This window comes from Taudactylus pleione, unplaced genomic scaffold (genome assembly GCF_031769625.1).
Source record: "Taudactylus pleione unplaced genomic scaffold, aTauple2 ptg000184l, whole genome shotgun sequence".
NCBI classification, from domain to species: domain Eukaryota; kingdom Metazoa; phylum Chordata; class Amphibia; order Anura; family Myobatrachidae; genus Taudactylus; species Taudactylus pleione.
In genome coordinates this window covers 781,623-1,358,338 of record NW_028284586.1, presented here as the reverse complement: position 1 = coordinate 1,358,338, position 576,716 = coordinate 781,623, and the positions used below count along the sequence as shown (strand labels likewise).

The window sequence follows — 576,716 nt, the reverse complement described above, 5'->3', positions numbered from 1 at the left end:
GGGACAGCGCTGACAGTGGTGCAAGTGTGCTAATTCAACCGCACAGTTAGAATGTAATGTCAGGTACCCATTGAAAATACCATTAATCTTAGTCAGAAACAGCAGGTGGTGAATTTAGTAGCACGACACCAAGATGTTGTTACATGTCGCTGTTACGACTTGTCACGCTTCAGCAGTCCATTGAACTCTCCTAACACTTTGGCTGTGTACAGTTCATAGCCTGTCATTCCTACCTGTCTGTCTGTCTGCATCTCTCAGGTGCTCACTAATCAATCATCTGTCTCTCTGCTGAGCTCAGGTGCACATTACCTGTGATTAGGAAAAGCTGCAGGAAATGGCTCTGATTGAATCCTACATCTCTTTAGTTACAACTAGCCCTGCATTCAGTGCCAGTTATACTATCTGACTACCAGTCTATGAGCTTTCCATGAAGTCTGAACTTTTGCTGGTCCTCCTAAGTTCTACAGTTTCAGAATCCTGAACATATCAGTATTGTCTCGTGGCATTTCTATACTGCTAGCATTACCTATGGGTTTATCCGGCTCTTAAGCTGTACCACAGCCAACCCAAGCTGTACTTTGCCTACCGGCTTCCACGCTGCACCACCAGCTCACAAGCCGCACCTCAGCAAATCCAAGCTGTTCCTTGCATACCGGTTTTCACGCTGGACCACTGGTTCTCAAGCCGCACCACAGCAATTCCAAGCTGAACTTTGCCTACCGGCTCACAAGCCATGTCTCTGGCTCTCAAGCTGCACCACAGCATATACTGTGCTCTGTCTACCAACTTCCATGCCGAACCACCTGTTCTCAAGCTGCACTGCAGCAAATCCAAGCTGCACTTTGCCTACTGGCTCACAAGCCGTGTCTCCAGCTCTCAAGCCGCACCGCAACATATACTAAGCTTTACTCGTGTCTACCAGCTTTGGTGCTGCACCACTGGCTCTCAAGCCGAACCGCATCATATACCAAGTTGTACTCCAGGTTACCAGCTTCCTAGCCACACCTTGGCTCTCAAAGCCGCACCACAGCATATACCAAGTTGCACTCTCTCTATTGGATCACAAGCTGCATCTCTGGCTCTCAAGCCACACCGCAACATATACTAAGCTGTACTTTCTCTACCAGCTTCCACGCTGCATCACCACCTCTCAAGCCGCCCCCATCATATAATAATAAGCTGTACTCCTGTCTACTGGATCCCTAGCCACACCATGGCTCCCCAAGTCACACCTCAAGTACAAGCTAGCTGTACCTTTTTCTATGGACTATAGTCACCTCAGAATTCTATAGCTGCAGCCTGACCTTCCCATGTCAAATTTTACCTCCCAGTCCTCCTAAGATAACCATGTAAGCCACTACCATCTCCGGTGTAAATCCAATAGGCCATTTAAGTTCCGGTGAACATATCTAGGGTTCGATTCAGACCCGCTTGCTGGATACGTATGCTCACTCCCAACGTATGCAAATTTGGCTAAGGGACAGCAAGGCAGGTGATCGCACTGCAAGGCATAAGCATGCCCACTATGTCTTGCCATGCGATTATTTTGTGGATGCAGATGCCCACCAGCCTGTCTAAAGACACCCACTTGAGCACTTAATCTACAGGAACTGTATGCAGCCATTTGTACCATCAAGTACCACTGGATGCATTCGTAGCACTTGAGGTTGACTATACCCTACTGCAAGCACTGTGAGCACTTCAGTGTGAAATACAACCAGGTGACATGTATTATGATACTGCATGTTAATTATGCATGCCTCTGAAATGGCATTATGATGGTGATGTACGCTTGTGTTCACACCTCCACTCCCACGTTTCAAGTTGCCTGTCCCTGTTAGCACCCACAAACAGCTTCTATTGTCTATGCTGGGTGAGCATACGCTTCCAGATTGCTCAGACTAGTTCACGCATGCGCACTGCGATGCATGCGCACATTGCAAAACATCGCCAGCTACGAGGGAATGCTTGCTAGTAGACACGTCTGAATTGGGCCCTTAGTTTCTAAGGGAACAGTGGGTGGTTGTTATTTGTAGAAGAACTCATGCCATCGATCCTAGTGTACTTACACAGCGAGGCTTTGGAGACCTAACAGATGTGTTCTCTGTCATTCTTGGGAAAACACAAATTATCCAGCATGTTATAGTCACTCCTCCCTGGGTGGTAATAAAACAGAGGCAATACAGTCTATCTGAGGCAAAGTGGGCATTGGTCAAAAAGGAAGTAGGGGAGATGCTGCAATCAAAGAGTGAACTGAATAATCCTATTGTTTTAGTGCCTAAGCCTTCAAGTGCTTTAAGATTCTGCAATGATTTTCGCTAATTAAATAAAGTTTTACAGTTTGATTACAACCCTATGCCCTGGGTGGATGAGCTGGTGGAGAATCTAGCAAACAGCCAATATCTCACCACCATAGATTTGACAAAAGGGTATTGGCAGATTCCTTTGAAAGAAACTGCTAAAACAAAATTGGCCTTCTCTGTGCCAGAGGGTTTGTACCAGTACAAAATGCTGCCTTTTGGATAACATGGAGTGCCAGCAACTTTCCAGAGGGCTATGAACAGGTTGCTGCTACCTCACAAGGAATATGCAGCTGCATATCTAGACAACATTGTTATCTTTCGCCCTGACTGGGAGTCACATCTTCCAAGAGTAGAAGCAGTGTTACGATCTTTACGGGCACATGGGTTTACTGCTAATCCAAAGAAGTGTGCCATTGGAATGGTGAAGGCAAAACATTTAATATATGTTTAGGCAGAGGGCATGAAAAACCTCAGCCCAGTAAGGTGGAGGCGGTCCTCACATGGCCTAAACCCAAATGTAAATCCCAAGTCAGAACATTCCTGGCCTAGTGGGTTACTACCACAAATTCATTTGTGATTTTGCAACTAGGGCAGCACCATTAACTGAGTGTCTTAAAAAACAGTTCCCAGACAAAATAGTGTGGTCTAAGCCAGTCAAAGCTGCATGGCAGGATTTCAGGTGCTCTTGGTGTGCAGAACCTGTTTTGCAGGCTCCTAATCTCAAGAAGCAAGTTATATTGCAGACAGATGCCTCAGTTATGGGGTTGGGGGCAGTATTTCCCAAGTGGTAGAAGGGGAAGAGAAACCCATCCTCTACCTTAGCCGGAAGTTGCTGTTCAGGGACTGCAAGTACTCAATTGCATTTACGGAAATCTGCAAAAAGTTGGAAGCAAAAACACTTCTTTAAATCTGGTATCAAAGAATGCAATAAATATAAATTTCTGACGGACAAAAAAGATTTCCAAACAGGAAATATATTTAAGTGGAATAAAAGAATAAGAAACACACACACACATCACCAAGGAATAAGGATTACTATAGCTCATCAGAAACATATTATTCAGAACCAAAAGAAACTCCATGACATTAGGAACCACTGTGTGAGAAAATGTTCCCTCTTTTTTTTTTAGGGGAGAAAAGGGTCCCCAAGAACACCCCACAAGAGCAAAACAAGGAGGGGAAAGAAGGGGAAGAAACAGAAGATGGGAACTCCATTGCTGGCACGGTACCAAACATGCAGCAATCCCCTGAATTAAGGATTACAAAATCACCCTTGAATATTATTGACCTCTCTCAACATGTCCTAACAGACATACAAAGATCAGTACTGGAAAAGAGATTATCTAAATTCAACAGATTCAATGGGAAACTAACCTTAACATATTTTGTCGTAAACTTCTATTAACCAAATTTTACACTAACTAATCTAAGGGAGTAATCAATGAGTTCCCTGATACCTTGACATTACAGGAGCAGGAAGCACTTCAAATTTTGGAGGAACTGGTGATGATCCATACATTTCACCCATAAATCCTACCTTCACTCGACTTCAATGCAAGAAACAATCTACATTTTTTTGTCTTCAAGACCATGTATGCCCAGAAGTGAAGGTTTTTTATGAATTTGGTGTCAAGATTTTGACACTATTCATAAAAATCACAGTTACCAAACTATTCATGGAAACCTTAGTATGGAGGAAATAAGCGCAATTGAAGAGCTCAGAACCATCCCAAATATCATAATTAAACAATCAGACAAGGGTGGACATATTGTCCTTTGGCCTTGTGATATGTATATTAAAGAAACTAATAAACAACTAAATAATCAGAAATGTTACACCAAACTGATGTTGAATCCCACAGACAACTTTAAGGATCATCAATAATTTATGTGAAAATCATTGATGAAGTTGCTCAAGAGGGCACAATTACAAAACATGTACGTGATTACTTATCAGTAGATAGCCCCAAAATTCCTACTTTTTATTTACTCCCAAAGGTCCATAAAAATCTGAATTAACCCCTGGAAGACCAATCATCTCGGGGATTGGGAGTATTACTGAAAAAGCTAGCATATTCATTAACACACATTTAAGATGTTACAGGACTTCCCTCTTATGTCCAGAATACCATGGATGTTCTAAAAAAAAAATCAACTGCATTATGCTACATGAGAACAACTTATTGTAAGCATTGACGTGGAATCACTGTAGACGAGCATTGGTCACAAAGAAGGAATAGCATCCATTAGATATTTCCTTACCACGGAGGGCCTAAATGATTTCCACCATTTTATTTTTAAACTTCTCAACTTTGGGGGCGATTCAGAAAGCCCTGAGATAGACCCTACCTCGCCGCAAGCACTGCGATCACTGCAGGCTGAAATACAAGCAGGTGATGTGTACAATGACACTGCCATGCTAATTATGCACACCCAAAGAACGCCATTTTGATGCTCAGATGCATGCGTTTGCACATCCACTCCCCTGTTTTCCAGGGCCTTCCCCTGTTACCACCCACAATTGGTACATTCTGTCACTCAAAGTAGTGATCAGTCTATGTGCTACAAGCACTTGATTCCCAATCACAGTGACTTGCTAGTGCACGCACACTGAGGTGCATGCACAGATGAGCGACTATCGGCCATAGCGTGCGATCGCGGCTTAGCGAGCGGGTCTGAATCAGGCCCTTTCTCCTTTATAGGAACTATTTTTATTTTCAGTGATCAATCTTTTTTACAGATCAGAGGGACAGTGATGGGTGCAGCATGTTCCCTTACATTCGCTAATATCTTTTTGGGATGGTGGGAGCATGAAATGATTTTTTGTGAAGACAATGATCAATATACTAAATATGTTGTCACCTGGCTTCGGTATATTGACAATATACTGATCATTTGGGATGGGAACTTAGAACAGCTTGACAACTTCATCAACACTCTCAATAATAACAAAGTGAACCTCAAATTTCATATGAGGTTAGTTCCACCAACATATACTTCTTAGATTTGAAAGTGTATAGAGATAAAGACAACATGATAGCAACTGAATTATATAGAAATAATAAGGTGACCAATAGTTTGATGCATCACTCAAATTCATATTTCCCCCCACCTTGGACAACATACCCAAAGGGAAATTTTTAAGGCTCCGGAGAAACTGCTCAAACTACGCAATTTATCAAACCAAAAGTATGGATCTGATTAATCATCTAAAGGAAAGAGGTTACAGCAGCAAAGCCATCAAAAAGCTAGATTTGCTGCTCAAATGACAACCTTGATTTTTAGCAGGGGAAAACCCATGAATACTAAAACAAAAGATAATATCAGATTTGTGGGAAATGTTTGCCACAATTGGGGAGAAATCAAAAATTCCATTCAGAAGCATTGGCCTACAGAATTCTCTCATCTGATCCAAATTTGATGGCCAAACTGGATGTGTCAGGATCTGCAGTTAAGCAGATCATATTGGTTGCAGTTTCCAGCCTGAGGCACTGCATTAATTAGTGCCTGTCTTTGTGCAGTGTCAGGTGCATGCTAATTGATTCTCCTGACTGTGTACAGCCAGGTTCACACTGGTCTATCGTTAAGGGAGGCTTGCACCGGTTGGTCCCTGTTTCTGTTAAACTCCAGCCAACCTTTCACTCCATGCTAGTGATAGAGTTTATCATACTTTCCTTGTCAGTTGAGTTCCTGAGACAGTCTTGCTGTGTTTTTGCCATTTGTTCCATCCAGGCGGCTCCACCTGCATCTCATCCACTTGTGTAGCTTATGCCATCTGGGCAGCATGGTGCCCTTCCCACCTCAGAAGCATCTGTCGCCATCCGGCGGCTTGTGTCAACCCGGCAGCACTGGTTGCAATTTAGCATCACTGGTGCACAATCCAGCACATCATCGCCAGTGTCATCCTGGCGGCACTGATTGCAACTCTGCATTCCAGGTGTGCAATTTAGCACACCATTGCCAGTGTCATCCCAGTGGCGCTGGTAGCTACTCTGCGTTCCTGGTGTGCAATTTAGCATACCGTTGCCAGTGTCATCCCAGTGGCACTGGTAGCAATTCTGCATTCCCAGTGTGAAATTTAGTACACCATCGCCGGTGTCATCCCAGCGGCACTGGTAGCAACTTTGCATTCCAGGTGTGCTAATTAGCACACAGTCGCCCAGTGTGATCCCAGTGGCACTAGTAGCAGCTCCATGTTCTTGTGCATACCTCACCTGAGACTCATCAGCCCAAAGACTGCATTGGTCCTCGGGCCCCAGCTCACTATCAGCCCCCAAGGATGCTGCAACAGCCCAAAGGCTACATCTCATCATTAGTACCTTGGCCATGACTATAAAGGCCACAATCAGCCCCAAGGCTGCTCCAACAGCCCAAAGGCTGCATCGCATCTCTTGTCCTCGGCCACAACTAGTCAAAGCAAATCAGCCCTCAAGGCGGCATCGACAGCCCAAATCCTTAACCCTTGGCCACGACTAGTAAAATACATTCCAGCCCTCAAGACTGTCATCAGTCGGCTCTACATAGACAGTTGATTCTCTCCTGGAACCTTAACAATAAGAAAGTTGCTATGAGTTGGAAAAGATCCGCTAACCAGAGAGACCATTTGGTAAGGAGCCACTACTCTAAATATCCCCCCAAGAAAACATTAGTGATAGAATCTAGTTCCTGCAGATCATGTAAGATATGTGATTATATCACTAACATTAAGAAGATCAAAGACAAATATGGGGAAGAAATTCGACACAGACACTACATCAATTGCCGGAGCAAGAATGTAATTTACTGTATCATGTGCTCCTGGTGAATGAGATACATTTGGATGACAACCCGCATGTTGAAGCAGAGGATACTTGAACACATAGGTACCATTCGACATGCGGAATCTGATCTGATCAAGATGAAACAATTTATGACAGTAGCTCATCACTTTCACTACAAACATGGTAATTCAGTGACTGATATGAAAATCTTTGGTCTGGAAACTGTTAATCTAGGTATCATAGGAGGGAACATCACCAATGAGTTTATTTAACTTTCTTTAAAAGGAAAGTTACTGGACATTTAGACTGGGAAGCATTGCCCCTAATGGAATGAAGAAAAACAAATAATTTCAGTGCCTTTTTATAAATTTTTAAAGGATAATTTGTAATTATATTTAAAATCATTTGTCATTATCCAATCTACTCCTTACATCATTTTTCACATATTGAAATTTTTTATATACACTCTTTCATCTTTGTCTTTTTTTCTCACTTACACATTTTTTTAAAATATTTTTAGTTTGTTATATTTTCATTGATGTTAAATATGATCCTTAAGATAATCTATAATAACACGGTCACTAACCCAAGATGGAATGGTCATTTAAGAAAAAAAAATGTATCTGTTCATATAAACTTTTTTCACCACCACACCACTCAGAGTTGAGTCTCCCATATCCAAATATTCCAAAATACGGAATATTCCCAAATACACATTTTTTCTGGCATGACTGAGATACTTAAACCTTTGATTTTTGATGGTTGCATGTACACAAACTTTGTCTAAGGCACAAATTATAAAAAATATTGTATAAAATGACCTTCAGGCTGGGTGTATAGGGTGTATATGAAACATAAATGAATTTAATTTCTGTACACAAACTTTGTTTGAGCCACAAAATTATTGAATATGTTGTACAAAATTACCTGCAGGCTGTGTGTATAAAGTGTGTATGACACACAAATGCATTCTGTGTGTATATTTGGGTCCTATTCCCAAGATATCTCATTATGGTATGCAATTATTCCATTATTCCATACGGAATATTCCGTTATCCAAAATACCCCTGGTCCCAAGCATTTTGGATATGGGAGACTTAACCAATTGCTAAACATTTTTTGCTCGCACACTATGGGACACATCAGTGTCCTATCTTAATTTTCATTTAAATTAATTTGCATCATAATTGCACTAACATCGCTTTATTTTATAATAGGTCTGTTTATTTTAGATTAGACACATCACCCATTATATGGTTTTGAACACAATTCAGGAGAGGATTTAATTTCATTACACCAAATAATAGATATAACAACTCATGTTTTCATTTCATTTCCACACTAAAATCAATTAAATTAAATGTTTTATGACATTTATATCCAGGATCCTATATTAAGTAAAAGCTCTGGTGCATAATTTAATGTTTTCCTATTTAATAAAAGGTTGTGCCATAGTCAGGCCCGCTGAGAGTCGCGGCGGGCCCGGATAATAGGGGGTGTGGCCTAATAGTGGGAGGTGTGGCCACGCCCCCTTCCTGAAAAATTTAAAAATATTTGCAGCGGTGGGGAGGGGGGGGGGCGCTCTGAGCCCCCTCAGCCCTGCTCAAAGCCAGGGGGGGCATGATCAGTGTGATCGCTCCCCCCCACAGGCATAGGAGACTGCTGTGGCTGCTGCTCAGCAGCCACGAGCAGTCTCCACTGCAGCTCAGCACAAGCTGTGTGCTGGGCTGCTGTGAGGGAGGGGGAGCAGCGCCAGACCCGGGCCCCTCAGGAAGCCCAGGCCCCAGTAATCTGTACCCGCTCCCCCCCCTCTTGGCGCCCCTGGGCATAGTAGCCTTTTCCTCTGCATTCTTAAGTACCATGATGTATTGAATGATACTACACTCAATTTTGACTACATGATTACTGTGGTCATTATGTAGTCATTATCAGTGTAAACTATGTACTGTATTATGCATATGATCAATGTGATCATTATGTAACCACTATAAGTGTAACATACATTATACATATCTATGAACTGGTTAATACATATGTATAATTATATATAGTAGGGATGTGCACCGACCCCCGTGTTTTGGTTTTGGATCTGGATCTCCCCTGGTTTTGGATCTGGATTGGTTTTGCCAAAACCTCACCTCTGTGTTTTGTTTTCGGATCTGGATTTTTTCTTAAAAAATAAAAAAAACAGCTAAAATCACACAAAATGTGCCTTCTTTTGTTCCTACAGTATTAATAACCTCAATAACATTTATTTCCAGTCTATTCCAGTCAATTTTGACCACCTCACAGCTCACAATATTGATTTTCTCATCTAGTTAAAGGGCCAAAAGGTTGCATCCAGCTTGCTGATTGATGTAATTATTATAGAGTTGAGGACTGTGCAAAGATGATGGTTGGGATACCCTTGAGGATTGAAGAATTGATAGTTGATAGTTGGTGCCGGCCCTGGCTGTAAAATTGATGATAAATAAATTAAACAATTCATTGGTACAGCCCCGGGCTGAATAATTAACAATAAAAAGAAATTCATTGGTGCAGCCCCTGGCTGTAAAATTGATTATAAATTAATTTAAAAACAAATCAGCCCCGGGCTGAATAATTAATTAATAATAATTTTATTAAAAAAGTAAAGTAAAAAATTAATTGGGCGCAGCCCCTGGCTGAATAATTAATGAAAATAAATTCATTGGTGCAGCCCCTGGCTGTAAAATTGATTATAAATTAATTTAAAAACAAATCAATGGTTTCTAAACCAACCATAACATTAATTTAAAATGTCAGGCAGCAATGCCCCAACCAGCACATATTGGAAAGGAAAAAGGTGCAAGATGGAATAGTCCTTGGGCCCTCCCACCCACCCTTATGTTGTATATGAAACAGGACATTCACAGTTTGACAAACCAATCATTTCAGCGACAAGGACTGCCAATTGTGGCTGAAATTATTGGTTTGTTTGGACCACCATAAAACAAGCTTCCAATGTGATTGGACATGGAAATTAAAATGATCCCATACACAAACTGGCTTTGCATTACAAGTTGCCGTCATCCTCATCAGTGGGTACATCATCTTCTTCACACAATATTAATTCGTCCCTGCTGGAATCCACCAAAGGCACCTCTGTAATTTATTTTATGTAATTATTGGTAGAGGTCTTCCTCGTGGAATTTGTAATTAATTTTAATGAACATCATCTTTTCCACATTTTGAGGAAGTAACCTCCTATACCGATCACTGACAAGGTTGCCAGCTGCACTGAAAACTCTTTTGGAGTACACACTGGAGGGTGGGCAACTTAAGTAATGCAAAGCCAGTTGTATATGGGCCTCCAAATTGCCTCTTTTTTCTGCCAGTACTGAAAGGGACTGTCTGACATGCCTATTAGGAGGTTATCTCTGAAATAGTCATTCATCATCCTGTGTATGGAGACCGTATCACACATAGTCAAGGTAGACATGTCACTAGTAGGCAGTTCTCTCAGGCCCAACCAGATGTAATTTTTTGGTGAATGATCTGCATGACCAGCAGGGATTCTGTAATGAAAATTTAGTTTTTTCCTGGCAGCTGCAGAAATGTTTTCAGTTCCTCCTTCAGTTTCTCCAGCTGTTTTTGCAAAAGTCTGATGAGGGGAATGACCTGTCTCAAGCTGGCATTGTCTGAACTAACTTCACATGTGGCAAGTTCAAAGGGTTTGAGAACCTTGCACCACCAAATTAATTGTGTGAGCAAAACATGGGATGTGTTGGAATTCGCCCACATGTAATGCTCTCACAATATTTTTGGCATTGTCAGAAATCAGAAATCCAGAGGAGAGTCCAAGTGGGGTAAGCCATTTAGCAATGATTTCCTTGAGTTTTTCGAAGAGGTTTTTAGCGGTATGCCTCTTAGTGAAACCAATTATACAAAGAGTAGCCTGCCTCTGTATCAGCTGTCTTTTGGTAGATGTTGCTGCTGCTGTTGCTGTTGTAGGCAATACACCTACCGAGAGGGCTGTCACAGTCATGTAATCCTAAATTTGCCCTGTCCTACTTGTCCACATATCAGTGCTCAAGAGGTCAGTGGGTACAACGACATTTCTGAGGACATTAATAAGGTTTTTTTTAATGTCCTTGTACAGACTTGGAATTGCTGTTCTAGCAAAGTGAAATATAGAAGGGATCTGGTAGTGAGGACACAGGACCTCAATTAACTGTTGAAAACCCACTGCAGTAATGGCGGGTACTGGATGCACATCTAATACCAGCATAGCTATTATGGCATCATTAATCCGCTGTGCAACTGGGTGATTGCTGTCATACTTGTTTGCCCTTGCAAACGATTGTTTGACAGTAATTGTTTTTAGGAGGGTACACTACAAGTAGTCTTCCTCCTGTTCCCCTTCTGGGATGAAGATCCACTCACAGCAGCAGCAGCAATAGGCGTAGTCATCAAGGATCCTTCTGAGGAATCACGGATAGGAGAGGAGTCAATCATGCTTCGAATAACAACATTGGATGCAGCAGGACTACTCCGATGACGAATGAGGATGTTAATGATGCAGGTGTTGGTGGTGGAGATCAAAGACGCTTGGACCCCACAGAGTGGGAGCAGGTAGGTGACACTGGACTTGTTACATATTGAGTTTTGGAAATACACTCTGATATTTGATGAATGCGCTCCAAGTAACGTAAAAAGGAGGAGGTTCCTAGGTGGTGTAGGTCCCTCCCTCTACTCACTCTTACATGTCAATGGTTACATATGGCTTGACAACGGTTGTCCGGATTGGGGTGGAAAAATGCCACATGTGAGAAGTGGATTTTTTTTAATTTTGCCCCGGCATGACAACAATGGGCTTTGGCTTTTTCAATCCATGGGCAACAGCTGTTGCCTTACTTACACAAAGAACATCCTCGGCATCAACATCCTCATCACCACCATCTCCATCATCAACATCCTCATCATCCTTAGCGCCTTCAACTACCAAAATATCCTCCTCCTCCATGTGCAATCCACAGAAGCATCCTCACTGACTACGTCTGCAAGATGTTGACTACCCTTCCCCACATTTACAGAGGGCACACAAATGTTGGAACTTGGAGGATCCTCCAGTACACTAGTATTTAGGTCTGGCTCACACATGGCAACCACAAACACCCTTGCACTCTCCTCTGGGATTTGTGATTTCGATTTCTCAGGGGGCACAGTTGTTTTTTCTGAAGCTGTTTTACTCTTTATAACTTTACATTTTTTAATGGTACCACCACCACCACAACTACTACAAGCAGAAGGGCTATCAGAACCAGCAGTCATCATAAATAAAGGCTAAGGCCTTATCCTTTCCTTGCCACTTCATGTAGTGAATGGCATATTGCCAATTGTTTGTTTATCTAAAGGCAACTTGCCTTTCGATTTTTGTTTTTTACTATAGTAAAAGTAGCTTTACCATATCTTGTGTGGCTAAGCCTAACACGCACACACAGAAAAAAAATAGATAAAAGACACTATTTTTTTTTTCAGGTCCAGAACTTGGGCCCAGAGCAAAGATTGATGATGACTGGAGTCAGGCAGCACTAGGTTGCGTTGCTGTATCTTGTGCGGCTAAGCCTAACATGCACACACAGAACCAAATAGACAAAATACTATTTTTTTGGGGTCCAGAACTTGGTGCAGAGCACAGATTGATGATGACTGGAGTCGGGCAGCACAAGGTTGCAACTTGCATTGCTGGCTGTATCTTGTTCTTGTGCGGCTAAGCCTAACATGCACACACACACGAATTTTTTTTACAAAAAAAAGACACTATTTGTTTTATTTTATTTTCGGGTCCAGAACTTGGGCCCTGAGCACAGATTGATGATGACTGGAGTCGGGCAGAACTAGGTTGCAGCTTGCATTGCTGTATCTTGTGCGACTAAGCCTAACACACACACAGAAAAAAATAGGCAAAAGACACTATTTTTATTTTTTGGGGGGTCCAGAACTTGGGCCCTGAGCACAGATTGATGACGACTGAAGTCGGGCAGAACTAAGTTGTAATTTGCATTGCTGTATCTTGTGCGGCTAAGCCTAACACACACACACACAGACAAAAAATAGACAAAAGACACTATTTTTTTGGTTTTGTTTTTTCGGGTCCAGAACTTGGGCCCAGAGCACAGATTGATGATGACTGGAGTCGGGCAGCACTAGGTTGCATTGCTGTATCTTGTGCGGCTAAGCTTAACATGCACACACAGAAAAAAAAAAAAAGACAATGTATATATTTGTTTTTTCAGGTCCAGAACTTGGGCCCAGATGGATGCAGCAGAGAGCACAGCACCAACCCAGATGGATCAGCACCAGCCCATATGGACACAGCAGACAGCACAGTAGCAGCCCAGATGGATCAGCAACAGCACCAGCCCAGATGGACACAGCAGACAGCACCAGATGGATCAGCAGTGCACCAGCCCAGGACACAGCAGACAGCACCAGCACAGGAAAGTACTACCTCTTCCAGCTCTACACTACCCACCCTCCCTGTTCAGTCTCCACAGCTGGAGTGAAATGGCGGCCGCCGCGTGGCCGTCTCTATATAAATAGAGACAAAAGCTTGTGAGTCATGAGATTTTGTCTCTATGTTTTTGCCTTGGTTTGAGATCCGGGGCCGGCGGGGGGAACCGAATGTATGTTCGGTTCTTGCCCCGGATCTCAAAATTCGGGTGGGTTCGGATCTCTAAGATCCGAACCCGCTCATCTCTAATATATAGTAATTAGGATAGACTCCGAGCAATGATGCGGCACCATGATTGGAACAACATCCTGTCAATCCTTTGCACAAGTATTGTGATTGGCTCACATAAGCAAAGACCTGTGATTGGTTATAAAACTTGCCAGTCGAACTGTAGGATAGACTCAGAGCCCTGCTGTGGCACCATGAATGGAACAACATTCCGTCAGTCCTCTACACATGTATTGTGATTGGCTCACATAAACTAAAACCTTTCATTGGTTTTATAACTTGCCAGTCAAACTGCTAAGAACTATCATTGGCTGCTGTTTTGCCTTAATCGAGGCACAGTGTCTCATGGGATTAGGCAACCCGTTGTGAGCAAGCCTATATGACTAAACACACGTCAATGCACTTTCCATCCGTTCAGCTGACTGGCGAACTTTCTCCGGGTACTAAACTCACTGAGGCTGTCATGGATCTTCGCGGCCAGCGGGAGCAGCATCGGGTGTCTTGAACCTTATATCTGTGTGCTGTTTACAGCTTTTGATGGACTTCCATTGCTATAGAGGAGCACACTCAAGACAGCCAGCTGACACAGAACTTTCCCTTTCAGGCACATTTCGGTTAACACAGGCAGGATACACAGACAGGTGTTTTACTATCCCCTTTCATTCTTTAGGTAAGTAGTCTGACTGACCTGGGTGCATTTGGCCCTCTGCAATACCTTTTTGACATCAGGGACCATCTAACTCTCTATGAAAGGTCTTTAACACTTTATCATTCTACGCTTGTTTCATTAGACACAAGCTCTCTTACTCTCTCATTGCCCGCCCAATACTAGGAATTGTATGATGGGCAAAAGCAGAAGGGACACTTAAAGTGTCTTACTAGTATTCTATCAGAAATTATCTCCATTATAACATTAATATGATTAATCTGCACATTTGGATGATATACATATGAAACAGCTTTATTTCATGTGTAAGGAGACCAGGCTATAGGAATTTATAGAATGTGGTATGATTTTATTGCTTCAGCTAGATAAAGAGATGAAACAGAATTCTTCTAATCAGCCATCTTACCAATATTTACAGTATCCTGATCTATTTGCACTGCATTGGCATAGATAAATATCAACTGTAAATTACAGTAAAGTAATTTATCTGATGTGTTTCTTCTATCTATCACGGGATATGTGCAATACTATATAACCATGGATAGTATACTGTATATTTTTTGCTATGCATAACTGATTTATGCTCCTGGCTGCTATAAGGGACAAGTGCAATATAATTTTCATATTTTTCAACATTTTATAATATCCTGATTATGAAGTATGCAATTGATTTTCACTGTACCTTTTAGACTTATAAGTGACCATTTGGGTATTTTCCCCCATTTTGAAACCCCTATTCTTTAGGGCTGATCTACATTAGGATCATACAAGTCTATACAGACATCTATAGTATAAATTAATAAGGTTTTTTTCATACTTGTGATTTTTTTGTAACATGGGATATGTATAAATTTGTCTGACACAGATCATGAAAGTATATATGAATTTCTATGAAAAAGCCTTTTTGAACTCTTCAGCTGCTAACCAGGGACATGTGCAATAAGACTGTATATATCTATGCGGACTCTCCTAGTAGATGTGAATGAGGTTTTTTATATTCTTGATTATTTGCAGTGTGGAGATGTGTAAATAGTTGTTGGATGAAAGTTATGAAATTGGGCTTACAAATTTGGTGATCTGTTTTTTTGCACTCTTCAGCTGCTAAAAAGGAACAGGTGCAATTTTACTGTTTATGAATAGCCTATTTGGGATGATAATAATTATCACTATTCGCATATTTTTAACCAGATGATGATGTTGGAAGACCTTGCATATAGAGGGTAATACCACCTTATATTTGTGACCAAAGGTAACCTTGTATACATTCAATATTTTCGTCATAGCATATGCATGCATGAATGTTAGATTATTTTGTGTATATTTTTTGCCTGCCACTTTGGTATTGTCACACCTGCCACTGAGGGATTGAAAGCAGAGGTCCGAGGTTGGGGGAGAAATCTGAGGTGAGGGACCTGAATGTATGATCTCCTCATCCACAGAGTTTGGACATTAATGAGACCCTATCAATGGTGTGGAGTCTAACCTGCAGGGAGGTATTCACCAGTGACCCCCTACCAATCGGGATATGGTTTTAGCTGCACCCTAAAAGCAGGTCGTGGTACTTTGATCTGGTATCCAAACCCAGTGGGAATAGAGATACACACAGATGGTGGCCCAAAGAATATGCCTCCCAGGAGGCACAGCTGCACCAGGAAATGGTACATGAGGTACCCACAGGTAGAGGTGTGTAGAAGCACTATTGCGCTGAAGGATAGTTCCTTGTCATTGAACACAGGCAGAGATGGTATGACGCACTGTTGCTCCAGCAGCAAAAACACTAAGTTGTACTAAGTTGAGGGTAAGACACACTGCTGCTCTGGAAGGTAACACTAAGTTGCACACAGGCTAAGGTGGCAAGAAGCACTGTTGCACTAAAAGGTGGCACAAAGTTTATACACAAGCTGAAGTGTTATGATGCACTGTTGTGCTAAAGGTAACGCAGAGTTTGCACAAAGGCTGAGATGTTGTAACGTACTGTTGCACTGAAGATAGCACAGAGTTGGCTCACTGGCAGAGATGGCAATACTGAGTTGCACACAGGCTGAGATTGTCACGACCAGGGCTGAGGGGCTGCCGAGATCACGGTCCTTACCGATTCGGGCACTCTGGCATGGGGCATCTGGCGGGGGTGCAGGGCCCTGGAGAGCAGCGCTGTGCACAGGGAGTCTCTGCAGACTGAGGGGCTTCCATCTGGAGACAGGTGAGAGGGGATGTAGCTGGCAGCACTTCTGCACTGTGACCACTGGGCGCGGCCATCTTGGATCCAGGTCACATGTCTAATTTGGGCGAATCAGCTTGCAGCTTGAGCTGGAGTGCCAGCAACCAATCCTGCACTACCTGAGGGGCCTAAAGGGCTGTCAAGAGGCTCTTTAGTTGCCAGTGCAACATATATCACAGCTTATGCTGTGAGCTAGTTCTCTGTGCTCCCTTGCCTCAGTATTCCACAGTATCGGTGAGTTCCAGTGTGTACCAGTGTGTTCCAGTATCTGAGTGTTCCAGTACCAGTGTGCTCCAGTTCCAGTGCCTCCCAGTACCTCTGTCTCATAGCCCACTTCCAGTCCGGCTCCTGGTCTCCAGCCGCCTCAGGCACTCACCATCTGCTATACGCCCAACGGACCCCGGTTCGCTAGTACTGCCAGTGTCTCCATAACCGTCCTCGCCCTTCGTGTATCCTTCATTCATGAGTTACACCCCGATAAGACCGGCTGCCTTCCAGTACCAAAAAGCAACCCTTCCAGCGCCGTCCGACTCCACTCCGGGTCCAGGTTCCCTCCTAGCCGTGAAAGTTTGCACTGGCCATATGGATTCAGCTAGTGGACAGGATTTGAGGGCCAACTAACTTCAAGATATCGCCAGTCGGTTAGAAGGATTAGAGGCTACACAACGGCAAATGGCTCAGTTCCTACAGGAAATGTCCACTCGTCAGGAAACGTTACAGGCTTCCCTGGTCACAGTAAATATGCCTACCACTATGAACCAGCCACTGCCTCCAGCTGTCCTTGCTCCAGTTGCACCACCCCATTTGCGTCTCCTGACGCCCAACAAGTTTGACGGGAACCATAAATTATGCCGGGGATTCCTTAACCAATGTGATGTCCTCTTCACGTTGCAGCCAATGAACTTTCCTTCCCCTAAATCCAAAGTGGCCTATATTGTCTCTCTATTGTCCGGCATGGCCCTTGGATGGGTTTCACCACTCTGGGAGAGGTCTGACCCATTGTTGGACAGTTACTCTGAATTCCTCATGTCCTTCCGAAGGATTTTTGATGAACCAGGAAGAATTACATCGTCCGCAGCCAAGATTCTGCACCTTCGTCAAGGGAACAGCCCGGTCAGCCAGTATATTATACAGTTCCAAACTCTAGCATCAGAGCTAAATTGGAATGAGGAAGCCCTGATTTCTGTAATAAAGTGGATCTGCGTTTTCGAGAGCGACAAAGTGAGAAAACTAGAGGTGATCGCTTCAGATTCCGGCCGGCCTCTACGCCACCTATCCTTCCACCCGAATCAGTGGGCGACGAACCCATGCAAATCAACCGGGATTGTCTCACTATTGAGGAACTTCAAAGACGCCATTGAGAGAATCTTTGTATGTACTGCGGGGAGACTGGTCATCTGGTCGCTACCTGTATCCGTTGTCCAGGAAACTCCCGCTCTTAACCAGTACCGGAGACACCAGGTTGGGAGTTATGTCTTTGTCTCCATCAAAAGCTGAGTCTGCCTTGACCATTACTCTGGATCTAAAACACGGTCCTAAAATTGTTTTCTCTCTCCTTGACTCAGGGGCGGCCGAGAACTTCGTCCGGAAGTTCCAGATTCCTGTGACCGTCCTCGATCATACTATCACCCTATCTGCCGTAGATGGCACTTTAATTACTCACGGAACTGTACTCACCGTACTCGACCCATACAGGTTCATGTGGGGGCCTTTCACACAAAAACTATTCAAATCCTAGTTATCTCCAAAGCCTCCCATGGAATCATCCTTGGATACCCTTGGTTATGCAAGCATACCCCCACGATTGACTGGAGTACCATGCAAATATTATCCTGTGGAGAAGCCTGTCATGAATCCTGTCTGCCTCGGATTGTGCCCCTTAAAGAAGTCCATACTGAAACTACCGCACTAATATCCATTCACTATCAGTCTTTTAGTGATGTGTTCTGCATTTTTACCAAATTGGATTAAAGAGGGGCTTAAAATCTTATTAGAATCTGTGCCGGTGATGAGTGGAAGACTGCCTTCAATACGCGGGACGGTCATTTTTAATATCTTGTTATGCCCTTTGGCCTCTGCAATGCTCCTGCTGTGTTTCAAAATTTTGTGAATGAGATCTTCCGGGACTTATTGTATGTTTCTGTAGTGGTCTACCTAGACGACATCTTGATTTTCTCCTCCAGTATCGACAAACATCGTCTTCAAGTCAAGGAAGTCCTGGCTCATCTGCGCCAAAATCATCTATATTGCAAGGCCGAGAAGTGTGTGTTTGAAGTACCCTCCGTTCCATTTCTAGGTTATATCATCTCTGGCTCCGGCCTTGAAATGGACCCCAAAAAAGTAAAAGCTATCCTGGACTGGTCTCGTCCTAACTCCTTGAAAGCAGTGCAGAGGTTCTTAGTTTTTGACAACTATTATCAAAGATTCATCAAGGGATTCTCCACTCTCATGGCACCCATTTCGCAAAGGGGCAAATCCATCTCTATGGCCTCCTGAGGCAAAAACTGCCTTTCAAATTCTCAAGCAAGCCTTCATTTCTGCTCCAGTACTAAGACAACCTAACGTCAATAATCAATTTTTTCTGGAGGTGGATGCCTCTTCCAAAGCTGTTGAGGCAGTGCTTTCACAGAAGTTTGAGGATAGTAAGTTCCATCCCTGTGGGTTCTTCTCTAAAAAAATTTCTCTGGCTGAAAAAATTATCGCATTGGAGAACAGGAGCTATTGGCAGTGAAATTAGCCTTTGAAGAATAGTGTTACCTTTTCGAAGGAGCTATGTTTCCCATCACTGTATATATAGATCATCGGAATCTTCTTTATTTAAAAAATATCCAGTGTCTCACTTCCCGCCTGGTCCGGTGCGCAATATTTTTCTCTCGTTTTAACTTTATCTTGACCTATTGTCCTGGTTCACTAAACCAAAAAGTGGATGCCCTCTCTCGTTCCTTCTCCTCTGAAGCCTCCTCTGAGGAATATAAAGAAACCCTAGTCCTAGACTCTAAAGTTTTTGCTTGTACCTGCATTCAAACTTCTCCTGGAAAAACCTTTGTGGCTCCGTCTCTAAGCAAACAGCTATTAAATTGGGCTCACTCCTCTCATTTTTCCGGTTAACACGGGAATTCATAAGACCCTGGAATTCTTACAATGTTTGTATTGGTGGTCCGCCATGAGAACTGAAATCACAGAATTTGTTTCTTCCTGGCCACAGTGCGCACAGCATAAATCATCCAGACAAGCTCCAGCTGGTACCTTACTGCCCTTGTCTATTCCCACTCACCCCTGGACACATTTATCCATGGACTTTATAACTAATTTACCCACCTCCAATGGGTTTACCACCATTTGGGTAGTGGTAGATCGGTTCTTGAAAATGGTACACTATGTCCCTCTCAAGAAATTACCATCTACTCCTGAGTTGGCTCAATTATATATCTTCAATATTTTCTGCCTTCACGGACTTCTGACCGAGAATGTCTCCGACCGGGGGGTGCAATTTGTGGAAAAATAATTCTGGAGGGCTACCACCTTCAATCCAACGGTTCTACTGAAAGGGTCAATCAAGACCTGGAGACCTTTTTACGAATTCATATGTCTTCTTCCCAGTACAATTGGGCAGACACTTTACCCTGGGCAGAGTTTGCTCATAACAATTCATATCATTCCTCTATAGGCCAAACCCCATTTTTTATAGTCTTCGGTCTGCATCCCAGGGTACCAGAATTTAAAGATTTACCGGTTGTTGATGTGCCAGTAGTAGCCTCTACACTACAGAAATTGTCTCAAATATGGACTCAAGTTCATGTTGCATTACGAAAAGCCTTGGATCGATACAAAATTGGGACGGATAAGAAAATAAGAGCAGTGCCCAACATGAAGGAGGGTGATCTTGTATGGCTGTCTACTCTTAATCTTTGTCTCAAGGTCCCGTCTATGAAATTTGCTCCTCACTTTATTGGTCCATTTCCCATCATTCAAGTGATTAATCCAGTGGCATACAGACTAAAACTTCCAGCATACCTCAAGATACCCAACTCTTTTCATATCTCTCTGTTGAAACCTCTCATCCTGAATTGCTTCCGCAAGGTTATGCCTCATCCTCCTAAAGTCCGTACTGAGAGGGGTATGGAGTTCAAAGTCAAACAAATCCTGGACTCTCATTTTTGCTTCAGTCAGCTTCAATATTTGCTGGATTGGAGGGGTTATGGGCCTGAAGAACATTGCTGGGTAAAGGCAGAAGACATCCATGCTCCTCGATTGGTGCTCAAATTCCATTCAGAAAATCCTGAGAAACCCAAAAGGTGTCTGGGGGCCACTCCTAAAGGAGGGGGTACAGTCACGACCAGGGCTGAGGGGCTGCTGAGATCGCGGTCCTTACCGATTCGTATGCTCTGGCGTGGGGCATCTGGTGGGGGTGCAGGGCCCTGGAGAGCGGCGCTGTGCACAGGAAGTCTCTGCAGACTGAGGGGCTTCCCCCTCAGGAGACAGGTGAGAGGGGATGTAGCTGGCAGCACTTCTGAACTGTGACCACTGGGTCACATCTCTAATTTGGGCCAATCAGCTTTCAGCTTGGGCTGGAGTACTAGCAACCAATCCTGCACTACCTGAGGGTACTAAAGGGCTGTCAAGAGGCTCTTTAGTTGCCAGTGCAACATCTATCACAGCTTATGCTGTGAGCTAGTTCTCTGTGCTCCCTTGCCTCAATATTCCACAGTATCAGTGAGTTCCAGTGTGTACCAGTGTGTTCCAGTATCAGAGTGTTCCAGTACCAGTGTGCTCCAGTTCCAGTGCTTCCCAGTACCTCTGTCTCATAGCCCACTTCCAGTCCAGCTCCTAGTTTCCAGCCCCCTCCGGCACTCACCATCTGTTATATGCCCGGCTGACCCCGGTTTGTTAGTACTGCCAGTATCTCCATAACCATCCTCGACCTACGTGTATCCTCCATTCATGAGTTACACCCCGCTAGGACCGGCTTCTTTCCAGTACCAAAAAGCAACCCTTCCAGCGCCGTCCGACTCCACTCCGGGTCCAGGTTCGCTCCTAGCCATGACAGAGATGAAATGAAGCACTGTTGCACTGAAGATAGCTCAGGGTTAGAACTCTGGCAGAGGTGGTCAAACGCACTGGAGAAGACACGGAGGTAATCTCAGAGGAACCTGGAATGAAGACACAGCTAGCAGACACTAGGAATGACAAACATTGTTCAGGCAACTTCCTAAGAGTCCTGGAGCCGGTTCTATACCCAGGGGTAGCAGTTGATAGGAGAACAGCATCACCTGACCAAAACCATGCTACCATTGGTTGAAGATACTGTCACATGACAAAGACTGTCATGGTGGTGCCCATTACAGGAACCACGATCCCAAAGACACAAGACCGACCATGGAAGTCCCCAAGTGCCTAAGGCAGAATACTCAGCGCATCACACGCCACCGCAACAGGTGTCTGACAGCAGGAAAAGTCAGGGGAAGCCGTTGTGAAGGTAAGAGACGGCCGATCCTAGGCTGAACCCTGACAGGTATTATATTTTATTTAAGATCATAATCATTGTCCACATATATTTTATAAGTATATGATATTAAAAGTTATGTTTTAATTCTTATAAATAAACTATAATAACTTTATTTATTGAGTGCCCCAAAAAAGGAATTTTTTCTTTTTTGCCTGTGCAAAATACACTCGAGATATAAAAAACAGTCAAGAAAAGTAAAAAAAATAATGAGTTAAAAAAAGTTTTTTGTGCTGTACACCAGTGTATCCAAATGAGCACTGTGATGCTTATCCAGTGTAATTATATAAGCACTGTGACACTGCTGGCCTTACCCCAGTGTATGCTTCCATACCCCAGTGTATCCATATAAGCACAGTGACATTGCAGGCTGTACCCCAGTGTACCATATAAGTACTGTGATGCTGCTGGCCGTACCAGATATCCAGATTCCACATAAGTACTGTGATGCTGCTGGCCATACCCGAGTGTGAAAACACTTTTATATATATTTAAACTGAGGTTAATCAGTATACACTGATTCGTACCCCAGTGTATCCATACAAATGATGATGCTGCTGGCCAGAGCCATAACTAGAATTTTTGGTGCCCTGTGCCAGAGAGAGCATTGGTGCCCCCACCCCCCATTTTAAATAGGGACATAAGCTAGTGCACCTGAAAAAGGGCCATGGCCTCATGGGGAAGGGCCAGGGAAGAGATAGGGGAGGACAGGAGATGCTGGGGATAAATAAGAGGAAGCTATAAGTGAGAATGATAATAAACAGAAACATCGAAAGGCCCAAACAGCGCCCCCCTGCGGTGTCCTGTACCTTGGAACTGTTTGCACTACCCTAGTTATGGCCCTGCTGTTGCAAATACTGTGCAGTGGAGCTCAATCAGACACTCTTGCTAGATGAGATCGCTCGCTGGCAAAAAGTGGTCGGATATTTAAATGAAGTGCTCGCACTATGTCGCGTAAGGACGCTCTCTATGTTTTAGCGAGCTAAGGAAAAGTGCGCTCGCAAGTGTATAAAGACGCCCCCTTGCCATTCGCAACACATGTCATCACCAGGAAATGTAGGATTAATCGGGAACATCGAGAGCCATTAGAGCTGTTCGCAGCCCTTGAGGTTGCCTTAACCCGCCGCAAGCACATCGATCAGTGCGGGCCGAAATACATTCAGGTGACGTGTACAGTGACGCTATTTTGCTAATTATGCACACTCTTTAAACAGCATTTTGATGGCCTGACACACCTGCGTCCACAACAACCACTCTCCTGTTTACTAGCACCTTCCCCTGTTACCACCCTGCTGTGTGGTAATGTTTCATAGATGTCCTATATTTTTTTTAAACTGCCATGCATTTGTGCTGCTCTGTCTGTTACAAGTTGCGGTCATGACTTGTCTCCTTGTAGTGATGTACCACCTTCTGGAGGTGTTGTTTCTGTTCCGTTGGTTGCTAGGCGATCTGGACCCTGCCGGATGTCACATGTTTTCCACAATGCAGCATGATTGGTTTCTTTCCCTATTTGTGCATGCTGGCCTTTTGCCACCTCACCGACTATAGCATTCCTTTTGGATCTCTTGGCTCAGCTGCATGGTCAGTGGCTGTTTCCTTTCGTAATACTGTATCCTGTGTCTCCAGTGGTATTGCCTTGTCACTGGCCACCGGCTCCCAATCCATTCCATTGGCTTCCTGTTCTGCCACCAACTCTCAAGACATCCCATGGGCTTCCCAGCTACTCCAGTGGTACCTGTGCTTCCACCGGCTCCCAAGCCATTCCATCAGCTCCCTAGCCGATCCAGCAGTTCTTGTGCTGCCACCGACTCTCAAGCCATTCCATTGGCTTCCCAGCCACTCCAGCAGTTGCTGTGCTGCCCTTGGCTCCCAAGCTGCACCATCGGCTCTAAAAGCCGCACCATAAGTTCACCAACTACTGCTACTGGCTCTAAGCCGCACCATTGGCACCTAAGCTGCACCATCATCAGCTCCCAAGACACACCATCGGCTCTCAAAGCCACACCATCAGTTCATCAACTTCTACTACTGGCTCTAAGCCACACCATCGGCACCTAAGCTGCACCATCAACACTTAAGCCGCACCATTGGCACCCGAGCCACACCATCAGCTCCCAAGCAGCACTATTGGCTCTCAAAGCCTCACCATCAGTTCACCAACTTCTACTACCACCTCTAAGCCACACCATCTGCACCTAAGCCACACCATCAGAACCTAAGCCACTCCATTGGCTCCAAAGCCACTCCATCTGCTCTCAAAGCCACAACATCAGTTCACCAATTTCTACTAATGGCTTTAAGCTGCACCATTGGCTCCCAAGCCACTCCATTGGCTCTCAAAGCTGCACCATCAGTTCACCAACTTCTAATACTGACTTTAAGTCACACCATTAGCATCAAAGCTGCACCATCAACTCTTAAGCTGTACCATCAGCTCTCTAAGCTGAGCCTTCTATTCTCCAATTGGTATACTGGCTTTTAGCCACACCATCGATTCTCAAGTCGCACTACTGACTTTTCCTGTACCCTGTTCCTCACGTACCTCCTAGGATCCCATTGGACATTCATGTAAACTGCTACTACCCTGAGTTTTAAGACCAGATGGCCACCTAAGTACCAGTGAATGTTTCTAGTTCTAAGGGAACAATGAGTGGCTGTTAGTGGTGGAAGACCTCTATAGCCTGGGTTCTAGGAGGTTTACATGGAGCACTCTGGGAATCTATTAATGCAATAAAATTTTGCAATCAATAGAGGTTTTTAGCATAATCATGGCCAAGGTTATGGGCCTACCCACCATATCCAGGTAACCTCTTTTGGGTAGGTCCCTAACATACTTGGGTTCATACTAGGGCACTGGCGTACCTAACATTAAGGGGCTCACGTCAAGGGCCAAGGGATGGCCCTTGGCTGGAATTTTTTTGGGGTGCCTTGCTTCTCTGACGTGAGCCCCTTAATGTTAGGGATGCCAGTATAGAGGATCCTTGATGATTGGCCTGGCGCTTATTCATATATTTGCAAATGTGTGTAACTAATACCTCTAAATCTCTATTATCATGTAGGATTTAAGTATTGTTTTTGCTGCAGTTTGCTGGGGGGCAAATCTCTTTTTTACTGTGTTCAGTGTAAACCCCACCCTTTACAAGCACCTGTGTTATGCAATTAAGCTGATCTGAGCAACTACCATTTTTTTTGCAAGTTTGGAGAGGAATGAAGGCAGTCAGCATTAGGAGGAGGTGCTGATGCTTATAGAGCCATGTGGAGGTTTTTTGGGGTACCTCCAAGGTAAGTTAGCTCTCAGCTTATATATGTACTGTTATCATGCAGTACATCAATTGTAATTATATGACCCAGAGTGGGTGCTACCATTATGTTGCAATAATTATTCTGGGGTGAGCGTTTTCGAGTGGGGCCCCCGGGGGGCTTCTGACTGGGCCTTTCTCATGGCATCACCACTTAATTCACATAGAATACTTTTATCACTTCTCTATTTGTTTGTACATTATTTATGTCATTTTAATTCTTATTCATTTCATTAACACGTATTGATTTATCTTTACACATCTTTTCTTTATACTTCACTATCACCTTTTTCCCTTTTTCGTGTGATGTCCTGGGGATGGCCCTTGGCTGGAATTTTTTTGGGGTGCCTTGCTTCTGGGACGTGAGCCCCTTAATGTTTGGGATGCCAGTATAGAGGATCCTTGATGATTGGCCTGGCGCTTATTCATATATTTGCAAATGTGTGTAACTAATACCTCTAAATCTCTATTATCATGTAGGATTTAAGTATTGTTTTTGCTGCAGTGTGCTGAGGGGCAAATCTCTTTTTTTCTGTGTTCAGTGTAAACCCCGCCCTTTACAAGCACATGTGTTATGCAATTAAGCTGATCTGAGCAACTACCATTTTTTTTGCAAGTTTTTTTGCATGGCTAAAGTAAGCGACAGTGTTATGGATTCTCAGAGTGCTCCATGTAAACCTCCTAGAACCCAGGCTATGGAGGTCTTCCACCACTAACAGCCACTCATTGTTCCCTTAGAACTAGAAACATTCACTGGTACTTAGGTGGCTGTCTGGTCTTAAAACTCAGGGTAGTAGCAGTTTACATGAATGTCCAATGGGATCCTAGGAGGTACGTGAGTAACAGGGTACAGGAAAAGTTAGTAGTGCGACTTGAGAATTGATGGTGTGGCTAAAAGCCAGTATACCAATTGGAGAATAGAAGGCTCAGCTTAGAGAGCTGATGGTACAGCTTAAGAGTTGATGGTGCAGCTTTGATGCTAATGGTGTGACTTAAAGCCAGTATTAGAAGTTGATGAACTGATGGTGCAGCTTTTAGAGCCAATGGAGTGGCTTGGGACCGATGGTGCAGCTTAAAGCCATTAGTAGAAGTTGGTGAACTGTTGTTGTGGCTTTGAGAGCATATGTAGTGGCTTGGGAGCCAATGGAGTGGCTTAGGTTCTGATGGTGTGGCTTAGGTGCAGATGGTGTGGCTTAGAGGTGGTAGTAGAAGTTGGTGAACTGATGGTGAGGCTTTGAGAGCCAATAGTGTAGCTTGGGAGCTGATGGAGTGGCTCAGGAGCCAATGGTGTGGCATAAGTGTTGATGGTGCAGCTTAGGTGTCGATGGTGTGGCTTAGAGCCAGTAGTAGAAGTTGATGAACTGATGGTGTGGCTTTGAGAGCTGATGGTGTGTCTTGGGAGATGATGATGGTGCAGCTTAGGTGCCAATGGTGCGGCTTAGTGCCAGTAGCAGTAGTTGGTGAACTTATGGTGCGGCTTTGAGAGCCGATGGTGCAGCTTGGGAGCCAAGGGCAGCACAGCAACTGCTGGAGTGGCTGGGAAGCCAATGGAATGGCTTGAGAGTCTGTGACAGCAGAAGAACTGCTGGATCGGCTAGGGAGCTGAAGGAATGGCTTGGGAGCTGGTGGCAGCACAGGTACCACTGGAGTAGCTGGGAAGCTGATGGAATGCCTTGGGAGCTGGTGGCAGCACAGGTACCACTCGAGCGACTGGAAAGCCCATGGGATGTCTTGAGAGCCGGTGGCAGAACAGGAAGCCAATGGATGGATTGGGAGCCGGTGGCCAGTGACAAGGCAATACCACTGGAGACACAGGATACAGTATTACGAAAGGAAACAGCCACTGACCATGCAGCTGAGCCAAGAGATCCAAAAGGAATGCTATAGTCGGTGAGGTGGCAAAAGGCCAGCATGCACAAATAGGGGAAAAAACCAATCATGATGCATTGTGGAAAACATGTGACATCCTGCAGGGTCCAGATCACCTAGCAACCAACAGAACAGGAACAACACTTCCAGAAGGTGGTACATCACTACAAGGAGACAAGTCATGACTGCAACTTGTAACAGACAGAGCAGCAGCACAAATGCATGGCAGTTTAAAAAATATATAGGACATCTATGAAACATTACCACACAGCAGGGTGGTAACAGGGGAAGGTGCTAGTAAACAGGAGAGTGGTTGTTGTGGACGCAGGCGTGTCAGGCCATCAAAATGCTGTTTAAAGAGTGTGCATAATTAGCAAAGTAGCGTCACTGTACACGTCACCTGAATGTATTTCGGCCCGCACTGATCGCTGTGCTTGCGGTGGGTTAAGGCAATCTCAAGGCCTGCTAGCAACTCCAATGGCTCTCGATGTTCCCAATTAATCCTACATTTCCTGGCAATGTCATGTGTTGCGAATGGCAAGGGGGCGTCTTTATACACTTGCAAGCGCACTGTGCCTTAGCTCGCTAAAACATAGAAAACCCCCCCAGAGGCCCCACTTCTAAACGCTCACCCCAGAATAATTATTGCTACATAATGGTAGCACCAACTCTGGGTCATATAATTACAATTGATGTACTGCATGATAACAGTACAAAAATATGCTGAGAGCTAACTTACCTTGGAGGTACCCCAAAAAACCTCCACATGGCAGTATAAGCATCAGCACCTCCTCCTAATGCTGACTGCCTTCATGCCTCTCCAAACTTGCAAAAAAATGGTAGTTGCTCAGATCAGCTTAATTGCATAACACAGGTGCTTGTAAAGGCGGGGTTTACACTGAACACAGAAAAAAAGAGATTTGCCCCCCAGCACACTGCAGCAAAAACAATACTTAAATCCTACATGATAATAGAGGTTTAGAGGTATTAGTTACACACATTTGCAAATATATGAATAAGCGCCAGGTCAATCGTCAAGGCTCCTCTATACTGGCGTCCCTAACATTAAGGGGCTCTGCTAGGGCTGTGTCTGATGTCAGGCAGGACCGTACTTGTTGTCAACTGTCAAGTCATTCTTGCAGTTTTGGCACCCATCCTTGCGAGCTCTGGGAGACAGGGATTGATTTTCATGTCAGGACTATTTTTTCTCCACCTATTACAAAAGATTCTTCATAGCTGAGCTAGACTGGGAGATGTCAGCAAGAGCCATAGACCTAGCAAATTGTCAAAGACAGTATGACTGTAATAACCTGCAGGTGTGAATGTACAGTATGTGCTATAAATTGCAGCTTACAGAACTGTAACAACATGGCATGAGAAAGTACAATTACATCTCAACAGGAAATGGCCCTACTCAGAATATGAGAATAATTAAGAATTAGAAGGAGACATTTAGAGTGTTTTGATCTTTATCACAAACATTTTTGTTTGAATCTTTCACATCTTGAAATCTTAATAATTTAAATAATGTACTGAATTTTTAAGTTGTTTTACCTGTTGGGGCTGAATTTCAGCTAGAGGCAAATACATCTGCTAGGTCAAAAAAAAAAAAAAAGATCAGAGCTGGCAAGTGTGTTTGTGCAATATGCAAGAGCATGCTATATACTGTATATCCCGCAGCTAAAAAAGGATGAACAAAAGGTTTTCTTTGCACATCTTTTTTCATGCAGCTTAATTCCTTATTCTGTGCCCTGTTTGGCTGGTAACACTGGATGTTCTTTCACGCACTAAACTGTAATTGTATTAGTTTATTGAAGGATCAAATTCTAACCATGATCAAACAATTACTGTACAGTTTAGTTGGTTGGAATCCCAGTGCACAGAAGGCCGGCAGTCAGAATCGCAGTACAAAAATCCTGACAGCAGTCAGAATCCTGGCTCAAGATTCCTGATGGCTGTGATCCTGACAGTAAATATTAGGTTTAGTATTAGGGTTAATGGTTAGGCATGTCGACTCTGGACACTAGCTTTGGCTACTGAATTCAGTTCTTTCTTGGTCACCCTCAGGCATGTCTGTTATAAACTACATATGATCATGTGTGAAAAGAGACACTGGACATGAATGTGTATATGTAACCACAAGCATCTCCTCCTCTCTGCTTTATTTAACAGACAGACTCACATTTATAGGTTCCGAGTAACACATCTGTTGTTAATTAACTGCAGTGAAACTGATCAGCTGGCAGTCTCAAGACTTCCTAATATTTGAATAACATTCCCATATATGTACATATGCTTTTCTGTGTATGTACAGGCTCTGTACAATGAATTAACCCTCTCCTGTTCTGTACATTTACTTTCAATGAATACGTGGCATACTTTAAAATAAAATGGCTTCTTATAGGATACAAAATGGCTTCTATACTTCCACATATTCCCTCCTTTTTATTCAAATCTTACACACTATTGTCTTTCTAGCTTACCTAGCCATGGCCCACCCCCTACGTAGCTGGTTACTACTTCACACAACAAGTTATCCCTCCTAATGAGATAGCTGCATGGGGCAGTGCCCATTCAAGACCATATAGGTGATGAGTCCCTCAGTTCCTATAGTCCTCTATCTTCTTTTCATCCGTATTCTTGTAAAAAGCCTTCAATTATTGCCATACATTGTTCACATAAGTCTCTGCCAAGCAATGGTTCTCTTGTCTTTCAAATTGCACAAAAGTTCTGGGTGTGTTCATGTAGCAGGATCATAGTTGTCTTTGATATTTCTTTAGACGCTTTAAACCTTGAACAACAATCAAGTGTAAGTATTTTCCTTATTAGCCATATATCTATCCTGACAATCATGTAAATGATTACTAGTAATGTAAATCCTTTAGCTATTAACATGAAAATACCTGAAAACTATTCTTCTGTTCCCTTTAACCAATTTGACATATTCAACTGTGTAAACCATCCATTACTATCAATATCATACTCTGGATCATTATGCATCTTCCTAAACTGGTCATTCAATTTCTTAACTTTCTCCAAGTGTGCATATATCGAGTCAGATAAATTATCAGCTATATAATTACAGCAAACAGGTCTCACTATTTTACACATACTTCCCTGTGTAGCTGTGAGATACTCAAGGATCAGCCTAAACTGTCCCAAAACCTTCACCTGGAATTTCAATTCATTAGTAATTATTTCAAACACATCAAATATTTTATCTATAACAGTATCAAATAGTCTGGCTAAAGCTTGTATATTGTGACCATTCTTTACACTAGATCTAGATATTGATAAAACTAGAATCAAAACTATAACAAGAATGAAGCCTAGTATACAATACATCCTCACAAGCCTTTGTCTGGCTTAGGGCCTAGCAACATATATATATATATATATATCAATTCATAACTTCAAATTACTCCAACTCCCCTTGTATAAAAATCTTGCAGTGTAAGGCGAATCCAAATTTTCTTTTCTACCGCCTATACTGCCATCGGAGTAGTTAGGAAAACTTGATAAGGACCTTGTATCTGAGTCCTAGGACTTTTCCTTAGATGCTTCTTTATCACGACCCAATCACCTGGTTGCAGTTTGAAAGTGCTGCAATTGAATTGGGATCTAGAACATAAGAGAACACCTGGTGGTGGACTTTGGTTAATTTCTATTATATACGCATCACATATTGAATCAAATCACCATGCTCATATTGTAACTTTTGTAGGAAGTCAAATCTTGTTCTAACAACTTTACTAAATAATATTCCATAAGCTTTCATCCTACATTTCACACTGGGACTGTTCTTGACTAACAATCATATTAAAAATTAAACATCCTAACAAACTATCCATAGTTCAATTTGAGTGTATAATTCAGTCTTTACACTCTATTATGGCTTTGGGTCCTATTTATTCTCAGTTTCTAAAAGATACATTCTAAAAATGATTTCAATAAAATGCGTACCTTTGTCACTCTCTATTACCTCAAGTACTTCACATGTACGAATTACTTCTGTCATTTATTTCCCTTTTTCCTATTGTTCCTATTGTTCTCTTGTGTTTGCTACCTTGCAAAACCATAGTCAATTTGACAACAGGTCTGAGCACAGAATATATCCAACACTTAACCAACTGTATAAAATCAATCTTTAGTTTCTGGAAGGAATAACGTCTGTGAGGTACTCCTTTATTTCTTCTTCTTCTAGTACCATGATCACTTTTCCTGGGTTATGCAATGATTAGTGATAGGCTTATGCAGCCTAACTGAAGCCTGGGGCTATCCAGTGCTTCTTGGCTATTTTTACTATAGCATCTCTAAACTGATGAGTGCTTCCATGAAGTATTTGGGCTCAGACTGAGAACAGTGCACGTGGCAGACAGAGGTGGTGCTCAACCATCCATCCATCACCCGAAGTCGTGCACCTAGTCTTTCCAAGTTATACTTCTTTCTCTGAGGAACCTGTAACTGCAACTTTTAAAGAATCATGTTCAATGGCGTTTCTGGTCGCCAATATCAGGCAATTATATTACTGTAGCCTATTTGGCCAACTTGGGTTGCTGGAGCATTGCTTCTTCTGGGTTATTTTCTCTGATATGTGCTTCTGACCTTTCTTAAAACTAAATTTGTCATCATTTGAAAAGCAGCAAACAAAAAATCTAATACAATATATGTATAATCTATATATAATTTACAATAACATAACTTATCAAAAAAGATTTCAATAATTCAAAACAATCATAGTCGTTAAAGAAAGATGAAAAATATAAAAAAAGTAATCATAATTTTCATCATCCTGTGTCTCACTAGTCTCCTGTGGTTGCTAGCTGAACTACATATTTGCATTAGGGTTTAGCAGGCTCGGACCAGCATCTCCCCCTTTCAATTTGCATATGCTGTGCTGCTAGTGTTTCTCTCATATGCTAGTATCATCCCCCACATTACACTTCCTCCCTCCTCTTGAATACATGAGAAACGAAGTGCCATCTGGATTCAATCTTAACTAACTGCTGTAATATGGCAGAGCTAACACTAAAACTAAGTTACTTTTATATTCCTGCTGTCTATCACCTTTTAAGTACATCACTATACAATAAGACCTAAAAATCCTCTCAATTGTTTAAATGTTTTTAGTACAAGCACTTTTTGTACAACTTGTTTGATTCCCCCCTTTGGGGTCTGGACCCTTTTAATTAGGTTCGGTTGGAACTTTAGACCAAAAATTGTTTCTGTTTATCTTACTTATTCCTAATATTCTATTATTGATTTGAGTACCTTAACCAAATCAGTCAGAAGCATACAAAAACGTCCGGCATATTTTAGGTAGTTATTATTATTATTATCCCTTATTTATATGGTGCCACAAGTGTTCCGCAGTGCCTTACATAGTACATAAAACAAGTAAGTGAACAAGAAACAATTAACTTACAGTACATTACAGTGCATGACAAGGACACGATTTATAAACATTGCTGCAATATCAATTAAAACACTCACAATAAGCAGCAGCACGGAGTTGGCAGTCACGTGTTAGCTGCCCTTATGGGGAGTAAAGAGTAGAAGAAAATGTAAAGAGAAGCACATGAGGGAAGAGGTCCCTGCTCGTGAGAGCTTAGTTCTGGTTGCATGCCTGTAAACAAAATTAGTTTCAACATCCTGACATGTCCAAGGGTGATAGTACCTATCACTCCATCAATCCCTTGATCTGTGTCTTTTTTAACAGTTTCTCATGATATTATACAACTGAGGCTATTGTCTCTTACTATAGCGGGTATATTACCACATTCCCTTACACTCCAGAATTTGGAATATCTGGAGTGGATTATTGGATTTTTATTTTTTTATTTCCTTCTTTAAAGCTAATTTGACCTGCACAACTACATTCGCAATATGCATTCCTATGACTGCTTCTATTTAATTCAGTCCAGTCATATCTAAATAATTGCCCCTATTCTACCAATATTCTTTGAATTTGTAAAATCATGTTCATCTAAAACAATTAACTTCTTAATTTGTAAGCATGCATCATTCAGCAGTTTGAAGAAATCATGAACTGAACTGATAAAACATTTTGTTAGGGAAATTACTTTTACTATTATTAATTCCTTCTGCAGCAATCAAATATAATTACTGTTTGTTTTTTTGTTTTTTTATAGAATTCTAGCTCGTCTCTGCATTTTCTTGATCTCACAAGTTACAGAAACAATATCAGTTTTCCTAGATAATATCAAATAAAGCATTTTGTTATTAATGCATTCAAAATCAATCCTTTTTCCAATCTTGCAATGCCAATTTTTATTTATGGGCGTCCCCATGAAAAAAATGGCAACTCACTCAGATCTCGCATAGTAAACTTTTAAATTTCTGCACACCTTCTCCACAATTCCTAGTACACCTTCACTACGCACAATCATTCACAAATGTCACATCTGATCAACACAATTGATCCAAACAATTCTACTTTCTCACAAGTTCATTCAACTCCTTTATTACATACACATGGGCCCATTTCATTCACAAGCAAACATTCAACTTCAGCACGGCAGCCATTTTCTGTGACATCCTGCATTCCATTGTCATCAGCAAAGCAACTCTATCACAGCATGCCTTGACAATACAAATTAAATATAGCAATACTATAAATATACATTTTGAGAAGAAAAGAAAAAACAAAACAAACAAAACACTAGTTATATAAAATGCAACATTCCTCTGCAATTTTAATTAAGTAAGTGGACATCTGGGGGTCATTTCTATATTCATATTCAAGTTTATTACATTTCTCAGTCAGACCTTTCAGTGTGTCATCTAGGTTATATTAACATAACCTCTGCTCCTTCTCGCATCTCATTCTCATTTTATGATGTTTTTTTTAACCAGTCAGTCTCTGTATGTTAGCCTTTTTAAACACTCATCAAATATCCTGCTTTATGATTCCCATAAAGCTTTGCTAGAACATTCCCTTGTCTAGCTTAATTAGTCAAAATCCCTTATGACTCAAGTATCAGACCTAATAATGGCCCTCCTCTATTTAGAGGTTACTATTCCCGTGCACAGGAATAATAGCAAATGTTTATCTATAGGTTGACAGACACGCAATGATTTTTCCTGCTTCAGTTATTAACACTATTGACTGGATGTAACTTACCTCCTATTTCTGAAAACACTGTCTGACAAGGTCTCCCTTTCTGTTCTTTCAGACACTAATAAATGAAAACACATTTCTGTAAATGTATCAAATCCTAGTACCCATCTGGCGTACTTTTCTAAAGCTAATGGAATTTCATGGCATTCTATTTAATAAACAAATCACTGTGTGGGGCCCTCTTCTAAAGTTAAATTAGTGACTATTATCAAAGTTACTCTAAAAACACAATTAGGACAGGTTTGTTACATAACAAACAGACAAACAAGACTTTAAACATTTACCTATCATTCACTGAACATATAACATATAACAACAGCTTATAACATTTTTAAATAACAACACCTTTAGGGTGACCAATAATTATCCAAGGATTGGTCCCAGGACAGAACATTTGATGCAATGGGGACACAGGTGCCAGAAGAGCAAAAACACTTGCTTTTACTCACCCCTGAATTTGTCCTGGCACCTCCGTCCCCAGAACATGATTCCACATCTGTCCAATGGGCAATACTGCTGGGCATCTCGGTGGGAACTTCCATGTTGTCGAATCTGGACACTAGCTTTGGCTACTGAATTCAGTTCTTTCTTGGTCACCCTCAGGCGTGTCTGTTATAAACTACATATGATCATGTGTGAAAAGAGACACTGGACATGAATATGTATATGTAACCACAAGCATCTCCTCCTCTCTGCTTTATTTAACAGACAGACTCACATTTATAGGTTCCGAGTAACACATCTGTTGTTAATTAACTGCAGTGAAACTGATGAGATGGCAGTCTCAAGACTTCCTATTATTTGAATAACATTCCCATATATGTACATATGCTTTTCTGTGTATGTAACAGGCTTTGTACAATGAATTAATCCTCTCCTGTCCTGTACATTTACTTTCAATGAATATGTGGCATACTTTAAAACAAAATGGCATCTTATAGGATACAAAACGGCTTCTATACTTCCAAAGGCATTAGGGGCAGGATTAGGTTTTAGGCTGTGGGAGGGGTTTAGGGTTAGGCTGCAGGAGGGAAGGGTTAGGTGCTAGCATATGTATCGGCTGTACCTTGTATTTTACTTGATTTTTTTGCGCTAATTGTTTAGATCACAGTGCGTTATACTTTTTCTCTCAAAATATAACTTTTTGTACTTTGGAACCACAAATGGATTGGAAAGCAGTTATTTCACTTTAGCGACTTGCAGCGCTAAATAGCGATTAAGGGGTATCCATATTGATAAAAAAAACTAAGAAATCACATGTACATAAGTATTCACATTCTTTACCATGAAGCTCAAAATTGAGATCAGGTGCATCCTGTTTCCACTGATCATTCTTGAGATGTTCCTACAGCTTAATTGGAGTCCACCTGTGGTAAAGATTGGACATTATTTTGAAAGGCATACGCCTGTCTATATAAGGTACTACACTTGACATTGCAGGTCAGAGCACAAACCAAGCATGAAGTCCAAGGAATTTTCTGTAGACCTCCAAGACAGGATTGTTTTGAGGCACAAATCTGGGGAAGTGTACAGAAAAATATCTGCTGCTTTGAAGGTCCCAATGACGTTCCAGTTCTAGTCATCAATCCTGAAGCCTGTGGTTATCTAAGAAGGGAAAATGACTCCCTTATGGTGTCCCAAGCACTAGCCAATATACCTTACAGGTCACAGATAGAACAATAGAGACAAACTGGCATAATTCCATTGGTCCTTGCTCGGTCATTGGTTAGTTCATACGGTGTCATCAGGGGTATGTCCTAGTTCCTCAACAGTTGCTTTGCGTAGTTTCCCACCAAAGAACTGGTTAAACTGGCTACAGACACTACATACAAAATGTTAACATGCTAACCAATAACTCTCTATAGTTCGTAACTTGCAGAAGCATGATGCGATCTCCTTGCCGATAGAACCGGAGATCTGCAAATGAACAGTGATTTAATATAATACCAAACATGACATGTCTACTATGTTCTAAAACTTAGATCTTATTTAATTACATATTACATCATAATTACTTGTTAAAAAGACCTTTAATAACTCTCTTTATTAACTTATTGTAAATAGGCACACCTGGAAACCTCTCGATATGAGGAGGCAGATACCGCGTTACTAACACAGCTGCCTCCTCATATTGGTCAGCTGCAGCAATGGACCGGCGAGTGGGGGGGGGTTTCTAGGTACTCAGAAACCCCCCTGTGCGCGCTAGTGGACTGTGAGTCTGATTCAGCAGCGTACGCAATTGCAACTACATACTCAGATCAATTGTTAGCCACTGCGCATGCCTATGCCCCACTCTGCATGTGTGCTGCGACTGCACTGCAATTACGTATGCACTGAAGAATCCATTGCAGAGTGAGAAACAGACTGTGAGCGTTTGGGGTGGTGACGTGAGAGTGGTCGGAAAAATGCAGTCATGTCTGTCCATTTTAATGCCATTTCATGGGCATGCATAAATTAGACACTGCATGTGCATAATCAGCTTGAGTAATCACTGCATGCGATGAGACTTGCAGTTTCTGACCAGACCAGACCAGGTGTAAATGCTGAGGGATGGGCTGATGTGCGTTGATGGTACTGATGTATACGTAGGAATGCGAGGTATTACGGATGTGAGAAAGCAGCAGTGGGCATCTCTATGCTGGCTGAGCTATGTCAGGCATTAGCATATTTTTGCTGCTGCATTCCTTATGAATTTGCAGCTGTGTACACAGTAGTGATCCTTACTGAATCAGGCCCTGTGACAGGACTGTATTGGCACAAAGCTTCTCTCATTTTTTCAGAAAAACATAATGGGCTCTATTTACAGTATTAACATTATTTTTTACCAAAATAAAGAGAAAAAGGGGGGTTTTCACACCCTTTTCACATTATTATAGTTTTACATAAATTTTCTAAATGGCAATTGTAGTAGAATTCTGAAGTAAAATTCTCTTCCAAACCCTGATTATCACATATTTTTTATTAAGCAGATTGCATTCCCCATAATTGTAATGGAAAATGTGATCTGCCCAGATGTGCTAAAAATAAAATGTAAAAAAATACCAGGGGAAGCCCTGTGATTATAACACCACCTGGGGATGCCCTGTGATTATAACGCCACCTGGAGATGGCCTTATCCAGGGTTTCTCCTGGTTCACTGCATCCTGCTCTGCTCTAACAGGCAGAGCAGATTCGGGAGATGGGCTCCAGTGATCAGCTGTGTGGACTCCAAACAGACTACAAGCTGATCACTGGAATAAAAAATAACCCCCCCCCCACTTACCTGATTCCAGGGACCTGGGATCAGTGCTCTGGTGATGTCCTCTTGGGCTCCAGTCAGCTGGTTTCCCAGCTCCTGCACTGTGACCCTGGTCAGCTGCTGCATAGAACAGCTGACCAGGCTCACAGTGCAGGGGCTGGGAGGCCAGCTGACTGGAGCTCCAGAGGTTATCACTGGAGCACCGATCACCAGAGGTAAGTGAAAGATAGGGGGGGTGCAAGGGTGGCTTGCAGTACCCCATGGCGGCACATGCCCAGACATATTCTTCATGTATTTTTTTCAAAAGAGAATTGACAGGATTTGCAGGGACACAGCTTATTTGCATGCTGTACAATTGTTTTAAATATCTTGTTATATTAAATAATTGTTTAAACTAAGTCAACTCTAAGATTAATTTTTTTTTAAGTATTATTTTTTTTCCATGATATTTTATTTTATTGATTCTGAAGATTAAGAAAAATAATATACAATACATTGTTAGTTGGAAATTAAATACAATAGGTCAATTCAATTTAGGATATTCAATGAACATCAAATACATTTTCAATAAATAAGAAGGAAAGAATGAAGAACACGCTGTGCAAGCAAAAAGTATAGTCTATCAAACAATGGGGGGATCATTATCAACTTGCCTCGTTAAGTACCATGAGGTAGATGAAAAACACTGAACAAATAATTGTTGAGTCTGTGTAAGGAGTATAGAGATGTAGCTCTCGCAAACCTCAAAAAATGTAGCTGCTCTAGACTCATTAGGTAAAGTAGCCTCCAACCAGTCCATGTGATATATATAAAATAATTTCTCTAGAAATAAAAAAAGGAGGTTTTCCAGGCTTTATCCAAACTTGCAAAATAGTTTTTTTTGGCAGCTGCACTTATTTCCAGTAAGAGTTTATGACAACCACCTTACACCCTTTGGCCCTACAGTACACAGGATAGTCCATGCAGGATCAAAAGGCAAAAAAATTAACCAAATGATCAAGGGTGTATGGGCAAACCCGGAGCCAGAAAGTACTAACTAGAGGACAGGACCGTAAGCAATTAAATAGATTGACGTTATCTTCCAGGCAATGGGGGCACTTGTGTGAAGAAAAGGATCCCGTTATGAAACCATGGTGTGGATGTTGTATGGTATGTATTTATGAATAGCTCTCTATACGAGATAGCAGGAATAATACGACATATGTCATATAGATTTTTTCTAAAAATATATTATTATTAGAGATGAATGGGTCTGGTTCTCCGAGAACCGCACCCACCAGAATATTGCAATTCCGTGTCTGATCCAAGTCCAGCTCTGGTTTTCCCGCCTAACTCGGAATACAAAATGAGGCAAAACGTCATCATTTCACTGTTGGATTCTAGCGGGTTTTGGATTCTATAAAGGTATATGATCAGTGCAATTTTCACTCTGGCTGTGGACAGTGTACAGAGAACAGATCTGCTCTGCACTGCTCTGTCTGTTCAAGAGTGCAGTGTTGTTGGGCTGGGGCTACAGTACATAAAGGAGGGGTTCTGCTGTGACACTTTTGTCCTGTCAATCAAAGGGGTGGAGTGGCTGCAGTAAATAAAGGACTGCTGCTGTGTTGTCCATAAAGGGGCTGGGGCTGCAGTACATAAAGTGTGTGTGTGTGTGTGTGGGGGGGTCCTGCTGTGGCACTGTTGTCTTGTCAATCAAGTGGCTGCAGTACATAAAGGGCTGCTGCTGTGTTGTCCATAAAGTGCCTGGGGCTGCAGTACATAAAGGGGGGCTGCAGTACATAAAGAGGTGCTGCTGTGTTGACCTGTCCACCAAGGGGATAGGGCTGCAGTACATAAAGGGTGCTGTCATACAGGGGTGCTCTGTCAATCCAGGGATGCTCTTCCCTAGTGTAAAAAAAGGTAATTAAAATTAATAATTATCATTCTACAAAAAATAAATTAAAAAAAGATCTTTTTGTTGTTTGTATACTAGCTACGCTATTATTGTTTGGTGACACTGCCGGCCAGGCCACAGTATATCATCCACAAATTGTGACAGTATAAGTCGTAGTGCTGTGTGTTTATTCTTATTCATAAAAAATATTTTTACACTGTAAGTGGTAGCACACTGTGTTATTCTTTTCTTATTAATAAAAAATCTTGTGACACTGTAGGTCATTGATATAACAGTGCAATATTTTAAATTGGTACAAATTGACATGTGTGCTGTACCCCACTTCATTTGTGTCTGTTGATATGGAGAACAATCAGTTGAGAGGAGAGCAGGAACCACATACTAGGACTGGAGCTACTGCCCATGCCACCAGTTGTGATGATACTAATCTGTCTACTCATTTAATAAAGCCAATGCCCATACAGCGCTTAAGTCAGAGCATCTAAAATCAAAGAAACAATCTTTTACATTGGTAAAGAAAAAAATATCAAAGGGAAAGTTAGCTGTAGAAATACATAAAATTGGCAATATGCCTTTCACCACACGAAGTGGCAAGGAAAGGCTAAGGCCTTGGCCTTTATTTATGACTAGTGGTTATGCCTCTTATGATGATGTAAGCCCTTCTCCCTGTAGATGTTTTGAAAAAAATTAAATCGTTAAGGCACAGGAATCAACTGTTCTCTCAGAAATGTCACAAATCCCTGAGGAGAGTCTAAGTGTGTTGGCGGGTGCCAAGTGTGAGCCTGACCTTTCCAAAACTGTACTCAAAGAGAAGCCTCCTTCCACAACTTGTGTGTCCAGCAAATGTGGGGATGAGCAGCACAAGTCAACATGCTGAAATAGAAATTGAGGATGCTTCTATGGAAGTGCACCAGGATCAGGAGGATACTTGTGTAGCTGATGCTAATAAGGATGTTTATGATGAGGATGTTGTTGATGAGGATGTTATTTGGGTAAATCAGGCGCCAGTGTAAACTGTTGTTGCCCACGATAAGGAAAAAGCCCATTGTCATGCCTGGGCATAAAACAAAAAAAATCTATTTTTTATGTGTGGAATCATTTCTACCCAAATCCGGACAACAATTGTCAAGTCATGTGTACCCACTGTCATGCCAGAGTAAGTAGATGTTAGGACCCTAACCATCTAGTAACCTCCTCCATGTTATGTCTACAGCACATCCATCAAAAGTGTTTGCAAAATTCAGAATATTTGGCTAAAAAGGTAATAACAAGCAGTCCTGCATCAGCTAGCTCCCTTCTCTCTGCTAGATCCAAGCACATGGTGCCTTCACCACCAACACCTTCATCAACAATATCCTCAATCATGATTGGAAGTAGTCCTGCATCCAATTTGATAAGGCTAACTCAGTCCTCCCCAATCTTGGATTCCTCAGAATAATCCTTGAGTGCTACACCTGCTGCTGCTGGGAGTGGATCTTCATCCCAGAATGGGACCAGGAAGACTACTAGTAGTAGTTCTAAAAAAAATTGACTGTTAAACAATCTTTTCCAAGGGGGAGCAAGTATGACAACAGTCACCCAGTTGCACAGCGGATCACTGATGCCATAACATCTATGCTGGTATTAGATATCCATCCAATATTAGCCAATAGTGCCGTGTGATCTAAATAGTTAATTGAGGTTCTCTGTCCCCGCTACCAAATCCCATATAGCTTTGACTTCACTAGAATGGCAATTCCCAGCCTGTACAGGTACGCTAAAAAAAACATAGTGTCCTTCAAAATGCCATTGCACCCACTGTACACTTAACCATAGATATGTGGACAAGAAGAAAAGGGAAAACGCAAGATTTCATGACAGTAACAGCCCACTGCGTGGATATTTGCCTTTAGCAGCACCAACAGCTGCAGCAGCAGTATCTAAGATAAAGCAACTTATTCAGAGGCAGGGTACTCTGTGTATAACTGGTTTTACTAAGAGGCATACTGCTGACAACCTCTTAGAAAAACTAAGGTACAGTAAGTCATTGCAAAATGGCTTACCCCATTTGTACTCTCCTTTGGACTTTTGATTTCTGAAAATGCTACCAATATTGAGAGAGCATTATAGCTGGGTGAATTCCAACATGTCCTATATTTTACTCACACTATTAACTTATTGGTGCAATTTTTTTTTTTAAAATGACAGGGCCGTAAAAGAGATGCTCTCTTTGTCCAGCAAAATTTCTCTGCATTTTTGCCATTCAACAGGTGCATGTAGAAGATTGCAGCACCTTCAAGAAATGTTGAATTTCCCCTGCACCAGCTGAAGCAAGATGTAGTTACGAGGTGGAACTCCACCCTTCATATGCTTGAGCGGATGGAGGAACAGCAAAAAGCCATCCGAAGCAACACAACGAAGTATGACATAGGAAGAGAAGTGAGACTGCACATAACTCAAGCTCAGTGGAAAATACTTGCCGTGTTGTCCAGTGTGCTCAAACCCTTCGAAGTAATCACCTGTGAAGTGAGTTAAGACACTTCCAGCTTGAGTCAGGTAATTCCCTTCATTAGACTGTTGGAAAACCAGCTTGAGAAAGTGAAGGAGGAGCTGAAACAAAGTGATCCTAGCTAAGCATGTCAGACTTGTAGATCAAGTCCTTTATTCACTTTCCCAGGATCCAAGGGTTGTCAGGATTTTCCAAACAGAGCAATACATTTTGGCAACTGTACTAGATCCTAGGTTTAAATCATATGTTGTGTCTTTCTTCCCAAAGAACAGAGATCTGAAGAGCTGTTGGTAAGCAAATTGTCATCACAAGTGGCACGTCATGCATCTATGGCTTCTTCAGTTTCTCAAGCTAGTGCGGCTGCCAGAAAAATTAAAACTTTCCCATAAGACCCACTGGTGATGCAGATGAGTCAAGTATTGACATCTGGTCGGGTCTAATTAAAAGAATATCCTACCATTTATGAGACCTCTACCGTTACTCCATCTGATACAGTCACGATTCAAAGAATGGTTGAGGACTATTTTAATGATATCATCCAATAGGCATGTCAGACAGTCTGTTTGACTACTGGCAGGAAAAAAAGGCAATCTGGAGGCCCTTGCACAAACTGGCTTTGCTTTACTTGAGCTGCCCACCCTCCAGTGTGTACTCAGAAAGAGTTTTCAGCACAGTTGGGAACCTTGTCAGCGATCAGCATAGGAAGCTACTTTCTCATAATGTGGGAAAGATGATGTTCATCAAAATTAACTACAATTCCACAAGGAAGACCTTTACCGCCAATTATGTCCAAAAATTACAGAAGTACCTGAGGTTGTAATGGTGGATTCCAGTGTGGACAAATTAATATTGTATGAACAGAGGAAAAGTGTGGGTATGTGGTTCAAATGATGCTTATATTCCTATATATGATTGGATAAAATATACGAAGATATATGTGTCATATGCAGAACAAAGCAATTTATTGACATATGTTTTTATTCCTGTGCTAAGGGAATTTATATATGTAAATTGCTTTGTTCTTCATATGACCCATATATCTTCATATATTTTATCCAATCATATATATAGGGATATAAGCGCCATTTGAACCACATACCCACACTTTTTATCTTTTGACTTTGGTCCTTCTGGTGAAGGGACCCTGTGGTTCTAGGCAGCTAGAGTTTACACATCTTTTTTTATCCCTAGGAGCGCCATATCTCAAACCCCTCTTTTATATTTTGTATAATATTGTATGAAGATGATGTACACACTAATGAGGGTGAAGAATCAGATGATGATGATGACGACAACATCTTGCCTCTGTAAAGCTAGTTCATGCACAATGAGATAATTTCCACCAATGTCAACCATTGGTAGCTTGTTTTGTGGGAGCCCAAACAAACCTATTGCTTCAGCCATAATTGGCAGTCCCTGTTGCTGAAGTAATTGATTTGTTAAACTGTGCATGTCTTATATACAACATAAGGGTGGGTGGAAGTTATCTTACAACTCTTTTCTTTGCATTATGTGCTGTTTGGTGCACTGCTGCCAGAAATTTTTTACATTTATAGTTTATGAAACTGCCATCCTGTCTGCCACTGCTGTGTTGCAAAAGTTTAATAGATGACCAATATTTTTTAAACTACCGTGCTTTTGTGCCACTGCTCTGATGCTTACTTTTTTTATAGTTTCATACTGTATTTATTTTATTTCAACTAAAATCACAAATAGGTATACTTGCAAAATAGTCTTATGCTATTTTTCAACGTTGATTTTGTAGATACCAACCTGGTGGGCTTGGTTTTCCTTGATCATCAAAAATACAAGAGAGAGGTTTTTGTCCTTTGGGCGGCACACACAAATTTTATCTTTATTTGTATAGTAAAAAACAAAATTTTTTAGATATACTTTAAAAACGTCCTTTTCTTTAGGACATAAGCCAGCGAAATAGAGGTTAAAAGTAGGAAAGTAGTGACAAGAAATATATTAAAGATTGTGTAATAAAATAAAATTAACCCTGCTGTGTGTCTGTATTATTATTGCTACGTGGTATATAATTAAATATTACAGTTAGACTCTAGGTCATACTGATAATAGAGAGGTGAGAATTATATTATATTCTATTAAAGTTGATCACATGTAACCTTGTGGGTATATAGTATCCAATCATAATATATAAAGTAAAGCCTAAAATGTAAGACTCTGTACACATATCCTGACTCCGCCAGTCAGTATGTTGGTCAAATATTTTGCACTTCTCACAGTAATGTGTAATATTTGTTTATATACTCCACTACTAATGTCTTTGGTAGCACCCCCAATTGAAATAACAATGTATTCATGACAATAATACTGGGTTTCTCTACTTCTTGTCGTAAGTTTGTGCAGATGTATATATTCCTTTGTAGCTGTGATTTTCCTTGATCATAACAGCCATGTTTAGTCAGATTCAAGTAAAACACCACATGGAAAGGCTATTTTATTATGGTTATCTGGATATGGTCTCTCTCCTACCCTCTCAGCCTTCCTATCTATTAACCCAGAAGCACAATGATAAGAGGTATTTACTACCAGACTTTAAAAATCCCTCTGCCCCCTTGCTGTTCAGAGCTTCCATTTTGTGTGCTGCAATAGACTGCATCTTCTGCGTGCCCCAAGTGTTTGTGCTGCCTCCTGCTGGCAATTAATTTAGTCAGCCAGCTAGCTTGGTGCAAATTATGGGTTTAAAGTTCTAGGGATGTGCGCCGACCACCGTGTTTTGGTTTTGGTGTTATATCTGAATCTTCTTCGTGTTTTGATCTGAATTTGGTTTTGGCATAACCCTTCCATGTTTTGGTTTTGGATCTGTATTTTTTCTAAAAAAATCATACAAAACAGCTAAAATCATATAATTTGGGCCTGTTTTTGTTCCAACAGTATTATTAACCTAAATAACAACATTTATTTCCAGTCATTTCCCGTCAATTTTGACCACCTATGAAAAGAAAGAAGAAAATGTTTTCCTATATTAGGGCACTCACGGACTCAAGTTGATACCTCACTAAATATCAAAAAATTTACTAAATAGTTAATCAGTGTTCCATTATTCACAATGAATATCATTAAAATATAACTTTTATTGTCTCCTATCAATAAAATAAAATAAAGTTACTTAGTACAGTGAAATGTTATTTTTCTCTTTTTATTTTATGTTTATTTATTTAAATAAAATCAATTCTCATGTTGCTACCAATGTAATATCCGGTTATATCAATATAATACTTGTCTCAAAACATTATGTATTCCATATATCTGAAAACCGGGTTCGGTTATATAAACATAATAGTTAACTCATAACATTTGAGTATCTGGTATATCTGAAACTGTTAGGTGTCTGCAAAACAAGGACAAACAATATATGTTTAATAAAGGTATACCCTATATTGTAGGGTCTAATAACAGGTCACTGCCATAATTTTAGTGCATCATTCTCAATAACTTGAGTTGCTCAATAATTTCTTTGATATACATGATTTGTTACAAGCAAGTACATCAAGAGCACTTTAGGGATTAACAAAATCGATCCCCTAAATAATGTTAGGATTCAAATTATTATAAGTTAAGGCCACACATACATGTTGTCATTAATGAATTGACAACCAGGTTTATTATATCATATATCATCCCTTCAGGAATTACTATGAATCCCACACATGACATATAGGATGAAATCTAAATACCCACTGTCTGATTAATCGATTGTTATTAGGGCTCACAGCCAATCCCCTGTGTAAAATGTTTCATTAAATCCAAATTAATTAAATAGAGTCAGGAATTGATATTCCACATATACATTCTTCCATTTGTTATTTCAATGACATTTGTAATCCTTTATTAGGAGTCACTGCGCATCTCATATGTGGTATAAATGATAACCCTTGTAGATATAAATGAAACTGACCGATTGTTAGTAAATAAATCGATCATTTATTGACAGAGCGCTCTTAACTTGCAAATTCAGATGTGCACCTATCATCAGTGTATCCTCATCTAACAAAATAAATATATTTAAATTAATAATTACTGATGATATAGGACACAGCATTAGGGCAGTGACCTAACTCGCAGGCACAGTATGGTGAGCCAGTGATATATTGTTGCAATGTTGCTATTCTAATTGACACATAGACACCACTATATAGCAGCAGTCCACGATCCACATTTAATTCACTAAAGCACACGTGCCCGTTCATATAGTCCCACTGTCTGACAGACACCTCTCATATTAACATTGACATAATAAATACATTAAATATTGAACACAGAGCACACCACACAGCATGCACCACGTGTCTCCTGACGTGCGTTTCGCTAGTGTGCTTAGTCATAGGAGCAACCCATCCATCGGGTTGTAACAACATATATCCTCATCAACCACCAATCAGCAATCTCCTTGATGATCGATGGGACTCACAGCCAATCAGCTAAACCTATCAGTATTCTATTAGTTAGAATTCTATACACAGAACATGGGTATTCTCTAGTGGAATCGGGAATATGTAATGATCATATTTTAACCCCTACTGGACTCTCAGCTTCAGGGGAGTTACAGAATTCCTTTATACAATAAATCACGGGTATTAAAAGGAAAATTGAAGTAAAACTATATAGTTTGTCTCTACATTTACACATATCCATTATTAGGAAGCCATATATAAATGAATCACCTGAGTCATCAGGTATATATCATAATTTAATATACAGATTTTTAATAATCACATAATTATTGTAGTTATATAAATAATTCCCAGTTATAAATTATATTTTATTCTAGATTGCAATAATTGATTTCTAACCAACATATAATTAATAAAAAAAACACTTACCAATATTACGTCTTGTAATTTTGGTAGTTATATAAATAGTTCCCAATTTTAAATTCATATTTTATTCTGGATTGCAATAATTAATATCTACCCAAACTATAATTAATAAAATAAATAGAAAACCATTACCAATATTACGTCTTATTAGTGTATACCCTAAACTTAAACAACTTCACTAAGTGATGAACACGCATATTCATCAAATGTGTAATTCATTGAATATATTTGCAGTGCTCTGCTATCCCTATAAATATTAGATAAGATAATATTATTAAATATGTAAAAATATATATAAAACCCCAATACTAATAAATTAGATAAATGTCCAACTAATCGAGACCTTTGGTCCAATGTTCTTAGCAAGGACTGGATCAAGTGTGAGACGTTCAACTAATCTGAAGGACAAACTAGTACATAGCCACTTTGATAACAATAAGAAAAGAAAACCTGTGGCAGAAGGATCGTTTAAGCGTGGTAGCTGTAAAGCTTGTAATTACATGTCACGTACCATGCAGTTTAAAGATAAATGCAACAAGACACATAGAATACGTGACTTTATTAACTGTAAAACACCAGGAGTGGTATATTGTCTAACATGCCCATGTGATAAAAGGTATATTGGCATGACTACAAGACCTCTAAAACAGAGAGTGCTTGAACATGTGGGATGTATAAGAAACTCCAAGACTGATTTGTCTAAGTTCAAACAGTTACGACAGTGGCAAGACACTTTCATGACCAACATCAGAGTAACCTGGCAGGTTTGAAGGTGTTTGGTATAGAGAGGGTAAATTTAGGGATTAGAGGAGGTAATGTAACCCGGGAATTGTTGAAGGAGATCCACTGTACCTTTTTGTTAGGAGGCCTCTATCCGAGAGGATTGAATGAACACATTAATTATGGGGTGTTTTTGCAATAATTCATTGTATATGAACCAATAAATAAGGATAATAGGGTCCTTTGTGTGGGACCAACATAATTAGTTAATATAGTAATAGTAGGTATTTTGTTTTTTGTATTAATAACATTGGGTGTTTGTAGAATGGATGCTAATAACCAGATTATTATCACATTCATTTATTGAATAGTCATTATGTGTAGTTTAATTCACTTTATCACACATTTATGGTAATATTTTATTAATTGGTGGCACAACACTTTTTATAAGGGCACTAAGATATCACTTTTATTATTTGAATACTTATTTATTTTATAACACTATATAATATAGAGCACGTATATGAGGAACAATGTTTCACAGTATATTGGTTAAGTCACAAGATTTATTTTGGTTGTTGGTGTCTATAATTGTATTAATTTTTTATTGTAAATTTTTTATTGTTATCTTATTTAATTTATTTTATTTTATGTGCTATTCACAATATATAAAGGTTATTAAAATGATTTATCTAATTTATTAGTGTTGGGGTTTTAATATATATTTTTACATATTTAATAATATTATCTTATCTAATATTTATAGGAATAGCAGAGCACTGCAAATATATTCAATGGATTACACATTTGATGAATATGCTTGTTCATCACTTAGTGAAGTTGTTTAAGTTTAGGGTATACACTAATAAGACGTAATATTGGTAATGGTTTTCTATTTATTTTATTAATTATAGAGTGGGTAGATATTAATTATTGCAATCCAAAATAAAATATGAATTTATAATTGGGAACTATTTATATAACTACAAAAATTATAAGACGTAATATTGGTAAGGTTTTTTTTTATTAATTATAGGTTGGTTAGAAATCAATTATTGCAATCTAGAATAAAATATAATTTATAACTGGGAATTATTTATATAACTACAATAATTATGTGATTATTAAAAATCTGTATATTAAATTATGATATATACTTGATGACTCAGGTGATTCATTTATATATGGCTTCCTAATAATGGATATGTGTAAATGTAGAGACGATCTATATAGTTTTACTTCAATTCTCCTTTTAATATCCGTGATTTGTTGAATAAAGGAATTCTGTAACTCCCCCAAAGCTGAGTGTCCAGTAGGGGTTAAAATATGATCATTACATATTCCCGATTCCACTAGAGAATACCCATGTTCTGTGTATAGAATTCTAACTAATAGAAATACTGATAGGTTTAGCTGATTGGCTGTGAGTCCCGTCAATCATCAAGGAGATTGCTGATTGGTGGCTGATGAGGATATATGTTGTTACAACCCGACAGACGGGTTGCTCCTATGACTAAGCACACTAGCGAAATGCGCGTCAGGAGACACACGGTGCACGCTGTGTGGCGTGCTCTGTGTTCAATGTTTAATGTATTTATTATGTCAATGTTATTATGAGAGGTGTCTGTCAGACAGTGGGACTATAAGAACATGCACATATGCTTTAGTGAATTAAATGTGGATCGTGGACTGCTGCTATATAGTGGTATCTATGTGTATCAATTAGACTGTGCCTGCGAGTTAGGTCACTGCCCTAATGCTGTGTCCTACATCATCAGTAATTATTTAATTTAAATATATTTATTTTGTTAGAAGGAGGATACAGTGATGATAGGTGCACATACGGATTTGCAAGTTAAGAGCGCTCTGTCAATAAATGATCGATTTATTTACTAACAATCGGACAGTTTCATTTATATCTACAAAGGTAATCATTTATACCACATTTGAGATGTGCAGTGACTCCTAATAAAGGATTACAAATCTCATTGAAATAACAAATGGAAGAATGTATATGTGAAATATCAATTCCTGATTCTATTTAGTTAATTTGGATTTAATGAAACATATCACACAGGGGATTGGCTGTGAGCCCTAATAACAATCAATTAATCAGACAGTGGGTATTTAGATTTCATCCTATATATCATGTGTGGGATTCATAGTAATTCCTGAAGGGATGATATATGATATAATAAACCTGATTGTCAATTCATTAATGACAACATGTATGTGGGGCCTTAACTTATAATAATTTGAGTCCTAACATTATTTAGGGGATCGATTTTGTTAATCCCTAAAGTGCTCTTGATGTACTTGCTTGTAACAAATCATGTATATCAAAGAAATTATTGAGCAACTCAAGTTATTGAGAATGATGCCCTAAAATTATGGCAGTGACCTGTTATTAGACCCTACAATATATGGTATACACCTACCTTTATTAAACATATATTGTTTGTCCTTATTTTGCAGACACCTACCGGTTTCAGATATACCGGGCACTCAAATGTTATGAGTTAACTATTATGTTGATATAACCGGACCCGGTTTTCAGATATATGGAACACATAATGTTTTATGAAAAGTATTATATTGATATAACCGGATATTACATTGGTAGCAACATGAGAATTGATTTTATTAAAATAAATAAACAAAATAAAAAGAGAAAAATAATATTTCGCTGTACTAAATAACTTTATTTTATTTTATTGAAAGGAGACAATAAAAGTTATATTTTAATGATATTCATTGTGAATAATGGAACACTGATTAACTATTTAGTAAATTATTTGATATTTAGTGAGTAGTAGACAGGATGGCATTTTAATAAACTATATGACCCCTAGGAATTTTTAAGGTCAAGAATGTTTTCATTAACTAGGTCAGAGGCATGATGGATTTGGAATATGTTTATGGACTGAAGACAGGGAAAGGACGGACGATTGATTAGTTTTAAAAAAAAAATTCTGTTTTGATTCTTAAAAAAATGTATGAGGGCAAGAGGTTTTTACATTTTTATACATCTAATAGAAATGAGGTGGCATTGCTTGTGGAGGCACTGCTAGAATATACTGTAAACAGACATTTACTTTGTACTCAGGGAGGTTGTTAGGGATAATGGGACCAAGACTTGTTGTTTACATCAGAGGAAAGCAGCCTGTAGTTCTCTGGCTGAACTAGAACTCCCAGAATCTGTGATGTTTGCTGGGTGTACTGGAAGTTAATTGTCAACAACAAGTGCTGTGTTTCAGGTTACCTTAGCCTGCTTTACACACTGTATGCGCCATGTAAATATGTATGTATGTGACCAATATACACCACTAATTTTTGTATTAAACATATTTGCACTTTATTGCACACATCCTGGCAGGAAGATGCTCTGTGCTGCTGCTCATATTTGCACACCCCATCAACTTGGTGGTTCAGAATTTTTTTTTAAATGAAAGGGGCATGCTGGAGATGCTGTCTGTAGCCATTAAAATTTCTGGTCATTCATAAACCATACAATTAAAAATGTCAGGCAGCAATGTCCCATACAGCACATAATGAAAAGAAAAGAGCTGCAAGATGGAATTGTCCTTGGGCTCTCCAACCCACCTTTATATTGTAAATATGAAACAGGACATGTTCAGTTCAACAAACCAATCATGTCAGAGACAGGGACTGCCACTTGTGGATGAAATGATTGGTTTGTTTGGACCCCCACAAAACAAGCTGTCAATATGCAGTGGACATTGGTGGCAATGATCCCATACACAAACTAGCTTTACAACATAGATAAGATCAGATGTCATCATCATCTTTGTCATTATCATCCCCATCAGTGTGTACATCCTCTTCTTCACACAACATTAATTCATCCCTGCTGGAATCCACCATTACAGATGCCTCTGTATTTATTTGACTTAATTGCTGATAAAGGTCTTTCTTGTGGAATTTGTAATTCATTTTGGTGAACATCATCTTTTATCACATTTTGGGGAAGTAACCTCCTACACTGTTCACTGACAAGGTTCCCGGCTGCGCTGAAAACTCTTTCAGAGTACACATTGGAGGGTGGCCAACTTAAGCAAAGCAAAGCCAATTTGTGTAAGGGACTCCAAGTTGCCTCTTTTTCCTGCCAGTAGTGAAATAGACTGTTTGAAATGCCTATTTGGTTGCTATCCCTAAAATAATCATCCATCATTCTCTGAATGGTGACCGTATCAGACAAAGTCATGGTAGACATGCCACTAATTGTAGGCAGTTCTTTCAGTCCCAACCAGATGTCATTAGGTTTTGCTGACTGATCTGCATCAACAGCAGTGGGTCTCTTTTGGAAAATTTAGTTTTTTCCTGGCAGCCAAAGAAACAGGAGGAGATGCTGCCATTTCATGTGCTGCTTGAGTTGACAATTTTTTTACCAACAGCTCTTTGCATCTTTTCAGATTTATGTCTGTCAGAAAGAAAAACACAAGGTATGACTTAAACCTAGGATCAAGTATGTCGCCATATTATATAGTGATCTGATTTCAAGAGATTGACAACCCTTGGATCCTGGCAAAGCAAATGAAGGGCTTGACCTACAAATCTGACATACTTAGCAGAATCACTCCGTTTCAATGCCTCATTCAGTTTCTCTAGCTGCTTTTACAAAAGTCTGATTAGGAGAATGACCTGGCTCAAACTGGCAGTCTGAACTAACTTCACAAGTGGCAAGTTCAAAGGGTTTGATCACTTTACACAACATTGAAATGATCCTTTCCCCATGCCATAGGCCATTGTGTAGCATTGGATGGCCTTTTTGCTGCTCCTCCATCTGCATATAGAGGGTAGAATTCCACCTAGTTACTACCTCTTGCTTCAGATGATGGCAGGGCAAATTCAACAGTACATGCTGGTGCTGCAATCTTTGACCCGCAGTTGCTGAATGTCGAAAATGTACAGAAATCTTTTGGGCCACCGAGAGCAACTCCTGCATGGCCCTGTAATTTAAAAAAAATATTGCACCACCAAATTAATTGTGTGAGCAAAACATGGGATGTGTTCCAATTTGCCCAGATGTAATGCTCACACAATATTAGTGACATTGTCAGAAATCACAAATCCTGAGGAGAGTCCAAGTGGGGTAAGCCATTTTGCAATTATTTCCCTGAGTTTTTCTAAGAGGTTTTCAGTGGTATGCCTCTTAGTGAAACCGGTGATACACAGAGTAGCCTGCCTCTGATTGAGCTGGCATTAGTTAGATGCTGCTGTTGCTGTTTGCACTCTTGGAGGCAATACACCTATTCAGTGTGCTGTCAGTCATGTAATCTTTAGTTTGCCCTGTCCCACTTGTCCACATCTCTGTGGTTAAGTGTACAGTGGGCACAATGGAATTTCGGCGCACAGTAATAAAGTTTTTTTTTTATGTCCTTGTACAGATGGGGAATTGCTGTTCTAGTGAAGTGGAATCTAGAAGGGACATGGTAGTGGGGACACAGGACCTCAATTAACTGTCTAAAACCCACTGCATTAATGGCGGATACTGAACACACATTTAATACCAGCATAGCTGTTATGGCATCAGTAATCCACTGTGCAACTGGGTGACTGCTGTCATATTTGTTCTCCATTGCAAAGGATTTTGTGACAGTCAATTGTTTTGTTAAGCTACTAAAAGTGTTCTTCTTTATGGTCCCCTTCTGGGATGAAGATCAACTCACAGAAGCAGCACAAGGCATAGCACCCATGGATCCTTCTAAGGAATCATGGATAGGAGAGGAGTCAGTCATGCTTCTGATATTGGATGCAGCAGGACTACTACCGATCACAAATGAGGATGTTGATGATGCAGGTGTTGGTGGTGGAGATTGCAGGCGCTTGGATCTAACAGAGAGAAGGGAGCAGCTACGTGATGCTGGACTGATTGTTAAATTTTTTGCCAAAGTTTCTGAATTTTGCAAATACTTTGAAGTTGATGATTTTGTTGCAAGTAATATAACAGGAAGGAGGTTCCTAGATGGTTAAGGTCCTTACCTCTTCTCACTCTTGCTTGGCAAACATTACAGATGGCTTGACAGCTGTTGTCCGGATTTGGGTGGAAATAATTCCACACATGACAAGAGGATTTTTTTGTCTTTTGCACCGGCATGACAATGGGCTCTTTCATACCATGGGCAACAACTGTTGCCTGATTTACATAAACAATATCCTCGGCTCAACATCCTCATCATCCTTGTTAGTGCCAACTGCAGAAATATCTTCCTCATCCTCGTTGTGCAATTCTACAGAAGCATCCTCGATTTCTGTGTCAGCATGTTGACTTGTGCTTCTCATCCCCACATTTGCAGAGGGCACTCAAATGGTGGAAGGAGGATCCTCTTCAAGTACAGTATTAGAAAGGTCAGGCTCACACTTGGCAACCGCGGACACATTTGGAGTCTCCTCAGGGATCTGTGACTTTTCTAAGCACACAGTTTGTTCATGTGTCTTAGCGATTTTAATTTTTTTGACACTTCCACAGGGAGAAGGGCTTACATCATCATAAGATGCAAAACCACTAGTCATAAATGAAGGTCAAGGACTTATCCTTTCCTTGACACTTCGTGTAGTAAATGGAATATTGCCAAGTTTTTGTTTCTCTGCAGCTAAATTATATATATATTTTTTTTCTTTAACACTGTAAAACATGCTTGTTTGATTTTGACTTAAGCCCTTGGGCATCGGCCTTCATAGATGACTTTGATGGCCTTGCACAATTATCATGACTGCTGGAAGCAGCTGCAAGACTGGTATGTGGTTCCTGCTCTCCTCTCATTTGATCGTCCTCCATATCAACAAACTTACACTGCGCTGTAATGGGCAGTGTCGAGAAACAATATATTTTTTTACAGTAGGGAAGAGCACCCCTAAATGAGGCAGAAGCCCCTTGATGAACAACACAGACAGCACCCATTTTTTATGGACAACAAAGCACCCCTGCTGAGTGCAGACAGACCACCTGCAGAGTCACATATAAATGGACGATAAACTGCGGCAGTGTCACCAAACAATAATAGCGCAGCTAAGTTGGTAATGCCCACACATAAAAATAGGAAAAAAAAAGTACTTTTATTTTTTTTGCACTAGGGAAGAGCATCTATAATTGACAGAGCACACCACCCTTGACAACCCAGCAAACCTTTATGCACTGTAGCCTTATCCTGATGGACAGGACAACAATACAGCAGCAGCCACAGTTAATTGACAGGACAAGTGACACAGCAGCTGCAGTACCCAGTGAAGGAAGCCCCCTTTATATACTGCAGCCTAAGCCCATTTGTGGACAACACAGCAGCAGCCTTCAGACCAAGACACTGACTGGACACACACACTGAGTGACTGACAGTGACAGACTACATGGCTGCCAGCTTCTCTCTCCACAGCTGGAGTGAAAATGGCGGCAATCACAAGTACCTTTATATAATCCAAAACCTGCAACAGTGGGAGGATGACGCATTTTGCCTCATTTTTATATCCAAGTCAGGCGAGAAAACCTCTGCTGGCCTCGGATCTTGACTCTGAACATGAAGTTCCGGTGGGTTCGTTTCTCAGAGAACCACTCCTGAGTAAGTGTGTTTGTGTCATGTCCCCTATTGTCTAGTTATGCCCTTATTTTTAATGCACATACTCCTCTAACAACTTATGGCAAATGACGAGGATACATCCCTTTTTCAATATGGTCAAAACAGCATCACAAATAGGATTATCAATCTATGGGAAAATAACGGGCAAACCTCCCTTTTCCGATGTGGCTAGAATAGCATTAGAGCATTAGAGCCTATGGGCAAATAACGAGGGCACATCCCTTTTCCAACATGGCCGAAGCAGCATCATAACGGGACCGCATAAAAAGAGCCCCAGCTGGGAGCCTCTGTATCTGCAATCCTGAAGAAGCCTTACAGGCGAAATGCATAAATTGTGGATACATCAATCCTGACACGAGCCTTGCAGCGCACACCACAGCCATCTCAGGCAGTCTGCTGGCAGACCCCCAGCACTTTGAGACTCTTGAGGACAATGCTACAGCTCCTGGGATGCAATACACCCAAAGGCAATCGATGTAACAAGAAATGATATGGTTATACCAGGTAAAGACTTTTTTTTCCACCCATAAGACCGGAGTCACAGCCCCACATTGCAGTGATACTGACAGCGGGCCACTCGTATAAGGCAGATGCCTTTATTGTAAAGTGGAAATCATCATCATATGGTGACAAAGATCACACAACAATAGTCCAATCCAGACACAAAAAGGAACATTGACTATCCACACTGTAACACATACTTATACAGAGTGAGTAAAATGCTTCAAGCGTATCGCTCTGCACATGACCCACATTGTGTGTTTTTAATTGTGTATATGTTTTGCATTATATGTTGTATGAGTGTTGTATACCGGTTTTAGTTCCCGATTGATTTATTGTGCATGTATCAGTGCATTTATTCTTTTATCCATTCGGATATTTTTATATTGGTACATATCATATAACAGATTTATTCCATTCTATTTTAATAATTTTTATTATCACTACTTATATTAAATTAGTCTTATTCTGACATCTTCCAATAAATATATTTATACTATATACATATTCTGTATGAATTATTTTATTATTTTTATTAATTTATCTATATATTTACTCTGATCTGAGATGTTTTATTCTGTTACTTCATTGCATTATTATAATCAGTTATTCACTTATTTAGGCTATTGAATGCACTTAGTGTCCATTCTTACCATTCCATTATATATCCACAGTGAGGTTTTGTAGTGTCCTCACCGCCCCTAGTAGTTACAATAACAGCCTGACCACTGAAGATTAGCGCATCCCCCCAATATATGTTTTATACCGTTTGTTACACTACATCAAGGATTGCTGCTTTTCTGTCTAAACATTATAAAGGAAACCACCACTTGTGCATAGTGCTGACAAGAGAAATACAGGAGTAGAAGACATCCTATATACTACAACTACATTACCAGAATAGTTATATACAGGGAAGAGAGATATAAACATCTGGAATTTTTTATCCCATCCACCACGTTAACATATACAGACACCATACAGGTATCAGAAGAGAATTTCTGTAAACTATACCTGAAACTTGTAAGATTAGAAACCACCAAAATAAAACAATGGTGGGAAAGCACCACCCTGAGCAGAAACTTGGAACAAAATATGAATCCTAGGCGTCTATGAATAATAAAAAAGCTCACCTTTCACTCAAACAATGAGGACTTCCTAAAATGGTGAAATGAAACTTTGAACATATGCTCATACAACTTAATGAGGCTAATTTTGGAGGACAGAGAGCAATCAATCAAAAAATTAGAAAAGGAGATCGAATGAATAAACAAAAGAGTAGAACCCTTGAAGAGACTATAAGATTTCAAGAAATTGGAATCTTTGACTAAAAACAAATTAAGAAAAATAGAAGAAGTAATTGAACAAAAGAAAAGAAAATTTGCATGGGATTTAGATGACTATAAAAATGTTTATAGAAATTGGAGTATAGGTCAAAGAGCCCCACCTCCTCTAGCACAATACTGCACACATGGGAAAGAGCAGGAAGAATGGGACACAAAAGTACAGAAATTTCAAACCAGAGACCCCAACTACAGATACCCCAACCGACAATACACAGAGTGGTGTCCCCCAAACATCAGAGGTGAGCAACACTAGCCATATATAGGTAAAAAAGAAGGCCATAGAGAAGAAAGAAGGAGGAATACGAATACCACTTTATCCAGAAAGAAAATGAACAATTACCAAGAAGATATAGAGAAAGAAGACAGAGGAAGAAAATAGATATCCAAGCGAACAACAACTCATAAACAGCTTCGACCAAGGGAAGAGGAATGTAGAGGTGGAGTCGAATCTGTCTGTACATATGCTCATGAACAGTCTGAATAACAGAAATCAGAGCCTCCATTCACAGAAAGAACTTCCGTCATATGAGGAAGAAGATGAAGCAGAAGGATATATGGATGCTTTTTTAGACCTGGTACAGAGCAACAATGAAACATACACACAAGCAGGAGCGATCCCAAAAAATACACAAGGACGGTAGAACATGGGGAAGAGAAAGAAACAAAGAAGTTCAAATACAAGCGAGGAAAGCAAGGAGGAAGTAAGAATATAAAGAAGGACAACAACAACAGAAAGGAACCAAAGAGGAAATACGAAAAGGCATATTCAACTTAAGTCAATGCACATTAAACAAAACAGAAATAAGTATTTTACAGAAGGGCCTGAAATTTGCACCTGCCAACAGACTCAATAAATTTGACACCTTCATTGATCTGCACAAGTTTATACGTATGCTTACCCCGAAAAAATTCTTCAATCATAAGCAAACTATAGTCAAACCTCAAATAAACACACAAGATGAAGGAGGGAGTGCATTTAAACACACAGAACTGCAGCCCAAATCAACCTTCTACCCTCAACATCTGAAGGGACCTCTTATCAGAACATTTCAGAAATAAGTTGAACAGGGCATCAAAAATATGACTAGTGAAATAAGGAAGAACAAAAGGAAGTTTACAAAGAAAGAAAAAGAGGCCATAAAATCATTGATCAAGAAGACAAAAACTTAGTAATCAATCCCACGGATAAAGGCAGGGGCATCGTCCTCATGGATAAGACAACCTACGACAAAGAAGCTAGGAATCAGTTGCAAGATATATCCACTTATGAACCACTCAAGAGAGACCCTACCATGAATATAAGAGAGATTTGGGTACATTGCTCAAAATAGGTTTGGATATGGGAATTTTGTCAACACAGGAATATCAGTTTCTCAAGAAAGAAAATCCAATCATCCCTGTGTACTACCATCTTCCCAAGGAGTATAAAGACATGAAGAATCCACTGGGGAGACCTGTCATAGCAGGAGTAGGATCACTTATAGCCAACTTGTCCAGATATGTGGACAAATTCCTCCAACCAATAGTAACATGCCAACAAAGATATATTAGGGATACTACTCACATCCTGAATATTTTAAAAAAATACCATCTGGGAAGAAGATTACCTTCTAGCAACATGCGACATTAAAGCCCTGTATACTTGCATAGAGCATGCCAAATGTTGTAGGAACTTTAAGAAAAGAATGGAGAAAGATTCGGGTTTGGAACAACTACAAATTAATTTAATCATAGAAGAAATCGAGTTTATGCTCAGTCACAATTTCTTCTAGTATAGGGACACCTATGTGCAATGGAAAGGGATGATGATGGGAACTAAATTTGCACCATCATACATGAACCTCTTTCTGTCCCAGTGGGAAGAAGAAGAAAACATATGGAATGACGAAAGCTATGGAACATAACTAAAACTATGGGCACGGTACATTGTTGATGTCATCATTATATGGAAGGGGCCGAGAGAGGATCTGGAACAGTTCATATGGAAAATCAATACAAACACAGTTAATCTGGAAATCACAAGTACGATCAGTGAGGATGCAGTCGACTTCTTGGATCTGCCATTTTTATAGAAGAAGGGCAGATTTATACCAAGATGTTCATTAAGCCTACAGACTGTAATAGTTATCTAAAGGCCTCTGGCGATCATCATAGAACATGGTTGTCAAACATCCCGGGTGGACAACTGAGGAGAATCCGATGAAATTGTTTTAAGAAAAAAGATTTTGAAACACAATCACGAAAACTACTTAACAACTTAATTGACAAAAAGTATAATCTCCAGCTTCTAGAAAAAGAGAAATTGAAGGCCACCTCCACCAATAGGGAAGATCTCCTCAAATACAAAGAGAAGCCAGAGAAAGACCCAGAGAACCTCATGTTTATTTCCAATTATTCAGCACAGAGTTCATTATTGGAGAATAGCATCAGAAAGCACTGGCATATACTACGGGCAGATGAAGACCTGAAGAAATATCTCTTGGAGCGTCCAAAGATGGTTTATAGAAGAGCCCCAATGACCACTTAAGAGAAGCAGGTACAAAGAAGACATCGTCTACTATATGTTTTTCAAAATGCGGAATATGTACAGCATGTAAAAAAAATGAAGTGGAACAATACACAGATTGTTAAACAGATACAATCTTTCAGCAACAACAGAGAATTCCACATCAAAGACAGGATCAGTTGCCAGATTACAGGAGTCATATAAATTCTCATGTGCCTGTGTGGCCAATAATATGTGGAAAAAACAAAAAGAAAATTGCATATCCGAATACAAGAACACCTCTGTAATGTTCAAAATAAAAAGCAATCTGAGAGACCTACAGTTTATTGGACTCAAGAAAATCACATCGCCATGGAGAGGAGGAATTATAGATAACATACTCAGCAAAGAAAAAACAAAAACCATATATGAAATGGGAACTCTCACTCTGAAAGGGCTGAATATTGATATGGAAATGGCGCCCTTCCTCAAATAAATGAATATGTAGAACAAACGGCACCATCAAAACTCCCCTCAAAAATGGTCACCTATCATCATATGATTCCAGCGTCTCACATTATACATGCCATTCGAAACATGTAGGTCTGGGTATGCTATTATAAATATCTTAATATTTGTGCACATTCAATATTCCCAATATGAGATGAATATGTTTTAATATATTTTAACATTTTTTAACATTTATTAATGTCACTATATTTTAAAACCAGACATTGGTTAGGAAGGGATGCATATAGAACCAATATTTACTTAAACATCTTAATTTTTTTTAAAATGTAAATTTTTCGAATATCTATTATCTTTTCATTATTTGGTTCAGAGTTTTATGTACAGTATACCATTTTTACTATTTTTACAACTTTAAGCTTTTTAGTAATTTTAGTATACCAGATCATTGCAATATTAAATCCTGTACGAAATACAATTTAACAGCAGCTAGCACCATTACCTTACCTTTCCACTATAGATGCTCAATTATCGTATCTAGAATGGTACTTATACCTCCAATTAGCCATCATACTCTAAAAAAAAATTATGTAAGTAGAAGCATACACACTATCCTTTTTTGTCTATATATTGGTTTATTTATTAGAATTGGTAGCTCATATATGTACATGGGAACAGTAGATCTATAGATTATGTTTTGTGTCATGTCTCCTATTGTCTAGTTATGTCATCGCTCTTATTTTTAATGCACATACTCCTCCATCAACTTATGGCAAATGACAAGAATAGATCCCTTTTCCAATATGGCCGAAACAACATCACAAATAGGACTATCAATCTATGGGCAAATAACCAGGAGACATGCCTTTTCCAATATGGACAGAATACCATTACAACAGGACTATCAGCCTATGATAGGCAAATAACGAGGGCACATCCCATTTCCAACATGGCCGGAGCAGCATCATAACGGGACCAGATAAAAAAAGCCCCAGATGGGAGACTCTGTACCTGTAATCCTGAAGAAGCCTTATAGACAAAACACGTCAATCGTGGATACATCGACATGAGCCACGCAGTGCACACAACAGCCAGACCCCCAGCATTACGGGGCTCTTGAGGACAACTCTACTGCTCCAGGGAGGTAATATTCCCAAAGGTAATCGACATACCAAGAAATTATATGGTTATACCAGGTACAGACTTTTATTCCCCCCATAAGACCGGAGTCACTGCCCCACATTGCAGTGATACTGACAGCAGGCCACTCGTATAAGGCAGATGCCTTTATTGTGAAGTGGAAATCATCATCATATGGTGACAACAGTCACACAACATTAGTCCAATCCGGACACAAAAGCAACATTGACTATCCGCACTGTAACACATACTTATACAGAGTGAGTAAAATGTGTGTGTGTTTTTAACAGTGTATGTTTTGCGTTATATGTTGTATGAGTGTTGTATACTGGTATTAGTTCCCCTAGTGATTTATTGTGCATTCATTATATTATCCATTTGGATAATTTTAAATTGGTACATGTCATATCACAGATTTTATTTCATTCTATATTTTATCATTTTGTTATCACTGCTTATATTAAATTAGTCTTATTCTGACCTCTTCCAATAAATCTATTTATACTAGCGTTCCCGCTAGGCTGTTTTAGCGGGGCGCGGCATCCTGCCCTCCTTCTGGAAGGCAAAAAGCGCCCTGCCCTAACAGCCTGCGGGAGCCGTCTTCACCCGCGGGACGCAGTGTCCAGCGGGTGAAGAAATATGGGGTGACCCGGTCACCACCGGAGAATAGACGCCAGACGCATGCGCCTGGCATCTATTCTACCTGTCTGCAGGGCTTGGGGGCTGCCCGGCGTGTCCGTAAGTGCCGGGCACACCCCCAAGAGTGACGAAAAGGATGCATCTTATAGACACGCCCCCTTTTCAATGACCATGCCCCCTTCTCGGTCGCGCCTTCGGCACGCGCACGAACGTGCCCTCTCTAGCTCCGGTGCCCTGCCTCGCGCTGGAGCTAGAGTGAACACTATATACTATATACATATTCTGTATGAATTATTTTATTAATATATCTATATATTTACTCTGATCTGAGGTGTTTTATTCCACTACTTCATTGCATTATTATAGATCAATTTGTCTTTTAGTATTTAGGCTGTAGTATGCGTTTAGTGTCCATCCTTACAATTTCTGAGTAAGGTCTGACTTTGTGCAAGTGTGTGAGACTCCGATGGTGCTCGATGTTACCGATGGTTTTGCAAGCTTGCTAAACATTACGGTAGTGTCTAAAGTAAGGTGGGTGTCCTTATGTTGTGATGTGACAGCATAGTGATCATAATGGATTAGCATATCATCTCAGTGAGACTACGTGAGTAATCGCAGCTGCGATTGCAGTTGCGATCCAAAATGAATTGGGCCCTTACTTGGAAATGGCACTTGACTTGTATTATACATCTGCTTGGGACAGCTTCATTGTGTGGCTGACTCATACATTGTTACTTCTCAAGGGGTATCAGGTCAGTGATGTAGGGCATGATTCAGAGATGGACACTAATGAAATTTTAACGCAGATTGAGTGATTGTTTGCCATTGCGCATGTGAAAAGGCAGCTCTGTGATCCCACTGCGATCACGCAAGGCTACGGAGACCCATTGCAGAGTGATTGACAGGAAGGGAGCATTTGGGGGTGGTTGACAGGGGGGTGGTCAGCGAAACGCAGGCATGTCTGGCCTTTTGAATGCTATTACATGGGTGTGCGTAAATTAACCACTGCTATTGCACTTGCAGATCTGCATGTCAGAAGAGCTCCCAAGGCTGCAGCATATCAGACCTGCCACAAGGGTAAGATGGCCGCCAGTGTTCTTGGATGTTACCAATATTTAGGCAAGTATGCAATGTCGCACACAGGTAAGAAGGCAGCAGTGGGTGTCTTTAAGCTCAGGTGACCTTTGCCAACTATTTTCACAGCTGCGTTCCGTACAAAATTGCAGCTGCGATCACATTAGTGTCCGTCTATAAATCAGGCCCATAGTCTCCCTGTCTCATCTGTTTATTGGGAGATAGTAAAATATATTTCAAATAGAGAAAAGACACCAAAAAGTGGGGACTCGTGTTTGCTTCTTTGGCAGTTTGTCTATTATGGGCAGCCACGTACCTGTTTATACTTCTGCAACCCTGCTCTTTTTTTTAGATTCAGTTTGGCTGTTGTGACTGCCTGTTTTCTATCCCTACTCTGGCACATGTATGGGACTGGGAATGGATAGCTTCTTATCCATAGTGCTATGTAAGGTGCTGAGTTCCTGAGTTGTATCTCCATTTGGTAATCCTTTCCCATGGTATGTGGAAGTGCAATCCAAAGTAATGATTTCCCGTTACTTTGTTTGAACTGTAGTAGGGTTTGGTTTCTACTGTACCTGCCCATATCTTTGCAGGTTGCAGACCTTCACTGATTAATTAATAAATAAAATATATACAAGAATTACACAAATAATATTGTGAATCATAAAAGTTTAATAATTAAAATGGCCTTCACCCAGTTGGGTCAGTTTTGCACATGGCTTCTTTCTTTTTCTGGTTTTCTTCACTTTATGGGTGGTTAGTGTTGCTGGTTTTTGCTTTCTATGGATAGTTCCTCCTGTGTGATTACATGCTGGGCTGGGGCTGCTTGTTTTTCAGATGTAATGGGCTATTCTTCGTACAAGGGTGTGATATTTAGCTGGTGATTGCTCATGTGTCTTGATTTGTGGTGATTTTTTTTAAGCACTGCATTGAGTCTGTGATGTGCAGTATATGGGATGCACTCCTTTGGCTTGGCCCATCTCCCTGCACAGCAGCTTATGGTTCTATAGATGCTGCTCTCAAAAGCTCTGTACACACGGAGCGACTTAATGATCAGACAATGATCAGACGATCAACAGTCATGGGTCCCTATAGTAAACAGGCTAACATGGTCAATGTTGGCCTGCATTCACAGGCGATGGTTGATATTGTCCATTCGTGGCCACGCATTGACCATCATTTGGTCATTTGAGGGGGCCAGAAACTGGATGATATGAACAATAATTATATGACTATATCGTTCATATCATCCTGTTTAATCGTACGAAGCTTAAGAGTTTGGTAGATGCCTCTCTGTGTTGTTTACAATGACTATGCTCATAGTTTTTACTGACTTAGGGAGGGTGCTTTCTGCTAATCACTTAAGTGGATACTTGAAGGGCTTTTACAATTTTCTTCCTAGAGGGTTTTTGATAAATTTTCATCTTCAAATGAGTTGATTACCTCCCCTCTTTTTCTGGTGTCAGTAATGCTGGGCATACACTATACAATTATCTGTCAGATATCTGTCCAATCTGGCTGGTTGGAATGAAAATATTTAATGTATTGGAGCAAATAATAATTGACCATTTACTCATGAGCACTGAAAAAAAGACAAAATGGTTGTTCAGACAAATTAGTTAAATCAAACATATTTTTGTCCATTTTCATGTTTTTGGAATGATATTATCGAATCTCATTTGCTCCCATACATTACCAGGTTTTCATTCCAACCAGCCAGACTGGACAAATATCTGACAGATAATTGTATAGTGTATCTGACAGATAACAGCATTAGTGTTTGCTGTTGTATGTTTGGAATAGGTCCTGTGTGGTCTGTGCTGATAGTTTGTTCTTTGTGTGTGGCTACAGAGCACTGAGGTAGGTTTGCATCAGGGGTGGAACTAGGGAGTGGTGAGCCCAAGTGCAAGAATATACTTTGGGCCCCTCTATGCAGTGCCCCCTGTAGTAGTCCCCTCTATGCAGTGCCCCCTGTAGTAGTCCTCCCCTCCCCTATGCATTGTGACAGTAGTAGTCCCCTCTATGCAGTGCCCCCTGTAGTAGTCCTCCCCTCCCCTATGCATTGTGACAGTAGTAGTCCCCCTATGCATTGCCCCCAGTAGTAGTCCCCCCCCCAATGATTTTACCTTAGTAGTAGTCCCCCCCCTATGCAGTGCCCCCAGTAGTAGTCCCCCCCCAATACAGTGCCTCCAGTAGTGGATCACGATCAGGACTCACCTTGAAAAAGACCCAAGAACAGGGGTTGAAATGCGTCGGTGGTATGGATGTGGAGAACCTAGGTGGCTAACAAGGATCTCCATTGCCGGGACTATTGCATCGGAGCTGAACCAGTGGAGTCCCCGGGACTGACACTGATGTTTTACAACACATGCTCTGTAAAGAACTGCCCGTTGACAGTTCTTGCATCCATCCAGTAATTGTTATCTTTGCAGTCAATTTCGGGGATACCTGTCCATGATACATATGCAATATTGTTTTATTGTGTTTTTGTGTAAATAAATTGTGCTTCACTATATGTGCAATTTCTCTATCTCTTTTGGGAAAACCATACTGGAGATGTGAGGGAATACATATTCCTATGAATTGATAAGATTCTATATATTATAACATTGAAGGACTTTGCTATAACCGATACATCTGGTCTTTCACACGACCAAGCACAGGTTAACTGATTTCTATACCCTTTTTGCATTCAGTATGGTGAAGGTTTGGGAATACCTTCCATAGATATCACTGACTTGCTGCTGTTTTTTTGCGCACTTGATCCACCCTTTCTATTGTTTGAATTTAGTTCTTACCAAGTTCATTTATCACCCAAGTCTGTAAGTTATTCTATGGTTCCAGCCTGCTGTATATTGAACTCTCCTGAGCTTTACAAGATATTCCTAGTGCTTCCAGTGCCAAGTCTTCTGCCACAGTGACATCATTTACTAGCAAGTGCCTGAGTATATTTCTCATGCTCATTGCAGGTTCAAGTGGACTTCATCTTCACTGTACTTCTGTTCTGCATTATATTGCTTTTACTCAGCATTGCAGCTCCTCCCCTGCTTGGGACTCGCAACTCAGGATACCATTGGTATCTCTATCAATAGTGGTTGTTCATCTATGGGTCCTAGAGTGTTGGGGTTTATGTTGAGTTTCTGCTACAATGGTCATTCCAGTTGTTGGGGACTGGGCGTTGAACTTAAGTTCCTTCTTGAGAATTTAGGCCCCAATGACCCAGCTCTGATAATCAGTCTGCATCATCTGCTGTCAGATTCCAGGCAGACCTTAATTACTACCTGAATTACTAGCTGTCCTGTCTCCTGAGTTCTCAAACACTAATTCCGTACCCTTATCCCTACATTCAGGGTAAGGGGTTGAGTTCCAATCAATTGGTTCCAGAGGCAGACTGGGAGCCTTGCAGGTATCACTGACCTCTCCTAAGGTACCAGGAATTTACCACAAGGGTCTCACCCATGAGTAAACCTCTGATTCTACCACCAATATTCTGCTACAACCCATCAGCCCAGTTCATGGGTCCTGACTTGGATCTAAAAATCCTAAATGTGATAGAATGCAGGTTGTAATTAGCATTCCAGGTAAATTGTTTGTTAAAGTGTATGCTAGGAAATACCCAACAATCTTTCCCCCTTCCAGGAACAATTGTAAAGGAATTTTCACCAATTGACAGACCACTAAATTAACCCTTACTGGTGAAAGTGAAGTTGTGTTTTTCACCATGAAAGTGTCACAAGCCACCGGTGCACCTTGTTACATCCTCATGCCCCGGTTGTTGCTCCTCTTCTGGGACATCCTGTTCTCGGGCCACACATCTAGATAGTTCCCTCTGTTGCCGGGCAACATAGACGCTCTACTGGGATGGCACCTACATTTGCTAGGAGACTGAGACACTGGGTAGCTGCACGTGATTCTGGGAATACTGGTTGACATGTTGCTTCTCACCTGTGGTCTATCTGCTATCACCTGCCATACAAGCTATTGGTCTCTTAGCTTTTATAAGCCTACTGGTTCAGTGCCATCTTGCCAGCTATAGTGTGTCTGTACATTATGTGTGCATCTGGTTCCTGTCAGTTGTATTCCTGCCAGCCTGTGCCTGTATCTGTGCTCTATTCCTGCTTCATGGTATCTCTTTTCCACTACTCTTATTACATCATTCAGAAATTTGGTAGTACTGCAAGCAGTGGTAATCTCTGGTCCACTCTGTATCATTGGCCACGCTGCTCTAAGGCAACTCTAGCTAGCAAGTGACTTCTGAGCAGCTCAAGTCATCAAAGACTTCAAGGCCACACATTGGCCCTCAAGGCTGCACCTTGCAGCCAAAGCACCATCTCAGCCCTCAAGACCACACTTGGCAGTCCAAGTATTGACTCGGCTCTCAGAGCCACACCTCGGCCCTCAAGGACTCACCTCAACCCTTAAGGGTACATACCACAGCCTAAGTCACATCCTGGCTACCACAGCCATACCTAGGCTAAAATAGCCACCCTTTAGTTCCCTAAGCCGCACCATGGCTGCCAAAGCCACACCTCGGCTGCCAAAGACGCATCTCATCTCCCAAACCACATTTCAGCTCCCCAAGCCACATTTTAGCTCTCATAACTGCATATTGGCTCTCAAAGTCACATCTCTGCTCAAAAAACCACACTAAGTTATTGATCAACACCTAGACCATCTGAGCCATATCCTTAGTCACTTCCAAAAATCAGCTGCATTACACTCTGTAACCCTCAAGATAGCCATGTAAGCCACTACTATCCCGAGTTTAAGACCAGGGTGCCATCTAAGTACCAGTGAGTGCTTATAGCTTTAAGGGAACAGTGGGTGGCTGTTATTGGCAGAAGACCTTGCCACTGTGAAGCTAGGGGTCTTACACTGTGACTTCTAGGAGACCATAACAATATAGTCAGCCAAAGACTTTTACAGCTGACATGGATCCAGGCCTCAATCCTGCGCAGGTCATAGCCATACCAATCCAAGCTCTGACTCAGAAATTTCAGAAATTGTTTTTATGTGTTGAGGAGGTTTGTTCATCATCTGCTCAAGCTGCCATGAAGAAGCCAAAAGTAAACCTCCCAGATCAGTTCACAGGGGATCATAAGGCATTTAGAGAGAGCTGCAAATTATATTTCAGACTTTGGCCACACTCATCTGGTTTCTCAGAAAAAAATTTAAAATATCCTGGTCTAGTATTCGGGGCCTGAGACCCTAGACAATTTCATGCATCCGCCTTCTTGAATAGTGGAGCAGCCAGAGATTTAATGGACTTTTCCTTCTTTAAGACTCTGGGAGTTCCATCAGAAGTCCTGATGCACCCAATTTCTATCTGTGGAGTTGATGGTGGCCCACTATCCAATGGTAGTATCAATCACATAACACTGTTTATTCGGCTAATGGTGGGAGCCCTACGTTTGGAAACTATAATCTTTTACTTTCTTCACTGCCCTTTGGCTCTGATTGTCCTCTGTCTGCCATGGCTTAGAATCCACAATCCTGCCTTGGATTGAAAATTGGACGAGATTCTATGATGGGGCTCTGACTGCAAGTCAAGGTATCTTTTGCTTCCATTACAGGCAGTACAACTTTCTCCACCATCTGTTGCTCTGAATCTGCCTGTCCCTTATCACAATTGTGTGGATGTATTCTCCAAGCTAAAGGCTGATACACTCCCCCCCACACAGACCTTATAACTGCACCATTGATCTGGTACCTGGCACCAAACTATCTAAGGGTAGACTGTATGCCTTATCAATTTCAGAGAGCAAGGCTATGGAGGAACACATACAAGAAATTTTAGCCATGGGCTTTTTTGTCTGTCAAACTCACCAGTAGGGGCAAGTTTCTTATTCATTAAGAAAAAAGATGGGTTGCTCTAGCCTTATATTTATTTTTGGGGTCTCAACAAAGTCACAATCAAGAATTCACACCCTCTGCCATTGATCCTGGTCCTCTTCAACAAATTAAGAGTAGTTGACCATCTTTTCTAAAATTGACCTCCAGGAAGCATATAATCTGATCCATATTAGAAACTTTGCTCTTATACTATTCAGCCGGCTGTGGAGATACTGTAAGTAAACCCAGCACACAGTTCTGACAAATTCAACTCTGCTCTGAGGAACTTCCTCTAAGCTGCCTTTTTATAAGTTCAAGAAAACTACTATGTTACAAGCATTTGCCAAAAATAGTTATACAGCAAATGTATACATATCATTGGTTAACAGCACATAAGATGTGTCTGGGGGTCTTCATCCGTCTTTGCCTTCACTGAGGGCCTGATTCAGAGCCGCTTGTAAGCGGCTGCTCGTTCGCTCCAAGCGATGTTCGCACATCTGCGTATGGGTCGTAATGTGCATGCGCCAACCAGTCAGTGCGTACAGAAATCGTGTGCTCGCAAAATAGCGACTGCCTGCTAATTTGAGTGACAGGATGAGGCGTTTGTGGGTGGTAACAGGGGAAGGTGCTTGAAAACGGGGAGTGGAGATCCGAACGCAGGCGTGCCAAACGGGCATTTAATGGGAGTGCATAATTAGTAAGGGAGTGTCATCGACCACGTCACTTGGTTGTCTTTTAGCCTGAACTGCTCGCATGATTGCGTTAGGAAAATGCTACCACAAGAATAGCGAGCAGTTCATACGCCTTTCGATGTACTTGGTTAATCAAATAAATAGCGGAGATGACGTATGATGCGAGCGGCCAAGGGGCGTCTTTACAAAATAGCGAGCGCATGTTTCAGACGCTCGTTCAGACATAGAGGCGTCAACAGACCGCAAAGAGCGAGCGCTCAATTTAAATAGCCAGCCCCTTTTTCAGAACGAGCGTCCGCAAATAGCATCCGGCTCTGAATCAGGCCCTGAGTTCAAACTTCTTGTCCTATTTTGGGCGTTGTCAGCTGTTCCTCTGTATCAGCTGCTGGTTCAATCTCATGATTTTTATGTAAAGGAAAATAGATTTTTTTCTAAGTACTGATAAAACTATGCTTTAATAAACACTCTACAAATTATTATAGACCCTCACAATCCCCTCTTTTTATTAAAACATAATATCCCTTCCTTTCTGGAGTCATGGCAATCCCATTGTAACTATATTACTTCCATAGTCACCCTAATGATGATATGCAAGTAGATGCAAGCATCATTCATTACTAGAATCCCCAAGAATCCCAGCTTATCTTTCCCTAAAAAGAGGGGTTTCTTCCAACATCAGTACTACAGAAAACACGTTTCTTCTCAGGTGTGATCAATGTAATTCTTTCACATGCTAAACACTTATACTTTTTCCACTCATATGCACTCTTCTTATGTGTAACAAAGAGAGTCCCTACCGGTGCAAATACCTTATTTACCATTTTAAGGAAACCATAAGATAGATAGCAATTCCACAGAATGAGCAAAATTAACACAATATTTATAAATATTACTTGCTGAATGAGACCACTAAACATCCTTTTTGACTGAAGGTGAATTACCTGTTAACACATCCCACCAATGTTGCTGTAAACTGTAATTTAATTAGTTGGCCACTTCCACCAATTTTTCTGCTTCTACATCTGTCTGCATTTTTGAATGATGGGCAGAATAGTTTACTTTCTGCAAGTGGTGAGCAAGTTTTTCTTTATTATTTATGGCATTAATGATACTTTGGAGATTAACTGTACGGTTATGGGGAGGTATCTCAGTCACTTGAATTTCAAACTGTACATCTTCTTGTATCTTCGCATAGAACACATAAGTAGTGTTCTTGCATCTGAGGTGTGTAACATTAAATAAGCATCCAGAAAAAGCATTTGGTAAATTATAGAGGGAAGTTGTAGTCATATCATATGTGACTAGGCATACAACTTGAGGCTCTACCTCTAAAAACATATCCACCTCTTTATCATGCAATTTCCCAGTTGCATACACTGGTTGGGTGTTCTAACTTACAAGGGTCATATAGCTGTGTTTGCTGAGGACATACTAATCCATCATCAGTATCAGTACATAGGGATAAGTAATGTGTCCTATTACTGGTGTCTATGTACCTCTCATCTGGGGAGTCCACAACTGAGTGCCTCCAGTAGTTGTCCACAAGGACACTGGTAAGATGAAATACTTACACATCACCTGTCTCTGTGTGACTTTATACACATGAACTTCACTCATGCAAAAGTTTTCAGTACACAACATCTTCTCAGATGCTGACTATATTTACTATTATACATTTTTGTTCTCTAATCTATGTTTCTATTTACATAAGGCACTGAGAAATCAGCACTTCCGGGTTTTCCTCTAAGTTGGCACTTCCTGCTGACTCTCCATCTGGGAAACAAATGACAATAGGAAACATCAATCACCCGCGCCGATGTCACTTCCTTACCACACATGGATCAGACCTATATAAACCCCTACCAGTGAGCAGCATGTACAGCCCTGAGGAAGAGTTTCAACTCAAAATGCGTTGGTGCTGCTGCATGCTCACTTGACTTTGGAGGACATCTTACTGTTAGACACGAAGGGTGATATCCGGACTCAACCCGAGTGCAGCCCATGCTGACTTTTTCCTGACATCTGGTATTTAGGCTATATTTGCCTTTCTTTGGCCTGCTGGCATTATATCTTGAACTATATTTGCACCTACCATTTGTTTTATAGTTTGCATTACATTCAAAGGAGGATATATGCTCCTATGTTGAGATAATTTATTTGCATAACTAATTTTATTTATTCCACACTGCATTCTTGCTGCTTATGTTGTTTTATGGTGCTCTATAATAGAGCCAATTGTGTGGTTTATATCGATTTTGCTGGACATTTATTTATTTATTTTTTCTTATGAATAAAACTGTTTTTTATGATAAACAGAATTACACTATCTTTTTTATTTCATCTTTCTCCTATTATATTTTAAATTTGTTGAGAAAAACTAAAGTTGAAGGAAATATACTTTACATTTTTCCCCCTGTCTTTGTCATCTAAACTAGCACCCAAGGTTTTGTGCACCTACCTAATCATTATTATTTAGAATGTACATCTTCGCCATCATTACTGAATTATCTGGTAATTGCGTTGCATTAGTGCAAACTAGCACTACACCTCTTTCTATAGTTGTTGGGCTTCCTATGGGCATACCAGGGTCCATACTGTTGACACACTGAATACCCTGTGCCCACATTTTCATAAATCCTTTATAGCCTGTAAACTTATCAGTAGAACACTTCATTTTTGTTCCACTTATGATAGTAATATTATCATGTTCCCTCTGCACCTAGTAGAAATGCCTCACATTATATTGTCCCAAACTTTTTATATATATATATATATATATATATATATATATATATATATATATATATATATATATATATATTTTGAACACCTGACCAGGTTACATTCAATTTGTGTAACTGGTAAGTCTGGTTACTATAGACTACCCTATATTACTCTATTTGTCCCCTGGTGTGTGTGCCATACCCCTAGATGAAGTATAGCCAACTATATTACACAACAAGGATTAATGATGGTGGTTCAATCTTGAATGTCAACTTATTGCAGTGTGAGGCGTGTATCCACGTGCTCTTTCCTCCAATTTTCACGGAATTTGGTGTAGTCAACAGAATCTGATATGGACCATCAAATCTTGACTTCAGAGACTTTCTGACATGTCTCTTAGTGTATACCCAATCACCCGATTCCAATAAATGTACAGCAGGTGCCGATTCTGTGTCTGGAAGGGAGGAGAAAACTAAAGAATGTAATTCACTGGATTAAAAAGAGTAGCTACATAGCCTGTCAAATCTGCATGATTGTGCTGCAACTGTTGGGGGAAATAATACCCTATCTTAGGAGGTCCTAAGAATAATATTTCATGAGGTGACAACTTATGTTTCTTAATGGGGGTGGTTCTTACTGAATATAAAGCTATGGGCAGACAGTCCACCCATGTCTTGCCTGTCTGTGTCATCATCTTTTGTATCTTTAGTTTGAGGGTGCCATTTTGTCTTTCTACACGCCCACTGACATAAGGCCTATAAGGGGTGTGGAAGGCTTGTTCAATGCCCATAGCCTTCATGATATGCTGCATAATTTCTCCTGTAAAGTGTGACCCTCTATCAGACTCTATAGTTTCTGATATCCCGTATCTGCAAATTACTTCACTTAATTTCTTGGCTGTTGTTTTTACAGTGGCTTTGGCAACTGGCCAAGGATCTGTCAAATTGGAGAAGAGGTCTGTACAGACGAGGACATACTCATATGTCCCCATCTTAGGCAACTGAATATAGTCTATCTGCAGTCTCTGAAATGGGTATAATGGCTTTGGTGTATGCCTTTGTGGTACTTTTACTGTCTGTCCTGGATTGCATTTCCCACACACCTGGCGCGCTGCTACAGACACTGTAGCTGCTGCATTAAAGCCTGATGCTATCCAGTGCTGGAGTACCGTGTTATCCATGGCCTCCTTTGAGTTATGCACCAGAGCATGGGCCAGTTGGGTCATCAGGGGATATAGAGCCCTTGGGAGGCACCACCTGGTGGCCTTAGCCCAATGCATATTAACATAGGTGGCTCACTCTTTCTCCCAGCTTTTCTTTTCTCCTTCTGTGGCCTGTTTTTGAAACTGGTGTAATGTCTGTATGTCCATGGGGGTCTTCCTTTGTGTCTGTTTCTATACCATAGAGGGTTGGGATAGGTAATAGGACAGCTTGCTTAGCCGCAGCATCTGCTTTGGCATTCCCCTTGGCCTTAGCTGTATTCTCCTTGGTGTGTGCTTGCACCTTTTTAATGGCTACTCTACTTGGAAGTTGTAAGGCTGCAAACAATAATCTAATGAGATCAGCATTTTTAATGGGTTTACCAGCCAAGCACTTTTCCAAATAGGCCCGAAATTGTGGGCAACACCCAAGGCGTACCTGGAGATAGTGTAAATGTTTGCTGTCTGATTTTTAGCAATTATACAAGCCTCAGCAAGTGCCTTCAACTCTGCTTCCTGTGCTAAGCAGGAAGGTGGAAGTGGTTGCTGAATCAATACCTCATCTAAGGTGGTGACGGCATACCCTGTTCTTGGGGACCCTTCATGATAATATCTACAGCCATCTACAAACAATTCCCAGTCTGGATTAGATAAGGGAACAACTGTCACATTCTCTAGTTCCTTCATTTCTGTTTTCTTAAGTTCAAGACCATTATGTTCATACTTGGTTAACCTGGCTGCCGAAAGATGCTTAGTTCTGGCCTGGTTAAGTGTTTCTGTTACTGAGTGGGGAACCTGTATTATAAATGAGTGGTCCAGCACTAAATCTGCTGCCTTATCTTTAAGCAGAGTTGCAGCTGCTACTGCTCTTATGCAAGAGGGTACTCCTTTGATTATATTATCAAGCTGCACTGAATAATATGTCAGGGGCATTGGTTACCTACATGTTCCTGTACTAATACCCTTTGAGTATGTCCTTGTGTTTCATGACAGAATAGCATAAAAGGTCTCTCATATCTGGGTAATCCTAGTGCTGGTGCTTGTGTAACTATAGTTTTTATCTTAATAAAAGCTTCCTTCTGTTCTGATGTTAATGTTACTCTCTTTTGTCTATTGTATCTGTCAACACATCATAGAGGTGCTGCATTATGAGAGATGCATTGGCAATCCATTCCCTGCAATACCATATTGTCCTAGAAATGCTCTGAGTTGCCTGGTGGTAGTGGGCTATGGCACTTTCTGTATAGCTGATATCCTATCCTGTGTCGAATGTCTTGTACCTTGAGAAATACATTGTCCTAAAACGGTGACTTGGGCTTGAACTTCTTGCAATTTTTCTTTTGGTACTCTGCAATTTTGTTAATACAGAAAAATAAGTAATGATTTGGTTTCACTTTGATACTGTCCCTCTGTATCTGCTATGAATACCTAATGATCTATATACCTAAATGTCGCTATTTAGCATTGTAAGTCGCACAAAAAATAATTGCTTTCCAGACTTTGAGTGTGGTTCCAAAGCACAAAAAAGTTCTTATTCACATTAAAAGCATTTAGTTACACGCTGTGATCTAAATACAATTAGCGCAAAAGATTATACATAAACAAGGTACAGTCGACACATACGCAAGTGCTCTGGATCCAGATTTCCTGGCATCACAGATGAAGCCTCCACCAACAGAAAGAAGATGATGACTAACTACTGGACATAGAGTGCTTGAATATATACCCTACAGAGAGTGAACAGAACAATAGAAACTAGTTGGCATAATCCCATTGGTTCTTGGTTCTTCTGTCATAGGTCAGTTTGTACAATGGTAGTTCAGCCCTCCAATGGCTCTTTGTGTGTGTTTTAACTAATCAATAGACACTACATACAAAGTACATTCTAACACCTAATTCTCTATAATCCATAACTTGCAGACGCATGTTGTGATCTCCTTGCCAGAGAACCAGAGATCTTCAAATAGACAGTGCTTTAGAATGGTACCAAACATGGTCTGCTTATCATGTACTAAACCATAGATATCAAATACATAAATTTTACATCATAATTAATAACTTTAATTTAAACCGTAATGTGCAGGAACCTTTTATGAGTGCGTGTATATTTATGATATGTAAGTATGCGTTGTGTGTCTACATGCAGCGTAAAAGGTGCGCTGTGTGCAGGGGTTGTGTACAGTGCAAAACATGTGCTGTGTGTTTCTATTTACAATTGCAACTGTATTTATGTGTGCATGCATTGTGGATACCCATGTGATCATTTGAGTGTGTATGTATGTGTATATATGTGTATGTGTATATATGTATATATATATATATATTATATATATATATATATATATATCTTCAAACAGTAATATTACTTCTGTCTGAACTGAAAAGATTACAGACAATGGAGTTTGTCCTGTTCACATGTGGAGCAAGCTTTGGCAAGAAGTCTGATAACTTTAACAAGGTTTTCCTATGTTTATTTAGAATACAATTCAGTCCTTCTTAACCATATCAGCATGGGACACAAGGCCTACAATTGCTAACAATAGCTAAATGTCTGACAATTATTTCTAAATCCACATTCAGAACACTCCCTATGAGCATATCAGTGTCTGTGTTATACTTCAATTGCCACAGACATACTGTATCTGTTTGCGAAGTAAACACTCACAGTATCTTTGTGCATTCTTAATTATTTGTCACAGACATGTCTACAAGACTTGTCTATCATCATTGAATATTTGAAGTCTTTAAATATATATATGTGTATTTGTGCACATTTATTATGTAAAAGACTTTAACAGTGTGCAGTAACATGGCAGATGTACACAGCTAAAATAGCGCCATGCACAATGATATTATACTGACTATGCCAGAAGGCGTCATGCAGACAATGCAAACATGGCGTCTTCAGATATTAATTTTACAATTTAGGTCTCAGCCAACCATCCGGCTTCGACACCGCACATAGGAGCAAATCATCCACGTACTGCAACTGGGTGGTCTCAAACTGTGGTCTCCACCCTTGCAGTATGATGGACATTGCTTCTGAAAATGCAGATGGAGAGGTTGCCCTTCCTTGGGGTAAACTTGTCCAGCAATACTGTTTGCCCATACTTGTAAAAGCTAAATAGAGCTGACACTCTGGTATAAGAGGTACAGAAAAAAATGCATTAGCTAAGTCAATTATTGTGAAATGAGTTGCTGTTGCTGATATTTGGTTTAGCAAGGTGTGTGGATTAGGCACTATAGGTACATCCACCACCAACCATTTGTTTACCACTCTTAGAGCATGCACCATCTGGTTTTCCTGTTTATCATCTGCCCCCACCTTCTTTTTCACCAGAAATAGAATGGTGCTCAATGGGGACATGCATTCTCTTATAACCCCTGTTTTCTGATATGCAGCGATCTGCTGCTGTATGGCCTTTCCCTGATCACTGGTAAGTGATTATTGTTTAATTTTTACTGGCACGAAACATGGTTTTAGGGTAAGTGTAACCGGTTGTACAGTACATCCAGTAGTCCCATATCTGTTTTACTCTTAAACCATAATTTTTCAGGGACCCCTGACAACTAGTCAGGGACCATCACTTCTATATGTGTCTGGTGTTGCAGCAAATATATTGCTGCTGCTAGCTGACATTGAAGATTCTGGCCTGTTTTTACTTTAAGTATTACATTGCCATCCGTGTACTCAATGGTAGCTTGTAATACGTTAAGAAAATCTCCTAGTAAATTAACTTGACATGACGTGGAGGTCAGGAATTCTACAGAGATTCTGACTCCACTGACTTTTGTGGGCTCACTGACATATAAAGATACACCATGTAATGTTAGTCCTGTTCCAGGAATTGTCTGATTTGTTACGTATTTCTTGAGAACATCTTCTACCCTTAATACGATGCAGCTTGCTCCAGTGCCTACTATACAGTCAATTAGTTTCCCCCCAGGTAGCGTCAATTGTACTATTCCCTTGGGACCTGTAGTATTAATAGTGGATTGTGGGGGACCTGACACTGGATGGCCTATTCCCTATGGACTATGCACTGTTTAAACCCCTACTCCAAATTGCTCCCTTTTCTCTGCCCATTCCTTATATTTCTGACAATCCCTTTTCATGTGACCTGTTTAATGGCAGAAGAAACCTAACCCTCTCCCTTTTGCTTCTTCTGGTGATACTTTCCTATTTTTTCTGGTCTGTCTAGGCTTTGGTTCCTTATAGGGACCACCCTGCATCAAATTAATTGTCACTCTTGGAACCTGACCTTTCTTTCTTACTTTCCTTTTTCTTTCTTCATTTTCTTCTTCTATAGCTCTTAACACATTAAGTACAGCTGGAGGTGTCTATTTCTGATCTCTTCACAAGAAAGAAGTTCTAAGCAACCACTCATGGGTAGGATTATTATCTTGTGGAGGTGATGGATAATAAGGTCATCTGGTTAAGCCTTGTTGATCACAGGGTTCCCCTGGCTGGGGTACTTGGTTCCTACAAAATGGGCAATTAGTGTTAGCATTGGGTACACATTTGCCACATACTGGGCATTTCCTGCCATTCCTTACTGATGTGGTAAATGGCTGCTAGTGACTCCTGTTGATTTACAATAGGGGTTACTGGGACTGGCTTCACAGTATTTTGACCACAATCTTCCATAAACTCAGTGTCTTGTGTTGCCTCCTGTTCTTTATGCATTTCTTTGGTTACCTTTAACCAAGCCTGTACTTGCTTCCATACTTTCTTACACTCTATCCAAGCCTTGTTTTCTTTTGCAAAGGTTTCCCAACTTACACGGTCTAGGGAACCCACCCTGGGCATCCTTGCTTTCTGTAGTATCTTTTGCATATCTTTTAAGTGCACTTTTCCCCTCCCTGGATTCAACTAGATCCACAGGAACACATGGTAATTATTCTGCCATGCCTTTACTGCTCTGAGCCCCCATTGTGGGTTACCAGCTTCTAGTCTTTCCTGAATTATTTGAGGAATCTTTATTTTATTCAAAATAACTCTCACTTATTCCTTATTCCTGTGTTCCTACTTGGTAACCATACAACAAAACCTCTTATTGGCTTCAATTGCCTATAAACTGACAACCCCCTAATAACTGGACAGGCTGCTACTGAACTCGTCCTGCACAAATCCCTTGGTAGATAATTTATTAGTCCAGCCCAATCCTCACCTATCCTGGTAGCCAAATATGTTGGGTCCAAATGACACCCTATGCGGCAAGTATATTCTCTTGTGTTATGTCCCTCCTCCTGTTGAAATATATACCACAAGGGATCCTCTTATTTACTACAGATCTGAGATCAGGACTTATAAATGATCTGGATTTCTGTAATATCACCACATAAGTACACCTCTCACACTGTAGTTTTGTGGTTCATATATCAGACTCTGGAGACCTGTTATCCCTGTCCTTAATTATCAGAGACAATACAGTAGTCCCAATGTCACTATAACACCCCCCACAGATAATGACCCACTTTTCCAACCCTTCTGGCATGCTAAACAGATGAATAACATGTACAACCCTCCAGCCTCAGGCGCCCCTAGGGGTACCATTAAGGAAAAGCAATGGACACTATTCCAACTCAATGGGCACTTTTCTGTGCACAATTATACACTTTTACAGTGTTTAGTTGCTAGGTGTTACTTTTCACAGCTACTATGAGTGCATGGAGATGAGTAAATTTCACCACCCAGGGGTCACAGTTCTCAAAAGTCAAGGTCAAGCCTCTAGTTGCAGATGAGAAGTGCAGTCTTTGGTTGATTATTTAAAGATCTGGTTCCTTTTACATGCATCTCATAGTTAACACATATACAATCATACTCCTTTCACTCATCTTCAAGACAAGACAACATACTTTAAAAGAGCAGGTTTGTTATATATTATTCATGGATCCCTGATTAGCCTGTCCCCATTGAACCCCACAATACTAATTAGGAAGAGCAGAAGAGAGTAGATAATGTGCAAATGCACTTTTTTTATTCTTCTACTCACCATGCGGATTCGCTTCTGCAGTTCCCAAGGTTCAGGTGGTCATCAGTCAGTTCTGGATAGGCAGTTGGAGATCCCAGATGAGCCCCCAGGAAATGTTGGGGTACTGAGGCCTTCTACCCCTATACCAAGGTATGCTAAACTCTGCTCCTATACTTTTCAGCCAGCTGTGGAGATAAGTCAACCAAGCACACAGTTTTGATGAATTCAGCTCAGCTCTGAGGAACTTCCTTTAAGCTGCCTTTTTATAAGTTCAAGAAAACTGCTGTGTTACAAGAATTTGCCAAAAATGGTTATACAGCAAACATATACATTTCATTGGTTAACAGCACATAAGATGTGTCTAGGGTCTTCTTCCATCTTTATAGTCACTTACTTCAAACTTCTTTCCCTATTTTGGGCATTGCCAGTCAGCTATTCCTCTGTATCAGCTGCTGGTTCAATCTCATGATTTTTGTGTAAAGGAAAATAGATTTTTTTCTAAGTGCTATTGATACTATGCTTTAATAAACACTACAAATTATTATAGACCCTCAGACTCACCTCTCCAGCTCAGCGTGCTTTACAGGTTAGGATATTAAGGTTTGCCTGGGAGGTGCGTTCAGCTGCAGGCTGCAGCATGTGTTTGTGTTGCTAAATGCTTGATTACCCTTCTGGTCTGTGTGCGCAGTTGTGAGCCTCTCTGCCTGAGAGAGCTGCTGACTTTTCAATCCCGCTGACATGCTGGACTTGAACTGAAGAGATCATGTGAATGTATTGTTCCCAGCCCTTTAGTGCTTACTGTTCTCTCTGCATGTCTAGAGTGTGCTCCACAGCTGAGTTCCCTTTGCAAAAATCATCTTTATGCAAAACTTGAGAAATGTAAATTTGAGGTAAAAGTCTCCTTTCTGGGATATATTTTTACCTCCAGGGGTTTTCCCATGGATCTCAGCAAAGTGAAGGTAGTTTTGGATTGGATCCAGCCAACGACTCTAAAGGCAATCCAATGTTTCCTCAAATTCACTAATTACTATTGGATGTTCATCAAATCCTTCTTCCCTATCATGGCACCAATAATGGAGTTGACCAAGAAGGGAACTAATACAGCAACCTGATCTGCACAGGCTATCCAGGCCTTCAATGACCTGAAGACTGATTTCACTTTGGCTCCTGTGCTTCATCACCCAAATCCTGAATTGCCATTTGTTATGAAGGTTTATCTCCTAAGGTTGGAGTTGGGGCCATATTTTCTCAGAAGGATCCCCAGGACAACAAACTTTAACCCTGTGACTTCTTCTCTCGAAAGTTTGCTCCTGCCGAGAAGAACTACAATGTGGGCAATCATGAATTTCTCGCTATAAAATGGGCTTTCAAGGATTGGAAACATTAGCTGGAGTGGGCCAAACATCAGATTGTTGTCTCGAATAATCACGAGAATTTATCATACATTTAGGTGGTTTAAGAGACTGAGCTCAAGGCAGGCTTGTTGGGCATTATTTTTCACATGCTTTAATTATGCTATTTCATTTAAGCCTGGATCTAAGAACATCAAAGCCGATGCCCTCTCACAAAGTTTTCTTCCAGCCCAGCAATCTGCTTCCTCCAATGAACCCATCATTCCATGCTCTAAGGTGTCACGTCTGGATACAGATGGTCCTCTATGCTAAGCTTAGAGGCTGGAAGGCTAGGATGAGCAGGAGACTGCAATTGGGGTGGAAGAATATAGGACCTCCTCATATGCCACTATCAGGTGTTGGCAAGACAGAGGCCAAGGTGCGGAGTCTAGTCCACCTGATGGTTTTCACCAGTGACCCCTCCAAGCAGGATATGGGTATAAGCTGCACAAGATGAACAGGTCATGGCAACCGGGGTAGGTACCTGAGAGAAGTGAAGAAATTAAAGTCCTAATAACAAATATAAGAATATCGCATAGGTCACCAAGGGTTATGGCAGAAATGTTCCAAGATAGACTTGAAAAGAGATCCTTAAAAAGAGACTTGAAAAGAGATAGCACTGGCGAATCAGACACTGACTGTGTATTAAAACCACTACTTGTTGAAGTGGATGCTGATAAGCAATGGGAAATTTCTGGTGACCAGATGTACAGTAAACTGCATACAGAGTTCCACTAATTGTAACTTAGACACTGGTAAAAAATGGGTTAGCTTTGGTGAACCAGATGCTAACTAGTGAACTGAGCACCACTTCTAGTGATGCAGATGCTGGTTAGTGCTGAGAGACAGCTCTAATAGAACAGACAATGGGATGAGTACTGAATACCACTACTGAAGATCCAGACACTAGAAAACAATTAGGTTTGGAATGCACACTGGAAATAGTAACAAGCCTGGGATGCAGCAACAGCTAGTAGTGACTAGTGAAGCAAAGTTGTACAGGCAATTCCTTGTTCCACAAGACTTCCTGAAATACCCTAAGGTAGTTGTTCATAGGCCAAGGGTCTCAGCTGATCGAGCCCAGGACACCCATTGGAGGAAACTGAACAGGTGATACTAGCCAACATGGTGGTGCCCATGCCTGCACTGCAGAGAATAGGATGCATTTATGGAGGACTAGCAGTCCCCAAGAGAATATCCGAACCACTACTAGAACTGTGTCTTGCATCTGGATGCCTTGAAGCCTGAAGACGCCCGTGCAGAGGTAAGCAGCAGCCGATCCCAGGCCGCATTCTGACAGTACACCCACTTTTTAGGGTGGATTTCAAACACCCAGATTGTTTATCAGGGAATTTATTATGGAATGCACGACTAAGTAGTGTAGTGTAAACATCAACAGCTTTAACCCAAGACCGTTCCTCTGGGCCATAGGTCTTCCAATCGATCAAATACTGGAGTTGTCCAAGACAAAAATGAGAATCCAGAATTTGTTTCACTTCAAATTCAACTCCACATTGAGTGTGACCTAACAGAGCCCTAGTTGGAGAGCATCAAAATTGATTTAAGACTAGGCATAGATTTACTAAAGTGAGTTTTTAAAAGTGAGTTTTAGAAGTGATGTTGCCCATAGCAACCATTCAGATTCTACTTAACATTTAACTAGCACCTTCTAGAAGATAATAGCTAGAAGATAATAGCTACAATCTGATTGGTTGCTATGGGCAACATCACTTCTAATTCTCATTTCTAGAAACTCTCACTTTAGTAAATTTACCCCTAGGTGTCGGATTAAATAAACGTGGAAGGAAATAGATAATTTCAATTGTGGAGGCAAGTCCGCAACTGGATTGATGACTTTCAATATTGGATAAAATCCAATGAATCCTGGAGCAAACTTCATACTCGGAAACTTCATTCTAATGTTCTTTGTGGAAAGCCACACTTTGCCACCAGATTTTAACAGCAGTTATTCTCTGGTCAGGGAATTTCTTGTCATACTTGGAAGCTCTTTTTAAGGAATTGTGATCTTTTCCCCAAATAGCAGAATAAGACCCTAGCAAGTTGGTGACTGCTGGAACTTCCAGTGGTGGTAAAGTTTGGGACTCTGGAACTCTTGGATGTTTGCCAAATATAGTAAATAATGTAGTTTAATTCGTGAAGGTATGGTAACAGAAGTTATTGGCAAACTCCACCCAAGGCAGTAGTTCCAGCCAATCATCCTGGGAAGATGTTACAAATATTCTGATAAGTCTCAAGTTCTTGATTCACCCACTCCATCTGCCCATTGGTTTGGGGGTGATAAGTAGAGGATAACTTCAGACAGATGTCACAGGAGGAGCAAAGTGCATGCCAAAATCTAGCCACAAACTGAACCCCTCTGTCTGACACAATCTCTGTAGAAAGACCATGAAGTCAAAAACTTTCATGGATGAAGGTTTTAGCTGTGCAGAGGGTAGACCGACTAATGGGACAAAGTGGGCCATCTTTGAGAAGCGATCTACAAGACCCTTATTATTTTAAATTCCTTAGAGGGTGGCAAATCAGTAATAAAATCTATGAACAAGTGTGACCATGGTCTGGTGGGGATAGGCAAAGCCACAGAGAACCCATCATTTTCTTCTGACTAGACTTATGCTGGGCGCACTTGACACAAGAAGCAATGAAATGCCTGACCTCTCTTGCCATAGATGGCCACCAGAAAGAACGTTGAAGGAGTTTCAAACTTTTAAGATTTCCGGAGTGGCCAGAAAACAAAGAGGCATGTCCCCAAGTAAGAAGCTGTTTTCTAAGGTCAGGGGCTACAAAAATTTTGCCTGAAGGTGGAGTATCCAACTTAGTTTGAGCGAACACAAAATGATGAAGGATTGTCTGAGGTTTGGCTTGTTCTTTATCTTCCTCAGATTGAAAGAATGATCGGGACAAAACAGTTGCTTTTTATTAAGAATTCCAGGACTAAACACCACTTTAAACTCAAAGCGGGAAAGAAAAGTGACCACTGGGCTTGACGAGGATTGAGTCTTACAGAGTCAAGAAGATTCTTATGGTCAGCAATTATGGTGATTGGAAATGTAGCTCCCTCCAGAAGATGAGTCTATTCTTCAAGAGCCAATTTCATGGCCAGCAGCTCCTGATCCCTGATGAAATAATTTCTGCCGGGGGAAATTTCCATGAGAAGAACCCACAAGGGTGATTTCATCTATCTGTAGCTAATTAGGATAAAATGGCTCCTACTCCAATTGAGGACTCGTCAACCTCAACAGAGAAAGGCTTTTGAAAATCAGGTTGATATAGAATTGGGGCTGATGCGAAAGCCTCCTTGAGTGTTTAAATAGCACTTTCAGTGGAAGGATGCCAATGAACTGGGTCTGCGCCTTTTCTAGTGAGGACTGTGATGGGGGCTACTATGGATGAGAAGTTATGAATTAATCTTCTATAGTAGTCAGAGAATCCTAGAAACAGTTGAATCCCCTTCAAAAATTTTGGTTGTGGACAATCTCATATGGCACTAATCCATTCGCAGAGAACTTCCATAAATGATATGGCCAAGGAACGGTTCTGCAGATTTTTTGAAAATACATTTTGGAGACTTTTCCACATAACTGATGTTCGTGAAGGTGATGAGATTGGAGATCACTAGAAAAATTAAAATATCGTCCAAATAGACAATGAAGCAGTACAGTATATCCCGAAAGATGTCATTGACATATATGCCTGAAAAATTGTGGAGGCATTACAACCTGAATGGCATTAGCAGGTATTCATAATGCCCATTTTGGGTGTTGAAGCCATCTTCCACTCATCTCAGTCTCATATGCAGATGAGATTATAAGCTCCATGGAGGTCGAGTTTTGTAAAAATAGAGGCACCTCGTACTTTGACAAAAAGCTCAGGGATGAGTGGAAAGGGATACTTGTTGTTTATTATATCATTGAGACCTCTATAATTGATGCAGGGCCGAAGACCTCCCTCCTTTTCCATGAAGAAATACCCAGCAATGGCTGGAGAGATAGATGGCCTAATAAATCCTATTTTTAGGTTCTCTTTTAATGTAATTGGACCTAGCCGATGTCTCCGGTACGGAAAGAGGATAGATTCAACCATGGGGAGGAATTTTCCCAGGGACTAGGTCAATTCAGTAATCCCATTTATGATGGGGTGGCAACATATTCACCATCTTTTCACAAAAAAGTCTGTGAAATATCAGTATGGCTCTGGGATGAAAATAGAAGTTGGGTTTTAGGGGGAAGACAGGATCTTATGTTCAGGAGTAATAGCTGGAACTGTTCTAACTTGAATAATCTTTTGATAGGCAGTTTACCTGACAGTGAGAACCCCAAGTCAAAACATGCTTATTGGACCAATCCAGAGTGAGGTTGTGGATTTTTAACCAAGGCAAGCCAAGATCAAGGTCATGAGCACTACTACATAGGATGAGTAGTGGTGAAGGAAATGACACCCACTTGAAGAGGACTCTCATTCACTCCAGATAATATTAAACTTTTTGGGAAGAGTATGGTTTTGGCTGGTGATCCCACTGACAGGGTATCTGACAATAGGGAGTCTATTAGATGTGAGGATCTAGATGTTGTCCTTACCTGAACTCCTCCTAGAACAATTAAGGTTTTCTCATTTCCTGGCAGCAGAGAGCAGGAACATAGAAAGTGAACAGGTCCGGCACAATATAGGCAGAGCTGATTACGCATCAGGCAGTTTCATTCAGCAGGGGTAAGATGTGGGTTGCTGACATGCACGGTCTCATCCTGTCAAATTGGAGCCAAACTGCAGTGAGTGGGAGAAGAAGACGGTTGTAATAGAGAGTGCACCTCATGTCCTTGGCTATATTGCCTCTCTTTATGGCGGAGATCAATCTAGATGCACAGCGAAGTGAGATCAGTAAGGGTATCAGGCAAATCCCTGGAGGCCAGCTCTTTCATTCTCTCAGAGTCCATGCAGAAATGCTGCCTTGAGAAACACCACCACATACTGCCCCACGGAGCGAGAGCCCTGTCTAAGTTGCAGAAGATCTGAAGAGGTGGATATAGATCTACCAGGCTCATCAAAAATCCTCTTGAAAGTACTGATGAAGTCATTATAATTGGAGACCAGGAGATCAGCCCATTTCCATAGAGGGGAAGCCCAATCCAAAAGCTGCACCAGTGAGGAGAGAGATGATAAAGGCCACATTAGATCGGGGGGTACTACTGGAGGACCTGTCTCTGAGGATTGGGATGGCACTTGGGACATAAGAACAGTGTGGATGGATGTGAGCTGACTGGATACCTCTTGCAAATGTTGTCCCATGTGTTGCTGGGTAATTTCTTGATCCTCCAAATGGGAAAGAAAATTCTGAAGAACTCCATCACCCAGTGATCCAACAGTTTCCATATGGCCTGTGCAAACTGTCATGCCTGGGTACAGGTGGTCCTCTGTGCTAAGCTTAGAGGCCGGAGGGCTCAGGTGAGCAGGACACTGGAATTGTGGTGGAAGAATATAGGACCTACTCATATGCCACTTTCAGCTGTTGATGAGACCTAGCTCAAGGCGTGGAATCTAGTCCATCTAATGGTTTTCACCAGTGACCCCTCCAAGCGGGATATGGGTATTTGCTACACCAGATGAACAGGTCACTGCCCCCAGGGTAGGTACCGAGAGAATCGAGGAAACTAAAGTCCTAATAACAAATATAAGAACATTGTATAGATCACCAAGGGTTATGGCAGAAATGTTCCAAGGAAGACTTGAAAAGATATCCTTCAGTTGCATATAAGAAATGGGGATAGCACTGGTGAATATGACTGTGTACTAAAACCACTACTTATTGAAGTGGACACTGATAAGCAATGGGAAAGCACTGATGACCAAACATAAAATGTGTACTGAGGCCCTGATTCAGAGCCGGATGCTCTGACAGAGCGCTTGCTCTGAATCAGGGCCGTCCCTCTGAATTTAAGAGCTAGCCTCCTGGCCGCTCTCATAGCTGTGGGTGACCACCCACAGCTATAGCAAGTTGCCAAAATGATGGTCGCGATGGTCAAGACCATCGCGACCATCGGGCTTGCGACGAGACCCTTGCGGTAGGGTCTCGTGGCCACAAGCCCTGGAGTGCTTTTGGCTCTATCAGAGCCAAAAGCATTCCCACTGACATCACTAGTGATGTCAGTGGGGCTGGCCCCAGACTATGGGCATTCCCATGGGAACGCCTCTGTCTGGGCAGCCATGCCCACCAAAGGGGGCGTGCTGTCACTCACCATCGACCGCACGCCCCCTTTGGTGTGAGACCCATTACGACAGCTTGGCCGTCATTATTCGGGACTTGCGCATGATGGAGCCGCCTCTATCGTGCGCATGCGCACTTGGCCAACATCGGCCAGCTTGCGAATGCTCAGCGCTCGCGAGTGGGTCTGAATTAGGCCCTGAGTTCCACTACTTGTAACTTAGAAACTGGTAAGAAATGGGGTAGCTCTGGTGAACCAGATGCTGATTGGTAAACTAAGCCCCACTGCTGGTGAGGCATATACTGATTAGTGAAGTGAGCCCCACTTCTGGTTAGCACTGGAAGACAGCTTCGATGGAACATATGCTGGGATGCTGAATACCACTACTGAAGATTCAGGTGCAAGAAAACAATTGGGCTTGGAATGCACTCTGGAAATAGTAATGAGCCTGGGACACAGCAACTGTAATAGTGACTAGTGAAGCTAAGTTGTACAGGCAATTCCTTGTTCCACAAGACTTCCTGAAATACACTAAGGTAGTTGGTCATAGGCCAAGGGTCTCAGCTAACTGAGCCCTGGACACTCATTGGAGGAAACTGAACAGGTGATACTAGCCAACCTGGCGGTGCCCATGCCTGCACCACAGAGAATAGGATGAGCTCATGGAGGCCTAGCAGTCCCCGGGAGAATATCTGAGCCACTACTAGAACTGCATCCTACATCTGGATGCCTCAGAGCCCAAAGACGCCACCTCAGAGGTAAGCAGCGGACGATCCCAGGCCGCATCCTGTTATAAGGTTTATGCTGGCTTGACACTGTTTGGCAGAAACCCTTCAGTCTATTCAATCAGGGGCCCCACCAGGAAAACCTCAAGGGCTGTAGTTTGTCCCAGAAAGACTAAGAGGAGCAATCTTGATGGACTTTCATTTCAGCAGGGCAGTAGGTCACCCAGAAATTTCTAAGACTTTTGAGTTGCTTTCCCGATCAGTATGATGACCATCTCTACCCCAAGATGTCCATGAGTTTATTCTGGCCTGTGACATCTGCGCCTGGAACAAGACTCCCCATGTTGCTCCTACTGGACAACTGTTGCCTCTTTTGGTCCTTCCAAACCCTGGACCCATATTGCCAAGGATTTTGTGATGGACCTGCCTCCTGCCTCACAATGTATCATAATTTGGACAGTGGTGGATTGCTTTATCAGATGGTGCATTTTATCCCTTGAGCCCAGGAGCTGTCCACTCTATTTATCAGACATGTCTTTTGTATCCATGGCTTACCTCAGGACATCATTTTAGACCAAGGAATGCAATTCATTGCCCGCTTTTGGAAAGGATTCTATTTTGCTTTGGACATCAGTCTCAGCTTATCTACTAGTTACAGTCCTTAATCTAATGGGCAAAAACAGTACTAAAAATATAGTATATCGCGCTGTCAGAGAAGCAGCTGAGTAGGGGGATTGTTAGTCCCAATAGATCAAAAAACCAGAAAGAATATACATATATAGAATATATATGTACATATACCCAGCGCTACAGCCTAATAAAAACAGATATAAAAATAGATGATGAACGGTAATGAATCAAAATTTAAACATTTATTTGAACATCTAAAATGAATAAAATGACACGTCTAAAAGCAAAACTGACAAATAACCACATGTGAATATGGAGAATAAATTAGAACACACAGTAGAAGTCCGCTCCTAGGATAATAAAGTATATTGAAGAAAAGATGAAATGTATTCCTGATAATGTCCCAAATGAAAAGTTAATTAGCAGCAGAATAATTTTTACCAAATTGATGGCTGAAATGGCTTAAAAGGAAATCCTCTGGCATCCAGCAGGTCCACAAGAAGGGCTGAAACACAATCCGCAAGGAAAAATCCACAGCCGCATTAATGATATCAGAGGGGCACAAGGAATCTGGTGGTGATAATCCAAGCAATCCCAGGAGTCCAGATACTGTGTTTAAAATGGTCTCAATGCATTTCCCTGAGCTATGCTGGGCGGAAACCCTCTGATATCATTATTGCGGCTGTGGATTTTTCCTTTGCGGATTGTGCTTCAGCCCTTCTTGTGGACCTGCTGGATGCCAGAGGATTTCTTTTCAAGCCATTTCAGCCATCAATTTGGTAAGGCTTATTCTACTGCTAATTAACTTTTCATTTGGGACATTGGCCCTCATTCAGAGCCGTACGCTCTGAGCAGAGTGCACGCTCTGAATGAGGGCCGCCCTCCATAAAAATGGAGCGTCCTCCTGGACCCTCGTATAGCTGTGGGTCACCACCCACAGCCTATACGAGCGTGCAGTTTGATGGCCGCGATGGTCGTGACCATCGCGACCATTGAAACTGCGAGCCGGAGCCTGCGGTTGAGGTTTTCAACCGCAAGCTCCGGAGTGATTTTGGCTCTATCAGAGCCAAAATCACTCCCACTGACATCACTAGTGATGTCAGTGGGCCGGCTTCTGACGGGAGGCGTTCCCATGGGAATGCCCCCGTCAGGGAGGCACGCCCACCAAAGGGGGCGTGCTGTCAATCAACATCGACAGCACGCCCCCTTTGATCAGACACAACGAGCGAAGGACTTTACTTCGCTAGTCGCGTCTGGCGCATGCGCACGACGGGGCTCCCTCCGTCATGCGCATGCTCAGTGCAGAACATCGACCCACTTGCGAGCGGACAGCCGCTCGCGAGTGGGTCTGAATCAGGCCCATTATCAGGAATACATTTCATCTTTTCTTCAAAATACTTTATTATCCTAGGAGCGGACTTCTACTGTGTGTTCTAATTTATTCTCCATATTCACATGTGGTTTATTTGTCAGTTTTGCTTTTAGACGTGTCATATTATTCATTTTAGATGTTGAAATAAATGTTTACATTTTGATTCATTACCGCCCATCTATTTTTATATCTGTTTTTATTAGGTTGTAGCGCTGGGTATATGTACATATATATTCTATATCTGTATATTCTTTCTGGTTTTTTAATCTAATGGGCAAATGGAGTGGGTTAACCAATCTCTGGAGCAGTATCTCCAATGCTTTATCTTCAAGTGCCATAATGACTGGGTTTGCCACCTGCCTTTGGCTGAATTCATGTACAATAATTCATGCCATTCTTCCTCATCAGTCTCGTCATTCTTGTGCATCACTGGACTTCATCCCAAAGAAAATTCCTTTGAGCCTAATACCAGGAGTTCTTCATCAAAACCTTTGGTATCTTGACTCTGTTCTGTATTGAACAAGATTCAGCAGTGCCTCCTTAAGTCTTCTTTTCATTCTTAGGGGTAAATTTACTAAGAATCAAGTTTGGTAGAGTTGTGTTTTTTTTTTCTTAAACTCGTTTTGAATCACCAAAACTCGGGTGAGTTTTTTTTTTTTCTGGTTTTGCAAATTTACTAAGAGGCGAGTTTTTAGCTGAAAGTGATTTTTTTCGATGGTGAAGCAATTCAAGATTTCTCGGGTGAGATTGTTTAAAGTTAGTTTTTTAGTGGTTGTGTCTGATTAAGTGCAATTACTCGCCTGAGAACACCAGAAACCTTTTAAACACACCTTTCATAGTGTTTTTGCTTGGTGGAAGTGGTCACATGTTTTGGAATGTTCAGACAGAATATAAATATGCCCTGTCACATCCGTACCTCGTGGGTTTGTAGCAAGAGTTATTGAAGAGGAACAGTGAGGAGTTTGTGCTAGAGTTTTTCCAGAGTCTGTATAAGCGATTGTTGATTGGTGAGTGTATTTTGTCTGCTGCCTATTTTTAGTCTAGTCATTCATTTGTGGGTGTCTCTTTTTAGGTCTCTTGTCGTTTTCATTTTGTCCTGTCAGTGTTCATATATATATATATTTGTGTGTGTGTGTTGTACATTGGTAGTGGTGGTGGGTTTGTTTTTGTGTTTGTTTTGTCTTTTATTTTTAAGTGTTATTTGTTTCATTGTGGAGAGCTTGATGTCTGGGCAGCAGGAGAGACAGGGAGAGATTGAGGGTGTGGAGGTGTTGGGTACCCAGCCTCATGTTACTTTTAGTGATGAGAGTGAGGTTGAGCCACGCCAGAGGGGCAAAACTAAAACAGCACAGATGCCCCTAAGCAGACGTGAGTTTTTTTTTTTTATGGTGTTTGTTATAATAGTAACAATGTGTTGTTTGAAACATTCACTTTCCTGTGTTCTTGTTGAATCCACTGTAATGGATCATGTCTGTGAATGTATGTACTCATTTGTATGGTTTTTTGTTTGTGTTTTGGGTGTGGTAACCAACAACATTTTTTGGGGGGGGTTTTCTATTGGGATTAGCACATGCATTGTATTTTGTGCTTTCACGATGCTTGATGTGTAGTTTCCTGTTTTTAGCCAACCAGCTCAATGTAAATTAAATTTTTTTTTTACACAATTTTGAGTAACAACACATTTTTATGAGACAATCTTTGTTACCAACATGTTTTATGTTTAAATAAAATGGACTGGTGTAGATTCAAATTTTGCATACCACAGATTCTATCTAGATGTAAAGGTGATGTACATTCTTCAGCAACACACATTAGTAACCATGATCCATTTTATTAAAGGACAATGTCATGAATTATGCATCACAAGAGTATTTGTTATGGGTCATTGTTAGCAACAACAAATGGCAGATATATATATATATATATATATATATATTTTTTTTTTATGGATTACAAAATGTGCTTCCTTTCAAATACTAGCAAAGAAAAGGAAAAAAAAAACACTTCCACAAAGGGGGGAGCAGCAGCACCATCAGCAGGAGTCCAAGGAGGCTGGTAAGTTAAGGGCCACTAGTCGTTTGTAGACACACAGTAATGTAAATGACAGAATGACACTGTGAATGTTGCTCTGTAGGTCCATCCAATCTTCCAACTAAAAAGAGGCTTCACACCACAGTCTTATGAACAGGCAAAAACACCACCAAGATGTCAGAATGTGGTTTTGTTTCTGGGGGACAATCTTCACCTCTTCTTGATGGTGAGTTTGTGTGGATCTGAAATGGAATATATATGTGGAGATTATTATTTTAGTAATTTAGCATTTCATTTTTTACTTTTTTTAAAAGTACATATAGGTTTTTTATTGGCAAGGTAATGTATGTTTGCTCACCTTGTAAAGACTTAGGCTAGTTGCATTTTTCAAGTGGATTTAAGGGTCTACTTAGAACTGACATGGGTGTTGTGGGTTGTCCGAAATGCATCTTTTTAGTAACACTTTCCTCATTGTGTCTGGTTTTGAAGGATTATATGTTCCTAAAATGATAATGTACACATTATTTAATTTAATGGTTATTTGTGAATCCAATAAATTATAGGCATTATGTTTTCTAAAAACTCTTCTCTTGTTTGTAATAGGAAATCTGACTTACCTATGAATGCATCTTAATGTATAAACATTTATTATTTAGCCTAATACAATAATTGCTAAAAATATCAGCCAAACAATTATTCAACATATTGCCTGCTTGAGGTGGGTCTGTGTTACCTTTGTGGACTTCTAGTTGGGCTCCAATAGAGTTGTATATCCTGCACACTACATAACGCATTGTTGGTGCTTTTTGAAGTAGTGGATGTTATGTTTGAACTGTAGAGGTGTTTTTGTTTTGTCATTTGGCCTTTGTAATATTCTACAACACTGGTTTCTGAAATGTAATGTGTAATATTATCAGTAATGGTGTTTTAAGCAGTCCTAATCTAAAATGTGTTTGGTTGTTTTTTGGGTTTAATTTTTAATAGCCTTGTAAAAATTAAAAAAAAAAACTATTTTGTGCTTAAAACAAATCTAACCTTGGCCTTGCTTTGTTTTTTGGCTTCCCATAAATTATCAACCACCCAAAAACAACAAACACAGGACAACAGTTTGAGATAGTACAATTAGTCGATGAGATTAGATTAAACACAGTAATTATGTTACTTTAAAAAACTTTGGTTTGGAATGTTTGAAAATTTTGATTGACTTGAAAAATCTAAACATTGCTTGAAAGTGAAACAACACATTAATTACCCAAGTGTTTCTTATAGATTCGCCGGAACAACCTGGGCTTACACAAGACACATTTTCTGATGTTGAAGGCCTCTACGAAAATGAGGATCAAAATACATTAACAATCCCTCCAACTCCAACTATGCCAACAACAAATAATGTGCAATCCACTCCACCCATTTTACTACGTACACCACGCCCTCCACCATCACCTATCCCTCCAACTCCCCAGCCAATATCAACATACTGGCAAGATATGTTTGCTTTCCAACAACAACAAATTGATTTACTATGCAGACACATCACTCAAAGTCAAACAATAAATAAAATAGGACACCAACACAACAAGAACCAGATAGCTCAGAGGGTGGAGCTAACACGGATGGTCAACACTATGGAGCAAATTTGACAGAGCATTGTTCATTTGGAGGGCTCACACTTATGCCAAACTGATCTTGGTTATCGGTTTAATGATGATTTTCTACGCCTAGTTGAAATACAAAACTCTGCATTTAGGGATTATTCAGGTATTTTAGAAAGTTTAGGCACACAGATTTTAGCCCACTTACCAGAAAGTACTGCTAGCATCACCTCAAGCAGCACTTTCCAAGCAACAACCCTAATTGCTACACCACCCCGACGCACAACACAAACAAGAGGTAACAGCCAACCAAGTCAGGGTGGCAGGGGTCGTTCTAAGTGAGTTCTGGCAAAATTAAAAATAGGAATGTGATTCAACATATGCTGCTTAAAGAACACATATCTTGCCATTTCTAACATTGCTCCAAAAGTTAAATACACCAAAGCGTTCAACATAGAATGTGTACATTTTTGAAAACACTCCTAAGCATTGTTTACTCAATAATGTCTTTGTGTATTTCTATACATATTCTGGCACAAAATTTTGAGTAGACACAAAACTAAGCATATATTGTTACACTTGATCATGCTTACTTGTTAAAATATGTCTGGAATTTGCATAACTACAAAAGGATGTCATGTGAGTTTAAATTGTTATTGCCATGGAATCTTATATGTTTGTTGTTGAAGCTAGACATAACACATGTGTGTCTGTTGCTAACTTATGATATATATTTTTTGAGTAGAAACTAACATGTTTTTCGAAACTTTATGCTCAAATTGTTAGCTCTATTTTCTCAATGATGGCTGGTAGAATCACTTAAAATCAAAAATTGGAAAAATGTTGATATTGTATTATGTGAATTTACCATTATCAGTGTTATTTTTGGGTACCCAAAAAAAACTTTGCTGACTAAACAACATAAATAAACTTGTTGCAAAGAGAACATACGCCTCAATTGTGATTTTTGGTTACAAATGTATGTTATTACGTTCTAGCCATGTATTAAGTATTTTTTTATGATAAAGTTTGTTACATTCAATGTGGCAGAAAACAAAGAATTTACAAGAGGACACTACAACAAACAATGTTGCCAAACGTGTGGAAAACTATCATGTAGTGAACACAGGTTATGGGTTAAAAATCTTCATTATACAAACATACATCACAAACAATAATTTGGAAAATTAAAAATAAACTAAATTACTTAAGATTGCATTACAAACTGAGTTGGTGTACAGTTTTTGTTTATGAATGCAACATGCAGGCATTTCAAAGGGACAAAACAATGTTAAAAAAACACTGAAAAAGTAATTCACAAAATCCACTTAGTAAAAACCACATTTATAGACAAATGTGATAAAATACAGTAAAGTACTCCACAATCAGATTCTGCCTCACCTGTCTTCCAATTTCTGTGCTCACGCTGTCGCCTGATGGTTCCAAAATTCCAGCCTGCTCGCTGTCCTCAACATAATCAGTGGTTAAAGGCTGCTGCAAACACATATTATGCAAAAGACAGCAGCAGGGCACAATATCTGACACTTTATTGGGCGCATACAATAAAATTCCACCAGATTTATCTAGACAACGGAACCTAGACTTTAACAGACCAAAAGTACATTCTATCACACATCTGGTGGACTTATGTGCATCATTATACTTGTGCTCAGCTAGAGAATTTGGAAGTGACAGTGGAGTCAGTAACCTAGAGCAACATCCATAGCCAGAGTGACCTATTGTGCAGAAGAGAAATTTTAAAATTAGACAAATGTGTATATTTAGATTTAACTTACACAAAAAGGTATGTACAAATACTTACCCAACAGCCATCCTTCTGGCATTTCAGCAGCCTCAAATTTGTCATGGAGGGATGACTGACTGAGGACAAAGGCATCGTGACATGAGCCAGGGTAGCCGACTACAACACTCATGATTTTGAGTTTGGCATCACAAACCACCTGGACGTTGGTAGAATGGGCATGGTGCCTATACAAAAACACATGCGCCCTATCCCGAGGTGGTCTCAGCTCAATGTGTGTGCAGTCTATTGCACCAAGGACATTTTGCATGCCTGCAATTCCATAAAAACCTACCTTGACTGCATGCCAGTGTGACTCTTGGTTATGGAAGCAGATTGAGGCCTGGAACAGATGCTGAGATGAGGCCATGACCTGGGTTAAATATCTTGAGAATGTGGACTGAGAAATTCCAATGACCCTACCAGTGACAGACTGGAAGTTTCCTGTAGCAAAAAAATGAAATACACTCAAAAGCTTATGCATTCCTGAGAAAGCATGTGAGCGACCTGTCTCAGGGTCTATGTCAAGTTTGACAAGGTCATACAGAAGGAATATGTTTGAACGATTGAGCCTGAACATCTGTATGACCTCGCCATTGACCAATGTGTTCAGGTTCAAATGCCCCCTAAAAAAAATGCTGCCTGTGCAGCCTCCGTGGTACCTGCATTACCTCTTCAGCCTGCGCAGTATCTTGCTCCAGTTCACTTCCAGCCTGGTGGTAGAGCCTCTGGTATTCCAGTCACACACCAAACACACCTGCATTCATAGACAGAGCCATCTTCCCTCACTACAACCCAAAAAAAAAACCAGCCTCCTTTTTATTGTCTCCCTATGAGTGGCCTCATTAATGGAATTGCAAACACATGCTAAATTATGAAGAACAGATGCGAGTTTCAAGGCGAGTTTGCAGTTTAAACCTATTTTACACTGCCTTCACTAGAACCCGCAGCTGGCAGGCACATTTGTTTGAATCGGGTAAACTCGTCCGAGATAATGTAGTTCACGGGCGAGTTTAGAAATTTGATTCTTGGTAAATTTGTGAGATTTATTTCTTACATGAAATAACGATTTTTGATGATGGCGAGTTAATGTGAGATTTACATCTCACCCAAGAAAAAAAAGTGAGAAATAAAAACTCACTTCAAAACCCACTAAAGTTTGCCCTTAGTAAATTTGTGAGATGAAAAACATGCCTGAACTCACCTGAGATTGTCATCTCGATCAAACTCGAATCTTAGTAAATTTACCCCTAAGACTCTGGCTGATAAGCACTGGAAACCATGTAGGTTCAAAGTTGGGTAGTTGGTATGGTTATCTACTAATAACATTAAGCTCCATCAGCCTTCTTAGAAACTTAGTCCTAGATACATCCGACCTTTCTGGATAATTTCTCAAGTTAATCCTGTGGCCTTTCAGCTCATATTGCCTAAGATTCTAAGAATAAACAACCCCTTTCACTGTTCCTTGTTGAAGCCGGTATTCTTCTCCACAATGTCCAGACCTAGATACCCTAGAAGACCTTCTCCTGTGGAGGTTCGAGGTCAGCAGTAGTTTGTGGTTGAGAACATCTTAAACTTCAAATTCAATAGACGACAGTAAAACTTCTAGGTCCAATAGAAGGGTTATGGACCAAATATGTGGTGTTGGGTACCTGAGTAGTTTCTACATGCTATGGAGCTGAAGTAGCTTTTTCTCAATGATTTCCACAACATGCCCAGTTTTAGGGGTTCCTTAACCCCTAATCAAGGGTTGAAGGGGATACTGGTGCAAGTTGTTGGCATTCCTTGTTACATCCTCATGCCCACAGTTGTCACTCTTCTTATGGGATGTCCTGTTCTCTGGCCATACATCAACACAGTTCCCTCTGTTGCTGGGCAATATAGATGCTACACTGGGATGGTGCCTACAGTTGCTAGAAGACTGAGATGCTAGCCAGCCGCACGCGTTTCTGGGAACACTGGCTGACATGCTCTTTCTCACCTATGGTCTATTTGCTTTCACCTGCTGTACAAGCTATTGGTCTCTTATCTTTTATAAGCCTCCTGGTTTAGCATCATCTTGCCGGCTATAGCATGTCTGCATGTGTGCATCTGGTTCCTGCCAGTTGTGCTCCTGCCCATCTTTGCTTGTACAGTATCTGTGCTCTGCTTCATTGTACCTCCTTTTTGCTACATTTAATACAGCATCCAAAGGTTTGGTAGTACTATGGACAGTTGTCACCTTGGTCCACTCTGTATCCTTGGCCCCGCTGCGCTCTCAGCAACTCTAGCAAGTGAGTTCTGAGCAGTTCAAGTCATTAGAGCCTTCAATGCCGCACATTACAGCCAATGCTGCATCTTGACTATCAATTCCGCACCTTGCAGCCAAAGCACCATCTCAGCCCTCAAGGCAGCACTTGGCAGTCCAAGTTTCATCTTGGCCCTCAAGACAACACCCATCAAAGCCACACCTTGGCCTTCAAGGCTTCACCTCGACCCTCAAGGTCCTATCCCATTCCACAGCCTAAGTAACATCTCAGCTCCCAAATCTGCACCTTGGCTCTCAAAGCTGCATCTCTGCTCTCAAAGCTGCACTAAGTTATTGATCAACACCTAGACCATCTGAGCCATATCTACAGTCACTACCAACATCAGCTGCATAACATCCAGTGGCCCTTAGGATAGCCATGTAAGCTCTTACTATCCTGAGCTTCAGACCAGACAGCCACCTAAGTACCAGTGAGCACTTATAGCTCTAAGGGAACAGCAGGTATGGGGTAAATTTACTGAGAATCGGGAATGTCCCGATTTGCAAAGTAATTCATCTTGGTGTAATCCGTCTGAACTCAGGTGATTTAATCTCTTTTTATCTCTCAAATTTACCAACAGGCAATTTTGTGGATAAATGAGATTGTCGATGGTGATGTAGGTAATTTTTTTTTTGGGTGATTTTAAAGCAAGCTCGAGTGAGTTATCTCACCCAAGATTGCAGTGATATATTTCTGCACAACTCTCCCTAACAAGCAGCCTGCACATATCAGTGAGATATGTGTAAGCTGCCTGTGTTGTACGTGTAAAAAATGGGTTAATGTTTAAAAAAAATGATGTGAGGGCCCCCCCCAAAAGACTAACCAGTTCCGGACTTGCCAGCCAGTCCTGGTTCTTAAAATTACAGGGGAAAATGTGTAGTAATTTAAGAACCAGCACCAGGCAGCAGGGCCAGATCTGGTTTTAAATATAGGGGTGACAAAATTTGCCTGAGGTACCCCCTATATTTAAAACCAGCACCGGACCCTTTCTAGTGGGGGGCTGATGCCATAGCCAGGGGAGCCCAGCCGCTGCAGCAGTCCTGACCGCTGGTCAGCCCAGGCCAGGGATCCCTGGGGAGTTGGGAACCCTCTCCAGGGCACCCTTGGCCTAGGTTGATAGCCCGGGGCTATCCCCACGACCCCTGGTCAGTGGGTGGTGGGTTGATAGTGTAGGTGTAGTGTTAAAAATAGAATTAACATTGTCTTTACAGTAGAACTGCAGGTCCCAGCAAGCCTCCCCCGCATGCTGGTACTTGGAGAACCACAAGTACCAGCATGCGGGGCACTAAGGGCCCGCTGGTATGTGTAGTTCACCTGTAAAGAAATGTGTAAAAAAACACAAGACACACACCGTGAAAATAAAGATTTATTCCATCCATACACACTCACACATACTTATCTGCTGCCAGATGTTCATGTCCCCTTCTCAACATAAAGAATCCAATGGAAGTACCTGTAAAATAAGATCAAATACTCACCTTTTGTCCCATTATGTTCTCCGCAGTAATCCAAATAGGGCCCCAGACAAACTGTATGTGAGGTTCTGGTTTTGTTGTGGGCCCAGGGTGGTAAAAGGAGCAGACACTGAAGCAGATTTAAAACTAAATGTGGAGTTTTTAATGAGTGGCTTAACAGACATGAATGTGGAAAAACAAAAAGTCTGGGTATAGCACTAAAGTGCACTTGGGAAACTGTAGTGAAGCAATGGGGAAAAGTCCAGGTAGTTATAACAGAAGGTAGTCCAGTATTCCAGGGTTTGTGAGGCTGAAATGAATTGCAGACTGAAGTGAATTGCAGGCTGAAGTGAGTTGTAATGGATCCAGGTACACTTCAGACACAGGCCGGACAATACCAGCACAGTGTGAGTACTGGCTATGCTATACAGGTGATTACAGTCCTCCGATAATTGGATTCTCCCTTGGATACATTGTTCTCACAATTTTGCTGACACAGGTACTCAGGCAAGGGTGAGGCAAAGGAGGAGGCAGGAGCCAGCGGGGCTGGAACAGGCAGGGTGAAGCAGGCTAGGTAATGATCCCAACAGACAGGTGAATGAGCACAGGAACTCTCAGCTTATGCTGACAAACACGTTGCACTGGCAATGAGAGGAAGCTCGGCACTCCCTTAAATACTCAGTGCTGCACCGTGACAGGCCAGAGAGAGCATGCGACACAACAGGATAGGGCGACCTGGTCACATGACTGGAGGCAAGATGGCGATGCCCATGCCAGAGTGGAATGGAAGCACCACCAGACCTAACCAGACAAGGGTGACAGTATGCCAGCACAGGACTATGCGCAGCCAATGCACCCCGCCAGATACCAGCGCCACCGCCAGACGCCCCTCACCATAACGTCCTCACAGGTAATACCTGCCAGCCGGTTTGCCGAGAAATCCTGGTTGTGACACTGTAACAACACGCTTCAGCATGTTGATACAGCACGCTAATGACAGCTCATGGGTTTGAGCTATCATTAGTCCTGGGCCGCCAGCCAAACAGCGGCGGCTTAACATTAGTGGCCGCTCATTGGCTAGGACCCACGTGGGCTTAACATTAGCAGCTGCTCATTGGCTGGGTCCACGTTGATCCCAGCCAATGAGCAGCCACTAATTTTAAGTGGCTACTAATGTTAAGCTGCCACTGATTGGCTCGTGGCCCAGGACTAATGACAGCTCAATCCCATGAGCTGTCATTAGTGTACTGAATCAACATGCTGTAGCATGTTGATACAGTGTGTCCGGGGCCCTATTTGGATTACTGCGTAGAACATCGTGGGACTAAAGGTGAGTATTGGATCTTTTTTTACAGGTGCTTCCATTGGATACTTTACATTGAGAAGGGGACTTGAACATCTGGCAGCAGGTGAGTATGTGTGAGTGTGTATGGATGGAATAAATCTTTATTTTCACGGTGTGTGTCTTGTGTTTTTTTGTGGACAAAAACAGTTTGGTAAAATGTAATGATTGGTACTGATGGCAAATGTTAAATTAATACCAATACTACTGAGTAAGAAATAAATCAGCTCTTGGTAGATAATAAACATGCTGTTTTTGCACTCGTAATATATGATGGGTGAGACAGATAGGAACTCTAGTGTTGATACTTAGTAGGTAAAGCCATTACCTGTGGTAAGCCAAGTGTAGGCTCAATGTTTGGTACTGGAGGTCAACACACTCTGGGGGTCATACAGACCCGGTCACAAGCACTGATGTGCTCGCAACCGGGTCGATGGGTAGCCCTGCACACGTGCAGCAGCCGCACTGCGCGTGTGCAAGCCCTGGAGTGGGAGAAACTCTCTCGCTCTGGAGATCGCTACAAAAGGGGCGGCTGTCGATGTTGATCGACAGCTCGCCCCGTTTTGTAGGCAGGCCAGGGGGGTGGTTTCCAAAACGGAGACGTTCCTTAAGGAACGCCTACCATTTTGTGGCCAGCCGCACTGACATCATCAGTGACGTCAGTGGGGAGCTTCCTGCTCGATCAGAGCAGGAAGCTCCCTGGGGCTTGCGAGTGCCCAGACCCAACCTTTAGGGTCTGGTCGCAAGCCCCGATGGTCTTGACCATCGCGACCATCACCCTGGTCACTAGCTAAGCTGTGGGTGGTAACCCACAGATTAGCTTGCGACCAGGAGGCCGCACAAAAAAAAAGAAGCGCCCGCCCTCATTCAGAGAGAGCGATCGCTTCTTGCGACCACCTCTGAATGAGGTCCTCTATGTCCACAGTGTGTATGTTGACCTCACAATTTAGAAAATTTAAATGCAAGTGTTATAATTGTCACAAGATAGGCAAAACCCAAATGAGTGTAAGCAAAAGAATGTGAATCTTATACAAAGCAAGAAATGCAATGACAGTAGTTATTTTAGATAGCCACAGATTATATAATCTGGTATATTGATTCAGATGCAACAAGGCATTTCAGCCACATGAGAAATGGTTCACCAAGTACATCAAATGTGACAGTTTGCCAAGGTAAATCAATTCACAAACAATATGCCCTTATTAAATTATTTGCAGACAATAGGCAGTTTATTAAATTATAGTTGCATGACAGCATATTTAAGTATTTGTTTCTCATTCAGTAGTATTGTGATTGATTTATACACAGGTTCTCAAACTCTGTCCTCAGGAACCCAAACAGTGCATGTTTTCCAGGTCTCCTCACAGAATCACAAGCTCCACCTGTGGATCTTTTAAAGACTGAGTGTTCGGTACAGGATTTCAACACACTCTATTTCCATAGTGAGTATGTTGACCTCACATCTTATAAAATTTTAATTGAAGTGTTACAATTGTCACAAGATACAGTAGGTCATAAAGCATTTGAGTGCAAGAAAAAGAATGTGAAACATATACTAAGCAAGAAATGCAACATCAGAGATTAGTTAGCCCAGAGTTTTACAGATAGTCACATATTCTATAATCTGGTATATTGATTCAGATGCAACAAGGTTTTTCAGCTGCAATAAGAAATGTTTCACGATATATATCAAAATGTGACCCTATCGCTATCAAATTAATTGGTAATCAAGTCCTTACAGCTACTAAAGTTGGGATAATTAACGCTTACCTAAAAATTGAAACAAGAACAAAAGCTACAGAAATTCAATATGTGCTTTATGTAGCAGAAATGGAAACAAATTATCACTATCAGTGTCCTAAAACAGAGAGACCACAGAGTTCACTAAAAGATAGTGCATTGTGAGAAACAGAAAAGAGACCCACAGAGCTACAGGCACAAGATGTCAGCAATTGTACATCATTGATACACAACACTGTTCTGTGATGATGACAACTGAGTCACAGTCACTGGAATTCTGGAATAGAAAATTTGGTCACCTTGCATATGACAGTCTTCACAAGCATACAAAATGGGATCGCCAAAGGAATGTCGATGACTTAAAACAAGAAAATTATATGTGAATGCAGTATTGTGGAGAGCCAAAGTCAACAGCCATTTCCAAAATCAACAAACAGAGCTATAAACCACTTGAAATACTACATTCAGATGTGTATGGTCCAATGGAAATAAAGTCTGTGAGTCGATAGAGATACTTTGTGACATTTATAGATAACGTCACAAAAATGATCGTGTACTTCATCGGAGAGAAATCTAAACTGGCTAAACAATTTACAGATTACTAGAGGCTTGTAGCCAAACAAGTTACAGAATCAAGACTTTTTAGAACTTTTGGAAGTATGGCCTATGTGCATATACTAAAAGTGAAACGATGCAGGCTGAATTGAAACTCAGTGTATCATGCTTGGCTATTGCCTTGAGAGTAAATATAACAGATTATGGAATCCGAATACCAGAAAGCTTGTTAGGTTCAGAGATGTTATCTTTAAAGAAACAACACAAACTGAAGACAATCTGGAAACTGATATGCAGAGCAAATGTGTATAACTGTACATGCCAGCAGTTAAAGATATAGCTAAGTCAAAGACTATCAGTGTGGAAGTTCAACCACAGAAAAGATCATCTACAAGATCAAATATTAGCAGCCCACCTAAGAGGTATGATTAGCAAATTGAAAATCTTGCATTCAGTGAGTCTTAAGGTATCCAGAAGCCAAACCAAAGTATGATGGATATGAATGGAAATCCAAGATAGGAAAAGAGCTAGCTCCCCAAGACTTTGACCATAGGTCCAGCAGGGACAACGTGCTGGTCAAGAACTGCACTGTAAGGAACCCCCTGAAAGGGTCCACCTACCTTCCCACCAGTACCCAGCGCATCCCACTCCTCCCACACACTTGCCCCTCCATACTACTCCAACCATTCCCTCCCCCGTCCCCGCAACCCCCCCAGGACAAAATCGGAGCAGCATTGTGTCAATAAACAATTTGGCCCCTTAACTGGTTGTCTCTCATTCTTTATGGCACTACACACCACACTCTTCGCCACTCACAGCCCACACAACAGTACCCCCATTCCATCAACGCCAGCATAACCACCACTCACAAGAACAGCACACCCGACCTATGAATAAAGATAGGAAAAAAGACTTTGCAAGATTTAAAAAACTTTATTTAAACCAGTGTAGATGTAACAGTGAGTACGACTATACCTGCTTTCTATCAATAAACCAACACCACTGTTTAAGTAATTTGGATGTTCATAGTTTGAGTCATCTGCTGGTATATGCCTACATAACTCTGCAATATCAACAACTGCACACATATGGTTATGCTCCATGGAGGGGAGTGCATCAGGGAAAGGAGGGAGGTACAAAGAGGCTGCTGCATCTCAGTGGCAAAGTCTCCTCTCTCTCTCTGCCTGATGTGCCGATGCAGCAGCAGCCAGCAGTAGTGGACAGAGGACAAGTTTTACAAGTGGGGGCAATTGCACTAATCACCCCACGCCTGGATTCAACCCTGCCTCTGCAACACTCAAAGGGGATAATGTCTTCCTCAACAGCTTAATATGGTCCCCATCTGGCCTGCCCAACTGGCCCAGGCCTGGGTTAGTACTACATGTCCCCCTGTATGTGCCTGATTCTGACATTGATGTAATGCTACTTAAAGCATTGTAACCATGAAGGTGTTAAACATTTAAACATGCCAGTAAGCGACACCTTTAAAGTTGGATGGTAAAATACTGTAAGTAGAATTACACATGTGTTGGGATCCCGGTGTGAGCTTTGGGAGGTCAACATACTTACTGTGGACATAGTGAGTGTCAACCTCCTGACTCAACAGATTAGAGGCACTGAAACCATCTGTTAGTGTACCTATGATTCATATTTTACACCTTAGCACGGGTGTTACAAAATATATCAACCAATGAAGTATTTCTCAAAAGAAGAATTTATAGTATTTTTGAATTAAATACATTAGATTTTTTTATTCTTAAGAAACCACAGGACAAGGAAATCACCACATTCATGATTGACAGTTCAAAAAGACAAAACATTCCTCTCATCCACTTTATAAAAGGAGGTGACACAAAGGAGCACTGCTGCAGAAGGTAAAGCAAGAGGCAAGAGATGTCTTATGCATAAAGAGTTTGTGTCAAAAACAATAAATTTTAGGCAAAGAGGGACAACAATGTATCTGCTGTATCTTGCCTTGGTCTTCTCAATCTGTGAAGGTGTTGGTAAGTACTCAATCTATGAATAGTGGCTTTGGTTATCTAATAAACATGTTAAAAAAGGTCATAACTACATAAAATTAAAATTTTTTAAATAAGAGCAAATATTGGAAAATGTGATGGTTTTTCCTCCAAAAAAGAGCTTTAAAACTTGGACCCATTACAGTGTTGCATGTTAGACCATAAATATATATTTTATTGAAGCACAAGTATATACTGTACATATTATATACCTCTGTTGTATCATAACTCATCTCTGCTTCTTTATTGAACTTTAATGATTACTATACTCTGTATTAACATGCTTCCAGTCTTACAGACCAGAGTCGTAGGAAAGAGAACATATGCTGCACAAACAGGACAAGTATAAAATAATATTTATGTGTTGTCAGAATTGATAACAATGTATGGACCCAAAGGTCATGAAAATAAATTGAATGTACATAAGGGACATTGGGCCTGATTCAGCAAGGATTGCAGTTGCTAATACGCACGCAATTGGCTAATCGTTGCGTACTGCGTATATATCGCTGTGTGCATGCGTGAGTACTCCACTGCAATCTGACTACGATCGCAGTGACTATGCAGACTCATCGCAGAGTGATTGACAGGAAGTGCCATTTGTGGGAGGTGAGGGGTGGTGGTCGGGCGAACGCAGGCATGCCAGTGCATTTCAGTGTCGTTGCGGGGCATGCATAAATTAGCCAGTGCGGTGCCGTATGCAGTCTGAGGTCTCATAGCGTAAGATGAAGTTAGCAATATCTGAGTAAGGTCAGAGCTTGTGCAAGTGTGTGTGAGGCTGCGATGATACTCGATTGTACCGATGGTTTTGCAGTCTTGCTAAACATTACAGATGTGTGTAAGGTAAAGTGGGTGTCCTTATGTAGTGCAGCGACAGCATAGTAATTGCAATGGAATAGTATATTATCTCAGTTGAACTGCGTGCGTAATCTCAGCTCCGATCGCAAATAGCGATCCTTGCTGAATCAGTTCCAATATGCACTCACAATAATATTATTATTCATTCACATTATTTTAAACAGTGCAAAACGATACAAACAGGACAATACAATACAAATAAGCTACTGTAGATATTTAACAAAGAATTGTGCAACAGCAATTAATGCTGGCTGAAACTTGTACCCTAGATGAAAGGTGCAGCAGATGTGGGAGAAAATAGTGAGGAGAGGAAGAGTAAGCAAAGAGGAGAGAGCTCTGCTTGTTAGAGCTTGCAATCTATAGGGGGGGAACAACAATCTGTATTTCCTCTTAAATAAAACTGATCTTATTTTATAATAAGTAGGTTCTTAAACTCTCCAATACACATTCATTAATTGTCTCCACTTTGTGTGCTAGTGAAGGCAGGATTTATATATATATATATATATATATATATATATATATACATATATATACTGTGTATATATATATATATATATATATATATCATGTGTCTACTGTTAATATTTGTTTACATACACGTATAAGTACATTAAATGAACAATCAGCAGAAAGCAACAAAAGCCCTTTGAACACACCAATCTTGTAATAAAATTAATAAGCACAATTACAAATACACCGGCCCGTATATAAAATACATATAGGGGGTATTCAATATGGGAGCGAAAACTCAGTTTTTGCGTTAATTTCGCACCTATGACGTCATTATCGCAGGTTTTAGTTTTACACCGTATTCAATTTCAAAGACTTTTCGCAGGTTGGAAAAGTCTTTGAAAGAAAACGGGGATAACTTTTCACCACTGAATAGGTGTCGAAAAAAAGTGCAGAATTGGGGTTTAGGGGTACAGGCTTAAAAAAAATAGCCTGCACCCCTGGGAATGACATTTTAAAAATAACTGTGTCAAAAAAAATGTAAAAAAAAAATAGGGACACCCCAAAAAATTACTTAAAAAATTGGGGTGAAAAAAAAAATGGGAAAAAATTGTTTAACAATAGGGAAATAGGTTCAGGGCTATTCTGCAAATATGCGGCAGGTGTATTCTAGAACAGATTAATAGCGGCAGGTGCACAGTTGCAGAATTTAAAAAAAATTACTTTAGGGACAGAAAAATATGCTAGTTCCCATTTTCATGTACCCCAAATTTGATGGGACCACTTAAACAATTGAAAAAAATAACCTAAGTGCTCTTCTGCATCACTTCTTCAATGTTGGGAAAAAAGCACCTGCCGCAGCTATTTAAATCCCCGACTTTCATTTGCAGGCTAAAACGGGGGTACCCATAGTGATCCCCCATGTTTTTACATTTTTGGGGGGTCCTACAATTTTTTCCAGGAAAATGTTGTAGTTTATCGCAAATCCCACTTCGCCAGGTCCCGTTTTCGTAGATTTTATATTGAATACGGGGATAAAGCGGGCGCGTGCCCGATACTTTATCCCAGAAAAATCTCCGGTGTGGAGCGAAAAGTCCAGCACAGACTTTTCGCTCCCATATTGAATACCCCTCATAGTAAATAAACTTTCATTTAAAAAAACTGACACATTAATATTAAAATGTCCTATAACATCAGTCTGCTAATTCAATCCAGCAAACACTGTGTTACTAATAAGCTTTCAAATTAATTTCATAAGTGGCCCAAAAGCATATATAAGCATTAGTCAATACAGCAGTCACTGTGTTAATGGTATTAATATTGCACTTGTGAACACGTACAAATGAGTACATTTTTGTACTGCAATTCCTGTTTTTTTATTAACCGTAAGATGTAAAAATGTATGTATTCGATTATATATAATAATAATAATAATGTATATAGAAAGATAAATTCCCAATTAAAGTGATGAAAAGCGGCACTCAGAGATATAAGACATTTTAATATTCCTTATCACATAAATGACTAATGTTTTGGAGTGCACATGCCCCTTTGTCAAGGTGAGTCAAAGGGGCATGTGTGCACTGAAACTTTGGCACATGAGCACTGAATACCCTTTCAAACAGAGTTCCGGTCTACCAGGAGTTATATCCTCCTATCCCCTATGTTACATTCCTAACCACAATACAAATACTGTCACACCACCCTTGGTATAATGAGTCATCTGTTTGTTAATGGGGCTAATCTCCAGCACTAAGAGGTTTACAGAAACCTTAGCCCCTTCTCACTAGCAGGATTGCAATGCTATTTTTGAAATTTTGTAGGTTAAATACAAACAGCGGGCAGAGGCATTTCTATGCAATGATAGGATAAAAGACAAAATCATTTTAGTCTAATTCCAGTGGAAGCCTCTGCTCTGCATTTTGCACAGCCCTACAGGGCTTCTTGGGCCTGCAACAGAAGTGCATGAGCCGGTCCTGGAGCCTGCCAGATTCATTGCACAGTCGCCGTGACCCGGCCAGACCAGACCAATAAAATGTATTGTTGTATAATTTTGATCCTGATGTCTATGTAACATACCCTGGGGTGAACAATTTTTCTAAACTCACCTCACATAATACATATTTATTAAATCACTTTATTACAATTACCCTATAAAGTGTCATAAATCGGAAGCTCCTCCATTGCAAAGGACAACTTTTATTGGTAGAGCTCTACTTTGCAATTTTCTTCATGCATACACGCGTAATTAACGCTTGCATTCATGCGATGGTTTGTCAATGCTTTATGCATCCCGCCCACTGTAGGTATACATATATCCATATACAATTACCAGATACACATATACACACACATACGACACTCATATACAGAGAGGTACATACATACAGACACACATATATCCAAATACAGTTACAGTACACATATACATAGGTGCATACATACAATACATGCAGATACTCATCCATATACTGTACAGATACAAGATACACATACGGTATACATAGGTAAATGCATGCATATATATATATATATATATATATATATACACACATATACAGTATATTTTCCATAGACAAAAAACCTTACGATTTCACATGTCCCATTAAGGCTTCTTAGACATGATCTGAATTTTCACAAAACCTACTGAATTTCTGCCACTCAAACTAAACAAAGCAATGAAATTCTGATAATTAAGGCTGATGCCTTAATGGACATGTAACTTGCAGATATGGTATGCCATCACACACTGTGGTTAACTGCATCTTACAGCACTCTCACAGAGTGAGATTGCTATCACTCACAAAATGGTGGAGCTGCTAATTCACAGAATTGTATGCTCATTGGAATACACACATGCAGTCTCCAGTCCATGCTAACGTTCCTGCTGTGCTGTGTCTATCCTCTCCACCTCCTGTGGCTGCTGCTGTGCTGTGTCCACTCCAGTTCCTGTGTCTAGTACCTTCTGCTGGGTCCATCCACTCCCTTTGTCCAGTGTCTACTGTGTTGCTGTGTCCAACCTCTCCAGCTCCAGTGGCTTCTTCTGTGCTGTGTCCACTCTAGGCCCTTAGTGTTAAACACTGGTAGTTTTGGCTTAGCTAGATTTACAGTACAGGCAGATATCAAATCCTTGTTTGCAAGACTTTTAATGTAGGAATTATTATAGTATTATTACTAGTCTAACTCAATCAGTGGTGCTGCACTGTGACTGCGCAGGCCATACCCCACTGTGATATAAGCAGTGTGACTCCACATTTATTTGCAGAAAAAGTAAATTAATAAGTATTTTTTTTGTTTATACAACCTGTGTTTGCTGTCCCCCAGTGCATTTGTTCACCTATATATAAAAGCGCTGTGTCTCTCCACGTAGTGTGAACTGAGCTGCAAATTAAAGTCTAAAAAAATATTTTCTTCTATTGTTGTTTGTACTACGTCTTTACAGCTGTCAACAGTGTGTTTTTGTTAATGTACATATAAGCGCTGTGACTGCACGCAGTGTCATTTGAGCTGAGAAGTTAAAAAACTTAAAAAAAAAAATTCTTTTGTTTATACTAGATCTGAGCATTTTCCCCCAGTGCATTTTTGTTCATGTACAATGTATAAGTGCAGTAACTGCACGCACAGCTGAGCTGCAAATTAAAAACATTTGAAAAAAAATATTTTCCTCTATTGTTTGTATTATGGGCCTGATTCAGCAAGGAATGCACGCTAGCAGACGCATGCACCTGGCCACTGCGAGAATATGCAAATTATTGCATATTCACAGAGACTGCAGCACAAGATGCATACGCCCAGCCCCATATTAAACTGCCCATCTCCCTTTACTCACAGCCTGATCAGTACGCAAGATAGCGTAAACATCGGTAACATCGAGATCCATCAGACCCATATGCACAATAGTGGTTGATCTGACCTGCCACAGGATTTTGGCTGCTTCCTGTGTACAGCTTAAGATATGGCTGCGTATGCCACTGCACTGTCTTAATTATGCATGCCCCTATAACGGCATCCCAATGCACAGGTACACCTGCATTTGCCTGACCACCTCCCATCACCACCCACAAACATCACTTACTGTTAATCAAAGTCGGAAGGGTCTGCGTACACACTGTGTGTAACCCGATCACACTGTGTGTTCGTGCACTCCTTAATGTCTGTACAATGTAGCTTGTGGGAACAATGGATAGAGGATCCTGATGAAGCCCAGCGACTAGGTGAAACATGATGATGACAGCAAGGTAAGAGAACACCTTTGATGATTGCATTCTATGGTGTTCTAAGTGTTTGCTGGCAAACCACTTCTATCCATTGTTCCCACAAGCTACTGAGCTCAACACAAGAACAGCATGGTTAACCAGAATTTACAACCTATTTAGTAGTCTCTACACTTGCGAGGACATATACCGCACTCTGCATCAGCTGAGACATACCTCATTAGAGGGTTTTTTTTTTCTATGCTCTGAGGACAAATACCATACAGTATTTTATTCAGATATACCTCATTGGAGGTTTTCTCAGTGTGGGGAGACTGACCGCACCTCGAACTTTCAACCACGAGAGAGGGAGAGTAAAATACCCTAGTGGTGTATCTTGCCCTCCATTTTCCATTACGATACTATTTATAACTGCACTGTCTGTTATATGTTTGTTTTTATGTTTGTCTGTTTTCTATATTGCAATATACCGGTATATCTTTAAATTGCACACATTTGAGAGATACCATTTTAATAAACATCTATATTATTGTAAATACTATACTTTTTTTGCATTTTGTATATATTCTAATTAATAAGTGAAGTGCCAAGGGTGAACCCTTTTTTGTTCTTTATCAATACTGGATAAAAACAATTTTGTGAGCTGTCAGGTGGTCAAAATTGACTGGAAATGAATGTTATTGAGGTTAGTAATACTGCAGGAACAAAATACAGGACCAAATTATGTGAGTTTATTACTTTAAAAAAAAAATACAGATCCAAAACCTGTGAGGGCTGTTTTGCCAAAACCAAAACATGAAGTTAATACAGGTCCAAAACTAAAACACGAGGGTCAGCACACTTCTCTAATATATAAAAACAAGATACACATATACATACTGAAGGTACATATATACAGACACATACACTCATATACAGATACCAAATATACAGTACATACAGTATACATAGCTACATACTGTATATGTACACATACACTCATATCCCTAGGTACACATATTTATTTACAATTACACATCTGCATAGAAGTACATACCACAGTCACAGTGTCACAATACAAACAGACAGCTAAGCAACTGGCTCCGTAAGTTTTTCTGAGGGTTCATAGCCAGGAAAAATTTTGAGAAGTAGAATATATAAGAAAGAAATTAGATCTCTTGATCTCTGAGGAGGGAGATAATGGATAAATGTCCCTGGTAAAGGTGCAAATGAAGGAGTTTCAATATAACCAAATAGCACCCTTGGTTCTAGAGAGGGATTATGGAACATATCACTCTTCATATCCTTACCATAGCTGTAGGAGGTCAGTTGATTCCAAACAGATCAGAGGACTGATGGATGAATGGGGTGTTCTTCATATTGATAAGAAGGGCATTCTGGAAGTAATTGTGTCCTATTATTCAGATCTTTTGTCTGAGCATTCACTTGTCAGGGAAAGGATGGAGGAATTTTTGATGGGGACACCAGATCTGAATTCACAGACTGCCTCTCTTGACTCTTTGGGGAGTAATATAAAGGCGGAGGAAGTTAGAAAAGTGATAGAGGGGTTACATCCTAAAATATCTCCAGGACCAGATGGGTTAGCATCTGAGTTTTAGAAGATCTTTTAAGACCTCCTAATTCCTTGCCTAGTGGAAATGTTTAATGGGAGCCTGCATGAGGGAATTCTCCCTCCTTCCATGAGGTTATCGGCTCTTATTTTACTATCCAAAGGAAAGGACTTGTATTGAGAACTGGTACCCCATTGCCCTTCTTAATACAGACAGGAAGATTCTGGCAAAAGTATTGTTTAATAGGCTACCAAAATTTTCTGAGCTGTTGCTTTCACCTTTTCAGCAGTGCATGGTGAAGGGTTGTAGCACCTTAAGTACTGTCCATGGTGTCCGGGAGGTATTGAGAGGTGCAGGGCTGAGAAGTGGGGAAAGTACCAATTGGCATTGGATCAGTCTAAGGCCTTTGACTGGGTAAACCATGAGTGCTTTTGGGCCCTACTAAAATGGGATGGTCTTCCAGAGTGGGTGGTGAATTGGTTACAGGCTATTTATCCTCAGGCCAAAAGCTTCCCACTTGTGAACGGTTGGGTGGGTCCCACCTTTGGTGTCCATCAGGGCTGTCCCCTGAGCACCCTCCTATATGTTACTGCAATCGATTCCTTCATCGGAAGGGTAGAGAGTGATGCTGTGGGAGGGGTGCAGCTGGGTCCAGAGTTTCCTCTGAAGGTGGTGGCTTACAAGGATGACATCACAGTGTTTCTGTCTTCACAGGCAGAGACCTGTGAGGTGGAAGATCTCATCCACAAATACTCTAAGACTTCATACTCTAGAGTAAACCATGAGAAGTGTGAAGTTTTCTGGATGGGGGAGGAAGGTGATGAGTTCTGCCTTTCAAACAGTTTCCCTCAGGTCAGTCAGTTAATCAAAAGTCTAGGCATCAAATTTGACCATGGTGATTAAGCCTTCCTAAATTGGGATAAAAAGCTGGAAGATGCTACCAGAAAGGTAAAGAGCTAGAAAAGATGGAAGTTATTTTTGAGGGAAAATGTTGACCTAAGCAAAACCTACCTATATTTTTGTATGTCAGTTATTTGTGCTTTTTTGCCTCAATCTATGTGGCCCAGATTGAGTTCCTTGTTCTTCCTGCTGTTGTGGGGGAATAGGATTAATATAGTTAAGGGGTGCATTACCTACAGACCAAGGAAAGATGGGGGTTTAGATATGGTAAACCCTGTAGTCTATTTTGTAACAGCTTTTTAAAAACTGAATATTGAGTGTTTGGACTGTTTCAGCTTCAATCACCAGTCTGCAATTGCACGCACCCGCTTGTTGGTAAATGATGTAAATAAATGCAATTGCAATGTGAACATGACACGATACAAAGACACCCACCAGCTTATAATGCCAACCCCTCCCATTACATACATCCACAAGTCAGCAAAAACATTGGTAACATCGACCTATGCTCACAGTTATGGTTGAGCTTAACCTGATTTACAATATGCAAAGCTTCCTGTCACCATCTAGACCTATTGCTGCATATGCCATTACATGGGCTTAATTATGCACTCTCCTGAAACTGGTGCATGCATCCACAGACTTGCGAACCAAGCTGAATCAGGCAGATTCGGGGTGTCTCCATTCCTTAGGTTGTGGATAAAGAGAGGCCAAGTGAGAAGCTTTCAGATTTGGCATGATTACCTCCCAATCTACATCATCCAGTGCTTGATGGTGATAAGGCAATATGGTGTGGAGGTGGGTGAGGTCAGAAACTTCTCTAGGAGGGAGTTGGGGAGAAGAATTTTGTGGACCCACTTTCATGTTCCGCTCTCCCTGAGGGACTGTCTGAACAGTGTTGCTTCAGCAGGTTTAGCTCTGTTAAAATTACAGAGGAGACTGCAGAAGTTTAAAGACATTGATTGGCTTATTTTCATGGAAGGCTTTATGTTGGAGGGAATCTCAGGTGGAGGATTGCCAGTGAACGTGGTTGTCTACGTGAGGAGTTTCCGGGGGTGGAGAAGATGATGGAGCACTTCCTGCTTGATTGTCCCTTTAAGGTAAAAGTTTATGAGGAAGTATCGAAGGTCATTAGTATCCCGTGTCTTTTGGGTCTCAGATACCCTGAGTGGGCTTACAGGGCAGTGAGAAGGTATGGTGGATTTAATTTGACCACGGTTTTTAATTAGTTTAGCAGCTCGATTTCACATGTGGAACACACGTGTCATGTTGCTATAAGGAAAAAGGTCCTCCTCTATGAAGAGGTGGTGGGTTTAATTCTGCAAGAGGTGAAGAGGACAGTGGATCTGGATAAGGAAAAGCTGGATGCTGTAAGGTGGTCCAGTTGGTGGGGCCATGTTGAAGCCCCCTTGAGTGGGTGGTAGGCACTCTTTCTTTGTTCAGCTATGGTTTTTTTTTCTTTCACTCCCCCATAGATTTTGATGATTTTATTGTTTTTTATTAAAAGGTTTGCATACATCTACCTGTAGGTGTTAGATAGTGGTGAAGGGTAATGATAGGTTAAGTATAGATAGGTTATTGTGTGATATAGATAGATTTAGGATCTTTAAATCCTTGCTTAGTTTTTTCTTGGAGGGAGTACATTGTATATACAGTGCATCCGAAAAGTATTCACAATGCTTCACTTTTTCCACGTTTTGTTATGTTACAGCCTTATTCCAAAATGGAATAAATTCATTTTTGTCCTAAAAATTCTACACACAAAGGGCCTCATTCAGAGGCAGTCGTAGGATGCAAGCAGTCATTCTGAAACAGGGCTGCCGCTTGCATCCTGAACGGCCAGCTCCATGTCGGTCGTTAGGCTGTGGGTTAACACCCATGGCTCTAACGACCGCTAAGGGTGATGGTCATGATGGTCAAGACCATCGCGACCATCGGGGCTTACGACGAGACCCTAAGGTAGGGTCTCGTCAACCTTAAGCCCCAGGGAGCTTCCTGCTCTGTTTGAGTAGCAAAATCCCCACTGACATCACTGATGATGTCAGTGGGGCCGCCCCCAAATGGCATGCATTCCGACAGGAATGCCTCCTTTTGGCTGGGCACGCCCCCGGCCCACCCAGCAAATGGGGCGAGCTGTCACTCAACATTGACAGCTCGCCCCGTCTGCAACGAGACCTCTAATGACAGATCACCCGTAGTTAGCTGGGTCTCGCACATGTGCACGACAGAGCCGGCTCCGTCGTGCGCATGCGCACTGGAGCAACATCGACCCGGTCGCGAGCTTGTAGAGCTAACGACCAGGTCTGAATAAGCTCCAATATCCCATAATGACAACGTGTAAAAAGTTTTTTGGGAGATTTTTGCAAATTTAATTAAAAAAAACAACTAATAAATCACATGTACATAAGTATTCACAACCTTTGCTCAATACTTTTTTGATGCACCTTTGGCAGCAATTACAGCCTCAAGTCTTTTGAATATGATGCCACAAGCTTGGCACACCTATCTTTGGGCAGTTTCTCCCATTCCTTTTTGCAGCACCTCTCAAGCTCCATCAGGTTGGATGGGAAGCATCAGTGCACAGCCATTTTTTGATCACTCCAGAGATGTTTAATTGGATTTAAGTCTGGGCTCTGGCTGGGCCACTCAAGGACATTCACAGAGTTGTCCTGAAGCTACTCCTTTGATATCTTGGCTGTGTGCTTAGGGTCGTTGTCCTGCTGAAAGATGAACTGTCGCCCCAATCTGAGGTCAAGAACGCTCTGGAGCAGGTTTTCATCCAGGATGTCTCTGTACATTTCTGCATTCATCTTTCCCTCTATACTGACTAGTCTCCCAGTTGATGCCGCTGAAAAACATCCCCACAGCATGATGCTGCCATCACTGTAGGGATGGTATTAGCCTGGTGATGAGCGGTGCCTGGTTTCCTCCAAACATAACGCCTGGCATTCACGCCAAAGAGTTAAATCTTTGTCTCTCATGGTCTGAAAGTGCTTTAGGTGCATTTTGGCAAACTCCAGGTGGGCTGCCAAGTGCTTTTTACTAAGGAGTGGTTTCCGTCTGGCTACTCCACCATATAGGCCTGATTGGTGGATTACTGCAGAGATGGTTGTCCTCTTGGAAGGTTCTCCTTTGTCCACAGAGGAATGCTGTAGCTTTGACAGAGTGACCATTGGGTTCTTGGTCACCTCCCTGACTAGGGCCCTTCTCCTCCGATTGCTCAGTTTAAACAGCTGGCCAACTCTAGGAAGAGTCCTGGTGGTTCTGAACTTCATCCATTTCTGGATGATGGAGGCCACTGTGCTCATTGGGACCTTCAAAACAGCAGATATTTTTCTGTACCCTTCCCCAGATTTGTGCCTTGAGACAATCTTGTCTCGGAGGTCTACAGATAATTCCTTGGACTTCATGCTTGGTTTGTTGTCTGACATGCACTGTCTAGTGTGGGACCTTATATAGATAGATGTATGCCTTTCAAAATCATGTCCAAACAACTGAATTTACCACAGGTGGGCTCCAATTAAGCTGTAGGAACATCTCAAGGATGATCAGTGGAAACAGGATGCACCTGAGCTCAATTTTGAGCTTCATGGCAAAGGCTGTGCAAACTTATGTACATGTGATTTCTTAATGTTTTTTTTTTTATAAAATTTGAAAAAATCTCAAAAAAACTTTTTACGCAATGGGCCAAATGTAATAGGGTGAGAGTTTAGAAAATGTGAGAGTTTAGCAGTAAACTCTCACATTGGTTGAGTTTTATCTTCAAAATGGGAAAACATCTGAATGAGATTTTAAATCTTGAGAGTTTTTTAAGTCTAAAAAAACATGCAAGTTCGCTCTGCTACTTTGTTTTTGGACTCTATTACATTGGTAAAGTTTAAAAAGTGTTAGAAACTCTCACTTTTCTAAACTCTCACCCTATTACATTTGCCCCATTGTCTTTATGGGGAATTGTGTGTAGAATTTTTAGGACAAAAATGAATTTATTCCATTTTGGAATAAGGCTGTAACATAACAAAATGTGGAAAAAGTGAAGCGTTGTGAATACTTTCTGGATGCACTGTAGGTGTTAGGTTTAAGTTGTTTGTTTTAGTTTTTGTTGGGGATTAAATATAATGGAATATTAAGCCTACCTACTGTATGTTTTCTTTGTGATTATGCATATTTATTTTATGTATTAATTTATATTTTATATATTGCCAGTTTTAATATAATTAAGCATTTCCTAGAAGAGGGGAGAACAGCTGGAAACGAGTGCCTGGGGAGGTCAGTGACAAGAAGCCCAGGCAGCTGTGAAGATGGCTCACAGATGGCTGCAACTAATAACATGCTACTGCCACAATATATTTCTCAGAGACAATCTTCTTTTTTTTTGCTATTAGGAGTGGGGACTCAGTAGCATCATTCAGTGGCCAGTACTCCTGTTGATGACCTTGAACTTCTTCTGGCATACATGCCACAGTGGGTCATTGCAGCAGCATTGGTCTGTACATTGGTGTAACCAGCTTTTGACATAGAGGGAAGTGAAGATGGAACAGCACAGTTGGTGTAATGGTTAGATTTACTGCCTTACAGTCTTGGGTTTGGCTACACAGGTTCCCAAACTTGGTCCTCAGGACCCCAAATGCTGCATGTTTTCCAGGTCTCCACACAGAATCCCAAGTGATATAATTATCTTCACATGTGGATCTTTTAAAATGTGTCAGTGAGTAATGAATACACCTGTGCACCTGCTAGGTGACCTTGAAAACATGACCTATGTGGGGCCCTGAAGACCAAGTTTGAGAACCATTGGGCTACAGTATATTTGGTGAGGATGGGACTGCTATACTTTAATAGTACTTTCTATGTGGTGGTCATGCGTGCTAGGGATTGAGTGTGGACATGTGATGGCATGAAGCTGTTTTGCTGGCAAGTGTTTTTTTGGGATAGGCAGCCAGTCCCACTAAAAGTTATTGTGCAGACTCAGAGGGGATGTGGTCTCATGGTAACAATAGCACAATGTGTAAGTAGACTATCAATAGATACTCAAGAAACACACAGTCAGCTCTCTTGACTCCTCTCCCACTCTAGTGTTACTTTGCATTGCTTGCAAGCTTGGGACCACCCCATTATGATGATTATGCTCTATACATGACATTCAAACAAGTGCAAGCAGTGGCCCCAATTGCCACACCATCTTACCCCCCAACACACACACATACACACACTCCTTGGGAACAGAGCCATAACTAGACATTTTGGTGCCCTGTGACAGAAAAAGCATTGGTGACACCCTAGTTTAATTATGGACAGGGGTGTGGCCTTGCAGAGAAGGGGTGTGGCCACAGAATAGTACCAACTCAAATTACATCACACAGTAAAGTCCCGTTTACATTATATCACACAGTAGTACTCCTTATACACATTATGCAACACAGTAGTACACTTTATTGTTCAATATACCACACAGTACAGACCGATATTCACATTATGCCACAGTAGTACCACTTATTGCACATTATGCAGTATAGCCCCTTATTCACATTATGCCCACAGTATAGCCCCCTATTCACATTATGCCACACAATAATGCCCCTTATTGCACACTATGCAACAGCAATGCCACTTATTACACATTATACCACACAGTAGTGCCCCTTATCTGCCATATTGTACAGCCCCCTATACACAGTGCAACACCTTATACACCTAACAGCACAGCCCTGTATACACTAAACAGTACAGTCCCTTATACACATTATGCCACACAGTAGGGGCCCCCACTTACCTATCCATTAGTGAAGAGTGGCCTGGGTCAACTCCCCAGCCACTCACCAGGAGTTCAGACTATTGCCTGCCTACAGTACCTTAGGGCACTTAAAGTGACCTGGCCTAATGCCCAGAGTCACATATACTTTACTTTTGGCATGGGCCCTCTGCCCACCTAACATTCCCCACTGGCCTGAGGCCTGATTGCACCCATGGTCCTAATTCCTGATACCTGGTGGTCTAGGGAGGGAGGTAAATTACTGTTTGCTTCCCACCAGCTGCATCACTCTCCAATCCTCATCTTTGCTTCCACCAACTGCAGCACTCTCCAGTCCTCATATTTGCTACCCACCAGCTGCAGCACTCTCTGGTCCTCTTATTTTTTCTTCTGCCACTGGCCCATCCTGGTGTCATCTTCTCGGCTCTTCCGCAGTGCCCAGTGCTCTTCAGACATCACCTGTTGATCACTGCCACTGATGAACTGAAGGCTCCACTGACTATCTGACGTCAGATGCAGTGAGTGGGTGCAGCTACATATGTGTCCTTACACAGTTTAGCTGCAGTCATGCCAAAAAGCCGCTCTCAGTGTGCCAGGTTCTTCTCCTAGCCCTCAGCATTCTTTTTTGCATCATTTTTTGATGAAAATGCATCTAAGTCTAAGTTGAACTTCAAATACTGAGTCAGGTGCACAGTAATGCCCTGTTATTTGTCATGTGGCTGGGACTGTTATACAAAGCGACTGTTATAATGCCCCATCTGTGTTTATATCATGCTGTAATTGTAACTAATAGACAGAGTATGTTAGGTTTATTGTTATTTCATTGACTGTCCAGGACTTGTATTGTTTACTCTCAGGCAAGCTCGTCCTGTATGCCCTGTGCTACTCTATATTGTGGTGACCAGCTCATCAGCGCCTACAACAGCTGATCGGTATTCCTGTCAGCTAAAAGCAGAGTATGTAATGTGCTGGCTCCCCTCAGGTCCTATTAAAAAGATGTGTGTCCCCCTCCATGCTCCTGACTTGATACCAGCTTTATGTCCCTGGTGGGAAGGCAAGTTTCATTAGCCACAAGAGTATAAAAAGGCTGCAGCTGTGATGCATAGGGCAGCTGGTGACATAGGCCCTCATTCAGAGCTGGATGCTCTGACAGAGCGCTGGGCTATTTTTTTTGGAACACCTCCTGGCCGCTCGCATAGCTGTGGGTGACCACCCACAGCTATAGCGAGTGGCCAGGAAGATGGTCACAATGGTCAAGACCATCACGACCATTGGGCTTGTGATGAGACCCTTGTGGTAGGGTCTCATTGCCGCAAGCCCCAGAGAGATTTCTGCTCTAACAGAGCCGAAATCTCTCCCACTGACATCACTAGTGATGTCAGTGGGGCTGCCCCCAAATGGAGGCAATCACATGGGAACGCCTCCATTTGGGCAGACACTCCCCTGGCCCACCCACAAAGGGGGTGTGCTGTCACTCAACATCGACAGCACGCCGCCTTTGTTATGAGACCCGGAGTGACGGAGTGCCCGTCGCTATCTGGGTCTCGCACATGCGCACGATGGAGCCAGCTCCATCGTGTGCATGCGCTCTGGGCCACCATCGACCTGGTTGCAAGCGTTCAGCGCTTGCGACCAGGTCTGAACCAGGCCCATAGAGAGAGTGGGGTGCAGACCCAGCCAGTGTTTATTACCTCAAAGCAGAGTGGAGGTCCTCTAGGCTGGCAGAGGCTGGAAGAAGGTGGGAAGAGGACCTGCAGGACTCCTGGGTGCCAGCTCATGCATATAGTTGTTACAGAGGTACTAAGCAACTGTCAGCAGGGAGCCAGCCCCTATATACAGCTGTTAAGCAGGGGTCTATGTTATAAGCCTTGGAGAGAGAGAAAGTGGACATAGATAAAGTATAAACCAATCAGCTCCTAACTGTCACTTTACAGGCTGTGTTTGAAAAATTACAATTAGGAGCTGATTGATTGGTACTTCCACTTTATTTCTCTCCAAAGCTTAGTACATAGCCCCCTGAGGTACTAATCAACTGTCAGCAGGGAGCCAGCCCTTAAGACAGCTGTTACTGAGGTACTAAGCAACTGTCAGCAGAGAGCCAGTCCATAAGACAGCTGTTACTAAGGTACTAAGCAACTGTCTTCAGGGAGCCAGCCCATAAGACAGTTGTCACTAAGGTACTAAGCAACTGTCGGCAGGGCTGTCGGCAGGCCTTCCACCAACAAGGTGTTAATTGTGGATTCCTCCCAGTAAGCCATAAACAAATTGGCATAACTGGGGGCAAACCTGGTGCCCATGGCAGTCCCTTTTGTTTGCAGAAAAAAAGTACCATTAAAATAAAAATAATTGTTTTTAAGAATAAAATCAATGGCTTCTATTATATCATTCTTAAGATCTTCAAAATATTCACTGTGATTTAAAAATAATGTAACTGCTTCTCTTCCCTTTTCCCACTCAATCACAGTGTACAGACTGCTGACATATGCACTGGCTAAAATGCAGTCTGTGCCCCAATTAAATCCTTCTTATTTTCTTAAAACATTCCCTGTGTCCTTCAAGAAAGATTTGATTTTGAAACAAGGGGTTGTAGATAAAAATCTATCATGGCAGATAAATTAGCTAATGCTGTTAGTTCCAGTAATGATGGGCTATCTGGGGGTTTGGTGAGATCTTTGTGGATTTTTGGCAAAACATAAATTGTAGGGGTGGAGGGGTTTAATACATTAATAAAATCCATCTCATCTTTAGAGCGAGTGCCTTTTTCAAATGCCCTATTAGTAAATTCCAAAATATATTTTGTAATACTTGTGGTTTGTAGGTCAAATGATCTCCCAGCTTCCTGTTTATTTCCTCTATATAATCACATTTGTTCATTAAAACCACCCCCCCTCTTTTGTCGGCCAGTTTAATTACCACATTTTAGTTGTTTTGTAAAGTTTGAATTGCTTTCCATTCTTTTACAGTTATATTTTTCCTTTTATTACTCGTGAGTTTTCTTAATTATTTCTTTACAATGGAATTAGAACAATCTATGTTCCCTCCCTTCAAATGTTTTGGATAGAATTTTGACTGGGGCTTGAAAGTGACTTTCCCTTTTTCCACTATTACAGGTTCTTCTGATTCTTCTTTCATCTGATAAATATTTATTTACACTAATTTTTCTTTTGAATTTTTGAAGATCCACATATAAACAAAAAGGATTCACATTTGCTGTGGGGGCGAACTTCAAACCTTTTTCAAGAATTTTTTGTTCATCTTCTAATAGTTCATAACTTCTCAAATTGAAGACTTTCCCCATATTTATAGTATCTTCCCTATTATTAACCTTACAAGGAGCATTCATAAATCTCTTTTTATTTTTTCCTCCTCTCTTACCCCAAACGTTTTTTTTCTTAGTTTTTAATCCTGTCTCGGGGACCATTGGTCCCATCTTTAAAAATACATCTTATTAAAAATGTATGTAACCCCCTTATAGGTAAATGTGATGTGGTATTTTTATTGAATATACTATTTCTTGATGTACACAGGAGTATAATTAAGAATATAAAAGTATTGTTAAAAAAGCTTTCAATACCTTACATTTTGCAGACCTGTGTAATTAACATGACTGTTAGCGGCATAATTCACTTCTCCTTTTTCAGCTCTGTGAATCTCTTCTTTGCTTGGAAAGGAGGTGGACTGGAAAATCACAGTAGCATAAAAATATAGAAATCATCTGAAATAAAAGTTGCCACAGGAGAATGAAGGACAGTTAGGAAACTGACACTTCTAGCTCAGTATTTAAAGTACTGTATATTCTATGACCTGGGTCATTTAGGCTACAAAGGTTACACTTACTGTTTGTACAAAATATATTACTGCAGCAAATTGAAGTAAATGTGTTTTTTATGTAATTGACATAACAGTTAATTTAAACTCTTGAGATTAGAGAGTGGGGCAAAATCCAGTCCAAATCCTTTAAATCATACTTACCTAAGTTTATGATTTCCTCTGTGGGAGCAGCCTCCGGGGAGGAGAAGCATATGGGAGGTAATGGGGGTGGGACAAGGCAATTCACATCATTTGGCGCTTCCACTTCACTGCAAAATACAGTACTCAGGACTATATTTAATAGGAGGCAGGCCAAATGATGCGATTATCATAGCATCGCATCATTAGGGCCCACCTCCTCCTCCTCGTGGATATGCTGATTGCAAGAAAGTTTCTCTGTATCTTGCCAACTTCTCTAGGAAGTAGGCGGGATGCAGGAGAAGTGCTTATTCTTCTGGGGATGCTGGGGGCTACCTGAAAAATCGAGCCTCTCACAACTTTCGTGAGAGTGAGTATGCTTTAAATCACCTCCTTAAAATGCAGACTGTACAATTGCAAGCCAAAGCTTTCTTTGCAGATCTCTGGCAAGCCATTTTACTGCAGCTTGAGTGCCACTTGCTGGCTACTTTGCTACCTTTCTCTAAAATGTGCAAGTGGCTCTGTGTTATACATATTTCTTAGAACTAAGGGGCTTACAGTATGTAATAGGTAGTGAGCTGCAGCCACTGCGAGAACTCCTGCAAGTCTTCCTGTATTTTTAAAGCTGTAATCATTTTAAAGACAAAACCAAACTGGCTTGGTGTGATACACCCAGATGAAAAGACCTCAGAGGTCTTGCAATGTTGAAATGATGCTGTAATTACCTCAATGTTTTTCACTGCAATATTTATAATTTCACCAAGTCTGTGGAGTAATGCCCTACTTTGCTTTGCAGGGATATCTGGATTCTACTTGCACCACTGCAACTGTGAGCACTGGCCTCTGAAGTGATCAGAGGCTAAGGAAGTCTCCGATCACTCCAGATGCCAGCGTTCCCAGTAATGCAGTGCGCTGGTGACATCATGACATCATCCGCAATTGGAGGAACCTGAGTGGTTGCATCTGCTGGATCAATTTAGATCCAGTCAGCATGGTAGTGGGTGAGACAGTCCAGATGAGAGCCACACAGAGTCAGGTATGTGGGGGAGAGCTTTGGGGGGGGCATGACTACAGGAGAGGGCACAACTACAGGGGGCAATACTTGAAGGGGCACAACTACAGGGGGCACTGTTTGAAGGGGAATAACTACATGAGGCACTACTTGAAGGGGCACAACTACAGGGGAACTACAGGAGGGGGCACAACTATGGGTGGCACAACTACAGGGGGCACTGCTTGAAGGGGCACAACTACAGGGGGCACTACTTTAAGGGGCACTACTTTAAGGGGCACAACTACAGGGGTACTGCTTTAAGGGGCACAACTACAGGGACACTACTTTAAGGGGCACAACTACAGGGGGCACTACTTTAAGGAGCACTACTACAGTGGGCATTGCATAAGGGGCACAAGTACAAGGTGCCTTGCATAATTGGCACTACTACAGGGGGCATTGCATAATGGGCACTACTTCAGGGGGCATTGCATAATGGGCACTATTACAGGGGGCATTGCATATGGGGCACAAATACAGGGGGCACTGTATAAGGGGCACTAACTTGATACACACAGTTTACAGGTTATAAACTATGGGCCTGATTCAGAGCCGGACGCTATTTGCGCTCGCTCATCCAGAAAAAGTGGCTGGCTATTTAAATTAACCATTCGCTCTTTGCGGTCTGTTCTCGCTTCTATGTCTGAACAAGCGAACAAAACATGTGAACGTAATTTTGAAAAAACGCCCCCTGGCTGCTCGCATCATACGTCATGTCCGCTATTTATTAGATTAATCGAGTACATCGGACGGCGTATGAACTGCTCTCTATTCTTGTGGTTGGTTTTTCCTACCACAATCATGCGAGCAGTTCTAACTATAAAACAACCAAGTGATGTGGTCGATGACGCTGCTTTAGTAATTATGCACACCCTTAAAATGCCCGTTTTGACCTTTAGGCATGCCTGTGTTCGGATCACCACTCCCCGTTTTCAAGCACCTTCCCCTGTTACCACCCACAAACGCCTCATTCTGTCACTCAAAATAGCAGCACTATTTAGCGAGTACAAGATTTTCAACCACACTGACTGGTTCACGCATGAGTATTAAAATCCGTACGCATGCGCAGTTGTGCGAACATCGGTCGGAACAAATGAGTGGCCGCTTACGAGCGGCTCTGAATCAGGCCCTATGTTCCCAATAATCTGGTTCTACATGTACATAAAAACTGTGCAACCTGTCTTGAGCTGAGGTGACAGACTGGCAGGAGTGGAGAGGAGGGTTGGTGAAGTAGATCTGTCAGGGTGGGATGTAATGGGCATTACTGTGTAGCATAATGTGTAATGGGCATTACTGTGTGCACAATGTGCTATTAGGGGCATTACTGTGTGGCATTATGTGTTATAAGGAGCATAATGTGTAAGGGGCATTACTGTGTGGCATAATGTGTTGTATGTGGCATTACAGTGTGGCATAATGCAAAAAAGGGACATTACGGCGTGGCATAATTTGTTGTAAGGGCATTACTGTGCATCATGTGTTATACATGGCATTATTGTGTGGCATGTGTAAGGGGCATTGCTGTGTGGCATAATGTGTTGTAAGGGGCATTATGGTGTGGCATAATTGTTATAGGGGCATTCTGGTTTGGCATAATTTGTTATAAGTGGCATTACTTAGTGTGTCATAATGTGTAAGGCACATTACTGTATCATGAAACCACACACCTTAAACATTGTCTTTGGGTGTGTTTGATTTTTGAGTGGGGGGAGCGCCTGATACTTTTTTGGTATGGGGAAGCAAAATTTATAGTTAAGCCACTGAGAATTATATACTGGTTATGTTATTAAAAAGTAAAATGTGTATATTCTCTTAACTATGTAGAACACATTGTAATGCCCCAAGTTCACATTCTGGCACACACATCTACCAGTTCATATTATGCCACAGTAGTCCCATTCTGGTGATTTAGCTATATGTGTGAGTACTCGAACATACACCGACCCCAGCTGCCCTGGTGTTAATCCAGCACTGTATACACAAGCAATGAAGATGGCCCCTATCAGCTTCATGATGTATTCATAACCAGCCAATCAGAAGTGAAGAAGTAGTGCTGGCAGCCCTTATCTTATCACCATCAGCGCATATAAGCACCTTCCCTGCGCACCTACAACTAATACAGCTTGGATAACTGCATAGGCTTCTCTGTGCCAGTCTGCATATTTTCAGTGTGATTGCAATTATGCAAACACACCTTTACTTCCCTTCACCATCCTTTTTCTCCAGACAAAAAGGTCAAAGTGTTGGATTCATGCAAATCTTCATTTGGACATATGCAACACAATTTACCATATTGTGCTGCTACACAAACAGGCATAACTTCATTGCCACATAGCACTTACTACACCAGTGACTGGGGGCCTGATTCAGTAAGGATTGCAACTGTGATCATGGCTGCTATTACTCATGCAGTTCAAAGCATACTTGCCTACTTTTGAATAGGGATGTGTGCCGGACCATTTATGCTGGATTTGGAATTGGCTCTGATTCATCGTCCGGCTTTGGATTTGTATTTGTATTTGCCAAACCTGCCATGACTGGCCTTGGATTCGGATTTGGATTGTTTACAAAAATTAACAAAAAAAGCTAAAATCACATAATTTGGGCTTTTTTTTGTTCCTAGAGTATTATTAACTTCAATAACATTAATGTCCAGTCATTTGCAGTCAATTTAGACCACTTCACAGCTTATAATATTGTTTTCATCATTATTGGCCAAAAGTTGCAGTAAGCTGGCTAATTACTAAGCGAAACAGCAGCGGCACAGACACCACAGTTTAAAGTACAGTACATCTATGAAACATTACCATGCAGCAGTGGCAGAAATGAAAAGTAGTGCATGATGGAATTGTCCTTGGACCCAATTAAGTTGGATATTAAACAGGACATGCACACTTTAACAAACCCAACACTTCAGCGATAGGGAGTGTCACTTTTGTGGCTGAAGTGCTTGGTTTGCTTGGGCCTCCACAAAACAAGCTACCAATAGGCTTAAGGCAACAGCTGTACAGTGGCAAGATGTCATTGTCATTGCCATCGTCACCCTCATCAGTGTGTACATCATCCTCACACAAAATTAATTCATCACCGCTGGAATCCAACATTACAGAAGACTCTGTACTGACACCTAAATTGCCGGGAAAGGTCTTCCTCATGGAATTTCCAGTTCATTTTGATGAACATCATCTTTTCCACATTTTGAGGAAGTAGCCTCCTACACTGTTCACTCACAAGGTTCCCAGCTGTGCTGAAAACTCTCTCTGAGTACAAACTGGAGAGTGGGCAGCTTAAGTAATGCAAAGCCAGTTCATACAAGGACTTCCAAATTACCTTTTTTTTCTTCCAGTACTCGAAGGGACTCTATGACATGTCTATATTTAAGTTGTCATGAAAATAATCCTCCACCATTCTTTGGATGGTGATCATATAAAATGGAGTTATGGTAGAGGTGTCACTATTGTTGGGCAATTCTTTTAGAGCCAACCAAATGTCAAAATGTATGGTTGACATATCTGCATCACGTCTGGGTCTTTTGGGAAAGCTGATTTTTTTTTCAGGCTGCTGCAGAAGAAATTGAAGGAGGAGATGTCGTTGTGCTTGTGACAGTTGCCAACTTGCTCACCAGTAGCTCTTTGCATCTTTTAAGACCTGGGTCAGTTGGAAAGAAAGACACAGCATATGACTTAAACCTAGGATCAAGCATGGTTGTTAAAATATAGTGATCAGATTTCAAGATCATGGCCACCCGTGGACCCTGGCAAAGTAAATAAAGGACTTGATCTACAAGTCCGGCATACTTTGCAGATTCACTTTGTTTAATCATCTCCTTCAATTTCTGCAGCTAATTTCCCAAAAGCCGAATTGGTGGAATCACCTGACTCAAGCTAGCAGTGTCAGCACTCAGTTAACATTTGGCTACTTCAAATGGTTTGAGCACCTTGCACAATACAGAAAGTACTCTTCACTGTGTTGGGCTAAGGTACATTCCTCCTCCTCTCCCAATGTCATGGCTTGATGTATAGCTATGGATTGCTTTTTGCTGTTCATCCATCCGCTGAAGCATATAAAGGGTGGAGTTCCAACTGTTACCACCTCTTGCTTCAGTTGATGGCAGGGCAAATCAAAGTGTTCTTGCAGGTGCTGCAATCACCTGCATGCTGTTGCTGAATGACGAAAATGTCCCAAAATTTTTCGGGCCACAGACAGCATCTCTTGCACGCCCCTGTCATTTAAAAAAAACAAAAAACTGCACCACTAATTTGATTGTGTGAGCAAAACAGGATATGTTGAAATTCACCCAGCTTTCACAATATTTGTGGCTGTGTCAGAAATCACAAATTCTGAGGAGAGTCCAAGTGGAGTAAGCTATGTTTCTATGAGATCTCTAAGTTTTTCTAAGAGGTTGTCAGTGGTATGCCTCTTATTGAAACTGGTGATACACAGAGTAACCTGCTTCTGAATGAGCTGGCACTGTTTGTTATGTACTGCTTCTGCTGTTGCTAAAGGTGATTCACTCACCCAGTGGGCTGTCACAGTCATGTAATATTTAGTTTGCCCACTACTGCTTGTCCACATATCTGTGGTTAAGTGGACAGTTGTTACAATAGCATTTTGTAGGGCATTAATTAGGTTCTTTTTAACATCCTGGTACAGCCATGGAATGGCTTCTTGGGAAAAATGAAACCGAGTTGGAATTTGGTACTTGGGACACAGGACCTCAACTAACTATGTAAAACCCACTGCATTAATTAATATTGGATGCAGATATACTACTAGCATAGCCATCATGGTGTCAGTGATCCGCTGTGCGACTGAGTGAGAGCTGTCATACCTGCTTCCCCTTGCAAAGGATTGTTTAATAGTTAATTGTTTTGTTAAACTACTACTTGTAGTCTTCTTGGTCCACTTCTGGGATGAAGATCCACCCCCATCAGCAGCAGAGGCAGCAGCAGCAGCAGGCCTAGTGCTCAAGGATTCTTGTGAGGTGTCCTGGTGAAGGGATGAGTCACCTAGTAAATTGTATGCTGGACTACCACTGATCATTACTGAGGATATTGAGGATGAAGGTGTTGGCGGTGGAGATTGCAGATGCTGGGATCTAGTAGAGAGAAGAGAGCTATCTAATGCTGGACTGCTTGTTGTTATTTTTTTAGCACCAGTTTCTGATGATATAAAATACTTGTCATGAGCTTGCTGCAGATGATGTAATAGTGTGGAGGTTCCTAGATGCTTAACGTCCCTACCTCTACTTACTGTGGTTCCACAATGGCTACAAATGACTTGTCAAATGTTGTCAGGATTCGGAAAACATAATTCCAGACATAAGAGGTGGATTTGTTGGTCCTGTGCCCAGGCATGACAACAGCCTTCTTCTAATCATGGCCAAGAGCTGCTTCCACCTGTGTCTGACTTACACAAACAACATCCTCATCCTCAATATCCTCATTAGTGCCAGCATCAACTACAGAAATATCCCCCTTATCCTCTTGCAATTCCACTTTGGCATCCTCAATTTCTATGTCATCAGCAATACTTATGCTGCTCATTCCCACAAATACAGAGGGAGCAGAAACTGTGGAAGGTGCCTCATCTGAAAGGTCAAGCTCACACATAGCACTCATGGACACACTCAGGAATTTCTGACATTTGTGTTTCTGAACGCACAGTTTGATCTACTGCCTTAGTGGTTTTCAGTTTTTTTACACTCCTTCTAACAGGTCTTTCATTGTCATCATGAGAAGCAGAAGATGCCTCACTGACAGGTGCAGAACCACCACTAAGAAATAAAGGCCAAGGTCTGAGCCTTTCCTTTCCACTGCATGTGGTGAATGGTATATTGCCAATCTTCTGTCACTAACCTTTAGAGGTTTTTTGTGTTTACCCATGTGAAATCTCAATTATTTTATTTCAGATACCCTTAATTTTTAAAGCCTCTATGCTCTTGAGCATCAGCTTTAGATGATAGTGAATGACTAGTATTGTCATCATGACTGGTTCCAGCAGCTGCACTGCTAGCATTTTCTTGCTGCTTCTGCTCTACACTCAGTTGGTTGTCATGATCCATATTGATGAAAACACACAGAGGGCTACTGCCCAATTAGTCACAGTGCTTTTATACACAATGGGCTTATGCCCAAGAAGTCAGAGTGCTTGTATATAGAGGGCTAAGGCCCAAACAGTCATGGAGCTTGTATACACAGAGGGCTTATGCCCAAGAAGTCAGAGTGCTTGTAAATAGAGGGCTCAGGTCCAAGCAGTCATGGAGCTTGTATACACAGAGGGCTTATGCCCAAGAAGTCACAGTGCTTGTATATAGAGGGCTAAAGCCTAAACAGTCTCAGAGCTTGTATACACAGAGGGCTTATGCCCAAGTAGTCATGGAGCTCGTATACACAGAGGGTTTATGCCCAAGAAGTCACAGTGCTTGTATATAGAGGGCTAAGGCCCAAGCAGTCATGGAGCTTGTATACACAGAGGGCTTATGCCCAAGAAGTCACAGTGCTTGTATATAGAGAGCTAAGGCCCAAGCAGTCACAGAGCTTGTATACACAGAGGGCTTATGCCCAAGAAGTCACAGTGCTTGAATATAGAGGGCTAAGGCCCAAGCAGTCACAGAGCTTGTATACACAGAGGGTTTATGTCCAAGAAGTCACAATGCTTGTTTATAGAGGGCTAAGGCATAAGCAGTCATGGAGCTGGTATACACAGAGGGCTTATGCCCAAGAAGTCACAGGGCTTGTATATAGAGGGCTAAGGCCCAAGCAGTCACAGAGCTTGTATACACAGAGGGTTTATGCCCAAGAAGTCACAGTGCTTGTATATAGAGGGCTAAGGCCCAAGCAGTCTTGGAGCTTGTATACACAGAGGGCTTATGCCCAAGCAGTCATGGAGCGCATTTACACAAAGAGCTTATGCCCAAGAAGTCACTGTGCTTGTATATAGAGGGCTAAGGCCTAAGCACTCATGGAGCTTGTATACACAGAGGGCTTATGCCCAAGAAGTCACAGTGCTTGTATTTAGAGGGCTAAGGCCCAAGAAGCCACAGTGCTTGTATATAGAGGGCTAAGACCCAAGCAGTCACAGAGCTTGTATACACAGAGGGCTTATGCCCAAGAAGTCACAGTGCTTGTATATAGAGGGCTAAGGGCCTGATTCAGACCCAGTCGCAAGCGCTGAGCACTCACAACAGGGTCTATGGTGGCCAACAGTGCATGCGCACGATGGAGCCGGCTCCGTTGTGTGCATGCGCGAGACCCGGCTAGCGACAGGCAATCTGTCGCTCCGGGTCTCGCACCAAAGGGGGCAAGCTGTCGATGTTGAGTGACAGCTCGCCCGTTTGGTGGGCGGTCCGGGGGGGTGGCTGCCCAAACTGAGGCGTTTCCATGAGAATGCCTGCCATTTGGGGGTGGCCCCACTGACATCACAAGTGATGTCAGTGGAGAGCTTCCGGCTCTGTTTGAGCCGAAAGCTCTCTGGGGCTTGTGGCCACGAGACCCTACCACAAGGGTCTCATCGTAAGCCCGATGGTCGCGATGGTCTTGACCATCGCGACCATCATCATGGTCACTCGCTATAGCTGTGGGTGGTCACCCACAGCTATGCGAGTGGCCAGGAGGCTGCTCAAAAAAAAAAAAGCTTGGCTCTGAATCAGGCCCTAAGGTCCAAGCAGTCACAAAGGTTGAATACACAGAGAGCTAATGTCCAAGAACTCACAGTGCTTGTATATAGAGGGCTAAGGCCCAAGCAGTCACAGAGCTTTTATAAACAGAGGGCTTATGCCCAAGAAGTCACAGTGTTTGCATATAGAGGGCTAAGGCCCAAACAGTCATGGTGCTTGTATACACAGAGGGCTTATACCCAAGAAGTCACAGTGCTTGTAAATAGAGGGCTAAGTCCAAAGCAGTCACAGGGCTTTATAACTCAATGGGCTTATGCTCAAGAAGTCGGAGTGCTTGTATACACAGAGGGCTTATGCCCAAGAAGTCACAGTGCTTGTATATAGAGGGCTAAGGCCCAAACAGTTACGGAGCTGGTATGCACAGAGGGCTTATTCCCAAGAAGTCACAGTGCTTGTATACAGTTGGCTAAGGCCCAATTATTCATGGTGCTTGTATACACAGAGAAGGCCCACGGAGTCACGGTGCTTGTATACACAGGGGGCTAAGGCCCACAGAGTCACAGTGTTCGTATACACAGAGGGGGATAGCACCAAATAATAAGTTTTCTTTTTTTTTTTAAAACTTAACATTCCTTTTTTACTTTTTTAAACTTTTTTTTACACACAGCCACTTGTGAGTCTCGACACTTTAATCTGCAGAGTATAGCGCAGCAATGCAGCATACATCACTGTGCAGTCAGAATGCCCCTTACAGTCACTTTGCCAGCACAGCCACCTGTGAGTCTCTGGACATAGCACTTAATCAGCAGAGTATAGCGCAGCATAGATCAGCATGCAGTGTGCCCCCTATACAGTCACTTTGCCAGCACAGCCACTTGTCCCACTCCCTGTACACACACACTACACAGCAGAGCAGTGTGCGTCAAATGGAGCCTGGAAGCTAAATGGCGCCGAGACCCAGTCTCGGTGCCTTATGTAGAGGTGAACTCTCGCCTCTCACGAGACTCCGGGCCTCACGCGGGGATCCGACGTTAGGAGGCTGACGTTTGGCCTCGCAGTGGAATCCCAGTTGGCGGGATTCCTGATGTTCGGAGCGGTTCAGATTCTCATCCCTACTTTTGAAAAAGCATTTCAGGGAGATTGTGCAAGCAGCACCTATGAGCACTGCTACATCTGAGAGCCGTGTCATAAAACTGATTTACATCCAAGTGTAAATGATCCCCAAAGCAGTTAGTAAGATCTATTTGTTGAGGAAACACACTGATACTTTTTAGAAAATGCATGTAGCCATAGGGATCATTGTGCGTTATAACCACTGCAGGGAAATTATGCTCTTGATCCCCTTTTGAATGTTTTTATCTGCTTTTTATATATATAACAGCTTCATAATGGGGGTAAGGTGAAATCATGGAGATTGCTAGACTCTTCAGGGAGTCAGGGAGATTGATACTATTTCAGGGAGTCTCCCTGACAATCAGGGACAGTTGGCAAGCATGGTTTATGGCATCGCAGCACTACATAAGGATGCCCACTTTACTTAGCAAACATTAGGGATGTGTGAAACGGTAATGGTTGGGTAGGACTGCGCTCTACTGTGTGGGCAGATGTGGTGTGTTAATAGGCTGAAATGTGTGGGCAGATGAGTTTGTGGGGTGCTGCACTTTACTGATCGCAGGAGTACCGGGTCCTGCATATAATTTGGATAGAGAAGGTGGGGGACAGAAGGTGCACTCGCCCTGTGGGTGCAATGATACTTGGGGAGTGTTGGATTGTGTATTTGGTTGCTAGTGTGTTTGGTGTGGTTGTGTGGGGAGGGGTGGACCAAATGAATGAGAGAGGTGGACACAAGGTGGGAATAAACTGTTTTATTGTAGTCACAATGCTTCTCCTTTGTGGTTCCGGGCACAAGGTGGGTGTGGTGGTGGGTGAGAGAGGGGGAGAGACTGGGGAGGTGGGTCGACCTTTTCAGGGGGCTCCTTGCCGTGCAGTTCAGTAGACCGGCACGTTACCCCTGCTGGACCTTTGGCCAACAGTCTTAGGAGTCTCGGTGGCTGGGAGGGGGGAGAGAGAGTGAAGCAGCAGGTATGATGGGTGGGTGTGTACACCTGGCAGCGTCCCGTGTGTATATCAGAGTCTCAAAGTCTGATACCTACCGGTAGGTACGGCTTGAAGTTGGTTAGGCCGTTAGGGTGTTGCATTGCTGCAGGTCTGTGTTGTCTGAGTGGAGCTGCTGCGGTTGTTGAGATGGGTTGCTGTTCATCGAGATGATCTCTTATTCTTTGGTGGTCAGCGACCGGGTGATGTTGGTAGTTGTAGATGCAGTTGCGTGGGTGAGATGCTGTGGAAACTGCCACTGGTACTGGGTCACTGGGGTGGGGTGTAGGTGCCCCTGTGAGAGCCAAGGGTGCGGTGTGGGTCACCCTTCTGGCAGAGGATGGACTGCCCGGGACGGGCTGGATGAGTAACACTTCTGGGGTATAAATGGTAGGAGTGGAGGCACTTGCACCAGCAAGTGCGGGGGCGATGAAGATGGGATGGCTGTAGCCAACCGGAGGTCCCCATGGGGATGAGGAGCTTCGGTGGGAGTGAGCCATGGGTCTGGAGTGTGGGCGTAGGTGGGGTCTCCAATGCATTTTGGCAGGGGTTCTGCCTTCTTCAAGGAGGTAAGGAGAGTGGCTTTGCAGGCATGGGGTTTAAATCCTATGCCTGTTGATGATCATGTGATGTGGGCGGCCAATGGTGGTCAAGGAGGTGGGGGATGGGTGTGCATGGGGATTGGTTGCAGAGATAGCTGTGTAGTGCGGCATGGGGAGGTTGGGCTATCTCTGGTGATGTGTGCTGCTGGTCCGTGGATTGGCTGTGTCATGCGGGAGGGGCCGTGGCTGCACAGGTGTCTGTGAATAGTGTGTAGCTGTCTCCATGCTGGGGGGGCTGGAGCCGTGTTAGCGGCTGTGTATTCCGAGAGGCCGTCACGTGGTGCCGGCAGCTGAGGTGTAATCAATGTTGTATGGGTGTGTGTTCGGGGATCTAGTGCGATTGGGTGGAATGCGGGTGACGTGGAAGCTCCTGGTAGTTTGTGTCATGGCAACCATGGGAGATTACGTTCAAGGCAGTCACGTGGTGCGGGCGGTTGCTGGGGAGCCGGGCTGAGTGGGTGTGAGCTGTGGGATAAACATGATTGGGTAAAGGAGGTGGGGAATATGGGTGATGTGATGGCTGATGTAAGATAGGGTGGCAGTTGTCATGGCAACCATTCGGGGATGATGTGCAACACTGATCGGGGGGCTGGGGGGACAGGGGTATGAGTGGCACCTCACGGTACAGTGTTCAGACATGGAGAGGGGGGTTATGTGAACATAAGGTTATGTTGTGTACGTGTGAGTTGGGAGAAAGGTGGGTGTAGTGGTGAGTAGTGCTGCCATTAGATGTAGGTGGAAAAAGGTGGGTGTAGTGGTTAGTAGTGCTGCCAATATATGTAGGTGGAAAATGGTTGGTATTTGCTGTGGTGGTTAGATGATGTGTTATGTAGGGGATGTCCGTGTGTGTTGGGGCCGGATGTGGTATGTGTCCCTCACATTTAGAGAAGGTGGGGTGTTATGGTGTGTACTGCAGGAGTGGTGGTTGGTTGGATGCAGAGGGACCGCTAAGTGATTGATAATATACAAGTGAGCTGGATGTGGGAGGTGGGAAGTAACGTGTGTGCGGGGGGGAGTTTGGTGGCTTATGTGTAGATGGTGTTGTGGGAGGTTTAAGGGGAGACGGTGCACTGCAGGACCCAGGTGGGCTGGGGGGGTAATGTGTAGGCTGCAGAGGATGGGACATTCAGTGTTATATGCTGTGTATATGGGCTGGATGTGGGATTTATGATGTAGATGATGGGTGTTAAATCTGGTGGGGTGGGAGAACTGGTATCATGGTGGTGTGTAGGCAGGGTATGTGATGGGGTGAGGTCCTAGTGTGTTATGGTGGGGGGTCTTTGTCACGAGTGGGTAGTCCTGTGTGTGTGGTTGGGTGAGTGTTGTGTGTGTGTCTGGGCAGGGATGCTGGGTTTGTGGCGTGGCAAGGGTATATAGTGTCTGTCTGCGTGCGGGTAACGTGGGTGGGCTTATTTGGTGATAGCTGATTTGACTTCATTGTCGATATTGAGTCCTTTGGGTGTCTGTGTTTTGAGTGTAAAGATCCACCGAAGTTCCTCTTTATTGAGGATTTTGATGTGGTCTCCACCGCTCCAGGGTCTCATGACGTGTTTGATGCCTGTGAAATGGATGCCTAGGGTGTTGCTCTGGTGGTGTTCTTGGAAGTGTATGTGAATGCTATGGTTTTCAGTTTTTTTGGTGATGTTTTTGAGGTGTTCTGCGATTATGAGTGGTCTTGTGGTTCTTCTTATGTACTGTTGGTTACAGGGGCATTGTATTAGATAAATTACATTGGGAGTGTTGCATGTGATGTATTCCTTTATTTCATAGGCCTCTCCTGTTTGTGATGAGGTGAATGACGTGTTGGGGTGGTGCTGCGATACTTTGGGGTTATGCAGTTCGAGTAGGTTCCGCAGTGGAAAAAACCTGCTGTGAGTTTGGTTTTGTCAATGGTGCTCTGTGTTTGTTGCGGTGGTGGGATGTGATTCTGTACCAGTTTATTGTGTATGTTGGGTGCTTTTTGTAGATGACTTTGGGTCTGGTGGGTAGGATGTCTGCAAGTTGTTTGTCTTGTAGTAGCAGGTGCCAGTGTTTGTTGAAAATGTGTTTGATGCTGTTTGCATGGGTGTTGTATTGCGTGATGAATGGGATGCTGTTGTGTGTGTCTAGTGTTCATGGTTTATAGTCAAGTAGTGGTTGTCTGTCATCTTGTCCTATCTGGGCGAGGGTGAGTTCTAGCTTGTCCAGTTTGTATGCTTTGTCAATGAATTGTTGTTTAAGGGTGTCAGCTTGTTCCTTGTAGTCCGTGAGTCTCGTGCAGTTGCATCTGATCAGTTTGAAGTGTCCTTTGGGGTTGTTGTCAAGCCATGTGGGGTGATGACCACTGGTAGATAGAATGTAACTGTTAATGTCTACGGGTTTCTGGTAAGTTCTGGTGTGTATCTGTTGATTGTCAATAAATATTTCCAGGTCGAGGAAGTTTATTGAGGTTTGGCTGAATTGTGTAGTGAAAAGGAGATTTATATAATTGTTTTTGATGTATTTGATGAAGTCAAGCAGTGTATCAAGGGGACCTTTCCAAATGCAGAGGATGTCGTCGATATATCTTGTCCAGAGGACCAAGTTCGTGGCCCAGTCATGCCCCGTCCATATGTGGTAGTCCTTCCCAGCTGCTCATGAACAGATTGACATAACTGGGCGCGAACTTAGTCCCCATTGCGGTGCCAGTCCTCTGCAGGAAGAAGTCCCCATTGAACCAGAAATAGTTGTGTGTGAGGATGTATTCGATGCCTAGTAGGAGGAAGGTTAATTGGTCTTTGTCCAGTGAGTCATCTTGATTGAGGTGTTCTTTGATGCTGTTAAGTCCTTGTTTGTGGTTGATGATGGTGTATAGTGATGTGATGTCACTAGTAACCAGCCAGTGGTCATCACCCCATGGGATGTTGTTGAGGATTTTGAGGACGTGTGTAGTGTCATGGAGATGTGAGCATTGGCGTCTAACATATGGCTGGAGGTAGTGGTCAATGTATTGTGACAGATTGCTTGATATGGAGTTGATGCCAGAGATGATTGGTCTGCCTGGTGGGTTGGTAACATCTTTGTGTATTTTTGGGAGGTAATAGAAGACTGGGATGATGATGTTAGGGTTGTGTATGAAACTATATTTGCCTTTGGTCAGGATTCCTGTGTCTAGTCCATTCTGTAGCATGCGCATGAGTTTCTGAATTTCTGTGTGGGGTCTGTGTTGAGGATTATGTATGTGTTCTTGTCTTGTCAAGGAGTACAGGATAGAAGGTGCACTCACCCTGTGGGTGCAATGATACTTGGGGAGTGTTGGATTGTGTATGTGGTTGCTAGTGTGTTTGGTGTGGTTGTGTGGGGAGGGGTGGACCAAATGAATGAGAGAGGTGGACACAATGTGGGAATAAAATGTTTTATTGTAGTCACAATGCTTCTCCTTTGTGGTCCCAGGCACAAGGTGGGTGTGGTGGTGGGTGAGAGAGGGAGAGAGACTGGGGAGGTGGGTCGACCTTTCAGGGGGCTCCTTGCCGTGCGGTTCAGTAGACAGGCACATTACCCCTGCTGGACCATTGGTCGACAGTCTTAGGAGTCTCGGTGGGTGGAAGGGGGGAGAGATAGTGAAGCAGCAGGTATGATGGGTGGGTGTATACACCTGGCGGCGTCCCGTGTGTATATCAGAGTCTCGAAGTCTGATACCTACCGGTAGGTATGGCCTGAAGGTGGTTAGGCCATTGGGGTGTTGCATTGCTGCAGGTCTGTGTTGGCTGAGTGGAGCTGCTGTGGTTGTTGAGATGGGTTGCTGTTGATTGAGATGATCTCTTATTCTGTGGTGGTTAGCGACCAGGTGATGTTGGCAGTTGTAGATGCAGTTGCGGGGGTGTGCTGCTGTGGAAACTGCCACTGATGCCAGGTCACTGGGGTGGGGTGTAGGTGCCCCTGTGAGAGCCAGGGGTGCAGTGTGAGTCACCCTTCTGGCAGGGAATGGACTGCCCGGGACGGGCTGGATGAGTAACACTTCTGGGGTGTAAATAGTAGGAGTGGAGGCAATGAAGATGGAGGTAGCAAGTGCGAGGGTGATGAAGATGGGATGGCTGCGGCCAACCGGAGGTCCCCATGGGGATGAGGAGCTTTGGTGGGAGTGAACCTTGGGTCTGGAGTGTGGGTGTAGGTGGGGCCCCAATACATTTTGGCAGGGGTTCTGCCTTCTTCAAGGAGGTAAGGAGAGTGGCTTTGCAGGCATGGGGTTTAAATCCTATGCCTGTTGATGATCATGTGATGTGGGCGGCCAATGGTGGTCAAGGAGGTGGGGGATGGGTGTGCATGGGGATTGGTTGCAGAGATAGCTATGTAGTGGGGCATGGGGAGGCTGGGCTATCTCTGGTGATGTGTGCTGCTGGTCCGTGGATTGGCTGTGTCATGCGGGAGGGGCCGTGGCTGCACAGGTGTCTGTGAATAGTGTGTAGCTGTTTGTGTGCCGGGGGGCCAGAGCGTGTTAGTGGCTGTGTATTCCGAGCGGTCATCACGTGGTGTGGGTGGCTGAGGTGTAATCAAGGTTGTGTGGGTGTGTGTTTGGGGATCTAGTGCGATTGGGTGGAATGCAGGTGAAGTGGAGCTCCTGGTTGGTTGCTTCTGTCATGGCAATTGTTTTGGGGGATTACGTTCAAGGTGGTCACGTGGTGTGGGCGGTTGCTGGGGAGCCGGGCTGAGTGGGTGTGAGCTGTGGGTTAACACGATTAGGGATGCCAGACTATTTTTGCTGGATTTGGATTTGGTTCTGATTCGTTGTCCGGCTTTGGATTTGGATTTGCCAAACCTGCCTTGAGTGACTGGTTTTGCATTTGAATTTGGATTTTTTTACAAAAATTTACAAAAACAGCTAAAATTACACAATTTGGGCTTTTGTTTGTTCCTAGAGTATTATTAACCCCAATAACATTAATTTCAAGTAATTTACAGTTAATTTAGACCACCTCACAGATCACAATATTGTTTTCACCAGTATTGGCCAAAGGCTGCAGTGAGCTGGCTGGTTACTAAGTGACAGAGCAGTGGCACAGAAAGCACATCTATGAAACATTGCCACTCACTGCCACTCACTACTGAGTCACAGTACTTGTGTGTTATGGATACACAGATTGCTAAGGCCCAAAGAGTCACTGGAGCTCATTCAGAGTCGGTCGTGAGCCCTGACTCACAGAGCAGGAAGCTCCCTGGGGCTTATGAGTGCCCAGACCCTACCCTAGGGTCTGGTCATAAGCCCCGATTGTCGCGATGGTCTTGACCATAGCGACCATCACCCATGTCGGTCATTAGAGCCGTGGGTGTTAACCCACAGCTTAACGATCGACAAGTAGGTGGCCGATCAGGATGCAAGCGGCCGCCCTGATTCAGAGCGACTGCTTGCATCTAACGACCGCCTCTGAATTAGGCCCACGGTGTTTGTATACACAGAGGGATAAGGCCCAAGAAGTTACGGTGCTTGTATACACAGAGGGCTACTGCCCAATGAGTCACTGTGCTTTTATACATAGAGGGCTAAGGCCCAAGGAGTCATGGTGCCTGTATACACAGTGGGGTACAGCACCAAAAAAAAAAAAAAAATTCTTTTTAAACTTTTAACTTTCTTGAAAGTTTTTTTTACTTTGTTAAACTTTTTTTTGTACACACAGACACTTGTCAGTCTCAACACTTTAATCAGCAAAGTATAGTGCAGCATTCATCAGTGTGCAGTGTGCCCCCTATACACTTACACAGTCACTTTGCCAGCACAGCCACTCATAAGTCTGTACACAGTCACTTTAATCAGCAGAGTATAGCGCAGCATACATTAGTGTGTAGTGTGCCCCCTATACAGTCACTTTACCAGCACAGTCACTTGTCCCTGTACACAGCCAGTGAATATCAGCAGAGCAGAGCGCAGCGTGCTAAGCGTGGGAGTGAAATGGTGCCGAGTTTCAGTCTTGGGGCCTTATGTAGAGGCAAACTCTCATGAGAATCCGATGTCAGGAGGATGACGTTTGGCCTCGCGGTGGGATCCGAATCAGGAGGGAACACCCGAGCCATGCCTCGGTGGACTCGGATCCCCGATGTTCAGAGTAGTTCAGATTCCACTGAATCCAAACTGCTCATCCCTAGTAAACATATGTAATGTTTAGCAAGACTGTGAAACCATCGGTACCATGGCAGCCTCACGCACATTTGCTCAAGCCCTGACCTTACTGAGGAATGGCTAACTTCATCGCTATGAGACGTCAAGCTGCATATGGCATCACAGAGGATAATTTATGCACGCCCATGAAACGGCATTAAAAGAGCGTTAAAAGTAACTGACATGCCTGTGTTTCGACAACCACCCCCCTGTCACTACCCACAAATGGCACTTCCTGCCAATCACTCTGCAATGGATCTGTGTAATCACTGTGATCATAGTCCCGATTGCATCGACTGGTTAGCATACGCATGCGCAGAAAGCAACAATCAGCCGATTGCATCCATAGTAGCAACTGCAATCCTTGCTGAATTAGGCCCTGGGTCCTCTATTTTTCCTTAGGCGACCTTGGGCTGTTCTCTGTATAACAGACTATTCATCAGACAGAGGGTCTGATTCAGACCCGCTCGCGAGCGCTGAGCGCTCGCAAGCGGGTCGATGTTGGCCCAGTGTGCATGCGCACGAGGGAGCCGGCTCCCTCGTGCGCATGCACGAGACCCGAATAGCGACGGCCAAGCCATCGCTATGGGTCTTGTACCAAAGGGGGCGTGCTGTCGATGGTGAGTGACAGCACACCCCCTTTGGTAGGCGTGCTGGGGGTGTGGCTGGCCAGACGGAGGTGTTCCCATGGGAATGCCTACCATCTGGGGCAGGCCCCACTGACATCACTAGTGATGTCAGTGGGAGTGCTTTTGGCTCTGATAGAGCCAAAAGCACTCCAGGGCTTGCGGCAGACGAGACCCTACCACATGGGTCTCATCGCAAGCCCGATCGTCGCGATGGTCTTGACCATCGCGACCATAATTTTGGCTGCTCGCATAAGCTGTGGGTGGTCACCCACAGCTATGCGAGCGGCCAAGAGGTCATAACAAAAAAAACAAAAACGCCCTGATTTAGAGCGGGCGCTCGTTCAGAGCGTCCGGCTCTGAATCAGGCCCAGTGTGCTCTGTAGGGATCATTGACTACCAGGGAAAGGGGTCAATATCGCATACTAGTGTTAATGTATGTTATAACATTGTGTCACTGTTGATCTTGATAAGTGGGAGCACCTCCGAGCATGATTTGTTAAGTATTTTTGGAAATATTTCATGTAGTTTATATGTAAGGGTAGAGTTGCATTTTTCCAACTTGCCCACTATACAATATTATGGATGAACCCTAAAGCACTTGCTGCCACTTCCAGCCAACACTCTTTATCAATGACAGCCTGGGTATCTAGAATCAGATCAGCAACCAATTGGCCAGGCAACGTCTAATATCAGAGAAGCAGGGGCGTATCTACCCATTGTCCAGGATGGCACTCGCCAGGGGCACCGGCCGGCAGTGCCACCAGCAGTCAATGGGTGGACTACATGAAGAGATACTTTTGCTCGAAGCAAAGGCAGAGGGAAAGACAAATAATGTCTATATTGGGGCACTCTTGAATATGATATAATAGCCGTAATATGATGATAGGAAAAAGAATATAAAACTTAACCTTTAATAAAGAACCTTAAAAGAAAAATGAAGGGGAATCTGGAAATACACTGGGTTTACAAATGAATAAACAATTAACTAATCATCCTAGTCATGGAGTTAGTTATGTCCATTGAAATCCATAATAATTGACATACACACTTAACACATATAAATATAAGTCATCTTAATCAAGATGATGATAATCAAACTGGGTGGACTACCCCAGGAGCTTGAACTAGCCCTGCTAGTCCCCCGGGCCCCACAAGTGTAGGGCAGACCGCAGTGAGAGCGGTCTGCCCTACACAGTAAAAACACACACATCCGCCAGTGGCGGCATGTGTGTTTGTTTATAGCAGCCAGCCAATGAGAGTCAGACAGACTCTATTTGGCTGCTGCGTTGTCCATGGAGGGAGCCGGCTGGAGCTCACTCATGAGCTCTTCCTTCCAGCTCTCCCCACAGTTGGTGATGGGAGAGACATCATGACATCTCTTTCATCCCATAGTGCAGAGCGAGTGGACAGCGTCGGACGTTGGCAGGAGTGGGGATCAGGTAAGTTGCTTTTTTTCATTTTTCTGTGTTTTTTTTCTGTCACAGCACAGGGGGGAGTGTGGCTACTAGAGGGCACTGTATAGGGGGGGCGCTACTGGGGGCACTGTATAGGGGGTGGCCACTACTGGGGACACTTTTTTGGGGGGGTGGCCGCTACTGGGGGCACTGTACAGGTTGGCTGCTACTGGGAGCACATTATGGTGGGGGATGGCTGCTACTGAGGGCACTGTATAGGGAGACTACTACTGGGGGCAATGCATAAGGGGGACTACTACTGGGGGCACTGCATAGAGGTGACTACTACTGGGGGCACTGCATAGGGTGGACTACTACTGGGGGCACTACATAGAGGGGACTACTACTGGGGGCACTGCATAAGGGGGACTACTACTGGGGGCACTGCATAGTGGGGACTACTACTGGGGCACTGCATAGAGGGGACTACTACTGGGAGCACTGCATAGGGGGGACTACTACTGGGGCACTGCATAGAGGGGACTACTACTGGGGACACTGCATAGGGGGGACTACTACTGGGGGGGACTGAAATTATGGGGGGAGGGGGGCACCAGTCCATTACCTTGCCAGGGGCTTTCGGATCCCTAGATACACCCATGCAGAGAAGCATAACTGTAAGCAAGAGAGAGATGACTGTTAGCAGGTCAAGCATTCATAAAGGTTCTTTTTCATTATTTTCTAGTAACTGAAATGTCAATCATGGGTGATAATTCAATTAACACAGTATACTGCATTACCTTCAGTGCAGTGCATTGTACTGTTGTTGTTTTATTTTGTTTGTTGAAAAATAGTATATGCATTATAAGTACAAGTGGATTGAATTGGAATATTATTTTCCAATTTATTTTTTGCACTTTTCTTCCCCAGCTGCAGATCTCTGTGCAGACTGTCACCCAAATGCTACCTGTGAAGAATCTTCAGGTTCCATGCAATGTCTCTGCAATGATGGGTTCATAGGAGATGGCTTCAACTGTTCTGATCCATGCTCAAATCACATTGTTCTCGATGAAATCTGGAGAAGTATATTTAATGTTCATGGATCTGAACTTCATTGTGACATTTATATGAGTGGATGGTATCGCTTTATTGGCAATGGAGGCGATCACATACCAGAATTCTGTGTGCCAAGCTACAGTTGTGGTACACATGCCCCAATGTGGCTGAATGAATCCCATCCGATGGTTAGCGATGGTATAGTAAGTCGCACTGCTTGTGCCCACTGGAATAACGACTGTTGTCTCTGGTCATCGACTGTCCAGATTAAAGCTTGTCCTGCTGAATATTATGTATATGAACTGAGTGGAATACCAACTTGTCATTTATCCTATTGCACAGGTGAGTACTTTATTCTGGCATATAACATAACAGGATAAAGCTACCAGTTCAAATTGATATATTTAGCAAGCTCTGTTCAGTAAGTTCCAAATATAGAAATACATACAGGATGACAAGCTTTCTAATCTGCACACAAAGATAACTCTTATTACATAAATATGCAAGAATATGTATACTTAGTCTGATGAATCATGAAAAAGAAAAATCACACATAAGTATTACTTATGTGTGATTTTTCTTTTTCATGATTCATCAGACTTTATTTCTTAGTCTATAACATGCGTTCTACTGTATGCCTAAACAAACATGTAAATACAAGAAATATGTGGCATGGGGATGGTATTTACTGTGATTCACATATGGAATAATTCCTTATTAGTTCTTATAATTCAACAAATTATATACATTATGGAAGTCCCAAAGTTAAAACGAAACATATATCATATGTTTTTTTTTTTTTTTAATATGTCCTCTTGAATTTCAACTTTAATTCTTCCCCATATCACAAATATACATTAACAGGCAAACAAAAAAAATAGCGAAACAATGCAATAAACTAATGCATACAGGAATGAAATTACACCTTTGTGATATACTGAAATGTAGAATGGTGACTATACTTACAAAGCCAGTGGAGAGATAAGGATACAGTACATTTCAAAAAGTTACTGAGAACACCTCACAAAGCACCTTTATGTGAATATGTTTAGTCTTGGGTTCATGTAATATGTAATAGGTTTGTTAACTTTCTCCCCTGATATTAATGTACTAGTTTTGTAGACTCGTCATTTGTTGTGTTGTGAGCAAGGCAACACATGAATAGATTGCAGGTATATCCAACTGACGCCAGACACATGCATTGTATGTCCTTGTGTGCATAGCATGGACGTGCAGATAATGTATCCAAACAGTGGTTTTCAGGCAAAAGATTGAGGACCTCATTCAGAGTCGGTTGAAGCGGCCACACGGTCGTACAGGAAAAGGGGCCAGATATGCAAATGATTCCCTCGCAAGTTGCATCCCTAAGTTCGGATCGGCTGCTGGCCGACCAAGGGGAGGAAGAGGCCGGAAGACCAAAAAATACGCCCCCTTCTCGTATGCATTACACGTCATCTCCGGGCATATAAGGATTAATAGTGACCATCGGAACTGGTCGTAGAGCTTAAGGTTGACCATGCCCTCTCTTAAGCTCTACGATCATGTCATTGTAAAAACCTCCCATGTCACATGTGCCATGACGCTACTTTGTTAATTATGCACTCCAATAAACCATATGCACTCCCATAAAACGCCGTCCGCATAATTAGGCACGCCTGCGTTCGGATCTCCACTCCCTCAATTTCAAGCACCTACAAACGCCTCAATCTGTCACTCAAACTACCGACCTGGCTGTGTTCAAGGAGAGAGAAATTTCTGATCATAGTGGCTAGTTTGCGCACGCGCTTTGCGACCTTTACGCATGCGCAGTATAGCGAACATCGGTGGCAAACGACCGTGCGGCCACTTCGACCGACTCTGAATGAGGTCCTGAGTGACTTAGTGGAGAAGATGGGTGACTGGACTGGCCCTTGTTGGCAGTATAATAATATGTATATAAACAATAGCTTTAATCCACAGCATTTACCTCAGGTATGTGACCACATCATTTAAAAAGAAAAATCATACATATTCTGCACTCACCTAATTACCCTTCAAACTATATTTAATTTAAATTGAGGGAACATTGGTTCTTTATATCTGCTGAACACTGTTGCATTGCTAATTTGCTCTGGTTTGTTTTTGGCTTGTCTTTAAACAAACTATGGGCCTTATTCAGGTTGGAGTGCATGGCTACGTTTGCATGCAGCCGGCCGATGTTTGCATTCTGCACATGCCTATGCATCGGGAAGCGATCACAGTGAGCACACAGACCAAGTGCATAGTGATTGACATGAAGTGTCCGTTTGAGGGTGGAGAGGGGGGTGGCCGGCAGAACACTGGTGTGTCTTGGCATTTGAACGCTTTTACAGGGCGTGCATAATTAAGCCCCCGTGATTGTATATGCTCGCAAAGGTCTAGATGGCGACAGGAAGTTTAGCAGCTTGTGCGGCAGGGTCAGGTACACCACAACTGTGCGAATGGTTCCGATGTTACTCGATATTTACCAATGTCTTCATGACTTGCGGATGCATGTAATGGGAAGTGGGTGGCTTTATAAAGTGGTGGGTGTCTAGGTATAGTATTGAGGTTGCCAGAGCCAGCCCTAGGCATAGGCATTCTAAGCAAATGCATAGGGCATCTGGAATGCCTAGGGGCATTCCATGGCTCTGCAGCTCCCCGCCTCCCGCTGCTACCATAATCGGAACTCAGCTCCGATAAGGCAGCACAGTAGTCAGGGGGAGATTGCCCGTTTAATTCATCAGGAAACATGGGACGCCTGTCATATGTGGCCCCACCCCCAGTAGTGCATCAACCTTTGACATGCAGCCCACTGGAGACTGACAGCAGCCCGCCCATGGGGGAAATTAAATTGCAAGAGAGGCTGATGCTGTTATCTCACGAGACAGATGCACAGACTCCGCACACAGTCAGTGCCAGAGACAAGCACACAGTCAGTCACATGCAGCGCGGCAGCGGAATGATGGGAGAGCAGTCAGCAACTCAGCGTCCTGGCTGCTTAGATAAGTAAGCACAACTTGGTGTGCCGCTGGACTGGAGAGGCTCTGTCCCCATGCTCCGCTGTGCCGGCCTCAAGCTACATCCCGCATGTTATGTTCTGCCCGGCGCTGACTGTCCCCGGCTTGGCTCCTTCTCCACCCGGACTCTGTGAAGCCACCTTTCCTCACTGCTCAGCCTCTCATTGACAGCTGCTGCCATAGACTGACTCCTGGGCTGGGCACGAGACTAGTCCCTTCTCCCATCTAACCAGGCTGCACCACCAGGGAAAGGCAGCCACTTCTAACAGACACACAAGGTGATATCCATCAGCAAGGACTTATCAGGAAGCTGCTGTGTGAGTATACGGTGCTGCAGTGAGTGTTCTGAAATGGTAAAGCAGCAGGTAGTGCACCCATCCCAGTGTCTACCCCTTCACCAGCCTAGTGTCTAGCACCATTACTGACCTCCCACCCCAGTGTCTCCCATCTCTCCCCAACTAGCTCACTGCAACCATCTCAGTGCCCCTACCTAGCAGCCCCAAAACCAGTCTGTCACAGTGATCACCTTTATTCAGCCCAGTGTTCCCCCCTTCCACTCCATCTCACTGTCTCCTGCCCACTGCACCCCATTCACAAAGTGTCCCCCTCCCTATCCAGCCCAGTGTCCTCCACCATCTCACTGACCTCCCCCTTCCCTATTCAATCAGTCCACTGCTCCCATCTAACTGCCCCCAGCAAGAACCCCCAAGCCAGTCCAGTCCCAGGGTCTTCCACTCATTCAGCCCAGTGTACCTTCTTCTCCAGCATAGTGTTACTCCCTCCCAACTCTATCTTACTGCCCCACTTCTGATCCAGCCCAGGACCTCCCCATCCAGCCCAGTGTCCCCCCACCATCTCAATGGCACACTCATCCTGGTGTCTTGCACCCTGATAGAACACTGTCTGCACCCTTACTTCCCCAACAGTCCACTGCCTGATCTAACTGCCCCTCAACAAGAACCCCCCAGCCAATACAATTACAGTGCCCCCCCTTCTCCAGCCTATAGTTCCCCCCTTCCCACCCAGCCAAGTGCCCCCCTATATATCACCCCTGTCACTCACTCTCTCTCACCCGCTGCCTGTCATCCTCTCCCTGGGGTCATCCACTGCCTCTCCCTATCACCCTCTACCTTCACTTACTGACTCTTCCGTCACCTTCTCCCTACCACCCTCGGCCTTTCCCCAGCATCACCCTCTCCCCGTCACCTTCTCCATGTCACCCACTGCCTCTGCTGGTCACCTTCTCCCCGTCACTTACTGCCTCTCCATGACACCCTATCTTGTCAACTTCTGCCTCTCCGTGTCATACACTGTCTCTCCCCATCACCTCTCTCCCCTGTCACCCTCTGGCTCTCTACGTCACCCACTCCCTCCCTCTGGTGTCACCCACTGCCTCCCTCTGTCATCCTTTTCTTGGCATCACCTACTGCCTCTCTCCATCACCCATTGCCTCTCACCATCAATTATAGCCTCTCCCCATCAATTACTGCCTCACCTTTCATATCAAATATATTATATATATATATATATATAAATAAATAAAATTATATATATATATATATATATATATACACAGTATATATTTCACACACACACACATATATGTACAGTATATGTGTGTGTGTGTGTAATATATATTTCCTTGTGGCTGGTATTAAACACAAATATATACATATATATATATATATATATATATATATATATCTATATATATATATAGTGTGTGGGACTATCAACTCAAAAGCTATTTCATGGACAGGTGTGGGCTATTCCCTCATTATTTCATTATCAATTAAGCAGGTAAAAGGTCTGGAGTTGATTCTAGGTGTGACATTTGCATTTGGAATCAGTTGCGGTCGACTCTCAATATGAGATCCAAAGAGCTGTCACTATCAGCCATCATTAGGCTGAAAAATCAAAACAAACCCATCAGAGAGATAGCAAACACATTAGGTGTGGCCAAATCAACTGTTTGGAACATTCTTAAAAAGAAAGAATGCACCGGAGAGATCAGCAACACCAAAAGACCCGGAAGACCATGGAAAAAAACTGTGGTGGATGACAGAAGAATTATTTCCCTGGTAAAGAAAAACCCCTTCACAAAAGTTGGCCAAATCAAGAACACTCTCCAGGAGGTAGGTGTATATGTGTCAAAGTCAACAATCAAGAGAAGACTTCACAAGAGTGAATATAGAGGGTTCACCATAAGATGTAAACTATTGGTGAGCCACAAAAAACAGTAAGACCAGATTAGAGTTTGCCAAACAACATCTAAAAAAGCCATTACAGTTCTGGAATACCATCCTATGGACAGATGAGACAAAGATCAACTTGTACCAGAGTGATGGGAAGAGAAGAGTATGGAGAAGGAAAGGAACTGCTCAAGATCCAAAACATACCACCTCATCAGTGAAGCATGGTGGTGGTAGTGTCATGGCGTGGGCATGTATGGCTGCCAATGGAACTGGTTTCCTTGTATTTATTGATGATGTGACTGCTGACAAAAGCAGCAGAATGAATTCTGAAGTGTTTCGGGCAATATTATATGCTCATATTCAGTCAAATGCTTCAGAACTCATTGGAAAGCGCTTCACAGTGCAGATGGACAATGACCCGAAGCATACTGCAAAAGCAACCAAAGAGTTTTTTAAGGCTAAAAAGTGGAATGTTATGCAATGGCCAAGTCAATCCCCTGACCTGAATCCGATTGAGCATGCATTTCACTTGATGAAGACAAAACTGAAGGGAAAATGCCCCAAGAACAAGCAGGAACTGAAGACATTTGCAGTAGAGGCCTGGCAGAGCATCACCAGGGATGAAACCCAGCGTCTGGTGATGTCTATGCATTCCAGACTACAGGCTGTAATTACCTGCTAAGGATTTGCAACAAAGTATTAAAAATAGATGAGGACATGATTAGTATATATCTCATGATTGTCTGTAAACACGTACTCATGCTCCCACCATCCCAGGTTGAGGCCAGCATATGTTGGGGCACATGCTGTCCCCATAGCTGTGCCTCTAACCTGGAGGTAGATGTTATCGTTACACATGAAAATAAATGTTGTGAGTACAAACTCCAACAAAGAAAGTAGGAAGGTTTTTAGTTCCAGGTCTTTGCTCTTATTCAAAACATATCTCACTACCTCGATACCCTTAGTGTGATTTATACTTGTATAAAGGCTATCAACATCATAGGTTGATATCAATGTATGAGAATTAACCATCAAATCTTATATTTTTGTCAAGACGTCCATTGTGTCTCTTACATAGGAAGGTAAAGTCATAACATAGGCCCTGATTCAGAGCCAGATGCTCTGACCAGAGCGCTCGCTCTGAATCAGGGCCCACCTCCATTAATATGGAGCGTCCTCCTGGATGCTCGTATAGCTGTGGGTCACAACCCACAGCATATACGAGCGTGCAAAAAGATGGTTGCGATGGTATTGACCATCGCGACAATCGGAACTGTGAGTGAAAGCCTGCGGTTGGGTTTCCCAACCGCAAGGCCTGGAGTGATTTTGGCTCTATCAGAGCCAAAATCACTCCCACTGACATCACTAGTGATGTCAGTGGGGCCGGCTTCAGATGGTAGGCATTCCCTTGGGAACGCCTCCATCTGGCAGGCATGCCCCCGGCATGCCCACCAAAGGGGGCTTGCTATCAGTCACCTTCGACAGCATGCCCCCTTTGATGAGACACTCCGAGCGAAGGAAAGTCCTTCGCTTGCCGGGTCTCGCGCATGCGCACGATGGAGCTCCCTCTGTTGTGTGCATGCGCAGTTGGGAACATTGACCCACTTGCGAGCGTACTGCCGCTCGCGAGTGGGTCTGAATGACCCCCATAGTGCCTAAGGTATTGATCCATGAAAATACTTGCCTTTTCCATGATACTACCTTTACCCGATACAATCAGACGTGCACACACTTTTACATATTCATATAATTTCACATAGCACTTTATTTTTCATAACGCGCATCATAAAAATAAAAATGTGTTTTTTTGTCCCTTCCCTTTTATAGGTATTCATTCATTTTTAGTGATGTAGTAATGTACATATGTTTTTATATATACACATACAATTTGGTATTAGCACTTTTACATTTTTTATCATTATTTTATTTTTTATTTACAGTGTACACAAAGGGCAAATGCTCTATGCAATTTTTATATATATACATGTTTTCATAACTTACCTGGGTTTTTTGTAATATACAGGTATATGATTTCATTATATATATTATATATATTGTTTGTTATATGTCACAATCACATTGTCAACTGTGTTCTTATAGTCCATGACGGAGATTGCATTTTGCATCTCCCTCTGGTTCTGGTTCCATAATTTCCCCCCTTCTTTCTTTTTTCATCCATCTCCGTATTTCTTTACTTTTGGATTCAAAATGATTCAATTGGTTGTCTGCATACATGTGACCTATTATACAAGACATCATTGGCCTGTGAGCCCTCGGATTCATTACAGGCTCAGGAAAACATGTGACCATAGAGGGATGCTATGATAGGCTACCTCTCCTAATAAAGATTAATTACAGAACATGCTCGGGTTGCCTTGAGAAAACTCTCAATTGTGAAACATATGTCGGCAGCAGCAGTGATTATACTGCAGCAATGAGCAGACATATCACTTGCTCAAACGTCTGTAGTGATGTGATGTAAAAAGAAGATAATACTTCACCTAATATTCACCTGATAGATGCGCTGTGTATATGAGACATTTATCTTTACTGAGCTGATGTAATGCTCACATACATTATACTAATTAAGCCAAACTAATATTCATATAACTTATACTGCTGAATCTAACCATCATTAGTGAGCTAGTATAAGGCTCAGATAGTGCATGCCATGTGACTGATTTGAGCTGTTGCTAGACTCACTTAGTTATCAACTACTTATGTTAGATTAAACTCAATGTTAATTTATAGTTGTATGAACAGCAGAGAGCTTGGAATTATTTATATATACCTCATGTGCTGTTAACATAAGACTGAGATGCTATGACATTGTAACACTGCACTCTCAGGATTTGGCTTCTTTCCCAGACACCTCCTAATATGGGCATTGGTTCTTTCAGTGTTAAAGCTAATGCAATACCCTTATGATTTGCATGGCTACATGTGCTGCTAACATAATAACAAGATGCTGTGATATTGCAACTTTGTATATCTGAGGATTTGGCTCTCTTCCCAGAGATTTGTTGAATACACTGCGGACAGATAGCAGTAGAGCTAATGTAATGCTCTTATAATTATTACTGCTGGAATTAATATAATATTTATAGAATCTACAGTGTTAGACCTCAACTAATTATTAAGCTGATATAATGTTTACAGACTCTATGTTTTTACATATTTGATGCAGCATATAAATATGTGCATGCTTATCTGCATTTAGCATAAGGGCAGCAAATGAATAACACTTGGGGGCATACACTGGAGTCCAGCAACATTTAGCATAAGGGCAGTAAGCGAATTACTGTATACTTGCGGGGCATATAGTAGAGTCCGGCAGCATTTAGAATAAGGACAGCAAACGAATAACACTTGGGGGCATACACTGGAGCCCAGCAGCATTTAGCATAAGGGCAGCAAATGAATAACACTTGGGGGGCATACAGTGGTGTCCAGCAGCATTTATCATAAGGGCAGCAAATGCATAACACTTGGGGGCATACAGCGTAGTCGAGCAGCATTTATCATAAGAGTAGCAAACAAATAACACTTGGGGGCATACAGTGGAGTCCAGCAGCATATAACATTGAGAGACATCAAAAAATGCTCTTACCTTGAATTATTGCACCTTGAGGATGGCAAATATCTCTTTGCAGGTCTCTGGTGTAATGAAACCCAAAGCTTGTGGTGAGATCACTGTGCCAAACTTTAGGTCAGCCAGGGATATGCCCGTCACCAGGAATCGCAGAGTAGTGATCAGCCTCTCCTCAGCAGGTATGGCCCTCCGCAGCTTGGTATCCTGTGACTGAAATTAAGGCATCACCAGACCAAGAAATTCCTGGAACTTGGCATTATCCATCCACAGGAAGTTCCAGTAGTCTTCTGGATTATTCTCACAAATTTCCATTAGCAGTTTCATGTGTGAGAGAGAATCCCTCTGCAGCAGCCACTCCTTCATCCAGCATGAGCAAACCCTTCTTCACTTCACAGACCTCTCCCTATCTGTTAATAGCACAACTCCAGCATATGCTGTTAGCACATGATAGTGAAAGGGATCCATAATGAGAGAAAGTAGACACAGGGCCTGATTCAGTACGGATTACATGGCTGCGATCGCACATACCCAGCCAATGCAAAATATGCTAATAAATGCAAACGTATGGCAACCTCCAGGGCCAGCCCTACCCAATTTGGTGCCCTAGGCAAGATTTTGGCTGGTGCCCCCTAGCAGATAATCTCACCACCAATCTTAAAGTAGGTACACACCTGACAGATATATCCGCAGATTATGGTTTTTCATACACACTGAACAACCATCATCTGTGGTCCCGCTGGCCAGGGGTCAGATAGAGACCCCCTCCCTGCCAGCCTATGCAGCAAGTGTAAGGGCAGTCGGCTGATCGCCTGTGCACACAGCATGATGAGCAGATATATCTGATGTTGGCATCCCAACCACCAGGATACCATAGGTAAGAAGCGAGGTTGGGTGGAGGGTTAGGCACTAAGGGGGGAGGGTTATGTTTAGGGTGCAGGAAGGGGGAGGTTAGGTTCAGGCACCAAAGAGGGTTAGGGGAGGGAGAGGGGGAGGGTTAGGTTGATTATACAGCTGCAATGAGCAGACATATCACTGCTCAAACGTCTGTAGTGATGTGATGTAAAAAGAAGAAAATACTTCACCTAATATTCACCTGAAATATGCACTGTGTATATGAGACATTTATCTTTACTGAGCTGATGTAATGCTCACATACATTATACTAATTAAGCCAAACTAATATTCATATAACTTATACTGCTGATTCTAACCATCATTAGTGAGCTAGTATAAGGCTCAGATAGTGCATGCCATGTGACTGATTTGAGCTGTTGCTAGACTCACTTAGTTATCAACTACTTATGTTAGATTAAACTCAATGTTAATTTATAGTTGTATGAACAGCAGAGAGCTTGGAATTATTTATATATACCTCATGTTATGTTAACATAAGACCGAGACGCTATGACATTGTAACACTGCACTCTCAGGATTTGGCTTCTTTCCCAGACACCTCCTAATATGGGCATTGGTTCTTTCAGTGTTAAAGCTAATGCAATACCCTTATGATTTGCATGGCTAAATGTGCTGCTAACATAGTAACAAGACGCTGTGATATTGCAACTTTGTATATCTGAGGATTTGGCTCTCTTCCCAGAGATTTGTTGAATACACTGCAGACAGATAGCAGTAGAGCTAATGTGATGCTCTTATAAATATTACTGCTGGAATTAATATAATATTTATAGAATCTACAGTGTTAGACCTCAACTAATTATTAAGCTGATATAATGTTTACAGACTCTATGTTTTTACATATTTGATGCAACATATACATATGTGCATGCTTATCTGCAGCCTAATAAACAGCCAATAATTGCCTAACAATATGGCAGGGTAATATGTGGGGACAAGGTGATGACACTAATCTCCTACTCCCATATGATATTTGTGATATGAAGTTGAGTAGCATACAAATCTATACAAATCTAGCCAATTGCCTGATAATAATTACATCAGCCGGTCCATACAAATTATAATTCCAGCTATTAGATGTCAGAAGTCATTTGTTTGTTTTTCAGCAGTCAACTTAACCTTTTTATATATGAATGAGATTCCATGTGCATTTCAGTTGTAGTTGGCAATCTAGGTATATGGATACATTGCGGCCACTTTCTATATGCATATCCTGGCAATTCTGACATGCAGTTGATACTGCAGAATATTATCCCATTAATAGGGATGTTATAGCATGCCACATATAATTGGTCCCAATTAAATGCATTTTTCGTTTTGCTACTTTTTGGATTTTCATATATTCTATGACCTATTTGTGACAGATTTCCAATTTACTAATGTCCACCTTTGAGTCGCCATTACACGCACAGGTGTATTAATAAGATAATTTATTAAGTAATCAACACACAAAGATGTTTTTTCATATTTTATATTTCACTGGAGAGATTATTACTCATTATATATATTTTTAAGATTGATTAATAAAAGTTACATTTTAATCACATTTCTTGTAAGTGCGCCAATAAAGGGACATTTCTGTCTTCTTCTTTATTTTTCTTGTATGATTAATCTTGTCCCGGGCAGCACGCCCCAGGCATCGTACAAATAATTAATTTATTATTTTCAATTTTGGGGTTCCACATTTATTTCTGATTAATTATTTACTGGTGCAGAAGATTTTCCCAGATTCCTTTCCTTTTATTCTAACTTATGCTAAATGCTGCTGGTTTCTACTGTTATGCCCCCCAAATGTTATATGCTTACTGGCATATATGCTGCTAAATTCCACTGTATGCCCCCCAAGTGTTATTCGTTTGCTGCCATTATGCTAAATGCTGCTGTAGTCCAATGAATGCCCCCAAAGTGTTATTCATTTGCTGCCCTTATGCTAAATGCTGCTGGACTCTACTGTATGCCCCCAAGGCTGCAGGACCGGTCCTGATTTTAATTATAGGGTGGAAAAAATTCAAAGGAGTCCCCCTATAATTAAAAAATCTCTTATATTTATGAAAGTAATATCTTAATAAAAAATATACTAGTATTTCTAATGGTATATTGATCTGTTTTTTGGGTGTCTTCTGGTGCGAGGGTTTGTTTACAGTTAAAATAAGAATCTCATTAAGAGGAGAAGTATTTTATGGGCCTACATAAGAATGTATTTGATTCTCCAAGCATTATAGTCTGAAAGTATATTTTGATATAGAAAGTCATCTCCAACAAAGAGTAGTCCTGTGAAGGTTGCTCCTTGATCTGCTACAAAGAAGATAACAAAATGATATATACTCTTATCACCAACTCTTGATAGATCTTCTTTTTCTTTTCTCCAAAAAGGACTGAATGTTACTCCTGAATAAATTGTGATGTTTGATCTAAGTAAGGTTTTATAATTTGTTGAGATATATATATATATATATATAAATCAAATTCAGAGGGAACTCACCATCTCAGAAGGTAAACAGTTCTTTTTATTTGTTACATACCACCAGTGTCAATATATTCAGGCTATGTCTGACATTTCAATACCATTTTGTTCCCTTTGTAAAGGTAAATAGGATGCCACAGAATGTTCAAGCCATCAGAAAAGGTACTACACACAAAACAGATTATCACAGTTTAAACAGCATGAGCACTACTTACCAGGTGAGAGCCATGTAATTAATGCCTAGTACACACACCATGCTGGAAAACAAGCCCCATTGGCCCTACCCTAGGAGGAATACAACGAAGCCTCACTATCAGGCAACAAATCAACAAGGAGGAAAATCACATGTAGTAAAGGTCACATGGGGCAGACACCCACTATGTCTTCATACAACACAATTCATAGTGAAATCTCATCATCAATAATAGCTGCACTTATACCATGCAGCCAAACAGCACTAGTGCATCTGTCCACAATACAAGGCACAGCAGTCACAGCATAAAAAGGCATGCAGCCAAAGCACCCCATTCTATAGACAGGTAATTAAGCCAATCACATAACGGGAGTTCATTCTAATCACCAATAGAAAAACAGCATAGGTATCTCTAGGCAACATTTGTAAACAAAAGTGGCAATATCATGGAACAGTATAGTATTGCAACTGCGATATTCTCTTAGACATCAAAAAGACATCTATACAGGGCTCTCTTAGCAAGAGTGCTCATGTTAATACACATATATATATACATATAAAAAAATCAACAAATAAAACATTTAAAAACTAGTCAACCCAAAAAAATTTAATTATAAAAAAGCACTAAATTAAATTTGTTCATTTAAGCCCCTAGGGGCTATGGTGTCCAGTACAAAAATCCATCTGGCTTCACAGCGTTTAAGTGCCTGTTCTCTGTCGCCTCCCCTTATCCTTGCCGGTTGCCAATCAATGACCATACATTTTAAAGAAGCTAGTGAGTGCCCTTTTATCAGATTGTGGTTTGCCACGGGCTTATTCATGACCCCTGTGGCCAGAGATTGTTGGACCGAACTGCGGTGATCAATAATCCACTCACTGAAAGGCCTTGTCGTCAGGCCAATATACAGTAAAGAACAAGGGCAAGTTAACATGCACACCACAAAATCACTTGTTTCTTGTGAGTTTGTGTCTGATTTTAATCAATTGCCCAGTATGTGGGTGTTTAAATGAACTACCCACATTCATGATGCAACATGTCACACAGTTGAAACAATGGAAACAACCTGTGCACATTTCTGTTCTAGATGGCAATTTCCATAGTGTCGGTCTCATCAACAATTGTTTCAGGCTTGCACCCTTGCGTAATGATACTAAGGGTGTCTTATCCTTCAAAGGCAGCGATGTATCAGTTCTAATAATCTGACAGTTTTTATGGATAGCTTTCTGAACACTGGTAGCATGAGTATCATATATACTGGAGAAGATTATGCAGTTCTTCAGTTTGTTTTGATTAATCCATTTAGCTGCAGTTTGATGACATTTCTTCCTTGCTTTGATGAGACAAGATTTGACAACCTTTTGGGAGTAACCTTGTTGTAAAAAACGTGACTCCATTTCTTGTAACTGCAATTCAGCTACATCTGCCTCACTGTTATTTCTCAGCACCTGCAAAAATTGTGATATGGGAAGACTGGACTTCAGATGTTCAGGATGGAAGCTTGTTGAAAGCAATAACATGTTGCGGTCTGTTTCCTTATGAAACAAAGTGGATGTCACCTTAGTATCCATCCTGAATACAGTTAAATCAAGAAAATCAACATGTTCACTATCGACAATATATGTGAACTTAATCGGGGTGGGTAGGTCATTGAGCTCACTCATCATCACCATGAAACTATCATGATCACCAGACCAAATCATAAATACATCATCGATAAACCATTTTAGATACATAATATTTTTACCAAACTTAGGGAGAATGTAAGTCTGCTCAAAGAAGTGCATATATATGTTAGCATACATGGGTGCCACATTGGACCCCATAGCAGTCCCTGAGACCTGCATATAAAACCCATCTTTGTAATGGAAATGATTATATTCCAAAACACACCTAAAGAGTTCTTATAAAAACTCAACTGGAGGCATCAATCTTATTCTGTGGACATAGACAAGAGCTTTCCTAGCTGCCTCTACACCATCATCATGAGGAATGATGGTATAGAGGGATACAACATCAATGATGACAAAAAACATTGATATGGGGATTTCACTGTCATCGGAAACTGTTAACAGTGATTATAAACAGCATACTGTGTATAAATATTTAACCGGTGACTCAAATTATTCTAGACAACGCAGGCAGCCCAAAGTAACACGTATGAGATGTTATAATAGACCAGATTTTTATTAATCTCAGTCGGCCTCTGAGTCTGATTCACAGGACAGTCTGCCTCCTAGACAGCCTTTTTTAGGGGTGACCAACAGGCATCAGGTAGATACCGGGTGGGGCAGAGGAGTAGACCCCATCCAAGAAGAGGTAGACACAAAAAAAAGAAATCACAAGATATAGCGACAGATTTGATATTTAATTTGTCATCATACTCACTAACGGATAGTGAGGTTTCATTGTTAAATAAAGGTTTATCATTTGTTCCCCTCCAGAGACAAAGTGAATTTTAGTGGGCTGTTGATCACTATAAAATGGGGAGGCAGCTCAGATTACACGAATTCTATGGTGATAAGCAGGATCTTCCATATAGTGATATTTTACCTATTCTCAGACAACCAAGTTTTTTTGATCCCAGTTCATCCAATTCAAGCATTAACACCTTTCAATGATAGACTTATGTTGATCATAGAAATAAATGTAAAACATATTTTGATAATTTAACCAGGGATGAACGTAAAGCATTGAAAGGTTTACAGCGTAATTGTGATTTGGTTATATGGCCCACCGATAAAGTGGAGCCATTGTTCTGCAAGATTTCAATGATTACGATGCTGAGATTATTAGACAATTGTAAAGACAGGGTATGAGTCCGCACTAGTGATAGAATTGGAGTAGCTAAGGAATCACTATTGTATAATTATTACAATCATCGTAGTTCATCACAATACCAAATTCCAGATGTCTCTAGGTTGGTGGTGCGCCCTAAGGATTTGTGCTAAACACATTTAAAAGTACTTTCTGCAATTCTATCATTAGTGCGGACTCATACCCTGTCCTTACATAATACTTTTTCTGAGTCTTTTCCAGTTCCTGAGTTCTGCACAGTATTTACTCTGTTATAATTATAATACCTTCCTTTTCCTTCCCTTTTTTTACCTGAACTCTTCCCGCGATCCCGGCATTGATTCTCTTCCCCTTTATATTTTTCTATTGTCAAATTTAAATTCACATACAATTATTTCCAACTATGACTAGTTTTAGTTTTAAAACTGAACTCAAAAACAGACGTTGCCCAGAAGATCTAGAGGACATTTTTTCTCAAGAAACAAGCAATTTAGATATTAACTCAGGCTGGGAAGAAGATCTGATTAAACTAAAATGTATCCTACAGAAACAAACTAGGACCAACTGGGATTTAATCAGTTTAGAAAATTACTGTAAGCAGAAAATTACCCCGAGAGGCTTACGTCCCAAACTTTTTGTGACATTTGATTTTATGTATTGACAATTTATGAAAAGAGTGGTAGAACAGTCTACTGAAATGCTCTCATGAACTAATGGGAATATTAATTAAACATGACCATTTGGTTCTGGATGAATGTACTAAAGAAGTTGAAAAATTAGGCCAGACATTAGAACAATGGGAACAAAACCCCACATTTCAAAATACCTTCATCAAAATTAAATAGGACTTGGAGGGAATATGATAAAACAATAATCGAATGTAAAGGTAACAAGTTCAGTAGAGACAAATGCGATTTTTCCTCAGGAAACATCTTTCATTGGGATAGACTACAAAGAAGAAGACATATGGATCTCTCAGATCGCACACCCTCTTCATCAGAAACAGACATCTCTGATACGGATGATTTCAGTGAATGTAATCTTCATTCCAGAAACTCATTAGCCCAGAGAAGTATCAATCCCTTACATCTAACATCTTTTTTAGACAAAACCAGGGGTACCTGTGGATGCCCCACAAATCCAAAACAAGGTAAGAAGAAAAGAAAGATGGGAATCTCAATCACCCAGTAGATACTTGACAAGGATCAACAAGAGATAGTAATGTCAACCTCTAAATTTAAGATTATCAATTTATCCGAACATATTCTTACTGAAGATGAATCACAAGTCCTAAATAAAGGTCTCTCCTTCTCACCAACTAATCATTTCAACAGATTTAAATGGGAAAGAAATTTGAAACTTTTTGGGAGGAAATTTCTGTTGAACAAATTTCACAACTCCAGACTTAATCATCCTAAAGATACCAACATTAATACCAACAAGGAGGATGTCTCCCAATTGGAAGTTGAAGCACTTCTATCTTTGGAATATCTAGCTCAAGACACTGAAAACACAATCCACCCATCAGAGACCTATATGCAAAAAATGTTCAACCTTCTTCCCATCAGAGAACATATGCCCTGAAGTTGGTATTTTTCTTAGATTAGTGTCAAAGGATTTTGATAACATCTGTAAACAACAAAGATACTGCAAACCAACTGATAATCTTAGCCTACCACTTAGAACTGCCATGGAAGAAATCAGAAACTGGGAAGATGTGGTGATCAAACCATCAGATAAAGGTGGAAACATCATCATCTGACCACTAAAGATGTACCTTAAGGAAGCTAATACACAACTACAAGATGCCTCATCTTATCAAACAACGCTGTTTGATCTCACTCGGTACTCCAGGATCATAGATAAGTCCTTCTATAAAGGTACAATAACTAAAATGGAGTATGATTACCTATGGGTATCACACCCAAGAACCCCAACATTTTACCTTCTACCGGAGGTCGATAAAAACCTGGTGAACCCACCAGGGAGACCAATAATGTTGGGCAATGGAGGACTTCTAGAGAGAGCCAGTTGTTTTTTGGACATCCATCTGAGGCAACATGTCCTTAGTCTTCCATCTTATACTAAGGACACAACTAATGTTCTGAGAAAAATACACAATATCATTCTCGACAATAACCATCTCCTTGTCAGTCTTGACGTTGAATCCCATTATACCTCCATTATTCACAACTTAGGGATTCAAGCAGTCAAATATTTCCTCACCATGGAATGATTGGGAGATTTCCAGGTGTTTCTTTTGGAACTCCTGGATTTTGTCCTACACCATAACTACTTTACCTTCAATAATTGTTTTTACATCCAAACCAGAGGTATAGCGATGGGGGCAGCCTGCGCACCCACATATGCTAACTTCTTCTTAGAGTGGAGGGAGAGGGAACATGTGTTCCAAGATCACAATGAGTCTCATACCCAACACATCATTATTTGGATGCGCTACATTGATGACATCCTGATGATCTGGGATGGATCAAAGATTGAACTTGATTTTAATCTTAACAATAATGATATTAATTTGAAACTCACATGTGATAGCAGCAGTACCAGTATTGCATTCTTGGATCTTAGAATCTTCAGATGAGAGAATAACAAAATCTACACAGAAATCTATAGGAAAGAGACTTCTACAAACAGTGTACTCCACAGTGATAGCTCTCATTTCCCCCTCACTATTAAAAACATCCCTAAAGGAGAATTTTTGAGATTGTGATGGAACTGCTCAAACGAAAGTGCATTTGAGATCCAGAGCAAAGACCTCACCATAAGACTGCAAGAAAGAGGGTATAGTAAAAGACTGATAAAAAGAGCAAAAAATTAAATCTCAAGAACAAAAAGAGAATCCCTTATCTTTAGTGACAAATCTCAAAGAGAAAATACCAACATCATCAGGTTTATAGGGGATTTCTGTAATAGCTGGAAAGAGGCCAAAAACACATTACAAAACATTGGCATATCCTATTATCAGATGCTGACCTAGCCAAAAGCCTGGAAACCAAAGTCAACATGAGCTGGAGGAGGGCACCAAATCTCAAAAATCAATTAGTGAGAAGTCACTTCACCTTGATCTCTAAGAAAACCCCTTCCATCACAGGCAGTCACCCATGTGGAGGCTGTAAAGTATGTTCACACATACTGAATATCAACATGATTAAAGATAAATTTGGTCAAATGATGAAAATTAAGGATTTCTACAATTGCAGAACAACAAATGTTATCTACTGCATTACCTGTACATGTCATATAAAATACATTGGTATGACGTCAAGAATGATGAAGATCAGAATCCTAGAACACATAGGCAATGTACGGAATGCTGATATGGATATCAGAAAAATGAAACAACTTATCACAGTGGTGAAGCATTTTCACCACGTACATTCTGGAAATATACAATACCTGAAGGTATTCTGTTTAGAAAAAGTTAACTTGGTCTAAGAGGGGGGTGTTTGAATAAAGCCCTCCAGAAGAAAGAAAGCGAATAGATTTTCTGATTAGGAACAATGATACCTGGTAGTCTCAATGAAAATATAAACTATAGTGTGTTCCTGACTGATTAATCATTTTGCTTTTCTCAACAATCTCAACTTGTTATAACCCAATACATACCCTTCTACTGTTTACATATATTGTACATATTGAGTTTTATACATTTTATCAGGTTTCCACATCTACACTCCATGTCCCCCTCACATCCTAATATCATTTTTAACAGTATATTATCACCTAACCTATTTTTTCAACATCTTGCCTATCGCGGTCTATGTTTCATTATTTAATCTATTCCCTATCCACTCTTTATATACTATACTGTTATTAACCCCTATCCCATTTTTTTGGTTTCATATTTGATAATATATCTCTTCCTATTCTATTTGACCTTTGGGTGATATATTCGAGGGTGTAATCCAGGTGGTTTAGAAATCACTTTCACTCACAGAACAGATAGCATCATATAGGCCCATATATTAATTTCAGGAGTCCCATTCCCAATTCACATTTACCTTAATTTATTCCCTTAATGTATTTTTCTATTTCTCCTTTTTGTTGTTTTTTTTCTCCCTTCTTTTTCTTCCCTACATTTACCATAACACCAGTCCCTCACCTCTAGTGATTAAACACATGTATTAGGGTTACTATACCTACCACAACCAGGCACTCAACTTTTATATGTATAAATTTTTTATTAACCTAAATCCAATTTTATAGTTTCCTCTGCACCTTTACACTACTAATTATATTTTTATATTTCTCTGCCATCACAGCACTTACACGCTTTCTTCTTTTTCTTTCTTTTTTCATCAGTCACCTATGTCAATTTCTCATTCATATCACTATGCTCATCTCATTAGAATCTCCTCTTTGTGCTCAACCCCTCTATCCACTTATTAAACTATGTATTCACATCACTAATCCTCATTATCCATTAGTCCCATTATACCTTTACATCAGTTTTTCTTTTATTATTATTATTCCTTATCTTCACCAGTATGATTAACTACTAATTATGTACTATCATTTTACTATATTATTATATTATTTGTTTAATCTGTATGCCTGTTCTAATTATAATTGATATACAAAATCCCTTTTTGTTTCTAATTATCTGCCTATCCATGAGTAGTTCATGTATAGACTATACAAAAGTCTGTTACTAAAATCTGTTTTTAATGTGACAGCGCCACTATCCAGTAGCCCCGTGCTGTCAGATACACAAACTGCTCAGTTTGTTTACACATGGTAATTATTTCGCTTGGATACACCTCTTTACCTTTAACATTAACATGATTGGCTGCCCGACATCCCCCGGTCATTGGCCAGATGTACAGCCACTCAAGAACATTGAGAACGTCTTGTAAAAGGCAGGAAGCCAGAGCAAAGTCCGGTGATCAGGTGACCAAGCCTTCCGGCGAAACACGCGTCATGTCTCTGCTATTCATGCAGCATGCCGATCTCTGAACTACCGCATCAGCAGCTTTGACCCATGGACTGTCCCTGTGAGGTACCTTTCTATTGCTCCCGTGCGCTCTCTCATCTGAGTCCTAGTCTGTGACTCCCCCTGCAATGCTTGTGAGTAACAGGGGTGAGACTTAGTTCTATTCTCAGACAGCAGAAGCACTGTCTGTTGTTTCCCCTGGGATAAATGCTGCTGTCACTCTCTCATCCCCTGTTTGATATAGACAGGGGAAAGCAGACGTGACTCCATGTCATTATATTCCAGGTCTTACTTCTTTCAGCTAAGCTCTCCCATTATACATGTACTTAATCATGCCATGTATGTCAATGGTTTATGTTGATATTTAGCACATGCATTTTTTATTTTCAGCAGTCTTCTTATCACACTGGTGACATTTTCATTATTCAGTATATGCATTGTTACCTTTTTTAATTTACCAATATTGTTTGGACTTCTACTCAATCATTTTTATATCTATCATATGATTTGATTTATTTTGTGCATTGATATACATTTGTGCTGTGGTATATAACCTTATTTTTTAGTGTATACCTTGCTGAAACCATATGGTGACTCAACATATGAATTTACAACTATTCCAAGGTATATAATATCTTCTATCTGATATATCTGCTGAATCCAATTACCAATCTTGAATAAATCCAACAATCTAAAGTATAATTCTTTCAGCCATATGGGGACACAGACCTTGTCATTGCAAGCAAGTGTCAATAGTTATATATTGATATTTGAGTGCAGCATATATCTCCATCTGAGATTTCAATAATAAGGGACAGACTTCTAAGCTGCTTTCTTATCATATCAGGTTATTTTCTTTATTTGATTAGGTGTGTTTCTTTTATATATATTCTGTTCAACCGACCATTATTTATGTAAGTGTCGATCATAACAGAGATCCAATAAATTATTATTATTGTTCACCCAATACATAACATATGATGTAATCTTATATGTCTCCCTGTAGATCGCACTAGGGGTAACTATAGTACTCATTACCCTAAATAGGAGCTGATTATTCATAAATTACATTTTTATCTTATTGGACGTATACATAAATTTTTTTGTCCTTACTATATTTTGGGACCACATAAAGTGCACATCACCCTTTGGGGAGAATTTCTTTAAAAAAAGTTGTATATTAAATGTTAAGTTTTATCCATATCAATCATTACATTATCATCGATCTTTACACTGATTATCATTCATAAGAGTGCCCCTATAAAGGCATATTTGTCATTTTTCTTTTCTGCTTTTTGCAGAAAGTACTCTTAAATATTATTAGACAATTGTCTGATATTGCCACCTATAAAAATCTAACCTACAATCCTATGAAGGAAATCAAGGATAAAGTTGACGGTATCATTGATAATGCTGTACACCATCGATAGTTAGATGAAGCACTTACAAATTGCCTGAAAGTCCAATTTCCGACATGTCTGATTCTATATACACTTCCTAAGGTGCACAAAACCCTTGACCATCCACCTGGATGCCCGATTATATCAGCACGTAAATCGATTCTCCAACCTCTTGCACAATACTTAAATGGCTTTTTGCAGGTGTTTGCTGACCAGATTCCCACCCATATACAGGATGCGGGTGATTTCATCTCTAAATTGAAAGATTTGGGTGAAATACCCATATTGATGTATTTTGCCAATATCGATGTTGTATCCCTCTATACCGTCATCCCTCATGATGATGGTGTAGAGGTGGCTAGGAAAGGTCTTGTCTATGTCCAGTGTATAAGATCGATGCCTCCAGTTGAGTTTTTTTAGAACTCCTTAGGTGTGTTTTGGAATATAATCATTTCCAGTACAAAGATGGGTTTTATATGCAGGTCTCAGGGACTGCTATGGGGTTCAATGTGGCCCCTATGTATGCTAACATATATACTGTATGCACTACTTTGAGCAGACTTACATTCTCCCAAGTATGGTAAAAATATTGTGTATCTAAAATGGTTTATCGATTTATTTATGATTTGGTCTGATGATCATGATAGTTTCATTGTGATGATGAGTGAGCTCAATCACCTACCCACCCCGATTAAGTTCACATATATTGTCGATAGTGAACGTGTCGATTTTCTTGATTTAACTGTATTCAGGATGGATACTAAGGTGGCAACTACTTTGTTTCATAAGAAAACAGACTGCAACATGTTGCTGCTTTCAACAAGCTTCCATCCTGAACATCTGAAGTCCAGTCTTCCCATATCACAATTTTTGCGGGTGCTGAGAAATGACAGTGATGCAGATGTAGCTGAATTGCAGTTACAAGAAATGGAGTCACGTTTTTTACAACAAGGTTACTCCCAAAAGGTTGTCAAATCTTGTCTCATCAAAGCAAGGAAGAAATGTCATCAAACCACAGCTAAATCAATTAATCAAGACATACTGAAGAACCGCATGATCTTCTCCAGTATACAGTATATGATAATCATGCTACCAGTGTTCAGAAGGCTATCCATAAGAACTACAAAAAATATGGTAGTTGCTCAAATCAGCTAATTGCATAACACAGGTGCTTGTAAAGGGCAGGGTTTACTCTGAACACAGAAAAAAAAGAGATTTGCCCCCCAGCACACTGCAGCAAAAACAATACTTAAATCCTACATGATAATAGCGATTCAGTGGTATTAGTAACGTACATTTGCAAATATATGAATAAGCGCCAGGCCAATCGTCAAGGCTCCTCTATACTGGCGTCCCTAACATTAAGCGGTTCACGTCCGAGAAGCAAGGCACCCCAAAAAAATTCCAGCCAAGGGCCATCCCCAGGGCATCACACGAAAAAAGGAAAAAGGTGATAGTGAAGTATAAAGAAAAGATGTGTAAGGATAAATCAATAAGTGTTAATGAAATGAGAAAGAATTAAAATGACATAAATAATATACAAACAAATAGAGAAGTGATAAAAGTATTCTATGTGAATTAAGTGGTGATGAAGGGAGTCAGCATTAGGAGGATGTGCTGATCCTTATAGTGCCATGTGGAGGGCTTTTGGGGTACCTCCAAGGTAAGTTAGCTCTCAGCTTATATATGTACTGTTATCATGCAGTACACCAATTGTAATTATATGACCCAGAGTGGGTGCTACCATTATGTAGCAATAATTATTTTGGGGTGAGCATTTGGGAGTGGGGCCCCCAGGGGTATTTTGACTGGACCTTTCTCATGGCATCACCACTTAATTCACATAGAATACTTTTATCACTTCTCTATTTGTTTGTATGTTATTTATGTCATTTTGATTCTTTCTCATTTCATTAACACTTATTGATTTATCCTTACACATCTTTTCTTTATACTTCACTATCACCTTTTTCCTTTTTTCATGTGATGCCCTGGGGATGGCCCTTGGCTGGAATTTTTTTGGGGTGCCTTGCTTCTCGGACGTGAACCCCTTAATGTTAGGGATGCCAGTATAGAGGAGCCTTGACGATAAGCCTGGCGCTTATTCATATATTTGCAAATGTATGTAACTAATACCTCTGAATCGCTATTATCATGTAGGATTTAAGTACTGTTTTTGCTGCAGTGTGCTGGGGGGCAAATCTCTTTTTTTTCTGTATCCATAAGAACTGGCAGATTATTAGAACTGAAACATCGCTGCCTTTGAAGGATAAGACACCCTTAGTATCATTATGCAAGGGTGCAAGCCTGAAACAATTGTTGATGAGACCAACACTATGGAAATTGCCATCTAGAACAGAAACGTGCACAGGTTGTTTCCATTGTGTCAACTGTGTGACATGTCGCATCATGAATGTGGGTAGTTCATTTAAACACCCACATACTGGGCAATTGATTAAAATCAGACACAGACTCACATGTACAAGTGATTTTGTGGTGTACATGTTAACTTGTTCTTATTATTTGCTGTATATTGGCCTGACGACAAGGCCTTTCTGTGAGCGGATTGCTAATCACCGCAGTTCGGTCCGACAATCTCTGGCCACAGGGGTCACAAATAAGCCTGTGGCAAACCACTATCTGACTAAAGGGCACTCACTAGCTTCTTTAAAATGTATGGTCATTGATTGGCAACCGCCATTGATAAGGGGTGGCAACAGATAACTGGCACTTAAGCGCTGCAAAGCCAGTTGGATTTTTGATCTGGACACCGTAGCCCCTAGGGCTTAAATGAACAAATTTCATTTAGTGTTTTTTTATAATTAGTTTTTTTGGGTTGGCTGGCTTTTTACATTTTCTATTTGTTGATTTTTTAGTATGTATGTATATCTGTGTATTAACATGAGCATTCTTGCTGTGAGAGCACTGTATACTGTAGATGTCTTTTTGATGTCTAAGAGAATATCGCAGTTGCAATACTATCCTATTCCATGATATGTCCACTTTTGTTTACAAATGTTGCCTAGAGATATCTATGCTGTTTTTCTATTGGTGATTAGAATGAACTCCCGTTATGTGATTGGCTTAATTACCTGTCTATAGAATGGGGAGCTGTTGCTGCAGGCCTTTTTATGCTGTGACTGTTGTGCCTTGTATTGTGGACAGATGCACTAGTGCTGTTTGGCTGCATGGTATAAGTGCAGCTATTATTGATGATGAGATTTCACTATGAATTGTGTTGTATGGTGACATAGTGGGTGTCTGCCCCATGTGACCTTTACTACATGTGATTTTCCTCCTTGTTAATTTGTTGCCTGATAGTGAGGCTCGGTTGTATTCCTCCTAGGTGGGTTGGGCCAATGGGGCTTGTGTTTCTGCATGGTGTGTGTACTAGGCATTAATTACATGGCTCTCACCTGGTAAGTAGTGCTCATGTTATTTAAACTGTGATAATCTGTTGTGTGTGTAGCACCTTTTCTGATAGCTTGAGCATTCTGTGGCGTTCTATTTACCTTGACAAAGGTCCCACATGGGATCGAAACGTCGGACATAGCCTGAATATTTTGACACTGGTGGTATGTAACAAATAAAAAGAACTGTTTACCTTCTGAGATGGTGAGTGCCCTCTGAATTAGAATTTTTTTTGTATACAAGTGAACCTCATTTTTTGTGATGGTTACATTGAGGTTGCACCCCTAAATGTCGCAGTGCGTGTGGGCTCCCTTGGACTCTTTATATATATATATATATATATATATAAAATCCAGGAAAAATAAGCACTCTCCACTTGCTATGCAAAAATATACTTCTTCTGTTTATTTATCATGTATTCTTCAAGTCAGTCGACATTTCGGTCCATAAGGAGCTTTATTATTATTATTATTATTATTACATTTTATTTATAGGGCGCCACAAGTGTTCTGCAGCACTGTACATACAGTAAAGGGTACACAGAACATTACATTACAATACAGTAACCAAAATATAACAGAACACAAGTAACAGTTAGTAACACAATTTTCCATATACGATATAGCTCTGAAGGTGAAGGCTGTCATAGAAGTGCTAGAGAAGAAGGCTGTGAGACAGTGGGGAGGAGGACCCTGCTCCTAGGAGCTTACAATCTAGGGGGATGAAAAAAGCTGTACTGTCTTGGTTTGGTGAGTCTTGATGAATGTCCTTAGGGACCAAAATGTCAACTGACTTGAAGAATACATGATAAATAAACAGAAATATATTTTTGCACAGCAAGTGGTGAGTGCTTTTTTTGCTGGATTTAAAATTTTGGGCTTTGTGCCTTTATAGGAGCACCCCCTATATATATATATGTATATATATATATGTATATATATATCAATCCAAACAATAATGGCGGCACTCCATGACTGATGATAATTAGATGAAAATGTAATCTGGGTTCCAACGTTTTGGGCCTCTGTCCTTCGTCTGTATCCCAGATGAATGGGATTGAACTTTATATATATAAATATATATATTCCATTCCCAAAAAACTTTACAGTTTCACATGTCCCATTATGGCTTCTTACACATGATCTGAAATTTCACAAAACCAATTGAACTTCTGCCAGTCAAACTTCAAAAAGCAATGAAATTATGATCATGGATGTGTTCCTTGTGTAATACTAGTGTATGGAGACCATGGCCAGATTAAGCCTCAACTCTGTCCCCAATCCTCCAGCCCTCCCCCTCCTCAGAACTGCCCCCATGTGTCATTGGTCCCACTCAACATCCAGCCCTTAGAAAATGCGCAGGACTACACAGTTCAGCATTGTGTTCAGGCTGGGGGGAGGCACTGACAGAGGGGGCCCCTATATATATTCCATAGAAAAAAATCCTTACGGTTTTAAATGTCTAATTAAGGCTTCCTAGTCATGATCAGAAATTTCACAAAACCTACTGAATTTGTGCCACTCAAACTAAAAAAAGCAATTAAATTACAGTCATTAAGGCTGACTCCTTACTGGACATGTTCCTTACGCAATACAGATATGGTATGCCATCACACCATGTGGTTAACTGCAGATTCAGCACTCTCGAGTGAGATTGCTGTCACTCACAAAATGGTGGAGCTGCTAATTCACAGAATTGTGTGCTCATTGGGATACACACATGCAGTCTATGCAACTGAGGTCTGAGCAGTTATGTGGCACACACATCTCATTCAGTGCCCACAATCTTCCCATTCAGTCACTACAATAATCCCACTGGGTTCCAACATCCTTCTCACTCAATACATCCATCTCATTCATTACATACACACATTTAGCTCCCTAATTGCTAAAACTATCATACTCTGTCTATGCATGTACACTATCTTTGCCTCCATGCTGCTATAACTTCCCCAATCCCTACAGCTATGTGTTCTCCTAACTGTGCTAGTCTGCATGCCCTCATCCACACCAATATGTCTTTCCCCATTTGCACTGGCCTGTCTTCCTGCATCCATGCCACTGTGTTTCCTTCCATCTGCACTACTGCCTTGCCCCCAGCCACATCACTCTGTCTTCCCCTAATCTCTGCCACTCTTTATTTCTTCATCTGCACCACTCTGTCCCCACCAACCATGCCTCTCTGTCTTTCCCCTCCCACCCGCACCACTCTGACTTCCACAAATCTGCACAAATCTGTTTTCCCCAATCCCTACTATTGTGGATTCTGCCATTGTGCTAGTCTGTATTCCCTCATCCACACCAATCTGTCTTTGCCTATCTGCGCTGCTCTATCTTTCTGCATCCATGCCTCTCTGTATTTTCCATTTGTGTTGCTCTGTTACCCCAAACCATGCCACTCTGTCTCCCACCCCATGGGCACCACTATTTTCAACCCATCTGCATCACTTTGGCTCACCCCATCTGTACTGCTTAATCTTCCCCTCTACACACCTTTCTGTCTACCCCATCCACACCACTCTGTCTCTGTCTTCTCCCCCCCATCCACCATACTCTTATACTCTTATCCCATCTGCAGAGTTCTGCTAAGTTAATAGTTTTAGCAATTAGGGAGCTGAATGTGTATTCTAAATGAGATAGATGTATGAAGTAAGTAGGATGTTGCAACCCAGTGGAATTATTGTGGTGACTGAATGGGAAGATTGCGGGAAATGAGTGGGATGTGGTTGTCACATAACTGCTCAGACCTCAGTTGCATAGACAGCATGAATGTATTGCAACGTGCACACAATTCTGTGAATAGCAGCTCCACCAATTTGTGAGTGACAGCAATCTCACTCTGTGAGAGTGCTGAATCTGCAGTTATCCACATGGTGTCATGGCATATCATAGCTGTATTATGCAAGGAACACATCCATTAAGGCGCCAGCCTTAATGATCGTAATATCATTGCTTTTTGAAGTTTGACTGGTAGAAATTCAATTGGTTTGGTGAAATTTCAGATCATGTGTAAGAATCCTTAATGGGACATGTGAAACCATAAGTTTTTTTTCTATGGAGTTTCATAGCTTTTTTAAAATGTATTTACTATCAGGGTTTGGAGGAGCAAACCTGGCCACCTGCAGGGGTGAAGGGCAACAACATGGTACACTAGCGCAGGTGGAAGAAGGGCCATCACACAGGAGGTTGTTTTTGGAGGTGCAGAGTGAGAGATGGCTGCAGATGCAGGCTGTAGGCATGTGGGGTAGCGGCAGCAGCGGTGGTGCGGAGCAACAGTGCAGTGCAAATGTGGCACCAGAGAGCTCACTGGTACCGTGCATGCACCTTATATATAAAATCAATAAGTCACAGATGCACGAATGCAGCAGTGAGATCCATCTATGTATTTATGTTAAAAATTGAATGTGCAAAATAAAAAAAAAGTGTCCCCCCAAAAACACAACTAGCCCTGGGCTTTTAATGGCCAGTCCAGGTTGTGCATAAATACAGGGGAAAAACAACATAGGGGTCCCCTGTACTTAAAAACAACCAGCACCGGGCTAGTCAGACACAGCCCTGGTGGCAAAAATATGGGGGACCAATGGCATAGGGGTCCCCCGTACTTTGTGCAACCAGCACTGGGCTCTGATCCGGTCCTGGTACTGAAAATACAGGAGAAAAAACTGCACAGGGTCACCCTGTATTTTCCAGAACCTGCACTGGACATTTTGTAGTGGGGGACTAATGCCACAGGCAGGGGAGCCCTTTCTCCGAGCCCCCCAGCTGAAACATTAACCCTGACCGCTGGTCCACCCACTGTGGGGATCCCACATGAGCTGGGCCTCCCCAATAAAGGGGTCCCCCTCTCCAGGGCACCCCAGGCCTAGGCTTATAGGCCAGGGCTATCCCCAGCACCCTTGGGCAGTGGGTAGTGGGTTGATTGTGTGAAGTGACCCCCTCCCCTAAAGCACAACCAACCTGGGCTTTTAACAGCCAGTCCTGGTTGTGCATAAATACAGGGGACAAATGACATAGGGGTCCCCTGTATTTAAACACAACAAGCACTGGGCTAGTCAGAACCAGTCCTGGTTGCCAAAATACAGGGGGGAAATGACGTAGGGGTCCCCCGTACTTTGTGCAACCAGCACTGGGCTCTGATCCAGTCCTGGTTCAGGAAATAGGGGGGGAAAAATGTGTGGGGTCCCCCTGTATAAACCCAAACCAGCACCGGACCTTTTCTAACAGGGGGGTGATGCCACTGCCAGGGGAGCCCTTTCACTGGGCCCCCCCAGCCAAAGCATCACCCCTGACCACTAGTCAGCCCAGGCCAGGGATTTCTGGGGAGCTGTGGACCCCTCCAATAAAGGGGTCCCCCTCTCCAGGGCACCCCAGGCCCAGGCTATCCCCAGCACCCCCTGGGAGGTGGGTGGTGGGTTGATTGTGTACAATGTATTGTCTACTGTTATTTTATTTGCAGGTAAACCACAGGTCCCAGCTAGCCTCCCCTACATGCTGGTACTTGGAGAACCACAAGTACCAGCATGCTGGGCATTAGAGACCCACTGGCACTTGTAGTCCACCTGTAAAAAAAATATTAAAATAAACACTAAACACTTTAAAATTGTAATATTTTATTTTACATGTCTTTACCTGGGGGACGGCAGCCTTTAAGCTCTTTTACATGGCTGACACCACCCCAGGGCTTTGTCGTCTTTACCTTGTGGGCGCCGACTGGCCAGAGCTTTGACATGTTTGCCTGGTGGGTGCCAACCTGCCAGGGCTTCGGCATCTTCACCTAGTGGGCTGCAGCCTGTGTCAGCTCTTTTTTGTGGCTGCTGACCACTAGGACTTCTGGTGTCTTTGTCTGGCAGGCACCAACCCGCCAGGACTTTGGGTGTCTTTGCCTGGCAACTGCCATCCTGCCAGGGCTTTGGCATCTTCGCCTAGTGGGAGTCAGCCTGTGTCAGCTCTTTTACGTGGTTTCTGCTCTCTATGACTTCTGGCGTATTTGCCTGGTGAGCGCCAACCCGCCAGAGCTTTGTCATCTTTGCCTAGTTGGCAGCAGCATGTGTCAGCTCTTTTACGTAGCTGCCACCCACTAGGATTTCTAGCATCTTTGTTTGGCAGCCACTAACCCACCAGGGCTTTGGCGTCCTCGCTTACAGGGCAGCAGCCTGTGTCAGCTCTTTTGCATAGCCGCAGCCCACTAGGACTTCTAGCATCTTCGCGCGAACACACCAGGGCTTCGGCATCTCTGTTTGGCGGGCACCAACCCACCAGGGCCTCTGCATTTTAATCTGGTGGGCGCCAACCTGCCATGGCTTCGGCTTCTTCACCTAGTGGGTGGCAGCCTGTGTCATCTCTTTTGCATAGCCAACGCCCACTAGGAATTCTAGCGTCTTCATCTGTCAGGCGCAAACCCACCAGGGCTTTGGCATCTTATTCTGGTGGGCACCAACCCACCAAGGTTTTGGTGTCATCACCTGGAGGGCGCCAACCCGACAGGGCTTCTGGCGTCTTCGCCTGGATGGTGGCAGCAACTAGTTATTTTGCACGGATGCAACCTCCCCAGGGCTTCTGTACTCTTGACAGGTGCTGGGTCCCGCCACCTCCGATGATGTTGCGAGCTGTTATTGGCTCGCGGTGGCCATCTTTGAATTTAAAAAATGGCGCTGAGGCTCCATTTTTTAAATGGGCGCCGCTGCCATACTCAGCAGAATGGGTGGCAGGGACTGGATCCTCTCGGATCCAGGCCCACTGCTGACACCATCAGTTCCCCCACCGCTGCTGGGTCCTCCACCACCAGTGGGTCCTGCTGATTTCTGCAATGCCACAATTGACACACACGACGCGGCCGGCGCCACTGCCACCCGCTCCGCTGCAATTACTATGTTCCAGTGTCACTAATGCCCACTAAAGGCAGCCATCTTGGTGCACCGAAGTGTAGCCACAGTGAGTACACCTGCTGGAGGCTCCTACTGAGGCTGCGCAACAAGCTGAAATTTCCTATCTATTCAATGGCACATTCTTGAGGTAATAGTTTAAAAACTGTAACTTTCTCAATTACCTGAACACCAAAAGGCCCTACCCTGGAACAATAGCTACCTAATAAAACAAACCCCAAGTCTAAATTTGGCCCCTACCCTAAGTTATGCCTTCCCAAAAATCCCCCTTATAGAACAGCAGAAAAGTGGTCCTAATTGAGTGTCAGAAAAAACTGACAGTTGGACCTTTAGATTACTTCCAAATCCTAATTTTTTATGTTTTTGCTCTGAAATTTGGCATGCAGCACTGAGCAACAGTTCTATCCAGCCATGCCAAATATCAGCTCCGTACCTCCAACAGCTTTTGTGGTATAGGCCCTTAAACACCATGCCCCCATCCGAAATTCTCTATGGAGATTTCCATTTTTTTAGATGCAGCCTTAATATAAGGGCATGACTGCCATTATATATATATATATATATATATATATAAACAGTCCACAGAGGTCCAGCTCTCCCTGTATAGGATATAGCTTTGCCAGGTGCCCACACAAAAGAAATAGACAAGTCCTAATATAATGGCAGCACTCCTGGCTAATAAAGACACAGTCACAACGGCATAATAATAGCAACGTTTCATTGCCTATATACAGTATGTGGTACTTTCATCAGGACCTGACGAAAGTGCCACAAATGTAGGCACTGAAACATTGCCATTATTATGCCATTGTGACTGTGTTTTTATTAGCCAGGTGTGCTGCCATTATATTGGGACATATATATATATATATATATATATATATATTGTATGTGTGTATGTATATATATTTATATATATATATATATATATATATAAATATATATATGCTTGAATTTCCAACCGAGGGAAGGAGGCACTCGCCACTTTTAGTATTAATATTAAGTTTTATTCATAGTCGATTTTCACACTTAAACGGATGCATCTATGTTCTGGTCAATGTTTTGGTCCTTAACCGGACCTTTATCAAGACCTCATCCACAATGTACATATACAAATAATCATAGACAAGCTCTGTGAAAGAAAAAAAGAGAACATATTGACATGTCTAACAGGCTCCCTTCAAGACAAAACATAATATATAACCAGCTGAAGCTTATATATATACATATATCCAAAAGTCAAAATGCATGCATATACTGTCTAATAACACACATATGTATTATAGTTAACTTGACAAATGCACCCATGTGTATCATAGATCACTCACAGCTCTAAAGACGCAATCAAGGGTGAATGAGGAGAACTTCCCCAAGCGTTACCCTCATACCGGAAATCACACTCCCAGTGCAGAAAAAATGTACCTCATATCTCCATCATAACTTAATGAAGCCATATGTAACAAGGTATATTGAAGATATAATGCCTGCAACAGAAACGAGGAGACAAATAACTCACATGGTCAGCATGAATCGCTGCACATGTCAGCGGGACTGCTCTTACCTCATGCCTTCACAAACTGCAACTGGCATCAATGAAAAACGGAGTGCATCCGAGCAGTGTAGGGAAAAATGAGTTGCTCAGCCATTAAACGCTGGCGTTCTGGTCCTCCCTGAAATACCGCGAGGCCGGAAGTGCGCGGTCACGTACTGACACTTCCGCATGCCAGCGTGACCCGCAGGCTTAACGTCAACCACCTGATTAGAGCACCACATGATAAAAGGTGCGCAGTCTTACTGTCCCTCACTTCCGTGTGTCAACATGACATGCATGCTTACAGGTGTATCCTATGTGACAAATTTAATAGATGGGCAACATCTAATATCACACCAATACTATGCAGCTTAGTCATGATCATAAAATTAGAGTAAGTGACCAGACTTATGGGATATTAAAAAATTTATATACGGGAGCCTGTTTGTGCCGTGTCAGTATGCCTATACACTAAATTACATAAACATATAAAAATATAAATACAAGACATGAACATCTACTTATAACAAGTTTTATACATAAAATACACAAACAATAAAGATATATATGGACAACATATATGAAAAAAAGCCATATAACACGTACATACAGACAATAATTGTAATACAAAATAAATAAGTGCCATAAGCTGAATTAAGTATATAGCTTAGATCTCTTGTTAAAACCCACGCCCAAATGACCTATGACGGTGTTAACCCATTGCATATTGCACAATGGATAATAAACAGTTAGGTAGACATGTAGTAACCTTACTCTACAATCATTATAGTATAATTATCAAAATAAACTTCATGCGCCATCAGTTATAATATTGCATCAATGGCTGTAAGGGCAAAAATACGAATACATGATTCAAAGAAATACATTCAGTGGATTGCTTTCATTTAAACCTCTAGGCATAACTGTATCTAATTCGTGAATCCAAAAACTCTCCCTTCTTTTCAAGGTGACCAGCCTATCCCCACCCTGGTTGAATGGTATCCAGTCGATAAGTTTACATCTTAGGGAAGCTGCTTGATGTCCCTTTCCTATAAAATGCCTGGCTACCGGTTTGTCACTGGAACCAGTTGAAAGGGCAGTGCGAATGGACACTCTATGGTTCGCCATTCGGTCTCTGAACCTCCTAGCAGTCAGCCCTACATAATACAGACCACAAGGACAAATTAAAATATATATCAAGTGATCTAAAGCGCAATGCAGTCTATATTTGATTTTTATTTTGTGACCAGAGTGCGGATGAGGGAACGTAGGTCCCACAATCATTGAAGCACAAGTTACACAATTATCACAAGAATAGCTCCCAGGCCTTTGTAACATAATTTCTGATATATCACTTTGTTTACCAGGATATATAGTAGGTCACATTAGCAACTGTTTCAAGTTTGGCCCACTTCTATATGCCATCATGGGAGATAACATTTTTTTGAAAGGTAACGTCTGATCACTTGTGATGATGGGCCAATATTTTTTCAGAGATTTCTGGACTATCTTGGCCTTATTATCAAATGTGGTGATGTATTTAAGACGAGAATCATTTTTGGAAATGCTCTTGGTGATACTAGATTCCACAGGAGTAATAGATCTAGCTTTCTCTAGACATCGTGCTAAGGTGGACCGCTGATAGCCACGATCTAGAAACCTATGTCATTTCAAGTAACTGAGTTTCTCTACTGACTTCCGTGGAGTTGATGCGCATGACTCGTAGATACTGTGACAATTGTAGGTTATCTTTTAAGGCTGTCGGATGATGGCTGGTGGGCAGCAACACCAAATTTCTATCCGTAGGTTTTCTAAAGAGGATGGTCTCTAACTTTCCATCAGAGTATTTAAGGGACACATCCAAAAAGTTAATAAAATCTTGACTAATTTCATATGTGAATTTAATAGTGGTGTCCAGTGAATTTAAGTTATTTACCATCAATACAAATGTCTCAACTGTTCCAGTCCAAATTAGAAAAATATCATCGATAAAACAATGATAGAATTTGATAGAGCCGCCATACACTGGAAAGATATTTTCTTTCTCATATTTGGCCATAAAAGATTGGCGTATGACGGAGCCAAGTTGGAACCCATGGCTGTACCTGATACCTGTATATAGTATCGGTCTTTATATTGAAAATTATTTTTGTGTAATACCAAGGCGGCTAATTCAATCAAAAATTCTGTTGGAAAATTTTTTACTGGTCTGGATCTTAGTGCTTCCTCTAATGCTTCTAATCCTTTGTTGTGTGGAATCACAGTATACAGAGACTTGACGTCCAAAGTGGCTAATAGAATATTATCTAGGACTCCAATGTCCCTAATGCACTCCAAGAAGTGTCCCGTATCACGTAAATAAGAAGGATTACCACAAACAAGTGGTTGCAATTCACTATCCACAAAAATCGCCAAGGGTTGCAACACCGACCCTTGGGCCGATATTATCAGTCTCCCAGGAGGTTTCACTAGTGTCTTGTGGATTTTAGGTAATGTATAGATTATTGGACATTGTGGTTTCTCTACTGTCAGAAACTTTAACTCATCATCATCAATCCACCTCTGTAAGTGGGCGTGTTGCAAAACTCTATCAACTTGGAGTTTGATTTCTTCTACCGGCCTAGCAGTCAAAGTGGTGTAAACATATGAATCATTTAGCTGTGACATCAACTCAGCATCGTAGTCAACCCAGTTCTGTACGACCACTGCTCCCCCTTTATCAGCTGATCGAATGACCAGGTTAGTATTTTTTTTAAGAGTCTGTAATGCTGTTTTTTCTTTGATAGTTAAATTATCATACACTTTGGGAGCATTAGTGGATACAATCTCATTATTAACAAGTCTCAAGTATGTTTTTAAACTGGGATTGTATGATGGAGGATCGAATGTAGATATTCCTTTAAATTTCTTTACCGACGCGGGAGTGTTTCTATTTGCAAAAAATTGTTTCAACCTCATCGATCTACCAAATTTATACAAATCAATAGCTGTTTTGAAGCCACTATGTCTGTAGGAATAAATACAGTATATATTTTTTATGATTATTACAGGTATTGTGACAGTGGATATTTGTTACTGTTATTTGGATAATAACTGTGATACAGTAGTTAAACATCCTCTTGACACATGGCTACTGGAGGTATCAGATTTTTAGACGAGGGGCTTCTCTTACAAGCAGAGAGTTGTGCCATCTCATTTACTGAAGAGGATATTAGTAAAGTACTTTTTGAGAAATTGGACTTCAATTCACTGCCTGCTGAGACTTCAGCTGATATTTTCTATAGACTCCTTAGATTGCGGAGACGAGAAGTAGATCTTACGCTACATGGCCAATTTTTATCAGACTATCACCACCGCAAACAGATCCCTAGGGGATTTAGGATTAGTAACGTACCCACCCTGGGTAGAAATAACCCAGTATTTTGCAGTCGGTGGTGTGGTATTTTAAATAAATGCTCACTTGGCCTGATGGTTCTTGTGATTGAGGAGGTTGGCAGTGAACTGCGAAAAGTTCAAATTGATATCGAACAGGCCAATTTGGTGACATTGCCGCAATTAAGAGATGATAAGGGCACCAATTGGCTGGAGAGATTGCAGTCTCAAATTGATACTTACAAGAGGGATTTAACTTCCTTTAAGAGAAAAAAATGGAATGTTGTGATTAGTGATTATCAAAATGATACCGTATATTGCTGGTTGTCTGGTGACAACAGTATGCCCAGATCTAGACCATACAATAAACCACCACATTGACAGCGAACTTTACATTATCCAATGGAGTCTGGCTCTTCAGTCTCAACATCTGACACTGAAGCCAATTATGGCATAGGTACATCAGGCAGTCATTTTTTAGATCAGGTAACGGAATTGGAGCATATTCCACCAGAAGTGGTCACAGGATGGGCCGGAGACCGCACCCGCGGTGGAGTGGTCATAAGATGACGAATAAGGAACCAACGGATTTAAGTCCGGTTTTCAATTTATCTGATACACCACTTGATGAAGATCAACTAACATTATTAGCTAAAGTTTTAACATTTGTACCTACCTACAGACATAGTGGTTTCAAAACAGCTATTGATTTGTATAAATTTGGTAGATCGATGAGGTTGAAAGAATTTTTTACAAATAGAAACACTCCCGCATCGGTAAAGAAATTTAAAGCAATATCTACATTCGATCCTCCATCATACAATCCCAGTTTAAAAACATACTTGAGACTTGTTAATAATGAGATTGTATCCACTAATGCTCCCAAAGTGTATGATAATTTAACCATCAAAGAAAAAACAGCATTACAGACCCTTAAAAAAAATACTAACCTGTTCATTCGATCAGCTGATAAAGGGGGAGCAGTGGTCGTACAGAACTGGGTTGACTACGATGCTGAGTTGATGTCACAGCTCAATGATTCATATGTTTACTCCACTTTGACTGCTAGGCCGGTAGAAGAAATCAAACTCCAAGTTGATAGAGTTTTGCAACACGCCCACTTACAGAGGTGGATTGATGATGATGAGTTAAAGTTTCTGACAGTAGAGAAACCACAATGTCCAATAATCTATACATTATCTAAAATCCACAAGACCCTAGTGAAATCTCCTGGGAGACTGATAATATCGGCCCAAGGGTCGGTGTTGCAACCCTTGGTGATTTTTGTGGATAGTGAATTGCAACCACTTGTTTGTGGTAATCCTTCTTATTTACGTGATACGGGTCACTTCTTGGAGTGCATTAGGGACAATGGAGTCCTAGATAATATTCTATTAGCCACTTTGGACGTCAAGTCTCTGTATACTGTGATTCAACACAACAAAGGATTAGAGGCATTAGAGGAAGCACTAAGATCCAGACCAGTAAAAAATTTTCCAACAGAATTTTTGATTGAATTAGCCGCCTTGGTATTACACAAAAATCATTTTCAATATAAAGACCGATACTATATACAGGTATCAGGTACAGCCATGGGTTCCAACTTGGCTCCAACATACGCCAATCTTTTCATGGCCAAATATGAGAAAGAAAATATCTTTCCAGTGTATGGCGGCTCTATCAAATTCTATCGTCGTTTTATCAACGATGTTTTTCTAATTTGGACAGGAACAGTTGAGACATTTGTATTGATGATAAATAACTTAAATTCACTGGACACCACTATTAAATTCACATATGAAATTAGTCAAGATTTTATTAACTTTTTGGATGTGTCCCTTAAATACTCTGATGGAAAGTTAGAGACCTTCCTCTTTAGAAAACCTACGGATAGAATTTTGGCGTTGCTGCCCACCAGCCATCATCCGACAGCCTTAAAAGATAACCTACCATTGTCACAGTATCTACGAGTCATGCGCATCAACTCCACGGAAGTCAGTAGAGAAACTCAGTTACTTGAAATGACTGAAAGGTTTCTAGATCGTGGCTATCAGCGGTCCACCTTAGCATGATGTCTAGAGAAAGCTAGATCTATTACTCCTGTGGAATCTAGTATCACCAAGAGCATTTCCAAAAATGATTCTCGTCTTAAATACATCACCACATTTGATAATAAGGCCAAGATAGTACAGAAATCTCTGAAAAAATATTGGCCCATCATCACAAGTGATCAGACATTACCTTTCAAAAAAATGTTATCTCCCATGATGGCATATAGAAGGGGGCCAAACTTGAAACAGTTGCTAATGCGACCTACTATATATCCTGGTAAACAAAGGGATATATCAGAAATTATGTTACAAAGGCCTGGGAGCTATTCTTGTGGTAATTGTGTAACTTGTGCTTCAATGATTGTGGGACCTACGTTCCCTCATCCGCACTCTGGTCACAAAATAAAAATCAAATATAGACTGCATTGCGCTTTAGATCACTTGATATATATTTTAATTTGTCCTTGTGGTCTGTATTATGTAGGGCTGACTGCTAGGAGGTTCAGAGACCGAATGGCGAACCATAGAGCGTCCATTCGCGCTGCCCTTTCAACTGGTTCCAGTGACAAACCGGTAGCCAGGCATTTTATAGAAAAGGGACATCAAGCAGCTTCCCTAAGATGTAAACTTATCGACTGGATACCATTCAACCAGGGTGGGGATAGGCTGGTCACCTTGAAAAGAAGGGAGAGTTTTTGGATTCACGAATTAGATACAGTTATGCCTAGAGGTTTAAATGAAAGCAATCCACTGAATGTATTTCTTTGAATCATGTATTCGTATTTTTGCCCTTACAGCCATTGATGCAATATTATAACTGATGGCGCATGAAGTTTATTTTGATAATTATACTATATTGATTGTAGAGTTATGGTTACTACATGTCTACCTAACTGTTTATTATCCATTGTGCAATATGCTATGGGTTAACACCGTCATAGGTCATTTGGGCGTGGGTTTTAACAAGAGATCTAAGCTATATACTTAATTCAGCTTATGGCACTTATTTATTTTGTATTACAATTATTGTCTGTATGTACGTGTTATATGGCTTTTTTTCATATATGTTGTCCATATATATCTTTATTGTTTGTGTATTTTATGTATAAAACTTGTTATAAGTAGATGTTCATGTCTTGTATTTATATTTTTATATGTTTATGTAATTTAGTGTATAGGCATACTGACACGGCACAAACAGGCTCCCGTATATAAATTTTTTAATATCCCATAAGTCTGGTCACTTACTCTAATTTTATGATCATGACTAAGCTGCATAGTATTGGTGTGATATTAGATGTTGCCCATCTATTAAATTTGTCACATAGGATACACCTGTAAGCATGCGTGTCATGTTGACACACGGAAGTGAGGGACAGTAAGACCGCGCACCTTTTATCATGTGGTGCTCTAATCAGGTGGTTGACGTTAAGCCTGCGGGTCACGCTGGCACGCGGAAGTGTCAGTACGTGACCGCGCACTTCCGGCCTCGCGGTATTTCAGGGAGGACCAGAATGCCAGTGTTTAACAGCTGAGCGACTCATTTTTCCCTACACTGATCGGATGCACTCCGTTTTTCATTGATGCCAGTTGCAGTTTGTGAAGGCATGAGGTAAGAGCAGTCCCGCTGACATGTGCAGCGATTCATGCTGACCATGTGAGTTATTTGTCTCCTCGTTTCTGTTGCAGGCATTATATCTTCAATATACCTTGTTACATATGGCTTCATTAAGTTATGATGGAGATATGAGGTACATTTTTTCTGCACTGGGAGTGTGATTTCCGGTATGAGGGTAACGCTTGGGGAAGTTCTCCTCATTCACCCTTGATTGCGTCTTTAGAGCTGTGAGTGATCTATGATACACATGGGTGCATTTGTCGAGTTAACTATAATACATATGTGTGTAATTAGACAGTATATGCATGCATTTTGATTTTTGGATATATGTATATATATAAGCTTCAGCTGGTTATATATTATTATGTTTTGTCTTGAAGGGAGCCTGTTAGACATGTTCCGGCTCCCGCAGTGGGTAATGGGAGAGACGTTGTCATGATGACGTCTCTCCCATTATGCAAAGCGGTGGAGGAGCCTGTAGCAGCGACGGGATGAGGAGCGGGGTTACAGGTAAGTGTTTTTTTTTTTATCATTTCTTTCTACTGGGGGGGCTACTACCGGGGGGTACTACCAGGGGGGGATATCGCTACTGGGGGCACTACCAGAGGGGGGGGATTAATAATGGGGGAACTACCAGGGGGGGATGTTGCTACTGGGGGCACTACCAGGGAGGGGGGGAATACTGGGGGCACTACCAGGGGGGATGTTGCTACTGGGGGCACTACCAGGGGGGGTTAATACTGGGGGCACTACCAGGGGGGGATATTGCTACTGGGGGCACTACCAGGGGGGGATTAATACTGGGAGCACTACCAGGGGGGATGTTGCTACTGGGGCCACTACCAGGGGGGGTTAATACTGGGGGCACTACCAGGGGGGGATATTACTACTGGGGGCACTACCAGGGGGGATTACTACTGGGGGCACTACCAGGGGGGGATTACTACTGGGGACAGTACCAGGGGGGGATTACTACCAGTAGCTGCTGCATTTCCCACCCTAGGCTTATACTCGGGTCAATAAGTTTTCCCAGTTTTTCGTGGTAAAATTAGGTACCTCGGCTTATATTCGGGTCGACTTATACTCGAGTATATACGGTAATAGATTTAACAGTGATAAGCTCTTACATGAAAGTATTGGCCCCTAGTGGATATAAAAATGGGATATGGTTTAAAATATTATCAATACAACTATAGCTGGAATGGAGAAACTAAAAAACAAGAAAGAATAATAATAATAATAATAATAATAATAATAATAATAATAATAATAATAATAATAATAATAATAATGAACTAAAAATAATAGTAAGAAATTAAAACAGATTATTTCAGAATTATGAGTTTAAAGGATCAATGTCATAGCATAAATTTCATATATCTGTTCTAAAAGTAGTCATAGACATTTTTTTTAATAAATACTAATGATAAAATATATAAGATGGAATAAAAAGACAGTTCTTATCTTAATAACTTAACTCACCAGTGACTGGGTCCTCTATTTTACCTTATGCTACCTTGGGCTGTTCTCTGTAGTATACACTATTTATCAGACAGTGTGCTTTGTAGTGATCATTGGGCCTGATTCAGACCCGCTTGTGAGCGCTATGTGCTCGCAAGCGGGTCGATGGTGGCCCAGTGCCCATGCGCACAACGCAGCCGGCTCCGTCGTGCGCATGTGCGAGACCTGGATAGCGACGGGCAAACTGTCGCTCCGGGTCTCGCTGCAAAGGGGGCGTGCTGTCGATGTTGAGTGACAGCACGCCCCCTTGGGTGGGCGGGCCAGGGGAGTGGCTGCCCAGATGGAGGCATTCTCATGGGAACGCCTACCGTCTGGGGCCGGGCCCCACTGACATCACAAGTGATGTCAGTGGGAGTGCTTTCGGCTCTGTTAGAGCCGAAAGCACTCTGGGGCTTGCGGCAACGAGACCCTACCACAAGGGTCTTGTCGCAAGCCCGATGGTCGCGATGGTCTTGACCATCGTGACCATCTTCCTTGCCGCTCGCTATAGTTGTGGGTAGTCACCCACAGCTATGCGAGTGGCCAGGAGGCCACTCTGAAAAACAAGAAGGACGGCCCTGATTCAGAGCGAGCGCTCTGTCAGAGCGTCCGGCTCTGAATCAGGGCCATTGACCACTAGAGAATGGGGTCAATATTGCATACTAGGGTTACTTTCTGTTATAACATTGGATCAATGTTGTTCTCGATAAGTGGGAGCATCTCTGTGCATGATATGTTAATAAGTTAAAAAGAAAATAATACTTTATATATATATATATATATATATATAGACAATACACAAAGAAAATTAGATAACATAAATAAATTAATACATAAAAAATCTATAATACATAATGTTGTGTGGTGAGCCATTGGAAGAACACGTTGGAAAAATGCTTTCAATGCTTCCAAAAATACTATTAACATATCATGTAAAAGAGATAGGTTTCGCTATCCAACAACACTTACAATTACATATAATTGTGTAATGGTAAAAATGTATTACTGATATGTTATATATATATAGTATAGACAATACACAAAGAAAATTAGGTAACATAAATAAATTAATACATGAATAATATTTAAGTATACACCAGGATTATTATATAAAACCTGTATATATATAGGAAGATACATATGAAATTTGAGTTTTGATGTAAATCAGTTTCAATTGTGGAAAACAAGACAATTATGATATTTAAACATTTGCATATGTTATGTTTGTGATTCAAGCTAACAATAGTAATGCTCTTTTCAAACTCAGTGAACATCTATTGATCATATTCTTAGCTGTTTAGAAAAAACAGAACGGGTTATCAGAGGTTATGTTCGTTAGTAATAAAATTACTCTGCTTGGTAGCAATAGATTGTAGCAAAACAGCTGTTTTCCAATCTTGCTGGCTTAAATTTGAGATATTGATATCTAATAAATTGGAAAGAGCTCACCCACTTGGTTGTTATAGCGCGGCATCTGTGGAGTGTCCTCTCGTCAGGTTATATCCCATAGCAAACACACAAATATTTAGGTGCTGACCTTCTGAGCAAATATATCTACCATATACATATATGACACTAATAGGATAATCTAAATAAGTTAGGATTTGACCGCTGCCCCCACACAGTAAGAGGGATACTGGATTCCCCCAAAAAGTACCAAGAAGGATATAAAGAAAGGGTGTAGGAAGCAGTGGTCAAAACTTAAAAAATAAACATTTATTACATATAAAATATCATAAAAAACACAATGAAACAATAATAAATAAATTAGAAGCAAAGAGATCTACAAATTAAGTACTAATGATAAATTACGCATACTAATTGACAATTGGGCACAAGAAACACACCTAGCTAAAGCTATAACAATTTGCAATACAAGGTTATGATGTTATTAGTATCAAGAAAGAACAAGTTGTATCTTTTGTAACAATGTCTTAATTTAGTTGGAGAAGAGAAAAAATTCTCAATGTTTCAGTCTGATAATATGTACCGTACTTTGTAAAAAGTTTGCCCCTCTATTTGAAAGCTCACGCAAGTATGTAAAGTCCAAATGAACTTATAAACAATCCACACTTCATAATATTGTCCTGGTTTTAGTTGTTGAACATTCAAACTTTCAGTATAAATAGATTTGTGAGCTACAGTCAGGTGCATAAATATTGGGACATTAAAGAATTTTCAGATTTTGGCCTCTATTCAACATCACAATGGCTTTGAAATGAAACATACAAGATGTGCTTTAACTGCAGACTTTCAGATTTAATTTGAGGGTAATTACATCCAAATCAGGTGAACGGTGTAGGAATTACAATGGTTTCTATATGTGCCTCCCACTTTTTAAGGGGCCAAAAGTAATGGGACTATCAACTCAAAAGCTATTTCATGGACAGGTGTGGGCTATTCCCTCGTTATTTCATTATCAATTAAGCAGGTAAAAGGTCTGGAGTTGATTCTAGGTGTGACATTTGTATTTGGAATCAGTAGTTGTCGACTCTCAATATGAAATCCAAAGAGCTGTCACTATCAGTGAAGCAAGCCATCATTAGGCTGAAAAATCAAAACAAACCCATCAGAGAGATAGCAAAAACATTAGGTGTGGCCAAATCAACTTTTTGGGACATTCTTAAAAAGAAAGAATGCACCGGAGAGCTCAGCAACACCAAAAGACCCGGTAGACCACGGAAAACAACTGTGGTGGATGACAGAAGAATTATTTCCCTGGTGAAGAGAAACCCCTTCACAACAGTTGGCCAAATCAATAACACTCTCAAGAGGTAGGTGTATATGTGTCAAAGTCAACAATCAAGAGAAGACTTCACAAGAGTGATTATAGAGGGTTCACCACAAGATGTAAACCATTGGTGAGCCTCAAAAACAGGAAGACCAGATTAGAGTTTGCCAAACAACATCTAAAAAAGCCATTACAGTTCTGGAACAACATCCTATGGACAGATGAGACAAAGATTAACTTGTACCAGAGTGATGAGAAGAGAAGAGTATGGAGAAGGAAAGGAACTGCTCATGATCCAAAACATACCACCTCATCAGTGAAGCATGGTGGTGGTAGTGTCATGGCGTGGGCATGTATGTCTGCCAATGGAACGGGTTCCCTTGTATTTATTGATGATGTGACTGCTGACAAAACAGCAGAATGAATTCTGAAGTGTTTCGGGCAATGTTATATGCTCATATTCAGTCATATGCTTCAGAACTCATTGGATGGTGCTTCACAGTGCAGATGGACAATGACCCGAAGCATACTGCAAAAGCAACCAAAGAGTTTTTTAAGGCTAAAAAGTGGAATGTTATGCAATGGCCAAGTCAATCCCTTGACCTGAATCCGATTGAGCATGCATTTCACTTGATGAAGACAAAACTGAAGGGAAAATGCCCCAAGAACAAGCAGGAACTGAAGACATTTGCAGTAGAGGCCTGGCAGAGCATCACCAGGGATGAAACCCAGCATCTGGTGATGTCTATGCATTCCAGACTTCAGGCTGTAATTGCCTGCAAAGGATTTGCAACAAAGTATTAAAAAGTGAAAGTTAGATTTAGGATTGTTTAGTTTGTCCCATTACTTTTGGCCCCTTAAAAAGTGGGAGGCACATATAGAAACCGTTGTAATTCCTACACAGTTCACCTGATTTGAATGTAATTACCCTCAAATTAAATCTGAAAGTCTGCAGTTAAAGCACATCTTGTTTGTTTTATTTCAAAGCCATTGTGGTGGTGAATAGAGGCCAAAATCTGAAAATTCTGTCAATGTCCCAATATTTATGCACCTGACTGTATATGCTGTGTTCACTAAAAAAGATGGTTTGACCAGTTTTAGTTGTTAAACATTCCAGCTTTCAATAGCACGTGCTGTGCGTAATTAGGCATAAAAAATAAAACAAATATATATTTTTGTATAGAGCACAATCCAAGATTTATTTCCCACATAGTGCTGTTTGCATATATATATATAAATATATATATATATATATATATATATATATATATTGTCAGCACTATGTATTGCTCATATTACCAGTCCATTGTACCACTATGTTGAAAAAAGCTGATTGGCGGTCATGCACTGATGTAAACTAGGTGCTGGAAATAGCGCTTAGTTGGACAGGGAAACCATTTGGTCACACGTAAACCCTATTTCACCGGAGCCTTTCCACAGGTGGGTACTTCGTTCAACGCGTTTCTCTGCCTCTTAGACCCATCGGCGGCTTTCTCAAGAAGTCTGTCTTTCAGTTGTGGCAGTCTATAAGTACTGCTATGCCGGTAATTGTAGTCAGCTGTTTTTTGAGAATCACCTTATTGTACAAGCTTACTCCATGTGTGCTACAGGTTTCTCAAGGTCATCCTTTAGAACATTGTTCTGTCTGCTGTTGTAACATCCTCATTTGAATCTCATTAAACCCCCAAAACACCTCTTTGCACACGCATGATCCATGTGTGCTAAAAGTTTCACAAGGTCCTCTTTAAGACATTGCTCTGTCCATTCTTACGACATCCTAATTTGGAACTGATTGATCCCCAAATCACCATGGATTCAATCTCCACTTTATACATTGAGTTGCACAACACCATGGACTTGTCTGACAACAGGTGTATCATGCTGTATTATAAGTGTCAAAACTATTTAATTTTAAAAACTTGCAACATCATTACGTAGTTCTATTATGGATCTCGTCAAAAATTATAAAGAATTATAAAGAAACCATGTAAACAATGAAACTTGTAATGTATTTACAAATATAGTTTTTGGAGAAATAGCAGCATGAACACAAATTTTAATTATATATAAAAAATGTATCCAATTAAAAATAAATAAATACACTGCTCAAAAAAATACAGGGAACACTTAAACAACACAATGTAACTCCAAGTCATTCACACTTCTGTGAAATCAAACTGTCCACTTAGGAAGCAACATTGATTGACAATCAATTTCACATTCTGTTGTGCAAATGGAATAGACAACAGGTGGAAATTATAGGCAATTAGCAAGACACCTCCAATAAAGGAGTGGTTCTGCAGGTGGTGACCACAGACCACTTCTCAGTTCCTATGCTTTTTGGCTGATGTTTTGGTCACTTTTGAATGCTGGCGGTGCTTTCACTCTAGTGGTAGCATGATACGGAGTCTACAACCCACACAAGTGGCTCAGGTAGTGCAACTCATCCAGGATGGCACATCAATGGGAGCTGTGGCAAGAAGATTTGATGTGTCTGTCAGCATAGTGTCCAGAGCATGGAGGTGCTACCAAGAGACAGGCAAGTACATCAGGAGACATGGAGGAGGCTGTAGGAGGGCAACAACCCAGCAGCAGAACCGCTACCTCCACCTTTGGGCAAGGAGGAACAGGAGGAGCACTGCCAGAGCCCTGCAAAATGACCTCCAGCAGGCCACAAATGTGCATGTATCTGCTCAAACAGTCAGAAACAAACTCCATGAGGGTGGTATGAGGGCCCGACATCCACATGTGGGGGTTGTGCTTACAGCCCAACAATGTGCAGGACATTTGGCATTTGCCAGAGAACACCAAGATTGGCAAATTTGCCACTGGCGCCTTGTGCTCTTCACAGATGAAAGCAGGTTCACACTGAGCACATGTGACAGATGTGACAGAGTCTGGAGACGTCAAGGAGAACGTTCTGCTGCCTGCAACATCCTCCAGCATGACCGGTTTGCCAGTGGGTCAGTAATGGTGTGGGGTGGCATTTCTTTGGGGGGCCGCACAGCCCTCCATGTGCTCGCTAGAGGTAGTCTGACTGCTATTAGGTACCGAGATGAGATCCTCAGACCCCTTGTGAGACCATATGCTGGTGTAGTTGGCCCTGGGTTCCTCCTAATGCAAGACAATGCTAGACCTCATGTGGCTTGAGTGTGTGAGCAGTTCCTGCAAGATGAAGGCATTGATGCTATGGACTGGCCCGCCCATTCCCCAGACCTGAATCCAACTCAGCACATCTGGGTCGTCATGTCTCGCTCCATCCACCAACGCCACGTTGCACCACAGACTGTCCAGGAGTTGGAAGATACTTTAGTCCAGGTCTGGGAGGAGATCCCTCAGGAGTCCATCCGCCACCTCATCAGGAGCATGCCCAGGTGTTGTAGGGAGGTCATACAGGCACGTGGAGGCCACACACACTACTGAGCCTCAGTTTGACTTGTTTTAAGGACATTACAGCAAAGTTGGAGCAGCCGGTAGTGTGTTTTTCCACTTTAATTTTGAGTGTGGCTCCAAAACCAGACCTCCATGGGTTAATAAATTTAATTTCCAATGATAATTTTTGTGTGATTTTGTTGTCAGCACATTCAACTATGTAAAGAACAAAGTATTTAACAAGAATATTTAATTCATTCAGATCTAGGATGTGTTATTTTAGTCTTCCCTTTATTTTTTGAGCAGTGTATATCCAGAACTGAACAGATCTATTCATTCAAAATAAACAAATGTATCTATAAACATTTAGATTCATAGATAATTTCATAAGCATATAAATATATGAATAAAAAATATATAAATAAATAATTTATAAAAAATAGCTTGATAGATAGATTCAACCCAGAACAGATAATGTCATCACCCTATGAGTATGAACAGAATTATAATACACCCAAGAAAGAACTTAATTATAATTTTATAATTTTATCTAAGGACAGCGGAGCTCATTCAGACCTGGACGCTAAGCTGTGCTCTTTTGCAGCCGACAGGGGCCGGGTATGCAAATTCCGTGATTACACAGTCAGGCTAAAGGATGCCCTCTATGTCTTAGAGAGTGACAGCAGAGTCATCGGACGCCGGTGTAATGACGCCCACTTTTCTTTCTTAACACATGTCATCTCCAGGAAGTGTATGATTATTCAGTAACATCGTGAGCCATCGGAGTTGCTCGCAGCACTTAAGGTAGACCCTACCCCGCCGCAAGCACTGTGATCCCTGCATGCTAAAATCCAACTAGGTGATGTGTACAATGACGCCTCCATGCTAATTATGGATGCCCATTAAATGCTGTTTTTACGCCCAGACACGCCAGCATTCGCACATCCACTCCCCCGTTTTCCTGGACCTTCCCCTGTTATCACCCACAAATGGCACTGTCACTCAAACTAGCACTCAGTCTTTGTGCTATGAACGCACGATTCCTGATCGCAGTGACTGGCTTGTGCATGTGCTCTGCGATGCAAATGCATGCGTAGACGGGCAACTATCGGCCATAGCGTGCGAATGCCACTTAGCGGGCGGGTCTGAATCGCCCCCAGTATGTCTTCATATGCTAATTTTTCATATTCAATTGTACTTAGAACAATTTTATATATACAGACAGGTCCATAAATATTGGGACATTGACAGAATTTTCAGATTTTGGCCTCTATTCACCACCACAATGGCTTTGAAATGAAACATACAAGATGTGCTTTAACTGCAGACTTTCAGATTTAATTTGAGGGTAATTACATCCAAATCAGGTGAACGGTGTAGGAATTACAATGGTTTCTATATGTGCCTCCCACTTATTAAGGGGCCAAAAGTAATGGGACTATCAACTCAAAAGCTATTTCATGGACAGGTGTGGGCTATTCCCTCGTTATTTCATTATCAATTAAGCAGGTAAAAGGTCTGGAGTTGATTCTAGGTGTGACATTTGCATTTGGAATCAGTTGCTGTCGACTCTCAATATGAAATCCAAAGAGCTGTCACTATCAGTGAAGCAAGCCATCATTAGGCTGAAAAATCAAAACAAACCCATCAGAGAGATAGCAAAAACATTAGGTGTGGCCAAATCAACTGTTTGGGACATTCTTAAAAAGAAAGAATGCACCGGAGAGCTCAGGAACAACAAAAGACCCGGTAGACCACGGAAAACAACTGTGGTGGATGACAGAAGAATTATTTCCCTGGTGAAGAGAAACCCCTTCACAACAGTTGGCCAAATCAATAACACTCTCAAGGGGTAGGCGTATATGTGTCAAAGTCAACAATCAAGAGATGACTTTACAAGAGTGATTATAGAGGGTTCACCACAAGATGTAAACCATTGGTGAGCCTCAAAAACAGGAAGACCAGATTAGAGTGTGCCAAACAACATCTAAAAAAGCCATTACAGTTCTGGAACAACATCCTATGGACAGATGAGACAAAGATCAACTTGTACCAGAGTGATGGGAAGAGAAGGGTATGGAGAAGGAAAGGAACTGCTCATGATCCAAAACATACCACCTCATCAGTGAAGCATGGTGGTGGTAGTGTCATGGTGTGGGCATGTATGGCTGCCAATGGAACGGGTTCCCTTGTATTTATTGATGATGTGACTGCTGACAAAAGCAGCAGAATGAATTCTGAAGTGCTTTGGGCAATATTATATGCTCATATTCAGTCATATGCTTCAGAACTCATTGGATGGCGCTTCACAGTGCAGGTGGACAATGACCCGAAGCATACTGCAAAAGCAACCAAAGAGTTTTTTAAGGCTAAAAAGTGGAATGTTATGCAATGGCCAAGTCAATCCCTTGACCTGAATCCGATTGAGCATGTATTTCACTTGATGAAGACAAAACTGAAGGGAAAATGCCCCAAGAACAAGCAGGAACTGAAGACAATTGCAGTAGAGGCCTGGCAGAGCATCACCAGGGATGAAACCTAGCATCTGGTGATGTCTATGCATTCCAGACTTCAGGCTGTAATTGCCTGCAAAGGATTTGCAACAAAGTATTAAAAAGTGAAAGTTAGATTTAGGATTGTTTAGTTTATCCCATTACTTTTGGCCCCGTAAAAAGTGGGAGGCACATATAGAAACCGTTGTAATTCCTACACAGTTCACCTGATTTGAATGTAATTACCCTCAAATTAAATCTGAAAGTCTGCAGTTAAAGCACAACTTGTTTGTTTTATTTCAAAGCCATTGTGGTGGTGAATAGAGGCCAAAATCTGAAAATTCTGTCAATGTCCCAATATTTATGCTGTGTTCACTAAAAAAGATGGTTTGACCAGTTTTAGTTGTTAAACATTCCAGCTTTCAATAGCACATGCTGTGCATAATTAGGCATAAAAAATAAAACAAATATATATTTTTGTATAGAGCACAATCCAAGATTTAGTTCTCACATAGTGCTGTTTGCATATATATATATATATATATATATATATATATATATATTAGGGGTGAGCGGGTTCGGATTTTTGAAATCCGAACCCCCCCGAGCCCCCCCGATCCGAGGCCGATCCAAGTCAGGCTCGACTTTTCCCGCCTGACTCGGATCTGAAATCAAGGCAAAACGTCATCATCCCGCCTTCCGGGTCTCGCGGGTTTTGGATCCTATATAAGGTTCCCGCGTCGGCGCCATTTTCTCACTCGGCTGTGGACAGTGAAGAGGGAGGGTGGGAGTTAGGGCTGGCTGGGCTGTGTAGTGTAGTGTAGTGCAGAGTAGTGTTGTGCTGTGCTGTGCTGCGCTGTGCTGCGCTGTGCTGCTGTTGTCCACTACTTCAAAGTCCATAGGGGCTGGCTGTGTTGTGCTGTGCTGCTGTTGTTAATAGGGGCTGTGTCCACTACTTCAAAGTCCATAGGGGCTGGCTGGACTGTGTTGTGCAGTCAGTTCTCCATAGGGGCTGTGTCCACTTCAAAGTCCTGTGCAGTGTCCCAGTCCTAAAGGGGTGCTGTAGTGTTGTCCAGGGGGTGCTCTGTCCATCAGGGGTGCTCCCCCCAAGTGCTAAAAAAATAATATTTTTTGTGTGTTTGTGAATTGTGTGCGCAGTAGCAGCACGTGCATCAACAAAGTAGTGCCAAGCGTGCGCCTGTGTCATAAGTAAAGGGCCGGCTGGCTTGACCGTTAAAGGGTGCTGTAACCCCCAAAGTACACTCTAAACCAAATAACAAAATATTTTCTGTGTTTGTGAATTGTGTGCGCAGTAGCCGCACGTGCATCAACAAAGGAGCAGCGCCAAGCGTGCGCCTGTGTCCCATAAGTAAAGAGCCGGCTGGCTCATTTCTTAAAGGGTGGTGTAACCCACAAAGTGCACTACTCTCCAGCAAAAATAAAAAAATATTTTTTGTGTTTGTGTGCGCTTTAGCCGCACGTATATATCAATATAACATAAATGGAGGACCAAACTTTCTCTGATAAAAATAAAATAGGGAAAGATCAAGAACCACTTCCTCCTAGTGCTGTTGCTGCTGCTGGGAGTTGTTCATCATCCCAGAGAGGAAGTAGGAACACCACCACTTTTACTAAACAATTGACCCTCCAACAGTCCCTAGCGATGAGGATGAAGTACGACAGCAGTCATCCTGAAGCAAAACGTATAACTGAGGCCTTGACTGCTATGTTGGTGTTAGACGTGGGTCCGGTATCCACCATTAGTGCAGTGGGATTTAGACAATTGATGGAGGTAGTGTGTCCCCGGGTCCAAATGCCGTCTAGATTCCACCTGCATCCTCAAAGCAGCAGCGACAAGCGTTAAAGGGTGGTGTAACCCTCAAAGTGCGCTCCACAAACAATAAAAAAATTCTTATTGTTTTTTCTGTCTTTGTGAAATGTGTGGGCTGTAGCCGCACCTGCATCCTTAAAGCAGCAGTGACAAGCGTGCGTCTGTCTGTTAAAGGGTGGTGTAACCCTCAAAGTGCGCTCCACAAACAATAAAAATATTCTTTTTTTTTCTGTCTTTGTGAATTGTGTGGGCTGTAGCCGCACCTGCATCCTCAAAGCAGCAGCGACAAGCGTGCGTCTGTCTGTTAAAGGGTGGTGTAACCCTCAAAGTGCGCTCCACAAACAATAAAAATATTCTTCTTTTTTTCTCTGTCTTTGTGAATTGTGTGGGCTGTAGCCGCACTTGCATCCTCAAAGAAGCAGCGACAAGCATGCGTCTGTCTGTTAAAGGGTGGTGTAACCTCAAAGTACTCCAAAAAATAAAAAATATTTTTTTTTATGTGTTTGTGACTTGTGTGCGATGTAGCCGCACGTGCAGCAACACAGTAGCAGCGCCAAGCATGCGCCTGTGTCATAAGTCAAGGGCCGGTTTGGACATCTGGTCTGGACTGAAGGATGTGCCAACAATTTCTGACAAGCCTACTGTCACTGCATATGATACTGTCCTCAAAGCAGCAGCGACAAGCGTGCGTCTGTCTGTTAAAGGGTGGTGTAACCCTCAAAGTGCGCTCCACAAACAATTAAAAAATTCTTATTTTTTTTTCTGTCTTTGTGAAATGTGTGGGCTGTAGCCAAACCTGCATCCTTAAAGCAGCAGCAACAAGCGTGCGTCTGTCTGTTAAAGGGTGGTGTAACCCTCAAAGTGCACTCCACAAACAATAAAAATATTATTTTTTTTTCTGTCTTTGTGAATTGTGTGGGCTGTAGCCGCACTTGCATCTTCAAAGCAGCAGCGACAAGCGTGCGTCTGTCTGTTAAAGGGTGGTGTAACCCTCAAAGTGTGCTCCACAAACAATAAAAATATTCTTCTTTTTTTTCTGTCTTTGTGAAATGTGTGGGCAGTAGCAGCACCCGCATTCTTAAAGCAGCAGCGACAAGCGTGCATTTGTCTGTTAAAGGGTGGTGTAACCCTCAAAGTGCGCTCCACAAACAATTAAAAAATTCTTATTTCTTTTTCTGTCTTTGTGAAATGTGTGGGCTGTAGCCGCACCTGCATCCTTAAAGCAGCAGCGACAAGCGTGCGTCTGTCTGTTAAAGGGTGGTGTAACCCTCAAAGTGCGCTCCACAAACAATAAAAAAATTCTTTTTTTTTTTCTGTCTTTGTGAAATGTGTGGGCTGTAGCCGCACCTGCATCCTTAAAGCAGCAGCGACAAGCGTGCGTCTGCCTGTTAAAGGGTGGTGTAACCCTCAAAGTGCGCTCCACAAACAATAAAAAAATTCTAATTTTTTTTCCTGTCTTTGTGAAATGTGTGGGCTGTAGCCACACCTGCATCCTTAAAGCAGCAGTGACAAGCGTGCATCTGTCTGTTAAAGGGTGGTGACACCCTCAAAGTGCGCTCCACAAACAATAAAAATATTCTTCCTTTTTTTTCTGTCTTTGTGAAATGTGTGGGCTGTAGCCGCACCTGCATCCTTAAAGCAGCAGCGACAAGCGTGCGTCTGTCTGTTAAAGGATTACATCGGTGACAGCATCCAAGTAGGCATGTCAGACAGTCCGTACCTGTACTGGCAGGAAAAAGAAGCAATTTGGAGGTCCCTGTACAAACTGGCTCTATTTTACCTGAGTTGCCCCCCCTCCAGTGTGTACTCCGAAAGAGTGTTTAGTGCAGCCGGGAACCTTGTCAGCAAAAGGCGTAGGAAGTTGCTTCCACAAAATGTGGAGAAGATGATGTTCATAAAATGAATTATCAACTCTTCCAGGGAGACCAGCCTCCAGAACGTACAAAGGGACCTGTGGTTGTGGATTCCAGTGGGGACGAATTAATACTCTGTGAGGATGAGGATATACACAACACTGAAGAGGGTGAGGAATCGGAGGATGAGGACAACATCTTGCCTCCGTAGAGCCAGTTTGTGCAGGGACAGATTAATTGCCAGCTTGTTTTGTGGGGGCCCAAACGAACCAATCATTTCAGCCACAGTCGTGTGGCAGACCCTGGCGCTGAAATGTTTGGTTTGTTAAAGTGTGCATGTCCTGTTTATACAACATAATGGTGGGTGGGAGGGCCCAAGGACAATTCCATCTTGCACCTCTGTTTTTTCTTTGAATTATGTACTGTTTGGGGCCTAGTTTTTCAAACTGCCATCCTGTCTGCCACTGCAGTGTCACTCCTAGATGGACCACGTGTTTGTGCCGCCCACTCGTATCTCTTAGCATAGTCATCCAGCTACCTCGGTGCAACCTTTTGGATATAAAAACACTATTGTGAGGTGTGAGGTGTTCAGAATAGACTGGATATGAGTGGAAATTAATGTTATTGAGGTTAATAATAGCATAGGAGCAGAAAAACACACAAATTCTGTGATTTTAGCTGTTTTTATGCTTTTTTAAAAAAAAATACAGATCCAAAACACAAAACCCAGAACCCAAAACACGGAAGGGTGGTTTTGGCAAAACCAATCCAGATCCAAAACACAAAGAAAGATCCAGATCCAAAACCAAAACACAAAACACGAAAAGTGGCCGGAGCACACCCCTAATCATGCACTGATGTAAACTAGGTGCTGGAAATAGCGCTTAGTTGGACAGGGAAATTATTTGGTCACACGTAAACCCTATTTCACCGGAGCCTTTCCACAGGTGGGTACTTCGTTCAACGCGTTTCTCTGCCTCTTAGACCCATCGGCGGCTTTCTCAAGAAATCTGTCTTTCAGTTGTGGCAGTCTCTATAAGTACTGCTATGCCGGTAATTGTAGTCAGCTGTTTTTTGAGAATCACCTTATTGTACAAGCTTACTCCATGTGTGCTACAGGTTTCTCAAGGTCATCCTTAGAACATTGTTCTGTCCGCTGTTGTAACATCCTCATTTGAATCTCATTAAACCCCCAAAACACCTCTTTGCACACGCATGATCCATGTGTGCTAAAAGTTTCACAAGGTCCTCTTTAAGACATTGCTCTGTCCATTCTTACGACATCCTAATTTGGAACTGATTGATCCCCAAATCACCATGGAATCAATCTCCACTTTATACATTGAGTTGCACAACACCATGGACTTGTCTGACAACAGGTGTATCATGCTGTATTATAAGTGTCAAAACTATTTAATTTTAAAAACTTGCAACATCGTTACGTAGTTCTATTATGGATCTCGTCAAAAATTATAAAGAATTATAAAGAAACCATGTAAACAATGAAACTTGTAATGTATTTACAAATATAGTTTTTGGAGAAATAGCAGCATGAACACAAATTTTATTTATATATAAAAAATGTATCCAATTAAAAATAAATAAATACACTTCTCAAAAAAATACAGGGAACAGTTAAACTACACAATGTAACTCCAAGTCATTCACACTTCTGTGAAATCAAACTGTCCACTTAGGAAGCAACATTGATTGACAATCAATTTCACATTCTGTTGTGCAAATGGAATAGACAACAGGTGGAAATTATAGGCAATTAGCAAGACACCCCCAATAAAGGAGTGGTTCTGCAGGTGGTGACCACAGACCACTTCTCAGTTCCTATGCTTTTTGGCTGATGTTTTGGTAACTTTTGAATGCTGGCGGTGCTTTCACTCTAGTGGTAGCATGAGACGGAGTCTACAACCCACACAAGTGGCTCAGGTAGTGCAACTCATCCAGGATGGCACATCAATGGGAGCTGTGGCAAGAAGATTTGATGTGTCTGTCAGCATAGTGTCCAGAGCATGGAGGCACTACCAAGAGACAGGCAAGTACATCAGGAGACATGGAGGAGGCTGTAGGAGGGCAACAACCCAGCAGCAGAACCGCTACCTCCGCCTTTGTGCAAGGAGGAATAGGAGGAGCACTGCCAGAGCCCTGCAAAATGACCTCCAGCAGACTACAAATGTGCATGTGTCTGCTCAAACAGTCAGAAACAAACTCCATGAGGGTGGAATGAGGGCCCGTTGTCCACATGTGGGGGTTGTGCTTACAGCCCAACACCGTGCAGGACATTTGGCATTTGCCAGAGAACACCAAGATTGGCAAATTCGCCACTGGTGCCCTGTGCTCTTCACAGATGAAAGCAGGTTCACAATGAGCACATGTGACAGATGTGACTGAGTCTGGAGACGTCAAGGAGAACGTTCTGCTGCCTGCAACATCCTCCAGCATGACTGGTTTGGCAGTGGGTCAGTAATTGTGTGGGGTGGCATTTCTTTGGGGGCCGCACAGCCCTCCATGTGCTCGCTAGAGGTAGTCTGACTGCCATTAGGTACCGAGATGAGATCCTCAGACCCCTTGTGAGACCATATGCTGGTGCAGTTGGCCCTGGGTTCCTCCTAATGCAAGACAATGCTAGACCTCATGTGGCTCGAGTGTGTGAGCAGTTCCTGCAAGATGAAGGCATTGATGCTATGGACTGGCCCGCCCATTCCCCAGACCTGAATCCAACTCAGCACATCTGGGAAGTCATGTCTCTCTCCATCCACCAATGCCACGTTGCACCACAGACTGTCCAGGAGTTGGAAGATACTTTAGTCCAGGTCTGGGAGGAGATCCCTCAGGAGTCCATCCGCCACCTCATCAGGAGCATGCCCAGGCAATGTAGGGAGGTCATACAGGCACGTGGAGGCCACACACACTACTGAGCCTCAGTTTGACTTGTTTTAAGGACATTACAGCAAAGTTGAAGCAGCCTGTAGTGTGTTTTTCCACTTTAATTTTGAGTGTGGCTCCAAAACCAGACCTCCATGGGTTAATAAATTTGATTTCCAATGATAATTTTTGTGTGATTTTGTTGTCAGCACATTCAACTATGTAAAGAACAAAGTATTTAACAAGAATATTTAATTCATTCAGATCTAGGATGTGTTATTTTAGAATTCCCTTTATTTTTTGGAGCAGTGTATATCCAGAACTGATCTATTCATTCAAAATAAACAAATGTATCTATAAACATTTAGATTCATAGATAATTTCATAAGCATATAAATATATGAATAAAAAATATATAAATAAATAATTTATAAAAAATAGCTCGATAGATAGATTCAACCCAGAACAAATAATGTCATCACCCTATGAGTATGAACAGAATTATAATACACCCAAGAAAGAACTTAATTATAATTTTATAATTTTATCTAAGGACAGCGGAGCTCATTCAGACCCAGACGCTAAGCTGTGCTCTTTTGCAGCCGACAGGGGCCGGGTATGCAAATTCCGTGATTACACAGTCAGGCTAAAGGATGCCCTCTATGTCTTAGAGAGAGACGCCAGAGTCATCAGACGCCGGTGTAATGACGCCCACTTTTCTTTCTTAACACATGTCATCTCCAGGAAGTGTATGATTATTCAGTAATATCGTGAGCCATCTGAGTTGCTCGCAGCCCTTAAGGTAGACCCTACCCCGCCGCAAGCACTGTGATCCCTGCATGCTAAAATCCAACTAGGTGATGTGTACAATGACGCCTCCATGCTAATTATGGATGCCCATTAAATGCTGTTTTTACGCCCAGACATGCCTGCATTCGCACATCCACTCCCCCGTTTTCCTGGACCTTCCCCTGTTATCACCCACAAATGGCACTGTCACTCAAACTAGCACTCAGTCTTTGTGCTATGAGCGCACGATTCCTGATCGCAGTGACTGGCTTGTGCATGCGTTCTGCAATGCAAATGCATGCGTAGACGGGCGACTATCGGCCATAGCGTGCGAACGCCGCTTAGCGGGCAGGTCTGAATCACCCCCAGTATGTCTTCATATGCTAATTTTTCATATTCAATTGTACTTAGAACAATTTTATATATACAGTCAGGTCCATAAATATTGGGACATTGACAGAATTTTCAGATTTTGGCCTCTATTCACCACCACAATGGCTTTGAAATGAAACATACAAGATGTGCTTTAACTGCAGACTTTCAGATTTAATTTGAGGGTAATTACATCCAAATCAGGTGAACGGTGTAGGAATTACAACAATTTCTATATGTGCCTCCCACTTTTTAAGGGGTCAAAAGTAATGGGACAAACTAAACAATCCTAAATCTAACTTTCACTTTTTAATACTTTGTTGCAAATCCTTTGCAGGCAATTACAGCCTGAAGTCTGATGCTCTGCCAGGCCTCTACTGCAAATGTCTTCAGTTCCTGCTTGTTTATGGGGCATTTTCCCTTCAGTTTTGTCTTCATCAAGTGAAATGCATGCTCAATCGGATTCAGGTCAAGGGATTGACTTGGCCATTGCATAACATTCCACTTTTTAGCCTTAAAAAACTCTTTGGTTGCTTTTGCAGTATGCTTCGGGTCATTGTCCATCTGCACTGTTAAGCGCCGTGAAAATGAGTTTTGAAGCATTTGACTGAATATGAGCATATAATATTGCCCGAAATACTTCAGAATTAATTCTGCTGCTTTTGTCAGCAGTCACATCATCAATAAATACAAGGGAACCAGTTCCATTGGCAGCCATACATGCCCACGCCATGACACTACCACCACCATGCTTCACTGATGAGGTGGTATGTTTTGGATCATGAGCAGTTCCTTTCCTTCTCTTCTCTTACCATCACTCTGGTACAAGTTGATCTTTGTCTCATCTGTCCATAGGATGTTGTTCCAGAACTGTAATGGCTTTTTTAGATGTTGTTTGGCAAACTCTAATCTGGTCTTCCTGTTTTTGTGGCTCACCAATGGTTTGCATCTTGTGGTGAACCCTCTATATTCACTCTTGTGAACTCTTCTCTTCATTGTTGACTTTGATACATATACATCTACCTCCTGGAGAGTGTTCTTGATTTGGGCAACTGTTGTGAAGGGGTTTCTCTTCACCAGAGAAATAATTCTTTTGTCATCCACCACAGTTGTTTTCCATATTCTTCCGGGTCTTTTGGTGTTGCTGAGCTCTCCGGTGCGTTCTTTCTTTTTAAGAATGTTCCAAACAGTTGACTTGGCCACACCTAATGTTTTTGCTATCTCTCTGATGGGTTTGTTTTGATTTTTCAGCCTAATGATGGCTTGCTTCACTGATAGTGACAGCTCTTTGGATCTCATATTGAGAGTCAACAGCAACTGATTCCAAATGCAAATGTCACACCTAGAATCAACTCCAGACCTTTTACCTGCTTAATTGATAATGAAATAACGAGTGAATAGCCCACACCTGTCCATGAAATAGCTTTTGAGTTGATAGTCCCATTACTTTTGGCCCCTTAAAAAGTGGGAGGCACATATTGAAACTGTTGTAATTCCTACACCGTTCACCCGATTTGGATGTAATTACCCTCAAATTAAATGTGAAAGTCTGAAGTTAAAGCACATCTTGTTTGTTTCATTTCAAAACCATTGTGGTGGTGAAGAGAGGCCAAAATCTGAAAATTCTGTCAATGTCCCAATATTTATGAACCTGACTGTATATATATATATAGCGTTCCCTCTAGGCTGATTTAGCAGGGTGCGGCACCCTGCCCTCCTTCTGGAGGACAAAAAGCACCCTGCCCTCCCGAAGAAGGGCAAGAAGCACCCTGCCCTCACAGGCTGCGGGTGCAGTCTTCACCCGTGGGACGCAGTGTCCCGCGGGTGGAGAAATGTGCGGTGACCCGGTCACCGCGCAGAGAATAGACGCCGGGTGCATGCGCCTGGCATCTATTCTCCCTGTTTGCAGCGCTTGGGGGCTGCCCAGCATGTCCATAAGTGCCGGGCATGCCCCCAAGTATGATGAAAAAGGGGACGCGTCTTATAGACACGCCCCTTTTATGGACACGCCCCCTTTTCACCCGCGTGCACAAATTTGCCCTCTCTAGCTCCGGCACCCTGCCTGCCGCCGGAGCTAGAGTGAACACTATATATATATATATATATATATAATTCCTATTTCTTTACCAAATGCACATATATATATATATATATATATATATATATATGAATCAACATGACCAGAAAAATGTTATTTATATGTGTGTATATATACATATATACAAAAATTTATGACAGTCCAATATTCCAGCTCGGAGATCTCCAAAAGTAATTAATATTCTGTGAATATAGGTTAAACAATTTATGATGCAAATGGACTCTACCATGAACTCAAACTTACCCTTCAACCACATAATAATATGCTAAAATTCACAATCTATAAACCTAACACTAGATAGGAAATTATACTAGCATATTTAATCAGTATTTACCCAACTACAGCATGGCAAAATACAACAACATGAATGATGACAAGTATGAAGCTTATAAGGAGTATCTCATATGCACGATGTAGTACTCAAAACCTATAAAGAAATGTATAAACTCAAGTTATATACACTTTTTTCTCATACATTTAACAAATTGATAAATAGAAGGGAGTAAGAACTATAGGATGCAGATTCTCTATTGGATGTGATTCAATTATATAGTATCATTCAGCCCTTGTGGGATCAGAGTTTTTCTATCCCCTCCCCTTTTAGTGGGTTTAACATGATCTATAGCTTTCACTGTAAATGTATCTATTGATTCTCCTTGGCAGCTGGCTACATGTTTAGAAAGTTAATGTGTTTTGAGTTTTTTTAGGATATTTCTCCTATGCTCCATAAATCTGACATGCAAAGGTCTAGTCGTGTGGCCCACATATTGCATTCTGTCATATAAGTGACAAAAGATGATCTGCAGTTAAGAAAATCCTTAATCATAATATTCTCATTTGATACCGAGGACCTAAAGTAATTGTTTCTCCTTTCAGTGTGCTTACACATGGTACAATTATTTGTTCCACACCTGTAAAACCCATGTAGTTTTGGAGGGAGCCAATTCAAACTATTTATGTGTTTTTTATCTGGCTATTTAAAAAAACTAGGAGCCAAGTTTGATTTTAGATTATCTGACCTTCTGAAGATCACAGATTTTTTGGGAATGATTGAGGGACCTATATGAGTATCCAATTTCAAAGAGCTGACGAAGGTGTGTAAGCACACAGAAACGCATTGAGCAAGCTATAAGAACTGAGGCAATCTATTACAGCATGAGGCTGTTTAATCCAAGCTCAGCTATCAGGAAGAGCCTTTGATCCCCACTGTTCATGCTAACGAGTGGCAAGGCATTATTAGAGACGGCCAGTGCTCCTACATATCTATAGCTATTATATACCGGCTACCTATTTCTATACTCTCCAACAAGAGATCCTGCTGTGTGACTCAGCTAATTTCAAAATGCTCCAGCCCGACAGACCACTAAGCAGTCCAAATCACCTCACCAACAAGGGAGCACACGGTGCACTGCACTTGCACACTGTTTTGTCTGCCCTTGATTTGTCCGCAGGTTGCTATGGGATATAACCCGACGAGAGGACATTTCACAGATGCCGTGGTATAACAACCAAGTGGGTGAGCTCATTCCAACTTATTAGATATCAATTTCTCAAATTTATTACAGCAAGATTAAAAAACATTCTAGCCGCTATTTTGCCACAATCTTGCCAGGATGCAGACTGGGATCGGCTGCTACTCACCTCTGCGCTGGCGTCCTTGAGCTTAGGTGTTCAGTCGATGGCAGTGGAGGTGAGTGGTGTCTGAGTATTCTCCCCGGGGTCTGCTAGGGCTTTCGTGCATGGGTCCTAGCTTCCAGGGTGCTGGGCATGGGCAGCCATGTTGGTCCATATCACCTAACTAGTCTCTCCCAATAGTAGTCCTGTGGTCACTCAGCTGATCCTCTGATCCAATGACCAGCTACCCAGGGGTATTTAAGTCTGACTCCAGCAACAGGTAAATGCTGTTCAACTTCACTGTTCCAGTGACTGTGAGAATCACCAGTGCTGCTATGTGTTATTTCCTGCAGAGTGTTGCTTCAGCCTATTCACAGTTTTCCAGGGTTACCTGTATTAGCTTGCATGCTCAGTCTGAGACTTTAGTTCTCTCTCAGAAGTCCAGTGTTTTATGTTATTTTTCCTGTGTGTCTTGTAATGTGCTGCTAGCTCTACTGCAGCTTCCCTGTGTTACTGAGGTGTCAGGTTTCCTGCTAATTTGTAGTTAGTTCTCAGCTGGATCTATAGCAATCCCCAGTGCATGTCTGTGTCCACTTCTCTCTGTGTCTCTCTGTGCAAATCATCACCTGAATCTGCAGCAGCTCCAAGTACATTTCCCTGTGTTCTCAAGCAAGCCTGCGACTAGAATCTTTTCATTCTTAAGTTCATTTTCAGTGTTCAAATATTCCATTCATCACCAGTGTTGAAGTATTCTGTTCATCACCATTGTTCAAGTATTCCATTTATCACCAGTGTTCAAGTATTCCGTTCATCACCAGTGTTCAAGTATTCCATTCATCACCAGTGTTCAAGTATTTAGTTCACCTTCAATATTTAAGTATCCAGCTCATTGTCAGTATTCCAGTATTAGCTTATACTATTCATTTAATCTACTTCAGGTCATTCTGCCATTTCCAGGTACCTGTCCAGAGGGTCGCAACATGCCCACTTGGTGCAGCGAAACCCAAATCCTGACTAGAGGGTCACTGGTGAAGACCACCAAGTGGGTTAGACTCTGTGCCTCTGGGCAGGTCTTGCCAAAACTGGGTTTGGCCACAATAAGGAGACCTATCTGTCACTCACCTTCTTGTTCCTTAGTCACCCTACCCCCTGGCTTTTTCTCTACTGTTCATGACAAATCTATTGCTACCAAGCAGAGTCATTTTCCAAATAATGAATATAACCTCTGATAACCAGTTCTGTTTTTTCAAAACAGCTAAGAATACGATCAATAGATGCTCTTTTCAAACTCAGTGATCATTACTATTGTTAGTTTGAATCACAAACATTACACATGCATATGTTTGAATATCATAATAGTTTTGTCTTCCACAATTGAAATTGATTTACATCAAAACTCAATTTCCACAGGTTTTATATAATAATCTTGGTGTATACTTACAGATTTTTCATGTATCAATTTATTTATGTTATCTAATTCTCTTTGTGTATTGTCTATACAGTATACATATATATATATATATATATATATATATATATATATATATATACAGGTTGAGTCTCCCACATCCGAAATGCTCGGGACCAGGAGCACTTCGGATTTTGGATTATTTTGGATTTTGGAACACCTGGGGGGGCCCGGTGGGTGTCACGGGAGGCCAGGTGGGTGTCATGGAAGGCATGGCGTGTGCTGCGGGTGGGTTCAGAAGGTGTCGCATGCATGCTGTGGGTGTTGCGTTGGTCCGGCAGGAGATACAGGTGTCGCATGGGGTCCAGCGGGTGATGCGGAGGTTGTGAGAGGTCCAGCGAGTGAGGCGGAAGGGTCCGGCGGGTAAGGCAAAAGGTTCCGGCGGGTGCTGCGGGTGTAACGAGGGGTCCGGCGGGTGATGCAGAAGGGTATGGCGGCTGCCGCTGAGGGTCTGGCAGATGCTGCGGGGGGTGGCCTGGTGTGTGGACCACACCCATGCCGCTAGTCACTGGCCAATGACACTAGTGACGTCATGACGTCGGGTCACGTCGTGACATCATAGATGCCCAGAAATATTCAGATTTTTGGAATATTTTGGTTTTTAGAATAATGGATATGGGAGACTCAACCTGTGTATATATATATATATATATATATATATATTATAACCTTTCAGTAATACATTTTTACCATTACACAATTATATGTAATTGTAAGTGTTGTTGGATAGCAAAACCGATGTTTTTTTACATTATATGTTAATAGTATTTTTGGGAATATTTCATGTACTTTGAATGCAAGGGTAGGAGAGCATTTTTCCAACGTGTTCTTCCAATGGTTCACCACACAACATTATGTATAATATAAAGCACCTGCTGCCATTTCTAGCTTAAGGCCCCCATACATCAGCTATTGATTGCAGCAATCGTGCAATTTGCAATCGATTGTGTATAAAAATCTTTCCTTTTTTCAATCGATTGTAGCAATTCTGCAATCGATTGAAAAAGGGAAAGATTTTTATACACAATCGATTGCAAATTGCACGATTGATGCAATCAATTGCTGATGTATGGGGGCCTTTACTCTTGTTGTAAATGAAAACCCAGGTGTCTACTGTCAAATCAGCAACCAAATGGCCAGGCAACTCCTAATATGAATATGAATAGAAGCATAACTGTAAGCAAGAGAGAGAAGAATGTTAAAAGGTCAAGCACTTATAAAGGTTCTATGGGGGGTATTTAAGCTGGAAGAGAGATAAAATTGTGAGAGATAAAGTACTAACCAATCGGCTTCTAATTTACATTTTGCAGGCTGTGTTTATAAGATGATAGTTAGGAGCTGATTGGTTGGTAATTTATTTTTTCCAATTTTATCACTCTCCCAGCTTTGGTAAATACCCCCATATCATTATTTTGTAGGTCAAACCATGGTGACAATTCAATGTACAGTATACTGCATTAGCTTCAGTGTAGTGCATTATACAGTTGTTTTTATGAATTAGGATAGTTAGATTAATCAGTAGAACTGTTTGTTTATGTCTGTACACATGGATTTGGATTGGAATATTATTGTCCTATTTATTTTTTACACTTTGTTTCCCCAGTTGCAAATCACTGTGGAGAATGTCACCCAAATGCTACCTGTGAAGAATATTCAGGTTCCATGCAATGTGTCTGCAATGATGGGTTCACAGGAGATGGCTTCAACTGTTCTGATCCATGCTCAAATCACATTGTTCTCAATGAAACCTGGAGAAGTACATCTAATTTTCATGGATCTGAACTTCATTGTGATAACTATTTGAATGGATGGTATCGCTTTATTGGCAGTGGAGGCATTCGCATGCCAGAAACCTGTGTGCCACAGGTCAGTTGTGGTACTCATGCCCCAATGTGGTTGAATGGATCCCATCCGATGGTTAGCGATGGTATAGTAAGTCGCACTGCTTGTGCCCACTGGAATAACAACTGTTGTCTCTGGTCATCAACTGTCCAGATTAAAGCTTGTCCTGCTGACTATTATGTATATGAACTGAGTGGAACACCAAATTGTTATTTATCCTATTGCACAGGTGAGTACTTTATTCTGGAATATAACATAACAGGCTATAGCTACAAATTCAAATTGATATATTTAGCAAGCTCTGGGCCTGATTCAGACCTGCTCGCGAGCGCTGAGCGCTCGCAAGCGGGTCGATGGTGCCCAAGTGCGCATGCGCACGACGGAGGAGCCTCCGTCGTGTGCATGCGCGAGACCCGAATAACGACGGCCACGATGGTGATTGACAGCATGCCCCTTTTGGTGGGCGTGCCGGGGGCGTGGCTACCCAGACGGCGGCATTCCCATGGGAACGTCTACCGTCTGGGTCCGGCCCCACTGACATCACTAGTGATGTCAGTGGGAGTGCTTTTGGCTCTGATAGAGCCAAAAGCACTCCTAGGCTTGCGGCAGCAAGACCCTACCGCAGGGTCTCGTCGCAAGCCCGATGGTCGCGATGGTCTTGACCATCGTGACCATCATTTTGACTGCTCGCTATAGCTGTGGGTGGTAACCCACAGCTATGCGAGCGGCCAGGAGGCCGCTCCAAAAAGGAGCAGGGACGGCCCTGATTCAGAGCCTCTATGCAGTAAGTTCCAAATACAGAAATACATACAGGATGACTTCATATCTCCAGATACTGTAGCACATATTACATAGACATTGATAGCATATGTATACTTATGTGTGATTTTTCTTCTTCATGACTTAGCAAATTTCTAAGTCTATAACATTCATTCTATTGTATGCCTATGGGAAGGAGTCCCGGATTGTGAAGAGAGATTCTTTAGGATCCCTCCGTCCTTGTCCGGCTCCTTCTACTGGACGCTGAGCCTTTTGTGCGCATGCTTGACCTGTAGGTCACGCATGCGCACTAGTTTCACTGCTCCGAAACGGTTAAATGCAAATAGCAGGCAGAGACATTTCTATGCAATTATAAAATTATATGATTTTATTTTTGTCTTTTATCCTATCTAGACTCCATAATAAAATAGAACATTACAAAATTACAAACAGTTTTAAAATTATAATAATGATAGCAAACTATACAATTAAAACCACTTTATTTTGATATTTGAATCTTGAAACACTTGAGCCTGGGGCTCCTATTGTTTCATGTTTGCTCCCCCTCTTTTCAAAAGCTGGCTAACACCACTGTCTCCAATGTATATAATTACCAGGTGAAGTTGCAGGGGGGTGGAATTGAGGAGTATGAGCATGCAGGAAGTATATTGCTTGAGAACTTGTGGATTAGAGGCCGTGGAAAAATCTAGTCTCAGGGGCCTATGTACTAAGAGATAAAGTGGACAAAAGGAAAGTACCAACCAATCAGCTCCTAACTGTTATTGTACGTACACAGCCTGTAAAGTGACAGGAGCTGATTGGTTGATTCATTATCTCCATCCACATTATATCTCTCCAAGGCTTAGAACATAGACCCAGAAATCCTTTAAATCACCTCCTTCAAATGCAGAATTTAAAATGGCAGACTAAAGCAGGTCTTTGGCATGCCATTTGACTGCATCTTGAGTGCCACTTGCTTGCTAACTTGCTGTAAAATGTGTAAGTGGCTCTGTGTTATACATATTTCTAAATGTAACCCTCAGACACTCACAGTGGTAAAACAATTAGTTGCAGAAGTCGCCCGCCCTTGTGGCTGGAATGTTTAATTTTTAACTGGGTCACCAGTGAACAGGTTCTTTCAGGGCCGCCATCAGGGGGGATTGCTGGGACTCTAGTACCGGGCCCGGAGGGAGAGGGGGCCTGCATGACAGTGGCAAAGTATGCACTGTGGGGCAGCAGGAAGGGGCTAGGGAAAAAGCATCAGCGCTGCGGCATTTTAACTATATACTGGAGCTGGCCATGATCTGTGCTTGACTCACGGAATGGCATCCAATCCAGAGCAGCAGCTCCTGATCAGCCAATCAGGAGTGGCCGCTCCTGATTGGCTGCCATTCCGTGAGCTCTGATTGGCTCGCGGCTGGCTGCATAGTTCAAAAGCTGCAGCGGCGCTGATGCTGGCAGACAGCTCCAGTCCATGGTTGAATTCCACAGCGCTGATGCTCTGTCTTTCTCCCTGCCTACCGCCTGGTTCATTTCTCGCAGCAGCAAGACGGGCCCAATCTCTCTCAGGACAGTAGAACATAGGTATTGTTGACCCTGCCTTGTGCCCCCCCTTCTCTTGTCCAGCCAGTGCTGTTCCTCCCAGTACAGCCAGCCAGCCTTCCCTGCCTTGCCCCTCCCCCTGACCAGTCAGTCTTCTCTGAGCCCCCCTTCCTAGTCCAGCCAGTCAACCTGTTTTCCCTGCACCCCCTCCCCATGTCCAGCCATCCTGCCTGTCTTCTCTGCCCCTCTCCTACTGCCCTTTGCCCCCCTGACCAACCAGATTTCCCTGCCCTTTGCCACCCCAGTCCACAATTCATAGCACAGTGCCCCCCTTGTCCAGTCTTCTCTGCCCTGTGCCACCCCCATGCCTAGCCATCCCTGGTTTCTGCACCAATTGAGGCAATACCCCTGCTATAGCTTCGGGGGGGGGGGGTCCCTGTCTATTTGGTTAGTACCAGACCCCAGAGTTTCTGAGGGTTTTATATATTAATCTGGGTCACCAGGTACTGAGCTCTTTATTTTATATTAGGCATCAGAGAGTGTGGACTATATTGTACACTAGGCACTGTTATCGTTATGTGGTCATAAGGAACTAGGCACTATTGTACACTAACGACCTGATGCTGAGTTGGACGCAATATATTCACCAGTAGCACAAGCACCAAGTTTATGCCAGGCACACTGTATGTCACATATACTTGCGTCCATGTTTTTAACCATTTTCTTTATTTGCAAAATACATATTCAAAATTAGATTGCAATACAGAAAGAGAAAAAAACAGTAAAACTGGTAAAAAAATGCAGACAAAAACATAATATATACACACAGGGCTGGACTTTGGTATGTGGTGGTGGATCAGAGGGTGTCTAACTTGTGTGGGTCCTTACCAAATAAATTGTCAGAATTATATAATATGTTATTAATTTCTACAAGAGTAAGTTAAAAGTGTCAGTGCCATTCATCTTTCATTCATCTTTCATGAAACGCATGAGATATCACAGATATGTATCTCCTGGTTACAATTCTCCCCCGATAATTTCCACAGTACCCATATTTTAGTATGAGGACGTAGAAATTATGCCATTCATCAAGTTCTGAAAAAGCATTTTTTTTGGAACTTGTAAATGTAACTGCAGGCTATTCTGAGATTGTGTACAGCCTAATCCTCCTTTCCTCCTCCTCTCTACAGCACCTGGCACCAGGGCTGGCTCCAGGCACATTCTGTCTGTGTGGCCGCAAAGGGGCGCCAGGTCCGGCAGGAGAAACTCCCTGCCCTCAACCCACCAGCAGCAGATAATATTTTATGGTCAGGAGGAGGGTGCAGGGAAGGAGTGGAGGAGAAGCACGGGACAGTGCTGGGTGCAGAGATACATAGCGCCGGCCCTGTCTGGCACTGAAGCCAAAGCAGCTTTGGTGTAACATCAGCAGCTGCAAGATGATTGCTACAGTCACTGTGTGGTAGGGGGCCCTCTCCTGGGGTAGATGGACACCTCCTTACACACTGCAGCCAGGAAACAGCACACCAGTCCAGAATTTTCGTGCAAGCTGGTCGGAACCAGTTTTATTGTGCACTATAAACAACAAAATAAACAAAACATAAAAATAAATCCTAGCCCATCTGGGCACTAACTAGACAGGTTATTCCCTCTCTACAAGGGGCAGGGCCTACTGCCTTACCACAAACACAAACACATCACTTCCAAATATCACAGTGTCTCTGAACAAACCTCAGTGTCTGTTCTCCCCCAGGGTATGTGAGACACTCAACCAAAACCTTAACACAGCTATATGAACCACTTGCAGGTGCAACTACTAATCAGCCTGCTCTCAGACTGAAAGGCCCAACACCTGAAATGGCCTGTGGATGGAGCCCTCCCTTCTCTTCTCACATCCACACTCCTCGGACCCATTATCCAGTTTTACCAAAAGCCAACACTTTTGGTCTGTTTGGCATAACATTTTCCAGGAGTTTTTAAAACACATATGATAGGAATCTGGGACACACATATATGCCATCCCAGACTTCTCCAGTGCTTATATCCCCCCTTTGTTTTGACCTGTGGGGCGGAACAACTGCAACCCCCAAACAATAAACACGCGACAAAGCGTCTGCATTGGCCCGCTGGCTTTTTGGCCTGTGTTTGACTGAAAACTTAGTTTTGCAATGCTAAGAACCACCTTGTTATTCTCTCATTGGTCTGTTTGTTCTCTGACATCCATTTCAAAGGGGCATGGTCAGTGATCAGCCTGAACTTCCTTCCCATCAAGTAGTACCTAAGAGTTTCTAATGCCCACTTTATGGGCAATGCTTCTTTCTCAACCGTAGCATAGTTTCTCTCATGTACATTCAATTTCCTGCTTAACAAACAGGGTGCTCTTCGCCTTCTTTGCTCTGGGATAGGATCGCTCCTATGCTTACATCTGATGCATCATGTTACACAACAAATTCCCTGTCAAAATCAGGGGTCATCAGAACTGGTTGGGTGCACAATGCAATTTTTAACTCCTGAAAAGCCTTCTCTGCTTCAGGACTCCATTTAACCATGACTTTCTGTTTGCCTTTGGTAAGGTCAGTCAGGGGACTGCAATGGTGGCAAAATTGGGTATAAATCTCCTTTAATACCCAGTAATCCCTAAGAAGGCTCTCACCTGCTTCTTATTAAGGGGTCATGCCCAGTTTTGTAATGCCTCAATTTTATTAAGCTGTGGCTTTATCAAACCTTTGCAAATAGCGTATCCAAGATACTTTACTTCTTCCATCCCTAGGCAACATTTTTTTTGGTTGGCTGTCAATCCTGCCTTATAGATAGAGTCCAACACTGCTTGTACTCTGGGCAAGTGAGACCGCCAATCAGGACTATGAATGACCTCATCATCTAGATAAGCAACAGCATACTGTCTATGGGACATAAGAATTCTGTCCATAATCCTTTGAAAGGTAGATGGTGCCCCATGTAACCCAAAGGGCAACATCTTGTATTGGAACAACCCTTCTGGTGAAGAAAAAGCTGTCTTTTCTTTGGCATTCTCATTTAACAGCACTTGCCAATACCCTTTGGTTAAGTCTAGAGAGGTTAAATAAAAAAAGAGAAAATATTCCAAAGCACTTTCCAATAGGACAGTCTATAGAGATAGTAAATAGGAGCAAACTGGACAAAAAGACACTCACCAACAATACCAAGACTTTCCGCAGCAGATCAAAAAAAAACCTCTGTGGGGGTTTTTGGGAATGGGAAACAAAATAACGTAATAGATCTGCGCTGAGAGTCTTGTAAATGAAGAGATCTCAATAATTGTGTCCAGGACTCAATAGTCATAAAACCTAAATACAAAATATATATAATATAAATTTATTGCAGATAAACATATAAAAATAGAATAAATAAAAAAGAAAATTAATAAATTACCAATATAACAGAAGAAATTATATACAAAAATAAGAATACAGTAAAAAGATTATGTGGGCACAAATGTGATATAGGTACCTTAAAATAAATACTAATTGGCATATAGTTACAATCCTAAATAAAAAAAAAATTGTGCAGATGTTGTTAGTATTATAAAATTATTAAACCAACTTTGAGTGAAAGTAACTTTCCACATATAATCAATACTCTGTTGCAGTTCAATCGACACAATGTATTGGGATCAATCAAAAGAAAAAACTGTATCCACTAAAAAACTTGTGTTGTATCCACAATAAAAAGTCTATGTGTGGAGATTATTTTAAAGACCTCACTACACGGCAACAGCCAGGCACTCCTTGTAACCCTGACGGTACACCTGCCTAGCGCTACAGGTGGGAATACTTCACCTCGCCTGGCCGGGCTACTATCATCCACATTAGAGGATCCGCTACCTGCTACAGCGGGAATAGGCGGCCGTATACCACACAAGCGTGAGTAGACACCGGCAGCCGCCGTGGTGTAACGATACTGCCTTTGAACCTCCATATACCCTTGCCTATACCTTCTAATATCCTGCCTATAAACCTCTAAGGATGACGCTAATTTTCGTACGCAGTCATACAGTAAATAAAGACTCCAGACCTAAAACCTGTTGTTCCAAAGCACAAAGTATTATTCAAGTAAAAGTAGAGCAGTTACACGCTATGATCCTCATATAATCTTAGCGCAAAGAGATTATACAGACCCAAGTACAATTATACATACGCAGTGCTCTCTGGTCCAGATGTAGGCATCAGCAAGAAACCCCTCATCAGAGCACACATATTTATAACCCCCAGAAATAAACAACACCATAGAGAAGTTTGTTGCTAATACCATTGGTCCTAAAGGAGAGGGCATATGTTACAAGGCATTTAACAGGTTGGTTCAAATAGACACAGCCCAGCCTCTAATAACTGGTGGTCTCTGGTTTCCCGCCTCATGCAAATCCTAACAGTTGTTCATATAATGTACATTTTGTTGCTTATAGTCTCTGTGGTCCATAAGTTGAGTATGCATGTTGCGATCTCTCCATCAATATTACCGGAATACTGTTGAGAGAGTACGCATCAGTACAATACCAAACATGGCTTGCTTATCACGTATAAAACCTTAGTTACGAAATAACCTTTATTTCCTAGCAATGATAATAAATGTGCATACTCGAATTTTATACCTTATAGCTTATGGAACCTTGTATGTGAATATTTAATGTGTGAGTATGTGGGGTTTGATGTAAACATGCTAGTTAACTTGGGGCAGATGCGTGCGCATGGAGCTAATATTCAGCGTTTTCATACAGGGTCTTATGCATTCGCTAATATGCGACTAGTTAAAAGCACAATTGTGCTTATTAATGTGTGTATGAGAAATGGTGAAAGATGCAATCGCATGATGCTAACAGTAATATCGCCACATGTACTAAAGTGTGAGTTTTTCTAAAATGGTGCTTAGGCGGCCATTCGCAAAATGGCGTCTTGCGATCTAATTTCCAAGATGGCGTCTTGCGGCCAGTCGCAAGATGGCATCGCTGTGATCCAATTTTAAACTGATCTTGTCTCAGCCAATTATCCAGCTTTGACAGTCCACCCTTTGATAGTGAACAACATGCTATCACAATCTGATTTTTAAATATAATTTAGGCTTACATTTATATACTATTTAGTGTTATTATGGGATGGCACAAGGTGGTTCTTAATCCATCAATAATGTGTCTCTGAGTGGGGACATAAAACTACTATTATACCCACACCACGGATCTTGGAAGATCATGTGAAAGGTGTGGGGATACACCAGTCCTATAAAGGCAGTCTTGAAGGGGAAATTTGAGACTTTACAATATCTGATGTGTTTTAAAATAACATTTCAATAATACATTCTATGCATGTCTAAATATAATACATTTAATGATGGTATTTCCTAGTTCAAGGTTGTAATGCAGTTTTGTATTTACCTCGGTATTCATACTGACCACCATCATAATTTCGTTCTTTCGTTTTACTCTATTTTTACTTTTTCCACACTTCAACACAATAGGAACACACCGGACACATATGCCAATTATTAAGATGACAATAACTATAAGGATTAGGAATTTGCCGATGCTGGCGATCACTTCCTGGACCCATTCCCCTAGACCTGAGAACCATTTCACTGGGTTCAGCCATGAAACCCATCCTTCTATCTTCTCCCCTACTTCAGCCACTGAAGCATTATGGTTCTTACGAAATTCCCATTTTAGCTGCAGAATTTCATCCATCTTCCGGTCTATCACTTCCTTAGGGTCGCTGGTATCATTTGTGACATAGGTGTAACATTTTACTTCAAATTGGGTGGCCAATGTTATGCAATACCCTCCAGTAACAGCAGTTAAATAATTTAACACTAGCCTGTGTTGCACCAGTTCTTTCTTGTACGCTTGCAATTCTCTCCCTGTATACCTGAACGTGTCATTGTACATCTCGGTGATATTATCTATCAATTTAGAAAGTTCCTGAATATATCTAAAGTTTAATGTACCCCGAGCGATCCTGGTGGGATCCAATGCAACTAAAACTTGAAAGCCAGTTGTCTCACTAATTAACTGAGTGGCTTTGTACACGTAACCAGGTATCATATTTTGTTTGCCTCTGTGTTCATATTGTGTGTGAAGATATGGTGATGGTGTGTTTTTATGTATACCAAGCATTTCAACATGTGTGAGGGTAATAACTTCTGGGACTACGCTTCCCAGGTAACACAAACCTTCGGAACTCGGGGAGAGCAACTTATACGCTTTTCTTCCACATATAAAATATACATTATCAGGGAGAACATAATGAATGGTATGCATCATTGTCATTAAGCACATTTCCCTTGCAAACAATCCTATTTCTGGGTCTTCTATCTGGTACATGCAAGTTTCTGGCTGTATTATTTTAGCACAATAACCATCTGGCACCTTACCAATAATTTCTTTGGTGGAACTCAATGCATACCGGTACCTAAAATGTCTCCCAACAGATTTAATTGAGCGTAAGAGATCATGGTTTATGGACTCATTACCAGCTCTTTGTGAGAAGGTCATCATCTGATTATTCCCTATCACTTCCCAACTCCCGGGTTTATTGGGGTTGGTTATGTTTAAACACAAAAGTGATCTATCTACTTGGAATTGATAGAGTTTGAAATGAGGTGGTTTGGATGAGAGGAATTTTCCATCTAATGTTTTCCCTTTCTGTAATTCTAAAATGTCTGTGATATTCAGCGGAAATGGCACCAACCCTACATTATGCTGTCCCTGTGGCACATGTGAACACACCCAGCAATCAGTTTGATTTAACACTTTGCATACAATGCTATGATAATCCTCTAAAGGATATACACCCCAGTATGGGTTATATTTAGGCTGGCTCCGCTGGATACAATTCTCATCAACTAGGGACCCACAAAGCTCACAAATACAGGAATCTTCAGACGGTAAACCTCCACACCGTCCCCGAGTATCCGGAATAACAGCTCTCTTAACAATAACAGTACTAAGATTGGTCAGACACTCCTCTGATTGGCATTGCACTCCTTCTGACTCCACTCCATCAGCACTGCCATCAACTCCCCTTTCCACAATCTGTCCCCCTTCACAGAAACCGGACATTTCCGAACCAACCAGGATGATGAACACTCTAAAAGAGAACATGAAAATGAACACAGCAGGCCCGTCCATTGCCACAACAAGACCTGCAGATTTCTTTTAGTTTAGGTATCTCACTACAACCTTTTCAATCCTCCCGGAACAAGTTCGCGAGCGACAGGTCCATGCTATCAGCCTTGTCTCCAACTTGTTTCTCCACCGGTTGATTGACCTTTTTGCAGTGAGTGGAATGGACCCAGGTATCTCTCTCAGCCACCTTCAACAATGTAGTACTTGTCAGCAGCACCTGATACGGAATTTCCCACCGATCAGTCAAACAACCTGAACGTAAGAAATTTCTGATCATAACATATTCTCCTGGTTCAACATCATGACAGTTAGTTTCAGGCATATCATTGGACAACAATTTCAGTTTCTGCTGCTGTTGTTTTAACTGCTTACTCATTGATATAAGATACTTTACAGTTACCTCGTTGTTACCTTTCAAGTCTTCCTGTGAACTTATAATCAAATGAGGTTGTCTACCAAACAGTATTTCAAAGAGAGACAGATTTAGAGGGGGTCTGGGAGTGGTCCTTATACTATGCAGGACCAACGGTAATGCTTCTGGCCAACCTAGTCCAGTCTCTGCCATGATTTACTTAACTTATTTTTAATAGTCCCATTCATCCTCTCTACCTTGGCACTGGCTTGCGGTCGGTAGAGAGTGTGAAGTCGGCTATTAATACCCATCAGCTTACACATATTTTGATAAACATCACCTGTGAAATGAGTACCCCTGTCACTTTCGATGATTTTAGGGATACCGTATCTGCATACAAATTCCTGAACTATTTTCTTGGCAGTAAACGTAGCAGTATTAGTGGCCACTGGGTAGGCCTCAACCCAATTAGAAAATACATCAGTGCACACTAATACATACTTAAGATTCCTGCATGGTGGTAATTGGATGAAATCAATTTGTATCACCTGGAAAGGTCCATCAGTCAGTGGAATGTGGGACGGTTTGGTAGGGATCGCTTTCCCTATGTTCTTCCTCAAGCAGATCAGACAGGACATTGCTATCTTTTCTGCTTGTGAAGAAAAACCTGGTGCGCACCAGTATGCTCTCACTAACTTGCATATACCTTGTTTTACCAGATGAGTCAGACCGTGTGCTGCCTCAGCCAGGCTGGGGTAATATGCTCAGCCAGGCTGGGGTAATATGCTTGGGGGCTACTGGCTTACCTTGTCCATCCCTCCAGAACCTGGAGGACTCTTGCCCACATCCCTTGGACTTCCAAATGGACTTTTCCTGGATTGAACACAAGTTTTGCATCTCAATTAATTTCAGCATATCAATTGTTTGGAAAGACATAATTTGTTCAGTGGGAGTGAACATTTTTAACCCTGCTGCCCATTTTGCAGCTTCATTGGCTCTGTTGTTGCCCTGTGACACCGGGTCATTCTCACATGTATGGGCTTTACACTTGATTACTGCAACCACTTTGGGCAGTTGGATTGCTTCTAAAAGATGTTTTATGTGTCGGGAATGTGCAACTGGTGTGCCTGCTACTGTCATCAAATTTCTCAGATGCCATAGAGCTCCGAAATCGTGCACCACCCCGAACGCGTACTTCAAGTCAGTGTAAATGTTAGCAGATTTGCCTACTGCCAGTTCACATGCTCTAGTTAGTGCTACTAACTCTGCCACCTCAGCTGAGGGAGGAGGACCAAGAGGTTTGGCTTCTATGATGTCTGTGTCATTTACAACAGCATAACCTGTACATAATTCACCTGTGTCTGTTTGTCTATGACAACTCCCTTCCATGTAAAAAGTCACATCTACATTCTCTAAAGGTGTGTCATGTATGTCAGGTCTAGCAGTAAAGGTCTGATTCAGATATTCCATACAATCATGTGTATCATTATGTCTGCTGAACTCACCATCCGCCAGCAACTCATCTCCTTCCACCCTTTGTACATCATGTTGTACATATGGTAAATACGTTGCTGGATTCAGCGTGCTGCAATTTTTAACAGTGATGTTCACAGGTGCGATTACAGCTAGTTCCCATTTGGTAAACCTAGCCGAAGAGACGTGTCTGGTTTGAGCAGAGTTCAGCAGAGCAGATACAGCATGGGGAGTATAGACAATCATATCATGACCCAATACTACATCCTCACTTTTACTCACCAATAGAGCGGTAGCTGCTACACTTCTCAAACAGGTGGGGAGTGATCTCACCACAGTGTCCAATTGGGCACTGTAGTATGCTATGGGCCTACTGGCATCACCATGTTTTTCTGTAAGGACACCTGCAGCACAACCATCGACTTACATACAATACAAATCAAAAGGTTTTTCATAATCAGGTATTCCCAATGCAGGTGCTTTGGTCAGACTATCCTTAAGATTAAGGAAAGCCTGCTCTGACTCCTCTGTGTGTATGACACGATCGGGCTTTGAGGAAGAGATTAAGGCCCTCATTCAGAGGCGGTCGGAGTATGCAAGCGGTCGCTCAGAAACTGGGCGGCCGCTTGCATCATGACCGGCCACCTCTGTTTACACCCACAGCTCTAATGACTGCTAGGGTGATGGTCTCGATGGTCATAGACCATCGCGACCATTGGGGCTTACAACGAGACCCTAGGGTAGGGTCTCACTTGTCGTAAGCCCCGGAGAGCTTCTGGCTCTGTCAGAGCCAGAAGCTCTCCACTGACACCACCCCCCCGGCCCGCCTTCCAAACATGGCAAGCTGTCAATCAACATCAACAGCTCGCCCCCTTTGGAAAGAGACCCACTACGACCGGTGCTGTCGGTCGTAGCGGGTCTCATGCATGCGCACGAAGGAGCCGGCTCTCTCGTGCGCATGCGCACTGGACAAACATCGAGGCGGCCGTGCGGTCGTAGACCGTACGGCCGCCTCTGAATGAAGCCCTAAGTCCTGTAAAGGCAAGGCCAAAATAGAAAAACCTGGGATCCACATTCTACAGTATCCACACATTCCCAAGAAGGTATGAATTTGCTGCTGATTCTGCGGCAGCCAGAAGGAAAGAATGCCTGGTATGCAATGGCCCAATAGTAACCTCTGTGGACTTTGTTAAAGGATAATGTTGCACTTTACCTGTTACACCCATTGTTGGTATTTTCTCGTTGGTCACCTGTAAATTAATGGGAGATTTTATCACTGATCTGGTCACCCCTGTGTCTACAAGAAAAGGATATTCAGTACCAGCTACCTCAACCATCATGACCGGTTCTTCCCTAGTACTTCCCGTTACCCTGACTATCTGTAGACTACAGGTATGACCTGACCCCTAGTGTTGGCTACCATTCTCCAATAAAGCATTAACGGCCACAATTGGAGCTGGTGCTTGCTGGATATTTGCTATGCGTATCCCTTATGGGGATATCCAGGTACTCTCTGGTTTGGGGGTCCTACCCTTTTTACTCTGCAGGTTCTACTTAAATGTCCTGGCTGGTTACAATTAAAACATATTTGTGGATCGGATGAAGACACGGGTTGTTGCGAGGTTTGAGCAGGTGGAAAAGGTGGTGGATATGGGTAGGGATATGGAGGATAAGGGTATTGTGGGGGATATGAAGTTTGTGAGTAGTGTGGGATCTGTGGTTGTGTAGGGTTAGTAGAATAGAGCTGTGTTTGCTGTTGCATGGGAGTAGTGAGGGAATATAACTGTTCAGGTGTAGGTGTGTGTGTAGATGCAAGTGTTTCTGTTGGCTGTGATGTTACCGTCATTCCTTCCAGAGCTTGAATACTGACAGCCATTAGTTTTTCGCTCCGGGTCTCTCTCTTCTTTGAGATGTTATTATCATGTTCTGTGGCAGAATCTATGAGTGTATCTATTGTGACTCCCCTCCATCCAGGTTGTGAGGTCTGAACCCGAGTCTTTAAGTTTTCCTTAAGACCATCCATGAGTACCGTGACTATCATTCCCCTGTGGTGAGTGTTTTCTTTAATATCTTCTATCCCAGTGTACTGGGTGATAGCCTGCAGAGCCCGGTCACAATACTCTTCTGCAGATTCACTCTCCTTTTGCTTTATGGTGAAAATTTAGTTCCAGTTAACTACTACCAGAAAATATATATCCAATTGAGTTACAATACGGGAAATGTTACCTTGGTTTACTTGATCCGTTAAGGGAACGTCACCATCCAATACACAATCCATGATAAATTTTGTCACGTCGGTATTGCGTGGTAGACAGGCCCTTAACACCACATGCCAATCTTTATTAGTTGGCTCATGAGAACTACCCAAATTCCTCAAAAATCTCTGACATTTGGCTAGTTCCTTTTTGGGATCGGGGAAATCATTTATGATGGAATTTAGTTCTGCTCTTGTCCAAGGACAATGCATTACCACTTCCCTCGTGGGCACTACAATGTTCACATCTGCATTTCCATTTGGAACAGTTGTTGTCCGAATGGGATGCAGACCGGTAGCATTGCTACCTTTGACCTTGTTACTTGGCTGGGGGTTTAATCTGTTGCTGCTACGTATGGTATTAACAACTTCCTCTACGGGTGCAGAGGGTGTTAGCATTTCCCTTGCTGTTACCGATGGAGATAGCGGCACCACTCATGATTGTCGTGGCATAGCATCTATCATTTAAACAGCATGGGAAATGGCAGACATTACAATAGGCTCATCATCCACATCATGAACATTTTCTGTATAGTTGCTTAAGAGAGTGTACAAATTGCATGTTAAATTTTTATGGGTATTTTTGATAATGTACTTGCACCTCCATCCACATAAGGTGGGGGTGGTGCGTGTGAACTGCTGGCAATACCTTCCACAATGCTAACTTGCTGCACGTGCGCGCCATTTTGTGGCTCGCCCGCATTGCAAATCAGAGTCGTGGATGTATTCTCTGGCAATGCGCTCGCAACGCTCGTGCATTTTTAAGCCACGCATCCCCTTCATGCTGCCACAACTTTAAACATTCATAATATTTGACATTTTTCTCTCGGAAGCGCATCAGACATCTTTATCAAAACTACCAATTCTGGGAAACGGTCTAACACTCTTCATCGTCATTTTAAACCATATATCACAATGCCTTATTGCATAAGTACCGTACTTAGTATGCATAATACAACGGGCTGATCCAAACTGCGCTTCCATTAGCAGCACATCATTGTCTAACATCTCTATTTTTTGTATGGTTCCCATTCTGAGACAACTCCTATGTTTTTCAATAAAGATTTAAACTGATGAAAGACAGTCAAGATACTTTCACTTACCTGTGGACGATTTAAATGGCAGTGCCCACACACCTGTGAAGATTTGAAGAAGGCTACTCCACACACCCGGATAAGATTTAAGAAGGCAACTTCCACACCTATGGAAGTTTAAGTCTGCTACTTCCACGCACCTCTCTACAACAAAGACAACATGTACACCTGCTTCTGTGTATAGAACGGTAAGCTGCTTACCGAGCGGCTAGCACATAGCCCTTAAAGGTCATACGGTACCTCTAACTTTAGGGAACAAGTTACCCCTACCAACAAATACTCACTGTTACACACCTTTTTCCTGCGCAGAAAAATACACATTAACCCAGATATTGACAACAATTGAAAAGAATGTAAACCTCAACGGTTTTGTTTAAACACATGGCAGCACAGCCGGAAGTACGTATACGCTATTGTGCGACCAGTCGCATGCACAATAATGCGACTACCACACAACCGTATGACAACCTTTAGCTGCGTACACAAAAGTGTATCTTTACTGTGCGCAAAACTGTGACTCAGCCGCATGTTCAATACTGCGGCACCCCTTTAAATGTTAGGTTCTATCAACAAAGCAAAACAAACTTTTTCCTCTCTTGTCCCTGGATTCTAGTCAGCGTCCCTGGCTCACATGAAAATGGGTAGCGATCTCTCAGCACCAAGCGGTTGCAGGTAAACCCTGCATGTGGCCACTCCACCCTTTGGTGAGAAATCGATAACCATAAGTGCCGTGTGAGCTGGTAAGTGACTTCACTACGAGCCCCCAACTAACGATACTGCCTTTGAACCACTATATACCCCTGCCTATACCTTCTAATATCCTGCCTATAAACCTCTAAGGATGACGCTAATTTGTGTACGCAGTCATACAGTAAAAAAAGATTCCAGACCTAAATTCTGTGGTTCCAAAGCACAGAATTATTATAAATTATTATAATAATTATAAATTATTATTCAAGTAAAAGTACAGCAGTTACACGCTATGATCCTCATATAATCTTAGCACAAAGAGATTATACAGACCCAATTACAATTATACATACGCAGCGCTCTCTGGTCCAGATGTAGGCATCAGCAAGAAACCCCTTGTCAATCAGCATTCAGCACGAATATTAGGAACCCAGGGTCAGAGCACACATATTTATAACCCCCAGAAATAAACAACACAATAGAGAAGTTTGTTGCTAATACCATTGGTCCTAAAGGAGAGGGCATATGTTACAAGGCATTTTACAGGTTGGTTCAAATAGACACAGCCCAGCCTCTAACAACTGGTGGTCTCTGGTTTCCCGCCTCATGCAAATCCTAACAGTTGTTCATATAATGTACATTTTGTTGCTTGAAGTCTCTGCGGTCCATAAGTTGAGTATGCATGTTGCAATCTCTCCATCGATATTACCGGAATACTGTTGAGAGAGTACGCATCAATACAATACCAAACATGGCTTATTTATCACGTATAAAACCTTAGTTACGAAATAACCTTTATTTCCTAGCAGTGATAATAAATGTGCATACTCGAATCTTACACCTTATAGCTTATGGAACCTTGTACGTGAATATGTAATGTGTGAGTATGTGGGGTTTGATGTAAAGACGCTAGTTAACTTGGGGCAGATGCGTGTGCATGGAGCTAATATTCAGCATTTTCATACAGGGTCTTATGCATTCGCTAATATGCGACTAGTTAACAGTGCAATTGTACGTATTAATGTGTGTATGAGAAATGGTGAAAGATGCAATCGCATGTTGCTAATAGTAATATCGCCACATGTACTAAAGTGTGAGTTTATCTAAAATGGCGCTTAGGCGGCCATTCGCAAAATGGTGTCTTGCGATCTCATTTCCAAGATGGCGTCTTGCGGCCAGTCGCAAGATGGCGTCGCTGCGATCCAATTTTAAACTGATCTTGTCTCAGCCAATTATCCAGCTTCGACAGTTGTCACACTATTATTTTGCTTCAAGCATGTCCTTTCATTGGAATTGACACACTATACCCACAAGAGAATAATACATTGTGGATGAGACTAATTGTATACAAACATTTATCTATCTACTGCAAGTGAATAAATCCTGCAATAAGCTCATGCTATTCCGATACTCTGGCACACAGGCTGGAATTCAATAATATATAATTTTTTTTTCTTTTTTGGGATTAACCACATTTTTGCATCAAGTGTGTGTGACTTTATCACCTTGTCAGCACTCCCCTAAATAAGCTCCACACATATAGACTTTTTTATTGTGGATACAACACAAGCTTTTTAGTGGGTACAGTTTTTTCTTTTGATTGATCCCAATACATTGTTTCGATTGAACTGCAACAGAGTATTGATTATATGTGGAAAGTTACTTTCACTTAAAGTTGGTTTAATCATTTTATAATACTAACAACATCTGCACAATTGTTTTTTTATTTAGGATTGTAACTATATGCCAGTTAGTATTTATTTTAAGGTACCTATATCACATTTGTGGCCACAATCTTTTTACTGTATTCTTATTTTTGTATATAATTTCTTCTGTTATATTGGTAATTTATTAATTTTCTTTTTTATTTATTCTATTTTTATATGTTTATCTGCAATAAATTTATATTATATATATTTTGTATTTAGGTTTCATGACTATTGAGTCCCAGACACAATTATTGAGATCTCTTCATTTTCAAGACTCTCAGTGCAGATCTATTACATTATTTAGAGTGGTTAAATACCTGGCTGTTCCTAGTCTTTCAATTAATTCATCCACCCTAGGCATTGGGTAGGCATCGAATTTTGACACACTGTTCAATTTTTGGAAATCATTACAGAAACGCAGACTCCCGTCAGGCTTTGCAGTAAGCACAATGGGACTTGACCACTCACTATGCGATTCTTCACTTACACCCAATTCCAACATTTTTTAAAGTTCTTTAGATACTGATTCTCTTTGGGCTTCTGGTAACCTTTAGGGCTTTAGGGTAATCTCAACCCCTGGGTCAGTGATTATGTCATGTTTAATGACTGTGGTTTCCCCCGGTATATCTGAAAACAAAACCCTATTTCTGATAAGAAATTTTTTTACTTCTTGCTGTTGAACTGCTAATAGGGTTTTAGCTACTATCACTTCGGGAACCAAGGGCCCTGGGTTTACTGGAGGGGCTGGGACGGCTGACAGAGCTGCTCTATCCTTCCAAGGTTTTATAAGATTTACATGGTATATCTGTTCTGGCTTTCTTTTCACAGGCTGGTAAACTTTATAATTAACCTCCCCCACTTTTTATAGAATTTCAAAGGGTCCTTGCCACTTAGCCAAAAGTTTATTTTCTACAGTGGGGACCAACACCAACACTCTGTCCCCAGGAGCAGAGACGCGTAACTGAGCATTGCAGTTGTACACCCTCTTCTGTGCCTGTTGGGCCCATTCTAAGTGCTCTCTCACTATCGGCACCACAGCAGAAATTCTTTCCTGCATTTGGGAAATATGCTCAATAACAGTTTTATACGGACTGGACTGCCCCTCCCATGTCTCTTTGGCAATGTCTAGTAATCCCCTTGGGTGTCTCCCATACAATAAATTGAAAGGTGAAAACCCGGTGGAGGATTGGGGAACCTCTCTTATGGCCAACAATAAATAAGGCAATAAGTAATCCCAATCTCTACCATCATTGTCCACTACTTTTCTAAGCATGTGTTTTAAAGTTTTGTTAAACCTCTCCACTAACTCATCGGTTTGGGAGTGATACACAGAAGTTTTTAACTGATCAATTTTAAACAGGCGGCATAACTGTACATGATTTTTGACATAAATGGGGTACCTTGGTCAGTCAGGATTTCCTTAGGTATTCCCAACCTGCTAAAGACATGGACTAATTCTCTAGCAATGGTCTTTGTTGATGTATTGCACAATGGTATCGCTTCCGGGTACCAGGTAGTTTAACCCATTTTCACCAGAATATATTGATGGCCCCGGACAGACTTCATTAATGGTCCAACCAAATCCATAGCTAGTCTTTCAAATGGAACCCCGATATTGGTTAATTTGACAAGTGGACTTTTAAAATGCGGCCTTGGAGCATGATATTGACATTCAGGGCAGGAAGCACAATAGTCAGAAACCTCTTTATGGATCCCAGGCCAGAAAAACCTCTGTAAAATTTGCTCAGTGGTTTTTTCTACCCCTAGGTGACCTGCAGTTATGTGACATTGAGCCAGGTCTAACGTGGTTATTCTATATGCCTTTGGAACTATTAATTGTTCCACAACATCTTCCCCTTTCTTAGTCACCTGATCCTGGTGTACTGCCATGTGAGGATATGACAACAGACTATCAGGGTCTATGGGTTTACCATCATTCACTTTTACATTTTCCCTAGCTTTTACCAGAGAAGGGTCATTTAACTGCTCCACGGCAAAGATCTCTTTTCTGACTTCAAGATCAGGCAGACGATCAATTGGCTCCATAACACTTCCCATCTCAGTAGGAGGTACATGACTTGGTGAGCCACCATCATTCTCAGCATTCTCTGGTTCGCCAAACATGCTAGAAAAGGGGAACACCTCAGACTCTGAAGAAACTCCCTCTGCTACTGCATCAGTAACCTCCTCAAATGGGTCGGGGTTATTTACTTCTATAACAAATCGGCTTTCCCACAACTTCCAGAAGTGAGCAAAGTCTCTCCCCAATATTGCATCATACATCAAGCCATGCACCAAACCCACAGAGACTATCGTGGAACCACATTGTGTTTCTATGTTCACCTCTGCAGCAACATAATAGCGAGTATCCCCATGTATGCAGGTCACACCAACAGTTTTTCCCTTACGCTTCAAGGGGTTTACCAGTTCAGCTTTCACAAGTGTAACCAGGCTACCAGAATCTAACAGAGCCTGTACTCGGTTGCCTTCTACAGTAACTACACACATTTGCTTATCTGTCTCAGCCTTTCGGTCAGCAGTACAGGCTGGCTTTGCAAAGAAAGACATTCTGCGATTGATGTAAGCAGTATCACATTGCATAGGTTCAGAGGTAAGTGAACAATTAGCAGCAATATGGCCCAAACCACCACATTGGAAATATTGAAACATACTATTATCAAGTCTATTACGAGGTAGGTACCTTCCTGGCCTGGCTGGCCTATCTCCAGGTTTCAAACCCACAGTCTTAAGTACATTCCATCGTCCAGCACCCTTCTCCCCTGGAACAATCTTACCAGTGATCATGGGAGATCGCCTTTTGTGGAATCGGGGCTCGATGGGGCACACTCAACAGTTCCTCAGCCACCACATACCTCTCCACCAGTTCAACCAATTGGTCTGCTGGTTTAGGGTCTGCATGGCTCACCCACTTGCACAGAGTTGCAGGTAGGGACAGAAGATATCAATCCTTAATGACCTTTTCCATGATCTGGGGTCCTGTTAGAGTCTCTGGCTGCAGCCATTTTGTGTTAAAATGGATGAGGTGGAGGCTTTTCTGTTTGGAACTCCCAGTGGTGGACTCATTGGGCATGAACAAATACTGTGACTCCCAATTGAGTTAAGATTTCCTGTTTCAATTTAACATAGTCTTTTGCATCAGCCAGGCACAAGTCATAGTATTCTTTCTGTGGTTCTCCAGTCAGGAAGGGTGCCACAAGACTTGCCCACTGCTCTTTCCGCCAATTCTCTCTTTCCACGGTTCTTTCAAAGGCCGTAGGATACGCTTCCACATCTTCATTCTAGGTCATCTTTTGCAGAAAGTGACTGGCCCATATGGTGTGAGTGTGAGTTGGAAGAGCAGGGGAAGCATCTCCAGACCAGACTACTAGCTGTTGTACCACCTCTCTTAAGGCCTGGTGGGTTTCCTCTATGGTGACTTGCTGAGTTCTGTTAGTTTCCTGCTAAGTTTCTTGCTGAGCTCTGTTAGTTTGGAGCAAGGCCTTAACAATTTCCTCCATGTTATCTTTAGGTATAGGTTGGAAGCAGAATCTGGCTTCTCTAAGCATCTACTGACACCACCTTCACGGATTTTATAAAACATAGGTTGACATCCAAACAACACATTGGTGTCTGTCTATTTAAATTTTCAATGCAAAAACTTTTCCACTTGCTGCAGTTTTCTGTGTGTTTGCCTGGATTCTCCACCACTTGTGATATAGTTGGGGTAGGGGGTCCCTCTCCAGGGGTAGTTGGACACCTCCTTACACACAGCAGCCAGGAAACAGCACACCAGTCCAGGGTTTTCATGCAAGCTGGTCTGAACCAGTTTTATTGTGCACTATAAACAACAAAATAAACAAAACATAAAAATAAATCCTAGCCTGTCTGGGCACTAACTATACAGGTTATTCCTTCTCTACAAGTGGCAGGGCCTACTGCCTTACCACAAACACAAACACAGCACTTCCAAATATCACAGTGTCTCTGAACAAACCTTAGTGTATTTTTTCCCCCAGGGTATGTGAGACACTCAACCAAAACCTTAACACAGCTATATGAACCACTTGCAGGTGCAACTACTAATCAGCCTGCTCTCAGACGGAAAGGCCCAACACCTGAAATGACCTGTGGATGGAGCCCTCCCTTCTCTTCTCACATCCACACCCCTAGGACCCATTATGCCATCCCAGACTTCTCCAATGTATATCACCAGTAATTTACTACATTTTATTTTAATTAATAAAAGTTAATAGTTACAGGATGTGGTGAGCATCCCGACAAGCAGGAGGGGGGAGGTTAGGCTCTAGACAGGGGGGTTAGGTTCAGGTATCATCGGGGGGATAGGGTTAGGCACTAAGTGGGGAGGGTTAGGTTTAGGCACTTACCGGGAGGGTTAGGGTGTGTGGTAGGGATGGTTAGTATTATGGTACAAGAAAGGAGGCTTAGGGGGTAAAGAGGACAGGGGAACATTACTTACCATTCTCATGTTGGGATTTGAACCATGAGGATGCCACTGTCAGTGTACTGCATTCCCATCCATCGGTATTTCATACCAATTCCAATAATTACTGTAGCAACTTTTATTAAATTGATGTTAAAAGCTGTTTTGGTATTTGTTTTAGGTGCTGTGGAATGTAGAAGGATAGCAGTGTCTGCTCTTACCATTGCATGGGCAGGGCCAGTGCTACCATTAGGCAGCTTTAGGCAGCTGCTTAAGGGTGTTGACTCCTGAGGGGCACTGTTGAGGTGACTGAGGTCCCCAGCAAAAAAATGGCTCTATCTATGCAACAAACTATAGTCAGACAATTTCTGGGACAACTCTCACATGATGTGGAATAGTATTATTAGAGAGGTTGCATTGAAAATTGGATATATCATAACTTTGTGATAAATCTAATATTCAGTATTAACTATGGTGCATGAATGTACACCTGTTCAGTATATGTTGTGTGAATTTACACTGTGTATGCTCATAAAATGAGCATGCACAAAGTGGCTATGCACAGATATGTGCACTTTGGACCCTTACCACCAAAGAGGTGGAACTGGGAGTGTGGATGAGGGAGGTGAGGGGGTGGGGAAGTGCTAAACTGAAACTAGGCCTAAGGTGCCAAGAAACCTGGCGCCGGCCTTGTGCATGGGGATCAAAAATTGCTTATTCCTGCCAAGTAGACCTGGCAGGGGGCCCTGTGGCTTAGTCATACATTCCCTCCCATCCTAGCAGAGCCCACAGCAGTAGGTCCTTGGCTGCCTGAAGTAGTTCCCTGTCAACCAGGCAGACTCGGTAGAGGTCCTGTGGCAGCTTCAATCTCCCTGCTCCTGTTGTAAGAGTTAACACCTTTCCTTCAGCTGGCAGAACTCACAGCAGTAGGTGCTGGGTTGCCTGAAATATCAGTGAAGCTGGACCGGACCAGATTCCAGATTATCTGACCGGACCAGCTCTCTGCAGCAACCTCTGCTGCTAGAGAGCTGTGTAATGCATGTCTCCAACTCCCTCCCCAGAAACAGACTGTGACTGGGGAGGGAGTGATCATAGTGGCTCCCTGGCAGACCAGTTTCTGGAATGGTGGCAGCTCCCTGCCATGATCTCTGCTGTTAAGGAGCTGTGTAATGTGCCACCCATCCAGGGGGTGTGTCAGTGACAGGTTGTCACTGGGTCTTTGTCCCTTGGGGTGTCTTTAAATGGCCTTCACTGGATCCCTGTCTGGGGGGTGTCTTTGGCAGGCTGTTAATGGGGAGATGGGGAGGGAGATGTTACAGCCTCCAAACCTGCTGCTGCAGCTCACGAACTGAAGGAAGGAGACAGGGAGGGGGAGCACGGAAATGGGAGTTCATCTATGTAACACTTGCTGCAAATTGGGAGGGGGAGGTGTTATATAAAGTTAATAGTAAATTATCCTTTGCCCACTGTTAATGGGGGTTTGGGCATAGAGGACTGCACAGACTACTATAGCCAACTAAAACAAGGCACATACCACCTGACATACCATTTTAGATAGACAGAACATCTTATCCAGCCATTCAGGGTGCCAGAATGCCACGCTAAACACTTTAGCCAGTCATCGCGGGTGCCAAAACGTGGTGCAGCCCACCAAAGATAGCTATTCCAGGTACAGGAAAAGGCACAGGCCACCTAAGATAGCCGTTCTGGCTGCCAAAATGGGTCGCAGGTCACCTTAGATAGCCTGAATGGGGCGCAGGCCACCTTAGATGGCCGTTACAGAAACCAGAATGGGGAACTGACCATGTTACAAAGCAATTATGGGTACCTGAATGGGGCAAAGACCACCTAATATAGCTATTCCAGGAGACAGAATGGGGAACAGGTCACCTTAGCCAGCCATTTAGGGTGCCAGAATTGGGCACATGCTACCTAAGATAGCTGTTCTGGGTGTCATAACAGGTAGCAGGCCAACTGAGATAGCCATTCCAGGTGCCAAAACGGGGCACAAGTCACCTTAGCCAGCCTTTCAGGGTGCTGGAATGTGGAGCAGGCCATCTTAAATAGCTTTTATGAATGCCAGAACAGGGCAACGCCACCTAAGATAGCCATTCCAGGTGCCTGCGCAGGTTACCTTAGATTGTCAGAATGGGTGTCCCAGAATGTGGCACAGGTCAGTTTAGATAGCTTGAACATGTGCTTGATATGAGTGCAGGCCACCTTAGATAACCAAAATGGGGTGCAGACCATCTTAGATAGCCATTCTGGAAACTGGAACTGGGAGCTGACATGTTAGAAAGCCATTCTGGGTACCAGAATGGGGAAAAGACCAACAAGGAGCAAGCCATCTTTGAAAGCTATTCCAGGTACCGTAGTGGGGCACAGACCACATAAGATAGCCACTCCAAGTGCTGGAATGGGGTGCAGGTCACCATAAATAGCTGGAACGGGTGCCAGAACTGGTTGCAGGCTGCCTAATATAACCAATTAAATAATGATGGTATAGATGCGCTCAAAAACCCCTTTTGTTCTGGTGTGCAAATGAAAATGATAAAAGAAACAAGATATCTAAAGGTCTAAACTAATCTTTACTATTTGAAACTTAAAGTAAACATGCAAAGAAAAATGGTTTATATTAACAAAACGTAGCTCTGATCAATGTCAATGATGTAATTAAAAAATGTCCATACTAAGTAACAAAGACAGATAAAGCAGTAGGGATGAATATTGGGAGACTGAAATAATTTGTTGCAGAATTTAGGTCTTATAAGTAATAGACCCAATAGGTCAGTGTAAAGTTGAGGGGGTATGTAGACCACAATAGAAAGTCTTGGGGGGCTGTTATGTCCTGGATAGCTCAGTATAGTGATAATGCGGCATCCCACAATTTGATGGTTGCTAGTTAAGCAATGGTGTGCACAGATGTTGTTGCCCGGGATATGATTCTTGGGGTAGGAGTATGGTACTGGAGTTACTGGGGGGTGGTTCTCTTTGACACAGTGTCCTAGGTGTGGTGATGTGCCGGTGAATGCCTGGACTGAACCGACAGAAACCGGCACTCCTCACTGGAAGGTCCGCTGATGTCTATGGGGGTAGGAGTACGGTACTGGAGTTACTGAGGGGTGGTTCTCTTTGACACAGTGTCCTAGGTGTGGCGGTGCACCAGTTAATGCCGGGACTGAACCGACAGAAAACGGCACTCCGCACTGGAAGGACAGATGATGTCTATGGGGGGATAAAACAGTTGTGGCTCGGGGAACCTGGTGCTGTTACCCCCTCCAAATTGAGACTTACCTCCTCAGGTCTCTACAGTGCTCTCCTCTCACCCATTACCAGCTTGTAGTCTTCTCGTGTATCTTCTCCTGTCACTTCCGGGTAAGTGACGTCTGGTACCGCCGAGGTGTGAGATGTCCGTGGTGGTCTCCAGATCTCCTCTTGGCTAGTGTGAATAGTTGTAGCATATGGGAAGGTTTCTGGACTGCACAACCTGACTATATATGTAATGGGTTGGCGCTATAGTTGTAGCGCCAACACATTTCAACCCTTGAGGGGTCTTCTGAGCAAATCACAGAGAGATTATCTGGAGACCACAACAGACATCTCACACCTCGGTGGCACCATATGGGCCGCAAACACGTGACTGACCCGGAAGCGACAGGAGAAGATACGCGAGAAGACTACAAGCCGGTAAGGGGTGAGAGCAGAGCACTGTAGAGACCTGAGGAGGTAAGTCTCAATTTGGAGGGGGGTAACGGTATCGGGTTCCCCAAGCCACAACCGTTTTATCCCCCCCATAGACATCAGCTGTCCTTCTACTGCAGAGTGCCGTTTTCTGTTGGTTCAGTCCTGGCATTCACCGGCGCACCGCCACACCTAGGACACTGTATCAAAGAGAACCACCCCCCAGTAACTTCAGTACCGTACTCCTACCCCGAGAATAATATCCTGGGCTACAACATCTGTGCACACCATTACTTAACTAGCAATCATCAAATTGCGGGACGCCGCATTATCACTACACTGAGCTATCCAGGACATAACCTCCCCCTAAGACTTTCTATTGTGGTCTCCATACCCCCTCAACTTTACACCGACCTATCTGGGTTATTCCTTATAAGACCTAAATTCTGCTACAAGTTATTTCAGTCTCCCAATTTTTCATCCCTACTGCTTTATCTGTCTTTGCTACTTAGTATGGACATTTTTTAATTGCATCATTGACATTGATCAGAGCTACGTTTTGTTAATTTAAACCATTTTTCTTTGCATGTTTACTTTAAGTTTTGAATAGTAAAGATTAGTTTAAACCTTTTATATATCTTTTTTCTTTTATCTTTTTTTTCTTCTTTAACATTGTGGAGGCTCTAACTCCCCCCTCCCCCCACACCTTATTCAGGTGTACACCACCATTGTTACTGCTTTAGCTGTTTTTGCTACTTAGTATGGACATTTTTTAATTGCACCATTGACATTGATCAGAGCTACGTTTTGTTTACCTGTACCATTTGTCTTTGCATTTTTACTTTCAGTTTTGAATAGTAAAGTTTAGTTTAAACTTTAAACCTTTAGATACCTTGTTTCTTTTATCATTTTAATTTGCACACCAGAACAAAAGGGGTATTTGAGCACATCTACACCATCATTATTTAATTTATTATCAGAAGGTCAGACACCCTTCTTCATAGACTCAGCACACCCGCCCATTAGGACTTTGCCCTATGAGCAGTGATTTATCCAGAAATTGTACCTAATATAACCAGATCGGGGTGCAGACAATCTAAGATAGCCTTTTCATATGCCAGCGGGGTATAAACTACCTAAGATAGCAGATCTGGGTGCCATAATGGGGTTTTAGATAACCTTAGATAGACAGTTTTGGTGCCAGAATGGGATGCAGGTCACCTTAGATAGCAGTTCCAGGTGCCAGAACTGGGCACAGGTGCCAGTCCTGGGTCCAGACCATCTTAGATGGCCATTCTGGAAAATTGAATGGGGAGCTGACCATGTTAGAGAGCCTTTCTGGGTCCCAGAATGTGGCATAGACCACCTAATATAGCTATTCTGGGGCACAGGTAACCTTAGCCAGCCATTCATGGTGCTGGAATGCAGAGCAGGCCATATTAGATAGCTGTTATGGATGCCAAAATGGGGCACAGGCTACCTGAAATAGCCATTATGGGTACCAGAACAGGGCATAGATCACCTAAGATAGCCATTACGGATGACTGAATGGGGTATAGACAACCTAAGATTGCCATTCCTGATACCAGAAGGAGCAAGCCATCTTAGAAAGCTATTCTGGGTGCCAGAATGGGAAGCAGGACACCTAAGATAGCCATTCCAGGTGCTAGAACATAGAACAGGTCACCTAAGATAGCCATTCTGGGTACCGTAATTGGTGCAGGCAACATAAAATAGCCATTCCAGGTGCTGGAATGGGGCACAGTTCACCATGGATAGCTCAAATAGGTGCCAGAATGTAGAGCAGGGTACCTAAAATAGCCATTCCAGGTACTGTAAAGGGGTACAGACCACATAAGAAAGCCATTCTGGGTGCTGGAATGGGGCGCAGGTCACCTTAGATAGCTAGAACAGGTGCCAGAACTAGGTGCGAGCATCCTTGTATAACCAGAACAGGGTGCAGACCATCTTATATGGCCATTATGGAAAACAGAATGGGAAGTTCAACATGTTGCCGGAACAGGGTGCTGGCCAACTGATAAAGCCATTCTGGATGCCGGAATGGGGTGCAGGTCACCTTAGATGGCCAAAACTAGGTGCAGACCATCTTAGACTGCTATTCTGGAAACCAGAATGGGGAGCTGACCATGTTAAAAGCCATTCTGGGTGCCGGAATGGGGCACAGACCACCTAAGATAGATGGTCTGGGTGCTGGAATGGGGTGCAGGCCATCTTAGATATCTGTCCAGGAGACCAGAATGAGGAGCTGACCATGTTAGAGAACCTTTCTGGGTACCAAAACAGGGCACAGGTCACCTTAGCCAGCCATTCAGGGTGCTGGAATGCATAGCAGGCCATCTTAGATAGCTGTTATAGATGCCAGAATGGGCCGCAGACAAGCTAAGATAGCCATTCCAGATGCCAACAGGTCATAAACCACCTAAGATAGCAAATATGGGGGCCTTAATGGGGCTTAGATAACCTTAGATAGCCATTTTTGGTGCCGGAACGGGGTCCAGGTTGCCTTAGATAGCAGTTCTGGGTGCCGGAATGGGGTGCAGGTCACTTTAGCTGGAATGGGTGCCACAACTGGGTCCAGACCATCTTAAATGGCCATTCTGGAAATTGGAATGGAGAGCCTTTCTGGGTACCAGAACATGGCGCAGACCAGGCGCAGAATAGCCATTCCGGGTGCCAAAATGGGGCACAGGTCACCTTAGCCAACCATTCATTGTGCTGGAATGCAGAGCAGGCCATCTTAGATATCTGTTATGGATGCCAAAACAGGGGGCATGCCACCTAAAATAGCCATTACAGTAACCAGAACAGGGCATAGACCACCTAAGATAGCCATTATGGGTGACGGAATGGGGTACAAACCATCTAAGATAGCCATTCCTGGTGCCAGAATAAAGAGCAAGCTATCTTAGAAAGCTATTCTGGGTGCTGGAATGGGGAACAGGACACCTAAGATAGCCGTTCTGGGAACCAAAACAGGGCACAGGTCACCTTAGCCAGCCATTCAGGGTGCTGGAATGAATAGCAGGCCATCTTAGATAGCTGTTACAGATGCCAGAATGGGGCACAGGCCACCTAAGATAGCAGTTCCTGGTACAAGAATGCTGTGCAGGTTACCTTAGATTACCAGAACTGTTGCCAGAAAGGGATGCAGGCCACATTAGCTAACTGGAATGGGTCCAGACCACCTTAGATGGCCATTATGCAAACTGGGAATGGAGAGCTGACCACGTTAGAAAGCCATTCTTGGCACTGGTATTAAGATAGCCATTCTGGGTGCCAGAACGGGGCACAGGTCACCAATGCCAGCTATTCAGGGTGGCTGAATGGGGCACATACTACCTAAGAAGCCTGTTCTTGGTGCCAGAATGGGGAGCAGCCCATCTTAGAAAGTCTTTCTGAGAACCAGAATGGGGCACAGGCCACCTAAGATAGCCATTCTGGGTGCCATACTTTGGCTCAGACAACCTTAGATAGTCAATTCTGGTGCCAGAATAGGATGCAGGTCACCTTAGCCATTCTGAGTGCTGGAATGCTGCGCAGGTTACCTTAGATTGGCAGAACAGGTGCGAGAATGAGGCGAAGGCCACCTTATATAGCTGGAATAGGGCGCAGACCACCTTAAATGTCCCTTCTGGAAAACAGAATGGGGAGCTGACCATCTTATATAGCTGTTCAGGAGAACAGAATGGGGAGATGACCATGTTAGAGAGCCTTTCTTAGTACCGGTATGGGGGACAGACCACCTAAGATAGCCATTCCTGGTGCCGGAACGGGGCAACAGGTCACCTAAGCCAGCCATTCAGGATGCTGGAATGGGGCACATACTACCCTGGTGCCAGAACAGGGAGGAGGCCAACTAATATTGCCATTTACATGCCTGAATGGGGCACAGGCTCAGGCCCACTGAGAGCTGCGGTGGGCCCGGGTAATAGGGGGCATGGCCTAATCGTGGGAGGCGTGGCCATGCCCCCTTCCCGGAAAAAAAATATATGCAGTGCCGCCTCAGCCCTGCCCAAAGCCAGGGGGGGCGCGATCAGTGTGATCGCTCCCCCCCACAGGCATAGGAGACTGCTGTGGCTGCTGCTCAGCAGCCACGAGCAGTCTCCACTGCAGCTCTGCACATGCTGTGTGCTGGGCTGCTGTGAGGGAGGGGGAGTGGTGACAGACCCGGGCCCCCGCTGGGCCCCTCAGGAAGCCTGGGCCTGGGTAATCTGTACCCAGTCCCCCCCTCTTGGCACCCCTGCACAGGCTATGTAAGATTGCCATTCTTGGGACCAGAACGGGGCGCAGGTCACCTTAGATAACTCAAATGGGTGTCAGAACAGGGTGCAGACCATCTTAGATGGCCATTCTGGAAAATGGATGGGATCTGACCATGTTAGAAATCCATCCTGGGTACAGGAATGGGGCACAGACAGCCTAATGTAGCAGTTCCAGGTGTCAGAACAAGGAGCAAGCCATTTTATAAAATGGGGTGCCAAAATGGGGAGAATGCCACCTAAGGTAGCAATTCATAGTGCCAGAATGGGGCATAGACCACCTAAGATAGCCATTCTCAGTGCCAGAATGAGGAGCTGGCCATCTTAGATAACTTCTGGGTGCCTTAACGGGGGGCAGGCCACCTAAGAAATCCATTCATGGTACCAGAACATGGTTCTAACTTCCTTAGCTAGCTGTTTAGGGTACGGGAATAGAGCACAGACTACCCTAGCTATCTGCTCCAGGTACCGGAATGGGACATGGACCTCCTTATCCAGTGTTCAGGGTGTCATAATAGGGTGCTGACCACCTTATCCAGCCATCCAGGGTGCCAGAACAGGGAGCAGACAACCTTAGATAGCCATTCTGGGTCCCTGAATGAGGTGCAAACCACCATACAGTATATATCAGTGAGAGAAAAAGTCAGACAGCAGAGGTAAAAATACACTGAAGGGGAAAAAGTCAGAGATATGTATGATACAGTATAACAGGAAACAGGCCATCATTCCGGGTAAGGGATTGGGGTGCAGGCCACCTAAGTTAGCCATACTAGGTGACAAAAATGGGGAGCAGACTGCCTAAGAAAGCCATTTTGGGTGTGGAACAGTGTGCAGGTCACCTTTGATGACTATTCTGGGTCCCTGAATGGGGCGCAGGTCACCTTAGTTTGCTGGAATGGGTGCAGGCTACCTTATGTGGCCGTTCTGGAAACTGGAATGGGGAGCTGACCATGTTAGAAAGCCATTCTGGATACTGGAATGAGGTGTAGGCCACCTAAGATTGCCATTTCAGGTGCCAGAATGGGGAGCAGGCCATCTTGGATAGCCATCCCAGGTGCCAGAACGGGCGTAGGACACCTAAGATAGGTGTTCCGGGTGCAGAAATGAGTCATAGACCACCTAAAACAGCCATTTTGGGTGCCAGAATGGGCCGCAGACCACTTAAGAGAGCCATTCCAGGTGACAGAAAAGGGAGCAGGCCATCTTAGATAGCTGTTAAGGAGTCCAGAATGTGGAGCAGATCATCTTAGATAGCTATTCCAGGTGCCGCAATGGGCATTGTCCACCTAAAACAGCCATTATGGGTACCGGAATGGGGCGCAGACCCCCAAAGAGCCATTTTGGGTGCCGTATAGGGTGCAGCTCACCTCAGATAGCAATTTTGTTTACCTGAACAGGGCACAGAATACCTAAGACAGCTGTTCTGGGTGACAGAACACGGAGCAGGCCATCTTAGATAGCTATTCAGGAGACCATAATGGGGAGCTGGCCATGTTAGAGTGCCTTTCTGGGTCCCGGAAAAGGGTGCAGACCATCTAAGATAGCCATTCTGTGTGCTGGAACTGGGAATAGTTCACCTTAGCCTGCAGTTCAGGGTGCCAGAACTATGCGCATACTACCCAAGATAACCATTCCAGGTGCCGTAATGGGGCTCAGGCTATCTAAATAAGCCATCCCAAATGCTGTAATGGGGTGCAGATCACCTTAGATAGCCAGAATGGGTGCTGAAACATGGCGCAGACCACCTAAAATAGCCATTCCGGGTGCAAAAATGGGGCACAGGTCCCCTTAGATAGCCTGAATGGGTCGCATGCCACCTTAGATGGCTGTTCCGGAAACCAGAATGGGGAGCTGACCATGGTAGAAAGTAATTCTGGGTACCGATGCAGGGCGCAGACCACCAAAGATAGCCATTCCAGGTGCCAGAACAGGGAGCAGGCCTTTTTAGTTAGCTGTTCAGGAGACTAGAATGGGGAGCTAACCTTGTTAAATAGCCTTACTGGGTGCTGGAACAGGGAGCAGAATACTTAAAATAGCTGTTACAGGTGCCAGAACAGGGAGCAGGCCAACTAAGCTAGTCGTTCCAGGTGCCGTATGGGGCGCTGGCCACCTAAGATGGCCATTCTGGAAACCGAAATGGGGAGCTGAATTGCATTCTGGGTACTGGAACAGGGTACTGACCACCTTAGCTACCCCTTCAGAGTGCAGGAACAGAGCACAGACTACCCTAGCTAACTGCTGCAGGTGCCGCAATGGGACACAGACTTTATTATCCAGAGTTCAAGGTGCTGGAATAGGGAGCAGACCAGCTTAGATAGCCATTCCAAGTGCAGGAATGGGGAGCAGAGCAGCTTAGATAGCCATTCCAAGTGCAGGAATGGGGAATAGACCACCATATATATCAGTGAGAGGAAAATAAGTCAGACAGCAGGAGGTAAAAATACACTGAAGGGTAAAAAGTAAGAGATATGTATGATATAACGGGGCACAGGCCACCTAAGATAGCCATTCCGGGTTCCAGAACGGGCATAGACCACCTAAGATAGCTGTTCTGGGTGCCGGAATGGGGAGCAGGCCATCTTAGTTAGCTGTTCAGGAGACCAAAATTGGGAGCTGACCATGTTAGAGAGCCTTTCTGGGTACCAGAATAGGGTACAGACCACCTAAGATAGCCATTCCATGTGCTGGAACTGGGCATAGTTCACCTTTGAACTGGGTGCATACTACCTAAACTATCCATTTCAGGTGCCAGAATGGGAAACAAGCCATCACAGTTAGCTGTTCAGGAAACTAGAATAGAGAGCTGACCTTCTTTGAGAGCCATTCTTGGAACTGGAATGGGGCACAGGTAGCTTAGGAAGCAGTTAAGGGTCCTGGAATGAGGCATAAACTACCTGAGATAGCCATTCCAGTTGACAGAACAGGGAGCAGGCCACCTAAGATAGTCATTTCAGGTGCTGGTACGGGGTGCTGGCCACCTATGAAAGCCATTCTGAGTGCAGGAATGGGGCATAGACCACCTAAGATTGCCATGCTGAAACAGGGTGCAGACAACCTTAGATAGCCATTCCATGTGCCTAAATGGGGTATAGATCAATCTATATAAAGTATCAGTGAGAAGAAAATAAAGTGGTACAAATACACTGAAGGGGAAAAAGTCAGAGATATGTAAGCTGTGGGTGAGTAAATTTTACAGTAATCAAGGAGAGAGAATATGAGGGCAAGGATGAGGGTTTTATTGACTTCCAGAGTAAGAAAGTGCCTGGTCCTGGAAATATTGCAGAGAAAGAAATTACATGATTAGGAAAGTATTGCACTCCAGACACTTGAAACCTCTCCTGTGACTGTCCAGGCTAGCGCTGAGGTCTGCTTAAGCTGCACATCGATTCTGTTATCTCCAAACATCAGTCCCATCTGATACATTCATTATCGGTCTTAAACTGATTCAGAATTCCAATTCATCATCATCGGTCTCAAACCACTCCAGGATCTCAACCCATCATTATTGGTCTCAAACTGATTCAGAACTTGAAAACATTTTCATCAGTCTCCAACTGAATCAGATCTCCAGTTCATCAGTATCGGTCTCAAACCGATCCAGCTCTTCAGTTCAGTATTACCGGTCATTCTGGCCCTACTCAATCTAGCATCATTGGACCCAACTTGATTCTGCTCATCCATACACTATCATTATCTCCAGTTCTCATTAATACTCACGGTTAATAAAGACATTGCATTCCTGTCCTTGCCTTTGGGCCCATCATCCTCTGCAGCTTCTCTACTCCTCGCATCATACATGAGGAAGTCTTGGCTCAAGCCTCCCAACTTCATCCATGCCTCCCAATTTTCCACTTCAGCATCCCACGCCTGTTGTAAATAACTCCAACCTAAGGCGCAACAGTTTGTACTGGCCAAATGGATCCAACAGAGAATCAGGCACAAGCTGCTGGATTTACCCAGGATCTTGTTGCTCACCTAGAACACCAAGAGGTGGCACAGGGTCAAGTGGTTCAGTTCCTCCAAGAACTAACTAACTGGATGGATAGCATTCAGTCAATGCTTAGAGGCTTAGGAGTTGTTGCTACATCCCTTCCAATTTCTCTGGTTTCTGTTTCCTCAGCGGCACCCCGTCTACACATTCCTAGTCCTGCAAAATTTGCTGGAAATCCCCAAAATGTGCAGGGGTTTCCTAAATCAATGTGAAATACCGTTTTAGCACTAACCTAGCAATTTTCCTACAGACTGTACTTGTGTGGCATATATCATCTCCCTGTTATCAGGATCTTACTTGGACTGGGCTTCACCCTTATGGGAAAGAGCTGATCCCATCCTAACATCTTACAGAGATCAACACAGCATTTTACTGAATCTTCGTCAAGCCTGGGAGAGTGACATCTGCCTTGTCTGCTCTTCTATGTCTATGCCAGGGTTCATATTCTGTAGGCCAGTATCTGGCACAGTTTCAAACACTGGCATCAGAGCTCTCTTGGAATGATGGAGTATTCTTTGCAGCCTTCTGGAATGGCTTATATGATAAAATTAAAGATCTTCTTGTTTCCCAGAGATCTTCCAGATAAATTAGCCAAAGTGGGCTTATGTTTTAAAGAATGAGCTATTGAGAGAGGGAGATTCATTCATTCAAAACCTCGGGCAACAGTCTTGCCTCAGTCAGTTTCCCATCCCAAAGAGGAACAAATGCAAATCAACCATTCTTTTCTGTCTCAGAAATAATGCCAAAGACAACAATCCCAGAGTCTCTGCATATACTGTGCTGCCCACAACAATTGTCCCAAGCATCCAGGAAACTCCTGCTCTTAACTCAGCAAGGAGAGGTTAAGTTATGAGTAGTTCTTTCCCCTCAAAAATAAAAAGGGTGCACTATCTCTTTTTCACTTCATATAGCCAAGTGTTACAAGTAAGTCTCTAGTCTGTTTGATTCAGGCACAGCTGGAAACTTCGTCACATCTGAATTTCATCCTACAGTATCTACCTCACAATGGTTGATGGAAGTCACATCATAAGGCAGGGATAGTCAAAGCTGGACCTCGAGAGCTACCAACAGTGCATGTTTTCCAGGTCTCCTCACAGAATCACAAGTGAAATAACTAGATCCACCTGTGGATCCTTTCAAATGTGTTAGTGAGTAATGAATGCAAATGTACACCAGCTAGGTGGTCTGGAAATCATGAACAGTCAGTAGATCTTGAGGGTCAAGGTTGGCTACCCCTTTCCTAGGGGGTACAATTACCCTTCAGATTGGTACTCTGCACTCTGAACTTTTAAGTTTTCTTCTCATACCCAGGGCCTTACATTCCATAGTTCTGGGCTTGCCCTGGCTCTGTCTGCATAATCCTCAAATCGGCTGGGCAACCTCATAAATTACTGCCTGGGGATCTTCCTGCTTCAGTTCTTGTCTTCAAAAGGTTCTTCCAGTATGCTCTGCAGTACCGTCTCATCAGGATACTCCTTATCAAGAATTCACTGACATCTTCAGTAAAGCCGGTGCTGATGTACTTCCTCCTCACCATGTATGGGATTGTCCAATTAATTTAATCCCTGAGAAATCGCCTCCCAGTGGGTGTAGTTATCCTTTATTGTTTTCAGAAACAAAGGCCATGACTGACTATATCCAAGAGAATTAGAAAAAGGGTTCATCCACACTTCTACCTTTCCAGCTGATGTGGGCTTGCTTTTCATTAAATAAAGGATGGAGGTTTATTCTCCTGCATCGACTACAGGGGTCTGAATGACATCACCATCAAAAACTGCAATCCTCTCCCTCTGATCATAGAGCTTTTTGACCAAGTCAATGGAGCCACCATCTTCACAAAATTGGACTTGCAAGGAGCATATAATCTTACAGTATATGAATTTTGGAAGGAGATAAGTGGAGACTGTATTTAACACCCATGATGGTTATTACAAGTACCTCGTTATGCCCTTCAGTCTTAGCAATGCTCCCGCATTGTTCCAGCACTGTGTCACTGAGATCTTCCACGATCTCTTGTACACACATTTTGTTGATCTTGTTGATATTCTTATATTCACCAATGATTTGGAGGAACATAGCTGGCAAGTAAATAAAGTTCTGACACATCTCCATTCCAATCACCTTTATTGCAATTTGGAGAAGTGTGTCTTCAAAGTCAAGTCTCTTCCCTTTCTGGGATATATAATTTCAGGTTCTGGTCTCAAAATGGATTCAGAAAAGCTCCTAACAATTCAAAGAGTGGACACTTCCTAACACACTCAAGTCTGTTCAGCACTTCCTTTGGTGTGGGAACTACTATCATAAATTCATAAAGAACTTTTCCACAATTATTGCACTTATTTTTGCTCTCACCTGGAAAGGTGAAAATATGTCTAGATGGTCAGAAAAAGAAAAGGAAGCCTTCTAAGAAATCAAACATAAATTCCACTCTTCATCAACCTAATGTCAAATGGCCATTCAACTTTGAAGTTGATGCTTCTTCCGTAGGAGTTGGAGTGGTGCATGTTTTGGCATTCATTGTGTTCTTCACTTCAAGTCAAAATCAATTTCTCCACTGCCTTTCACCCCTAGTCCAATGGTTGGACAGGAAGAGTTAACCAAGACCTCGAGTCACTTCTTCATTTATATGTATCCTCCATTCAGGACATTTGGGCTGAACTGCTTCCTTGGGTGGAATGTTGTCATAACAACCAGTACCATTCTTCATCTGGTTCCATGCCCCTTTTATGCCACTTATGGCCTTCACCCTCAAGTTCCTGAGTTTCAGCCTCTTCCTGCCAAACAGGTTACAGCTGCTGATCGTACCTTGCTGCACTTCTCAAAGATTTGGAAAGAGATCCGATCCTCCCATGTGAAAGCTTCTGAGTGGTACAAAATGTTTGCTGACAGGAAGAGGAGAGCAGTTCCCAGTCTCCAGCAAGAAGATCGAGTTTGTCTCTCTACACAAACTCTGCAGTTAAGAGTGCCATCCATGAATTTGCACCCAACTACATTAGGCCATTCGCCATTGAGCATGTAATCAACCCAGTTTTGTTCACTTTCTATGGATAACAAATTCCTTCCATATTTCTTTACTGAAACCACTCATACTCAACCAGTTTCATTCAACACTTCCAAAGGCACCCAAAGTCCAGACACATTGTGGAGTTAAGTATGAAGTAACAAAGAGTCTGGACTCTAAAATTCATTATGGACATCTCCAATACTTAATTGACTGGATGGGTTATGGCCCAGAGGAACATTCCTGGACTTTTGTCTCTCACATCCATGTTCCTCAGTTAGCATACAAGCTGCACACCAGAGTTTCCTCTAAGACCACAGTATGGGTGCAACCATGTTGGACTCTGCCACCTTACGCTCTTCCTCCACTCAGAGTGCTGCTCCCAGACTAGCTGATTGCAGCATCCAATCCCTGGGGATCCACCCATATAAATTGAACTTCCTGACTGGCCCACAATGCTAGTACAATGTTGCTTCTTGATGAAGTTACAGCACTGTACTGAGCTCCCAGGTACTCAGTATTTGAACAGTCTCAGGCCATTATATCCAATTCCTAAATCTGTCACTGGCATATAGATGAAATTGCATGCTGAAGGAGCTGATGCCCACCAAGGGAAGAGGTGTAGAGAGAAAAAAGGGGCTAATAACAGAGACTTGAGGGCCATTAATAGTTAAGTGGAAATGAGGGGACATGGAGTGAGATATAGGACAGAGGAATAGTGCTTGGCAGGCAGGAAGAGAGCCGTATCACAGAAGCCAACAGAATAGAAGATTTAATGGAGAAGGCGATGGACAACTGTTAAGAGCCCCCATTAGGTCAAGAAGTATTAGTAGAGAAAAGTGACCTTTGTATTCAGCAGATAGGCTGTCAATACTCACTTTGGTTAGGGTGGTTTTGGTAGAATAGAGAAGTCTAAGACCGGATTGGAGAGGGAATAAATTAGGGGTTGGTTTATTAAGATGGTGGAGACCACAGCACTTTAGAAGAAATAGGGGAAGGTAACAGAGGTGAGAGATAGATTGAGTAGGTAGGTATGTGGAAACAGGAATCAGGAAAAGGTACAAATGGGGGTGGGAAAGTCAAGGAGGCAGGTGGAATAAGAAGAAGAAAACAGAAGGCTATGGACTTCAACACCTGACAGGGGGGAAGAAGAAAAAGTTGGCAGCCAGGTGTATATATGTGTGTGTGTGTGAGTGTTGTGGACAGGGGTGGGGTTGAGGGGTGAGAGTAGGAGTCTGTTAGGAGGAGATGTCAGATCTAAATGATTGTGGAGAAATAGTGGGTGCAATAATTAAGTGCAGAGAGGAATACGGGCAGGATTTGCCATGAAAGGGAGAGAAAGAAGTTAAATGTGGTGAAAAGATGCCATGGCTAGGAGTATTGTAAGGAGATGAGCACCAAAGGGGGCGAGCTGTCGATGTTGATTGACAGCTCGCCCCATTTGGAAGGCGGGCCGGAGGGGGGTCCGGCCAAACGGAGGTGTTCCTGAAGGAACGCTTGCCGTTTGGGGGCGGCCCCACTGGCATCAGCAGTGATGTAAGTGGAGAGCTTCCTGCTCGATCAGAGCAGGAAACTCCCTGGGGCTTGCGAGTGCTGAGACCCAACCTCAATCAGAGTGACTGCTTGCATCTAACGACCAGGTCTGAATGAGACCCATAGTTTGCAGAGCTATAGGAGAAGAACATAAATTTAAAGTGGAGGAAGTCAGCATGAGAGCACTATTTCCTTCAACAGAAAGTGAGTATTTTTGGAGGAGAGGATCTTTATGCATTAGTAGTGACAGCTGTTGCTGTAGAGTCAAGTACAGAGGAAAGGGATTGGCAATAGCAATTGGCCAGCTAGGTTTGACAGAAGAGAGTGGAGATTGTGGAGAGAAGACAGATTAATGCTGGGTACACATTAGCTGATCTTGGATCATGGGTGACAGTATAACCGATGTAATGATACACTGGTTGACCGTACATACAGTACAATATTTTGTACAACCACACAATGGACCTCATTCAGAGCCACTCGCAAAATGCGAGCGCTCGCTCTGAATGAGGGCGGCTGCTTTTCTTTTGAAAGGCAGACTCCTGGGCGCTCACTAAACTGTGGGTTACCACCCACACCTTTAGCGAGTGACTAGGTGATGGTCGCAATTGGAGAGACCATTGTGACCATTGGGGCTTGCGATGAGACCCTTGGGGTTGGGGCTCATCTACTGCAAGCCCCAGTCAGCTTCCTGCTCTAGCAGAGCAGGAATCTCCCTACTGACATCACTGGTGATGTCAGTAGGGCTGCCTACAATCGGCAGGTGTTCCTTCAGGAACGCCTCCACTTCTCTGGCCACCCCCACACCATGCCTACAAAACAGGGCTAGCTGTTGTTCAATATCGACAGCCACTCCTTTTGTAGCAACCCCCAGAGTGAGAGAATTTCTCTCACTCCGGGGCTTGCGCACGCACCGTGCGCGTGCAGAGTGTGCGCAGTGCTCCACCATCGACCAGCTTGCGAGTGCATAGGCGCTTGTGAGCGGGTCTGAATGAGGTCCAATATATCTTTTATTGTCCGCATCCAGGTGCATGCCATTGGCTGCCTGATCATCACATCTTTCTAAAACAGCAGATGTGATGATGTTGCTTTTTAATCATGGCAGCACAATCATGGGTACACATTAGGCGATGTGCCTGATATGTCGTTCTAATCCACATCAAAACGATATATTTTAGATGATATATTGTCTAATGTATACCCAGCATAAGGATAAGGTGAAATTAGAGTGATCAATATTGCTGTTAATGAGAGTGAGGCCAAATGAGAAATGGAGGGTGAGAAGTTAGGAGGTAATAAGATTGATGGGATCATCAATTGAAATAGTAAAGTCACCTAGCGTGAGGGAGGAGAGATCAGAAGAGAGAAAGTGAGGATCCAGGTATAGTACAGGGAATTAGGAGACAGAAACAGGGGTATGATAGATGGTGGCTATATGGAGATGGGAATATGGAAGAGGTGGATGGTGTAAATAACCATAGTTACTGTACTTTGTGCAAATAATGGCCGGATTCAGAGATGTACACTAACCTGATGGTTATTTTACATCTTAAATGGTAAGTGGTCTGTGCATTTGTAGGAGCCATTCTGCTGAGACCCGGGTCAGAATCTATGGACACAGACTTCCTAGCCTTGCAAGCAGCAAGGAGTCAGCCAGTCTGCATAAGCTGAAGCTTACACAGATGGCTGATGCTGGGAAACATCGCAACCATTGGTCACGGTGTTAATCCCAGGCTGCACCTTCAGTCGCAATGCTGGGGTAGCAGATGCTGATTGGAGGCGTCTTTTCTCTTCAGGGTGCCAGCTGGCACAGCAAGTCATCTATACTAGGCATTGGGTATACACTGTGGCCTCATAGAACCTCCTGTAATCTAGTGGGGCCACCCAAGAACTGTTGGACCTCTGAATCACCCCTAGCTGCAGCATCTCATCAATCTCCCTTTTCATGGATGCTATTACTTTTTGGGTGGTGTGGTAGGCTGCCTCACGCAATGGAGTTTTGGTGCCATTGTTACATGATGCATCACTAGGTGTGTCTTGCCAGGCTTTCCTGTAAAATGTGCCTAATACAGGTGTAGTGTGTCAGCTAGCTGACCTAGATATACTGCGGACAGTGTCTCACCTCTGCAAGTGTCTGTCCTTCCTGGACAGTAACTACCATGTTTAACAAGGGGTCAGATTCATATTCATTCTCAGGCAAACTACACACAACTGAAACACACGCTTTCCTGTCATGATACGCCTTAAGCATGTTAATGTGGTATACTTTCAGTTTTTTCTGGCCTGCCTCCTGTGCCACTACATTATTTACATAATTGATCACTGGATTATGATGTAGGGTCTTTGCCAGGCAGCCTGAAACTTGTTCTGCATCAGGTTTAAAATCAAGACCTTCTGTCGTACTTTAAGTATGCACTCTCTTGTGTGGCAACCATACCACCTCTTTTGTTTCGCCTGTGCAGCTTTAAGTTTATCCTGTGCCATCCCCATCAGGGACTGCGCTTTTCCCTGAATTGTACTAAATAGTGTACCATTGACTGTTCAGGAGTAACCAACTTACCCTCCCACTGTTCCCTGATCAAATCTAAAGGGCCACACATGCGGCGCCCATATAGTAGTTCAAAGGGTGAGACTCTGGTTGATTCCTGTGGCAACACACAATATGCAAACAGGAGATGTGGCAGGAGCCTCTCCCAGTTTCTTCCATGGGACTCCACAAAGGTCCACAACATCTGTGTCAGGTTACTATTAAGTTTTTCCACAAGCCCATTAGTCTGGGGTTGGTATGGGGTCGCAATGAGGTGATCCTCATTCATCTTTTTACAGAGGCTCTGCATGAGGTTCAACATGAACTATGTACCCTGGTCCATCAACATCTCTTTTGGGAACCCCACCCTGGAAAAGATGAGAGCATCAGCAACCTTATCTGCCTGGATGGATGACAGAGACACTGCTTCCGGATACCGGGTGGCATTATCTACCACTGTCAATATATATTCCTTCCCAAAGCTACTGGGAATAGGTAGGGGCTCCACGATGTCTACAGCATCCCATTGAAAAGGTTCTGAGATGACTGGCAAAGGCATTAAGGGGGCCTGTTTCACATCACCGGCTATCCCAACCATCTGGCATGCATGACAACAGTAGTAAACTATGTCAGTCATCAATGTGGGCCAAAAAAATTGTGTATTAACCGGGCCTTGGTTCTGGAGATACATAAATGTCCTGCCAGGGGAATCTCATGGGCCACCTTCAACAAGCCTTCCCTGTAAGACTGTGGCACAATCAGTTGCTAATCAGTAATTACATCTGAATGCATACCACTGATGTTTTTCTCTCTGTATACAAGCCAATTTTCCCAAAATATTCTATTTTGGTCACCTTCTGCACACACCTGGTTAGCATGAGCCCTTAAAGACTCCAGAGTTGGGTCTGTTTTCTGACATGCTTTAAACACACTATGTTGCTCAGTGAGGGACAGCAGACTGGGAGGCTGCCCCTCCTTCTTAGCTCTCACAGGAGAGAAGGAGAGAGGGAAGGGGGATTGCCTTCCAGTGAGCAGTCCTCCACACCTGCAGGCGTTAATACACACTTTCAGTGCTGCTTCCTCCACAGAGGAGGGTGAAGGGGTTAATATACACTTAGTGTAGCACTGCGTGAGGTCACTGCTAAGACCTTGGTTACAGGGCTGCTCTTAACATTTTTATTCTGCCCTGACTCTGTTATAGGTGTAAGATCATTGGCTACCTGTACACTACTCTGTTTTATGCTAGAACATGCATGGTTACACATTTCAGTCTCTGCCCTGTCGCGCTGAAAAGAGTTATTCCCTGAGTTATCAACTACATCATCCATAGTAAATATCGACCATTCTTTACATATGTGCATTGGTATTAGCTATGGAGAGAAATTATTAACATTTCGCTTCATATCAGGAACAACAATTTGGTCAGTTACATACATGGCAAACATTCTACCTAGATCTGTATCCATCAAGATAGTGGCAGACAGGTCCACAAGTGCCCCAACATCACAGATTCCACAACCTTACCCCTGTCTAAACAAAACCCTGGCTATGAGTACCGCAGACTGTAATCCGCCCACTCCTTTCACAGACATTGACCTCCCAGGAAAAATGTTCTTATGGCATACTAAATCTAGGTGTATCGATGTCACATCAGCCCCAGAGTCACACATGCAAAGGGTTTACCTAGTTACACACTTGTATTTCTTGCATTCTGTCCCCTGGGAGCTCATAGTGTCCCCTAGCACACAGGACAGCTGGTACAGAGTTCTCTGCTGTGCCACCCACAGGAAGGGACATTGACTTCTTCTTGGAGGAACAATTGGCACTGATGTGCCCCATCGTGTTGCGTTTAAAACACTTATGGGCATTGCCCAAACCAGGTTTACCTGCCATCCTCTCAAACAGTGCATCCAGAGCTAATTTCTTTGAAGGTGAAAATGTGGGGAGCCCTCCAGGATACCTCTCCTTCCAGGCCGACTGCCCAGACATCGCAAACATTTTCTTTTATGCTGAAGTCCTGGTAATGATGTACTTGTCAGCCAGGCTGGCAGCTTCTTGCAACGTCTTAGGTTCCTGGTCCATGACCCATTCTTTCACCTCTATGGGGTACAGTGTGAGGAGCTGCACCTGGAGAATGAGGTTTTTCAGTTTATCAAAGTCCATCACTTTCAATCCGATGTATCATGGTTGACAATTGCGCTAACAGTCCAGCATATGTGTTAGAGGAACTGTGTTTTGACTCTCTGAATATCTACCAGTAAGCTTTGGGGTGAGTTTAAATTGCTTTAGCAGTGCCTCCTTAAAGGTGAAGTAATCATCATGCAGCTCTGGGGGAAGGTCAGCAAATGTCTCCAACGCTTCCCCCTTTAGTCCTGGTGTTAAATAGCTGGCCCATTTCCTGGGTTCCAGCACAAATTATTTAATAAGTCCATTCAAATCCCCTCAGAAATGTATCAAGGTCACTATCCTTCTCCAACACAAGGAAATGGTCGTGCCGGGGCTTTTTCCTACCCAGGTCATAGATGGCATTCTGGCCACATAGTCTGGCCAGCTCCAGCTTAAACTTGCATTTGGCCTGGTGCTCTTCAGCCTCAGTCTCTCAGCAGGCCCTATGCTTGGCAGCTGCAGCTTCCCTGTCAGCCTTTACTTGGTAGTACTGCACCAACTGCATGGCTGTTGCAGGGTCCATATACTTCATATGCCTGTTTGAAGGTAACTCTCGAGTGAAGACTCATCTGACCCAGCAGAGGTGTCTGACCCCTGCTGGGCATCCATTGTAAAATCCAGTAGAGGCTGAGCCTCAGCAGCAGGGTTGTCCATTGTATGGCTACCAGCAGCAGCAAGATTCTGATCAGCCACCCTGAGTGCTTGGACCAGTTTCTCTGGCAAGTCAAGGCAATGTTTCTCTCTATACACATGGCCACAAGGTCATCCCATTTCAGCTGCAGGTAATCCATGGTCATTCTGGACCTCAAAATTGTTTTTCCAAATAAAAAGTTTAGAAAAAGAAAAACAAGAGAGAGGTGAAAGGAACAGTATGGGGTAAATTTACTAAGATTGGAGTTCTAATTATGAAGTGAAACCAATCAGATTCTACATTACTTCTCATTTATCTAGCACCTTCTAGAAGATAATACCTGGAATCTGATTGGTTGCTATGGGAAACATCACTTTTTAAATAGAACTCCCATCTTAGTAAATTTACCCCTATGTCTTTTTACAATGTCTTAACCCTGAGCGTACTCTCTTGTGAATTAGGGTGCTAACTTTCACAAACCACTAATTCACTTAAGTTCTTATGATAAAAAAGATCAAATCCCACTGCTTGCTACCAGTTTGTCACAGCACTGTGCCCCAGCTTATGCTCAGATATGCCAACCTGACACAGGTGGGCAGTTGTGATGTGGGTTTTACTTGGGCTTCCACCATGAAGAGTATTAGAGTAGTGCTCTTGCGTTCACCAGACATTTAAATTACACTTAACAATTCACAATTATTACACAAATGTAGCATGGGCCTCTCCAGGCATGTGAATTCATAGAGCACAAAGGTACTCTGATACATTTTTAGGATTTATTGAGAAAATATCTCCAGGGTAAGTTACAAGGAGAAAACAGGTAAATAAACAAGACATACTTATATAAAATGCACAGAGTGATTTTAACTCAAAGAAACATTAAAAGTCAGAACCCTAAATTGTTTTAATATGAGGTTTAGGCAATCTGTGTGGAGGTAGACCACAGGAGACAGAATATGGGGAGCACTCCTAGCACAAATCCACAAATTACTCCTGTAAAGCCATCCATCTCTGAATCAGGCTCTTGGTATATAGGCCACATTTATCAGTTTTACAAAACCCCTTTAGCACTCGCTAAAGGGGTTATGTCCACCTTTCAATATTAATAAAAGGTCCACATTGCCAGCGTTTGGAACCCAGCAGCAAGCTTTTCAACTTCAGTGAAGCCTTCCAGGCACTGCCAGGCCCCTGCCAGGTGAAACAGTCATGCACATGTGCAAACTGATCATTACACATGAAACTGAAGCCTGTTGCTTGCAACGATAGGCTACCAGCAGCTGAGAGAAGCACCCCGCCAACATGGTAAGTAATATGGAATAACAGAGGCATATTTGTTTGTATCACTGCAATACTAAGCAGAATAAGCCACTGGTATTTACATTTCATGTTAAATGGGACCCATTGACCACTAAGTTTGGTCTTGGTCATAAAAGGCTTCAGGAACTGCTAGAAAATACTGGATAAAGTGAAAGAGAGAATGGAGGAAGTGTGGTAAGGGGGAGGAGAAATATATTTGAGTGTCATCACAGTGGTGGCTGCTCAGCAGCGACTGCAGTGCAAACATAAATATCAGAAAGGGGGCTAGATAAAACATAATCCTAAGTGTACCTTTAAACTTGTTTCTAATATTGGTGGGTGTCTGTGGGTGAGGTAAGCTCCCCAGGGATCAGTGCCATGTATCACAGCCACAGAAATCAGTGCCTCCCTATTGTTACTGCCACCTCCTAGCCTCCCATTGGCTAGTTATACAGGAGTCTGGGGGGTGGATAGATACTGGAGGGAGGAGCTGATTGCTGTGTCCCAGCTACAGTGGCTGTTATAGATGGCGCTGATCCCCTGGGAGCTTTCCTTCCTGGCAGACACCCAGCAATATTAAAAATAGTTAGGGTTATGTTTTATCAGGCCTCCCCTTTGCTGTTTTTGGTCTGCGCTGCTGTCTCCATTGAGCAACCGCCACTGGTCTTCAGCTTATATATGGTATTGAATAAGCTGATAACATTTACAAGATAGGAAGCGTAAAGGGAGTAAAGAAGGTGGCCAATAATGAACCCCCTACACATAGAGAAGTGAGGTGGAGATGAAGTTACAGGAAGAGACAGAACAGGAGTGGCTGGTAAGATAAGAGCTGAGCCAAGATAGAACAGAGACACAGGGGCCAAGCGGAAAGTGTGGATGAAGAAATGGTAGCCCTTAGTGTTAAATGCTGCAGACAAATCAGAAAGGATGAGGAACCATAGATGTAATCCTAGGATTTGGCAGTGATAAGTTCATAGGGGTCTTTGGTAAGTGCAGTTTCAGTGGAGTAGAGAGGCCGGAATCTGACTGTAGAGGGCAGAGTAGTGAGTGAGTGGTAAGGAATAAGGTGAGGTGGATATAGAAAATCCACACAAGGATCCTGAAAGAATAGGGCAGGAGAAATGTAGGGCAGTCATTAGAGAGTGTTGGGATCAATTGTCAGTTTCTTAAGGATGTATGAGACTGGGGCATGTTTGAAGGAAGAGGGTACAGAGCCAGAAGAGAAGGTTAGGTTGAAGAGATGAGTGAGGTGGGAGGAAGAACCAAGAGAGAGGGCGGAAGAGTTGTGAGGGATAGGAGAGTGTGGTTTTTATTCCTGATGGTGGGAACGAACACAAAAAAATGTGTGAAACATTTGAGTGGGATCAGAATTTGACCCATTGCCTGTGGTCAAAGAAGGATGTGAGGGAGAGCCACTTGGAAGAGGCATCATCCATGGGAAGATGTTCAAATCACCCAGGATAAGCAACAATAGATTGGAGGAGAGGAAGTGGGGAACCCAGTCAGCAAATTTATCTAGGAAGTGGGGGTTGGGCCAGGGGAGAATAGTGAGGAAGAGGTAGATAAATGGATCTCAACTGAGGAAAGAGTGAGTGATGGTTCAAGGGATAGGATCTGGAAGGTGTAGCAGGTGGCAAGAAGAAGTCCCACACCACCACCTTGTCAATCACTAAAACATGGGTTGTGGGAGAGTAAGACGTCCCTGGAATCAGAGAAAAAGGTTTTGGTAATGGTGAGGAGGTAGCAGAATGCAGAGATAATAGTCATGAATAAAGTGAATTCTGTTTAATACTGTTCCACAGGGCAGAGGAGAAAGGGTAGGGGTGATGATGGTTGATATGTGAACTGGTGGTGCACTGAGAAGGATGGGAGTAACATAAATAGTGTGAAATCACTGTGCACATGGTTAGAACAGGGGGCCTGATTCAAAGTTGTATAGATTTTTGTCAATCTGCGGATTCATTTAAGTTGTACTGCACATGTCAAAGAACATTATCGTAGTCACATGCTGCAACTCTTTATTCACAAAGTCATTGACAATAAGGGAGCAAGTAGGGGAGGTAAATGAGTTGTGGAAAAATCGTAGACATGTCATGACCATTTTTGGATATGTCTCAGCCATGCAGAAAATATGGCTCCAGCATCTCAGTTCCCAGAGCCATTCTGTACAAACATAGATTTACTCAAGGTTGAGACAATGGAATGATCTGTGGGCCTGATTCAGCAGTGCACGGTAATGCTCTACTGAATGCAGATTCCCAATGTTTGGGAATCTGCGCAGGTGCAGGACCCATTCTGTGAGTATGAAGAATGGGTCCTGCTAACTTGCTTGCAGACTCGCAGCAGACTGTCAGTGATTGACAGTCTGCTGCTGTTTGTGGGCGGGGAGGGGGCAGTGATGCCCTCTGTTTCCTGAAATGAAGGCGTGTCGCCGCCGTTGCTGGAGAGGGAAGAAGCCAGGATCTCCGTCGGCTGATGGAGATTTCCTGGCCTCTTCCTCTAAACTACAGTAATAGTACTCAGATTGCCCAATTGGACAACGCAGCTTGGATAAGTAATGCACAGGTGGTGTGATGATTGACTTTATGGATGTTAGAATAGCTAGAAAGGGGAATAATTTGACTACAACATTGTTCTCTAAACAGACAGATCGTAACACTTTGTTACAATACCAGAGTTGTCATCCCAAAAAAACTTAAAGCTGGCTTACCGTACTCACAGATGATAAAAGTGGTCAGGACCAACAGTGACATGAATGTGCCTGTTCAGAAATTAGATGACATGGTGTTGAAATTTGCCTTAAGAAGTTATAATAGACATGATCTGAGTGCAACAAAACAGAAGGTTTTACTTTTGAACAGGGAGGAGTTATTGTGTAAGAAGCCTAGAGAGAAAAGGTTGAATAGAATGCCATGGGTTACACATTACAATGTGCATTCATCTATTGTTAATGATGCTTCTAAGAGATTATGGCCCCTTATTACCTTCAATCATGACCTGGGTTTGAGTGATACAAGGCTTATGCCGTGTTACTCTAGGGGTAAAAACCTATGTGATATTTTAGTAAAAACTAACTATAGTTCTAACAATATGTCGACCCATACACATTTTCTTTCTACCAAACAACTTGGTTGTTTTAGATGTGCATGTACTACATGCAGATTTCTAATACCTGGGAATTTCTTTCATCACCTGCACATGGGTAAAATTATTTCGATCCGTCATCATCTTACCTGTAACAGCACATTCATAATTTATCAAATTTTTTGCCCTTGTGGCCTCACGTACAGTATGTTGGGAAAACAAAAAGAAAATTTAAGGAGAGATTGGCTGGACATTCTTCAGCCATCTGTATGGCATTGACAAATGGGAGCAGTGAGCAATTGGTGGCCCTTTAGCCTCTTTAAAATTAAGAATGATTGATCACATTCCACCGCTGATACGTGGTGGGGATCGTGAAAAATGACTGTTGGAATGTGAGGCAGAATGGATTTTCAGACTTGACGTTATAAAACCCAGAGGGTTAAATGATGGTATTACCTTCATGGGATCTAGTTGATTGGACCTTGTAAAATGTGTGGGAGATGTGATGGCTAATTGGGTGTCAATCAGTGCAGATCAGAGGTCACTTTGGCTGCATTCACGGTATCTAACTATATTTTGCTCACTCACCATCCTTTATATCCCGACTCTATGTCAACCCTCTATTCTTTCATCATGATTAACCTAATTAGCTTAGTACTGTAACTTTTTGATGTATAGCAGGCGGGGGTTAGTTGCTTGGATGATATTCTGTGTTTAATATTGATCGTGTGAGTTCCTTAGAGATTGTGATTTTTGGAGTGGTGCTGGATCATTTGATTGAAGTATTGTTATGTGAAGGCAAGGAATAACTGTATGGTTAATTAACTTTTAGTTCGATCTTATATGTAGTCTTTGACATGATATATGTATCACAGTGTGCCGGACCCCAGCTTCCACTTACCGGGTCTGGCAGCACTGGAATCTGCTGCGGGCAGGGAGTCCCCGGTGCCCGCTGCCATGACATCTCCTCCGGGTCCCTCACATGCCAGCTGGAACTGCAGGTGGCAACGGCTCTCCTAGGAGCGTGCGCGCTGCCCAGCAAAGTAATTTAAAGGCACAGGTGCGTCAAACATGTAGTCACGTTTGGCGCAAGATTTGAACTTCCTCTATAAGAGGAAGTCTCTGGCACCAGACAGGTGCCAGAGTATAGGCTTCATTCCATACTTCAGCGTTCATAGTACTTACCTGTTATCCTGATCTTGACCTTGGCTTGTTTGTGACTCCAATTTCGCCTGACCCCTTGTACTGTTCCTGATATCTGCTTCTGACCTCGGCTGCTTCTTGTGACCCATTTACGTCTGCTCCCTGGTACTGTCTCATCTATTTGGTTCTGACCTGGCCTGTCGACTACATTTATTCTTCTGCACCTGATCTTGTGTCCGCCAGTACCTGTATAGGGGGACCTAACCTGAGGGCCGTGACCTGTGTGTCGGACGCAGCCAAGCCCATATCTTCTTGCGAGGGTCCCTGGTGAATACCGGCGGCACATTAGACTCCGTGCCTCAGGTATAGGTCTAGCCAGTTCCCTAAATACGGGCTGCATCCACATTCCATCCGAGAGTTGTGATAGAATACTCTGGCCTGCTCGAGAACTTACTTGTTAGAGTCAAGAAGCAAGAACAAGACCAGGCTCAGATTATGCAGTGTTTGCAGACACTGATGCAAGTCGGTATCGCTCAAGCAGCCCCGGTACAACCAGGTCCATCTCCTATGGCACCAGCCGCAGGGGCTTCCGCACCAATACAGATTCCGAATCCAACAAAGTATGATGGGGAACTGACAGGCTGTCGTGGATTCCTGAACCAGTGCTTGATCCAGTTCGAAGTCCAGGCAGCGAGTTTCTCTTCAGACAGAACTTAAGTGGCTTATATAATCTCGCTATTGTCAGGTCAAGCATTGGCTTGGGCCTCTCCATTGTGGGAAAGGAATGGTCCACTTGTCAACAACAGTGCTGAGTTTCTAAGAGCCATTCGGAATGTCTATGATGAACCTGGGTGAGTATCCTCCGCAGGGTCGGCCATCTTGCAACTGAAACAGGGGAACCAATCTGCGGGACAGGATGCCGTACAGTTCTGAACCCTTGCTTCAGAATTGGGGTGGAACAATGAAGCCTTGGTTACCACATTTATGCAGGGACTGTCGGTTCAAATTAAAGATGTCCTTGCATCCAGGTAATTACCAACGTCCTTGGACAACTTGATCTCCTTGTGTATCCGAGTGGACCTTTGCCACAGATAGCATGAGAAAAGGAACAGTCTCGTTGCTTCACTTTTAAGCTGGCTCCACGATTCATGCCACCTCTTGAGTCACCAGAGGAACTCATGCAGATTGGAAAATCTCGTCTTCCTGCCGCAGAAAGAGAAAGGACGTTCAAGAATAAACTTTTTACTGTGGCGAATCAGGCCATCTCCTCTCTGGCTGTCCAAAGTGTCCGGGAAACGAGAAGGCCTAAATGATCAAGGGGTGGTCCGTTTAGGTGCATTGAAATACACCCCAAAAAAATCAAGTTACTTCCCAATTTTCCATCGATGTAACCCTGGTCGTGGGAGATTCCTGTGAAGGAGTTAAAGCCTTCTTAGATTCAGGTTCCGATGGCAATTTCATCATGGCTAAAAAGGTCCAAGAGTTAGGTATTGCTAGCATGCCACTGCAAAAACCCCTTGGCATCATTGGCGTGGATGGAAATAAACTTCCCATGGCTACCATTCATTCACAGATGACAGAAATCATCATGCAAATAGGTGCTCTTCATCGGGAATCAATAACATTCTTTATCCTCCTATCAGCCGAAAGTCCTGTTATCCTGGGTCTTCCTTGGCTTCACAAGCATGCCCCTGTCCTGGACTGGAGAGAGCCTCAAATCCTGTCATGGGGTTTTCAATGCTGGGGGTCTTGTTTATTGTCTGTCAAACCACCTCATCGCATTATTCGTACCTCCACTGTCTCGTTGGAAGATCAGTTTCCAGCTCCATACCAGTCTTTCAGGGATGTGTTCAGCAAAAAGGCAGCAGAAATGCTTCCTGCCCATCGGGAGTGGGATTACGCTATAGATTTATTGAATGGAAAGATCCCACCTCGTGGAAGAATTTTTCCCCTCTCACTTCCCGAATCCCAGGCAGTTACTGAATACATTACCGAGAACCTGGAATGTGGATTTATCAGAGAGTCAAATCTCCTTCTGGAGTGGGTCTCTTCATTGTTAAAAAAAAGGATGGGGGTTTGAGACCATGCAACGATTACCGGGGCCTGAATGCAATTACCATCAAGGATCGGTTCCCGCTACCCCTGATTCATAACTAAGCTAGATCTTCGCAGGGCCTATAATTTAATCAGAGTCCGACCTGGAGACGAGTGCAAAATGACCTTTAACACTCGAGATGGCCACTACGAATACTTAGTTATGCCTTTCAGATTAAGCAATGCCCCAGCTGTATTTCAATAAATACATGAATCATATTTTCCGGGACCTGTTGTATAAAGATATAGCAAGTCATCGTCAACATGTTTGTGAGGTGCTGTCTCGTCTCCGAGCTAATCAACTTTTCTGCAAACTTGAGAAATGCTCTTTTGAGCAAAATGAACTGACATTTCTGGGGTACATAATCTTGGGTTCCTGCCTTCGAATGGACCCAGAGAAGCTTGCAGCTATTGTCAACTGGTCCCACCCAGTTGGATTGAAAGCAATACAACGCTTCCTGGGTTTTTGCAACTTCTACTGCCAATTCATCAGGAACTACTCTTCCATCGCTGCTACCATCACTGCTCTTACCAGGAAGGGTCAGGACACTCGTGAGTTGTCAACGGAGGCAGAGGAAGCCTTTGTCCATTTAAAACAGCACTTCCTTTCAGCACCCATCCTGAGACAACCTGATTGTGACCAACCATTTTTTCTGGAGGTGGATGCTTCCACGGTTGAGGTTGGGGCAGTCCTATCACAGAGAGACAAAGGAAATAAGTGGTACTCCTGGGGGTTCTTCTCCCAAAAGTTCTCTACATCAGAGAGGAATTATGCTGTTGGAGACAAGGACCTACTAGCCATCAAACTGGCTCTACAAAAATGGTGATACTTGCTAGAAGGAGCTAAATTCCCCATAACAGTCTACACCGATCATAAGAATTTGACATACCTCAGGACAGCTCACTGTTTAAATTATTGTCAGTCCAGATGGTCATTGTTCTTCGATCGATTTAATCTAGTGATTGCTTACCAGCCTGGTAATAAGAACATCAAGGCCGATTCCCTGTCTCGAGCATTTAGTTCTGCTAAAATGGAAGAAGTAAAGGAAGACAAGGCCATCCTAAACCCTGCCTGTTTCTTCGCAGTCACCAAGAGGGTCAAGATTCCACTGGGGAAAACATTCATAGCCTTAGAACTTTGGGCTAAACTACTTCAGTGGGCGCATTCATCACGTTTCAGCGGCATGCAGGCGTCAAAAAAACCTTGGAACTGATCCTCAGGTGGTACTGGTGGCCAATGATCCATCAGGATGTAAAGGACTTTGTGGCAGCCTATCATATTTGTGCTCAGCATAAGATTCCACTGCACTCGCCATCGGGTTCCCTGTTGCCTCTACCATTGCCTGATAGCCTTGGACTCACATTTCCATGGACTTTGTGACTGATCTGCCTTCATGCCAAGGGTTCAACACAATTGTTGTGGTGGTGGATAGGTTCTCCAAGGCCACTCACGTTATTCCTTTGAAAGGTCTACCCTCAGCACCGAAGTTGGCAGAGATTTTTGTAAAAGAAATATTTAGGTTACACGGGTTTCCTAAGGACATTGTTTCCGACAGAGGGGTACAGTTCACCTCTAAGTTCTGGAGAGCATTATGCAGGTGCTTTGGCATCAATCTGAAATTTTCTTCTGCCTATCAATCCCAGAGTAATGGCCAGACTGAATGAGTAAATCAGGAATTGGAAAAATTCATTAGGATGTATGTTTCAGCCAATCAAGATGACTGGATCTCTGTGCTACCTTGGGCTGAATTTGCCCACAATAACCTATACCATAAGGCATCAGGACATTCTCCATTCTTTGTTCAGTATGTTCTGCATCCAGTGTTACACGAGTTACCAGGCCTTCAGCCAGTATCACTCCCAGCCATACATGGTACAGTTAATCGATTCTTTAGGGTCTGGAAGGTGGTAAGAGGAATTTGTGTAGAACTTCTTCAAGGTACAAGCTGTTGGCAGATAGGAGAAGGAGGAGGGGTCTGGTGCTGGTTCCTGGTGATAAAGTTTGACTGTCAAAGAAACATCTGATGATGAAATTCACTCCCAGATTAATTGGTCCTTTACAGATCTTACAGGTGATCAACCCAGTGGCATATCATTTGAAACTTCCAAACACTCTAAGAATACTCAATGTGTTTCACGTTTCTCTTCTCAAACCCTTGGTGCTCAATTATTTCTCAACTCATTGTAGCCCTCCTACTGCAATTCCGGTAGACCATCAAGAGGAATATGAAGTGAAACAGATTCTGGACTCTAGGGTTTCTAGAGGAGCTGTTCAGTTTCTAGTAGATTGTAGGGGCTATGGTCCTGAGGAACATTGCTGGGTCAAGGCCTCTGACATTCATGCACCTCAGCTTCTTCAGAAATTCCATTGGAAGTTTCACAACAAACCATTTGTGGGGTGTTCGGTGCCCACCCCTAAAAGGGGGGGGTAATGTCACAGTGCACCGGACTCCGGCTTCCTCTTACTGGGTCTGGCAGCACTGGAATCTGCAGCAGGTGGGGAGTTTTGGTGCCCGCTGCCATGATGTCTCCTTCGGGTCACCCGCATGTCGGCAGCAACTGCAGGCGGACGCGGCTCTACTAGGAGCACGTGCGCCATCCTGCAAAGTTATTTAAAGGCACAGGCATGTCAAACATGAAGTCACGTTTGGCGCGAGATTTGAACTTCCTCTATAAGAGGATGTCTCTGGCACCAGACAGGTGCCAGAGTATAGGCTCCATTCCATACTCTAGCATTCATAGTACTTACCTGTTATCCTGATCTTGACCTTGGCTTGTTTGTGACTCCGATTTTGTCTGACCTTTGTACTGCTCCTGATATCTGGTTTTGACCTTGGCCAATTCCTGTGACCTGTTTACCGTACCTTCTCGTCTGTTTGGTTCTGACCCAGCCTGTCAATTACGTTTATTCTTCTGCACCTGATCCTTTGTCCACCAGTACCTGTATAGGGGAACCTAACCTGACACAGCCAAGCCCATACCTTCTTGCGAGGGTCCCTGGTGAATACCACCAGCACATTAGACTCCGCGCCTCAGGTATAGGTCTAGCCAATTCCCTAAATATGAGCTGCATCCACATTCCATCCGAGAGTTGTGACAATATGTATTGGAGTTTTATGCTTGCTGCTTAAAACACATGCACTTTTTATTAGAGTATTTTCTTTCAGAGTATTTTTCCCCTTTTTTGCTGCTAAATCAACTTTTTTTACTGCTACAGTAAATCAACTTTTTTTGCTGCTTAATCTCTTCTGATGTTAATTTAGTTTGACTAGAATTGGACTAAATGAATGTGTTTATTTCTTCTTTTTTATTTATTATATATTTTTTTATTATTATTTTTTTATATTTTTCAGATTTTATGCTTAGAACAGGTTTAAGTCGCTTTGGTCATCGCATATTTGGGCCATATGTATTTGATAAATGTGTGTTTTGTAACATTACACTGTTCAAGCACTCTTTGAGTTAGTCTTGTTAAATACTCTGCTTTTTCAATAATGTGATTCTTTGGGCTGCTTAATGGATTGAATGTATGTTATGGTGTTTAATAATTTTTGTTGTTTATATAATGTTTCTTTTGTAGCGCTATTGGAACTATACATGGGTTGCCTGGTGATGTTATAGCGTGTTCACGTGGTGTGCACCGATCTGAAAAAATGTCACAACATCATCTAATGGGGCGAGTCCAGATGACGCTAGTGAGGGGAGTCCCACCAGAACATGCCGATGTTTATCACATGGTGTTTGGGGTTGGGGATATTTAAGTACAGTAAGCTTGTTTGCTGTATCATTTACATCTTGAAGACAGTTATTAAGACTGAAACATTATGGCTTTACCACCATGTTAAGTATCTGCTGTGCTGTCCATGAGTGCCGCAACTCTGATATATATATATAAATATATATATATATAATAACCTATTTACTATACAGCTAGAATGATTGTCTATACAGAGTATATATTACATCCAATAATCCTAAGGGGGTAATGAGATATATACTCTCCCTGGCAGTGCCAGATTAATGTCCACATGGGCCTGGAGCTGAAATTTATGATGGGCCTATTGTATGCCGCTGATGGGGGTGGGACAAGTGCCGTAGCAGTGTGACTGGTAATGTGGGGCCATGACCAGTGCGGTGTGGTTGTGGCCAGTGCAGCATTCTCCCAGGACACTCCGGGCAGTGCTGCATTTTCAGGTGCCGGTGGCCTCAGTACCTCTACGCAACGGCATGAAGTTACGCACTTAAGAGGCACGGGGCTGGCACAAGGTGCTCCGGAGTTAGCCCTGCTATGCCGCTGACTGTGCATGTGTAGGCCAGCACTCCTGTGCAAAGTATAGTGCTATAGCGTCTGGTGCCTTCCTAATTACCTCTGGCTGTGAAGGGCAGGAACCATGTAGCAGTCGAATGGGCGGCACTCTGGATGACTTGTATAAAACACATTAAAATCCATTTAAGTTAACAACATTTCAGAACTTGTATTCATCCTTTCAGTAATCCCGACGAAAGAATAAATACAAGTTCTGAAGCGTTGATAACTTAAACTGAGTTTTAGTGTGTTTTATAAAAGCCGTCCAGAGTGCCGCCCATTTGACTGCTATATATATATGTGTATGTGGGTGTGTACATACATACACACCCACATACACACCCACATACACGTAAATTGTGTAGGTACAGGGGCTTGAGGCACACTTAAGGGGACTGAAGTAGGTGTGGTGTAATATGTTGACAGTCATGGAAATGTCGACATTAGGGTTAGGCTACATGGGGGGGTTAGGCACTAGGGGAAGGTTAGAGTTAGGCTACGGTGGGAGGAGGATAGTGTTAGGCACTAGGGGGAGGTTACAGTTAGACTGCGGGGGGAGGAGGTTAGGGAAAGGCATTATAAGGTAAGGGGTAGGCATTAGGGTTAGTGAGGTCATGACCCAATCCAGAAGCCGTGCTGGAGTCACTGCAGCCATTAGGAGCAGGTCAGTGAGCGCTGGGCCAACAGGGATGATATGTCGACATTCCATCACTATCTACATGAATGTTCGACACGGACAACTTCAACATTATGACCATCTTGACATTCTCCTATTAACATGATGAATGTTTACATATCATTCCACATCCGCTTCAGTCCCCTTAAATGTGTCTGAAGCTCCTGTACCATCCCTATTTACCACCATGTGTGTGTATGTATATATACGCACACACGTACGTGCATATATGTATATATATATACATACACACACATACATATCCACAAACATACATTTACACACATATATATACACACACAAGTATGTACATATATGTATATATATATATATATATATATATATATACACATGCATATATATATACACACAGACACAAGTACATGCATATATACACGTGTGTGTATATAAACATACATATACACAAACAAGCATTTACACACATACATACATATATATACACACACAAACAAGTATGTGCATATATATACACATATATACAGTACATGTGTGTGTATGTATATATATATATATATATATATATATATACATATATACACACACATATACGTGTGGGTGTATATATATATATATATATATATATATATATATATGTGTAGATACACAAGCTCTTATACCAACCTAATATTATAGATAGATAATAGATAATTACATACATATATAGAGTAGACAGAGGCCAGACATTACACTGACCTGAGTAAAGCTAATCCTGACATGCTTGGCTGAGCTGCCTTCCCTCTTCAACTAGGCGCTTGACACCGCTTTGGAGTAGGATGGTTCAGGAGGCGGAGCCTCGGTATAATGGAGGTGGAGCTTCGGCGGGGCTTCCAAGGTGGGCGGGGCTTCAACGGCCCACGGGTGGGCGGGGCTTTGTCCTGGCCTGTCGATCCTCCAAGAGGAGGGGAACGGGTGGGGACCGGGGAGGTCAGAATGGGCTAAGCTCTATTTATGACAGCCATTAGGTGAGAGAGCTGGATGAGCTGTTCCTTAGTGTTGACAGGAAAGAAAAAACTTTTTTTTCCTACCTGCACTGCAGTCGGTGTGGGCCTATTTTCAATGGGAGGCCTGGAGCTGGAGCTCCACCCGCCCCATTGTTAATCCGGCCCTGCTCCCTGGACTGTGTTATCCTCACATATTTACATGTGTATATAACCACTTACAATGTATTTTTGGTATATATATCTCCAAATACATATTAGACAAATACTTTCACTGGATCGCACTAACCTCATATATTTACAGGTATTATACATAGAGATGTGCGCCAACCCCCATGTTTTGGTTTTGGATCTCCCTTGGTTTTGGATCTGGGTTGATTTTGCAAAACCTCACCTCTGTGTTTTTGGTTTTTGGTTTTGGATCTGGATTTTTTATAAAAAAATCATAAAAACTGCTAAAATCACATAAAAGGGGCCTGTTTTTGTTCCTACAATATTATTATCCTCAATAACATATATTTCCACAAATTTCCAGTCAATTTTGACTAACTCACCGCTCACAATATTGATTTTAATCTAGTTAAGGGCCAAAAGGTTGCATCCAGCTAGCTGACTCAAAACTGATTGATAAATAGAGTTGAATACTGTGCAAAGATGATGATTGGGGTACCCCTTGAGGATTGAAGAATTGATAGTTAATAGTTGGCGCAGCTACTGGCTGAAGTAAGAAGAGTTGATACTTGATAATTGGTGCAGCCACTGGCTGAAGAATTGATAGTTGCCGCAGACACTGGCTGAAGAATTGCTAGTAGGCGCAGACACTAGCTAAAGTTGATACTTGATAATTGGTGCAGCCACTGGCTGAAGTAAGACAAGTTGATACTTGATAATTGGTGCAGCCACTGGCTGAATAATTGCATCAGCATTGAGGCCTGGAACTCTTGGCAAGTTGTGGCCATTACAGCCTTGAGGGCTGGTGAGGAGTGACGACAGGTGGCCTTTGGACCATGAAGCAGGATGTGGCCTTTGGGCTGTGTAGCAGTATTGTGGGCTGAGAACCCTTGGCTGAATGTCACTGTTGTGTGACTTCTGCTACCAGGTTGACACAAGCAGCAGTTGGTTGAGAATTTTCTTTAAAAAAATGAAAGGGGCCTGCAGGAGATGCTGTCTGTGGCCATTACAATTTCTGCACATTCATAAACCATAACATTAAAAATGTCAGACAACAATGACCCAAACTGCACATAATGGAAAGGAAAAAGTTGGAAGATGGAATTGTCTTTGGGCCCTACAACCCACCCTTATGTTGTATATATGAAACAGGACATTCCCAGTTTAACAAACCAATCACTTTAGCGACACAGACTGCCACTTGTGGCTGAAATTATTGGTTTGTTTGGACCCCCCACAAAACAAACTGCCAATGCGCAGTGGACATTGTTGGCAACGATCCCATACACAAACTGGCTTTACAATACATTAGATTAGATGTCGTCATTGTTATCATCATCCCCATCAGTGTGTGCATCCTCCTCTTCTTCACACAATATTAATTTGTCCCCGCTGGAATCCACCACTACAGACACTTCTGTATTTTTTTAGATGTAAGTGCTGGTAAATGTCTTCCTCATGGAATTTGTAATTCATTTTGATGAGCATCATCTTTTCCACATTTTGGGGAGTAACATCCTAGGACGATCACTGACAAGGTTCCCAGCTGCACTGAAAACTCTTTCAGACTACACACTGGAGGGTGGGCAACTTAAGTACAGCAAGCCAGTTTGTGTAAGGGACTCCAATTGTCTCTGCCAGTAGTGAAAGAGACTGAGTGACATGCCTATTTGGATGCTATTCCTAAAATAATCATCCACCATTCTCTGAATGGTGAACGGTGACCATATCATACAAAGTCACAGTAGACATGTCACTCATTGTAGCCAGTTCTTTCAGACCCTACCAGATGTCATGAGGTTTTGCTGACAAACCTGCATCACCACAAGCAGTGGGTCTCTTAGGAAAATTTAGTTTTTTCCTGGCAGCTGTAGAAATGAAGGAGGAAATGTTGCCATGCAATGTTCAGCTTGAGCTGACAATTTTGTCACCACCAGCTCTTTGCATCCTTTCAGATTTATGTCAGTTGGAAAGAAATACACAAGGTATGACTTAAACCTAGGATCAAGTATGGTCACCAAAATATAGTGATCTAATTTCCAGAGACTGACAACCCTTGGATTCTGTCGAAGCAAATGAAGGCTTGATCTACAAGTCCGACATACTTAGCGGAATCACTCCATTTCAGCTCCTCCTTCAGTTTCTCCAGATGCTTTTGCAAAAGTCTGATTAGGGGAATGACCTGACTCAAACTGTCTGAACTAAATTCACATGTGGCAAGTTCAAAGGGTTTGAGAACCTTGCACAACATGGAGATTATTCTCCACTGCACTTGACTAAGGTGCATTCCCGCTCCTCTTCCTATGTCATAGGTCACAGTATATTGGATGGCCTTTTTCTGCTCCTTCATCTGCTGAAGCATATAGAAGGTAGAATTCCACCTGCAGTAGTTACTACCTCTTGCTTCAGCTGATGGCAGGGCAAATTCAACAGTTCTTGCTGGTCCCACAATGTTTGACATGAAGTTGCTGCATGTCGAAAATGTCCAGAAATCTTTCGGGTCACTGAGAGTATCTCCTGCACACCCCTGTCATTTTAAAAAAATATTTGCACCACCCAATTAATTGTGTGAGCAAACAATGGGATGTGTTTGAATTCGCTAACATGTAATGCTCGCACAATATTGCTGGTATTGTCCGAAATAACAAATCCTGAGGAGAAATCCAAGTGGGGTAAACCATTTTTCAATGATTTCCCTGAGTTTTTCTAAGCGGTTCTCAGCAGTATGCCTCTTAGTGAAACTGGTGATACACAAAGTAGCCTGCCTCTGAATGACTTGGCATTTGTTAGATGCTGCAGCTGCTGTTTGCACTGTTGGAGGCAATACACCTACCCAGTGGGCTGTCACAGTCATGTAATCTTTAGTTTGCCCTCTCCCACTGTCCACATACTTGTGGTTAAGTGGATAGTGGGCACAACGGCATTTCGGAGGACATTAATAAGGTTTTTTTAATGTCCTTGTACAGATTGGGAATTGCTATTCTAGAGAAGTGGAATCTAGAAGGGACACAGTAGCGGGGACACAGGACCTCAATTAACTGTCTAAAACCCATTGCACTAATGGCAGATACTGGATGCACATCTAATACAAGCAACGCTGTTTTGACGTCAGTAATCCACTGTGCAACTGGGTGTTTGCTGTCAAACTTGCTCGCCAATGAAGAGGATTGTGTGACAGTCAATTGTTGAACTTCTTGAACTACTAAAAGTAGTCTTCTTCCTGGTTCCCTTCTGGGATGAAGATCCAGTCATATCAACAGCAGCAGTAGCAGGCGTAATACTCAGGGATCCTTCTGAGGAACAATGGAAAGGAGAGGAGTCAGTCATAATGATATTGGATGCAGGGCTACTTACGATCACGAATGAGGATGTTGATAATGAAGCAGGTGTTGGTGGTGGAGAATGCAGGCACTTGGATGCAGATAGAAGGGATCACCTAGGTGACACTGGACTGATTGTTGTTTGTTTTTTTGTCCCTAAAGTTTCAATATCCTTTCCAGTTTGATTAATGTGCTGCAAGTGACGTAATAGGAACGAGGCTTCAAGATGGTTAAGGTGCTAACCTCTACTCAATGTTACATGGCAATTGTTAAAAATGGCTTGGCAAAAGTTTTCTGTATTTGGGTGGAAAAGATTCCACAAATGAGATGAGGATTTTTTGGTCCTTTGCCCAGGCATGCCAACAATGGGGTTTTTCCCACCATGGGCAACAAATTTTGCCTGATTTACAGATTCTACACAAACATCCTCGCCATCAACATCCTCATCATCCTGTTGTTATCACCAACTACATAAATATCCTCCTCATCCTCCTCGTGCAATTCCACAGAAGCATCCTCGATTTCTACATTAGCATGTTGACTTGTGTTCCTTATCCCCACATTTGCAGAGGGCATACAAATGGTGGAAGTAGGATCCTCTTCAAGTACAGTATTAGAAAGGTCAGACTCACACATGGCAAACACAGACACACTTGGACTCTCCTCGGGGATCTGTGACTTTTCAGAGACAATTTTAATTGTTTTGTACCTCTTCTACAAGCAGAAGGGTTTATATCATCACAACTAGAACCACCAGTCATAAATAAAGGCCAAGGCCTTATCCTTTCCTTGCTACTTTGTGTAGTAAATGGCTTATTGCCAATTTTTTGTTTCTCTAAAGCTGACTTAGCTTTAGATTTTTTTTCTTTAACAGGGTAAAAGTTAATTTTTTTAGCCTGACTTTTTGGCATGACTTAAGCCTTGGTACATTGGCCTTCATAGATGACGTTGATGGCCTTGCATCGTCATCATGACTGCTGCCGGCAGCTACAAGACTGGTATGTGGATCCTGCTCTCCTGTCATGTGACTGTCCTCCATACTCACTGCTGTCTTACAGTAGTGTCACCAAGCAATTATAGCATGGCTAACACACCCAACCATCCACACACACAAAAAATTGTTTTTATTTCCTCATTGGTGGTGTGGCTAATACGCAATTATGCGCACACAATTTTTTTTATTTTATTTTCTCACTGGTTGTGTAGCTAATACGCAATTATGCACACACATTTTTTTTTTCTCACTGGTGGTGTGGCTAACACACACAAACAAAAAATTGTTTTTATTTTCTCACTGGTGGTGTGGCTAATACGCAATTACACACAAACAATTTTTTTTATTTCCTCACTGGGATGTATCTAATATGCAATTACAAACACACAAAAAATTGTTTTTATTTCAACACTGGTGGTGTGGCTAATATGCAATTACGTACACACAAAAAAATTGTTTTTATTTGAAAATTGATGGTGTGGGAGGCTAACACGCACACACAAAAAATTGTTTTTATTTGAACACTGGTCGAGTGGCAGCCTAGAACACACACACAAACAATTGTTTTTATTTGAGCACTGGTGGTGTGGCAGGCTAACACATGCACACAAATGTTTTGTTTTTTTATTTACACTGTGGGTGAAGAACACCCCTGAACAAGGCAGCAGCCCCTTGATAAATGAGACACAGACAGCACAGCATCCCTGCACACCTATGTTGCTGATAAATGTGGCTAACAGGCATGCACACACAGAGAAATAAAAATAAAATACTTTATTTTTTCACACTGGGGGTTAATAGCACCCCTGATGGACAGAGCACCCCCTGGACAACACAGCAGCACAGCCAGCCCCTATAGACAACAACCATCCAGCCAGCCCCTATGGAGTGGACAGGACAACAGCCAGCCAGCCCCAGTATATAACTATATATGGATATTATGGACAACAGCCAGACCCTATGGAGTGGACAGGACAACAGCAAGCCAGCCCCAATATATAACTATATATAGATTGGATATTATGGACAACAGGCAGCACCTATGGAGTGGACAGGACAACAGCAAGCCAGCCCCAGTATATGGACAACAGCCAGCCCCACCCCTATGGACATAAGCAGCCAGCCCCTGACACAACAGTAGCCTAGCCAGCCCCTATGCACATATGTACATAAGCAGCCAGCCCCTGACACAACAGTAGCTAGCCCCTATGCACAGCAGAACAGCACAGCATGGCTCCCAGCTCCCTCCCTCTTCAATCTCCACAGCCAGAATGAAAAATGGCGGCAATCACGGGACCTTTTATAGAATCCAAAACCCGCGAGAATTCGACAGCGGGATGATGATGTTTTGTCTCATTTTCAGATCTGAGTCAGGCGGGAAAACCCAAGCCGACTCGGATCTGACTCGGGTCCCCTAAGTTCGGGTGGGTTCAGATCTCTGAAATCCGAACCCGCTCATCTCTATATACAGTATTTATAACAATTTATAATGCATTTGTGATGATATATATATATATATATATATAAATATATATATATATATATATACAGTATACATATATATATATATATATATATACACACAATTAATTATCTGTGTGATTTCATGTAGGTTTACGGGTATGTCCTAGGGTTGCACATGAGGGTATATATAGGCTGTAATGAGTTTGATGTTAGTATCAGCTCTGGACAGTCCTGTGGTCTCTGGGTGTTAACAAAGAGTCCAGCATGGCCCAAAACATCAACTAATGACTTGTGACGCTGCAGTATGTGCTCTCTCTACATCAGAATATATTACAGCATGCTGTGGATTGTCTCTGCATCATAGCTTGAGTCTATGCACCCCAGCAAGTTTGGATGGATATTATTTGGGAGAGCCACTCTGACTTTCAATTATATATATATATATATATATATATATATATATATATATATATAGCTCCTGAATGGATCATTGCATTCTATATCAATAGGTGAGCATGATAACACGTTATTGAATAACGGAATTAGTTCCATTGCTTTGTTCAAACCATCAGAATGAAGAGAATTGAATTGTTCCCCATTCCAGCATCCAGAATGGCTATCTGAAGGAGGTCTGTGTCCCATTCTTGCTTTTGGCTTTCTAAGGTGGTCTGAACCCCATTCTGGCACAACTGTCTAAGGTGGACTGCACCCTCTTCTGGCACCCACAATGGCTATCTAAGGTGGTCTGCTGCCCGTTCCAGCACTCTGAACAGCTGGCTGATGTACAGTAGTCTGTGCCCTGTTCAGACATCCAGAATGGCTATCTAAGGTAGTCCAAGCCCTAACTACGGTAGGCTGTGCCCTGTTCTGGCACCCACAATGGCAATCTAAAGTGTGTGACGCACCCTGCTACCACTTACTATGATCTAATCTAAAAAGTGATTTCTCCGTTGCTTCCTAACAATACCCGAGAGGGTCTGTTAATAAACTATATGAGAAGCACGGGGATTAAGATCCATCCTATATAGGATCAGTAGTATTTTCAGAACAATGAGTTTGATATATGACTGTTTACAATTTGGGACAGATAGAATAACACAGGAGAGACTTTGAACAACTTATATATACACACATAGGACTATTAGTTGTGATTGTCATAATCACACAGGCAATTGCCTAGCACTACTTACCAACTATTGACTATATTCATCTGTGTAATAATAGATTCTAAATGGTCTGGTGAAAACCATAATAACCACTTATGGCTAATACTTGTAGTCACTATTTATAGTGGATGGGAGGTATGTGTTTGTTTGCTAAGAAAATGACAGCAAATAATTCCCCTAATCAGTTATTTAGGCACGCATAGTACCTTGACGATATCCTGATTGGAGGGATATAAATTATTTGTTTCTGGGACATATACCATCCCTGGAGGAATAAAATAAATATACTGTATTATAAAGGATAATCGTTACACTTATATATAATAGCCTTGACCTAACATGTTTATGTGGAAGAGTAGGGACGTTGCATACATTTTAATTCACTGAATTCATTACTTTTTCACTTTCTATTCATTTTAATTTTCGCTGTCTAGTTTGTCCTGTGGATAAAATTAAAGAATAATAAAAGTTATATTTTAAATATCCAATCTAAGTACACCACTTCAGGCATCTCATTACTTCTCTATGTTTTCTGAGTTAACATTTATTGCCTGTGGTAGCACCCCCCAACAGACTACAATAAATTTTGGGGGTAACCATTGTCCCCTATTGAGGGGTACAATGTTTTTCTAGTGCGACTGGGCAGCCTGTATCACTGGAAATCTAAAGTGGTCTGCAGCCCGTTCTGGCATGACTATCAAAGGTGGTCCGAGCCCTTATTAAGGTAGGCTGCGCCCTGTTCTGGCACCCACAATTGCTTTCTAAGGTTTTCTGAGCCCCATTCTGGGATGACTGTTTAAGTCGGTCTGTGCCCCATTATGGTACCCAGAAGGCTATCTAAGGTAGTCTGTGGCCATTCAGGCACCTGGAATGGCTATCTAAGGTGGTCTTCTGCCCTTTGAACAGCTGGCTGAGGTAGTCTGCGCCATTTTCAGGCACCCAGAATGGCTATCTAAGGTGGTCCGAGCCCTAACTAAGGTAAGCTGCTCCCTGTTCTGGCACCAACAATGGCTATGTAAGGTGGTCTGTGGCCTGTTCCTGCACTCTGAACAGCTATCTAAGGCTGTCTGTGCCCCATTCCAGTACCCGTAATGGTTATTTAAGGTTGTCTGTGCCCTGTTCTGGCCTCCTGATTGGCTGTCTAAGGTGGTAAAGTCACTATTCTGGCACCTGGAACTGCTATTTAAGGTGGTCTGCACCCCATCTGGCCTCTGAAATGGCTATCTAAGGTGGTCTGCATACCCAGAATGGCTATCTAAGGTGGTCTTCACCCCATTGTGGCAACTGGAATGGCTATCTAAGGCAGTCTGCACCCCATTCCGGCACCCAGTATGACTATCTAAGGCAGTCTGTGCCCCGTTTTGGCACCCAGAATGACTATCTAAGATGGTATGCGGTCTGTTCTGGCACCCTGAATGGCTGGTTAAAGTGGTCAGCACCCCATTCTGGCACCCTGAATGGCTGGCTATGGTAGTCTGCACCTTGTTCCACCACCCAGAATGGCTATATAAGGAGGTCTGCGACCCATTCTGGCACCTGGAATAGCTATCTAAAGTGGTCTCCTACACATTCTGGCACTCTGAAAAGCTGACTGAGGTGGTCAGCTCCCCATTCTAGCACACTGAATGGCTGACTATGGTAGTCTGCACCCTGTTCAGGCCCCCAGATTGACTATCTAAGGTGGTAAAGGCATCATTCTGGCACCTGGAATGGCTATCTAAGGTGGTCTACAACCCATTCCGGCACCCTGAATGGCTGACTGGGGGGCCAATTCATCATCACTTAATTTTTACAAAAGCGGTGAAAACGTACATTTTCACCAGGCCATTCATCATGAAGGTAAAGCAGGAGATATTGCAGATATCTCCTACATTCCTTCCTTTTGCAGAATGGCCCACTGTCCCCATACACTAGGGAACTCATCAAGTTCCAAAAATATTATATTTTTGGAGCTTGACTGCGGGAGCATTCGCCATCTTCAGATGGCTCCTGCTCCGGAATCGCAACCCACTCCTTCCCTATGGGAAGGAGGTCCATGTTGTGATGATGGATCCTTTTGCAGGATGTCGGGGCTCTTGTGCACATGCATGACCTGTAGGTCACATATGTGCAGTCCCATCGCTGCTCCAATAGGTGCAGTGAAAAGATTCACTGCTCCAAAAAGGAGTAGTGAAGCTGCTCACAGGGGCTTCTGATTTTGCATCAGCTGTCACCATATCGGAGTAATGTTGATTTGCTCTAGTAGCAGCGGTGAGTTACAATGTTAATTATCAGGGTCTGATCAGACCCCGATAATTAACATCATGAATAGGCCCCTTGGTCTGGCTATTCCCTATAACTTTCTAGCATCCCAACATTAACAGTGGACAAAAAGTTATTTATTATGAATTATATTTAATATTATATTCAAAACATCTGACCCCTCCTCTGTATGCAGCAAGTGTTACCTACATTAGATTACAATTGGGAACAAAAAAAAATATTTTTTATCTTGCCAAAGATTGGTTTGAGAGTACTTGCAGGTCTTATTTTCTAATTAGATCTTCGCTATAGCTGAGTTGGCTCCAGTTTTCAAATTAATGAAAAATTATGAAATTCAAATATTTTCTCAATTTGAAGTACCTTACTAGTCTAGGCCTGCTTTACTTAACAGAATCGACTTACTTTTGCTTTTTTAACAACTACTCTCTTTTAACAATAACAAGAATTTGTTTTATTTGTGATAATGTAGCTGGCAGTCATGTTTTAGACACATAACACATTCAAATCTCCTCACTAATGCTGGGAGGAGGCATGGCAGTGCACTGCTGAGCCTCCAGGGACATCCTCAGACCACAGCAATGCCTCCTCCCAGCATACAGAGAGGAGCAATGGTGAGGACCGAGTGACACAGTTAGCACACCTCCTGTTCCTTTGTTTGGCCCTCTCTCTGTCCTACCACAACCAATTTCCTGCCGGTTGGGCTCATTTTGTTTAGTATGTCCTTGGCTTTTGTTGGGAGTTAGCACTGAATGTGTGAAACAAAACATTTTTGCCATAAAAATTAGTTCTTCTCATAGAAAGTGTACTAATAACCCTGATGTTTTTTTGTTATATTTGTGGCAAATATAGTGCTGCAAAAGAAAGAAAAAATATAACTGTATTCGTAATACAAGCATCTCAGGCTTATTTTGGCCATCACATAAGCCAGCAAAACAAGATTTGGGTGCCTTACAAAGTTTGTAAAATCTGAGTGGAATCACTCTGCAATTGGACTAAAGGTGATGGAAAAGGACTTACTTTCAGCATACCTATAATGTGGTGTGAGCCAGAAGATCACTTGAGTGACTGCTATTTTTGTGCTGTAAATGTGAAGGGTATGAGTCGATTTAAGAAATGCAAATGGTAATACCCAAAACAACCGATACCACATAGCGAAGATTTACCTGTACCATTATTCAGTTCTTTGTGCGAAGTTAAATGTGATGATGTGGAAATGTTCATGTCATCCAGTGCAAGTGACAACATAGATGAAAGTGAGTTTGACAAAATTCCTCTACTCCAAACAAATTTTCTCAAAAGGAAATAAACTATTTAATTTGTGACTTGAATTTATCAAAAAAAAGGAGCTGAGCTTTTATCATCCAGACTTCAAGAAAAGCACTGCCTTGATCCGGATGTTATTATAACATCATATCGAAGTAGAGAGCATGCCATACTGCCGTTCTTTAGCCAAGATAACAATCTTGTATATTGCAACAATATTCCGGAACTTCTCTAGATGATGGGATTACCAGGATATTGAGCAGAGGATTGGCGGCTCTTTTTGGATAGTTCTAATAGGATCTTAAAATGCATATTACTGCACAATGGGAATAAATTTGCATTGATTCCTATCGGTCATTCAACAAAACTTATAGAACAGTCATTGCTTATTCTCAGCATCAGTGGTCTGTTTGTGTCGATTTAAAAATGTTAAACTTTATTCTTGGGCAGCAATGTGGATATATTAAGTATCGTTGTCACATATGCTTATGGGATAGTTGTGCAAAACAAATGCACTGGCAGCAAACCGTATGGCCTTCAAGAGAAGTTATAACTGTAGGAGAAGCCAACATCATTCATGAGCCCTTAATTTAGACAGAAAAAAATCATACTGCTGCCTCTTCATATCAAACTGGGTTTAATGAAACAATTAGGAAAAGCATTGGACAAGTCAGGCGATTGTTTCACGTATATTTGTCGAATATTTCCATCTCTTAGTATTGAAAAATTAAAGGCAGGAATTTTTGACGGCCCACAGATACTGAAACTGGTGAAGGATCCAAATTTTACCACATCTACGACTGAAACCGAATCTGAAGCATGGCTGAGTTATGTGTGTGTCATTCAACATTTTTTAGGCAATCACAAGGCAGAGAACTATCATGAATTAGTCCACAACATGCTAAAATGTTTCGAGACAGTAGGTGCCAACATGAGTATTAAAGTACATTTTTGTACTGCCATTTAGATCACTTCCCGTCCAATCTAGGAGATTTAAGCGAAGAACAGGGCTAACGGTTCCACCAGAATATTCAGGTAATGGAAGATAGATATCAAGGAAGTTGGGATGGTCGCATGATGGCCGATTACTGTTGAAGTCTGCAGAGGGACTGCCCGCAACAAGAATACAAAAGAAAATCATAAAAATAACGGTTCTCATAGCTTCCTACCACTTTTGTATGTAATTATCCTGTCTTTTTATAACAGTTTACGAATCAAATTTAATCAGAAAAAAATTATATCTTTTTAATTATTATTAACATTGTTTCAATTAATTTTTCATAAATATTAAAGACATATTTATATCTCAAAAACCAGAGCCAATTGAAAAATATGCATGGCATATTCATGATAAGGAACACAAAATTAATCAATATCGACTCGATTAAATCCCTGGCAACAGAATGACTGCTCCCATGTGTTATAGCACCAGCAGCCGTCATGGTTCTGCGCCTTCTGTCCGGGTACAGAAGCAGTAGATAAGGCTTCTGTAGCTTCTCCCTGAACAGTGTTGTCAGGACTCGGACTGTCAGACTATGGTCCCGGGCAACTGTGCTCCACGTGTCCAGATTCAGGTGTACTCTCTGGCATGCCCGCTCTCCCCGCAGCCATGCATAGCATTGGCCACGTGAAGTTATCTAAACACTGCCTGAATATCTAAATGTCCACTCCTGGTTCTCACTCACCTGCACGGTGATGTTTCACAGTGTCCACGAGCGCCTGACTGGTCCATGGGCGTGGCCATTTTGGTTTGATCATGTGGTCTTACAGTTACCAATCCTAAGTCTCTCCTAGGATCAGCTGTTTGTATGTGACCAACCAGCAGCAGGCACTGGGTTTATAAGTCCATCCTGGACACTCAGTCAGTGTCTGTGCAATGTCTCCTCAAGGTTTCCTTTTGGCTCCTGTTGGGTCTCCTGCTATATACTGAGTATAGCTCAGCACCTTGCTCTAAGAACTTTTGCTTATTACTGAACACAGTTCAGCACCTTGCTCTAAGAACTTTTGCTTAACACTGAACACTGTTTAGCACCTTGCTCCAAAAGTTTCTGCTAATTAATGAACACAGCTCAGCACCTGGCTCTAAGATCTCTTGTTAATTACTGAGCACTGCTCAGCATCTGGCTCCAAGAACTCTTGCTAACCACTGAGCATAGTTCAGCACCTGGCTCCTAGTACCCTTGCTCTTATTGAGCATACTGTAGCTCAACACTTTGCTCCTAGAACTCTGACTTTTACCTGAGCTCAATCCAGTGCTTCAGCATACAGTCATCAGTCATTCACGGATTGTTTCAAGCATCTGTCTAGTGGTATATTTTTATGTATTACCGGGACTGTTATTGTGTTTATACCACTATTCCCTCCAATCAATCTTGTCATCACTAAAGTTCTATTCTTCTGTTCTACTCGTTTCTTGTGCTATCATATGAGGAAAACATATCTAAGACCTCCTCAGTTTGTGCTGGCAGTATCACTGCCTGCAAAGCCTGTTCCATAATTGGAGGGCAATTTTCACAGAGTTGTGACAGTTTGCACACACCTGATGAATCCTGAAAGTACCAGGGTTCTGGGGTTCAAGTCCTACAAAATCTCGCAACCAGACTAGAGGCTCAGGAGAACACTCAGACACAAGTGCTTCAGTGCTTACACTATCTTTCAGTCCATCTGGATCATCTACAAGTGGCTCCTCCACCCACATCTACAGCCATACCAATCACCGCACCTAGACTTATGGGGTCCTTGGAGTTACATTTACATCTTCTGACCCCAAGTCATTTCAATGGCAATCTCATGCTTTGTCATGAGTTCCTCAATCAATATGAGGTCCACTATGAATTACTCCCACAGACCTTTCCGTCTCCAAGAGCTAAAGTGGCATATGTCATCTCCCTCTTGGCAGGTTCTGCTTTGGATTGGGTGTCTCCACAATTGGAGAGAAATGACCCACTGGTTTCCAAATATCAAGAATTTATCCGCTCTTTCAAGAGAATTTTTTACGAACCTGGAAGATCGGTAGTGGCTTCAGTCAATATTCTGCAATTAAGACAAGGCTCGGGTGCTGTGGGGCAGTATGTTGTCCAGTTCCAAACTGTGGCAGCTGAGTTACTGTGGAATAAATAGGCTCTGAAAGCCGCCTACAGGAATAACCTTTCTGATAAACTTAAGGACAAGTTAGTCACATGGGATCTTCCTGAGAACCTAGACGATGTGATATCTCCTAGCATTAAGATTGATCTTTGGATGCGTGAACGTGATGTTGAAAAGAACTGTAGTGATCGCTATAAAACTTATCCTCTACCACAGTCCCATGCCTCTAATTCTGTACCCGATGAACGCATGTAAATTAATTCCAAGTTAACAGAAGAAGAGAAGCAGTGCAGAAGACAATGGAACATATATCACTATTATGCGTCTTCTGAACATTTTTTAACAAATGTCCTTTGAGGCCGGGAAATGGACGAACCTAGTCAGAAGAGGGCAAGTCAGACTAGGGGTTCTTGCCGTATCTTCCCCAAATCAAGATTGTCTAATTCCTGTCTTTGTTGTTGGGATGGACTCCCGGTATCACAAGTTCTCTGTCCTGGTTGATTCCGGAGCTGCCGCTAACTTTATCTCCTTATCTATAGTTCAACAACTACAGATTCCTATTGGTCTTTTACCCCGTCCTATTACTCTCACTGCTGTGAATGTTACTTGGATAGAAAATGGAACAGTCACTCATCTTACAGAAGCCCTCAAGGTGAAGATCGGAGGTTTACATGAAGAATTCATAGAGTTTTTAGTGGTTCCAGCCATTATGCATGAAATTGTCCTAGGATTACCGTGGCTGCATCGAAACAATTTTCATATTGATTGGTCCAAGGCTCAGATTTTGTCTTGGGGCTCCTATTGTAAGCAACATTGCTTAGCTTGAGTTGTCCGACTCGCAGACACCAAAACTGAGTCCTTGGACTCTCTTCCTCAGCCATATCGAGAATTTGCAGATGTCTTCTCTGAAAAGGCAGCAGATGTACTTCCACCTCATCAGCCGTGGGACTGTCCAATAGATTTGATATCTGGTAAAGTCCCCCCCAGGGGGTGCATCTATCCCCTCTCAGTTCCTGAGACTCAGTCCATGTCTGAGTATGTTCAAGAGAATCTATAGAAGGGGTACATTTGGCCTTCTTTGTCTCCTGCTGGAGCAGGGGTTTTTTTTGTAAAGAAAAGAGACAATGGACTGCGTACTTGTATTGATTTTCAGGGCTTAAATGAGATAACTGTCAAGAATAAATACCCATTGCCCCTCATCACAAAACTCTTTGACAGAGACAGAAGTGCCAACATCTTCACCAAGCTCGACCTTAGGGGCACCTACAATTTAATAAGAATCAAGGAGGGGGACTAGTGGAAAACTACATTTAATATGAGTGATGGACATAATGAGAATCTTGTGATGCCCTTCGGCTTATATAATGCTCCAGCGGTGTTCCAAGAGTTCATAAATAAGATTTTCTGTGACATCATGTATCAGTATGTTATCTATCTGGATGATATTTAGATTTTTTCACATGACCTCAACAATCATCGACAACATGTCAAAGAAGTATTACTTTGTCTTCGTGTTAATAAGCTCTATGTAAAAATATCAAAGTGTGTATTTGAAGTTCCAACCATCTCATTTCTTGGATATGTGATCTCCGATTCTGAGTAACACATGGATCCTGAGAAACTCAAGGCTATTCAATAATGGGTGTTACCTACATCTTTGAAAGCTATCCAAAGATTCCTGGGCTTTTCCAATTACTACAGGAAATTTATCAAGTTGTTCTCCCATCACAGCCATCAACAAAAAAGGGGCTAATCAATCTAATTGGTCTCCTAAAGCTCTCTCTGCTTTCAATATGCTTAAACATGCCTTCTCAATGGCTCCTGTTCTTGTACAGCCTGACTTTGAGAAACCATTCGTACTGGAGGTTGATGCCTCAATTTTTGGAGTAGAAGCAGTCTTGTCACAAACACTCTGGTGTTTGTAAGACTTACTAATTTCTCCAACGTGGTTATTGGTGGCCCTCAATGAAGAGAGATCTACTGGAGTTAATTCGTCCTTGCCCCAAGTGTGTACAGTATAAGACTTCTTGACAATCTCTTGCTGGCTTACTCCATCCTTTGTCGATTCCTATTAAACCCTGGACCCATCTTTCGATGGACTTCATCACAGATCTTTCAGAATCCAAAGGTCACACAGTCATCTGGGTAGTAGTGGATCGATTCACTAAAATGGCTAATTTTTCGCCATTGAACCATGTTCCTTCAGCCACCAAGCAGGCACAGATTTTGACTCCAGAAATATTTTGTCCTTATGGACTTCTTCAGGAAATAGTCTCTGATCGGGTGGTCCAATTTGTAGACCGTTTTTGGAGGTCCCTCTGTTCTGCCTTGCAAATTAAGTTACAGTTTTTGTCAGCCTATCATCTCCAATCTAATGGCATGACTGAGAGAGTCAATCAATATTTAGAGACGTTCCTTAGGATTTACTTGTCTTCCTCTCAGGATAACTGGGCCGACCTTTTGCCAATGGTCGAGTTCACCCACAACTTTCATTATCATTCTGCTACAGGAGAGTCCTTTTTTCGCTAATAATGGTCTACACCCAGGCATTCCAAAATTGCAGTATTCACCTGTGGTGGAAGTGCCAGCGGCCAGTGCTGTGCTCCAGCACTTCTCACAAATTTGGAAACAAATTAATTGTTGTATAAAGAAAGCTTCACACGATTACAAGGTATTTGCTGATAAGAAATGTTCTGCTGTGCCCAAATTCTCTCATGGAGATCATGTCTGGCTGTCTACAAAAAATCTAAGACTTATAGTGCTAACCATGAAGTTCGTCCCCCAGTACATTGGGCCCTTTCAGATCGAACAAGTCATCATTCCTGTGGCCTGCAAATTACATCTTCCACCCAATCTATGGATTCCAAACTCCTTTCATGTCTCTTTGCTCAAACCATTGATACTTAACTGCTTCCATGTCAAGTTACCCAAGGCTCCGACAGTTCAGACTTCTCATGGAGTGGAGTTCGAGATTAAGAAGATTTTGGACTCTCACTGGCATCAAGGTCATTTACAGTATCTGGTAGACTGGAAGGCATACAGCCCAGAGGAAAAATCTTGGTCAAGTGCTTCTGATGTTCATGCTCCCAGATTGGTATGAAACTTCTACCTGAAATTTCCTCAGAAATCTAGTTGGTGTCCGGAAACAACAAAAAAAGGAGAGGGTATTGTCAGGACCTGGACTGTCAGACTTGAGGTCCTGGATGACTTGCTCAACGTGTCCAGATTCAGATGTCCTCTCTGGCAAGTCCGCTCTCCCTGCAGCCATGCGCGGTGTCGGCCGTGTGAAGTCATCTAAACACTGTCTCAATATCTAAACGTCCACTCCTGCTACCTAGTGGTTCTCACTCACCTGCATGGTGATGTTCCACGGTGTCCACGAGTGCCTCTCCGGTTCATGGGCATGGCCATCTTGGTTTGATCATGTGGTCTTAAAGCTACCAATCCTAAGGCTGGGTACACACATAAAGATTTTCTGTCCAACCATTGAACTAGTTGTTTGGTTGGAATGAAAATCTGGTAACGTATGGGAGTAAATGAAGATCAGCAATTTGCTCCTAAATGCCAGAAAATAGATGAAAATGGTCATCAGACAAGTTTGTTAAATGTTTGATCTAAACAATTTGTTCAAACAACAGTTTTTGTCCATTTTCCGGTGTTTTGGAGCAAATTGCTGATTGTCATTTGCTTTCATACCTTACCAGATTTTCATTCCAACCAATCAACTAGTTGGATGGTTGGACAGAAAATCTTTACGTGTGTACCCAGCCTAAGTCTCTCCTAGGATTATCTGTTCATATGTGGCCAACCAGCAGCAGGAACTGGGTATATAAGTCCATTCTGGACACTCAGTCAGTGTCTGTGCAATGTCTCCTAAAGTTTTCCTTTTGGCTCCTCCAGGATCTTTGTTTGTTCCTGATTCATTACACTTACTGGCTTCAAGAACTCCTGCTATATACTTAGTATAGCTTAGCACCTTGCTCTAAGAACTTTTGCTTATTACTGAACACAGTTCAGCACCTTGCTCTATGAACTTTTGCTTAAAACTGAACACGGTTCAGCACCTTGCTCCAAGTGTTTCTGCTAATTACTGAACACAGCTCAGCACCTGGCTCCAAGATCTCTTGTTAATTACTGAGCACTGCTCATCATCTGGCTCCAAGAACTCTTGCTCTTGCTAATCATAGCTCAGCACTTTGCTTCTAGTACTCTGACTTTTACCTGCGCTCAATCCAGTGCTTCAGCATACAGTCATCAGCAGGCTTGGACTGGGCTGCCGGGGAATCTGGTATTTCCCCAGTGGGCACCAGTGCTTTGTGGCCATGCCCCTTTCCACAAGGGGGCAGGGCTTAGTGGGCCACGAGCGGGGGTGGGGGGGTTGCTGTCATCCATTCTCTGTGTCACTCACTGTCAGAGCATGACAGTCCCAGTCACTGTGACTCCTTCAGCTGGTGGTGGGTGGGTGCAGGCAGGAGCCCTGTACATTCACTTTCACAGTTCCCTCCGGCACAGTCCACTTCCTCATGCAGAGACTAAGCTCCACCCCCATCAGACAACAAAGACAGCCTGGCCTAAAAATGACAGCCCTGGCAATCACCATTCAACAGGCTGCCTGTTATACCTAGCAGTCTGTGGATCTGCAGTCAGATCACAAAGTATGCAACTGGTAATGCCTAGATCTCCTCTCCTGATGTGTGATCCCCATCAGCCACACAGAGCTGAGAGTGACCATCTCAGTTTGCATGTGGGCGCCCCGGGGATGCAGGCCTGCTGGGAGGAGCTGTCACAGAACAAAGCTGCCAGAAAGGGACAAACTGGAAGGATGAGGAAAAGAGCAAGAGAAGCCTCAGGTAAATAAAAAAGTGCAGGGGGTTCAAGAGGATGGATGGATGGGGGTAAGGTTCGGGTCCTTACACTACAAAAATATGGGTAAACAATTATTAAAGGGGACTATATAAAGAATATACTGTATACTGTAATAGAGCTGCTATTGGTGCACTGCAGGGGCTGAAGTTATGTCATTGTTTCATGCAACTCTGGCAAGTTTAATGCAGCTGGCTAATTGTTTTTTGTTTTGGTACTTATGAATAGATTTATGTGTTAGGGTAGTTACATAACACAATGTGCCTTTATGAATGCTATTTTTTATACGTTGAAGTACTATATTTTAAATATACTGTTTTACAACAAAAAAATGGAGCAGATATTAATTTTTTTTAACTATACTAGCAGTTGTGCTTGGTCTTTCCATGATACCTCTTCCTCATCCCTCTCTTCTTCCCCATTTTGTCTATTTGTTTTCCTCACTTTTTTTCTCTAGCTAAACTGTCTCTATATACCCCCTTTCTCTTTTATCTTTCTGTTGTGCTGCTCCTGTCCCTCTCTGTTGCATCTGCCCCTCAGGGGCCCATTTATCATTCAATATTTGAGGTAAAATCCCCGAAAACACACGTTTTCAGTGGTTTACCTCAAATACTAAGTATCCCCTGGAATTATGAAGGAGGGACCACAGCAGCTATCTCCGATACCTGCTGCGATCCCTCCATTGCCACCCACAGCCGCCTCCCCCACAGGTTTCTATGGGGGATGCGATGCTGCCAAATGTATCAATATCGGGAACGCAAAGCATTCCCGATATTGGCCCCAGCAGCTAACGCCATCTGAAGATAGCGTTAGCCACTGTTATCTATGGCAACTTACCGCATATCAGCCGGCGGTGGGATCTCCCAGATCCCTCCACCGGCAATGGGCACCACTCATGTGCAGGCCACGGGACTGCGCATGCGCAGCGGCCCCGAATGCAGTCCGGCCACATTGCAGGGACGGGCTCCTGCAATGTCACCCTGCATCTGCCGGATAATACATCCGGCCGCTATGATCGCATTTTGCAATGCGATCATGGGCGGTACTGCATGCCCTGATCGCGTTGCAAAATGCTATCATTAATAAATGGGCCCCTATGTCTTCTTCCCCTTTACCCCTTATTTTTAATTGCTGTCCATCTCAGTACCTCCTCCTCCATGGGACTGCCCTAATCAGTTGCTGTGGCGGTCACACTCACACTGACATCAGGCGGATGCATGTTTGCATCTAAAGTGCTCAGTGTGCACCCTGCTATACAGTAATCAATACATGTGTCATGATGTGTGGATTGTTTCAGTAACTCCATGTGCTGCAAGGGATAATACATGGGTGTGAGAAGGGTAGTATGTCCTAGTGGTGGTTCGGCAGAGTGAGTTTTTTTATTTTTAAAGCTACCACAAAGATAGGTAGACAGAGAGATAGATAGAGAGAGGCCTATTCATGATGTTAATTATCAGGGACTGAACGGACCACGATAATTAACATTCTAACTCACGTGCTTACCGGAGCAATTCATCATTGCTCTGGTGCAGTGACAGCTGATGCAAAATCAGCTGTCCCAGCAAGCGGCTTGTGAATCTTTTCACAGCTCATATAGGAGCAGTGAAGGGACTGCGCATGCACGACCTACATGTCACGCATGCGCAAAAGAGCCCGACGTTCGGTGGAAGGAGCCGGAGAGTGGCGGAGGGATCTGAAAGGATCCCTCTTCGCAACCCAGACCTTCTTACCATAGAGAAGGAGCGAGTTGCGAGCCCGGAGCAGTAGTGCTCCCACAGTCAAGCTCTGAAAATATTATATATTCGGAGCTTGATGAATTCTGTCCCCATACTAGTGTATGGGGACAGCGGGCCAGTCCGCAAGAGCAAGGTAATTAGGAGATATCTGTGATATCTCCTGCTTTACCCTCTTGATGAATGTCCCGATAACTTAATTTTTACATTTGCAGGTGAAAATGTGCATTATATATACAGTCAGGTGCATAAATATTGGGACATTGACAGAATTTTCATATTTTGGCCTCTATTCACCACCGCAATGGCTTTGAAATTAAACAAACAAGATGTGCTTTAACTGCAGACTTTCAGATTTAATTTGAGGGTAATTACATCCAAATCAGGTGAATGGTGTAGGAATTACAACGGTTTCTATATGTGCCTCCCACTTTTTAAGGGGCCAAAAGTAATGGGACAAATTAAACAATCCTAAATCTAACTTTCACTTTTTAATACTTTGTTGCAAATCCTTTGCAGGCAATTACAGCCTGAAGACTGGAATGCATAGACATCACCAGATGCTGTGTTTCATCCCTGGTGATGCTCTGCCAGGCCTCTACTGCAAATGTCTTCAGTTCCTGCTTGTTCTTGGGGCATTTTCCCTTCAGTTTTGTCTTCATCAAGTGAAATGCATGCTCAATCGGATTCAGGTCAGGGGATTGACTTGGCCATTGCATAACATTCCACTTTTTAGCCTTAAAAAACTCTTTGGTTGCTTTTGCTTATGGACCTGACTGTATTTGCTGGCGGTAACCTATAGAAGCCTATGGGCTTCTTCTGCATCACGCTGGTATGAGGGATCCGATCAGACCCCTCCCAGCAAGCCCTGCAGCCACGCATCACTCTGTGCATGCGCAGATGGACTCCCGGGTCACAAACCCGGAAGTCCAGGGTGCAGCGATGATTTCAAAGGACAGCTCTTATCGGAAAAGCTGTCCTTTGTGGTACTGATCGCATTTGTTAGTACATATGCGATTAGCAAGGATGCTGTTACTGGCGGGATGTACCGCACAGTGTGAGTACATCCCGCCCAGATAGAGACATGATATATAGTAGATAGATATGAAATGGATAGAGAGATAAATATGAGAGATATGAGATAGATAGATAGACAGACAGAGGACCGAGTTTGAGCACATGTGTATTATACTGATGCACAATATGTTCAAAAAGAAGAGAAGCAGTGCAGAAGACAATGGAACATATATCACTATTATGCGTCTTCTGAACATTTTTTAACAAATGTCCTTTGAGGCCGGGAAATGGACGAACCTAGTCAGAAGAGGGCAAGTCAGACTAGGGGTTCTTGCTGTATCTTCCCCAAATCAAGATTGTCTAATTCCTGTCTTTGTTGTTGGGATGGACTCCCAGTATCACAAGTTCTCTGTCCTGGTTGATTCCGGAGCTGCCGCTAACTTTATCTCCTTATCTATAGTTCAACAACTACAGATTCCTATTGGTCTTTTACCCCGTCCTATTACTCTCACTGCTGTGAATGTTACTTGGATAGAAAATGGAACAGTCACTCATCTTACAGAAGCCCTCAAGGTGAAGATTGGAGGTTTACATGAAGAATTCATAGAGTTTTTAGTGGTTCCAGCCATTGTGCATGAAATTGTCCTAGGATTACCATGGCTGCATCGACACAATCTTCATATTGATTGGTCCAAGGCTCAGATTTTGTCTTGGGGCTCCTATTGTAAGCAACATTGCTTAGCTTGATTTGTCCGACTCGCAGACACCAAAACTGAGTCCTTGGACTCTCTTCCTCAGCCATATCGAGAATTTGCAGATGTCTTCTCTGAAAAGGCAGCAGATGTACTTCCACCTCATCAGCCGTGGGACTGTCCAATAGATTTGATATCTGGTAAAGTCCCCCCCAGGGGGTGCATCTATCCCCTCTCAGTTCCTGAGACTCAGTCCATGTCTGAGTATGTTCAAGAGAATCTATAGAAGGGGTACATTTGGCCTTCTTTGTCTCCTGCTGGAGCAGGGGTTTTTTTTGTAAAGAAAAGAGACAATGGACTGCGTACTTGTATTGATTTTCAGGGCTTAAATGAGATAACTGTCAAGAATAAATACCCATTGCCCCTCATCACAAAACTCTTTGACAGAGACAGAAGTGCCAACATCTTCACCAAGCTCGACCTTAGGGGCACCTACAATTTAATAAGAATCAAGGAGGGGGACTAGTGGAAAACTACATTTAATATGAGTGATGGACATAATGAGAATCTTGTGATGCCCTTCGGCTTATATAATGCTCCAGCGGTGTTCCAAGAGTTCATAAATAAGATTTTCTGTGACATCATGTATCAGTATGTTATCTATCTGGATGATATTTAGATTTTTTCACATGACCTCAACAATCATCGACAACATGTCAAAGAAGTATTACTTTGTCTTCGTGTTAATAAGCTCTATGTAAAAATATCAAAGTGTGTATTTGAAGTTCCAACCATCTCATTTCTTGGATATGTGATCTCCGATTCTGAGTAACACATGGATCCTGAGAAACTCAAGGCTATTCAATAATGGGTGTTACCTACATCTTTGAAAGCTATCCAAAGATTCCTGGGCTTTTCCAATTACTACAGGAAATTTATCAAGTTGTTCTCCCATCACAGCCATCAACAAAAAAGGGGCTAATCAATCTAATTGGTCTCCTAAAGCTCTCTCTGCTTTCAATATGCTTAAACATGCCTTCTCAATGGCTCCTGTTCTTGTACAGCCTGACTTTGAGAAACCATTCGTACTGGAGGTTGATGCCTCAATTTTTGGAGTAGAAGCAGTCTTGTCACAAACACTCTGGTGTTTGTAAGACTTACTAATTTCTCCAACGTGGTTATTGGTGGCCCTCAATGAAGAGAGATCTACTGGAGTTAATTCGTCCTTGCCCCAAGTGCGTACAGTATAAGACTTCTTGACAATCTCTTGCTGGCTTACTCCATCCTTTGTCGATTCCTATTAAACCCTGGACCCATCTTTCGATGGACTTCATCACAGATCTTTCAGAATCCAAAGGTCACACAGTCATCTGGGTAGTAGTGGATCGATTCACTAAAATGGCTAATTTTTCGCCATTGAACCATGTTCCTTCAGCCACCAAGCAGGCACAGATTTTGACTCCAGAAATATTTTGTCCTTATGGACTTCTTCAGGAAATAGTCTCTGATCGGGTGGTCCAATTTGTAGACCGTTTTTGGAGGTCCCTCTGTTCTGCCTTGCAAATTAAGTTACAGTTTTTGTCAGCCTATCATCTCCAATCTAATGGCATGACTGAGAGAGTCAATCAATATTTAGAGACGTTCCTTAGGATTTACTTGTCTTCCTCTCAGGATAACTGGGCTGACCTTTTGCCAATGGTCGAGTTCACCCACAACTTTCATTATCATTCTGCTACAGGAGAGTCCTTTTTTCGCTAATTATGGTCTACACCCAGGCATTCCAAAATTGCAGTATTCACCTGTGGTGGAAGTGCCAGCGGCCAGTGCTGTGCTCCAGCACTTCTCACAAATTTGGAAACAAATTAATTGTTATATAAAGAAAGCTTCACACGATTACAAGGTATTTGCTGATAAGAAATGTTCTGCTGTGCCCAAATTCTCTCATGGAGATCATGTCTGGCTGTCTACAAAAAATCTAAGACTTATAGTGCTAACCATGAAGTTCGTCCCCCAGTACATTGGGCCCTTTCAGATCGAACAAGTCATCATTCCTGTGGCCTGCAAATTACATCTTCCACCCAATCTATGGATTCCAAACTCCTTTCACGTCTCTTTGCTCAAACCATTGATACTTAACTGCTTCCATGTCAAGTTACCCAAGGCTCCGACAGTTCAGACTTCTCACGGAGTGGAGTTCGAGATTAAGAAGATTTTGGACTCTCACTGGCATCAAGGTCATTTACAGTATCTGGTAGACTGGAAGGCATACAGCCCAGAGGAAAAATCTTGGTCAAGTGCTTCTGATGTTCATGCTCCCAGATTGGTATGAAACTTCTACCTGAAATTTCCTCAGAAATCTAGTTGGTGTCCGGAAACAACAAAAAAAGGAGAGGGTATTGTCAGGACCTGGACTGTCAGACTTGAGGTCCTGGATGACTTGCTCAACGTGTCCAGATTCAGATGTCCTCTCTGGCAAGTCCGCTCTCCCTGCAGCCATGCGCGGTGTCGGCCGTGTGAAGTCATCTAAACACTGTCTCAATATCTAAACGTCCACTCCTGCTACCTAGTGGTTCTCACTCACCTGCATGGTGATGTTCCACGGTGTCCACGAGTGCCTCTCCGGTTCATGGGCATGGCCATCTTGGTTTGATCATGTGGTCTTAAAGCTACCAATCCTAAGGCTGGGTACACACATAAAGATTTTCTGTCCAACCATTGAACTAGTTGTTTGGTTGGAATGAAAATCTGGTAACGTATGGGAGTAAATGAAGATCAGCAATTTGCTCCTAAATGCCAGAAAATAGATGAAAATGGTCATCAGACAAGTTTGTTAAATGTTTGATCTAAACAATTTGTTCAAACAACAGTTTTTGTCCATTTTCCGGTGTTTTGGAGCAAATTGCTGATTGTCATTTGCTTTCATACCTTACCAGATTTTCATTCCAACCAATCAACTAGTTGGATGGTTGGACAGAAAATCTTTACGTGTGTACCCAGCCTAAGTCTCTCCTAGGATTATCTGTTCATATGTGGCCAACCAGCAGCAGGAACTGGGTATATAAGTCCATTCTGGACACTTAGTTAGTGTCTGTGCAATGTCTCCTAAAGTTTTCCTTTTGGCTCCTCCCGGATCTTTGTTTGTTCCTGATTCATTACACTTACTGGCTTCAAGAACTCCTGCTATATACTTAGTATAGCTTAGCATCTTGCTCTAAGAACTTTTGCTTATTACTGAACACAGTTCAGCACCTTGCTCTATGAACTTTTGCTTAAAACTGAACACGGTTCAGCACCTTGCTCCAAGTGTTTCTGCTAATTACTGAACACAGCTCAGCACCTGGCTCCAAGATCTCTTGTTAATTACTGAGCACTGCTCATCATCTGGCTCCAAGAACTCTTGCTCTTGCTAATCATAGCTCAGCACTTTGCTTCTAGTACTCTGACTTTTACCTGCGCTCAATCCAGTGCTTCAGCATACAGTCATCAGCAGGCTTGGACTGGGCTGCCGGGGAATCTGGTATTTCCCCAGTGGGCACCAGTGCTTTGTGACCACGCCCCTTTCCACAAGGGGGCAGGGCTTAGTGGGCCACGAGCGGGGGTGGGGGGTTGCTGTCATCCATTCTCTGGGTCACTCACTGTCAGAGCATGACAGTCCCAGTCACTGTGACTCCTTCAGCTGGTGGTGGGTGGGTGCAGGCAGGAGCCCTGTACATTCACTTTCACAGTTCCCTCCGGCACAGTCCACTTCCTCATGCAGAGACTAAGCTCCACCCCCACCAGACAACAAAGACAGCCTGGCCTAAAAATGACAGCCCTGGCAATCACCATTCAACAGGCTGCCTGTTATACCTAGCAGTCTGTGGATCTGCAGTCAGATCACAAAGTATACAACTGGTAATGCCTAGATCTCCTCTCCTGATGTGTGATCCCCATCAGCCACACAGAGCTGAGAGTGACCATCTCAGTTTGCATGTGGGCGCCCCGGGGATGCAGGCCTGCTGGGAGGAGCTGTCACAGAACAAAGCTGCCAGAAAGGGACAAACTGGAAGGATGAGGAAAAGAGCAAGAGAAGCCTCAGGTAAATAAAAAAGTGCAGGGGGTTCAAGAGGATGGATGGAGGGGGGTAAGGTTCGGGTCCTTACACTACAGAAATATGGGTAAACAATTATTAAAGGGGACTATATAAAGAATATACTGTATACTGTAATAGAGCTGCTATTGGTGCACTGCAGGGGCTGAAGTTATGTCATTGTTTCATGCAACTCTGGCAAGTTTAATGCAGCTGGCTAATTGTTTTTTGTTTTGGTACTTATGAATAGATTTATTTGTTAGGGTAGTTACATAACACAATGTGCCTTTATGAATGCTATTTTTTATACGTTGATGTACTATATTTTAAATATACTGTTTTACAACAAAAAAATGGAGCAGATATTACATTTTTTTAACTATACTAGCAGTTGTGCTTGGTCTTTCCATGCTACCTCTTCCTCATCCCTCTCTTCTTCCCCATTTTGTCTATTTGTTTTCCTCACATTTGTTCTCTAGCTAAACTGTCTCTATATACCCCCTTTCTCTTTTATCTTTCTGTTGTGCTGCTCCTGTCCCTCTCTGTTGCATCTGCCCCTCAGGGGCCCATTTATCATTCAATATTTGAGGTAAAATCCCCGAAAACACACGTTTTCAGTGGTTTACCTCAAATACTAAGTATCCCCTGGAATTATGAAGGAGGGACCACAGCAGCTATCTCCGATACCTGCTGCGATCCCTCCATTGCCACCCACAGCCGCCTCCCCCACAGGTTTCTATGGGGGATGCGATGCTGCCAAATGTATCAATATCGGGAACGCAAAGCATTCCCGATATTGGCCCCTGCAGCTAACGCCATCTGAAGATAGCGTTAGCCACTGTTATCTATGGCAACTTACCGCATATCAGCCGGCGGAGGGATCTCCCAGATCCCTCCACCGGCAATGGGCACCACTCATGTGCAGGCCACGGGACTGCGCATGCGCAGCGGCCCCGAATGCAGTCCGGCCACATTGCAGGGACGGGCTCCTGCAATGTCACCCTGCATCTGCCGGATAATACATCCGGCCGCTATGATCGCATTTTGCAATGCGATCATGGGCGGTACTGCATGCCCTGATCGCGTTGCAAAATGCTATCATTAATAAATGGGCCCCTATGTCTTCTTCCCCTTTACCCCTTATTTTTAATTGCTGTCCATCTCAGTACCTCCTCCTCCATGGGACTGCCCTAATCAGTTGCTGTGGCGGTCACACTCACACTGACATCAGGCGGATGCACGTTTGCATCTAAAGTGCTCAGTGTGCACCCTGCTATACAGTAATCAATACATGTGTCATGATGTGTTGATTGTTTCAGTAACTCCATGTGCTGCAAGGGATAATACATGGGTGTGAGCAGGGTAGTATGTCCTAGTGGTGGTTTGGCAGAGTGAGTTTTTTTATTTTTAAAGCTACCACAAAGATAGGTAGACAGAGAGATAGATAGAGAGAGGCCTATTCATGATGTTAATTATCAGGGACTGAACAGACCTCGATAATTAACATTCTAACTCGCGTGGTTACCGGAGCAATTTATCATTGCTCTGGTGCAGTGACAGCTGATGCAAAATCAGCTGTCCCAGCAAGCGGCTTGTGAATCTTTTCACAGCTCATATAGGAGCAGTGAAGGGACTGCGCATGCACGACCTACATGTCACGCATGCGCAAAAGAGCACGACGTTCGGTGGAAGGAGCCGGAGAGTGGCGGAGGGATCTGAAAGGATCCCTCTTCGCAACCCAGACCTTCTTACCATAGAGAAGGAGCGAGTTGCGAGCCCGGAGCAGTAGTGCTCCCACAGTCAAGCTCTGAAAATATTATATATTCGGAGCTTGATGAATTCTGTCCCCATACTAGTGTATGGGGACAGCGGGCCAGTCCGCAAGAGCAAGGTAATTTGGAGATATCTGTGATATCTCCTGCTTTACCCTCTTGATGAATGTCCCGATAACTTAATTTTTACATTTGCAGGTGAAAATGTGCATTATATATACAGTCAGGTGCATAAATATTGGGACATTGACAGAATTTTCATATTTTGGCCTCTATTCACCACCGCCATGGCTTTGAAATTAAACAAACAAGATGTGCTTTAACTGCAGACTTTCAGATTTAATTTGAGGGTAATTACATCCAAATCAGGTGAATGGTGTAGGAATTACAACGGTTTCTATATGTGCCTCCCACTTTTTAAGGGGCCAAAAGTAATGGGACAAATTAAACAATCCTAAATCTAACTTTCACTTTTTAATACTTTGTTGCAAATCCTTTGCAGGCAATTACAGCCTGAAGACTGGAATGCATAGACATCACCAGATGCTGGGTTTCATCCCTGGTGATGCTCTGCCAGGCCTCTACTGCAAATGTCTTCAGTTCCTGCTTGTTCTTGGGGCATTTTCCCTTCAGTTTTGTCTTCATCAAGTGAAATGCATGCTCAATCGGATTCAGGTCAGGGGATTGACTTGGCCATTGCATAACATTCCACTTTTTAGCCTTAAAAAACTCTTTGGTTGCTTTTGCTTATGGACCTGACTGTATTTGCTGGCGGTAACCTATAGAAGCCTATGGGCTTCTTCTGCATCACGCTGGTATGAGGGATCCGATCAGACCCCTCCCAGCAAGCCCTGCAGCCACGCATCACTCTGTGCATGCGCAGATGGACTCCCGGGTCACAAACCCGGAAGTCCAGGGTGCAGCGATGATTTCAAAGGACAGCTCTTATCGGAAAAGCTGTCCTTTGTGGTACTGATCGCATTTGTTAGTACATATGCGATTAGCAAGGATGCTGTTACTGGCGGGATGTACCGCACAGTGTGAGTACATCCCGCCCAGATAGAGACATGATATATAGTAGATAGATATGAAATGGATAGAGAGATAAATATGAGAGATATGAGATAGATAGATAGACAGACAGAGGACCGAGTTTGAGCACATGTGTATTATACTGATGCACAATATGTTCAAAAAGAAGAGAAGCAGTGCAGAAGACAATGGAACATATATCACTATTATGCGTCTTCTGAACATTTTTTAACAAATGTCCTTTGAGGCCGGGAAATGGACGAACCTAGTCAGAAGAGGGCAAGTCAGACTAGGGGTTCTTGCTGTATCTTCCCCAAATCAAGATTGTCTAATTCCTGTCTTTGTTGTTGGGATGGACTCCCAGTATCACAAGTTCTCTGTCCTGGTTGATTCCGGAGCTGCCGCTAACTTTATCTCCTTATCTATAGTTCAACAACTACAGATTCCTATTGGTCTTTTACCCCGTCCTATTACTCTCACTGCTGTGAATGTTACTTGGATAGAAAATGGAACAGTCACTCATCTTACAGAAGCCCTCAAGGTGAAGATTGGAGGTTTACATGAAGAATTCATAGAGTTTTTAGTGGTTCCAGCCATTATGCATGAAATTGTCCTAGGATTACCGTGGCTGCATCGACACAATCTTCATATTGATTGGTCCAAGGCTCAGATTTTGTCTTGGGGCTCCTATTGTAAGCAACATTGCTTAGCTTGATTTGTCCAACTCGCAGACACCAAAACTGAGTCCTTGGACTCTCTTCCTCAGCCATATCGAGAATTTGCAGATGCAATTATTGTCTACACCAAGGCATTCCAAAATTGCAGTATTCACCTGTGGTGGAAGTGCCAGCGGCCAGTGCTGTGCTCCAGCACTTCTCACAAATTTGGAAACAAATTAATTGTTATATAAAGAAAGCTTCACACGATTACAAGGTATTTGCTGATAAGAAATGTTCTGCTGTGCCCAAATTCTCTCATGGAGATCATGTCTGGCTGTCTACAAAAAATCTAAGACTTATAGTGCTAACCATGAAGTTCGTCCCCCAGTACATTGGGCCCTTTCAGATCGAACAAGTCATCATTCCTGTGGCCTGCAAATTACATCTTCCACCCAATCTATGGATTCCAAACTCCTTTCACGTCTCTTTGCTCAAACCATTGATACTTAACTGCTTCCATGTCAAGTTACCCAAGGCTCCGACAGTTCAGACTTCTCACGGAGTGGAGTTCGAGATTAAGAAGATTTTGGACTCTCACTGGCATCAAGGTCATTTACAGTATCTGGTAGACTGGAAGGCATACAGCCCAGAGGAAAAATCTTGGTCAAGTGCTTCTGATGTTCATGCTCCCAGATTGGTATGAAACTTCTACCTGAAATTTCCTCAGAAATCTAGTTGGTGTCCGGAAACAACAAAAAAAGGAGAGGGTATTGTCAGGACCTGGACTGTCAGACTTGAGGTCCTGGATGACTTGCTCAACGTGTCCAGATTCAGATGTCCTCTCTGGCAAGTCCGCTCTCCCTGCAGCCATGCGCGGTGTCGGCCGTGTGAAGTCATCTAAACACTGTCTCAATATCTAAACGTCCACTCCTGCTACCTAGTGGTTCTCACTCACCTGCATGGTGATGTTCCACGGTGTCCACGAGTGCCTCTCCGGTTCATGGGCATGGCCATCTTGGTTTGATCATGTGGTCTTAAAGCTACCAATCCTAAGGCTGGGTACACACATAAAGATTTTCTGTCCAACCATTGAACTAGTTGTTTGGTTGGAATGAAAATCTGGTAACGTATGGGAGTAAATGAAGATCAGCAATTTGCTCCTAAATGCCAGAAAATAGATGAAAATGGTCATCAGACAAGTTTGTTAAATGTTTGATCTAAACAATTTGTTCAAACAACAGTTTTTGTCCATTTTCCGGTGTTTTGGAGCAAATTGCTGATTGTCATTTGCTTTCATACCTTACCAGATTTTCATTCCAACCAATCAACTAGTTGGATGGTTGGACAGAAAATCTTTACGTGTGTACCCAGCCTAAGTCTCTCCTAGGATTATCTGTTCATATGTGGCCAACCAGCAGCAGGAACTGGGTATATAAGTCCATTCTGGACACTTAGTTAGTGTCTGTGCAATGTCTCCTAAAGTTTTCCTTTTGGCTCCTCCTGGATCTTTGTTTGTTCCTGATTCATTACACTTACTGGCTTCAAGAACTCCTGCTATATACTTAGTATAGCTCAGCACCTTGCTCTATGAACTTTTGCTTAAAACTGAACACGGTTCAGCACCTTGCTCCAAGTGTTTCTGCTAATTACTGAACACAGCTCAGCACCTGGCTCCAAGATCTCTTGTTAATTACTGAGCACTGCTCATCATCTGGCTCCAAGAACTCTTGCTCTTGCTAATCATAGCTCAGCACTTTGCTTCTAGTACTCTGACTTTTACCTGCGCTCAATCCAGTGCTTCAGCATACAGTCATCAGCAGGCTTGGACTGGGCTGCCGGGGAATCTGGTATTTCCCCAGTGGGCACCAGTGCTTTGTGACCACGCCCCTTTCCACAAGGGGGCAGGGCTTAGTGGGCCACGAGCAGGGGTGGGGGGGTTGCTGTCATCCATTCTCTGGGTCACTCACTGTCAGAGCATGACAGTCCCAGTCACTGTGACTCCTTCAGCTGGTGGTGGGTGGGTGCAGGCAGGAGCCCTGTACATTCACTTTCACAGTTCCCTCCGGCACAGTCCACTTCCTCATGCAGAGACTAAGCTCCACCCCCACCAGACAACAAAGACAGCCTGGCCTAAAAATGACAGCCCTGGCAATCACCATTCAACAGGCTGCCTGTTATACCTAGCAGTCTGTGGATCTGCAGTCAGATCACAAAGTATACAACTGGTAATGCCTAGATCTCCTCTCCTGATGTGTGATCCCCATCAGCCACACAGAGCTGAGAGTGACCATCTCAGTTTGCATGTGGGCGCCCCGGGGATGCAGGCCTGCTGGGAGGAGCTGTCACAGAACAAAGCAGCCAGAAAGGGACAAACTGGAAGGATGAGGAAAAGAGCAAGAGAAGCCTCAGGTAAATAAAAAAGTGCAGGGGGTTCAAGAGGATGGATGGAGGGGGGTAAGGTTCGGGTCCTTACACTACAGAAATATGGGTAAACAATTATTAAAGGGGACTATATAAAGAATATACTGTATACTGTAATAGAGCTGCTATTGGTGCACTGCAGGGGCTGAAGTTATCTCATTGTTTCATGCAACTCTGGCAAGTTTAATGCAGCTGGCTAATTGTTTTTTGTTTTGGTACTTATGAATAGATTTATGTGTTAGGGTAGTTACATAACACAATGTGCCTTTATGAATGCTATTTTTTATACGTTGAAGTACTATATTTTAAATATACTGTTTTACAACAAAAAAATGGAGCAGATATTACATTTTTTTAACTATACTAGCAGTTGTGCTTGGTCTTTCCATGCTACCTCTTCCTCATCCCTCTCTTCTTCCCCATTTTGTCTATTTGTTTTCCTCACTTTTTTTCTCTAGCTAAACTGTCTCTATATACCCCCTTTCTCTTTTATCTTTCTGTTGTGCTGCTCCTGTCCCTCTCTGTTGCATCTGCCCCTCAGGGGCCCATTTATCATTCAATATTTGAGGTAAAATCCCCGAAAACACACGTTTTCAGTGGTTTACCTCAAATACTAAGTAATTATGAAGGAGGGACCACAGCAGCTATCTCCGATACCTGCTGCGATCCCTCCATTGCCACCCACAGCCGCCTCCCCCACAGGTTTCTATGGGGGATGCGATGCTGCCAAATGTATCAATATCGGGAATGCAAAGCATTCCCGATATTGGCCCCAGCAGCTAACGCCATCTGAAGATAGCGTTAGCCACTGTTGTCTATGGCAACTTACCGCATATCAGCCGGCAGAGGGATCTCCCAGATCCCTCCACCGGCAATGGGCACCACTCATGTGCAGGCCACGGGACTGCGCATGCGCAGCGGCCCCGAATGCAGTCCGGCCACATTGCAGGGACGGGCTCCTGCAATGTCACCCTGCATCTGCCGGATAATACATCCGGCCGCTATGATCGCATTTTGCAATGCGATCATGGGCGGTACTGCATGCCCTGATCGCGTTGCAAAATGCTATCATTAATAAATGGGCCCCTATGTCTTCTTCCCCTTTACCCCTTATTTTTAATTGCTGTCCATCTCAGTACCTCCTCCTCCATGGGACTGCCCTAATCAGTTGCTGTGGCGGTCACACTCACACTGACATCAGGCGGATGCACGTTTGCATCTAAAGTGCTCAGTGTGCACCCTGCTATACAGTAATCAATACATGTGTCATGATGTGTGGATTGTTTCAGTAACTCCATGTGCTGCAAGGGATAATACATGGGTGTGAGCAGGGTAGTATGTCCTAGTGGTGGTTCGGCAGAGTGAGTTTTTTTATTTTTAAAGCTACCACAAAGATAGGTAGACAGAGAGATAGATAGAGAGAGGCCTATTCATGATGTTAATTATCAGGACTGAACAGACCTCGATAATTAACATTCTAACTCGCGTGGTTACCGGAGCAATTCATCATTGCTCTGGTGCAGTGACAGCTGATGCAAAATCAGCTGTCCCAGCAAGCGGCTTGTGAATCTTTTCACAGCTCATATAGGAGCAGTGAAGGGACTGTGCATGCACGACCTACATGTCACGCATGCGCAAAAGAGTCCGACGTTCGGTGGAAGGAGCCGGAGAGTGGCGGAGGGATCTGAAAGGATCCCTCTTCGCAACCCAGACCTTCTTACCATAGAGAAGGAGCGAGTTGCGAGCCCGGAGCAGTAGTGCTCCCACAGTCAAGCTCTGAAAATATTATATATTCGGAGCTTGATGAATTCTGTCCCCATACTAGTGTATGGGGACAGCGGGCCAGTCCGCAAGAGCAAGGTAATTTGGAGATATCTGTGATATCTCCTGCTTTACCCTCTTGATGAATGTCCCGATAACTTAATTTTTACATTTGCAGGTGAAAATGTGCATTATATATACAGTCAGGTGCATAAATATTGGGACATTGACAGAATTTTCATATTTTGGCCTCTATTCACCACCGCCATGGCTTTGAAATTAAACAAACAAGATGTGCTTTAACTGCAGACTTTCAGATTTAATTTGAGGGTAATTACATCCAAATCAGGTGAATGGTGTAGGAATTACAACGGTTTCTATATGTGCCTCCCACTTTTTAAGGGGCCAAAAGTAATGGGACAAATTAAACAATCCTAAATCTAACTTTCACTTTTTAATACTTTGTTGCAAATCCTTTGCAGGCAATTACAGCCTGAAGACTGGAATGCATAGACATCACCAGATGCTGGGTTTCATCCCTGGTGATGCTCTGCCAGGCCTCTACTGCAAATGTCTTCAGTTCCTGCTTGTTCTTGGGGCATTTTCCCTTCAGTTTTGTCTTCATCAAGTGAAATGCATGCTCAATCGGATTCAGGTCAGGGGATTGACTTGGCCATTGCATAACATTCCACTTTTTAGCCTTAAAAAACTCTTTGGTTGCTTTTGCTTATGGACCTGACTGTATTTGCTGGCGGTAACCTATAGAAGCCTATGGGCTTCTTCTGCATCACGCTGGTATGAGGGATCCGATCAGACCCCTCCCAGCAAGCCCTGCAGCCACGCATCACTCTGTGCATGCGCAGATGGACTCCCGGGTCACAAACCCGGAAGTCCAGGGTGCAGCGATGATTTCAAAGGACAGCTCTTATCGGAAAAGCTGTCCTTTGTGGTACTGATCGCATTTGTTAGTACATATGCGATTAGCAAGTATGCTGTTACTGGCGGGATGTACCGCACAGTGTGAGTACATCCCGCCCAGATAGAGACATGATATATAGTAGATAGATATGAAATGGATAGAGAGATAAATATGAGAGATATGAGATAGATAGATAGACAGACAGAGGACCGAGTTTGAGCACATGTGTATTATACTGATGCACAATATGTTCAAAAAGAAGAGAAGCAGTGCAGAAGACAATGGAACATATATCACTATTATGCGTCTTCTGAACATTTTTTAACAAATGTCCTTTGAGGCCGGGAAATGGACGAACCTAGTCAGAAGAGGGCAAGTCAGACTAGGGGTTCTTGCTGTATCTTCCCCAAATCAAGATTGTCTAATTCCTGTCTTTGTTGTTGGGATGGACTCCCAGTATCACAAGTTCTCTGTCCTGGTTGATTCCGGAGCTGCCGCTAACTTTATCTCCTTATCTATAGTTCAACAACTACAGATTCCTATTGGTCTTTTACCCCGTCCTATTACTCTCACTGCTGTGAATGTTACTTGGATAGAAAATGGAACAGTCACTCATCTTACAGAAGCCCTCAAGGTGAAGATTGGAGGTTTACATGAAGAATTCATAGAGTTTTTAGTGGTTCCAGCCATTGTGCATGAAATTGTCCTAGGATTACCATGGCTGCATCGACACAATCTTCATATTGATTGGTCCAAGGCTCAGATTTTGTCTTGGGGCTCCTATTGTAAGCAACATTGCTTAGCTTGATTTGTCCGACTCGCAGACACCAAAACTGAGTCCTTGGACTCTCTTCCTCAGCCATATCGAGAATTTGCAGATGTCTTCTCTGAAAAGGCAGCAGATGTACTTCCACCTCATCAGCCGTGGGACTGTCCAATAGATTTGATATCTGGTAAAGTCCCCCCCAGGGGTTGCATCTATCCCCTCTCAGTTCCTGAGACTCAGTCCATGTCTGAGTATGTTCAAGAGAATCTATAGAAGGGGTACATTTGGCCTTCTTTGTCTCCTGCTGGAGCAGGGGTTTTTTTTGTAAAGAAAAGAGACAATGGACTGCGTACTTGTATTGATTTTCAGGGCTTAAATGAGATAACTGTCAAGAATAAATACCCATTGCCCCTCATCACAAAACTCTTTGACAGAGACAGAAGTGCCAACATCTTCACCAAGCTCGACCTTAGGGGCACCTACAATTTAATAAGAATCAATTAGGGGGACTAGTGGAAAACTACATTTAATATGAGTGATGGACATAATGAGAATCTTGTGATGCCCTTCGGCTTATATAATGCTCCAGCGGTGTTCCAAGAGTTCATAAATAAGATTTTCTGTGACATCATGTATCAGTATGTTATCTATCTGGATGATATTTAGATTTTTTCACATGACCTCAACAATCATCGACAACATGTCAAAGAAGTATTACTTTGTCTTCGTGTTAATAAGCTCTATGTAAAAATATCAAAGTGTGTATTTGAAGTTCCAACCATCTCATTTCTTGGATATGTGATCTCCGATTCTGAGTAACACATGGATCCTGAGAAACTCAAGGCTATTCAATAATGGGTGTTACCTACATCTTTGAAAGCTATCCAAAGATTCCTGGGCTTTTCCAATTACTACAGGAAATTTATCAAGTTGTTCTCCCATCACAGCCATCAACAAAAAAGGGGCTAATCAATCTAATTGGTCTCCTAAAGCTCTCTCTGCTTTCAATATGCTTAAACATGCCTTCTCAATGGCTCCTGTTCTTGTACAGCCTGACTTTGAGAAACCATTCGTACTGGAGGTTGATGCCTCAATTTTTGGAGTAGAAGCAGTCTTGTCACAAACACTCTGGTGTTTGTAAGACTTACTAATTTCTCCAACGTGGTTATTGGTGGCCCTCAATGAAGAGAGATCTACTGGAGTTAATTCGTCCTTGCCCCAAGTGCGTACAGTATAAGACTTCTTGACAATCTCTTGCTGGCTTACTCCATCCTTTGTCGATTCCTATTAAACCCTGGACCCATCTTTCGATGGACTTCATCACAGATCTATCAGAATCCAAAGGTCACACAGTCATCTGGGTAGTATTGGATCGATTCACTAAAATGGCTAATTTTTCGCCATTGAACCATGTTCCTTCAGCCACCAAGCAGGCACAGATTTTGACTCCAGAAATATTTTGTCCTTATGGACTTCATCAGGAAATAGTCTCTGATCAGGTGGTCCAATTTGTAGACCGTTTTTGGAGGTCCCTCTGTTCTGCCTTGCAAATTAAGTTACAGTTTTTATCAGCCTATCATCTCCAATCTAATGGCATGACTGAGAGAGTCAATCAATATTTAGAGACGTTCCTTAGGATTTACTTGTCTTCCTCTCAGGATAACTGGGCCGACCTTTTGCCAATGGTCGAGTTCACCCACAACTTTCATTATCATTCTGCTACAGGAGAGTCCTTTTTTCGCTAATTATGGTCTACACCCAGGCATTCCAAAATTGCAGTATTCACCTGTGGTGGAAGTGCCAGCGGCCAGTGCTGTGCTCCAGCACTTCTCACAAATTTGGAAACAAATTAATTGTTATATAAAGAAAGCTTCACACGATTACAAGGTATTTGCTGATAAGAAATGTTCTGCTGTGCCCAAATTCTCTCATGGAGATCATGTCTGGCTGTCTACAAAAAATCTAAGACTTATAGTGCTAACCATGAAGTTCGTCCCCCAGTACATTGGGCCCTTTCAGATCGAACAAGTCATCATTCCTGTGGCCTGCAAATTACATCTTCCACCCAATCTATGGATTCCAAACTCCTTTCACGTCTCTTTGCTCAAACCATTGATACTTAACTGCTTCCATGTCAAGTTACCCAAGGCTCCGACAGTTCAGACTTCTCATGGAGTGGAGTTCGAGATTAAGAAGATTTTGGACTCTCACTGGCATCAAGGTCATTTACAGTATCTGGTAGACTGGAAGGCATACAGCCCAGAGGAAAAATCTTGGTCAAGTGCTTCTGATGTTCATGCTCCCAGATTGGTATGAAACTTCTACCTGAAATTTCCTCAGAAATCTAGTTGGTGTCTGGAAACAACAAAAAAAGGAGAGGGTATTGTCAGGACCTGGACAGTCAGACTTGAGGTCCTGGATGACTTGCTCAACGTGTCCAGATTCAGATGTCCTCTCTGGCAAGTCCGCTCTCCCTGCAGCCATGCGCGGTGTCGGCCGTGTGAAGTCATCTAAACACTGTCTCAATATCTAAACGTCCACTCCTGCTACCTAGTGGTTCTCACTCACCTGCATGGTGATGTTCCACGGTGTCCACGAGTGCCTCTCCGGTTCATGGGCATGGCCATCTTGGTTTGATCATGTGGTCTTAAAGCTACCAATCCTAAGGCTGGGTACACACATAAAGATTTTCTGTCCAACCATTGAACTAGTTGTTTGGTTGGAATGAAAATCTGGTAACGTATGGGAGTAAATGATGATCAGCAATTTGCTCCTAAATGCCAGAAAATAGATGAAAATGGTCATCAGACAAGTTTGTTAAATGTTTGATCTAAACAATTTGTTCAAACAACAGTTTTTGTCCATTTTCCGGTGTTTTGGAGCAAATTGCTGATTGTCATTTGCTTTCATACCTTACCAGATTTTCATTCCAACCAATCAACTAGTTGGATGGTTGGACAGAAAATCTTTACGTGTGTACCCAGCCTAAGTCTCTCCTAGGATTATCTGTTCATATGTGGCCAACCAGCAGCAGGAACTAGGTATATAAGTCCATTCTGGACACTCAGTCAGTGTCTGTGCAATGTCTCCTAAAGTTTTCCTTTTGGCTCCTCCCGGATCTTTGTTTGTTCCTGATTCATTACACTTACTGGCTTCAAGAACTCCTGCTATATACTTAGTATAGCTTAGCACCTTGCTCTAAGAACTTTTGCTTATTACTGAACACAGTTCAGCACCTTGCTCTATGAACTTTTGCTTAAAACTGAACACGGTTCAGCACCTTGCTCCAAGTGTTTCTGCTAATTACTGAACACAGCTCAGCACCTGGCTCCAAGATCTCTTGTTAATTACTGAGCACTGCTCATCATCTGGCTCCAAGAACTCTTGCTCTTGCTAATCATAGCTCAGCACTTTGCTTCTAGTACTCTGACTTTTACCTGCGCTCAATCCAGTGCTTCAGCATACAGTCATCAGCAGGCTTGGACTGGGCTGCCGGGGAATCTGGTATTTCCCCAGTGGGCACCAGTGCTTTGTGGCCACGCCCCTTTCCACAAGGGGGCAGGGCTTAGTGGGCCACGAGCGGGGGTGGGGGGGTTGCTGTCATCCCTTCTCTGGGTCACTCACTGTCAGAGCATGACAGTCCCAGTCACTGTGACTCCTTCAGCTGGTGGTGGGTGGGTGCAGGCAGGAGCCCTGTACATTCACTTTCACAGTTCTCTCCGGCACAGTCCACTTCCTCATGCAGAGACTAAGCTCCACCCCCACCAGACAACAAAGACAGCCTGGCCTAAAAATGACAGCCCTGGCAATCACCATTCAACAGGCTGCCTGTTATACCTAGCAGTCTGTGGATCTGCAGTCAGATCACAAAGTATGCAACTGGTAATGCCTAGATCTCCTCTCCTGATGTGTGATCCCCATCAGCCACACAGAGCTGAGAGTGACCATCTCAGTTTGCATGTGGGCGCCCCGGGGATGCAGGCCTGCTGGGAGGAGCTGTCACAGAACAAAGCAGCCAGAAAGGGACAAACTGGAAGGATGAGGAAAAGAGCAAGAGAAGCCTCAGGTAAATAAAAAAGTGCAGGGGGTTCAAGAGGATGGATGGAGGGGGGTAAGGTTCGGGTCCTTACACTACAGAAATATGGGTAAACAATTATTAAAGGGGACTATATAAAGAATATACTGTATACTGTAATAGAGCTGCTATTGGTGCACTGCAGGGGCTGAAGTTATGTCATTGTTTCATGCAACTTTGGCAAGTTTAATGCAGCTGGCTAATTGTTTTTTGTTTTGGTACTTATGAATAGATTTATGTGTTAGGGTAGTTACATAACACAATGTGCCTTTATGAATGCTATTTTTTATACGTTGATGTACTATATTTTAAATATACTGTTTTACAACAAAAAAATGGAGCAGATATTACATTTTTTTAACTATACTAGCAGTTGTGCTTGGTCTTTCCATGCTAGCTCTTCCTCATCCCTCTCTTCTTCCCCATTTTGTCTATTTGTTTTCCTCACTTTTTTTCTCTAGCTAAACTGTCTCTATATACCCCCTTTCTCTTTTATCTTTCTGTTGTGCTGCTCCTGTCCCTCTCTGTTGCATCTGCCCCTCAGGGGCCCATTTATCATTCAATATTTGAGGTAAAATCCCCGAAAACACACGTTTTCAGTGGTTTACCTCAAATACTAAGTATCCCCTGGAATTATGAAGGAGGGACCACAGCAGCTATCTCCGATACCTGCTGCGATCCCTCCATTGCCACCCACAGCCGCCTCCCCCACAGGTTTCTATGGGGGATGTGATGCTGCCAAATGTATCAATATCGGGAATGCAAAGCATTCCCGATATTGGCCCCAGCAGCTAACGCCATCTGAAGATAGCGTTAGCCACTGTTGTCTATGGCAACTTACCGCATATCAGCCGGCGGAGGGATCTCCCAGATCCCTCCACCGGCAATGGGCACCACTCATGTGCAGGCCACGGGACTGCGCATGCGCAGCGGCCCCGAATGCAGTCCGGCCACATTGCAGGGACGGGCTCGTGCAATATCACCCTGCATCTGCCGGATAATACATCCGGCCGCTATGATCGCATTTTGCAATGCGATCATGGGCGGTACTGCATGCCCTGATCGCGTTGCAAAATGCTATCATTAATAAATGGGCCCCTATGCCTTCTTCCCCTTTACCCCTTATTTTTAATTGCTGTCCATCTCAGTACCTCCTCCTCCATGGGACTGCCCTAATCAGTTGCTGTGGCGGTCACACTCACACTGACATCAGGCGGATGCACGTTTGCATCTAAAGTGCTCAGTGTGCACCCTGCTATACAGTAATCAATACATGTGTCATGATGTGTGGATTGTTTCAGTAACTCCATGTGCTGCAAGGGATAATACATGGGTGTGAGCAGGGTAGTATGTCCTAGTGGTGGTTCGGCAGAGTGAGTTTTTTTATTTTTAAAGCTACCACAAAGATAGGTAGACAGAGAGATAGATAGAGAGAGGCCTATTCATGATGTTAATTATCAGGGACTGAACGGACCTCGATAATTAACATTCTAACTCGCGTGGTTACCGGAGCAATTCATCATTGCTCTGGTGCAGTGACAGCTGATGCAAAATCAGCTGTCCCAGCAAGCGGCTTGTGAATCTTTTCACAGCTAATATAGGAGCAGTGAAGGGACTGCGCATGCACGACCTACATGTCACGCATGCGCAAAAGAGCCCGACGTTCGGTGGAAGGAGCCAGAGAGTGGCGGAGGGATCTGAAAGGATCCCTCTTCGCAACCCAGACCTTCTTACCATAGAGAAGGAGCAAGTTGCGAGCCCGGAGCAGTAGTGCTCCCACAGTCAAGCTCTGAAAATATTATATATTCGGAGCTTGATGAATTCTGTCCCCATACTAGTGTATGGGGACAGCGGGCCAGTCCGCAAGAGCAAGGTAATTAGGAGATATCTGTGATATCTCCTGCTTTACCCTCTTGATGAATGGCCCGATAACTTAATTTTTACATTTGCAGGTGAAAATGTGCATTATATATACAGTCAGGTGCATAAATATTGGGACATTGACAGAATTTTCATATTTTGGCCTCTATTCACCACCGCAATGGCTTTGAAATTAAACAAACAAGATGTGCTTTAACTGCAGACTTTCAGATTTAATTTGAGGGTAATTACATCCAAATCAGGTGAATGGTGTAGGAATTACAACGGTTTCTATATGTGCCTCCCACTTTTTAAGGGGCCAAAAGTAATGGGACAAATTAAACAATCCTAAATCTTACTTTCACTTTTTAATACTTTGTTGCAAATCCTTTGCAGGCAATTACAGCCTGAAGACTGGAATGCATAGACATCACCAGATGCTGGGTTTCATCCCTGGTGATGCTCTGCCAGGCCTCTACTGCAAATGTCTTCAGTTCCTGCTTGTTCTTGGGGCATTTTCCCTTCAGTTTTGTCTTCATCAAGTGAAATGCATGCTCAATCGGATTCAGGTCAGGGGATTGACTTGGCCATTGCATAACATTCCACTTTTTAGCCTTAAAAAACTCTTTGGTTGCTTTTGCTTATGGACCTGACTGTATTTGCTGGCGGTAACCTATAGAAGCCTATGGGCTTCTTCTGCATCACGCTGGTATGAGGGATCCGATCAGACCCCTCCCAGCAAGCCCTGCAGCCACGCATCACTCTGTGCATGCGCAGATGGACTCCCGGGTCACAAACCCGGAAGTCCAGGGTGCAGCGATGATTTCAAAGGACAGCTCTTATCGGAAAAGCTGTCCTTTGTGGTACTGATCGCATTTGTTAGTACATATGCGATTAGCAAGGATGCTGTTACTGGCGGGATGTACCGCACAGTGTGAGTACATCCCGCCCAGATAGAGACATGATATATAGTAGATAGATATGAGATGGATAGAGAGATAAATATGAGAGATATGAGATAGATAGATAGACAGACAGATGACCGAGTTTGAACACATGTGTATTATACTGATGCACAATATGTTCAAAAACTAAAGGGGGCACATATGATTACTTTTGTAATAGAGGGGGTACATATTATTTAGTGGACTAAAAGGGCACAGATTATTGTAAGACTATGTTGTGACCTTTGTGGGATCACCACGCCCCTCTAGTTCATGACCACATGTACCCAATGGCTGGTCACACCCCTGCGGGCCCTTGCCATTGCATTCCCCTGGTGGGCCCTTCATGCTCCAGTCCGACACTGGTCATCAGTCATTCGCGGATTGTTTCAAGCATCTGTCTAGTTTTATATTTCTACTTATTATCGGGACTGGTTCTGTGTTTATAACCACTGAGCACAGTTCAGCACCTGGCTCCAAATACTCTTGCTCTTACTGCTCATAGCTCTGCACTTTGCTCCTAGAACTCTAACTTTTACCTGAGCTCCATCCAGTGCTTCAGCATACAGTCATCAGTCATTCACGGATTGTTTCAAGCATCTGTCAAGTGGTATATTTCTACTAATTATCGGGACTGGTTCTATGTTTATACCACTATTCCCTCCAACCATTCTTGTCATCATTAAAGTTCTATTCTTCTGATCTACTCATGTCTTGTGTCGTCATATGAGGAAAACATATCTAAGACCTCCTCAGTTGTGCTGCCGGTATCACTGCCTGCAAGTGTGCTATGTTACTGTTCAGGGCATACACTAAATCTCGAGTCAGTCTGGCTCTGTGCTTTGTGCAGGTAGCTGGCTGTGATCTTTTCCTCCCCGGTTCACTGGTGACAGCCTGGATGGGGAGGGTATTACACATCTCTTTAGCAGCAGAGATTGCTGCAGAGAGCTGGTCCGATCAATTGTTCCTGAATCTGGTCCGGTCCGTTGTTCCCGAATCTGGTCCGGTCCGGCTTTCACCTAATCCCTGAAATATCTGCCTCTTAGCCGGGGAGACCCATTGGAGGGCCCGCAGCAGCTGCAATCTCCCTGCTGCTTTTTAGGAGATAACAGCTTCCCTTCCAGACATGCAGAACCCACAGTAGTAGGTTCTGGGCTACCTGAAATATCTCCCTGTCAGCCACGCAGCAGTAGTGATCTCCCAGCTGCTGCAGTAGATCACACTCCGCCAGTACACACAGTAGCTTGATAGAAGTGCTTCAGTGTGACACCGGTGAGCAACCTGTCCATAAGTTCTCTGTACCCACTGCCAGTTGCCTTTACAACCTCAGAGCTCTAAAAGGAGCAGGAAGATGGAGCACCTCTCCAGCACTGGCAGCATTTTGGGCATGGGGAACCCCTCAGCTCTCCCATGTAGAGGTGCAGGAAGGCAAGGATGCTGTTGTAGGTATTTGCGCTTGGATGCAGAGAGGCTAGTGATACTTAGCACACTTCCAAAAAGCTATCTTCGCTGAAGCAGCAGCTTTTCGGAAATGAAACTTTAGTTAATGAGGCATGATGAATGCCTCCAGAATGTTAATTGAACTTGCTGCAAACTCAAAACTTAATCATCACCTGTCACAATTTTATCATCATGAATATCTCCCATAAAAGTATCATGTGTAAATTCTCTCAAATGTGTAGAACATACTGTAATGCCCCCACTTCACATTTTTCCACACAGATCTACCAGTTCACATTATGCCACAGTAGTCCCATACTGGCAATGTTGCTATATGTGTGGACGCTGAAATGTGCACCCACTCCAGCTGCCCTGTAGTATACACAAGCAACAAATAAAACCCCTATCAGCTTCATAGCTGTATATGTAATCAGCCAATCAGAAGTGAACAGGTAGTGCTGGCGGCCCTCACCTTATCACCATCAGTGTATATATGCACCTACCCTGGGCACCTACAACTGATACAGCTTGGATAGATGAACTCTCTCTATCCTAATGGCCTCAATGAGGCAGTGGAACTGGATTCAATTATCTAGATTTACAGTCCCTTCTTGATCCAAGTGTGCTTTTCCACTCTATACGACGTATTACTATCTCCATATATAAGCCTATAATGAGAGATTATTGAGGTTTTTTTTACCTAATTAGGTTATATAGGTCAGCAATTCAGGAGGATTACTTTGAATGTCCATATTGATTTATACATTGTTGGTCTACTGTCTTGTACTCTCTACTTTATGTTTTTTAAGAACAACAAGATGGTTATTGCAGAATATTATTAACAGATTTTGTATGTATAACAATGTGCCCCTTTATTAAATCTCCCCCTTAGTATACTATATGTACTGTAGATACCTAATTCAACCCCTTTCCAACTGCTTTATTATTATTCTTATTATTTTTTCAAGTTCATCCATTCTCCTCACGTGATGTCTGTTTACTTAACGTGACTTCTTGACTTACACATCAATGATGTTGCGCTGGCCCGTCCCGCCCACGTGTAATTTGTTTACATCACGTGGATGGAGCTGGCGTACTCGCAGCTGATGATGGTTGCTCCCCATGCGACTGGGCTCTGTTCAGGCTCACGTGATGTGTGTTTATGTCACGTGGACGGATGGGGCACGATCGCAGCTGGTAATAATGTAAGTGATACTGTCTCTCCTTATGTTAATGGATTTATATGATTAAGTACTATATACATTTAGATGGGTCTGCCTCCCTCCTATTTACTCATGCTTTATATGTATTATGGCTTTTGAAATGTGTTATTTTTATGTATAAATATAAAAAATTGCGTAATGCACAACAGCTGCTAATGAGCAGACATTTTAACAAGCTGATATAAAAAGGAGCCATTGCCAGTGCATTGTAAAGGGGCGTATCCACATGTAGACTTGGAAACAACAGCACGATTACGACATTGTAATCGTGCAGTCGTTTCCAAGTCTGTGCTGTGCCTACACTGAACGATCAGTCATTCAGTGTAGGCACATCAGTCATCTCCTAACATGCTCAACCTGACGTTATCGTCAGGTTGACCAGCATGTTCGGGCGATGATAGATGTCAAAAACGACCAGCGGGCCCACGCATCGCTGGTCCTTTTTGACATTTAAATGCCTGATTCATGCGCGATGCGCAAGTAATTGAACGATAACAACGTCGTTATCATTCAATCGCCTGCTAAAATCATTTAGTGGATGCGCACCTTTACCTTTGATAAAGCTGTGGGTGAACACATTGAAACATGTTAGGGACTGGCTGATTCACCCTCCACCACATGATATTCAGCAGGAGCGCATTCATACCTTGCTATTGGTGCCACAGACAGCTGTTTTAATACCAGCGGACTGGACCTGTGCCATAGGGGACTATTTCCACTGCAAAAGCTACACCAGCATTGCTAAAGGACCCCACAATACCATTTGGACATTGGAACTGGTAGTTATTTACTCATGGTAGACACTTTCTCTACAAAGCACCACCGGTTTTTCCATGAACAAAGAATTTAACTTGGATATTTGCTCTTAGAATTATTGCTATATTCTGGACATCATTTCTGTCCATGTGTATTGGGTGACTTTTTATTTTTATTTCTTCTTATTGTGTTGATAGTTCTATCTATACATTCACGTGTGTTTTTATTTGATTTATATGATTATCCTTTGATATTAAATTGTGATACATTTTTCATGTTCATATCTGTATTCTGAGTGCTGTTTTTTCTTGTTATATTTATATTTGTTTGTAAGGATTGACCATCCTCCTATTAAACAGCAGCTCACTTTATTATTGGATATTTACACCACAAAGCAGCGCCTCATCAGTTACCTTCTAGGTACTGATCCCCTTTTCTTTGGTTTTCTCTGTGCCAGTCTGCATATGTGCAGTGTAATTGCAATTATGCAAACACACCTTTACTTTTCTTCACTATCCTTTCTCTCCAGACAAAAATGGTCACATGTGTCATATTCATGCAGATCTCATTTCATGCTACACAAACAGTAATAACTTCATTGCCACATACCAGTGACTGGGGAGCCTATTCATCATAACTAAAAACTTGATGGAGGTACTTAGGTTTAGAACTTGCATGGAGTTCTACCTAATTACCGGTGGAATTCATCATTCCTCCTCTCCATAAGTATCTATTCCAAAAAGCTGTAATTTTTGTGATGACAGCTTTTAAGAAAAGCACTGTAAACCGTGCTACGCCTGCACCGTTATGTTCACAAAAGGTGGCGCATGCGCAGCAGTGATTACAGCTGTGGTAATTCTGTGTCCCTACCAACACCCCCACTCCGCTCCCCTCTCCCACCCACATGGCAGCCTGCACCCCGACAAGCTGCAGCCACGGACCTCCCGTCTGAAGATTTTTTTTTTTTTAACCTTATTGTTTTTTGTTTTAAACTTTTATTGTTTTTTTGTTTTAACTTTAACACGTTCTCCCCGCCACAATGCTGCTGCTGCTGCCAGGTAGTGTAACCTGCTGTACGCCACCTGACATTGGTGTATAATAACACCATCAAATTCCGAAAATACATAATTTTTCGGATTTTGATGAATAGCATTATTTCCATATTCCCATACTAATGTACAGGGAGTGTGGAAATTAATACAGACGGACTTAACCAGGAGACATCAGTGATATCTCCTGTGTTAAGTGTCTCCATGAATACTAAAATAACAGTAATTAAGGAAAATGTCCTAAAACCTTATTTTAGTGTTGATGAATAGGCCCCTGGGTCCTCTATTTTACGTTAGGCTACCTTACGTTGCAATGATCATTGACCATCAGAGAATGGGGTCAATATTTACTAGGGTTAATTTCAGTTATAACACTGGGCCACAGTTGGTCCCGACAAGTGGGAGCACCTCCGAGCATGATTTGTTAATAGTATTTTGGGAATATTTCATGTACTTTGCATATAAGGGTAGGGGAGCATTGTTCCAAATTATCCTGCCAGTGGCCCACCACACAACATTATGGATGATCCCTAATTCACCTGCTGCCATTTCTAGCCAAGTCTTGTTGTCAATGACTACCCTGGTGTCTAGTATCAGATCAGCAACTACCTGGCCAGGCAACTCAAAATATAAGAGTAGCATAATTTTAAGCATGAGAGAGATGACTGTTAGCAGGTCATGTACTCATAAAGGTTCTTTTTCATTATTATCTAGTCACTAAAATATCAATCAAGGGTGACAATTCAATGTACAGAATACTGCATTAGATTCAGTGTAGTGCATTGTAATGTTGTTTTTTTTAAAAAACAGGACAGTTAAAATAATCAGTTGAACTGTTTGTTTATGTATTGTATACATGGATTGGATTGAAATATTATTTTCCTATTTATTTTTTACACTTTTCTTCCCCAGTTGCAGATCTCTGTGTAGAATGCCCCCCAAATGCTACCTGTGAAGAATCTTCAGGTTCCATGCAATGTCTCTGCAATGACGAGGACACCTGTTCTGATCCATGCTCAAATCACATTGTTCTCGATGAACCCTGGAGAAGTACATCTAATGTTCACGGATCTGAACTTCATTGTGACAATTATATGAGTGGATGGTATCGCTTTATTGGCAGTGGAGGGGATCACATACCAGAATCCTGTGTGCCAAGCTACAGTTGTGGCACTCATGCCCCAATGTGGCTGAATGGATCCCATCCGACGGTTAGCGATGGTATAGTAAGTCGCACTGCTTGTGCCAACTGGAATAACAACTGTTGTCTCTGGTCATCAACTGTCCGGATTAAAGCTTGTCCTTCTGGATATTATGTATATGAACTGAGTGGAACACCAACTTGTCATTTAACCTATTGCACAGGTGAGTACTTTATTCTGGAATATAACATAACAGGCTATAGCTACAAATTCAAATTTAAATATTTAATAAGCTCTGTAAGTTCCAAATACACAAATACATACAGGATGACAAGCTTTCAGATCTGCACCCAAAGATAGCACTTATTTGTTTACTTATATTATTTGTGATTATTCTTTTTCATGACTCATCAGAATTTAGTTCTAAGAGTCTATGGTATTTACTGTGATTCACATATGGAATAATTCTGTAATTAGTTCTAATAATTCAACAAATGATATACAGTATGGAAGTCCCAAAGTTACGAGAAACAGATATAGCAAGTTTTATTTTTCTTCCCCATATCACAAATATACATTATCAGGCTAAATATAAAAACAATAGAGAAACAATGCAATAAACTAATGCTTCCAGGAATGAAATTCCACCTTTGTGATATACTGAAATGTAGAATGGTGAATATACTTACAAAGCCAGGGGAGAGATAGGGATACTGGGCCTAATTCACTACAGATCGCAAATGCGTATGCAATTGCAATTACACACTCAGTTCAACTGCAATAGTATGCTAATCCATTGCTAATACATTGCAATCGCAATGCCGTCTAAGCACTGCACAAGGAAGCCCACTTTACTTAGCACACATCCGTAATGTTTAGCAAAACTGCAAAACCATCAGAACAATCGAGTACCAACGCAGTCTAACGCACACTTGCACAAGCCCTGACCTTACTCAGAGTTTGCTAACAACCATGCACGCTATGAGACCACACACTGCATAGGCCATCGCAGTGGCTAATTTATACATGCCATTGCAATGGCAAAGAACGTACTGGCACACCAGCATTTTCCTGACCACCCTCCCGTAAGCACCCACAAATGGTGCTTCCTGTCAATCACTCTGCGATGGGTCTGCGCAGCCGCTGCGATTGCAATCCCGATCACAATAACTAGTTTGCGCATACGCACTGCGATGCATGTGCATAATGCAACAATTGGCCAATTGCGTGCGTATTAGCAACTGCAAACTTTGCTGAATCAGGCCCACAGTACATTTGAAAAAGTGAATATGATTAATCTTGGGTTCATATAATATGTAATAGGTTTGTTAACTTTCTTCTCTAATATTAATGTACTGGTATTGTAGACCCATAGTTTGCTGTGTTGCGAGCAAGCAAAATGCATGAAGAGATTGCAGGTATGTCCAACTGATGGTGGACACATGCATTGTATGTCATTGTGCGCATAGCATAGATGTGCAGATAAAGTATCCAAACAGTGGTTTTCAGGCGAATGATTGATTGACTTAGGGGTTTATTTACTAAGCAGTGTTAGGAGACAGAGTGAAAAGTGATAAGGTTCCAGCCAATCAGCTCCCAACTGTCATTTTTCAAACACAGCCTGTGACATGGCAGTTAGGAGATGATTGGCTGGCACCTTATCACTTTTCACTCTGTCACCTAACACTGCTTAGTAAATAGACCCCTTAGTAGAGAAGATGGGTAAGTTGACTGACCCTGGTTTTCAGTATGAATATATGTATTATTTCATAGACAAAAAACCTTATGGTTTCACATGTCCCATTAGGTCTTCTTAGACATGATCCTAAATTTCACAAAACCTATTGAATTTCTGCCACTCAAATTTCAAAAAGCACTGAAATTATGCAATTAAATTACGATCAATAAGGCTGATGCCTTAATGGACGTGTTCCTTGTGTAATACAGATATGGTATGCCATCACACCCTGTGGTTAACTGCAGATTCAGCACTCTCACAGACACACTCACAAAATAGTGGAGCTGCTAATTAACAGAATGTGTGCTCATTGGAATACATCAGAGCCATACCTAAACTTTTTGTTGCCCTGTTCCAGAGAGAGCATTGGTGCCCCCCTCCCCATTTTTTAAACAGAGACATAAGATAGTGTACCTGAATAAGGGCCATGGTCTCATGGGGAAAGGCCAGGGAAGAGACAGGGGAAGCCAGGACATGCTGGGGATAAAAGAAGAGGAAGCTACAAGTGAGAATGATAATAAACAATTACATTGACATGGCCGAACAGCGCCCCCTGCCCTGCTGTGCCCCATGCCATGGCACTTGTCTCACTACTCTAGTTACGGCTCTGAAATACACACATGCAGTCTATGCAACTGAGGTCTGAGCAGTTATGTGGCTTCCATATCCCACTCAGTGCCCACAATCTTCCCATTTGTTCACCATAACAATCTCATTGGGTTCCAACATTCTTCTCATTCCATACATTCATCTCATTCATTATACACATTCAGCTCCTTAATTGCTAAAACTATCATACGCTGTCTATGCATGTACACTTTCTTCGCCTCCATGCTGCTATAACTTCCCCAATCCCTACAGCTGGGTGGTCTCCTAACTGTGCTAGTGTTCATGCCCTCATCCACACTAATAGGTCTTTCCCCATGTGCACCGCATGCGTGCCACTTGGTTCCCTTCCATCTGCACCACTGATTTGGCCCCAGCCATGCCACTCTGTCTTCCTCTCATCTCTGCCACTCTTTCTTCCTCCATCTGCACCACTCTGTCCCCTCCAACCGTGCCACTCTGTCTTTCCCTCCCATCTGCACCAATCTGTCTTCCCCATCCCTACTGTTGTGTGTTCTCTCATTGTGCTAGTCTGTATTCCAAATCTACACCAATCTGTCTTTTCCCCGTTTGCGCTGCTCTGTCTTCTCGCATCCATGCTACTCTGACCCCCCCATTTATGCCACTCTGTTCCCCCAAACCATGCCACTCTGTCTCCCTGCCATGTGCACCACTGTTTTCCACCCACCTGCATTGGTTTGGCTTGCCCCATTCTGTACAGCTTAATCTTACCCCCTCTACATGCCTTTCTGTCTCATCCAGCCACAGCACTCTTATCCCATCTGTGCAGCTCTATGTTCTACTCTGACCTCAGTTGCATAGACTGCATGTGTACAATTCTGTGAATTAGCAGCTCCACCATTTTGTGAGTGACAACAATCTCACTCTGTGAGAGTGCTGAATCTGCAGTTAACCACCTGGTGTCGTGGCATACCATATCTGTATTACGCAAGGAACACGTCCATTAAGGCATCAGCCTTAATGATCGTAATTGCATTGCTTTTTGAAGTTTGAGTGGCAGAAATTAATTAGGTTTTGTGAAATTTAGGATCATGTCTAAGAAGCCTTAATGGGACATGTGAAACCTTAGTTTTTTTGTCTATGGAATTTCATTTTTTTTTTAAATTTATTAACTATTAGGGTTTGGAGGAGCAAACTGGGCAACCTGCAGGGGAGAAGGGCAACCAAATTGCACACTAGTGCAGGAAGAAGAGGGGCCGGCACACAGGAAGTGAGAGTGAGAGTTGGCTGCAGGGGCGGGCTGTAGGCAAGCGGGGTAGCAACAGTAGCTGGGGTGTGGAGCACTAAAAGCCATGATACGCGAAAAGATGTTCACGGCTTTTCACATTTTCGGAGACTTATCTCCATATTCAATCACAAAGACTTTTTGCATGCACGAAAAGTCAATGCAATGTAATAGGTGAAAAAGATCCGCATCTGAATAGCAGGAGAAAAGAAGTGCATTTTTTTATTTTGGGGTGCAAAAGTGGGGAAACATCCCAGAACCCTTAGGACAGCCCCCCAAAGGATAACTGCATCAAAGAATCCCTAAAAAAAAGTGTTGAACACCCCAAAAAACTACTTTCATTTTGGGGGTGAAAAAGTGCAAAGTTGGGGTACAAACATAAAAACTAGCAAACTAGACTTAGGATTGCAGGTACTTGCAGCAGGTAGGTTTTTCATGTTTTTAATACATCACTTTTGGTACTTTAAAATATGCTAGAACCCATTTTCATGTACCCCAAATTTGACAGGACTAATTATTTTCTCCAAAATATACTGCTAAATGCCATTCTTCACCACTTTTACAAAGAAGCTAATAGCAGCCTAGTTAGCCAACTTAAGTAACCCAATTACCTTTATTATGGCTATTTGTACACCTTTATATTGATTCCCTAGCTTAGTGCATCTTTTTGGGGGGCTCAGGCTGATTTCCCGAATTCTGACATCACTTTTCGTGTGCTCCACATTCGCCGGGTGCTGTTTTCGCCTGCTTTGGAACTGAATATGGCGAATGTCGGGGGGCGCCCGCTAAGTTTACGCGCGTAAAACATGCGATGTCGCCAAAAAGTGCGGCAGGCGAAACTTTTTCGTGGAGGAGGAAAGAATTGAATATTAAATTAAATTAGTTGAAAATTAAATGTGTAAAATAATCATTGCCTCAGTTTTCAAAAAAAATATTGCAACACAAAGCTATCATTCTGCAGAACTACATAAAAAGAAGACAGGGCAGCACAGATTGTGTAATGGTTAGCATCACTGCCATTACAGCACTGAGGTGGTGGGTTTGATTCCGACCATGACCCTAACTGTGTGGAGTTTATATATTCTCATTGTGCTTGCGTGGATTTCCCCCGGGTACTCCGGTTTCCTCCCAAACTCCAAAAATATACTGGTAGGTTAATTGGCTCACAACAAAATTAACCCTAGTGTGTATGTGTGTGTGTGTAATAAGGAATATAGGTTGTAAGCTCCACTGAGTCATGTGAATGGCCAAATATTCTCTGGAAAGCACTGCGGAATATGTGTGCGCTATATAAATAACTGGTAATAAATAATAATGACACAACCCATATATCACACAGGAATAAAATACTGTATTTTAGTCAATTTGTTGCTGTCTTGAGTCAACTTTGAAATGTTAATTATTGTACTTGGGATTATTCTTTTCACTCCTCATTCCAAAAGAGTAATATTATCTTTTGTCTTCTGTGCTATTAGTTAGACCGCCTTTTCTCAACAATAACCTTTGATGAAGTTTTTATAAATATCTCTTACTCTTATGATGACACATTTGTAGTTTTCAATGCTGATGAAGCATTTTTTTAATGTTAAAAACTTTATGATAAGCATTGATTTTCTTTGTCTGCTCATTTGTTTTACCTCATTTTTAAAAAAAAAACTCTCTGTATACTGTTTTTTCTTTTCTCACAACCCCAAATCTGTTAGATACACTCACAGGAGCTAATGAATGTGAAGCGGATGAAGAGTGGAAGCTGAAAAATGGAGAATATGGATGTTACTGCAAGGACCAATATGAAATCTCTGGTATGTCTAACTGAGAAACCTTTTGAAAATTTGTTTGACTAATATTGATATTTTATGAACATAATTAGTTGCAAAAAGTTTTTTTCTGGACAAACATGCAGGGAGTCCCCATCCCAAACTCTCTGAGCGGAATTAGAGGACAAGTAGAGGTGAAGCCCATATCAATCAATCAGCTACTAGCTATATATTTATAGATTGTACTAGACACATGATAGCTACAATCTGATTGGTTGCTGTTTGCTAAACCTCCACTTGTCTTCTTTTGATAAATCTCCTCCTACATCTATTAGAGCGGACATACAGCAGGGAACTCATTAAAAGCAGAGGACCATTCAACTACACAAAATGGATATGGAAAAATGTCAAGGTGAGTGGTTTTTTTTTTAGCGCTAACCTCTATATACGATATAATATTATTCAATAAAATGTAAAAATTTATGTAAAAGGACAGATAGCAAATATGATAATCCAGCAAAAAGGGCAATTTATTAATATGAAGAAATACCCTGTAAAAAGGGAATAAAACACCTAAAAACTCAATAGAATACATATAGTTAACATTTTAAAAAGGAATAAAATACATATGATATACAGCAGGAAAAAGAATGATATTACTCTAAACCAGGGATGGGGAACCTCCTGCCCGGGGGCCTTTAAAAGGCCCTCGGAATCATTTGGTCTGGCCCTCTGAGCTTTTTTCTGCTAGCCTCAACCAGAATCTATGCAGCAGTGCCACCTGGAGGGTCCTTAGGATGCTTCAGATGGTCAAACCGTTGCCCTTACAGCTCCCCGGAGCATCATCAGGATGCTCCAGGCATTGCTGTAATCACAGACAATTCTGGCCCCACCCCAGTGTGACATCAGGCAGAGGGGGCATGGCCTGAACCAGGCTCGCAAATAATGTTATATATATCAAAATGGCCCTAGGCAGAAAAAAGGTTCCCCTCCCCTGCCCTATCAAAGGGAATAAAATATACTTATTAGTCACTGGATAAAGGTAAGATATTCAGTGCAAAAAAATGGAAATAATTCATACCATAGGCATAAACATGGGGCCCCTTGAACCTCCGGACCTAGGACAATATTACAACTGAATAGAGATGTGGACCCCAGAGTGCTTATACTTAGTAGTGTCTAAAATTACCTTTAACATGTGTTGTTCCATAATAAGTAATATTCTCCAAACCAGTATACTTAAGAATTTGTCATTTTATTAATTCATTAAATAATTAGATCAAGCCCTTAACTGGGACATGTTCTCCCAGGGTTATAATGCAGGAATAACCTTGATTGACATTGTCACACAGTACTTATACATTATTACAATATTCAGATTATACGCCCCTTATACGCCCACTACCATTATCAGATAGACAAAGCTTATTTTTGTTAACTCCTCCTTGACAATCAGAATCTAAACTGAATTCCTTTTGAGTGATACTCATGGAGTATTGCATCCCATATTTAGTCTGAATAGTTTCCCCAGCACAAGGACACATATATGGGCATGATCTCTTCACTGTGTTAGATAAACAGTTACCTTCGGGTGCGGCCTTAAACACATCACACTCATTTCCATTTAAAACTAAGTTTTGGACAGAGAAACAAAATGGAAGTACCAATGCCCTGTTAAATCTCATGTACTGCTTCATTATACAGCATAAAGCATATGTAAATATGGAATTATGTAAATTAGTTTTCGACAGCAGTACCATTCCAGGATACACATAGTCACAGCTGCCAACAGGTTTCAAGTTTCAACCCACATCAGGGTCTTTATCAAGACATGCCTTAATAAAGACCTTGGGGCCCTAGGTTCGGAAAGGGGCCCCATGTTTATGCCTATGGTGTGAACCATTTCCATTTTTTTGCACTGAATATCTTACCTTTATCCAGTGACTATTCAGTATATTTTATTCCCTTTGTTTAGGGTAATTGTGTCATTTTACTGCTGTTTATTTATCATATGTATTTTATTCCATTTTAAAAGGGTAACTGTATGTATTTTGTTAAGATTTTAAGTATTTTATTCCCTTTTTAGAGGGTATTTCTGCATATTATTAAATTGCCTTTTTTGCTGGATTATCATATTTCCTATCTGTCCAGTTACATACATTTTTACATTTTATTGAACAATATTATGTCATATATAGGGGTTAGTGCCAAAAAACCACTCACCTTTACATTTTTCTGTTTCATTTTGGTCCTTTTTGGTGAAAGTATTTAAGTGGTTTTAGGATGCTAGATATACTGTACAAACATCTCTTTCCCCTAGGAGTGACATATCTCAAAACCCCTATACCTTTACACAATGGACAATCTGTTATGTGAGCTATAACAATTCACTTTGAACCAGTGAGGACAGTGGAATAATAATGAAAATCTACAAAAAGCATTTGTGATCTGTGATCTGAATAAGCATAGACATGGATAGAATATGAGTGTAGTAAGGCCCACATTTAGATTTGGAGGTGGATTGGGAACTGAGTAGCAGTAATTAAATACACTAAAGGCGTATTAATGTAAGCTTAGCATATCCCTTAAGATAATTAAATGTGGATACTGACAGCTCCACCAGGCCCCAGTCCTGGGAGGGGCTGTGGCCAACTCGATGAGTTTTAGCCAGATCCACTCCTTAAAAAAAAAAAATATATATATACTATGTGTGTCGCTGAAAAGTGGCCGCGTGTCAGACTCAGACGGGTGCAGGTGTCAGAACCAGTGGGAGTGACTGAGATTGGTTGCCCCGCATTCCAGCAGGGTCCCGGGCCCTACAGTCACCCTGCCCCCACAGCAGGATGCAGCATTTCGGGAAGGGAGAGAGGGCTGACTGCTACTGCAGCAGCCTCTCTCCCTAACCCAGCACATAGCAGTATGTGCTGGGCAGGGTAGAGAGGATGCAGCAGCAGTCTTTTCTCTCTCCCTGCCCGAAATGCCGCATACTGTTGTGGGGGCAGGAGGGCTGCAGGGCTTGGGACCCTGCCGGACCCCTCCAACAGGCCTACGTAAAGAGTACACCCTTCCACTCCCTCTAGGCACCCTTAAGGATGCCTATACAGATATATAGTAGCTCTTAGCCCACCAGTTCCTTCTCTTGCAGGAACTGGAAGGCTGGTGTAAACTTTTATTACTTAAGCACCTCTTATTGGTTGCTTGTCCTTCAGCTGATCACACAGTATGTAAATAATAAGCATTGCAACTATACTTTTTTCAGTTGCAGATGTCTATTTGGAATACTTATTTTCATTTGGACTGCAACATTACAGAAAATCATGTTATAGAGTTTAATGAGCTAAACAGGTGTGGTGTTTGTATTTAATAACATGTTATTAGGAAAATGTGAGTTTTACATTAATATGAAAACACTGTTTGTCTTATATAAATCAGTGATGTGCGCCAGACCATTTTTGTTGGATTTGGTTTTGGATTTAGCTCTGATTCGTCATATGGATTTGGATTTGCCAAACCTGCCGTGACTGGCTTTAGATTTGGATTTGGATTTTTTACAAAAATTTACACAAAGAAAGCTAAAATCACATAATTTGGGCTTTTTTTGTTCCTAGAGTATTATTAACCTCTATAACATTAATTTCCATTCATTTACAGTCAATTCAGACCACCTCACAGCTTATAATTGTTAGGATCTGCGGTTAGCAGATCATCTTGGTTGCAGTTACCAATCTTAGCTGCTACTAGAAATTTGCATTTAATCATGTCTGTCTATGTGCTGATCACATGTATTCAGTAATTATCTGTCTGCCTGTGTGCAGTATCAGCTGCTCACTAGTTAATTGTCTTGTCAGTGTGCACAGGCAAACTGCACATTGGTCTTTCATTAGGGAGTTTTGCAGGGATTCCTCTGATTGGACCTTGGCCCTGTTTCAGAGCCGGAAGCTCTGACAGAGCGCTCGCTCTGAATCAGGGCCGTCCTTCTTGTTTTTCAGAGCGGCCTCCTGGCCGCTTGCATAGCTGTGGGTGACCACCCACAGCTATAGTGAGTGGCCAGGAAGATGGTCACGATGGTCAAGACCATCGCGACCATCGGGCTTGTGACGAGACCCTTGTGGTAGGGACTCTTTGCCGCAAGCCCCAGAGAGATTTTGTCTCACTTGTGATGTCAGTGGGGCCGGCCCCAGACGGTAGGCGTTCCCATGGGAACGCCTCCACCTGGACAGCCACACCCCCGGCCTGCCCACCAAAGGAAGCATGCTGTCACTCAACATCAACTGCACGCCCCCTTTGGTATGAGACCCGGAGTGACAGATTGCTCATCGCTATCCGGGTCTTGCGCATGCACACGATGGAGCCGGCTCCGTCGTGCGCATGCACACTGGGCCACCATCGACCTGCTTGCGAGCGCATAGCGCTCGCGAGCGGGTCTGAATCAGGCCCCTTGTATCTGTTAAATTACAGCCAGCCCTTCACTCCATGCTAGTGATAGAGTTTTCATGTTTCTTGTTCTGGCTTTGTCTCCAGTCTTCCAGTTGAGCTCAAGTATTCCTTCCTCCTATAGTATATTGTTGTTCTGCCATCTGTCATCCAGGCAGCAGTCCTGCATAATATCTACCTGCCATTTGTGTCATCCAGGCGGCACAGGCCACACTGCAGCATCAGCTGCTTGTGTCAACCCGGTGGCACAGGCTGCACTACAGTGTCAGCTGCTTGTGTCAACCTGGTGGCACATGCCGCTCTACAGCATCAGCTGCTTGTGTCAACCCGGCGGCACAGGCCACACTACAGCGTCAGCTATCTGTGTCAACCCGGCAGCACAGGCCGCACTCCAGCAACATCAGTGCGCAGTTCCGCACTCCTACACCAGTGACTTTGCTTCTGTTATTTCCAGCTTCTGCAGCATCTAGCCAAGTTGTTCCAGCCCTCATGGCCACCACACAGCCCAGTGGCTTCTTCATATTCAACAGCCTTCTGACTGTATCTTGCCAAGTTATACCAGCCCCTAACGCTGCTGCATGGCCCAGAGGCTGCTTCATATTCTCCAGCCCATGGGCTGCATCCAGCCAAGTTATACCAGCCCTCAAGGCTGCCACACAGCCTGAAGGCCACTTCATATTCTACAGCCCACTGGCTGCATCCAGCTAAGTTATTCCAGCCCTCAAGTTTGTGGCATGGCCCACTGGCCACAACTAGCCAAGTTATACCAGCCCTCAAGGCTGCAGCATGGCCCAAAGGTTGCTTCATCATCTACAGCCTTTAGGCCCAACAAGCCAAGTCTTCCTCCAGCTCACAAAGCTGTTATATGGCTGCATCCAGCCAAGAATTCCAGATCTCAAGGCTGTAGCTGGACCACACTCCAAAGAGTCACACACGTTCCCTAACATTATCACTGGCCATATATATTTTCTTTGGGTATAGTGACCTTCTATAATGGAGCCTCGTCAAAATCCTGCTGAAATTTCAGCTGCACAGATACAGGTTCTAATGCGGAATTTCCAAGAACTTTTCCCTCTGGGTTGAAGAAACCCGAGGCCCCTCAGCAACCACTGTTAGAACCTAAGCTAAATCTGCCTGATTGGTTCTCAGGTAACTGAAAGGACTTCCTTAATTTCAAAGAGAGCTGTAAGCTTTATTTTAGGCTCCGATCTAGATCCTCAGGTTCTGAAGCCTAACAACTAAGGATACTTATCTCTTTGTTACAGGGTGACCCACCAACATGGGCCTTTGGTCTTCCCTCAATTAGCTCTGCACTGCTGATGGTGGAGGCATTCTTAGCTGCTTTAGGCAGAGGCTAGCATCAGGCCTCTGAAGCAGGAAAACAAGGCTGCTGAGGACTACTGCACAGAATTCCAGAGGTGGGCGGTCAAGTCAGACTGGAATGACCCAGCTTTGCAAAGCCTGTTTTGTTGTGGGCTGTCTGATGAGATTAAGGATATCTTAGTCCAGTATCCTGTCCCTAGTTCTCTGGATGACCTCATGAACCTGGTTATTCACATCGCCTGACGGCTCCGTGACCGTCGTGTGGAGAACAAATTGCCATCTCTGCCTCCACATTCTCCATTATGGTTAGCGCCACCCGAGTCCGACGATCCAATGCAAATTGGTCTAGTTGGGTCAAATCTCTCCAAACTTCCAGTCAGTTGCCGGACCCCTTCATTACAATTTGCCATGGGAGCTCTGCATTGGGAGGAACTGTCATTCCTACTCCTACAGTGTCCACTGGCTCCAGTTGTCCTGGGATTACTCTGGCTGAAGAGACACAACCCTGTGTTCCAGTAGCAAACTGGGGAAATTATGGAGTGGGGATTGACTTGCTTCTCCGGATGTTTGCCCCATCCTGTTCGTCTTGCTGCCATCGTCTCATCCATTTCTGCTCCTTACCATTATCTGGCCAGGTTTTTTAAAAAAAAACGTCTGACGTTCTGCCGCCTCACCATTCTTTTGACTGCACCATCTATTTATTACCTGGTGCCAGGCTTCCTAATAGCAGACTATATGCATTATCTATTCCTGAAGATAAAGCCATGCTGGAACTTATTCAAGAGGCTCTGGATAAGGGATTCAGTCGTTCTTCTAAATCCCCAGTGGGAGCAGAGTTTTTCATTGTCCAGAAGAAGGATGGATCTCTCTGACCCTGCATTGACTTCCACGTACTGAACAAGATCACAGTCAAGAATGCTTATCCCTTGCCACTCATCTCTGTGCTCTTTGACCAACTGTGTGAGGCCTACATCTTTTCTAAGATTGATCTTAGAGGCACTTACAACCTCATCTGCATTAGCGAAGGAGATGAGTGGAAGATGGCATTTAACACCCATTCAGGACACTTTTAATATCTTGTCATGCCCTTTGGCCTTTCCAGTGCCCCAGCCATCTTTCAAGATTTCATCAATGAGATGTTAAGGGATTACTTGGGAGTCTTTGCAGTGGTCTATCTGGACGACATCCTCATCTACTTGAACTCCATGGATGAACATCAGAGTCATGTGAGGCAGGTCTTACAAAGGCTACTGAAGAACAACTTGTATGCCAAATTAGAGAATGTGAGTATGATGTAAAAGAGGTATCATTCTTGGGTTACATTATTTCCTTGCATGGTTTCTCTATGGATCCCGACAAGATGAAAGCTATTCTGTATTAGGAACAACCCATTACCCTGAAGACCATCCAGCAGTTCCTGGGTTTTGCAAACTATTATTGCAGGTTTGTGAAGTTGGTCTCCTCTATAGTGTGGCCATTGTTGAACTTACCAAGTAGGGAGCTGAGGTCACTCATTGGTCACCTGGGGCCATTCATGCGTTTAACACACTTAAGGCGGATTTGTGTCTGCTCCTGTTCTCCATCATCCCAATCCAGAGTTTCCATTTATTGTTGAGGGGGATGCATCTGAAGTCAGTGTGGGCGCTGTCCTTTCGCAGAAGGATGGTAGTGATGGCAAGCTTCATCCAAGTGCATTCTTTTCCAGGAAATTTGACTTGGCAGAGAGGAATTATGATGTTGGCAACCGGGAACTTTTGGCAATTAAGTGGGCCTTTGAAGATTGGAGGCACTGGTTAGAGGGGGCTAACCATGTGGTGTTGGTGCTCACAGACTACAAAAATCTGGCCTATATTGAGATGGCAAAGAGGTTGAAAGTGAGGCAGACTCATTGGGCCCTATTCTTCACAGTCTAAGTCTAAGAATATCAAGGTGGATGCTCTTTCTTGCAGTTTCTCTATCAGTGTTCCTCCCAGAGCCTCAGAAGAGTCCATCATTCCAACCTCTAGGATCCACTTTGCTGTCACCAGGACTCTGGCAGATTCTCTCAGGGCTCGTCAGTCCGAAGCTCCTCTGGAGAAACAGTTGTGTCTGGTCTTTATTCCTGAGAAACTTCGTAAGGATGTGTTGTAGGACTTCCATTTTCCTAGGTGGTTGGTCATCCAGGCATTGCTAGAACTTTAGAACTTCTGTCTCGTTCTCTCTGGTGGCAGCCCATGTCTCGAGACACTTGTGAATTTGTCTGGGCATGCAATGTCTGTTCTAGAAATAGGACCCTCCGAACCACACCTCAAGGGCTCCTGTGTCCTCTGTCTATGGCTGTTAAGCCATGGACCCATAATGCTACTCAGTGGTGGGCTGGGCCGGGGGGCAGGGTGCCTTGTGCCCCCCGGGCCGCAGCGTCATGTGGGCCGCGGGCCGGTGCAGTCTGTGTCACTGTGACACAGACTGCACCGCGTGTGTAGCATTGACCGGACGGAGTCCGGTCAGCGCTACACAGCACAAACACACAGCCACCAGAGCCGGCAGCTGTGTGTTTGCTGTAATCAGCAGCCGCTGAGAGTTTGTCAGACTCTCATCGGCTGCCGCTGCTCCCACTGCGGGAGCCATCTTCCGGCTCCTGCAGTGGGTAATGGGAGAGCCGTCATCATGACGACGTCTCTCCCATAATGCAAAGCGGCCAGAGGAGCCATTGGAAGCGTCGGGACCAGGAGCGGGAGATTCAGGTAAGTGGATTTTTTTTTCTTTTAATTATTAATTAAGTCTCTCTCTCTACAGGGGGGGCTACTGGGGGCACTACCAAGGGGGGGGGATTACTATGGGGGCACTACCAGGGGGGGATTACTATGGGGGCACTACCAGGGGGGGATTACTACTGGGGGCACTACCAGGAGGGTGGATTACTACTGAGGGGACTACAAGGGGGGGGACCACTACTACTGGGGACACTACAAGGGGGGGGACTACTACTACTGGGGGAACTACAAGGGGGGACTACTACTACTACTGGGGGCACTACGAGGGGGGGCTACTACTGGGGGCACTACAAGGGGAGGGGACTACTACTAGGGGCACTGCATAGGGGGAGGGGACTACTACTAAGGGCACTACATAGGGGGAGGGGACTACTACTGGAGGCACTGCGAGGCACCACTGCTGGGCGCTCTATATAAAGGGCAATACTGGGGGTACTGCATAGGGGGGAGACTACAACTGGGGCCACTATTTAAGGGACATTGCATAAGGGTTACCACTATTGGGGGCACTGCATGGGGGGGTGTACTGCTACTGGGGGCACTGCATAGGGGGTACCACTATTGGGGGCACTATATAAGGGGCTTACTACTGGGGGCACAAGGGGCACTGAACAGGGGGGACCACTACTGGGGGCACAAGGAGCACTGCATAGGGGGGGATCACTACTGGGGGCACTACTGGAGGTCTGCATAAGGGTGTTATCTCCTGTGGCACACGGGGGCACTGCATATGGGCACTACGACAGGGGGCTGCCCCTAATCTTTATTTTTACCTTATATTAATCCCATATGGACCCGCCTCCTCCCTGAAACACTTGAAGGGGGGCAGCGCCGTAGCACGCACGTTCTTCGGGCACCCTGGCTACACGATACTCCTCTGCCAGGGCCGCCTGCATGCATTTGCCCCCCAGGCTAAAAGTTGCCAGCCAGCCCCTGATGCTAATGTACTTTGGGCCTGATTCAGACCCACTCGCGAGCGGCTGTCCGCTCGCAAGTGGGTCGATGTTATGGACTGAGCATGCGCACGACGGAGGGAGCTCCGTCGTGCGCATGCGCCAGACGCGACGAGCGAAGGAAAGTCCTTCGCTCGTTGTGTCCGATCAAAGGGGGCGTGCTGTCAATGTTGATTGACAGCACGCCCCCTTTGGTGGGCGTGCCGGGGGCGTGCCTCCCTGACGGGGGCGTTCCCACGGGAACGCCTCCCGTCAGAAGCCGGCCCACTGACATCACTAGTGATGTCAGTGGGAGTGATTTTGGCTCTGATAGAGCCAAAATCACTCCGGAGCTTGCGGTTGAAAAACTCAACCGCAGGCTCCGGCTCGCAAATTCGATGGTCGCGATGGTCTCGACCATCGCGGCCATCACAATGCACGCTCGTATAGCCTGTGGGTGGTGACCCACAGCTATACGAGCGTCCAGGAGGACGCTCCATGAAAATGGAGCCCGGCCCTCATTCAGAGCGTGCGCTCTGCTCAGAGCGTACGGCTCTGAATGAGGGCCTTTGTTGTTAATTTCCAGTCTCAGCCTGTTGTTCTGTCATCTGGATCATTGTGCATCACTTCTCCAAGAAGGAACTGTCAGAACTCATCAGGCTTAAATAGAGAAAAGTAGTCCATGTAATGGAATGCACTAATATGTTATTATAGATACTGAAATGTTAAAACATAACCTTTAATAGATATGCATTTAAACAAACAAGTTTATTAATAAAATCAGCAAAGTAAAATGATAGAAAAGTAATGAAAATTAAAATGAACGGCTGTAGTAATCATTGTGTCCCATCAATATAGCAGGAAGCTGTATGTAATTATTGTAACTAATCTGTTACTGTATAAATTCAAGCAGCAGGCAGAGCTGTTTAAATCATGAGAGGAGAGACTCGACAGTTACTATATTGTATCAAATTGTACAATTGCAGAAGGATGAAATTCTCTCAATCCTATAGTCAGTCTTTATTTAAGAATTATAAAATGACTGTTCTGTAAAGTGTTATGAAAGGGCATGAGGTGAGGAATTGGTATGAATTACCGCTGGACCCCTGGCTGGGGGTTCAAATCCCGACAGCGGCTGGCCAACAGAGGGGGAGGTAAGTATAAACTAACCTATTTTTCCCCCTAGGCCCTAAGTTAGAATATAAGGGGAGACTAGGTTCAAGCAAGTAGCGAGAGATATTTTTTGAACTGACTACAAATTTATAGCAGTGTGATTATCAGTGAATGTAACATACATTCACGTAACATCACTAGTGATGTCAGTGGGAGTGCTTTTGGCTCTGATAGAGCCAAAAGCACCCCTGGGCTTGCGGCACCGAGACCCTACCGCAGGGTCTCGTCGCAAGCCCGATGGTCTGAGTGTTTATTTGTAGATTTAGTGGTTATTAGTATAAGTGTAACATATTGCAAATTATAAAAATCCTCAACCAGTAGTCGGCTTTATGTGTTTCAGCTTTTGAAGATTTGAGATCTGAGCTGATCTGTGGGATCGAAGAAATTAAAGTTTCATTTAAAAAATGTCAGCTGAAAAGTCTGAACATTGATATCAGTAGCATCAATTTAGAGGACGGCAGCTGTTTTGGATATCAGGATGACCCCATCACAGACACATTTTCCATATTGCCTCCACTTCAAGCAGGAGCATGCGGACTTCAAATAACTGTATGTGATATTCTATAATGAATATATTTTTACACCTTTCTAAACCTCTAACAATTTCAATGCTATATATATTATAAGGGCACAGTCGTGCATCTAAAAAAACGGATTTCTCCATAGAGAATTCCGAAAGGGGGCAGGGTGTTTAAGGGGGGCTACACCTCAAAATCTACAGGAGGTACGGATCTAAAATTTGGCATGGCTGGGTAGAACTGTCACTCGGTGCTGCCTGCCAAATTTCAGGGCAAAAACATAAAAAATTAGGATTTGGGAGTAATCTAAAGCTCCAACTGTCACATTTTTCTGATACTCTCAATTAGGAACCCTTTTGTGCAGTAGTCTATGGGGGATTTTTGGGAAGGCAAAACTCAAGTTAGGGGTGGAATTTAGACTTGGGGTTTGTTTTATTAGGTAGCTATTGTGCCAGGGTACGTGCTTTTGGGGTTCAGGTAAATTAGAAAGGTACAGTTTTTAAACTATTACCTCAAGAATGCGCCATTGTAGAGATATGACTTTTCAACTTGTTGCGCAGCCGCAGTAGGTGGCAGATTACGCTATCACTCAGATGTTTGTCACAGGGTTATACAGCAGCAGCACCACCAACCTCCCTGGCAGCTGTCCCGCCCATCAGCATCCATGCGTGCTCCTTCTGTTGCCACCGCTCCCTGCACTGTAACAGATGCCCGCTCCTACCACTGCTGCACATGCACAGCGTTGTCTGCAGTGCCCTACACAGCAGGGCCGGACTGGCCATCTGAGATGCTCGGCCAAAAATCCCTCCCAAAATGGCCGCAATGTAATGGACAGAGGGACAGGTGGGCTCTAGTGCCCGTTAGACAGCAAATGTTTGGCTGGAGGTGGAGCTATAGCTTCCCTGGGTGCTGCACATCACAGTGCTCCCCCCATCACCTCCGCGATTACATCAGCCCCCCCACGGGTTCTCCTCCCATCACAACTGTGCCCCCTCCAGCGGGTACCCCCCCGCAATCACAACTGCGCCCCCCCCTGCGAGTAACCCCCCCTCAGTGATCACAACAGCCCTACCTGTGGGTTACCACCCCCACGATCAGAACTGCGCCCCCCCCGCAATCACAGCAGCCCCTCCAGTACCCCCCCCTGCAATCTCAACAGCCCCACCCGCGGGTCCCCCCCAACGATCACAACAGCTCCCCCCCATCATGACAGCCCCCTCCCCGCAGGTGCAGCACCCCCGCGATCATAAGAGTGCCCTCCCGCCCCCAAGAGGTCACAGAGGCCCCACTGTCCTTGCCTGGAGAATCACAGCAGCAACATCCTGGAGGTAGGTGCTGGTGCCCCCTTGCAGTGCTATATAGGTGTGTATAAATATATAAATAATGTATATAGGTGTGTGTGTGTGTATATATATATAGATATATATAGGTGTGTATTTGTGTATATATATTTCTATATATATATGTATGTATGTATGTGTGTATATATATATATATATATATATATATATATTTACTGCATATAGGTGTGTGTGTATGTATATATATATATATATATAATGTATATGGGTGTGTATATTAATATAGGTGTGTGTGTGTATATATATATATATATATATATATATATGTGTGTGTGTGTGTATATATTTATATATATAGATGTGTGTGTGTGTGTATATATATATATATATATATATATATATATCAGTGGCAAGCGCAGGATTTCTAGAGGGGGGTTTCCAAATGCTTGATTTTAGAGTGAGTGTGGCCAGTCCATGAAGAGGGTAGAATTAGCACTTATCCAGCTTTAATATGTTACATACAAAGTATATTGTGTGTCATAATTCCAGCATATACAGGACCAGCGATCACAGTAAGCCATTTGATGCGGCAGTAGGGCCATCCTGCCTGAGCTGAATGTTTTTATTTTAGATGTGGGCTCCATTCCAGAGCATGGGAGCAAGTCCGGGAGTCTGGAGGAGCAGCAGAAGAACCTAGCACTGCCCCGGACATATATGTACATATTGGGCTCTATAGCAGCACATCCCTTACAGTGAATGTTTTCCAGATCTCCTAGTTGGTGCACAGGTTATTTATTACTGACTGATACGTGTTAAAAGATCCACAGGTGGTGCTAATTATTTCATTTGTGATACTGTGAAGAACATGCAGCACTAGTAAAATTACCTTACTATTTCTATTGTGGTCATGGTGTGGGCTGGGGAGGGGGGTTTCCAGGCAGACGGAAACCCCCCCTGCGTTTGCCTATGTATATTGTGATGCAAACGGCTGGCACTCCTATCCAAAATCTGCAAATGCTCTGGGTGCACCTCCAACAAACTAGTAACATACATCTACAGAAAAAGGATGGCACTCTAGGAGACTTTGTCTATGCAGAAAAAACGAGGCAGACAACTCCGTGTCAGATTCAAAGTTTCATGATATAAATCATTTCGTCAGGAACACCATACATATAAAAATCACCTACCTTTATACCCAGTAGTCACCCAGTGCAAAGCTCGTGCCACCGCTATCAGAGGCGCGATGACGTCATCACAATGCGCTTGAAGCGCCGGCATCACGACTGCCTCAAAGGGCGGGGCCCACAGAAACATGTGCGTCACCCATCACCATGACAACAAGTCAAAACCACATCACCGGCTGCAGACAACGGACCTGTGTAAACAACACAGTTACAACAAGCTACATTGTACAATCAGGGTACACAAATATGCAATAAACGGGGGTTATGAAACACTGTTTAAACTCATTAGGCAACAAAATACAGTATAGATGAGGGAAAATATATCCTAGAAAACAAGAAAAAAGGAAAAAGCATCTAGGCATCTCAGAACATATATAGAAAATTATAACAAATCGGAACTATGTTGCAATATCTAAAGACAACAAGCTAATGCAAGTTGCTCATTAAGCCCCAAAGGGGACACAGTCTGGAGCTCATGAATCCAGAATGCTTCCTTGTGCAGCAGAGCCCTGCCGTGATCGCCTCCTCTTAATCTCGGGGCAATCCATTCGATCATCTTGTACTTCAATGATGCCAAATTATGGCGATATAGAACAAAGTGCCTCGGTACTGGCAGATCTGAATTTTTGCCCCCTAGGGCCATTCTTATGGAGGAGCGGTGGAGCACCATCCGCTCTTTAAACATCCTAGTAGTTTTGCCTACGTAAAAAAGTCTGCAAGGGGACTTAATGTAATAAATTACAAAGCGTGAAGTACATGTCAAAGCGTGTCTAATCTTATACTTCTTGCCAGATCTGGGACGAGTCACCAATGTCCAAATAGGAACAAGTAGTGCATCCGAGACACCTAAAGTTCCCCGGCTTCCTAGTTAGAAAGTGAGACTGCACTTGAGCATCTTTACCAGTGACATCATTATGCACAAGGAAATCTTTTAAATTCCGTTTTCTTCTATAACACGGTAATAAACCTTTATTCTCTAGGACAGGAAGGTCAGGATCTTGATTGATCAATGGCCATGTTTGCTTAGCAACTTGACTCAAATGTCCACTGACCGTCGTGTAATCACTGACCCATATCATTTTATCACGCATATTTTTCTTGGTGGATGCTACTAATGTGTCATTCCTGTTTAAAGCCAGCACTCTGTCTTTAGCCAATTTTAACATTTTAGGATTATACCCTCTGCTGATAAACTTTTTAAATATGAAGTCTGTCTCCAATATAGCTTCTTTGGGATCACTACAAATACGAAATGCTCTTAGAAATTGAGAGAAAGGAAGCCCTCCTTTTTAGAGGTTCAGGGTGATGACTCCCTGCTTCCAGTAGAGTGTTCCTATCTGTGTTCTTATGATTGACAGAAGTACACAAGAGGTTATCCTTAACACTTATCAGGACATCTAGAAAGTGTATAGACTGATGACTTGTTTCACAGGTAAATTTAATAGTACCTTCCAACTGATTGATACTGTTAATCATACTCCTAACGTCCTTATCTTCACCATCCCATAATAGGAACACATCATCTATGTACCTCGTGCAGCCTTTGATTTTCTCGGCTCTGGCTGATATAGCAAAAAATAGGTCTTTCTCTACTTCAAACATATATGCATTCGCAAAACTCGGTGCGCCACACGAACCCATCGTGCATCCGAGTTTTTGTATGTAGAATTGACCATCAAAGATAAAATATATATATATGTGTGTATATACTATATATATATATATATGTGTGTGTGTGTATACTACATATATATATGTGTGTGTGTGTGTGTGTATATATATGTTTGTGTGTGTACACATATATATATATATATATATATATATATATATTAGGGGTGAGCGGGTTCGGATTTCTGAAATCCGAACCCCACCGATCCGAGGCCAATCAGAGTCAGACTCGACTTTTCCCGCCTGACACGGATCTGAAATTGAGGCAAAACGTCATCATCCCGCCTTCCGGGTCTCGCGGGTTTTGGATCCTATATAAGGTACCCGCATCGGCACCATTTTCTCACTCGGCTGTGGACAGTGAAGAGGGAGGGTGGGAATTAGGGCTGGCTGGGCTGTGTAGTGTAGTGTAGTGCAGAGTAGTGTTGTGCTGTGCTGTGCTGCGCTGTGCTGCTGTTGTCCATAGGGGCTGTGTCCACTACTTCAAAGTCCATAGGGGCTGGCTGTGTTGTGCTGTGCTGCTGTTGTTAATAGGGGCTGTGTCCAATACTTCAAAGTCCATAGGGGCTGGCTGGACTGTGTTGTGCAGTCAGTTGTCCATAGGGGCTGTGTCCACTCCAAAGTCCTGTGCAGTGTCCCAGTCCTAAAGGGGTGCTGTAGTGTTGTCCAGGGGGTGCTCTGTCCATCAGGGGTGCTCCCCCCAAGTGCTAAAAAAACCCACATATTGTTTCTGTGTTTGTGAATTGTGTGCGCAGTAGCCGCACGTGCATCAACAAAGTAGTGCCAAGCGTGCGCCTGTGTCATAAGTAAAGGGCCGGCTGGCTTGACTGTTAAAGGGTGCTGTAACCCCCAAAGTACACTCCAGTCCAAACCAAATAAAAGAATATTTTCTGTGTTTGTGAATTGTGTGCGCAGTAGCAGCACGTGCATCAACAAAGTAGTGCCAAGCATGCGCCTGTGTCATAAGGAAAGGGCCGGCTGGCTTGACCATTAAAGGGTGCTGTAACCCCCAAAGTACACTCCAAACCAAATAAAAAAATATTTTTTTTCTGTGTTTGTGAATTGTGTGTACTGTGGCTGCACGTGCATCAACAATGGAGCAGCGCCAAGCGTGCGCCTGTGTCCCATAAGTAAAGAGCTGGCTGGCTCATTTCTTAAAGGGTGGTGTAACCCACAAAGTGCACTACTCTCCAGCAAAAATAAAAAAATATTTTCTGTGTTTGTGTGCGCCTTAGCCGCACGTATATATCAATATTACATAAATGGATGACCAAACTTTCTCCGATAAAAATAAAATAGGGAAAGATCAAGAACCACTTCCTCCTAGTGCTGTTGCTGCTGCTGGGAGTTGTTCATCATCCCAGAGAGGAAGTAGGAACACCACTACTTTTACTAAACAATTGACCCTCCAACAGTCCCTAGCAATGAGGATGAAGTATGACAGCAGTCATCCTGAAGCAAAACGTATAACTGAGGCCTTGACTCCTATGTTGGTGTTAGACGTGCTTCCGGTATCCGCCATTAGTGCAGTGGGATTTAGACAATTGATGGAGGTAGTGTGTCCCCGGTTCCAAATCCCGTCTAGATTCCACCTGCATCCTCAAAGCAGCAGCGACAAGCGTGCGTCTGTCTGTTAAAGGGTGGTGACACCCTCAAAGTGTGCTCCACAAACAATAAAAATATTCTTCTTTTTTTTTCTGTCTTTGTGAAATGTGTGGGCTGTAGCCGCACCTGAATCCTTAAAACAGCAGCGACAAGCGTGCGTCTGTCTGTTAAAGGGTGGTGTAACCCTCAAAGTGTGCTACACAAACAATAAAAAAATTGCTCTTTTTTTTTCTGTCTTTGTGAAATGTGTGGGCTGTAGCCACACCTGCATCATTAAAGCAGCAGCGACAAGCATGCGTCTGTCTGTTAAAGTGTGGTGACACCCTCAAAGTGAGCTCCACAAACAATAAAAATATTCTTCTTTTTTTTTCTGTCTTTGTGAATTGTGTGGGCTGTAGCCGCACTTGCATCCTCAAAGCAGCAGCAACAAGCGTGCGTCTGTCTGTTAAAGGGTGGTGTAACCCTCAAAGTGCTCCAAAAAATAAAAAACTTTTTTTATGTGTTTGTGACTTGTGTGCGATGTAGCCGCACGTGCATCAACACAGTAGCAGCGCCAAGCGTGCGCCTGTGTCATAAGTCAAGGGCCGGTTTGGACATCTGGTCCGGACTGAAGTATGTGCCAACAATTTCTGACAAGTCTACTGTCACTGCATATTATACTGTCCTCAAAGCAGCAGCGACAAGCGTGCATCTGTCTGTTAAAGGGTGGTGTAACCCTCAAAGTGCGCTCCACAAACAATAAAAAAATTCTTTTTTTTTTCTGTCTTTGTGAAATGTGTGGGCTGTAGCCACACCTGCATCCTTAAAGCAGCAGCGACAAGCGTGCATCTGTCTGTTAAAGGGTGGTGACACCCTCAAAGTGTGCTCCACAAACAATAAAAATATTCTTCATTTTTTTTCTGTCTTTGTGAAATGTGTGGGCTGTCGCCGCACCTGCATCCTTAAAACAGCAGCGACAAGCGTGCGTCTGTCTGTTAAAGGGTGGTGTAACCCTCAAAGTGCGCTCCACAAACAATAATAAAATTCTTTTTTTTTCTGTCTTTGTGAAATGTGTGGGCTGTAGCCACACCTGCATCCTTAAAGCAGCAGCAACAAGCGTGCGTCTGTCTGTTAAAGGGTGGTGACACCCTCAAAGTGTGCTCCACAAACAATAAAAATATTCTTCTTTTTTTTTCTGTCTTTGTGAAATGTGTGGGCTGTAGCCGCACCTGCATCCTTAAAGCAGCAGCGACAAGCGTGCGTCTGTCTGTTAAAGGATTACATCAGTGACAGCATCCAAGTAGGCATGTCAGACAGTCCATACCTGTACTGGCAGGAAAAAGAAGCAATTTGGAGGTCCCTGTACAAACTGGCTCTATTTTACCTGAGTTGCCCCCCCTCCAGTGTGTACTCCGAAAGAGTGTTTAGTGCAGCCGGGAACCTTGTCAGCAAAAGGCGTAGGAGGTTGCTTCCACAAAATGTGGAGAAGATGATGTTCATAAAATGAATTATCAACTCTTCCAGGGAGACCAGCCTCCAGAACGTACAGAGGGACCTGTGTTTGTGGATTCCAGCGGGGACGAATTAATACTCTGTGAGGATGAGGATGTACACAACACTGAAGAGGGTGAGGAATCGGTGGATGAGGAGGATGAGGACGACATCTTGCCTCCGTAGAGCCAGTTTGTGCAGGGACAGATTAATTGCCAGCTTGTTTTGTGGGGGCCCAAACGAACCAATCATTTCAGCCACAGTCGTGTGGCAGACCCTGGCGCTGAAATGATTGGTTTGTTAAAGTGTGCATGTCCTGTTTATACAACATAAGGGTGGGTGGGAGGGCCCAAGGACAATTCCATCTTGCACCTCTTTTTTTTCTTTGCATTATGTACTGTTTGTGGCCTAGTTTTTCAAACTGCCATCCTGTCTGCCACTGCAGTATCACTCCTAGATGGACCACGTGTTTGTGCCGCCCACTCGTATCTCTTAGCATAGTCATCCAGCTACCTCGGTGCAACCTTTTGGATATAAAAACACTATTGTGACGTGTGAGGTGTTCAGAATAGACTGGAAATGAGTGTAAATTAAGGTTATTGAGGTTAATAATAGCATAGGAGCAGAAAAACCCACAAATTCTGTGATTTTAGCTGTTTTTATCCTTTTTTAAAAAAAAATACAGATCCAAAACACAAAACCCAGAACCCAAAACACGGAAGGGTGGTTTTGGCAAAACCAATTCAGATCCAAAACACGAAGAAAGATCCAGATCCAAAACACAAAACACGAAAAGTGGCCGGTGCACACCCCTAATATATATATATATATATATATACTTAATATATATAGTTATTCAGGGTGGCACTCCCATGTAAAAATCCAGCAACCCTGGGTGCCCTCCATGGAAAGTAAGCAACTTCCCCAATATAAACACAATGTCGGCGGCACTCCAGTGTAATAACAACACCAGGCATGTATACTATCTATGGTATACTTGCCTGGTGTTGTTATTAGACTGGAGTGTCGCCGACATTGTGTATGTATATATGTGTGCGTGTGTGTGTTATTTAAACAATGTCTCACTGTTTTGCCCAACCAGTGAGAGACAGAGGATTATGATGTATGATTGATTTTTTTTATGATTGACATAGCCAAAAATTTTTTTTATATCGGCACAAATCCTGTAGTGCCGTGTTTCTCACTGGTCGGGTAGAACAGCGAGACATTGTTTATATATCAGCAGAAGCAAGGGCACATAGGTGGTTGTTAACACATATTTAATTGAGTGCTGGATTATTACAAATTATATATATATATATATATATATATATATTGCATTTATGGAAGAGAACCAGCATTAGAGCTTATTGTCTATTGGAGTTTGAACTTTAGTGCAGTACTCTTAAGGCACACATCCACTAGACGATTAAATTGAACAATATCGTTTCGTTCAATAAACATTCGCAAATCATTTGAAAATCGTTAAGAAAAATGTCTTATACGACCAGCAATGCACGCTCCCACTGGTCGTTTAGACATCATCGTACAAATTAGGGGTGTGCACCGGCCACTTTTCGTGTTTTGTGTTTTGGTTTTGGATCTTGATGTTTCTTCGTGTTTTGGATCTGGAATGGTTTTGCCAAAACCACCCTTCCGTGTTTTGGGTTCTGGATTTTGTGTTTTGGATCTGTATTTTTTTTAAAAAAAGCATAATAACAGCTAAAATCACAGAATTTGTAGGTTTTTCTGCTCCTATGCTATTATTAACCTCAATAACCTTAATTTCTACTCATTTCCACTCTATTCTGAACACCTCACACCTCACAATAGTGTTTTTATGTCCAAAAGGTTGCACCGAGGTAGCTGGATGACTATGCTAAGCAGCACGAGTGGGCGGCACAAACACGTGACCCATCTAGGCGTGAAACTGCAGTGGCAGACAGGATGGCAGTTTGAAAAACTAGGCCCCAAACTGTACATAATGCAAAGAAAAAAAAGAGGTGCAAGATGGAATTGTCCTTGGGCCCTCCCACCCACCCTTATGTTGTATAAACAGGACATGCACACTTTAACAAACCAATCATTTCAGCGCCAGGGTCTGCCACACAACTGTGGCTGAAATGATTGGTTCGTTTGGGCCCCCACAAAACAAGCTGGCAATTAATCTGTCCCTGCACAAACTGGCTCTACGGAGGCAAGATGTCATCCTCATCCTCCTCATCCACCGACTCCTCACCCTCTTCAGTGTGTACATCCTCATCCTCACAGAGTATTAATTCGTCCCCGCTGGAACCACAGGTCCCTCTGTACGTTCTGGAGGCTGGTCTCCCTGGAAGAGTTGATAATTCATTTTATGAACATCATCTTCTCCACATTTTGTGGAAGCAACCTCCTAAGCCTTTCGCTGACAAGGTTCCCGGCTGCACTAAACACTCTTTCGGAGTACACACTGGAGGGGGGGCAACTCAGGTAAAATAGAGCCAGTTTGTACAGGGACCTCCAAATTGCTTCTTTTTCCTGCCAGTACAGGTATGGACTGTCTGACATGCCTACTTGGATGCTGTCACCGATGTAATGCTTTAACAGACAGACGCACGCTTGTCGCTGCTGCTTTGAGGATGCAAGTGCGGCTACAGCCCACACAATTCACAAAGACAGAAAAAAGAAGAAGAATATTTTTATTGTTTGTGGAGCACACTTTGAGGGTGTCACCACCCTTTAACAGACAGACGCACGCTTGTCGCTGCTGCTTTGAGGATGCAAGTGCGGCTACATCGCACACAAGTCACAAACACATTAAAAAAAATAGTTTTTTATTTTTTGGAGCACTTTGAGAGTTACACCACCCTTTAACAGACAGACGCACGCTTATCGCTGCTGCTTTGAGGATGCGACAAGCGGCTACAGCCCACACAATTCACAAAGACAGAAAAAAAAAGAAGAATATTTTTATTGTTTGTGTAGCACACTTTGAGGGTGTCACCACCCTTTAACAGACAGACGCACGCTTGTCGCTGCTGCTTTAAGGATGCAGGTGCGGCTACAGCCCACACATTTCACAAAGACCGAAAAAAAAGAACAATATTTTTATTGTTTGTGTAGCACACTTTAAGGGTGTCACCACCCTTTAACAGACAGACGCACGCTTGTCGCTGCTGCTTTGAGGATGCAGGTGGAATCTAGACGGGATTTGGAACCGGGGACACACTACCTCCATCAATTGTCTAAATCCCACGGCACTAATAAAGGATACCGGACGCACGTCTAACACCAACATAGCAGTCAAGGCCTCAGTTATACGTTTTGCTTCAGGATGACTGCTGTCGTACTTCATCCTCATCGCTAGGGACTGTTGGAGGGTCAATTGTTTAGTAAAAGTAGTGATGTTCCTACTTCCTCTCTGGGATGATGAACAACTCCCAGCAGAAGCAGCAATAGCACTAGGAGGAAGTGGTTCTTGATGTTTCCCTATTTTATTTTTATCGGAGAAAGTTTGGTCCTCCATTTATGTTATATTGATATATACGTGCGGCTAAAGCGCACACAAACACAGAAAATATTTTTTTATTTTTGCTGGAGAGTAGTGCACTTTGTGGGTTACACCACCCTTTAAGAAATGAGCCAGCCGGCTCTTTACTTAAGGGACACAGGCGCACACTTGGCGCTGCTCCTTTGTTGATGCACGTGCAGCCACAGTGCACACAAGTCACAAACACAGAAAATAATTTTTTTTTTGGTTTGGACTGGAGTGTACTTTGGGGGTTACAGCACCCTTTAACGGTCAAGCCAGCCGGCCCTTTACTTATGACACAGGCGCACGCTTGGCACTACTTTGTTGATGCACGTGCAGCTACTGCGCACACAATTCACAAACACAGAAAATAATTTTTTTTTTGGTTTTGACTGGAGTGTACTTTGGGGGTTATAGCACCCTTTAACGGTCAAGCCAGCCAGCCCTTTACTTATTACACAGGCGCATGCTTGGCACTACTTTGTTGATGAACGTGCGGCTACTGCGCACACAATTCACAAACACATAAAATAATTTTTTTTTGGTTTGGACTGGAGTGTACTTTGGGGGTTACAGCACCCTTTAACGGTCAAGCCAGCCGGCCCTTTACTTATGACACAGGCGCACGCTTGGCACTACTTTGTTGATGCATGTGCGGCTACTGCGCACACAATTCACAAACACAGAAAATATATATTTTTTTGGTTTGGAGTGTACTTTGGAAGTTACAGCACCCTTTAACGGTCAAGCCAGCCGGCCCTTTACTTATGACACAGGCGCACGCTTGGCACTACTTTGTTGATGCACGTGCGGCTACTGCGCACACAATTCACAAACACACAAAAAATATTATTTTTTTAGCACTTGGGGGGAGCACCACTGATGGACAGAGCACCCCCTGGACAACACTACAGCACCCCTTTAGGACTGGGACACTGCACAGGACTTTGGAGTGGACACAGCCCCTATGGAGAACTGACTGCACAACACAGTCCAGCCTGCCCCTATGGACTTTGAAGTAGTGGACACAGCCCCTATTAACAACAGCAGCACAGCACAACACAGCCAGCCCCTATGGACTTTGAAGTAGTGGACAACAGCAGCACAGCGCAGCACAGCACAGCACAACACTACTCTGCACTACACTACACTACACAGCCCAGCCAGCCCTAACTCCCACCCTCCCTCTTCACTGTCCACAGCCGAGTGAGAAAATGGCGCCGACGCGGGTACCTTATATAGGATCCAAAACCCGCGAGACTCGGATGGCGGGATGATGACGTTTTGCCTCGATTTCAGATCCGAGTCAGGCGGGAAAAGTCGAGCCTGACTTGGATCAGCCTCGGATCGGGGGGGCTCGGGGGGGTTCGGATTTCTGAAATCCGAACCCGCTCACCCCTAGTACAAATATGTTGTACAACCTGGTGAACCGTGGTATATAAGGTATGTTGCTTGCTTATGCCATTCATTATAGACAAAGGTTGAATAAACCAAAATGTTGAAAAGGATTTTGTTCCTTCATTCGTTATTTGACCTGTGAGTGCCGCCTTGACTTGGACTTATATATTTACAGTGTATGATGATAGGTTTTAGTGCCGAGTACTGGAACTGCTATATATATATATATATATATATATATATATATGTATAATATATATATATATATATATATAATATATATACACATACACACATATATATACACATACACACACACACACACTTGGGTGCCCTCCTGGGGAAGCAGCTTCCTTACAATATGTACACTTGTTGGCGGCACTCCAAGGATTTGAAAGACAAATTCACTCCAACAAATGTGTTGTAAATTAACGTTTCAGATGCCTTTACTACATCGTCAGTAATGTAAATCTCCAACTGTCACATTTTTCTGACATTGTCAATTAGGACCCATTTCTGCAGTAGTCTATGGGGGATTTTTGGGAAGGCAAAACTCAGGGTAGGGGTGGAATTTAGACTTTGGGTTTGTTTTATTAGGTAACTATTGTGCCAGGGTACGTGCTTTTGGGGTTCTGGTAAATTAGAAAGTTACAGTTTTAAAACTATTACGTCAAGAATGCGCCATTGTGGAGATAGGAGTTTTCAACTTGTTGCGCAGCCGCAGTAGGAGCCTCAAGCAGGGGGGTGTATGTACTGTGGCTTCATTGGGAGCGCAAACATGGCTGCCCAGTGATGACAGCGGAGACTCCAGGGCTACACAGGGCCAGGTCTGATGGGCCAGGAGAGCTGAGAGAAGGGCCCCCACCGCACCCAACCAGGGGCCACAGGAGCCCAGCACCCCCTGCTGAGTGACCCCGGAGTACTGACTACAGAGGACCCTGTATCAGGGGAGAGAGCGGGTGATGCTGGAGATCTGAGCCACCCTCCCCCTAGCAGCGCTGGCACCCTCCCCACTAGCGCACGCTGATTACTCATCACAGCTGACAGTCATTTTTTACTGTCGGAGGAGCGCAGTAACGCGGCCGCGGGCTCCGGCTTCATTGCCACACTATCACTGAGAGAGGCTGGAGGAGTCTAGGGGGAACGCAGCTAGCTCAACACAGGCAGTGCAGCAGTTCCCATGGGTTGCTGGCCGGGTGACACACGCAAGCGACTTCAGCTGTCTCCTGCTGTACCTTATATCTAGCAGCAATTAGTGTGCAATGTGAATGTGCGGTGGTGCGGGAAGGGGGGGCAAGGAGGCTTGTGGCTGTGTGTAATTATATATGCTGTATGTAAGTATACTTATGTGTGTGTGCGCATGTATGTGTATGCTGTAAGTATGCTTATGTGTGTGTTTGCTGTGAGTCAGTATGCTTTTGTGTATGTATGCATGCATGTGTATGTAAGCTATGTGTGTGCATGTACGAATGCTTGTGTGTATATGCAATGTGTGTGTGTGTGTATGTATATATATATATATAACATCCCCCTGATAATCCTGCGTCTGCCCCTGCTCCCGCCCAGCAGCCACCCTCCTATGGGGGAAGCAAAGCTCGGCCTCCACATCCCAGGCACAGTTCCCTGGGGTGTTCTGAGGACAGAGGACTCCTCTGATGACTCAGCCGTGCCCCCGACCTCACACTTCGGACATTACCAGCAGGGCAGCTCCATGGGTCTGCGTAGCCGCTCGGTGAGCTCCGTGTCCGGCCTGGATCCCGCCGCAGCCGGCCTCCCCAAACCCGACAGAGGAGCCCAAACCCCAACAGAGGAGGCAGGCAGGGCCGGATTGAGGGCCACATGGGCCTGGAGCTGAAAATGACCAAGGGCCTATTATGAGAGGCAGAGGAGGTGTGACCTGTGCTATGTGGGTGTGTCCAGTGCCATGTGGACGTGTACACCTCTATACTCTCCCCCCAATGTCTCCCTAAATATATAAAAGAAAAAAAATGCTTCATTTTGTGAGGTAAATAGAAATACAATTTTACTACTTGTGATTTATGGCTGACCATGTGGAGAGCAGATGGCCAGTCAACATCATGTTGTCATGGGCCTATTTTTATGTGCAGGCCAGGAGCTGTTGCTCCATCCGCCCCATTGTTAATCTGGCCCTGGAGGCAGGTCCAGCTCCAGTGCTGAGGAGAGCCGGGGGGGGGCCTGTACTTGGGTCCGCGGGCCTCCCTCACCGACACCCTGCACCCCGAGGTGGATTGGAGCACATAGCGGTGAGTGCCTGGGAAGCCCTGTATGCCCTATCCCTGTGTGTGTGACACCCTGTATCCCCCTATCCCTGTGCGTGTGACACCCTGTACCCCCTACTCCTGTGTGTGTGTGTGACACCCTGTATCCCGTATCCCTGTGTGTGTGACACCCTGTATCCCGTATCACTGTGTATGTGACACCATGGACCCCCTACCCCTGTGTGTGTGTCACCCTGGACCCCTTACCACTGTATGTGTGTCACGCTGGACCCCCTACCCCTGTGTGTGTGACACCCTGTAACCCCCTACCCCTGTGTATGTGACACCCTGGACCCCCTACCCCAGTGTGTGTGTCACCCTGGACCCCCTACCCCAGTGTGTGTGTCACCCTGGACCCCCTACCCCAGTGTGTGTGTCACCCTGGACCCCCTACCCCAGTGTGTGTGTCACTCTGGACCCCCTACTCCAGTGTGTGTGTCACCCTGGACCCCCTACCCCAGTGTGTGTGTGTCTCACCCTGGACCCCCTACCCCTGTGTGTGTGTGTGTGTGTCACCCTGGACCCCCTACCCAAGTGTGTGTGTGTGTGTCACCCTGGACCCCTACCCCTGTGTGTGTGTGTGTCACCCTGGACCCCTACCCCTGTGTGTGTGTGTGTCGCCCTGGACCCCCTACCCCAGTGTGTGTGTGTCACCCTGGACCCCCTACCCCAGTGTGTGTGTGTGTCTCACCCTGGACCCCCTACCCCAGTGTGTGTGTCTCACCCTGGAGCCCCTACCCCAGTGTGTGTGTGTCTCACCCTGGACCCCCTACCCCTGTGTGTGTGTGTTGCCCTGGACCCCCTACCCCTGTGTGTGTGTGTTGCCCTGGACCCCCTACCCCTGTGTGTGTGTGTCGCCCTGGACCCCCTACCCCTGTGTGTGTGTGTCACCCTGGACCCCCTACCCCAGTGTGTGTGTGTCACCCTGGACCCCTACCCCTGTGTGTGTGTGTCACCCTGAACCCCTACCCCTGTGTGTGTGTGTCGCCCTGGATCCCCTACCCCTGTGTGTGTGTGTCACCCTGGACCCCCTACCCCTGTGTGTGTGTCGCCCTGGACCCCATACCCCTGTGTGTGTGTGTCTCCCTGGACCCCCTACCCCTGTGTGTGACACTACTAATGTCCGTTGGGACCTGAGTAATTAGTTTTTTTTATTTTGCCAAGACCCAGGATTTGCATACTTTGGAACGAAGAGGACAGATCTACGCATAGGAGGAGGTGAGTATGGAATTGTTATTACAGGTACACCTTTGGATTAACTACTGGAGAAGAGGACAGATTGGCTTCAGGGATACTAGGTGAGTATGTGAGATAGTGTGAGTACATGTGTGTGTGCATGTATGTTTTAATAAAATTATACTTTCTACGGTGTGTGTTTTTTAATATTGCTTTTGTTATGGAACTACAGCTACCAGCACGCTCGTAATGCCCCACATGCTGGTACTTGTGGTTCTCCAAGTACCAGCATGCGGGGAAGGCTTGCTGGGAACTGTAGTTCCACAGCAAAAGCCAAAAGCTGCATGTGTGTATTCCAATGAGCACACAATTCTGTGAATTAGCAGCTCCACCAATTTGTGAGTGACAGCAATCTCATTCTGTGAGAGTGCTGAATCTGCAGTTAACCAGAGGGTGTGATGGCATACCATATATTGCGCAAGGAACACGTTCATTAAGGCATTGTAATTTCATTGCTTTTTGGAGTTTGAGTGGCAGAAAATCAATAGGTTTGTGACTTTTCAGATCATGTCTAAGCAGCCTTAATGGGACATGTGAAATATATATATATATATATATATATAGATATATATATATATATATATATATATATATATAGATAGTGTGATGCATCATTCTGGCAGTTGGGATGCATCCCGATCGTCAGCATGCTGACAGGGGCTTTGAAAGTACACTAACCCTATTTACTTCAACCCCTAACCCTTCTTTCCTGTACCCTAACCTTCCCCATGATGCCTAAACCTAACCCCCCTTTCCGCAGCCTAACCCTAACCTCCCCCCCGGAGCCTATCCCTAACCCCCCATGGTGCCTAAACCTAACCATTCCCCCTAGCGTAAAAGAATACTTTCCCACTATACCAACAGTTGGCTTGCCAACTGTCGGGATTTAAGCATCGGGATCTCAAACCATGTTGGGATTCCGATGTCAGTCTTCTGGCAGTAATTTGGGATTTAGGCATCTGGATTTTGATTGCCAGCATCCCAAATTATGGCATATTAACTACAATCATATATATATTCCATAGACAAAAAACCTTACAGGTTTCACATGTCCCATTAAGGCTTCTTAGACATGATCTTAATTTCACAAAACCTACTGAATTTCTGACACTCAAACTTAAAAAAAGCAATGAAATTCTGATCATTAATGCTGACAGCTTAATTGATGTGTTCCTTGCGCAATACAGATATGATATGCCATCACACTCTGTGGTTAACTACAGATGCAGCACTCTCACAGAGTGAGATTGCTGTCAATCACAAAATGGTGGAGCTGCTAATTCACAGAATTGTGTGCTCATTGGAATACACACATACAGTCTATGCAACTGAGATTTGAGCAGTTATGTGGCACACACATCCCACTCATTTCCAACAATCTTCCCATTCATTCACAACAACAATTCCACTGGGTTGCAACATCCTTCTTACTCCATATATCTATCTAATTTAGAATATACATTCAGCTCCCTAATTGCTAAAACTATTATACTCTGTCTAGGCATGTACACTTTCTTCCCCTATATACCTCCATGCTGCTCTTTCTTCCCCAATCCCTACTGCTGTGTGGTCTTCCAACTGTGCTAGTCTGTACTCCAATCTGTCTTTCCCCATCCGCGCCATCCTTTCTTGCACATATGACAATCTGTTTACTTACATCTGCACAACTACCTTCCTCCCAGCTATGCCACTCTGTCTTGGCCTCATCTTTGCCACTCTTTATCCTTTTGCACCACTCTGTTTCCCCCCACCCACACCACTCGGTCTTCCCCCACAATTTGTTTTGCCCACTCCCTACTGTTGTGTATTCTGCCATTTGTGCTATTCTGTATTCTCTCATCCACACCAATCTGTCTTTACCCATCTGCCCTGGTGGGCACCACCCTGCCAGGGCTTCGGTGTCTTTGCTTGGTGGGGTCCAACTTGCCTGGGCTTCTGGCATCTTCACCTGGTGGGCACCAACCTGCCAGGGCTTCGGCATCATCAACTGGGGGATGGTGGCCTTTAAGCTCTTTTATGTGGCCTACGCCACCACAGGGTTTTGGCGTCTTCACCTGGTGGGCACCAACTCGCCAGGGCTTCAGCTTCTTTGCATGTCATGCACCAAACCACCAGGGCTTTTGTAGTCTTCACCTTGTGGACACCAACCCTCCAGGGCTTCAGCTTCTTCAGCTGGGGGATGGAGGTCTTTAAGCTCTATTACATGGCTGCCACCACCCCAGGGCTTTGGCATCTTCGTCTGGCAGGCACCAACCCGCCAGGGCTTCAGTGTCTTCACCTGGCAGACATCAACATGACAGAGCCTCTGGCATCTTTGCCTGGCGGGCACCATTGGATGGACAACACAACCCTGAATGGACAGCACACTAGATCGACTGCACACCCCTGGATGGACAGCAAAGCACACCTCTGGATTAACAGCAAACTGTATGGACAGCACACCCCTGGATGGAAAGCACATGCCTGGATGGAAAGCACACCCCTGGATGGACAGCACAGCACAGCACACCCATGGATGGACAGCACAGCACACCCCTGGATGGATAGCACAACACACCACTGGACGGACAGCACAGCACACCCCTGGACAAACAGCACAGCACTGGACAGGTTTCGACAAGCAAATGGCGCTGATCACCGCAGGGCGGTGATCAGTGCCAGAACCAGTTCCTAGAGGCCCACTCACCTCTATCATGTCTATAATATACTGTGTGTGTATGTGTGTGTGTATGTATGTATATATATATATATATATTTTTTTTTTTATTATTTATTTATTTATTAACAGTTTCTTATATAGTGCAGCATATTCCATTGTGCTTTACAATTGGAAACATTAATAGAACAAAACTGAGTAATAACAGACAAATATATAGGTAGGAAGACCCTGCTCACAAGCTTGCAATCTATAGGGATCAGGGGGAATCGGCAGACACCAATCAGGGGGTGTGGCTGCAGCTAGTCAACGCATACGCAGCAGAAGCAGTTCCAGTAAGGTTGATTTGCAGGGTCTGTATTTTATTATTATTGTTCTCTGAATCTTTGTTGAAGTATAATAACCATAATATGTTTAGTTGCAATGTCTTTGTTTAATGTATAACCAATCATGGACATTTCTTCACACTGCTTAATAAGCCTCATTGACAGTTTTCTTATACAATATGCTAAATTGGATTTTTCTGCAGGTAAATGAAACGCATGCAACATATGAAAACCATCTACATATTGCTTTTAACTCTGTTGGAACAATCACAAGACATCATAAAATAAATGTAGACATGTATTGTACATATCCACTTGACATGCTGATCAGTTTGAATACAGCTGTAAATCCAATATTGAGGTAACTTAAGTGCCACATCTCCTTTCTTCAAGTCACTATTTCCCTTGTGCATTCTTCTTGGTATAGGCTAGTAATATATATATTATCTTGGGAACATTTCAAAAACCCACTTTCCATAAATATGATCATCTTGGCCAGAAGTCCTTTGGTGATTTTGGCACTGATAATATTCCTAAAATTGTAATGCAAAAATGCATTTCTTTAATATTTTGTAACAGAAATATGTCTCTTAATATTTTTATAGTTCCATAAACATCAGCATTGGAGGAACTGGACAATTTAAGGCATTCATGTCTCTTTATATAGACAGCAGCTTTACGATCCCATATGAAGGACCTGAAGTTGTGCTGTCAACTGCATCTTTTCTATACGTTGGTGTTTTTTATCAAGGAGGAGATGTGTCACGATATGCCGTGGTGATGAAGAACTGCTATGCAACACCGTCAGGAGACCCTCATGATCCTATAAAATATTTCATAATCAAAGACAGGTACAGACAAAAAGTAAATGCTTAAATTAAACAGATGCAACAAAAATGCAACAACTAATATTTCCATAAGCTTTTCAGTTGGCGATACTATTCTGTAACAAAGCAATACATGATGTTTAGTGACATGTCCTTAGCTTTGTATTCATGCTATTAGTGCCCTTATCTGTGGCGTTATTATGTTCTCCCCATGTTTGATTGTGTTTCCTCTGGGGGCTTAGGACCACTCAAAAAGAGCACCAGATGCAAAATAAGTTCATCTCAGGTAAGTCTGCCTACTTAATAGCCAGGAAGCCAAACAGGAGCAGTGTCTTACACTGTTCCATCATGGATTAGAGACTGTTCCTGATTGTCTGGTCAGCTTGTGTAGTAAGTAGGTGGGCATTAACAAATGTTTTTTGTGGTAAGCATTCTTTTATATAAAGGGGCACTATTAATGTTTTATTTTTCCATAGAAGCATTGCTTCCTAATAGTAACAAACAGGGTACTATTTATTTTAATTATTATACAGCAGGTAGTGAAAGCACTTGACGTGCCTATGTGGATGCTGGTGCTCATAGGCGTGTGTAGAAGAGACACAAGGGGTGATGCTTTGGCACTTGCCCCTCTGCTGGATCATGGACTGCCCCACTCCCTCCTCCCTCCTGGACATACAGTACTCACCTGGACTCATCTGACTGCCCAGGTGAGTAGTGTAGAGAATGTCCATGGGTTGGGGGAGGACATGACCCAGCGGAGGGGCAAGTGCCAAAGTGCCACTCCCTGTACCCGCATCTGTACACGTCTATACTGGTAAAGTAAAACCATGCAATAACAACATTGGCCTATAAGTGGTTTGTGCCATATTTTATTGACAAAGGTTTTATACTAGATTTTTACATTTTAACACTGGTTATCTCAGCCAATGGTATCAAGAGAGTCCCTGTTCTATTCATCATTGGACTGAAACTCTCTAGGTGTTAACGCTTATCTAATTTTTTGTTCCTAGAGGGCTGGGTTGCTGATAAGTAGTTTATACAGGCCAGAGTAAGGGTCACATGGGCCTGGGGCTGAAAATGATCGAGGGCCTATTGCAGAAAGGTGTGACTAGTGACATGTGGCCAGTGCCATAGACAATTTAGATATACCTCCCCACATGTCTTTTATATGGCCCTCAGACCTCGCCACATGTCTTTTATATGAAATGTGTGTTTGCAGTCACCTGTTACAGGTCCATTGCTTGTAGTAGGCCAGACAGTGACCTGTATATCAAACCATAAGTAGTTTAGGTCTGATCTGGCATGCCCACAAAGTTGTCATGGGGTGTGTTAGGACCCCCTGATCTAACCCTATGTTCACCTACAGTATCTACTCTTTTTCTTTAGAATAGAAGGAAATGAATCTGGGGAAAGCTTCTGCACCAGTAAATATTTATTTAAAAATAAGTGGAAACCCCAATATGAAGAGTAACAAATTCAATATTGATGCGACGTCTGGGGCGTGCTGCCAAGGACAAGATACAACATGGAAGAAAAATAAAAAAGAAGACAGAAATGTCCCTTTGTTGGCGCACTAACAAGAAATGTGATAAAATTTTACTTTTATTAAACAATCTTAAAATTGTATACATAATAATCTCTCCAGTGAAATATAAAAAATAAAAAAACGTCTCAGTGTGTTAATTATTGAAATGAATAGTGTTATTGGTACACCTGCGCGTGTAATGGCGACTCAAAAATGGATATTAATAAATAGAAAATCTCTCACAAATAAGTCATAGAATATATGCAAATCCAAAATTAGCAAATCAAAAAATGCATTTAATTGGGACCAATTATATGTGGCAAGCTATAACATCCCTATAAGTGGGATAATATTCTGCAATGTCCACTGTATGTCAGAATTGCCATGATATGCATGTGAGAAGTGGAGGCAATATGCTCATATACCTAGATTGCCACCTATCGTTGAAATGCACATGGAATCTAATACATTTAAACAAAGGTTGACTTAACTGCTACAAAGCCAACAAATAACTAGGCCTTGAAAAAACTCTCAATTGTGAAACGTACGTTGGCAGCAGCAGGGATTTTACTGCTGCATGAGCAGATATGTTACTGCTCAAACGTCTGTAGTGATGTGAGGTGATGTAAAAAGAAGATAATACTTCATTTAGTACTCACCTGATATATGCGCTGTGTATATGAGACACTTATCTCTATTGAGCTGATGTAATGCTCACATATATTATATTAATTAAGTCAAACTTAATACTCATATAACTTATACTGCTGAATTCAACCATTATTAGTGAGCTAGTGTAAGGCTCAGACAGTGTATACCATGTGACTGATTAGAGCTGTTGCTAGACTCACTTAGTTACCAGCTATTCATGTCAGATCCTATTCATTTATAGCTGCATGAACAGCAGCAAGCTTGGAATCATTTATACACACCACGTGTGCTGTTAAAATTAGACCGAGACACTATAATTTTGCAACATTGTACTCTCAGGATTTGGCTTCTTTCCCAGATACTCCCTAATATGGGCATGGGTTTTCTTAGTGTCAAAGCTAATGCAAATACCCTTATGATTTAAATGGCTACATGTACTGAAATTGAATAGAAAAAAAAACAAAAACGCGCAGGTGTACCAATAACACTATTAATTTCAATAATTAACACACTGAGACGTTTTTTCATTTTTATATTTCACTGGAGAGATTATTATATATACAATTTTAAGATTGTTTAATAAAAGTAAAATTTTATCACATTTCTTGTTAGTGCGCCAACCAAGGGACATTTCTGTCTTCTTTTTTATTTTTCTTCTACTCTTTTTTTTCTTCCTGAATAGCTTACTAATTTTGTAGCAAATAGAAATTACTTGCTCTGTGTCTCTATTTCCTATTCATATGTTTATTATTTATTTTCTTAGCATTAAGTACAGCTGTTTTTTCTGTGTTTTAGATCCTATTTCTTCAAATACAATGCAAACAATGCAGCTATATACATTAGACATTTCGTGTCCTTTCATCTTGTTCTTATCATGATGTGTTTCAACCCTGATGCAGATATCTTCTGTCTCTCTCTATCTCCTGCACCTTACATACTAACCAGTAGTGTTGAGATGCTTGTCAGTTAATTAATAAATCTGCCCCTTGTGTATTTTAATGATGTGCATGTTACATTTTGGTATAAGTATATGTAATATAGTCTATTTATTGCCTTGCATTTTATTTCCGTATTTTAGCTGCCCTAACAGACACGACTCAACCATCAGTGTGTTAGAAAATGGTGTCTCAAGGAAAGGTCGATTTTCTGTGCAAGTGTTTTCATTTGTTGGAGATTATAAGCATGTCTACATGCACTGCGCTATAAGTCTGTGTGATATCTACACTGGATTGTGTGCACCTGTAAGTGCAAATTACATCATTTTACTATCAAAATTTCTATCAGCTGATGTAAGCCTACATTTCTACACTAGGTGAACAGATGAAAAAACATATATATGTAACCCCCCCTCTACCTCTATAAAGGGAATATGGGTTACTAATTACCTTGGTGCCTAATATATATCCACCTTTAATTTTTATACTGGTGGTGTACCCTTATATCAGTGTCTCCACCCAAGTATTGGTAGTAGGTATGGGCCTACTTGGGAAAACCCACCAATATCAGTAATATCTTCCTACCTCCAAATGTACGGTGAACATATATAATTGAAACTTATTGTACCACTTACACAAACCTCTGAGTGTATCTCATATGATACTAGTTTATTTCCTTCTTCGATCTTCAGTATAATTCATATAAGAATTTATACAAAGAGTAAAAGAAAATACAACAATAACAATCTATCCATCTACAATGGTAACAAACATGTATATTGTATATGAGCTCATATAACTACAATATTGAATAGTCTTTCATCAGTGTTCATATGCTGTACGTAGATATTTTATACTGGGTATATATATGCATATATATCTATTGAGTTAAATGAAGCTTCTGTGCAGGTAATATTTCAGTTTATTTCATGAGCCGAGCCTGAACATTAAAGTCATGGACTTAGTGAAACTTTGTATCCTTTTCATAGCCTTTTTTCAGTTCATTAGCTATATTCCTTTGTAAGATATGTTCATTAAAAGTTATTTAGATGTTATACCACTTTTGGTCACTAGATGGCGCTCTTAGTCCAGATATGAATTTTACAGTCCAGGGCTATACGGAGGGGCAGTGTAACAGTAACGTTTGGTATAGTCACCAAGCTCTGGATTACTAGCACAAGCAGGCAGTTATATGGTAGCTATTATGTAGCTATAAGCCTTAGTGTTCTCTCCTGCACTATCTCAGCCCCTGTCTCCTGTGTTCTGTATATGTGGTGCTGGTGTCATTAATATTCACTCTCACCACTCGATGAGGCAGCTTTGTGATTGGCTGAGGGGGACACTCCCTTCTGCTGCTGCTGAGTTTGTACACTCCCCCAACTCATCACTGTGATGCTGTGATTGGTGGTCAGTGGGAAACAGGGTGGAGCTTAGCCTGTCACTGCTGGCTTCCTACAGCACTGCTCCTCTGAGGCTGCCGGGATCCTGCACAGCTGACCACCCGACGCTGCTATCACACACACTGGCCACCTAATAAGGTGAGACCCGGACTCCCACTCCAGCCACACACTCCCTGTGCATGGCTGCTGCTGATTATAGCTGTGTGATTATAGCTGCAGCACCTGCACTGAGGGGGTGAGCTCTGTGGGAGCGAACTGCTAAAGCTCCTGGTGCTGTGACTGCTCTCCCTTTTATACCCCTATCACAGAGGCACGAGACAGCCAGAGAGGAGCTCGTGTCCCTCATTTCCCGCCTACAGCACGAGCCCTTACAGTGCTAATTGACAGTTAACAAGGCTCGAGGGCTACTAGAACCTTCCTCCCCCACACAGCTGTCAAGGCCATGTGTTCCTCTACTCCTGCAGCACATCTCCTGCAGCATATCTCCCCCTCCCAGGCCATGTGTTCCTCTACTCCTGCAGCACATCTCCTGCAGCATATCTCTCCCTCCCATGCTATTCCAGTCACATTATGACAACAATATACATAGGCAATGAACACTGTAAATAAATTAAATAGCATATTAAATATAGATATATATTTGTCTTATTCTTTTTATTTATTTTCTTTAAGATAGATAGAATTTTACCAGATAAATATATGTAAATTATTAGTGTACATATACGTATTGAACTTACAGTTAGTTATAACTTATAGCAGTCCCTATATTTTATACATAATGTTACATATACAATAAACATACAGACATATTGGTGGGTAAAAGGCTCAGCGTTAGTTAATTATTTCTTGAAAGGAGGGAAAAGGTATGATGCAAAGAAAGAATGTCCCTACATACTATGGTGACATCTTGCCAAATTATAGAAAAAAAGGTGTAGATTGGGGGCCAACTGCCAGCCCATCACCAACAACTCAAGGATTAGATGGGGGGCCAACTGCTTGCTTATCACCAGCAACTCAAAGCTTAGATAGGAACCAACTGCCAGCCCATAACCAACAACTCAAGGCTTAGATGGGGACCAACTGCCAACCCATTGTCAACAACTCAATACCGCCTGGTCATCACCAAGAACGTAAGGCTTAGATTGGGGCCAACTGCCAGTATTGCAGAATTAACCTAAAGCCATATATTGGCAGGGAGAGCACCCAAAGACCTACAACATGGCAGCCATTGTTACCAATCTTACCTACAAAACAATAAAGCTGACAATAATATTAAGAGAGGGGGGAGGGACTTCCAAAGAAGCAAGAGCCCTCCCAACCAGAAAATCACTATTATAAACCAGCATCTCCACACCTTATCTGTGACAGACTACATAAATCAGACCACAAAAAGGGGACAATGTTATAATTCTTAATACTTGCTCCTAAATGTATTCTGACTTATCCTAGAAGTTTAAATTCCAACAGGCATATAAAATGGCTTCTGTCTTCTTTCAATCAGTATTTAGCTAAGTTCTAGGGTAAAATATACATATTCATACCATTGTTTCATATTGTACTGCGTAATGCACATTGATATATATCCATTGCCAGCATATTTAACCACTTAACTGGTGTAGTTGTTTGTAATGAAACCAGAGCCAGTAGTGCTTACTCTGGCAAGGTGGCATTATATGCTACCACATCAGCCGATCTGTCAGAATGGATCTCCTCTTTCTGCTCCATTCCCCCTACAGTTACAGTGTGAGGAGAGGAATATAGTTCTTCTCCAAGCACCAGAATGCTGATTTCTGCATGTGCATCAGCTAAAGCTGGGGGGACTGATCATCAGTCCTCCCTGCACCAAGCTCTTCTGCGCTCTGAATCAAGAAGGTGAGGGGTGGGGCCAGGAGGGAGGGTGTTGTGATGAATGTTAAAATATTTTTTGTCTGCGGGAGATATAAATATCATATATATATATATATATATATATATATATACACTGCTCAAAAAAATAAAGGGAACAATTGAACAACACAATGTAACTCCAAGTCATTCACACTTCTGTGAAATCAAACTGTCCACTTAGGAAGCAACATTGATTGACAATCAATTTCTCATGCTGTTGTGCAAATGGAATAGACAAGAGGTGGAAATTATAGGCAATTAGCAAGACCCCCAATAAAGGAGTGGTTCAGCAGGTGGTGACCACAGACCACTTCTCAGTTACTATGCTTTTTGGCTGATGTTTTGGTCACTTTTGAATGCTGGCGATGCTTTCACTCTAGTGGTAGCATGAGACGGAGTCTACAACCCACACAAGTGGCTCAGGTAGTGCAACTCATCCAGGATGTCACATCAATGGGAGCTGTGGCAAGAAGGTTTGCTGTGTCTGTCAGCGTAGTGTCCAGAGCATGGAGGCACTACCTAGAGACAGGCCAGTACATCAGGAGACGTGGAGGAGGGCGTAGGAGGGCAACAACCCAACAGCAGGACCGCTGCCTCCGCCTTTGTGCAAGGAGGAACAGGAGGAGCACTGCCAGAGCCCTGCAAAATGACCTCCAGCAGGCCACAAATGTGCATGTGTCTGCTCAAACAGTCAGAAACAGACTCCATGAGGGTGGTATGAGGGCCCAACATCAACAGGTGGGGGTTGTGCTTACAGCCCAAAACCGTGCAGGACGTTTGGCATTTGCCAGAGACACCAAGATTGGCAAATTCGTCACTGGCACCCTGTGCTCTTCACAGATGAAAGCAGGTTCACACTGAGCACATGTGACAGACGTGACAGAGTCTGGAGATGTCAAGGAGAACGTTCTACTGCCTGCAACATCCTCCAGCATGACCGGTTTGGCAGTGGGTCAGTAATGGTGTGGGGTGGCATTTCTTTGGGGGGCCACACAGCCCTCCATGTGCTCGCTAGAGGTAGCCTGACTGCCATTAGGTACCGAGATGAGATCCTCAGACCCCTTGTGAGACCATATGCTGGTGCCATTGGCCCTGGGTTCCTCCTAATGCAAGACAATGCTAGACCTCATGTGGCTCGAGTGTGTGAGCAGTTCCTGCAAGATGAAGGCATTGATGCTATGGACTGGCCCGCCCATTCCCCAGACCTGATTCCAATTGAGCACATCTGGGGCGTCATGTCTCGCTCCATCCACCAACGCCACGTTGCACCACAGACTGTCCAGGAGTTGGCAGATGCTTTAGTCCAGGTCTGGGAGGAGATCCCTTAGGAGTCCATCCGCCACCTCATCAGGAGCATGCCCAGGCATTGTAGGGAGGTCATACAGGCACGTGGAGGCCACATACACTAGTGAGCCTCAGTTTGACTTGTTTTAAGGACATTACATCAAAGTTGGAGCAGCCTGTAGTGTGTTTTTCCACTTTCATTTTGAGTGTGGCTCCAAAATCAGACCTCCATGGGTTAATAAATTTGATTCTCCAATTATAATTTTTGTGTGATTATGGTGTCAGCACATTCAACTATGTAAAGAACAAAGTATTTAATAAGAATATTTCATTCATTCTGATCTAGGATGTGTTACTTTAGTGTTCCCTTTATTTTTTTGAGCAGTGTATATATATATATATATATATATATATGTAGAAAACAGAGAGAGGGCACTCAATGGGACTTACCAGAAATGCTGTCAATAAATAAATTAGGTCAAACCAGAAATGCTGCCATTTCTGGTTTGACCTAATTTATTTACATCTGCTGCATAAGTCCCATTGAGTTCCCTCTCTCTGTTTTCTACTTATTTAACCCGTGGTTGACTGTGGCACCAGGGCTGTTGATATTTTGTAGGAGAGTGCCGGACTATTATTCTTACACATATATATATATATATATATATATATATATAGCATCCAATGGCGGCACTCCGTAGAAATAACTTCACTCCAAAGTCAAAAGCTTACAGCTGTAAGCTTTTGACTTTGGAGCGAAGTTATTTCTATGGAGTGCCGCCATTGGATGCTATAATTGTCAGTGTTGTTGCGGATATAAGGGAAAAAGCAGCGGCACTCGGAGACTTCCAACCAGGTATAGAAGTTTTTACTGTGACAAATCACATAATAAGACAACCAAAGTTTCGGGGCAAACAAGTCCCTTTGTCATGGTGAGTACAGTGAGTATGGAAGAAATCTTACCTTAAATAAGGAGAACCACCATCCTGTGCATGTGGCTGGGCACTGCCTGGGACATGCGGCGTGATCGCCTCGTCCCACAGAGATGACGTCATAGCGACGGGGTCATCTGTTAGTCTTAGCAACCAGGATGCCCAGCCAGACGCGACTTTGTTGTCCTGCCGACGGAGAACAGGAAGATATTGACTAACATAAGAGAGAAATGAAAGAGAAAGGGAAAGAATAAAGAACAAGTGAAAAAGACCCTGAGCGCATAGACACCAGAAGGGTGGGTGAAAAAAAACTTGTTTCTTGTTTTAATATATCAACGTTTTGGGGCTCACAACCCCTTCAGGATGCACACCTGAAGAAGGGGTTGTGAGCCCCGAAATGATGATATATTAAAACACGTGGTGCCTTTCTTCCATTCTGCATATTGGGGGGCATATACCTCCTTAAGGAAGGCACCAGGAGCAAGTTGTAGGTATACAGAGACCAGTTGAGGTCCGGACTACATTGTGGATAGCACAGATGGTGTAATGGTTAGCATTACTGCCTCACAGCACTGAGGTTGTGGGTTCAATTCCCACCATGGCCCTAACTGTGCGGAGTTTGTATATTCTCCCTATGCTTGTGTGGGTTTCCTCTAGGTACTCCGGTTTCCTCCCACACTCCCTAAATCTACTGGTAGGTTAATTGACTCCCAACAAAAATTAACCCTAATGTGTATGTGTGTGAGCATGTGATAGGGAACATAGGCCCTCATTCAGAGCCGTACGCTCTGAGCAGAGCGCACGCTCTGAATGAGGGCCGTCCTCCATAGCTATGGAGCGTCCTCCTGGACGCTCGTATAGCTGTGGGTCACCACCCACAGCCTATATGAGCGTGCAGTTTGATGGCCGCGATGGTCGTGACCATCGCGACCATCGAAACTGCGAGCCGGAGCCTGCGGTTGAGGTTTTCAACCGCAAGGCCCAGAGTGATTTTGGCTCTATCAGAGCCAAAATCACTCCCACACATCACTAGTGATGTCAGTGGGACGGCTTCTGACGGGAGGCGTTCCCTTGGGAACGCCCCCATCAGGGAGGCACGCCCCCGGCACGCCCACCAAAATCAACATCGACAGCACGCCGCCTTTGATCAGACACAACGAGCGAAGGAAAGTCCTTCGCTCGTCGCGTCTGGCGCATGTGCACGACGGAGCTCCCTCCGTCGTGCGCATGCTCAGTGCAGAACATCGACCCACTTGCGAGCGGACAGCTGCTCGCGAGTGGGTCTGAATCAGGCCCATAGCTTGTAAGCTCCACTGGGTCAGGGACTGATGTGAATGGCCAACTATTCTCTGTAAAGCGCTGCGGAATATGTGTGCGCTATATAAATAACTGATAATATATATATATATATATATATATATATATATAGGTGATCAACCGTCCGCATGCTGTAGCACAGAAAAAAGACGGCTCTTCAAGGCTTTCAATGGTAAACAAAACGTCCCTCTTTATTTTATCGTCGTTTCGGGGACTGCTACCCAGTCATCAGGACAGACAAACGTAGATGAAATAAAGAGACACGTTTTATTCACCATTGAAAGCCTTGGAGTGCTGCCTTTTGTCTGTGAGATAGTCTAAATATATATATATATATATATATATATATATATATATATATATATATTACTATATATAGTGACACATGGGGAGGGGGGGTGCTGAACTGGGGACCCATTGTCCCTGGGGGTAAGGGTGGAGGCTCTGCCAGCGGACCTATTACCACTAGGGGGATGGGGGTTTATATTGCTGGTGATTTTTTTGACACTGGGGGGGGCTATTTTTCATGGTGGGTGGGAAGTGAATTTTCAAACACCCACTACATATATTTTTTAAAATAAATATTCAAATATATTTTTAAAAATACTTTCTAAACTTAATTACATTTTTTTAAAAACCTGACTGTGCGGTTTTGTCGAAAATAATATGTCAGTTAAGTGGTTAACCACACCAGAGGTTATACAGATCCAAGAACAGATAAAAAACAAATGTTGTTTTCATAATACATATTATTAAATTTATACAGAAGTCTAGCAGATTAATTTACTAATAACTGAGGTATTTCACTGGAAGGTTGTAACAACAACTAGTTCATTCATTTGACAGGAGCAATTTGTTTTTTATCTATTCTTACACGTTGTTTAAAGGGATTGGGTACCCTTTGTGACAAATTTGCTGCCCAAACACGAAACCCATTAGAAGGCGCGAGGCACCATTAATTTATAATTTATACAGATCAAGTTTACAATATCAAAGCGGCTAGCACCCAGAACCATAGTAGCATAATATATACTAAAAGTAATCTGACCTTTACATTTCCTAATCTTACTGAAAAACAGTACTATGTCACTACTTTATTTGATATGCACAGTATTTAAGTAAATTGAAACTATAAATATTTTAATAAAATGTACTTGCACAATTAATACTTCGGTCAACAAAGAGCAAAACTGAAAATATTGATGTTGTCATTAGGGTATACTGTAGCATTTATTATTTATTAATATATTAAATCTAGTTATACATTTCTATTATAGTCATGCTCTGGAATTAGGTCCCGAAGTGTATCAACAGAAGAAAGCTATGAGATGAAAGTGGGTCCAATAATTCGTAAAGGTATGTTTCCAAGCTGCAAGAAAATAAATGTCCTACTTTGTAAGAAGTAATTGACTTAAAATGGATATTTAATTAAAAGATTAAGTGGAGTCATATACGGTACCAAACACAAATACCAATTATTTTAATATCAGACAGTAGAGGGCAAAAAATAAAAAATAAAATTCAGTAATATACATGCCCCCATTTTCTGCAACGCTCCCTGCCGCCACCTCCAAATGCCAGCAGCATGTCAACCATGCTGTGGCTTTTGGTGCACTGTGACCGTTGTCACAGGACCAGATCTGTATATGCTCAGTACAGCTTCTGCGCATGCATAGATCAGAAAACATCGGTGTACTGGCCACATCTTTCTCTGTGACCACCACCACTTCCTTCTTTGCACTGGGTGCAGCCAATGTGAAATAAGTAACTATGTTCTTCTTTGTTTTTGTATATAGATTTGATTGTATGGTAAGTGTCATACAGTGAACTTAGGGTTTGAGAGAATGCACGGAGGCGCTCAATGTTTACATTCTGCGTATGCATCGCATCGCATTGCACGCAAGCAAACCTGTTAGTGCGGCTGGGCATGGGTTTGCACGGCATACGCAGTGAGCACGGAGACCCCTCCAGTGGCTGAACTCCTGGAGACAATGGAGTCATTTGCCGCCGGGTGCCAGCCCTGAAGGGGGCACCTGGCTCCATTGTCACCCGGCTGTTCCGGGCACTGCTGAGGAGCTGCATGGAGAGGGAGCGCCGCTGATCGGCGCTCCACCTCCAGTGGCGTAACTACGGAGGTTGCAGGAGGTGTGGTCGCACCCCCTGCAACCTCCATTTACTGGGCGCCCGCTGAGTGTGTTACCAGTGGGCGCCCGCTCCTTCTTTCCTCCCCCTGGCGCCAGTGGCAGCCGGAGCTCACTTTTGAGCTCCGGCTTCCGGGTCCAGCAGTGCACACCTCATAGTTCAGAGGAGCGGGTGCTGGGGACGGACGGCAGCAGCCCTGGAGCCAGGTTTAAGTTAAGTATTATTTTTTTTTTGTATGTGTGTGCCCAAGGGAGGGGGGTGCTAACTTCAGGGGGCTTGCTACTGGGAGCACTACAGGGGGCTTACTACAGGGGGCTTACTACTGGGAACCCTACAGGGGGCATTACAGTGGGCTTACTACAGGTAGCTTACTACTGGGGGCACTACAGGGACTTACTACTGGGGGCACTACATGGGGCTTACTAGGGGCACTACAGGGGGCATTACAGGGGGCATTACAGGGGGCTTACAGAGATGTACATGTAATAAGTGTTGAGGAACTTTGCCTTACTGTATTGAAATGTGTTCTATACACATTGTAAGGGGCTTACTACTGGGGGCACTACAGGGGGCTTACTACAGGGGGCATTACAGGGGGCTTACTACTGGGGGCTACTACAAGGGGCTTACTGCTGGGGAACTACAGGGGGCTTATTACTGGGGGCACTACAGTGGCATTACTACTGGGGGAATCATATGGGGGCACTACAGGGGCCTTACTATTGGGGGCACTACAGGGGCCTTGCTATTGGGGGCACTTCAGGGGCCTTGCTATTGGGGGCACTTCAGGGGCCTTGCTATTGGGGACACTACAAGGGGCTTACTACTAGGGGCTTACTACTGGGGGCCCTACAGGGGGCTTACTACTGGGGGCCCTACAGGGGGCTTACTACTGGGGGCCCTACAGGGGGCTTACTACTGGGGGCCCTACAGAGGGCTTACTACAGGGGGCTTACTACAGGGGGCTTACTACTGGGGGCCCTACAGGGGGCTTACTACTGGGGGCCCTAGTGGGGGCCCTACTGGGGGCTTACTACTGGGGGCTTAGTAGGGGCACTACAGGGGGCATTACAGGGGGCTTACTACTGGGGGCATTACAGGGGGCTTACTGCTGGGGGCACTACAGGGGGCTTACTGCTGGGGGAACTACAGGGGGCTTACTGCTGGGGGAACTACAGGGGGCTTATTACTGGGGGCACTATAGGGGGCATTATAGGGGCCTTACTACTGGGGGCATCATATGGAGACACTACAGCAGCATTACTGCTGGGGGAATCATATGGGGTACTACAGGGGCCTTACTATTGGGGGCACTACAGGGGCTTTTACTACTGGGGGCACTTCAAGGGGCATTAAGACTGGGGCACTGCAGGGAGCATTACTACTGTAGGCACTACAAGGGCATTACAACTGGGGGCACTACAGTGGCCCTTACTACTGGGGGCACTGCATAGGGGAACCACTACTGGAGGTACTGCATAGGGGGACCATTACTGGGTGGAACTACATAGGTGGGCACTGCATAGGGGGTCCTCTACAGAGGGCACTGCATAGGGGGAACACTACTGAGGGTGCTATGTAAAAGGAACTGCATAGGGGTGGCGGCAGCTGGGCTGGCATAGGTGCTGGGGGGGTGGTACATTTTAATTGGGGGGGTCACCAACATTTATCTTGCCTCCGGGCACCTGGGATGAAGCTACGCCACTGGACCACTCCGATGTTGATTGACAGGAAGTGCCATTTCTGGGTGGTGATGGGGGTGGTTGGGCAAACGCAAGCGTGGCTGTGCTTTGGGGCATGCATAATTAGGGCAGTGCAGTGTCATATGCAGCCAGATGACTCGATGCACACAGAAAGTGGCCAAAATCCTACACAAGATCAGGTCAATCACTATTGTGCATATGGGTCCGATGGTTCTTCATGTTACCGATGTTTCCACTGTCTTGTGGACTACTCAGGCTTTTATTAAAGGGAAGTGGGCAGCATTATGTAGCGTCTGCATCTTGTCCTTCGGTTGCCGTGTGTATGCACTGATTAGCATATTCTCGCAGCAGCCAGCTCCGTGCATTCTCTCACCTGCGTTCCTTGCTCAATCAGACCCATAGTCATTTTGTGGCTCCTAGTGTGCACAATTATTTTTCAACATTGCTTTTTATCAATGCGTATGTCTGCTGTCTCCCTCAACAGTACATATCTGCTTATTGCAGGGTTTCCCCAATAGCATCTATAGTCACATTCTGCACAATGCTGATTCTAAAGTCAAATACAGTAAATAAAAATTTATGTGTATGTGTATATATATTAAAATTGTCTGCTATCATCCCCCAAGCACCACTGCATACTATTTGGGCTATTGCTAATGGCTGAGCTTTACTTACTGTATAGAGAAAGATAGATAGATAGATAAATAACAGTATTACTAATTATCTATCTGTCACCATTAAATTATGGTATTGAGTCTCTGCATTTTAAGAGGGATTGTACATGCCCTATCGTATCTATCGGGCTCCTGGAGAGATATATTCTGCCACATAATAACATGATATTGTCACCGGTGTCCGGGTGATGGGCCTTGGCCTAATCACGGGAGGCCTGCTAAGCAGAGAGCAGCAGTGCTGGTGAAGCTAAATGGATTCTGCACAAATACGCGCGGCGTCCATTCAGTACAGGGAGATGACTGGGGGCAGTCCAGCTGCTGAAGGAGTGCTGAGCTCATCCCCAGCATGACATAAAATGTGAGGTGTGCCATATGGACAAGCTCCAAAAATGGTCCCATCTAATGTTGTGGTCTATGGATATTAGACCACGCCCTTTTTTGCCGGGGGCCAGGGGGGTGCCAACCTATAATGGCACAGGGCGCTACTTCACCTGGAGCTGGCCCTGCTATGCACCTTTGCAGATGCTTTTGTATTGAGGCTTAGGCCAGTATTCAATATGTTTCGCACCCGCAATACTTTTTCACCTCCCGGACTTTCCGCCTGTTTTGCAGGCAGAAAAGTATTACGCGCGTATCCCCGTATTCAATTTGAAAGTACGCAAAAAACGTGACCCAGCAAAACTGAAACAAGCGGAAAGTCATGTCAGATTTGGGGAAATCAGCCTGACACCCCCCAAAAGATGCTCTGACATGGGGGTTACCTATGGTACCCCCGGATTTGGCTTGCTGGAGGTATTTGGTGTTTTTAAATGGGCTCAATAGCTGCTAAATAGCGTTTTTGTATAAGTGGTGCAGAATGGTATTCAGGAGTTATTTTTGCTGAAAATAACTTATCCCAGCAAATTTGGGGTACTTGAAATGGGGAGCAGCATATCTGAAAGCTGCTAAAGAAAAGTAAAAAAAAATCATGACAAATCCACCTGCTGCAAGCACCTGCAATGAAAAAACCACATGGGGCATACTTGGGGACCCACCTGGAGTCTAGTTCGCTAGTTTTTAACTAAGTCCCTCAATATTTTTTTTTTGCCCCCAAAATGAGTTATTTTTTGGGGTGTTCTTAAGTGATTTTTCAATTTTTTTTAAACAGTTTACCTTTGGGGGACTGTCTGAAGGTTGCACGGGGGTTCCCGCAATGTTGCACCCCAAAACCCCAATTCTGCACTTTTTTCTGCCTGCTATTCATAGATGAAACTTTTCCACCTATTACATTGCATTGACTTTCCACCTAGGCGGAAAGTCTTTCAAATTGAATACAGCGATACTTTTCCGCCTGGTGAATTGACGTCAACGGCGAAACTAGTTGGATGGTTGGATGAAAGTTGGTCTAGTGTGTGGCCAGCTTCAGACCTTTTAACATAACCTGTTCCACCAGGTACAAAATGCTCTACTCCTGGACTTCCCACCTAATTTATGATTGCAGCCACCTGTGGTGAAACACCTGTATCATCAATTAACTAATTCAACACAGGTGACTGCATTCATAAATGAGGTGGGAAGTCCAGGAGCAGAGCATTGTGTACTTGGTAAAAGGGGTGATGTTGGAGGGTAGGTAGACTGTGCTATATAAATGGCAGCTAGAAGCTGATTGGATGCTTTGGGCATCTTCTCCACTTTATCTCTCTCCACTTGATGTTCTTAACTTTGGTATTTTTGGTGTTTCAATACAAACAGGGGTATTCAATATGGGAGCAAAAAGTCCGTGCTGGACTTTTTGCTCCACATCGGAGATTTTCCTGGGATAAAGTATCGGGCTCGCGCCCGCTTTATCCCCGTATTCAATATAAAACCTACGAAAACGGGAACCTGCGAAGTGGGATCTGCGAAAAAAAACGAAATTTATCTGGAATAAATTATAGGACCCCCCTAAAACTGTAAAAACATGGGGGATCACTATGGGTACCCCCGTTTTAGCCTGCAAATGAAAGTCGGGTATTTAATTAGCCGCAGCAGGTGTTTTTTTCCTGACATTGAAGAAGTGTTGCAGAAGAGCACTTAGGTTATATTTTTCGCTTTTGTAAGTGGTCCCGTCAAATTTTGGGGACATGAAAATGGGTACAAGCATATTTTCATGTCCCTAAAGTAAGTTGTAAAAAATTCTGCAACTATGCACCTGCTGCTAATAGCCTATTCTAGAATACACCTGCCGCATATTTGCAGAATAGCCCTGAACCTATTTTCCTATTTTTAAACACTTTTTTTCCCTTTTTTTTTTTCACCCCAAATTTTTTAATTAATTTTTTGGTGTGTCCCTATTTTTTTTTTTTTTTTGACAGTTTATTTTAAAATGACATTGCCAGGGATGCAGGCTATTTTTTTTAAGCCTGCATCCCTAAACCCCAATTCTGCACTTTTTTTCGCCACCTATTCAGTGGTGAAAAGTTATCCCCATTTTTTTTCAAAGACTTTTCAAACCTGCGAAAAGTCTTTGAAATTGAATACAGTGTAAAACCAAAACCAGCGAAAATGACGTCATCGGTGCGAAATTATCGCTCCATATTGAATACCCCTGAAAGTCTGAATATTTCCAATATATTTTATGTAATATCAGAAAGTTTAAAGCCATGTTCTCAGGGACGCCGAGAGGGAGGAACCAAACTAACTGGAAGAAATAGCAGTAGTGGGTTAAAATTGGGATAGATAAGGTGGTGCCCTGGGACTTAAGGCCCCCATACATCAGAGATTGATTGCAGCAATCGTGCAATTTGCAATTGATTTTGTATAAAAATCTTTCCCTTTTTCAATTGATTGCAGATTGCAGAATTGCCACAATCGATTGAAAAAGGGAAAGATTTTTATACACTATCGATTGCAAATTGCAAAATTGCATGATTGCTGCAATCAATTTCTGATGTATGGGGGCCATTAGACATATGAGATAGATTACACAGAGGGGGGAAACAAGTGAGGAGGCAGGAGGCCACGGTCATGTAGCCTGTGCACACACTGATAGGACATTCACAGTTAAATATAAAACTAATGTTAAACAGAGATAAGTGAATCTGGTTGAAACTTTGTGGGAGAAACCTTTTAATGCCACACTTTCAGCAGTGCTATGTGGCATTATTACTAATGGAGATTCCTGGTGTGATATACATGATCAATTGTAATTTCCATATGACACATTGGTTAAAAGTTTGGCATAGACATTTGCTGGGTCATGGTTAGGATTACACTGATATGTGACTAAATAAAACCAAATTAGCCAAGTAAAGGTGTCAGTAATGAAATATAGAATATAACAACCTTGCCCATAGGGGCAGGAGGTACAGTATGAAGTAAAGCTGTTCTACAAGACATTGGGGTAGATGTACGAAGCCTAGAAGCGGTATCAGCACACATTATGTATGGTCGGGGGTCTGGGCGGTAAATGACAGGGGCGCTATGCGCCCCTGTCATTATCGGCGCTGCTATCTACAAGATAGCAGCGCCGAGCGGCAGGGCCATGTATGAACGGTCATACCGCATGACCGGTCGGCCGGCTGTAGCTGTCGTTATCGACAGCTACAGCCTGGCGCTATCCTATCCCCACAGCAGGGACAGCGCTGTCCCTGCTGGGGCTGCTGCCAGCTCCAGGGCTGCAGGCGGGGATCTCACGATACTTGCGAGATCCCGCGCATGCTCAGTGGAGCCGGCCGGGACAGAGACACAACACACTAGGCTGATGCGTTGCTGTCTCTAGCAGGTAGCGCCGGAGGGGGGAGCTAACGCTCCCCCTCTCCGGCCGATGAGATGCTCTTACATCGGTAAAGAGGCGAAGCGTTATAGCGGCACGTTAAGTGCCGCTATCATACATCTACCCTACTGTCCACAAGGCAGTACATACTGTTTTTATGGGAAGTCGGAAGATTAAAGTATGTTCATTCCTGTGATTATCTGTGGTTACTTAAATGGTTTGTAGCAGTTTATAAACTGTTACATATTTCTTTTCACTTACAAAAGATTATTAAATTTTAATAAAATGTATTGTATGTTTTTCAGATTCAACTTCTTTGTCATCTTCGGGCTATGTCGGTAAGAATGTCTATTTACATTTTAACAATAATAACTGTAATTATGCCATTCAGCGTATCAATGTTGTTGGACCAAATTACATCATATACTGGTCTATTCTGATTTATGACAGTTTTAAACTCAATTTCTGCTTAAGGGTCCACAGGGTGACCTTGGGGTATAGGTGATGATGGGAGTCATCTGTGCACTACACAGTTATATTTTTCTTCCCAGGATGCACTGGGTCCCTCTCCTATACCCCGCCCCCCCAGGGGCACCTTAGTTTTGTTGGATGCAAAGCCGAAGTCAGGTCATTGACACGCGGTGGGGCTGTTAAAACAGCCCCTGAAGAGTATTTATTGTTAAAAGAAAAATTCCTTCAAGTGCGAACAGCACGAGCAGTCCTGGGGACATCCGCGCTGTTGCTCCATCACCCCGCCAGTGTCGACATGCCGATACTGATTCGGGGCTCTCAGTGGGACTTTGGGGTCTTGGCTAGCAGGGACCCCTTGGGATCTCTGGACTGTGACTGGATGCTATGGGGACGCAGGTAAGCGGCACGTCACCGCGGTGGTGAGCGCTGAGTCACAGTCTTTTTTCCCCCAGGGCTGGTGACTCAATGGGGATGACAGCAAGTAGAGCCAGGCACTGAGTCCTGTGCTTCCACTAGACCACCAGGGACACTGGCCAGGAGAGACAGCTTTCCCTGTCTGACAGCCGGCTCCTCCCCACTGCACAATGTGCCTTTCCACCGTGGTCTGGCTGGGCTGTGACTGCTTCCCTCCCCCGGATCTGCTCCCTCAAAGATCTGCGGCAGCCATTTTCTCATGGCTGAAAGTCGCAGATCACAGCCGGATGGTACGGAGCCGGGTCCCCCTACATACCTCTACTCCTAGAAGTGGTCAGTTTATGTAGCCCTTTTGTCCTACTAGATGCTATGTCTGCGTAGTTGATCAGTAAGTGCCATTAAGAACAGGTATTATTATTCTGCATTGTATGTAACTGTATGCTAGCGCTGTCTATCTGAGTTAAACTTTCGGAACGGTTAGCCATTTTACTTTCCCTGTGCCTGTTTTTTTTCACTGAGCCCTAACACTGGTATTGTCAGGGTGCAACCTCACAGTCTGTTACATTCTGTGTGGGGAGGGGGTCACATACAGTATATTGGTATCCTCTTCACTACGTCTGGCAGTGAGAGTGATATACCTAATTTGGCTTCTGCCCGGCTGTCCTGTAAAAAATGTACAGCAGAATTGGGGGTGGGAGACATGGTCCTTGAGGGATTATGTTTGAAGTGCTATGCTCCTCCAGGTCCCTCTACGGTCTCTGCCACTCCGCAGGAGCCCCCTTGGGCATGCTTTACACAAGCACTAATGGCCATTGCGGAATGTTTAGTTGTCACTCCAGTGTTTTCCCTGCTAGGGTTCACACAGCAACAGCTTATGCCCTCTCAGAGCCTGCTTCAGCTGGCTGCACCCATGCAGGTGCTATCTCCCCAGTGGGTTAATACGATTCCAACTGCATTGCAGAATGTACTGTAACTGAGGTGTGGCCGGCGGAGGCACCCCAAGAAAGATTGGCTAAAAGACTTTTGCCGTCATCTCAATCTACCCTATATGATGATGACGAGATCTCATCTGATGATGGTGTGCTCACGGATAGCTCTGACTCCGAATCCTCTACACGTGAGGTTGAGTCCAAGTCAAAAATATATATTCTGAGTCTGATACAAGCTGTCCGTGCAGCCCTTGGTCATAGAGGAGGATAGAGCTCCAGCACCTAAGTCCAGATATGCCCTTTTCAAGCCTGTGAAGGTGACTGCTGCCATATTTCCTTTGTCCGACCAGCTGGTGGACCATCTGGAGGTGGCATGGAAAACACCTGGAAAGCGGTACCAGCCACAGAAGAGTCTGGCCCATGCCTATCCATTTGCTGAAGATTATTTTTCTAAATATGAAACTTCACCAGCAGTGGATTCCCATGTCACGTGCTTGGTTAAAACCACGACTCTGCCTATGCCTCCCATGTCGTCCCTGAAGGATACTACAGATAGGAAGGTAGAGGTTTGCCTGAAGTCTATTTATTCCCTTTCCGGTGCCATGTGCAGACTACCCATGGCTATCTTTTGGGTGGCTCGGGCTATGGAATGTTGGGCAAAGACCCTGGAAGGGACCTGGTCTTTGGATGCGACCAGGGAGCAGTTGAATCTTGTCGGCAATCTACGAGATTCAGCTGCCGATATTAATGAGGCTGCCTTGAATGTCTACTTATTGAATGCCAGGATCACCATGGCCGTCATTGTGGCTCGCCGCTCCCTATGGCTTCACTCTTGGAGGGTAGATGTGGACTCCAAGAAGGGCTTGGAGTGTTTACCCTATAATGGTAAGGTCCTGTTTGGCACAGATTTGGACAAAATTGTGGATATATTGGCAGCTGCTAAGTCGGCATATCTGCCATCTACTCCTGCTCCCTCTGGGTCTTAGACTTTGTCCTTTTGGACCTATTGAGCCCCAGATAAGGTTAGAACCCAGTCCTTTCCTAGGCTGTCAACCATCAAGAAAACAACCAAGCCCAAGAAACAAGCTTGGAGGCTGCCAAGCCTGACGAAAAGCCCTCAGCCTAACAGGGATCCAAGGGTGGGAGGTCGACTTCTTCAATTCAGCCAGCACTGGTGTCAGATTACCACAGACACCTGGGTGAGAGAAGTGGTTCAAAAGCCAAACAGATCCCACCAACCTATCCTCAATCTCAAGTCCCTGACCAAATTCCTCAGGATCCCTCGGTTCAGGATGGAAACGCTACATTCCATCATACTGGCTATGGAACCTGGGGATTTGATGGTGTCTCTGGATATTCAGGATGCATACCTTCATATTCTGATTGCTTCAGCTCACCAGCGTTTTCCCAGGTTTGCTGTATCACAACAGCATTTCCAGTTTCAGGCTCTGCCGTTTGGCCTCTCTACTGCACTTTGGGTGTTTACAAAGATTATGGCGGTTATGGCAGCCAATCTACGACTGCAGGGGGTCTGCCTGTTGCCTTACCTGGATGACCTGTTGCTGTTAGCAGGGTCTCCAGAAGTACTTCACCACCACCTACAGCTGACAATATCTGTACTACAGATGCACGGGTGGTTGATCAATTGGAAGCAGTCCTCCCTGATCCCATCTCAAAGGATGCTCCAACTGGGAGCTCTGTTGGATTCACAACAGCAGAAGATTTTTCTGACCACAGACAAAATCTCCAGTTTGCAGATGCAAATGTGCAGATGCTTCCACAGTCACTGAGTGTCCATACCCTCGACCATGCAGTTACTGGGTTCCATGGTGTCAACGTTCAACATGGTGGAATATGTCCAGTGTCATTCCAGGCCTCTGAATAAATTGATCCTCTCCAGGTGGGATGGATTACCGCATCAGATAAGGTTCTCTCTCTGGAGGTGCGTCTATCCCTGACTTGGTGGCTGCAGTTGGTCCATCTCGCCAAGGGTTTCCCCTTTTGGATTCCGGACTGGGTCCTTCTAACAATGGACACCAATCTCCAGGGTTGGGGCACAGTGACAGGTCTACACTCTCTTCAGGGATGGTGGATGGCATTTCTGTTTTTTCACCAGTACAGGGCAATGCTTCGGACTCGCCCTGGTTTCCTTCCTAAGGTGGTCTCTAGTTTCCACATTAATGAGGAAATTATTATGCCAGCCTGGAGGATACTGCTTTGGTACATCCCCAAGGTCACCCTGTGGACCCCCTATGGACCCTGAAGTAAAAAATGAGAGATATGGTAAGAACTTACCTTTTGTTATCTCTCTTTCTACAAAGTCCATAAGGTCCACAGGGCACCCACCCCGATGCACCTTTGCTTCAGATGGGCTTTGCTCTGGTCACCGGTGTTCCATCTCCTTCTGTGTGAGAATGTTCTTCCCGTGTGTTCCAGACTTTCTTCTCTCTCTTTTATCCTCCTTTGGCTTGCTATGAAACTGAGGTGCCTCTGGCCCAGGGGTGGGGTATAGGAGAGGGACCCAGTTCACTGCATGGTGCCCAGATGACTCCCATCATCACCTATACCTCAAAGTCACCCTGTGGACCCTATGGACTTTTTAGAAAGAGAGATAACAAAGGTAAGTTCTTACCAAATCTAATTTTTTTTTCAAAGGTTGGATAATAGAACTATTAGGGTTTCCACCCTTCTTTTACACAGTATTATTTTTATTTCATTTCAAGACATACCATGCTACATTTTATGCTAAATACATGACTTTATTTACCTGGTTTGCTGCTGTGCTTTATTGCCATGTTTTTTTTAACCATCCAGAGTGATTCCTTTTCATTGTAAGAGCACTGGAATAACTATTTAACAACAGATTTATTAATAAACATACTGGAGATCTAATATTCTCAATTTATCCAGAAGAAAGGAAGTACAGTAGTTCACATATATAGTAAATTCCATTCACTGTGTGGGGTTGCACTTTCTTTCATCAAAACAAGGTCATCACAATATTAAACAACTGTACTTGCTATATATAAAAAAAATGTGGTGGCAAAACACAGACGGTGACAATAAGGATAGTGTAACATGGTCCTGAGAGCATGTTTGATACATTAAGGTTCCTTTGAAATAAATTCACATGTCTGTAACTGATAAAGATTTTTCTAGTGCCAAAAGTTTAAATAAATTAAATATAATGATCAATTTTGAAAATGATTGTAGCTAGATTATACAAATTGAACTAGCTGTGTAAATCCATATGCTGGTTGCTTATACTAAATGCTGCTGAAAAATAAATGATGACTAAAAATGTCTTTCACTGCAACATTGTAAGAAAGGCTAAAAAGGCTTTAAAAGCATTCCAGCGATATACTCAAAAAATATTTTACCTAGTGTAGAGAAAATATATATGATGATATGGTAAGTTCTGTGTTTTTTTTTTTTGCTTTTAAAACTCTGGGCCTGATTCAGACCCGCTCGCGAGCGCTATGCGCTCGCAAGCGGGTCGATGGTGGCCCAGTGCGCCTGCACAGAATGGAGCAGGCTCCGTCGTGCGAATGCGCGAGACCCGGATAGCGACGGGCAAATCGACGCTCCGAGTCTCGTACCAAAGGGGGCGTGCTGTCGATGTTGAGTGACAGCACGCCCCCTTTGGTGGGTGGGCCAGGGGCGTGGCTGCCCAGACAGAGGCATTCCCATGGGTACGCCTACTGTCTGGGGCCGGCCCCACTGACATCACAAGCTCTCTTGGACTTGCGGCAACGAGACCCTACCACAAGGGTCTCATCGCAAGCCCAATGGTCGCGATGGTCTTGACTATCGCGACCATCATCATGGCCGCTCGCTATAGCTGTGGGTGGTCATCCACAGCTATGCGAGCGGCCAGGAGGCCGCTCTAAAAAACCAGAAGGCCGGCCCTGATTCAGAGCGAGCGCTCTGTCAGAGCATCCGGCTCTGAATCAGGGCCTCTGGCCCCTCACAGATCAATATGATGTAAATTCCTATGACTCACAAGATAACTTATAGTGAATTGTTATGAGCATAGGAAGCCCTTTTGGTTAAAGTATATACTGTAGCACAGATGAGTGAACTAATGCTGGGTACACACTGGCTGATATATTGGTCGATCAATTGATCGGCCAATATATCGTGCTTCCATCGGCCAGTGTGTACAGACGATATGTCTGCAGACATATCTGTCCATTGGCAAGTGTGAACGGGTGATCAGCCGATCGCCCGTACACAGGGGTGTAGAGGGGGGGGAGCCACGAGCTAGTACTACTTACCCAGGTCCGGCACAGCTCCGCATCCACAGCAGCCCAGCACACACTGCTGTGTGCTGGGCTACACTGGGAGACTGTCCGAGGCTGCCAAAGCAGCAGCCCGAGCAGTCTTCTATGCCAAAGGGGAGAGCGATCATGCTGCAGGAAGTTTTAGCTCCCACAGCCTTGCTGAAGGAACATCGGAACAATTTATGGTCGCGATTGTTCCAATGGTGACCCCAGGCTGCAACATCAGTCGCAGTGGTGGTATCATGTAGATACAGCAAGGAGGTGTGTGGCACCTCCTTCTGCATTTGCATTTTAAATGGACGAAATTGCACAGCACCTTATGTGCGGCTATGCAATTCCGTCCATCTCTGAATCAGGCCGTTAGCCTGCTAATATAGACAATGTATAATGTTTTTGCAAAGAGACATAGGGTGCAGCTTGTGTGTTTCTCCTGCTGCTTTACTGATTGCTATGCATTGGTCAGTGCAGTGAGAGAGCAGACACAGGCTTCCTATGTGGAAGCAATACAAGTATTGCATCTGCTCTCAGCTAATATCTCCAAAGCAGTCCTGATGTTACAGTATATACATTGCAAAGCTGCAGATGGGGAATCGAGCTGGTGAGCATCTTATTCTCCCTCAAAGCCGTGTGAGTCTGACAAAGGAGTACCTAAGCCTCAAAAGGTACCTTAAACCAATTGAAGGGCTACTACATCCCTTTAGCTCTAACTCAGAATAATTCAAATGTGTTAGTATTAGGGATGAGCGGGTTTGGATTTCCGTAATCTGAACCACCCCGAGCTTGGGTTTTCCCGCCTGGCTCGGATCTGAAATCGAGGCAAAACATCATCACCCCGCTGTCGGATTCTCACGGGTTTTGGATTCTATAAAGGTCCCACGATTGCCGCAATTTTTCATTCTGGCTGTGGAGTGTGCAGAGTTAGGGAGCTGGGAGCTCAGTGTTGTGTAATGCTGGCCATACATGGGACGACTGATCACACGATTTGGGCAGTTTCTACAGGTTGGACAGACCAATCATTTGAAAATAGTTGTATTTTGAGTCTTCTGCGACCCCGATGCGCGTCCCCGCCATCGTCTATTTGGATCGCATATCAGATGGTATTGCAGAAAGATCTCAACCTATTGTGTAGGAATTGACACACATTATGTGATGTGATTGATCAAATCGTATGGTCTTATGTGAAATAGTTGCATTTTAAATACAGATCTTCCTGTATCTGAAGTGAAGAACTTTCAAGGGAAATCGTACAACTGATCTGACCAACTTTTGAATCTCACCGTGTATGGCCACCTTTAGTTATGCAAATAAAAAATAAAGTACTGCTGGCTGGCTTCTGTGAAGAGGGAGGGAGGGAGCTGTTGCTGACGCTGACCATAGGGGCTGACTGGTTACTGTTGTCCTTGTACGTATAAGGGCTGGCTGTGCTCATGTCCATTGGGGCTGGCTGGCAGTAATGCTGTGTTGTCCAGGGGTGCTCTGTCCTTCAGGGGTGCTCTCTTCACCCACCCCGAGTGTGAAAAACTGCCCTTCATAAAACACATTTTTTAAAGGGGCAGTCCTGCATGTTGTACGCTGCCCTTCATCAAATAATTTTTTACAGGCGCTGTCCTTTGGTTAGTATGCTGGCCTTAATTACACATTTTTACAGGGGCTGTCCTGTGGGTTATACGCTGCCCTTCATCAAACTCATTTTTACAGGGGCTGTTCTGTGGGTTGTGCACCGTCCTTCATCAAACAAATTTTTACAGGGGCTGTCCTGTGGGTTGCACGCTGCCCTTCATCAAACTAATTTTTACAGAGGCTGTCCTGTGTGTTGTTGTATACTGTCCTTCATCAAACTCATTTTTACAGGGGCTGTTCTGTGGGTTGTGCACCGTCCTTCATCAAACAAATTTTTACAGGGGCTGTCCTGTGGGTTGCACGCTGCCCTTCATCAAAATAATTTTTACATGGGCTGTCCTGTGTGTTGTTGTATACTGTCCTTCATCAAACTCATTTTTACAGGGGCTGTCCTGATTGTTATACGCTGCCCTTCATCAAACTCATTTTTACAGGGGCTGTACTGATTGTTATACGCTGCCCTTCATCAAACTTATTTTACAGGGGCTGTCCTGTGTTGTTCTATGCTGCCCTTCATCAAACTAATTTTTACGGGGGCTGTCCTGTGGGTTGCATGCTGCCCTTCATCAAATACATTTTTACAGGGACTGTCCTGTGGCTTATACGCTGCCCTTCATCAAACAAATTTTTACAGGGGCTGTCCTGATTGTTATATGCTGCCCTTCATCAAACAAATTTTTACAGGGGCTGTCCTGATTGTTATATGCTGCCCTTCATCAAACTAATTTTACAGGGGCTGTCCTGTGTGTTGTTGTACGCTGCCCTTCATCAAACAAATTTTACAGGGGCTGTCCTGTGGGTTGTACAGTGCCCTTCATCATACAAATTTTTACAGGGACTGTCCTGCGGGTTGTACACTGCCCTTCGTCAAACTACTTTTACAGGGGCTGTCCTGTGGGTTGTATGCTGCCCTTCATTAAACAAAGTTTTACAGGGGTGCTTCACTCCATAAAAATAATGCAGTCCATAAAAATAATGGAGGACAAAAATTTGGAGGATAAAATAGGGGAAGATCAAGAACCACTTACTCCTAGTGCTGAAGCTACTGCCACTAGTCATGACATAGATGATGAAATGCCATCAACATCATCTGCCATGGCCAATGTCACAGTAGAGGGCATGTAAAATCCAAAAAGTCAAAGTTCAGGCAAATGACCTTAGAAATATATTGAAATCATCTGAGGAGAAATGTAAACTTGCCAATATGCCATTTACAACATGGAGTTGCAAGGAACTGCTAAGGTCCTTCCCTATGTTCATGACTAGTGGTTCAGCTTCACCTAATGAAGGAAGCCCTCCTCCTTCCACTAGAAAAATGAAACTAGTTAAGCTGGCAAAAGCATAGCAAAGAACTGTGCGTTCTAAGAAGATATCACAAATCCCCAAGGAGAGTCCAAGTGTGGTTGCGGTTGCGATACCTGACCTTTCCCAACACTGGATGGGAAGAGGTGGCTCCTTCCACCATTTGCATGCTCTCTGCAAGTGCTGGAAGGAGCACCCACAGTCCAAGTGCTGATATTCAAATTGAAGATGTCACTGTTGAAGTACAACAGGATGAGGATATTGGTGTAGCTGGCGCTGAGAAGGAAGTTGACGAGGAGGAATTCTGATGGTGATGTGGTTTGTTTAAATCAGGCATCAAAGGAAAGAGTTGTTGTCCATGGGATGAAAAAGCCCATCACGATCATACATGGGCAGAAGACCAAACATTCCACCTCTTTGGTTTGTAAATATTTCTATCCAAATCTAGACAACAACTGTCTTGCCATATTTTGCATATGTAAAGGTGCAATAAGTAGGGGTAAGGACGTTAACCACATAGGAACATCCTCCCTTATACGTCACCTGCAGCACATTCATAAAAAGTTACTGTCAAGTTCACAAATTGTGGCTAAGACCATAAGCAGTCCAGGAACACCTAAATCCCTTTGTCCTGTTGTATCCAAGTGCCTGCAAACCACACCGTCAACTCCTTCCTCATCAATTTTCTCCTCAATCAGGATCAGAAGTATATAGTTGTTGATACCGCGCTCTAAGTCAGTGGAAAGCTGCTCTATTTAAAATAATGTAAACAGTTCAAGGATTAATAGAGAGCTACTAGTATCAGTTGTGTCTTATACAGTGTTGCAGTAAGCTTATGTGACAAGTAAAAATTGTATAGCGCAATACCTGTAATAAAAAATTGTTAATAGGAAGTTTGTAGCAAATCGGCAAAAGAGCTACAAACATCCTATTAACAATTTTTTATTACAGGTATTGTGCTATACAAGGATCAGAAGTAGTCCTGCAGGCCATGTCAATGGCATGACTGACTCCTCTCCTATCTGGGATTCCTTAGTATTACTACGCATACTGCTGCCACTACTGCTGTTGCTGCTGGGAGTCATTCATCATCCCAGATAGGAAGTTGGAATGCCACCACTTCTATTACTAAGCAATTGACCCTCCAAAAGTCCTTAGCGAGGAGGATGAAGTATGACAGCAGTCATCCTTTTGCAAAGCAGATAACTGAAGCCTTGCAAGCTATGTTGGTGTTAGACCTGCATCCGGTATCCGCCATTAGTGCAGTGGGATTTAGACAATTGATGGAGGTAGTGTGTCCCCGGTACCAAATCTCATCTAGTTTCCACTTCATTAGGCAGGCAACACCGAGAATGTACAGAGATGTCAGAAAAAGTGTCCTCAGTATCCTAACAAATGCGGTTGTACCCAATGTCCACTTAACCACAGACATGTGAACAAGTGTAACAGGGCAGACTAAGGAATATATAACTGTGAAAGCCCACTGGGTAGATGTATCGCCTTACGCAGCAACAACAGAAGTGTCACTAGTAGCAGCATCTCAGAAATGCCAGCTCGTTCCAAGGCAGGCTATGCTAATGTATCACCGGTTTCAGTAAAAGGCACACTGCCGACAACCTCTTAGAGAAACTGAGGGAAGTCATCGCCCAATGGCTTACCCCACTTAGACTCTCCAGGGGATTTGTGATATCTGACAATGCCACCAATATTGTGCGGGCATTACATCTAGGCAAATTCCAGCACATCCCATGTTTTGCTCACACAATAAATTTGGTGGTGCAGAATTTTTTATAAAACTACAGGGGTGTGCAGGAGACGCTTTGGGTGGCTCAAAAAATTCTGACCACTTTCGCCATTCAGCGACTGCATGCGGAAGACTAGAGTGCCAGCAAACACACATCAACCTGCCCTGCTATCACCTGAAGCAAGAGGTTGTAATGCAGTGGAACGCAAACCTCTATAAGCTTCAGAGGATGGAGGAGCAGCAATACATCATTCAAGTCTATACATCCACCTATGACATAGGCAAAGGAGGGGGTATGCACCTGACTCAAGCGCAGTGGAGAATGATTTCTGTGTTGTGCAATGTTCTCCAGCACTTCAATCTTGCCACACGTGAAGTCAGTTCAGACACTGCCAGCTTGAGTCAGGTCAATCCCCTCATCAAGCTTTTGCAGGAGCAGCTGGAGAAAGTGAAGGATGAGCTAATACAGAGTGATTCTGCTTGGTATGTGGGACTTGTGGATGAAGCCCTTAATTTGCTTTCCCAGGATTTGAGGGTGGTCAATCTGTTGCAATCAGACCACTACATTTTGGCCACCATGCTCGATCCTAGGTTTAAAGCCTACGTGGTGTCTCTCTGGTGGACACAGACCTGCAGAGGTGAAAAGACCAGCTGGTGAAAACACTGTCAGATGAAGCGGAACATGACATGGCGACAGCTCCTTCATTTTCTCCCACAACTGGGGCTGCCAGGAAACAACTTAGATATCCTAATCAACTGGTGGCAGTGATGCAGGGCAGGCAGGACCAAGTTTGGACATCTTGCTCGGACTGAAGGACCTGCCAACAATTTCTGACATGTCTGCTGTCACTGCATATGATACTGTCACCATTGAAAAAATGGTGGAAGATTACATCCGTGACAGCATCCAAGTGGGCATGTCACACAGTCCATACCTGTACTGGCAGGAAAAAGAGGCAATTTGGAGGCCCCTGTACAAACTGGCTAAGTTCCCCCCCTCCAGTGTTTACTCCAAAAGAATTTTTAGTACAGCCGGGAGCCTTGTCAGTGAAAGGCGTAGGAGGTTGCTTTAACAAAACATGGAGAAGATGATGTTCATCTAAATAAATTATCAATTCTTCCGGAAAGACCAGCCTCCAGAAAGTACCGAGGGACCTGGGATGGTGGATTCCAGCGGGGAAAAATTAATACTCTGTGAGGATGAATATGTACACAACACTGATGAGGGTGAGGAATCGGTGGATGAGGACAACATCTTGCCTCTGTAGAGCCAACTTGTGCAGGGACAGATTAATTGCCAGCTTGTTTTGTGGGGGCCCAAACGAACCAATCATTTCAGCCACAGTCGTGTGGAAGACCCTGGTGCTGAAATAATTGGTTTGTTAAAGTGTGCATATCCTGTTTATACAACATAAGGGTGGGTGGGAGGGCCAAAGGACAATTCCATCTTGCACCTCATTTTTTTCTTTGCATTATGTACTTTTTGGGGCCTAGTTTTCAAACTGCCATCCTGTCTGCCACTGCAGTGTCACTCCTAGATGGGCCACATGTTTGTGCCACCCACTTGTGTCGCTAAGCATAGTCATCCAGGCCAATCATCAAGGCTCCTCTATATTGGCATCCCGAACATTAAGGGGTTCACATCCGAGAAGCAAGGCACCCCAAAAAATTCCAGCCAAGGACCATCCCCAGGGCATCACACGAAAAATGGAAAAAAGGTGATAGTGAAGTGTAAAGGATAGATGTGTAAGAGTAAATCAATAAGTGTTAATGAAATGTGAAAGAATTAAAATGACATAAATAATATACAAACAATTAGAGAAGTGATAAAAATATTCTTTGTGAATTAAGTGGTGATGCCATGAACAACCTCGGGGGCCCCACTCCCAAACACTCACCCCAAAATAGTTATTGCTACATAATAGTAGCACCCACTCTGGGTCATATAATTACAAATAAGTGTATTGCATAATAACAGCACATGTATGAGCTGAGAGCTAACTTACCTTGGAGGTACCCCAAAAAGCCTCCACATGGCACTATAAGGATCAGCACTTCCTCCTAATGCTGACTCCCTTTATGCCTCTCCAGACTGCAAACAAAAAATATGGTAGTTGCTCAAATCAGCTTAATGACATACCACAGGTGCTTGTAAAGGGCGGGGTTTACACTGAGCAAAGAAAAAAGGGATTTGCCCCCCAGCACACTGTAGCAAAATCAAAAATACTTAAATCCTATATGATAATAGAGATTCAGAGGTATTAGTTGCATACATTTGCAAATACTGTATATGAATAAGTGCCAGGCCAATCATCAAAGCTCCTCTATACTGGTGTCCCTAACATTAAGAGGTTCACTTCCATGAAGCAAGGCACCCCAAAAATTCTAGCCAAGATCATCCCCAGGGCATCACACGAAAAGGGGAAAAAAGGTGATAGTGAAGTGTAAAGGATAGATGTGTAAGGATAACTCAATAAGTGTAAATGAAATGTGAAAGATCACCCACACTTAATTTTTTTAAATATACTCATCAGTGATTGGAGTTTTAATTTGGTGGGCCATGTGTCTCAATCTCAATCCATGCAGCTAGAGGATTTGAACAGGTCTACAGCTTATCCCCCCCCCAACATGGTTTGACTTCAAAGTGCTGCAGATATTGTACTGCTACAATACCTGAGAGGTGGTCCTCGACAGAGTATTGCCTGCCATAAACAGCAGTTCTTCTCACCATGGCAGTCCATTTGCAGCCCAGGACACTCAACATCTCTGGGAATTTGTTTTCTATGTCCTCCTCTCATCCCAATAGAGATCTCCTGACTACTTCTGACCCCTGCAGCATCATCGTTGAACTATTGAAGGCACAATTTTTGGACAGAGCATGGAGCATGGAGCTCCTAGTGATAACTCTTTGCTGAAATGAGTTATTGGTTTATGCTGCAAATAAATCCTAGCTCCATCTGAGGGAGCAGGTCAACACTGAGCAGAACTGATCAGCCTGAAGGGGCACTGGAAAACTATGGCCTACAATATCACCTGTTTACCATCACTTAGACTCATCATTTTGTTGCTTTCAGCATTTGTCACAGCACATCGTTTATGCATAGTAATCATTGTTAATATAGTATAATAACTACCGCATTCAGTAAAGTGCAAAACCCTGTTCAAAGACTTTTAAAAACCTCCATCATTTTGATATAATTTGTATTCTCAAGCAATGATTGCTCATCTTTGTATAATTTTAATAATCTAACCTAATAATCTAAGCCTGTACCTAGACCTTCCAGGCCATCTTCTTTGTGGTATGATTCAGACTTATTAATCAGCCTTATATAAAATAATGACAAATGAACCAATCTATTTCTTGGTGCATGCTTCACAGCATAAATCTTTGTTGATTTTTTCTTCCACATGTACAAAAATCACTTCACAGCCTTTTGGCTGAGATCAAATATAGATGCTTATGTACACTGGTGTTTTATAGTTCTCCCAGTAGGTGATGGGCCAACACATGGTCCTCTGGCCAGGATACTGAAGCCCAAGGTGCTATGTGCCCTTGTTACTGCCTGAGCCAAGGGTGTCTGAAAATGCACTGGCGATAGCATGCACCTTTGCATATACAACAGCACTTTGTTTGCACTAAGCACTTTCAGGAGGCAACATTTTCCCTTTTCAATTTTAATATTTGTCCTTTCACCACATCTACTTATATTTTAGGTGTGTGTTTTACATTTGTTGAGGGGGTTTGGGGAAAGACTCTTATGGGTTGGTCTCCTCCCAAGTTATCTAAGGCTCTCTCTTTCTGGGGAGAGCTGAAGAATCTCTTCAAGAGGGAAAGCTTCAGCCAACCCTGGAAATAAAAGGATAATCCAGAGCCTTGTGACAGAAGAAAGCCAGAAGACCCTTGCCCCCCATGGGGCATTTAGTATCAGTGGTCATGGATGTCAATGTGTCTCCCCTAGCTTTGGGGTGAAGGATCACCTGAAAATTTATTTTTCTTTCACAGGACCTTTTCCTTTCAGGGAGATGGGGAGAAATAGGGTCCTTCGCCTTTTGGAGAGTCTCCAAAGAACCAAACCCCAGCACAGTTTTTGCTCTGCACTGCATGATTGAAGCACGCACCTTGGTATTCAATTATATAAAATGAAATAGGTTCAAAGCTTCCTACTAGCACCACTACTGTGCTAGGACAAGACTAGCATAGTGGATGAGGCACATGAATGACATGCATGGACTTTATATTCCCTTCATCTGCTTCTATATGAGAATGCTTTGATAATCTAACTGTATGGGATATCAAGTGCCAATTGTTACCCTTTGCTTTAGTCTAGCTGAGACACTCCTATACATAGCTTTGATAAAGGGATCTAGTTGGCATTATTTCTAGAATGCTTCTTTAGTTACTATTTGTATTTATTGTCTAAATATAGGCAAGTTGTTTCGGCTAATACAGTAGCTGATTATCAGTTGGGAGCAAAGCAAAAAAGAGCAAGTACCTTTGTACCTAGGTAAAACCATGCTGCACTCTAGGTTGGGGCAGTTATAAAATGTCTGAATAAATTGAAAGTTGAGGATAAGCGCTCCCCTTGTTAGAAGTGAAAATGGTATCACTGTTGTGTGAAATCAGGTATTTGTTACCACAGTCTCAAGTTTGGTTGGAATATCCACGGATGTAGCCGTGGACATCCTCTGCTTGGTCCATTAAATGAGTCATCCAGCTGGATGTCACGATGTTGTGACTTCCAGTATTTGCAGCTGGAGTGTCCATTGGTGTAACAATAGACATCCTACGCTTGTTCACTGGTACTCCCGGAAGTGTGTCACTGGCTACTGACGCAGATCAGGTGTGAATGGAAGAGGCAGCAAACATGTGGGAAAGATAAAACTTATAGGTAAACCACCCTTATATAGTGATAAAATTACATAAGTAGAATAAAAACAATGAAAAACATAGTACAGTGATTTATCTGCGAGATAGTTAAAGATCTTAAGAGACAAGAAACATAGAGATTATACATATCTCATAAAACAATCAATAACAGCAAATAGCAAAAAACTGAATAAAAGAACAAGGGAGTATGGTTGGTGATAATAAAACCAACACATATAAATATCTAAAAAAATATATCTAAAAGACATAAAATTGTGCGTATGGAGGAAAATAAAAACACAGACTAAAAGCAGAAATAAAGTACTTCATAAAAACCATTTAAGTTCAAATTCACTGTTCAGAACTTTTGGTTCTAACGTTTTGAGTTCGTATATTGATATTATTTCTGCTTTAGCTAGACATATGTCTAACTCTTCAACCACCAGTTTCTTTCAATTCTTTAATGCCAATAATGTTTTTAATATTGCTGGTAGAGCAGGAATGGCTGTCTTTAAAGATATTTACCACTTAGAAGAAGATAGGTATTGTGAGGTAAATAGCGAAAATGTAGACTAGCATAAAGACATAACGGAGAATCTAAATATGCCGTGCCCAATACATGATGTATATACCATCTCCAAAATCCCTCAGTCTAAGAATAGGGAATACATCAGAAAATACTGTTCGCCTCCCCCTAGAAACAATATAAAAAATATACTACATTCAGAAACCATTATGCGAATACCTAATGTTAAAACAAAAAAACTTCACGAACCAAGATGAAGGAATCATAAGAGACAGGATTTTTTGGAAACACAGCATTATAGGAGAATACATCAAGATCATGCTGTTAAACATAGAGACAATTATGTCCTGAGGTCCAATCGATATGATATCCTAGGTGATAAGGACTTTTTAGAGAGGAACTGGAGGAAGCACAGAATAACTAATACACCTACTGAAGAGAGAGAGTAGAGGGAAAAGAGGTAAAGGTCTAAGGAAGACAATACCCCAGGAACAAGAAAATACCCTATCTACCCTAACCAAAACCTGGATCTGCAATTTTAGCTCACATACCCTAACTGAGAGGGAATCTTCAGTATTAAAGAAAGGGCTCAAATTTGCTACAAAGAATAAATTGTTCAATTTGAGATGTATGTTGACATACAGAAGTACATATGGAACCTTTCTTTAAAAAATTATTTTTTGGGACAAAAAAATGATACTATTGACGAGAAGTCTAATCCCTTTAAATAAAATCTATGTTCTATTCTACATTTTCAAAAGGATGTTTTGTGGAAAGTTTCAACAAAATTGTTTGTGATGAACTGAACAAAATAAATATTGTCAGGAACAATTAGTCGAATTTAACAAAGAAAGAAATGGATGCTATTAAATCAGTGGAAAAAAATAAAGATTTAACTATCAAGCCTGCAGAAAAGGTGGTGGAGTCATGGTCATGGATCCAGAAAGTACAAACAGGAAGTCCTCAGACAATTAAATGACAAAGACACCTATAAATTTAAAAGCAATTAATGTGAAAACATTTACGTACAGTACAACCCATAAAAATGGTAAAAAAAAATTTGTAGAAGAAGGTACACTATCAAAACATGAATCGAAAGACATCATTTAGTCACATCCTGCCGTACCAGTGATGTACATTCTACCAAAGATCCTCAAGACGCTCGGTAATAGCAGGTACAATATTTTTAACATCCAATTTGTAACACTTTGTAGATTTCCATTTACAGCCTGAGGTAATGAAACTTAGATCATATGTAAAAGACACCATAGAAGTCACCAGAAAAATAAAATAAATACAAATTAGAGATTTCCCGATTACAACCGACGTGACTGCACTTTATACAATTATCAATCATCACGAAGACATTAATAGTATAGAATAGGCTCTTAATAAAAATCCAAAATTCCAAGGAGAAGAAAGAAGAATCAATTTTATTAAAGATGCCATTTCTTTTATTTTGCACAATATCTTCTTTTAGTTCAATGGACAATTATATTTACAACAGCGGGGTACAGCAATGGGTACTCGCTTTGCACCATCATACGCAAACCTTTTCATGGGCTGGTGGGAGGAGACCCATGTATATAAGAGCCAATATGCAAATAATATTATTTTATGGATTCGGTATATCGACGATATCCTTTTTATATGGAAAGGCACAGAAGAGGAACTTTTAGATTTTTTTATCAATTTTTAAATGCAAATGTTTTATATATTCATTTCACTTTTAACCATAGTCTTAAAGAGGTTAATTTTTTAGATTTGATGATTTATAAAGAAGGCGGTATTCTGAAAACAAAAAACTATCAAAAAGCAACAGATAGTAACTCTTAAATTAACACCTCCAGCAGCCATCACCCCAGATGGCTGAGAAATATCCCCAAAGGCCAAATCCAAATGGTGAGGCATAATTGTATGGATGACACTCTGTTTAAGTTACAAGCAGATGGGATGAAACATAATTTTATCCAGAAAGAATACAACCAGCAGGAGATGGAAAGAGACATCAAAAAAATTTCTAATATTCCCAAAAGTAATCTTCTTGAATACAAATAGAAAGATAACAAAGACAACCAGCCAGTTTTACCTTTTATAACCAGATTTAGCAATCAATACTGGACCATTGAACATACTGTATATTTAAGAAACATTGGCATATCCTGAGACAGGATCAAGATTTAGGTAACATTTTACCACCTAAACCCATCTTTTATTCTAAGCCCATCCAGTGATCATCACCTCACACTTTGATAAAGGCTTCTACAAACCAAAACACATTGGTGGAGATGATCACTGAATATCCATTTGGGTCCTTGAGGAACACCTACTGACGGGGAGTGAAGGAGTCTACCAAGGTACACCATCTACCCTTCATATACCCTGAAAGTGTGCCTTTGCCCTTCTGCTCCATGGGAGGTTTCTGTCCTCCGTGAGCTCACCTTAGGACACCTGCATTACGGTTTGACAGGTGTACCACCCCAGTCAAACTCCCCACCTGTCACTGTCCACGGAGCGGGATATGGTACACAGGAACCCTTTTCACCCAGGGATTCCCTTGTCTGATTTTCTTTGCTGTTCTGATTATGTGAGATTTTGTGAATAAATGTTAAAAAGTATTACGCTATATGGGGCTTTTACTATCTTTTTGAGGTATTCGCTTTACCCAAGAAGCACCCATAGTGTCCTTCCATGCATCACATCAAGTATCAGAACCAGGAAGATCCTATATCTGTGAACTTGAGACCATGGTAACAAATACCTGATTTCACATGATAGTGATACCATTTTGACTTCTAACAAGGGGAGCGCTTATCCTGAACTTTCAATTATATCCAGACTATTTTGGTGCTTTTGTGGCCTTCACCTTTGGGAATTCAGCTGCACCCCGTTGGTTTATTAGCGCAATTGGTACTAACCTTGTTTTTCCAGTTATAAAATGTGCAGAGAGCTTTAGATATAAGAAGGATGTGACCAAACTCAAATCTAAATTGCAATGTAAAAGTAAAGATGTCCATTATTTTTGGGTTCCATGCACAAGCAGCCAGTAATTACCCTGCATAAACAAACATATATCTTTGCACCCCTTGCATTGCAACATGGTTTGTCCATGTGCAAAGTTACCTGTTTTCTTTTTTTTTCTTGTTTTTGCTTTGCCCCAACACATAATTGTGCTAAAATTATGTGCAGAGCTCTCCAAGCATAAACTTGTTAAGGAACATGGTGACCTTGTAGAGTTATCACTAAAGGGAAGTACTGTATTCCCATGAGCTATTCCAGCTGGCCAACCCAAAACATTCCCACTTCGAGACAATTTCAAACATCCACAACCAGGGAAACTGGTCTTTAAAAACAGATGACAACAGGGGTAGGTCATTGACTAAACCTTTTTTTCCACATTTTTCCACCAAATAATATAGAAATCCATTGGATTTTCATAGCCTATTTCTTAATCTCAATACATTGTTTTGAACCAACACCAGCACATTTGTAAAACACATAATATTCAAATTGATTTTATATTGGTATAAATGTCCAAGATAAGCTAAGGTACAGCTAGCCTCTGCTAGAGATATCTGCTGGACTTGCTAACCCTCTAAATATCATGTAACAAAGTTCAATACCTTGATCCTTCTGCCCGTCTACAATAAATCCCTTTTATGACACTTAAGCTGTGTTGATTTCAAGCATTTGAAGTGCTTCATTTCTTCCACTTGTGTCTGATTGGACTTCAAATTTAATTTTGGCATGGACATGGAAGATGTTAGTTTGTTTGTGGAGGACAGCTATGAGAAATTCCACATTGTATTGGTGACCCATATACTTGGTATGCATACCACTAGTAGATATGGATGGTGGAAACTGTGAATGACGTGCCAGGCTGTTAAGTACATGAGCTGCAGAAGAGTTTTAGATGGGACTCTGTTTTATTTACTATTATTTATTTATATTTTATTACAGTGTAGCTTACTGTATATGATCTCCTTGGCATTGATGTTAGTTACTTTCAGTTCCCCATGAGTCAGACGGATATTTTCCTGATGGTTACTGACAGTTACTGTATGACAAACAGGCAGCAGATGCTGCTGATAGCAGAATGTATTTTACAATCCAGTCTCCTTATAAACATTTAAGCTTTAACCAACACATATTCAATTGCAGTAGGTGCTCCAGTGGTTACTAATGATATCTATTCCAAAAGCAGTTCACCAGAAGGGAATGGCTAACCCTTATTTCTATATAAACAAAAAAGAAGAAAAACCTGGGAGTGCTAATGGATAAATTCCATCATCCAATAGGAGATGTAAGTATTACTAATTACAAACTTAAATTAAAAGGGAATAATAACCCTGAATTTTAATGAGAGTGCAAATTCAGACAATAATACAGCTATAGCAAAATAATGGGATGTTCCTATCACAAAGTAGCAATATAAATATATACAATAAATTATCTCTTTCAGAAAATGGATTCACAAGTGAAAGTGCAGTTGTTCGATGCTGAATAAAGAACAAGTTGAAAAGTTAGTTTGCTTCAACAATGTTGCAAGTAAAAAGTAATCATACAATGTCTATTTCAAAGCACTGCCCGGATGATATGTACCCATGACATTTGAACCAGCGTAAGAAGTTTTAATACGGTTATGTTGAAAATGGGCTGAATGCCAGTCTCACATTGTAAGAAATGTCTAATCAGAGCGTGGAGGTTCTTATTAGAGATGAGCGGGTCCGGTTCCCTGAGAACCGGACCCACCCACATTTTGGATCTCCTTGCCTGCCCCAGATCCCTGACCTGAGGCAAAACCTCACAACCCCTCTGTCAAGTCGCGAGGTTTTGTTTTCATCGGGCTTAACGCTGATTGGCTGAGAGAGCCGTCTGTCACGGCTCTCAGCCAATCAGCGTTAAGCCCATTGAAAACACTACAAAGGAAGAAAAAAAGATGGTGCCCGCCATCCCCCGCCGCCTGACACCACTGGCACCCCCTGCTGCCGACACCCCCACTGGCAGCATCCCCCGCTGCCGACACCACCTCTGCCGACACTCCTGCACTGCTGCCCAACGTACTGAGGACACAGCGACCCCCACACTGCTGACACTGCCGACACTCCCACAGTGAGGACACCACCAGCACCCCTGCACTGCCAACACAGTCAGCAAACCTGCACTAAGGACACCACTGGCACCCGCACTCTGCTGACACCACTGGCACCATGCATTTAGAACACCCCTGCACTGCCAACAGTCAGCAAACCTGCACTGAGGACATCGCTAGCATCCCCGCTCTGCCAACACTGCCAGTACCCTTCACTGAGAACACAGCCAGCACTGCCATTCCATGTACTGAGGACACCATCAGCAACCCCGCTCTGCCGACACTCCTGTCACAGTAAGTGCACTATTGGTGTATCCAACCCACACTGTATAACACACTGTATCCGTGTTGGAAATTAGAAACTGAACTGCCACATGTTAGTACCACCCACTATGTCACTTAGCTTAGTAAGCCAGGTAGCTGGATGCAACCTTTTGGCCTTAACTAGATTAAGCAAATAATATTGTGAGGTGGTCAAAATTTATTGGAAATTACTGGAAATAAATGTTATTGAGGTTAATTATACTGTAGGAACAAAAACAGACCAATTTTATGTGATTTTAGCTGTTTTTATGATTTTTTTAAGAAAAAATCCAGATCCTAAACCAAAACACGAAAGCTAAACATGGAAGTGAGGTTTTGGCAAAACCAATCCAGATCCAAAACCAGGGTAGATCCAGATCCAAAACCAAAACACGGGAGTTGGCACACATCTCTAGTTCTTATGGAACATAACGATGGTTTAGGTAATCACAGAAGATAGCACCCCGCTGTATGCTCCAAAACTTGCCTGGCTGGGTGAAACAGATATTGATGCTAGCTGAAATGTGAGTGCTGCCAGGAGCTGAAGACATACTAAAGCGTTTCTCGGCCTCGTATTAACTGGCCATTTCTTCTGAGGAAGCGGCAGGTTAATATGAGGCAGAGAAATGCGTTAGTTGCCTTCACTCTGACCTCTCTTTGATAAGCTTGGACACTTACATTTATACCGGATATCCAGGTTTAATCCCAGCCCACTATGGTCAACAAGGTTTTTCAACCTTACAACCACAAACATTGTCTACAGCTCCTGACGGCACTCACATTTAAGCCAGCATCAATATCTACTTCACCGGGTCAGGACAAGGTTTGGAGCATATAGTGGCCTGCTACTGTATTTTCCGTGATTACCTAAACCATCGGTATGGCCCGGTAAGAACCTTAACATGCTGATTAAACATTTCTCACAATGTGAGACTGGCATACAGCCTGTTATCAACATAACCATATTAAAACATTTTATGCTGGTTCAAATATCATGGGTACATATTGTCTGGTGCAGCGCTACATAACAGACATTGGGCCTAATTCAGCTAATATGCATGCAGTTCAACTGCTATGATATGCTAATCCATTGCTAATACATTGCAATTGCAATGCCTTTGCAGGACTGCACAGGGACGCCTACTTTACTTTACACACATCCGTAAATCTTAGCAGAATAGTGAAACCATCGGTACAATTGAGTACCATCGCAGCCTCACACTCAGTTGCACAAGCCCTGACCTTCCTCAGAAATTGCCAACAGCCATGGACACTAGAGTCCTCAAGCTGCGTAGGCTGTCGCAGTGGATAAAATATGAAACGGTGGGCAAATGTTCTGGCATGCCTGCATTTCCCCGAACACCCCCCCCTGTCACCACCCACAAACAGCGCTTCCTGTCAGTCACTCTGTGATGGGTCTGCATAGCCTCTGTGATCGCAGTAGCTGGTTCGTGCACGCACAATGCAGTACATGTACAGAGAGCAACAATAGGCAGATTGTATGCGTATTAGCAACTGTGATCCAAGCAGAATCAGGCCCATTGTCTGATTACTTTTTACTTGCAACATTGTTAAAGCAAACAAAGTTTTCAACTCAGTCTTTATTCAGTATCAAGTTTACTTCGATCAACTGCACTTTCACTTGTGTATCCATTTTCTGAAAAAGTGAATTTATTGTATATGTTTGTATTGCTACTTTGTGATAGGAACATCCCATTATTTTGCTATACAGTAGCTGTATTATTGTCTGAATTTGCATTATCATTAAAATGAAGGGTTATCATTTCCTTTTAATTTAAGTTTGTTATTAGTAATATTTATATCTCCTATTGCCAAACTGTAATTCTGTTTGTTATTGGGGATTAAGAGGTTTGCTGAGGAAACTGCTGAAGCATGTAAGGGATTGACCCCATCAGCATTTCATACCATCAGCCAGTTATAAGTCTTGTAAGTGGTGTCTGAGCACCTACACCCCTCTGGATATAGCTGCACACTGTGGAAACTGCCAGCAGCTGAGTGGAGAGGTTGCTCACAAAGATGATGATTTTACAGCAGTGGTAACTATATCCATTCTTTATCTATCTAGACAGTATTGAACACTACTTTTGGGTGCAATTACCCTAAGTCAGGGGTGGGGAACCCCAGGCTTGGGGGCCGTATAAGGCTCCGGGAACCATTTGGTCTGGCCCTCGGAACTTTATTCTGCTAGTCTCATCTGGCTAGCAGGGTGCTTAGAATGGCACCCTGCAGCCAGAATCTATGCAGTAGTGCCACCTGGAGCATCCTTAGGATGCTTCAGATGGTCACACCTCTGCCCTTACAGCTCCCCGGAGCATCCTGGGGATGCTCCGGGATTTGCTGTAATCACTGATGATTGTGGCCCCGCCCCATCTGACATCACACAGAGGGGGCGTGGTCTGCACCGGGCACGCAAATAATGTTATATATATAAAAATCACCCTCGACAGAAAAAAGGTTCCCCACCCCTGCCCTAAGTCATATGTGGAACCTACTAAGGTAAAAGAGACTACTAAATCCATTACAGTTATCTTCAATACAGTCTTTCATTGCCATCCACTGATGACTGTTTAACTGGATCATTGCTGAAGTGAATAGAAACTAAGGCTGGCCACACACTAGACCAACTTCCATCCAACCATCCAACTAGTTGTCTGGTTGGAATGAAAATCTGGTCAGGAATGGGAGTAAATGATGATCAGCCATTTGTTCCTAAATGCCAGAAAACAGATGAAAATGATCGTTCAGACAAGTTTGTTAAATGTTTGATCTAAACAATTGTTCAAACAACAGTTTTTGTCCATTTTCCAGTGTTTGGGAGCAAATTGCTGATTGTCATTTGTTTTCATACCTTACCAGATTTTCTTTCCAACCTATCAACTAGTTGGCTGGTTGGATGTAAGTTGGTCTAGTGTGTGGCCAGCTTAACAATGCAGCAGGACTTTGCTGATTGCATTCAACTGGAAGGCATTCCAGAAATATTATTTTGACATAATATATATATATATATATTTGAACAGCATCTCTCAATAGTTTTCTGTGTATTCATATTGTGATTTTTTTTTATATGATGCTATAGTTATAAATGTTTTTTAAAGATATTACCTTATTTTGCCAGCCTGTGAATTATTATTATGTTTTATTATTATTTTTCTGTTTTATTTTATATAAATAAAAGCATTTCTTGGTTAATATATTTTCTGACACTCGGTGCTTCTATTTACTTGACTGAGATAGGAGCCTGTCCTGGCAATGAGTATTGCAGCAAAGTGATAGCTATGAGGCCGCACATGAACATTATGATTTTGCGAATCACCAGGAGAGGGAATGATCTTCTGATCCCTCTCCAATGCTGCCCTCCTGATACAGACACAATGCCTAACTCCATATAAAGATAGCATTAAATATCTGGGGAAACCTCCAGAAGACTAAATTGCCCAGGATGATGGGGCCTATAATTTGAAGGGTTCATTTACATTAAACATTTCTTAAATTGCCCCAATCCTTATACCATAGCTTTACCTTTACTAAATAGACCCCTAAGGCTTAATGAAGTGTTTAGTAAATAATATCATTTCTACAATTTCTTTTGTTGACAAAATGTCTTCTTATTTTTCAGACAAACGTCCTTCTTGCGCTCTACTTGGCCTTGTTCTCTTCCTGCTGACAAAGGCTGCATTTGTTTAACATCTCTAGCCAAGAAATTGCTTTTACATGATATGCACTATACTATATATAATGTTGTGCTGTTTTTAAAATAGAATCAAAGAGTGATTTGTATGATTATTCTGTATAACCGTTCTACTATGTATTGGTCTGGGATTGGATGTTCCTCACATTCATTATTATATGCTACTTTACTAGGGCCAGGGAGGTACTAACTAAGAAACTGAGAAAGTGAAAAGGTTGATCTACTAAAGACTCCAACATTTTACATTAGAGATTGACAATCCTCAATTTACATTACACATCAGATATCTGTCAACCATCTCTAATATATATAATATATATAATCATTAATTAGGCCATTTGCATTGGAGTACTTAGTCTACCCATAGCCTTCAATAGAGCAGCATTTCATAAAGGATCAGACTATTTTAAATTACATTTTTGATAAAGCTTATACTTTCCCAAGAAATTAGCCAATGTTTTTGTTTTATTATTATGACATCTGATATGGATAGTGAAAAATAGTTAAGGAGAAATGGAAAAAAATAAACATATGCATTGTTATTTAGCATTAATAGCTTATTAGGATGGTTTAATTATAGTTTAAATGCATTTTGATAGTCTGCAGTTGTTTACCAGAAAAAGTGCTTGTATCAGAATGAAAGAAAAGTAAATAGGCGCTGTCTAGTATACAATAATTTATTACCAAAAAATTACCATATTAGAATAAATCTTACATAGCACATATCACATATAATTTACAACATATACAATATACCAATTGGTCAATAAAAGCAAAAATAAAAAACAAAAATACACAATGTAAAGCAGAGGTGGATATTTCATTCAATAAAGACTGTCTGTTCCAAGGGTACTATAAAGTATGATACTGTTGTATCCGTTTTGTGATGATACTGTTGCAACTTTGTATCCCTTAATCAGACATCATTTGTGCGTGGGAATTCTTCATTAAGGAAAATCAATACCCACACAGAGATATATAATTCCTGAACCTTTCACAGTGGGATAGAGACTTTTTTTTGCAGCACTATTTAATCAGTGGTGGCAGTTCTGCGTGTTATATATACAAAGGGATACAAAGTTGCAACAGTATCATCACAAAATGGATACAACAGTATCATACTTTATAGTACCCTTGGAACAGACAGTCTTTATTGAATGAAATATCCACCTCTGCTTTACATTGTGTATTTTTGTTTTTTATTTTTGCTTTTATTGACCAATTGGTATATTGTATATGTTGTAAATTATATGTGATATGTGCTATGTAAGATTTATTCTAATATGGTAATTTTTTGGTAATAAATTATTGGATACTAGACAGCGCCTATTTACTTTTCTTTCTTTTTTATCTTTGGTGTTATATATTGTCACCTTTTGTTGAATGGGCTGCAGTCTTAGTGTCCAAGATTTGTTCTAAATATTATAATTTCTACCACATCTGCTCTAATAGGTGCAGCGCCAGATTTTTGTTGTTGTTGTGTAGTGCTTGTATCAGAATATTGCAATATGTAGCAATATGCTTCAACAAACTCTCGGCTACATCTAGAGGCCCCCATACATGATGCGATATAGCAGCTGATCCGACAGATTGCAGCGATATCGCTGCTATATCGTACTGTGTGTAGGCATGATATCGGCCAGTGCGCGCTCCCTTGGGATTGTACAATGCTCCTCCAGATCTTTCTGCATGTTCAGTTGATCTGGAGGAGCGATGTACTATCCCATGCTGCGATGTGTGGGTGGGGTAGGGGGGTGCTGGCATATCGGGTGGTCGGCCACCCGTTCTCTCTTTCTGTGTGGACCGCCATGATATGTCGCACCATGTATGGGGCCCTTTAATATGGTAAAGCTTGCTGACCACAACTACACTCTATCTACCATTTAGTTGTTTACTTGTATATGTTAAGAAAGTACCTGGCATAAAGCCATGAGGAACCATTAAGATGTATGTTTTCATATATATCTCATTTATGTTATTAAGCTTGTGAGACCATCTTAGGGGTGTCAGTCTTTGTTGAACTACCATCCATGCATTCATTGTATCAGCAAATCTTTTAAATAAACAATTTTACTTTTGCACCTCAACTATACACTTGTGGACATTCATATTTGGTTCAAAATAGATTTCTTAAATGAATACAGGTGGTTCCTGTGCACTGAGCTTATCAATCAATAGTGAGCTGCTTACAGTAGTAGGCTACCCTCTGCCTATCAATTAGGATCAATATATAAAATAGGAGGATGTAGTGCTCAACTTCTTGATAACTAGGTGTTATCTATTTTACCCTCTATCTTCAACAAAATATATCTGTATATAATTATATTGTATAGATAATGCAGTGAGAAATTGTTGTTATGTAGATGATAAGATTATATATGTGGTATCTGTATAATACTGTTTAGTTGATTCACAATGGGTCTATTGGATACAGATGTCGTTAATACTATTAGTCACATTTAGAGTGTGTGTCATAGACCATATATCAGCAAGGTATAAGTGCACACCTGTTAACCAAACAATAATACAGATAATATGGTGTAGCACTATGACCAATTTATTGTTGATAAATTGGGAAAAAATTGTGAAAAAAATTAAAAATTGAAAGTAAAAATAAAAATAATTGTAAAAATAAAAATAAATATATAATGGTTGGATGATAGTTCGGATAATCAGTCCATTGTTAATAGAGAGGCTCAATGAATTCCAATAAGTCAGACTAGCAAATAAGCAGCAGATTGCGGCGTCCCGCTAACCTGTTTGTTGTAAGTCCGTGCACATACCGTTGCAGCTGATGGTGTGATGATGGACGGTGGTTGGGGCTCCGGGCCAGGCCGGGTGTAGCTGTATCTCCGGTCTCAGTGCTAAGCCTGGTAACAGGCCTAACACCAGGATCGGGAGCCTCCAACTTGCCGGCTAGGTCTAAGGGGGGGGTTTCAGTCACGGCTATGAGCTCCAGCCGGAACCGACTGCTGGACGAATCCACCACCTGCCAGAGACTTACCCTTCACTATGTCCTCTCTGCTGTCTGCTCCGGTTCTCACCGTTCCTATGCATCTTCTTTCTTTGGGCGCCTACTGCTGTCTGGCCTCCGTACTTCCGGGTTGCGCACATCAGCCAGCGGGTGCTCCGGCTAGTGCAGGGAAATAGCAACGAGCTCCTCTTTCTGTGCAGATCCTAGGTTAAGAAAGGAAAAGCGTAAGGGCGCTAATCAATAGGTAATGAGTTTAATAGTAAATAAACATAAGACGTGTAGTGATCACAACATCACTAAAAGATCAGGAGACAACACAAAAAATAAAAAATAAAATAAAAATAAAAATTAAATAAAAATAAAGATAAAAATAAGTATATATCTAAATGATGACTAGAATAATAAATATACAGAATAAAATTTAGACTACCTAATACATAGACACAAAGATCAGTATGCACCACCTAAATAGATACAATAATAAATAGCATGAATGGTATATAAGCTCCTATGGAGCACAATTCAATGCTGCTTAGCAACATAAAACAAGAGAAAAACTGAAAAATACAGTTGTCACAATTGTGACTCCATCCCGAGAGAAATGTAAGCTTTATATTTGTTTGGAAAAGCTCCGTACTTCGTAGTTCAACTCCCAAATAAATAGTCAGTGTATGTAAAATCTCCTATTCTGCTAAATAAGCAGCAGTTCCACTGTAAAGTAGAAGAAGCAGGACTATGTATACATCCTAATTGAAGCACTGTTTATAAACAACATGCATGTTTGGTGGATATTTTTTGTATATACTCCACTCTATTTTCCAACACAGTAGTATCCCTTATATCAAACACGGTGCTGCATGGCAGGTGCACAAGCCAGCAGTATTGTTACCATTCGCTGTTTCTTTTTCAAATGCAGCAGAGAAATACAGTCATGGCAAATGGCAACCCGGAGACTCGTAGCCTTGTCAGTAGGTGAGCATTCGTGATGTGTTTCCCCATCTCAGGCTCATCGGTGGTTTCTTCAGACACCGTCTCCGGGTTGCCGTTTGCCATGACTGTATTTCCCTGCTGCATTTGAAAAAGAAACAGCGAATGGTAACAATACTGCTGGCTTGTGCACCTGCCATGCAGCACCGTGTTTGATATAAGGGATACTACTGTGTTGGAAAATAGAGTGGAGTATATACAAAAAATATCCACCAAACATGCATGTTGTTTATAAACAGTGCTTCAATTAGGAAGTATACATAGTCCTTCTGCTTCGTCTACTTTACAGTGGAACTGCTGCTTATTTAGCAGAATAGGAGATTTTACATACACTGACTATTTCTTTGGGAGTTGAACTACGAAGTACGGAGCTTTTCCAAACAAATATAAAGCTTAGATTTCTCTCGGGATGGAGTCACAATTGTGACAACTGTATTTTTCAGTTTTTCTCTTGTTTTATGTTGCTAAGCAGCATTGAATTGTGCTCCATAGGAGCTTATATACCATTCATGCTGTTTATTATTGTATCTATTTAGGTGGTACATACTGATCTTTGTGTCTATGTATTAGGTAGTCTAAATTTTACTCTGTATATTTATTATTCTAGTCATCTAGATATATACTTATTTTTATCTTTATTTTTATTTAATTTTAATTTTTATTTTATTTTTTATTTTTTTTGTTGTCTCCTGATCTTTTAGTGATGTTGTGATCACTACATGTCTTATGTTTATTTACTATTAAACTCATTACCTATTGATTAGCACCCTTACGCTTTTCCTTTCTTGTTTTTTTCTCTTGGGAATTATCCAGTTTTCCCAAATTGGTAGGGATAGCTGTTCAATATGTGTAGAGTGTGACTTAAAGTAGGCCCTTATTGTGTCCACAGGTAGTAGCGCCTTTGGATTTTTTCTCTAGATCCTAGGTTAGGTAGTCAGTCCAATGATGTACCCCAATGCATTTCAGCCTCTTGGGCCTTCCTTTGGGAGTGATTGTAACAAGTGGGTAAAGTCTTTGAGTATTTATAGCCAAGACAGGCCAGGTGATGTAAATCAGCAGGGTCTGGCTGACACAATTAGACAATCCCATATTTAACTAGGATAGTCAGCTGACTCTCCTACTGATTGAATGGTCTATGGGTTAAATGTTTAACATGTTGCTAAAAGGCCTTAAATTGATATCTACCTTATTAAGGAATAAATATATAATATATAAACATCCATTGAATTAACAGATAATAAACACTATTATAACAACTTGAATGGTAATCAAAGATGAGGGGCAATACTTGAGAACCTACCAAGTATATTTAGTCATATACATACAGGTATCAGAACAGGATGTTAATAGAAATTGTATAAATAAATATAAATACCAAGAATGAACACACATAGTGGTGGAGTACACCCAATTTGGAATGAATGGGAGACTAGTTGTGCAATCTGAAGTTAGGCACACTATTCTGTGTTTCTGTTAGTAATTACGTAATAGTGTGTTAAATTCAGTGGCAACCCAACACTGCGTTATAGTCTTCATAAGTATGTTGACATTTCATTAAATCAAATCCCCATAAAATGCTAATTCAAATCTAAATCGGATAGTTTTGTGGTCTATCTTAGAAAAGCCGTGTTTTACTGTAAAATTATGCTATTGTGAGTATATGCAAAAATCATATATAGATGATTTCCGAATCCAGGTCACTACATGTAAATAAAACTAATATTATCTAGTTTGTTTGCAAAGAATCGATCTTACTTCATTGTCCTTGTTTAGACCTCGTGGAGTAAAAGTTTTTAGTTCATACATCCATTTAAGTTCAAGTTTGTTAATTTTATTGAGGTAGTCACCTCCTCTCCAGTTGTGGGGGACCTCTTGTATCCCTATGAACTGTAGTGTTGAGGGGTCGCTGTTGTGGTGTTCTTTGAAATGTCTAGACAAATTGTGTTCATCTTGTCCCTTTTTGATGTTGCGAATATGTTCATATACCCGTACTTTAAGGGACCTTAAGGTGCGACCTACATACCGTTTTTGACATCCACATTCTAAAAGGTATATTAGCCCTTTGCTGTTGCAGTTTAATTGATTCTTAATAGTGTAAATTTGTGTTGTTTTATGGGACACAAAAGTTTTAACTGGTTTAGTACTTTGTTTCTTGCCAGTGCGGCACCCTACACATGTTCCACAGTAGAAGAAACCATTGGTGGGAATCTGTCCATCAATGGTAAGTTGTTTTGATTTTCTCGGGGGGATATGATTATGGACCAATTTCTGTCTTAGGTTCGGGGCTTTCCTATACACCACAGTTGGTTGTATTGGTAAGCTATCTGCTAATACCTCATCAGTTAGTAGAACTGGCCAATGTTTTTTCAAGATCTTTTTGACATCTCTGTATTGTCTAGAGAAATCTGTGATAAAGACAGTCTGTGTGTCTTTAGGGTTATTATCTTTATAGTTAAGTAATTGATCCCTGTTAATAATGGTTACTTCATTCAACGCTTGATCTATGTTTGTGGGGTCATAATCTTTTTCCAAAAACCTATTTTTCAATTCTTGACTCTGTATGTTGAATGGTTATTTTGTTGAACAGTTCCTACGTAGTCGAATAAATTGGCTTTTCAGAATTGATTTTAGCCAGCATGGGTGATGCCAGCTGCTGGATAAAATATAGCTATTTACGTCAACTTCCTTTGTATATGTCTTTGTATGTACTTCATTGTTACTTATATAGATATCCAAATCTAAAAAAACTACTTGTGTTTTGCTGAAACTCGCAGTGAAATTGAGATAGTTATCATTACTATTCAATTTGTTAAAAAACAGTTGTAATTGTTGCTCATCCCCATGCCAAATGATCAATATGTTGTCAATAAACCTTTTCCAGAGAACGAGATTCACCCCAAGTGTTTGGTCAGACCAAATATGCTGATCCTCCCACCAACCCATAAATAAGTTGGCATAACTTGGGGAGAATCTCGTACCCATCGCTGTACCCTTGGTTTGCAAGTAAAAATCATCTTCAAACCAGACGTAGTTGTGTTTAAGGATGAAAGAAATACACTCAAGTGTGAATTCTCGTTGTGATTCTTCCATTTCTTGTCTTTGTTCAAATGATACCTTATGCTATTAATGCCTTGTTCGTGGTCTATGACTGAATATAATGATGTAATGTCGGCTGTGATTAACCAAAGGTCATTGTCCCACTTAATATATTTCAAAAAATTCAGGGCAGATGTAGTGTCCCTAAGATATGATTGCTGTTTTTGTACATATGGTTGTAGAATGTGATCCAAATATTCTGACAGATTAGATGTTAATGAACCTATTCCTGATATAATTGGTCTGCCTGGCAGATTGATAGTCTATTTGTGAATTTTTGGGAGATAGTAAAACACTGGAATTATTGGGTTATGTGGTTGTATGAATTGGTATTCTCTATTATTCAATATACCTAAATCTAGGCCTTTTTGCAAAAGTTTTGCTAATTGATTTTTAAAAATTGTAGTTGGATCCTGTTGAAGTATTTTGTATGTGGTTGTGTCATCTAGAAGTCTATGTGCCTCTTTCAGATAATCAGTTTTATTTAGAATCACTATCCCTCCCCCCTTATCTGCTGGTTTGATTATAATTCTGTGGTTGTCCTGTAGTTCTTGTAAAGCCACTCTTTCTTTATGTGTCAAATTGTTTTGTTTAGTTGTTTGGATGCTCATTTTTTCAATATCTTTCTCTACCATTTTGACGAATGTATCAATTTGTGCTGCTTGTGCGTGACTTTGGTAAAAGGTAGATGGTGCTCTGAGGGACGTATGCTTCTATGTATCTGTCCTTGGGTCATTTCTGATTGGAGCTGGCATTGTTGACGCAAAAAATTTCTTTAAAGTCAGTTTCCTTGCGAAACTATGTAAGTCAAGATAGGTATGAATTTTGTCTAAATTGTTGGTAGGGGCAAATTTTACATCTCTGTCTAGCAACTTGGTTTGTTCTTGTGTCAATATCATATCATTAAGATTAAAGATTCCTATCCCAGGAATTGGTCTGTGTCGTCTGGTGTTTTCTTTATTCTTTTCTCCCCCCCTGCATCCTCTTCTTGTCTTTCTAATTTCCTTTTCCCCATGACTGGACCTATGTACAGCGGGGTATGTGTTTGCAGGCGTGTCTCTAAAACAACTTTTGAGGCACATTCTTTATCAGTGATCTGGTGAGATGTAATCTCGTCTTGGGAAACTCCGTTGCAATTTTATAGATCTTTCCCTGTATCTAAGGCCAGTATTGTTGTAGCAGTTTCAAGTAGACTTTCTGGTTCAGTGTTTGTATTATTTGATAAACTACTATTGGTCCAACCTTTCTCTAAAGAAAGTCTGGCTAGGCCTTCGTAATGTTGCTCCTCTTCTATCTCATGTACTGAGAATGAAAAATCTGAATCTGATAAGGTTGTGTCCTCAATTGGATGTTGTTCTATCTCAAAGGGTGTTAAGTTTTTTGTGTAGTTGGTATTATGTAATTTAGACATGTATTGTTGGTATGTTAATTTAAGTCGTTTGTAGATTGGGGTAGTTGTATTGTTCCGGGTAGGGGTGTGTTTCTGTTTGTTAAGATTCAGTGGAGGTTTGTTCTGAATTCCTTTCTTAATCTTATGTGTCTTGATTCCAAACTTGTCTCTAAAAATCTTGTTCTTTTTTGTCTCTATTATGGTATATTCCAGTGTTGGCTAACCTTGACACTCCAGCTGTTGTGGAACTATATATCCCAGCATGCCCTGCCACAGTTTTAGCATGCCCTAATAGCAAAACTGTAGCAGTGCATGCTGGGTTATGTAGTTCCATAACAGCTGGAGTGTCAAGGTTAGCCAAAACTGGTATATTCTTTCTTAAGTATTTTATTAGCTGTTAGTTCTGAGAGATCTATGAACTCTTGTTCTTGTTTGTAAGGTTCTAAAAGTGTATTCAGTGTCTGTATTTCATCTGCCACAGTTTGTAATTTCTGTTGATGGTTTTGTATTATTAAATCAATTAATTTCTTGGAACATTCCATCAGGATTTGTTCCCATTTCTGCATGAAATCTTTATTCTCTAAATTGTGTGTGGGAATTTTCTTGATATGTAGGCCTTTTGGTATAAGGTCATTATCTGAATACCACTTGAGTGTATGTGCATCCCACCGTAGGCGGGTCTCTTTGGTGATTAGTTGTTCTAATTTCAGAAATGTGTCACAGAATGCATTACCTTTATCCTGCGATAATTGTGTTTGTGTAATTGAGCCAAATAAGTGTTGGGCCCTTTCCTCTCTATTACTTGTAATTTCTAGTAGTCCCATGTGTATGCTCTTGCTGCTGGAATAGGGTTATATAGACTCGTTAAATGAATACAGGTGGTTCCTGCGCACTGAGCTTATTAATCAATAGTGAGCTCCTTACAGTAATAGGCTACCTTCTGCCTATCAATTAGGATCAATATATAAAATAGGAGTATGTAGTGCTCAACATCTTGATAACTAGGTGTTATCTATTTTACCCTCTATCTTCAACAGAATATATCTGTATATAATTATATTGTATAGATAATGCAGTGAGAAATTGTTATGTAGATGAAAAGATTATATCTGTGGTATCTGTATAATACTGTTTAGTTGATTCACAATGGGTCTATTGGATACAGATGTCGATAATACTATTAGTCACATTTAGAGTGTGTCATAGACCATATATCAGCAAGGTATAAGTGCAGACCTGTTAACCAAACAATAATACAGAAAAAATATGGTGTAGCACTATGACCAATTTATTGTTGATAAATCAGGAAAAAATTGTGAAAAAAATAAAAAATTGAAAGTAAAAATAAAAATTATTGTAAAAATAAAAATAAATATATAATGGTTGGATGATAGTATGGATAATCAGTCTGTTGTTAATAGAGAGGCTCAATGAATTCCAATAAGCCAGACTAGCAAATAAGCAGCAGATTGCGGCGTCCCGCTAACCTGTTTGTTGTAAGTCCGTGCACATACCGTTGCAGCTGATGGTGTGATGATGGACGGTGGTCGGGGCTCCGGGCCAGGCCGGGTGTAGCTGTATCTCCGGTCTCAGTGCTAAGCCTGGTAACAGGCCTAACACCAGGATCGGGAGCCTCCAACTTGCCGGCTAGGTCTAAGGGGGGTTTTCAGTCATGGCTATGAGCTCCAGCTGGAACCAACTGCCGGATGAATCCACCACCTGCCAGAGACTTATCCTTCACTCTGTCCTCTCTGCCGTCTGCTCCGGTTCTCACCGTTCCTATGCATCTTCTTTCTTTGGGCACCTACTGCTGTCTGGCCTCCGTACTTCCGGGTTGCTCACATCAGCCGGCGGGTGCTCCGGCTAGTGCAGGGAAATAGCAATGAGCTCCTCTTTCCGTGCAGATCCTAGGTTAGGAAGTCAGTCCAATGATGTACCCCAATGCGTTTCAGCCTCTTGGGCCTTCCTCTGGGAGTGATTGTAACAAATGGGTATAGTCTTTGAGTATTTATAGCCAAGACAGGCCAGGTGATGTAAATCAGCAGGGTCTGGCTAAAGCAACTATTGTCCAACCATTATATATTTATTTTTATTTTTACAATTATTTTTATTTTTACTTTCAATTTTTAATTTTTTTCACAATTTTTTCCCGATTTATCAACAATAAATTGGTCATAGTGCTACACCATATTTTTTCTGTATTATTGTTTGGTTAACAGGTGTGTTATACCTTGCTGATATATGGTCTATGACACACACTCTAAATGTGACTAATAGTATTAACGACATCTGTATCCAATAGACCCATTGTGAATCAACTAAACAGTATTATACAGATACCACACATATATTCTTTTCATCTACATAACAACAATTTCTCAAAATAGATTTAGAAATCGTAATTTAGAAATACCTTATGTAGGAGATTCTGAGGAAACAAAATACAGCTTGGTGTCGAACAGTACTGAGGTCATTGGCTTGATTCCCACCAGGACCCTTTATGTGTGGGGTTTGTATGTTCTCCCCGTGCTGGTGTGGGTTTCTCAAAATCCAAAAAGCATACTGATGCAGTATGTTAATTAGTCTTTTAAAATTAACCCTAGGGTGTGTGTCTATGTATAGGGAATAAGAATTGTAGGATCTACTGGTTATAAATAAAACAAGAAGCAGTTTTCTGGCTGTCTATGTTTTCTAAAAGGCAGTTTATAGTGATATCACCAGAGCCGGCGCGCCCATTAGGCAGCTTTAGGCAGCTGCCAAGAGGTGTTGGCACCTGGAGGGTGGTGCCGAGCCTGAAAACAAAATAAAGGATGTCCCTCTTAATATGAAACCGACGGCATCAGTGGGTACCAGCAGTTGCCGCTATGCTCACTGTGTCCCTGCACTCGGGGGTTGATTGGGCCACCTCCCGCAGCCACATATGTAAGACTAGTAGAGCAGCGAGACGCAGACAGTCGATGTCCGTCGGCTGCTCTATGCTATACAACCCAATCAGACCAGCCAGGCAGCTCCACCTCCCTGTGTACCTATCAGTCATGGCAGGTCCGCCAGTGCAATTGTGATGCTGCTAAGTAGTGCACGATGCGGCAGGAGCCAACTGATGACAGAAACAATTGATGGAGTGGACCAGTCAGACCTACCAAAGAAAGATATGTTTGCTGATGCTGCCCGAGGGGGTGAGGGTGCTTTGACAGCTGGACATTGATATGGCTGAGGGAGGAGGAGGGGTAGGAGTGCAGTGACAGCTGGACATTGATGTGGCTGAGGGAGGAGGGGGGGTAGGAGTGCTATGACAGTTGGGCATTGATATGGCCGAGAGAGGATGGGGGTAGGAGTGCTGTGACAGTTGGGCATTGATGTGGCTGAGGGGAGAGGGGGGGTAGGAGTGCTGTGAATGCTGGGCATTGAAGTGGCATAGGGGAGGTAGGAGTGCAGTTAGAGGTGGACATTGAAGTGGCTGAGGGGGTGGGGTGGGTAGGAGTGCTGTGAGAGGTGGACAATAAAGAGGCTATAGGGGGGGAGGGGTTTGGAGTGCGAGCTGGTCATTGAAGTAGCTGAGGGGGTGGGTAGGTGTGCTGTGACAGTAGGGGGGTCTGTGTCCAGATCTGTCACTGCAAACTCTTACCCTGTCACCCAACACACCTGTACCTGCAGACACTGAGGCTGCTGGTTGTGGTGCCACCCATGGTTTAAGAAAGAACTGGGAGCTCCTCTCTTCTGCTACTGACAGGTCAGGTTGTTCCTCTCTGGGGTGCTGGAGCAATTAATAATAGCGATGCAATGCATTCTGCCGGTTATCACATAAATAGGACCACTCTGTTGGTTAGAGCGGCCCTTTGTGGTGTAGGGACTTGTGGGTCTATGACCCAATCCTCCTCTGCCTGAACTCCATGGCTGGCAGAATACAGCAATAGAAGCAACTACGGGGTAGTACAGATTTGCACCCCTTAGTGGTGCATCTTCCCTGTGGACCTTGCAAGTCCTCCATGTTACATGACCGGCAGCCATGGCAGTGTCATGGGACAGGTTAGCAGTCAGTCGCTGTGGAGCCCTGCTGTGAGAGGGGGATGAAAGCTGCAAATTGGGGTGTATGGGGCGTTAGTTGAGTGGTGGAGGCAGGGCACAGTACAGTGGTCTCTGCAGTAAGTGCCCAATGCAGTCTGGGTCTCATAGATGAGCTGCATAGTGACCTGAGTTACCCAGGGTGAGGTGAGCTGACACTCCCCAGTAACTGGTGACAGCTGAGGTGACTGTGTATGACACTATTCACTACAGCCAACCACAAGTGATCCCCAGCCTGCCTATTATCCTCCTATCCACAGCCCCATTAACATCAATCCTCAGCCCACTATAATCCAATCTATTATGCTCTGCCCTAGCTTATCACAAGCACCCCTCACTGTCTGTCAGGAGTATTGATATATATCTCTCTCTCTTTATAATAAAAGTTTGAAAATTGGTAAATTAGATTTTTAAAAATATATAGAAAACTATATCCTGAGCACGTTATAGTCGATATAAAATTTAAATTCACTTATTCCGTTCTTCTGAATCTATCTATCTATAATCATTTTTAATACTTAACTTGTCAGTATCCCAATTTAGGGGAAATTAATTATGTGTATTAAAGTATATAGTGCACTACGTAGATAGAACTGAGGGCCTGATTCAGCACGGAATGCAGCCACATATTCGCACGCAGTTGGCCGATGTTTGCCATCGGTTCATGTCTCCGCGTTGCAGTGTGCATGCGCAAACTATCCACTGCAATCGGGTATGGGTACGCACAGCACGCAATGAGCACAGAGAGCCCTGTGATGTTGATTGACAGGAAGTGCTTTTTGTGGGTGGTTACGGGGAGTGGTCTGGCAAACGCAGGCGAGCCAGTGCATTGGGACTCCATTGCATGGGCATGCATAAATTAGCTGCTGCGATTGCATACGCAGCCTGGCATCCCACTGCGTGCAGGAAGTTTAGCAACTTCAGCGGCAGAGTCAGGTGTACCACTATTGTGTGTGAGGCTCTCATGTTACTCGAGGTTACCAATGTTTTTGCAGACTTGCACATCAGTACAGATGTGAGAAGAGTGTAAGGAAGGATTGCCTACCTTCAGCTCCCTCCTTCTGGGAGGGAGCTGTCAGACTTCACGGCCGGGGGACGTGTCATGACAATGATGCTCCATTCGGAGAAGATGCATGGGGCATGATCACATCATCGCAGCCCTGCCCTCTCTTCACAATGGCATAGTAAAACAGGGGACGGGGACACGATGATGCAATTCAGTGTCACCCCGCGTCATGGCCCCCCACTGCAGGGTTTTCTATTGTGATCGCAGGAGGGGGTGGGTGGGTCGGGAGACTTGCCTGTCTTTCCGGGGGCTGGGAGCTGCACCTGATTTTCAGGAGGCTCATGGACAAATCGGGATGGTAGGCAAGTATGGGGTAAGGGGACAGCACTAAGTATTGCTGGGCGTCTTCATCTTGTGCTGCAATTGCCGTGCAAATTCATTCATTAGCATTTTCTCACAGCAACCGGATGCATGTGTGTGCAGACTTGCATTCCTAGCTGAATCAGGTCCTGAAAGTGAAAAGCTGTGGGGCTAAAAGATGGTAGGCAAATGTGCATGTGATAAATGAGGTGTTAGGCAAAGGATAATGTGAGATAGAAGCTGGCAGGCTACATGGGGCATGTGAGGAAAGTAGTGAAGTTGGTCCAGGGGGGGAGACAGGTAACCTTTGCCTAGGGCACCAGGAAACCTTGAGCCGGCCCTGGATATCACAACTATGTACAATGACTTTGGTGGCAAATTACAAAACCCCTTCATTCACCAGTCCATTGCAAACATGAAATTTAATCAGCACTAAAGGGTTTATGTACCAAGCAGTGAAAGCGTGGAAAGGTGGACCAGTGGAGAAGTTGCCCATAGAAACCACTCAACTTTGAAGTAGCATTTATCAATTACAGTCTAAAAAATAATAAGTAGGAACTGATTGGTTGCTATGGTCAACCTCTCCCCTGGTCCACTTCTCCATGCTTTTCTCTGCTTGATACATAAACCACACAGTTCTATCAGTCTATCAGTACTGTAGTTCTCCTGTGAAATTTTCACCAAGCAGCTTATAACTTATACTGCAGAGAGGTTGGGTATGCGATCCTGGCACTCATAATGGCAGCAGTCAGGATCTCAGCAGCATAATCCCAATGGTGGAAATCCTGATGCATACAGGTAAGTGTTCTAAATGTATATAAAAGACAAAGAAGGAAGCACTGGGCACCCTTGAAAAATTCTGGTTTTCTGAAGAAACGCAATAAAAAAAAGGAACATGCCCCTTACCACTTGTATCATAGAACATTTATATCCTGGACTATATTAACAGTAAGAGATAGCTCTATATACTCTGAATAGAGACTTTTAGTGACCACTTTTTTAACCAGTAATTTGGGACTCAGTGAGCTATTGACTATTGTACCAATAAATGTGTTATACTAAATACTGGTGCGCATTCAGTTTATGTGGTAACATACCATATACATTGTGATATAGTCTGTAAACCCCACACATCACCACTTGAAGCACCGGGACTAAGAGGACCAGCAGTAGGAATATCACACTATACGGGTAAGTACACTTCTCTAAACTGCATCAATATTGTCCTTATAAGTTCCTGATACTGTGCATAATATTACATTTGAGGTGGAGAGGAAAGGTGAAGAGGGCTGAGACATAATAAGAACACTGATTCAACAGACCCCGTGAACCAAAGACAATAGTTACATCAGTTTGTTCTAGGACTTATATGAACAACCTACCTACAGATATTTCAGGACACTTAAGGACTAAGGGTCTGATTCAGACCCGCTCGTGAGCAAAAGTACTTGCAAGCGGGTCGATGGTCGGGCAGTGCGCACACGCAAGCCCCGGAGCGAGGGAGAAATAATTCGCTCTGGGGCTCGCTACAAGACTGGGCAGGGCGTTTTGTAGACAGGTTGGGGGAGTGGCTGCACAAACGGGGGTGTTCCCAAAGGGATGCCTGCCATTTGTGGGCGGCCCTACTGACATCACACGTGATGTCAATGGTGAACTTCCTGCTCTATTAGAGTAGGAAGTTCACTGGGGCTTGCGGTGGATGAGACCCAACCACGATATTCGCGACCATCACCAGGCTGCCAGCACAAGCTGTGGGTGATTACACACAGCTATGCGAGTGGCCTGGAGGCAGATTATTTTTTTGAATCAGGACTTCATTTTCTACTAGAGCCAATTTCTGGACTTTATGCGGATAATTTGTGGATGTATAAGGGGCTGTAACACCTTTACACATTGATAAAATAATCAAAGATACCACACATCAGATAAATCATCAGATAACTTTAAGTGCCCCAGAGGCAGGGATACTTCTTTATGTGGAGCTACTAAGGACACTGACAGATTAACCAACAGTGCTGTACCTCCCCTTTTCTATAAGTATTCTAACCCTTACCCTACGCCTAACCTACTTTTTCTGCTGACTAACTCTAACCTCTCCCATCCTGAAGCCTACCCTAATGCTCCCCTGCATCCTAATTCTAATCCTCTCCTCTAGTGCCTAACTCTAACCCCTAACACTAAACCTAATCCTAAACCTAATACTCACTTTTGGAATCGCAGCTGTCAGGATTCTGGAGCCATGGTTCTGACTGCTTTCAGGATACCGGCATTGCATGTGATGGGATGCCAACTACCAGGGCTGTAACTAGGGTGGTGCATCCTGTGCGCCCGCACAAAGTGCACTTGCTCTGTGGGCGGAACCAGCCGCCACCATCTACGATCATGGCCACTACTGCAGGCTACAACGATTAATAGTAGCAGTGTGCTTGGTTCTTTAACTGCCAGGCACACCACTACATATATACTTTACAGTGGGCCGGGCAGCGCTGCCTGCCCTTGTGGTCCACCCTCTCCCTGTTTACGGCAGTATCACTGTGGACTGGGAGAGACGTCATGACATCTCTCCCAGTCAATCCCAAGGTGCCCTGCGACGAGGAGCTGCTGGCTTGCTGCCATTCCCCCTACTGCGGCAGATACAGAGACTGCTGCTCCCCAATGCCCCCACCTGTGGCTTGTTATAAAGCTAATTGCTGCTTTATGTGTCAAAACTGGATTATTGGCTGAGACAAGATCAGTTTAAAATTGAATCGCAGCGACACCATCTTGCGACTGGCCGCAAGACGCCATTTTGCGAAATGGCCACCTAAACGCCATTTTAGATAAACTCACACTTTAGTAGATAATACTATTAGCATCATGCAAATGCATCTGTGACCATCGCCATAGGTTACAGCGATTCACCAAAAGCCTATTTCATTACTTTACGTATTATAAAGGATATATATTTCAGAAATGGCTTTACAGTATGCCAAAATTGCATTGCATTAGCTTAATAGAGCAAATGGCCAAGTGACACTAGCTTGTGTAGATAAGCTTCCTGGAATAACGTCTGTTCTCACTCCAAGTGGTCCAGCTAGAATACACACCTACATTAGCAAGCTTCCTGCAATGACATGACTTCAAAGACTAGAGTGTTATCTTAGATTTGTGTCATGTAGTTGGGCTATTTGCATTTACACAAGAGACTGGGAGGATAAAGGGTTTTTCTTTTGAGCTTGGAAAGGTGTGGGCAGACTGCTGACAGAGTGGGCATGTGGAACTATCAAGCTCAGCATGTCACACTGCTAGATGTTCACTTATCGAGATTTAAGTGCATCATTCCTCATACACACATTAATGTGCACAATTGCGCTGTTAGAGTCTTTACATCACACCCCGCATACTCACACATTACATATCCTCATAACAGGTTTCATGAGCTTTAAAGTATAAGATTTAAGTTGGTTCAGTTAGTTTAAATGCTGTTAGAGGCTGGGTGAGTCTATTTGATCCAGCCGGTTAAACGCTCTGTAACAGATGCTTCTCCCCTGGGAACCAATGATATCAGCAACAAACTTCTCTATTGTCCTGTCTATTCTGGGGTGGGGTATAAATATGTGTGCTCAAACACTGGGTCTTAGTCTTCTTGCTGAACACTGAGGGATGAGGGGTTTCTTGCTGATACCTAACATCTGGACCAGAATGCGCTGCGTATGTGTACTGTACTTGGGGTCTGTATAATTCCTTTGCATCTAATTGTGTATGGATCAATAGCGTGTAACTGACTGTACTTTTTACTTGAATAATACTTTCTGCTTCGGAACCACACGTTCCAAGTCTGGAGTCTTTTATTTACTGTATGACTGCGTTTGAAAATTGGCATCATCCTTAGAGGTTTATAGGTAGGATTTTAGAAGGTACAGGCAGGGGTATATAGAGGTTCATTTCAATATCATCAGATGGGGGCTCATCGAGTGAAGTCACTTACCTACTCACACGGCACATACGGCTATCGATATCTCAGCAAAGGGTGGAGTGGCCACATGCAGGGTTTTCCTGCAACCGCTTTGTGCTGAAAAATCGCTATCCGTTTTCGTGTGAGCTAAGGAAGCTGACTAGAATCCAGGGACAAGAGAGGAAAAAGTTTGTTTTCCTTAGTTGATAGAACCTAACGTTTAAAGGGGTGCCGCAGTATTGAGTACATGGCTGAGTCGCAGTTTTGCGCACAGTAAAAGACGCACTTTTGCGTGCACAGCTAAAAAGTCATTATACGGTTGTGTGGTAGTCGCATTATTTAGTATGTGTCTGGCTTACACAATAGCGTATATGTACTTCTGGTTGTGCTGCCATGGTGTTTTAACAAAGCCGTTGAGGTTTACATTTTTCAATTGTTAGCAATATCTGGGTTAACGTGTATTTTTCTGTGCAGGAAAAAGTGTGTAACAGTGAGTATGTGTTGGACAGTTAAGGGTATCGTATGATCCTTAAGGGCTAGGTGCAAGGGTTAGTCTAGCCACTCGGTAAGCAGCTTACCATTCAGTACACAGAGCAAGTGTATGGTTTGTTATTTTTGTTAGGGACCGGCTCTCAGTGTGACTGCAGTGTTCAATAATAAGGTTGGGTTATTTGAGCATTGTAGTTGAGCCGCACTAGGTGTGATTGTGAGCTGAGAGATAATAGGTGAGCGGGGGCATCTAGAATTTCTTCCGTAGGTGAGCGGGGGCATCTAGAAATTTCTTCCGTAGGTGAGCGGGGGCATCTAGAAATTTCTTCCGTAGGTAAGTGAGAGTATCTAGATTGTCTTTAACCAGTTTAAATCTTTATTGAAAAGCGTAGGATTTTGTCTCAGAATGGGAGCCGCGCAAACAGTAGAGATGTTAGACAATGATGTGCTGCTAATGAAAGCTCCGATTGGATCAGCCCATCATATTATGCATACTAAGTACAGTACTTATGCAATAAGGTATTGTGATGTATGGTTTAAAATGATGATGAAGAGTGTTAGACCGTTTCCCAGAATTGGTAGTTTTGATAAGGATGTATTAGATAATGTCCGGGATCACATCGGTTAGATGCGCTCCCAAGAGAAAAAGGTCAAATATTGTGAATGTTTAAAATTGTGGCAGCATGAAGGGGATGCGTGGCTTAAAAATGTGCAAGCGACGCAAACTAGCGTCGCGAGCGTATTGCCAGAAAATACATCCGCAACGCTAAATTGCAATATTGGCGAGCCGCAAAATGGTGCGCACATGTGGCAAGGTAGCGTTGTGGAGAGTATTGCCAGCATTTCACGCTCACCTCCCCCACCTTATGTGGATGGAGGTGCAAGTACAGTTACCAAAAATACCCATAAAAATGTAACAAGCAATTTGTACCCTCGCTTAAGCAACCATAAAGAAAATGTTTATGATGTGGATGATGAGCCTATTGTAATGTCTGCCATTTCCCATGCTTTGCAAATGATAGATGCTGCATCACCACAATCACCAGTGGTGCCGCCATCTCCATCGGTAACAGCAAGGGAAGCATTACCACCCTCTGCACCCGTAGAGGAAGTTGTTCATACCATACGTAGCAGCAGCAGATTAAACCCCCAGCTAGGTAACCAGGTCAGAGGTAGCAACGCTACCGGTCTGCATCACATTTGGACGATAACTGTTCTGAATGGCAATGCAGATGCGAACGGTGTAGTGCCCAAGAGGGAAGTAGTAATGCATTGTCCCTGGACAAGAGCAGAACTGAATTCCATCATAAATGATTTCCCCGATCCCAAAAAGGAACTAGCCAAATGTCAAAGATTTTTGAGAAATTTGGGTAGTTCACATGAGCCAACTAATAAAGATTGGCATGTGATGTTAAGGGCCTGTCTGCCACGCAATACCGACGTGACAAAATTTATCACGGATTGTGTATTGGATGGGGACTTTCCCTTAACAGACCAAGAAAACCAAGGTAACATTTCCTGCATTGTAACTCAATTGGGTATATATTTTCCAGTAGTAGTTAACTGGAACAAAATTTTCACAATTAAGCAAAAGGAGAGTGAAACTGCAGAAAATTATTGTGACCTGGCTCTGCAGGCTATCACCCAGTACACTGGGATAGAAGATATTAAAAATAGCACTCACCACAGGGGAATGATAGTCACGGTACTCATGGACGGTCTGAAAGACGACTTAAAGACTCGGGTTCAGACCTCACAACCTGGCTGGAGGGGAGTCACAATAGATAACCTCATAGAGCATGATAAAAATATCACAAAGAAGAGAGAGACCCAGAGCGAAAAACTAATGGCTGTCAGTATCCAAGCTCCGGAAGGAATGGCAATAACATCACGGCCAACCGACACACCTGCACCCACACACACACCTGCACCTGAACAATTACACGTCCTCACCAATCCCACACCACAGCAAACACATCCTTACCCCACATATCATACACAACCACAGACCTCATACTACCCACAAACTTCATACCTCCCACAATACCCTTATCCTTCACATCCTTACCCATACCCACCATCTTTTCCTCTTGCTCAACTCCCACAACAATCCTTTCATCCAACCCGTTCAAAAATATGTTTTCACTGTCACCAAGTGGGACACATAAATAAGAACTGCAAAGTGAAGAACACCACACAGGAACATGAGTTTCCCATGGGTTCATAGGTAACCCCAGTATCTTCTCCCAGGCCTTATATGACTGTTTAGAATCTATTCAACCTATCAATGGATCTGTTCTAATGTAAAATGTGGAGGATTTATTGTTGTATTTTAGGTCATGTTTAAATGATATTATACTGTTGTGCTTTATCTCCCACTCATAGGACACAAGGTTGCTAAGGATAAACGGCAGCAATGCCAGGCTGAGGTCAACTACTCGGAATACTATCCAACCCAGTGGCCCAGACATTATTCAGAGCAGTAGCTATTAATAACAAGATTTAATTGCAGGAACCTGTATGCAGATACTATGGGGGTCATTCAGACCCGGTCGTTAGCGCCGATGCGCTCGGACTGGGTCGATGGCCCCCCACAGAGCATGCACATGCCGGCGCCGTCATGCGCATGCATGAGACCCGCTACGACCGACAGCACTGGTTGTAGCGGGTCTCGATCCAAAGGGGGCGAGCTGTCGATGTTGATTTGCAGCTCGCGCCCGTTTGGAAGGTGGGCCGGGGGGGTGGCAGCCCAAATGGGGGCATTCCCATGGGAATGCCTACTGTTTGGGGGAGGCTCCATTGACATCACTAGTGATGTCAGTGGAGAGCTTCCGGCTCAGACAGAGCCAGAAGCTCTCCGGGGTTTATGACAAGTGAGACCCTACCCTAGGGTCTCGTCGTAAGCCCCGATGGTCACGATGGTCTTGACCATCATGACCATCACTTTAGGCGGTCATAGGGCTGTGGGTGTTAACCCACAGCCTTACCACCGCAAAGGAGGACGTCTTGAAAATTCAAGACGTCCTCCCCTCATTCAGACCGACCGCACGCTCTGTGCAACCGGCTCTGAATGAGGTCCTATATCCCTAGAATTATTAAAAACGATAGGGGGACTTATTTTACAGGTGACGTTTCCAAGAACATGTGTAAGGTGATGGGTAACAGCACTAAGATTATCCCAGACTATCTTTTCCTTTATTTGCCCCCCTTTGGGATACTGTTCAAACAGGCAGCCTCATGTGAAAATATGATAATGAGGTTACTGTGCAGGGTCTCACAAAGATGAATGAGAATAACCGAAATTGAAAGTATTATTAACTAACATGTCTAATGCAAACTGTCATGATGTCAAATCTGGAGAATTTGTTATGATCCAAATTTTTTTTAGCTCAGGTTGTTTGATCAGTGGAAAGGTCTGTATCTGACGATACAACATCCTCAAAGGGTGGCCGAGGAAGATACGTAGGTCCATTCCACTCACTATAGGGAGATTAACCAACCGGTGTAGATACAAGGCGGAGACAAGGCTGATAACGTGGACCTGTCGATTGTGAGCTTGTGCCTGAAGGATTAAAAAGGTGATGGTGAGATATCTGAGCTAAAGAAATGTGTAGATCAGTGCTTCCAGCAGTGGAGTGGTCTGCTGTGGTCATCCTAGTTCTTTTTTTTCCCAGAGTTTTTATCATGATGATCTGTTTGGGGATACTCAGTGTCTGTGATGGAGGACCAATTAAGGAAATGGGAGCTGATGGCAGTGCTGATGGAGTGGAGTCAGGAGGAGTGCAGTGCCAATCAGGGGAGTGTCTGACCAATTTTAGTATTGTAATTGTTATGTTATTTGGGAAGAATACTTCCAGAAGTTATGACCCTCACACATGTTGAAATGCTTAGTATACATAAAAACATACCATCACCATATCTTCACACACAATATGAACATAGAGGCAAAAGAAATATGATACCTGGTGACGTGCATAAAGCCACTCAGTTAATTAGTGAGACAACTGGCTTTCAAGTTTTAGTCGCACTGAATCCCCCCAGAATTGCTCGGGGTACATTACATTTTAGATATATTCAGGCACTTGCTAAATGGATAGATAATATCACCAAGATGTACGATGACACATTCAGGTATACAGGGAGAGAATTGCAAGCGTACAAGAAAGAACTGGTGCAACACAGGCTAGTGTTGAATTATTTAACTGCTGTTACTGGAGGGTATTGCGTAACGTTAGCCACCCAATTTGGAGTAAAATGTTGCACCTATGTCACCAATGATACCAGCGACCCTAAGGAGGTGATAGACCGGAAGATGGATGAAATTCTGCAGCTAAAATGGGAGTTTCGTAAGAACCTTGATGCTTCAGTGGCTGAAGTAGGGGAGAAGATAGAAGGATGGGTTTCATGGCTGAACCCAGTGAAATGGTTCTCAGGTCTAGGGGAATGGGTCCAGGAAGTGATCGCCAGCATAGGCAAATTCTTAATCCTTATACTAATTGTCATCATAATAATTGGCATATGCGTCCGGTGTGTTCCTATTGTGTTGAAGTGTGGAAAATGTAAAAATAGAGTAAAATGAAAGAATGAAATCATGATGGTGGCCAGTATGAATACCGAGGTAAATACAGAACTGCATTACAACCCTGACCTAGGAAATACCATCATTTAATGTATTATATTTAGACATGCATAGAATGTATTATTGAAATGTTATTTTTAAAACACCTGAGATAATGTAAAGTCTAAATTCCCCTTCAAGACTGCTTCTATAAGACTGGTGCATCCCCACACCTTTCACATGATCTTCCAAGATCCGCGGTATGCATATAATAGTAGTTTTATGTCCCCAACCAGAGACACATTATTGATGGATTAAGAACCATTTTGTGCCATCCCATAATAACACTAAATAATATGTAACTGTAAGCCTAAATTCAATTTTAAGATCAGATTGTGATAGCATGTTGTTCGCTATCAAAGGGTGGACTGTCGAAACTGGATTATTGGCTGAGACAAGATCAGTTTAAAATTGAATCACAGCAACACCATCTTGCGACTGGCCGCAAGATGCCATTTTGCGAAATGGCCACCTAAGCGTCATTTTAGATAAACTCACACTTTAGTACATGTGGCGATAATACTATTAGCATCATGCGAATGCATCTGTGACCATCGCCATAGGTTACGGTGATTCACCAAAAGCCTATTTCATTACTTTACGTATTATAAAGGATATATATTTCAGAAATGACTTTACAGTATGCCAAAATTGCATTGCATTAGCTGAATAGAGCAAATGGCCAAGTGACAAATAGCTTGTGTAGATAAGCTTCCAGGAATAACATCTGCTTTCACTCCAGGTGGTCCGGCTAGAAAACACACCTACATTAGTAAGCTTCCTGCAATGACATGACTTCAAAGACTAGAGTGTTATCTTAGGTTTGTGTCATGTAGTTGGGCTATTTGCATTTACACAAGAGACTGGGAGAATAAAGGGCTTTTCTTTTGAGCTTGGAAAGGTGGGGGGACCGCTGACAGAGTGGGCATGTGGAACTATCAAGCTCAGCATGTCACACTGCTAGATGTTCACTTAGCAAGATTTAAGTGCATTATTCCTCATACACACATTAATACGCACAATTGCACTGTTAGAGTCTTTACATCACACCCCGCATACTCACACATTACATATCCACATAACAGGTTTAATGAGCTTTAAAGTATAAGATTTAAATTGGTTCAGTTAGTTTAAATGCTGTGAAATAAAGATATTTGATAACTAAGGTTTTATACATGCTAAGAGAGCCGTGTTTGGTTTCGTACTGATGCGTACTCTTTCAACAGAATTCCGGTACTATCGGTGTGGAGATCGCATCGTGCATTCTCAACTTATGGACCGCAGAGACTACAAGCAACAAAATGTATGTTTTATGAACAACTGTTAGGATGCAGCATGGGGGTGGGCAGAGACCACCAGCTGTTAGAGCCTGGGTGAGTCTATTTGAACCAGCCTGTTAAACGCGCTGTAACAGATGCTTCTCCCCTGGGAACCAATGATATCAGCAACAAACTTCTCTATTGTCCTGTCTATTCTGGGGGGGTATAAATATGTGTGCTCAAACACTGGGTCTTAGTCTTCTTGCTGAACGCTGAGGTATGAGGGGTTTCTTGTTTATACCTAACATCTGGACCAGAATGCGCTGCATATGTGTACTGTACTTGGGGTCTGTATAATTCCTTTGTGTCTAATTGTGTATGGATCAATAGCGTGTAACTGACTGTACTTTTTACTTGAATAATACTTTGTGCTTCGGAACCACACGTTCCAAGTCTGGAGTCTTTTATTTACTGTATGACTGCGTATGCAAATTGGCGTCATCCTTAGAGGTTTATAGGTAGGATTTTAGAAGGTACAGGCAGGGGTATATAGAGGTTCATTTCAATATCGTCATATGGATAGAGACCTACGGGGATGGGGGATTTTAATTAGCATACTGTGTAAGGTGGAGTGGTGATTTTTACTTTTTCGCCTAATGTGTAAGGGGGAGGGGGGATTTTTACTGTTTGGCCTAGTGTGTAAGGGGGAGGAGGAATTTTACTGTGTGGGATTGTGTAAGGGGGAATTTTACTGTGTGGGCATAATGTGTATGGGGGAGGGGGGAATTTTACTGTGTGGGCATAATGTGTAAGGGGCATTACTACTGTGGGTATAATGTGTAAGGGGCATTATTACTGTGGGTATAATGTGTAAGGGGCATCACTACTGTGGGAACAATGTGAAAGGGGCATCATTACTGTGGGAATAATGTGTAAGGGGCATCAGTACTGTGGGTATAATGTGTAAGGGGCATCACTACTGTGGGAATAATGTGTAAGGGGCATCACTACTGTGGGCATAATATGTAAGAAGCACTACAACTGTGGGCATAATGTGTAATTGGCTTTGCTACTGTGTGGCGTAAGCTGTAAGGGGCACTACTACTGTGTGGTCATAATGTGTAAGGGGCATTACTAACATGTATAAGGGACACTGCTATGTAGTGTAATGTGAAAAAGGGGAACTACTATGTCTCATAATGTGAATTGGGGGGTAGTATAGTGTGGTCATACCCTTTTTTCGGACACATGCCTATAACGCGCACTGTCCCTGTTTACAACATGGGGGGGGCACCAATGCAAATTCTGGCACAGAGCACCAAAATGTCTAGTTACGGCTCTGCCAACTACATCCCCTGCACAGTGGTCACAATAGATTATGTAAAGGGTGGGCTAGACAGTGCCAAGGCTGTGTGAACGTGTCAGTTAGACAGAGATATGAAACTACTGTATACAATATTAAACTAAGATCATGGCATAATGCTGTATTTGCAAAATGCAAAATTCAATGTATAACCATTCTGATGCTGCCCTTGAACAATGTTTCTTTATCTAGGTAGCTATTTTGTTTATATGGAAAATACAGCAGCACTGTAGAATTTTCACCTTTATAGTAACACAAGTTGTTGTTGTTTTAAATCTTGATTGTATGGCTGTTTGCGTAGTGTAAACATACACATTTAGACAATATGCATATTAAGCATTTGTACCACCGTACAATTGGGTAAATGAGATAGGGGAAGTAAAGGGCACATTTGCCTAATTGTGAACCAGTAAAAACTGCACAGAGACTCATAAACACCTGATAGTGGCCATATCACTTTCGGGTGAAAGAAGGCTGGTGCAAATATATATTGTTGATAATGATGGTGATCATGGTCGGCAACACTAACTAGTCACTTCTGATGGAATGCCAATACACCACTGAAGCTAGTCGGTGCTTTCTTCATTGATCTTCCATATATTACACATATTTATGGGCATATATTCAAATATATGTTTTTTTGCTACTGTCATTCTTACATAAGAATATTATATAGTATATGCTGAATTATAGGTGATTTTTTCTTTAATATAAAAGATACCCAATAGTGAATGTGTTTTTATTAAAGCGCTCCAGAGAGAGAAAATGCCATATCATTCTATATTCGCATTTCTATTGCAGTGCGGCGCACAAAGGGGTGAATGGTCAACTCACTGTATGACAGGTGCTAAACTGCATTTTCTTCCCAAAGTAATCATGTACCAGCTGCAGCTTTATGTTTGTGTTTCCAGGAACGCATGGATTGTTATTGTTGTCTCTTACAGTACATTTGTCATAAAGCTTTCATGGCGTTGGGAGCTTTCAGGTTAAAATGGCTTTTTTCAGAAATCCCGCTTACATACCCCGTGACAAAGGAGATGGCTTCTGTACAAAGGACACTTGTACATTGGGGTTGTTATTACTGAGATACCACTCGATTCGATTTAGTGCTCAAGATCTGTTTTGCTAGTGTTACACTCAATTTTTGTGGAGCACTGAAATATTACATCATCAAAGATAGGTAAGTTGTAATTTTATATGTGTGTGGACAATACAAGGGAGATAATTTACATCTATGGAAAGCATTGCAAAAGTCATTCACTAAGAACACCCCATATACAAAGCAAACCAATTAAAGTTTTAAATATATCTTCAAAATTAAATTACATATGTCTGTAGTACCTCCTGTCAAATATATAAACTTTTCAGTGTGTTTCCAAAAATGCTGTTTGTTTTTGCCCTAATTTTGGCTTAAATAACTCTCAAGAGTTAGGGATCTTTTATTACATGTGTCACATGTGCAGAAAATTGCTTGATGTGTGCTTAGCAATGTGTTTCTCCACTGAATATGAATGTGAAAAGTTGGCCTCATCATTTCGGACAATTAAAGCAATTAACCCCTATCCAACATTAGGGTTAGTTGCTATTTTCACAGGGTTCTTAAAAAAACAAATAATAGCAACTTGGCCCTCCCTTAAATTGTCAATCAGCCCCTGTGCTTGGTAATTTTGTCTGTTTTCCACTGTTATATGGAAACCATGAATGTGGAACAACCCTGCCATGAAAACAGCATTTCCCCTATCACAAAGGCTACCAGCCCTGCACTAAAATGCTTTGATTGTTTTCTTATACTAGACTGTGGGGGCAAGGGTAATGAACAAGAGTGGGGTCATGTGAACTGGGAGCATTAGGATGTTTTATACTTTGGTAATCAAAAGCATATTAAGAAAGGAAGCAGTATTTTTTTCGGTCAGATAATACATATCTGGCTCACCTTTAATTTAAGTATTTGACTGAATGCTCATCTTAGCTTGCAACATTGCTACCATTTTGTAAGAAATGGTATTTAAATTTTTTAAAAAAATTGCAATTTTTTTTAGATAAAAGGAATGTTGGAAAAAATTAAATAGTAGATTAGCCAAAAAAATAAATAAAGTTTTTTCTTTTCTTTAAATATTGAAAACAAAAATTAATATACTTTTAGGAATTCTAAAATAATGTGTTATTGTTTTTTAAGTGTCAATAGTTGTAGTATGAGTGCTCTCACTTTAATAACATTGGATTGCATTTTGTGCTGTTGAAGTAAATAATTTATTGAAAAATTGTAAATGATTAACTTGGGCTGTAATCATATATAACAGTTTATGAATCTAAATATACATTGCTGCCTCACAACACCTGGCCCATTCCAACACATACTTATAAACACAGCAAGTGTTCTAAATTTTTAATGAGTGGCTTTTATTCTTTTAATATGTTTTCTTATATAAGAATTTGGCTATAATGGGGCAGTTTCTGAGTTAGGAACAAAGCAAAAAAAAACAAGTAAAAAAAAAAAAATTAACTTTGCACCTTGGCAACACAATGTTGCACAACAGGTGGGGTAGATGTAAAATGTGCACAGAAGTTAAAGCTGGGTACACACTGGAGCATTGTGTACCCAGATGATATAGCAGCCAAACAATATAGAACGATGTAATGGAGGATGGAACGATCCCTCATTATTACATTTCTTTTAAAGGGCTATACATTATAATGTACCTTTCATTAATAGGACAAGTCAATCCTTGAGTCCTCAGTAGGTTAATCCTCTCCATCCAATGTGTTTCAATCACAGGATATTCTTCATGGCATAACTGGAGGTAAAACTTTTTTATACATCCGCCCGCCAATCATTTGTAACTGGAAGTGACATCATCCTAAATTTGGCATAGTGAGAAAAACCAACAAAAACCAATCCATAGTTGACAGTAATAGCCCTCTAAATAATCAAACATGCAGTAATACATTTTGAGAGCTGCTTGCTACATGTCTACTGGTAACATTGGATCGTGGCTCTAACTGGAAGTGGAAAGACCCAACTATAAGTCACTGCGTTCCCGCTCTGCTTTTCACTTTCCAGGTCTAAGCTCTAGCTGAAAAGCCAGACACCACGACTGGAAGTGAAAGTCTTTGCATCTCGCGCTCCTGGATGTGAGCGCCGGAAACCAGGGACACTGCATGGATTCCTATGTTCCAACATACATTTTCCTGGAGAAACCTCAGATTGTAACAAATGTACACAGAATACAATTAAAAAAACTTGCTCAAAATTACAACAGGTGATAAGAAAACACAAATATTAATTATAAATGCAGACAATAAAAACTTATTTTAGGGTGAAATATAAGTAATTAAAATACAATAACTATCCTACACTATACAATCTACTATATAAAAATTAAAATTTGTCCTTCTGTCATTCTGTCTTTCTATACAAATCCACAGGTTACAAGCCAAGATCATGAAATTTTACATACAAGCGTATTAAAACACGGCAGAAGCAACTAAAAAAAATTTAAATCAAAATTAATTACTGTTAATTTTTAAATAATGAAAAAACACAATTTTTGCATAGCATTCGCCTTTACAGGTCAGGTACAGAATTACAAAAGAATTAAGCCCACAGTTTACAAGCCAAGAGATATGGTTCTACACCTAAAACACCAAAGAAGAATAAAAGCATTGTCCTGTTTGGTTCATTGTTAGATGCAGATTTGGACACCATTCTTCTTGGACCATCTGCAAGGTCAATAATAAAAATATAAAAATTTTATTTTTATTTAATTTCATAATTTGATTTTATAACATGCATTTTGTTTCATACTAAGGTATTATGGAATTTTATTCTGTAGCATATCATCTAAATCTCTGAACATAATTTATTATGGCTCTCGCATGGAGTTTACAGTACCTTTTAAATGCTGTATGAATTTATAAGGGATGAGCGAGTTCGGTTCTTAGAGAACAGAACCCACCCGAATTTCAGGGATCCGGGGCGATCCGAGCCAAGCTTGGATCTCCCTGCCTGCCCTGGATCCCTCACCCGAGGCAAAACCTTGCGATGCCGCTGTCGGGTCACAAGGTTTTGTATTAAGCAGGCTTAACGCTGATTGGCTGAGAGAGCCGTCTATCATGGCTCTCAGCTAAACCCATTTAATATGCACACAGGAAGCAAAAGAAGATGGCGCCCACCATCCCTCGCCGACACCGCTGGCACCCCCGCTGACGACACCGCCGGCACTTCCTTTGTCAGCGTCCCCCGCTGCCAACACCACTGCTGCCGACACTGCCGGCACCCCAGCAATGCTGCCCCACATACTCAGGACACCCTTAGCGACCCCCACACTGCCGACACTGCTGGCACTCCCACACTGAGGACACCACTAGCACCCCTGCTCTGTTGACACCGCCGGCACCCTGCATTGAGAACACCCTTGCACTGCCAACACAGTCAGCAGACCTGCACTGAGGACAAAGCTGGCACCCCCGCACTGCCGACATTGCCGGCACCCTGCATTGAGAACACACCTGTACTGCCAACACAGTCAGCAAACCTGCACTGAGGAACCACTATTGATATTAAGCCAGGCTTATTATGAGACTGAATATGGTAAAAATTGATATCTGCATCCATGAGGAGAGATCCATCTGATTTACAGTCAGGCCCATAAAGATGGCAACTATACTAGGATGCAAAAACTCAGCTCTTCAGCACAAATTTTTATTCATACTTGCTCATGTATCAGCTTACACAACTAGATGGTGTCAACAGTGGTGACCAAACTTTTTTGTCTACCTTCTTGGTTGCTGGACCGCACTATGGAATGCACAGAGGCTACTTCCAGTTCATTCCTTTGTCAGCCCCTGAAAGGTAAAACTGATTGGATGAATCTTATACACCGTAGAGACCCAGAATGCCGGAAACAGCTGCACAAGGAACTGGAAATAGTTGCTGTGCATTTCATAGTGCGATTCAGCAACCAGGAAGTACACAGTTATCCTGGTATCAGAGCAAAAGAAGCCCTTGGCCGTGTTTACACTGTAAATCAGACAAATTTTGAATGCTTCTATCTCCGAAGTTTGCTTTACAACGTTACAGCTCCTACTTCCTTCATAGACCTGAGGACTGTGGATGGGGAAGTTTGTCACAATTTTCATGAGGCCTGCCAAAGGAGAGGTTTGTTGGAGGATGATGTGTAAACAAACATTCTTAAAATCCCGGGCAACGCCGGGTACTCCAGCTAGTATTAAATATAGGGAAACAACAGTTTTTAAGAACCATTTTAACTGGAAGTCTGCATTAAGAAAATTACTAGGGTTTTAAGTTTAAAATTCCACTGCATCTCTGTTTTTGCTGGATTACCTTCCTGGTCCCTATCTCTCCAATTAGTTTGACATTTTGTGACCCTATAAACCTAGCAATATGGGGCATATTCAATTCGGGGCAGAGAATAGCAAAAATCCTGCACCTGCGAGGTTTTTCCTGCAGGTACAGGTTTTTGCTATTCAATTAGGTGCGTGGTTTTTTTTTTATTTTGAGGTCCGGGAGGTTTTTTTCTCGCACCTCCAGAGCAAGTCTGATTTTTCCTAAAAACATGAATTTTAGGTAAAATTAGTGGAACTTACTCTGGGACAATGGTGGCACCCCCCTGACGACTAATTAAGCAATTGGACGTTTCCAATTAGCTTAAATATTTTTTAATTACTTACCTTCTCCAGCACTGTCTTCTGCATCCAACATTGGGAGCCGGGTCTTCTGCAGCAGGGTGAGTATGTCAGTGTGTGTGTGTTTGTTAGTGTTTGTAAATGTGTATGAGTGTGTAATAAGTGTGTGTGTATGTGACTTGTGTGTATGACCCCTGGTGTGTGCCACTCCAGTTTGAGTGTGCCCCCCCACACTATGAAAGCGACATCTCCCAGTAGCCTTTGCTCCTCTCACCAGCCCCTGGGGCCTCCCAGCAGCCCCCTCTAGATGGAGGGGAGACCACCAGGAGCTGCAGAGACCCCCGTGCAGGTAAATGTAGATTTACTTTATTTTATTTTTTAACAGGCGAGGGGTTTTCAGAGCTAAAAACCCTGCAACCACTTTTTTTTTTATTGGATACCATGGGTATCGGGAGTGCGCACACCCACGGTATTCCAAAATTGGATGCAAGGTTTTTTCCTCGCTAAACCACACGCTCAATTGAATATACCCCTATGACTCGGAAAGCAATTATATAAATTTTTTAATTAGAAATAAGCAGTTCGGATTCTGAGGAATCCGAACAGGTGAAATCCGATTCCACCCAAATGCAAGTTCGGGTGCTCCCGTCTGACTCGGATTCCACCTCGAGGTCGAAAGTCACCTGGCCGACATCAGATTCTTGCGAAACTCCGGTGACATTTGGCCTCTATAAAAGGTGCAGCAGCCAGGACTCAGCGCCATTTCGTCACTCTGCATGTTAGGTTAGGAAGGAAGAGGTCTAGGAGAGAGAGGGATTAGGAGTCAGACTGGAGTGCCTTTGGACATTATTTTCTTGGGCATTAGCCCTCTGTGTATACAGCCTCTGTGACTGCCTGGGCATAAGCCTAAGCCATCTGTGTATACAAGCTCAATGACTGCTTGGGCATAAGCCCACTGTGTATAAAAAAATCTGTGACTGGGCATAAGCCCACTGTGTATACAAGCTCCATGATTTTACTGGGCATTAGCCCACTGTGTATACAAACTCTGTGATTTTACTGGGCATAAGCCCACTGTCTATAGAAGGAGGGGTGCTGAGAAGGGGGTGGAGCGGGTACAAATTACCCAGGCTCGGGCTTGCTGCAAGGGCCCGGCGGGGGCCCGGATCCGGCACTGCTCCCCGTCCCTCTTAAGTCACAGCAGCCCAGCACATGCTGCTGTGTGCTGGGCAGCACTGGGAGACTGCTTGTGGCTGCTAAAGCAGTAGCCGGAGCAGTCTCCTATGCCTATGGGGGAGCGATCATGCTGATCATGCCCCTCATTGGCTGTGTGCCAGGCTGAGGGGCACACAGCAACCCCTTCCCCAGCATGCAGTGCCACTTTGCAGCGTGGAAATAATTATTTTTTCTTCATTTTTTTTGTAAGGGGACGTGGCCATACATCCTGCGATTAGTCCACGCCCCCTATCACCTTGGCCCAGTATGGCTCTCATCAGCCCTGTATACAAGCTCTGTGCCTGTAAACAATAATATTACAGGTGCTCCTTTCTCTGGGTTATATATATATATATATATATATAGAATAAATACAGTCCACAATTTTGCAAAATGAAAACATCTCTTATAATTCTTTTCTTCTCTGAAGATCCTTAGTCAGACATTCCTCAAAACAAAGAAGAAGAATAAGGTATTGGATGGGTATTTTGTGTATATAGTGGAATTTATATCTCCTACTTACAGTACATGTAGGTTAATGTAGTCGATTTCCCTTTGAGGATACAGGAAATTAGTTACTTCACCAGGGGACACACGACTCTAATCCAAGTCACCCACACCTCAAAAGAAGTTGTAATGGGAAACAGCCATAGTGTAACACTGATAACATTTATATAATATCACTTTTAACATCACTTAAAAAACACACATAACAATGGCCATGTACCAGATGTGGCCTTCCAACCAAGGCAGGGAAATACATGTGAGACAATGAATGAGTACCCAGGTTCAAATCACCTCCCAATGGTACCTCTCAGTCCGGTATGGTAACCCCACAGCAGCGGTCACCTCAGTCACACTAACGCAATTTGGCACCAAGCCTTCCTCAAAGTGTGACTGATATGACTGTGCATCCTGTTTGTATAGCAGAGACTTTTGCTCCGCCCCTATTGTTCATCATTTGTCATTAAAAATTATTTGTTTCTATTGTACCTCCTATATGATACATATACTATACTGCATGGGAATCCTTTATATAAACCTAAAAATTCATTTTAAATAATACATAATAGATACATGATATATACATCTAAAGTTAATTGCCAATCATCTAGAGGTGTGCCCACTTGATTATGCACATGTTAATCACTCATCTCCAATTGGAAGAAATTACATTCTGGACTGCTCTCCTTCCCACTACGTGGAGATGTTTTAGTATCCATGTGGGTGCATGACCACGTGGTTCCAGGTCAGAAGAGACGTAATTAGCCTGACGCCCTCTAACCAGACATATAGAGGCGTAGCTTCTCCGGCTAAAATCGCGGACCGGAAATGACCTAATTCTTAATTTCCGGTCCGTCTGGAATACAGCCCGTCGAGCAAACCGGACATATATTCAAAGATTTCTCATAAGAAAAAAAGTATTTTCGGAATTACTTCCTGGTTCAAAGATATATAAATATACAATACATTAAATTAATAAAATACAAAACAATGCCAAAAAAGTTAAAATAAAAATAGAATAAATAAGAAAAATGTTCAAGAATTTAAAAAATTGATGAATGAAAAAAGTGAGGGTATATAATGGCTGAACTCTAAAATTACTCAAACATAAAACTAAACAAATCATTGTTTAGCCCATTAGGTTATAGTGACTGAAAATCATATATAAATTTCATCTCAGCCTGGTCTAAAGCTTTTTCGCTTCCTTTAATTCTCCAATTACCCTCTACTTTTTTTATCCCTACTATTGACCTAATATCAATTATGGAACATTGGTGTTTTAACTTAAAATGCATAGAAAGTGTATTTTTGTCAAAACCTTTTTTAATGTTCCGAAGATGTTCCGCCCATCTTTCCCTTAGCCTCAGTTTGGTTTTGCCAATATATTGTAAACCACATTTGCAGTCTATTGCATAAATGCAATTGGAAGTGTTACAGGTCATAAACTCTCTTATCTTGTATATTTGTTTATATTATCTTAATATTTCTAATATTGTTTCTAGTGGTCCAGCCATTATACACTAGACCACAGGAGCACTCCACCAAATATATCACATAGGTAGTGTGACGTGTGATGAATTTGCTGATTGTATAGTCAATTTCATTCACTACAAGTTTGGTATATTTAGTATGTACTAGTAGAGGGGACAGTTGTACAGGCTATACAATCCCTTCGTTCATATCAGCTTGGGGACTTTATAAAGCTGGGCACTTCTTACAAGGTTACCTTTAAGATTTGAGGCCCTGTGTTAAATAAATTTGGGTTTCTTAGGTATAATGTCCTTCATAATGGGATCCTTAAACAAAATTATCCAATGTTTATTTATGATCCTTTCCATTGTCCTATTGTCTGCATTAAAACCTGATTTGAAAGCCCATTCATTATTTTTCATATCAGCTTTATCTATGTTTTTCAAGGATCGCTATTGCGATTAGGCACACAATCGGTCGATTGTTGCGTTCTGCGCATGCGTATGCATCGTATTACGCGTGTGCAAACACTCCATTGCGATCGGGATTGTGATTGCAGTGACTACACAGACCCATCGCAGGGAGATTGACAGTTAAAAGAAATGCACACATACACTTGCACACATTTTGCTATATGATAATATTAGTTAGACCCAAAATAATTAATGCTACAGAATAATTATTGTTGTCAGGGGTGCTGCCTAATTACAAACAGGAAATATTCATAGAGAAAAAAGAGGAAGTGTTGTTATTGGGGTGGCGCACAAAAAATGAACAATTCTAAAGATTAACTTTAAAGAAATAGACATTCAAAAGAAACCCAGTGATGGGCAAAATTTAGCAAAATATGTCCAAAAGTGAAGATATAAAGATAGGAATTAAGTGTGTCATGAATAGAGAAGCGCATAATAAAATAATCTCACTGTATCTGTTATTTTGTGTTTTATTAGTAGATATAGTATGTTCTATTAGATCTTCATTGTTATAATGAGTTTATGAGCTAGTCCAGTGAACCATTAACGCGTCCATAAAACAGCCATATCCCATACTTTATAAAAAAGTTACATTTAGAAAAATTTTGGAATATATCAATTGGATTAGGATCCACTTATGATAAAATGCCTCTCATTCTCAAAGGATCAAATTTTAATATATGGGTACGGTAGTATCGGTCTTAATATCTATAATTTAACCTCTAGTTTTAAAATGTATCTATTGTTGTCAACAATGTTGCAAACACACAGCCGTATCTGCTAACACTGATTCTTCTCTCTAGTAGCTAATGACTGGTGTGTTATTTTACCTATTTGCATGAATACCAGTTAGCGATTCACAGCCTTGTATTGTGCTCACAGCCTCGTCATAGTGTCTGTGCAAATTCCAAGTTTTACAAGTGTTGTTCGCTAATAAGCATTATACAGAAGATTCACTTGTAACAGAAATATATCAAATCTTATTAATATTGGTTCTGTTATTTAACTCACAGCTTTATTACAGTATCTGTGTGAGTTTTAAATATTGCATATATTATCTGATGATATAATTTATACAGGCAGTTTGTTTATAACACAAACACACTTTACATAACATTAGCACAGTGGCGTAACTAGGGTATTTAGAGCCCAGGGCAAATGTAAAAATGGAGCCCCCCCTATGTGCTCGTGGTGAAGGCGCACACGGTGAAAAATGGGCATGGTCACCTAAAAAAGGGGCATCAACATGACACACCCCTTTATCATCACATTACTTTCCATATGCACCTTAACTCCAGTAGTGCCCCTTATACAGTACCACCAGTATGCAATGTCCCCAGTTGTGGTCCCTCTTTTGCAGGTCCATAGTAGTGCCCCTTATACAGTATCCCCAGTAGTGGTCCCCCTTATGCAGTCTCTCATTAGTTCCCCTTATTCAGTGCCTCCAGTAGTGGTCCCCCTTATGCAGGCCCCCAGCAGTGAACCCCCTATCCAGTGCACCCTATACAGGACCCCCTGTAGTGGTCCTCCCTATGTAGTGCCCCCAGTAGTGGTCCCCTAGTAGTAAGCCCCTTAAATAGTGCCACCAGTAGTAGTCCCCCCCAGTAGACATTCCCCCTCCTGATGCAGTGCCCCCAGTAGTAGCTCCCCCCAGTAATAGTGTCCCCAGTAGTAGCTCACCCCCCAGTAATGGTGCCCCCAGTATTAGCTCCCACCAGTAATAGTGTCCCCAGTAGTAGTAGCTCCCTCCAGTAATAGTGTCCATTGTAGTAGTAGCCCCCCAGTAATAGTGTCCCCAGTAGTAGTAGCCCCCCCAGTAATGGTGTCCCCAGTAGTAGCAGCCCCCCATAGTGATAGTGTCCCCAGTAGTAGCAGCACCCCACTAATAGTGTCCCCAGTAGTAGCAGCCCCCCTTAGTGATAGTGTCCCCAGTAGTAGCAGCCCCCCACTAATCATGTCCCCAGTAGTAGCAGCCCCCCAAGTGATAGTGTCCCCAGTAGTAGTAGCCCCCCAAGTGACAGTGGGAGTCATTCAGACCCGGTTGTTAGCGCCAATGCGCTCGGCCCGGGTCGATGGCCCCCCACAGAGCAAGCGCACGACGACGCCGGCACCGTTGTGCGCATGCGTGAGACCCGCTATGACCGACAGTGCCGGTCGTAGCGGGTCTTGATCCAAAGGGGGCGAGCTGTCAATGTTGATTGACAGCTCGCCCCGTTTCGAAGGCGGGCCAGGGGGGTGGCAGCCCCAAACGGAGGTGTTCCCATGGAAACGCCTACCGTTTGGGGGCGGCCCCACTGACATCACTAGTGATGTCAGTGGAGAGCTTCCGGCTCAGACTGAGCTGAAAGCTCTCTGGGGCTTACGACAAGGGAGACCCTACCCTAGGGTCTCGTCGTAAGCCCCGATGGTCGCGATGGTCAAGACCATCACCTTAGGCGGTCGTAAGGCTGTGGGTGTTAACCCACAGCCTTACCACCGCTAAGGAGGACGTCTTGAAAATTCAAGACGTCCTCCCCTCATTCAGACCGACCGCACGCTCTGTGCGACCGGCTCTGAATGAGGTCCAGTGTCCCCAGTAGTAGTAGCCCCCCAAGTGATAGTGTCCCCAGTAGTAGTAGTAGCCCCCCCAAGTGATAGTGTCCCCAGTAGTAGTAGCCCCCCAAAGTTATAGTGTCCCCAGTAGTAGTAGCCCCTCCCAGTAATAGTGTCCCCAGTAGTAGGAGCTCCTCCAGTAATAGTGTCCCCAGTAGTAGCAGCCCCCCCTGTAATAGTGTCCCCAGTAGTAGCAGCCCCCCCAGTATTAGTGTCCCCAGTAGTAGCAGCCCCCAGTAATAGTGTCCCCAGTAGTAGCAGCCCCTCCCAGTAATGGTGTCCCCAGTAGTAGCAGCCCCCCCAAGTGTTAGTGTCCCCAGTAGTAGTAGCCCCCCAAGTGATAGTGTCCCCAGTAGTAGTAGCCCCCCAAGTGATAGTATCCCCAGTAGTAGTAGCCCCCCCATGTGATAGTGTCCCCAGTAGTAGTAGCCCCTCCCAGTATTAGTGGCACCAGTATTATTAGCCCCCCCAAGTGATAGTGTCCCCAGTAGTAGTAGTCCCCCAAGTGATAGTGTCCCCAGTAGTAGTAGCCCCCCCCATAGTGCAGACACACAAGTTACAAAAAAATAAATAAAAAAAATACACTTACCTGAATCCACGCACCTGCTCAGGCCACCGCTCCCACCACCGCACGTCAGTCCTCCTGGGCTGGTGCGCTATGCATTATGGGAGAGACCTCATGACGTCTCTCCCATTACCCACTGCAGGAGCCGGACGGAAGCCCGGCTCTTGCAGTGGACGCGCAACAGTCAATGAGAGTCTATCTGACTCTCATTGGCTGCTGATTCACACACATCTCCGCCAGTGCTGGCGGAGGATGTGTGTGCAGCATCAGCCAATGAGAGGTTGTCTGACTCTCATTGGCTGCTGAATAACACACACATCGCTGACGTGCTGGAGGCGATGTATGTATTAGCACAGTCTGAGCCCACCTGCCACCCTCCTCCTGGCGCTATTGGGCAAGCGCTGAGGGGGAGGGAAGGGGCTCATCTGTGCAGCACAGGACTGGTACTGGAAGCCTAGTGCTGGTCCTGTGTAAATGTGTAGCGCTGACCGCATACACTGCGGTCGGCGCTACAGTGGCTAACTAGGGTGGGCTGGTACCGTGGCTGGTGGTGCCCCCCGCGCCACCGGTCCCACGGCACCCAGGGCACTTACCCCGCTTGCCCTGCCCTAGTTATGCCAATGCATTAGCAGCAGCCCTGTTATTCGGCTCAAAGCTTTATTACAGCGTAATTTATACAGGCAGTTTGTGTGTAACATAGACTCAATTCACTTTACATTAGCAGCAGCCCTGTTATTCAGTTCACAGCTTTATTACAGTGTATATGGGTGCTTCTGAATGTTACGGGTACTGGTAAGAGGTATGCAGGTAGTTAACTTATGAATATTTAATATAATATATAATATATCTGATATTACATGTATTCTCCATTGGTAAGTATTATACAGATGGCTCACTATTAAGGCAAATGCACATCATGTCCTATTAACAGCAATTCAATTATTACACTCACAGCTTTATCACAATATCTGTGTGAGCTATAACCATTGAGGATATTCCCTGAAGATAAGTATTACATGAGTGGTTCATTGGTAAGACAGGAAAATACACATCATATTGTATTATATTTCACACATATAGGAGACACACAGCAAATGTTGCAACGCATGTTTCGCTGTGTAGATAGGTTTTTCAAGGGTAGGTTATATTCCCCTTCATGTTAAGGACCTGGAAGTGACTTGCAGTGAGGGCGTAAGTACAGTTCCATGACCAAAAAGGCCACCAAAATAAGAAATTTGGCCCCTCGCAGGCTCGCTTCACTCGCCACTCTTCAGACTCGGTGGCTCTCTTTGCACACCTCAGGTTTAAATTGCCCCTCTAGGTCCACATGGATAGTAGGAGATGACTTTGAACAGTAACTGATGATGTCATGGTCCACTCTGTGAAGGGCATCTAGATGCTGCCATTTTTTGAGGCTTAAACAGATTGTCATTACTTCCTGGTCTTTATGTCCATACAGAACCAAATGTCATCTGGATCATGTTTACATGATCTATATGACCAAACAGAATCAAGAGTGATTTACTCTACTATTGAATCCCATGTGACTGTTGTTGTCATTCTTCTGTGAATAATAGGAGTGGTTATGGTTATGATCAGCATTTTGTTCAGCCAATCATAACCTCTCATTTACAGTTAATCCTTATTATTAAATCTCATCTATAATTTCTCTGTGGATAATGGGAATAATCAAGATTGTGATCAGCATTTTGTTCATCCAATCATAGCTTTTGAATTAATTAAGGCTAGTTTATAGGTAAGATTATAGGTATTCCATATTTACATATTTAACATGTAATAGAAGTCAGAAGGAATTTGCCAAAGATATTCTAATACAGTGCATCTGGAAAGTATTCACAGCGCTTCACTTTTTCCACAGTTTGTTATGTTACTGCCTTATTCCAAAATGGAATAAATAAATTTTTGTCCTCAAAAGTCGACACACAATATCCCATAATGACAACATGTATAACTTTTTTTGACATTTTTGCAAATTTAATTTAATAAAAACTAAGAAATCACATGTACATAAGTATTCACAGCCTTTTCCATGAAGCTCAAAATTGAGCTCAGGTGCATCCTGTTTCCACTGATCATCCTTGAAATATTCCTAGAGCTTAATTGGAGTCAATCTGTGGTAAATTCAGTTGATTGGACATGATTTTGAAAGGCATACACCTGTTTTTGAGGTCCCACACTAGACAGTGCATGTCTGAGCACAAACAAAGCATGAAGTCCAAGGAATTGTCTATAGACCTCCGAGACGGGATTGTCTCGAGGCACAAATCTGGGGAAGGGTACAGAAAAATATCTGCTGCTTTGAAGGTCCCAATGAGCACAGTGGCCTCCATTATCCGTAAATGGAAGAAGCTCAGAACCACAAGGACTCTTCCTAGAGTTGGATGGCTGTCTAAACTGAGCAATCGGGGGAGAAGGGTCCTATTCAGGGAGGTGACCAAGAGCCCAATGGTCACTCTGTTAGAGCTACAGCATTCCTCTGTGGAGAGAGGAGAACATTCCAGAAGGACAACCATCTCTGCAGCAATCCACCAATCAAGCCTGTATGGTAGAGTGGCCAGACAGAAGCCACTCCTTATTAAAAAGCACATGGCAACCCACCTGGGGTTTGCCAAAATGCTCCTGAAGGACTCTCAGACCATGAGAAACAAAATTTTCTGGTCTTATGAGACAAAGATTGAACTCTTTGCCGTCAATGCCAGGTGTTATGTTGCATGGCGGTGGCAGCTTCATACTTTGGGGATTTTTTCAGTGGCAGGAACTGGGAGACTAGTCAGGTTAGAGGGAAAGATGAATGCAGCAATGTAAAGAGACATCCTGGATGAAAACCTGCTCCAGAGTGCTCTTGACCTCAGACTGGGGCAACGGTTCATCTTTCAGTAGGACAACGACCCTAAGCACACAGCCAAGATATCAAAGGAGTGGCTACAGGACAACTCTGTAAATGTCCTTGAGTGGCACAGCCAGAGCCCAGACTTGAATCCGATTGAACATCTCTGGAGAGAACTGAAAATGGCTGTGCACCAATGCTTCCCATTCAACCTGATGGAGCTTGAGAGGTGCTGCAAAGAGGAATGGGTGAAACTGTCCAAAGATAGGTGTGCCAAGCTTGTGGTATCATATTCAAAAAGACTTGAGGCTGTAATTGCTGCCAAATGTGCATCATCAAAGTATTGAGCAAAGGCTGTGAATACTTATGTACGTGACATTTATTCGTTTTTTTTAATAAAATTTGCAAAAATCTCAAAAAAACTTTTTACACATTGTCATTATAGGTTATTGTTTGTAACCTAACAATAAATTAGTTTATTCCATTTTGGAATAAGGCTGTAATATAACAAAATGTGGAAAAAGTGAAGCGCTGTGAAAACTTTCCAGATGCATTGTATTTAATAAGAAGGTAGTTCTTCCTCTTATCTATAGAGAAAGCAGGGTTAAAATATGTTATATAGCCATAAATGAGAGATGTGTATAGTCCTAACTGTGTCTTAATGAAGTAATTGCCATTTCTTTTTTACTCTAATCATACATTATCAAATAAAAATGAAAATCAGGTCCAATTTGGCTTTTAGATAAAATGTGAATATAAAAATGTTTGGTATCAAATACCATGATGTGAATGAAGTGAAAAGAGTAATAGAGATTAATGATAGAAAAAATAACTAATGTATGTGATATGTGAAATGAATAACAAATGTGAAAACACTAAAATAAATTATTTAGATGAGATAAAAAACTATAAATTGCCTTTAAAGATGGCAATTAAATTATGAATGACTTGGAGATAAAAAGTAAATGTGAATAACATTTGTTTGAATTAAAAGTGACAAATTGTGTTTTGAGTGTTTAATTATAAGAACATTGATAAGATGCTGAAAATGCACAATAATATAATTATAGAAATAATGCAAATATATAAATCAATACAAATATATAATATTTAGATGCTATCAGAAATATTGATTAGAATAAATTTAATATAAGTTTGACAGGAGGAGGAATAGAAAAAAGTAGAGGGTGAAATTTACACATCCTAATCATATTACATCAATAATGTAAAAATGTCCTTCTTATTATAATAATGAGGTAATACTGTTCCCCTCAGACTGTTGGGATGCAGAATATTCATTAAAATTATTATTGTTTTTTCTATCTATTTTCAAAATTATTAGTTCAGGTTCTCCAGTCCTTGTGGTAATCTTGATGGTATTCTCCTGGTTGTAATTCTAGAGTATTTGTGATTAGAAAGGGTTCTCATATCCATAAAATTGGCTCCCTTATTTCTATCATCCTTAATTAGTGTAATTAAGTAATCAGTCTTTATATCATTTGACTTTAAAAGGAAGAACTAAAATTGTTAATAGAAGTTCACTCAGTGGTTATTAAACCATGTGTTTAGGGGAAAGGTTTAGGTATCTTAAATTAAATTGATTACATTAAAAACATTCTGGGGTAATTAAATAAAGATTGAACCTATCAAAAATTGAAGGCTCGATCCTACAAACAAAATTAGGTTTACATTTTTTTTTAAATTAAGACATATTTAGATAAAGGTACAATCAGTGCAAAAATGACATGATTATTTAAATATATATAACAAAAAAACTCCAGTCATATGCATTCTTACCAAAGTACATAAGAACCCTACAGCTCCTCCAAGATGACCCATAATAGCAGGAATAGGTGAATTGCTAGATTACTATTTGAAAACTTTAGTATTGAATAATCAATCTTACCTGCATACAATTGATGTACTGTAATTACTAAAGTAGAGTTTATCGAAATAACAAAAATTGTTTTTAGTTGATGCAGATGTCACATCATTATACACAGTTATAAATTATAAAGATGGACTGAAGGCAGTTAGATGATTTCTAGCTAAGACAGATCTATCAATAGATAAAATAGATTTTATTGTAGAAGAGATTGATTTTATACAAACTATAATTATTTTTATGTTGAGGAAGAGTACTACCTACAAAGGGTCAGAACTGCCATGGGTACCAAGTTCACACCCAGTGATGCAAACCTCTTCATGGTGCACTGGGAGGAATGCTCAGTGTGTGTTGTAAATGATTTGGGTGAGAATTTGGTGGCATAGGTACATTGAGGAATTTTTTTTTGCTTGGAAAGGGTCTGAAATTTGGCTCAAAATGTTTTGTGATAACTTAAATCATAACGACAAAATCATTAACCTAACATTCTAAATAAGCCAATTAATTTTCTGGATCTAACAATATACCTTAAAGAAGGGAAGATCCATACTAAAGGGTTTAATAAACCTACATATTCTAATAACTAGATTTCTTAGAACAGTAATCATCATCCTAATTGGTTAAATAGAATACCTAAAGGACAATTTTTACATAAAAAAGAAACTGTAGCGAAGATTATTATTTTAAAACACAAATATCAGCTAAGGAACACAAGTTTGTCAGTAAAGGCTATGAATGCAAATCTAAGATAAAACAGAAAATGAAGTAATGAATATAGAAATAAAAACATTATTAAAGAAAAAAATATAGCAAAATAATTAATGGTCTTTCATATCAGGTTTTAATGCAGACAATAAGACAATGGAAAGGATCATAAATAAACAAGGAATCATGTTGTTAAAGGATCCCATTATGAAGGATATTATACCTAAGAAACCCAAATTTATTTACCACAGGGCCTCAAATCTTAAAGATAACCTTGTAAGAAGTGACCTGCTTTATAAAGTTCCCAACCGATATGTCCGAAGGAATTTCACTGGTGCAGTGATTGTATAGCCTGTAAAACTGTCCCTTCTACTCATACTAAATATACCAACTTTTGTAGTGGATGGAAATGAATAGAAAATCAGCAAGTTTATCACAAGTCACACTACCAATTTGATATATTTGGTGGAGTGCTCATGTGGTCTAGTGTATATTATTTGCACCACCAGGTCCTTAAAACACCATTCTATGAGCATATTAGGAATATCAAGAGGGGTTTGGTTACTCATACTCTGTTAGACCAATTAAAAAATTTACATAAATGCTCCCTGAGACATATTGTTAGCTTTATAGGGATTCAAAATGTCAATCCAAATTGGAGAGATAGAGACCAAGAAGATAGTCTAGCAAGGACAGAGATACAGTGGAATTTTAAACTTAAAACCCTGGTACCCAATAGGACTATGAGTTAAAATGGTTATTGTAAACTGTTGACTCCCTTTATTTAATATTGTATATTGTAGATTAGTTATTGTATCTGTATTTTATGGTCTGCATGTATTGTCTAAAGGAAAAGAGAACCAAAATCTAGTTGGTGCAAAAACAACAACTAGCTCCTTGCGCTAATAGACCAGTACCACCTGGTCTCAATAAAGTTAATAGCAAAAAGCTACAAATTAGGACTGCTCTATAAAATATAATATCTCATATATATCACTTGCTTGAAATGAATCAAATAATCAAGGCTCCTCTAAATATAAAAAACTAATTTATTCACAACATACAATAGCTAATTATAAAAAAAAAAAATGATAAATAATAGAACAAAAAGCATGTATCTAAAACACACAGTAATTGCATAAAATAGCACTGGTAGCAATTAAATTTATATCACTCATGACATGCACATAATCATTCCACATAAAGGTTAGTGCATCAGCAAATGTCCTGATGGAAAAGAGGGAGATATCTCTCCTTTAGTTGGTATATATCTGTCTGTATAAGCTCTTATCCATCTGCATATTATCAGTTAAAAAAGTATTTTCATGCACTGTGAATGTCTTTAGTAGCTAAAGTATGCTCTCACCACATATGTTCAAATTGTAGAAGTAGCGGAGCAATGCCATCTGTCTGTGTTCAAAAGCAGTCCTGGGAGACCACGGTGTGGTGAATGAACAGCGGCCGCTCTCCCTCTGGATGTTTCCCTTTGTGTACAGGAGACTCCTGGTAGGTTAATGCAATCTTTATCCAACCGCACTGGATAGTAGAGCAAGTGGATGAACAGGTAAGTACACAGGTAGGTACATGAATCACAGGCAGGGTAATAAGTGGATTTTAAAACCCCATGAATGTCAACATGTTTCACTCCACCAGGGAGCTTTTTCAAGACACATTGCATTTATTGTCTGCATTTCTAATTAATATTTGAGTTAATATCATATAGAATAACTTTAAAAGCTCACTTGACCTTTTAGGAAGCCTGATATTCTTTGCGGTATAACCCCAGACAATGGATAGATCTTTCTCTCTGGCTTCATACAGCTAAGGCTGCAATGTCTGCTATATGGATGTTCCAGAACTTCTTACAGCTAAGACTGCTGGCCTTCTCATCGTCTCCCCATGGCTATACAAAAGTATCTTGCCGATTAGGACCTCAGACCTGGTCCAACACTAAGCACTCCTACTGTTAGCTACAAAGACTGCTTCCACCTGCTGCCAATGCGATTCAACCCCAAATGTGGATCTTTATCAAGGCACAGAATTTGGGTCCTAGAAATTTTTCACATATTATTCTTTTAAAAAAAGAACTTTCTTTGTTTTGGAATTTTTCTCTTCCCATTTTCTATTAAAACTTTGTAATACAAAAGGGTGTTGAACAGGGTAGCGGTGGTGTTTATTTTTTATGATACCTTTACTTTTTAATTGTGTGTGCTGTCTATCCAGGAGCGTGCTGTCCAGCCAGGGGTGTGCTGTCCATCCATGGGTGCGCTGTGCTGTTCATCCATGGTTGTGCTGTGCTGTTCATCTAGGGGTGTGCTGTCCATCCAAATGTGTGCTGTCCATTCAGGGGTATGCTGTCTACCCAGTATTCTGACCAGCCAGAGGTGTGCTGTCCATCCATGGGTGTGCTGTGCTGTCCATCCATGGGTGCGCTGTGCTGTTCATCCATGGTTGTACTGTGCTGTTCATCCAGGGGTGTGCTGTGCTGTCCATTCAGGGGTGTGCTGTCCATCCAAAGGTGTGCTGTCCATTCAGGAGTATGCTGTCTACCCAGTATGCTGACCATCCAGGGGTATGCTGTGCTGTCCATACAGGGGTGTGCTGTCCATGCAGTGGTGTGCTATCCATCTAGTGTGCTGTCCATCCATGGGTGCGCTGTGCTGTTCATCCATGGTTGTACTGTGCTGTTCATCCAGGGGTGTGCTGTGCTGTCCATTCAGGGGTGTGCTGTCCATCCAAAGGTGTGCTGTCCATTCACGGGTATGCTGTCTATCCAGTATGCTGACCATCCAGGGGAATGCTGTGCTGTCCATACAGGGGTGTGCAGTCCATGCAGAGGTGTGCTGTTCATCCAGGGGTGTGCTGCGCTGTCCATTCAGGGATGTGCTGTCCATCCAAATGTGTGCTGTCCATTCAGGAGTATGCTGTCTACCCAGTATGCTGACCATCCAGGGGTATGCTGTGCTGTCCATACAGGGGTGTGCTGTCCATGCAGTGGTGTGCTATCCATCTAGTGTGATGACCATCCAGGGGTGTGCTGTCCATCCAGAGGCTGTGCTGTCCATCTAGTGGCTGTAAAAAAAAGTAAAAAATATGAACTTCCGGAGGCGGGGCATCCAATATGGCCACATCTTATTAAGGTTCCTCTTGATCTCTACAGAGTTCACGGCCATCTCTGTGTTAACTGCTTTGAATACAAGCAAATCTGAGTGATTCGCATGGCTGAAATCAAAGAGATCAGAAAGCTATAAAAATTATATATAGAGGAGCCGCATATCTTAGCAAATCTGAGTGATTTGCATGGCTGAAATCAAAGGGATCAGAAAGCTATAAAAATTGTATATAGAAAAGCCGCATATCTTATTCCCGGAGTCCTGACGAATCTTGGTGCAAAATTTTGGCACCACTGCTGGCAAGTAGACGTCCTGCCTTTTGGCTTGTTGTAGTCGCTGTGGCTGGGAGAGAAGCCCGGATTGTGCTTCCTAACATAAACCGCTGGAGACGTGGACATATAAAAGTGAATGCAAATGGTGCACCTAGGCGGAATCTCCTGCTACCTAGACAGGCTGAGATTATCTGAGCCATTCGTGGAGATTGTGGTGTGTATTCTGCTACCTGCTGCTGCCAGTGTGGAGCTATAGCTGTGGTCACTGCTGGGCCACAAGCGAGGTGTTTTCCACTGACAGATTGCTATCTGGCTAGGCTGAGAGGGCTGAGATACTCACCTTGCCTGGGGAGGTGTTGATCGTGGATGCCGGGAGGTGTGCCCCATCGCCTGCCACTGTTGGAGATGAGCCGCTGCGGAGCACTCTTTTGCCTGGGATCCCCTGTTGGAGACGAGCTGATCTGGGCCTGAAGGTGAGGAGGAGTATGCGACTGCTGAGAAGGATTCCCTTGTACTGCTTATATTCAGACAAAAACTGCTTAATCATATACAGGTTGAGTCTCCCATATCCAAAATGCTTGGGACCAGGGGTATTTTGGATAACGGAATATTACGTATTTTGGAATAATTGCATATCATAATGAAATATCTTGGGAATGGGACCCCAATATACACACAGAATACATTTATGTGTTATATACACCTTATACACACAGCCTGAAGGTCATTTTATACAATATTTTCAATAAGTTTGTGGCTCAAGCAATGTTTGTGTGTATACATGTAATAAATTTAGTTTCATTTACACCCTATACACACCGCCTGCAGGTCATTTTATACCATATTTTTAATAATTTGTACACAAACTTTATGTTTGTGTTCATTGAACCATCAAAAATCAAAGGTTTCATTATCTCAGTCATGCCAAAATTATTCAGTATTTCGGAATATTCCATATTTCGGAATATTTGGATATGGGCGACTCAACCTGTAATATTATATTATATCTCTCATACTGTGTTTTAAGCCACTGAGGTTAATTACTGATGAGTTACTGATCAGTGAAAGCTAGTTAAGTCAGACACCCAAATAAAAACTCACAGTAACACATTGATATTTCTTTAATCTGTTAATCATTTTCCAGCCAGATATTCATAAAAGTACTCAATCCTTACTTATGATATAATGCGACTAGCCTGCCATCTGGTGGATTTACAGCAAATTACAGAGGATCAATATATATTAGAAAATAACTTACATATTGGTCTCAATAATGTTAATGTAGAATATTCCTGTAAGACAAGTGCATCTAACTTCTGCCTGGTGAATATCCCTTTTATAGGCACCACTATATAATTTCCTACTTGGGATTAGGTGCGATTCTCACCAAGTGTTGTTCCTATGTTTTCTACTCACACAATAATTTAGCCAAAATAGTATGTAACATCAATGTGATTACTTTTGAGATGTGTGGGGATTCAACTACAGGTTTTTGAATATTTTTTTATTTATTAGAGTGCAAAATAATATATTATCAATTTAGCCTATTGAAGCAATAAATATTTTTCTGTGAGCCTTTTCTCTTTTTCTGGCCATTGGGTGATGGACAGATACTTGGATAGGTCAATACACACACAACCAACTCACTCCAAGATGGGCAGAAATAGACTAACGAATAACAAACCAGCCTTAGCATCTCAGGGGCCTTTAGAGGGAACATCAGGGTCACTGGACAATTCTCATTCAGATCAAGGGGTTGTGGTGGCTCAGACGTCTATCTCAGATATGGTGGAAGCAATATCCAGAGCACTCATGCCTCAGATTGATAAAAAAAATATGATGCTATGCAAACTTCCCTTGATTCGGCCTTGGCCAAAATAGATGCAAACACTTCCCGTATCTCTGGAGTAGAACAGAAGTTTAGTGATGCAGAAGACACAATTCACTCCCTACAAACTAGTCTAGAAACCTGTTCCCGCTCTATGAATATGTTGGTAGAGAAAATGGATGACCTCGAAAACAGAAACAGGAGAAACATAGGGATTCTGGAAACGGTGAGAGGTCAATGTCTGATGGAGTATTTGGATACCACTTTACCACAAGCTCTCAAATTATCTCCTGATCTACTGACACCACAGCTCGAACGAGTGCATAGAATTGGACTGGTGGGAGATAATGTTGCAGATTGTCCAAGGCCCAGTGATTGCCAGATTCTTGGACTTTAGAGTTAAAGAACAAATCCTTATAGCCTATAGAAAATCCCCTCAACTACAAGTCGATAACACTCGGATATTGATCTTCCAGGATTTTTCTGTCTCAGTAGCTCAAAAACTTATGGCCTTTTCTCCAGTGGCATCGCCCTCCTGTCTTTGGCGCTTCCCTGTATATTTATCCAAATCAGAAGATTTCCATAAGTTCTTAGCTTTAAAATGCTACTAATATCTTGACGATAATATAGACCATTGGGATAACCCCATGATTTTCTGGGAGGTGCCAAAGGTGGTGATGCGGGGCCAAATTATCAATTATGTCTCCAAGATATGGAGAGAAGCCAATACTCAAAATAAAGTTCTCCATTCATGTATGGCTTTAGCTTTCCGGGACAACACTTCTAATCCCACTCAGGATACTTACGAGGTTTATAGGCAAACACGTAAATTATTTGAATCCTTTCTGCTTTCTCAGGCTAAATGTAAATTGGATTACACTAAAAACAAACACTTTAGGTGGGGAAACAGACCGAGAAGGCTTCTGGCTTTGATGTCCAAAATGATAGTAAAGAGAAACTTTATCCATATGATCAAAGATTCAGTCTCAGTGATCTCTTACTCTCAGTCAAATTTAATTGCTGAACAATTTCAAAAGTATTATGAACATCTTTATGAAGCAAGGCCTATCGATTCAGATTTACATGACAAATCATTAGCGGATGCTCATCTCCCTACATTAAACAACGTACAGAAAGAGAGATTGGAAAGAGATATATCCCCTACTGAGATTACTGACACTATTTCTAATCTCAAAAACCATAACGCGCCAGGCCCAGATGGTTTTTCAGGGGATTATTTAAAATTACTAAAACTAGCACCAACTTTATTTTAATTCTATAGAACTATTTATAGACGACCTCTCCCGAGCTCTACCTTTAATTCTGCATATACTATATTCCTACCAAAACCAGACAAAGACCCATAACTAGTAGCATCTTACAGACCAATCACGTTGCTAAACGCGGATATTAAGATTTTAGCCAAAATAATGGCCACACGATTGCAATGCATACTCTCGGATATTCTCACGCCCCATCAATTGGGATTTGTGAAGGGTAGGCACTCAGTAAAGGGTATAAGAGCAGCAGTTGCAGCTACTGTAATCTCGTCTAGAAATCCATCTTCACACAATATGCTTCTTAGCCTAGATTGTCATAAAGTGTTTGACACTGTTTTATGGCTCCACATATATGATGTTTTGATGCATAGAGCTTCTGGCCAGGACTTTATAAACTTAATACAATATTTTTATGCCACTCCTAGAAACACTTTATTTCTGAATTGGAGTCGAGGAGGAACTGTGGAGATGTTTAGAGGAACATGCCAGGTATGTCCCTTGTCCCCTCTCTTCAATTTGTCTCTTGACCCATTATTAAGACTTATACAACAATTGATAGATATCAAGGGGATCACAGTGGCTGCCTGAGAGTTGAAAGTTACTTCTTTCGCTGACGATATATTGATATATCTATCTAATCTCCGTTCCTCACTAGGTCACCTTCTGAAGTTGCTTCAGGACTTTGGAGCAATCTCAGGTTTATAGATAAACTCTGAGAAATCAATTGCATTATATCTTAGGTCGGGATATAGACATCCTTTGAGTGGGCGGGAGGGGCTTGAAGTATCTGGATGTTCAAATTCCTAAAAATCCTACTTCTCTGTACTGGATGAACATAACTAAAGCATTGGTGAAGCTTAGAAGGGAGTTGAGGGGATGGGGTCGTATTCAGCTCTCTTACTTGGGCAGGGCTAACTTATTAAAAATGGTATAATTCCCGAAGATAATGCATCTTTTACTATCACTCCCAATAATGTTATCTTTGGAGGATGCCAAAATACTAAACAAAGAATTTGGTAATTTTATCAGGAACGGCGGGCATCGTAAAATTGGCCTTATTCAATTACAACAGAAAAAATCTAATGGAGGAATCAATTTCCCTAATGTCACTTATTACAATTATGCAACGTTCTGCATCATCTTAGGGATTGGTTACATGGCTCAGATATCTATACAGATATGAAGTTGGAGGGAGGTTTTCTCTCTGGCTCTAGTTTAATGTCTTTTCTTCATTTGTCAGATCATTCCTTCTCATTTGAGAGAAAACCCTCTTTTGTGGAGCACACGTAAATTATGGCTGATATTGAGATATAAACTTAAGTTTAATGGCAATAGGTAAATTTTTAGTCCTTTTATACTCAATCCCGAGTTCCAACATGGCCAGGCTAGTCACCCTTTCACCTCTTGGGTGTCTAGAAGAATTAGGTCTATTGGGTGTCTTTTAGATGACAATTTGAAAAGGCTTCTCACAATCCAGCAAGCAATGGAAAAGTATAATTTTCTTACATCTTCCCCCTTTGCATATCATCAGGCTCAACACTTTGTCAGTGAAGTTATAATTTTTTTTGCTACACAAGATTGGGTTAATTCACTTGACCCCATCTTAGCTAACCCTCTGCCTATGACTAAAGCTATAACCATACATTACAACTACCTACGAGACAAACGTGACTATGGGAATGTTCAAATAGGGTTACCTTGTTGGCTAAAGCATTTCCCTGATCTGATAGTGGACAATCTACTGTTTGAACTGGAGAGAACCTGCCATGTTATACCAGCTAGCTCATAAAAGGAATTATTTTTGAATACATTCCATAGGACATATATTAGTCCCAATAGGAGCTTTTTAATGGGATAATCTCCCTCACACAGATGGTATCATTGTAATGAAGAAAATGCAGATTTATTTCATTGTCTTTGAGCCTGCCCCCTGGTGAGAGTTTTTTGGCTTCGTGTTAGGAAATTTGCAGCTGATTACCGGGTGAATTTTTTACCTTTCAATGCAGAATGGGCAACTCTATCCATATTTCCATCAGACCAAAGGGTATTTAAAGGAGGACGTAAATTGTTGTTAGCCATAATTGCGGCTACGAGATAGACTATCCTTCAGGTTTGGATCCAGCCTGAAATCCCCCCTTTTTCTTTATTTAGAGAAAAATAGTTTTATCTTTTTAGGATGTACTGGTTGGAGGCATCTCTGGAAAAGGAGACAAGGGTTTGTAAATTATTTGAGACATGGGAGAGTTTCATTACTACCTTGCCCTTGAATACAAGACAATTGCTTTATAAGTGTTTTTCTTCCACTTCATGGTTTAAATTAAGAACGGTGGGCGCTGACCCACTGATACTGTTATAGAGGGAGGTTATATATCCACATGACGTGGGGTCCTATTTCTTGAAACTTTACATTTCATTTTGAGTACTTACTTACTTATGTGGTGTTTAAAATTGTACTACTCATTGTATATTGTAAGATATAATATATGTTAATATGCTTTACTTTGTACTGCAAAAGTTTACTACAATACTGTTTGTATACTACTGAGTCAAAATAAAAATATATTTAAAAAAAAAAGTTACAAATATTATTTTTGTGCTGAAACTCAGTGTATCCATATAAGCACTGTGACACTGCAGGCCTTACACCTCCCCCCCAGCCTATCCATATAAGCACTGTGACGCTGCAGGCCTTACACCCCCCCAGCCTATCCATATAAGCACTGTGACGCTGCAGGCCTTACACCCCCTGAAGACACACCAAGGCGAGGGTGCTGGAGAGACACATAGAGGATGGTCGGACCACTGGTACTATTAGAAAAAAAGGCTGGGGCACAGTAATCATCAGTAAGACAACAATTCTAATTAATTCATATTACTGATGCAAATGGTACCAAATTAGCAAATATATTTTATTAATATAAAATAGTTTGATATGGGAAACTCATATTTTGTTCTGCCCAAAAACTTCTGTTACTATCTGGATGAACCTATGGTGCATAACGATGACATTGGCTTTATTACAACACAAACAGGCGGCTTTCAAACCATGTGATGTCCCGCATGAATAGTGAATACCGACTCAAGACACTGCCTGTCCAGGGAGGAGAAATTTCTCCAGAGGTTCCCCGCTGCAGAGAAATCATATAGGTAAGAAAACTCATTCACATGCTTGCTGTGCTTATTCACTAGAGAGAAGGACTGTGGTCATGGCTATCAGCTCCTGGAGTGGCGGGCATGCCACCAGTATGATGAAAATGGGGGAGTGGCTTGTGGGCATGGCATTTCACATTAGGCCACACCCCTGCCACAAGGCCACACACACATAGGGCTGCTTTTACATTTTTTCCAGGGCCACTTTAAATTCCCAATCCGCCCCTGGCTGTAGTAGTGCAAAAGTGCAATGCATGCTGCAGGAACTAAACGGTGAAGGGGAGAGGGAGGGAGAAGTCCGTGCAGGGGTAGGGAGCGGGGCTACATTGTTACTGTGCACTGCAACAGCATGAGCGAGAGGAGCACTGCACACAGTGTGAGTACACAGTGTAAGGTAATAACACAGGGAGGGGGACACTGTACAATTGTGAATATATCTATGTATCTGTAAATATGTGTGCCAGTACAGTGCATATGTATATTTGTGTGTGCCAGTACAGTGAATATGTATATTTGTGTGTGCCAGTACAGTGCATATGTATATTTGTGTGTGCCAGTACAGTGCATATGTATTTGTGTGTGGCATTATGTATGTGTGTGTATATTTGTGGGACATTATGTATGTGTGTGACTGTATGTGAGTGACTATGTGTGTGTATAAGTGTGGGACTGTATTTATGTGTATATGTGTGTGACTATTCCCTGTTGCACCCCCTATTCCACCCTTCCCACCAATTCAAGGAGGTGTTGCAGGTACTGTAATTATCACCCTGCCAGTGCCTATGTTGCACTATGCCACATTGCTACTGAGATCAGCTACCAGCATTCTCCTGCCCCTCCATGCCCCTCTACTCTGCCCGTGCTGCTCTTAATGCTACAGTTATCACCTGCCACTGCAGGATACACCTTTTGGTTGGAGCATGAAATTCCCCCAGGGTTGCCTACCCTCCTCATTTCAGCGAGAGTCTCCCGATTTTGAACTGAGACTCCCACTGCCCTGAAAACCCTAGCAATACTCCCGGGTTTCCCGTGCACCCCTGTTAAAATTCAGACTGTGCATGCGCAAGTCCAGAGATGCTGGGGGGCGTGGCCACCTATCATTGTGCACAGTTCAGTTGTGTGCCTTGCAGCTGCAGTGGCTTCCCCTATGCTGACGGTGGCCCTGTTACACGTAAGGGAAAGGGAATTATTAATCAAATTAATAAACCAATAGAAATGGGGTCAGTGACAGCCATCCATTCCATGGCTGTCAGTGAGTGCCTCTCTGAGGGCAGGTAATGCCTGTGACACTCAGCACTATCTTCCCTTTCTTCTGTCAGCATTTATTTATTTACTGTAGGTCTGTGACAATCTAGCAGTGCCTCTCATACAGTGGCCTCACAAGTCTGTATTAGTTTTTGCTACCAATACATAAACTAGCTCTAGTGCATGCTTCTCTTAGTACTATAGTTTTTACCTGCCACTGCTGGACACGCCTCTCAGTGACAATAGACACATTAATAGGTGGAGCTAGACATGCCCTTTGGACGTAATATGGCACACCCTCTTAGCTTTGCACGGCACACTCTGCTGCCGACCTCAATCTCCCTGGAACTAGTTTTCAAAATAGGCAAATATGCATAACATTCACAATATAACACACACTGGGCTCTATTTATTAACATTATTTTTACTAAAATAAAGTGAAAAGGGGTGTTTTCACACCCTTTTCACATTATTTTAGTTTCACCTGTAGTTATTACAGGGCAATTGGAGTAGAATTAGTAAAATTCTACTCCAACCCCTAAGTATAACTTATTTTTAGTAAAGCAGATCGCATTTCCCATAATTGTAATGGGAAATGTGATCCGACCAGAGTTACTAAAAATAAATTGTAAAAAAATACCGGGGGAAGCCCTGTGATAATAATGCCACCTGGAGGTGGCGTTATCCAGGGTCTCACCCAGTTACCGGGCTCCCACTCTGCTCTAACGGGGAGAGCAGAGGCAGGAGCCAGTACCAGTAATCAGCTATGTGGTCTAAACAGACCGCAAGCTGATTGCTGTAAAAAAAAGAAGAAAAAATTGAAACATTATTTTTTTTTACTTACCTGAATCCAGGGACCGGTGATCGGGCCTCCGGTGATGGCTCCTCTCCGGTCAGCTGGTCTCCCATAGTACACTGGTGCCCGGCCATCAGGTGATCGGGTCCCAGTGCAGTATGGGTGATCACCTGATTGGGAAGCCCGGAGAAGATCACCGGAGGCCAGGAGGATGCAGGTAAGTGTAATGAAGGGCGGGGGGCAAGGGGGTGGCCGCTGGGGTGGAGGGGGGTTGCAGGGGTCTGCGATCGCGGGGGGTGGGTCTTAGCATCGTGGGGGGTAGCAGCGACGGTGGGTCGGCGCATGTGCGGGCTCTTAGTCGCAGTATTTTTTCCGAAAATTCCGCGACTAGAGTGCAGATGGGATCCTCAGGGACAGAGCTTTATCACAAGCTCTGTCCCTGCAATGGATTCATAGTAAATCCCTGTGATATTGCCTGAATTCACAATGCAAATTCACTCGGTAATATCACACTACAATCCGCATTCAATATGCGGATTGTAGTAAATAGAGCCCACTGTAACAAATAAAAACATAATAACAATATTGTTGCAGATCTCTTAGGTTCTTATAGGTAGTGTAGATCACTCAGATAATTCCATTCAGCATGTTCCAGAAACAGCCAAATTCCAAAAGTTACTGGCTGTATGTAATTAATACAACCTTTTCAGTGGTGAACAGATAGAATAGGGTCCCTACTATATCCTTAGAGATATCAAATAGCTCTATGATCTCTAGTGTAAAAAGGTTACAGTCCAGCCACTTTCAATATCATGTGCAAAAAGAGGTAGTCAGCTTACTTTAAGCCTATAATGACCTGCAGCACACTTATGGTTGATACCAGTATCAGATTGATGTATATTGTGCCTGGTGTTATCCAGCCTCCTTATTTGTGTGTATAGTAGAAAGAGGCATTAACGGACCAATAATAATGTAGAAGAGATTAGTTGTAACTTACGGACTCTCCTTGAATCCTAAATAAATGTATCCACTACTGGTGATACTCAGGGACCGTGATAGGACAGATGACAGCAGTAATGGTCCGAAGCCAGGTATATCAGAAAATAGTCAACTTCCATATCATTGACATGTACTCTGGTTCATTTAGAGGAAAAGGTGTCTGTACGGTACAGGGGCCCCCTTAGTTATAATTTCCTGAATGCATTAGATAGTAAACCACCAGCGGGGGTATCTGTAGTCTGGGCAGCAGTGATATCTGTAGCCTGGCTGGAAGCACACGGCAGTGGTACTGTCTTTGTAATCTCCGGAACCAATAAGTATAATGCAGAGAGCAGTGCAACAATATTCCAATAATTCATATATGTAGCAACGTCCTTCCTAACACGTTCCGTCACAGTCCCATGTGATTTTTTCAAAGTTACAATGGACTTTGACTGCCACGTACTTCCAACCAGGCTGCATATATCACTAACTGTAGAGCTGCCGCTGATTGGCTCCTGACTCACTGACCAGCCCACATGGGAACTGTCAGGAGTCAGGAGCCAATCAGAGGCCACTCTACATTTAACAGCGGCTGGTTGGCTGCCGGCTGCTGACAGTTCACACCGATCAGTCAGGAGCCGGATAGCAGTGTATGTGGTCACACACATACACCGCTAATGTAAGTATATGGATCAGGTTCCATTTTTTTATTTATCCAAGATCCCTGGATGCTACAGAGACCAGTGCAAGGATGGAGGTGAGTAAAAGATTTTTATTCCAGGTACACCAATGGATTCTACATGGGAGAAGTGAACCGACCAGCTGGCAGTAGGAAGTAAGTATGTGTGATTGGGATAGGTAGGTTGTGCAATAAAGCTGTACTATTTATGGTGTGTGTGTTCTGTCTTTTTTAACTATTTATTTCACAGTGGAGGTATGGGTGTCGGCCACCTGCTGGCACTTGTAGTTTCACAAGTGCCAAAGGGCAGGCATGCTGGCACCTGTAGTTTCATGTAAAAACAATAGTTTTCAACTATTTAACACATTAATACCCCTGCACCCACAGCCCAGGGGTGCGGGGAAGAGCCCTGGGCTTCAGCATAAGCCTCAGGTTTTGGGAGAGGGGGAAACCTTTCTTGGGGGGGTCCACACTTTCCCTGAGTTCCCCGTATTGGGCTGACCAGCTTGGGGTGTTAATGCTTTGGCCATGGATCCCCAGTGATAGGGTCTCCTGACTGTGGCATTACACCCCGGGTGGTTTGGGTCTGGTGCTGGTATAAAATAGGTGGACCCTTATGAATTTTTTTCCCCCTATATTTAAAACCAGGACTGGCCCTGCAGCAAGGTGCTGGTTCTTAAATTATGGTGGAACTGTACACTCTTTTCCCCATAATTTTAGGAACCAGGACCGGCCCAGCAGTCTGGGGCTGGTTATGTCTTTTTGGGGTTAACTTTACATAATTTTTTTTTTAAATTACCCCTTCATTTACATATTACAGGCAGACACATTCATTGATCACACTGATCTGTGTATGTTTCTGCCAAACTCGCAGCTCTCAGACAGGTGAATTAATTTCATACATTTTTACATGAGTGTTGTCCGTTCTCATGAGAGTTTAGAAACTCTCATCTTGGTAAATTCCTGTATTCTATCTTCACTAGTGAAAAGTTACTCGAGTTTAGCCAGTGGTGAAGTGAAGAGAGTTTTTTAACTCTCTAGTATGTTCCCGTAGAAAAGGAGATTTCTCTCCCAAGTTTGACATTAGTAAAATTGTAAGTGGAAAAAAATGCCCAAACTCTCCAGAGAATACTAACTAGACCAAACACAAATCTTAGTAAATTTGCCCCCTAGTGTGCTATAAAGTAAACCCTTTTTTTAAAAAAACAAAACAAAAACTTTTTAGATGTGTTTTTGTTTTTCTGTCTGTAAAATAACCTCATTTATTTTACTCTATATAATTAAAGTTATGTTTTCAATTTATACATTTAACCAAAAAACATTCTCATCTTCTATTCTCTTCTTATAAACTTTTTTTTTTGCTAATAAAGTTTATTCAAGTTTTTGATATACAAATATATATGCACAATAACGTGATAATGCACAATATTCATGACAATAAACAAAACAAGGTAGTCAAAATATTACAATATATATACTATATGTCCTAAAATAGCCCACACACAAATAGTATAACCTTGTAGAAAACACAACATGACAAAGTGCACAAATACATTAATAATCTAAAAATCTAAAATAGCAAAAACAAAACAGTAGAAAAGAAAGAATGAGAAATAACAGATAAAAAAGAGGAAAATGTAAAGAGACATGGAAGGGGGGGGTGATAATGTCCACCCCGGTAACCTAAAAATCAAAAAACAGATTTCAAGTGATAAAGGGTGTGTGGGAGTTAAAATTATAAGACTCCAATCAGGGATTTATAGTGAGCTCACTCACAGATTTCCACAAATAACACCATACCTTCAGGTCATACTAGGACGGACCAGCAGCAGACAGTATAATATCATCCATTAAGCAATATAGTTCAATCCTATGAAACCAATCAACAAGAGTCGGGGGGAGGTGTACTTCCATCGCACAGGAATAACAGCTTTGGAAGCACTATTAAGATATTTCATAAGGGATTTTTTTATATACAGATAAATACATAGGAAGTAAGTTCAAGAGCCAAAATTCAGGCCTATCTGGGACATCCAAGACCACAATTTCCCACACAACCGAAAACCACATTATCCCAAAAGTGCTTAAGAACCAGACATGACCACCGTATATGGAGGGGATTACCCAAGCCTTTACCACATCTCCAACAATTTGCTGGAACCCCATGGTAAATTTTACATAAGACAGATGGACAGCAGTACCAATGAGAAATTACTTTAAAATGTGTCTCAATAGTATATATGTTGGTAGAGCTACTCCATGACGTCTCAAAAATAGATGACTAAAGAGTATTACTAATTTCTGTACCAATATCTCTCTTATTTTTTAGTCAAATTTGGTAAAGAGGAAAACAGTTTTCAATCAGAAGTGTATAAATAGTAGAAACTATGTGGGTGGGAGGGAATTAAGACAATACTAATTGTTCCAAGGGCAAAGGATTACAATACCATGAAGAGAAGAGATTTTGTGACTGGAAAAAATATTTGACTTGGAGGTATCACCAGATCTCATTGTTGGGTAACTACCACTGAGCTTGAATGTCATGAAAAGATTGTACTCCAGAGGCATCCAATAATTGACCTATCCTAGTTATCCCTGCCTGTTACTAACATTTAAAAGCCAGTTTGGAAACCCCAGGGGGAAACATTGTATTGTCAAATATCAGAGTTAGAGGAGATGGAACTGTAAAGGCACAGTCTAATCCCTACATTTTTCCAAATCTCTAATGTAGGTCCTATGGTTGGATGTAAAATGTTATGTAAACCTAACAACCAGGCACTGCAAACAGGGGTGACTGCAAAAAGGATCCCTCAATAAACACCCACTGTTTAACAGAACTTTCCCTTGACCAGTCAAGGATTCTTCTAAGCATAACAGTATTATGATACGTGCTGATATGTTGGAGCTGACGCCTCCCCAGTGTAGTGTCTTCTAAATAGAATGTCATGATTAAACCGAGGGGTTTTCCCACCCCACACAAAATTTTTCACCACCCAATGAATATCCATAAACCAACCATGGGAATAACCACCGGTAAAGTTTGTAAGACAAGAATATTAATTTTTATTACATTGATCCTCCCAATCCACAAGATACCCTTACATGTCCATGAAGTAAGCCCATGTTGAATTTTCACAAGTAAAGGGGCAAAATTGAGTGGGTGTACTTTAGAGAGGTCCCTAGGAAGAAGCACTCCTAGATATTTTAAGTGTGAGGGGTGTTGCAGACTAGAAAGAACCAAAGTATTAACAGTGAGATTTATAGCTACCGATTTGGAATAGTTGATTTTAAAAAAGAAAGTTTGCTAAAGATTTCAAATTCTTTCATCAACTTAGGGAGGGGAATCATAGGTTTTGTTATGATTGCTAGCAGGTCATCAGCAAAGAGGACTTATTTATATTATGAGTCTACAATCTGCAAACCTGAAATATTTGGATTTGCACTTCTGGCCATCGCAAGAGCCTCCATGCATAACACAAACACCAATGGGGACAGCAGACATCCCGTTAGATATCTGGACCGGGTTAGAAAAAGCTCCATTTATTTTAATTCTGGCAGTGGGTCCTCTGTAGAGTGCTGAAATTCAGTGCAGTGATGTTGGGTTTAATTCCATATACTCTAACAGACCTCACATAAATATGGTCGAATTCTTTCTAGTCATCAATGGACACAAGCATCACCACACCATCCACAGACAAGGTGGGTAAGTCAATGTTTGAAAGATAAGTCTTTATCTTGTCATCCACAACACCACTAGCTGACTGTAAGGAGCCCCCAGCCAAATAATAAAGCCCAGAATAATGAGTGGAATGTCTCTGCAATCTCTGATGTCAATTAACACTCTCAACCCAAGGTGTCTACTATTGATTAAATATGCATGGAAGCTCTTTGTGCCCAAAAAACCCCATGGCTAACATCTTACTAGGTTTATTCCCCCATTGAAAAAAGCGGCTTCTACATTTCTGATAGTCCAACTTAAGTTTATGTGAAATCAGCTTGTTCAAGGCCCGTCTAACATCCATAAACTTCACCAAAATATCCCCATATAGGGAGGATTTTATGGGTCGTCTCCAGCTCATTAATCTGTTATAAAAAATTTACCTTCTAAGCCTCCCTCTGTTTTTTTCATGTAGGAACTATGCTGAATCAGCTTGCCTCTAATTACACATTTATGCGCCTCCCAAACTGAGAATTTGGACATTTCAGGGCTGTTATTAATAGAGATATAGTCATCAATACACTGCTTCAGCTGGTCCCTAAAATAGGAGTCTTGTAAAAGAAGTTCATTAAGTCTACATGAATGAACAGAGGGGGGAGAGTGGCAAATTGAGATGGTAAGTGAAACAGGTGCATGATCAGACCATGTTAGGGAAAAGATCCTTGCATCATGTTCTAGAAAGAAGTAATCTATTTGGGAATAGACATTGTGTGGGGGGGGAGTAAAAGGTGTAGTTATGGTCTGTTGGGTTACGAAGTCTCCACGTGACCACTAGTTTGTGTTCATGGAATAAACATAGTACCTTACAGTGCTGTGAGTCAGGATGGTTAGAAGATTTAGAGGACGATCAAGTAAAGGGTGAAGTATCCAATTAAGGTCTTCCCCCACCATCAAAAACTCAGTTTTAAGAGTATGTACCTGTTCAAACAACTGTTCCAAGAAGGCTGGTTGTTGCAGGTTCGGAGCCTAAATATTAACAAATGTAAAATCCTGAGCATGAATCTTGCAGTTAATCAGTAGGCCTCTCCCCTTATTGAGAACATGTAGGTCATTGTCGGAAAGTGAAAGATCACAAGCAAAAAGAATCACCACCCAAACTATTACTAAAATAGGTATGGGGATAATCACAGTTGTAAATGATGGAGCCTTAACCTTCTTTAAAATTAGTCTCCTGAATAAAGGCCACATCTGCTCTGTCTGCCTGGATTTCCCTGAGAAGTCTGGGCCTCTTCTCTGGTATATTCAGTCCCTTGGCATTTATGAAAACAAAATTAAGTTTAAGAGCCATCAGGGCACACAGAGGGAAGAGCTCTCACATAATTCACAACAGTAAAAAAAACATATAAACAATGCACAAAATTTGGTCTGGTATACGAGTTCCCAGTAGAGGGATGGGAGGGGATAAAACAAAAAAACAATGAGCGAAGATGAACCAGAGAAAGAAGAAAATTGAATAGGAAAGAAAAATACTGCATACATTGTAAAAATTAACAAATTAAATGAGTAATAAACCAACACATTGAATACTGCTCCTAATAACCATGGAAATAAAAGGTCTTTCCAGTATTAGGAAAAGCAGTATAGGGGAACTGGGGAACTAGTACCAGTGACAGTATCATGCAATATATATAAAAAAAATTTTATCACAAAAATATAAACATTTTTAAATGTAAAACAGAAAACATGTATCAATGCTAAGTATTACATAACTTAAACAGTCTATCAGTAAAAAATACTCAACACAACTCAATGGAAGTTACACTAGAGACTTCTAGGAGATTCCCAGAACAACAAGGTAACATGATCGCCAAGGAGAACAATATAATATATGGATGGCCTATAAGTAGCAAAACTTTTCATGTAAAATCTATATGAATCAGATATATCTATCTATCTATCTATCTATCTATCTATCTATATATATATATATATATATATATATATCCAAACAAATGAGGAGGCACTCTGAGACTTGTGAGAAAAAAAAAACTTGTAATAGAATCAACGTTTCGGGGTCAGTCACCCCTTCGTCAGGACACACAATTGTGACAACAACAGCGCACATTAAATACCATACAATGACAAATCAAGACTCACCCGTCCTCCCACGGGTCTCTGGCATCCTGCGGCTGCCACACCTCTGGTCCCGGAAGTGACGTCCACCCGGACGTGACGTCATCTAGGCCTGACCCGGGGAGCAGGGGTTTCCATGTTGCCACTGTATCCATAGCAATGGACACAAACACACATAAATGAACCAAAGATACTGTAAATGACAGAAAAACATATTGTCAAACATTAGAAATTATTGCCACTATAACTACATCAACAATTCCATATCATATGTGAAAAAACATTACGGTGTAATAAAAACTGTTCAGAAAGTGTGAACGCACCAATCAAAATACATCACATAATATAATGATATTAAAATACATCCTGCTACCATTAAGACAGATGTTATTCATCTGAACATATACACAATAGTGAATCTAAAATCTTATATAAAATTACTAAACATATGTGCAAATAGTGTTAAGAAACTTGTGCAAACCACGTTTATGGTATCTATAACTATTTCTATCCACTACTCAGTATATCATATAGAAAATAACAAATCTGTGTTAAAACATAAAACCTATATACATCTCCTGCATTATGCTGCATTGCATTGTTGTTCTCTAACTATATACTTTAAATGCCCTCATTAATTGGCTCTGTATTAATAGCTACCATAATACTGGACTGTTAAAGCACTACAGTCTCGTCTAGTTCAGTGTCATCTAAACCAGAAAATTTCATAGCTAGAATAACAAATAATGGCAATTCAATAATGATGCCAACTGCTATAAATATCTCATGATTTATTCACATATCTAGTTCCCATTAAGCTCAATACACATTGATGATGAACTACTATCTATAGGAAACAACTAAGACTCAAAGCCTCATTGAGACCTCTCAGGCTCACTGTGTGCAACCGAAATATTCACTTACATTCCAGTTGTAGGAGTTTCCTTGACCTGTCACCCCTCTGCAAAGACGGTGGTACATGGTCAATGACCCGATATCTTAAAATGGCCATGTTGTGTTTAGCTTCCGCAAAGTGTCTGGCCACTGCTTGTTCACTGGTGCCAGACACTAATGCAGCACGGATGGCAGCCCTATGTTGAGCCATCCTCTCTTTAAATTGCCTATCTGTTTTGCCCACGTAGTTTAAGCCACATGGGCAATACAGAAGGTACACCACAAACATGGATGAACATGTCAAGGGATACTTGATGGAAAATGATCTACCCGTGTGTGGATGCGAAATCATCCTACCTGCAACCATGTATGTGCATGTAGCACATCCTGTACACTTATAACAACCACCTTTTTTCAAAATACCAGGACTTGTTTGCCAGTTAGTGATATCTGTAAGCACTACAAGATCTTTAATGTTTGGTCCCCTTGAAAAACTAGGCATGATTTTGACTTTTTTTAGGCTTTGTAACTCTGGGTCTGTAGTTACTATAGGCCACAATTCTTTGGCTTTTTTGTTGGTACAGTAACTTTTGTTGTTAAACTTATTCACCCAAGGTAAAACCTTACTGCTCTTCTGTGGGCATGTCCTATTTTGTAACAATTCTTCCCGCTTTTTGCGTTTAGCTTTCTGCATAGCCTGTCTTAACAATTTACTGGGGTACCCTCTTTTTATAAACTTTGCAAACATTAAATCAAGTTGAATATCCCTTTCTTGAATATTACTGGTATTTCTACATACTCGCACAAACTGTGAATACGGCAGACTATCAATGGTAGATCTAGGATGAAAACTATTAAATCTGAGTAGGGTGTTGCGGTCCGTGGGCTTTGAGTACAATCTAGTATGCAACAAACCTGTCTCAATTGAAATATTCACATCAAGGAAGTTTATATCAGATGGACTCACCAACAATGTCAATTTGGCTGGACAATCTGATAAATTATGATCATTGATCAAATTGCTAAGAATCTCAGATGGACCATTCCACAAAACCAAAATATCATTTACATACCGATAATATTTATACACCCTCCTACTGATCTTGGTATCCACAAAAAACATATCTTGTTCAATTTCATACATGTATGTGTTCGTATAGGATGGAGCCACGCAAGAGCCCATAGCGCAGCCTGAATAAAAAATCGCCCATCGTAAATGAAGAAATTGTGTAACAAGGTGAATTCCAATAGGTCCATAAAAAAAATCTAAATCTGGACCTATATATTTGGGAATGCCCGTGATGAGTCTCCTCACCGCCTCCAACACTCTATGGTGCGGTATGCATGTATAGAGGCTGGTAACATCAATACTGGCCAGTACCACCTCACCAGGCAATTCCCTCACCTCATCTAATGAATGAATCAGGGTTGATGTATCCTTAAGATGTGTAAATGTGTCCTGAATACAAGGTTGCAAGAAAGCATCTAGGTATACTGCAATTGGCTCACACAGAGACCCCCTGGCCGAGATGATAGGTTTGCCAGGGGGCCTCTGTGTGTCCTTATGAATTTTGGGTATGGCATACAAAATAGGAACCACAGGATGCTTCCTAAACAACACTATTTTAATATCACTATCTATGATCTATGTTCATCCATGATTGTGGTGTACCTTCTGTCTTGCCCATGTGGCTTAAACTACGTGGGCAAGACAGGTAGGCAATTTAAAGAGAGGATGGCTCAACATAGGGCTGCCATCCATGCTGCACTAGTGTCTGGCACCAGTGAATAAGCAGTGGCCAGACACTTTGCGGAAGCTAAACACAACATGGCCATTTTAAGATATCGGGTCATTGACCATGTACCACCGTCTTTGGGGAGGGGTGACAGGTCAAGGAAACTCCTACAATTGGAAAGTAAGTGGATATTTCGGTTGGACACAGTGAGCCTGAGATGTCTCAATGAGGCTTTGAGTCTTAGTTGTTTCCTATAGATAGTAGTTCATCGTCAATGTGTATTGAGCTTAATGGGTACTAGATATGTGAATAAATCATGAGATATTTATAGCAGTTGGCATCATTATTGAATTGCCATTATTTGTTATTCTAGCTATGAAATTTTCTGGTTTAGATGATACTGAACTAGACGAGACTGTAGTGCTTTAACAGTCCAGTATTATGGTAGCTATTAATACAGAGCCAATTAATGAGGGCATTTAAAGTATATAGTTAGAGAACAACAATGCAATGCAGCATAACGCAGGAGATGTATATAGGTTTTATGTTTTAACACAGATTTGTTCTTTTCTATATGATATACTGAGTAGTGGATAGAAATAGTTATAGATACCATAAACGTGGTTTGCACAAGTTTCTTAACACTATTTGCACATACGTTTAGTAATTTTATATAAGATTTTAGATTCACTATTGTGTATATGTTCAGATGGATAACATCTGTCTTAATAGTAGCAGGATGTATTTTAATATCATTATATTATGTGATGTATTTTGATTGGTGCGTTCACACTTTATGAACAGTTTCTATTACACCGTAATGTCTTTTCACATATGATATGGAATTGTTGTAGTAGTTATAGTGGCAATAATTTCTAATGTTTGACAATATGTTTTTCTGCCATTTACAGTATCTTTGGTTCGTTTATGTGTGTTTGTGTCTGTTGCTATGGATACAGTGGCACCATGGAAACCCCTGCTCTCCGGGTCAGGCCTAGATGACGTCACTTCCGGGTGGATGTCAGTTCCAGGACTAGAGGCGCGGCAGCCGCAGGACTCCGGAGACCTGTGGGAGGACGGGTGAGTCCTGATTTGTCATTGTATGGTATTTAATGTGCACTGTTGTTGACACAATTGTGTGTCCTGACGAAGGGGTGACTGACCCCGAAACGTTGATTTTATCACACGTTTTTCTCACAAGTCTCAGAGTGTCTCCTCATTTGTTTGGAAGTAGTGGGGGTATACAATATCCCAGAGGAAGGCACCCAAGCAGCTTAACGAAAGGTGTCAGCTGCCTTTGGAGTGCCAGGTGTTTTTGATTATATATATATATATATATATATAAGAAAACTGTGAACCCTAAGTAGGATATGCATCAAGTGTCATCATGCATAGCTACAGACTGCCGTCATCTGTGTTGTCATCTGGAAATTTTCACCAACTAAAAAGCCCCATCATAAGGAGAATCCTTTGGGGGCTGAGGAACAAGGTAAGTTTGAGCCCAAACTGGCAGCACTGAAGCAGTTAAGTCCAGAACAGAGCAGAAGGTATCAAGATCAGACAGGTCCTGAAGCACAGTGAACTAGCCATTATGTGAAGTTTGAAGGCCAAAAGGAAAAAGCCATTTACATTTTCTGTTATTAGAATGTAAAGCTTGCGGCCGAAGTAAGCACCTTGCTGAAGGGAGTGTCAAGAAAGATCCTGGAAAATCGGGATGTGATGGCCATTAATGTCCACTCCTTCCACATTACAGATTTTCCTCAGGATCTCTTCCTTCTGTGTATAGTAGTATAGCCTACAGATAACATCCCTTGGTTTATCGGTGTGGTCACCTTGTGATTTTAGAGCTCTATGTGCCCTATCAAAAGCATTGAGAGTGTTATGATCACTGCCTAATATTTAATTGAAAATCTTGGTCAGCCCATATATCAAGCCCTGCATTGATTTATCTTCAGGGATACCCAGAACCCTAAGGTTGTTTCAATGCCCTCTGTTATCTTTATATTGCAGAAGCAGCAAACCTTTGGCTTGAGCATGAACAGTATCCATTAGGCTTTGGAAATCCTTGACTATAGACTCCCTGCCTTCTTCCAGAGTCACCAACCTGGTTGTCAATTGAGAGATATCAGCTTGGAGAACAGTCACCTCTTTGTGGACTGTTTCTTTGAGTTTAACTTCAAGCAACTCAATGTACTGTTTGGATGGAAGTTCCAGTTTGATTGGTTAGGATTTAAGGAGCAGCATTATTGCTGAGAGGTTAGGGGTCTCTGGTAGGGCAGTACTTGTGTATTCTTCCATTTGGGAAGGACACAGCAAAGGATGTTTACCTAGTGAAGGAAATTTGAGATAAGGCCTCCGTAGCAGCTGAGGATGCCATGGGAGTCTGCAGAAAATTAGGCAAATCACGGTGAAGAGAAGATCCCTGCAATTTGGGAGTGTCTATCTTTGAAGAGCCCTTCTTGTTCTTGCCCATAAAAAACAGTGATAATATAGATGTTACCAAGGTGGAGAGATAACTGAGCAATCGTATCGAGGTGTAGGTGTAGTCAGGAATACATATACTGCCACTGGTCACATTCCCCAGAAAAATTGGTCTAAGCAGTCATAATCCCAGATAGCATTAGAGCATAAGTGCAAACAGCATCTTAGGATGCTCTAAGGTGTCTCGACTGCTCAAGAGTCCATGGCAGCAATAATCAGTAGGTATAAATATAATTACACATCGGTGTGTAACCTGAGCCAGAATAAATCAGGAGTAGCTGCTATTAGTGGATGATGGCACAATTAATAAAACCCAATTTGACTATTTGGAAACAAAAACACCGAAGGTGGCTACCTTCTATATGTTACCGAAGGTCCACAAGGACGCTATCAATCCACCAGGTAGACCCATCGTTTCTGGCAGGAATAATTTGACAGGAAAAGCAAGTTGCTTCATAGATAAACATCTGAGAAAATTTGTTGAAAGTTTACCACCATATGTGCGAGATACTATGGATATTCTATAGAAAATTGAAGAACTTTCGATAACTCCGGGGACCTGGCTGGTTACGTGTGATGTGGAATCGCTGTATACCGCATCCAACATAATGAAGGTCTACACGCAACAGAATATTTTCTGAATATGGATACTCATTGTAATTTTAATACCTTTCTTGTCCAACTATTGGAATTTGTCTTAACAAAAAAAATTTTCACGTTCAACGGAAGTTATTTTTTACAGCAGAGGGGGACAGTGATGGGAACAGCCTGTGCACCAACCTATGCTAATCTATACATGGGTTGGTGGGAGAAAGAACATGTGTTCACAGAGGCTAATGAACGATACACCCAATATGTCCTCCTCTGGCAGCGTTATATAGACAACCTTTTTATTTTATGGGAGGGAAGTGAAAAAGATTGGAAGGAGTTCATAACGATTCTTAACTCCAATACTCTTAATCTCAAACTTACGATGATTATGAGCCAAAAGACTGTTGACTTCCTAGATCTTACAATTTCAGTCAAAGAAGATGGACATTTGACATCTGATATATTCAGAAAACCAATCGCTACAAATAGTATCCTACGTGCTCAAAGTTCTCATCCCGAAGCAGTTATTTCTGGAATACCAAAAGGGGAATTCCTTAGAACTCGGAGAAACTGCGCAGAAGATGAGACTTTTGAAAAAAGAGCAAGAGATTTGGATATGAGATTACTCTTGAGAGGATACAGTAAGAGATCTACACGAAAGGCCTTCAATTTTGCTAAAACAAAACCAAGGACATCACTGATTCATCCAAAGTTGAAGAAAAACATGAATGATCAGACTCAACAACCAGTTAGATTCATAGGTACATATTGCACAGAAAATTAGATGATTAAACAAATTATACAGAATCATACTCATATACTTAAGGCTGATCCAGATTTAGCAACTATTATAGGAGAGAGAGTACCAATCTGTTGGAGACGATCCAAAAATGTGAGAGATATATTGGTTCATAGCCACTATAGGTCAAAACCACCTTTTAAACCATCAATAAAAGGATCACATACTTGTGGTCACTGTAAAGCGTGTCCCTATTTGATTACAACTAAACAATTCATGGACAAGTATAATCACTCTTGGCAAATCCAAGACTTTTTAAATTGTAATTCACAAAATGTCATCTATTGTCTGATATGCCCATGTAATTTACGATACATCGGTATGACCAGCAGACCTTTCAAACAGAGATTATTGGAACACATTGGTAGCATTCAGAATGCTGAAAATGACCAAAAGAAGTTTAAAACTCTCACAACGGTGGCTAAACATTTTTTGATTTATCACCAGAGCAATACACGTCTGTTAAAAGCCTTCATAATGGAGAAAGTTCAAATTGATAATAGAGGAGGTGACCTAACTAAAACACTGTTGCAGAGGGAAGCACGTCTTATCTTTTTGATGGGTAGTGTTTATCCCTCTGGCCTTAATGAGAGGAATAACTTTGTTGCTTTTCTATAAAATAATCTTAAAAAAATGTTTTTTCTTTACAATATCAATCCTTAAGTGTCCAGAGAGTAGTAAAACCATATGAGATAAGTGTGACAATGTGGTATTGATATATTAAACACTAACTTCAATGAGAATTAGTTGACCTATAAAATTATGGATGAATTAAATAAATATAGGTAATGTCTTTCCTTTTGAACATGGAGGAATAAGATAAATTGGGAATCTATATATAACCATATTCTGATGACCTGATCTCAGATGGTATTTGTAGGTCATATAAACACAATTCACTTAGGTATATTACATATAAGTCACATATACACCACACATGAGAGTTCGTTTTATTTTATTCATTTTATTCTTGTATCTCTCTCTTATACTTTTATTATTATCACAGGATGCAAGTCATACACAAGTCACGTATAAATCACATATATGTTAATTTTAGTATGCTCACTTATTATATCTTTTTAACCCATGTGAGAGTCATATTTATTTTCATTTTTATTTTGTTTCTCTCTCTTATACTTTTTTTCACTCTATTTTTCTATCACTTATTTCACTAACCTATACACAGTTTATTATTATTATTATTAATTTTATTTTAATTTTTAACTAATTATATTTTATATATAACTGTCACTAATGGAGATATCACTAGTCACTCTAATTATTATTATTATTATTATTATTATTATTATTATTATTATTATTATTATTATCCTTTATTTATATGGTGCCACAAGTGTTCCGCAGCACCTTACATAGTACATAGAACATAGAACTAATAGGTGAACAAGAAACAAGTAACATACAGTACATTACAGTACTGGACAAGGACACAACTTATATACATTGCTGAAATAGTGATTAAAGCAATCACAATAAGCTGCCGGGAATTGGCGGTCCCGTGTTAGGTGCCCTAATGGGGAGTAGAGAGTAGAAGAAAATGTAAAGAGAAGCACATGAAGGAAGAGGTCCCTGCTCATGAGAGCTTACATTCTAAGGGGAGGGGCAGACAGACAGGCATGACACAGAAGGGGAAGATGGGAAGGAAAGAGCATGAGGTGGGTTAGGATGAGTGCTGGAAGGCCTTGATGAAGAAGTGGGTCTTGAGAGCCCGTTTGAAGATTTGTAGAGAGGTGGAGAGTCTGATGGGGAGAGGGAGAGCATTCCAAAGATAGGGAGCAGCACGGGCAAAATCTCGGATGCGGGAGTGGGAGGAAGTAATCAGTTGGCAAGAGAGGCGGCATGCATTAGTTGAGCGAAGTGGGCGAGCGGGAGTGTGAAGGGAGAGAAGGTCAGAAATGTATGCGGGAGAGGATTTGGTGAGGGCTTTGTAGGCGAATGTAAGAACCTTGAATTGGCATCTGAAGGGGAAGGGGAGCCAGTGTAGGGCTTGAAGGAGAGGGGAAGCAGATGTAGAATGTCTGGAGAGGAAGATGAGCCGAGCAGCAGCATTAAGAACCGATTGTAGTGGAGAGAGGTGAGAGACTGGGAGGCCAGCTAGGAGAAGGTTACAGTAGTCCAATCTGGATATGACCAGTGAGTGGATGAGGGTTTTAGTGGCATCCTGGGTGAGGAAGGGTCTAATCCTGGAGATATTTTTTAGGTGAAAATGGCAGGACTGCGAGAGGTGTTGAATGTGCGGTTTAAACGAGAGGGAGGAGTCTAGGATAACTCCAAGACAGTGCACTTTGGGGCTAGAGGAGATAGTTGTGCCATCAATAGATAATGAAATTGTGGAAAGTGATGTAGTGGAAGAGGGTGGGAAGATGATCAGCTCAGTCTTAGACATGTTAAGTTTAAGAAAGCGCTGGGACATCCACAAAGAGACAGCAGAGAGACAGTTGGAGATACGGTTAAGGAGCTCAGGGGTGAGCTCAGGGGTGAAAAGGTAAATTTGAGTATCATCTGCATAGAGATGATATTGGAGGTCAAAGGAGTTAATGAGTTCACCCAAAGAGGATGTATATAGGGAGAAAAGGAGAGGTCCAAGAACAGAACCTTGGAGAACTCCTACCTTTAGTGGAAGTGGAGGGGAAGAGGAGTCATGAGAGGACACAGTGAAGGAACGATCAGAGAGGTAGGAGGAAAGCCAGGAGAGGGCAGTGTCACGTAGACCGAGAGAGTAAAGGATTTGCAGGAGGAGAGGGTGGTCTACAGTGTCAAATGCAGCAGAGAGGTCAAGGAGAATGAGCAGAGAGTAGTGGCCCTTGGATTTGGCAGCAAGGAGGTCGTTGCTGACTTTCGTGAGGGCAGTTTCAGTGGAGTGGAGAGATCGGAAGCCAGATTGAAATGAGTCAAGGAGGGAGTGGGAAGAAAGAAAGGTGGTAAGGCGGTTGTAGACAATACGCTCAAGGATATATTGAAAAAATATTACCAACAATAATCCTCAGGCGCTTAAAGATAAACTAGACCTAAAAAAAAAAACAGAAGAAATTTCATAGTGCAATACATTTAAGATCTCTTTTATATCACAATGACCCCCTTCTTTTTTCAGACTCGTACCATTAGGGATGGTCTACTATAAAAAGTAGACAGAACAGCATGTATTAAAACTTGTAGTTCTCTTCCGAATAAATGGTTTTTCTTTTTCTTTTAATAAACACAATCTCCAATGTTGTATATGTAAAGAGAGAAATAATTCCAAAAATAGTGTAATACTATTTTTAATTCCAAATACAGATTTAAAACATAATGAATGAAACAAATGCGAGTGTGGAATAAATGGACCCTCACCAGATGAATTGGTCTACCCAATCAGTAGACAACAAAGCATAAGTCCGAAATCTCAGGCGTCCCCGGTAGTTGTTAGACGGACCAACTGGGAAGTGTCCAAAAAAGTCCTCACTCAGCTCCTCCACCAACGTGTTTCGATACTATTGTATCTTTTTCAAGGTATGAGGAGACATGCAAAGCCTTCCGATATATATACCCCGCCTAATAGGCATAAGCTAAACCTATTGCCAGACATGGATCAACTTGCCAGACTAAAGGTATGGTTTCCCTGTTAAGAGAGCCGCTGCCTCCACTCCATCTCTGTCCACAGTTAAAGCCGGTTGATGTAACCTCAGGTGATGTAAATCGGCACCCATCTTGACCACAGGTCTGTGTTCCGAGCCTCTCTTTCATGCTCATCGTGTCACTTCCGGTCACCTGTTCCTGGACTTCCTGTGTTACTGACTGTGCATTAGAGATTCAATGGACTTAATTCAATAGGGAGTCAGCATCCTTCTTATTAGCAGCGGCCATTTTTGCAGAGATTTTTATCGGAAGACCCATTTAAAATACAAAATGAAACAAGAAATATAAAATTAATAACTTTTAAAACAACATATAAAAGAATAAATCCTGTGCAAATATGCTGAAATGTAATAAAATCCTATGAGTAGCAGCTGTTTTAACAAGATATATCAAAAGAACACCATTTAATAAAAACATGTGGACAAAAATAATAATAACATATAGAATGATGAATCGAATAAAAACCTATGCAGATATGCAAAAATATAATAAAATCTTATAAAAACCATTTAACCTCAAAATCCTTATTGAGTCCTATGGGTTTAAGAGTTTTAAAATTATGTATCATTTGCATTTCTTTTCTAGCTAGTTTTTTTGCTATATCACTCCCTCTTATATCCGCTTTCACTTTCTTAAGCCCATAAAAATTCTTTATGTGGCTTGTATCACAATTATGCATTTCCCTAAAGTGATTAGAAAGGGCATGGGTCTGAATGCCCTTCCGTATATTCCGCAGATGTTCCCCAACTCTGGTTTTTAAAGGTCTACTTGTACGACCTATATAGAATTTGTTACATGTGCATTCTATGCAGTAAATAACATTAAAAGAATGACCGGTCAGGAAATCCTTAATCTTGTGTTCCTTATTATTAATTATCACCTCAGTTTTTTTATTACCAAATGTATTTTTAATATTCTTACAACCAATACAAGTCCCACATCTAAAAAAACCTTCCGAAATAACATTGGTATGTCTTGGTGATGTGGGATGTAAACTCCTAACCAATTTAGACTTTAAATTTGGGGCCCTCCTGAAGATGCATATTGGATTGTCCGGAAGTTCTTCTCCGATAATAGGGTCCTTTTTTAATATTGGCCAGTGTTTTCTCATTTTTTTTCTTACTTGTTGATATTGGGAAGAATAGTTGGTTATGAAAGACCACTTGAATCTTTCATCATTCCTTTTCTCTTTTTCAATCTTTTTCATACATGTTTCTCTTTCTAGATTTGTTACTATTTCAAGTGAGGCATTGATTTTTTCCTCATTATAACCACAGGCCTTAAAACACTTTTTCATCTCTGTGGCTTGTGATCAGAACAATTCTTCTTTAAACTTTTAAACTGTCCCACTGGTATAGTGTCTAACCAATTCTCATGGTGACAACTATTTCTATTTATATAATTTCTTGAATCAGTAGGTTTTATAAAATTCCTTGTTTTCAATTGTTCACCATCAATAAAAATAGTAAGATCTAAAAAGTTTTATCATTTTTAATAATTTTTTTGTATTTAAGGATGAATTTTATATACAGAAGAGAGGCACAGCCATGGGCACCAGGTTCGCCCCAAGCTATGCCAACATTTTCATGGGGGCATGGGAACGGGACTATATTTGGAATGAGAACCCGTTCCGAGCGAACCTGGTGTCCTGGCAAAGATATATAGATGATGTATTTTTTATATGGAAGGGTGATTGAACCATTTTAGATTCTTTTTGTGAATTTTTCAACAAAAATGACAGAAACATTAAATTAGAATTTGATATTAGTAAGGAAAAGGTAAACTTTTTAGATCTTACTATTTTTATTGATGGTGAACAATTGAAAACAAGGAATTTTATAAAACCTACTGATTCAAGAAATTATATAAATAGAAATAGTTGTCACCATGAGAATTGGTTAGACACTATACCAATGGGACAGTTTAAAAGGTTAAAGAAGAATTGTTCTGATCAAAGTACATTTTTATCACAAGCCACAGAGATGAAAAAGTGTTTTAAGGCAAGTGGTTATAATGAGGAAAAAATCAATGCCTCACTTGAAATAGTAACAAATCTAGAAAGAGAAACATGTATGAAAAAGATTGAAAAAGAGAAAAGGAATGATGAAAGATTCAAGTGGTCTTTCATAACCAACTATTCTTCCCAATATCAACAAGTAAGAAAAATAATGAGAAAACACTGGCCAATATTAAAAAAGGACCCTATAATCGGAGAAGAACTTCCGGACAATCCAATATGCATCTTCAGGAGGGCCCCAAATTTAAAGTCTAAATTGGTTAGGAGTTTACATCCCACATCACCAAGATTTACCAATGTTATTTCGGAAGGTTTTTTTAGATGTGGGACTTGTATTGGTTGTAAGAATATTAAAAATACATTTGGTAATAAAAAAACTGAGGTGATAATTAATAATAAGGAACACAAGATTAAGGATTTCCTGACCTGTCATTCTTTTAATGTTATTTACTGCATAGAATGCACATGTAACAAATTCTATATAGGTCGTACAAGTAGACCTTTAAAAACCAGAATTGGGGAACACCTGCGGAATATACGGAAGGGCATTCAGACCCATGCCCTTTCTAATCACTTTAGGGAAATGCATAATTGTGATACAAGCCACATAAAGAATTTGTATGGGCTTAAGAAAGTGAAAGCGGATATAAGAGGGAGTGATATAGCACAAAAACTAGCTAGAAAAGAAATGCAAATGATACATAATTTTAAAACTCTTAAACCCATAGGACTCAATAAGGATTTTGAGGTTAAATGGTTTTTATAAGATTTTATTATATTTTTGCATATCTGCACAGGTTTTTATTCGATTCATCATTCTATATGTTATTATTATTTTTGTCCACATGGTTTTATTAAATGGTGTTCTTTTGATATATCTTGTTAAAACAGCTGCTACTCATAGGATTTTATTACATTTCTGCATATTTGCACAGGATTTATTCTTTTATATGTTGTTTTAAAAGTTATTATTTTTATATTTCTTGTTTCATTTTGTATTTTAAATGGGTCTTCCGATAAAAATCTCTGCAAAAATGGCCGCCGCTAATAAGAAGGATGCTGACTCCCTATTGAATTAAGTCCATTGAATCTCTAATGCACAGTCAGTAACACAGGAAGTCCGGGAACAGGTGACCGGAAGTGACACGACGAGCATGAAAGAGAGGCTCGGAACACAGACCTGTGGTGAAGATGGGTTCCGATTTACATCACCTGAGGTTACATCAACCGGCTTTAACTGTGGACAGAGATGGAGTGGAGGGAGCGGCTCTCTTAACAGGGAAACAATACCTTTAGTCTGGCAAGTTGATCCATGTCTGACAATAGGTTTAGCTTATGCCTATTAGGCGGGGTATATATATCAGAAGGCTTTGCATGTCTCCTCATACTTGAAAAAGATACAATAGTATCGAAACGCGTTGGTGGAGAAGCTGAGTGAGGACTTTTTTGGACACTTCCCAGTTGGTCCGTCTAACAACTACCGGGGATGCCTGAGATTTCGGACTTATGCTTTGTTGTCTACTGATTGGGTAGACCAATTCATCTGGTGAGGGTCCATTTATTCCACACTCGGATTTGTTTCATTCATTATGTTTTAAATCTGTATTTGGAATTAAAAATAGTATTACACTATTTTTGGAATTATTTCTCTCTTTACATATACAACGTTGGAGATTGTGTTTATTAAAAGAAAAAGGAAAACCATTTATTCGGAAGAGAACTACAAGTTTTAATACATGCTGTTCTGTCTACTTTTTATAGTAGACCATCCCTAATGGTACGAGTCTGAAAAAAGAAGGGGGTCATTGTGATATAAAAGAGATCTTAAATGTATTGCACTATGAAATTTCTTCTGTTTTTTTTTGAGGTCTAGTTTATCTTTATGCGCCTGAGGATTATTGTTGGTAATATTTTTTCAATATATTTCTGGTGGAGTGTGAGTGACACTTTTTTACCTTCAACCATGGGTTGCTTTAGGGCGTACGGAATATTTTCCACTATCTTCTGATAATACGCTCAAGGAGTTTGGAAGCAAAAGGGAGAAGAGAGATGTGTCGATAGTTGGAAAGTATGTTAGGATCAAGGGTAGGTTTTTTAAGAATGGGGAGACAAGAGCATGTTTGAATGCAGAAGGGACAGTGCCAGATGATAGGGAGAGATTAAGGAGGTGAGCCAGATGGGAACAGGCAGAAGGAGACAGGTGGGAGAGGAGACGGGAACGGATAGGGTCAAGAGTGGAGGTGGAAGGGGGGGCGGACCGGATGAGGGCCATGACTTCCTCTCCAGAAGCAGGGGAGAAGGATGTCAGAGTTGGTGAGACAGAAGGGGAGGGGTGGTAAGGGCAAGGAGGGGGAGGAGTGCTGAGTGTCTGATGGGATATGATGTCCTCACGTATGGAGTCAATTTTAGATGTAAAGTAGGTGGCAAAGTCGAGGGCAGAGAGCGAGGAGGGAAGGCAAGGATGGGAAGGGCAGAGTAGGGAGTTGAAAGTGGCAAAGAGACGCCGGGGGTTTGAGGACTGGAAGGAGATGAGGTACTTGAAATATGTTTGTTTGGAGAGAGACAAGGCAGCACTGTAGGAAGAGAGAATAAATTTGAAATGGAGGAAGTCAGCCTTAGAGCGTGAATTTCTCCACTGATGCTCTGCAATTCTTGAACACTTTTGTAGGTATCTGGTGCATTTGGAATGCCAGGGTTGTGGTGTGGATCTGCGAGGGTGAGTGGTTATTGCTGGAGCAACAGAATCAAGAGCAGAAGTAAGGGAGGAATTGTACAGGGAAGTAGCTTGTTCAGGACAGGAGAGAGAAATGATAGGGGAGAGAAGAGAGTCCAGCAGGGAGGAAAAGGCAACAGTGTCAATAGCCTCAATATTACGCTTAGTAATAGTAGCTTTAGGAGTTATAGGAGGGGAAGGAGAGAGGGATACGTTAAAAGAGAGAAGGTGATGGTCAGAGAGGGGGAATGGGCAATTGGAGTAATCAGAAATATCACAACGGTGCGTAAAGACCAGGTCAAGTGAGTGCCCACTCAAATGGGAGGGTGAGGAGGTCCATTGGGCGAGACCAAATGAAGAGGTGAGGGTAAGGAGTTTAGCTGCAGAGAATTCTGTGGGAATGTCAATAGGAATATTAAAATCACCTAGGATAATGGAGGGAAGGTCTTAGGAGAGAAAGTGAGGGAGCCTGGTAAGCAAAGTTGTCAAGGAATTTGGAGGGAGAGCCAGGGGGACGGTAAATGACAGCTACTCTGAGGTTTACTGGTTGGAAGAGGCGTATAGCATGAACCTCAAATGTGGGTAATGTAAGGGATGGTTCAGAGGGTATTAGCTGGTAGGAGTAACTGGTGGCTAGAAGGACCCCAACACCACCACCATGGCGACCCCCAGGCCGGGGGGTGTGGGAGAAGGTGAGGCCCCCAGAGGATAGAGCAGCAGGAGAAGTGGTGTCAGAGGGTGAGATCCAAGTTTCAGTGATGGCTAGGAGATTCAGAGAGTTGGAGATAAAAAGGTCATGGGTGGGGACCAGTTTATTACAGACTGACCTGGCATTCCAGAGGGCACAGGATAGAGAGATAGCATTTGTGGGGGAGATGTGAATAAGATTATTCGGGTTGCTGTAACGTGGAGGTAAGCTTAATTTGGAGGACCGATATGAAGCGAGTTTAGTGATGGTGCGGGCACCTGAGCTAGAAAGGGAATATATAGGAGGTGGGTAGGGAGAGAGATGTGGATGGCAGTGGGGTGAAGTGACAGGGAGAGGAGTGTAGGAGGAGGGTTTGGTGGTGGGGTAGTAGGACAGAGGGGGGGTAGAACAGGAAGAAAGTGGAGTAAAGGGAGAGGAGTGAAGAGTAGGCAGACAGAGGAGGGGGGAGAAGGGGAGGAGGAGGTGGAAGAGATAAGGAGGAAAGGATAAAGGTGGAAGCAGGGGGCAGAATAGAGGATTAGGTAGAGACTGAGTGAAGGAGGGAGTTGACGAAAACCTTGTCATGGTGTTTATAGGTAAACAAGAGGAATGAAATTTGGAAATGTAAATGAGGTATGAGTGCAAGAGATTTGTAGGAATGCAAGTGAAAAAAAAAACAGTGATGTATCAAAAAACAGTGTATCAATATGTATGCAGATTAACAAGATTGTTATAGGGAGGATTAAAAGTGGGGTTCAAATGTGTGCAGAATATGAAAAATAATGCAGAATGTAAGCAGATAGAGGATGTGAGGCTATGCAAGAGAGCTGAGATAAAGGACAGTGTTTCAAAGAAGATAGATGTAAACTGACATGGCAAAAAGTACGATAAGCATTGAATTGTATGCAAGAATCAGAAGGCCAGCATTATGAATAGCAATAGAAGTGTTCTTGCCGAGATTGTACAGGGAGTCCAGTTGTAGTCTGAGTCTTTAGATTGTTGAGGTTTGTTGCTTGATTGACCTTTTCTCCTTCTGTTTCTCCTCGGTCTTACGCAGGTCTAACGCTAGTTATGCACTTAAAACACTGCACTTAGAAAAGCTGCACCCAGCCAAGGCTTTAGCAGCCAAACTACTGACACTTTAAACAGAGATGCAGGCAAGCGTGGACACTAATTAATGAAAACCCCCAATTGGCCAGCCAGAGAAAGCTAGCAATAAAGATGGCTTAAGTCAACAATTACCACATACCATACATCTAAGGCTACAAATAAATCAAGCATTCATTTTAGTCAATAGAATGAGAGAATCCTTAAAACAATTTAACTATTTCAAATCATAAGGCATTAGAAACTATAGCATAAGGATTCAGTAAAGAATAAGCTAGCTACCTATGATTATAATTAATAAAGGAGGCACAGGAGGTGAGAAACTTTGCAGTCACAGTCAACTTCAGTTACCTGTAGATAGGGAGAGAGGCGGTGTCAATTCATTCAAGATCAGCAGAAGAATGAACTAATAAAAATAGCGCAGGTCTAACGCTAGTTATGCACTTAAAACACTGCACTTAGAAAAGCTGCACCCAGCCAAGGCTTTAGCAGCCAAACTACTGACACTTTAAACAGAGATGCAGGCAAGTGTGGACACTAATTAATGAAAACCCCCAATTGGCCAGCCAGAGAAAGCTAGCAATAAAGATGGCTTAAGTCAACAATTACCACATACCATACATCTAAGGCTACAAATAAATCAAGCATTCATTTTAGTCAATAGACTGAGAGAATCCTTAAAACAATTGAACTATTTCAAATCATAAGGCATTAGAAACTATAGCATAAGGATTCAGTAAAGAATAAGCTAGCTACCTATGATTATAATTAATAAAGGAGGCACAGGAGGTGAGAAACTTTGCAGTCACAGTCAACTTCAGTTACCTGTAGATAGGGAGAGAGGCGGTGTCAATTCATTCAAGATCAGCAGAAGAATTAACTAATAAAAATAGCGCAGGTCTAACGCTAGTTATGCACTTAAAACACTGCACTTAGAAAAGCTGCACCCAGCCAAGGCTTTAGCAGCCAAACTACAGACACTTTAAACAGAGATGCAGGCAAGTGTGGACACTAATTAATGAAAACCCCCAATTGGCCAGCCAGAGAAAGCTAGCAATAAAGATGGCATAAGTCAACAATTACCACATACCATACATCTAAGGCTACAAATAAATCAAGCATTCATTTTAGTCAATATACTGAGAGAAACCTTAAAACAATTTAACTATTTCAAATCATAAGGCATTAGAAACTATAGCATAAGGATTCTGTAAAGAATAAGCTAGCTACCTATGATTATAATTAATAAAGGAGGCACAGGAGGTGAGAAACTTTGCAGTCACAGTCAACTTCAGTTACCTATGATTATAATTAATAAAGGAGGCACAGGAGGTGAGAAACTTTGCAGTCACAGTCAACTTCAGTTACCTGTAGATAGGGAGAGAGGCGGTGTCAATTCATTCATGATCAGCAGAAGAATTAACTAATAAAAATAGCGCAGGTCTAACGCTAGTTATGCACTTAAAACACTGCACTTAGAAAAGCTGCACCCAGCCAAGGCTTTAGCAGCCAAACTACTGACACTTTAAACAGAGATGCAGGCAAGTGTGGACACTAATTAATGAAAACCCCCAATTGGCCAGCCAGAGAAAGCTAGCAATAAAGATGGCTTAAGTCAACAATTACCACATACCATACATCTAAGGCTACAAATAAATCAAGCATTCATTTTAGTCAATAGACTGAGAGAATCCTTAAAACAATTGAACTATTTCAAATCATAAGGCATTAGAAACTATAGCATAAGGATTCAGTAAAGAATAAGCTAGCTACCTATGATTATAATTAATAAAGGAGGCACAGGAGGTGAGAAACTTTGCAGTCACAGTCAACTTCAGTTACCTGTAGATAGGGAGAGAGGCGGTGTCAATTCATTCAAGATCAGCAGAAGAATTAACTAATAAAAATAGCGCAGGTCTAACGCTAGTTATGCACTTAAAACACTGCACTTAGAAAAGCTGCACCCAGCCAAGGCTTTAGCAGCCAAACTACAGACACTTTAAACAGAGATGCAGGCAAGTGTGGACACTAATTAATGAAAACCCCCAATTGGCCAGCCAGAGAAAGCTAGCAATAAAGATGGCATAAGTCAACAATTACCACATACCATACATCTAAGGCTACAAATAAATCAAGCATTCATTTTAGTCAATATACTGAGAGAAACCTTAAAACAATTTAACTATTTCAAATCATAAGGCATTAGAAACTATAGCATAAGGATTCTGTAAAGAATAAGCTAGCTACCTATGATTATAATTAATAAAGGAGGCACAGGAGGTGAGAAACTTTGCAGTCACAGTCAACTTCAGTTACCTATGATTATAATTAATAAAGGAGGCACAGGAGGTGAGAAACTTTGCAGTCACAGTCAACTTCAGTTACCTGTAGATAGGGAGAGAGGCGGTGTCAATTCATTCATGATCAGCAGAAGAATTAACTAATAAAAATAGCGCAGGTCTAACGCTAGTTATGCACTTAAAACACTGCACTTAGAAAAGCTGCACCCAGCCAAGGCTTTAGCAGCCAAACTACTGACACTTTAAACAGAGATGCAGGCAAGTGTGGACACTAATTAATGAAAACCCCCAATTGGCCAGCCAGAGAAAGCTAGCAATAAAGATGGCTTAAGTCAACAATTACCACATACCATACATCTAAGGCTACAAATAAATCAAGCATTCATTTTAGTCAATAGACTGAGAGAATCCTTAAAACAATTTAACTATTTCAAATCATAAGGCATTAGAAACTATAGCATAAGGATTCAGTAAAGAATAAGCTAGCTACCTATGATTATAATTAATAAAGGAGGCACAGGAGGTGAGAAACTTTGCAGTCACAATCAACTTCAGTTACCTTTGATTATAATTAATAAAGGAGGCACAGGAGGTGAGAAACTTTGCAGTCACAGTCAACTTCAGTTACCTGTAGATTGGGAGAGAGGCGGTGTCAATTCATTCAAGATCAGCAGAAGAATTAACTAATAAAAATAGCGCAGGTCTAACGCTAGTTATGCACATAAAACACTGCACTTAGAAAAGCTGCACCCAGCCAAGGCTTTAGCAGCCAAACTACTGACACTTTAAACAGAGATGCAGGCAAGTGTGGACACTAATTCATGAAAACCCCCAATTGGCCAGCCAGAGAAAGCTAGCAATAAAGATGGCTTTAGTCAACAATTACCACATACCATACAACTAAGGCTACAAATAAATCAAGCATTCATTTTAGTCAATAGACTGAGAGAATCCTTAAAACAATTTAACTATTTCAAATCATAAGGCATTAGAAACTATAGCATAAGGATTCAGTAAAGAATAAGCTAGCTACCTATGATTATAATTAGTAAAGGAGGCACAGGAGGTGAGAAACGTTGCAGTCACAGTCAACTTCAGTTACCTATGATTAAAATTAATAAAGGAGGCACAGGAGGTGAGAAACTTTGCAGTCACAGTCAACTTCAGTTACCTGTAGATTGGGAGAGAGGCGGTGTCAATTCATTCAAGATCAGCAGAAGAATTAACTAATAAAAATTGCGCAGGTCTAACGCTAGTTATGCACTTAAAACACTGCACTTAGAAAAGCTGCACCCAGCCAATGCTTTAGCAGCCAAACTACTGACACTTTAAACAGAGATGCAGGCAAGTGTGGACACTAATTAATGAAAACCCCCAATTGGCCAGCCAGAGAAAGCTAGCAATAAAGATGGCTTAAGTCAACAATTACCACATACCATACATCTAAGGCTACAAATAAATCAAGCAATCATTTTAGTCAATAGACTGAGAGAATCCTTAAAACAATTTAATTATTTCAAATCATAAGGCATTAGAAACTATAGCATAAGGATTCAGTAAAGAATAAGCTAGCTACCTATGATTATAATTAATAAAGGAGGCACAGGAGGTGAGAAACTTTGGAGTCACAGTCAACTTCAGTTACATATGATTATAATTAATAAAGGAGGCACAGGAGGTGAGAAACTTTGCAGTCACAGTCAACTTCAGTTACCTATGATTATAATTAATAAAGGAGGCACAGGAGGTGAGAAACTTTGCAGTCACAGTCAACTTCAGTTACCTGTAGATAGGGAGAGAGGCGGTGTCAATTCATTCAAGATCAGCAGAAGAATTAACTAATAAAAATAGCGCAGGTCTAACGCTAGTTATGCACTTAAAACACTGCACTTAGAAAAGCTGCACCCAGCCAAGGCTTTAGCAGCCAAACTACTGACACTTTAAACATAGATGCAGGCAAGTGTGGACACTAATTAATGAAAACCCCCAATTGGCCAGCCAGAGAAAGCTAGCAATAAAGATGGCTTAAGTCAACAATTACCACATTCCATACATCTAAGGCTACAAATAAATCAAGCATTCATTTTAGTCAATAGACTGAGAGAATCCTTAAAACAATTTAACTATTTCAAATCATAAGGCATTAGAAACTATAGCATAAGGATTCAGTAAAGAATAAGCTAGCTACCTATGATTATAATTAATAAATGAGGCACAGGAGGAGAGAAACTTTGCAGTCACAGTCAACTTCAGTTACCTATGATTATAATTAATAAAGGAGGCACAGGAGGTGAGAAACTTTGCTGTCACAGTCAACTTCAGTTACCTGTAGATTGAGAGAGAGGCGGTGTCAATTCATTCAAGATCAGCAGAAGAATTAACTAATAAAAATAGCACAGGTCTAACGCTAGTTATGCACTTAAAACACTGCACTTAGAAAAGCTGCACCCAGCCAAGGCTTTAGCAGCCAAACTACTGACACTTTAAACAGAGATGCAGGCAAGTGTGGACACTAATTAATGAAAACCCCCAATTGGCCAGCCAGAGAAAGCTAGCAATAAAGATGGCTTAAGTCAACAATTACCACATACCATACATCTAAGGCTACAAAAAAAATAAAGCATTCATTTTAGTCAATAGACTGAGAGAATCCTTAAAACAATTTAACTATTTCAAATCATAAGGCATTAGAAACTATAGCATAAGGATTCAGTAAAGAATAAGCTAGCTACCTATAATTATAATTAATAAAGGAGGCACAGGAGGTGAGAAACTTTGCAGTCACAGTCAACTTCAGTTACCTATGATTATAATTAATAAAAGAGGCACAGGAGGTGAGAAACTTTGCAGTCACAGTCAACTTCAGTTACCTATGATTATAATTAATAAAGGAGGCACAGGAGGTGAGAAACTTTGCAGTCACAGTCAACTTCAGTTACCTGTAGATAGGGAGAGAGGCGGTGTCAATTCATTCAAGATCAGCAGAAGAATTAACAAATAAAAATAGCGCAGGTCTAACGCTAGTTATGCATTTAAAACACTGCACTTAGAAAAGCTGCACCCAGCCAAGGCTTTAGCAGCCAAACTACTGACACTTTAAACAGAGATGCAGGCAAGTGTGGACACTAATTAATGAAAACCCCCAATTGGCAAGCCAGAGAAAGCTAGCAATAAAGATGGCTTAAGTCAACAATTACCACATACCATACATCTAAGGCTACAAATAAATCAAGCATTCATTTTAGTCAATAGACTGAGAGATTCCTTAAAACAATTTAACTATTTCAAATCATAAAGCATTAGAAACTATAGCATAAGGATTCAGTAAAGAATAAGCTAGCTACCTATGATTATAATTAATAATGGAGGCACAGGAGGTGAGAAACTTTGCAGTCACAGTCAACTTCAGTTACCTGTAGATAGGGAGAGAGGCGGTGTCAATTCATTCAAGATCAGCAGAAGAATTAACTAATAAAAATAGCGCAGGTCTAACGCTAGTTATGCATTTAAAACACTGCACTTAGAAAAGCTGCACCCAGCCAAGGCTTTAGCAGCCAAACTACTGACACTTTAAACAGAGATTCAGGCAAGTGTGGACACTAATTAATGAAAACCCCCAATTGGCAAGCCAGAGAAAGCTAGCAATAAAGATGGCTTAAGTCAACAATTACCACATACCATACATCTAAGGCTACAAATAAATCAAGCATTCATTTTAGTCAATAGACTGAGAGATTCCTTAAAACAATTTAACTATTTCAAATCATAAAGCATTAGAAACTATGGCATAAGGATTCAGTAAAGAATAAGCTAGCTACCTATGATTATAATTAGTAAAGGAGGCACAGGAGGTGAGAAACTTTGCAGTCACAGTCAACTTCAGTTACCTATGATTAAAATTAATAAAGGAGGCACAGGAGGTGAGAAACTTTGCAGTCACAGTCAACTTCAGTTACCTGTAGATTGGGAGAGAGGCGGTGTCAATTCATTCAAGATCAGCAGAAGAATTAACTAATAAAAATTGCGCAGGTCTAACGCTAGTTATGCACTTAAAACACTGCACTTAGAAAAGCTGCACCCAGCCAAGGCTTTAGCAGCCAAACTACTGACACTTTAAACAGAGATGCTGGCAAGTGTGGACACTAATTCATGAAAACCCCCAATTGGCCAGCCAGAGAAAGCTAGCAATAAAGATGGCTTTAGTCAACATTTACCACATACCATACATCTAAGGCTACAAATAAATCAAGCATTCATTTTAGTCAATAGACTGAGAGAATCCTTAAAACAATTTAACTATTTCAAATCATAAGGCATTAGAAACTATAGCATAAGGATTCAGTAAAGAATAAGCTAGCTACCTATGATTATAATTAATAAAGGAGGCACAATAGGTGAGAAACTTTGCAGTCACAGTCAACTTCAGTTAACTATGATTATAATCAATAAAGGAGGCACAGGAGGTGAGAAACTTTGCAGTCACAGTCAACTTCAGTTACCTGTAGATTGGGAGAGAGGCGGTGTCAATTCATTCAAGATCAGCAGAAGAAATTAACTAATAAAAATAGCGCAGGTCTAACGCTAGTTATGCACTTAAAACACTGCACTTCGAAAAGCTGCACCCAGCCAAGGCTTTAGCAGCCAAACTACTGACACTTTAAACAGAGATGCAGGCAAGTGTGGACACTAATTAATGAAAACCCCCAATTAGCCAGCCAGAGAAAGCTAGCAATAAAGATGGCTTAAGTCAACAATTACCACATACCATACATCTAAGGCTACAAATAAATCAAGCATTCATTTTAGTCAATAGACTGAGAGAATCCTTAAAACAATTTAACTATTTCAAATCATAAGGCATTAGAAACTATAGCATAAGGATTCTGTAAAGAATAAGCTAGCTACCTATGATTATAATTAATAAAGGAGGCACAGGAGGTGAGAAACTTTGCAGTCACAGTCAACTTCAGTTACCTATGATTATAATTAATAAAGGAGGCACAGGAGGTGAGAAACTTTGCAGTCACAGTCAACTTCAGTTACCTGTAGATAGGGAGAGAGGCGGTGTCGATTCATTCAAGATCAGCAGAAGAATTAACTAATAAAAATTGCGCAGGTCTAACGCTAGTTATGCACTTAAAACACTGCACTTAGAAAAGCTGCACCCAGCCAAGGCTTTAGCAGCCAAACTACTGACACTTTAAACAGAGATGCTGGCAAGTGTGGACACTAATTCATGAAAACCCCCAATTGGCCAGCCAGAGAAAGCTAGCAATAAAGATGGCTTTAGTCAACATTTACCACATACCATACATCTAAGGCTACAAATAAATCAAGCATTCATTTTAGTCAATAGACTGAGAGAATCCTTAAAACAATTTAACTATTTCAAATCATAAGGCATTAGAAACTATAGCATAAGGATTCAGTAAAGAATAAGCTAGCTACCTATGATTATAATTAATAAAGGAGGCACAATAGGTGAGAAACTTTGCAGTCACAGTCAACTTCAGTTACCTATGATTATAATCAATAAAGGAGGCACAGGAGGTGAGAAACTTTGCAGTCACAGTCAACTTCAGTTACCTGTAGATTGGGAGAGAGGCGGTGTCAATTCATTCAAGATCAGCAGAAGAATTAACTAATAAAAATAGCACAGGTCTAACGCTAGTTATGCACTTAAAACACTGCACTTCGAAAAGCTGCACCCAGCCAAGGCTTTAGCAGCCAAACTACTGACACTTTAAACAGAGATGCAGGCAAGTGTGGACACTAATTAATGAAAACCCCCAATTAGCCAGCCAGAGAAAGCTAGCAATAAAGATGGCTTAAGTCAACAATTACCACATACCATACATCTATGGCTACAAATAAATCAAGCATTCATTTTAGTCAATAGACTGAGAGAATCCTTAAAACAATTTAACTATTTCAAATCATAAGGCATTAGAAACTATAGCATAAGGATTCAGTAAAGAATAAGCTAGCTACCTATGATTATAATTAATAAAGGAGGCACAGGAGGTGAGAAACTTTGCAGTCACAGTCAACTTCAGTTACCTATGATTATAATTAATAAAGGAGGCACAGGAGGTGAGAAACTTTGCAGTCACAGTCAACTTCAGTTACCTGTAGATAGGGAGAGAGGCGGTGTCAATTCATTCATGATCAGCAGAAGAATTTACTAATAAAAATAGCGCAGGTCTAACGCTAGTTATGCACTTAAAGCACTGCACTTAGAAAAGCTGCACCCAGCCAAGGCTTTAGCAGCCAAACTACTGACACTTTAAACAGAGATGCAGGCAAGTGTGGACACTAATTAATGAAAACCCCCAATTGGCCAGCCAGAGAAATCTAGCAATAAAGATGGCTTAAGTCAACAATTACCACATATCATACATCTAAGGCTACAAATAAATCAAGCATTCATTTTAGTCAATAGACTGACAGAATCCTTAGAACAATTTAACTATTTCAAATCAGAAGGCATTAGAAACTGTAGCATAAGGATTCAGTAAAGAATAAGCTAGCTACCTATGATTATAATTAATAAAGGAGGCACAGGAGGTGAGAAACTTTGCAATCACAGTCAACTTCAGTTACCTGTAGATAGGGAGAGAGGCGGTGTCAATTCATTCAAGATCAGCAGAAGAATTTACTAAAAAAAATAGCGCAGGTCTAACGCTAGTTATGCACTTAAAACACTGCACTTAGAAAAGCTGCACCCAGCCAAGGCTTTAGCAGCCAAACTACTGACACTTTAAACAGAGATGCAGGCAAGTGTGGACACTAATTAATGAAAACCCCCAATTGGCCAGCCAGAGAAAGCTAGCAATAAAGATGGCTTAAGTCAACAATTACCACATACCATACATCTAAGGCTACAAATAAATCAAGCATTCATTTTAGTCAATAGACTGAGAGAATCCTTAAAACAATTTAACTATTTCAAATCATAAGGCATTAGAAACTATAGCATAAGGATTCAGTAAAGAATAAGCTAGCTACCTATGATTATAATTAATAAAGGATGCACAGGAGGTGAGAAACTTTGCAGTCACAGTCAACTTCAGTTACCTGTAGATAGGGAGAGAGGCAGTGTCAATTCATTCAAGATCAGCAGAAGAATTAAATAATAAAAATAGCGCAGGTCTAATGCTAGTTATGCACTTAAAACACTGCACTTAGAAAAGCTGCACCCAGCCAAGGCTTTAGCAGCCAAACTACTGACACTTTAAACAGAGATGCAGGCACGTGTGGAAACTAATTAATGAAAACCCCCAATTGGCCAGCCAGAGAAAGCTAGCAATAAAGATGGCTTAAGTCAACAATTACCACATACCATACATCTAAGGCTACAAATAAATCAAGCATTCATTTTAGTCAATAGACTGAGAGAATCCTTAAAACAATTTAACTATTTCAAATCATAAGGCATTAGAAACTATAGCATAAGGATTCAGTAAAGAATAAGCTAGCTACCTAAGATTATAATTAATAAAGGAGGCACAGGAGGTGAGAATCTTTGCAGTCACAGTCAACTTCAGTTACCTGTAGATAGGGAGAGAGGCGGTGTCAATTCATTCAAGATCAGCAGAAGAATGAAATAATAAAAATAGCGCAGGTCTAACGCTAGTTATGCACTTAAAACACTGCACTTAGAAAAGCTGCACCCAGCCAAGGCTTTAGCAGCCAAACTACTGACACTTTAAACAGAGATGCAGGCAAGTGTGGACACTAATTAATGAAAACCCCCAATTGGCCAGCCAGAGAAATCTAGCAATAAAGATGGCTTAAGTCAACAATTACCACATACCATACATCTAAGGCTACAAATAAATCAAGCATTCATTTTAGTCAATAGACTGAGAGAATCCTTAAAACAATTTAACTATTTCAAATCATAAGGCATTAGAAACTATAGCATAAGGATTCAGTAAAGAATAAGCTAGCTACCTATGATTATAATTAATAAAGGAGGCACAGGAGGTGAGAAACTTTGCAGTCACAGTCAACTTCAGTTACCTGTAGATAGGGAGAGAGGCGGTGTCAATTCATTCAAGATCAGCAGAAGAATTAACTAATAAAAATAGCGCAGGTCTAACGCTAGTTATGCACTTAAAACACTGCACTTAGAAAAGCTGCACCCAGCCAAGGCTTTAGCAGCCAAACTACTGACACTTCAAACAGAGATGCAGGCAAGTGTGGACACTAATTAATGAAAACCCCCAATTGGCCAGCCAGAGAAAGCTAGCAATAAAGATGGCTTAAGTCAACAATTACCACATACCATACATCTAAGGCTACCAATAAATCAAGCATTCATTTTAGTCAATAGACTGAGAGAATCCTTAAAACAATTTAACTATTTCAAATCATAAGGCATTAGAAACTATAGCATAAGGATTCAGTAAAGAATAAGCTAGCTACCTATGATTATAATTAATAAAGGAGGCACAGGAGCTGAGAAACTTTGCAGTCACAGTCAACTTCAGTTACCTAAGATTATAATTAATAAAGGAGGCACAGGAGGTGAGAAACTTTGCAGTCACAGTCAACTTCAGTTACCTGTAGATAGGGAGAGAGGTGGTGTCAAATCATTCAAGATCAGCAGAAGAATTAACAAATAAAAATAGCGCAGGTCTAACGCTAGTTATGCACTTAAAACACTGCACTTAGAAAAGCTGCACCCAGCCAAGGCTTTAGCAGCCAAACTACTGACACTTTAAACAGAGATGCAGGCAAGTGTGGACACTAATTAATGAAAACCCCCAATTGGCCAGCCAGAGAAAGCTAGCAATAAAGATGGCTTAAGTCAACAATTACCACATACCATACATCTAAGGCTACAAATAAATCAAGCAATCATTTTAGTCAATAGACTGAGAGAATCCTTAAAACAATTTAACTATTTCAAATCATAAGGCATTAGAAACTATAGCATAAGGATTCAGTAAAGAATAAGCTAGCTACCTATGATTATAATTAATAAAGGAGGCACAGGAGGTGAGAAACTTTGCAGTCACAGTCAACTTCAGTTACATATGATTATAATTAATAAAGGAGGCACAGGAGGTGAGAAACTTTGCAGTCACAGTCAACTTCAGTTACCTATGATTATAATTAATAAAGGAGGCACAGGAGGTGAGAAACTTTGCAGTCACAGTCAACTTCAGTTACCTGTAGATAGGGAGAGAGGCGGTGTCAATTCATTCAAGATCAGCAGAAGAATTTACTAAAAAAAATAGCGCAGGTCTAACGCTAGTTATGCACTTAAAACACTGCACTTAGAAAAGCTGCACCCAGCCAAGGCTTTAGCAGCCAAACTACTGACACTTTAAACAGAGATGCAGGCAAGTGTGGACACTAATTAATGAAAACCCCCAATTGGCCAGCCAGAGAAAGCTAGCAATAAAGATGGCTTAAGTCAACAATTACCACATACCATACATCTAAGGCTACAAATAAATCAAGCATTCATTTTAGTCAATAGACTGAGAGAATCCTTAAAACAATTTAACTATTTCAAATCATAAGGCATTAGAAACTATAGCATAAGGATTCAGTAAAGAATAAGCTAGCTACCTATGATTATAATTAATAAAGGATGCACAGGAGGTGAGAAACTTTGCAGTCACAGTCAACTTCAGTTACCTGTAGATAGGGAGAGAGGCAGTGTCAATTCATTCAAGATCAGCAGAAGAATTAAATAATAAAAATAGCGCAGGTCTAATGCTAGTTATGCACTTAAAACACTGCACTTAGAAAAGCTGCACCCAGCCAAGGCTTTAGCAGCCAAACTACTGACACTTTAAACAGAGATGCAGGCAAGTGTGGACACTAATTAATGAAAACCCCCAATTAGCCAGCCAGAGAAAGCTAGCAATAAAGATGGCTTAAGTCAACAATTACCACATACCATACATCTATGGCTACAAATAAATCAAGCATTCATTTTAGTCAATAGACTGAGAGAATCCTTAAAACAATTTAACTATTTCAAATCATAAGGCATTAGAAACTATAGCATAAGGATTCAGTAAAGAATAAGCTAGCTACCTATGATTATAATTAATAAAGGAGGCACAGGAGGTGAGAAACTTTGCAGTCACAGTCAACTTCAGTTACCTATGATTATAATTAATAAAGGAGGCACAGGAGGTGAGAAACTTTGCAGTCACAGTCAACTTCAGTTACCTGTAGATAGGGAGAGAGGCGGTGTCAATTCATTCAAGATCAGCAGAAGAATTTACTAATAAAAATAGCGCAGGTCTAACGCTAGTTATGCACTTAAAGCACTGCACTTAGAAAAGCTGCACCCAGCCAAGGCTTTAGCAGCCAAACTACTGACACTTTAAACAGAGATGCTGGCAAGTGTGGACACTAATTCATGAAAACCCCCAATTGGCCAGCCAGAGAAAGCTAGCAATAAAGATGGCTTTAGTCAACATTTACCACATACCATACATCTAAGGCTACAAATAAATCAAGCATTCATTTTAGTCAATAGACTGAGAGAATCCTTAAAACAATTTAACTATTTCAAATCATAAGGCATTAGAAACTATAGCATAAGGATTCAGTAAAGAATAAGCTAGCTACCTATGATTATAATTAATAAAGGAGGCACAATAGGTGAGAAACTTTGCAGTCACAGTCAACTTCAGTTACCTATGATTATAATCAATAAAGGAGGCACAGGAGGTGAGAAACTTTGCAGTCACAGTCAACTTCAGTTACCTGTAGATTGGGAGAGAGGCGGTGTCAATTCATTCAAGATCAGCAGAAGAATTAACTAATAAAAATAGCACAGGTCTAACGCTAGTTATGCACTTAAAACACTGCACTTCGAAAAGCTGCACCCAGCCAAGGCTTTAGCAGCCAAACTACTGACACTTTAAACAGAGATGCAGGCAAGTGTGGACACTAATTAATGAAAACCCCCAATTAGCCAGCCAGAGAAAGCTAGCAATAAAGATGGCTTAAGTCAACAATTACCACATACCATACATCTATGGCTACAAATAAATCAAGCATTCATTTTAGTCAATAGACTGAGAGAATCCTTAAAACAATTTAACTATTTCAAATCATAAGGCATTAGAAACTATAGCATAAGGATTCAGTAAAGAATAAGCTAGCTACCTATGATTATAATTAATAAAGGAGGCACAGGAGGTGAGAAACTTTGCAGTCACAGTCAACTTCAGTTACCTATGATTATAATTAATAAAGGAGGCACAGGAGGTGAGAAACTTTGCAGTCACAGTCAACTTCAGTTACCTGTAGATAGGGAGAGAGGCGGTGTCAATTCATTCATGATCAGCAGAAGAATTTACTAATAAAAATAGCGCAGGTCTAACGCTAGTTATGCACTTAAAGCACTGCACTTAGAAAAGCTGCACCCAGCCAAGGCTTTAGCAGCCAAACTACTGACACTTTAAACAGAGATGCAGGCAAGTGTGGACACTAATTAATGAAAACCCCCAATTGGCCAGCCAGAGAAATCTAGCAATAAAGATGGCTTAAGTCAACAATTACCACATATCATACATCTAAGGCTACAAATAAATCAAGCATTCATTTTAGTCAATAGACTGACAGAATCCTTAGAACAATTTAACTATTTCAAATCAGAAGGCATTAGAAACTGTAGCATAAGGATTCAGTAAAGAATAAGCTAGCTACCTATGATTATAATTAATAAAGGAGGCACAGGAGGTGAGAAACTTTGCAGTCACAGTCAACTTCAGTTACCTGTAGATAGGGAGAGAGGCGGTGTCAATTCATTCAAGATCAGCAGAAGAATTTACTAAAAAAAATAGCGCAGGTCTAACGCTAGTTATGCACTTAAAACACTGCACTTAGAAAAGCTGCACCCAGCCAAGGCTTTAGCAGCCAAACTACTGACACTTTAAACAGAGATGCAGGCAAGTGTGGACACTAATTAATGAAAACCCCCAATTGGCCAGCCAGAGAAAGCTAGCAATAAAGATGGCTTAAGTCAACAATTACCACATACCATACATCTAAGGCTACAAATAAATCAAGCATTCATTTTAGTCAATAGACTGAGAGAATCCTTAAAACAATTTAACTATTTCAAATCATAAGGCATTAGAAACTATAGCATAAGGATTCAGTAAAGAATAAGCTAGCTACCTATGATTATAATTAATAAAGGATGCACAGGAGGTGAGAAACTTTGCAGTCACAGTCAACTTCAGTTACCTGTAGATAGGGAGAGAGGCAGTGTCAATTCATTCAAGATCAGCAGAAGAATTAAATAATAAAAATAGCGCAGGTCTAATGCTAGTTATGCACTTAAAACACTGCACTTAGAAAAGCTGCACCCAGCCAAGGCTTTAGCAGCCAAACTACTGACACTTTAAACAGAGATGCAGGCACGTGTGGAAACTAATTAATGAAAACCCCCAATTGGCCAGCCAGAGAAAGCTAGCAATAAAGATGGCTTAAGTCAACAATTACCACATACCATACATCTAAGGCTACAAATAAATCAAGCATTCATTTTAGTCAATAGACTGAGAGAATCCTTAAAACAATTTAACTATTTCAAATCATAAGGCATTAGAAACTATAGCATAAGGATTCAGTAAAGAATAAGCTAGCTACCTAAGATTATAATTAATAAAGGAGGCACAGGAGGTGAGAATCTTTGCAGTCACAGTCAACTTCAGTTACCTGTAGATAGGGAGAGAGGCGGTGTCAATTCATTCAAGATCAGCAGAAGAATGAAATAATAAAAATAGCGCAGGTCTAACGCTAGTTATGCACTTAAAACACTGCACTTAGAAAAGCTGCACCCAGCCAAGGCTTTAGCAGCCAAACTACTGACACTTTAAACAGAGATGCAGGCAAGTGTGGACACTAATTAATGAAATCCCCCAATTGGCCAGCCAGAGAAATCTAGCAATAAAGATGGCTTAAGTCAACAATTACCACATACCATACATCTAAGGCTACAAATAAATCAAGCATTCATTTTAGTCAATAGACTGAGAGAATCCTTAAAACAATTTAACTATTTCAAATCATAAGGCATTAGAAACTATAGCATAAGGATTCAGTAAAGAATAAGCTAGCTACCTATGATTATAATTAATAAAGGAGGCACAGGAGGTGAGAAACTTTGCAGTCACAGTCAACTTCAGTTACCTGTAGATAGGGAGAGAGGCGGTGTCAATTCATTCAAGATCAGCAGAAGAATTAACTAATAAAAATAGCGCAGGTCTAACGCTAGTTATGCACTTAAAACACTGCACTTAGAAAAGCTGCACCCAGCCAAGGCTTTAGCAGCCAAACTACTGACACTTCAAACAGAGATGCAGGCAAGTGTGGACACTAATTAATGAAAACCCCCAATTGGCCAGCCAGAGAAAGCTAGCAATAAAGATGGCTTAAGTCAACAATTACCACATACCATACATCTAAGGCTACCAATAAATCAAGCATTCATTTTAGTCAATAGACTGAGAGAATCCTTAAAACAATTTAACTATTTCAAATCATAAGGCATTAGAAACTATAGCATAAGGATTCAGTAAAGAATAAGCTAGCTACCTATGATTATAATTAATAAAGGAGGCACAGGAGCTGAGAAACTTTGCAGTCACAGTCAACTTCAGTTACCTAAGATTATAATTAATAAAGGAGGCACAGGAGGTGAGAAACTTTGCAGTCACAGTCAACTTCAGTTACCTGTAGATAGGGAGAGAGGTGGTGTCAAATCATTCAAGATCAGCAGAAGAATTAACAAATAAAAATAGCGCAGGTCTAACGCTAGTTATGCACTTAAAACACTGCACTTAGAAAAGCTGCACCCAGCCAAGGCTTTAGCAGCCAAACTACTGACACTTTAAACAGAGATGCAGGCAAGTGTGGACACTAATTAATGAAAACCCCCAATTGGCCAGCCAGAGAAAGCTAGCAATAAAGATGGCTTAAGTCAACAATTACCACATACCATACATCTAAGGCTACAAATAAATCAAGCAATCATTTTAGTCAATAGACTGAGAGAATCCTTAAAACAATTTAACTATTTCAAATCATAAGGCATTAGAAACTATAGCATAAGGATTCAGTAAAGAATAAGCTAGCTACCTATGATTATAATTAATAAAGGAGGCACAGGAGGTGAGAAACTTTGCAGTCACAGTCAACTTCAGTTACATATGATTATAATTAATAAAGGAGGCACAGGAGGTGAGAAACTTTGCAGTCACAGTCAACTTCAGTTACCTATGATTATAATTAATAAAGGAGGCACAGGAGGTGAGAAACTTTGCAGTCACAGTCAACTTCAGTTACCTGTAGATAGGGAGAGAGGCGGTGTCAATTCATTCAAGATCAGCAGAAGAATTAACTAATAAAAATAGCGCAGGTCTAACGCTAGTTATGCTCTTAAAACACTGCACTTCGAAAAGCTGCACCCAGCCAAGGCTTTAGCAGCCAAACTACTGACACTTTAAACAGAGATGCAGGCAAGTGTGGACACTAATTAATGAAAACCCCCAATTAGCCAGCCAGAGAAAGCTAGCAATAAAGATGGCTTAAGTCAACAATTACCACATACCATACATCTAAGGCTACAAATAAATCAAGCATTCATTTTAGTCAATAGACTGAGAGAATCCTTAAAACAATTTAACTATTTCAAATCATAAGGCATTAGAAACTATAGCATAAGGATTCTGTAAAGAATAAGCTAGCTACCTATGATTATAATTAATAAAGGAGGCACAGGAGGTGAGAAACTTTGCAGTCACAGTCAACTTCAGTTACCTATGATTATAATTAATAAAGGAGGCACAGGAGGTGAGAAACTTTGCAGTCACAGTCAACTTCAGTTACCTGTAGATAGGGAGAGAGGCGGTGTCGATTCATTCAAGATCAGCAGAAGAATTAACTAATAAAAATTGCGCAGGTCTAACGCTAGTTATGCACTTAAAACACTGCACTTAGAAAAGCTGCACCCAGCCAAGGCTTTAGCAGCCAAACTACTGACACTTTAAACAGAGATGCTGGCAAGTGTGGACACTAATTCATGAAAACCCCCAATTGGCCAGCCAGAGAAAGCTAGCAATAAAGATGGCTTTAGTCAACATTTACCACATACCATACATCTAAGGCTACAAATAAATCAAGCATTCATTTTAGTCAATAGACTGAGAGAATCCTTAAAACAATTTAACTATTTCAAATCATAAGGCATTAGAAACTATAGCATAAGGATTCAGTAAAGAATAAGCTAGCTACCTATGATTATAATTAATAAAGGAGGCACAATAGGTGAGAAACTTTGCAGTCACAGTCAACTTCAGTTACCTATGATTATAATCAATAAAGGAGGCACAGGAGGTGAGAAACTTTGCAGTCACAGTCAACTTCAGTTACCTGTAGATTGGGAGAGAGGCGGTGTCAATTCATTCAAGATCAGCAGAAGAATTAACTAATAAAAATAGCACAGGTCTAACGCTAGTTATGCACTTAAAACACTGCACTTCGAAAAGCTGCACCCAGCCAAGGCTTTAGCAGCCAAACTACTGACACTTTAAACAGAGATGCAGGCAAGTGTGGACACTAATTAATGAAAACCCCCAATTAGCCAGCCAGAGAAAGCTAGCAATAAAGATGGCTTAAGTCAACAATTACCACATACCATACATCTATGGCTACAAATAAATCAAGCATTCATTTTAGTCAATAGACTGAGAGAATCCTTAAAACAATTTAACTATTTCAAATCATAAGGCATTAGAAACTATAGCATAAGGATTCAGTAAAGAATAAGCTAGCTACCTATGATTATAATTAATAAAGGAGGCACAGGAGGTGAGAAACTTTGCAGTCACAGTCAACTTCAGTTACCTATGATTATAATTAATAAAGGAGGCACAGGAGGTGAGAAACTTTGCAGTCACAGTCAACTTCAGTTACCTGTAGATAGGGAGAGAGGCGGTGTCAATTCATTCAAGATCAGCAGAAGAATTTACTAATAAAAATAGCGCAGGTCTAACGCTAGTTATGCACTTAAAGCACTGCACTTAGAAAAGCTGCACCCAGCCAAGGCTTTAGCAGCCAAACTACTGACACTTTAAACAGAGATGCAGGCAAGTGTGGACACTAATTAATGAAAACCCCCAATTGGCCAGCCAGAGAAATCTAGCAATAAAGATGGCTTAAGTCAACAATTACCACATATCATACATCTAAGGCTACAAATAAATCAAGCATTCATTTTAGTCAATAGACTGACAGAATCCTTAAAACAATTTAACTATTTCAAATCAGAAGGCATTAGAAACTGTAGCATAAGGATTCAGTAAAGAATAAGCTAGCTACCTATGATTATAATTAATAAAGGAGGCACAGGAGGTGAGAAACTTTGCAGTCACAGTCAACTTCAGTTACCTGTAGATAGGGAGAGAGGCGGTGTCAATTCATTCAAGATCAGCAGAAGAATTTACTAAAAAAAATAGCGCAGGTCTAACGCTAGTTATGCACTTAAAACACTGCACTTAGAAAAGCTGCACCCAGCCAAGGCTTTAGCAGCCAAACTACTGACACTTTAAACAGAGATGCAGGCAAGTGTGGACACTAATTAATGAAAACCCCCAATTGGCCAGCCAGAGAAAGCTAGCAATAAAGATGGCTTAAGTCAACAATTACCACATACCATACATCTAAGGCTACAAATAAATCAAGCATTCATTTTAGTCAATAGACTGAGAGAATCCTTAAAACAATTTAACTATTTCAAATCATAAGGCATTAGAAACTATAGCATAAGGATTCAGTAAAGAATAAGCTAGCTACCTATGATTATAATTAATAAAGGATGCACAGGAGGTGAGAAACTTTGCAGTCACAGTCAACTTCAGTTACCTGTAGATAGGGAGAGAGGCAGTGTCAATTCATTCAAGATCAGCAGAAGAATTAAATAATAAAAATAGCGCAGGTCTAATGCTAGTTATGCACTTAAAACACTGCACTTAGAAAAGCTGCACCCAGCCAAGGCTTTAGCAGCCAAACTACTGACACTTTAAACAGAGATGCAGGCAAGTGTGGACACTAATTAATGAAAACCCCCAATTAGCCAGCCAGAGAAAGCTAGCAATAAAGATGGCTTAAGTCAACAATTACCACATACCATACATCTATGGCTACAAATAAATCAAGCATTCATTTTAGTCAATAGACTGAGAGAATCCTTAAAACAATTTAACTATTTCAAATCATAAGGCATTAGAAACTATAGCATAAGGATTCAGTAAAGAATAAGCTAGCTACCTATGATTATAATTAATAAAGGAGGCACAGGAGGTGAGAAACTTTGCAGTCACAGTCAACTTCAGTTACCTATGATTATAATTAATAAAGGAGGCACAGGAGGTGAGAAACTTTGCAGTCACAGTCAACTTCAGTTACCTGTAGATAGGGAGAGAGGCGGTGTCAATTCATTCAAGATCAGCAGAAGAATTTACTAATAAAAATAGCGCAGGTCTAACGCTAGTTATGCACTTAAAGCACTGCACTTAGAAAAGCTGCACCCAGCCAAGGCTTTAGCAGCCAAACTACTGACACTTTAAACAGAGATGCAGGCAAGTGTGGACACTAATTAATGAAAACCCCCAATTGGCCAGCCAGAGAAATCTAGCAATAAAGATGGCTTAAGTCAACAATTACCACATATCATACATCTAAGGCTACAAATAAATCAAGCATTCATTTTAGTCAATAGACTGACAGAATCCTTAAAACAATTTAACTATTTCAAATCAGAAGGCATTAGAAACTGTAGCATAAGGATTCAGTAAAGAATAAGCTAGCTACCTATGATTATAATTAATAAAGGAGGCACAGGAGGTGAGAAACTTTGCAGTCACAGTCAACTTCAGTTACCTGTAGATAGGGAGAGAGGCGGTGTCAATTCATTCAAGATCAGCAGAAGAATTTACTAAAAAAATAGCGCAGGTCTAACGCTAGTTATGCACTTAAAACACTGCACTTAGAAAAGCTGCACCCAGCCAAGGCTTTAGCAGCCAAACTACTGACACTTTAAACAGAGATGCAGGCAAGTGTGGACACTAATTAATGAAAACCCCCAATTGGCCAGCCAGAGAAAGCTAGCAATAAAGATGGCTTAAGTCAACAATTACCACATACCATACATCTAAGGCTACAAATAAATCAAGCATTCATTTTAGTCAATAGACTGAGAGAATCCTTAAAACAATTTAACTATTTCAAATCATAAGGCATTAGAAACTATAGCATAAGGATTCAGTAAAGAATAAGCTAGCTACCTATGATTATAATTAATAAAGGATGCACAGGAGGTGAGAAACTTTGCAGTCACAGTCAACTTCAGTTACCTGTAGATAGGGAGAGAGGCAGTGTCAATTCATTCAAGATCAGCAGAAGAATTAAATAATAAAAATAGCGCAGGTCTAATGCTAGTTATGCACTTAAAACACTGCACTTAGAAAAGCTGCACCCAGCCAAGGCTTTAGCAGCCAAACTACTGACACTTTAAACAGAGATGCAGGCACGTGTGGAAACTAATTAATGAAAACCCCCAATTGGCCAGCCAGAGAAAGCTAGCAATAAAGATGGCTTAAGTCAACAATTACCACATACCATACATCTAAGGCTACAAATAAATCAAGCATTCATTTTAGTCAATAGACTGAGAGAATCCTTAAAACAATTTAACTATTTCAAATCATAAGGCATTAGAAACTATAGCATAAGGATTCAGTAAAGAATAAGCTAGCTACCTAAGATTATAATTAATAAAGGAGGCACAGGAGGTGAGAATCTTTGCAGTCACAGTCAACTTCAGTTACCTGTAGATAGGGAGAGAGGCGGTGTCAATTCATTCAAGATCAGCAGAAGAATGAAATAATAAAAATAGCGCAGGTCTAACGCTAGTTATGCACTTAAAACACTGCACTTAGAAAAGCTGCACCCAGCCAAGGCTTTAGCAGCCAAACTACTGACACTTTAAACAGAGATGCAGGCAAGTGTGGACACTAATTAATGAAAACCCCCAATTGGCCAGCCAGAGAAATCTAGCAATAAAGATGGCTTAAGTCAACAATTACCACATACCATACATCTAAGGCTACAAATAAATCAAGCATTCATTTTAGTCAATAGACTGAGAGAATCCTTAAAACAATTTAACTATTTCAAATCATAAGGCATTAGAAACTATAGCATAAGGATTCAGTAAAGAATAAGCTAGCTACCTATGATTATAATTAATAAAGGAGGCACAGGAGGTGAGAAACTTTGCAGTCACAGTCAACTTCAGTTACCTATGATTATAATTAATAAAAGAGGCACAGGAGGTGAGAAACTTTGCAGTCACAGTCAACTTCAGTTACCTATGATTATAATTAATAAAGGAGGCACAGGAGGTGAGAAACTTTGCAGTCACAGTCAACTTCAGTTACCTGTAGATAGGGAGAGAGGCGGTGTCAATTCATTCAAGATCAGCAGAAGAATTAACAAATAAAAATAGCGCAGGTCTAACGCTAGTTATGCATTTAAAACACTGCACTTAGAAAAGCTGCACCCAGCCAAGGCTTTAGCAGCCAAACTACTGACACTTTAAACAGAGATGCTGGCAAGTGTGGACACTAATTCATGAAAACCCCCAATTGGCCAGCCAGAGAAAGCTAGCAATAAAGATGGCTTTAGTCAACATTTACCACATACCATACATCTAAGGCTACAAATAAATCAAGCATTCATTTTAGTCAATAGACTGAGAGAATCCTTAAAACAATTTAACTATTTCAAATCATAAGGCATTAGAAACTATAGCATAAGGATTCAGTAAAGAATAAGCTAGCTACCTATGATTATAATTAATAAAGGAGGCACAATAGGTGAGAAACTTTGCAGTCACAGTCAACTTCAGTTAACTATGATTATAATCAATAAAGGAGGCACAGGAGGTGAGAAACTTTGCAGTCACAGTCAACTTCAGTTACCTGTAGATTGGGAGAGAGGCGGTGTCAATTCATTCAAGATCAGCAGAAGAAATTAACTAATAAAAATAGCGCAGGTCTAACGCTAGTTATGCACTTAAAACACTGCACTTCGAAAAGCTGCACCCAGCCAAGGCTTTAGCAGCCAAACTACTGACACTTTAAACAGAGATGCAGGCAAGTGTGGACACTAATTAATGAAAACCCCCAATTAGCCAGCCAGAGAAAGCTAGCAATAAAGATGGCTTAAGTCAACAATTACCACATACCATACATCTAAGGCTACAAATAAATCAAGCATTCATTTTAGTCAATAGACTGAGAGAATCCTTAAAACAATTTAACTATTTCAAATCATAAGGCATTAGAAACTATAGCATAAGGATTCTGTAAAGAATAAGCTAGCTACCTATGATTATAATTAATAAAGGAGGCACAGGAGGTGAGAAACTTTGCAGTCACAGTCAACTTCAGTTACCTATGATTATAATTAATAAAGGAGGCACAGGAGGTGAGAAACTTTGCAGTCACAGTCAACTTCAGTTACCTGTAGATAGGGAGAGAGGCGGTGTCGATTCATTCAAGATCAGCAGAAGAATTAACTAATAAAAATTGCGCAGGTCTAACGCTAGTTATGCACTTAAAACACTGCACTTAGAAAAGCTGCACCCAGCCAAGGCTTTAGCAGCCAAACTACTGACACTTTAAACAGAGATGCTGGCAAGTGTGGACACTAATTCATGAAAACCCCCAATTGGCCAGCCAGAGAAAGCTAGCAATAAAGATGGCTTTAGTCAACATTTACCACATACCATACATCTAAGGCTACAAATAAATCAAGCATTCATTTTAGTCAATAGACTGAGAGAATCCTTAAAACAATTTAACTATTTCAAATCATAAGGCATTAGAAACTATAGCATAAGGATTCAGTAAAGAATAAGCTAGCTACCTATGATTATAATTAATAAAGGAGGCACAATAGGTGAGAAACTTTGCAGTCACAGTCAACTTCAGTTACCTATGATTATAATCAATAAAGGAGGCACAGGAGGTGAGAAACTTTGCAGTCACAGTCAACTTCAGTTACCTGTAGATTGGGAGAGAGGCGGTGTCAATTCATTCAAGATCAGCAGAAGAATTAACTAATAAAAATAGCACATGTCTAACGCTAGTTATGCACTTAAAACACTGCATTTCGAAAAGCTGCACCCAGCCAAGGCTTTAGCAGCCAAACTACTGACACTTTAAACAGAGATGCAGGCAAGTGTGGACACTAATTAATGAAAACCCCCAATTAGCCAGTCAGAGAAAGCTAGCAATAAAGATGGCTTAAGTCAACAATTACCACATACCATACATCTAAGGCTACAAATAAATCAAGCATTCATTTTAGTCAATAGACTGAGAGAATCCTTAAAACAATTTAACTATTTCAAATCATAAGGCATTAGAAACTATAGCATAAGGATTCAGTAAAGAATAAGCTAGCTACCTATGATTATAATTAATAAAGGAGGCACAGGAGGTGAGAAACTTTGCAGTCACAGTCAACTTCAGTTACCTATGATTATAATTAATAAAGGAGGCACAGGAGGTGAGAAACTTTGCAGTCACAGTCAACTTCAGTTACCTGTAGATAGGGAGAGAGGCGGTGTCAATTCATTCAAGATCAGCAGAAGAATTTACTAATAAAAATAGCGCAGGTCTAACGCTAGTTATGCACTTAAAGCACTGCACTTAGAAAAGCTGCACCCAGCCAAGGCTTTAGCAGCCAAACTACTGACACTTTAAACAGAGATGCAGGCAAGTGTGGACACTAATTAATGAAAACCCCCAATTGGCCAGCCAGAGAAATCTAGCAATAAAGATGGCTTAAGTCAACAATTACCACATATCATACATCTAAGGCTACAAATAAATCAAGCATTCATTTTAGTCAATAGACTGACAGAATCCTTAAAACAATTTAACTATTTCAAATCAGAAGGCATTAGAAACTATAGCATAAGGATTCAGTAAAGAATAAGCTAGCTACCTATGATTATAATTAATAAAGGAGGCACAGGAGGTGAGAAACTTTGCAGTCACAGTCAACTTCAGTTACCTGTAGATAGGGAGAGAGGCGGTGTCAATTCATTCAAGATCAGCAGAAGAATTTACTAAAAAAAATAGCGCAGGTCTAACGCTAGTTATGCACTTAAAACACTGCACTTAGAAAAGCTGCACCCAGCCAAGGCTTTAGCAGCCAAACTACTGACACTTTAAACAGAGATGCAGGCAAGTGTGGACACTAATTAATGAAAACCCCCAATTGGCCAGCCAGAGAAAGCTAGCAATAAAGATGGCTTAAGTCAACAATTACCACATACCATACATCTAAGGCTACAAATAAATCAAGCATTCATTTTAGTCAATAGACTGAGAGAATCCTTAAAACAATTTAACTATTTCAAATCATAAGGCATTAGAAACTATAGCATAAGGATTCAGTAAAGAATAAGCTAGCTACCTATGATTATAATTAATAAAGGAGGCACAGGAGGTGAGAAACTTTGCAGTCACAGTCAACTTCAGTTACCTGTAGATAGGGAGAGAGGCAGTGTCAATTCATTCAAGATCAGCAGAAGAATTAAATAATAAAAATAGCGCAGGTCTAATGCTAGTTATGCACTTAAAACACTGCACTTAGAAAAGCTGCACCCAGCCAAGGCTTTAGCAGCCAAACTACTGACACTTTAAACAGAGATGCAGGCACGTGTGGAAACTAATTAATGAAAACCCCCAATTGGCCAGCCAGAGAAAGCTAGCAATAAAGATGGCTTAAGTCAACAATTAACACATATCATACATCTAAGGCTACAAATAAATCAAGCATTCATTTTAGTCAATAGACTGAGAGAATCCTTAAAACAATTTAACTATTTCAAATCAGAAGGCATTAGAAACTATAGCATAAGGATTCAGTAAAGAATAAGCTAGCTACCTATGTTTATAATTAATAAAGGAGGCACAGGAGGTGAGAAACTTTGCAGTCACAGTCAACTTCAGTTACCTGTAGATAGGGAGAGAGGCGGTGTCAATTCATTCAAGATCAGCAGAAGAATTTACTAATAAAAATAGCGCAGGTCTAACGCTAGTTATGCACTTAAAACACTGCACTTAGAAAAGCTGCACCCAGCCAAGGCTTTAGCAGCCAAACTACTGACACTTTAAACAGAAATGCAGGCAAGTGTGGACACTAAATAATGAAAACCCCCAATTGGCCAGCCAGAGAAAGCTAGCAATAAAGATGGCTTAAGTCAACAATTACCACATACCATACATCTAAGGCTACAAATAAATCAAGCATTCATTTTAGTCAATAGACTGAGAGAATCCTTAAAACAATTTAACTATTTCAAATCATAAGGCATTAGAAACTATAGCATATGGATTCAGTAAAGAATAAGCTAGCTACCTATGATTATAATTAATAAAGGATGCACAGGAGGTGAGAAACTTTGCAGTCACAGTCATCTTCAGTTACCTGTAGATTGGGATAGAGGCGATGTCAATTCATTCAAGATCAGCAGAAGAATTAACTAATAAAAATAGCGCAGGTCTAACGCTAGTTATGCACTTAAAACACTGCACTTAGAAAAGCTGCACCCAGCCAAGGCTTTAGCAGCCAAACAACTGACACTTCAAACAGAGATGCAGGCAAGTGTGGACACCAATTCATGAAAACCCCCAATTGGCCAGCCAGAGAAAGCTAGCAATAAAGATGGCTTTAGTCAACAATTACCACATACCATACATCTAAGGCTACAAATAAATCAAGCATTCATTTTAGTCAATAGACTGAGAGAATCCTTAAAACAATTTAACTATTTCAAATCATAAGGCATTAGAAACTATAGCATAAGGATTCAGTAAAGAATAAGCTAGCTACCTATGATTATAATTAATAAAGGAGGCACAGGAGGTGAGAAACTTTGCAGTCACAGTCAACTTCAGTTACCTGTAGATAGGGAGAGAGGCGGTGTCAATTCATTCAAGATCAGCAGAAGAATTAATTAATAAAAATAGTGCAGGTCTAACGCTAGTTATGCACTTAAAACACTGCACTTAGAAAAGCTGCATCCAGCCAAGGCTTTAGCAGCCAAACTACTGACACTTTAAACAGAGATGCAGGCAAGTGTGGACACTAATTAATGAAAACCCCCAATTGGCCAGCCAGAGAAAGCTAGCAATAAAGATGGCTTAAGTCAACAATTACCACATACCATACATCTAAGGCTACAAATAAATCAAGCATTCATTTTAGTCAATAGACTGAGAGAATCCTTAAAACAATTTAACTATTTCAAATCATAAGGCATTAGAAACTATAGCATAAGGATTCAGTAAAGAATAAGTTAGCTACCTATGATTATAATTAATAAAGGAGGCACAGGAGGTGAGAAACTTTGCAGTCACAGTCAACTTCAGTTACCTATGATTATAATTTAATAAAGGAGGCACATGAGGTGAGAAACTTTGCAGTCACAGTCAACTTCAGTTACCTATGATTATAATTAATAATGGAGGCACAGGAGGTGAGAAACTTTGCAGTCACAGTCAACTTCAGTTACCTGTAGATAGGGAGAGAGGCGGTGTCAATTCATTCAAGATCAGCAGAAGAATTAACTAATAAAAATAGCGCAGGTCTAACGCTAGTTATGCACTTAAAACACTGCACTTAGAAAAGCTGCACCCAGCCAAGGCTTTAGCAGCCAAACTACTGACACTTTAAACATAGATGCAGGCAAGTGTGGACACTAATTAATGAAAACCCTCAATTGGCCAGCCAGAGAAAGCTAGCAATAAAGATGGCTTAAGTCAACAATTACCACATACCATACATCTAAGGCTACAAATAAATCAAGCATTCATTTTAGTCAATAGACTGAGAGAATCCTTAAAACAAATTAACTATTTCAAATCATAAGGCATTAGAAACTATAGCATAAGGATTCAGTAAAGAATAAGCTAGCTACCTATGATTATAATTAATAAAGGAGGCACAGGAGGTGAGAAACTTTGCAGTCACAGTCAACTTCAGTTACCTATGATTATAATTAATAAAGGAGGCACAGGAGGTGAGAAACTTTGCAGTCACAGTCAACTTCAGTTACCTGTAGATAGGGAGAGAGGCGGTGTCAATTCATTCAAGATCAGCAGAAGAATTAACTAATAAAAATAGCGCAGGTCTAACGCTAGTTATGCACTTAAAACACTGCACTTAGAAAAGCTGCACCCAGCCAAGGCTTTAGCAGCCAAACTACTGACACTTTAAACAGAGATGCAGGCAAGTGTGGACACTAATTAATGAAAACCCCCAATTGGCCAGCCAGAGAAAGCTAGCAATAAAGATGGCTTAAGTCAACAATTACCACATACCATACATCTAAGGCTACAAATAAATCAAGCATTCATTTTAGTCAATAGACTGAGAGAATCCTGAAAACAATTTAACTATTTCAAATCATAAGGCATTAGAAACTATAGCATAAGGATTCAGTAAAGAATAAGCTAGCTACCTATGATTATAATTAATAAAGGAGGCACAGGAGGTGAGAAACTTTGCAGTCACAGTCAACTTCAGTTACCTATGATTATAATTAATAAAGGAGGCACAGGAGGTGAGAAACTTTGCAGTCACAGTCAACTTCAGTTACCTGTAGATAGGGAGAGAGGCGGTGTCAATTCATTCAAGATCAGCAGAAGAATTAACTAATAAAAATAGCGCAGGTCTAACGCTAGTTATGCACTTAAAACACTGCACTTAGAAAAGCTGCACCCAGCCAAGGCTTTAGCAGCCAAACTACTGACACTTTAAACAGAGATGCAGGCAAGTGTGGACACTAATTAATGAAAACCCCCAATTGGCCAGCCAGAGAAAGCTAGCAATAAAGATGGCTTAAGTCAACAATTACCACATACCATACATCTAAGGCTACAAATAAATCAAGCATTCATTTTAGTCAATAGACTGAGAGAATCCTTAAAACAATTTAACTATTTCAAATCATAAGGCATTAGAAACTATAGCATAAGGATTCAGTAAAGAATAAGCTAGCTACCTATGATTATAATTAATAAAGGAGGCACAGGAGGTGAGAAACTTTGCAGTCACAGTCAACTTCAGTTACCTATGATTATAATTAATAAAGGAGGCACAGGAGGCTAGAAACTTTGCAGTCACAGTCAACTTCAGTTACCTGTAGATAGGGAGAGAGGCGGTGTCAATTCATTCAAGATCAGCAGAAGAATTAACAAATAAAAATAGCGCAGGTCTAACGCTAGTTATGCAATTAAAACTCTGCACTTAGAAAAGCTGCACCCAGCCAAGGCTTTAGCAGCCAAACTACTGACACTTTAAACAGAGATGCAGGCAAGTGTGGACACTAATTAATGAAAACCCCCAATTGGCCAGCCAGAGAAATCTAGCAATAAAGATGGCTTAAGTCAACAATTACCACATACCATACATCTAAGGCTACAAATAAATCAAGCATTCATTTTAGTCAATAGACTGACAGAATCCTTAAAACAATTTAACTATTTCAAATCAGAAGGCTTTAGAAACTATAGCATAAGGATTCAGTAAAGAATAAGCTAGCTACCTATGATTATAATTAATGAAGGAGGCACAGGAGGTGAGAAACTTTGCAGTCACAGTCAACTTCAGTTACCTGTAGATAGGGAGAGAGGCGGTGTCAATTCATTCAAGATCAGCAGAAGAATTAACTAATAAAAATAGCGCAGGTCTGACGCTAGTTATGCTCTTAAAACACTGCACTTAGAAAAGCTGCACCCAGCCAAGGCTTTAGCAGCCAAACTACTGACACTTTAAACAGAGATGCAGGCAAGTGTGGACACTAATTAATGAAAACCCCCAATTGGCCAGCCAGAGAAAGCTAGCAATAAAGATGGCTTAAGTCAACAATTACCACATACCATACATCTAAGGCTACAAATAAATCAAGCATTCATTTTAGTCAATAGACTGAGAGAATCCTTAAAACAATTTAACTATTTCAAATCATAAGGCATTAGAAACTATAGCATAAGGATTCAGTAAAGAATAAGCTAGCTACCTATGATTATAATTAATAAAGGAGGCACAGGAGGTGAGAAACTTTGCAGTCACAGTCAACTTCAGTTACCTGTAGATAGGGAGAGAGGCGGTGTCAATTCATTCAAGATCAGCAGAAGAATTAACTAATAAAAATAGCGCAGGTCTAACGCTAGTTATGCACTTAAAACACTGCACTTAGAAAAGCTGCACCCAGCCAAGTCTTTAGCAGCCAAACTACTGACACTTTAAACAGAGATGCAGGCAAGTGTGGACACTAATTAATGAAAACCCCCAATTGGCCAGCCAGAGAAAGCTAGCAATAAAGATGGCTTAAGTCAACAATTACCACATACCATACATCTAAGGCTACAAATAAATCAAGCATTCATTTTAGTCAATAGACTGAGAGAATCCTTAAAACAATTTAACTATTTCAAATCATAAGGCATTAGAAACTATAGCATAAGGATTCAGTAAAGAATAAGCTAGCTACCTATGATTATAATTAATAAAGGAGGCACAGGAGGTGAGAAACTTTGCAGTCACAGTCAACTTCAGTTACCTGTAGATAGGGAGAGAGGCGGTGTCAATTCATTCAAGATCAGCAGAAGAATTAACTAATAAAAATAGCGCAGGTCTAACGCTAGTTATGCACTTAAAACACTGCACTTAGAAAAGCTGCACCCAGCCAAGGTTTTAGCAGCCAAACTACTGACACTTTAAACAGAGATGCAGGCAAGTGTGGACACTAATTAATGAAAACCCCCAATTGGCCAGCCAGAGAAAGCTAGCAATAAAGATGGCATAAGTCAACAATTACCACATACCATACATCTAAGGCTACAAATAAATCAAGCATTCATTTTAGTCAATAGACTGAGAGAATCCTTAAAACAATTTAACTATTTCAAATCATAAGGCATTATAAACTATAGCATAAGGATTCAGTAAAGAATAAGCTAGCTACCTATGATTATAATTAATAAAGGAGGCACAGGAGGGGAGAAACTTTGCAGTCACAGTCAACTTCAGTTACCTATGATTATAATTAATAAAGGAGGCACAGGAGGTGAGAAACTTTGCAGTCACAGTCAACTTCAGTTACCTGTAGATTGGGAGAGAGGCGGTGTCAATTCATTCAAGATCAGCAGAAGAATTAACTAATAAAAATAGCGCAGGTCTAACGCTAGTTATGCACTTAAAACACTGCACTTAGAAAAGCTGCACCCAGCCAAGGCTTTAGCAGCCAAACTACTGACACTTCAAACAGAGATGCAGGCAAGTGTGGACACTAATTAATGAAAACCCCCAATTGGCCAGCCAGAGAAAGCTAGCAATAAAGATGGCTTTAGTCAACAATTACCACATACCATACATCTAAGGCTACAAATAAATCAAGCATTCATTTTAGTTAATAGACTGAGAGAATCCTTAAAACAATTTAACTATTTCAAATCATAAGGCATTAGAAACTATAGCATAAGGATTCAGTAAAGAATAAGCTAGCTACCTATGATTATAATTAATAAAGGAGGCACAGGAGGTGAGAAACTTTGCAGTCACAGTCAACTTCAGTTACCTGTAGATAGGGAGTGAGGCGGTGTCAATTCATTCAAGATCAGCTGAAGAATTAACTAATAAAAATAGCGCAGGTCTAACGCTAGTTATGCACTTAAAACACTGCACTTAGAAAAGCTGCATCCAGCCAAGGCTTTAGCAGCCAAACTACTGACACTTTAAACAGAGATGCAGGCAAGTGTGGACACTAATTAATGAAAACCCCCAATTGGCCAGCCAGAGAAAGCTAGCAATAAAGATGGCTTAAGTCAACAATTACCACATACCATACATCTAAGGCTACAAATAAATCAAGCATTCATTTTAGTCAATAGACTGAGAGAATCCTTAAAACAATTTAACTATTTCAAATCATAAGGCATTAGAAACTATAGCATAAGGATTCAGTAAAGAATAAGTTAGCTACCTATGATTATAATTAATAAAGGAGGCACAGGAGGTGAGAAACTTTGCAGTCACAGTCAACTTCAGTTACCTATGATTATAATTAATAAAGGAGGCACAGGAGGTGAGAAACTTTGCAGTCACAGTCAACTTCAGTTACCTATGATTATAATTAATAAAGGAGGCACAGGAGGTGAGAAACTTTGCAGTCACAGTCAACTTCAGTTACCTGTAGATAGGGAGAAAGGCGGTGTCAATTCATTCAAGATCAGCAGAAGAATTAACTAATAAAAATAGCGCAGGTCTAACGCTAGTTATGCACTTAAAACACTGCACTTAGAAAAGCTGCACCCAGCCAAGGCTTTAGCAGCCAAACTACTGACACTTTAAACAGAGATGCAGGCAAGTGTGGACACTAATTAATGAAAACCCCCAATTGGCCAGCCAGAGAAAGCTAGCAATAAAGATGGCTTAAGTCAACAATTACCACATACCATACATCTAAGGCTACAAATAAATCAAGCATTCATTTTAGTCAATAGACTGAGAGAATCCTTAAAACAATTTAACTATTTCAAATCATAAGGCATTAGAAACTATAGCATAAGGATTCAGTAAAGTATAAGATAGCTACCTATGATTATAATTAATAAAGGAGGCACAGGAGGTGAGAAACTTTGCAGTCACAGTCAACTTCAGTTACCTATGATTATAATTAATAAAGGAGGCACAGGAGGTGAGAAACTTTGCAGTCACAGTCAACTTCAGTTACCTGTAGATAGGGAGAGAGGCGGTGTCAATTCATTCAAGATCAGCAGAAGAATTAACTAATAAAAATAGCGCAGGTCTAACGCTAGTTATGCACTTAAAACACTGCACTTAGAAAAGCTGCACCCAGCCAAGGCTTTAGCAGCCAAACTACTGACACTTTAAACAGAGATGCAGGCAAGTGTGGACACTAATTAATGAAAACCCCCAATTGGCCAGTCAGAGAAAGTTAGCAATAAAGATGGCTTAAGTCAACAATTACCACATACCATACATCTAAGGCTACAAATAAATCAAGCATTCATTTTAGTCAATAGACTGAGAGAATCCTTAAAACAATTTAACTATTTCAAATCATAAGGCATTAGAAACTATAGCATAAAGATTCAGTAAAGAATAAACTAGCTACCTATGATTATAATTAATAAAGGAGGCACAGGAGGTGAGAAACTGCAGTCACAGTCAACTTCAGTTACCTATGATTATAATTAATAAAGGAGGCACAGGAGGTGAGAAACTTTGCATTCACAGTCATCTTCAGTTACCTATGATTATAATTAATAAAGGAGGCACAGGAGGCTAGAAACTTTGCAGTCACAGTCAACTTCAGTTACCTGTAGATAGGGAGAGAGGCGGTGTCAATTCATTCAAGATCAGCAGAAGAATTAACAAATAAAAATAGCGCAGGTCTAACGCTAGTTATGCAATTAAAACTCTGCACTTAGAAAAGCTGCACCCAGCCAAGGCTTTAGCAGCCAAACTACTGACACTTTAAACAGAGATGCAGGCAAGTGTGGACACTAATTAATGAAAACCCCCAATTGGCCAGCCAGAGAAATCTAGCAATAAAGATGGCTTAAGTCAACAATTACCACATACCATACATCTAAGGCTACAAATAAATCAAGAATTCATTTTAGTCAATAGACTGACAGAATCCTTAAAACAATTTAACTATTTCAAATCAGAAGGCTTTAGAAACTATAGCATAAGGATTCAGAAAAGAATAAGCTAGCTACCTATGATTATAATTAATAAAGGAGGCACAGGAGGTGAGAAACTTTGCAGTCACAGTCAACTTCAGTTACCTGTAGATAGGGAGAGAGGCGGTGTCAATTCATTCAAGATCAGCAGAAGAATTAACTAATAAAAATAGCGCAGGTCTGACGCTAGTTATGCTCTTAAAACACTGCACTTAGAAAAGCTGCACCCAGGCAAGGCTTTAGCAGCCAAACTACTGACACTTTAAACAGAGATGCAGGCAAGTGTGGACACTAATTAATGAATCCCCCAATTGGCCAGCCAGAGAAAGCTAGCAATAAAGATGGCTTAAGTCAACAATTACCACATACCATACATCTAAGGCTACAAATAAATCAAGCATTCATTTTAGTCAATAGACTGAGAGAATCTTTAAAACAATTTAACTATTTCAAATCATAAGGCATTAGAAACTATAGCATATGGATTCAGTAAAGAATAAGCTAGCTACCTATGATTATAATTAAAAACGGAGGCACAGGAGGTGAGAAACTTTGCAGTCACAGACAACTTCAGTTACCTATGATTATAATTAATAAAGGAGGCACAGGAGGTGAGAAACTTTGCAGTCACAGTCAACTTCAGTTACCTGTAGATAGGGAGAGAGGCGGTGTCAATTCATTCAAGATCAGCAGAAGAATTAACTAATAAAAATAGCGCAGGTCTAACGCTAGTTATGCACTTAAAACACTGCACTTAGAAAAGCTGCACCCAGCCAAGGCTTTAGCAGCCAAACTACTGACACTTTAAACATAGATGCAGGCAAGTGTGGACACTAATTAATGAAAACCCCCAATTGGCCAGCCAGAGAAATCTAGCAATAAAGATGGCTTAAGTCAACAATTACCACATACCATACATCTAAGGCTACAAATAAATCAAGAATTCATTTTAGTCAATAGACTGACAGAATCCTTAAAACAATTTAACTATTTCAAATCAGAAGGCTTTAGAAACTATAGCATAAGGATTCAGTAAAGAATAAGCTAGCTACCTATGATTATAATTAATAAAGGAGGCACAGGAGGTGAGAAACTTTGCAGTCACAGTCAACTTCAGTTACCTGTAGATAGGGAGAGAGGCGGTGTCAATTCATTCAAGATCAGCAGAAGAATTAACTAATAAAAATAGCGCAGGTCTGACGCTAGTTATGCTCTTAAAACACTGCACTTAGAAAAGCTGCACCCAGCCAAGGCTTTAGCAGCCAAACTACTGACACTTTAAACAGAGATGCAGGCAAGTGTGGACACTAATTAATGAAAACCCCCAATTGGCCAGCCAGAGAAAGCTAGCAATAAAGATGGCTTAAGTCAACAATTACCACATACCATACATCTAAGGCTACAAATAAATCAAGCATTCATTTTAGTCAATAGACTGAGAGAATCTTTAAAACAATTTAACTATTTCAAATCATAAGGCATTAGAAACTATAGCATATGGTTTCAGTAAAGAATAAGCTAGCTACCTATGATTATAATTAAAAACGGAGGCACAGGAGGTGAGAAACTTTGCAGTCACAGACAACTTCAGTTACCTATGATTATAATTAATAAAGGAGGCACAGGAGGTGAGAAACTTTGCAGTCACAGTCAACTTCAGTTACCTGTAGATAGGGAGAGAGGCGGTGTCAATTCATTCAAGATCAGCAGAAGAATTAACTAATAAAAATAGCGCAGGTCTAACGCTAGTTATGCACTTAAAACACTGCACTTAGAAAAGCTGCACCCAGCCAAGGCTTTAGCAGCCAAACTACTGACACTTTAAACATAGATGCAGGCAAGTGTGGACACTAATTAATGAAAACCCCCAATTGGCCAGCCAGAGAAAGCTAGCAATAAAGATGGCTTAAGTCAACAATTACCACATACCATACATCTAAGGCTACAAATAAATCAAGCATTCATTTTAGTCAATAGACTGAGAGAATCCTTAAAACAAATTAACTATTTCAAATCATAAGGCATTAGAAACTATAGCATAAGGATTCAGTAAAGAATAAGCTAGCTACCTATGATTATAATTAATAAAGGAGGCACAGGAGGTGAGAAACTTTGCAGTCACAGTCAACTTCAGTTACCTATGATTATAATTAATAAAGGAGGCACAGGAGGTGAGAAACTTTGCAGTCACAGTCAACTTCAGTTACCTGTAGATAGGGAGAGAGGCGGTGTCAATTCATTCAAGATCAGCAGAAGAATTAACTAATAAAAATAGCGCAGGTCTAATGCTAGTTATGCACTTAAAACACTGCACTTAGAAAAGCTGCACCCAGCCAAGGCTTTAGCAGCCAAACTACTGACACTTTAAACAGAGATGCAGGCAAGTGTGGACACTAATTAATGAAAACCCCCTATTGGCCAGCCAGAGAAAGTTAGCAATAAAGATGGCTTAAGTCAACAATTACCACATACCATACATCTAAGGCTACAAATAAATCAAGCATTCATTTTAGTCAATAGACTGAGAGAATCCTTAAAACAAATTAACTATTTCAAATCATAAGGCATTAGAAACTATAGCATAAGGATTCAGTAAAGAATAAGCTAGCTACCTATGATTATAATTAATAAAGGAGGCACAGGAGGTGAGAAACTTTGCAGTCACAGTCAACTTCAGTTACCTATGATTATAATTAATAAAGGAGGCACAGGAGGTGAGAAACTTTGCAGTCACAGTCAACTTCAGTTACCTGTAGATAGGGAGAGAGGCGGTGTCAATTCATTCAAGATCAGCAGAAGAATTAACTAATAAAAATAGCGCAGGTCTAATGCTAGTTATGCACTTAAAACACTGCACTTAGAAAAGCTGCACCCAGCCAAGGCTTTAGCAGCCAAACTACTGACACTTTAAACAGAGATGCAGGCAAGTGTGGACACTAATTAATGAAAACCCCCTATTGGCCAGCCAGAGAAAGTTAGCAATAAAGATGGCTTAAGTCAACAATTACCACATACCATACATCTAAGGCTACAAATAAATCAAGCATTCATTTTAGTCAATAGACTGAGAGAATCCTTAAAACAATTTAACTATTTCAAATCATAAGGCATTAGAAACTATAGCATAAGGATTCAGTAAAGAATAAACTAGCTACCTATGATTATAATTAATAAAGGAGGCACAGGAGGTGAGAAACTTCAGTCACAGTCAACTTCAGTTACCTATGATTATAATTAATAAAGGAGGCACAGGAGGTGAGAAACTTTGCAGTCACAGTCAACTTCAGTTACCTATGATTATAATTAATAAAGGAGGCACAGGAGGCTAGAAACTTTGCAGTCACAGTCAACTTCAGTTACCTGTAGATAGGGAGAGAGGCGGTGTCAATTCATTCAAGATCAGCAGAAGAATTAACTAATAAAAATAGCGCAGGTCTGACGCTAGTTATGCTCTTAAAACACTGCACTTAGAAAAGCTGCACCCAGCCAAGGCTTTAGCAGCCAAACTACTGACACTTTAAACAGAGATGCAGGCAAGTGTGGACACTAATTAATGAATCCCCCAATTGGCCAGCCAGAGAAAGCTAGCAATAAAGATGGCTTAAGTCAACAATTACCACATACCATACATCTAAGGCTACAAATAAATCAAGCATTCATTTTAGTCAATAGACTGAGAGAATCCTTAAAACAATTTAACTATTTCAAATCATAAGGCATTAGAAACTATAGCATAAGGATTCAGTAAAGTATAAGATAGCTACCTATGATTATAATTAATAAAGGAGGCACAGGAGGTGAGAAACTTTGCAGTCACAGTCAACTTCAGTTACCTATGATTATAATTAATAAAGGAGGCACAGGAGGTGAGAAACTTTGCAGTCACAGTCAACTTCAGTTACCTGTAGATAGGGAGAGAGGCGGTGTCAATTCATTCAAGATCAGCAGAAGAATTAACTAATAAAAATAGCGCAGGTCTAACGCTAGTTATGCACTTAAAACACTGCACTTAGAAAAGCTGCACCCAGCCAAGGCTTTAGCAGCCAAACTACTGACACTTTAAACAGAGATGCAGGCAAGTGTGGACACTAATTAATGAAAACCCCCAATTGGCCAGTCAGAGAAAGTTAGCAATAAAGATGGCTTAAGTCAACAATTACCACATACCATACATCTAAGGCTACAAATAAATCAAGCATTCATTTTAGTCAATAGACTGAGAGAATCCTTAAAACAATTTAACTATTTCAAATCATAAGGCATTAGAAACTATAGCATAAAGATTCAGTAAAGAATAAACTAGCTACCTATGATTATAATTAATAAAGGAGGCACAGGAGGTGAGAAACTGCAGTCACAGTCAACTTCAGTTACCTATGATTATAATTAATAAAGGAGGCACAGGAGGTGAGAAACTTTGCATTCACAGTCATCTTCAGTTACCTATGATTATAATTAATAAAGGAGGCACAGGAGGCTAGAAACTTTGCAGTCACAGTCAACTTCAGTTACCTGTAGATAGGGAGAGAGGCGGTGTCAATTCATTCAAGATCAGCAGAAGAATTAACAAATAAAAATAGCGCAGGTCTAACGCTAGTTATGCAATTAAAACTCTGCACTTAGAAAAGCTGCACCCAGCCAAGGCTTTAGCAGCCAAACTACTGACACTTTAAACAGAGATGCAGGCAAGTGTGGACACTAATTAATGAAAACCCCCAATTGGCCAGCCAGAGAAATCTAGCAATAAAGATGGCTTAAGTCAACAATTACCACATACCATACATCTAAGGCTACAAATAAATCAAGAATTCATTTTAGTCAATAGACTGACAGAATCCTTAAAACAATTTAACTATTTCAAATCAGAAGGCTTTAGAAACTATAGCATAAGGATTCAGAAAAGAATAAGCTAGCTACCTATGATTATAATTAATAAAGGAGGCACAGGAGGTGAGAAACTTTGCAGTCACAGTCAACTTCAGTTACCTGTAGATAGGGAGAGAGGCGGTGTCAATTCATTCAAGATCAGCAGAAGAATTAACTAATAAAAATAGCGCAGGTCTGACGCTAGTTATGCTCTTAAAACACTGCACTTAGAAAAGCTGCACCCAGGCAAGGCTTTAGCAGCCAAACTACTGACACTTTAAACAGAGATGCAGGCAAGTGTGGACACTAATTAATGAATCCCCCAATTGGCCAGCCAGAGAAAGCTAGCAATAAAGATGGCTTAAGTCAACAATTACCACATACCATACATCTAAGGCTACAAATAAATCAAGCATTCATTTTAGTCAATAGACTGAGAGAATCTTTAAAACAATTTAACTATTTCAAATCATAAGGCATTAGAAACTATAGCATATGGATTCAGTAAAGAATAAGCTAGCTACCTATGATTATAATTAAAAACGGAGGCACAGGAGGTGAGAAACTTTGCAGTCACAGACAACTTCAGTTACCTATGATTATAATTAATAAAGGAGGCACAGGAGGTGAGAAACTTTGCAGTCACAGTCAACTTCAGTTACCTGTAGATAGGGAGAGAGGCGGTGTCAATTCATTCAAGATCAGCAGAAGAATTAACTAATAAAAATAGCGCAGGTCTAACGCTAGTTATGCACTTAAAACACTGCACTTAGAAAAGCTGCACCCAGCCAAGGCTTTAGCAGCCAAACTACTGACACTTTAAACATAGATGCAGGCAAGTGTGGACACTAATTAATGAAAACCCCCAATTGGCCAGCCAGAGAAATCTAGCAATAAAGATGGCTTAAGTCAACAATTACCACATACCATACATCTAAGGCTACAAATAAATCAAGAATTCATTTTAGTCAATAGACTGACAGAATCCTTAAAACAATTTAACTATTTCAAATCAGAAGGCTTTAGAAACTATAGCATAAGGATTCAGTAAAGAATAAGCTAGCTACCTATGATTATAATTAATAAAGGAGGCACAGGAGGTGAGAAACTTTGCAGTCACAGTCAACTTCAGTTACCTGTAGATAGGGAGAGAGGCGGTGTCAATTCATTCAAGATCAGCAGAAGAATTAACTAATAAAAATAGCGCAGGTCTGACGCTAGTTATGCTCTTAAAACACTGCACTTAGAAAAGCTGCACCCAGCCAAGGCTTTAGCAGCCAAACTACTGACACTTTAAACAGAGATGCAGGCAAGTGTGGACACTAATTAATGAAAACCCCCAATTGGCCAGCCAGAGAAAGCTAGCAATAAAGATGGCTTAAGTCAACAATTACCACATACCATACATCTAAGGCTACAAATAAATCAAGCATTCATTTTAGTCAATAGACTGAGAGAATCTTTAAAACAATTTAACTATTTCAAATCATAAGGCATTAGAAACTATAGCATATGGTTTCAGTAAAGAATAAGCTAGCTACCTATGATTATAATTAAAAACGGAGGCACAGGAGGTGAGAAACTTTGCAGTCACAGACAACTTCAGTTACCTATGATTATAATTAATAAAGGAGGCACAGGAGGTGAGAAACTTTGCAGTCACAGTCAACTTCAGTTACCTGTAGATAGGGAGAGAGGCGGTGTCAATTCATTCAAGATCAGCAGAAGAATTAACTAATAAAAATAGCGCAGGTCTAACGCTAGTTATGCACTTAAAACACTGCACTTAGAAAAGCTGCACCCAGCCAAGGCTTTAGCAGCCAAACTACTGACACTTTAAACATAGATGCAGGCAAGTGTGGACACTAATTAATGAAAACCCCCAATTGGCCAGCCAGAGAAAGCTAGCAATAAAGATGGCTTAAGTCAACAATTACCACATACCATACATCTAAGGCTACAAATAAATCAAGCATTCATTTTAGTCAATAGACTGAGAGAATCCTTAAAACAAATTAACTATTTCAAATCATAAGGCATTAGAAACTATAGCATAAGGATTCAGTAAAGAATAAGCTAGCTACCTATGATTATAATTAATAAAGGAGGCACACGGGAGGTGAGAAACTTTGCAGTCACAGTCAACTTCAGTTACCTATGATTATAATTAATAAAGGAGGCACAGGAGGTGAGAAACTTTGCAGTCACAGTCAACTTCAGTTACCTGTAGATAGGGAGAGAGGCGGTGTCAATTCATTCAAGATCAGCAGAAGAATTAACTAATAAAAATAGCGCAGGTCTAATGCTAGTTATGCACTTAAAACACTGCACTTAGAAAAGCTGCACCCAGCCAAGGCTTTAGCAGCCAAACTACTGACACTTTAAACAGAGATGCAGGCAAGTGTGGACACTAATTAATGAAAACCCCCTATTGGCCAGCCAGAGAAAGTTAGCAATAAAGATGGCTTAAGTCAACAATTACCACATACCATACATCTAAGGCTACAAATAAATCAAGCATTCATTTTAGTCAATAGACTGAGAGAATCCTTAAAACAAATTAACTATTTCAAATCATAAGGCATTAGAAACTATAGCATAAGGATTCAGTAAAGAATAAGCTAGCTACCTATGATTATAATTAATAAAGGAGGCACAGGAGGTGAGAAACTTTGCAGTCACAGTCAACTTCAGTTACCTATGATTATAATTAATAAAGGAGGCACAGGAGGTGAGAAACTTTGCAGTCACAGTCAACTTCAGTTACCTGTAGATAGGGAGAGAGGCGGTGTCAATTCATTCAAGATCAGCAGAAGAATTAACTAATAAAAATAGCGCAGGTCTAATGCTAGTTATGCACTTAAAACACTGCACTTAGAAAAGCTGCACCCAGCCAAGGCTTTAGCAGCCAAACTACTGACACTTTAAACAGAGATGCAGGCAAGTGTGGACACTAATTAATGAAAACCCCCTATTGGCCAGCCAGAGAAAGTTAGCAATAAAGATGGCTTAAGTCAACAATTACCACATACCATACATCTAAGGCTACAAATAAATCAAGCATTCATTTTAGTCAATAGACTGAGAGAATCCTTAAAACAATTTAACTATTTCAAATCATAAGGCATTAGAAACTATAGCATAAGGATTCAGTAAAGAATAAACTAGCTACCTATGATTATAATTAATAAAGGAGGCACAGGAGGTGAGAAACTTCAGTCACAGTCAACTTCAGTTACCTATGATTATAATTAATAAAGGAGGCACAGGAGGTGAGAAACTTTGCAGTCACAGTCAACTTCAGTTACCTATGATTATAATTAATAAAGGAGGCACAGGAGGCTAGAAACTTTGCAGTCACAGTCAACTTCAGTTACCTGTAGATAGGGAGAGAGGCGGTGTCAATTCATTCAAGATCAGCAGAAGAATTAACTAATAAAAATAGCGCAGGTCTGACGCTAGTTATGCTCTTAAAACACTGCACTTAGAAAAGCTGCACCCAGCCAAGGCTTTAGCAGCCAAACTACTGACACTTTAAACAGAGATGCAGGCAAGTGTGGACACTAATTAATGAATCCCCCAATTGGCCAGCCAGAGAAAGCTAGCAATAAAGATGGCTTAAGTCAACAATTACCACATACCATACATCTAAGGCTACAAATAAATCAAGCATTCATTTTAGTCAATAGACTGAGAGAATCTTTAAAACAATTTAACTATTTCAAATCATAAGGCATTAGAAACTATAGCATATGGATTCAGTAAAGAATAAGCTAGCTACCTATGATTATAATTAAAAACGGAGGCACAGGAGGTGAGAAACTTTGCAGTCACAGACAACTTCAGTTACCTATGATTATAATTAATAAAGGAGGCACAGGAGGTGAGAAACTTTGCAGTCACAGTCAACTTCAGTTACCTGTAGATAGGGAGAGAGGCGGTGTCAATTCATTCAAGATCAGCAGAAGAATTAACTAATAAAAATAGCGCAGGTCTAACGCTAGTTATGCACTTAAAACACTGCACTTAGAAAAGCTGCACCCAGCCAAGGCTTTAGCAGCCAAACTACTGACACTTTAAACATAGATGCAGGCAAGTGTGGACACTAATTAATGAAAACCCCCAATTGGCCAGCCAGAGAAATCTAGCAATAAAGATGGCTTAAGTCAACAATTACCACATACCATACATCTAAGGCTACAAATAAATCAAGCATTCATTTTAGTCAATAGACTGACAGAATCCTTAAAACAATTTAACTATTTCAAATCAGAAGGCTTTAGAAACTATAGCATAAGGATTCAGTAAAGAATAAGCTAGCTACCTATGATTATAATTAATAAAGGAGGCACAGGAGGTGAGAAACTTTGCAGTCACAGTCAACTTCAGTTACCTGTAGATAGGGAGAGAGGCGGTGTCAATTCATTCAAGATCAGCAGAAGAATTAACTAATAAAAATAGCGCAGGTCTGACGCTAGTTATGCTCTTAAAACACTGCACTTAGAAAAGCTGCACCCAGCCAAGGCTTTAGCAGCCAAACTACTGACACTTTAAACAGAGATGCAGGCAAGTGTGGACACTAATTAATGAAAACCCCCAATTGGCCAGCCAGAGAAAGCTAGCAATAAAGATGGCTTAAGTCAACAATTACCACATACCATACATCTAAGGCTACAAATAAATCAAGCATTCATTTTAGTCAATAGACTGAGAGAATCTTTAAAACAATTTAACTATTTCAAATCATAAGGCATTAGAAACTATAGCATATGGATTCAGTAAAGAATAAGCTAGCTACCTATGATTATAATTAAAAACGGAGGCACAGGAGGTGAGAAACTTTGCAGTCACAGACAACTTCAGTTACCTATGATTATAATTAATAAAGGAGGCACAGGAGGTGAGAAACTTTGCAGTCACAGTCAACTTCAGTTACCTGTAGATAGGGAGAGAGGCGGTGTCAATTCATTCAAGATCAGCAGAAGAATTAACTAATAAAAATAGCGCAGGTCTAACGCTAGTTATGCACTTAAAACACTGCACTTAGAAAAGCTGCACCCAGCCAAGGCTTTAGCAGCCAAACTACTGACACTTTAAACATAGATGCAGGCAAGTGTGGACACTAATTAATGAAAACCCCCAATTGGCCAGCCAGAGAAAGCTAGCAATAAAGATGGCTTAAGTCAACAATTACCACATACCATACATCTAAGGCTACAAATAAATCAAGCATTCATTTTAGTCAATAGACTGAGAGAATCCTTAAAACAAATTAACTATTTCAAATCATAAGGCATTAGAAACTATAGCATAAGGATTCAGTAAAGAATAAGCTAGCTACCTATGATTATAATTAATAAAGGAGGCACAGGAGGTGAGAAACTTTGCAGTCACAGTCAACTTCAGTTACCTATGATTATAATTAATAAAGGAGGCACAGGAGGTGAGAAACTTTGCAGTCACAGTCAACTTCAGTTACCTGTAGATAGGGAGAGAGGCGGTGTCAATTCATTCAAGATCAGCAGAAGAATTAACTAATAAAAATAGCGCAGGTCTAATGCTAGTTATGCACTTAAAACACTGCACTTAGAAAAGCTGCACCCAGCCAAGGCTTTAGCAGCCAAACTACTGACACTTTAAACAGAGATGCAGGCAAGTGTGGACACTAATTAATGAAAACCCCCTATTGGCCAGCCAGAGAAAGTTAGCAATAAAGATGGCTTAAGTCAACAATTACCACATACCATACATCTAAGGCTACAAATAAATCAAGCATTCATTTTAGTCAATAGACTGAGAGAATCCTTAAAACAAATTAACTATTTCAAATCATAAGGCATTAGAAACTATAGCATAAGGATTCAGTAAAGAATAAGCTAGCTACCTATGATTATAATTAATAAAGGAGGCACAGGAGGTGAGAAACTTTGCAGTCACAGTCAACTTCAGTTACCTATGATTATAATTAATAAAGGAGGCACAGGAGGTGAGAAACTTTGCAGTCACAGTCAACTTCAGTTACCTGTAGATAGGGAGAGAGGCGGTGTCAATTCATTCAAGATCAGCAGAAGAATTAACTAATAAAAATAGCGCAGGTCTAATGCTAGTTATGCACTTAAAACACTGCACTTAGAAAAGCTGCACCCAGCCAAGGCTTTAGCAGCCAAACTACTGACACTTTAAACAGAGATGCAGGCAAGTGTGGACACTAATTAATGAAAACCCCCTATTGGCCAGCCAGAGAAAGTTAGCAATAAAGATGGCTTAAGTCAACAATTACCACATACCATACATCTAAGGCTACAAATAAATCAAGCATTCATTTTAGTCAATAGACTGAGAGAATCCTTAAAACAATTTAACTATTTCAAATCATAAGGCATTAGAAACTATAGCATAAGGATTCAGTAAAGAATAAACTAGCTACCTATGATTATAATTAATAAAGGAGGCACAGGAGGTGAGAAACTGCAGTCACAGTCAACTTCAGTTACCTATGATTATAATTAATAAAGGAGGCACAGGAGGTGAGAAACTTTGCAGTCACAGTCAACTTCAGTTACCTATGATTATAATTAATAAAGGAGGCACAGGAGGCTAGAAACTTTGCAGTCACAGTCAACTTCAGTTACCTGTAGATAGGGAGAGAGGCGGTGTCAATTCATTCAAGATCAGCAGAAGAATTAACAAATAAAAATAGCGCAGGTCTAACGCTAGTTATGCAATTAAAACTCTGCACTTAGAAAAGCTGCACCCAGCCAAGGCTTTAGCAGCCAAACTACTGACACTTTAAACAGAGATGCAGGCAAGTGTGGACACTAATTAATGAAAACCCCCAATTGGCCAGCCAGAGAAATCTAGCAATAAAGATGGCTTAAGTCAACAATTACCACATACCATACATCTAAGGCTACAAATAAATCAAGCATTCATTTTAGTCAATAGACTGACAGAATCCTTAAAACAATTTAACTATTTCAAATCAGAAGGCTTTAGAAACTATAGCATAAGGATTCAGTAAAGAATAAGCTAGCTACCTATGATTATAATTAATGAAGGAGGCACAGGAGGTGAGAAACTTTGCAGTCACAGTCAACTTCAGTTACCTGTAGATAGGGAGAGAGGCGGTGTCAATTCATTCAAGATCAGCAGAATAATTAACTAATAAAAATAGCGCAGGTCTGACGCTAGTTATGCTCTTAAAACACTGCACTTAGAAAAGCTGCACCCAGCCAAGGCTTTAGCAGCCAAACTACTGACACTTTAAACAGAGATGCAGGCAAGTGTGGACACTAATTAATGAAAACCCCCAATTGGCCAGCCAGAGAAAGCTAGCAATAAAGATGGCTTAAGTCAACAATTACCACATACCATACATCTAAGGCTACAAAAAAATCAAGCATTCATTTTAGTCAATAGACTGAGAGAATCCTTAAAACAATTTAACTATTTCAAATCATAAGGCATTAGAAACTATAGCATAAGGATTCAGTAAAGAATAAGCTAGCTACCTATGATTATAATTAATAAAGGAGGCACAGGAGGTGAGAAACTTTGCAGTCACAGTCAACTTCAGTTACCTGTAGATAGGGAGAGAGGTGGTGTCAATTCATTCAAGATCAGCAGAAGAATTAACTAATAAAAATAGCGCAGGTCTAACGCTAGTTATGCACTTAAAACACTGCACTTAGAAAAGCTGCACCCAGCCAAGTCTTTAGCAGCCAAACTACTGACACTTTAAACAGAGATGCAGGCAAGTGTGGACACTAATTAATGAAAACCCCCAATTGGCCAGCCAGAGAAAGCTAGCAATAAAGATGGCTTAAGTCAACAATTACCACATACCATACATCTAAGGCTACAAATAAATCAAGCATTCATTTTAGTCAATAGACTGAGAGAATCCTTAAAACAATTTAACTATTTCAAATCATAAGGCATTAGAAACTATAGCATAAGGATTCAGTAAAGAATAAGCTAGCTACCTATGATTATAATTAATAAAGGAGGCACAGGAGGTGAGAAACTTTGCAGTCACAGTCAACTTCAGTTACCTGTAGATAGGGAGAGAGGCGGTGTCAATTCATTCAAGATCAGCAGAAGAATTAACTAATAAAAATAGCGCAGGTCTAACGCTAGTTATGCACTTAAAACACTGCACTTAGAAAAGCTGCACCCAGCCAAGGTTTTAGCAGCCAAACTACTGACACTTTAAACAGAGATGCAGGCAAGTGTGGACACTAATTAATGAAAACCCCCAATTGGCCAGCCAGAGAAAGCAAGCAATAAAGATGGCATAAGTCAACAATTACCACATACCAAACATCTAAGGCTACAAATAAATCAAGCATTCATTTTAGTCAATAGACTGAGAGAATCCTTAAAACAATTTAACTATTTCAAATCATAAGGCATTATAAACTATAGCATAAGGATTCAGTAAAGAATAAGCTAGCTACCTATGATTATAATTAATAAAGGAGGCACAGGAGGGGAGAAACTTTGCAGTCACAGTCAACTTCAGTTACCTATGATTATAATTAATAAAGGAGGCACAGGAGGTGAGAAACTTTGCAGTCACAGTCAACTTCAGTTACCTGTAGATAGGGAGTGAGGCGGTGTCAATTCATTCAAGATCAGCTGAAGAATTAACTAATAAAAATAGCGCAGGTCTAACGCTAGTTATGCACTTAAAACACTGCACTTAGAAAAGCTGCATCCAGCCAAGGCTTTAGCAGCCAAACTACTGACACTTTAAACAGAGATGCAGGCAAGTGTGGACACTAATTAATGAAAACCCCCAATTGGCCAGCCAGAGAAAGCTAGCAATAAAGATGGCTTAAGTCAACAATTACCACATACCATACATCTAAGGCTACAAATAAATCAAGCATTCATTTTAGTCAATAGACTGAGAGAATCCTTAAAACAATTTAACTATTTCAAATCATAAGGCATTAGAAACTATAGCATAAGGATTCAGTAAAGAATAAGTTAGCTACCTATGATTATAATTAATAAAGGAGGCACAGGAGGTGAGAAACTTTGCAGTCACAGTCAACTTCAGTTACCTATGATTATAATTAATAAAGGAGGCACAGGAGGTGAGAAACTTTGCAGTCACAGTCAACTTCAGTTACCTATGATTATAATTAATAAAGGAGGCACAGGAGGTGAGAAACTTTGCAGTCACAGTCAACTTCAGTTACCTGTAGATAGGGAGAAAGGAGGTGTCAATTCATTCAAGATCAGCAGAAGAATTAACTAATAAAAATAGCGCAGGTCTAACGCTAGTTATGCACTTAAAACACTGCACTTAGAAAAGCTGCACCCAGCCAAGGCTTTAGCAGCCAAACTACTGACACTTTAAACAGAGATGCAGGCAAGTGTGGACACTAATTAATGAAAACCCCCAATTGGCCAGCCAGAGAAAGCTAGCAATAAAGATGGCTTAAGTCAACAATTACCACATTCCATACATTTAAGGCTACAAATAAATCAAGCATTCATTTTAGTCAATAGACTGAGAGAATCCTTAAAACAATTTAACTATTTCAAATCATAAGGCATTAGAAACTATAGCATAAGGATTCAGTAAAGAATAAGATAGCTACCTATGATTATAATTAATAAAGGAGGCACAGGAGGTGAGAAACTTTGCAGTCACAGTCAACTTCAGTTACCTATGATTATAATTAATAAAGGAGGCACAGGAGGTGAGAAACTTTGCAGTCACAGTCAACTTCAGTTACCTGTAGATAGGGAGAGAGGCGGTGTCAATTCATTCAAGATCAGCAGAAGAATTAACTAATAAAAATAGCGCAGGTCTAACGCTAGTTATGCACTTAAAACACTGCACTTAGAAAAGCTGCACCCAGCCAAGGCTTTAGCAGCCAAACTACTGACACTTTAAACAGAGATGCAGGCAAGTGTGGACACTAATTAATGAAAACCCCCAATTGGCCAGTCAGAGAAAGTTAGCAATAAAGATGGCTTAAGTCAACAATTACCACATACCATACATCTAAGGCTACAAATAAATCAAGCATTCATTTTAGTCAATAGACTGAGAGAATCCTTAAAACAATTTAACTATTTCAAATCATAAGGCATTAGAAACTATAGCATAAAGATTCAGTAAAGAATAAACTAGCTACCTATGATTATAATTAATAAAGGAGGCACAGGAGGTGAGAAACTGCAGTCACAGTCAACTTCAGTTACCTATGATTATAATTAATAAAGGAGGCACAGGAGGTGAGAAACTTTGCATTCACAGTCATCTTCAGTTACCTATGATTATAATTAATAAAGGAGGCACAGGAGGCTAGAAACTTTGCAGTCACAGTCAACTTCAGTTACCTGTAGATAGGGAGAGAGGCGGTGTCAATTCATTCAAGATCAGCAGAAGAATTAACTAATAAAAATAGCGCAGGTCTAACGCTAGTTATGCAATTAAAACTCTGCACTTAGAAAAGCTGCACCCAGCCAAGGCTTTAGCAGCCAAACTACTGACACTTTAAACAGAGATGCAGGCAAGTGTGGACACTAATTAATGAAAACCCCCAATTGGCCAGCCAGAGAAATCTAGCAATAAAGATGGCTTAAGTCAACAATTACCACATACCATACATCTAAGGCTACAAATAAATCAAGAATTCATTTTAGTCAATAGACTGACAGAATCCTTAAAACAATTTAACTATTTCAAATCAGAAGGCTTTAGAAACTATAGCATAAGGATTCAGTAAAGAATAAGCTAGCTACCTATGATTATAATTAATAAAGGAGGCACAGGAGGTGAGAAACTTTGCAGTCACAGTCAACTTCCGTTACCTGTAGATAGGGAGAGAGGCGGTGTCAATTCATTCAAGATCAGCAGAAGAATTAACTAATAAAAATAGCGCAGGTCTAACGCTAGTTATGCACTTAAAACACTGCACTTAGAAAAGCTGCACCCAGCCAAGGCTTTAGCAGCCAAACTACTGACACTTTAAACATAGATGCAGGCAAGTGTGGACACTAATTAATGAAAACCCCCAATTGGCCAGCCAGAGAAAGCTAGCAATAAAGATGGCTTAAGTCAACAATTACCACATACCATACATCTAAGGCTACAAATAAATCAAGCATTCATTTTAGTCATTAGACTGAGAGAATCCTTAAAACAAATTAACTATTTCAAATCATAAGGCATTAGAAACTATAGCATAAGGATTCAGTAAAGAATAAGCTAGCTACCTATGATTATAATTAATAAAGGAGGCACAGGAGGTGAGAAACTTTGCAGTCACAGTCAACTTCAGTTACCTATGATTATAATTAATAAAAGAGGCACAGGAGGTGAGAAACTTTGCAGTCACAGTCAACTTCAGTTACCTGTAGATAGGGAGAGAGGCGGTGTCAATTCATTCAAGATCAGCAGAAGAATTAACTAATAAAAATAGCGCAGGTCTAACGCTAGTTATGCACTTAAAACACTGCACTTAGAAAAGCTGCACCCAGCCAAGGCTTTAGCAGCCAAACTACTGACACTTTAAACAGAGATGCAGGCAAGTGTGGACACTAATTAATGAAAACCCCCAATTGGCCAGCCAGAGAAAGCTAGCAATAAAGATGGCATAAGTCAACAATTACCACATACCATACATCTAAGGCTACAAATAAATCAAGCATTCATTTTAGTCAATAGACTGAGAGAATCCTTAAAACAATTTAACTATTTCAAATCATAAGGCATTATAAACTATAGCATAAGGATTCAGTAAAGAATAAGCTAGCTACCTATGATTATAATTAATAAAGGAGGCACAGGAGGGGAGAAACTTTGCAGTCACAGTCAACTTCAGTTACCTATGATTATAATTAATAAAGGAGGCACAGGAGGTGAGAAACTTTGCAGTCACAGTCAACTTCAGTTACCTGTAGATTGGGAGAGAGGCGGTGTCAATTCATTCAAGATCAGCAGAAGAATTAACTAATAAAAATAGCGCAGGTCTAACGCTAGTTATGCACTTAAAACACTGCACTTAGAAAAGCTGCACCCAGCCAAGGCTTTAGCAGCCAAACTACTGACACTTCAAACAGAGATGCAGGCAAGTGTGGACACTAATTAATGAAAACCCCCAATTGGCCAGCCAGAGAAAGCTAGCAATAAAGATGGCTTTAGTCAACAATTACCACATACCATACATCTAAGGCTACAAATAAATCAAGCATTCATTTTAGTTAATAGACTGAGAGAATCCTTAAAACAATTTCACTATTTCAAATCATAAGGCATTAGAAACTATAGCATAAGGATTCAGTAAAGAATAAGCTAGCTACCTATGATTATAATTAATAAAGGAGGCACAGGAGGTGAGAAACTTTGCAGTCACAGTCAACTTCAGTTACCTGTAGATAGGGAGTGAGGCGGTGTCAATTCATTCAAGATCAGCTGAAGAATTAACTAATAAAAATAGCGCAGGTCTAACGCTAGTTATGCACTTAAAACACTGCACTTAGAAAAGCTGCATCCAGCCAAGGCTTTAGCAGCCAAACTACTGACACTTTAAACAGAGATGCAGGCAAGTGTGGACACTAATTAATGAAAACCCCCTATTGGCCAGCCAGAGAAAGCTAGCAATAAAGATGGCTTAAGTCAACAATTACCACATACCATACATCTAAGGCTACAAATAAATCAAGCATTCATTTTAGTCAATAGACTGAGAGAATCCTTAAAACAATTTAACTATTTCAAATCATAAGGCATTAGAAACTATAGCATAAGGATTCAGTAAAGAATAAGTTAGCTACCTATGATTATAATTAATAAAGGAGGCACAGGAGGTGAGAAACTTTGCAGTCACAGTCAACTTCAGTTACCTATGATTATAATTAATAAAGGAGGCACAGGAGGTGAGAAACTTTGCAGTCACAGTCAACTTCAGTTACCTATGATTATAATTAATAAAGGAGGCACAGGAGGTGAGAAACTTTGCAGTCACAGTCAACTTCAGTTACCTGTAGATAGGGAGAAAGGCGGTGTCAATTCATTCAAGATCAGCAGAAGAATTAACTAATAAAAATAGCGCAGGTCTAACGCTAGTTATGCACTTAAAACACTGCACTTAGAAAAGCTGCACCCAGCCAAGGCTTTAGCAGCCAAACTACTGACACTTTAAACAGAGATGCAGGCAAGTGTGGACACTAATTAATGAAAACCCCCAATTGGCCAGCCAGAGAAATCTAGCAATAAAGATGGCTTAAGTCAACAATTACCACATACCATACATCTAAGGCTACAAATAAATCAAGAATTCATTTTAGTCAATAGACTGACAGAATCCTTAAAACAATTTAACTATTTCAAATCAGAAGGCTTTAGAAACTATAGCATAAGGATTCAGTAAAGAATAAGCTAGCTACCTATGATTATAATTAATAAAGGAGGCACAGGAGGTGAGAAACTTTGCAGTCACAGTCAACTTCAGTTACCTGTAGATAGGGAGAGAGGCGGTGTCAATTCATTCAAGATCAGCAGAAGAATTAACTAATAAAAATAGCGCAGGTCTGACGCTAGTTATGCTCTTAAAACACTGCACTTAGAAAAGCTGCACCCAGCCAAGGCTTTAGCAGCCAAACTACTGACACTTTAAACAGAGATGCAGGCAAGTGTGGACACTAATTAATGAAAACCCCCTATTGGCCAGCCAGAGAAAGCTAGCAATAAAGATGGCTTAAGTCAACAATTACCACATACCATACATCTAAGGCTACAAATAAATCAAGCATTCATTTTAGTCAATAGACTGAGAGAATCCTTAAAACAATTTAACTATTTCAAATCATAAGGTATTAGAAACTATAGCATAAGGATTCAGTAAAGAATAAGCTAGCTACCTATGATTATAATTAAAAACGGAGGCACAGGAGGTGAGAAACTTTGCAGTCACAGACAACTTCAGTTACCTATGATTATAATTAATAAAGGAGGCACAGGAGGTGAGAAACTTTGCAGTCACAGTCAACTTCAGTTACCTGTAGATTGGGAGAGAGGCGGTGTCAATTCATTCAAGATCAGCAGAAGAATTAACTAATAAAAATAGTGCAGGTCTAACGCTAGTTATGCACTTAAAACACTGCACTTAGAAAAGCTGCACCCAGCCAAGGCTTTAGCAGCCAAACTACTGACACTTCAAACAGAGATGCAGGCAAGTGTGGACACTAATTAATGAAAACCCCCAATTGGCCAGCCAGAGAAAGCTAGCAATAAAGATGGCTTTAGTCAACAATTACCACATACCATACATCTAAGGCTACAAATAAATCAAGCATTCATTTTAGTTAATAGACTGAGAGAATCCTTAAAACAATTTAACTATTTCAAATCATAAGGCATTAGAAACTATAGCATAAGGATTCAGTAAAGAATAAGCTAGCTACCTATGATTATAATTAATAAAGGAGGCACAGGAGGTGAGAAACTTTGCAGTCACAGTCAACTTCAGTTACCTGTAGATAGGGAGTGAGGCGGTGTCAATTCATTCAAGATCAGCTGAAGAATTAACTAATAAAAATAGCGCAGGTCTAACGCTAGTTATGCACTTAAAACACTGCACTTAGAAAAGCTGCATCCAGCCAAGGCTTTAGCAGCCAAACTACTGACACTTTAAACAGAGATGCAGGCAAGTGTGGACACTAATTAATGAAAACCCCCTATTGGCCAGCCAGAGAAAGCTAGCAATAAAGATGGCTTAAGTCAACAATTACCACATACCATACATCTAAGGCTACAAATAAATCAAGCATTCATTTTAGTCAATAGACTGAGAGAATCCTTAAAACAATTTAACTATTTCAAATCATAAGGCATTAGAAACTATAGCATAAGGATTCAGTAAAGAATAAGTTAGCTACCTATGATTATAATTAATAAAGGAGGCACAGGAGGTGAGAAACTTTGCAGTCACAGTCAACTTCAGTTACCTATGATTATAATTAATAAAGGAGGCACAGGAGGTGAGAAACTTTGCAGTCACAGTCAACTTCAGTTACCTATGATTATAATTAATAAAGGAGGCACAGGAGGTGAGAAACTTTGCAGTCACAGTCAACTTCAGTTACCTGTAGATAGGGAGAAAGGCGGTGTCAATTCATTCAAGATCAGCAGAAGAATTAACTAATAAAAATAGCGCAGGTCTAACGCTAGTTATGCACTTAAAACACTGCACTTAGAAAAGCTGCACCCAGCCAAGGCTTTAGCAGCCAAACTACTGACACTTTAAACAGAGATGCAGGCAAGTGTGGACACTAATTAATGAAAACCCCCAATTGGCCAGCCAGAGAAAGCTAGCAATAAAGATGGCTTAAGTCAACAATTACCACATACCATACATCTAAGGCTACAAATAAATCAAGCATTCATTTTAGTCAATAGACTGAGAGAATCCTTAAAACAATTTAACTATTTCAAATCATAAGGCATTAGAAACTATAGCATAAGGATTCAGTAAAGAATAAGATAGCTACCTATGATTATAATTAATAAAGGAGGCACAGGAGGTGAGAAACTGCAGTCACAGTCAACTTCAGTTACCTATGATTATAATTAATAAAGGAGGCACAGGAGGTGAGAAACTTTGCAGTCACAGTCATCTTCAGTTACCTATGATTATAATTAATAAAGGAGGCACAGGAGGCTAGAAACTTTGCAGTCACAGTCAACTTCAGTTACCTGTAGATAGGGAGAGAGGCGGTGTCAATTCATTCAAGATCAGCAGAAGAATTAACAAATAAAAATAGCGCAGGTCTAACGCTAGTTATGCAATTAAAACTCTGCACTTAGAAAAGCTGCACCCAGCCAAGGCTTTAGCAGCCAAACTACTGACACTTTAAACAGAGATGCAGTCAAGTGTGGACACTAATTAATGAAAACCCCCAATTGGCCAGCCAGAGAAATCTAGCAATAAAGATGGCTTAAGTCAACAATTACCACATACCATACATCTAAGGCTACAAATAAATCAAGAATTCATTTTAGTCAATAGACTGACAGAATCCTTAAAACAATTTAACTATTTCAAATCAGAAGGCTTTAGAAACTATAGCATAAGGATTCAGTAAAGAATAAGCTAGCTACCTATGATTATAATTAATAAAGGAGGCACAGGAGGTGAGAAACTTTGCAGTCACAGTCAACTTCAGTTACCTGTAGATAGGGAGAGAGGCGGTGTCAATTCATTCAAGATCAGCAGAAGAATTAACTAATAAAAATAGCGCAGGTCTGACGCTAGTTATGCTCTTAAAACACTGCACTTAGAAAAGCTGCACCCAGCCAAGGCTTTAGCAGCCAAACTACTGACACTTTAAACAGAGATGCAGGCAAGTGTGGACACTAATTAATGAAAACCCCCAATTGGCCAGCCAGAGAAAGCTAGCAATAAAGATGGCTTAAGTCAACAATTACCACATACCATACATCTAAGGCTACAAATAAATCAAGCATTCATTTTAGTCAATAGACTGAGAGAATCCTTAAAACAATTTAACTATTTCAAATCATAAGGTATTAGAAACTATAGCATAAGGATTCAGTAAAGAATAAGCTAGCTACCTATGATTATAATTAAAAACGGAGGCACAGGAGGTGAGAAACTTTGCAGTCACAGACAACTTCAGTTACCTATGATTATAATTAATAAAGGAGGCACAGGAGGTGAGAAACTTTGCAGTCACAGTCAACTTCAGTTACCTGTAGATAGGGAGAGAGGCGGTGTCAATTCATTCAAGATCAGCAGAAGAATTAACTAATAAAAATAGCGCAGGTCTAACGCTAGTTATGCACTTAAAACACTGCACTTAGAAAAGCTGCACCCAGCCAAGGCTTTAGCAGCCAAACTACTGACACTTTAAACAGAGATGCAGGCAAGTGTGGACACTAATTAATGAAAACCCCCAATTGGCCAGCCAGAGAAAGCTAGCAATAAAGATGGCTTAAGTCAACAATTACCACATACCATACATCTAAGGCTACAAATAAATCAAGCATTCATTTTAGTCAATAGACTGAGAGAATCCTTAAAACAATTTAACTATTTCAAATCATAAGGCATTAGAAACTATAGCATAAGGATTCAGTAAAGAATAAACTAGCTACCTATGATTATAATTAATAAAGGAGGCACAGGAGGTGAGAAACTGCAGTCACAGTCAACTTCAGTTACCTATGATTATAATTAATAAAGGAGGCACAGGAGGTGAGAAACTTTGCAGTCACAGTCATCTTCAGTTACCTATGATTATAATTAATAAAGGAGGCACAGGAGGCTAGAAACTTTGCAGTCACAGTCAACTTCAGTTACCTGTAGATAGGGAGAGAGGCGGTGTCAATTCATTCAAGATCAGCAGAAGAATTAACAAATAAAAATAGCGCAGGTCTAACGCTAGTTATGCAATTAAAACTCTGCACTTAGAAAAGCTGCACCCAGCCAAGGCTTTAGCAGCCAAACTACTGACACTTTAAACAGAGATGCAGGCAAGTGTGGACACTAATTAATGAAAACCCCCAATTGGCCAGCCAGAGAAATCTAGCAATAAAGATGGCTTAAGTCAACAATTACCACATACCATACATCTAAGGCTACAAATAAATCAAGAATTCATTTTAGTCAATAGACTGACAGAATCCTTAAAACAATTTAACTATTTCAAATCAGAAGGCTTTAGAAACTATAGCATAAGGATTCAGTAAAGAATAAGCTAGCTACCTATTATTATAATTAATAAAGGAGGCACAGGAGTTGAGAAACTTTGCAGTCACAGTCAACTTCAGTTACCTGTAGATAGGGAGAGAGGCGGTGTCAATTCATTCAAGATCAGCAGAAGAATTAACTAATAAAAATAGCGCAGGTCTAACGCTAGTTATGCACTTAAAACACTGCACTTAGAAAAGCTGCACCCAGCCAAGGCTTTAGCAGCCAAACTACTGACACTTTAAACAGAGATGCAGGCAAGTGTGGACACTAATTAATGAAAACCCCCAATTGGCCAGCCAGAGAAAGCTAGCAATAAAGATGGCTTAAGTCAACAATTACCACATACCATACATCTAAGGCTACAAATAAATCAAGCATTCATTTTAGTCAATAGACTGAGAGAATCCTTAAAACAATTTAACTATTTCAAATCATAAGGCATTAGAAACTATAGCATAAGGATTCAGTAAAGAATAAGATAGCTACCTATGATTATAATTAATAAAGGAGGCACAGGAGGTGAGAAACTTTGCAGTCACAGTCAACTTCAGTTACCTATGATTATAATTAATAAAGGAGGCACAGGAGGTGAGAAACTTTGCAGTCACAGTCAACTTCAGTTACCTGTAGATAGGGAGAGAGGCGGTGTCAATTCATTCAAGATCAGCAGAAGAATTAACAAATAAAAATAGCGCAGGTCTAACGCTAGTTATGCAATTAAAACTCTGCACTTAGAAAAGCTGCACCCAGCCAAGGCTTTAGCAGCCAAACTACTGACACTTTAAACAGAGATGCAGGCAAGTGTGGACACTAATTAATGAAAACCCCCAATTGGCCATCCAGAGAAATCTAGCAATAAAGATGGCTTAAGTCAACAATTACCACATACCATACATCTAAGGCTACAAATAAATCAAGCATTCATTTTAGTCAATAGACTGACAGAATCCTTAAAACAATTTAACTATTTCAAATCATAAGGCATTAGAAACTATAGCATACGGATTCAGTAAAGAATAAGCTAGCTACCTATGATTATAATTAAAAACGGAGGCACAGGAGGTGAGAAACTTTGCAGTCACAGACAACTTCAGTTACCTATGATTATAATTAATAAAGGAGGCACAGGAAGTGAGAAACTTTGCAGTCACAGTCAACTTCAGTTACCTGTAGATAGGGAGAGAGGCGGTGTCAATTCATTCAAGATCAGCAGAAGAATTAACTAATAAAAATAGCGCAGGTCTAACGCTAGTTATGCACTTAAAACACTGCACTTAGAAAAGCTGCACCAAGCCAAGGCTTTAGCAGCCAAACTACTGACACTTTAAACATAGATGCAGGTAAGTGTGGACACTAATTAATGAAAACCCCCAATTGGCCAGCCAGAGAAAGCTAGCAATAAAGATGGCTTAAGTCAACAATTACCACATACCATACATCTAAGGCTACAAATAAATCAAGCATTCATTTTAGTCAATAGACTGAGAGAATCCTTAAAACAAATTAACTATTTCAAATCATAAGGCATTAGAAACTATAGCATAAGGATTCAGTAAAGAATAAGCTAGCTACCTATGATTATAATTAATAAAGGAGGCACAGGAGGTGAGAAACTTTGCAGTAACAGTCAACTTCAGTTACCTATGATTATAATTAATAAAGGAGGCACAGGAGGTGAGAAACTTTGCAGTCACAGTCAACTTCAGTTACCTGTAGATAGGGAGAGAGGCGGTGTCAATTCATTCAAGATCAGCAGAAGAATTAACAAATATAAATAGCGCAGGTCTAACGCTAGTTATGCACTTAAAACACTGCACTTAGAAATGCTGCACCCAGCCAAGGCTTTAGCAGCCAAACTACTGACACTTTAAACAGAGATGCAGGCAAGTGTGGACACTAATTAATGAAAACCCCCAATTGGCCAGCCAGAGAAAGCTAGCAATAAAGATGGCTTAAGTCAACAATTACCACATACCATACATCTAAGGCTACAAATAAATCAAGCATTCATTTTAGTCAATAGACTGAGAGAATCCTTAAAACAATTTAACTATTTCAAATCATAAGGCATTAGAAACTATAGCATAAGGATTCAGTAAAGAATAAGCTAGCTACCTATGATTATAATTAATAAAGGAGGCACAGGAGGTGAGAAACTTTGCAGTCACAGTCAACTTCAGTTACCTATGATTATAATTAATAAAGGAGGCACAGGAGGTGAGAAACTTTGCAGTCACAGTCAACTTCAGTTACCTGTAGATAGGGAGAGAGGCGGTGTCAATTCATTCAAGATCAGCAGAAGAATTAACTAATAAAAATAGCGCAGGTCTAACGCTAGTTATGCACTTAAAACACTGCACTTAGAAAAGCTGCACCCAGCCAAGGCTTTAGCAGCCAAACTACTGACACTTTAAACAGAGATGCAGGCAAGTGTGGACACTAATTAATGAAAACCCCCAATTGGCCAGCCAGAGAAAGCTAGCAATAAAGATGGCTTAAGTCAACAATTACCACATACCATACATCTAAGGCTACAAATAAATCAAGCATTCATTTTAGTCAATAGACTGAGAGAATCCTTAAAACAATTTAACTATTTCAAATCATAAGGCATTAGAAATTATAGCATAAGGATTCAGTAAAGAATAAGATAGCTACCTATGATTATAATTAATAAAGGAGGCACAGGAGGTGAGAAACTTTGCAGTCACAGTCAACTTCAGTTACCTATGATTATAATTAATAAAGGAGGCACAGGAGGTGAGAAACTTTGCAGTCACAGTCAACTTCAGTTACCTGTAGATAGGGAGAGAGGCGGTGTCAATTCATTCAAGATCAGCAGAAGAATTAACAAATAAAAATAGCGCAGGTCTAACGCTAGTTATGCAATTAAAACTCTGCACTTAGAAAAGCTGCACCCAGCCAAGGCTTTAGCAGCCAAACTACTGACACTTTAAACAGAGATGCAGGCAAGTGTGGACACTAATTAATGAAAACCCCCAATTGGCCATCCAGAGAAATCTAGCAATAAAGATGGCTTAAGTCAACAATTACCACATACCATACATGTAAGGCTACACATAAATCAAGCATTCATTTTAGTCAATAGACTGACAGAATCCTTAAAATAATTTAACTATTTCAAATCAGAAGGCTTTAGAAACTATAGCATAAGGATTCAGTAAAGAATAAGCTAGCTACCTATGATTATAATTAATAAAGGAGGCACAGGAGGTGAGAAACTTTGCAGTCACAGTCAACTTCAGTTACCTGTAGATAGGGAGAGAGGTGGTGTCAATTCATTCAAGATCAGCAGAAGAATTAACTAATAAAAATAGCGCAGGTCTGACGCTAGTTATGCTCTTAAAACACTGCACTTAGAAAAGCTGCACCCAGCCAAGGCTTTAGCAGCCAAACTACTGACACTTTAAACAGAGTTGCAGGCAAGTGTGGACACTAATTAATGAAAACCCCCAATTGGCCAGCCAGAGAAAGCTAGCAATAAAGATGGCTTAAGTCAACAATTACCACATACCATACATCTAAGGCTACAAATAAATCAAGCATTCATTTTAGTCAATAGACTGAGAGAATCCTTAAAACAATTTAACTATTTCAAATCATAAGGCATTAGAAACTATAGCATAAGGATTCAGTAAAGAATAAGCTAGCTACCTATGATTATAATTAATAAAGGAGGCACAGGAGGTGAGAAACTTTGCAGTCACAGTCAACTTCAGTTACCTGTAGATAGGGAGAGAGGCGGTGTCAATTCATTCAAGATCAGCAGAAGAATTAACTAATAAAATAGCGCAGGTCTAACGCTAGTTATGCATTTAAAACACTGCACTTAGAAAAGCTGCACCCAGCTAAGGCTTTAGCAGCCAAACTACTGACACTTTAAACAGAGATGCAGGCAAGTGTGGACACTAATTAATGAAAACCCCCAATTGGCCAGCCAGAGAAAGCTAGCAATAAAGATGGCTTAAGTCAACAATTACCACATACCATACATCTAAGGCTACAAATAAATCAAGCATTCATTTTAGTCAATAGACTGAGAGAATCCTTAAAACAATTTAACTATTTCAAATCATAAGGCATTAGAAACTATAGCATAAGGATTCAGTAAAGAATAAGCTAGCTACCTATGATTATAATTAAAAACGGAGGCACAGGAGGAGAGAAACTTTGCAGTCACAGTCAACTTCAGTTAACTATGATTATAATTAATAAAGGAGGCACAGGAGGTGAGAAACTTTGCAGTCACAGTCAACTTCAGTTACCTGTAGATAGGGAGAGAGGCGGTGTCAATTCATTCAAGATCAGCAGAAGAATTAACTAATAAAAATAGCGCAGGTCTAACGCTAGTTATGCACTTAAAACACTGCACTTAGAAAAGCTGCACCCAGCCAAGGCTTTAGCAGCCAAACTACTGACACTTTAAACAGAGATGCAGGCAAGTGTGGACACTAATTAATGAAAACCCCCAATTGGCCAGCCAGAGAAAGCTAGCAATGAAGATGGCTTAAGTCAACAATTACCACATACCATACATCTAAGGCTACAAATAAATCAAGCATTCATTTTAGTCAATAGACTGAGAGAATCCTTAAAACAATTTAACTATTTCAAATCATAAGGCATTAGAAACTATAGCATAAGGATTCAGTAAAGAATAAGCTAGCTACCTATGATTATAATTAATAAAGGAGGTACAGGAGGTGAGAAACTTTGCAGTCACAGTCAACTTCAGTTACCTATGATTATAATTAATAAAGGAGGCACAGGAGGTGAGAAACTTTGCAGTCACAGTCAACTTCAGTTACCTATGATTATAATTAATAAAGGAGGCACAGGAGGTGGGAAACTTTGCAGTCACAGTCAACTTCAGTTACCTGTAGATAGTGAGAGAGGCGGTGTCAATTCATTCAAGATCAGCAGAAGAATTAACTAATAAAAATAGCGCAGGTCTAATGCTAGTTATGCACTTAAAACACTGCACTTAGAAAAGCTGCACCCAGCCAAGGCTTTAGCAGCCAAACTACTGACACTTTAAAAAGAGATGCAGGCAAGTGTGGACACTAATTAATGAAAACCCCCAATTGGCCAGCCAGAGAAAGCTAGCAATAAAGATGGCTTAAGTCAACAATTACCACATACCATACATCTAAGGCTACAAAAAAATCAAGCATTCATTTTAGTCAATAGACTGAGAGAATCCTTAAAACAATTTAACTATTTCAAATCATAAGGCATTAGAAACTATAGCATAAGGATTCAGTAAAGAATAAGCTAGCTACCTATGATTATAATTAATAAAGGAGGCACAGGAGGTGAGAAACTTTGCAGTCACAGTCAACTTCAGTTACCTATGATTATAATTAATAAAGGAGGCACAGGAGGTGAGAAACTTTGCAGTCACAGTCAACTTCAGTTACCTGTAGATTGGGAGAGAGGCGGTGTCAATTCATTCAAGATCAGCAGAAGAATTAACTAATAAAAATAGCGCAGGTCTAACGCTAGTTATGCACTTAAAACACTGCACTTAGAAAAGCTGCACCCAGCCAAGGCTTTAGCAGCCAAACTACTGACACTTTAAACAGAGATGCAGGCAAGTGTGGACACTAATTAATGAAAACCCCCAATTGGCCAGCCAGAGAAAGCTAGCAATAAAGATGGCTTAAGTCAACAATTACCACATACCATACATCTAAGGCTACAAATAAATCAAGCATTCATTTTAGTCAATAGACTGAGAGAATCCTTAAAACAATTTAACTATTTCAAATCATAAGGCAATAGAAACTATAGCATAAGGATTCAGTAAAGAATAAGCTAGCTACCTATGATTATAATTAATAAAGGAGGCACAGGAGGTGAGAAACTTTGCAGTCACAGTCAACTTCAGTTACCTATGATTATAATTAATAAAGGAGGCACAGGAGGTGAGAAACTTTGCAGTCACAGTCAACTTCAGTTACCTGTAGATTGGGAGAGAGGTGGTGTCAATTCATTCAAGATCAGCAGAAGAATTAACAAATAAAAATAGCGCAGGTCTAACGCTAGTTATGCACGTAAAACACTGCACTTAGAAAAGCTGCACCCAGCCAAGGCTTTAGCAGCCAAACTACTGACACTTTAAACAGAGATGCAGGCAAGTGTGGACACTAATTAATGAAAACCCCCAATTGGCCAGCCAGAGAAAGCTAGCAATAAAGATGGCTTAAGTCAACAATTACCACATACCATACATCTAAGGCTACAAATAAATCAAGCATTCATTTTAGTCAATAAACTGACAGAATCCTTAAAACAATTTAACTATTTCAAATCAGAAGGCATTAGAAACTATAGCATAAGGATTCAGTAAAGAATAAGCTAGCTACCTATGATTATAATTAATAAAGGAGGCACAGGAGGTGAGAAACTTTGCAGTCACAGTCAACTTCAGTTACCTGTAGATAGGGAGAGAGGCGGTGTCAATTCATTCAAGATCAGCAGAAGAATTAACTAATAAAAATAGCGTAGGTCTATTGCTAGTTATGCACTTAAAACACTGCACTTAGAAAAGCTGCACCCAGCCAAGGCTTTAGCAGCCAAACTACTGACACTTTAAACAGAGATGCAGGCAAGTGTGGACACTAATTAATGAAAACCCCCAATTGGCCAGCCAGAGAAAGCTAGCAATAAAGATGGCTTAAGTCAACAATTACCACATACCATACATCTAAGGCAACAAATAATTCAAGCATTCATTTTAGTCAATAGACTGAGAGAATCCTTAAAACAATTTAACTATTTCAAATCATAAGACATTAGAAACTATAGCATAAGGATTCAGTAAAGAATAAGCTAGCTACCTATGATTATAATTAATAAAGGAGGCACAGGAGGTGAGAAATTTTGCAGTCACAGTCAACTTCAGTTACCTGTAGATAGGGAGAGAGGCGGTGTCAATTCATTCAAGATCAGCAGAAGAATTAACTAATAAAAATAGCGCTGGTCTAACGCTAGTTATGCACTTAAAACACTGCACTTAGAAAAGCTGCACCCAGCCAAGGCTTTAGCAGCCAAACTACTGACACTTTAAACAGAGATGCAGGCAAGTGGGGACACTAATTAATGAAAACCCCCAATTGGCCAGCCAGAGAAAGCTAGCAATAAAGATGGCTTAAGTCAACAATTACCACATACCATACATCTAAGGCTACAAATAAATCAAGCATTCATTTTAGTCAATAGACTGAGAGAATCCTTAAAACAATTTAACTATTTCAAATCATAAGGCGATAGAAAGATAGCATAAGGATTCAGTAAAGAATAAGCTAGCTACCTATGATTATAATTAATAAAGGAGGCACAGGAGGTGAGAAACTTTGCAGTCACAGTCAACTTCATTTACCTGTAGATAGGGAGAGAGGCGGTGTCAATTCATTCAAGATCAGCAGAAGAATTAACTAATAAAAATAGCGCACGTCTAACGCTTATAAAGCACTTAAAACACTGCACTTTGAAAAGCTGCACCCAGCCAAGGCTTTAGCAGCCAAACTACTGACACTTTATACAGAGATGCAGGCAAGTGTGGACACTAATTAATGAAAACCCCCAATTGGCCTGCCAGAGAAAGCTAGCAATAAAGATGGCTTAAGTCAACAATTACAACATACCATACATCTAAGGCTACAAATAAATCAAGCATTCATTTTAGTCAATAGACTGAGAGAATCCTTAAAACAATTTAACTATTTCAAATCATACGGCATTAGAAACTATAGCATAAGGATTCAGTAAAGAATAAGCTAGCTACCTATGATTATAATTAATAAAGGAGGCACAGGAGGTGAGAAACTTTGCAGTCACAGTCAACTTCAGTTACCTATGATTATAATTAATAAAGGAGGCACAGGAGGTGAGAAACTTTGCAGTCACAGTCAACTTCAGTTACCTGTATATTGGGAGAGAGGCGGTGTCAATTCATTCAAGATCAGCAGAAGAATTAACTAATAAAAATAGCGCAGGTCTAACGCTAGTTATGCACTTAAAACACTGCACTTAGAAAAGCTGCACCCAGCCAAGGCTTTAGCAGCCAAACTACTGACACTTTAAACAGAGATGCAGGCAAGTTTGGACACTAATTAATGAAAACCCCCAATTGGCAAGCCAGAGAAAGCTAGCAATAAACATGGCTTAAGTCAACAATTACCACATACCATACATCTAAGGCTACAAATAAATCAAGCATTCATTTTAGTCAATAGACTGAGAGAATCCTTAAAACAATTTAACTATTTCAAATCATAAGGCATTAGAAACTATAGCATAAGGATTCAGTAAAGAATAAGCTAGCTACCTATGATTATAATTAATAAAGGAGGCACAAGAGGTGAGAAACTTTGCAGTCACAGTCAACTTCAGTTACCTATGATTATAATTAATAAAGGAGGCACAGGAGGTGAGAAACTTTGCAGTCACAGTCAACTTCAGTTACCTGTAGATAGGGAGAGAGGCGGTGTCAATTCATTCAAGATCAGCAGAAGAATTAACAAATAAAAATAGCGCAGGTCTGACGCTAGTTATGCTCTTAAAACACTGCACTTAGAAAAGCTGCACCCAGCCAAGGCTTTAGCAGCCAAACTACTGACACTTTAAACAGAGTTGCAGGCAAGTGTGGACACTAATTAATGAAAACCCCCAATTGGCCAGCCAGAGAAAGCTAGCAATAAAGATGGCTTAAGTCAACAATTACCACATACCATACATCTAAGGCTACAAATAAATCAAGCATTCATTTTAGTCAATAGACTGAGAGAATCCTTAAAACAATTTAACTATTTCAAATCATAAGGCATTAGAAACTATAGCATAAGGATTCAGTAAAGAATAAGCTAGCTACCTATGATTATAATTAATAAAGGAGGCACAGGAGGTGAGAAACTTTGCAGTCACAGTCAACTTCAGTTACCTGTAGATAGGGAGAGAGGCGGTGTCAATTCATTCAAGATCAGCAGAAGAATTAACTAATAAAAATAGCGCAGGTCTAACGCTAGTTATGCACTTAAAACACTGCACTTAGAAAAGCTGCACCCAGCCAAGGCTTTAGCAGCCAAACTACTGACACTTTAAACAGAGATGCAGGCAAGTGTGGACACTAATTAATGAAAACCCCCAATTGGCCAGCCAGAGAAAGCTAGCAATGAAGATGGCTTAAGTCAACAATTACCACATACCATACATCTAAGGCTACAAATAAATCAAGCATTCATTTTAGTCAATAGACTGAGAGAATCCTTAAAACAATTTAACTATTTCAAATCATAAGGCATTAGAAACTATAGCATAAGGATTCTGTAAAGAATAAGCTAGCTACCTATGATTATAATTAATAAAGGATGCACAGGAGGTGAGAAACTTTGCAGTCACAGTCAACTTCAGTTACCTATGATTATAATTAATAAAGGAGGCACAGGAGGTGAGAAACTTTGCAGTCACAGTCAACTTCAGTTACCTGTAGATTGGGAGAGAGGCGGTGTCAATTCATTGAAGATCAGCAGAAGAATTAACTAATAAAAATAGCGCAGGTCTAACGCTAGTTGTGCACTTAAAACACTGCACTTAGAAAAGCTGCACCCAGCCAAGGCTTTAGCATCCAAACTACTGACACTTTAAACAGAGATGCAGGCAAGTGTGGACACTAATTAATGAAAACCCCCAATTGGCCAGCTAGAGAGAGCTAGCAATAAAGATGGCTTAAGTCAACAATTACCACATACCATACATCTAAGGCTACAAATAAATCAAGCATTCATTTTAGTCAATAGACTGAGAGAATCCTTAAAACAATTTAACTATTTCAAATCATAAGGCATTAGAACTATAGCATAAGGATTCAGTAAAGAATAAGCTAGCTACCTATGATTATAATTAATAAAGGAGGCACAGGAGGTGAGAAACTTTGCAGTCACAGTCAACTTCAGTTACCTGTAGATAGGGAGAGAGGCGGTGTCAATTCATTCAAGATCAGCAGAAGAATTAACTAATAAAAATAGCGCAGGTCTAACGCTAGTTATGCACTTAAAACACTGCACTTAGAAAAGCTGCTCCCAGCCAAGGCTTTAGCACCCAAACAACTAACACTTTAAACAGAGATGCAGGCAAGTGTGGACACTAATTAATGAAAACCCCCAATTGGCCAGCCAGAGAAAGCTAGCAATAAAGATGGCTTAAGTCAAAAATTACCACATACCATACATCTAAGGCTACAAATAAATCAAGCATTCATTTTAGTCAATAGACTGAGAGAATCCTTAAAACAATTTAACTATTTCAAATCATAAGGCATTAGAACTATAGCATAAGGATTCAGTAAAGAATAAGCTAGCTACCTATGATTATAATTAATAAAGGAGGCACAGGAGGTGAGAAACTTTGCAGTCACAGTCAACTTCAGTTACCTGTAGATAGGGAGAGAGGCGGTGTCAATTCATTCAAGATCAGCAGAAGAATTAACTAACAAAAAATAGCGCAGGTCTAACGCTAGTTATGCACTTAAAACACTGCACTTAGAAAAGCTGCTCCCAGCCAAGGCTTTAGCACCCAAACAACTAACACTTTAAACAGAGATGCAGGCAAGTGTGGACACTAATTAATGAAAACCCCCAATTGGCCAGCCAGAGAAAGCTAGCAATAAAGATGGCTTAAGTCAAAAATTACCACATACCATACATCTAAGGCTACAAATAAATCAAGCATTCATTTTAGTCAATAGACTGAGAGAATCCTTAAAACAATGTAACTATTTCAAATCATACGGCATTAGAAACTATAGCATATGGATTCAGTAAAGAATAAGCTAGCTACCTATGATTATAATTAATAAAGGAGGCACAGGAGGTGAGAAACTTTGCAGTCACAGTCAACTTCAGTTACCTATGATTATAATTAATAAAGGAGGCACAGGAGGTGAGAAACTTTGCAGTCACAGTCAACTTCAGTTACCTATGATTATAATTAATAAAGGAGGCACAGGAGGTGGGAAACTTTGCAGTCACAGTCAACTTCAGTTACCTGTAGATAGGGAGAGAGGCGGTGTCAATTCATTCAAGATCAGCAGGAGAATTAACTAATAAAAATAGCGCAGGTCTAACGCTAGTTATGCACTTAAAACACTGCACTTAGAAAAGCTGCACCCAGCCAAGGCTTTAGCAGCCAAACTACTGACACTTTAAACAGAGATGCAGGCAAGTGTGGACACTAATTAATGAAAACCCCCAATTGGCCAGCCAGAGAAAGCTAGCAATAAAGATGGCTTAAGTCAACAATTACCACATACCATACATCTAAGGCTACAAAAAAATCAAGCATTCATTTTAGTCAATAGACTGAGAGAATCCTTAAAACAATTTAACTATTTCAAATCATAAGGCATTAGAAACTATAGCATAAGGATTCAGTAAAGAATAAGCTAGCTACCTATGATTATAATTAATAAAGGAGGCACAGGAGGTGAGAAACTTTGCAGTCACAGTCAACTTCAGTTACCTATGATTATAATTAATAAAGGAGGCACAGGAGGTGAGAAACTTTGCAGTCACAGTCAACTTCAGTTACCTGTAGATTGGGAGAGAGGCGGTGTCAATTCATTCAAGATCAGCAGAAGAATTAACTAATAAAAATAGCGCAGGTCTAACGCTAGTTATGCACTTAAAACACTGCACATAGAAAAGCTGCACCCAGCCAAGGCTTTAGCAGCCAAACTACTGACACTTTAAACAGAGATGTAGGCAAGTGTGGACACTAATTAATGAAAACCCCCAATTGGCCAGCCAGAGAAAGCTAGCAATAAAGATGGCTTAAGTCAACAATTACCACATACCATACATCTAAGGCTACAAATAAATCAAGTATTCATTTTAGTCAATAGACTGAGAGAATCCTTAAAACAATTTAACTATTTCAAATCATAAGGCATTAGAACTATAGCATAAGGATTCAGTAAAGAATAAGCTAGCTACCTATGATTATAATTAATAAAGGAGGCACAGGAGGTGAGAAACTTTGCAGTCACAGTCAACTTCAGTTACCTGTAGATAGGGAGAGAGGCGGTGTCAATTCATTCAAGATCAGCAGAAGAATTAACTAACAAAAAATAGCGCAGGTCTAACGCTAGTTATGCACTTAAAACACTGCACTTAGAAAAGCTGCTCCCAGCCAAGGCTTTAGCACCCAAACAACTAACACTTTAAACAGAGATGCAGGCAAGTGTGGACACTAATTAATGAAAACCCCCAATTGGCCAGCCAGAGAAAGCTAGCAATAAAGATGGCTTAAGTCAAAAATTACCACATACCATACATCTAAGGCTACAAATAAATCAAGCATTCATTTTAGTCAATAGACTGAGAGAATCCTTAAAACAATTTAACTATTTCAAATCATACGGCATTAGAAACTATAGCATATGGATTCAGTAAAGAATAAGCTAGCTACCTATGATTATAATTAATAAAGGAGGCACAGGAGGTGAGAAACTTTGCAGTCACAGTCAACTTCAGTTACCTATGATTATAATTAATAAAGGAGGCACAGGAGGTGAGAAACTTTGCAGTCACAGTCAACTTCAGTTACCTATGATTATAATTAATAAAGGAGGCACAGGAGGTGGGAAACTTTGCAGTCACAGTCAACTTCAGTTACCTGTAGATAGGGAGAGAGGCGGTGTCAATTCATTCAAGATCAGCAGGAGAATTAACTAATAAAAATAGCGCAGGTCTAACGCTAGTTATGCACTTAAAACACTGCACTTAGAAAAGCTGCACCCAGCCAAGGCTTTAGCAGCCAAACTACTGACACTTTAAACAGAGATGCAGGCAAGTGTGGACACTAATTAATGAAAACCCCCAATTGGCCAGCCAGAGAAAGCTAGCAATAAAGATGGCTTAAGTCAACAATTACCACATACCATACATCTAAGGCTACAAAAAAATCAAGCATTCATTTTAGTCAATAGACTGAGAGAATCCTTAAAACAATTTAACTATTTCAAATCATAAGGCATTAGAAACTATAGCATAAGGATTCAGTAAAGAATAAGCTAGCTACCTATGATTATAATTAATAAAGGAGGCACAGGAGGTGAGAAACTTTGCAGTCACAGTCAACTTCAGTTACCTATGATTATAATTAATAAAGGAGGCACAGGAGGTGAGAAACTTTGCAGTCACAGTCAACTTCAGTTACCTGTAGATTGGGAGAGAGGCGGTGTCAATTCATTCAAGATCAGCAGAAGAATTAACTAATAAAAATAGCGCAGGTCTAACGCTAGTTATGCACTTAAAACACTGCACATAGAAAAGCTGCACCCAGCCAAGGCTTTAGCAGCCAAACTACTGACACTTTAAACAGAGATGTAGGCAAGTGTGGACACTAATTAATGAAAACCCCCAATTGGCCAGCCAGAGAAAGCTAGCAATAAAGATGGCTTAAGTCAACAATTACCACATACCATACATCTAAGGCTACAAAAAAATCAAGCATTCATTTTAGTCAATAGACTGAGAGAATCCTTAAAACAATTTAACTATTTCAAATCATAAGGCATTAGAAACTATAGCATAAGGATTCAGTAAAGAATAAGCTAGCTACCTATGATTATAATTAATAAAGGAGGCACAGGAGGTGAGAAACTTTGCAGTCACAGTCAACTTCAGTTACCTATGATTATAATTAATAAAGGAGGCACAGGAGGTGAGAAACTTTGCAGTCACAGTCAACTTCAGTTACCTGTAGATTGGGAGAGAGGCGGTGTCAATTCATTCAAGATCAGCAGAAGAATTAACTAATAAAAATAGCGCAGGTCTAACGCTAGTTATGCACTTAAAACACTGCACATAGAAAAGCTGCACCCAGCCAAGGCTTTAGCAGCCAAACTACTGACACTTTAAACAGAGATGTAGGCAAGTGTGGACACTAATTAATGAAAACCCCCAATTGGCCAGCCAGAGAAAGCTAGCAATAAAGATGGCTTAAGTCAACAATTACCACATACCATACATCTAAGGCTACAAATAAATCAAGCATTCATTTTAGTCAATAGACTGAGAGAATCCTTAAAACAATTTAACTATTTCAAATCATAAGGCAATAGAAACTACAGCATAAGGATTCAGTAAAGAATAAGCTAGCTACCTATGATTATAATTAATAAAGGAGGCACAGGAGGTGAGAAACTTTGCAGTCACAGTCAACTTCAGTTACCTATGATTATAATTAATAAAGGAGGCACAGGAGGTGAGAAACTTTGCAGTCACAGTCAACTTCAGTTACCTGTAGATAGGGAGAGAGGTGGTGTCAATTAATTCAAGATCAGCAGAAGAATTAACAAATAAAAATAGCGCAGGTCTAACGCTAGTTATGCACTTAAAACACTGCACTTAGAAAAGCTGCACCCAGCCAAGGCTTTAGCAGCCAAAATACTGACACTTTAAACAGAGATGCAGGCAAGTGTGGACACTAATTAATGAAAACCCCCAATTGGCCAGCCAGAGAAATCTAGCAATAAAGATGGCTTAAGTCAACAATTACCACATACCATACATCTAAGGCTACAAATAAATCAAGCATTCATTTTAGTCAATAGACTGACAGAATCCTTAAAACAATTTAACTATTTCAAATCAGAAGGCATTAGAAACTATAGCATAAGGATTCAGTAAAGAATAAGCTAGCTACCTATGATTATAATTAATAAAGGAGGCACAGGAGGTGAGAAACTTTGCAGTCACAGTCAACTTCAGTTACCTGTAGATAGGGAGAGAGGCGGTGTCAATTCATTCAAGATCAGCAGAAGAATTAACTAATAAAAATAGCGCAGGTCTATTGCTAGTTATGCACTTAAAACACTGCACTTAGAAAAGCTGCACCCAGCCAAGGCTTTAGCAGCCAAACTACTGACACTTTAAACAGAGATGCAGGCAAGTGTGGACACTAATTAATGAAAACCCCCAATTGGCCAGCCAGAGAAAGCTAGCAATAAAGATGGCTTAAGTCAACAATTACCACATACCATACATCTAAGGCTACAAATAAATCAAGCATTCATTTTAGTCAATAGACTGAGAGAATCCTTAAAACAATTTAACTATTTCAAATCATAAGACATTAGAAACTATAGCATAAGGATTCAGTAAAGAATAAGCTAGCTACCTATGATTATAATTAATAAAGGAGGCACAGGAGGTGAGAAATTTTGCAGTCACAGTCAACTTCAGTTACCTGTAGATAGGGCGAGAGGCGGTGTCAATTCATTCAAGATCAGCAGAAGAATTAACTAATAAAAATAGCGCTGGTCTAACGCTAGTTATGCACTTAAAACACTGCACTTAGAAAAGCTGCACCCAGCCAAGGCTTTAGCAGCCAAACTACTGACACTTTAAACAGAGATGCAGGCAAGTGGGGACACTAATTAATGAAAACCCCCAATTGGCCAGCCAGAGAAAGCTAGCAATAAAGATGGCTTAAGTCAACAATTACCACATACCATACATCTAAGGCTACAAATAAATCAAGCATTCATTTTAGTCAATAGACTGAGAGAATCCTTAAAACAATTTAACTATTTCAAATCATAAGGCGATAGAAACGATAGCATAATGATTCAGTAAAGAATAAGCTAGCTACCTATGATTATAATTAATAAAGGAGGCACAGGAGGTGAGAAACTTTGCAGTCACAGTCAACTTCAGTTACCTATGATTATAATTAATAAAGGAGGCACAGGAGGTGAGAAACTTTGCAGTCACAGTCAACTTCATTTACCTGTAGATAGGGAGAGAGGCGGTGTCAATTCATTCAAGATCAGCAGAAGAATTAACTAATAAAAATATCGCAGGTCTAACGGTTATAATGCACTTAAAACACTGCACTTTGAAAAGCTGCACCCAGCCAAGGCTTTAGCAGCCAAACTACTGACACTTTAAACAGAGATGCAGGCAAGTGTGGACACTAATTAATGAAAACCCCCAATTGGCCAGCCAGAGAAAGCTAGCAATAAAGATGGCTTAAGTCAACAATTACCACATACCATACATCTAAGGCTACAAATAAATCAAGCATTCATTTTAGTCAATAGACTGAGAGAATCCTTAAAACAATTTAACTATTTCAAATCTTAAGGCATTAGAAACTATAGCATAAGGATTCAGTAAAGAATAAGCTAGCTACCTATGATTATAATTAATAAAGGAGGCACAGGAGGTGAGAAACTTTGCAGTCACAGTCAACTTCAGTTACCTATGATTATAATTAATAAAGGAGGCACAGGAGGTGAGAAACTTTGCAGTCACAGTCAACTTCAGATACCTGTAGATTGGGAGAGAGGCGGTGTCAATTCATTCAAGATCAGCAGAAGAATTAACTAATAAAAATAGCGCAGGTCTAACGCTAGTTATGCACTTAAAACACTGCACTTAGAAAAGCTGCACCCAGCGAAGGCTTTAGCAGCCAAACTACTGACACATTAAACAGAGATGCAGGCAAGTGTGGACACTAATTAATGAAAACCCCCAATTGGCCAGCCAGAGAAAGCTAGCAATAAAAATGGCTTAAGTCAACAATTACCACATACCATACATCTAAGGCTACAAATAAATCAAACATTCATTTTAGTCAATAGACTGAGAGAATCCTTAAAACAATTTAACTATTTCAAATCATACGGCATTAGAAACTATAGCATAAGGATTCAGTAAAGAATAAGCTAGCTACCTATGATTATAATTAATAAAGGAGGCACAGGAGGTGAGAAACTTTGCAGTCACAGTCAACTTCAGTTACCTATGATTATAATTAATAAAGGAGGCACAGGATTTGAGAAACTTTGCAGTCACAGTCAACTTCAGTTACCTGTAGATTGGGAGAGAGGCGGTGTCAATTCATTCAAGATCAGCAGAAGAATTAACTAATAAAAATAGCGCAGGTCTAACGCTAGTTATGCACTTAAAACACTGCACTTAGAAAAGCTGCACCCAGCCAAGGCTTTAGCAGCCAAACTACTGACACTTTAAACAGAGATGCAGGCAAGTTTGGACACTAATTAATGAAAACCCCCAATTGGCAAGCCAGAGAAAGCTAGCAATAAAGATGGCTTAAGTCAACAATTACCACATACCATACATCTAAGGCTACAAATAAATCAAGCATTCATTTTAGTCAATAGACTGAGAGAATCCTTAAAACAATTTAACTGTTTCAAATCATAAGGCATTAGAAACTATAGCATAAGGATTCAGTAAAGATTAAGCTAGCTACCTATGATTATAATTAATAAAGGAGGCACAGGAGGTGAGAAACTTTGCAGTCACAGTCAACTTCAGTTACCTGTAGATAGGGAGAGAGGCAGTGTCAATTCATTCAAGATCAGCAGAAGAATTAACAAATAAAAATAGCGCAGGTCTAACGCTAGTTATGCACTTAAAACACTGCACTTAGAAAAGCTGCACCCAGCCAAGGCTTTAGCAGCCAAACTACTGACACTTTAAACAGAGATGCAGGCAAGTGTGGACACTAATTAATGAAAACCCCCAATTGGCCAGCCAGAGAAAGCTAGCAATAAAGATGGCTTAAGTCAACAATTACCACATACCATACATCTAAGGCTACAAATAAATCAAGCATTCATTTTAGTCAATAGACTAAGAGAATCCTTAAAACAATTTAACTATTTCATATCATAAGGCATTAGAAACTATAGCATAAGGATTCAGTAAAGAATAAGCTAGCTACCTATGATTATAATTAATAAAGGAGGCACAGGAGGTGAGAAACTTTGCAGTCACAGTCAACTTCAGTTACCTATGCTTATAATTAATAAAGGAGGCACAGGAGGTGAGAAACTTTGCAGTCACAGTCAACTTCAGTTACCTATGATTATAATTAATAAAGGAGGCACAGGAGGTGAGAAATTTTGCAGTCACAGTCAACTTCAGTTACCTGTAGATAGGGAGAGAGGCGGTGTCAATTCATTCAAGATCAGCAGAAGAATTAACTAATAAAAATAGCGCTGGTCTAACGCTAGTTATGCACTTAAAACACTGCACTTAGAAAAGCTGCACCCAGCCAAGGCTTTAGCAGCCAAACTACTGACACTTTAAACAGAGATGCAGGCAAGTGGGGACACTAATTAATGAAAACCCCCAATTGGCCAGCCAGAGAAAGCTAGCAATAAAGATGGCTTAAGTCAACAATTACCACATACCATACATCTAAGGCTACAAATAAATCAAGCATTCATTTTAGTCAATAGACTGAGAGAATCCTTAAAACAATTTAACTATTTCAAATCATAAGGCGATAGAAACGATAGCATAAGGATTCAGTAAAGAATAAGCTAGCTACCTATGATTATAATTAATAAAGGAGGCACAGGAGGTGAGAAACTTTGCAGTCACAGTCAACTTCAGTAACCTATGATTATAATTAATAAAGGAGGCACAGGAGGTGAGAAACTTTGCAGTCACAGTCAACTTCATTTACCTGTAGATAGGGAGAGAGGCGGTGTCAATTCATTCAAGATCAGCAGAAGAATTAACTAATAAAAATAGCGCAGGTCTAACGCTTATAATGCACTTAAAACACTGCACTTTGAAAAGCTGCACCCAGCCAAGGCTTTAGCAGCCAAACTACTGACACTTTATACAGAGATGCAGGCAAGTGTGGACACTAATTAATGAAAACCCCCAATTGGCCTGCCAGAGAAAGCTAGCAATAAAGATGGCTTAAGTCAACAATTACCACATACCATACATCTAAGGCTACAAATAAATCAAGCATTCATTTTAGTCAATAGACTGAGAGAATCCTTAAAACAATTTAACTATTTCAAATCATACGGCATTAGAAACTATAGCATAAGGATTCAGTAAAGAATAAGCTAGCTACCTATGATTATAATTAATAAAGGAGGCACAGGAGGTGAGAAACTTTGCAGTCACAGTCAACTTCAGTTACTGATGATTATAATTAATAAAGGAGGCACAGGAGGTGAGAAACTTTGCAGTCACAGTCAACTTCAGTTACCTGTAGATTGGGAGAGAGGCGGTGTCAATTCATTCAAGATCAGCAGAAGAATTAACTAATAAAAATAGCGCAGGTCTAACGCTAGTTATGCACTTAAAACACTGCACTTAGAAAAGCTGCACCCAGCCAAGGGTTTAGCAGCCAAACTACTGACACTTTAAACAGAGATGCAGGCAAGTTTGGACACTAATTAATGAAAACCCCCAATTGGCAAGCCAGAGAAAGCTAGCAATAAAGATGGCTTAAGTCAACAATTACCACATACCATACATCTAAGGCTACAAATAAATCAAGCATTCATTTTAGTCAATAGACTGAGAGAATCCTTAAAACAATTTAACTGTTTCAAATCATAAGGCATTAGAAACTATAGCATAAGGATTCAGTAAAGATTAAGCTAGCTACCTATGATTATAATTAATAAAGGAGGCACAGGAGGTGAGAAACTTTGCAGTCACAGTCAACTTCAGTTACCTATGATTATAATTAATAAAGGAGGCACAGTAGGTGAGAAATTTTGCAGTCACAGTCAACTTCAGTTACCTGTAGATTGGGAGAGAGGCGGTGTCAATTCATTCAAGATCAGCAGAAGAATTAACTAATAAAAATAGCGCTGGTCTAACGCTAGTTATGCACTTAAAACACTGCACTTAGAAAAGCTGCACCCAGCCAAGGCTTTAGCAGCCAAACTACTGACACTTTAAACAGAGATGCAGGCAAGTGGGGACACTAATTAATGAAAACCCCCAATTGGCCAGCCAGAGAAAGCTAGCAATAAAGATGGCTTAAGTCAACAATTACCACATACCATACATCTAAGGCTACAAATAAATCAAGCATTCATTTTAGTCAATAGACTGAGAGAATCCTTAAAACAATTTAACTATTTCAAATCATAAGGCGATAGAAACGATAGCATAAGGATTCAGTAAAGAATAAGCTAGCTACCTATGATTATAATTAATAAAGGAGGCACAGGAGGTGAGAAACTTTGCAGTCACAGTCAACTTCAGTTACCTATGATTATAATTAATAAAGGAGGCACAGGAGGTGAGAAACTTTGCAGTCACAGTCAACTTCATTTACCTGTAGATAGGGAGAGAGGCGGTGTCAATTCATTCAAGATCAGCAGAAGAATTAACTAATAAAAATAGCGCAGGTCTAACGCTTATAATGCACTTAAAACACTGCACTTTGAAAAGCTGCACCCAGCCAAGGCTTTAGCAGCCAAACTACTGACACATTAAACAGAGATGCAGGCAAGTGTGGACACTAATTAATGAAAACCCCCAATTGGCCAGCCAGAGAAAGCTAGCAATAAAGATGGCTTAAGTCAACAATTACCACATACCATACATCTAAGGCTACAAATAAATCAAACATTCATTTTAGTCAATAGACTGAGAGAATCCTTAAAACAATTTAACTATTTCAAATCATACGGCATTAGAAACTATAGCATAAGGATTCAGTAAAGAATAAGCTAGCTACCTATGATTATAATTAATAAAGGAGGCACAGGAGGTGAGAAACTTTGCAGTCACAGTCAACTTCAGTTACCTGTAGATAGGGAGAGAGGCAGTGTCAATTCATTCAAGATCAGCAGAAGAATTAACAAATAAAAATAGCGCAGGTCTAACGCTAGTTATGCACTTAAAACACTGCACTTAGAAAAGCTGCACCCAGCCAAGGCTTTAGCAGCCAAACTACTGACACTTTAAACAGAGATGCAGGCAAGTGTGGACACTAATTAATGAAAACCCCCAATTGGCCAGCCAGAGAAAGCTAGCAATAAAGATGGCTTAAGTCAACAATTACCACATACCATACATCTAAGGCTACAAATAAATCAAGCATTCATTTTAGTCAATAGACTAAGAGAATCCTTAAAACAATTTAACTATTTCATATCATAAGGCATTAGAAACTATAGCATAAGGATTCAGTAAAGAATAAGCTAGCTACCTATGATTATAATTAATAAAGGAGGCACAGGAGGTGAGAAACTTTGCAGTCACAGTCAACTTCAGTTACCTATGATTATAATTAATAAAGGAGGCACAGGAGGTGAGAAACTTTGCAGTCACAGTCAACTTCAGTTACCTATGATTATAATTAATAAAGGAGGCACAGGAGGTGAGAAATTTTGCAGTCACAGTCAACTTCAGTTACCTGTAGATAGGGAGAGAGGCGGTGTCAATTCATTCAAGATCAGCAGAAGAATTAACTAATAAAAATAGCGCTGGTCTAACGCTAGTTATGCACTTAAAACACTGCACTTAGAAAAGCTGCACCCAGCCAAGGCTTTAGCAGCCAAACTACTGACACTTTAAACAGAGATGCAGGCAAGTGGGGACACTAATTAATGAAAACCCCCAATTGGCCAGCCAGAGAAAGCTAGCAATAAAGATGGCTTAAGTCAACAATTACCACATACCATACATCTAAGGCTACAAATAAATCAAGCATTCATTTTAGTCAATAGACTGAGAGAATCCTTAAAACAATTTAACTATTTCAAATCATAAGGCGATAGAAACGATAGCATAAGGATTCAGTAAAGAATAAGCTAGCTACCTATGATTATAATTAATAAAGGAGGCACAGGAGGTGAGAAACTTTGCAGTCACAGTCAACTTCATTTACCTGTAGATAGGGAGAGAGGCGGTGTCAATTCATTCAAGATCAGCAGAAGAATTAACTAATAAAAATAGCGCAGGTCTAACGCTTATAATGCACTTAAAACACTGCACTTTGAAAAGCTGCACCCAGCCAAGGCTTTAGCAGCCAAACTACTGACACTTTATACAGAGATGCAGGCAAGTGTGGACACTAATTAATGAAAACCCCCAATTGGCCTGCCAGAGAAAGCTAGCAATAAAGATGGCTTAAGTCAACAATTACCACATACCATACATCTAAGGCTACAAATAAATCAAGCATTCATTTTAGTCAATAGACTGAGAGAATCCTTAAAACAATTTAACTATTTCAAATCATACGGCATTAGAAACTATAGCATAAGGATTCAGTAAAGAATAAGCTAGCTACCTATGATTATAATTAATAAAGGAGGCACAGGAGGTGAGAAACTTTGCAGTCACAGTCAACTTCAGTTACTGATGATTATAATTAATAAAGGAGGCACAGGAGGTGAGAAACTTTGCAGTCACAGTCAACTTCAGTTACCTGTAGATTGGGAGAGAGGCGGTGTCAATTCATTCAAGATCAGCAGAAGAATTAACTAATAAAAATAGCGCAGGTCTAACGCTAGTTATGCACTTAAAACACTGCACTTAGAAAAGCTGCACCCAGCCAAGGCTTTAGCAGCCAAACTACTGACACTTTAAACAGAGATGCAGGCAAGTGTGGACACTAATTAATGAAAACCCCCAATTGGCCAGCCAGAGAAAGCTAGCAATAAAGATGGCTTAAGTCAACAATTACCACATACCATACATCTAAGGCTACAAATAAATCAAGCATTCATTTTAGTCAATAGACTAAGAGAATCCTTAAAACAATTTAACTGTTTCAAATCATAAGGCATTAGAAACTATAGCATAAGGATTCAGTAAAGATTAAGCTAGCTACCTATGATTATAATTAATAAAGGAGGCACAGGAGGTGAGAAACTTTGCAGTCACAGTCAACTTCAGTTACCTATGATTATAATTAATAAAGGAGGCACAGGAGGTGAGAAATTTTGCAGTCACAGTCAACTTCAGTTACCTGTAGATAGGGAGAGAGGCGGTGTCAATTCATTCAAGATCAGCAGAAGAATTAACTAATAAAAATAGCGCTGGTCTAACGCTAGTTATGCACTTAAAACACTGCACTTAGAAAAGCTGCACCCAGCCAAGGCTTTAGCAGCCAAACTACTGACACTTTAAACAGAGATGCAGGCAAGTGGGGACACTAATTAATGAAAACCCCCAATTGGCCAGCCAGAGAAAGCTAGCAATAAAGATGGCTTAAGTCAACAATTACCACATACCATACATCTAAGGCTACAAATAAATCAAGCATTCATTTTAGTCAATAGACTGAGAGAATCCTTAAAACAATTTAACTATTTCAAATCATAAGGCGATAGAAACGATAGCATAAGGATTCAGTAAAGAATAAGCTAGCTACCTATGATTATAATTAATAAAGGAGGCACAGGAGGTGAGAAACTTTGCAGTCACAGTCAACTTCAGTAACCTATGATTATAATTAATAAAGGAGGCACAGGAGGTGAGAAACTTTGCAGTCACAGTCAACTTCATTTACCTGTAGATAGGGAGAGAGGCGGTGTCAATTCATTCAAGATCAGCAGAAGAATTAACTAATAAAAATAGCGCAGGTCTAACGCTTATAATGCACTTAAAACACTGCACTTTGAAAAGCTGCACCCAGCCAAGGCTTTAGCAGCCAAACTACTGACACTTTATACAGAGATGCAGGCAAGTGTGGACACTAATTAATGAAAACCCCCAATTGGCCTGCCAGAGAAAGCTAGCAATAAAGATGGCTTAAGTCAACAATTACCACATACCATACATCTAAGGCTACAAATAAATCAAGCATTCATTTTAGTCAATAGACTGAGAGAATCCTTAAAACAATTTAACTATTTCAAATCATACGGCATTAGAAACTATAGCATAAGGATTCAGTAAAGAATAAGCTAGCTACCTATGATTATAATTAATAAAGGAGGCACAGGAGGTGAGAAACTTTGCAGTCACAGTCAACTTCAGTTACTGATGATTATAATTAATAAAGGAGGCACAGGAGGTGAGAAACTTTGCAGTCACAGTCAACTTCAGTTACCTGTAGATTGGGAGAGAGGCGGTGTCAATTCATTCAAGATCAGCAGAAGAATTAACTAATAAAAATAGCGCAGGTCTAACGCTAGTTATGCACTTAAAACACTGCACTTAGAAAAGCTGCACCCAGCCAAGGGTTTAGCAGCCAAACTACTGACACTTTAAACAGAGATGCAGGCAAGTTTGGACACTAATTAATGAAAACCCCCAATTGGCAAGCCAGAGAAATCTAGCAATAAAGATGGCTTAAGTCAACAATTACCACATACCATACATCTAAGGCTACAAATAAATCAAGCATTCATTTTAGTCAATAGACTGAGAGAATCCTTAAAACAATTTAACTGTTTCAAATCATAAGGCATTAGAAACTATAGCATAAGGATTCAGTAAAGATTAAGCTAGCTACCTATGATTATAATTAATAAAGGAGGCACAGGAGGTGAGAAACTTTGCAGTCACAGTCAACTTCAGTTACCTATGATTATAATTAATAAAGGAGGCACAGTAGGTGAGAAATTTTGCAGTCACAGTCAACTTCAGTTACCTGTAGATTGGGAGAGAGGCGGTGTCAATTCATTCAAGATCAGCAGAAGAATTAACTAATAAAAATAGCGCTGGTCTAACGCTAGTTATGCACTTAAAACACTGCACTTAGAAAAGCTGCACCCAGCCAAGGCTTTAGCAGCCAAACTACTGACACTTTAAACAGAGATGCAGGCAAGTGGGGACACTAATTAATGAAAACCCCCAATTGGCCAGCCAGAGAAAGCTAGCAATAAAGATGGCTTAAGTCAACAATTACCACATACCATACATCTAAGGCTACAAATAAATCAAGCATTCATTTTAGTCAATAGACTGAGAGAATCCTTAAAACAATTTAACTATTTCAAATCATAAGGCGATAGAAACGATAGCATAAGGATTCAGTAAAGAATAAGCTAGCTACCTATGATTATAATTAATAAAGGAGGCACAGGAGGTGAGAAACTTTGCAGTCACAGTCAACTTCAGTTACCTATGATTATAATTAATAAAGGAGGCACAGGAGGTGAGAAACTTTGCAGTCACAGTCAACTTCATTTACCTGTAGATAGGGAGAGAGGCGGTGTCAATTCATTCAAGATCAGCAGAAGAATTAACTAATAAAAATAGCGCAGGTCTAACGCTTATAATGCACTTAAAACACTGCACTTTGAAAAGCTGCACCCAGCCAAGGCTTTAGCAGCCAAACTACTGACACATTAAACAGAGATGCAGGCAAGTGTGGACACTAATTAATGAAAACCCCCAATTGGCCAGCCAGAGAAAGCTAGCAATAAAGATGGCTTAAGTCAACAATTACCACATACCATACATCTAAGGCTACAAATAAATCAAACATTCATTTTAGTCAATAGACTGAGAGAATCCTTAAAACAATTTAACTATTTCAAATCATACGGCATTAGAAACTATAGCATAAGGATTCAGTAAAGAATAAGCTAGCTACCTATGATTATAATTAATAAAGGAGGCACAGGAGGTGAGAAACTTTGCAGTCACAGTCAACTTCAGTTACCTGTAGATAGGGAGAGAGGCAGTGTCAATTCATTCAAGATCAGCAGAAGAATTAACAAATAAAAATAGCGCAGGTCTAACGCTAGTTATGCACTTAAAACACTGCACTTAGAAAAGCTGCACCCAGCCAAGGCTTTAGCAGCCAAACTACTGACACTTTAAACAGAGATGCAGGCAAGTGTGGACACTAATTAATGAAAACCCCCAATTGGCCAGCCAGAGAAAGCTAGCAATAAAGATGGCTTAAGTCAACAATTACCACATACCATACATCTAAGGCTACAAATAAATCAAGCATTCATTTTAGTCAATAGACTAAGAGAATCCTTAAAACAATTTAACTATTTCATATCATAAGGCATTAGAAACTATAGCATAAGGATTCAGTAAAGAATAAGCTAGCTACCTATGATTATAATTAATAAAGGAGGCACAGGAGGTGAGAAACTTTGCAGTCACAGTCAACTTCAGTAACCTATGATTATAATTAATAAAGGAGGCACAGGAGGTGAGAAACTTTGCAGTCACAGTCAACTTCATTTACCTGTAGATAGGGAGAGAGGCGGTGTCAATTCATTCAAGATCAGCAGAAGAATTAACTAATAAAAATAGCGCAGGTCTAACGCTTATAATGCACTTAAAACACTGCACTTTGAAAAGCTGCACCCAGCCAAGGCTTTAGCAGCCAAACTACTGACACTTTATACAGAGATGCAGGCAAGTGTGGACACTAATTAATGAAAACCCCCAATTGGCCTGCCAGAGAAAGCTAGCAATAAAGATGGCTTAAGTCAACAATTACCACATACCATACATCTAAGGCTACAAATAAATCAAGCATTCATTTTAGTCAATAGACTGAGAGAATCCTTAAAACAATTTAACTATTTCAAATCATACGGCATTAGAAACTATAGCATAAGGATTCAGTAAAGAATAAGCTAGCTACCTATGATTATAATTAATAAAGGAGGCACAGGAGGTGAGAAACTTTGCAGTCACAGTCAACTTCAGTTACTGATGATTATAATTAATAAAGGAGGCACAGGAGGTGAGAAACTTTGCAGTCACAGTCAACTTCAGTTACCTGTAGATTGGGAGAGAGGCGGTGTCAATTCATTCAAGATCAGCAGAAGAATTAACTAATAAAAATAGCGCAGGTCTAACGCTAGTTATGCACTTAAAACACTGCACTTAGAAAAGCTGCACCCAGCCAAGGGTTTAGCAGCCAAACTACTGACACTTTAAACAGAGATGCAGGCAAGTTTGGACACTAATTAATGAAAACCCCCAATTGGCAAGCCAGAGAAATCTAGCAATAAAGATGGCTTAAGTCAACAATTACCACATACCATACATCTAAGGCTACAAATAAATCAAGCATTCATTTTAGTCAATAGACTGAGAGAATCCTTAAAACAATTTAACTGTTTCAAATCATAAGGCATTAGAAACTATAGCATAAGGATTCAGTAAAGATTAAGCTAGCTACCTATGATTATAATTAATAAAGGAGGCACAGGAGGTGAGAAACTTTGCAGTCACAGTCAACTTCAGTTACCTATGATTATAATTAATAAAGGAGGCACAGTAGGTGAGAAATTTTGCAGTCACAGTCAACTTCAGTTACCTGTAGATTGGGAGAGAGGCGGTGTCAATTCATTCAAGATCAGCAGAAGAATTAACTAATAAAAATAGCGCTGGTCTAACGCTAGTTATGCACTTAAAACACTGCACTTAGAAAAGCTGCACCCAGCCAAGGCTTTAGCAGCCAAACTACTGACACTTTAAACAGAGATGCAGGCAAGTGGGGACACTAATTAATGAAAACCCCCAATTGGCCAGCCAGAGAAAGCTAGCAATAAAGATGGCTTAAGTCAACAATTACCACATACCATACATCTAAGGCTACAAATAAATCAAGCATTCATTTTAGTCAATAGACTGAGAGAATCCTTAAAACAATTTAACTATTTCAAATCATAAGGCGATAGAAACGATAGCATAAGGATTCAGTAAAGAATAAGCTAGCTACCTATGATTATAATTAATAAAGGAGGCACAGGAGGTGAGAAACTTTGCAGTCACAGTCAACTTCAGTTACCTATGATTATAATTAATAAAGGAGGCACAGGAGGTGAGAAACTTTGCAGTCACAGTCAACTTCATTTACCTGTAGATAGGGAGAGAGGCGGTGTCAATTCATTCAAGATCAGCAGAAGAATTAACTAATAAAAATAGCGCAGGTCTAACGCTTATAATGCACTTAAAACACTGCACTTTGAAAAGCTGCACCCAGCCAAGGCTTTAGCAGCCAAACTACTGACACATTAAACAGAGATGCAGGCAAGTGTGGACACTAATTAATGAAAACCCCCAATTGGCCAGCCAGAGAAAGCTAGCAATAAAGATGGCTTAAGTCAACAATTACCACATACCATACATCTAAGGCTACAAATAAATCAAACATTCATTTTAGTCAATAGACTGAGAGAATCCTTAAAACAATTTAACTATTTCAAATCATACGGCATTAGAAACTATAGCATAAGGATTCAGTAAAGAATAAGCTAGCTACCTATGATTATAATTAATAAAGGAGGCACAGGAGGTGAGAAACTTTGCAGTCACAGTCAACTTCAGTTACCTGTAGATAGGGAGAGAGGCAGTGTCAATTCATTCAAGATCAGCAGAAGAATTAACAAATAAAAATAGCGCAGGTCTAACGCTAGTTATGCACTTAAAACACTGCACTTAGAAAAGCTGCACCCAGCCAAGGCTTTAGCAGCCAAACTACTGACACTTTAAACAGAGATGCAGGCAAGTGTGGACACTAATTAATGAAAACCCCCAATTGGCCAGCCAGAGAAAGCTAGCAATAAAGATGGCTTAAGTCAACAATTACCACATACCATACATCTAAGGCTACAAATAAATCAAGCATTCATTTTAGTCAATAGACTAAGAGAATCCTTAAAACAATTTAACTATTTCATATCATAAGGCATTAGAAACTATAGCATAAGGATTCAGTAAAGAATAAGCTAGCTACCTATGATTATAATTAATAAAGGAGGCACAGGAGGTGAGAAACTTTGCAGTCACAGTCAACTTCAGTTACCTATGATTATAATTAATAAAGGAGGCACAGGAGGTGAGAAACTTTGCAGTCACAGTCAACTTCAGTTACCTATGATTATAATTAATAAAGGAGGCACAGGAGGTGAGAAATTTTGCAGTCACAGTCAACTTCAGTTACCTGTAGATAGGGAGAGAGGCGGTGTCAATTCATTCAAGATCAGCAGAAGAATTAACTAATAAAAATAGCGCTGGTCTAACGCTAGTTATGCACTTAAAACACTGCACTTAGAAAAGCTGCACCCAGCCAAGGCTTTAGCAGCCAAACTACTGACACTTTAAACAGAGATGCAGGCAAGTGGGGACACTAATTAATGAAAACCCCCAATTGGCCAGCCAGAGAAAGCTAGCAATAAAGATGGCTTAAGTCAACAATTACCACATACCATACATCTAAGGCTACAAATAAATCAAGCATTCATTTTAGTCAATAGACTGAGAGAATCCTTAAAACAATTTAACTATTTCAAATCATAAGGCGATAGAAACGATAGCATAAGGATTCAGTAAAGAATAAGCTAGCTACCTATGATTATAATTAATAAAGGAGGCACAGGAGGTGAGAAACTTTGCAGTCACAGTCAACTTCAGTAACCTATGATTATAATTAATAAAGGAGGCACAGGAGGTGAGAAACTTTGCAGTCACAGTCAACTTCATTTACCTGTAGATAGGGAGAGAGGCGGTGTCAATTCATTCAAGATCAGCAGAAGAATTAACTAATAAAAATAGCGCAGGTCTAACGCTTATAATGCACTTAAAACACTGCACTTTGAAAAGCTGCACCCAGCCAAGGCTTTAGCAGCCAAACTACTGACACTTTATACAGAGATGCAGGCAAGTGTGGACACTAATTAATGAAAACCCCCAATTGGCCTGCCAGAGAAAGCTAGCAATAAAGATGGCTTAAGTCAACAATTACCACATACCATACATCTAAGGCTACAAATAAATCAAGCATTCATTTTAGTCAATAGACTGAGAGAATCCTTAAAACAATTTAACTATTTCAAATCATACGGCATTAGAAACTATAGCATAAGGATTCAGTAAAGAATAAGCTAGCTACCTATGATTATAATTAATAAAGGAGGCACAGGAGGTGAGAAACTTTGCAGTCACAGTCAACTTCAGTTACTGATGATTATAATTAATAAAGGAGGCACAGGAGGTGAGAAACTTTGCAGTCACAGTCAACTTCAGTTACCTGTAGATTGGGAGAGAGGCGGTGTCAATTCATTCAAGATCAGCAGAAGAATTAACTAATAAAAATAGCGCAGGTCTAACGCTAGTTATGCACTTAAAACACTGCACTTAGAAAAGCTGCACCCAGCCAAGGGTTTAGCAGCCAAACTACTGACACTTTAAACAGAGATGCAGGCAAGTTTGGACACTAATTAATGAAAACCCCCAATTGGCAAGCCAGAGAAAGCTAGCAATAAAGATGGCTTAAGTCAACAATTACCACATACCATACATCTAAGGCTACAAATAAATCAAGCATTCATTTTAGTCAATAGACTGAGAGAATCCTTAAAACAATTTAACTGTTTCAAATCATAAGGCATTAGAAACTATAGCATAAGGATTCAGTAAAGATTAAGCTAGCTACCTATGATTATAATTAATAAAGGAGGCACAGGAGGTGAGAAACTTTGCAGTCACAGTCAACTTCAGTTACCTATGATTATAATTAATAAAGGAGGCACAGTAGGTGAGAAATTTTGCAGTCACAGTCAACTTCAGTTACCTGTAGATAGGGAGAGAGGCGGTGTCAATTCATTCAAGATCAGCAGAAGAATTAACTAATAAAAATAGCGCTGGTCTAACGCTAGTTATGCACTTAAAACACTGCACTTAGAAAAGCTGCACCCAGCCAAGGCTTTAGCAGCCAAACTACTGACACTTTAAACAGAGATGCAGGCAAGTGGGGACACTAATTAATGAAAACCCCCAATTGGCCAGCCAGAGAAAGCTAGCAATAAAGATGGCTTAAGTCAACAATTACCACATACCATACATCTAAGGCTACAAATAAATCAAGCATTCATTTTAGTCAATAGACTGAGAGAATCCTTAAAACAATTTAACTATTTCAAATCATAAGGCGATAGAAACGATAGCATAAGGATTCAGTAAAGAATAAGCTAGCTACCTATGATTATAATTAATAAAGGAGGCACAGGAGGTGAGAAACTTTGCAGTCACAGTCAACTTCAGTTACCTATGATTATAATTAATAAAGGAGGCACAGGAGGTGAGAAACTTTGCAGTCACAGTCAACTTCATTTACCTGTAGATAGGGAGAGAGGCGGTGTCAATTCATTCAAGATCAGCAGAAGAATTAACTAATAAAAATAGCGCAGGTCTAACGCTTATAATGCACTTAAAACACTGCACTTTGAAAAGCTGCACCCAGCCAAGGCTTTAGCAGCCAAACTACTGACACATTAAACAGAGATGCAGGCAAGTGTGGACACTAATTAATGAAAACCCCCAATTGGCCAGCCAGAGAAAGCTAGCAATAAAGATGGCTTAAGTCAACAATTACCACATACCATACATCTAAGGCTACAAATAAATCAAACATTCATTTTAGTCAATAGACTGAGAGAATCCTTAAAACAATTTAACTATTTCAAATCATACGGCATTAGAAACTATAGCATAAGGATTCAGTAAAGAATAAGCTAGCTACCTATGATTATAATTAATAAAGGAGGCACAGGAGGTGAGAAACTTTGCAGTCACAGTCAACTTCAGTTACCTATGATTATAATTAATAAAGGAGGCACAGGATTTGAGAAACTTTGCAGTCACAGTCAACTTCAGTTACCTGTAGATTGGGAGAGAGGCGGTGTCAATTCATTCAAGATCAGCAGAAGAATTAACTAATAAAAATAGCGCAGGTCTAACGCTAGTTATGCACTTAAAACACTGCACTTAGAAAAGCTGCACCCAGCCAAGGCTTTAGCAGCCAAACTACTGACACTTTAAACAGAGATGCAGGCAAGTTTGGACACTAATTAATGAAAACCCCCAATTGGCAAGCCAGAGAAAGCTAGCAATAAAGATGGCTTAAGTCAACAATTACCACATACCATACATCTAAGGCTACAAATAAATCAAGCATTCATTTTAGTCAATAGACTGAGAGAATCCTTAAAACAATTTAACTGTTTCAAATCATAAGGCATTAGAAACTATAGCATAAGGATTCAGTAAAGATTAAGCTAGCTACCTATGATTATAATTAATAAAGGAGGCACAGGAGGTGAGAAACTTTGCAGTCACAGTCAACTTCAGTTACCTGTAGATAGGGAGAGAGGCAGTGTCAATTCATTCAAGATCAGCAGAAGAATTAACAAATAAAAATAGCGCAGGTCTAACGCTAGTTATGCACTTAAAACACTGCACTTAGAAAAGCTGCACCCAGCCAAGGCTTTAGCAGCCAAACTACTGACACTTTAAACAGAGATGCAGGCAAGTGTGGACACTAATTAATGAAAACCCCCAATTGGCCAGCCAGAGAAAGCTAGCAATAAAGATGGCTTAAGTCAACAATTACCACATACCATACATCTAAGGCTACAAATAAATCAAGCATTCATTTTAGTCAATAGACTAAGAGAATCCTTAAAACAATTTAACTATTTCATATCATAAGGCATTAGAAACTATAGCATAAGGATTCAGTAAAGAATAAGCTAGCTACCTATGATTATAATTAATAAAGGAGGCACAGGAGGTGAGAAACTTTGCAGTCACAGTCAACTTCAGTTACCTATGATTATAATTAATAAAGGAGGCACAGGAGGTGAGAAACTTTGCAGTCACAGTCAACTTCAGTTACCTATGATTATAATTAATAAAGGAGGCACAGGAGGTGAGAAATTTTGCAGTCACAGTCAACTTCAGTTACCTGTAGATAGGGAGAGAGGCGGTGTCAATTCATTCAAGATCAGCAGAAGAATTAACTAATAAAAATAGCGCTGGTCTAACGCTAGTTATGCACTTAAAACACTGCACTTAGAAAAGCTGCACCCAGCCAAGGCTTTAGCAGCCAAACTACTGACACTTTAAACAGAGATGCAGGCAAGTGGGGACACTAATTAATGAAAACCCCCAATTGGCCAGCCAGAGAAAGCTAGCAATAAAGATGGCTTAAGTCAACAATTACCACATACCATACATCTAAGGCTACAAATAAATCAAGCATTCATTTTAGTCAATAGACTGAGAGAATCCTTAAAACAATTTAACTATTTCAAATCATAAGGCGATAGAAACGATAGCATAAGGATTCAGTAAAGAATAAGCTAGCTACCTATGATTATAATTAATAAAGGAGGCACAGGAGGTGAGAAACTTTGCAGTCACAGTCAACTTCAGTTACCTATGATTATAATTAATAAAGGAGGCACAGGAGGTGAGAAACTTTGCAGTCACAGTCAACTTCATTTACCTGTAGATAGGGAGAGAGGCGGTGTCAATTCATTCAAGATCAGCAGAAGAATTAACTAATAAAAATCGCGCAGGTCTAACGCTTATAATGCACTTAAAACACTGCACTTTGAAAAGCTGCACCCAGCCAAGGCTTTAGCAGCCAAACTACTGACACATTAAACAGAGATGCAGGCAAGTGTGGACACTAATTAATGAAAACCCCCAATTGGCCAGCCAGAGAAAGCTAGCAATAAAGATGGCTTAAGTCAACAATTACCACATACCATACATCTAAGGCTACAAATAAATCAAACATTCATTTTAGTCAATAGACTGAGAGAATCCTTAAAACAATTTAACTATTTCAAATCATACGGCATTAGAAACTATAGCATAAGGATTCAGTAAAGAATAAGCTAGCTACCTATGATTATAATTAATAAAGGAGGCACAGGAGGTGAGAAACTTTGCAGTCACAGTCAACTTCAGTTACCTATGATTATAATTAATAAAGGAGGCACAGGATTTGAGAAACTTTGCAGTCACAGTCAACTTCAGTTACCTGTAGATTGGGAGAGAGGCGGTGTCAATTCATTCAAGATCAGCAGAAGAATTAACTAATAAAAATAGCGCAGGTCTAACGCTAGTTATGCACTTAAAACACTGCACTTAGAAAAGCTGCACCCAGCCAAGGCTTTAGCAGCCAAACTACTGACACTTTAAACAGAGATGCAGGCAAGTTTGGACACTAATTAATGAAAACCCCCAATTGGCAAGCCAGAGAAAGCTAGCAATAAAGATGGCTTAAGTCAACAATTACCACATACCATACATCTAAGGCTACAAATAAATCAAGCATTCATTTTAGTCAATAGACTGAGAGAATCCTTAAAACAATTTAACTGTTTCAAATCATAAGGCATTAGAAACTATAGCATAAGGATTCAGTAAAGATTAAGCTAGCTACCTATGATTATAATTAATAAAGGAGGCACAGGAGGTGAGAAACTTTGCAGTCACAGTCAACTTCAGTTACCTGTAGATAGGGAGAGAGGCAGTGTCAATTCATTCAAGATCAGCAGAAGAATTAACAAATAAAAATAGCGCAGGTCTAACGCTAGTTATGCACTTAAAACACTGCACTTAGAAAAGCTGCACCCAGCCAAGGCTTTAGCAGACAAACTACTGACACTTTAAACAGAGATGCAGGCAAGTGTGGACACTAATTAATGAAAACCCCCAATTGGCCAGCCAGAGAAAGCTAGCAATAAAGATGGCTTAAGTCAACAATTACCACATACCATACATCTAAGGCTACAAATAAATCAAGCATTCATTTTAGTCAATAGACTAAGAGAATCCTTAAAACAATTTAACTATTTCATATCATAAGGCATTAGAAACTATAGCATAAGGATTCAGTAAAGAATAAGCTAGCTACCTATGATTATAATTAATAAAGGAGGCACAGGAGGTGAGAAACTTTGCAGTCACAGTCAACTTCAGTTACCTATGATTATAATTAATAAAGGAGGCACAGGAGGTGAGAAACTTTGCAGTCACAGTCAACTTCAGTTACCTATGATTATAATTAATAAAGGAGGCACAGGAGGTGAGAAATTTTGCAGTCACAGTCAACTTCAGTTACCTGTAGATAGGGAGAGAGGCGGTGTCAATTCATTCAAGATCAGCAGAAGAATTAACTAATAAAAATAGCGCTGGTCTAACGCTAGTTATGCACTTAAAACACTGCACTTAGAAAAGCTGCACCCAGCCAAGGCTTTAGCAGCCAAACTACTGACACTTTAAACAGAGATGCAGGCAAGTGGGGACACTAATTAATGAAAACCCCCAATTGGCCAGCCAGAGAAAGCTAGCAATAAAGATGGCTTAAGTCAACAATTACCACATACCATACATCTAAGGCTACAAATAAATCAAGCATTCATTTTAGTCAATAGACTGAGAGAATCCTTAAAACAATTTAACTATTTCAAATCATAAGGCGATAGAAACGATAGCATAAGGATTCAGTAAAGAATAAGCTAGCTACCTATGATTATAATTAATAAAGGAGGCACAGGAGGTGAGAAACTTTGCAGTCACAGTCAACTTCAGTTACCTATGATTATAATTAATAAAGGAGGCACAGGAGGTGAGAAACTTTGCAGTCACAGTCAACTTCATTTACCTGTAGATAGGGAGAGAGGCGGTGTCAATTCATTCAAGATCAGCAGAAGAATTAACTAATAAAAATAGCGCAGGTCTAACGCTTATAATGCACTTAAAACACTGCACTTAGAAAAGCTGCACCCAGCCAAGGCTTTAGCAGCCAAACTACTGACACTTAATAGAGAGAGGCAGGCAAGTGTGGACACTAATTAATGAAAACCCCCAATTGGCCTGCCAGAGAAAGCTAGCAATAAAGATGGCTTAAGTCAACAATTACCACATACCATACATCTAAGGCTACAAATAAATCAAGCATTCATTTTAGTCAATAGACTGAGAGAATCCTTAAAACAATTTAACTATTTCAAATCATACGGCATTAGAAACTATAGCATAAGGATTCAGTAAAGAATAAGCTAGCTACCTATGATTATAATTAATAAAGGAGGCACAGGAGGTGAGAAACTTTGCAGTCACAGTCAACTTCAGTTACCTATGATTATAATTAATAAAGGAGGCACTGGAGGTGAGAAACTTTGCAGTCACAGTCAACTTCAGTTACCTGTAGATTGGGAGAGAGGCGGTGTCAATTCATTCAAGATCAGCAGAAGAATTAACTAATAAAAATAGCGCAGGTCTAACGCTAGTTATGCACTTAAAACACTGCACTTAGAAAAGCTGCACCCAGCCAAGGCTTTAGCAGCCAAACTACTGACACTTTAAACAGAGATGCAGGCAAGTTTGGACACTAATTAATGAAAACCCCCAATTGGCAAGCCAGAGAAAGCTAGCAATAAAGATGGCTTAAGTAAACAATTACCACATACCATACATCTAAGGCTACAAATAAATCAAGCATTCATTTTAGTCAATAGACTGAGAGAATCTTTAAAACAATTTAACTATTTCAAATCATAAGGCGATAGAAACGATAGCATAAGGATTCAGTAAAGAATAAGCTAGCTACCTATGATTATAATTAATAAAGGAGGCACAGGAGGTGAGAAACTTTGCAGTCACAGTCAACTTCAGTTACCTATGATTATAATTAATAAAGGAGGCACAGGAGGTGAGAAACTTTGCAGTCACAGTCAACTTCATTTACCTGTAGATAGGGAGAGAGGCGGTGTCAATTCATTCAAGATCAGCAGAAGAATTAACTAATAAAAATAGCGCAGGTCTAACGCTTATAATGCACTTAAAACACTGCACTTTGAAAAGCTGCACCCAGCCAAGGCTTTAGCAGCCAAACTACTGACACTTCAAACAGAGATGCAGGCAAGTGTGGACACTAATTAATGAAAACCCCCAATTGGCCAGCCAGAGAAAGCTAGCAATAAAGATGGCTTTAGTCAACAATTACCACATACCATACATCTAAGGCTACAAATAAATCAAGCATTCATTTTAGTTAATAGACTGAGAGAATCCTTAAACCAATTTAACTATTTCAAATCATAAGGCATTAGAAACTATAGCATAAGGATTCAGTAAAGAATAAGCTAGCTACCTATGATTATAATTAATAAAGGAGGCACAGGAGGTGAGAAACTTTGCAGTCACAGTCAACTTCAGTTACCTGTAGATAGGGAGTGAGGCGGTGTCAATTCATTCAAGATCAGCTGAAGAATTAACTAATAAAAATAGCGCAGGTCTAACGCTAGTTATGCACTTAAAACACTGCACTTAGAAAAGCTGCATCCAGCCAAGGCTTTAGCAGCCAAACTACTGACACTTTAAACAGAGATGCAGGCAAGTGTGGACACTAATTAATGAAAACCCCCAATTGGCCAGCCAGAGAAAGCTAGCAATAAAGATGGCTTAAGTCAACAATTACCACATACCATACATCTAAGGCTACAAATAAATCAAGCATTCATTTTAGTCAATAGACTGAGAGAATCCTTAAAACAATTTAACTATTTCAAATCATAAGGCATTAGAAACTATAGCATAAGGATTCAGTAAAGAATAAGTTAGCTACCTATGATTATAATTAATAAAGGAGGCACAGGAGGTGAGAAACTTTGCAGTCACAGTCAACTTCAGTTACCTATGATTATAATTAATAAAGGAGGCACAGGAGGTGAGAAACTTTGCAGTCACAGTCAACTTCAGTTACCTATGATCATAATTAATAAAGGAGGCACAGGAGGTGAGAAACTTTGCAGTCACAGTCAACTTCAGTTACCTGTAGATAGGGAGAAAGGCGGTGTCAATTCATTCAAGATCAGCAGAAGAATTAACTAATAAAAATAGCGCAGGTCTAACGCTAGTTATGCACTTAAAACACTGCACTTAGAAAAGCTGCACCCAGCCAAGGCTTTAGCAGCCAAACTACTGACACTTTAAACAGAGATGCAGGCAAGTGTGGACACTAATTAATGAAAACCCCCAATTGGCCAGCCAGAGAAAGCTAGCAATAAAGATGGCTTAAGTCAACAATTACCACATTCCATACATCTAAGGCTACAAATAAATCAAGCATTCATTTTAGTCAATAGACTGAGAGAATCCTTAAAACAATTTAACTATTTCAAATCATAAGGCATTAGAAACTATAGCATAAGGATTCAGTAAAGAATAAGATAGCTACCTATGATTATAATTAATAAAGGAGGCACAGGAGGTGAGAAACTTTGCAGTCACAGTCAACTTCAGTTACCTATGATTATAATTAATAAAGGAGGCACAGGAGGTGAGAAACTTTGCAGTCACAGTCAACTTCAGTTACCTGTAGATAGGGAGAGAGGCGGTGTCATTTCATTCAAGATCAGCAGAAGAATTAACTAATAAAAATAGCGCAGGTCTAACGCTAGTTATGCACTTAAAACACTGCACTTAGAAAAGCTGCACCCAGCCAAGGCTTTAGCAGCCAAACTACTGACACTTTAAACAGAGATGCAGGCAAGTGTGGACACTAATTAATGAAAACCCCCAATTGGCCAGTCAGAGAAAGTTAGCAATAAAGATGGCTTAAGTCAACAATTACCACATACCATACATCTAAGGCTACAAATAAATCAAGCATTCATTTTAGTCAATAGACTGAGAGAATCCTTAAAACAATTTAACTATTTCAAATCATAAGGCATTAGAAACTATAGCATAAAGATTCAGTAAAGAATAAACTAGCTACCTATGATTATAATTAATAAAGGAGGCACAGGAGGTGAGAAACTGCAGTCACAGTCAACTTCAGTTACCTATGATTATAATTAATAAAGGAGGCACAGGAGGTGAGAAACTTTGCATTCACAGTCATCTTCAGTTACCTATGATTATAATTAATAAAGGAGGCACAGGAGGCTAGAAACTTTGCAGTCACAGTCAACTTCAGTTACCTGTAGATAGGGAGAGAGGCGGTGTCAATTCATTCAAGATCAGCAGAAGAATTAACAAATAAAAATAGCGCAGGTCTAACGCTAGTTATGCAATTAAAACTCTGCACTTAGAAAAGCTGCACCCAGCCAAGGCTTTAGCAGCCAAACTACTGACACTTTAAACAGAGATGCAGGCAAGTGTGGACACTAATTAATGAAAACCCCCAATTGGCCAGCCAGAGAAATCTAGCAATAAAGATGGCTTAAGTCAACAATTACCACATACCATACATCTAAGGCTACAAATAAATCAAGAATTCATTTTAGTCAATAGACTGAGAGAATCCTTAAAACAATTTAACTATTTCAAATCAGAAGGCTTTAGAAACTATAGCATAAGGATTCAGTAAAGAATAAGCTAGCTACCTATGATTATAATTAATAAAGGAGGCACAGGAGGTGAGAAACTTTGCAGTCACAGTCAACTTCAGTTACCTGTAGATAGGGAGAGAGGCGGTGTCAATTCATTCAAGATCAGCAGAAGAATTAACTAATAAAAATAGCGCAGGTCTGACGCTAGTTATGCTCTTAAAACACTGCACTTAGAAAAGCTGCACCCAGCCAAGGCTTTAGCAGCCAAACTACTGACACTTTAAACAGAGATGCAGGCAAGTGTGGACACTAATTAATGAAAACCCCCAATTGGCCAGCCAGAGAAAGCTAGCAATAAAGATGGCTTAAGTCAACAATTACCACATACCATACATCTAAGGCTACAAATAAATCAAGCATTCATTTTAGTCAATAGACTGAGAGAATCTTTAAAACAATTTAACTATTTCAAATCATAAGGCATTAGAAACTATAGCATATGGATTCAGTAAAGAATAAGCTAGCTACCTATGATTATAATTAAAAACGGAGGCACAGGAGGTGAGAAACTTTGCAGTCACAGACAACTTCAGTTACCTATGATTATAATTAATAAAGGAGGCACAGGAGGTGAGAAACTTTGCAGTCACAGTCAACTTCAGTTACCTGTAGATAGGGAGAGAGGCGGTGTCAATTCATTCAAGATCAGCAGAAGAATTAACTAATAAAAATAGCGCAGGTCTAACGCTAGTTATGCACTTAAAACACTGCACTTAGAAAAGCTGCACCCAGCCAAGGCTTTAGCAGCCAAACTACTGACACTTTAAACATAGATGCAGGCAAGTGTGGACACTAATTAATGAAAACCCCCAATTGGCCAGCCAGAGAAAGCTAGCAATAAAGATGGCTTAAGTCAACAATTACCACATACCATACATCTAAGGCTACAAATAAATCAAGCATTCATTTTAGTCAATAGACTGAGAGAATCCTTAAAACAAATTAACTATTTCAAATCATAAGGCATTAGAAACTATAGCATAAGGATTCAGTAAAGAATAAGCTAGCTACCTATGATTATAATTAATAAAGGAGGCACAGGAGGTGAGAAACTTTGCAGTCACAGTCAACTTCAGTTACCTATGATTATAATTAATAAAAGAGGCACAGGAGGTGAGAAACTTTGCAGTCACAGTCAACTTCAGTTACCTGTAGATAGGGAGAGAGGCGGTGTCAATTCATTCAAGATCAGCAGATGAATTAACTAATAAAAATAGCGCAGGTCTAACGCTAGTTATGCACTTAAAACACTGCACTTAGAAAAGCTGCACCCAGCCAAGGCTTTAGCAGCCAAACTACTGACACTTTAAACAGAGATGCAGGCAAGTGTGGACACTAATTAATGAAAACCCCCAATTGGCCAGCCAGAGAAAGCTAGCAATAAAGATGGCATAAGTCAACAATTACCACATACCATACATCTAAGGCTACAAATAAATCAAGCATTCATTTTAGTCAATAGACTGAGAGAATCCTTAAAACAATTTAACTATTTCAAATCATAAGGCATTATAAACTATAGCATAAGGATTCAGTAAAGAATAAGCTAGCTACCTATGATTATAATTAATAAAGGAGGCACAGGAGGGGAGAAACTTTGCAGTCACAGTCAACTTCAGTTACCTATGATTATAATTAATAAAGGAGGCACAGGAGGTGAGAAACTTTGCAGTCACAGTCAACTTCAGTTACCTGTAGATTGGGAGAGAGGCGGTGTCAATTCATTCAAGATCAGCAGAAGAATTAACTAATAAAAATAGCGCAGGTCTAACGCTAGTTATGCACTTAAAACACTGCACTTAGAAAAGCTGCACCCAGCCAAGGCTTTAGCAGCTAAACTACTGACACTTCAAACAGAGATGCAGGCAAGTGTGGACACTAATTAATGAAAACCCCCAATTGGCCAGCCAGAGAAAGCTAGCAATAAAGATGGCTTTAGTCAACAATTACCACATACCATACATCTAAGGCTACAAATAAATCAAGCATTCATTTTAGTTAATAGACTGAGAGAATCCTTAAAACAATTTAACTATTTCAAATCATAAGGCATTAGAAACTATAGCATAAGGATTCAGTAAAGAATAAGCTAGCTACCTATGATTATAATTAATAAAGGAGGCACAGGAGGTGAGAAACTTTGCAGTCACAGTCAACTTCAGTTACCTGTAGATAGGGAGTGAGGCGGTGTCAATTCATTCAAGATCAGCTGAAGAATTAACTAATAAAAATAGCGCAGGTCTAACGCTAGTTATGCACTTAAAACACTGCACTTAGAAAAGCTGCATCCAGCCAAGGCTTTAGCAGCCAAACTACTGACACTTTAAACAGAGATGCAGGCAAGTGTGGACACTAATTAATGAAAACCCCCAATTGGCCAGCCAGAGAAAGCTAGCAATAAAGATGGCTTAAGTCAACAATTACCACATACCATACATCTAAGGCTACAAATAAATCAAGCATTCATTTTAGTCAATAGACTGAGAGAATCCTTAAAACAATTTAACTATTTCAAATCATAAGGCATTAGAAACTATAGCATAAGGATTCAGTAAAGAATAAGTTAGCTACCTATGATTATAATTAATAAAGGAGGCACATGAGGTGAGAAACTTTGCAGTCACAGTCAACTTCAGTTACCTATGATTATAATTAATAAAGGAGGCACAGGAGGTGAGAAACTTTGCAGTCACAGTCAACTTCAGTTACCTATGATTATAATTAATAAAGGAGGCACAGGAGGTGAGAAACTTTGCAGTCACAGTCAACTTCAGTTACCTGTAGATAGGGAGAAAGGCGGTGTCAATTCATTCAAGATCAGCAGAAGAATTAACTAATAAAAATAGCGCAGGTCTAACGCTAGTTATGCACTTAAAACACTGCACTTAGAAAAGCTGCACCCAGCCAAGGCTTTAGCAGCCAAACTACTGACACTTTAAACAGAGATGCAGGCAAGTGTGGACACTAAATAATGAAAACCCCCAATTGGCCAGCCAGAGAAAGCTAGCAATAAAGATGGCTTAAGTCAACAATTACCACATACCATACATCTAAGGCTACAAATAAATCAAGCATTCATTTTAGTCAATAGACTGAGAGAATCCTTAAAACAATTTAACTATTTCAAATCATAAGGCATTAGAAACTATAGCATAAGGATTCAGTAAAGAATAAGATAGCTACCTATGATTATAATTAATAAAGGAGGCACAGGAGGTGAGAAATTTTGCAGTCACAGTCAACTTCAGTTACCTATGATTATAATTAATAAAGGAGGCACAGGAGGTGAGAAACTTTGCAGTCACAGTCAACTTCAGTTACCTGTAGATAGGGAGAGAGGCGGTGTCAATTCATTCAAGATCAGCAGAAGAATTAACTAATAAAAATAGCGCAGGTCTAACGCTAGTTATGCACTTAAAACACTGCACTTAGAAAAGCTGCACCCAGCCAAGGCTTTAGCAGCCAAACTACTGACACTTTAAACAGAGATGCAGGCAAGTGTGGACACTAATTAATGAAAACCCCCAATTGGCCAGCCAGAGAAAGCTAGCAATAAAGATGGCTTAAGTCAACAATTACCACATACCATACATCTAAGGCTACAAATAAATCAAGCATTCATTTTAGTCAATAGACTGAGAGAATCCTTAAAACAATTTAACTATTTCAAATCATAAGGCATTAGAAACTATAGCATAAGGATTCAGTAAAGAATAAGTTAGCTACCTATGATTATAATTAATAAAGGAGGCACATGAGGTGAGAAACTTTGCAGTCACAGTCAACTTCAGTTACCTATGATTATAATTAATAAAGGAGGCACAGGAGGTGAGAAACTTTGCAGTCACAGTCAACTTCAGTTACCTATGATTATAATTAATAAAGGAGGCACAGGAGGTGAGAAACTTTGCAGTCACAGTCAACTTCAGTTACCTGTAGATAGGGAGAAAGGCGGTGTCAATTCATTCAAGATCAGCAGAAGAATTAACTAATAAAAATAGCGCAGGTCTAACGCTAGTTATGCACTTAAAACACTGCACTTAGAAAAGCTGCACCCAGCCAAGGCTTTAGCAGCCAAACTACTGACACTTTAAACAGAGATGCAGGCAAGTGTGGACACTAAATAATGAAAACCCCCAATTGGCCAGCCAGAGAAAGCTAGCAATAAAGATGGCTTAAGTCAACAATTACCACATACCATACATCTAAGGCTACAAATAAATCAAGCATTCATTTTAGTCAATAGACTGAGAGAATCCTTAAAACAATTTAACTATTTCAAATCATAAGGCATTAGAAACTATAGCATAAGGATTCAGTAAAGAATAAGATAGCTACCTATGATTATAATTAATAAAGGAGGCACAGGAGGTGAGAAATTTTGCAGTCACAGTCAACTTCAGTTACCTATGATTATAATTAATAAAGGAGGCACAGGAGGTGAGAAACTTTGCAGTCACAGTCAACTTCAGTTACCTGTAGATAGGGAGAGAGGCGGTGTCAATTCATTCAAGATCAGCAGAAGAATTAACTAATAAAAATAGCGCAGGTCTAACGCTAGTTATGCACTTAAAACACTGCACTTAGAAAAGCTGCACCCAGCCAAGGCTTTAGCAGCCAAACTACTGACACTTTAAACAGAGATGCAGGCAAGTGTGGACACTAATTAATGAAAACCCCCAATTGGCCAGCCAGAGAAAGTTAGCAATAAAGATGGCTTAAGTCAACAATTACCACATACCATACATCTAAGGCTACAAATAAATCAAGCATTCATTTTAGTCAATAGACTGAGAGAATCCTTAAAACAATTTAACTATTTCAAATCATAAGGCATTAGAAACTATAGCATAAGGATTCAGTAAAGAATAAACTAGCTACCTATGATTATAATTAATAAAGGAGGCACAGGAGGTGAGAAACTGCAGTCACAGTCAACTTCAGTTACCTATGATTATAATTAATAAAGGAGGCACAGGAGGTGAGAAACTTTGCAGTCACAGTCATCTTCAGTTACCTATGATTATAATTAATAAAGGAGGCACAGGAGGCTAGAAACTTTGCAGTCACAGTCAACTTCAGTTACCTGTAGATAGGGAGAGAGGCGGTGTCAATTCATTCAAGATCAGCAGAAGAATTAACAAATAAAAATAGCGCAGGTCTAACGCTAGTTATGCAATTAAAACTCTGCACTTAGAAAAGCTGCACCCAGCCAAGGCTTTAGCAGCCAAACTACTGACACTTTAAACAGAGATGCAGTCAAGTGTGGACACTAATTAATGAAAACCCCCAATTGGCCAGCCAGAGAAATCTAGCAATAAAGATGGCTTAAGTCAACAATTACCACATACCATACATCTAAGGCTACAAATAAATCAAGAATTCATTTTAGTCAATAGACTGACAGAATCCTTAAAACAATTTAACTATTTCAAATCAGAGGGCTTTAGAAACTATAGCATAAGGATTCAGTAAAGAATAAGCTAGCTACCTATGATTATAATTAATAAAGGAGGCACAGGAGGTGAGAAACTTTGCAGTCACAGTCAACTTCAGTTACCTGTAGATAGGGAGAGAGGCGGTGTCAATTCATTCAAGATCAGCAGAAGAATTAACTAATAAAAATAGCGCAGGTCTGACGCTAGTTATGCTCTTAAAACACTGCACTTAGAAAAGCTGCACCCAGCCAAGGCTTTAGCAGCCAAACTACTGACACTTTAAACAGAGATGCAGGCAAATGTGGACACTAATTAATGAAAACCCCCAATTGGCCAGCCAGAGAAAGCTAGCAATAAAGATGGCTTAAGTCAACAATTACCACATACCATACATCTAAGGCTACAAATAAATCAAGCATTCATTTTAGTCAATAGACTGAGAGAATCCTTAAAACAATTTAACTATTTCAAATCATAAGGTATTAGAAACTATAGCATAAGGATTCAGTAAAGAATAAGCTAGCTACCTATGATTATAATTAAAAACGGAGGCACAGGAGGTGAGAAACTTTGCAGTCACAGACAACTTCAGTTACCTATGATTATAATTAATAAAGGAGGCACAGGAGGTGAGAAACTTTGCAGTCACAGTCAACTTCAGTTACCTGTAGATAGGGAGAGAGGCGGTGTCAATTCATTCAAGATCAGCAGAAGAATTAACTAATAAAAATAGCGCAGGTCTAACGCTAGTTATGCACTTAAAACACTGCACTTAGAAAAGCTGCACCCAGCCAAGGCTTTAGCAGCCAAACTACTGACACTTTAAACAGAGATGCAGGCAAGTGTGGACACTAATTAATGAAAACCCCCAATTGGCCAGCCAGAGAAAGCTAGCAATAAAGATGGCTTAAGTCAACAATTACCACATACCATACATCTAAGGCTACAAATAAATCAAGCATTCATTTTAGTCAATAGACTGAGAGAATCCTTAAAACAATTTAACTATTTCAAATCATAAGGCATTAGAAACTATAGCATAAGGATTCAGTAAAGAATAAACTAGCTACCTATGATTATAATTAATAAAGGAGGCACAGGAGGTGAGAAACTGCAGTCACAGTCAACTTCAGTTACCTATGATTATAATTAATAAAGGAGGCACAGGAGGTGAGAAACTTTGCAGTCACAGACAACTTCAGTTACCTATGATTATAATTAATAAAGGAGGCACAGGAGGTGAGAAACTTTGCAGTCACAGTCAACTTCAGTTACCTGTAGATAGGGAGAGAGGCGGTGTCAATTCATTCAAGATCAGCAGAAGAATTAACTAATAAAAATAGCGCAGGTCTAACGCTAGTTATGCACTTAAAACACTGCACTTAGAAAAGCTGCACCCAGCCAAGGCTTTAGCAGCCAAACTACTGACACTTTAAACATAGATGCAGGCAAGTGTGGACACTAATTAATGAAAACCCCCAATTGGCCAGCCAGAGAAAGCTAGCAATAAAGATGGCTTAAGTCAACAATTACCACATACCATACATCTAAGGCTACAAATAAATCAAGCATTCATTTTAGTCAATAGACTGAGAGAATCCTTAAAACAAATTAACTATTTCAAATCATAAGGCATTAGAAACTATAGCATAAGGATTCAGTAAAGAATAAGCTAGCTACCTATGATTATAATTAATAAAGGAGGCACAGGAGGTGAGAAACTTTGCAGTCACAGTCAACTTCAGTTACCTATGATTATAATTAATAAAAGAGGCACAGGAGGTGAGAAACTTTGCAGTCACAGTCAACTTCAGTTACCTGTAGATAGGGAGAGAGGCGGTGTCAATTCATTCAAGATCAGCAGATGAATTAACTAATAAAAATAGCGCAGGTCTAACGCTAGTTATGCACTTAAAACACTGCACTTAGAAAAGCTGCACCCAGCCAAGGCTTTAGCAGCCAAACTACTGACACTTTAAACAGAGATGCAGGCAAGTGTGGACACTAATTAATGAAAACCCCCAATTGGCCAGCCAGAGAAAGCTAGCAATAAAGATGGCATAAGTCAACAATTACCACATACCATACATCTAAGGCTACAAATAAATCAAGCATTCATTTTAGTCAATAGACTGAGAGAATCCTTAAAACAATTTAACTATTTCAAATCATAAGGCATTATAAACTATAGCATAAGGATTCAGTAAAGAATAAGCTAGCTACCTATGATTATAATTAATAAAGGAGGCACAGGAGGGGAGAAACTTTGCAGTCACAGTCAACTTCAGTTACCTATGATTATAATTAATAAAGGAGGCACAGGAGGTGAGAAACTTTGCAGTCACAGTCAACTTCAGTTACCTGTAGATTGGGAGAGAGGCGGTGTCAATTCATTCAAGATCAGCAGAAGAATTAACTAATAAAAATAGCGCAGGTCTAACGCTAGTTATGCACTTAAAACACTGCACTTAGAAAAGCTGCACCCAGCCAAGGCTTTAGCAGCTAAACTACTGACACTTCAAACAGAGATGCAGGCAAGTGTGGACACTAATTAATGAAAACCCCCAATTGGCCAGCCAGAGAAAGCTAGCAATAAAGATGGCTTTAGTCAACAATTACCACATACCATACATCTAAGGCTACAAATAAATCAAGCATTCATTTTAGTTAATAGACTGAGAGAATCCTTAAAACAATTTAACTATTTCAAATCATAAGGCATTAGAAACTATAGCATAAGGATTCAGTAAAGAATAAGCTAGCTACCTATGATTATAATTAATAAAGGAGGCACAGGAGGTGAGAAACTTTGCAGTCACAGTCAACTTCAGTTACCTGTAGATAGGGAGTGAGGCGGTGTCAATTCATTCAAGATCAGCTGAAGAATTAACTAATAAAAATAGCGCAGGTCTAACGCTAGTTATGCACTTAAAACACTGCACTTAGAAAAGCTGCATCCAGCCAAGGCTTTAGCAGCCAAACTACTGACACTTTAAACAGAGATGCAGGCAAGTGTGGACACTAATTAATGAAAACCCCCAATTGGCCAGCCAGAGAAAGCTAGCAATAAAGATGGCTTAAGTCAACAATTACCACATACCATACATCTAAGGCTACAAATAAATCAAGCATTCATTTTAGTCAATAGACTGAGAGAATCCTTAAAACAATTTAACTATTTCAAATCATAAGGCATTAGAAACTATAGCATAAGGATTCAGTAAAGAATAAGTTAGCTACCTATGATTATAATTAATAAAGGAGGCACATGAGGTGAGAAACTTTGCAGTCACAGTCAACTTCAGTTACCTATGATTATAATTAATAAAGGAGGCACAGGAGGTGAGAAACTTTGCAGTCACAGTCAACTTCAGTTACCTATGATTATAATTAATAAAGGAGGCACAGGAGGTGAGAAACTTTGCAGTCACAGTCAACTTCAGTTACCTGTAGATAGGGAGAAAGGCGGTGTCAATTCATTCAAGATCAGCAGAAGAATTAACTAATAAAAATAGCGCAGGTCTAACGCTAGTTATGCACTTAAAACACTGCACTTAGAAAAGCTGCACCCAGCCAAGGCTTTAGCAGCCAAACTACTGACACTTTAAACAGAGATGCAGGCAAGTGTGGACACTAAATAATGAAAACCCCCAATTGGCCAGCCAGAGAAAGCTAGCAATAAAGATGGCTTAAGTCAACAATTACCACATACCATACATCTAAGGCTACAAATAAATCAAGCATTCATTTTAGTCAATAGACTGAGAGAATCCTTAAAACAATTTAACTATTTCAAATCATAAGGCATTAGAAACTATAGCATAAGGATTCAGTAAAGAATAAGATAGCTACCTATGATTATAATTAATAAAGGAGGCACAGGAGGTGAGAAATTTTGCAGTCACAGTCAACTTCAGTTACCTATGATTATAATTAATAAAGGAGGCACAGGAGGTGAGAAACTTTGCAGTCACAGTCAACTTAAGTTACCTGTAGATAGGGAGAGAGGCGGTGTCAATTCATTCAAGATCAGCAGAAGAATTAACTAATAAAAATAGCGCAGGTCTAACGCTAGTTATGCACTTAAAACACTGCACTTAGAAAAGCTGCACCCAGCCAAGGCTTTAGCAGCCAAACTACTGACACTTTAAACAGAGATGCAGGCAAGTGTGGACACTAATTAATGAAAACCCCCAATTGGCCAGCCAGAGAAAGCTAGCAATAAAGATGGCTTAAGTCAACAATTACCACATACCATACATCTAAGGCTACAAATAAATCAAGCATTCATTTTAGTCAATAGACTGAGAGAATCCTTAAAACAATTTAACTATTTCAAATCATAAGGCATTAGAAACTATAGCATAAGGATTCAGTAAAGAATAAGTTAGCTACCTATGATTATAATTAATAAAGGAGGCACATGAGGTGAGAAACTTTGCAGTCACAGTCAACTTCAGTTACCTATGATTATAATTAATAAAGGAGGCACAGGAGGTGAGAAACTTTGCAGTCACAGTCAACTTCAGTTACCTATGATTATAATTAATAAAGGAGGCACAGGAGGTGAGAAACTTTGCAGTCACAGTCAACTTCAGTTACCTGTAGATAGGGAGAAAGGCGGTGTCAATTCATTCAAGATCAGCAGAAGAATTAACTAATAAAAATAGCGCAGGTCTAACGCTAGTTATGCACTTAAAACACTGCACTTAGAAAAGCTGCACCCAGCCAAGGCTTTAGCAGCCAAACTACTGACACTTTAAACAGAGATGCAGGCAAGTGTGGACACTAAATAATGAAAACCCCCAATTGGCCAGCCAGAGAAAGCTAGCAATAAAGATGGCTTAAGTCAACAATTACCACATACCATACATCTAAGGCTACAAATAAATCAAGCATTCATTTTAGTCAATAGACTGAGAGAATCCTTAAAACAATTTAACTATTTCAAATCATAAGGCATTAGAAACTATAGCATAAGGATTCAGTAAAGAATAAGATAGCTACCTATGATTATAATTAATAAAGGAGGCACAGGAGGTGAGAAATTTTGCAGTCACAGTCAACTTCAGTTACCTATGATTATAATTAATAAAGGAGGCACAGGAGGTGAGAAACTTTGCAGTCACAGTCAACTTCAGTTACCTGTAGATAGGGAGAGAGGCGGTGTCAATTCATTCAAGATCAGCAGAAGAATTAACTAATAAAAATAGCGCAGGTCTAACGCTAGTTATGCACTTAAAACACTGCACTTAGAAAAGCTGCACCCAGCCAAGGCTTTAGCAGCCAAACTACTGACACTTTAAACAGAGATGCAGGCAAGTGTGGACACTAATTAATGAAAACCCCCAATTGGCCAGCCAGAGAAAGTTAGCAATAAAGATGGCTTAAGTCAACAATTACCACATACCATACATCTAAGGCTACAAATAAATCAAGCATTCATTTTAGTCAATAGACTGAGAGAATCCTTAAAACAATTTAACTATTTCAAATCATAAGGCATTAGAAACTATAGCATAAGGATTCAGTAAAGAATAAACTAGCTACCTATGATTATAATTAATAAAGGAGGCACAGGAGGTGAGAAACTGCAGTCACAGTCAACTTCAGTTACCTATGATTATAATTAATAAAGGAGGCACAGGAGGTGAGAAACTTTGCAGTCACAGTCATCTTCAGTTACCTATGATTATAATTAATAAAGGAGGCACAGGAGGCTAGAAACTTTGCAGTCACAGTCAACTTCAGTTACCTGTAGATAGGGAGAGAGGCGGTGTCAATTCATTCAAGATCAGCAGAAGAATTAACAAATAAAAATAGCGCAGGTCTAACGCTAGTTATGCAATTAAAACTCTGCACTTAGAAAAGCTGCACCCAGCCAAGGCTTTAGCAGCCAAACTACTGACACTTTAAACAGAGATGCAGTCAAGTGTGGACACTAATTAATGAAAACCCCCAATTGGCCAGCCAGAGAAATCTAGCAATAAAGATGGCTTAAGTCAACAATTACCACATACCATACATCTAAGGCTACAAATAAATCAAGAATTCATTTTAGTCAATAGACTGACAGAATCCTTAAAACAATTTAACTATTTCAAATCAGAAGGCTTTAGAAACTATAGCATAAGGATTCAGTAAAGAATAAGCTAGCTACCTATGATTATAATTAATAAAGGAGGCACAGGAGGTGAGAAACTTTGCAGTCACAGTCAACTTCAGTTACCTGTAGATAGGGAGAGAGGCGGTGTCAATTCATTCA

At 41.5% G+C, this 576,716-nt stretch overlaps 1 protein-coding gene across 1 annotated transcript; it reads left to right on the top strand.

Moving 5' to 3' along the window:
• Positions 1 to 104,328: 104,328 nt before the first annotated feature.
• On the top strand, positions 104,329 to 391,743 carry LOC148519684 (pancreatic secretory granule membrane major glycoprotein GP2-like). The gene is made up of 12 exons (XM_088476135.1): positions 104,329 to 104,455; positions 142,573 to 143,040; positions 206,687 to 207,154; positions 311,445 to 311,897; positions 316,968 to 317,066; positions 327,977 to 328,185; positions 346,995 to 347,152; positions 347,397 to 347,642; positions 350,873 to 351,035; positions 358,827 to 358,905; positions 366,107 to 366,139; positions 390,990 to 391,743. The coding sequence occupies exons 1-12, from the start codon at positions 104,353 to 104,355 to the stop codon at positions 391,055 to 391,057; spliced, it is 2,547 nt and encodes an 848-aa protein (XP_088332261.1). The 5' UTR covers positions 104,329 to 104,352; the 3' UTR covers positions 391,058 to 391,743.
• Positions 391,744 to 576,716: the final 184,973 nt, after the last annotated feature.

Coding starts and splice junctions, on each gene's coding strand:
- LOC148519684 (XM_088476135.1), top strand. CDS start 104,353: ATGCATAAAGAGTTTGTGTCAAAAACAATAAATTTTAGGCAAAGAGGG. Junction 143,041..206,686: donor TCATTTATCCTATTGCACAG/GTGAGTACTTTA, acceptor TTGTTTCCCCAG/TTGCAAATCACTGTGGAGAA. Junction 347,643..350,872: donor TATTTCATAATCAAAGACAG/GTACAGACAAAA, acceptor TCCGTATTTTAG/CTGCCCTAACAGACACGACT.